We start from the raw sequence: 541,121 nt of genomic DNA, 5'->3' as shown, positions 1-541,121 counted from the left end.
ACAAAAGAGAAACAGAAGGAAGCCGATGAAACAAAGGAGGCCTAAAGGATATGTCCTGTCTACTTCCTGGTTGCTCCCAGCTGTTTCTTAATAGGCTATTTCAACTGCTGATAGCCTGCAGCAAGAGAGAGAGAGCGAGGATGTTTGGGAGGAGTCTTGGGGAGAGCTGTTCAGCACACAATGTTCCCCTTCTGAGGCTTCTAAATTATGATGCAAAACGTATCATAAATTCCTGTTGCCCTGAGCAACTGTAACAATCCCTCTACAGTTTTCACACGCTGCTGCAGGGCTGTGGAAAAGGGGCTGGCAGGCAGAGGCGAGGCAGTGAAGGGAAAAGGCCACATTTCCTCCTGTGACCGTGAAGGTGAGAGCAAAGAGTGGGGCGAACGTAGACCTAGAGTTAGCCTTTGCCCTCAGCTAGAAGCAAGAACTGGTGAAGCTCCAGAGCTTTCAACCTGGCTCCCAGCTCCCCTTTCCCTAGAGGAAGTGCCACCTGAAATGTGAACTCCAAGATGCACCAATAAAGGCAAAGCACTTGATTCTCATGCAAATTTAGCAAGGGGAGCGCATTATTGCTCACACTCCATGAATAGAAACAGTGACCCCAGATCAGGTGCCATTCTGAGCCAAACTCTTAAAATATGGTGGTTTCAGGTGCTTCCAGGCTGTTGCCACCTACAGCTGGGACTCAATCATGTTCTGGCAATCTCAGGCTGCGCAATTGATTTGGGCACTCTTGCGCAACAAACCCACTTTCTGCAAAGATTGGGCAAGGACAAGGAAAGTGTGGGGGGTGTGCTTGCTTAAAGCCATCTAGAGCCTCCCCACAGGCCAATTAGAATGAATGCTTGATAAATAGCTGAGGTTATCTAACCTCCATGCAATCTTCGTGCGAACACATCGGGATGAATGCACAATAAGCCGCTCATCTGGAAGGGACCTTTCACTATTTGAGCCAGCAAGTTTGTCTGCAATCCAGATCCCCGTTTCAGCACTCTGCTTGTAGCTAAACCCTAGCCATGAGCAGAGATGAGCAGGTTGAGCTCACACATGAACATACCATGCTGCTATCTCCATGACTCTCCAGCTCATGCAGGGTGACTGTGTGAAGCAGGACGCCTCTGTAAGTCGAGGAGGCTACTTGCTTTAAACAATGGCGTTTAAGAGAAAAGGCTGAGCTTACTGTGCTCATCCATTCCGCGCTCACCTGTGAGGTTTGCACACAAGTGCAGCATGCAGCAACCTGCAGCCCACGGAGGTCGTTTGACCGGCCCATGAGCCGCCCCCGAACCAAGCTGCCTGCTTGCGCGCTGTGCTAAACCAGCACAGTGTGGCACGGGGACTCGCTTTCACAGTGCCGAAAATCGCATCTGCACACGCAGATGCCCAAAATCGCTGAAAACCACAGGCAATCTGGCCCACAGAAGGATCTCTGTGGGACCGATCCGGCCCGGGCAAAATAAACGTTGTCGACCCCTGCCTATTATGGCGCTCTTGAAGACCCCTTGTTTTTCATGGAAGAAAATATAGATATAGTTTTGCCCTTGTAAGTTTGCACTCTGTCCATAGTTGGTAAATAGTATTCAGTGGTAGCTGGTGTCTATTAAGCTTGGTGGTGTGGAATACAGGGAACCCGGACAGTAGGTGGAGCCTGACCCAGTGACAGACAGAGTCAATTGATTCTAATTCCCACCCATCCCACATCCACTTCTCTGTTGAGTTCTACAAGCACAACAGTGAGGCCAAGGAAGAGAAAGACTGACAGGCAGGAAGATTGACAGGCTGAGGTCAATGGGGCAGTTCTCAATTTACCCTAATGGACCAAGCTCCATGGATAGCACCACAAAATGTCAAGGAGAAATATTCACACAGCCAGTGCATATAATGGTTAACCAAGGTAATTTGCTATATCGAAGGGGAATATCGGATTTTAAACACTATATATTAGGATAGTTTACCATTTGGCTTCAAATAACATTTTCTGAGCAGACATATTAGGTCCAAGAACCAGAATCCCTTATTTTAGAAAGTAAACACTGTTCATACCTCCATTAAAAGTATTCTGAGAACACAGTCCAATTTCTTTACAACATTCTAAATCTTAAGATTTAATGCCACTATTTTATATCTGGCAGTATCCATTCATACTCACCAGTTTACTGGACCAGAATGACTACTATCACATTTATTGCATCCTGTAGTGAAGGATCCCCTCCTCCCAGACCAAAATCTTACCTCTTATAAGTTGTTCATGATGGAATATATGTTATGCGTTCTCAAATTCAAGCCATTCCTCAGTCGGGACAGGCAATCAGTTCGCTTTGCAACAGAGCGGATGCTTTGACAGCAGATGTAAACTTATTTGACATCCCAGGGGAAAAAAGGTCTGTAATTCCAAATAGGCCAGACAATTCAGACTCCCGTACACTTCAATGAACTAGAAAGAGCTGAGCAATCCAGCATTTAGAACTGAACTTGTAAACTGTAACTTCATTTGGCAAATGCTCAGTATGCCACAGAAGTATTGTGCTTAAATCTCAACGGACAGGCTTCCAATCTACTCTTGATTACCATCTGCTGGTTACTGAACAGAGCAGTGTTTGCAAATGTAGCTCTGAAAAGAACTCCATTATAGTATCCCATCAGAAAAACAACAGCGAAGGATTTTTCAGCAGTGTGGTCGGCTCACAATAACAGTGGACTCAATATGGGATTTGTGAGTCTGATTTCCAGCTTAGAATGATTGCTAAAGGGTCCTCACTACAAGATAAAATAATTCCTCTTCCCCCCCCCCCAACACTGTGCATAATGATCAGTCCCACTATGGTGAAAGGACGCATTGAATGGAGTATTGCACTCAGATGTGCAATTGCCTGGGTTCAGATGTCTGCTCACTTGTAATAGCAAATCGCCACGTCCCATCTCCAGTGCTGCAAAATTGTAAAATGGTAATCCTAAAAGGCTATTCTGAAGGTTGTAAAATACCTGCTCTGTTAAAACTTTTTTTTTTAACAATACAAATAAAATTCCATTCTAACAATAAATTAAAGGAGAGTATAGAACAGGGGTGGGACGTGGTTGGCGCTGTGGGTTAAACCACAGAGCCTAGGACTTGCCAATCAGAAGATCGGCGGTTCGAATCCCTGCGACGGGGTGAGCTCCCGTTGCTTGGTCCCTGCTCCTGCCAACCTCACAGTTCGAAAGCACGTCAAAGTGCAAGTAGATAAATAGGTACCGCTCTGGCGGGAAAGTAAACGGTGTTTCCGTGCAATGCTCTGGTTCGCCAGAAGCGGCTTAGTCATGCTGGCCACATGACCTGGAAGCTGTACTCTCAGCCAATAAAACAAGATGAGCGCTGCAACCCCAGAGTTGGCCACGACTGGACCTAATGGTGAGGGGTCCCTTTACCTTTACCTATAGACTATGGGTGAGGAGAGGTGGGTTAAGGTATTTTGGTTGCATGGATTTGGAAAGACAAATATATTGGGACTGCTGGCCACAGCCCGTAAACACCTGTACTCTTAAGCTGTTCCCAAAACATACATGCATGCCCAGTGTTGAAGCTGGTTGGTCGAGGCACTAAAAGAGAGTGAAAGGGAGGGGGGAATGAAGTGGAGAGGATCACTGCCATCACAATGGTAATTCTCCATTTGACAGATCCTTTCAATAATCCTTCACACCCCTGAATAGCTGGACTGAGCAGCGGATTTGGGGAAGGGGATTTTTGCTCAGTCTTAGACATAACCTTATAAGATGAGTTGTTTAGCACACACACTACATATTTAAAGCACATTTCCCCCAAAATATCATGGGAACTGTAGATTGCTAAGGATGTTGGGTTTTGTAACCCTGTGATGGGTAAATTACAGTTCCTGGGATTCTTGGGGGGAGGTGCTTGAAATGCATTGTGTTCCTTAATTTCAAATACTATAAGACTTCAAAAGTCAGTGCATCTTCGTAGAAGAAAACTGTTCATCTGAATCCAGCCAACCAGGTGATCCTACCTCCTGTTTTTTTTTAAGTGACAAACTGACCACTAAGCAGCACGAGGAACCTCAAGCCAGATCTGCAAAACGTCTATTAAAACAGGAGTTGCTTAATCACATTACTTCAATTCCCAAGCAAACCAGTTTTAAACTGGCAAGGTGGTAGCTGAAGCACCAGCTAATTCAAAAAGCAGAAAAAGGAATCATGCTCATATGCTGGGATACAGAACTGAATATTATTTAAATATATTTCCATTTTAAAATCAAATTAATCCCATTTTTTGTCTTACTCCTCAAGGGTACATCAATCCAACCGTGCGTGTGTGTATGTCTTCATCCACCAGTCCTGCTTTCCACTTAGACCAATTCTTAAGCTCCTGGGGATGTCTTTTCCACAGACGTATTATTAATACTTATTAATTGCTTTGCTAATAGCCCAGTTTCTGTTTCTCCAACTTTCTCCATTCACACTTCCCTGTCCCCAAAGTGCCAGAACAGATTACTATCTTTTCTTTGGTGTTTCCTCCTTCAGATCCACGATTCTGTTTCATAATCTGATGCTGATCTTGCTAACTTTTTCAGTGATTACCTGACCCTGTTCACCTTCAACCCCATGATCACAGTCCTTTTTTAAAAAAAAATAAAAAAAATAAATTTTAATGCAAAGCAAGCCATATTACCCAAAGAAAAAGACAGTGAACGAGAAAGCCAGTTAGGATGCATGGGGACAAAGAATGGTACAAATCACATACAGTGGTACCTCGAGTTAAGTACTTAATTCGTTCCGGAAGTCCATTCTTAACTTGAAACTGTTCTTAACCTGAAGCACCACTTTAGCTAATGGGGCCTCCAGCTGCCGCCGCGCCACCAGAACACGATTTCTGTTCTCATCCTGAAGCAAAGTTCTTAACCCGAGGTACTATTTCTGGATTAGCGGAGTCTGTAACCTGAAGTGTATGTAACCTGAAGCGTATGTAACCCGAGGTACCACTGTATTGTATTCAAAAATGAAAGTTAACTCTAGAGTTCCAGATCTCACGGGAAGGCAGTATAAGTTGTTATTGTTAAGTGGGGTTTATTTGTGTACAAGATAAAATTCTGCCAGATGGCATAAAGATTTTCCAGTGTAACCATGCCTTGCAATGTACAAAGATAGAGTGTAACTTTTTGTAACTCCTTGCTGCTTTCAAGCTTCAGCCACATCTACTTCCTGTAGGAAATGGATTATATCTGTAGATTAAAATGTAAACCTCCTTTCTTAGATGTGCGGAAGTCATACAAAAAGTAAGTGGCTTTAGAAGTCTGTTAGTGGAGTAAAACACTTGCACCTTACTAAAACTTGGAATTAGGCAATCACACCCTTTTATGCCCTTTTATTTGTGGTCTGCTGACCTCCCCTTCTTCATCACCATTTTAGCATGGTAAACAAAAAAAGATTTACTTACATTTCAATGCAGGCAGCAAATATAAAAAGTAGTACGCAGAAAAATAATTCTAAATTAAAGTAAAATAAATGTTGGTAGTCTCAGAAACACTGACTGAAGCCAGGAGCATCAGCAAAACATGTCTGCATAGCTTGAAAGCATGATGGAAAGAGAAACAGAAGGAAGTGTAAAAGATTATCTCGTTTGTTACAGAATTCTCACCCAGAGGAGGCAGGGGAAGTAGGCCACACAAAGGATCCTATCTAGGAAGTTTAAGAACTCTCTGTGTACAATGGATAATTTATGTTAAGTTAGGTAAAGGTAAAGGGACCCCTGACCATTAGGTCCAGTCATGACTGACTCTGAGGTTGTGGCGTTCATCTCGCTTTATTGGCCGAGAGAGCCGGTGGCCAGCATGACTAAGCCACTTCTGGTGAACCAGAGCAGCGCAAGGAAACGCCGTTTACCTTCCCGCCAGAGTGGTACCTATTTATCTACTTTCACTTTGATGTGCTTTCGAACTGCTAGGTTGGCAGGAGCAGGGACCGAGCAACGGGAGCTCACCCCATCGTGGGGATTCGAACCGCCGATCTTCTGATTGGCAAGTCCTAGGTTCTGTGGTTTAACCCACAGCGCCACCCGTGTCCCATGTTAAGTTAAAGATTATACAAATATGCAGTCAACAAGGAAACGAAGGACCCATACTGAGGGCGAAGGAAGTCTCAACATATGGAAGAATTTTATTTTATATGTAACATTTTCTTTGTATTTGGTGGGATCTGTTTTTGTTGTTCTTTTTGTGGTGAAGGGACTTAATATTTAAAATCAATAAAGATTAAATTGCACGCACACAAAAAGAACTCTCTGTGTACTAGCCCTGTGATTGCCTAGCAAAACATACATTTGTGATTTGGCTGCAAACATCACACTTCCAGCATCTGAACCATCTTTTCCTAGTAACCATTACCAGAACGGCCCCTCAACTGGTTGAGCCAGGACACTATATGCACACTTGGATGGGAGCAAATCCCATTGAACTCAGAGGAAATTACTTCCCAATAAGCATGCATTAGCTAAGGGTGTGAGCAGTTTTTCATTATAGCCCCTTCCCCCATGCCTATCTTCATATCTCATTCATTATCATCTTCACCCATAGGGGAAACATACTGGGGTTGCTGGCTTCTGACAAGTTTTGACGCACTCTCATTAATCAGCTGCGATTCCCTGAAGAGCTTCCTCATCTCCAGTGCTCCAAGAGAGCCAATAACATGCTGATGCAATTAAGGAACACCAGGCTGTTAATTTAATGTTGCATAAAGTAATGATATAGCATGGTTCTGAACAGATCCTGCAACATGCTCGCCATTTGCCACGAAGTTTTTTGAGCACCAAAACCCTCTGTCATGGAATCACTGAACATTAAAGGCAAATTAAGCCATCTTCAATAATTGGGCTGCAGTTAATAAATTAGGCCCCCAGACTCTTTTCCCCCACACTGAGTTGGAAATGTGAAGCATGGAAGGCATGTTTCATTGTGATCAATGTGCATACATTGTGTTGTTGTTTTCCCTCCCCAAATTGACCCCTGAATTTTTGAATTCTGTTGATATTGATGCTGCATTTTATGTTGTATTTTATGCTGTTTTAAAGTTGCATTCTAATCCATGTTTTATATTGCTGTTAGCTGCCCTGAGCCTGGTTTTTCAAGCGGGAAGGGTGAGGTATAAATAATTTATTATTATTTTGTTGTTGTTTAGTCGTTTAGTTGTGTCTGACTCTTCATGACCCCATGGACCAGAGCACGCCAGGCACTCCTGTCTTCCACTGCCTCCTGCAGTTTGGTCAGACTCATCCTGGTAGCTTCAAGAACACTGTCCAACCATCTCGTCCTCTGTCGTCCCCTTCTCCTTGTGCCCTCCATCTTTCCCAACATCAGGGTCTTTTCCAGGGAGTCTTCTCTTCTCATGAGTGGCCAAAGTATTGGAGCCTCAGCTTCAGGATCTGTCCTTCCAGTGAGTACTCAGGGCTGATTTCCTTCAGAATGGATAGGTTTGATCTTCTAGCAGTCCATGGGACTCTCAAGAGTCTCCTCCAGCACCATAATTCAAAAGCATCAATTCTTCAGCGATCAGCCTTCTTTATGGTCCAGCTCTCACTTCCATACACTACTGGGAAAACCATAGCTTTTACTATACGGACCTTTGTTGGCAAGGTGATGTCTCTACTTTTTAAGATTATATTTATCATTATTATACCAAAATAGAAGGCTTTGGGTGATGGTGCAAGACAGTCAAAAGCCACAGCTAAAGTGGTCCAGTATAAAGTAAGCAGCACATAAGCGGCACAGGAAACACTACCAAACCATTCTACATTCTAAATCTTATATTAATAATTCAAAAATTGAGAGAGCAATGTACAAGATCTACTACAGAAGCCACAAACAGAAAGCTCATTCAAATTGTGTCCAAAATGAAGATTCAGTCTTTAAAGTTCCTTTAGCCCGGCGCCTGTAGATATCAACAAAGGTAAGTTTGATAAGCTTACTTTATACTGGTCTACTACGAGAATTGGCAGCATAGGTTCATTTCCTCAGTACAGCTAAAGTGGTAGCTCAGTGAAAGAACATCTGCCTTGCAAAATGTCCCAGTCTGAATTCTTGGCATCTCCAGGTAGGGCTAGGAATTGCACCCTGTCTGGGACCCTGAACTCCAGTCAGTGTACAGTACTGAGTTGGATAGTCCAATTGATCTGAGTCCGTAAAAGCCAGTTTCTTATGTGTCTCATGCATTTCCTTGCAGAAGCTCGGAATTTAGGTCACATTAAGCCCACAGTTGTAAGTCGCTGACCCAAAGGGCAGGTCTCCCTCCCCCATTCTGGCATTTATGAATTTGGCAGTGCAGTGATTGCAGCATGTATAGGGTTGCCATATTTCAAAAAGTAAATTTCCTGACAGCTGCAAAGTTGTTGAGCTTTGTTAAGCTTTCTGGGGGGGGGGGGAACAAACCCAAATTAAATATTTTGAGGGAAACCTACCCCCAAAATAGTGATTTTAAACATCATTTTTACACCCCAAAACCAGGACATGTTAGGAATTTTCCTGATGTATGGCAAGCCTGGCATGTAAAAATGGTGCCTGTTGCACGCAGTTGCCATTGGCACTGTCCTCTTTCATTCCCAGGAATTAAGCACATTGGCACAGTCGAGAAACAGGAGTGCTCTGATGTTCACATTGTGGGGTGCATTATTACTAGAGCAGTCAAATACAACATTTTCCTGTTGCCTAGAATGGACACACGGGAATGTGGCTCCAGACAGGGAGGACTTCCTGTCATACCTGCTCTGGAGCTTCCTCACCCTGTGTGTGAACAGGTAGATGGACGTGACCCTAGCTGACCAGAAAAAAGTGTTGGCCACACAACCATCTCTCTCTTGGACCCTTACTCTCTGACTCTTACTCTTGGACTCTTGCTCTCCTGGCTCTTAGCCAGCGCATGGCTCAACCTTCACATAAGATGGAGCCCACAAGCAGTAAGTCTGAGGTGTAGCTCAGACTTCTTTTCACTTTAACCACAAGATAAAGCTTGCCTCCAGATCACTGCTGTGAACTGAATGTGAGTAAAACTTTATTCTTACTTTTAAAGAAGACTGGGTTGTGTTGTTGTTATTTTAAGAGGGAAATGAAGGAGAAACTTAACGAGGAACAAGCCAGACTGGATTGCTTAATTAAAGGATACTAATGAATCATCAACTTGCTTCCTATAAGTTGCAAAGGCGTGTTGCTGTGCTGTTTACTCACTAGCGCAAGTGAGGAGGGATAATATCAAAACAATATATCCTCTCCTACCTTCCTTAACATTCCCACACACATCACCAGCACTCTGATGCACCAGAGCAGACTCTGTTCTGCTTCCTGAGCGCTTTGAGTGTTAATGCACACACGGGTCACACAGATCCATTATTTCCATGTGCACATCCACTCACACATTAACACTTTCTTTTCTTTTTTTTAACATGATTTTTATTGAGTTTTCCATATTTCATTACATTTTCATAACACAAATCCATAACTTAAAACATTGCTTACACAAAGCATCGACCTCCTTCCCTCCCTCTAACTGACTTCCACACATCTTTACCAATTCTTCACATTTCTGTTACCACTTTTTACCTTATATCTTTTAGCATTCACCTCCTTATATGTAAATCAGCTCCTTATTTTCACATTACCAAACATTTCATCTCAGACGTACAAATGTTTTCAGCTGTTTACAGTTTTCTGTATAAATTTGCTCCAGTCCTTTTGAAACAGTTCGTCATGCTGATTCAGGATCTTCCCCATCAGCTTTGCCAACTCTACATATTCAACCATCTTTATCTGCCAATCTTCCAGTGTAGGAAGTTCCTGCTGCTTCCATTTCTGGGCCAGAAGTATTCTTGCAGCCGTTGTGGCATACGTAAACAAATTTACATTGTTATTTTTTTTAATTTCCTCACCAACTAACCCCAACAGAAAAGCCTCTGTTTTTTTACTGAAATTATACTTAAATACCTTTTTCAATTCATTATATATGATGTCCCAGAAGGCTTTGACCTGAGTACAAGTCCGCCACATATGGAGGAAATTCCCCTCCTTCTCCTTGCATTTCCAACAAGCTTTGTCCTGATTTCTATACATTTTGGCAAGTTTACTCGGTGTGATGTACCAACGATACATCATTTTCAATAAATTCTCTTTAAGTGCCACACACACGTTAACACTTTCAACTGAGCTTTATCTCACTGTTTCCCATCCACATTAATGTGTTGGCACTAAACCTGAGGTCCATTGTGGGCACGCACACATGAGCAGAAATGCTTTCTAGTGGGGCAAAGCTACTCCTGGATACAATCCCAAACGCCTAATATTTCCAGTAAGAATTCTAAAAGTTTGCCTGCTCTAGGCAATTTAGGTGTCTAGTCAATTTAGGGATGGCTCCAGATTTGAGAGCATCCTGAACAAAGTGCTCTATGGTGGGTCCTTTCTTTCCTTCATCAGTGGGTTCTGGACAAGCTGGTTGGGATGGCAACATGCTGAGCAGCTGCATCCATGCAATCTTTACATTCCCCACAAGTACAGGGTTTCTCTGAGGTATTGTGGGAATTTCAAAATGGCAGCCGGAACTGGACACCCACCTCTGTTTAGAGTGCCAGTCTGGCAGGGGCCAGTGATGGAACCTACCAATGTGCTGAGGCCACAGCAGTGGCCCAAGAATGTCACAGTGTTGATGGAGTTCTCAACTAATCCATATCCTATGCCTGGCTTTCTACAGGTTGCAAACTGGAGACCAAAAACTATACTTACATAATTTGTAAGCATGCAGATGAAATCAGAATCATGTGATATTTGTAGAGTGACTTGAACATGTAAATGCTGAATGTTATTACCATAGAGGTTGGTATTGAACCCAAACTCTCCATATTACGAGTTTTGTGCCATCCCTCTGGTTGGTTAATCCGTAATCGGCTTTCTGAACATTTCTTATATGGATATAGGCCATCACAGCACATGAGATTAATGCTGTGCAAGGATATAAACTGTCTTGGGCTGAAATGGCAGACTTGGAACGGCTTAGTCACCAGGCTGCCTCCACTAGAAGAAAACACTCTGCCACTTCGCTGATTACTTGGCTTGAAGCTGAGATAGAAGAAATGGTCTGTCTGGCTGCCTCTCTCTCTCTCTCTTTCTCTCTCTCTCTCAAAGACGAAAAAATCACAGGGTACTGGATATAGGACAAGTAAATTATGCCAATCTATTTAAAAAATGCATTTAGAAGTGCCTTGGGCAAACTTTTAACGGATGAATTTTAACAGCACAGCAGAGTCCTGCATACATGGACCTGTCAGTAGGTTTGCCAACTTTTGATATAAAATGCCAATCCCCTCAAGCGCCATGCTTGCAGGCTACCTAAAGGGCTACAGGCCAGGCCATGTGGCGCACACAGCCCTGTTCTGCAACACCTCTCACTGCCCCTGCATGCTCACCCAGCATCCGCCGCCTGAGATGGTTGTCTCACTGCCTAATGGTAGGGCTGGACCTGAATCTTTGACTAGGTAAAGGTAAAGGGACCCCTGACCATTAGGTCCAGTCGTGACTGACTCTGGGGTTGCGGCGCTCATCTCACTTTATTGGCCGAGGGAGCCGGCGTACAGCTTCCGGGACATGTGGCCAGCAGGACTAAGCCGCTTCTGGCGAACCAGAGCAGCGCACGGAAACGCCGTTTACCTTCCCACTGGAGCGGTTCCTATTTATTTACTTGCACTTTGACGTGCTTTTGAACTGTTAGGTTGGCAGGAGCAGGGACTGAGCAATGGGAGCTCACCCCGTTGCAGGGATTCGAACCGCCGACCTTCTGATCGGCAAGTCCTAGGCTCTGTGGTTTAACCCACAGCACCACCCGTGTCCCTAGAATCTTTGACTAGTAAGTAGCTAATGACTCACTGTGAATTGCAAGTGGGGAGAGCACTGTTGCACCTAGATACCTCTTGCAGGCTTCCTATAATCTTCTGGTTGGCAACTTTGAGAAGAGAATGCTGGGTTACAGTGGTGTAGTGTGGGAAGCTGTTGGGGCGATTGCTCCAGGTACGTTTTCCTGGGGGCACACACAGCTCATGCTGCCGCCCCCAAGCCGCTTTGCGAGGCTGGGACGTGGCAAAATGGCCCAGGACAGGCTCAGGGAGGGCAGCCTAAAAAAGAGGCCCGGTGCCCATCAAAGGCACCCGCAAGGGGCTGGGATCGAAGGTCACATTCCTGTTGTGTCCTTCTCACGTTGCCTTCCCCGGACCCCAACCTTGTAAAGTGGGGCCGGCTTGGGGAGCGCAACGTGAGAAGTTGTGAATGAGCCATACACTCTTCAATCCCAGCCCCTTGAGATTGGGATCGAAGGGCACATGGAGTCCTACTCACAGTGCCCTCCTTGAGCCGCTTTGCAAGGCTGGGGTCATTCCAGCCTCACAAAGCAACTCAGGGCTGGTGTAGCTGCAGCAGCGTGGGTGGCAAGAGCTGAGCTGGCTGGTATTGCGCTCCTTTTGCCCTCCACACCCCATGCCCCACCCACCTGGCGTGCACGCAACCCACGCACCATTAAAGCACACTTCTCCACTGCTGGGTTTGATGGGATTTTCTATGTTCTTCCTATGCTCTTATGTTCTCTGTTTTAACTACAGTGGTACCTCAGGTTACATACACTTCAGGTTACATACGCTTCAGGTTACAGACTCCACTAACCCAGAAATAGTACTCAGGGTTAAGAACTTTGCTTCAGGATGAGAACAGAAATCGTGCTCTGGCGGTGCGGCAGCAGCAGGAGGCCCCATTAGCTAAAGTGGTGCTTCAGGTTAAGAACAGTTTCAGGTTAAGAACGGACCTCCGGAACATATTAAGTTCTTAACCCGAGGTACCACTGTAGTTTGTTAGGAAGCCAATGAAAGACACACAACCTTCAGCTGATTGCTTGGCTGGGGTATCCATATCCCCGGCTTTAACTAGTATCCTTCAAGATAAATCTGACAAAGAGGACGTTTCATTCTAATTGCATTCTAAGCACTCCAGCTTCAAACGGCTATGTCGGAAACATCTCTCTGCGAGTGATACTTTGAGTAATACAGGCCTTCTCAGGAAGCAACGTGCCATCTGCTAATCAGCCTTGGACAACAAAACTGGGGCAGGGACTAAATAGAAGTGTGACACACTTTCTCATATGAGGACAACTGCATTTGCCTTCAGAAGTTTACGTGCTCTGTTAATAATATAGCACGTCAGCTAGTTATTAACCCTTTTTTCTATTTAAGTGGAAAATATAAGGAGCTCAATCTAGCCCATGTCCAACACTTTTAGGTCCTATTCATTTCAGCAATATTGAAATCGATGGATCTGAAAAGTGCGTAAGAATGAACACCAGAAATAAGCGACCAAAACACCGATGAGAATAAAATAGTTTTTGTCTGGCACCAGAATGATGACAAAGTCAGTGCCAGGCAGCCCTCCTTGGGAAGATGATTCCACAATTTGGGGGACCACCAGAGAGAAAAAACCTGTTCTTTCATTGCCACCCTATGAACATTTCTCAAAAGCACACAGGGAAGGGCCTTGAATGTTGATATAAGAGATCAGATAGGATTCATACAGGCAAAGGCAGTCCTTGTGTCATGGACTGGCTGGATGCAGAGGAGTGGTGAGAAACATCAGCTGGGGAACCCCCAAGGAAACCCCCAGGGGAAGAAGGCTCAGAGTCGGGAATGGTGTGAAATGAAGATAAGTGGTCAGAGAGGGAAGCGGGGGCAGACTGAGAGGAGGAGGAGGTGTCAGAAGCTGAAGAGGTAACAGGGTTTAGTGAGCAGGAAGAGTCTGTGCCAGAGAGCAGTCCAGAACCAGAGGCAGAAGCAGAGGCTGGAGAGGCAGCAATGAGTAAGACTAGTGAGGAAGCCAGGCTGTCTCCCCTCCTGTGGCGACTAGCTCCACTCCCCACTGGTGTCTCAGAACCTAAAGAGGGACCAAGAGAGTGAGGAGTCTCAGATTGCTTGGGAAGGAACCAAGGGAGGAAGAGACATAGAGAACTGTGGGAAGGTAGAGACCTCCCAATGGCCTCATTGGGACAAGGACTACTAGCAAGAGTTCCTCTGCTCAATAGACCTAGCCTCCTGAGCGGTTTGAGTTGATTTCCCTGTGTGAATTATCACTAACCTGCTCCTGGCTCCCAATCCAGACACCTTAAGGTATTGAGTTTCTAAGCTGTCGAAGGCTTTATACATGGTCCTGAGCACTGCTGAGAAAGACAATGGCTACAATTTTATACTTGCTTGCCTAGGAGTAAGTTCAACTGGGGAGGGGGGAGAATCAGGCGTGTAGTAGAAGGATAGCCATTTGCAAGATACACCATCAGATTCATAAAAACACCACATTGTGTCAATCTGGGTCTGAATGTAGCTGTGTGATAATGCCCTGCAAGAAATATTCTGGAGAGAGAGATTCTGATGTGGCTGGAAGACATTTATGTTGAGCACTATGTGTTATTAAATAAATCTGTTCCAAGGAAGAGTCTGAAAGGGGGAAGGAAATCAAGGCTTTGTCTCATCTTTCGCAGCCAACCCTCCCACACGACTACACAGACAATTATCAACTTGTCAGCAACCGCATAAATAAAATACATTTATCCTGGAAGAACCATTTGCTGATATCCTTTTATTTTGAAAAGGCTTCAACTTCCTTTTTTCTATTAAAAAAAAACACCTGAATTTGTTTGCATCTAGTTACAGAGCTTAATTAAAAAAGAAAGAAGGAAAGAGGTACTGAGGTCATGCCTGCTTGAAAATCAGCCCACTTCCCTAGAAACCTTTTTCATGGCTTCTCCTTTAAAATGTGCAAAAATAGCATATGGTACAGTTGTTCTTGGAGCGAACCACTTTAGAGGGGGAGTTGGATATTTAAATGCTCTCACATTAAAAATGCCCGGAGAGAACTCTGCCTTCGTTGTAAATGAGGTCCTTTAAAAAAAATGGGAGAGCTTTCAAACACATTGTTTTACCAACTTCTCCATCTTAAGTGAGCCTATCTAAAAAGGAAAGTATCGTGCTCTATTTAATTTTTTTCATATTAGTGGGGAAAGGGCATCATGTCCATGTTGAAAAGCTATGCTATTAGTACTTCCAGAGAAAAATAGGTCTGGGGAACTAAGCATTTGAAAACTTTGACTCTGCTTATAATTCAGTCCTGCTCTTAATTTCCCCCAAAGCAGCACATCGCACAAGCAAGTACATAGAAGTAAATATAGTACAATATAAACCTGGAATTTGGAGCACCGGGTTTGACTGGATTTGTATCTTTCCCTAAAACAACAAGAAGAAGAAAGGAGTTGTTGCGTATGCTGTATCTTGAAAGTGATAAAGAAAATATTATCAATCATTTGGTGACTGGGAGGTGGGTGTTGGAGAAGGTGAAATCTTTCAAAATCGCAATTCCACATTCTCAGGTCAATGTGCAGGGAAGTATATGGTGCATGGATCAGGGAGGTTGAAACTGAGAGGAATAAATGGTATCTCTTTAGAGCTACTGAGCGGAGAAAAGAGGCAGCAACATAACAGATTGTGAATGTTCTGAAAGTGGTATATGGACCTTAGTGAAGCCCAGGTGGTGCATCTCCTACGTGATATATCAACATAAGGGATTGCATTGCCAAATCATACCACCTAATCCAGGACTTGACAGAGCTGGAAGGTGATGTCCAGTGTCTATTGCTTGTCCCAAGGTTCTGGCTGTGATCAATATGCTACCTCCAGACCAGACTTCACAAATCCAGTGCCTTCCTGATGCTTCAGACTGCATCTTCCTTCAACCCAAGTCATTGCAGGTTGTGCTGCTTGGGGCAGATGGCAGCTGTAGTTCAAAACATCTGGAGAATGCCAGGTTGCAGAAGGCTGCACTCAGTTGCCCTTTGTTGCAAATATTATTCTGCCCTTTCAACTTCTGCTTTGGGAGAGACAGGGAGGTAAGTGAACATGCCCATGAGGACAAACTGTGGTCATGGATCATCGAAACATCTGGCATCCTGGCAAGAGACAGCTCGTTTTTTGTTATCTATTCCTTCTTCATTAGTATTCCACCAATGTTTGGAAGCAGAAGAATACATTAACCTTTCCAAAGGATGCATTCTTCCTCCATGCTCTCAAAAACCATGTGGAAGAGTCCTATATGGCTTCCTCACATTCCTCCTGGAGACTGAACATTGCAGGCACTTCTTTGCTCCTCATCTTCTAACCCCTCACTTTTTCCTTGTCTACTTTGCACCATCTCAGTCCAGCTATGGCCATGCCCCATCTTTAAAGAAGCAAACACCATGACATATAGACATATGACACATTATATTAAGTATGTCTTTATGAGGCAGGTATTCATGTCAAGTATTCATGCATGTTCTTTCTTTGTAAGGTAAAGGTAAAGGTACCCCTACCCGTACGGGCCAGTCGTGACCGACTCTAGGGTTGCACGCTCATCTTGCTCAAGAGGCCGGGAGCCGGCGCCGTCCGAAGACACTTCCGGGTCACGTGGCCAGCGTGACGAAGCTGCATCTGGCGAGCCAGCACCAGTGCCACACACGGAAACGCCTTTTACCTTCCCGCTATAAAGCGGTACCAATTTATCTACTTGCACTTAGGTGTGCTTTCGAACTGCTAGGTGGGCAGGAGCTGGGACCGAACGACGGGAGCTCACCCCGCCGCGGGGATTCGAACCGCCGACCTTACGATCAGCAAGTCCTAGGCACTGAGGTTCTACCCACAGCGCCACCCGCGTCCCTCTTTCTTTGTAAGAGGCCTTTAATCCTTCCAGTCCAGTTTCTGAGTATAAACTCCACCCATTTTCTTTGTAAACTGCCTTTACCTTCCTTCAATATTGTCCTCAAGTGTACTAGAAGAAAAAGAGGAGTTTGGATTTGATATCCCAATTTGTCACTACTCTAAGGAGTCTCAAAGCGGCTAACAATCTCCTTTCCCCCACAACAAACACTCTGTGAGGTGAATGAGGCTGAGAGACTTCAAAGAAGTGTGACTAGCCCAAGCTGCATGTGGAGGAGCGGGGAAGCGAACCCGGTTCCCCAGATTACGAGTCCACCGTTCTTAACCACTACACCACACTGGCTCTCAATGCCCTCAATGCAACACGAGTCAGTTTTGAATGGTGTAAGTAAGACGTGCATGTTTAAGGACATAAAAGGACACTTTTCCACCAGGAAAGAAGCAACAGGCAATTCCAGCTCTGTCACATAGGTTGGTATTCCAAAATCGCAAAGCAAAACTGGCTGCAGGCACATGGCTAAGCCTTAAATGCCTAACGTCCTTGGAATCGTAAGAAACAGTATTCAACCACACCTGCATGTATAACATCAGCCTGGAAGAACATGCCATGACTGGTACATACAGAATCACTGCTGTCTCTCTGGCCATGTGCAGACAACCTGTGATCAAGATAACACCAAGTGTGAAGGAGGCATGGGCAAATAAACCCAATAGCTGGGGGGAAAGAGTATAAGAGCCACACAGAGTCCACTGGTTATACAATGAATTCATTGGGTGGCAGTCAACTAAGTTCTACTCACTGTAGACCTGTTGGAATTAATGGACATAATTTAGTCATGCTCATCAGGTTTCCACCGGTTAAAACTTAACTGAATGCCACCCATTGTCTTTCTAGTTCACTCTGGAAACAGTGGCTTATTTTAATGGAGAGCCAATTGGTTGTAGACTTTGGCCAAGCAATAAGGCAAGCATTTCGATGCTTCCACTTCTTTCCAGATGGCCAGAATGGATGGCTGGTCAGTTTTACCACATGGCCAATGGCTTCACGCTCCTGCTTCTCTCTACGCAGCTTCAACAATGTGATTTTTTAAAGCAGTTGTTGTTACCCCACCATGAATGCTCATCTGAAACCACCTTCAGGCTTGATACATATATTCCCATGTGTGGGAGCTATTTTGTGCTCCCAGTTCCCCAAGTAGATAGATTTTTTCTTAATAATTTTTTTAAAAAAATCAGGCTGAAACTCAATTAAAGGATTTTTAACTTTTGAAATCATCGATTTTTAGTCAATTTAGTTATCGATTAAATTTTAATGTCAGTAAAAACATTTGTGCCAAAGGAAGTGTCACTCATTGGGCTAACAGTAATTTCAGGTGGGGCACGTTTCATTGACACCACGGTGGTAGGAAAGGGTTAAAGCCCCTTTCTGGCCCTGATCCTATTTGGGCCCTCAGCACAGCTATTTCTTTTTTAAAAAAAAATGTGTGTGCATACTAATTACTTCCCCCGCCACCCTGGGTCAAGCTAGATGTGATATCAATTTCATATAAGCAAACATCTCAAAAAAAAACCCCGATACTGGTCTTTAAAGTAGCATCATCCCTAAACCTCACTCCCACAAGCAAGCAACATGCATTGACAACCTCCCCTGACTCCAAGCTGTTATCTGCCAACTTTGCCAGCTGCAAAACTCACACTTCTGTCTCCTTCAACAGCAAACAATTTCTCACCAGCCTCCACCTAAGCCGGTGGGTTGTCAGTATCATGCAATCATCAGCCATCAATGATTATTTTAACAGATCTCTACTAGCCCTCAATGCTCATTAAAGAAACATTGTATGCTATTAGATTCTTTATTTTTTAAAAAAGTTCCTCCTAATAGATAGTTATTTTTTGATATAATGCCGTAGCATTTTTCTCAAATTATGAATGAGGCTTCACTGTATCAGAGGGATGCTTAGAGCAAGTTTGTCTCTATCAGGATCTTGCCATTTTCTGGCTTCAATTTGATGCTACAGATCATTTTATAAGCTCTTAGTACTAGCCATACGACTGTAGTGGTCTTTTTCAAATAAACTGATGCAGAGTAACAAATCTCTGTCCAAATGGGCTGTCATCGTATTCAAGAAATCTTAACCAATTAATCATATGATTTAAGTCACTTAATTGATTGGTTGATTAAATTGACAGATGGGTTGAAAGAATTCTGAAGCGAGAAGCATACTTTCTTGGTGTATATCTTCCACACACTTAGCATTCAGCAGAAACAGCCCCCCCTTTTAATGGGCCTACTCTGAGTAGGGTTGGAAGAAGCATTTCATGCTCACTTTTCTGCGCACACACCTTATTGATTAGCAGGAGCTGAAGGAATATTTAAAATAAAGAAATCACATAAAACTGTATGTATATCTAGCTTGCAACCTGATTTAGTTCATTAAAAGGTTTTAATTGATTAATGTAACAAATTGATCAATTGCATGCTGCAGCCCTACTGTTGAGTGATCTTCAGTGTGTATTTAATGTTCTCTCTCTGCAAACTCCCTTAACCTCCCAAGGGATCACCTTCCCACCAGGGACCCAACTTGAATAAAATATTGGAGGGGAGGTAAGCCCCACCCCGCATAAATCAATCACAACATGTGGTGCATTGAAATATACTCGGAGTCGAGAATGGATTTCATGCTCTTTATTCAGCTCTTAGTAGTGAGGAGGAATGGAACTTCCCCCAGACTGTCTGCTTTATATTTACACTATTATTTACACAACGGGCACCACATGATTGGCTAATTCCGGGATTCACCTGTAGGCCAATCAGGTTGCGGATTCACTTCCACCTGGAGCTGGATTGGGTGACTCCTGTGGACCAGTCAGACTGCTGCATTCTGGACCCTATTGTTCTAGGACCAGACTGCTGCATGCTGAATCCTATTGTTCTAGGGCCAATCAGACTGCTGCATGCTGAATCCTATTGTTCTAGGACCAATCAGACTGCTGCATTCTGAATCCTATTCAACTCAGTACATAACATGCATATACACCATCTGTCCATTAACTTTGGGGAGGACTCCAGCCCTGCTCCCTCAATTAGTTTATTTTGGGGAGCGAAGGGACCTTGGCCCTTAGATTTGGCTCCTACGCTTTCCCCATTCCCCCCCCAAAGCCCACACTCCAGATCACAACATGAATTTGCTCCAGCTGTGGCAGCTTACCTGCTGTTCTCCCCTCCCCCACACACACACCTTCCTACAAGGCACTCTTTCAGTCCCAATGCAGTCCATGGGCATAGCCAGTGGGGCAGGGGGGCAGCTGTCCCCTCTAAATCAAGTAAATAAATAAAAAGATGTAACTAACTGACAAATTGCATGGCAGATAACTCGGTACTGTCCCCCAACATAAACCCTGCCCCCTAACATTAATCCTGCCCCCCTAAAATAAATCCTCGTGACGCCCATGCCCCCCTCCACTGCAAACCCTCTTCTGGAAAGACCCCCTCCTTTCCCCATTTCCACAACTTCCCATTTATAACGCATGAAACCCTTCATTGTCTTGTCTCCTCCTGTCTCAGAAACAAAACTCTCTGGGTTGGATCCAGGCAAAGTGGGTGGACCTGCGGTCCCATTAAAACCAATGGGGCATGCTAGGCATGACTTAAGTTTCCGCTGGAATCAATGGAACTCCAGTGTGTTCCATCCCTTCATCCTTCCCCTGGAAACGAAACCACCAAGAGCCCTTGGAGAGCAAGAAAAAACCCAAAAACAGTTCATTTGGAGCTTCTCTAAGCAAGCAAGCGCGCACAACCCCACACAAAAGCGGGAGCGTCATGCTGTTAGTCCTACTCGTTGCCCCTAGACTTGGCTTTGACAGTAAGGTCTGGCTCTGCAGCTAAAGACCTTTGCCACGCGCCCCACCTCCCGCCAGTCCTAGGCTAGATTCTCCGCTGGGTGAATGGGTGGCGTCTGCTATGTTCTTCTCCTCCTTTGACGGTCACACCTGAACGCTGCCGGTTCAAAGTGCCTGCCTCCTTGGGCATCCCTTTGCTACGGGAAGGGAGGTCCTGGAGGGCGCGCAGGGGAGGCGATGATGGCATGTGGAAGGAGGAGGCTGCGGGTTAAGGTTGGGGAGGGGGCGGCTGCTGCCATTGGACAACTTCCCCCCCGCCCTTGCCCCCGTGGCTTTTCGGAAATCGGAGACCTCTAGCAGCCGAGGCGCTCCGTAGGGAGCTCGCTTTCCCCTTTGGAACCAGCCGGACCACCCTGCCCAGACAGGCGGGGAAAGCGCCGGGTGCGCCCAGGGCGCAGGACGAGGGAACTCCCCAAGGTCCCGCCGCCGCAGCTGTTGCTCGCTTGGCCGGACATTGCTGGCAAGGCGCAAAGGTGCCTTCGGAGACTGGGCCAGCTCGGCGCATGCGCCGCTCTCTCCGGCATCACAGCTCTGCCTGTGGATTGAAAGTTACATCCCTTGAATCTTCGCGGGAGGGGGTGGGGAGAGGGAAGGGGGAGAAAGAGGCAGCAACTCTCCACCCGGAGGAAGGAATGTGGGCAGCTCGGCCGCGGGAGCGCGTGGGGATTCTGCTCTTCCCTGCGATGATAGCCATGGTCTGCTATGCCAAGAGGTGAGATTGGCGCTTGGGCGCGAGAGGACGTGTGTGTGCGTCTGTGTGTATGTGATGGGCTGAATGATGGACCTCATCTTCCGGGGAGCTCAGCTCCGTGGATTTCTTCCTCTGCTGGGAGGCTTGTCGGAATCCTTCTTGTGGCTGTGTCGGTGCCTGTGTGTGTGCGTTCAAGCGCTCGCTCTGAATCCTTTTCCTCTCCCTCAGCCTGAATGAGCCCAGCAACATGTCCTACGTGAAAGAGACCGTGGACAAATTACTCAAAGGATACGACATTCGCCTGAGGCCAGACTTCGGAGGTGAGTCTCCTCGGATTTGTTTACAAGGGGAAATCACCCGGCTGCGTGCCGGTCCCTGCAGGGTCAGAGGCAAGGGCCGCTTAGAATTCTAATCAGCCGGGAAAGGGGTCCCTTTGGTAACCAATTCCTTTCCCTCAAAATGGGCACGTTCTCTTTTCTCTTCCCTCCCCTCCCCTCATATACACATTCGGACATCTATAGACATGCTCCAAACGTGTGGGCTCTAAATTGATTCAGTAAATCGATGTCCTTATATAAAAGGATTTTGCTGGGGTCTGGTGGTAGACTTTCAGATTTCACAGAGCTCTTCTTCAGACATGAAAAAGAGCACACCAACGTTTAAGCACGTGAACAGGTACAGGACGCACTTGAGGCTCAGAAGTCCTGACCTTCCAACCCTTTTGACTGCTGGCCATTAAAAACAAACACCTGTTTCCGTTTCCAGGCTCTCCCGTTGACGTTGGCATGAGAATAGAGATTGCCAGTATAGATATGGTCTCGGAAGTCAACATGGTGAGTACTCTCTTGGAATAAATAGCATTGGGCGGAGGGGACGCAAGGCGCTCTCTGAGATTGCAGAGGGCTATTCAGGAGAGGTTGGCCGTTTGTCGAGTTTAATGTCGTGGCGTCCTGTTGTGAGGTGTGCTGGAGAAATCAGTTTGGGGAAGACTTTGGCTGCTGCCCCCTCGTTCGCCTCACCTTTTCCAAATGTGGAACGGCGCCACCTGCCGACCGCCGCAGGTCACGAACTGGTTTCAGCACCGCGGACAGCGACCTGTGCCTAGGCTTTTAAAATGGTATTTCTACGCTTCTTCCGCTCTCTCCTTCTGTAGCGTTTGATTTGGATAAGGAATTAAACTGCAATTGTATTGGGGTGAAATAGAATAAAAAGAGGGGTGCTGAATGAATAGCCAGTTGATCGTTCGGAATCAAATGCTGAAAGGATGCGCAAGCGCAAAAAAGGGGTGCAAGCATGGAGCTTATAGGACTTTGTATGCAACTGGTAGCTTGCTGTAATCTAACGACTGCGGCTCTCATTGCAGTGATCTAACTTGGCATGCGAGTGATGGGGGGGAATATTTATAATAAGAAGCCATATTTATTTTATTTTACTTTAAGACTGTGCTGATCTTATTTAGGTAACAAATTCTTCCTGCTATTCAGTGATGGGCTAAATCAGTGTTTGGTTCATTAGGAAGGGTTGGCAGCTGAATTGCTACTGGAGATACAGAAGCCTGTTGATTCCACTCCCCGCCCCGCAGTGTTTTGACAGTCTCTTGTGAAGATGAACTGCTGAGTGATGATTGCTGAATATCAGTGCTGACTTGAGGGACTCCTGCTGAGTAATAAAAAAACAATGACAAGAATTAAGTTTGAAGGTCTGGATGACTTTATTCAAGAGACAACTCAGATTATGGGTTTGAAAGCTTACTAGAATATGTCCCTTGGTGTGTCTTGTTTGCAGCTGAGAAATTAGGGCCATGCAATATTTACTGTCGATTTAGTAGATTTATATGCTGCTTTATGACTACAGTCCTCAAATCATCTCACATTTATTTGCTTACAGTATTTATACTCTGTTCAGTGACAAAAAAGTTCTCTGGGTGTCTTACAATAAAACAATTATATGCAAAATTAAAACCTAGAAATAATAATTAAATATCGCATAAAAGATCAGCAGCAGCACCAAACATTTCACAGATTTCAAAAACTCCAGAAACAACAAATTTATAAACAACAAAACGGTTTTAAGATTTAAATGCCTGGGGAAAGAAAGGCATGGGGAAAGGAAAAAAAGTATTCACCTGGTTCCATTTTTTCAAAAGCCAGAGTATATGCATCAAGCAAGACTATCTGGGCTGCTACCACTGGGGTGTTCCCTAGTAGCCAACCACCCGACCTTATTTGTTACAAATATGAAACTGATGCAGCTAGAAGCATGCACTTGAAAACAAAGACTGCCCCACTCTGCTTGAGCAGGAGCTAACAGCTGATGTTATTTCCCACAAGGGAGTTGGGTCAGATGGCCCCCTGTTGAGTGGAGGGGAAAGTCCAGCTGGCACAGACCCAGGCATTTTGCATGACTCTTGCTCCTGGATTCCTTATCACAGGCCAGTTGGCCTTAGATGGCCCTGTGATGGGGAAGAGGAAGTCCAGCTGGGGAAGAAGCAGGCTTCTGGTGTTTTACTTTGCCTGCCTGCCTCCTGCCTGCCTTCCTCTATATGCTTTAGTTTCCTGCGTTGAGTAAATAGCTTTGCACAAAGAAGTCTTGAGGGCCAATTTGTACTACTATTTTTTTTCAGTGCTGAATTTAATCCAATATTATTTTTAGCAGTCATGGTTATAGATATTCACAGTCTCCCCCCACCCCACCCCCATCTTTATTGTCTTTCTATATCATCAGGTCCCTATCCCCTGGTTGTTCCTAATTCTAAACAGCACAAGCCTTTGCAGAAAATGGCACATGGACATCTCTTCTACATGTTCCTGCCCAGAAATCTGTCCTAGCTGCCTGTTGCTTTGGTTATACAGTGGTATCTCGGGTTAAGTACTTAATTAGTCCCAGAGGTCGATTATTAACCTGAAACTGTTCTTAACCTGAAGCACCACTTTAGCTAATGGGGCCTCCCGCTGCTGCCATCCCATTTCTGTTCTCATCCTAAAGCAAAGTTCTTAACCCGAGGTACTATTTCTGGGTTAGCGGAGTCTGTAACCTGAAGCGTATGTAACCTGAGGTACCACTGTACATGCACACATGCATACAACTTATCTGTTGTATACCAGCACTTATACAAGACAAACTACCTAACTCACAAGAAAAGCTACCTAGAGTTTTCTAGCTATAAAATCTCATAGGGTTAAGGTTTGAGTGCTATAGCTTGTATGTCTCACCACATGTCATGTGGTACATCCCAATGTTTCTTTCATTAAGAAAACAATGGTCACAGCTGAAACATTTTCCAATCTAGATAGAATTATGTTTCCCAAAGGACAGGGCTTGAAACTATCCCAACCTTTCTAAGGAGCAAAATTATGATTGGTTGACAAAGGTCAGGATCTCTGAACAGGGCAATCGGCTCCTTCTGACTGTAAACAATGCTTTGTCAAGCCTGACATGAGTTTGTATTAACCTCCTTACCTGGGTGTGTAATTGCACAGTGAAATAATGCTGTCCCTAGCAGAGTTAAAGGCCTTGTTATAAGAGATGCTCGTGAACTTCCAAGCATTGGGAGTGCTCTGTTAACTTTACTGGGAGCTGAAGGGACTCAGAATGTCACTGTGGGACTCTTAAGAGTGCTGTGGGATTTATTTGTGTTGCTTACACCAGCAATATTTTTCCTAGGTCTTCAGGACAGCATGATTCATAGCATGCCTGTCCTATGCCAAGGTTTCACATTACTCCTTGCTGAGGTGGCAGAAACATGCCTTGTAGCATCTGAGGATGTGCTCACCCTAGGGCAATTAAATTGGTCTAAAAGGACTTATAACATTTGTGCTGCCCAAGCTAGCAGATTAGTTTTACTAGTAGAAATGCAAAGCGCATCACTTCCGCCACAGCTGGGTGCAATTGAGTTTCAAGCGAGACAAAATTAGCTCACTCTTCCCTGTTCCATTAGGCAAAGCTCTGCCCCTGCCCTTGCTGTTGAATATTCCTGGAGCGTCCATACATTTTTTTAATGGATATGCCTGCCTTTTCTACTGGATACACCTGAAGCACACCTGTCAATAATATTAGATGCACCTGGCCCCAAAGTCCCATCGATAATGCATGAAGGAGCCAGAAGAGATCTGCAGAGGGACAGCGCTTTGATATATTTCTTTCTAGAACACGGGTGGATAACTTTGGGCACACCAGGTGTTGTTGGACCACGTAACTATTGGCCATGGTTGCTCGGGTTGATGAGAGACGTAGTTCAGCAACACCTGGAGGCTCAAACGTTTTCCACCCCTGCTCTAGAGGGAATTGGCAGCGGGCCCATGAGTCAACCAGCTGCATCATTTTAACTATTCTGGCATTTTGTAACAATAAATAAATAAATAAATAAATAAATAAATAAATTTTTATTTATTTATACCCCGCCCTTCCAGGTTGTACAGAGGCCCATGCTTTCAAGTGAATTTCTGGTCCACAGGCGAGTGGGAATGATAGCTCAGTTGGTAGAGCATGACTCTTCATCTCAGGATCATGGGTTGGAACCCCACATTGGGCAAAGGATTCCTGCATTCCAAGGGGGTTAGACTAGGTGGGCTTTGTGGTCCCTTCCAACTCTACAATTCTGTGAGTCTATGAATGTGCAACAAGCAGCACTCTTCATTCCTTCTCCCCCGTAAACCTACCCAATTGTTTTATGGGTGTTCCCGATTGTTTCAGTTGGAGAGACTTAGAGTGTACGATGCCAAGAAGATATGTTACTGCACAAACTGAGAGCCCCACCTGCATGCCCTAAGAAAAGGCTTCTCATTTTACCCCCTTCAATGGGAGGAGCAACTATGTTTCCCTTTGTATGTATCCCATTGTACTGCCAGAGCCAGTCTTTCACTGGAATGAGTGGCAAAGTCTAAGTGTTTGGATTAGACTACAGCTGGCATTTAAGTTCAGCCAGAATATTTTATAGTGACTTTTTTCAATTTTTACTAGAATTTAAGAGCTGCGGGCTAAATGTTTCTGTGTTCTAACTAGACAACTGCTATTGAATGTAAAGCAAAAAAGCTGGTTTTCTGCAGTAATAGATAGTTATCATCACAGAATATTTGCCTTATGAACAATGCATCATAAAAGTGGAGACGCTATCTGTTACTCACCAAAATAATTAATCTGTCACTTAGGAGCAGGTGAAAGTGATTGATTCATAAATGGTCTACAGTTAGAAATGGGCAGTCAGGTTTGCTGATGATATCAAATATATCAAATTGTTCAGGGTGGTTAAAACAAAAAGGGACTGTGAAGAGTTCCAAAAGGATCTCTCCAAACGGAGTGAATGGGCAGTAAAATGGCAAATGCAATTCAATGTAAGCAAGTATAAAGTAGTGCACATTGAGGGGGGGGGGAGAGAATGTCTAAATTTCACATATATGCACACATGGAGCCTGTAGTTAGAGTAACTGACCAAGAATGAGACTTTGGTGTTGCAGTGGACAGTTTGATGAAAACGTTGACACACTGTGTGGCAGCTGTGAAACGGGCAAATTCAACGCTAGCGATCATTTGTAAAGCGATTGAAAATGAAATAGGCAATATTATAATGTCATTTTCAAAATCTGTGGTGCTACCAGACTTGGAATACTGTGCACTGTTCTGGTTGTTTCACCTCAAAACAGATATCGTGCAGCTGGAAAGGGCAGCCGACATGATTGAGGCAATGGACCAAGTCCCCTCTGAGGGGCCATTACAACATTTGGGACTTTTAAGGTTGGAGAAAAGTCAAGTAAGAAGGGATGTAAGCAAGTAAGAGGCATGGTGAGGAGAAACTGAAAAGAGAAAAGTTTTTCTCCTGCTTTCATAGGGTTAGAACTCGGAGACATCCAACGAAGCCAGTGTGGTGTAAGAGCAGTGGACTCGTAATCTAGTGAACCGAGTTTGATTCCCCGCTCCTCCACATGCAGCTGCTGGGTGACCTTGGGCCAGTCACACTTCTCTGAAGTCTCTCAGCCCCACTCACCTCACAGAGTGTTTGTTGTGGGGGAGGAAGGGAAAGGAGAATTTTAGCCGCTTTGAGACTCTTTAGGGTAGTGATAAAGCGGGATATCAAATCCAAACGGTGGAAAATTCAGGACAGACAAAAGAAATATTCACTCCCACAAAGGCAGTGATGACCACCAACTTAAGTTTATTTCCCTCCCCCCCCCCCCGATTTTTTTTATTCGTTTTATAACACAAATAAACAGCACAAACAGAAAAACAAAGAATGCAAACAAATTCTTGTCTTGCCCTTATTTTTTCTAAACATTGTTAGGTGGGCTTCCCCAAATCCACCCTATCATTTTACCTCATCTTTAGCAGTTACATATATCATAATTTCTAACCATTTTTCTTCATCACACTTACTTTAACCATAAAAATCTTCACATTTCATTACTTACAGATAATACTATTTTAAAATACACTATCTTCTACTTCTAACCCTACAGCCTATACCCACTTCCAAAGCTATTCTAAGATTTAAATATTAACATATTTTTTTTTCAAATATTCCTTAAACTTCTTCCAATCTTCTTCCACCGTCTCTTCTCTCTGGTCTCGGAGTTTCCCAGTCAGTTCAGCAAGTTCCATATAGTCCATCATCTTCATCTGCCATTCTTCGATAGTTGGTAAACCTTGTTTCTTCCCATTCTTCACTAGTAATATTCTCGCAGCTGTATGTTGTGGCATACAGAAAAAAGGGACATCCTTTTTGGGGATTTCACCCCCCACTATACCAAGTAAAACCACCAACTTAAGTTTAAAAGAGGGTTAGACAAATTCATGGATGATAAGGTTACCAATTACAGATAGGTAGCCGTGTTGGTCTGCCATAGTCAAAACAAAAAAAAATAATCCTTCCAGTATTATCCTTCCAGGTTACCAATGTGTATCTGAAGAAGTGTGCATGCACACGAAAGCTCATACCAAGAACTAACTTAGTTGGTCTTTAAGGTGCTACTGGAAGGAATTTTTTTTTTGTTATGATGTGGACATAAATGAGATGGCAGGAATATGCTTTTCTACTAGAACTAAGAAATAGGAAAGGAATGTTGGACTTCCATGGATGATTCAATCAGCCTTGGTAACAATGGGCAATCAAACTGCAGCACGAGTGACTCAGTTAGTAAAGGCATTAAGGAATCCCTTCAGGAAAGTCCATGAAAAATGGATAAATCCCAACACGCAAGGCCGAGAGAATCCAAAGAACCCAAAGCCAATCATTTCTCCTTTGACAAGGAACATGATTATGGCATCTCTCATCTCAAATAAACTTGATTAGCATTTAGCTGCTTGGGGCACTCTTAACAATGGAGTCAAATTGATGCTTTAAAAGTTCCAGGGATTGTAGAGAGCAGCTAATCAACTTTTCTATTCTGATGCGTCCATATTCTACTTCATGTTCTGCTTCAGTTTGGCACATGAGACTCTATTGCGGTGCTCTAACGCAGTCCTCTAATGCACGGTCACTAGATCAGGGTGGGAGAACAAAGTACTCTTAGGCTTCTGCTCCTACCACCCCTGACCACTGGCCATGCTGGCTGAAGCTGATGGGAGTTGGAGTCCAGCAACAACTTGGAGGGCCACAGGTTCCCCATCCCTACATTAGAGATCCCTGCACTAGTTTGTCAGATGTTGCACAGCAAAGTTATTTGTATAAGAAGGCTGGTATTTATCTGTACCAGCCCCAGTTTCTCCACAGTCCCTTCATTCTTAAGGGCCATGCTTCCCTCCGCTGCCTTTTCCTCAAATCCCTACTCTGTAGTCTGTGTTGCTTCTGACTTCTATCTCACCCTGACTCTCAGGCAGCCTTGCTCAGTAGGAGGGATGGAAGAGTCTGCCAGTTTCAGTCCTCTCAGTTTCTGATTTTCCCATCTTTAAATAGGTTCTCTGCATTTCTGCAGAAATCTATGGATATTTTAAAAAAAAAAAATCCTCATGAAAATTCTTCGGAATGTTAGCGTGAATTTTCGTCTTTGCCTTCTCGGTAGTGGCACCCGCCCTGTGGAACACGTTCCCACCAGATGTCAAAGAGGAAAACAACTGCTAGACTTTTAGAAGACATCTGAAGGCAGCCCTGTTTAGGGAAGCTTTTAATGTTTGACGGACTACAGCGGTACCTCTGGTTGCAAACGGGATCCATTCCTGAGGCCCGTTCGCAACCTGAAAAGAACGCAATCCATGTCTGTGCATGCGCAGGTCACGATTCGCCACTTCTGTTCATGTGCATGATGTCATTTTGCGCATCTGTGCATGCATGAGCAGCAAAACATGGAAGTAACCCATTCCATTACTTCTGGGTCGCCGCAGGACGCAACCTGAAAACACACAACCTGAAGGAAATGTAATATGAGGTATGACTGTATTGTATTTTAATATTTTGTTGGAAGCCGCCCAGAGTGCCTGGGGAAACCCATCCAGATGGGTGGGTATAAATAATATATTATTATTATTATTATTTCATACACCACTTTGACTAATGTACACATTTGTGCAAGGAATTTCACCAAACGCTTTGCATTTTTGTAAAGTGATTTTCACAAATATGACACGTGTGCTGTTTTCTGAATGTGGCAAACCCTTGGAAGCATGAGTGACAGGTGTGCATCCTTAGATACTTATGCATGGTTCTTCGGTTCTTTGGAAACTAGAAGCAGATTAGGGGAAAGTACCCCGTTGCTCTGCACATCTTCCCATCCTCTGATTTGATCAGCCACGGTGACTCATGCCAAGCAAACCATCATGAGATCAGGGCAATGTCAGCACAGTTATTACATGGCTTGCTGGCACTGGATGCCCTCAGTTAGTCAACCTGAAAAAGAAAGCAAAGCTCTTCATGGGTATGCTCCATACAGCCAAATGATTAAAGGAATGTCCAAAATCAAAGACAGTATGTCAGCATGAACCTCAGGTGTCACAATCCCTTGCTTTAGCCCACAAACACACCCTGTGTCCTAGACTACCATGAGACATATGTTAATGTGAGTCTATTTCACCTCTGCTTTCTGGACACTCTCGCTGCCGTTTACAGAGCATCTTTGGAATCTACAAGGTGACCCTTTGGCATAGCATCAATTAATAGCAATTTAACAGAATTTAGCAGTAACAAAAGGCTTGTGAAACATTTACAAGACTCGGAAATGAGTCCATTAGCAGCAGGGTTATGACTACGACAAAATCTATTAGACTCCGTCAACATGAGCTGTCTGCTTTCTGGAAGCAACTTGCTTTGAGTTAAACAGGCTGTTTATAAGAGAAGCCGGTGAATGCTTGTAATCTTGCTATGCACAAGAGAAAGTAATTGTGTACAGCAGTGGTTCCTAATTATAGCTAATTACCAAAGACCCCCTATTTTTCAAAAGCCAGGCCAAGGACCCCCTACTTTTGAAAGTTTTGATAACTCTATGGCATGGGTGTAGCCAAGGGGGGTAGCTGCCCCCCAATCAATACAAATCAATACAAATCTAAGGTTCTGCCCCCCAACAAAAATCCTGCTCTATGGTAGTTACCTCTGCAAAGCAATTTTTTAAACAAAATGTGGGCTAGCCCCTAATAAGCAAATGATTTTAGGTATAGTTTTTTTTTAAAGACCATAAAGTGATATTACCACACAAAAATGACAAACAAATAGTTGGAGGGGGAGGCAAGGGATGGGGCTGCGGACCCCCTGGATGCATTCTGCAGACCCCCAGGGGTCCCCGGACCCCTAATTGGGAACCACTGGTGTACAGAGTTCCCCCAAAATAGTGAACATTTTTATTCATGAAAGTGTCCTTGTCACATAATTCAATAAATTGCATACAGTCAATAAATGATATAACACAGAATAACCAGCCACAGCAATATCTGACGTAGGGGTGTGCAGTTTGGTTACTGGCGTAGGAGAGCATTTAGTGAAAGGGAAAGGGTTGGCCTTTTGTTGTGGCTGTGTTGAAAAGGAGAATGAGTAGCGTCAGTGCAGAAGAAGCTCCTGCCCAGTGTTTGGATTTGGTGGTTTAGTTTTAGTTTGTCATTCTTTAATTCAGTGCTCTTCCTCGACCTTGCGTAAGTGAGAAAGTTATTGTGAGGTTTTCTGTTGTCATGCACATTGAAATGAAATACACAACACACACATGTGTTGGTGAAAATTTTAGGTTGTTTTTACCCTTGTTTTTATACTTCTTTCTGTTAGTTTCTGTTCTTATCACTGAGCAGCTGCTTGGAGTCACAGGACTCTGTTTACATTCCAGAGACCTTCAAGTCTCACAAGAAAGGAGACGGGATGTGACATTAGTGTGGTTTCCTGTTTCCTTTGTTCCTTTGTTCCTTTGTTCAGTTGCTCTCTGCTCTCACAGGGAGAGGCTGTACATTTCTTTGCTCTCTGCGTAGCTAGAAAATAAAGCATAGCAATGTAGCTCATACTATCTCATCCTTCCATGTGCTGTTTTGATGCTCTGCTGGGACGATGTGCCTGAGGCCTTATCAAAGGATAAGGTCATCAATTAATTGTCGGGAGGCGATTCCGAAGATGAACCTTATCAGGTCGGTCGAATGGAGATTCCGACAGTTGCAATACGTTGCTTTGAGTTAACGTTTGTGAAAACAACTATGAAATAAGAAGAAGAAGAAGAAGAAGAAGAAGAAGAAGAAGAAGAAGAAGTCGTCATTGGAATTTAAGTTAATTTGAGTTCCACGATGGAAGAAAGGTGGAATATGAATGTACTAAATAAATAAATCTAATAAATGACCTTTATCTAAAAGGTGCCTTCTGCAAGGAAGAATGGCAGGGCTGTTTGGAAAAGCTAGATAATTGGAAATATGGGGTTGCGATACTGAAGAATGAGATCTCGCTCCACTCCAAGTATATATGCAACCTCCCCATATTCTTCACAGATTTCAACAGCCATCGTGTGTGTGTGTTGCATTTTGTATTCCCTAAGGACAAATTCATCTAAGTCCCATCACATCCTCTCCTTAAAAGAATACTGAGTGCAGTCTCTTCCATCTCATCTGGGAGTAAACTGATTTAGAGGACAGTTCTAAACACAGTTTTACTACAACTACCAATAATTGATTCATGACCATAGTTGTGCAGGGTTCTTGAATTTCAACCAGTTGAATTTGTGGCTACCTTATTCCTTCTGTCTTCCCATACTTCTTTTTAATGGTGATTGGAAAGGGACAGAGCAAATCTCCAGGTTTGCTCCATCTGACAAGCCTACTGAGAGAACATGGGCATGGTGTTGGTGGTTGCTGTGATGGTGGTGGTTGGTTGGTTATTTGGTTGCTAGGCACAATAGAATGGGCTGCTTGTTTCTTTTAATGTGGAGGATGCTTCAAATATTCACACACACACCCCACTTGCAGGCTGAAGGCCCAGCAGCAAATTACATGAAATGAACCTGCTGGTTATGGATGCTAGTTCAAATGTCAAGCTGACCATCCACATGTCAAAAAGGGAGAAAAGGGGGGCAAATAAAGGGGAAATGGAAATAGCTTTATCCATTTAAACAACTAAGAGCAGGGTAGCATTGGAACCTGAACCACTTACCTGGGGCTGTGCTTCATAATCATCGTGAGTCACCAAGTGTTGCCATGGAAACAGCTACATTACATGACACAGTCTGTCTCAGAAATACAAAAATAACTGCGTAGAAAAATATTCATTTATGCATTTTGCAGTCCCCCCACCTGCTTTTAGAAATTGGCTTTCCAGCATTAATTAATTCCACCAAACTTCTGGATGTGATGAGCTAGGTGGGCACTGTTTGCTAAGTGGGCTTTTTGATAAAGATGCGTGGCGTTCCGCAAAGGCAAGTCTGCTTTTTGCTTTTAACAAAAAGGAAAAAGAAGAATGATGGATTCCACCAAAAACCTGAATGACATTCTAGGATGGCATAGATCTTTAGCTTGCTGCACAGGAAAGGGCAAAAGATTGAGATACAGGAGATTTAGATAGAAAACTTTCCTTAGTAACTGAAAACACTGGGCAGATTAGATGTTCCTGTCTTCACACAATTAACAATTGTTTCCCCAGTGTTACTGATCAATATCTGCAGTCCTAGGGAAGTGACAGGGACGCGGGTGGCACTGTGGGTTAAACCACAGAGCCTAGGACTTGCCGATCAGAAGATCAGCAGTTCAAATCCCCGCAACGGGGTGAGCTCCCGTTGCTCGGTCCCTGCTCCTGCCAACCTAGCAGTTCGAAAGCACATCAAAGTGCAAGTAGAAAAATAGGTACCGCTCCGGTGGGAAGGTAAACAGCGTTTCCGTGCGCTGCTCTGGTTCTCCAGAATTGGTTTAGTCATGCTGGCCACAGGACCCAGAAGCTGTACACCGGCTCCCTCGGCCAATAAAGCGAGATGAGCGCCGCAACCCCAGAGTCAGCCATGACTGGACCTAATGGTCAGGGGTCCCTTTAGCTTTAGGGAAGTGACGTCACTCAGACCTCCTGGTGCCTGTCATGCACCCATAGCAAAAACCAGGCATCAAAAGGTGGAGGGAGACTTTTCTCCCTCCTTTACCTATTGATAGAGCAGCACTAAGCACCACTAGATTATTAAGATTCAATCTGGACTACAGCTTTCGGTCCAGAATACTAGCCTCGTATTTCAGGTGAATATCACAGATTGGCTAGATTCGTATTTTCAGTTCTAGAAATATGAATGTTGATGCCATCTCTAAGAACATGGCCTTTTGAAAAGCCTTGGTGGATCAGACCAAAGACCTGAATATATCATGCATTCCCTTCTCACAGTACCTAAACCAGATGCCTATGGGAGGTCCACAAGCATGACCTGCAAAAGATAAATAAAAATCCACTCTCTAATATTCCCCTTATATTTTGCTTCCTATCTCCCACCTTTTTAAAGTACCATCATGTGTTTTTATTATTATTTAATCACATTTTAACCTTCTGAACTTTACTGGGGGGGCAGGGAAAGAGAAATTCAAGGTGGTGTAAGGCCACATGTAAAAGCCATTGAATAAAGTCAGTTGAACTGACTTCTGAGTAAGCCCATTTAGGGTCAGGCTAAAAGGACAGAAGGGATGTGGACAGCACTGTGGGTTAAACCACAGAGCCTAGGACTTGCCGATCAGAAGGTTGGTGGTTTGAATCCCCACGACAGGGTGAGCTCCCGTTGCTCGGTCCCTGCTCCTGCCAACCTAGCAGTTCGAAAGCATGTCATGTGCAAGTAGATAAATAGGTACCACTCCGGCGGGAAGGTAAACGGTGTTTCCGTGCGCTGCTCTGTTTCGCCAGAAGCGGCTTAGTCATGCTGGCCACATGACCCGGAAGCTGTCTCTGGACAAACGCTGGCTCCCTCGGCCTATAGAGCGAGATGAGCGCCGCAACCCCAGAGTTGGTCAAAACTGGACCTAATGGTCAGGGGTCCCTTTACCTTTACCTTTAAGAGGACAGAAGCTGAAACGTCAACATTTCTTTTTTTAAAAAAACAACCGGTTCTATACATTTAAATTGACCTGCTATTGAGACAATTTTTAAAAATTGCACATGCACTCATCAGAATTTTAGAGGGATGCACACACACACACATACATGCAGACAGAATAAAATGCACAGAAATGATAAGATATAATGGAATGCTGCCAAATCAGAACGATTTGTCCTCCTGTTACATCAACAGCACTGTGTAAAGAAAAGCAGACAGGAGGTGATAGGTAGGTTAGATTTTATGCCTATCGGTTTTGACAAAGCCCTGCTAAATGCTGGCTTTGTTTTTAACTGAATCTCAGGCATTTAGGTGCCTTTTTCTGCCTCTTATTTTCCCAAGCCCACATTTCAGCTCAACATGTGGCACTGTATCCAGCGTTTAAAATATATCAAGAGTTCAAAGATAAAGACAGAACGGACTGTGCTGCTCAGTCAGCTAATGCTGCTCATCATTTTTAAAAAATAAATAAATTATTTTCCTCGTTCACAAAAGCATATGCTTCGTCTCTTTCTTCAGGTTGTGTTTTCTACAGATCAGTTACACTTGTCGTGAGACACTGGTGTTATATGGAAGAAAATGGGGGGGGAGGCGGAGGGGTGGTAAAGACTGTGTTCTTTTACTTAGTGTGTGTGTGGTGGTTTTGTGTCAGCGTCACTTGGGTAGGATCTCTTTCTATTTGTTTGTTATGTCTCCTTGGTAGTGAGAGAGGTTGGGGTGGTCTAGGGTGTGGTTGACTGCCTTTGGTTGGCTGCAGTGGAAATTGTTTGTGCCTGTGTGAGGGTGGTGGGTTGATGGGTTAAGTTTTTGTTGTTGTTTAGTCATGTACGACTCTTCGTGACCCCATGGACCAGAGCCCACCAGGCACTCCTGTCTTCCACTGCCTCCCGCAATTTGGTCAAACTCATGCTGGTAGCTTCGAGAACACTGTCCAACCATCTCGTCCTCTGTCGTCCCCTTCTCTTTGTGCCCTCCATCTTTCCCAACATCAGGGTCTTTTCCAGGGAGTCTTCTCATGAGGTGGCCAAAGTACTGGAGCCTCAGCTTCAGGATCTGTCCTTCCAGTGAGCGCTCAGGGCTGATTTCCTTAAGAATGGATAGGTTTGATCTTCTTGCAGTCTATGGGACTCTCAAGAGTCTCCTCCAGCATCATAATTCAAAAGCATCAATTCTTTGGCGATCAGCCTTCTTTATGGTCCAGCTCTCACTTCCATACATCACTACTGGGACAACCAAAGCTTTAACTATACGGGCCTTTGTTGGCAAGGTGATGTCTCTGCTTTTTAAGATGCTTGGGTTAAGTTAGCCATATTGAATTGTATACTGCCGGTGGGTTCGTGTTGTTGTCTTGCTCGGCTGTGTATGCCAGAGGTAGGCATCCTAAGGCCCATGGACTGGAAGCGGCCCATGAGGATCACTTAACCGGCTCATGAGCCAACCCCGAACCGAGCTACCCGCTCGGTGACTCTCCTCGGTGACTGCACTAAAGCGGTGCAGCGCAGCACAGGGACTCTCTTCCACGGCTCCGGAAATTGTTTCTGCGCATGCCCAGACACCGGAAATTGCGTCTGCACATGTTTGTGGTGCTGAAAATCGCTTCTGCGCATGCCCAGATGCCGAAAATTGCTTCTGGAGATAACCAGTTCTAGGTTGGGGGCACATAGTGAAGATACATTTATTCCATCTAATTTTTTTTTAATATTTCCCCTCTTTGGAGAAAGGAACTCTGTGTATATGCTCAGAAGCACTTAGTCTATAATGCCAGATTGTCCGTGAATGAAATGTAACAAATTGCTTTATAGTGCATCCTTCAGATCAAGTCCCCTGAAAAGGTATCTCAGTCCTTCAATAGACAGGCTAGCTCCAGTTCAGATATTCATGCTTGCACTTCAAAATAGTCTTTCAGCAATTGGTGGACAAAAATGCACCTAGATCACATTGTGATGTGTGCAATATCTCTGCTGAGTATTCTGAAGTCTGGCCACAAACTATATGGCTCTCTCTTACCTTTGTGAATTGGTTACCAAATCAAAGGCCACCATTTAAACTCATTTTACATCATTGTACACAAGAAATATGAAACGGCAGCCACATATTCAAATGATAGCACTGACACAGATCATAATTTCTAGCGTTATTAACGGGAAGTAAATCTATGTCCATTTCTGATATCAAACAAGATGGAGATTGTTTTTCTGCTATTAGGCAAGGAGGGGCAATGATTGCATTCAATTCTTCTGGGAGAGATAGAAACAAATGGTCTGTCCGGCATGAGTAACAGACAGACCCTATTGCATTACATCATGGGAGATTTCAGCTGTGGGATGATGCCTGCCAGCATTGCACTTCAAGGCCCCAAGACACCCCCCCCCCCAAAAAAAAAAATAACGTCACACAGACACATATTTTAGTTAAAGTTATTGGGCAAATTTTGGCCACAGCTTTATTAATTACAAAAGGATGAGCAGTATTGGCTCAGGCATTGGCACAGACTATAACTGACTCCGCCTCTCTGGCTGGTAGTCTGAAAGGGTAAACACCAAACGAGGGAGCAACATCGATGAAGACCGTGCGAAGCTAAGCCCGGGGTTCCTGTGGTCCTGGCATGGCCCTAGCCCCTCAAACGGACTTCGGGCGAGAACCAGGCCCCCCAGATTCCTTTACTGGAATCAGTGGCGTAGCGTGGGGGGTGCAGGGGGGACCGGCCGCTCCAGGCGCAACATCTGAGGGTTAGGGTTAGGGGACGCAAATCCATGGGTTAGGGGGCGCAAATCCACGGGTTAGGGGGCACAAATTACTTGCCTTGCCCCGGGTGCTGACAACCCACGCTACGCCACTGACCGGAATAACCTTATTCCTCGAGGGGCAGGTGATAGCCGCACCTCACCTCCCCCGCATTCCAAAAGCCAATGCCTAACCGCCAAACCTTACAAGTTGTGACAATTGCTGAAGGGGTAGGCGAAAACCAAGTAGCCAAAGCCAATCTGCCAAATGGAAAAATTCCTACCCAGCCTCTGTTCCAAAACAGGCAACCCAATCCAAAGCAAGGCCAACGCAACACAGCCTAACATAAGAGGGAGGGAGGGCAGGTGTCTGGCAGCGTGAAGCAAGTGCCCCAATTGCATTGCATAGCCGCCTATATTGAGCCCAGGGATCACGCCACCTCATGCAATTGGCCCAAACAGCCTGGCGTGATCCCTGGGCTGAGGGGGCTGGGGCTAGCTACGCCCCTAACAATTTTAACCCTGTAGGGTTATTCGCGGGGCCCGTGCGCAACCAGGACCCTCTGTAAGGAGGATCCTATTTATTGCACCTTGGTGCGAATTCCGGCAACAAAGGAAAGAGAAGAGGGTGCACTGGTCAGGGAGTTAGACTGCCCCAGAACGCAGTTCATCAAATTGCCCCAAGGATCTTCCACTCAGCGATGCTCACGAGGCTCAGCATGGCTGTTTCCACAAGCTCCAGCACGCAATATTCCTTTTCCCTGACAGCTATTTACTCCCGGCTTTACCTTGCAAGTGATTCCAAAGCAGTGCAATCCTGCCGCATGATAATTACACTCTGCTCAGCGGGGCTGCTGACTGACACGCTGAGATATAGCAACAGGCAACTGTGAAGGTTTAGCTTCGCTCGCTTCAGCTGTCCGCCGCAGCATGTTTACAAGTGAGCACATTGGCAAGATGGAGATGAAGAAGAGCTGTTGCTAGGTGCTTGGCAAAATCACACTGAGTCACGTCCCACGGTATCATGCAGCAAGACCAATAGAGAGGCTCTTATTTGTCTACACAATTGGAAGAAGGGAATCCAAATACTTTATACTAACACAATCCGACACATGCCTACTTAGACATAAGCAAAGGCAGACTTTAGACTCTCAAATTTCAGCAGTGTCCTGTGCGAGGCTAAAATTCTGCACCCCATCCTGCCTCTCATGCTCCATTCTACAGCATTTTTGGGGTGACCCCTGCAACATGGCACCCAGTATACTAATACTAATTTATTATTTCTACCCCGCTCATCTGGCTGGGCTTCCCCAGCCACTCTGGGCAGCTTCCAACAAAATATTAAAATACCATAATACATCAAACATTAAAAGCTTCCCTAAACAGGGCTGCCTTCTTCTAAATGTCTGGTAGTTGTTGTTCTCTTCGACATCTGTTGGATGTTCCACAGGGCGGGCGCCACTACCGAAAAGGCCCTCTGCCTGGTTCCCTGTAACTTGGCTTCTCGCAGTGAGAGAACTGCCAGAAGGCCCTCGGCGCTGGACCTCCGTGTCCGGGTAGAATGATGGGGGTGGAGACGCTCCTTCAGGTATACCAGACCGAGGCTGTTTAGGGCTTTAAAGGTCAGCACCAACACTTTGAATTGTGCTCGGAAACGTACTGGGAGCCAATGTAGGTCTTTCAAGACCGGTGTTATGTGGTCTCGACGGCTGCTCCCAGTCACCAGTCTAGCTGCCGCATTCTGGATTAGTTGTAGTTTCTGGGTCACCTTCAAACGTAGCCCCACGTAGAGCGCATTGCAGTAGTCCAAGCGGGAGATAACCAGAGCATGCACCACTCTGGCGAGGCAGTCCGCGGGCAGATAGGGTCTCAGCCTGCGTACCAGATGGAGCTGGTAAACAGCTGCCCTGACCAGTATGGCCATACTGGTCACACTACCACAGTCTCTGATGTAAGCCCCATTGAATTCAAAGGGATTTGCTTCCAGGTGAGTGTGTATAGGATGTGCGGCCTAAAATGCCTAATAATTAAATCTATTATCCTTCATAGGGAAGACAAGACTGATAAACGAGCTGTTTTGTCATTCTCTTTGACAAAAGCCAGGCTTGGTGAGAAATGTAGCGCCAGCCCAGGAACTATGCATGAAAGTAGGCTGTCAAGTCACTCCATGTGATAATGCGCATTGGCACACAACTGTGTGGAAGGTTTTATTTACCCAGCTAGTTATACGATTTCTTGTCCACCTTTCACAACAAGTTCCCAGGACAGGATACGACGACACAATAATACAGAATCAAAATCCGTTAAAAGAAATTGCATTCTAAAAACAACAGAAAAAAACAGAACATGTTCTGTTAAATTGACTTAGCCCACAACTCATGCCTAGCAATCGATGAATATATCCATTTCAGTTCCTCATGTTTCTTCAGATTAGTGTTCCTTGTTTACAAATTTGCAATTAAAAAAACCCCAAAACCTAGTGAAAGTTCATCAGCATTTTAGTATAAAATTCTCCTACTATACACATTTCTGCAAAGCACTTTCCCCCAATATACTAAATTTTGTATGCTATTTTCACTAATATATGCATATACAGTCACACTTTACCCTTCATTTCCTCCCTCTCCCCTTTTTATAAAGATTACCCACTCTGGGATCTCACAGCTAATTCTCCCCTGGTCTCCCCGCTGACTCAAATAGGATTAATTTAGCCAGCTAGCCCTGGTGATCATCTAATGTTTATTGGATGGATTTCCCCCTAAATTGATTTTTGAATTCTGAATTTATTGTTATTCGTGTTTTATAATGTATTTTATGCTGTTTTTTTCTGCATCAATTAAGTGTTTTAAATTTGTTGTTAGCTGCCCTGAGCCCGGTTTTCTGTACTGGGAAGGGCGGGGTATAAATAAAAAGTTATTATTTTTTATTATTAATAATATATAAGCATTTTTGTACATGTCACTTGGCTGGAGAACGGAACTGCAAAGTTTGGAGAAGTGGAAATTCTAAAGAGAGGGTGTGTTTCAGTTCACACATGGTATTAAGGTTACTTTACCTTTTAAAGGGCCCCTTTACCTTTTAAAGGGACCTCTGAACATTAGGTTCAGTCGTGACCGACTCTGGGGTAGCGGCGCTCATCTCGCTTTACTGGCCGAGGGAGCTGGCGTACAGCTTCCAGGTCATGTGGCCAGCATGACAAAGCCGCTTTTGGTGAACCACAGCAGCGCATGGAAACGCTGTTTACCTTCCCACCAAAGTGGTACCTATTTATCTACTTGCACTTTGACGTGCTTTTGAACTGCTAGGTTGGCAGGAGCAGGGACTGAGCAATGGGAGCTCACCCCATCGCAGGGATTCAAACCGCCGACCTTCTGATCGGCACGTCCTAGGCTCTGTGGTTTAACCTACAGTGGGACGTGTTAACTGGGTATATTCACATTCAAATGTGAGTAGAATCCATCTTTTCTCCCATCCCTAACCCTGTTGGAAGAAGAAGAAGAAGAAGAGGAGGAGGAGGAAGAGGAGGAGGAGGAGGAGGAGTATGGATTTGATATCCCACTCTATCACTACCCTTGGGAGTCTCAAAGCGGCTAACGTTCTCCTTTCCCTTCCTCCCCCACAACAAACACTCTGTAAGGTGAGTGGGGTTGAGAGACTTCAGAGAAGTGTGACTGGCCCAAGGTCACCCAGCAGCTGCATGTGGAGGAGCGGGGAATCGAACCCAGTTCCCCAGATTATGAGTCTACCGCTCTTAACCACTATACCACACTGGCTCTCGCACTGATGGGCACGAACCATACCATTTGCCCTAGATTGGGTGCTTTCTCTTTGCAGAACTAACCATCGTGGGGGCACCCAGCCCCAGTGGTCGTTATGGGTGCGTAAGTGGCACTCCAATTACCAGCTTCCTGCATTCCTGGGAGGAGGGAATTATAGACAGTGCAGAGGCAGGAGCAAGCTGGGAGATTGGTTTCCAGGTGGCTGGCCTCATTAGCTTAGAGGGAAGTAGGCATAAACACCTGCCTGGCAAGCGAAGAGAGGGGGGAAACCTGGCAGCGTGTAGGGGAAACGCTCAGCATGAATTTTAGTTATGGCTTTTGCAGCAATGCTTTGCCTCCTGTGAGACATTTTGAATGACGTTCAGTGGTTTTATTTGGCCAGGGGGAAAAGACTGATGACATTTTATAATGGCAGTCGATGCGAAGAAGACAAATGGTAAATAAGCTTTAAGATCAGCAAGCAACACATGGTGCAGCAGCAGAGACTAATAAGAGCATTTCATTTAAATAATTAAAAAAACCACCTCTTGTTTTCTACATGCTACAGCATGATAAGGGGAAAGAGTTTCCAATAAAACCATATTGCTTATATTTGTTGACGTGCTATTTAGATGTAGAATTGTGGCAGGGAGGTGGTTCACAAATCCTGTCCAAGTTTGCCAATAAGAGGGATGAAAGGATTTACATCAAAGGATAGAAGGTACAGAATACGGTCTGGAGGGCATGAGATTGTTGAGACTAGATATAGAACAAACGTACCCCCCAACCTACATCTCTGGTCCCACAGCAAGCTCTTTTACAGGTTTCCAGCACCCTCTAAACTCCACTAGGAAAACCTCCAGTTCCTTCTTGCAGAAAAAGACAAATGCTGACTCATCAAATGTTTGGTGGCTATTGCATGCACCTATAGGCTAGCACCTGTTACGCTAGACACAGAGGCCAAGTGACAAACTTCCAATCTATTTCACAACTGGCATTAAAGTTTTGTTTTTTTAAAAAAAAGTTTGTTTATATGTAGATATTGTCAGGAGCCATCCTACTCACGAGTAGGACCCTGGCAGAGACACATGCCCGACTGGCATGTTCTCTCCCTCCTGGTCAATCATTCAGGAGCTTCAAAAGCTTTCTTCTGCCCGAACAAACTGACATCAGCACACTCACGGATCCGCAGAGTTTTCGCAGTTTGCATAACAGACCTCAGCAACTCAGCATTTTGGCTAATCTACTTTATTTACGTATAAAACACTTGGAGCATTCTGACTTAGCTCCTTCCTCCTTCTCATCAGACAGCAAAGAGAAAGGACAAAGGACAATAGTCCCACTTCACGGAACACAGAAACACAAACATCCTGTCTCTGTCACTTTCCACTCTGTGGAATGGAAGCATACACCGTCATGTGATAGACAACAATCCCATGACTGCAAGCACGGGGAATGAATCTTCAACAGATATACATAAACATTCTTTAGCAAATGAAGAGTGAATACATATCTGCCTGTTCGAAACATATAGCGGTATTGGCAAGGCTACTTGATTTCCCATCACAACTATGTGTCCCACCATTTCAAGCTTGTGTCGTCAAAAGTTATTTTATAGTGGACAGCAATGAGGGAGGCAGAAGGATGGAAGGCATGTGGAGGGTGGAAGATCAACAGAACATGGAGCCAGAGCCACTAATTCTTGTTTTATCCCTATCTGCCTACCTGCTGAGTTCTACAGAGGCAACAATGAGACCAAGAAAGAGGAAGCTGGCAGCCAGCGCCACCCTCTGGACTGTCTGAAAGTAAGAAAGTAGGAAGTTGAGAGATGATGAAGGGCAGACTGATGTTGTTGGAGCATTGCTCCATGTACCCTAATGGTCCAGCCTCTGCAAGTAAATAGAGTGAATTGCCCTGCTTTTTCACTGGAGCTAACTGAATTGCTATGTTTAGGATGGTGGTACACAAAAAATGGGGATGCGGGTGGCGCTGTGGGTTAAACCACAGAGCCTAGGACTTGCCAATCAGAAAGTCAGCGGTTCGAATCCCTGTGACAGGGTGAGCTCCCATTGCTCAGTCCCTGCTCCTGCCAACCTAGCAGTCTGAAAGCACGTCAAAGTGCAAGTAGATAAATAGGTAGCGCTCCGGCAGGAAGGTAAACGGCGTTTCCGTGCACTGCTCTGGTTCGCCAGAAGCGGCTTAGTCATGCTGGCCACATGACCCGGAAGGTGTACGCCGGCTCCCTCGGCCAATAAAGTGAGAGCAGCGCCGCAACCCCAGAGTCAGTCACGACTGGACCTAATGGTCAGGGGTCCCTTTACCTTTACCTTTTACACAAAAAAGGACAGGCCTCTTGCTTCACTGACAGAACTCAGCTACATTAGAATACAGTCATACCTTGGTTGATGAACACCTTGCAACTTGAAGGTTTTGGCTCCTGAACTCCACAAACCCAGAAGAGAGTGTTCCGGTTTGGAAACGTTTTGGGAACCCGAAGGTCCAGCGTGGCTTATGCGACATCCGATTGACTTCAGGAGCTTCCTGCAGCCAATCGGAAGCTGCGCCTTGGTTTCTGAATGTTTTGGAAGTCGAACAGACGTCCAGAACGCATTCCGTTTGACTTCCAAGATACGACTGTATAAAAAAAGTGTTTTAAATGTGTCAAAGTACCAGATGGTGCTGTAGAGTTTGGTCATTTGACAATGGGATTTTCCATTATGAGCTTTACAACGCGTTTCTCTGAAACTTTTTTTTATGTTTCTAGATCCAGCCACAGTTGTGCAGAAGGGAGAATTTCACTAAGTGTAGCTTGTTGCGCCCTGGTTCGCCCTCTGGCTTCTCACAGTTCATAGTTTTGCTCTCGGCCAGACATTACTCACAAGTGGTGCAAAGAGGTGCTGTCTTGCAGGGAGACCAAGATTGCTCTTATCTACTCCCAACGCTTTTCAGCTGTAATGTGACTCATTGGAACTTCTGATGGTGTCTGATAGCACAGGCGTGCTGTTCACCATTTCTCTGAAAATCAATGAGAATTCTCTGTGGCACATCATTCTTTTTCAAAGCAGAATAAATTTGGGGACCAAGTCTGAAGTCACACGGCTCACTGGTTGTTTTGGAGTGTGGAAATGCTCTAATGATGCTTCTCCTTCTTTGGGTCATGCATTCATATTAGAGATCTGGCCCTCAGCTTACTTGCCATATATCACAGACGACCATAACATGCGTATTTGGCACCTAAATCACAAACACATGTTATCTTAACTTGTTTGTAACAAGGAGGACAGAGATGTGGGGAGGGGCCTTTGCTGCAGATTCTAAAAGAATCTGGTGATGATAGAAGGAGCAGAGGTGGAAGGGGGAGATATACCCCATAAAGCCCAATTTGCTTCCCAATGCTTCAGTTAAACGGAAGCAGTCGTATTTAAGTTACTTCCAGGCTGTTGCTTTTGTATGGGTGCGGTTCAATCACATACCAGCAAATACAATTGCACAATTAAAGTTTATTAGTACTCTTGAACAACAATCCTGTTTCTCTCCAAATCAGACTTCTCATGATAAGGAAATTGATGGGGGAATGCACTGGGAAGTTTGTAGGATTGCACTTGCTTGATGCAACAACCTCTAACCGCGCCACAAACGAATCAAATTGAATAAACAGATGGCAACATCTAATTTCCATGCAAACAAATCAAGATGAAAGCATAATAAATAGGTTATCTAGAATATTAAAGGTCTGATAGATAGATATAGATAGATGATAGATGACAGATGATAGATGATAGATAGATAGATAGATAGATGATAGATGATGATGATAGATGATAGATAGATAGATAGATAGATAGATAGATAGATAGATAGATGATAGATAGATAGATGATAGATAGATGATAGATAGATAGATAGATAGATAGATAGATAGATAGATAGAGATGATAGATGATAGATAGATAGATGATAGATAGATAGATAGATAGATAGATAGATAGATAGACAGATAGATTGAATTATTTATTCAATTAACTAATTAGCCAACTGCCATGTAAGTCAAGAAGGTCCGTATAGTAAAAGCTATGGTTTTCCCAGTAGTGATGTATGGAAGTGAGAGCTGGATCATAAAGAAGGCTGATTGCCAAAGAATTGATGCTTTTGAATTATGGTGCTGGAGGAGACTCTTGAGAGTCCCATGGACTGCAAGAAGATCAAACCTAACCATTCTGAAGGAAATCAGCCCTGAGTGGTCACTGGAAGGACAGATCCTGAAGCTGAGGCTCCAATGCTTTGGCCACTCATGAGAAGAGAAGACTCCCTGGAAAAGACCCTGATGTTGGGAAAGATGGAGGGCACAAGGAGAAGGGGACGACAGATGACAAGATGGTTGGATAGTGTTCTCGAAGCTACCAGCATGAGTTTAACCAAACTGCGGGAGGCAGTGGAAGACAGGAGTGCCTGGCGTGCTCTGGTCCATGGGTCACAAAGAGTCGGACATGACTAAACAACTAAACAACAACATGTAAGTCAAGACACACTGAAGCCTAAATAACTGTTGATTCAGCCCCTAGTTCTAAACAACAAACTCATTATTTTTATTTAGGATATGGAGCCTCAGACATGTTCGCTCAAAGTCTTAGCTGTATGACTGTAACTTCTGCTCCCACTTCCATATATGATTGTAGCCTGCTACTTCCACTCATGCTGTACCACTATAACTTTAAATCCGAAGCATCTACTTTCACAGTGGCCATTCAGGTGCTTATGGGAAGCCTGAAAACAACTGTAAGTTGCTGTTCCCCAATTGTAAATTCCCAGCAACTAGTATACAGAGGCAAGGTGTCTCCAACAGTGGAGGAAGAATGTAGCTGAATGGACTGGTAGCCATTGAAATGCTTATCAGCTATGAATGTGGCCACATTGACTCCAATGAAACCTGCTTCCAAATAAACACCCTTAAGTGGTAGCTTTCGTAAATAAAAGCAGCCCTCTATATAGTTTCTCACGGGCTTATTGAAGCTGCAACTTCCCAGTATCCCTCATGTACTGCCCATAGCCTGAAATGGGGCTGCTGTGTCTTAAATGCCAGAGCAATTTTTAAAATCTTGGGTCCATTGCTGTTCACATCTAGTTCAACCCACATATCAGCAAATGCCTGCCATTCATTCCTACAGGAGAAAGTAAAATGCCATGCTAGGAGGACAATGTTGTTACTACCTGCAGCACTCTGTGGCTCTGTTCTAGGGTAGCTAGCTACAAGTCCTACTTAACAGAGGGCAGTGATCTATTTGACTGGTCTGTTCTAGTGGAAGGAACACCCATCCACATCCAGTTTAAAGATATAGAGGGAGCACGGTGGTTGCCTACCAACAGTAAGCTTTTGGACAGCAGAGCAAGCAGGTACACTCATTACATGGTCGCAGTCTTCCACCACAATGGTGAGATGTTTTGTGTTTCTTTTAAACACCTATACAGTACATATAAATCAGCATATGCAAATGTTATGCAACTCCACACCCTCCGTTTTTGGAGAGGCATAAATGGCTGCTCTACTCAGCTTTCACCAACAGGAGATCCATGAGAAGTGTGATGCGTATCTGCTCACACATTCTAGGGTTCCTATAATCTGAGTCTTCCTTCCACATACTGTATTTTTCAATCCATAAGACGCACCTGATCATAAGACACACCTAAATCCTGCAAAAATCCTGAGGATCTATGTGGATCCGTGCTTTGTAACCACATTTTTGCACCATTGCAGCCCCAGGAAAAAGTGGGTGCGTGATTTTTTTGGTGCAGGCTGTAGCCATGGACATGCTATGTGATCTGATGGTGAATTTGGGGTGACCCAATGTAAAAATCCTGAGGATCCATGGGCTTTTACCTCCCCACTCCCAGGCAGCCTCCTTTATCGCTAGCGCTCCTTATCTCTCTCCCAATCCCACCGATCAGCTGTTTCCTTTCAACACTCCCTTCCCTCTTGTTTGCCTTAGTGTCTTTTCCTTAGCTGGAGCAGTTTTTTGCTCCTCCTTTTCTTCTAATTTCTCTCCTGATTGCTTTAGTCTTCCTGTTTCCCCCCTTTGCAAGTTTGCTGTCTTTACCTCCCCCTCCCAGGCAGCCTCCTTTATCTCTAGTGTCCCTTATCTCTCTCCCCGGTCAGCAAACGATCAGCGGCTTTGTTTCAACACCCACTTCCCTCTTTCAAAAAAAAAAAGCATGATCTGCTTTTTGCCCCTGGGCAATTCGGCTCCAGGGACCACACATTTGCTCCATAAGACACACAGACATTTCCCCTTACTTTTTAGGAAGAAAAAAGTGTGTCCTGTGGAGCAAAAAATACGGTATATACCATCCCTCAAAATGATGAGCATTTTGCTAGCAAGCACAGACCTCCTCCCGCTGGATGCATCTCTTCGTTTCATAACGACATAAGCCATATTACTTCTTCTCGAAGGCCTCTGCCTAATTTCACACTTCCTTATGCACATCAATATACATCAATTAGTCTGTCTCTCTGTTAGGGTATTTGCTGGAAGACAATTAAAATAGACATGGTGAACTTTGTGGAGACAGTTTTCAGTGCACAATGGGGCACAGGGAGAGAAATTTGCCAGTGACCTTTGGGAATGTTTCTCAGCTGCAAAATGCATTACTTCCTATGGTAGGGCTCATGTCACCTGTTATAAGATCAAATGAATTAATCATTATCAAATGGTTACAATGAGCACATTACCAGCATGATTGTTTTAAATAGGGAGCACCTTTGTGTTAAGTTGACATGAACTACAGAAAGCTTTCTGACAGCACAGTTTATAAGAACCCCAGATCTCGAGGTCTTCTTTTTTATTGACACAGAGATGGCAAAGGAACACCTAGCTACTTTAAATGAATTCACATGGAAGATGGCACAAGCTTGCTTTATCCTGCTCGAGAGAACAGAACCTGAATTAATGGCTTCAAGTTACTAAACAGGAGATTCCGACTAAACATCAGGAAGAACTTTCTGACAATAAGAGCTGTGGAATGGACTCCCTCCGAATATGGTGGATTCTCCTTAATTGGGGTGCTGTGGGTTAAACCACAGAGCCTAGGGCTTGCCAATCGGAAGGATGGCAGTTCAAATCCCCGCAATGGGGTGGGCTCCCATTGCTCGGTCCCTGCTCCTGCCAACCTAGCAGTTTGAAAGCACGTCAAAGTGCAAGTAGATAAATAGGTACCGCTCCAGCAGGAAGGTAAACGGTGTTTCTGTGCACTGCTCTGGTTCACCAGAAGCGGCTTTGTCATGCTGGCCACATGACACGGAAGCTGTACGCCGGCTCACTCGGCCAATAAAGCGAGATGAGCACCGCAACCGCAGAGTCGTCCGTGAGTGGACCTAACGGTCAGGGGTCCCTTTACCTTTACCTTTAAGCAGAGGTTGGATGGCCATCTGTCACTGAGATACTTGAGATTTCTGCTTTGTAGGGAATTGGACTAGATGACCCTTTGGGTCCCTTCCAACTCTACAGTTCTATGATTCTCTGACTGCATCACCAGTTCGTCTAGGGCAGGCATGGGCAAACTTGGCCCTCCAGCTGTTTTGGGACTACAATTCCCACCATCCCTGACCACTGGTCCTGTTAGCTAGGGATGATGGGAGCAGCTTTTGCATCTCATTTGGAAACCATGGACCCAGAGTCTCGAAGAAGAATGGGGAGGCACACAATGCCAGATGCTTGAAGTCCAGTGTGAAGTTTCCACAGTCTGTGTTCATCTGGGGAGCCATGACATTAGCTAGTGTTGGTCCACTGTGCTTCATTGAGTCCAGGGTCAACACAGCCGTCTACCAGGAGATTTTGGAGCACTTCATGCTTCCTTCCGCAGATGAGCTTTATGGGGATGCTGACTTCATTTTCCAGCAGGACTTTGGCACTTGCCCACACTGCCAAAAGTACTAAAACCTGGTTCAATGCCCATGGGATTTCAGTGCTTGATTGGCCAGCAAACTCGCCTGACCTGAACCCCATAGAGAATCTATGGGGCATTGCCAAGAGACAGATGAGAGACATGAGACCGAGCAATGCAGAAGAGCTGAAGGCTGCTATTGAAGCTTCCTGGTCTCCCATAACACCTCAGCAGTGCCACAGGCTGATAGCATCCATGCCACACCACACTGAGGCAGAAATTGATGCAAAAGGGACCCAAACCAAGTACTGAGTACATATGCATGCTTCTACTTCTCAGAGGTCCAATATTGGTCTATTTGCAATTCTTGTTTTGCTGATTTCATTTAATATTTTAATTTTCTGAGATTGTTAATTTGGGGTTTTCATCAGCTGTTCGCCACAATCATCACAATTATAACAAAGAAAGGCTTGACATATCTCACTTTGCATGTCATGAGTCTATCTCATATATTAGTTTCACCTTTTAAGTTGAATTACTGAAATAAATGAACTTTTCCACGATATTCTAATTTTCCGAGTTTCACCTGTATGTGTTCATAGGTCTGATGAGTGTGTTGGGCAGAGGCTCTGTACATTTTCAGAAGTGAAAGAGAAGCACCACCTGCAACTTTCATCTGTGGTGCTGAATACCAAACCTTCAGTGGGATAGCCTTCAAACTAGCCAACAGTTATTCCAGGCATAGGCAAACTCGGCCCTCCAGATGTTTTGGGACTACAATTCCCATCATCCCTGACCACCGGTCCTGTTAGCTAAGGATGGTGGGAGTTGTAGTCCCAAAACATCTGGAGGACCGAGTTTGCCTATGCCTGAGTTATTCTGCTCTTAAAATGTCCAGTTTTTCGATCTGGAAACAGAAGCCTTGCCAGATTTCATGATGTATCTGCTGTGGGCTTATTGTGTAAGAATAGGATTGGAATGAATAAATAATATCAGAGGGAGCAGGTGACTCATCAGCATAACTTTCTGTTCTGATAACTATAGCAACAATGCAAATATCAATCGGGTAGGGAGAGGGGATTGCATGCTAGTCAAAATGTAACTTGGCATTGGATCTGTATATAAGTGCCTGTCTATTGACTTCAGATTGGTGGGGCTTCTTGCGGTTCAGTCCAAATTAAATCACTTGCTAGGATCATACCTGCCTAGTCCTCCTCTCGTTGGCTTAGGAGTGGCTAAGCTCTGCTCCCCATATATTGGTGGACTCTAACTCCCATCAGCTGTAGCAACATCTGAGGGCCAAAGGTTAAGCCAGCCCGCCCACCATAGTTGGAAGAGCAAGAGGAGGGTAGGAATCTGTACAGTTTCTAAGGGTCACATTTGGTCAAACACCTATTGCAGAATCCTAGCATTTTTAATTTTTGCACAAATCCATTCCCAGTTAGAGCAAAACCAGATGAGCAGAGGCCTCATAGGATATAACGGTCACTGAGCTGTACCACTTGAGACTGCAGATGAGATACTGCATGTTTAAATGATTCATGCATAAAATATTCTTTGCACCTGCAAAATTGACATATCAAAGTTCTAGGCAAGGTTTTCCCTGGCCATGCTAGCTGTGACCCCTGGTGTAAAGAATATTCTGATGTAATGGCATGTTTGAACATTCACTTCCCCATCCATGATCTGCAATGGGACATAAAGCTCCGCAACAGATACATCACATGGGGGTTTTAAGCTCATCTCCACTTTCCCTGCAAGTCCTGCATACATAATTTTCACACATATGTCCAAATTGTGGAACTCTGGGCTGGTTCACAAACTCAGTGGCTGAAAAATTTGCATGCACAAGGCTTTCATTGGGACCATGTGTCTTGCACACACATACACACACATAGTCTACAACAGGGATGTCCAACAGGTCGATCTACTGGTCGATCCCCGGGTAGGTCGCTGTCGATCGCTGATTCCTCCATCCGGCCCCGCCTCCGCACCCCGCCCTCTAGATCGCTATACTGGAAGATGAAGCTCTCACTGCAATGCTGACTGTATCACTGTATCATTAGCGATCTTTTTTTTTATTCCTTCGCCCTGATCCCCCCCCAAAAAAAGCTCAACAACTTTGATGTGAGCCCCCCCCAAAAAAAATGTTCCTCCCTAAAAAAAACTCAACAACTTTCACCTGAACCCTCCAAAAAGGGGTAGATCACTGCCAGTTTTTAATTGTGTGAGTAGATCACAGTCTCTTAGAAGCTGGCCGTCCCTGGTCTACAACAATGGGGAGCAGTGAGATGTGACCCTGGAGAGGTTGCAGGACTCTTACTCCCATCAGCATGGTCAATGGTGATAAGAGCTGTGGTTGAACAAAATCTGGAGAGTCACATATTCCCATCCCTGGATTCAAACCATGCCTGCGGAGGAAAATGCCAATCTGCAGAGGAAAAATGTCCCTTTGCAGGCAGGGTTTGGATTCAAACAGCACCTGCAAATACGTAAATAATGTAAGGCTCATTGTGCCCCGAGGCCCCCAAGCCCTTCCCCTGAAAATAACTTCACACTGACACGTAATTTTAGTTTAAGTTATTGGGCAAAATTTAGGCCAGAACTTTATTGATTGCAGCAAAGTGAGCGGTGTTGGCTTAGGCATTGGCAACAGACTATAACTGACTGCTGCCCCTCCAGCTGGAAGTCTAGAAGGGTAAACACCAAATGAGGGAGCAACATCGATGAAGACCAATGATGTTCACCCTCCCACACACTTCAATAAGCCAATACCTAAGAGCCAAACCTTACAAAGTTGTGACGATTGCTAAGGGGGTAGGCGAAAACCAAGTGGCTACAGCCAATGTGCCAAATGGAAAAATTCCTACCCAGCTCCTGCTCCAAAGCAGGCGACCCAATTCAAAGCAAGGCCAAAGCAGCAGTACCTAAAATTAGGGAGGGAGGGCAGGTGTTCGGCAGCGCGATGCACGTTCCCCCAGTTACGCGGCGCTGCCGCTTTTATAGGCCCCAGAAATCGCGCCAACTTCCCCGATTGGCCCAAACAACCTGGCGCGATCTCGGGGCCCAACAGGTAAGGCTTGGGCCATGCCTGGCAACAACTCTCCCAGTGGGGGTGGCTTAAGGGCCCACACACAACCAGGACCCTCATTAAGGAGGATCCCATCTGTTAGCACCAATCAGTTGGTCAGTGCTGGCAACCAGACCCTTTGAACTCACCTGATGTCATAATGGCATGAAGTGATTGACAATGAGCAGACCCACCCACCTGATAAAGTGGCTCATGGGGGAGGTTAGAAACTGTCCACTAGCTGAAAAAAGTTCCCCAATCCTGCTTTAAGTTATATACCAGTGGTCCCCACACTCCCCCCTAGACCTCTGAGAGTCTTGGCAGGCCGTCTAATGATTTTTCTCCTCTTTAGCAATTGTAATGCACTGTGCAAGATGCAATGTGATTTTCGATTGTATTTTTATTGCTTCTTTTATTTCTTATATTGTATTTTATGATATTACGATTTGAATTCCAGGTACCCTCCAGCTGCTCAGTTCCACAGAATACAATACAAAATGCATTAAGAAATAACAAGAATGAATAAGAAATAAAAGAAACAAAAAATATACATTTAAAAATCAATGGGAATATTTAATGCTCTGCACCTGCCACTGCTTCCATTCTTCATTGCAGAAGCACCACTGTTCCCTTAGGCCTCCAGAGGGGTTGAAAAGGATGAAATTTTATTTTTAAAAATATGCAATCTTATCAGAACAGATTTTTAGCTTTAAAATATGAGTTACTTTGCTTTTGCTTGTTTCCGCTTAGACACATTTGTATCTGCTCAGTATACTAGCCTTAATGTCTATGGATTCCTTTAAAATGTTGAAAAGAGACATCAGGGGACTTGCTGTTTTTAAGATGGATTTAAAAATAAATAAAGCTCATTGGAAAATACATCCCACGATACATAACTGCCTCTGTAGCAGGATTTGATATATCCTAAACATGTGCTTTATGAGCCTGCTAATCACTGTTCAGATTTGGTATTAAATATTTAACAAATGCAGCGTGGTGAGTGAAAATCACTTACTAAGGAAGATGCATTCCACTGGGAACTGTTCTTCAACGAGTGCTATTGAAATTAACAGGAGAGTCACAAAAGCATGATGAATTCTCATTCATTTCAACTAGGGCTGCCTCAAGAGACAGTCCCAGCGAACGGAGCCCAAAATAGCTGGCTCCCCCAAATGAGAAGGCATAGATAATTTGGTTTTGGCGTTTCTTCCATCCTTCACCTAAAGTAAACTGCACCGTTTCCATTATTGATATATTGCTAAGCATTCCCCAGATGGCGAGAAGTTCCTGGGGCAATGCTTCCCCAGGTTTCGTTTCCTTTGGAAGGAGGCGTAATTGGGAGACTTGCGGCGTTTTGTAATGTTTCATGTTTATTTACAAATGCACAAGTTGAGCATAGGTCCATGTCAGATCTCGAGAGAGAGAGGCCGTGAAGTAGAGTACCAAAGTGCTTTTTTGGGCCTTCTGCTCACCGTCTCAGCGTCCCTCCCTCTGCCTCTCATTCTAAGACTGTAGTTCCCACGTCTCTCTGTTCCCATAACTGCTTCTGTTCTTTTCGCACACAAACCAAGTTTACATCATCCTTACATCATCACTCGATATTCTGTATTTTCCTTATCAATCGTGCAAATGACCCACCCAACTTGTACAGATAAACCACCAGAATAACAGCAGAGTGCTATAGATATATGTCTACCCAGAAAATTCCATTGAGGCGTATTCTCAGATAAATCGATACAGTGGTACCTCGGGTTACATACGCTTCAGGTTACAGACTCCACTAACCCAGAAATAGTGCCTCAGGTTAAGAACTTTGCTTCAGGATGAGAACAGAAATCATGCTCCGGCGGTGCGGCAGCAGCAGGAGGCCCCATTAGCTAAAGTGGTGCTTCAGGTTAAGAACAGTTTCAGGTTAAGTATGGACCTCCGGAATGAATTAAGTACTTAACCCAAGGTACCACTGTACCGGAGTACAGGCTGCAATGCTGTACCCACCTACCTTGGAGTATGTCTCATTGTACACAATGGGACTTACGACTGAATAGGCCTGTGTAGTGTACTGTAAATCTCGATTCCTCCCATTGAATTTTCTTTCAGAGCAGGGAAGTTCATGTATCATAAATCACACAAAATCAACCCACCCGTGAAGACAGAAAGTTCCTCATTTTTGTATAATTTTCAGGCTTTCATCTAGGAAACTGAAATAATACTATATGACTGAAATGGCCATGGCGCTCACGACATATCTCAAAATGTTTGTGACTATCCCATGGGCTGAAATTGGTCACTGAATACATTATTAAAGCCTTTTCCCAATCGTGAATCCATTCGTGAAAAATCAAAGCCTGCTCACAAATAATTCCTCCGTTTGCTGGATTAATTTAGCATCATTGGTTGTCTTCCCTTTTTTTTAAGGATTCCCATTCAGTTTTTAGGTAGCTGTATTTCCTTTCCTTTCCTTTCCTTTCCTTTCCTTCTTTCCTTTCCTTTCCTTTCCTTTCTTTCCTTTCCTTTCCTTTCCTTTCTTTCCTTTTTTTGCTAGAACTTGCTATATGCTCCTAAAATCTGCTTGAACCCAGTGAAGTTTCATAGCTCTTATGGCTGATGTCAGGGCAGGTATCAGGAGTAGGTAAGCAATAAGATGTAAATACCAAATCTGCCTGATCTTGAGTTCAGCTCAGTAAGATATGTCTCATTTTCTGTTTCTCGTGGCTCAGTCCCCTTGGTTTATCAGGGAAGCAGTGGAGGTGGTATGCAGAAGGGCTGCAGCACAGTGGTAGAGTAGCTGCTTTGCATGCAGAATGCTGCAGGAAGTGACCTCTCCAGGCAACGGAATGACTCTTCTTTTCTTAAATCCATGTTTGTGATGCACATGCATACTCCATCCATTTCCCTCCCACCTACCCCTTCACACAGTCCCAGGTTCTGGCAACCCATGCTACACCACTGCCTAGATATAGTAACATAGGAAGCCGCCTTATACTAAGTCAGCCAGACCATTAGTCCATCCGACTGGCAACAGTTCTCCAAGATTTCAGGCATAGGTATCTCTCAGTCCTGCCTGGAGATGATTGATATTGTCTGGAGAGGTCACTTGCTGGTTCACATGGAGAAGACGTTCTCAACAGATCCCAGCAATGGAAGCGCGCAGCAGCAGGTGTTGAATTTTGCACCCCTAACTATTTTGTGCCCGGGACAACTGCCCCTGTGGCCACTCACATGCTTCACTTGCATGGAGGTTGGAGGATGGATGGCGGCTAACAGATTGAGGTTGAATCCTGACAAGACAGGAGTACTGTTTTGGGGGAATAGGAGACAGGCAGGTGTGGAGGACTCCCTGGTCCTGAATGGGGTAACTATGCCCCTGAAGGACCAGGTGCGCAGACTGGGAGTCATTCTGGACTCACAGCTATCCATGGAGGTGCAGGTCCATTCTGTTTCCAGGGCAGCTGTTTACCAGCTCCATCTGGTACGTAGGCTGAGACCCTACCTGCCCGCAGACTGTCTCGCCAGAGTGGTGCATGCTCTAGTTATCTCTCTCTTGGACTACTGCAATGCGCTCTACGTGGGGCTACCTTTGAAGGTGACCTGGAAACTACAACTAATCCAGGTCACCTTGGGACGGGGAGCTGCTGCCAAGACCATATAACACTGGTCTTGAAAGACCTACACTGGCTCCCAGTATGTTTCCGAGCACAATTCAAAGTGTTGTTGCTGACCTTTAAAGCCCTAAACAGCCTCGGTCCAGTATACCTGAAGGAGCGTCTCCACCTCCATCATTTTGCCCAGACACTGAGATCCAGCGCTGAGGGCCTTCTGGAGGTTCCCTTGCTGCGAGAAGCCAAGTTACAGGGAACCAAGCAGAGGACCTTCTCAGTAGTGGTGCCTGCCCTGTGGAACACCCTCCCTCCAGATTTCAAAGAGAAAAATAACTACCAAAATTTTAGAAGACATCTGAAGGCAGCCCTGTTTAGGGAAGCTTTTAATGTTTAATAGGTTATTGTATTTTAGTGTTTTGTTGGAGGCTGCCCAAAGTGTCTGGGGAAACCCAGCCAGATGGGGGGTATAAATAAATTATTATTATTATTATTATTATTATTATTATTATTATTATTATTATTACTATCTAGGTTTCCATTTGTCCATGTAAAGTTAGGTCCCTGCAAATGTGACTGTGGAAGGAAGGCAAATGGATAAACATTTCTCAGTGAACTGCTCATTACCTACAAAAATCAGAGCAGAAGACCCCAGCAGGTTGCTCCCATTCTCATAACTAACAGAAAATAATCTGCCTGCTGCATAATGCATATTACAGCAGGAGCTGCCTGCCACCCTCTATCTGCTAGCGGTAGATAGAATGAAAAGCAATTTGGACTTATCGCATACGCAGGTGAGAGTTTGTGTATATTTGCATACTATATTTATAATAATCCGTCTGTTGCATCATACTGTTGGTAATGCTAGAGTACCCTCTTCAGCAGAAGGCATTAAGGATGGAGGGGGGTGGAGAGAGAACTCAGCTCCAGAGGTTTCAAATTACAGCACAGCTGGGTAAAAGTGATTAACATAAACTATGGAGATTTGCCCTCAGCTCCTGCCGTTTCACACCAGGACTGGGAATGTGAGTAGCATGAGAATGGGTTCCTATAACCGTTTTCTTATTAGGATGTGACTCTGGGGTGAAAATCCTCATCTTGTGACTAGGCTCACTGTGCATCTACGGTACTTGCCATGATCCCATTTCTTGAACTTCAGAAAGCAACCTGACGTGTAATAACTCTGTTCATAAAACCCTATTTGAGACACGTTTCCCTGTAAGAAAACAGTATTTGGATAAGTCTACGCAGGGCTCTTTTTCAGCTGGAACTCAAAGGAACTCAGTTCTGTCACCTCTGCGGTGGGTTCCCAGGTGGGTGTCATTGCCAATCTAAAAGAATGAGAGAGGCATTCATGGTGAGTTCTGGCACCTCTTTTTCTAGAAAAAATAGGATTAGATCTAACTGCAAAGTACAATTAAGGTAAAAAGGTGAAGGTAATAATAATAATAATAATTTTATTTATACCCCGCCCTTCCTGGTTCAGAAAACTGGGCTCAGGGAAGCTAACAACAAATTTAAAACACTTAATTGATGCAACAAAAACAGCATAAAATACAGTATAAAATGTGAATAACAATAAATTAAGAATTCAAAAATCAATTTAGGGGGGAAATCCATCCAATAAACATTAGATGATCACCAGGGCTAGCTGGCTAAATTAGTCCTATTTGGCCTGGCGAGGAGACCAGGGGAGAATTAGCTGTGAGATCCCAGAGTGGGTAATCTTCATAAAAAGGGGAGGGGGGAGGAAGGAAGGGGAATAAAAGATCAGGCTAATTCAAATTGAAAGCCAGGCAGAATAGCTCTGTCTTACAGACCCTGCGGAAGGAAGTTAAATCCTGGGACAGAGCATTCCACCAGGTCAGAGCCATCACTGAGAAGGCCCTGGCCCCGGTGGAGGATAATCTGAATTCCTTAGGGCCCGGGACCTCTAAATTATGATTATTCATGGACCTTAAGGTCCTCTGCAGGGCATACCAGGAGAGACAATCCCATTAAGTCCAGTCAAAGGCGACTATGGGGTTGCGGTGCTCATCTAGCTTTCAGGCCAAGGGAGCTAGCGTTTATCCGCAGACAGCTTTCCGGGTCATGTGGCCAGCAGGACTAAACCGCTTCTGGCGCAATGGGGCACCGCGATGGAAATCAGAGTGCACGGAATCAATTGCCCCATCTGTGCTTTCTACTTGTAATAAATGGGACACAGCTTCCAAAATATGACCAACATAAAGAGGTGGCAGTGCTAAGTCACTTCTTACAGGCTGGTCATCAAATCCACCCTAAAACTCTTTGTTATCCATGGCTGAAATGTGGATAACTCTTTCTTAGGCTCCGCCTGTCCTACTGAGCTTTGCAAGTCATTCCTTTATATCCTGTACATTCCTTCTTGTAGCGTGGAGCCTTTTGATTTATTAAGAGTGGTGCACTGTTCTCTGGCCCAGATGAGCACTTGACAGTTTACACAGAAATTATTCTCTTGGCAGTGTATTATTAAACAGGACATGAAAGCTTCTTTCTGGAATTAGCTTCTTTGAGGATCTTAACTGAATTGGTCCTCTGTTTTAAAAGTGCTCTTCTATCACAGGGGTGACCAGAAAGACCACACACAGCCCCTCCAAGTGTCCCTATTTTCCAGGGACAGTCCTGGATTTACAGAAGCCATCCAGGTTTCTGATTTGATCCTGGAATGTACCACTTTTCTTTAGGATGTCCCTATTTTTATTGGAGATGTTGGAGGGTATGGAGTTATCAGATCCCCAATCCATCTGAGGCAACCATTTACAGTGGTACCTTGGGTTAAGTACTTAATTCATTCCAGAGGTCTGTTCTTAACCTGAAACTGTTCTTAACCTGAAGCACCACTTTAGCTAATGGGGCCTCCTGCTGCTGCCGCACCGCCAGTGGAGCACGATTTCTGTTCTCATCCTGAAGCAAAGTTCTTAACCTGAAGCACTATTTCTGGGTTAGTGGAGTCTGTAACCTGAAGCGTATGTAACCTGAAGTGTATGTAACCCGAGGTACCACTGTATAGGGAAGGTTTTTTTTAATGTTAACTGTTTTATTATGTTTTTATATATGTTGGAGGCTGCCCAGAGTGGCTGGAGGAACCCAGTCAGATGGGTTGGGTATTACTACTACTACTACTACTACTACTACTACTACTACTACTACTACTATTGAACAGAATAAATATTGGAAAGCATGCAAACAGGTCTGTTTTTCAGACCTGTGTGAACAATTCAAGGAACTGAAGGTAGATTCATAAGCCTGGTGGAGACATAACAAACTTGTTGCTTAATTACAGTAATGCCAAAGACTACAGTCAATTGACAGCAACTCTTTTATCGCCTAAAGGAAACTATACAACAGCCCTAACAAACTCACTGGGACGCGGGTGGCGCTGTGGGTAAATGCCTCAGCGCCTAGGACTTGCCGATCGAAAGGTCAGCGGTTCGAATCCCCGCGGCGGGGTGCGCTCCCGTTGCTCAGTCCTAGCGCCTGCCAACCTAGCAGTTCGAAAGCACCCTCGGGTGCAAGTAGATAAATAGGGACCGCTTACCAGCGGGAAGGTAAACGGCGTTTCCGTGTGCAGCTCTGGCTCGCCAGAGCAGCGATGTCACGCTGGCCACGTGACCCGGAAGTGTCTTCGGACAGCGCTGGCCCCTGGCCTCTTGAGTGAGATGGGCGCACAACCCCAGAGTCTGGCAAGACTGGCCCGTACGGGCAGGGGTACCTTTACCTTTACCTTTAACAAACTCACTAACACAGACCTTCCTTGTGCTTTGGTCCTTACGAGATACCTATAATTGTATTTGTTCACAGTAAGCCACTTGGCACTTTTACTTCGATAATGTGATAAATGGCCTGGTTTCCCCAACAATTTGTATGACTAAAAAAAGGTAATAACTATAGTGAACTCTTGCTTATGCACCTGCCATGTTTTTAACCTGACCAAGTTTCATGCTCCTAAATTGGCCACAAAGGCCATCTCGGTCCTACTATATGCAGATGACGTGGTCATTGATGAGGGTATTCACAAGATACAGTGGTACCTCGGGTTAAGTACTTAATTTGTTCCGGAGGTCTGTTCTTAACCTGAAACTGTTCTTAACCCGAAGCACCACTTTAGCTAATGGGGCCTCCTGCTGCCGCCACGCCACCAGAGCACGATTTCTGTTCTCATCCTGAAGCAAAGTTCTTAACCTGAAGCACTATTTCTGGGTTAGCGGAGTCTGTAACCTGAAGCGCATGTAACCTGAAGTGTATGTAACCCGAGGTACTACTGTACTGCCAAAAAGAACAACTGGCTGTGAATTACAATAAAACCAAAGTTACGGTGTTCTCATGAAACTATAGGGCCTATGGATGGCAAATGGATACTGAGACAATTGAACAAGTCAAAGTCATGAAATATCTTGGACTTGTCTTTCAGTCAACAGGGTCCTGGGTAGCATATCTGAATTATATAAAGGAAAATGCATCTCAAAGTGGCAAAATCTTATCACGGTTTTTCCACACAAAAGGCGGTAGCCACATACCCTCAGCACTAGAAGTGTTCAAAGCTAAACCCCTGGCCCAGCTACTAAATGGGGCACAGATTTGGCCTAATACTCACCTTGACTCTATAGAAATTGTTCAGTCCAAGTTCTTAAGGCAAATTTTCTCAGTGCCATCTTGTGTTCCAAACACTTCATTGCAGTTGGAGGCCAACCTTCCCTCAGTTGAATTACAAATTCCATACAGGACAATTTACTTATTAGCTTTGTCTGAATTTCACCCCCACCGGTCTATTGCCCTTAATATTGCAAGACCGTCACCAGAGTGCTTGGACAAAAAGCTCTATTCCTCTGGTTTATCACCCCAACAGTTTAACATCGGATTTTGATAAAGCAAAGAATTTAATTAGGCAACACCTAAACGACATTGAGCAACAGAATAATTCAGCCACCATAAGAAAATTTTGTCCTTGGTACCATTTTTTCCGCACCTAGTCTCCTCCACACATCTGTATCCTATCTGCAAAACTTAACAGTTTTGGAATACAGACGTGACTTCACCTATGCAAGACTGAACATACTGCCGTTGGCAGTACTCAAGGGTGGCTTCCCTCAAATTCTGCTTGAAAAATGATTATGTCCATGCGTATATGGCAGTATCGAATCTGTAGTGCATGTACTCCTAGCTTGCTCTCTTTATACAGATCTGTATGACGAGGTTATTACCCCTCTTCCATCATCCATACCAGGTTGTTCATCCATTGCCACAGTCTCCTTCCTTCCTGAAGATTACCAGGTGACAGCCAGCACAGCAAAATTTTTAGCTGAGGCAATTAGAATTACACCTGCCACCTGACTAACCCGTTGAATGCCTAGAGAAGAAAGCCCACTAGTTCATAAGTTTCACTTACGGTCAAGGACAGTTATTAACTCTTCTATTTGTACAGTTGTAAACTTTCAGAATGCATTTTGTATAGACGACCATCTAGCTATATCTGTATTGGATTGTATTTGATTCCTTTGCTATGGCTTGTGGCTGACACAAATAAAGATATTATGATTATGATTATGATTATGATTATGATTATGATTAACCTGAACAGAAAAAGAAAGGCAGACAACCTGAAAGGCTCCAGTCTACCAGAGTAGCATGCACATCTTAGAACACAGGTAGGGTTAGGGTGAGAGAGATGGTCTTACTATTATCCTGTGAAAGAAAATCTCCACAAATATGCAGGTGTGACAGAAACCAGAGCGCACAGAAACGCCATTTACCTTCCCACCACAGCAGTACCTATTTATCTATTTGCACTGGCATAATTTTGAACTGCTAGGTTGGCAGGAGCTGGGACAGAGCAACAGGAGCTCAATCCATCGTGGGGTTTCGAACCGCCAACCTTCTGATCGGCAAGCCCAAGAGGCTCAGTGGTTTAGACTACAGCGCCACAGGTGCTTATTAGTAGGCTGAAGATGCTCATTTATCCTAGCGCTCAGTACCTTCTAAATGCTATACATTTCCACAGTATGTTTGGCCTAGCGAAGTTGCCATGGCAATTACAAAGGAAGGAAGGAAGGAAGGAAGGAAGGAAGGAAGGAAGGAAGGAAGGAAGGAAGGAAGGAGGTGTTATGTACCGAAGTTCTCACCCTGGGCCAGCAGGGGGATACTGTAGATAGTTATGCAAATGAAGGATCGAAAGTGATGTTCAGTGATTGGATAGTTTTAGAAAGTTGTTACAGTTACGTTGTACTGGAGCTCTATATAAGCAGGCTGACTGAGCCCTTCAGTTCAGTTCTGTCCTGGCCTGTGAATAAACAAGAGCTGTTTGAAGAATCGCTGTGTCGTCTGATATGTTCACCCACAACTTAACAGGAAGGAAGGAAGGAATTGTGCATGTTAGGGAATGAAATAAGAATAAAAGAGAAAGATTCCAGCTTCAGACCCCAGAAGTTTCTTGTTCGAGACTCAGGGCTTGTTGCATGCCTAGAAAGCACAGGTTGAAGAGGTTTTCCACTTGCCCCATGCTTTCTAGGCACAAGTCTGATCGGTTTTTGTTTTTCCCACCGCTTTCCCTTGGAAAACCCACTGTGAACAAGCCTGCAATATTGCTGGCATGCACATAGTTTTATCTGCAATTTTAGGTTCTGATTGACTCACTTCTAGCTTCTGCATTTTCTAGCTTAGTCTTCTCTCTGACACACAAATGGGTGCCTTCGAGGGGAAGGGTGGGATATAATTTCAATAAATAAAATATATTAGTTATTGATGATGATGTGGCAGATCAAAACATTGGCCCGTCACCTGTAACTGGAAATTGAACAGTGCATCAACACAGTACTTTTGACCATGCAACTTGGCTCTTTGAAGAGCAGTAAAAGGAATAGCTACATGCCATGCCACAAAACAAGACATTTACTAAAGCATTATGTAATCTTCTTGCTGGTATGCTGTGCCATGGTAGATGTTTGAGCAACCATTTATCACTGAACTCTGCTCTTTGCTAAGAGCTGTCCATAAAGATTTCAATCAAATGTTTGGAATAAATAGCTTTAGGATGGCCTCACTACCACTCAGTCTGAACAGCAGAAAATGTATGTGAAATTAATTATCACTGTATACAGTAGCATGAACATGCCATTTCCCTGGCCTGCTGAAAAGGGAATGATTAACAACTCTGATTAGCATGCGAACAGATCAGACACTTCTGGCTAAATAATAGTGGCTTTTAAACCAAACCAAACACAATTCAAAGTGTTGGTGCTGACATTTAAAGCCCTAAACAGCCTCAGTCCAGTATACCTGAAGGAGCGTTTCCACCCCATCGTTCTGCCCAGACACTGAGGTCCAGCTCCTACAGCCTTCTGGCAGTTCCCTCACTGCGAAAAGCCAAGTTACAGGGAACCAGGCAGAGGGCCTTCTCGGTAGGCACCCGCCCTGTGGAACACCCTTCCACCAGATGTCAAAGGAAAAAACAACTACCAGACATTTCAAAGACATCTGAAGGCAGCCCTGTTTAGGGATGCTTTTAATGTTTGATGTATTGCGGTATTTTAATATTTTGTTGGAAGCTGCCCAGAGTGGCTGGGGAAGCCCAGCCAGATGGGCAGGGTATAAATTTATTATTATTATTATTATTATTATTATTATTATTATTATTATTATTCAGTCTTTTGAAAAGGATAAATTTAAAAAGTACAGTCAGTACACCCCGCGACCCTGATGTATGGAAAGTGATAGGCAAGCTCAACTAGAATAATTTTTCTCTGCAAAGATAGTCAAGAATCACAGCTGATTCCCACATGATATATTCTGTTTAGAGGGGTAACACAAAAATAGTGTAAAGCCAGTGCAAATCATAGCCTAAGGCAAGGATGTGAAACCAACAGTCCTCATCAGCCCCAGCAAAAATAGCGGGGTTGTATTCCTGGCTATTACACGTACAGTGGTACCTCGGGTTAAGAACTTAATTCGTTCTGGAGGTCCGTTCTTAACCTGAAACTGTTCTTAACCTGAGGTACCACTTTAGCTAATGGGGCCTCCCACTGCCGCTACGCCGCTGGAGCACGATTTCTGTTCTCATCCTGAAGCAAAGTTCTTAACCTGAGGTACTATTTCTGGGTTAGTGGAGTCTGTAACCTAAAGCGTCTGTAACCCGAGGTACCACTGCATAAGCAAAATCGGGTACAGCCAGAATGACCCATACAAAACCATTTTTTAGATCGCTGCACATACCGGTGGTGGGACAAATGTGGTTCCTAGTCTTCCTCCTCCTCTCCAACCACCTCTTCCTCACCCAAACACTCCCATGAAGGCTGCTAGGATTGTTGGCCATTTTTTCCTGCTCTCCTATCCCATCATTTCCTCTCTCCCCCCCCCCCCATGCACACAATTTTTAAGGTGTGTAGAGAGTGAGGGAGAGGGAGAGAGAGAATAGAGAGAGGCAGCATGCCAAAATCTGTGAGTGCATATGTTTAAGAAGCATAAGATGTGAGTGGTGCAATATGAGTTAGAACCTGGTTGGGAATCCAAGGCTCTGGCTATGGGACAAGCAAGTCCCTTTTTGGGGTGTTAATGCTGTGAACCCCTCTATCGTAGGCTCAGGTTGTATATAGGTGTAAATAAACCATATACAGTGGACGCTCGTGTTGCGAACGTGATCAGTGCGGGATGCACGTTCACAACCCGCAGTGGCGTGTCTGCACACCCGCAGGTTGCGATTCGGCGCTTCTGCGCATGTGCGACTGCCAAAACCCGGAAGTAACCCATTCCAGTACTTCTGGGTTTTGGCGGTCCGTAACCCAAAAAAACACAACCTGAAGCGTCTGTAACCCGAGGTATGACTGTATTATAAAGCCACTACAACCTTTGCTGTTCTTCATTCCAAAGAAAACACGAACCCTGGGTAAGCACCAGAAACCTCTTGAATCTCGCACCGCTCAGAGATTGGGGTGGCAGGCAACAATATTCTGTTTGTGTTGATGGTAGCATATTACTAGAAATCCTAAGCCAGTATAAGCTGTTGATAAGAACAAGTTGTATTAAAAGGTGCACTTCTGCTAAGACTGCAAAAAGAACCAGTTAGGGGATTGAGTTAATTGTCTTTTTTTTTTTAAATTTATATTTATTAAAGTTTTAACAATAGACTCAACAATCACAATCACAATAACAATAACAATAAAAACACACTACACACTAATACAAAAAAGAAAAAAATACAAAACAAGAAAGAAAGATGAACAATCAAACGCGTAAAAGGAAAAAAAAAGCACATAAAATTATACTTTCCAAAATGTCCTTTCATTAACTTGTTCCTTTGACTTCCTCTCGCCTCCCTTTTTGCATTCTATTTTAATTTGTTGTTTTAGCAAATCCTTCTGATTTAACATTGCCTGCTTTTTCATAATAATATATTACACACAATCTTAAAAACAGCTTATGCAAAAGTCAAATTATTTAATGCCAGTCTCTTTCTAAACTTCTTTAATTTTGCCGTATTTCTGTAAATAGTCTTTAAATTTCTTCCAATCTTCTTTCACCTTCTCTTCTCCCTGGTCTCGAATTCTGCTGGTCATTTCTGCCATTTCCATGTATTCGATCATCTTCATCTGCCAATCTTTGCGGATGGGTAGATCTTGTGTCTTCCAATGTTTTGCAATAAGTATTCTTGCTGCTGTCGTAACATACATTAAAAAAGTTCTATCCTTCTTTGGCACCAATTGGCCGACCATGCCCAAGAGAAAGGCCTCTGGTTTTTTCAGAAAGGTATAATTAAATACCCTTTTAATTTCATTATAGATCATTTCCCAAAAGGCCTTGATCTTTGGGCATGTCCACCAAAGGTGAAAGAATGTTCCTTCAGCCTCTTTACATTTCCAACATTTATTATCAGACAAGTGGTAAATTTTTGCTAGCTTGACTGGTGTCATGTACCATCTGTAAACCATTTTCATAATGTTCTCTCTTAAGGCATTGCATGCCGTAAATTTAATACCAGTGGTCCATAACTGTTCCCAGTCAGCCACCATAATATTATGTCCTACATCCTGAGCCCACTTAATCATAGCTGATTTCACCGTCTCATCTTGAGTATTCCATTTCAGCAGCAAGTTATACATTTTTGACAAGTTTTTACTTTTGGAATCTAATAGCTGTGTTTCCAATTTTGATTTTTCCATCTGAAAACCAATTTTTTTATCCAAATTATAAACCTCCATTATTTGATAATAATGGAGCCAATCACGCACCTTGCTCTTTAACTTTTCAAAACTCTGTAATTTTAACTTATCTCCTTCCTGTTCTAAAATTTCCCAATACTTCGGCCAATTGGCCTCCATATTGAGTTTTTTCAAAGCTTTCGCTTCCATTGGAGACAGCCACCTTGGGGTTTTGTTTTCCAATAAGTCCTTATATCTTATCCAAACATTGAAGAGGGATTTTCTAACAATATGATTCTTGAATGCTCTGTGTACTTTGACCTTATCATACCACAGATATGCATGCCATCCGAATGCATTATTAAAACCTTCCAGATCCAAAACATCCGTATTTTCAAGAAGTAGCCATTCCCTCAGCCAGCAAAACGCAGCTGATTCATAGTACAGTTTAAAGTCCGGCAGGGCAAACCCACCCCTTTCTTTAGCATCAGTTAAAATCTTAAATTTTATTCGGGGTTTCTTGCCCTGCCAGACAAATCTTGAAATATCTTTCTGCCACTTGATTGAGTTAATTTTCAGGCTTGCAAAACCTTATTTGCAGTCAAATATATAATCACCACGTGAGCCTACTATTCTTCTTCTCCACAGTAGTGTCTTTAAATTCGATGCATGTTTATTTCCTAATTCAACAGCCCAGTCTAGCTTTAAAGTAGGATCAGAAATTATCTGTCATTCAAACTACAGTATTCTCTGCCATTTTTTTCCAGAAGAACTTCCACATTCTAGTATGTCTGTCGTACCATAGTAAAGGTAAAGGTAAAGGTACCCCTGCCCATCAGGGCCAGTTGTGACCGACTCTAGGGTTGCGCGCTCATCTCACTCAAGAGGCTGGGAGCCGGCGCTGTCCAAAGACACTTCCGGGTCACGTGGGCAGCGTGACTAAGCTGCATCTGGCGAACCAGCACCAGCACCAGCACCGCACACAGAAACACCGTTTACCTTCCCGCTAGAAAGTGGTCCCTATTTATCTACTTGCACTTTGACGTGCTTTCGAACTGCTAGGTAGGCAGGAGCTGGGACCGAACAACAGGAGCTCACCCCGCCGCGGGGATTCGAACCACCAACCTTTCAATCAGCAGATCCTAGGCTCTGTGGTTTAACCCACAGCGCCACCCGCGTCCCCGTCGTACCATAACTGCACCATAATGACAATTCTAAGAAAGCTTGGTCAGTTCTGGCACAAACTCTACTTCTTTATCTCTAAACCTTCTCAATTGTGAGTTACATTTAAGTTTCATAACACATGTCATTGGCAACTCTTCAAAAGTTCAAGATTTTGAGGGATGTAGCAACGTTCTCATTGAATTGTTAGTGCAAGCTCCCACACTTATGAGTAGAGTTGCTATTTTATCTCCGTCTATTGTATCATTAGTAGTGAAAAGGTGAGTCAATATTTCAGAGTACTCTTAGATTTCCTCCTGTTGAATAAACTGTGAAGGAGTCAGCAAAGTGGTAGGCATTATATTTCAGCAGGTAGAAATACTCCTGTTCCTTTCACTGAGCAAGGTTATAAGTTCAGCTTCTACTTCTTCACTGTATGTTGCAGCATGGACATAGGAACACTTTGGTTTTTAATTGCAAAATATGCTGTGACAAAAATTTGTCAGCGTGACAGTTTTGGATTACTTTGTAAGGAGAGACTCCCTTGATTAGATGCTGGCCAGTGAAGGGACAGACCGCTGCAAAGTTCACCAGGGGAGTACAATACTTGCTCCACTAGTGTGATGTAGAGCCAGTGTGGTGTAGTGGTTAAGAGCAGTAGTCTCGTAATCTGGGGAACCGGGTTCGCTTCCCCGCTCTTCCACATGCAGCTGCTGGGTGACCTTGGGCCAGTCACACTTCTTTGAAGTCTCTCAGCCCCACTCACCTCACAGAGTGTTGGTTGTGGGGGAGGAAGGGAAAGGAGAATGTTAGCCACTTTGAGACTCCTTAGGGTAGTGATAAAGCGGGATATCAAATCCAAACTCTTCTTCTTCTTGCTCCAACTCGGACACCAGCAACCCACGTTACGCCCCTATATGTGGGTGTTTTTTAAATATGAATATTCAATAATATGAGTCCCCATCAATAAGCAGTCTGAAGTGTTACAACGTACCACTTCATCTGCCGTTTGGGAGACCTTGACCTACTTAGTGCAACAGAAGAACTAATTTTGCATACACTTTGTCTCCCATTTTCTACTCTCATTCGGATTTTAAACAGAGCTTTCTTAATACCTAGCATGTCATTAATGTCATGTTATCAACACCAGCCTCATCTCCACAACTTCCCAGTGGGGTTGGAAAGTTGTCTTAGAAACACAGTTGCCATAGCAACCGGATAATAATGGACGTTATAACAACTTAACACAGTTTTGCTGAAGGACACTGTCAGACTTTATGAATTTGGTTTATTATTAGAAATACGCCGTGTGATCCTACAATGACTGCTTGTTGTGTAACTTGCCAACAATGGCGGGGGGAGCACATTTGAATTATTTCTCTCTCCTTCTCTCTCTCTTTAAAAACTCGTTGCAGTTTTTACAGTTACGATGAACACGGGGCACCTGGTGTCTTGGGCTGTATACACATTATGCATTTAAATCACAGGACTCCACCCCTCAAAAAAAGTAATCCTGGAAACTGTAATTTATCGTAGTCAGTTGCTTATCAGCTGCTTGTTCCTGCAGTCCAGGGCAAGGAGCAAAACTGAGCACCTGCTGGGCTATTCAGTTATACATGACTGAGGAGTTGGTGGCTCACAAAATGTGCTGACCAAGAGAAAATTATATATAAGAAGTTTGCACAGAACCATGGTATGGTTATTATTCTGGATGTTAAAATGTCCAGGCATTTTAAATGGTTATGTTTAGACTGCATTGTTGTTCTGTTGTCATCTCTCATCTTGCTAATTCATCACGAATGCTGATGTGCTATTGTTTTGTTTTGTTGTACAGTGGTACCTCGGGTTACATACGCTTCAGGCTACATACGCTTCAGGTTATAGACTCCGCTAACCCAGAAATAGTGCTTCAGGTTAAGAACTTTGCTTCAGGATGAGAACAGAAATCGTGCTCCAGCGGCGCAGCAACAGCGGGAGGCCCCATTAGCTAAAGTGATGCTTCAGGTTAAGAACAGTTTCAAGTTAAGTACGGACCTCTGGAACGAATTAAGTACTTAAGCCGAGGTACCACTGTATTAGTATTTGGAACCAAGTTTATTTCATGCCCATTGTACATTGCCCTGGCATCTGTTTGCATTAAATATTTTTAAGTGAAGAAATAAAATGAGGTTCAGCTCAAAGGGTGCCTCCAGATGGGTGTTTATTGTAGAATAGCTGCTGATCGGGGTCGTTTTTTTCCACCATCCACACAACATAGCTTCCCCTTGTGTAATCCATATTCACCCTTTCTGGGGAATAGGAAAACAAACAAACAAACAAACAGACCCTCCATTGCCAGCATCCAGTTTGCAAATTAACACCCCCCCCCCCCCGTCTAGAAGACCCTTAGTCATGGATCATATCAATTTCTTGATATGCTGACATTCATTTTCTCCTCTTTCGAAGAGCAAAGTACTCTCTAAGTATTTGTTACCACTTTTGCTTTTATAAGAATGGGAAGTTATTGCAGGGTTGAAAATCTTCCGAATTCACAAAAGCAGTAGAAAAGAATTTGGTTGACTTAGATGAGTTTTGAATCGCACTCCTTTAGGATGAATGTATAATGGGCTGCCTTACATTGTACTCCGAAAGTGTAAGGGCTGTCAAGGAAGTGTTTATTATGATTGCTTTGAATTTTTGACTCTTTATATGGCAATGAAAGGTTTTGAAAGGCCGCAGTTTTGCAACGGCAACTAAATTATCACATTGCCTTTGATATGTTCTGTTATTTGTCACTGCAAATGTTTCTGCACAAACCTACGAGCTTTGATGCAGTGTAATGTGTTTTTGTTCCTTTTCCGTCTTTGCCTCAGCTCAGTTATTATGGAGAAAAGAGACACTCAGACATAAGGCTAAAGGCACTGGTACAGGTGAATACTGATATCCAAGCTAAGCTTGTTATGCATCGAAAAATCCAATGAACACGTCAAGCGTTAGAGAATTAGCTTTCAAGTGTTTGTGGAAATTCATCTGCTAGGGCTTTGATATGAGACGGCATTGGCATGAAGGCATAAAAGATAGATGGCAATGCACTGAATATCAAATTAGGGTTGGGAGGCAAGCTCAGAATGGCATCTGCATTTAAACTCAAAGAGGGGTACTGATTTTGGATCACATCAAATGAAATCACCAGTTTCCAGGTCATAGAAAACAAGTTGCAGGATTTTCTCATCACTGAGGCATTGGTTTTAAAGAAAATCCGATCTGTTCCTTTGTCATTTCTGGGTGCCAAAAGTTAATTAAAATGCATTCCATTCTCAGGAGGAAGAGGGAAACCTCTGAAGTTCTCTTAGTTTCATCTTCAAGGACTGACAGATTTCAAAGAACAATGAAGTGTTGGCAGCATTATCAATTGGACCTGGTGAACTCTAGTTCAAACTACAGATTTCTCATCCAGGCCCCGTATATACTTTATGAAAATGATTCCTTCCTTTCAAAAACATGATCTAAAATGTTTCTTCTGGTCTGGTGTTATATGGAATGTAAAGGGGCGGGCTGGTATAATATGCAGGGGTTTTTAACAGTTGTCATTAGGAGAGCCAGTGTGGTGTAGTGGTTAAGAGCGGTAGACTCGTAATCTGTTGAACCGGGTTCGCTTCCCCGTTTCTCCACATGCAGCTGCTGGGTGACCTTGGGCTAGTCACACTTCTCTGAAGTCTCTCAGCCCCACTCACCTCACAGAGTGTTTGTTGTGGAGGAGGAAGGGAAAGGAGAATGTTAGCCAGTTTGAGACTCCTTCAGGTAGGGATAAAGCAGGATATCAAATCCAAACTCTTCTTCTTCTCTTCTTCAAAAATTCAAGCAAGTTTTACCAATGTATTTTAAAAGAGAGCATGAGTTTAGTCACCATCTACAGCTAATATGTATGCAGTGATAAATGTTATAAAATTTGTGAATATTGATGCTTACTGATAATTTTTAAGAACTTTGGAGGCCAGTTGGATGTTAGCTATAATTTTTTGCATATCTTCTCTCTAGAATGTTATGGATATCTTCTTGGACTCTTAACTGCCATCCCAGGCCATTGGCCATGTTGGCTAGGGCTGTTGAGAGTTAACGTCCCTCATTATCTAGACCAGAGCTTTCCAAACTGTGTGTCGTGACAGGTTAGTGTGTCACCTGCAGTGTGTAGGTATGTCGCACAAATGCTCCTCACACTGCTCCCAGGGCTGGAAAGGGGCTAGTTTAACCTCCGGTTGGCTAGTAAAACTGAATCACTGTGTCACAAAATGATGCAAAACTAAATTACTGTGTCACAAAAAGATACATAACTAAAAAGTGTGTCACCGACATGAAAAGTTTGGAAAGCTCTGATCTAGAGGGCCACAGGTTTTCTATTCCTGCTTTAATTAAATCACTCTTGTTTGCTGTAACACAATCTGATTCTTCTATGAAATATATTTGCAGTATTTTACAATGGGTCATGTTTGTTTGATGGTTCATGAGCAGGGTTAAATGCAGAACAGGCTGACTTTGCTTACAGTTTCATCTGTCAGATGCATAGCTGTCAACTTTCAGATTTGAAAATAAGGGATCAGCAGCCTCGAAAATAAGGGATCAGCAGCCTCACCTGTCCCAGGGACAGTCTATGGGATATCTAACAATCCAGGATAGCAGCGGGAAGCAGCGGGAAACGGCGCTGGAATAAGGGAATTTCCCGCAAAAAAAGGGAAGGTTGACAGCTATGCTCAGATGCAACCTACAGACCTGTCCATGCTATTGATGACATTTAAGCGACATATGTGAAAAATTGCACAATTTTTAGTAGGTTGTAACTCCAGAAAGACTAATAGCTTGTTTGGGAGGATGAAACATTTCCCCTCACACTATTCAACTTCCTTTCATCACAGTTCTCCATGTGAAATCGTTCTGCCAATGGGGCAACAAATTCTTCCTTAGCCAAAGGTGTCAGCTTGTATTGAGGAGAAAATAATCACCAGACATAACAAAACAACTTGATTGGTAGCATATTAGAACTCTACCAGCAGGAAGGTGACTATGTCCTTGATATGGAATCTAATATGAAGCCTAAGAGACTCTATGAAAAATGACCCTAGAAATCTGTTATGGATACATATTTCTGCAGCCTTTTGCTTTTTTAAGAACTTGTCTTTAACTGATCTATTCATTATTTTAAGTGCTTATTTTCATCAATATTTGTAATGAATATTTAATATTATTACTTAGAGATCATTCATTTGATTAAGCAATAAATAAAATGTAAAGGGACCCCTGACCGTTAGGTCCAGTTGCGGACAACTCTGGGCGCTCATCTTGCTTTCCTGGCCGAGGGAGCCAGTGTTTGTCCGCAGACAGCTTCTGGGTCATGTGGCAAACATGACACAGCCGCTTCTGGCGAACCAGAGCAGCGCACGGAAACACAGTTTACCTTCCTGCCAGAGCAGTACCTATTTATCTACTTGAACTTTGACGTGCTTTTGAACTGCTAGGTTGGCAGGAGCAGGGACCGAGCAACGGGAGCTCACCCCGTCGGGGGGATTCAAACCACCAACCTTCTGATCAGCAAGCCCTAGGCTCTGTGGTTTAGACCACAGCGCCACCTGCATCCCAAGCTATAAATAAATCAAGCTAAATAAATAAATATCAGAGGTTGTGCTGCTGGCTTGAATCAGAGACTTCAGGCAGCTCCTAAAAACTAATAAAAATTAGGCAAGAACAGGTAATTAGGTAGGCACCCTGGGTAGGCCGAATGCATGAATAGATTTTTTTTATCCATCATAATTTTATAAAGAATATGGAGTTTTGGTTGACTTCTGCATTGCAGCAAGTCCCCACGAATGGGTTTCAGTGCTAATTGCACTGCTATAGGTATATGTAAATGCATCTTTTCATTTAAGGCCATTGCAGTTAATGGCTTTATAATAACAGGGTGAAAGGATGCCAGGACCGGAACAATTCATTATTTTGCACAGGCTTGTGGGCCCAGCCTTAAAGCTGGAACAGACGTAGCTTTTCATTCATCTGCCCCAGCAGTCCCCTCCACCAGCCCCCTCATATCACCACTGTGTTATGCAAAGGGTTTATTATTCGGACAAGACAAGTAGGGGATAAGACTAGCATCATGCCATGGCCAACAGATCATCAAAAATGTCACTGAAGCAGCCTCCACCCCTTGCAATAGCAGAAGCCTGAAACTAAAGCAACATTATCTTAGGCAGCCATAGGGAAACTGTGGCCCTCCAGAGATTGTTGGACTCCAACTCCCATCAACTCCAATTTTGAATTATGGTGCTGGAGGAGACTCTTGAGAGTCCCATAGACTGCAAAAAGATCAAACCTCTCCATTCTTAAGGAAATCAGCCCTGAGTGCTCACTGGAAGGACAGATCCTGAAGCTGAGGCTCCAATACTTTGGTCACCTCATGAGAAGAGAAGACTCCCTGGATAAGACCCTGATGTTGGGAAAGATGGAGGGCACAAGGAGAAGGGGACGACAGAGGACAAGATGGCTGGACAGTGTTCTCGAAGCTACCAGCATGAGTTTGACCAAACTGCGGGAAGCAGTGGAAGACAGGAGTGCATGGCGTGCTCTAGTCCATGGGGTCACAAAGGGTCGGACACGACGAAACGACTAAACAACAACAACTCCCATCAACTGCAGGCAGCACAGTCAGTGGCCAGGGATGATCGGAGTTGTGGTCCAGCAACTTCTGGAAAGCCACAGGCGTCCCACCCCATACCACGCAACTATCCCATTTTGAGTGGGACATCCAAGATTTACTAAAGCCATGACGGCATCTGATCGCAATCCCAGATGTCCCATTTTGGCTTCTTCCTCCTCCTCTGCTGTAGCCTCTGCCACCAACGCCACCACCAGTCATACTTCAGGAGTTGCCACCACACTTCCATAGGCACCAGGTTCTGGAAGTGATGCGCAGGAAGTACAGCGGAGGAGGAGGAAGTGGATGTTGCAGCCATGGCAGAAGAGGAGGCAGAAGCCATGGCAGCAGAGGGAGCAGGAGAGAGAGAGGGAAGGAGGGAGGGAGAGAAGGAGAGACCCACTGTTGGTGCTGAGAAGCCCACCCAAGATGTCCCCATGCAGTTGCCATAGTGCGCTCACTCTAATAATGATAACAATAATACAAAAATATTATTTCTATCCCACCCTCCCCAGCTGAAGCTGGGTTCAGAGCAGCTAACAACAGTAAAATAATACAGCATTCTAAAATCAATTCATTATAAAATCAGTTCAAATCAAATTAATGGCAACCATTGTGCTAGAGTTCTGTGAAGAATTACCAGAGGGGGGTCAGGCTGTGCCCTGGCCGAAGGCCTGGTGGAACAGCTCTGTCTTGCAGGCCCTGCGGAAAGATGTCAAATCCCGCAGGGCCCTAGTCTCTTGCGACAGAGCGTTCCACCAGATCGGAGCCACAACTGAAAAAGCCCTGGCTCTGGTTGAGGCCAGCCTAACCTCCCTGTGGCCCAGGACCTCCAAGATGTTTTTGTTTGAAGGTCCTCCGTGGGACATACCAGGAGAGGCAGTCCCGTAGGTACAAGGGTCCTAGGCCGTATAGGGCTTTAAAGGTTTAAACCAGCACCTTAAACCTGATCCTGTACTCCACCGGGAGCCAGTGCAGCTGGTATACCACTGGGTGAATGTGATCCCGCAGCGAGGACCCCGTAAGGAGTCTCGCCATGGCATTCTGCACCCGCTGGAGTTTCTGGGTCAGTCTCAAGGGCAGCCCCACATAGAGCGAGTTACAATAATCCAGTCTGGAGGTGACCGTCACGTGGATCACAGTGGCTAGGTGAGGGCGAGAGAGGTAAGGAGCCAACTGCTTAGCTTGGTGGAGATGAAAAAATGCCGCCTTTGTTAGAGCTGCAATCTGCGCCTCCATGGAAAGGGAGGTGTCGAAGATTACACTCAGAATGCCATGGCATGTGCCGGTGAAGGTAAGGCAGAGGGGGTAGATGGGAAGTGGCAGGGAGTGATGGCAGGCAGACAAGGGTGTGGTGTTGGTGGGTGGGTCCCAATTTGCCCTCCCAAGATGTTGGATGCCACCTCTGTCAGAGGGAGCAAATCTTAATAGCAGCTGCATCTGTGTTCCAGTTGCCAGAGGCACTGAACATCAATACTAGTCTGAAAAAAAACTGAAGGGATGCCTCTGGCAATACGATGCCATCTGGCAAGATTATGCCAACCTCACATGAACTCATTTTAGATGTGGAATGCGGGTGAAGAGTAGCCCATCAGAGTTGCAAAATCCCTTCAGTACCTATGTATATTTATAATTTATTATATGATTAAAAACAAGTGTACTCTATTTAATACAACTAATACTGGTATGGATAAAATAAAGTAAAATTAAAAGGTGTGTAAGCAAAATTGAAGACTTAGGCTGGATCTAGATACATCAAAGAAGTGTTTCAGTTAAAGGTGTTTTAAACCTTGTATGAGAAATCAGGTTGGCAAAAATAGAACTCCACAGCGTCATCTGTTGACACAGTGTTAGAATGCATAAACAACACACATAAAGTGCTTTTTCTTTGCCAATGTAGCTGAGTCCTTAGTAATTTAAAGGACAGATAAATGGTCTATGTAGGCCGGGTAGGGAAAAACGACTGACGCATTTTGTAGGCTGTCGTGCAAAATTGTGCTGTTTGTCCGCAATGGTTCCCTTTGAAGAGGTTGCTCCAGTTCACAAGTATGAGAAATTCAGTCAGAATTAGTCACTCACAAAGGTTTTTTGGGAACTATTCCTAAGCAGGAGTCTAGATCCACGTGCTACCTCCTGATCACATTTCTTTTCTGGACAGAATTCAAGTGAATGTTGCCTTCTAAAGACACAATCTTTATGAAATATATGTCTCTGTGGAAATAGAGGATTGCAAAGGAGACAAAGACTATGTCAGAAGAGGTCATCGACACTACAAATCTGCCCCTAAAACATGGCAGAGGCGCTGGAAATGGCAGCTTTAGAAAGTAGGGACGTGTGAATTAGTAACAGGCAATCCTGAACTAAAACACAATCATGAAGTAAAATATGAAGTAACCTCTTAATGAAGTAAACAGGATCTACTTACATATGAGAATGGGTTTGATGGCAATGGATGCTACTGGTTCTCAAATCCTCTCTGCATTTTTCATTAAAGTCCTTACAGGAGCCCAGCTGTTCTCATTTCTTTGCCTTTTGGTTCCCAGTTGCTTTTCTTGCCCCAGGCAAGCTTGCATGGAGCAGTCACAACATCTAGTGAGACGGAGAGGCTTGTCGGGGCGGCAAGAGCTGGCACTGAAGTCCCTTTTCTGAGAAAACCTGAAGAGTCACCATATGGCAGCAATACACATGTTTGGTGCACTTGCAAGCAATTAAAAAGCTCATCATGGTTGCATTAGTTGACATCTTTCCAGGGAAGGAGGCCTAGCGTCACTGTAATAAGTGACCTTACCACTTGTAGATCCAGATTCCTCTGAGCCTACAAGTACAGTTTATCCCTGGACGACTAAGCACATCCATTTATATAACCCAAATTAGGAGATCCTAATAAACTTAGCATACACACACACTCTCCAGAACTGAGGAATGGTTATGAATGAAAACAATTATAAATAATAAGTTTTCACTCCAAAATCCACAGTTTATTAGGGCGACCAAAAATGTCACAAAATAGTGGGCAAGCTTTTTGAGTTCTGTGATATTTTTGGCATTGCCCAAATATGAAGTTGCAGGATGTTGTCAGTAGGTTTCTATTGAACATAACTGTATTTACATTTTATGTCACTTAGAGGTAGTTTTAAAATACATCATTATTGGGGGAGGTTTATTAACAACATACATAAGACCAGGGCTTTGGGTAGTGGAGGTGACACTACTCACATAGAGAATAACAGCTCCCCCCTCCTTTTTTACGACCCATGGCAGCCATTTCATGCTAGCACCCAGGTGTGGTCGCCATATTTCAAAAAGTGAAAATCTGTTGTTGAGCTATTTTTGCAAAATCTTCAAAAAAAATTGAAGTTTTTGAGCTATTTTTAAGGAAATTCGCCAAAAAAATCAACACTTCCAGCATAGGTTGCCATTTTTAGCCTGGACGCTATTTCCAACGGATGTATGGCAGCCCTACACCCACAGCACTTTTTATCAAAATACGAGTGCTGTCCTAAACCCAGTTACTTCTTAAGCTTCCAACACTTCCTCCTCCCAGTCTGCTCTCTCTTCTCTCTTTGACCACTCATGGTCATCCCACCAGCAACCCCGTGGCTCTGAGCCTTTTTCCCCTGCTGGTGCAACCAGTCAGTCCATGACACTCACTGACACATACATCTTTTGAGGGCTGGCACCCATATTAGGACCTCATCCTTAAAAAAGTCTTATTGAAGCTTGGCCAAGATGTCTTAACTATCTAGTTGAATTCAAAGGTACCTGACATTCTCTGCGTTGGGATCTGGGGCTATATAAGATTTGGATAAACAATGACGTCAAGCCTCCGGTGTAGGTTTGACCTTAAGCTGAAGAACATGAAGATCTGTTTTGCAAAGTCTGAATGGTCACGCTTAAGGCACTGTGACACCTTTGTACAGGATGTTCTCAGTTAAATCTTGGAGTTTAAGCAAGTCCCTCATGGAAAAGGTGGACACAAGATTGTTCACCGTACCACTTGTAAGAAAAAAGCTCGTGTCAACAGGCCAACAGAAGCAGCATTCATGACCCTCACGGTTGTTTGTTTTTTTCAGTGAATCTCATCATACAGTGGCAATAATTGCGCTCTTCGGATCATAAAACATATTAGAAACTATGCAAAATTCACAAACACTGAATTACTATTTTTCTTTTCTTCTTTGTTCCCAGGACTACACACTCACTATGTATTTCCAGCAGTCCTGGAGGGATAAAAGACTATCGTACTCTGGAATACCTTTGAATCTGACGTTAGATAACAGAGTGGCTGACTATCTCTGGGTACCAGATACATACTTCCTGAATGACAAGAAGTCCTTTGTTCATGGAGTTACTGTGAAAAATCGAATGATTCGGCTACATCCAGATGGCACTGTTCTTTACGGTTTGCGGTAGGTAATGCTCTATTTAAGCTTACTGTGCAGCTACGTACTGGGGTGTAGCTCATCATGGGAACTGGAAAACCTGGTGACAGGGACGTTATCTCTAGGGGGCCCTGGAGGCCTGAGCACTCTCAAAACTTTTTGTTCTGGGTGTTCAGCGTCCACACCGCAGGGCCCCTGACGCACCTTCTGTTGCCTCGCGATGCACTGGAAGTTGAATCCGAGGCCTTGCGGTGCCACCGGAAGTCAGGTTCTGAGGCCACAGGGTGCATGGTGTCATATCAGTGAGCTGGGCACTCGTAACCTGGGGCCCAAATCGGCGACCCTGCCTGATGATTTATCAGGGGGGAAATGTTTACCTTTAACCTGTTCAGAAACTCCTCACAGACGCACAGCCAAGCAGTTTTATCTGGCTCTTGGTAGTCCTAGCAAATTGTGATTTAAGGAATGGGGCAAGTGTCCTGCAAACTTACTGCTTAGGAAATCTGTTCAGGATGGTGACATTCAATGGTTAGATCGTTGTGTGAGCAATCACAGGTGTCTGCAGTCATTGCAGCAGTAGCAAAATTCTGGATAGCAAATATAGGGAAGCTTGAAACAAACTGAAGCCACAATAGTAAGAAGAAGAACTGCACTCTCATTAATTTTGCCCCACACTTCTTGCTTCCTCTATGAATGATTCAAGCAAAAAAAAAAAAATGCTATTAAGTCTCCCTTGGGGAATGGTGGACCACACTGGTGTGCATAAATGACTTTTCTCAGGGGAGCGGGGAAACTGGTGTTTCAGCAGCGAAAGAGAAAACAGGGCACTGGGGAAATGGCTGATAAGTTCCAGAATGTGGTTATTATTTGTTAAACAGAGCATGCGGAAAATGTGTCTTTCTAATTGCCTTCAATCTTCATGGCTGTGGCTCCTATCCATCAAACTGGTTAATGAAAATCAGCTTATAAGCCGTTGTATAGTTTGAGGGATATTTAGATGCATTTTGGAAATATGCAACACTTTAAAAAAATACGTTTAGGGGTACTCTTATTTTGACTCAAGAAAATCACCATTTTATAGTTCAAATTGGGAAGAATATATACAGTAAATGGACAAAAGTACAAAGATTCACAGAATGTTTAGGGGTATGCGTACCCCTGCGTACCCCCAGAAAAAAGCACTGGAAACATGTTAGGGTGCCTTTCCTGCCTTGCTGTAGCTGGACAGCCATACAATTATTCCGATACGTGAGATGGGAAGCTCTAAAATTTTTGGCCATGACATTAAAATGGCATTGTTATCCTGGCACAGAAAGGTTTTGATAAATAAAAGTGTACAAAGATGTACTAGGAGGGAAAACATTTCATAGCTTCAAAGTTTACAACAATTAGGCAACATAAGGCAAAGTATATGCAAAGTATCAGTTCAGCTGATCTAGTATATTGCCCTGTTGAAACACTTATCACAATGATATTTCAATACGATACAACGATTTATGGCACAGCCCTAGCCCACAGTTTTCCAACAGTCATCTCTGATTTTCCTGATCCAGTGATGATCTGAAAAGAGGGAAATAAATTCAGTATACCATCACAGCTTTCCTGGAGTGCATTATGTGGGTAGTTTCTAGTTATGCTTCTGCAATGCTGTACATCAACACATCTCCTAGTTCTCTGTTGTTTCTGACAGCTGAAAGGAAAGGATCTGGGTTCATTTGTGCATTTAAAATAATAATAATAATAATAATAATAACAACCCCAATTTCACACTAACAACTCCTTTGAATTTTGACTGCTGCACCTGAATTCCCCTGAAAAATCAGGCAGAGCTTATTCACACTGGAATCCATGCTGCTAGATTTCTCTTGATATATATTAGTGTTGTCACCAGTATGTCAGGTAATTGCATGCAAATTGGAAATCCAATGTAAGGTACAACTTTAATTACTGCCCCTTTCATCTTTATTTCTGCAAGTCTGCAATAGATTTCTCCCACAAACACACACACACACACACACACACACACAATGCTTTTAATGAGTTCTAGAGCCACAATCCTTAAGCCACTGACTCTGGAGGGAGAGGAGGAAAAATCCACTGCAATAAATGGGTCTTCTCCAAAATAAGGAATCTAAGAAGATCAAACTGATCCAAAGGAAAACATTTGCTATTCATATAACAAATCCATATCAACCAACAATCAAAGGTGACAAATCGGTGATACACCTTGATGCTAAATGTCAGAATGAATATAATGGGAAACAGGGATTGTTCTGAGGTTCACATACAGCCAATCAATATAGCTTCTTGGAGCCTTTCCAGGTGAAATGTAATAATAGGTTACTTTTGCTTAAAGAGTTTTATTGCAAGCACATGCACTGAACCCTGTCCGTGGAGCCTTCCCCCCCCCCAAAAAAAAATGAGGCAAGAGACCAAAGTATGGGTTCAAATTGGCCACAACTTTATTGAACTTCTGAATGTGGGAAACTTGGCATAGGCCTAGACATGTAACCCTCTCAGCCCGACTGGCACTGAGGATGTGCAGGGCAATGAGGTGCAGTAGGAGGGGACTGTAAAGGATGAACTTACACAGCGTGCCCTCCCACTTTACCTCAGCCGAGAGTTTGACCTACATGCCACCGCTCTAGGGCCAGGGACTCCCGCAATCAACCCTTTAACTGGCCCTGCAGCTGCCGCCACATGGGGGTGTGTGCATGGAATGCTTCTCCCCCCCAACTCGAAGATAGACTAAAGGATACCTTGCCAAGGCCTAAAAACCACCAAAGTTGTGACGAAATCCTACGGGGAAGGCAAAACCTGCCAATGCATGGAAAATTCCTTCCCGGTTCTGAATACAGCAACCATCTTACGACCATAGCAGCGCCTGCTGACCTGGAACGCAAGAAAATATTATTAATTTGGGATGGTTGGGTGGGTGAACCTGGAAGAGGAGGAAACAAAGTGAGGTTTGGCCGGAGGGGTCGGCCTCTTTGCCCTTGGCACTCGCCCCACCCCCAGCTGGCCATCCATTGTCCTCCCAGGCCGGGGGTGGGACGATGGCCACCCTATCGCAGGTGGGAGGCATCCGACCAGGTAAGCTCGCTCAGTGTCGCAAACCCCACTCACCTGTCAGGAAGGGAGGGTAGAAATTGCAACCCAACACCAGCAGCATTATAAACCTCCACACATAATTGGGTGGCAGGTTAGCATTACTAATCTTCCACCATTGTGTAAAAGTAAAGGGACCCCTGACCATTAGGTCCAGTCGTGGCCAACTCAGGGGTTGCGGCGCTCATCTCGCTTTATTGGCCAAGGGAGCCAGCATACAGGTTCCGGGCCATGTGGCCAGCATGACTACGCCACTTCTGGCGAACCGAGCAGCGCACGGAAACGCCGTTAACCTTACCGACGGAGCGGTACCTATTTATCTACTTGCACTTTGATGTGCTTTCGAACTGCTAGGTGGGCAGGAGCAGGGACCGAGCAACGGGAGCTCACCCTGTCATGGGGATTCAAACCACCAGCCTTCTGATCAGCAAGTCCTAGGCTCTGTGGTTTAACCCACAGCGCCACCCACGTCCCTCCACCTTGTATAGTATAGTATAAAATAGGAACCGGGGAGGGTCAGGAGTTAATCCAGACATCAGCACAATAAGCTGTCAGCGCTGTCAGAGCACTTGTTGCCTATTTCAGAATGGCAGGGGGGTCTTCAAGAAACTTGCAGTGCCCCCCATTAAGCACTGAAATAGTCTTCCCATCACTGAGAGCATGGCAGACACTTCCTCTCTTCTGCCATCTTTAACCCCCCGCCCCAACCCTTCTGATCCCTAGAACATAGACCGAGAGCAGGGAATATATGGACTAAAGGTGCTTGAAGAATTTGGTTCCTGTGAATTCTGCTGCAAAATGGACCTGATCTGAAAATAATTATCCTTCAGCCTTGTTTGGGGAGGAACACACACAGGCGTGCATTGTGTTCTCTCAACAGGCCGACACCTCGTAACGTAAATACTTCTCTCCCTTTTTGTAAATGTGGGCCAATTTTGGGGGTTCCTAAAAAGTCCACCCATAAACGAGGCAAAACAGAGTTGTTGTCTTTTGCAATGGTAATGAAACCAGCTCAGGACAGTTCTATATAAGGATCCATCCATCCATCCCAAATTAGGAATCATGCTGGATCTTACGACCATAATGCCTTGGCCTATTCTGACACACACGGATTGGAGCCAATGTTATAGACCCTCTTAGAAATGCTCTCGCACAGATCCACAAAAGGGCTACACCTTTTGCAAAAGCAGCATGACCTTTTCTTGAGCCAGAGTGTCAGCCTGCTGAGAGAGCACAATGCACTCCTGTGTGTTTTTCTCCCCACACAACCTGCATCTGACGACATAATAGCTCCTGCAACAGCAGAGCAGAAAAGAGAAAGGCTTTGGTCCATTGTTTAGGTGAAGCGCACGGTGTCAAACCAGATCCAGACAGCATATGCCAAGAACAGTGAAATAATTCCATTGTCGGTAACATGGGGGGTGCCACATTTTCCAGAACAAATACACACATCGTCCTAAATGGCAAGGTGGCATTCAATAGAAATCTAGGCATTCCCACATAAGCTATTTGTCATGGTAACAAAGATGCCCCACTTTCCCAAACTGTACTCCAGCTAGTTTACCTTCTCAGAGTAATGAAATGACACACATAATGGTTATTTCATATATAGAAGTGGTTCACACATAGCACTTGAATTATTGTCTTTTTTAATATAGGACAGCTGCATATTCCTGTAATGCAGGGGGGTTGGACTAGATGATGCTCAGGGTCCCTACCAACTCTCCAATTCGATGATCCTATTATCACTGTGAAGATAAAAATGGGAAACAGTGGGTAGAGCTTTTCCACAAGTGCTTTATAAATGACAGAACATTTAATGCTTCTTATTCTCCGGAAGGTTTGAAGTATATTCTTAGAAGCCAGACTTAGAGCCTATTCAGATGGCCAAAGTAGCTTACCAACATCCCATGCAGAGATGTGCTAAAATGTGCAGTAAAACAGGCATCTGAAGCTGGGCTTCATCCATTTTTGGACTCCCAAGCTGCTATAACTGTAGCAAGTTAAACTAGCCAGCCACCTGACATATTGGAATACACACACACACATTTGCACAGTATCCCAAAGCAATTGGAAGGGAAAGATGGCACGGATGACTAGAGAGATGTATGAAAGCCAGAAAGCCACAGGAGGGCAATAATAATGTTTAATGGTTGGTAAGCAGCTTTCCATTTTCTGCTGCACTCGTTTTCGTCTTGAACTGGGGAGGGGGGGAGAAAATGAAATCCTTTAAATATCAGTTTCGTACATCTGGAAGGCATGAAATATCACTATAGACATAATGGAGCTGCGCCCAATGAGAATTAAACATAGCAAACATCCTCTCTGTTGATTTTATTTGAAGAGTTTCCTTGGGGTGATGGATAGCTTTGAAAGGAGAATAAATGAGGCTATTTATAAAAACTTAATAAACTCTGTGCTTTAATGTTGTAGAGAAATGGCTGTTTTTGCTGCCTAAAATTCAGGCTATCATAAATGTCAGAAGAAAATTGCTCAGCGTACTACTCCTGTCTTATTTATTGTTTACTAGAAAGAAAAGTGGAACCCTGCCTGCTATGCTCTGCCTTATATTACTGCTTATATTTTCAACTGTAGATGAAAATGAATGACCCAAGGTATACATTTTCGGGTTGTTCTAGTTTGCTGTAGCCCATCACATTTGTCAATAAAGTCTGGATCCTACACGTTGAGCATAAGAAGATGGGGATGAAGTGGTACTTGTCTTGCGGGGGTGCAGAATGGACTGCTCTACCGCAGACTACTGATGGAGGGTCAATTTTTTATGCCTATATAGAAAAAGAAAATCCCTGTGTGTAAAAAGCAGCCAGGGGAGAACAGGATTAGGACTTTTCTCCCTGATACTTTGTTGGGGTTTTCCTTGCATGGAATCTTTTAGGCAGAGGGGATTTGGATTTGATATCCCACTTTATCACTACCCTAAGGAGTCTCAAAGCGGCTAACATTCTCCTTTCCCTTCCTCCCCCACAACAAACACTCTGTGAGTGAGTGGGGCTGAGAGACTTCAGAGAAGTGTGACTAGCCCAAGGTCACCCAGCAGCTGCATGTGGAGGAGCGGGGAATCGAACCCGGTTCACCAGATTACGAGACTACCGCTCTTAACCACTATACCACACTGGCTCTCTGGGCATTCAGAAATGGCACTTGACACACACATACACACTCGCAGCAAGTGGTAACGTAGATTCTGCCACCTCAGGATTCTGTCACTTCATTCTGCGGCACATACAGACCAGGCATGTACCACATACCCCGCAAGTGTCCTGGAAAAACACAATGAACACAATGGTCATTTTGGGCACCGTGATATCACGTGATTTCATGCCAAGGTCTCGCCCCCCCAGCACTTTTTGGAGGGGCCGCGATCTCTACTTATAGTATTCATTTTTTGGTACTATTAGAGCATGCCCCCCAAGTGTGTGCTTTGGGCTCCATGATCTCATAAGGGTCACGTGACTCATGCAGGAGCACAGAGATAGGAAGGTGCATGTTGACTGGCTGGGCTCCCCCTGTGCAAGTCGCTGTGGCGGCATCAGCAGTGAGGGCTGGGCTTGCATGGTGGGCTATGTTCACACTCCGCGGTCTACACTGGCCTGGCATGATTGCACCTGTGTGAGCCCCAAGCACCAGCAAACCATGCTATGCCACTGCAATAGATCAGAAGTATCTACACAAATAAACTGGTGCCATTTCCAGGTGCCAATGAGGGAAAGAGCATCCATCATGAGCTGGTTTTTGAGGAAATCATGTTTCAATGAACATTTAAAAAAAAAAAATATTGAACCACTAAAATTAATCTGTGGTTCCTCTTCATTTTCACATCTGAAATGCCTGTTCAGTCCTCAAAGCTTGCTTTTCTCTTCTTGCTTTCTTAAATTTGCCGTTTCCCACTCCCTTTTGGGTTTAAAACACACACATACATCTCTACCGTCTATTTGCTCTGTCAAACAAAACTGTTGTTTGCAATAAATTGTGCTTCCCATTCACAGACAACCTTTATTACTGCCGCTTGTTTGCAGAAGTGTAGTTATAGCATTGTCAGAATTTCTGCTATAAATTTTATTTGATTGTATTTATAGCCTCGCAGTGAAAAGGGCTAAGTGCGCTGAAGTTTCTTCAATAGATCTCAGTCCCATAGGATATTTGGTAAAATAAAAATTAAAAAAAACAGTGCAACATTACTTTGTATTTGGCATCTTCAGAACACCTGGCAGGTAGCCTTTATGGTACCTTGCAAAATAATTTACCTTGACCCAGCTATGGGCTCATTCTGCACACACATAAAAAAATGGGCTTCTGCCTGCTCTCTTTGCCTGGGGCATTGCAGAGATGGAGAACCTGCAACCCTCTAGTTGTGGTTAGACTCCAGCTCCCATCAGCCTCAACCAGTATGACCAATGGTCAGTGTGAGGAATGTAGCCCAACAACATCTGGAGAGCCAGCGGTTCCCTACGCCTGGTGTGTTGCGTTTAAAATGCTATTTTGTGTGTGTGTGTGTGAGAGAGAGAGAGAGAGGGGGGGGGGAGAGAATGAGACTATGAAAAGCTTTAAATTCAAATAGATCTCACCCTGAAAAAGTTCAGCTACAGCTTTTAGTTCAGCCATTTAGAAATACAGCTCAACGTGCCTTATAGAAGTGAGGGGTGCGGGAAACCTGGCTCCTTTGATCCATTAGCAAACTTGTAAGAGATATTACGCAAAAAATCAATACTGTCAATGCTGAATAAAAATTATTAATTCTTTAGAGAGGGCTGTTTTCTGAGCAAGTCTTAATACATAATTCAGTTTGAACAGCCAATTGCTCCTAATATCCCCAATGTGGCGTACAGGGGTTCCACCAAGGCTTCCTGTTTCTGCTGATTTTTTCCCCCTAATTAAGGGTTTGGTCCTTTGCTGCTGCTGCTGTTTGCCTTCCGGGGATCCTCCTTTTTTATTGTTGGTTTTATTTGTTTGGGGGGGTGTAGGTGGGTTGCCCTTTGTTTGGGGGGGGGTTCCCAGTTTTCCTGCTAATTTTCTGTTTTTATGGTACCCAAAACAGTACCTTAGGTTTCCAAACGTACCCACAGGTCCCAAAAGGCTAGGGATCTTAAATTAAGTTAACTGGCTCTTCTAGTGCTTCTCTACCTTTCCCCACGAAGTAGAAAATCCGAAGGAGCTATTTGTGTAGTCCATTTTCCTTTGGAGGAGCAAAAACTGGAGATTTATGGGAGATGCTTATAGCTTCATTTGTTTGCTTTAAAAAAATGTGCAGCTTGAAAAGAAACAGTAGGAATATGCAGAGCAAGCAGAGACAGTGCTAGCCCAAAGGCAGAATCCGAATCACAGATTGATTCATGAACTGCCGCCACGCCACAGAAATTAATAATAAGGAGCCCACACTCACACAGTGCAGTATGCAACTAATTACCTGAGAAACGACTTCCTTGCGTGGCACCAAGTATTATTCCATTAGCATTTCACACAGCTGGGCTGGAAGAAATCAACAAAGGGAATAGACAAGGAAAAATTTTCAAATCAGAAAGGGATGGACGACCTGGCTGGGACACTAGCTAGAAGGACAAAGGCTATGGAGAGGTCACACCTTTCCACCCAGTGCCAGATTTAAAGGTAAAGGGACCCCTGACCATTAGGTCCAGTCGTGACCGACTCTGGGGTTGCGGCGCTCATCTTGCTTTATAGGCCAAGGGAGCCGGCGTACAGCTTCTGGGTCATGTGGCCAGCATGACTCAGCCGCTTCTGGCGAACGCCGTTTACCTTCCCGCCAGAGCGGTACCTATTTATCTACTTGCATTGGCGTGCTTTCGAACTGCTAGGTTAGCAGGAGCAGGGACTGAGCAACGGGAGCTCACCCCATCGTGGGGATTCGAACCTCCGACCTTCTGATTGGCAAGTCCTAGGCTCTGAGGTTTAACCCACAGCACCACCCATTTCAGATTTACATATAAGCTAAACAAGCTATAGCTTAGGGCCCCAATCCCTTGGAGGCCCCCGAAAAAATTAAAGGAAAAAACAACTAGATGTACATTTCCAAAATATAAGATAAAAAATAAATAAAATAAAGCCTACATACAGCAACAGTGTTTTGTGTTGTGTAGGCTCCTATGTTGTAAGTCAGGTATGGCCAAACTTGGCCCTCCAAATGTTTTGGGACTACAACTCCCATCATCCCTAGCTAACAGGACCAGTGGTCAGGGATGGTGGGAATTGTAGTCTCAAAACATCTGGAGGGCTGAGTTTGGCCATGCCTGATGTCAGTAATGGGCCCCACCTGCTAGCCTGCTCCCTAAAATATCACTATCACTATTAATATACTTCTTCTTAACTGTATTTCACTATTAATATACCTTTTCATAATTGTACTTCAGTTCAACAATTACTTTGATAAAATACATACTTTGTTATGTGCAAATGGCTTTAGATACCTATTTGGTCCATAAATTACCATATAACATATATTCAACACACAAAAAAACCAGGGACAATTTGTTGTTGACAAAGGACAGCTGGGCATAGAAAGGGCCCCATTACCTTCAGTAGCTTAGGGCCTCATCAAACCTAAATCTGGTCCTGCTTCCACCCCCTGCACACAGCCTTTGACTGCTTTTTTAAAGTCTATTTTGATGGCATGTGAATTTGTCCTGCAAGGCAACACTTGATGCTTGGTAATTGTTTTTAAAGAAATTCAATAAAGTTTGCAATAATAATTCAAAAGCTTTTTAAGATTGTTAAAATGTTTGACCTGAGCTGCAAGTCCATTTATCCTTCTTTCTTGATCCTACCTTCTCTCTCTCTCTCTCTCTCTCTCTCTCTCTCTCTCTCCCTCTCCCTCTCCCTCTCCCTCTCCCTGTCTCTCTCTCTTCCCTCTTCCCTCTCTCTCAGGATCACTACCACAGCTGCCTGCATGATGGATTTACGCAGGTACCCTCTGGATGAACAAAACTGCACGCTGGAAATTGAAAGCTGTAAGTTGTCTCCCCATTTTCTACTGCTTATATAAAAGCACAAACTTGTTTTGTACTTTTGTACAATGTGCGGCAAGGAATCTTACAATGTATACCGCCATCTACACCTCAATTGCTACCATATTTCTGAGCCCAAATAAATTTGCTTATATCTCTTGCCTAATTTTTTGCAATATTGTCTAAAGTATAGTTTGACTATTAATGTTTTAAAACATTTTTGAAACATTACGCTGCCTCTTTACCGTATCTTTAAAATAGGAATATAACAAGCTGGTCACATATACAGTATGGTGGTGCATCTAGATTAATTACGGTACTGAATAGTTTAAATCGGTTAAATATACCATGTATAGATAGTACTGAGCTACACAGTCCAATTGCCTGACTCTGTCCAAGGCAACTTCCTCTGTTGCAGTGAGAATTCCTACTCCAGACTCAGTGTATCTAATGCTCCACAGCAGCGAACAGTGGTGTAGCGTGGGGGGTGCAGGGGGGGCCGGCCGCACCGGGCGCAACATCTGGGGGTTAGGGTTAGGGGGCACAAATCCACGGGTTAGGGAGCGCAAATCCACGGGTTAGGGGGTGCAAATTACTTGCCTTGCCCCTGGTGCTGACAACCCACGCTATGCCACTGGCAGCGAATATAGCTTTGCTTCCTGGTTGGTATCTTGCACCTGTGTGCATTAGTTCATTGGCTGCAATACCATTAGATTACTATGAAAAGGAGATAAAAACACTGCCCACCATCCTTATACGGAGCCCCACCAGGGTCTCAATAAACCTCTTGCACTAGTTGGACTAGGAATCTTGGATTTGAATCTCCACTCTGCCATGAAGCACAGTGTGGCTTTGTTAGTTGCAGTGTCTTAGCTGAATCTACTCCACAGCACTGATGAGATGATATGGGCATTTGTGCATTTGTGTGTGTGCTTTGTGCACCACCCTGAGCTCTGAAGGAAGATAGAATAAAAATGCAGATTGTACAAATAATACCTACTTAGGACTTCAAGAACAGAGTTGGGGGTGTTGTCCAGGGCTACATGAGGCTCAGTGGGTCACAAATGGTGCATTCCTGCATAAGCAATTTTCTGGCTTTCTTTTTGCCCTGACTGGTATCTCTTCTGTTTACAACACTTTTAGCATCCTTGTAATCTTTCGCAATGTTATCCACTATCGTCAATTACTATCAAACATAGAACAGCAGTCACTGAATACTAATTGCCAAATGTAAAACACTAAATATCAAATTGTGAGCATTCAGCGGGTGTCGCCATAGAATTGGCTTCCACGTTAAATATGAGATCGTGGGAGGAATAGAAAATGTCTCATTAAGGCATTTATGTTTCTGGAAAAGCCCGTCGCTGTGTTTTCCTTCTTTCTGCGGAAATAGATGCAATCTTAAATGTACACAATGGCTGAACAAAGACAGGGGTCAATTTGAAGAGGCATTGGTATGCATCAATAGAAAAATATTCCAGCCGCATGCTCAGTGGTTGGTTGCCAGGAAGCCAGGGGAGGACACTCCAATAGCTGCATTCTTATTTGAACTGTCATTGCCACTTACATTGGCAAAAAGTATTTTGACCGATTTGTGCAGAATCATTATCACTCCCTTCCTGAGACAATATACTGCACTGTTACAGTGGCTGCATATACAATACCTTGGGTTGAAAGGGTTTCACAGGAAGCATGAAAACACACTGCATATCATTGGGGGAGGCCAATTCTGCGGGAAGCTAAAGACCCCAACTGTTTATCTGGGCCTTTGGGAAAGAGTAGGTGTGGCTTATCTTTCACTCCCACTACACTGGCTACTGCTAATGTGATATTCTAGAACCCATACAGTCCAAGAGCACAGATAAAAAAAGGTAAAGGTAACCCCTGGATGGTTAAGTCCAGTCAAAGGCGACTATGGGGTTGGGGTGCTCGTCTTGCTTCAGGCCGAGGGAGCCAGCGCTTGTCCACAGACGGCTTTCCAGGTCATGTGGCCATCATGACTAAACCGTTTCTGGTGCAATGCCGTTTACCTTCCCACCACAGTGGTACCTATTTATCTACTCGCACTGGCGTGCTTTCCAACTGCTAGGTTGGCAGGAGCTGGGACAGAGCAATGAGAGCTCACTCCATTGTGGTCTAAACCACTGAGCCTCTTGGGCTTGCTGATCGGAAGGTTGGTGGTTCGAATCCCGTGAGCACTGATATCTAGTTATGGGGAACTTGGAAACAACAACAGCCATATAGCTCAGGAATAATATAAACCGGTCTACATAACTAAGCTTTCCTCCTCCTCCTCCTCCTCCTTCTTCCTCTTCCTCTTCTTTTTGGAAAAAGGCTTAAGGATAAACAGATGTTATTTGTCTGTTTATTATATAAATATCCCACTTTTCTTTCAAGGAGCTCAAGGTGGCCCACAAGATTCTCCCTCCTCTCATATTTTCCTTACAACTCTGTGAGGGGGAATAGGCCAAGGAGCTGCTTCATGCCTGAGTGGATATTTGAATTTAGGACAGTGACAATCCCTCACCTGACAGATATCGCAGCCATCTCAGGAAAACAAGTGCTTAAGGCAGCTCATCAAAAACCTTGTCATGAGCTTAGAAACTATGAATTTATGAATTGTAACTAACTTCTGAATGTCTCTCAATGCACTTCAGTGCTGCTCAGTGACCTGTAAATTCGATGAAAGTAATGCAGTCAGATAAGGATTGTCAAGTGATGTGTTAATGAACTTAGAGGAGAGGCCAGGGGGGCTTATGGATCCGCATTGGTCTGGGGGAGGGGGACAGGTAGCAGTTTTGACTGTTTATGGGCCAGGGGAACTTGACTCCAGGTACTGGTGACTTCAAGACTGGATTATTGCAATGCTCTGTATTTGCAGGTTCCCTTGTGCTTGAACTGGAATGCTGCAGCATGGTTGCTGGCAGGAGTGAGACCTGCTCAAAGATTTGCAATAATTGCCGATTTGTAACTGGTCTAAGTTCAAGCTGTTAATAATGGTATTAGAAGCCCTCAGCTGCTTGGGACTAAGTTTCTTGCGGGATGTGCCCACTAGACTGCTTTGATTTGTGAGCTGACACTCTTGCAATATGAATCAGCTGCGAATGCGTCATTAAATTTCAACTCAAGTCCTGTGCAAGTTTACACGCTGAACCTCTAGTTACTTTGATGTTCATTCATTCTCAGGGTACGACAGCCATACTCCTAAACTCCAAAGGCTGAATTGCCTACATTTTCCCAGCCGTACCTAAGAACCCAGGTCTTTCATAAAGTTCTGGCAAACAAAGCAGATGTGCAGGCAGGCCCTAGCATGTGATGCTGTAAGAACCTTGGAACTTCCAGTCTGTTGTGTGATAGCCCTTAGCAACTTTTTATTCAGTCAGCTCACAATTAAATCTCTATGAGCAGGCAGCTGAAATTGTGAATCTTGTCGTTTCACTTTTTTTTTGTGGGGAGAAGAGGCAAGGACTGTTTGATGGTAATGCATTCATCCTCACACTGTTGGCCTTTGGCACAGTTTATGCATTTACTGGTTTTCTGCCAATGTGTGAACAGCTGCCTGAAGCACAGACTCTAAGCAAAGAATTAATTTAAAGGTTTTCTTTGTCTGTTGGTGAGCTTGCTGCAGCATATGATAAATTATTCCAGCCCTCGCCGCAATGGGAACTCCATTTTCATCCTCCATTTTTATCCTCAACTCTTACTTAATGAATTCAACATGTATCCACAATTATAAACACTCTTTAAAAAAAAATACAAATGATATAGCAACCAGTTAACAACATGTCTGAGTGAGGCAACACACTGTGTTTGCAGTAATGCTGTGTTTGTAGCAATCCTTGCTTAATGTTACATGAATGTGCCCGCTCACCCCTCTCCTCTGCTATGGTATGGTCACAATGTGGTGATCGAAAGCTTTCACTTCTACTTTTACAAACTGCAGTTTAGAATTATGTTCAAACCAAGACAAACTATTGCTATTCTAACCAAGTTTGGATAGCTCCAGTTTACTGAAACAAGCCAACTTCAAAGCATAGTTTATAAAGCTGTCTTGTTTCAGTAACAAAACAGAAGATAAACCACAGTCTACGGTTCAGAAATAACATTAAACACAGTTTACTAAAAACAAAATTTTCCGTCTTCTTCCGTGTGGAAGGGGGGACATGTGAAATACACTTTGTTTTATTCACATAATTCCAAACCATAGTTTGGCATTATGATTGAACATTCAGAAGATGTTCGTTCTCTTGTACAACGCTTGTGCAATGCTCACATCTTAATCATGTTTTGTACTCCCCAGTTTTCTAAGCAGTGGGAAGTTCCAGGGACAACCTTATAGGTTCAATTTTTGAAATGTTGGAGGGTATGAAAAAACAAAAAAAATTCCTTCCAGTAGCACCTTAAAGACCAACTAAGTCAGTTCTTGGTATGAGCTTTCGTGTGCATGCACACTTCTTCAGATACACTGAAACAGAAGTTTCCAAACCCTTCTATATAGTGAGAAGGTGGGAAGGGGTATTACTCAGAAGGGTGGTGGGAATGGGTGATTGGCAGATAGCTGTGATGAGCCTGTTGACGACTCTTAACGACTGCAATAGGTCTTACAGGAAAAAGCAAGGGGTGAAAAGGTGAAAAATGGCTTTGTCATGTATAATGAGATAAGAATCCAAGGTCTTTGTTCAGGCCAGGTTTCTCCATGGTTTTAAGTTTGGTGATAAGTTGTAATTCAGCAGCTTCTCTTTCCAGTCTATTTCTGAAATTCCTTTGTAGTAAAACAGCTACTTTGAGATCTTGTATAGAATGTCCTGGGAGATTGAAGTGTTCTCCTACTGGTTTCTCTGTCTTGTGATTCCTGATGTCCGATTTATGTCCGTTTATTCTTTGGCGTAAGGTCTGGCCTGTTTGTCCAATATAGAGAGCTGAAGGACACTGTTGGCATTTGATGGCATACACAATGTTAGACGATGAGCAATTAAATAGTCCCGAGATGGTATGTGTGATGTTGTTGGGGCCAGTAATGGTGTTGTCCATGTGTATGTGGCAGCAAAGTTGGCATCTGGGTTTATTGCAGGCTCTGGTGCCAGTGTCCGTGTTAGGTCTGGTTGTAGTATTATTGTGGGTTAGGAGTTGTTTAAGACTGGGTGGCTGTCTGTAGGCAATGAAAGGTCTTCCTCCCAGAGCTTGAGAAAGAGAACTGTCATTGTCCAGGAGAGGTTGTAGATCTCTGATGATGCGTTGTACTGTTTTAACTTGGGAGCTGTATGTGATGACTAGAGGTGTTCTGTTATTTTCTTTTTTGGGTCTGTCTTGCAGCAAGTTCTCTCTGGGTATCAGTCTGGTTCTGTTGATCTGTTGTCTAACTTCATCTGTTGGGTATTTTAGTTCTAAAAAGGTTTGCTGTAGATCTCTTAGGTGAGAGTCTCTGTCTGTAGAATTGGAACAGATGCGGCTGTAACGCCAGTTACCTCCTATCTGTAACTGGAGGGTATGAAATCCTGATGCAGCACCCTGCTTGTGGTTAACGCTTAGCTGGAATGAAATATTCAACGCAGCAATAGAGAAATTAAAATAATAATTTATTTGTCAGACAAATAAATGAGAGGCACAGTGGTATATGGTTACCAAGCTCTGGCCTGGCCTCCTGCCATTATGGCCAGCACTTATATTTCCTTAACCCAGCCCCCTTGCTCCTCCTGTGGCTGCCTCTGTCCAATCAGCCTGGTTGAAATTCCTATTGGCTGTTTGCTAGAACCAATCACAAAAGATACACCCATTTCCTTTTGCCTTTTATGGAAAATAAAAAGCTATATATTCTTCTATCTATAAATGACAAATAAGTAGTCATATATCTTACATTTGTCTCAACAAGGAACCTTAATTACCAGCTCACCTCTTGCCCTCCTTGCCCTATTGCCCTCCAAAACACATGGTTAATCTTAAATTTTTATCTTAAACAGATGTCAAGGATCTTGAGTTCACATCATCATTGAAAGATCTCCTTCTTTTGGAGGTCTTTAAACAAAGGCCTGACAACCATATGTGTGCTCTAATGATGTTTCCTGCTTGGCAGGGGGGCTGGGCTGATGGCCCCTGTGATCTCTTCCAACTATATGAAATAAGAATCTAGCATAAGGATTTAACATTTCTTAGTTTCTAAATCCTTTGCATAATTACATTTAAGCCAATATATTTAATACATAACATAAATAACCTTTTAAAAGGAAAAGAAATCTTAAAAGGATCTCAGTTTAAGAAAGAAACAACTTTAGAAAAGACTTCCCAAAATACTCTCTCCCTTTCTGCCAGCCAGATGCTTTTCCATTGCTCTTGACCTTTTAACCTTAGGAAAATATGGCTCAAGTTTAATGGGAGGCACATGGTTTTATTTTACTATTTATCAACTCTTAATTATGTTTTCTCAGCCTTTTTTATATTCTGTAATATGTAGGGTCAGTGTAACCTTGGCTCTCAGCCTGTAATTCCCTTTTTACGACTTTGAGAATTGTTTTCTGCTATAAATCAGGGGGGCCCCCTTGTCCAGGAGGATAAACATCTTGCCAAGGTTCTTAGGCAGCTGGTCTTCTGCCTGGCATGAAACATTTGAAAATCTTTAAGCTCATTTTAAAATACAGGCCCTAATCAAAAATATAAGCTTTGATAAAAATGCAGGCTATGATTAGATGCCTCACTGATAGGTGAATATCTTGATGGGCAGCTAAAATATTGCACTCTACAAACTAACAAACAAATATGTATTGTGTTTGGATTGGGTCTGAAACCCAGTCAAAGCCCTTTTCTATAACCAGCCATTTCCCAATCCACCGGTACCTGATTCAATCTGGCTGCTATTTACTTTCACTGTGGTTGCAGAGTTTAACATGAATCTTGCCTTCAGATGCAAAGTTTGCAAATGGTAGTGATGCAACATTCACATGTGGGATGAGTGAAAAATAGGTGTGAAGCGTAAGCAAACCGTAAATTGAAAACTGCAGGGATTTTGATTTTATTTTTAAGTCAGATAGTTCTTGCACAAAGCAGGGAGGTATCTTGCAAGTCATGGCTGCCCCCTGCAGCTGGTTTCAGGGCTCATTCAGATCCTGCTCAGTCAGAGAAATGCTTATTTTGCAGCATGTTTGCTAACCATTCCTTACTGCTTACCTAAGCCACGTGTTTCACTTTTCTACCGGGACTAAGAAAAGCCTTGCTTTAATTCTGAGTATGGTTTCACTGTTAAATCTGTGAGAGGCGCAGCACAATCCTATGCATGTTTACTCAGAAGTAAAGCCCAATTGCATTCAGTGAGGCTTACTTCCAAGAAAGTGTGCATAGGATTGTAGCCTTATAGACATAGTGCCCATCATTCCAGTGACAACTTATGATTCAGGCCTAAATGCCCAAGCCCAGAACAGTTCCTCTGTAATATTTTACAGGGCTATCTGTTCTTCATCAATTATATTTCTTCCATTTACTATTGTTGTTGTTTTGTATATTTTATACAAATTGAGATCTATAATTTTATAATTTGTTATACTGTAATTGTGAAATTCCATTTTAAAAAATATTATTTAAATTAAGAAGAATAAGAAAGCCCAAGTCAGAACTTCTACAATATCTTCATGTTGCCTTTGATAGAGAGCTGGAGAAACATTTAAATAAATAGTCTTCAACTTTGGAACGGATGCTTTCTTTTATCAAAATGCAATGAACATTATATAAAAGCACAGACATAATATTTTGTTACTTTTGTTAATCTTTCATTTGTTTCTCATGAAAAATAAGTGGCTTGGTATAAAATCTGGTGATGAAAGCTTATTTATAATTTCTAACCATCAGAAATTGCCCAACAAGAAATAAAATTAAAATGGCGGACATTCACAGTAATGGTCAGTAATGTTTGTTCTTATTTCATTTTATTGACATTTTATTGGCTTTGATATTTAATTTTACTCCTCAACTAATTTATAAAACATTTGGTCAACCAACTAACATACTTGGGTATATCTTTCCTATTGCAGATGGATACACAACGGATGATATTGAGTTCTACTGGAATGGAGGGGAATCTGCTGTAAGTGGAGTTAATAAAATTGAGCTCCCTCAATTCTCAATTATCGACTACAAGATGATCTCAAAAAGAGTAGAGTTTGCAACGGGTAAGCAGTGAGCATCCCGAGACATACTCTGGGAATGGCAGTAGAAAAGAGACATGCTGTGGTTTCACTTTTCCCTTTTTTATTTTTTAAATAGGGGCATACCCTCGGCTGTCACTGAGCTTTCGACTTAAAAGAAATATCGGCTACTTCATTTTGCAAACCTACATGCCTTCTACTCTGATAACGATTCTGTCGTGGGTATCTTTCTGGATCAACTATGATGCATCTGCTGCACGAGTTGCACTAGGTAATTTATTATTTGGACAACGAAGCTACTTATATATCCTTGGTGTGAGAGATTTATTCTTTTCATTTATTAATTCATTTTAGCATGTTAGAGGGCTCTATGTGCTCCATGTGTTGTGTTGTGTTGTTTTGGTTTTCTTTCTTCTTCTTTTTAAAAAAACCCATAATGGCACCTAACATCCTGGCAATTTTATACTACTGGTCATGTATCTCTTTTTTTAAAGTAAATTTCAAGTCCTTACAGTTGTGAAGATAGCGGTTGAAAGTATGGGGGAATTTCAGTGTATCCCAGAAACTGGAAAGGGAGGGTGTAAATAAGATTTCCAGAGCCATAATATATGAGTCATACCCTCCCAGTTCTAGTCATTGTGTTCTATCTTCTAGTTATTGCGCAAAACAAGCTTAGTTTGTATAATTTATACAGTTGCAGACCTTCTCTCTGCCTGGATCTCATGAGAAAATGATGGTGACTCTGAAAAAGAGTCATAAAAGATAATGTGCTATGTTGGCAATGCATCTTTGGCTGACCAAACAAAAAGCTTTTCCAGTTACAATAACCGATAGCTGATGGCAGTATGGGAAACTACCTTATATTATCCTTAACCAGGCTTCCTCAACTTCGGCCCTCCAGATGTTTTTGGCCTACAACTCCCATGATCCCTAGCTAGCAGGACCAGTGGTCAGGGATGGTGGGAATTATACTCTCAAAGCATCTGGAGGGCCGAGGTTGAGGAAGAAGAAGAAGAGGAGGAGGAGGAGGAGAAGTTTGGATTTGATATCCCGCTTTATCACTACCCTAAGGAGTCTCAAAGCGGCTAACATTCTCCTTTCCCTTCCTCCCCCACAACAAACACTCTGTGAGGTGAGTGAGGCTGAGAGACTTCAGAGGAGTGTGACTGGCCCAAGGTCACCCAGTAGCTGCATGTGGAGGAGCAGGGAAGCAAACCCAGTTCACCAGATTACGAGTCCACCGCTCTTAACCACTACACCACACTGGCCTTAACAATGTTACTACTTCCAAAAGTCTGCACCCTGTGCTCCCTATGAAAGTGCCATCTTCCAGCATGGGATGTAGCAACTATGCTGCTACAGTGGTGTAGGAATGCAGGGATTGGATGTCTATATATTTGTAAAATACATTTGCAATGTACAGGTGGGACCTGTTCAGGATTCTGCCAGATAGGCAGGTAGGATTCGGGATGCTCCATTCCATTCACCCCTCCCTAGTTTTGTCCCCCCTCTCAATAGTTAGCATTATATGCATATCCTCATTTAGCTGTTTCTGGTGAATAGGGGATAACTCCAAATGAAGGTGTATGGTTGTGTTGCTGCAGATGCACCGCATCGTTCCTTCTCTCCGCTCTCCTCCCAGCGGTCATTCCTCCTGTGGTCACTGCTATGGATACATGACCTGACTGCCTGTCTCTAGGCACTGTGGTCATCTTCAAGGGACTTCCACGCAGCAGGGTTGATGTTGCCAGCCTGTTCATGTCATGTTTGCGTACATCTTTGTAACGCAGAGTTGGTCTGCCAATGGGAAACCAGCTCCCTGCAGAGCACATCCTTGGGGATCCTGCCATCTTCCATTCTGTGGACACGACCAAGCCAGCGTAGAAATAATAATAATAATAATAATAATAATAATAATAATAATAATAATAATTTTATTTATTTATTTATTTATTTATTTATTTATACGCTGCCCATCTGGCTCGGCTTCCCCAGCCACTCTGGGCGGCTTCCAAAAAAATATTAAAATGCTGTAATACTTCAAACGTTAAAAGCTTCCCTAAACAGGGCTGCCTTCAGATGTCTTCTAAAAGTCTGGTAGTTGTTGTTCTCTTTGACATCTGGTGGGAGGGCGTTCCACAGGGCGGGTGCCACTACCGAGAAGGCCCTCTGCCTGGTTCCCTGTAACTTGGCTTCTCGCAGTGAGGGAACCGCCAGAAGGCCCTTGGTGCTGGACCTCGGTGTCCAGGTAGAACGATGGGGGTGGAGACGCTCCTTCAGATATACTGGACCGAGGCCGTTTAGGGCTTTAAAGGTCAGCACCAACACTTTGAATTGTGCTCGGAAACGTACTGGGAGCCAGTGTAGGTCTTTCAAGACCAGTGTTATGTGGTCTCGGCGGCCGCTCCTAGTCACCAGTCTGGCTGCCGCGTTCTGGATTAGTTGTAGTTTCCGGGTCGTCTTCAAAGGTAGCCCCACGTAGAGCGCATTGCAGTAGTCCAAGCGGGAGATAACCAGAGTATGTACCCCTCTGGTGAGGCAGTCTGCAGGCAGATAGGGTCTCAGCCTGCGTACCAGATGGAGTTTGCTATTCGTATATAGGATTTTAGCAGGTTTGTTGGTGGCATCTTTCTGCATGAAGCGTTGCCTTGTATACCGAGCTCTTTCCTTCCTCCTAGGGATCACCACTGTGTTGACTATGACCACCATCAGCACTCATCTCAGGGAGACACTGCCAAAGATTCCCTATGTGAAGGCAATTGACATCTACCTAATGGGCTGCTTCGTGTTTGTGTTCCTTGCCTTGTTGGAATACGCGTTTGTGAACTACACCTTCTTCGGCAAAGGCCCACAGCATCAGAAGAAAGCAGCTGAGAAGGCCAGCAGTGACAAGAGGAAACTGGAGATGAATAAAGTTCAGGTAACTGGTTGCCTGAGTTTTCATATATTTCCATTTATGTATATCAGGGTGAGGTTGAGAAGGAGGAAGGAAGCAGTACCTCGGGAAACCCTTCCAGAGCTATTCTCACTTGTGCCATATGACAGAATTCCATATGGAATATTTGTATGCAGCACAGGACAGGACAGCGATGAAAATGTTGACCTAGTACAGGGGTCAGCAAATTTTTTCGGCAGGGGGCTGGTCCACTGTCCCTCAGACCTTGTGGGGGGGATGAACGAATTCCTCGGCCCCACAAACAACCCAGAGGTGCATTTTAAATAAAAGCAGACATTCTACTCATGTAAAAACATGCTGATTCCTGGACCATCCACAGGCAGGATTTAGAAGGTGACTGGGCCGGATCCGGCCCCCAGGACTTAGTTAGCCTACCCATGACCTAGTATGTGGCATCTGCGAAAAAGGCAAATTTCATGCTAGGGATCAAGAAAGGAACTGAAAATGAGACTGCTAAAGTCATAATGCCATGATATAACTCTATGGTGCAAGCGTATTTGGAGAACTGTGTACAGTTCTGGTCACCTCAGCTCAATAAGGATTTTGCAGAGTTGGAAAAGGTTCAGGAGAGGACAGTCAAAATGATCCAGGGGAAGGAGTGACCTCCCATATGGAAAGGTTGCAGCCATTAGGACTTCTTAGTTTGAAGAAAAGGGAAATAAGAGGTGACATGATAGTCTATAGAATGGAGTGGCATGGAGGAACTGGATGGAGACATACCCCCTCAAATAATACTAGTAACATAAAACAGTTGTGCAGGGAATATGCATGTGGACCATACTGTCAACCCCAGCTGCTATCATGCAGGAAGAGAAAATGCAAAAGCAAGTCAGGGCAGAGCAAAGGTGAAGGCAAACCACAACAGAGTTGGAAGTTCATATCAGTCAGGCAGTAGGACATGACCCATTTGGCCTTTTTGCTGTTGAAATGCTTCCTGGCCATCTTAGTGGTTGTAACCACAGGCTGAATTCTCACCAGTTGCCAGTCCCGACAACTTTACTCTTTGGTGAAGATACACTGAAGCAGTGGCGACTGGCACCAGTAAGGCAAAAGGCAGGGAGACCAGCAGCCAATGCAAGATCGAACCATTGAATTCTGGGTTGTTCCCCAGAATCCTCCCTGCTGAGTTCTACAAGGGCCAGTCTGAGTCTAAGGAGGACGTAGTTAAGAGCTAATGCTGCCACACTCTGTGCTGGTTATAACTAAGAAGACAGGCAGGTGGGGGGCTGGTTGAATGCAGCATGAGGTTGGTGGGTCAGTGTCCCATTCCCCCTAATGGACCAGCCTCCAATGGGTCATTTTCTTTTACGTGTGGATTCTGAAATGGACTGGATTGGTGGCCTTTGATCTCCCAGATGGGGCCATTTTGACAATATCATCCTCTGCCTTCTTTTTATTTCTTTTTTGCTATTGCCATATCTATTTAGATTGGCCTTCCCCTTTTGTCTCCATTCATCTTTCTCCTTCACTCTACTTTTGTAGAAGTCTCTGAAATATGGGATCTGAAAAAAGCTCTGTGGGTTGGATCTCCCTACCCTTAACCTGCGCGGAAATGTCACATGCTGGATAATTGTGACGTTCTTTCCTTTTGCAAGTTATTTATCAACTGACCTAAGGTTGGAGATAATAGTTCTTCTAGGAAGATGGGCAGTCATTTGTGGGTATGTGGGCAGTTGAATAATAATTTCTCCCTGTTCTTTTGGTCACCAGGCCATTTAGCCTTAACTAGGCACATAATTTTCTATCCATAGCAATTTTGTCCTGAACGTAGGACACCCTGTACATGTTTCTTCACAATGGAAAAGGACCACATTATCTACTGAATCACTTTCCATTGCCCAGTCTGTAACACTGGGCAAACAGAGAATTTGGGCAAAAAAAGGTGCACCAGAGAAGAAAAATAGAGATTATTATCTCCTTCCGTTTGGGTGAATGTGTTAATTTGTTAGCAATCATGATAAACTCTTTGTTATGAATTGCAAAACTTATAATTCAGAGAAAATGAATAGTCTGATGATTTATACAGAACAGGGGTCTCAAAGTGATTTAGAAACTCATTTTAAAATGTAGCAGGCTCATTCATAACACTTTAAATTAAAGCAGTAATTCATCCAACACTTGCCTTGTAATAAGCAATGAGTGCACAGTACTTTAAATGAGGGGACTCACATGAATCATCAATATAAACCATTAGCATTTGTCAGTTATTAGTCTTTACAATGGAGAAAAAACAACAGAGAGATATTAATGCTATTTGCGCTTCTATTGCAGGTGACTATATAACAAATCTGGGAAGGCCTTTAATTTGCCAGTTGAATTGTTCAGTAATTAAAAGACTATAGATGTGCAGTTCATTCAGGCAATAATAACAACAGCCTGTGGTATTCTTGTTGTTCGTTCCCTGCATCTTATATTCCAGAATGGAGTGTCTCTGAATATGGAAGTTTAGCTATCATGGCTTAATAGGCACTGATAAATTCAATCGATGAATTCGTCAAATCTTTTTCTAAAGCTAGACACCATCACTAAGACTTTTTCCTATTAAAACAAAAACAAAAACCCTTCCACCTTGAATTATCTGCCATGAAGTTCCTGCAGAAGATTCTGAGGAAAGTTATAGGGCAGAGGTGGGGAACTTGTGGCTCTACAAATGTCATTGGATTACAGCTTCCATCATTCCTGACTATTGGCTCTGGTGGCTGGGAGTGATGAGAGTTAGACTTCAGCAGCATCCAGCTGTTGGCAGGGCAACAACGTTCACATGAGCTCACATCACTGGTGTCACTGTGGCTTACTGGGAAGGAAAGGGCTAAGATGGCAGTGTGGTTGGCATGGTACGAATTAACTGGTGGACCCAATCCAGCATACTCAGGCTTCGCTACCACCTCACCCCTCTCCCTCCTACTAAGCCACAGCGGCACTGGTGATGGGAATTTGGGCAAGTGCCACCACCCCACTGTGGTGATCACACAGGGTCCCCGGACATTTCACCATGTATTGATCCCTGTGCCACCACTTTATTTCTAGCTGCCACCACCCAGGCCCTACCTGGTACAATACTGAGTCCAGTCAAGGTTAAATTGGAACGTAAACTTCTGTTTATTTACTGCAGTTTAACAAGCGTGTGGTTTCATAAACGGTATCAGTCAATTACAATCATGGGGTGCCTATCCAGACCTATAACTTCCGCTACCTGCCCTCACTCACTAAACCACCTCTCAGATATTTGCTTGTCTTCCTAGCCCCTAACTGTTCCTGACTCAGCTTATTTCGCTACACTAACTCAACCTCCCCACAGACTCTATCCCAATTCACTCCCACTCCAACCAACCACCCAACTCCCAATGAACTCCTCCCTTCGCGCCTCCCAGAGCTGGTTTTATAGTCCCTCTGACTCCAACCCCTGGGTTCTGATTGGGTAACCTGTTTAACTATTTCACCTCCAGCCCTCTCATATGTTAGCGTCACACCCACCAGCAGGTTTCCCATTCAGGCTTATTGGGCAGCTGTGCTTGAACTGAGAATGCACACTGAATTCTGTGACTGAACACAGCTGGGAGAAGCAGGGGGGTCACCATTACTGGGCCAGCCATTCTTCAGGAAAGCTTGCCATTGTTACCTATATTCTCTGCAAATATTCACCGATTAGCTTCCAAGGAATCCCAGAGACTCCCAAATGCAGTCTGGAAAACCCCTGCAATAATTACAGGTTGAGCTACTGTCCTGTGGTCAACAATAATGGCTGCTCGTCCCAGTACACTGCATTTCAACCAGCGCAACATTTATTTCACTGCACATTCCTTCCTTAGACTGAATCCTTAAATGGACACCTGGCAAGGGCTATGAGGCTGCTGGGTGACTCTAGGTCCTGTTTCTTCGAGGGAGATAATGACTGTGAACCTCACAGAGACTGTAATTTCAACAGTAAACAGTTCAATTACACTGGGCCATTAAGGTGGACACTACTGTAGGTAGTGCTGGGACGCGGGTGGCGCTGTGGGTAAAACCTCAGCGCCTAGGACTTGCCGATCGCATGGTTGGCGGTTCAAATCCCCGCGGCTGGGTGAGCTCCCATCGTTCGGTCCCAGCTCCTGCCCACCTAGCAGTTCGAAAGCACCCTTAAGTGCAAGTAGATAGATAGGTACCGCTTTATAGCGGGAAGGTAAACGGCGTTTCCGTGTGCTGCTCTGGTGCCGGTTCGCCAGAGCAGCTTCGTCACGCTGGCCACGTGACCCGGAAGTGTCTGTGGACAGCGCTGGCTCTCGGCCTCTAGAGCGAGATGAGCGCACAACCCTAGAGTCTGTCAAGACTGCCCCGTATGGGCAGGAGTACCTTTACCTTTACTGTAGGTTACGTGTGTAGCACAGGTGAATATTACTTACCGCCTTCCTACCACTTCACTTACTTCTAGCAACTTCTGTTAATTTTTAAATTTTAATGAGGGGTGAAAAACCCATAATAAATCCAAGTAAAGATTTCATTAGCCATTTGACTATTCTGAAGCACTAGTACCTTCCTGATGTTCTGTGAAGATAGGCAGTGGGAACCAAAGAATAATCAGTATTATTACAGACAGAAATGACTGAAAAAGGGGGCGGAGACTGGAAGGTTACAAAATACCAGTGTTCCCATTAACTAAAACAATATCCAGGTTCTTTCTCAGATTCCTTTTTCTCATTTCCTCACCAACGTTGGCATTGGAAGGCCCTCGTTGTCATTTCCTATCATGCATTTTGTTCGTTATCATCTCACTCATTTGCCAGTGTGCCAAACATCACCAGTGGCGTAGCGTGGAGGACCCAGGGGTGGTTGCCCCAGGCTCAAAATTGTTAGGGGTGCAAAATTTCAATACCCAGTGCTGCCTCAATACATTTGCGTGCTTCCGTTGCTGGACTGCATTGTAAACGGCTTCTCCGTGCAAACCAGGAAGTGACATCTCCAGACAACGGAATTACTCTTCTTATCTCTGCAGCTGTGATCTCCTGGGTGATGTAGACAGCGTTAGGCAATTGAATGTGCATGCGTACTTAGTTTCCCTCCCTCCCACCCCTTAGTGCAGCCTCAGGCACTGGCAACCCGCGCTACACCACTGAGCACCACTAAGGGATTAAGAGACCTTCTCTAAAGCCATGCTCCTTCTTTAGATTGACGCCCGTGGGAATATTCTTCTTACTACCCTGGAAATGAGAAATGAAGTCAGCAGCGCCAATATGCTGGCAACTTTGAATGACCCGAGAGCTACCATGTACTCCTACGACAGCGCCAGCATCCATTACAGGAGGCCTGCCACCACAAGGGACCTCTACAACAGGAGCACTTTGGATAGACAGACAACCCATCAAAAGGGACGCCTACGGAGAAGAGCATCGCAGCTCAAGGTCAAAATCCCAGATTTGACTGATGTCAATTCCATAGACAAGTGGTCCAGGATGGTTTTTCCTATCACGTTTATCCTTTTCAATGTGGTCTACTGGCTTTATTATGTGCACTGAGTTATGCTGTGATCCCTCCACCTGCCTAGCCCAGACTCCTGTTCTCAAATTTGCCAACCTTAAAGACTGTTGTAGCCGCAGTGCTACATATTCAAGGTACAATATTCAGCCATTCTGTGGGTTAGGGTGCCCTTTTAACCATATCCCAAAAATCAAACCATGTTTACTTCAAAAAAGAAGACAGTATCTATTTGAACACGTGCTCATCCTTTTAGATCTGCTTTCAAAGAGCGACACTGAAGAAACAAGTGCTACCCCTCTGTTTTGTTCTAAGGTTATTTCTGGTGATCTTTCCTTTCTTTTTTCTTAGCATTTAAAACATGGCGTGAAAATTCTGCCTTATTTTCCAAAACACATACATTGTTCCTAACCATAGGCTTGTTCACACATTACACTGAACACAGGTACCAGCTCTCTCTACACATGTACAAGTGTTTGTGTAAAAGAGTGTGCAGCTAATTTGTTGATTTGTACATCTCAGCACAGGTATACACTCATGGAATGTTACATGTTTGTGTGTACAGCTCAACTATTTGTGGACACAGATTGTACACTCACGAAACATAACGTGTGAACATTCCTAGTACTACAATACTATTTGCCAAACAAAGCTCAAGTGTTATTCAAGAAAAGGCAAAGCTACAGCTGTATGCGGATTTAATCAATAATCGATTTAATCTCATACAATTATTTTAAGGGAAACTCTGTTTGATTAGGTGACAAGTCTAGACAAAACACCTAATGTGTGTCTTTGGGATCTGGGCTCGATGGCTGGTCTACAGCACAAATGAAGCTGTACCAACATTACATACTAAGGGTTGCTGGAAGAAAATAAGTGCCAATTCAGATTTTGCCTTTCCCGCTCTGTCATGGTGTTAGTTTTGTGAGAACACACTGGAGTCTTTATTAGCAATTCCTGGCCCCTATCAGAGGACGTTTTTCTCACTTTTTAGGAGCTAAAGTAGATGTGGTACTCCATCACAGGTCACCAATGACTGGTGCCTGAGGGCACACATCAACTCACAGGCGCCCAAAGGATTCCCTGCTCCCCACCCCCAATTGAAATTAGGCTTGATAAAAGCATTCTAACGTAGGCAATAGAACAGACTGTGGTGTGCGCTTGACTGTAATATGTGTTTGTGGTACCTGTAGCAGTTTCTCTGGTATGCGGGTGTGCCCATGCGCCCGAAAAGGTTGGTGACCCCTGAATTACACAATTGGCCACTGTCTGCTTGGGTTCCTTTTCCCCTTTACTTAATAGGCATCCATGGCCTTGTGGAAAGAGGGTCAGCAAGAAGGAGGCTTGCAGTGCTGATCTGGATAGTCACCCCCATCTCCGTGGCTGCTGCTTATCCTAGGAGGGAAGCTGTCATTGGTACCAGTGGGAATTTCCCTCCTAGTGCAAATGGAAGTCACAGGGAGCAGGGTGCAATCCAGTAAAGGGGATAAATGCCCCCTTCTGCAACTCCATGGTACCCCAGCCCCACCCCAGCATGCAAGGAACCCGAGCTGGAATACAAACTCCATCACCCTTTATTTTTGGCCATGCTGGATGTTGGTGCAGAGATAGAGATAGAGATAGAGATAGAGATAGAGAGAGAGAGAGAGAGAGAGAGAGATTAAAGGAGAATTATTGGGTGCCACGATCCAAGATTGGGGCAAGTACTCTTTGGTGAGAGAACCCACAGGGATTTATTATCTCAAAATATGCCTCGGAATTAAATGTGGAGATATAGGCTGTTAGACCTTTAAAATATGTGACCCTCCAAGTGAGTTCATTATTTATTTGTTACATTTATATAATACCTTTATCTTCCAAGATCTCAAGGTGGTGTATATAGTTCTCCTCTCCCCATTTTCATCCTCACAAAAACCCTGTGAAGTAGGTTAGGCTAAGAGATGGCGACTGGCCTACGGTCGCCAGTGAGCTTCATGGCTGAGTGGGGTTGCTGGCATGGCAGGGTTCTAAAATGTCCCCTTAATAGATCTCTTTTCAACGTGTCCCTCTTTCCCCAGGCATAGGAAAAGACCACATACTTGGTAAGTTTAAAAATGGTTTGCTTACAAACTCTCCAAAGATCAAATTCACCTGCTTTAGAAAGTTGCACAGGCATTAAAACTTGGCTTAGATAAAAATTTATAGGAATAGAGGCATGTGGCTAAACTGGAGTAACCAGCTCAAACCTTTTCACATGATGAGTTCATCAGGTAGACTGGAAGACAACAGTGACTTGATTACCCAGTTCCTCCCAAGTTGAGGGGACATTGGCATATATATATATATATATATATATATATAACATACCACACTATATCTGGAGGTTTCAGGGCGGTTCACAGAATAAAATCAAAATATGAATCCACAAAATACATAATCAAAATAAAAACAACCCTATTGCCCCCCCCAAAAAACCCCCACACATTTTAAAAGGGCATAGGATATCAATCAAATCAACCAAAAGCCTGGTTAAAAATGAATACTTTTGCCTGGCGCCTAAAGGTGTATAATGAGGGCGCCAGGCAAATTTCCCTAAGGAGAGCATTTCACAGAAGGGGAGCCACTGCAGAGAAGGCCCCGTTCTCGTGTTGCCACCCTCTGGGCTCTCAAGGAGGAAGTACACAAAGAGGGCCTCAGAAGATGATCTCAGCGTCTGGGTAGGTTCCTATGGAAAGAGGCGGTCCTTGAGGTATTGCGGCCCTGAGGCGTTTAAGGCTTTATAGGTCAAAACCAACATTTTGAATTGGGCCTGGAAACTAATTGATAGCCTGTGCAGTTGGACCAGGATCAGTGTAACATGCTCAAACCGTCTTGCTCCAATGAGCAACCTGGCCGCTAAATTCTGCACTAGCTGAAATTTCCCAACTTCAGAGGCAGCCCAACGTAGAACGCATTGCAGTAGTCTAACCTTGAGGTTACCAGAGTATAGACAACAGTAGTTAGGCTATCCCTGTCCAGATAGAGGCATAGCTGGGCCCCCAGCCGAAGCTGATGGAAAGCACTCTGGGCCACTGAGGCTACCTAAGCCACGGGCAACAGCAAAGGATCCAGGAGGACCCCAAGCTACAAACCTGCTCCTTCAGAGGAAGTGTAACCCCATCAAGAGCAGGCAATCTCCCACCCATCCGGTCTAGGAAACCACCCACTAACAGTGCCTCAGTGTTATCTGGATTGAGTTTCAGTTTGTTAGCTCTCATCCAGTCCATTACATCCAGTCCAATGGATCGCTGAAATCTGTGTGGGTAAACAGGGTCTCAATCAGCTGTGTCCACCTGGGTACCCAGTGCAACATCAGGCCGGACTTGAGGGTCAGGGAGTGGTAGTTGCTGTGGTTTATAGAGATCCTCTCTCTATCTCCAGGCTCTCTGTCCAGTCGGGGGGGCGGGTCTTGAGTGTGTTCCTGGCATTGGGCAATCAGGACAGATTAGGGATTCTGCTGGTTTACTGCCCACCCGGCTGCCCAGCTGTCTCCCTGCCTGAGCTGACAGAGATGGTGTCAGAGGCAGTGTTGAGGACTCCCCGACTGCTGGTTCTGGGAGACTTCAACATTCATGCTGAGGCAGCTGGCTCTGGGGCAGTTCAGGACTTCATGGCCGCCATGACAACCATGGGGCTGTTCCAACATGTCACCGGCCCAACGCACATGGCACACCACACTCTGGACCTTATTTTGTTGACTTGGCAGGAAGAGGATGATTTGAAAGTGGGGGACACTGACATTAGTCCCTTGTCGTGGTTCAATCACTTCCTATTGAGATTTAGGCTGTCAGTACCTTTCCCCCTCTACAGAGGCAGGGGACCTATTAGGAAAGCCTGCCCTCGGAGGCTGATGGATCCAGTGGGATTCCAAATAGCTCAGGGGGTGTTTCTGGCTGATATGACTGATACCTCTGTGCAAGCCCTGGCTGACCTCTTGAACATCCAAATGGCTATTGACACAATCACCCCTGAATGCCCTCTTCCACTTCATAGAGCCCGTTTGGCCCCCCTGGTATACTTCAGAGTTTAGGGCGAGGAAACAAGCTGGGAGACAGCCTGAAAGCAAGTGAAGGAAAGATCCAAACAAATGCAACTGAACACTGGTAAGAGCTCAATACTGAGCCTACCTAGTGGTAGTGAAGGCAGCAAAAAAGGCATAATTTGCTGCCTCCATTGCATCTTCATTATGTCATCTGGCAGAGCTTTTCCAAGTAGTATGAGGCCTTTTACAGGCTGGCCCAAAGGCGGTGGTAGAACCATCGGTAGCTCACTCTGACTTGTTTATCTCACACCAGCTAGGTCTGATGGGAGCTGGAGTCTAGCAACATCTGAAGAGCTACAAATTTCACATCTCTGTTCTTTGTTGTTTTAGTGAACTCATGCACATGCGCCCAGATCATGCATTCATCATTATGTGGGACTGATGGAAAGGCAAGTATGTGTGTATACACATATACCCAATGCCTACAGTACTTTTACCATTACCACCCTTTTTTAGTAGGATGGACATACACCCATATATGCACCTAGTCATGCATGTTATTTGCAGTGGGGGGTGATAACTCATCCAATGTGGAGGATCATTAGTTTGGTGAATTCATGATCGGACAGTCTCCCAAGACTCTATTGACACTTTCGATTAAGTCAAAAGCTATTTTTGCTCATCAGTTTCAAAGCTTGCCATTTTCCTGCCCAATATTGCCTTCAGTTCATGAGCATTTAAGACCTACTCCTGCCCAATTTTTGGTACTGCTACTCTTTTCCAGGTGTGGTATCAAAAGTCCCATGTGCTTGATATCACATATAAATCTGGTTACTACACATGCATCATGAACATGCCAGGGTTCTGTGCCTCAGGAAGGTGGAATGTTCGGTAATAGTTTGGATCTTCAAAATGAATCACCAGCTCTTCCCATGCGTAATTTAAGTTGAAGTCGCTCACAACTTTTTGCATTACTTAAAATGCTATCCTACTGAAATAAGCAGGACTTCTTATTAAGTATCCATGGGGATGGGGCTGAAAGTGCCTTACTGACAATGGATAAATTGTTCCCAATAAACAAAGCAAGAATCCACAAATATATGATGTTGCTCGCCTCCTATCTCCCAGGACATTTGTTTTAGCTGAGCCTCTTTCATAGAAAGTGATGGACTTCCATATATTCAGTCTCACTAGTGAACATCTTATCAGAGAAGTGAAAACCACAGCTTGGGTTAATGCAGTGCTAACATCATCTAGAGGGATGCGGGTGGCGCTGTGGGTTAAACCACAGAGCCTAGGACTTGCTGATCAGAAGGTCAGTGGTTCAAATCCCCGCAACGGAGTGAGCTCCCGTTGCTCGGTCCCAGCTCCTGCCAACCTAGCAGTTCGAAAGCACGTCAAAGTGCAAGTAGATAAATAGGTACCACACTGGCAGGAAGGTAAACGGTGTTTCCGTGCATTGCTCTGGTTCACCAGAAGCAGCTTAGTCATGCTGGCCACATGACCCAGAAGCTGTACGCTGGCTCCCTCGGCCAATAAAGCGAGATGAGCGCTGCAACCCCAGAGTCGGCCATGACTGGACCTAATGGTCAGGGGTCCCTTTACCTTTACCATCATCTAGACCTAGAGTTACTAGACCAGAACTTTAAGAAAAAGAAAAAGAAAAAAAGAAAGGACATTTTGAAATTGTAATGTCTAGAATAGGAGGCCTTCCGTATGTGACTTGAATGATCTCCTTAGAGCCAAGAGTAACAAGACACATCATCACCTCTCTCAAACCACACCCAACAGACATCTAACACGTCCGCTGCATTTCGAATTCCCTCCCAAAATGCATTGGGCCAGCCCTGGTTTTGCAGTGTTATCCCAGCAAGACTCCCATTCCTTATTTATCTGTTATAATGTTCTCCTAAAACCCTGACAGAAATACCCAAAGTGCCAAACGGGAAGCAGAATCTTAAGCTCCTTTTTAAAGTAGCACTAAATTTGAGCCAAGAGGTTTCATTCACATTGTGCCTTTCTATGCATCCATGCTTGAGTATTATCTAAATCCATGAAAAAAGTATCCATGAAAACAACATATCCTCAAGGTGCCTTATTCATACAAACCTTGGTTCAATTTTCTTTGAACTGAGACAAACTTTTTATTATTAAAATGAGGGTAATTGCAGGGGGTGGAGGAGGTTTGATTCCTAAAAAGATAGCCCCCCCCCAAAAAAAAAAATTGTTCTACGCAAATGGACCCTGAAATATTTAATGTAAAAAGCTAATTTACTGCCATGTGCTGTCAGTTTGGAGCATATATGCAGATAGATAATACAGGACAGACTCAGGAAAATGGTTGGACGATATCCCATGAAGTAACTGAGTAACGCCAATATTCTTGATGTTGAAACAGTATGAGGCTTTGCTGGAATTTCAGTTTCAATTTATTATTTTTGAAAGCCTGCTTCTTTTCCAAAACGATTGTACAAATAGGCATGAAAACACAGCATCTTAATCTTCTAAAGCTGACATTTACTGGAACGAATTCTTCTCCATTGCCTAGTTCTCAAATGCTGGACTTTCATCTGTTCCTCTTTTTTTTTTTTTTTTTTTTTGGTGAATATGGAGATGCTTAAATTCTTGTGGCATTGAGAAAGTTAGCTCATACATCTGGATACACCTCTAAAAACTTAATCAGTGGCTTTGAATTAAAGATTCAGCAACAGGGAAAATAGCTCTATAGCTTGATTCACCATTGCTGCCAGCTTTTGGAAGTTGGGGTACATATAATCAATACAAGGAGCTTAAAAAAAAAAAAAGAATACAAGTAGCTAAATTGGCACTAACGGCTTGCTTTAGAATTTCCAAATGAAAAATGCTCTCCTACCATGATAAAGAGAGTGTGTGCTTTCATTCCTCTTTTATTTACCACCCCTTTGAGAGCCAAAGCTTGTCTCGGGTGCCACTCTAAGATTAAAAGCAAAGTGGCACCAACAACTAAAGAAATCCATCAAGTTGTACGGTTGATAAGAGTGATAAGAGTTTGAGGAGCACAGCTATACATTCCATCTCTTGGACTCTAACTGTAATATGAGGGGCAGAAGTTTATGGAACAAGAGACCATCAGGGTCAAAACACTTTAAAATTAAGATGAAGCACTAATCACCATTTGCTAACCTTCTAGTCTCTTCAATCCCCCTTTCCACCAATTCCTAGCTAGCTGCTTATACAATTGTAAGGCTGCAAATCCTAAACACATTCATCTGGGAGTAAGTTCCAATGAACTTAACCAGGATTTGCTTCTGAATGGAAATGGATTACATAGCAGAAATGTCCTTTTAAAAAGTCTACCCTGACTAGAATCACTAATGGGCTTTATCTAACATTTTCTCTGCAGATATGAAATCATACAAAAGTGTGTATCTTATCAGCTAATTCCATGAGAGATACATCATTTTGCCACAGATAACAAGGTGGTAAATCTACTTGTGCCATTTCTTGCATGAGTCATTAGGGAGTCAGGTGGCAATTCACCCAATATGTAAACCCAGCAAGTCATTACAGCATACATTCTGTGAAATTGTTTAACCATTGCTTGACTGTGAGAGTCCCACCTTTGAAATTACCCTTCTTGCATAAAAAAGGAACAAGACACATTAAATACAGGGTAGTAGAACTGAAGGAGGAAAGAATATACGAAAACATTGATTATATAGTTTTATTAGCGTGTGGAAGGAACAATAAAATGAAGCTTTGTTCTTGGTCAACAATCTGCTCTGTATTCCTTTTGCTGAAAATACATTTTCGTCTACATGAATGCACACAGAAGAACATGGTAGGGTAGGGTGGTGGTAACCAATACAGTGTCCCCCAGTTGCCAATGTCCAAAAAATGAGGGCACCACGTTGGCTTGTCCTGCAGTCAGGTCTCTAGAGCTTGTGTTCTGCTAAGCCTACTGGTTGTATCAATAATCCCACCCTTTTGTGCAGTCACAGGCAGGCAGCAAAATTTGAGGTCTATCAGGTTCTTGGCTAAACAGCTTGGTGGGTCACAAGTTATGCAGACAGGTTGCAGTATGATGGTTTATATTCCTATCAAGTCGTATCATTAAGCAATCAGGACCTCCTTGCATAAGCATAGAGCTGCCCATTTGGCACCTGGTTGCATTTGCACATGATGGAGACTTTCTCTGTCTTCCATCATTACTCTTGGTCTACCATTGGTGCCTTCAGACACCAGTGAATCAGCCTGGTGCAACCTCTTGTTAGCCAGGACAGCTTGGGTTGACCTTGTACAGTACTTGCCAAGTAAGTTGAAGAACAATTGCATAAACCTTTTGTATATAAACTTGCCAACTAATTAAAAATGAAATGGGGAGGATTGCCGTTGTGGCTTGAGCAGCTGATTAATAATGGAAATATACCAGGGATGGAAACTGAGACAACGTATCTGAACTCTACAGGCCTCAATCCACAAGAAATCTAAAAATTTGGCCTAAACAATTTAGAGTATTAGGTGTCCATTGCTGCTATTAGGATGAGGCCATCAAGGTGAAACTCTTATCCAAAGGCAAAGATGAACCACAATACGGTGGTTCAAATCTATATAAAACATCTACACACCGAGATTATATTCCCCAAGCCAGCTTCACAACTTTCTATTGTTCCTGACCAGCTTGATGTGGTCATCAAAACGCACTTCCAGCAACAAATGAACTATTTCCAAGTAACTGTTTTTCATTTTTGAATTTGTCTAATAAAAACAAGGCTCTAATACAATTACACACATTACAGGATCTCCTTAAGAAGGTGGGGGGCAGCCTTTCTCTGTGGCTCGTTTCAATCTCATTTACGTATTTTAAAGAAATATTTTGACTTAATTTTTCATAAAAACTTATAAATTCCAGCTGAATTTTCATTGCAAACACATTTTCGAAACCAATTATTCGACATGAAAGAGCTTTTATACATGCAGTTTCTGCAGTTCACTTGCTAAAAGGATCCCTTTAAATATTTGTTTTCTAAAACGAAAGGAAAGATTTCTAGGAAATAAAATCAACAAAATGCCAAGAGAGGAAAAATAGACTAATTTTTTATGATTAACTTTTCTATTTTGTATACAGATATGCTGCATTTTCTGATTAAAATTCCTGATCTGTTAATGCAATGTGAATTTATGTACTTGCTTTTTACACATCCCACGTCTTAACTTTTTAGAGTGTGCGTATTTTATAATTTTTGTTAGGCTTCTGTTTCCTTACTGTATATAACTGCATGTTTGTTTTTGCACATTCTGCATAATGTAGCACTAGACTCTATTGCTGTCAACACAAATGTTCTTTCAAATATTTTTCCAAAGGTGTTTTCTGGGAGTAACTGTACATTTTTGTATGTTTTGAAAAAGAAACCTGTAAAGCCCACAATACTGTGATTATTTTCATACGCTGATTCAACTGATCTAGTATAGGACAAAGGGCACCAGGAAGGTGTCCTCTACAAGCTCCATTTATTCCTGCTGAGTTCTCATTCATTGCAACAGAGCAGTGGCATCTTTTTACTGTGAGGTGCAAAGTTCATTCTTGGCGATCTTAAAAGTTAAACTGCAAAACAAGAAAAAGCAGTGTTTTCCATAGCAGCATTTGTGAAATTTTCTTCTAAACCTTGCAACAGCTAAAATGGTGTTATCACCATCCTTTGCTTAAACAAAGTTTTCAATGTTTAATATTTGTGCTAGATTTTTGCCTTTGGCATGCATACTGGACTCTGTTTATAACAAAACTCAGTGTGCAGGTGCTGTGATTTGGCCAAGACGACACTCCTGAGAAATGATCACATGTGCGGAAAACACACCTTTCTGTCCAGCAAAGGAGGACTAGTGCCAGAAAAATCCCTAGTTTGTGACCTTGTTCTTGCAGCCTTCATTCAAACCACTGCTTGGGGGGGGGGGGGCATATTTTGTACATATTTTGCAAGCCACGCATCATGGCAAAAGAAACCCACAAGAATAACAGCTGTGTGACAGAGGAATCATCCTTTTCAATAAACTATGTCTATCATATTTATCACCCCATAACTTACATTGTGTGAAGTACTTAACATTGTAGTATCTAGTGTCTGTAGATAAACAGGCTAAGCGCCCATATCCAATAAAATATGAATCTGCACAGAAAGGGCACTTTTTTAACAGCCTTAGGTGAACAGAAGTTAGTTCAACCAAGACAAAAACAAGCTATATTTCTTCACCACCTTTCATATGTTGCTTATTTGCCACCAAAGTGAATGCACATTTGCTTGCTCCCTAAACATTAATGGATCATGATCCTTGTTAAGGAGACAGTATTCACTCTTCGACGCCATTCTTCCCTATTGCTTGTTCTAAACCAACACGCAGTTGGGAGTGGCATTCAAAGTAATCTTCATGTGGCTAACTGGGTCTCCTTGTAATGACAGCCATTTGTAGTTTAGAATTGCTTATTTACAAAACCTAAATTGCACCTTATATTAAAATGATGGCCTGTGTTCACCCATTGCTCTCATTTTTAGTATACACTTTTGCAGTGCACAGGGACGCGGGTGGCGCTGTGGTGTAAACCACTGAGCCTAGGGCTTGCCAGTCGAAAGGTCAGCCGTTCAAATCCCTGCAACAGGGTGAGCTCCCGTTGTTCGGTCCCAGCTCCTGCCCACCTAGCAGTTCGAAAGCACATCAAGTGCAAGTAGATAAATAGGTACCGCTCCAGCGGAAAGGTAAACGGCATTTCCATGTGCTGCTCTGGTTCGCCATAGCATAGCTGTCTGCGGACAAACACCGGCTCCCTTGGCCTACATAGCAAGATGAGCACACAACCCCAGAGTCATCTGCGACTGGACCTAACGGTCAGGGATACCTTTACCTTTTTGCAGTGTACACCTGGGATAATCCTACCAGCAATCCTACAAGACAAGCCAGGTTGATAAATACTTACTTTCTCAAACCCATCCAGTGACCTTCATGACCACGGAAGGATATGGACCCAGGTCTCAACAGTACTGACCACTCACTGCAACATCACAGACTGATCAGGGGCATAGTCAGATTGCAGATCTTTAAAATGGCCCAGGATTGCATCATTCTGATCCAATAAGCCGCACAAGAGCCATCCTTCTTTATATCACGCTCTTCATTTACAATGGACTATTAGTTCATCCACATATCGGATGCAACATAACATTCAGGTTCACATATATGGCTGTTCCTTTAACTATGAAGATTTTTCAGCCTCTCCTTTTAAAAGTGTCAATATGCCTGGTGCCGTCTCTCACTCCCCTTCCCCAGTCCCAACTTTGATTTTTCACATATTTTGATTTCAGTCTTTATGTATGTTAGAAAAAAAATCAATTCTGAAACACAGTACTCAAGAGAAATTGTGGGGGTCTTTTGTTTTTTGCAGTATTACAGAAACTACCATCCCCTTGGTTCTTTTACTCAGTATTTTATTTTCCGGACTTCCCTTTTAAATGCTGCAGGAATGAGCGGGGGACGGGGGAGAGATGAAACGAAGTAGCATTATTTACGTTTTATCATTAAACCAGTTTTCATAGCTTCTGAAAATGTAATAAAATGTAAATTTCATTAGCTGATGTATTCCTAGTAACCAAATAAACATTTTTTAAAAAACGTTTCCATTGTACAGCTTGAAATTTTGTATGGAGATTTCAAGCATGCATTATGAGGCTGTGTGTGTATGAAAATAAAACAATGAACAATTTGTTCCCCATACCTTTTTTAAAAAACTCATGAAAAAAAATGATATTGCTACATCTCTTCTCAAGTCATGTTTTAGCAGTCAGTCATACAGACACTTTAAGCATTTGAAAAATACTCCTTTCCATACTGGCATTGAAGTACTGGTAATAATGGATCTTCTCCATAACTCAGAAGCATTTTGTATATAGGAAATGATATATTACAGTGGTGCCTCGCAAGACGAAATTAATCCGTTCCGTGAGGCTCTTCGTATAGCGGTTTTTTTGTCTTGCGAAGCAAGCCCATTGACAGCTTAACAGATTAGCGCTATTAGCTGTTTAGCAGCTTTTAGCGGATCAGCTGATAAGCGGCTTAGGGCTTAGAAAAAGGGGGGGAGGGGAAAAACCCCGCAGGAACTCGCAAGACATTTTCGTCTTGCAAAGCAAGCCCATAAGGAAATTCGTTTTGCAAAGCGCCTCCAAAACGGAAAACCCTTTCGTCTAGCGGGTTTTCCGTCTTGCGAGGCGTTCGTCTTGCAGGGCACCACTGTACCTTATTCCAGCAATACTATACGAAGGGGGTTGGACTCGATGGCCTTTGTGGTCTCTTCCAACTCTATGATTCTATGATTCTATAGCTATTCACCAATTTGTGAGTCTTTTCTCCAATTCTCAACAAAATGGATACACAAATAAAAATCTTAAGAGAAGTGTGGCACTATCCATCTACCCAGATACCTTTGCAGCCAACCCAAAGACCATCTCACAGGTAAGTTAGGGTTTACAGAGACAACAAAACAAGTGCAGTATCAAAAGCCATCATATGATGGTGGCTCTTGCAGACAGAGATCTCCAAGGCAAATTCCCACGGCCTTGCAATCCACAAAAAAGTACTGACTTCCTTTGAACTAGTTCAGAATGGTTTAGGGTGCTTTGTAAGGCGAAAGGTCAAGTGCTTTGGAAGTTTTCTTTCAATAACTTTCTTTAGTGGGTTACATAGATACATGTACTTTATAGAGCAAACTCTAAGTATGCAATCATTGTTTGCAATCATAGGCTGACATCATGTGCTCACCTAAACAGTCTACCGGCAATTATTCTGATAAGCAAATATAAGCTAGATCACACCAATCAGGGGTAGTTGTGTTGGCTTAAACTGTACTGTTTCACAGCCTGACTTTAATATTTAAGAGAAATCAATTTATTTCACACAGAAGCACATTACAAGCTACAGCTAGGTAGAATGCTTAAAATGGTCTGGTAATAGGCATGTTCAATCCACTACACTTAATTGTAGACACATTCTATAGTGTTTAACAGAGCTCAGTCTGCAAAACAAAACCTCTTTTTATGCAGTTCCAAAATATAACAGCAAATTGTGTCTTTGGGTTTAAAATAGTTTTCACAGTCCTGGTCTGCAATGTAGTTACATAAATCCCATGAAAAGAAGAAAAGGAATGTTTGCATCAAGTTATTTCAGGTAACTGTTGGCTGCTTGTTAGTAACACGATAAGGCAAAGTCCGCCCTTTCTTCAGGATCTCCAACAAATGCTTTAACATGGCACTCAAAACTTCTCAGAAATGCAGCAGTCTATCAAAGTTATGTTCACCGGTTAGCCACAACGCGATTTTGCATTTATTTTGGCCTAGCAGAGATCAAGAGTTGTTCTCTCAGTAAGATTATGAATAACATCTTTCTGTCTCTCACTTTAATGCGTCAACCTCAGCGCTTCAGAAGCATTTCAGTTCCTTTTGACTTGAAGAATACACATCTATTTTCTTATCACTGACACGTCTGATAGCGGAATCATTTCAGCTGCAGAACAACCTTCAAGAGGAATACAAAAGTTGGAAGCAATAAGTCTAAGTAGCAACGTGTAACAACCATGCAGGTTCTCATGCTCAGACAACGGCTTACACAGCCTTTTAAAATGTTTGAATACATTTCAAACTTACACCCACACATTTTTTGCCTTTTTGCCTTCTCATCTAAAGGATAAAATAAGTCTCTAATGGCTTTCACACAACTAAGGGGTGGATTGGTAATCTTCTTGCACATGAAAAATAGTAGGCTTTCACTTTCATAGCACTTTCTGCCAGAAGAGACATTTCCAAGGCAACAAACAAGGGCAGGAAGTCAGAACTGAAAGGGACTCCAAAGATCTTGCCACCCATAGTGAAGTATTTTGAATTAAAGACAGCTGAATAACCCCACTGCTAACACTAGCAAGCCTTCCCATTGCATTTGAATTAAGTTATGGAGGGCCACAGGTTCCCCATCCTTGTCCTAAGTCAAATATCTTCTAACTGATATGACCTAAAGAAGTCTCTCCTAGCCCCAGATAAGGTTCTATTACATAATGAGGGCTTTCCCCCAGCAAAGTTGTCCTATTGCACAAGGACTTCAATCTGTGCAACAGGATTTCCTTTTCCTCTCCCTGTGCCCCCCAATCTGTTATGTGGGTTCCTCCAGCCCTCCAGAGCAAATGGGGAGGGCAAGAGGCAGGCAGGAAGAGGAGAGGGAGAGGACATCCTGTTGCACAGGCAGAAGTCCTTGCACCAAGAAACAGGACAACTTTCTTGGCTACATCCCATAAAGTGTACTCTTTACATACATGCTAGTTTTATCAGGGAAATCATTTGGGTAATTTCAGCTTTCTAAAATAATGTGATACACACCTTATTGGCTGCTTCCAGTGAACTTATTAGGTTCTGTAGCTCTTCCTTATTCATTTCTATGGAGTACGGCTTGAGGTTACCATTCTCTGTCAAATCCAGATCAAGGTTTAGAAGTGGCATTTGCAGCATGGATAGTTTATCACTAGAGAGGGCAAGCTATACAGGAGAATAATTAGGGGGAAAAACAGCTTAGGCCAGTTATGATAGCACTTTTACATCAAAGTGAGCGGATTCTGAAAGGCTGATAAAAAGTTATTTATACTAACTATATAGTCATGAAAATGTACATTCAGGGTATCCTCCTGTAACTGAGAACCCTGGACCAAAAATATTTAATCAGAAACAACAACAACAAAGATCTGAACAGCTTTCTATATGGAGAAATGCACAGGTTTCAAATCAGCTGGAGTGAAATTTCCTCTGGAAATAACCCAGTTAAAGGATGTGAATTTGACTTTCGAAAAGCAACAATAAAACAGAGGCCAAGAGTTCCCCCACTGATAATGGCAAGGGAGGAGAGCAACTGCAACATGTCTTCTTCTAGGAGAATTCTAGCTGCCATCAGGTGAGCTTTCTCTAGGAAGAGCTGTGTGGTGAGAGAGCCCTCAATGCAGACACTGTTATTAAGCTCAGATTTGCAGAAAGGGATCTGCCCCCAGATCTACCAAGGCCAAAGCAGCCAGTGCCCAAGTATCATAAATGGATCTGTTCCTTTGTTCTAGGGTGGGAAATACACTTGTGGAAGCCCACCCCTGCTATGAAAACTTTACTGAAATAAGATTGTAAGCCACCTTGTACAGTGTGAGAATGTGTTGCCTTGTTGTTGAAGAGCAGTATGTATCCTAAATAAATACACTAATTCATATTTATACATATAGATTGTTGTGAAGTAGAACTGCCAAAAATATAGCAGAGGGTGGGATCCCCAGTGTGACCCATAAAACTGCACACATTATGGAATCAGCTGGGCTTGGATACTATGTCCTTAGCAAGGCAGTATAGAAGCACTCAGAAAAGAAACCTTGGCCAGACAGAAGCTGTCCATGTGTAATACATTGCTTATCCCAACCTAGCAAGGGAATAATCCATAATAAAGCAAGACTATCTATTCAGAAAACATTCTTACTCCATCAGAGTAATTCTTTGGTTTCCAGGATTCAATGCGATTTGTCACTGGCAGTACTAATACAGTACTCACTGGCAGTGCTAATACAACCTGTCAGACCATATATGCCTCTCCAGCCTGCTCAGTCGCTTTCAAGAACAGAAAACCAGCAAATACTCCCATAGACTTCAAAGGGTCTCACTTCTAAGGAGGTATTTTTAGGGTTTGAATGCAAACATGTTTGGTGGGGTTTATAATCAACATATATACCTGAAGGTACAGAAGGTGGTCTGGCTGTAGGTATTGTTCACAAAGGCTGAAAATATGCACACATAATGAACTCAAATTAGCCAGAGGGGAAAGAGAACTGCAGATTAACCAGATTTACAGTATAAATTAAACCTTAGCCATAAAGAAAAGTTACAAGCCCTTCAGAAATGAAGAGCCACATGTGGCTACAGATTAAAGGCTCACAATTTCTCAATTAAGTTCCTACTGAAATGTTCACATTCAACAAATAATGCTTTTAAGAACTCCAATAAGACACAAAAAACCACCTCTCTTTATCTAATGGCTTCCAAAACAAATTTAAGCAAGAGGCAATGTATAATCACAGTGAAGCAAGCAGAAGCACATTAGAAGAGTAATCACTCTTCTGAGCAAACATTTTGCATGATGGCCAGATGTTCTGCAAACTACCAGCTGCATAATTCTCATTAACGTGACCAAACTACTATAATAGATTTCACAAAGATCCTCTTATGCAGATCTTATAAACAACCTTCTATATATGTTCTATATAATGTTCTATATATAATCCAAGCAGAATTGTAGGTTATATTAGCATGTTACATTGCTATAACCTATTATGCCATACAGTAAATATGCTGTAAACCAGTCCAATTCAGGAGAGTGAAGAAATGCTGCATTATGTACATTGTTCATTTGTTGCATAAGACAGGGGTCAGCAACCTAGAGCCCATGGGCCACAAGTGGCCCACGGGGTTTGTTTAACCGCCCCACGAGCCACCCCCGAACAGAGCTGCCCGCTCAGCGACTCCCCGCGCGCTGTGCTAAACAGGCACGGCGCAGGGACTTGCTTCCGCAGTGCCAGAAATCGCGTCTGCGCGGATGCCGGAAATCACAGGCGTGCGCGATCCAGGCCACAGAGGGATCTCCGCTGGAGTGAACTGGCCCAGGCAAGGTAAACCTTGCTGACCCCTGGCATAAGACATAATAGCCAACTTCCTTTCTATGGCTCATCTCAATCTTACGAGAAACAAACTCTCATGATTATACCAATAACAATTGTTTGGAATCTTTACTACATACTATACAGCAGAGATGGGGAACCTCAGGCTGCCTCCTCTCCCCTCAGTTGATCTGCTATAGTCTGTTTCAAAGTCTCATAGGCCACATATATTTGTCTAGATAGTCAGCATGGTACCCCCCAGATGTTGCTGGATTCCAACTCCCATAAGCCCCAGCCATTGTAGCCAATGCTCAGGGTTGATGGAAGTTGCTGTTCAGCAATATCTGGAGAGTCACAGTTTGGCTACCCTTGATCTAGCAGTCTTATACAGCTAGGAATGAAACTGTTAGCCTAACCTTCAGCTGCCAGTCAAAATCCAGGAGGCGTGCCGAACAGATGCCGTTTGTTCTTTCAATCAGGGCATGCCTGATGTCATGCTTTCTGCCTTTCAAGCAAGTCACCACAGCTTTTTGAGAGTCAGAACTCAGCTCGTCCAATGGCTGAAGTGCCTACAAAACAAAACAAAAATGGAAAAAAACACGTAAACCTAACAGGCTGTACGATAACAATTGGCATTGTTTGTACTTGTAAATACAAGAGTTATTTTTTAAAGACCGCATCATTTCTGGGTCTGTTTTGTAGGCACAATCAAAACCACCAGAATGCCTATATTACGCCAGTTCTACTGCTATTATAAGTACTGACTAAAATATGGGCCTCAGCCTTACAGCTGAGGACCACATGCAACTGGGTACCACCGATACGCAGGCAAGAGCAGCTCCTACTGCTTTGATAACCAGCAACAAGCAGCTGGGCCCGCAAAACCCTTCATGTGCTCAGCTGTGAAATCATAAACTGCCTCCCCTTTGTCAAAGCTATGGTGTAGGGGAAGTGCCTGAAAGAGAAAATGACTATGTGGCAAACTGTAAGAAAGGCAGGCTAGGAATGACAGGGCATCCAGCAGCATGGCAAAACTCCAACTTGGGAGAAGGCAAACGCAAAGCTGCTTGGTTTGGCTGCAGGTGTCTGCACCTGGCCCCCTCTTTCCAGCTGTTTCATCATCCCTGATCATCTGATTACAAGTCCTTTAATCATGTAGCAGTGGAATGACTGTGTGGTTGTTGGCTGTACAATTATAGCAATACACTCCTTGTTGGGGTAATTTCCCTCCCCCCACTTTCATTTTTGGGTTTCTTAAAATATATACATACTATTATTTTTACTTCTGAAACCCTTGGGGGTCCCCCATGCATATTAGTACCTCCCTCTTGTTTCTCAGTGCCCCCATTTTGGCTTTGTTTATGTTGGCACTCACCAACTGGGTTCGCTATCAGAGTAAAAGATGTTCTAGAGCATCAAATCAAAATCAGAAAAATGGTAACCATTTCGGGAATACAAATCAAGTACTGGCAGCTCAACGACTTTTACCAGCTGTAGGTTAATAGAAAAGTCTTTAACTGAACATTATCCAAAATGAAAGATTTAAGACATATTAAACTTCATTAGATTATTTTCATAATCTACAAGAATTACAGAATACACTGGCTGAAGTACTAATGAAGTACTAATGCAGAATCTGTTTTAATTGAAAAGTGCAAACTGAATTTAACTCTACTTAATTTTGAAGCAGATACCTGTTGCAGATACACAAAGGCTCTGCTTATAACTTTCTCATAAAAGTTTATATTACATAAATTAGAATAGCAATACTGAGTCTTTATTTACAAAGTCGCAAAACAAGTGCGGATACCTCTTCATCTGAGCGATCTTTGGCAACGGTACTTTTGAAATATGCCGAGGTTTGTTCTAGAACCTCCATCCATTCTGTCAAATTCCAAATAGTGTTATAGTCTTGATATCGAGGGTATGTGCGGCCACAAATCCCATCAATTACTTTGTGAAAAAACTGGAAGAAATGAGCATAAACAAAGCTTTAAGAGACAGCTGGTTCTACTGATGTTGCATGTTGTTGGTTTTATGATGTTGTATTTTGTGATGTTTGTAATTATAAGTAGCGAACAGGATATTTGCACATCTACTTTGCTATGCAACACCACATCATTTGCAATCAACAGTTTGATCACTCCCAAACGATAGCATTAGCAAAATTAATTAAAATTAACAAAACGGTCCTGCAGGACTCCGGGTATGCCTCTGTCCAGCAAGGGGTTCTGTTCAAATTACTGACTTAACAATCTGATCACCCATCCACCCCATATAGAGACGGTTCAGAATCATCTGTCCTCAGGGTTGGCCCAAGACATGTTGGCATCTGAGGAAAAAAACACAAAATGGCATCCCCCTCCCCACCTGGGAAGAAGAGGTGAGTGAAGATCTACAGTACATTGGGAACAAGGAAGGGCCATAAAGATCTACAGCAGGATCTGCCATCCCTGTGGAAACTGCTGCCTGAGGCAGTCGCCTCATGGGTGGGCCAGCCCTGCCTGTGAGATCACCTGCTGCTTCTGTGCCCATGTCTGTGTTATGAACACACTATATTTGAGCCTTTTCAGGTGCATTAGTGAAGAACAAGGGGTGCCAACTTGAATAAAATATGGGGGGCAGGTAAGCCCCGCCCACATAATTGATCACATGACACACACACACACACACACACTACTTGAATGGCAATGCCCAACAATATTAAAAAATATTTTATTGGGGGGGTGCGAAGGGACCTCGGCTATTAGGAGTTGACTCCTATGGCGAAGGGCAAAAGCACCAGCTCATGCTGCGGAGGCCATGCAGTCAGTTCAGGGCTCCACCAGAGAAGCCCGCATGGCAGCTTCTGCCTGCCATCAACCCTTCAGAAGCTGGAGCACTGCTGGCATGAAGCAAATGGAGCCTCCATGAACAGGAGCAGCGCCGCTCCTCTGAAACCCGAGGGACGTTGGGGTCATTCGGGAAAGGGGACGGCCCATCTTTTCCACGCCCTGCTTGTGAACCGTCACACATATGCTGGAGGCAAAACTCTGGGCTTTCAGGCACGGCCAAACTTGGCCCTCCAGATGTTTTTCGGACTACAACTCCCATCATCCCTAGCTAACAGGACCAGTGGTCAGGGATGATGGGAATTGTAGTCCCAAAACATCTGGAGGGCTAAGTTTGGGAATGGACCGCAGTCGCTCCTTCAGAACCACCTCGTTGCCTCAGAGCAAACCCTCCAACGCAGGCAAAAAGGAGCGCGCCTTTTTTAACCAATCAGCGGCCAGCCATCTCCCCCTCCCCCCACTCCTCCCCGCGTTCTCACCTTCAGCCTTTCCTCGGCCGGCAACTTTTCCGTCAGCTTCATCTTTCTGTCCCACCCATCCAAGCTGCGCACGCGCGGAGGTCTCGACCCGCTTCCCCAGGCGAAAGCTTCGAACGCAGCGGCGCTACGTGACCGCGCGCTGGCCAGGCTTCGCCCTATCAGAGCGCCCGAATAAAGCCGCTTCCGCCATCGCGTCATCCTCCTCCTCCTCCTGCTGCTGCGCCAGGAGCCTGCGCAGCGACTGAAGCCCCGCCCCACTCTTTCAACGCATTATGCCCCCTCCCAGCTTCAAAGGCGTGGCTCTCCTTATATTTGAGTTGAAGTGCTAATCCGGACCCGGCACTTCCAGAAGGGAGGGCAGTTGGTTAGTGGTCCTGCCCTAAGGCAGATCTTTATATCAGTGTGTTTATGTTTCAGCAGAACAAGCTGCAAACCAGGTCAAAAGACAGCTGGTATATAATAAAAGTACAATATAAATTAACAAAATCACAATATACTAATCGATCACATTAGATGATGCGAGGAACTTCAATTAACCTTGTGACAAGAAATAGAAAAGCATCAATCAAGCCACCTCATCTCTCTCACCTAGGGTCTTTCGCCTGGAAGGACAGGTTACACCCACACTCTCACCTGGGGCAGAAACCGCATTTTCCTCTCACTGTAGCCAACCAGCTAGCAGACAAAATTCTCATTAGCCCCACACTAGAATAACCAGAGGCTGGTGAAAAAAGGGTGAGAAATCATACAAACTTGACCTATAGCACCCACTCCTGTCTCCTCTGTAAGATCTACAACAGTGGGTTCTTTTCACCCTGGAGCATGAAACATTTTTCATTCATTCTCCCTCTGCTAGTGTTCCAGCCATCATGCACAGTGCAGAGGAAGTGGATATGGAGAAGTTTTGCTTCATCATAACTCTAGAATTCAAGGCCATCCAGCTAAGCAGAGAAACTCTCAATTAAAATTGCAGGACAAATGTTACAACAAGCTGAGTGCAAATGTGACGTGGCAGCACCAATTTGCATTTTATTTAGTGATAAGATGCTGCTGCATGAAACTGGAAGTTGCAGTACAGTGAATGATAAAAAAACAAACAACAGCCCCTGCTTGCTTGCCTGCAATCTAGTTCAAGATTGCAAGGCTGAAGTTGGTGCCTGGTTTCTCATATGAAACAGCAGCTCTTTCTGTCCAACAGACAGTAGCTCCTCTGCCATCCCAAATACCGCTAAGCTTTGAACAATCCCAGATCATACACATTCATGAAGTTTGCGCCCTTTGAGATGCATAAGCATCCTTTTCCATCCAAGGAGTTGTTTTTGGTGCTTCAAGTATCATGGTATTCCTATGTCAGTGGTTCCCAAACTCCACACCCCCACGCCAACCACTTGAAAATTGCTGGTGGTCTTGGAGGACCACTTAAAGATTTTTATGTCTCTTGTCACAATTGTAACGTGCTGTGCCAGACGCTATATTATTTTTCATTGTATTTCATTGCTTCTTTTATTATATTGTATTTTATTGTATTGCATGTTTCATTCCATAAAATTCAAATTACAGTATAATAAAATACACTATAAGAGTTAAAAGAAGTAATCAGAATACAATGAAAAATCAATGTGGATATTTAATGGGGACATGCCACAAGCCACCTGCATGAAACTCTAGGAAAGTCCTATTGGTTTCAGTGGGAGGCATTTGTGAATGTGTTCTTAAGGTTACCAGATTTTTTTCAATGAATCCGGGGACACTTTTCAACTTCAGTAGGAATGATAGGATTTTGTCAGGGGACTCATTTGTAAATCTGGGGACTGTCCCCAGGAAACGGGGATGTCTGGTAACCTTAGCTTAACTCTCACTGGCATAAAAGGTTGGGGATCTTTTGGGTTCATACTCTCATACTCAATTAATTCTGGTTAGTTATCACTTAACAAACTTAGTACCTTATGATATTCCCAACCAGGCAAAACACACCAAATGGTATTTTATCTGAAATACAACAAATGTGGCATATGTTTTGTGCCAGATGGTTAAAGTAGTCTATAAAGTTTGTAGGTATATACCTATTGGGAGAGGGGGATCTTCATAGTACAGCCAAAGAAAATGGTTGAGGATTCTAAAGTGCATTAATGATATTAGAAGTGGAACTAGCAGGGTAGTCACTTTCGTTCTAAAGTCATAAATAAGAGTGTGACCTTCTGCTTTTTGCATCAGAGACTACTGATTTGGGAGCCTGACTATCTGAAGGACTATCTGTACCAATATGAGCCTGCCTGTGCATTAAGATTGATGTCTGAAGGCCAATGGGTATTGGGAGCATGGCTTTTTAGGGTGGTAGTTCCAAATTTATGGAATTTTTTTCTCCCTGGAAATCCATCTGGCTCTGCTCCATCATTATTAGTTGTTTTTAAAGAAACATACTGTATTTTTCCATGTACTGTATAAGATACCCCCTATTTTGGGGGACTCATATTTAAGAAAATGTGGGGGGCCCATGTATAAGACACCCTCTAATTTTTTACATTATTTTGTAGTAAAAAAAACCCTAGTCTTATACACAGAAAAATGTGGTATTTTAATTTTCATCTACATTTTTCATAATTGCACTTTGGTTTAACTTATACTGTTAATTTTAAGGGGTTGTGAATTTTCAGAAAAATGATTTCATGTTGTTGTGATTGATTCTGGAGTTGTACACCACAGTGTGAAGATTGTTATGCCCTGAGAGTTGATTAAGAAATATTTTAATAAATATTGATATCCAGATATTAATTTGGCATTCTAGCCAAAGAATGTCTTGTCATGATACAAGGTGAGGCAGTTACCTCAGCAGGTTTGGGATACCACTGAAAGCAATAGTGTGGGAGATTGTGTTTTGGGAATCAGATTGAATTGATAATCTGCCCAGAAGACTCCCACTTATTTGCCAAGGGGTGGTACTCTATATTAACTAGTAACAGAGGTTGTTGTTCTGAGTTTTTTTGTCTCAGGCAACAAAATGACTTGGCTGAGTCCTGATCTTAGTGATTCCCAATGTGCAGTGCCTGTCTGCCAGGCACCAGCAGAAAAGTCTGGAGAAGACAATTTAGGGGGACTATGTTAAGTCACATAGAATAAAATGTGGAGATCTCATTTCTGTCACAGTTGCTGTTAAATAAAGTGGGGGGACGGGACTAATGGGAACTCCTGGATATTCAAATACAAACAAATACAGTGGTACCTCGGGTTAAGAACTTAATTCGTTCCGGAGGTCCGTTCTTAACCTGAAACTGTTCTTAACCTGAAGCACCACTTTAGCTAATGGGGCCTCTTGCTGCCACCGCGCCACCGCTGCACGATTTCTGTTCTCATCCTGAAGCAAAGTTCTTAACCCGAGGTAATATTTCTGGGTTAGCGGAGTCTGTAACCTGAAGCGTATTTAACCTGAAGCGTATGTAACCCGAGGTACCACTGTATTGTAAGGCACTGATCCTAAACAAAGCACTGATCCTAAACAAGAGTTACTAGGATCTCAGCGGGACTTAGAACTAATGAAGACAGAAGGAGTAAAAAGGGGGAAATTAGACAGAAGTTAGCAGCTGCAAAAAGAAATATGTGAAAGAGAAAAGTAAACACAACGACTCAGAAGTTGCCACGGAAGCCAACGCCGCATTGCTCTAAACGGGTCCTCGTGGTGCAGAAATAAAACTGCTGGCACATTTGCAAAGCAGGGTCGGGTATAGTTTTGGGGGACCACGGGCTGAGATTCCTGCTTTCGGGGGGGGGGTTGTGGACTAGATGACCCTATGGGTTCCCTTCCAGCTCTGCAGATCTGTGATTTCTGTGCTAAAGTTGGGAGAAGAGAAATGCCTGAAGCAGGCGTCAGAAAGGGCGGAGGCCGGGTCCTTGCAAAGATTGGCTTTTGTGGAGACGATTCGCTGTCCCAGCCTTCCCCCCCCCCCCCGCCCCACATTGGTTGGTTCTTCCTACTGCAGCCGGCGAAGTGGGCGGGGAGGGGATCTCCTCCCAGCTGCAGGCGGCTGGCTGCGAGTCTAGGTTTCGGACCGTAGTGGGAACAGCGGCGGCAGAGGGAGATCCTTCGAGTGCGCGGGGAGAATCGAGGCCGTTTTTGTGATGCGCCCAGGGGGAGAGGTAGTAAGAGGCATCTTCTCGTGCGAATTCATTCTCTCTCGTCTTCCCCTTCCTTTTGGTGCGTTGCTGATTCCCTTTCTATCCAGAGCGTTTTACCATCCCGCTCTGTCGGAATCCCCTCGACATAGTCAGAAAGTTCTATTCTCCTGGCTTTGCTTTATTAAATCAGGATTTTACTGTACTTGTTATTCATCTAGAAAAACGAACGTAAGTATTCCTCAGACGCCCCTCTCCAACGCTGCAAGTCTTGTGCATCTTTATTATAATATACTGTATACACCTTTCATCCTAACGTCCCGGGGGCAGGCACGTCACAACATTACAGTACCTGGTACACTGAACTTTTAGGATTTACTTCTGAGTAGGCAGAAGTAACCTAAGGAAGGTTTTATCATAGCCACATGAGGCAAACCTGTGCTTCGCTCAGAATGATTGATTCTGTTTTGTCGTTCAGTTTTGTATCTTCAAAATAGACCAGGACAGGTATAGGTGTGTATTTGAAAATTAGGTTGGTGTCCTTCTATTTGTTGAACTTTATGGGAAGTTAGAACAGTTTTGGGGAAACAGTTTAGAACAGTTTTATTCTAAAGCCTCATGTGATCGTTGTAATTATGGATGCAGGGCAGAGCTGTGTGGAGTTTGTAAGCTGCAGTTCAACGTTTGCATTTCATTAGGACATTTGATGGCCATACTTTTAGGCTTATGCGTGGTAAGTCAAATCTAAAGTACAGTGGTACCTCAGGTTACATACACTTCAGGTTACAGACTCCGCTAACCCAGAAATAGTGCTTCAGGTTAAGAACTTTGCTTCAGGATGAGAACAGAAATCGTGCTCCGGCGGCAGCAGGAGGCCCCATTAGCTAAAGTGGTGCTTCAGGTTAAGAACAGTTTCAGGTTAAGTACGGACCTCCGGAACGAATTAAGTACTTAACCTGAGGTACCACTGTATTGGTATTTGGAACTTGTCCAGGTGTGCCACAAATCCCCACTGCCTATGCCACAGCACAGGTTCTCCATCCAGGTATTGGGGCTTTAACATTTGCATTCAGTATTAGGGTTTGGTCTTTGGGAAAGTTCAGCCTGTGGCCTCATGGCACAAGCAAGCTGGATTTTCTTGTTTTGCCCCTATTGAACATAGTCACAAAAGACTAGGGCCCTGCGGGACTTGACATCTTTCCACAGGGCCTGCAAGACAGAGCTGTTCCACCAGGCCTTTGGCCAGGGCACAGCCTGACTCCCTCCTTTGGCAATCCTCACAGAACTTCTAGCTCAATGGTTGCCATTAATTTGATTGGAATTAATTTTAGAATGAAATGGTTTTAGAATGTTTTATCATTTTACTGTTGTTGGCTGCTCTGAGCCCGGCTTCGGCTGGGGAGGGCGGGATATAAATAAAATTTATTATTATGAAGTAAAGAGAGGGAATTAAATTTTTAGACAGAATTCCAAACATTTATATAGTACTTCCATACGTTTAAAGAGCTTCCCATGCATTATCTTGTTGCAATCCCAGTTAGTGTTATTGGTCCCCATATTGCAGGGGTAGAGGAGATCAAGAATGAGAAAGAGAGTGTGGCTTGCTTTGAGACCAGCAGCTGAATTCATTCCAGAGGCAAAATTTGAACCAAGGAACTCCTGACTTGTAGATCATTCTCTGCTGTGAACACATCATGTGATTTTCCCCAAATAATCCTGGGAACTGTAGTTTAAGGTTGCTGCAAATTGTAGCTTTGCGAGCGATAAACTACAGTTCCCAAGATTCTTTGGGGGAAGTCAGGTGCTTTAAATGTATTGAGTGTGTATTGAGCCTGGTGGTCTTACGGTTTTTGTTTGGGTTTTTTTTCGTAACGGATTGGCTTTGATGTTGATTGTACTTTTAACAGAGATGCTTATATATGTATTTTATTATTAATTGTCCTGTGTTTTGGATTGTAAGTTCCCTTGAGTTACTTTAATGATTAGGCAGGGAACTATAAAATATTTTTTTGGGTGTTTTTTTAAAAAAAAGAGTACCCAGGAGGCCATTAAGAGTTCCCTAGCTACAAACTAGAGATTTCCTTTGTGCCTTTAAATCTCCTGGGAGATGAGGCTGTTTTGGCTTCTCCCATCTGTTTTTCATGTGGGCATTTTCCATCTACTTCCCTCTCCTACCTGTTGCATTGTAGCCTAGAGACCTGCTTGCTACAGCAACCTTAACTAGGAGACACTAGCAAAATGGCAGCAATCAGCATTGTATGAGTATTTTGCTTATGGGATTCTTGTAGCAAAAATAACAATGAAACCAGATGCTTAACTCAATAAGCTGAGTGTCAGTAAAGCATGTAGGATCATGCCCTGTTCTAATACTGAGTGAATAATTATGCGTCAGACCACGCTGCCCTGCACAAGATAATTAGGCTTCCCATTTTCTGAGTTGATTTTGTCAGATCATGTGAAAAGGGTTTTGATTTTGTTATATCTTCCCCACTCCCAGTCCCAATGAAAGATTCATAATCAGATTAACACATGGCTGATGACAGCATAGAGACCTGAAGTGCCATGTTTGTGCCACAGCTTGTTTAAAGTGGAAGAGTTAATAAGCCTCGCTATGACATTGAGTTAGGCCTGCATTTCTACTTGATATACTGGCCTGGTTTTCACAAAATACTAAACCATGATTTAGTGCTTAAACCACCAGCCCTCTGGTTAACAGCCAGATACACCGATCCATTGTGCCACAAGAAGCATCCCCTGAATGAAGTATCCCCTCTCTTCCTCCTGTACAGTTGGTTTGCAGGAGGTAATGCCATTGATCATATTTTTCCCTTTCTTAAAACACTCTGGGTTCAGTGTTTTGCTCACTATACTGTAGTCCTATTGAAATAAACAGGTGTTAACTATGCTATGGGACGCAGGTGGCGCTGTGGGTTAAAGCCTCAGCGCCTAGGACTTGCCGATCGAAAGGTCGGCGATTCGAATCCCTGCAGCGGGGTGCGCTCCCGCTGCTCGGTCCCAGCGCCTGCCAACCTAGCAGTTTGAAAGCACCTCCGGGTGCAAGTAGATAAATAGGGACCGCTTACCAGCGGGAAGGTAAACGGCGTTTCCGTGTGCGGCTCTGGCTCGCCAGAGCAGCGATGTCACGCTGGCCACGTGACCCGGAAGTGTCTCCGGACAGCGCTGGCCCCTGGCCTCTTGAGTGAGATGGGCGCACAACCCCAGAGTCTGTCAAGACTGGCCCGTACGGGCAGGGGTACCTTTACCTTTACCTTTAACTATGCTACATTGTGATTTATCTGCTAAGGTCTTATTAATTATATACCTTATAACCTTCAAACACAAGACTGGAGTTTTCTTTTTGTTTTGTTTTACTATGTATTATATCTTTGTGTTCTTTTTTCCCTTTTTTAAAAAAAATATTGATTTTTTTTTCATTAACAACAATCCAATATAAGCCACATTAATACAATACCAAATCTTAATACAATCAAAAGAGCCAATTATCCAATTCCAAATTAAACATTTTGGGTGACTTCTCATTTTCTGTTTCTCAGGAGATGATGATGTTACTTCGTCCTGTTCCAATCCTCTTATTTAATCCAAATAAAACAGTTCTGATCTTAATCCTTTATTTTAACAGCCACTGATGTGATGACTTTCGTTCGTATTTAACTATGCAAGAAGAGTTTATATCTTGTAACTTTCTGTGTAAAATGTTTTGGTTTTTTTAACATTCGTCCTTCCCTTTATTTTGTAATCTATCATTTGCAGCATTCCCCCCCCCCCCTTCAAGGATTCAATTCTTGTTGCACCACAGCCTCACGCCTTCTTGCTTTTCCAAACTGAAAGAGATCTGGTGTTTGTCCATAGCTCCGGACAGACTTTCAGCATTGTCTTCTTTGATTTCTTTCCCATCTGTTAATAAGCTGTTGTCTCGCCAGAGCCATAATAATTCAAAGTTAGAGTCCTCTTTAGAGGGTAATGCCACAAATCATTCTGATGTTTTCACACAGTTCCATTCTTTCAATTAATCCGTAAATATTATGAAGTTCTTGTTAATTCCCTCTTGCGTTCCATTAATAATTGCATTCCATTAGTAGTTAATTCTTTCTTCAGTGAAGGTTTGCCGACTCATAAAACAGCATATATAGAGAGAACAAAGGCTCCCCTCCACCTACATACTAATCCAGTTATGGCGAAAATCCTCTCCAGATCAAAACCTTGGCACTCAGTGGCTGATTCATTTAGCAGGTTATCTTGTCTTCTTCATCCAGAACACATCTGTTTCTTAAGTTCAAATTCAGATCCATCTTAAAAAACAGAAGTATCTCTGCTCATGGTGGCTGCGTTGAAGAGTTTCCATTACTTGCAGTGCTATGCACTCAGTGTCCTGTCCTGTCCCGTCCCCCCCGCACTCCATCGGAACGAGAGGCAGGTTTCAGACAACCTGCAAGTGAAAGCTCACCCCCCAACCCTGGGGAGGGCTTGCAAGGATTATCCTTATTATTAAATTATCCTTAATTTGCTACACAGCCGGTGTCCGCTAGTGTGGGATGCGCTGTTCACCATGGCAGCGAGTCCTGGAAGTCCATGTTTGTCTTTCTTCAAAACTGTACTATTACAGCTCTGATTGATAGTCCTTTTACTGGTGGGGCTTCAGGAGTTGGTAGGCACTCTCTCTATTTCGGTCTTCTTGTGTTTTTTAAGCTGTAAATTCAGCTATAAGCAAGGTATTTTCTTGGGCTGTCTGTGGGACAGCTAGTATGAGCAGATTGTTCATTTTTTAAAAAATCTAAGAAAGACCACCTACACATCAAAAAAAGGGACACTCATCTCCATAAATAGGAGGCAAAAAGAGGCCACATATCTGCATATGCCAATTTATTTTTGCATATATACTAATCTGTGAATAATTACTATAATTTCAATGGAAACCCAGTACATCTCACCGTCATGAGGAAGAGTGTGACCAGGTGACCTGTTTGCCTATTGCTGTTAATAGACAAGGCTGTTAATCTCCCTTATTAGACTGGACTTCAAATTTTCATTCAAATAGAGGCCAGTCCTCTGGCAGCTGTCTTCTGTAAGGTGGGACACATAGCCCTTCCCCACATATTCCACCAATTTAATCGTCTTCACGGTGATCCCCGCAGTACACATTCTCCTTAGTTTTCCTCAGAAAATCAGCTTGCTCTTCTTAGTTGTCTGTGTAAGGAGACTGGGCCTCTGTCCTCCTTGATACATTTTAGTATTAAAGTAAGGCTGTGGAAGGGGGTCTTGGAGTCAGAGATTAAGCGTGTGGCTGATTGAGGATCTCGATAGTCTGAAGTTAATGGTTCTGGGGAGAGGAAACGTTCTGAATCTGACTTCCTACAGACTTCAGGTTCTCTAGGGTCAGTCTTCTGAGCCTAGTAACAATTATTTTTTGGGTCCAGAAGGGAGGGACCAGCAGTTGTACAGGTGTGGGGGGGGGCTGAGAGGAGCAGGCCAGTGTGGGAGCCATGGAATTCTGGAGCAGCCATCTTGTGGGTCACATGACTCTCTTTCCATCTCTTCTAGAATTTGAGAACAGTGGGAGTTAGTTTATAGTTCTGAAGAGGAAGTCCCTGAGCTTAAGGAAGGCGGTTGCAGCTCAGGGGCGGCCCAAGTTTCTGTGCCAAAGGAAATCCTGCCAATATCTTCCAATGGTTGAGAGTCGCAAGGCACAGCCCCGCTGCTGTTTCTCCTTCTGCAACGATCCCCATACAGTACCCTCCCTAGTTATCTCTTCTCTGTCAACGGACCTGGCCGTCAACACTGCTTCCTTATTCCCCCTATGATTCCCACCCCCTTCCTTTGCCAGGGCTTTGCTTCCCCCTCTCCCCTTTCTCAGCTTCTGCCAGGCATAATACTATTCCTTTCTCTCTGCTTTCCAGCGATATTACTGCTTCCTCCTGAGCCTTAAGCCCTACCCCACGCTCCCGGGATCCATTTGGCCACTGTGTGGCTAGGGAAAGGGATGAGAGAAGGAGAAAAGGCACTCTTAACTCTCTCACACATTTTTTGACTTACCCTTATAGATCAGCTTCTTTCGTTCATCTTTCTAAACCTGTCGGGAGCCGCACCTGAACTGCACAGCAGCCATATATGATTTGTGAGAAACGGTTTGACCGCCTAGGCCGCAGTCCCGTAATACAGTATTTTTTCATTTAAGAATTATGTTTAGAAAGCCTGCTGTGCTGCTCCTTTTGCAAATCCCTTCAGCGGCGATGGCTAAAGAGTCGCTAAATGTTGTTGCATGAAAATAATGTTACTTTGCTTTGGAGCTGTGTGGATCCAGAATAGGTAAGGTGCTATTTTGCTTAAACTACTTGATGTGTTGTAGCAGTTGCTAGGCTGGAGAAATCGTTATGTGTCTGGTCGTCTAAAATGTGGCACCAAGCATTTGAAAGGCATTCAGCCTTACTAAGCGAGTGGCACTGTTCCCCATAAGTAAGGGGAGCGTGGGTGTAGCCAAGGGGGAGCAGGGAGGGGCAGCTGCCCCCCAATAAATAAAAATCAATAAAAAATACATAGTGAACTGAGGTTCTGCCCCCCCCCCAACAAAAATCCTGGCTACACCCATGATGGGGACACCAATTGTCCCCCAGCAAATGCTACCACCCAGATATCTTTGGCATCGTCTCTTTGGGATAGTTTTAGGTGTTGTCCAAAATGTGGTGGGATGTGGGATGTCTTGTGAAGGGCTTAAGGCTCCTTGGTAGCTCTAGCTACCAAGTTTTGTGAGAAGGCTTTTTGGGGAGGGGGGGAAATGTCCCAGTTCATTTGCACAATATCTGCTGAGCATCTGCTGTTTATATCCCTTGCATCAGCAACATTTTCCAGCCATGGGCCGGTCCACTGCCCCTCAGACCATCTGGGGGGCCGGGCTATATTTTGAAAAAATATATGAAAGAATTCCTATGCCCCACAAATAACCCAGAGATACATTTTAAATAAAAGGACACATTCTCCTCATGTAAAAACACGCTAATTCCCGGCCCTTCTGCGGGCCGGATTGAGAAGGCGATTGGGCCGCATCCGGCCCCCGGGCCTTAGGTTGCCTACCTCTGGTGTAGGGCAAGGAAATATTTCCTATCTGAATCTCTGGATGGCTGCTGCCAATCAGTGCAGACAGTACTGAGCTAGGAGGAGTAATGATCTGGTTCAGTATAAGGCAGTTTCCAACTCTACTACTTGGGTCATTGCAAACATCAAGACAGCAAAGAGGGCCAAGACTCTTCAGAGAGTGGTCATGGGGATTATCAGTTTGTTTTTGTTCTTATTTTTATTATGTATTTTGTTTTTTATATTGTCATTTTGTGTTGCAAACCGCCCCAAGATCTTTGGGTATAGGGAGGTATGCAGATTTAATAAATAATAAAACAATACTAAATAAAACTTTATGTTGGCCCTTACCGTGTTATTAGCTGGCCGAAAGGGCCTTGTTATTTTCAGGTGTGCTTCTCGTTTTTTAGTCAGCAGTGGCTCTGTGCACTGAGCAGTTTCATTTCTGGCAGAAATGTAGCAGTGGATGGCTTTCCTCTTTGTTGGGTCTCCTTGGGCTGCACCTGATTTTCTACCTGTTGTTGAGCTGTTGAATGCTCAGAGCTGCCCTCAGGGGCCAGGGAGGCAGCACCCTTATATATACTTCTCTATGGTGAGGTTTGTTATCTGGAGCCAGTCCTCCTCGTGCAGAAAGATTGCGTAAGCTGCTTATCGACTTTCTCTGCACACTGAAGAGCAATTTTGCAGTGTTCCTTGTGGAAGAAACAACTCTATTTGGGTCAGGTTAGGGAATGCAGCCCACCAACAATTTGACTTTCTTGTTCCTGTATGTATTACCTGAGGAAGTTCTCCACACTTAGGGCTAGAAGGTTATATCCTTACGAAACGGAAGCTGCCTTGGTTTAGCATCAGTGATTTCAGGACATAGCCTGAAATTACAGGAGAGATTTGCTGGCATGAGTCAAATATTTTGGGTACATAAACAGAAGGGACAAATGTACTGATATGGTATCTCTGGGTGTCCTCTCAGCTAGAGGGCTCTGAAGTTCCCTTACTAAATGTGCATGATAGACTGCAGAGTGGTCTAGAATGAACATATAAGCAATCTGCAGGAAAACCCCAAAGGAATATTTTGGCAAATCCATATTGCTGAGGTTACACCTACACGGCAGTTTTTGAAAGGCACTGAGCTTTGCACTTTACTTGTTAAACAAGTTTTGTTTGCTAAGTAGCCTTAAAGATAAGCAGAGCTGTGGTAAAGAAGTACTATAGATGCTTTGGGTATGTACTCGAAGACTCGCACCCATATATTAAAAAGGTACACTAATTAGAATTTGGACTTCGAGCACTCAGGATGTGGGAGGGAGGGAGATGCAGACTTTCATTATTTTACTTCCCATTATAAATACTAGTCACTCCTTCAAGTGCAAAAGGAGTGACTAGTATTTGAAATTGAATTCTGAGGTACTGATTAGGACACCTAAAGGCTTTAAAAATTACCGTAATAATAAAATATAAGAGCCCCTTGAAACAGGCATTGGCCATTATGTCTCTGTTTTTAAGTATATTATAGTTGATTGTTAATAGGTTATATCTCTTTATTATTGTCCTTTGAGAGACTATGAAGTGATTGGGAAGAGTTTGGTATTATCTTCCATTTTAAGTGGGACCAGTTCTCACTGCCTGTGCTATGTTGCTTTTGGTTTTTCCTTGCTATTCTTATGGTTCTGTGCATGTGTTGAGTAGTGGATCTCCACTGTCGGTGGGGGGGAATTATTTAACCACAATCACATTAATTCCCTGGAATTAATGCAGACCATTGCAGGGAATTTAGCCCTGAGAATTGGCCTTGAGCTGTATGGGATTGATCTCTGTTTCAAATTTTAAACTCACTGTCACAATATGTAAAAACATGACTAAGTTAGACAAAACAACACTTTTAAAACATGATAAGTTGCTCTCATACAGGTTAAGCATGTACAGTATTAAGGTGGATAAATAAGTATTTACTAGACTGTAATTTTATGCATGCTAATTGCCAGAGTCACACCATGTTTACTGTACTTAGAAAGTCCAGTTGATTTTATTCTACCTTTATAGCTTTGTCTCAGGTTATAATGACAGTTAAGATCAGATAATATGCTACTTTATTTCTTTTAGGGTGATATCCATCATTAGTCCTGTTCAGAGTAAAAGGTAAAGGGTAAAGGGACCACTGACAATTAAGTCCAGTTGCGAACGACTCTGGGATTGTGGCACTCATCTTGCTTTACAGGCCGAGGGAGCCGGCGTTTGTCCGCTTCCACAGACAGTTTTCTGGGTCATGTGGCCAGCATGACTAAGCCGCTTCTGGCGAAACCAGAGCAGCACACAGAAACACTGTTTACCTTCCTGCCGGAGTGGTACCTATTTATCTACTTGCACTGGTGTGCTTTTGAACTGCAAGGTTGGCAGGAGCTGGGACCAAACAACGGGAGCTCACCCCGTCGCAGGGATTCGAACCGCCGACCTTTCGATTGGCAAGCCCAAGTGGCACAGTGGTTTAACCCACAGCGCCACCCACGTCCCTCCGTTCAGAGTACACCCATCTAAATAAATGGAAATCACTACTACTATGTGTAGGACTAATCTTGGATATCACCATTAAAATAATTCAATTCTGCTCAGTGTATGTTGGTTTAATTTTTAACTTTTAATGGTTTAACTTTTAAAATGTTTAATGGTTTAACCTTTAAAATGCATTAACAAGGTTTATATAAAGACATAATTTGTGTTCATAAGGATTGCCGTGACTGTGAAAGATGCAGAGATAAACTCCAATTGATGCTGATTAGTATCTGGAATGGTAGGTAGCTTTGGGGCTTGTTAAGACAAGACCTGGATCAGGTTATCCACAGATGTTTATACAGGTTCCAACATCTCTGTAATGTTTCACAGTATCAGAAGCACTTTTCTATTTAAACCTTGCTTGTGTGTTCAGTTTGGTGAATGATAATTCATGAACTCTTCTGTAGACAATGGATTCTATGGTTTTCCTGAATAACGGAATCTAACAAATTGTTAGGGCTTTTTAAGGGTGAAAACTTGTTTAAGAAGGGATGGATTTCGGATACCTTTCTGTTTGTAATTAACAGTTGATTTCTATCTCCCCCCGTAATGTAACATTTTTTTATCTCGACCTTCCCTTCCTACACACCCTCCGTTTACCCTTCCCTTCATTCATCCTTGCCATCTCTTTCTCTCCCCCCTTTGCAAAATGAGCATAAGTTCTGCCTCAAGTATTTATATGCCATTTAATACAGTATTCAGAATTTCTAAGAAAAGAAAAAGTTACAGAATGGCTCCACTTTCATCCATTGCACATTTAAAATATAAATGTATAGGACATAGTAACATCCTAAGCTTCACAAATAAGGTACAGTAATGCTAATATAGAACCAAACATCTACCTGCACCACTCAAATTGGTAAATACAGTGGTAGTTGGTAACTGGAAAGATTGACAGCCAAATCTAGAATAGAGCCCAGGAAGTGAAAGGGCAAGTCATCTCCTCCCACCCTTCTTGCTGTTGCTGGCATACTCGTAGTTGCAAAGAGCTCAGTTGCATTGTCATTCCTGAGATGTTGGAGTAGGCTGAACAAAACGTGGCTGCAGCAAAGGTTGTTGGTTTCTGGCAGTTTGCCCCGTCTTCCCTGAATGAGATTAGTTCCTTGAAAGGTTCTTATTTGGCCCTAGGAAGTTATAGGTAACTAATGAGCTATCTGGAAAACTAGTTCATGGGCTGCAGATAGACTGCATTGGCAGTTGTTTCAAATCAGTTGCATACTTCTTCAGAGGCCCTTGTCCACATACCCTGCTTTCAGAAGTTAGGTGGGCAGCTGCTAGAGAAAGGGCCTTCTCTGTGGTGGCACCCAAGCTCTGAAACTTTACACCTAGCCGTGTTCACCGGGTGCCTTCACCTCTCTATCTTTTAGGCATCAGACAACGTCTGCCCTCTTCTTACAGTGGCAATTGGGATAGGGTGTACTAGAGTGTTAGAAACTCAGATATATGGTAGGTGCCAAATGGCTCCTTGAACCAGGGTTATAGTCGCCAAAACAGAATGCTTCGTTGCCACTAAGGACGGCTACACAGTTGAATTTTTGAATATGACGTTTTGGTTCCTGAAATTCATTCTGATAGTGCAGAGAAAATATAATGGATAGAATTGTACAGGATGTGTTGCTAGCGTGTGAAAACAGTCAATAATATCCAAGGATGCCCAGGCATGCACCTCCAGATGGTGGAGATATCAGGTGCTATCCTGGTACCCAGGTGTCTTCACTTGGTTGCAAGTGGCTGATAGGCAGGTGCAAGATGCACCTGGCGAATTTCAAATGCTGCTAAAAAGAATGGCAAAAATACCCACCAGAAACAATGGAAGCTCCCTGAAGGATCACAAGAAATAATGGGAACAGCAGATGTCAATTGATATGACCAGGCTCCATGGAAATAAATATAAGCTACAATAAGAACAGGGAAATGGCTCCCATTGGTTCCAATGGACATTCTTGTTATTTCTTTTCATAGATCAAATCTGAAGTAATTCATTTTAATGCCTATTTGACTGATAATGAATTCCTGTCAAGAGATTTGGGCAAGGCCTACCAGCGTTGTAGGGATTTAAATTCGAGTCCCTGATGTTTCAAGTGCAATACAGTGGTACCTCGAGTTACAAGCGCCTCAGGTTTTTAAGTGCTTCAGGTTACAAACTCTGCTAAGCTGGAAGAGTGACCTTGAGTTGAGAACTTTGCCCCAGGATGAGAACAGAAATCGTGTGCCGACGGCGTGGCAGCAGCAAGAGGCCCCATTAGCAAGAGCACGCCTCGAGTTAAGAACAGGGACGCGGGTGGTGCTGTGGGTTAAACCACAGAGCCTAGGACTTGCCGATCAGAAGGTCGGCGGTTCGAATCCCCGCAACGGGGTGAGCTCCCGTTGCTCGGTTCCTGCTTCTGCCAACCTAGCAGTTCGAAAGCACGTCAAAGTGTAAGTAGATAAATAGGTACCGCTCCAGCGGGAAGGTAAATTGCGTTTCCATGCGCTGCTCTGGTTCGCCAGAAGCGGCTTAGTCATGCTGGCCACATGACCCAGAAGCTGTACGCCGGCTCCCTCGGCCAATAAAGCGAGATGAGCGCCGCAATACCAGAGTCGGTCATGACTGGACCTAATGGTCAGGGGTCCCTTTACCTTTAGTTAAGAACAGTTTCAGGTTAAGAACGGACCTTCGGAACGAATTAAGTTCGTAACTAGAGGTACCACTGTATCCTATCCTCTGAACCACATACAAGACAGATATCGTTCTGCACAAACACTGCAGGTAGGATAGCAACTGAAGCTACCAAGGACTGGGTTATCAGTGTCATTCCGTCTAAACTTTATATGTGATTTATTAAAAAAAAAAAAAAAACTTCCCGGTTGCAGGTAAGGTGGTGGAGAGAATGGTGACTGAGCCATTTCAGGAGGATATGGATTACTTGGATCTGTTTCAGACTTGGTTCAGGCATTGTTTGGGACTGAATCAGCCTTGGTCATCCTAGTGAATGATCTGTATCAGGACAGGAGGAGTGTATCTTTGCTTCTGCAAATGTAGCTAGTAACAACTAAGTGACTGCTGTGGGTCTTACCACAGTGGTGAAGCTAAGGTTAAGAAAGAAAAGAGTGGCGCTCCTCTCTAATTCAGTCCCAAACAGTGCCTGAACCAAGTCTGAAACAGATCCAGGTAAAACCAAGGTAATTTGTTTTTTTTTTCTTTTTTAAAATTGGATTCCATTGAGTTTTGTACACTATTAAGTGGTGCAGGAAAGAGTAACGATAACAACAAAAGCAAAAATATCAGTCTCTCGTGATTTGTTATAAATAAACTAATGTATGCACAGGGAGGAGAGAAACAAGGAATGGAAACTAAAGATAGTTAATCTTATTAGTTAATCAAATCTCTCCAGAAATCTGAATCTCAGTCTGGTGGTTTGGGACGTACAGATAAGGAAATCATGCAGGCAGAGGACCTTTTCGGTAGTGGCACCCGCCCTGTGGAACGCCCTCCCGTCAGATGTCAAGGAAATAAACAACTCTCTGACTTTTAGAAGACATCTGAAGGCAGCCCTGTTTAGGGAAGTTTTTAATGTTTGATCTTTTACCGTGTTTTTAATGTTCTCTTGGGAGCCACCTGGGGAAACCCAGCCAGATGGGTGGGGTATAAATAATAAATTATTAGTATTAGTATTGGTATTATAAATGACTTTCCCCACTGCCTTCTTTATCTCAGTCAAAACTAGGCATGGACAGTCTGTGGTGTGGATTCAGTGAGCTGAACTAATGGCGAGGTTTCATTCACCAGATGCCTAGCTGCCCACAGTGGTTAAGCTGGAGTAGCTCAGTTAAGACCACATTTCCATTGTGGCTTTGGCCTTAGAAAGGTGTCAAGACTGCCAGCACTTTGTTATGCCTCTTCCTGCCCCCACTCCCCAGTTCATTGAGAACAATTCCTTAGGTAACATGATCTTGGTGCACATTTCATAGATCGTGCCCCTGGGGCACAATGTTATCATCTCTCCCTTAACAGCAGTTCCTTGCATTGATGCTGACTCATGGATTTGGGTGACCAGCTGGGAGTTTAAATGGCTTTTCCTTTCAAAATGCTGTTATCAGCTCAGGCTCACACAGCTTTAACCGTGCTGCTATCCAGAGTTGGCTTCGAAGCCAGGTGTCTTTAGTGCTCTATCTGCAGGCTATCGGAACAACTGCAGAAGCGAACATATTACAATACCTCTTCATGGGGACTATAGCGGATAGGAGATATTCTGCAGTGGGGAAGCAAATCCCCATTCGCCACTGTTTTTGTATCGGAAAAAGCCAAACCGGGTAAAGAAAAACAGGAAATAGCTTTGCAAAAAAAAGAGAGAAGAGAGAAAAGTCTGGGTGTGATAATACATTTCCTAGGTATTGTTTATTTATAGGTAAAGGTAATGGGACCCCTGACCATTAGGTCAGTCGTGACAGACTCTAGGGTTGCGGCGCCCATCTCGCTTTATTGGCCGAGGGAGCCAGCGTACAGCTTCTGGGTCATGTGGCAGCATGGCTAAACTGCTTCTGGCGAACTAGAGCAGTGCATGGAAACGCCGTTTACCTTCCTGCTGGAGCGGTACCTATTTATCTACTTGCACTTTGACGTGCTTTCGAACTGCTAGGTTGGCAGGAGCTGGGACCAAGCAACAAGAGCTCACCCCATCACAGGGACCCGAACCACCGACCTTCTGATCAGCAAGTCCTAGGCTCTGTGGTTTAACCCACAGCCCCACCCGCGTCCCTATTATTTATTTATACATCCTAGGTATTATTTATTTCCTACATTTTTCTAATGGTTCATGACCATTAACCCATCTCCTTCATTCTCACAACAACCCTGTGAGGTTGGACGCAATCCGATAGGAACTGAGCAGGACCCTTCAGCACTGGTTGAGCATTGACTTTGGCCTGCACACTTTATTGCAGGCAGTTATGTCAAGCAGAGCCCTTCCATTCTTTGCATAGGGCAATCCAGCGGTCCAGTCACCCTTTGCATCATCCCAGTGTCCAAGTTGGGTATATCTAAGCAGGAACACAGCCACCTGCAGGACCTAAGGACAAGCAGGCTTGCTAGATTATCCTAAGTGAAGTATGCAGTGGTGCCTGCTTGCGATGAAGTGCTAATGTGTGATGGAGCTCTCAGATATATGTATGGTTATAGCTCACCCATGCGGGACATGGGTGGCACTGTGGGTTAAACCACAGAGCCTAGGGCTTGCCAATCAGAAGGTCGGCGGTTCAAATCCCCGCAACGGGGTGAGCTCCCGTTGCTCGGTCCCAGCTCCTGCCAACCTAGTAGTTCAAAAGCACGTCAAAGTGCAAGTAGATAAATAGGTACCACACTGGCAGGAAGGTAAACGCTGTTTCTGTGCGCTGCTCTGGCTCGCCAGAAGCGGCTTAGTCATGCTGGCCACATGACCCGGAAGCTGTACCAGTAAAGCTAGATGAGCGCCACAACCCCAGAGTTGGCCACAACTGGACCTAACGGTCAGGAGTCCCTTTACTTATGGCTCACCCACTCCAGTTCTAGCAATATTGGATAGGTTCTGTAATCTGTGCACACAGAGAGGGATGCTGGAAAAGTAGGTTGCACAGCTGACTTCTCTCTCTTTTTTTATTTCAGCAGTTGTCAAGCCACGGGCTACAAGGAAAGAAGGATTTCTTGGTAGGCTATCTAACCTGCTAGTTGGTGGAAGAAGCTGGTTGTGTCCGTTCCTGCAGGGAAAGGGGGATGTGTTGAGTGAGAGGTCAGTAGGGGTGTTGGCAGATAATAGGCCGAGAGAGTATCTTGTTGGTCTCAGTGATAAGAGAATTATCCTGTTAGGGATCTTCGTCAGTGCTCCCTTTTCCCTGCCTATTAATACATAGAGCTCTCCAGTCAAACACAGAAGTTGAGGGGGCACATTTTGGGAAAAAACGTCTTGCACAAAGACTTTGGCTTTTCTTTTATAACAAACCCATCCAAATGAATAGCTCTGTAATGTCATTCTGCCATTTAATCAATGATTTCTGGTCTCTCTTAATTGCTTAGTATCTTTATTATGGTTTTATATGGGCATTAAGCCAATCCAGACGAGTGGGGTATAAATTAATAGAATAATAATCACCATCATCATCTAAAGTTACACTTCAGTGTTAATTTGCTCTCATAAAGTTAAAAACTGGCTTTGGGTGAATTGGATGTTTCTCAACACAAAACAGCAGTTTGTCGTCACTTGTCATGTGCATTTCAACTTCACCCAGCTTATTCTGCAACTCTCTCTTTTTATCTTAACATGCTGCAAAGTAAAGGACACGACTTGGTTTTCACGAGAACATGGAAGAGTCACTTCAGTGGGCCAGGTGCAAATGGCAGCGCATGGTTTCTTCAGAAGGCAATAATGACGTCACCTTCCAGCAGCCAGCCAAGACCATCAGTAAACACAGGATTGTTATACCATGTCTGGGGCATTTTAAGGAAGAATACGAAAAAGTATCCCACCTGTATCAAAACAACAGAATACGGACTACAAAGTACCGACTTTGGAACTTTATACCGAAGAACATATTCGAACAGTTTCACAGGTAACGTGCACAGTTGTGAAATTAAAGGATAATTAGATAGTATTGTTTGCAACATTCAGAGTGAAAGCAATGGTAGTTTGTTACAGTAATGAACAGTAATGAATTACTAGATAATTTTGGGGATAGATAGTTCCAAATAATCTGCTGGCCCCTTTGAATATGTAATAATTGGTACCCTCGTGGTCAACATTTGCGATAGTTTAGTTGCATGAGATACTGGCATAATGTCACGTTTTGAATTTAATGTAACTGTTGATGTACCCCCGGGTGTAGTCAATGTGGTGGACTACAACTCTCATCATTCCTGGTCATTGATCATGCTAGGTAGGGGCAGGTGAGAACCATAGTCAAGAAGATTTGGACGGCACCTGGTTGGCTAACCCTGGTATACCCTATCCTAAGCACTTACGTCCTGATGTAGGAAGCCTTAGTTTTGGACTGTAATTTTAAACATAATAAAACCGAAAAGAGAAAACAGAAAAGGTGATTTGGAAGCATAATGGTTGTGGGAGAAGAGCTGCATTTTGTGGTTGTGTGTAATGTTGCTTTGATTAATTGGGACACGTTTTCTGATTTTACTCTAGTGTTGTGGGATTTTTTCTGCCATTAGCCCCATGAAGTAAATGCCTAGTCATAACATGCATGCCCTTACTTTGCTTTAATATCAACTTACCCATCCTTAATGAGATGAATACTAATCTGAAGTCAACTGCTACTCACTTAGATGTGTCATATCAAGCTTCAGACACTTTTTTTTATAATTGCGTCAATGGCTGACACTAACATCCTGTGGGTTGTTGTGTTTGTGTTTTCCAGAGCTGCCAATTTATATTTCTTATTTATAGTTCTGCTGAACTGGGTTCCAGTGGTGGAAGCTTTCAGGAAAGAAATCACCATGATCCCTCTCATTGTGGTTCTCACAATTATTGCTGTGAAAGATGGTGTCGAGGATTACGCAAAATACCAGTTGGACAAAAAAATAAACAACATAGTGACTCAAGTCTATTGTAGGTAAGAAAATCAGAAATAATATTACCATTGCCTTTGACAAATACAGTGGTACCTCGGGTTACATACGCTTCAGGTTACATGCGCTTCAGGTTACACACTCCGCTAACCCAGAAATAGTGCTTCAGGTTAAGAACTTTGCTTCAGGATGAAAACAGAAATTGTGTTCCGGCGGCGCAGCGGCAGCAGGAGGCCCCATTAGTTAAACTGGTGCTTTAGGTTAAGAACAGTTTCAGGTTAAGAATTTACCTCCGAAACGAATTACTGTATTTTTCGCCCTATAGGACGCACTTTTCCCCCTCCAAAAATGAAGGGAAGATGTGTGTGCGTCCTATGGGGCGAATACAGGCTTTCGCTGAAGCCTGGAGAGCGAGAGGGGTCAGTGCGCACCGACCCCTCTTGCTCTCCAGCCTTCAGGAAGCTATCCGCAAGCCTTGCAAGCCCGGCACCAAGCCGCGCTGGGCTCTGGAGGGTTGCGCAGAGCTGCCTGTGCTCCCGGGCTCCGCGCAGCTCTGCGCAACCCTCGGGAGCCTGGCAGGAAGCCACGCCGGGCTCCCAAAGGTTGCACAGAGCTGCCTGTATTCCGAAGCTTCGGGCGTGCTGAAGAGCGAGCCCGGGCTTCGCGCAGCTCTCCGCAAGCCTGGGGAGACCAGCGCGGCTCCCTAGGCTTACAGATAATAATAATAATAATAATAATAATAATAATAATAATAATTTATTATTTATACCCCGCCCATCTGGCTGAGTTTCCCCAGCCACTCTGGGCGGCTCCCAATCAGTGTTAAAAACAATACAGCATTACATATTAAAAACGTCCCTGAACAGGGCTGCCTTAAGATGTCTTCTGAATGTCAGGTAATTCTTTATCTCTTTGACATTTGATGGGAGGGTTTCCACAGGGCGGGCGCCACTACCGAGAAGGCCCTCTGTCTGGTTCCCTGTAGCCTCACTTCTCGCAATGAGGGAACCGCCAGAAGGCCCTCGGCGCTGGATCTCAGTGTCCGGGCTGAACGATGGGGGATGGAGACGCTCCTTCAGGTATACAGGACCGAGGCCGTTTAGGGCTTTAAAGGTCAGCACCAACACTTTGAATCGTGCTCGGAAACGTACTGGGAGTCAATGCAGATCTCTCAGAACCGGTGTTATGTGGTCCCGGCGGCCACTCCCAGTCACCAGTCTAGCTGCCGCATTCTGGATTAATTGCAGTTTCCGGGTCACCTTCAAAGGTAGCCCCACGTAGAGCGCGTTGCAGTAGTCCAAGCGTGAGATAACTAGAGCATGCACCACTCTGGCGAGACAGTCCGTGGGAAGGTAGGGTCTTAGCCTGCGTACCAGGTGGAGCTGGTAGACAGCTGCCCTGGACACAGAGTTAACCTGTGCCTCCATGGACAGCTGTGAGTCCAAAATGACTCCCAGGCTGCGCACCTGGTCCTTCAGGGGCACAGTTACCCCATTCAGGACCAGGGAATCCTCCACACCTGCCCGCCTCCTGTCCCCCCAAAACAGTACTTCTGTCTTGTCAGGATTCAACCTCAATCTGTTAGCCGGCTGTTCTGGGGTCGGGGGAATTTCGGGCTTCCCCCACGCCAGCCCCGTGCCTGTGGGGAAAATAATTTTTTTCCTCTTTATTTCCCTCTCCCCCCCAAAAAACTAGGTGCGTCCTATAGGGCGGTGCGTCCTATGGGGCGAAAAATACGGTAAGTACTTAACCAGTGGTACCACTGTATAAATATGAAGTTAAATAATTAGATCCATTTCATCCTGGCTTCCAGTCCAGTTTTGAAGCTGAAACTGCATTGGCCGCCCTGGTAGATGGCCTGTGTTGGGAGATTGATGTGGGAAAGTTGAGGGTGGCAGGAGAGGATATATTGATTAATATTATCCTCCCTAACTCACATTAGCAAGCTTAGCAGAGTGCACCCCCCTTTTACACAGCAGAAAACTGGTTGCAAACTCGTGTGAGTCTCTTAAAACAAGAAGCAATTCAATTTGGCTTGCCCAGATTGAGATATGTTCTGTTATTCCTGGTAAGACCCCTTTAATCCATCCTAAAAGAATAAAGACACAACAGTCTTATTCATAAGTAACAAAAAGTAGTTTTACTCATGATCAGGCAGAGCACAGTGTGATCCCTGAAGGTAGGCTTTAGGCTTAAAGTTACAAACGTGTAAAAACAAGTTTACCCCATATGGGAGATAACCTGGGGGACTGCTGGCTGGTAGCCAGCAGTACTGTCCAGGTGAATCAGGAAGTTCACAGGACGAAAAAAATATCAAAGAGAGGAAGGTGGCTGCATGACTTGGCCTTTTACCAGGTCTTGAAAAGTCACGGCCACCTACTAGTCACATGCAAGGAAGGGTGCTCCAGGCCAAGAGGAGCAGGAAGTTCAGGTGACTGGACCAACATCCCCTGCATGGCCACTCTAGCAAAAGAAGGAATGTTGCACTTGACTGCTCCCAGTGGATAACGTCCCACAATTGATGGGTGCAGTCAGAGGCGTGGGGGTGGGGGCGTGGGCCCGGGCACAATTTTGTGCGGAGGTGCAAACAGGCACCCCCCCCTCCAGCAGGCTCCTTCATCGGAGCCTGGCTCTAAGCGAGAAGGAGCTGCACCTTGGCTGCGGCCACAGCTCCACCCTCGGGCCCGGCCACAGCTCCACCCTCGGGTTGGGCCTGACCCAGGGTAGGGGAGCAGGAGAATGGGTGGCAATGTTGCCGCCCACCCTCCTCAGTGCAGGGTGATACCCTGTGGCTCTTTGTGGTTTTCAGTCCTATCTACCATGGGTGGGTATATGAGTGATTGTGCATTGGGCATGCAGCTGCCGGTGTTTGCCATAAGCCGTCCTATCCCAGTCTGGTGCCCTCCAGATGTTTTGGCCTCCAGGAACATGAGGACCCTCGTCCCTTCCAACTCTACGTTTCTATTATTCTATGGTCGCCTTGTAACTATCTGGACATACAACAAGAGAGGCCTCTGTAGGAGATTCCAGTTCTTGGGTAGGTTTATATAGAGGAAGGCAGTCTTTCGTGAAACCTGATTCCAAGACTTTTAAGGTTTGGCAGGTTAAAAAAAATTGCAATGTGAATAGTTGTCGGAAATGTATAGGCAGCTTTTCCTGTTTGGGGATCGGGGAAGAGAATGAAACAGTGCTCACGTTCTCCTATGCTTAAGCTGATATGCCACAACGGCCATTGACTAGCTCCACACCTTGCTGCCGTTTAAGGGCTTGAATCCCAATCTGCTTCTGAGGAGACATAATTCAGGTTGGCTATATGTTGAAGCAATTGGTAATTCGCTCTTTATAGATGATTGTGCCGTACTACATTTCCGAGACGATAATGTACCTGCCTTAGCACTGGGGTGGAGTGGGAATATACATTGCACCGGATCCAGCTCTCCCTCACACTGGGCTGGAAAATGCAGAAATACCAGCCAGGTATGGAGGGTGCCGCAGATACCAGCCCCCTTGATTCCCCTTCATACTGGCTTTGCACATTTCAAGGCAAGATTTGGCTTTGAGTGTATATTAACATGCGTAACATTGGCTGTGTGCAAATTGAATTTAAAATATTTTCAGATTGAGCTCTTGATAGGGCCTTGAACTCATTATCCGTTTTAGGAAATGTGCGCTGCTTAAAAGTGGTAATTACAGTTTAACGGTATTGTTTTGGGAGGCAAGAGGCTCTTGGCAGATGTTAATGCAGCTTTAGTGTGTTTTGTACCTATACTGCTGTATCGATTTTACACATTGATTTTTATGTCCTCTTAGAAAACCAGTGATAACCATCTAGGAAAGGAAGTAGGCAACTGACTTGTACTAAATATTTTTAGGCTGTGCTGCTCCTCCATGCTCCTTTTCTCTGCTTTTGATTCCCTTGCCTTTTTGGGAGCAGGAAAATACAAAAAAGTGAATGTCCTCTTGTCCTTTGTGGCCTCTCCTTTTAGGCTTGCAGTCTGTTGAATGTTTGCTGATACAGATTTTTGACCCCAAGGGGGAAAAACTGTTGTTTGTTTGTGCAACGGTTCCTCTATCCTCTTTTTAAAAACAAACAAACATACCACGAGCCTTTGGGTCTCAGCTAGTTTTCATATTCTACTTAAGTATAATTAACATGCTTTCCGTCTTGTTTACATATTATTTCCATGATGCTGACAAATGCCAAGTTCTGGCTGACAGAGCAGTGGCATGCAATTTCTAAGCAAGTTGTTGCATTTGGAGTATCAGGAAAATCAAATCTGGAAGGAGCAGGTCTCTCAAATGCAATTGCCCTTTATTGCTACATAATAAGAATAGGACGAGAAACTCTCCAGCATTCAAACTACAGGAGCTCAAGTGGTTTTGACTATTTATTTGTTTAAAATAATTATGTACCGCTGTATTGTAGAAATGTATCGCAGCGGTTTACAACGATATAAATATATAAAACCACACAGTAAAATCATTTTTAAAAGTTTGAAAAATAAAAACAAAAGTGTTTTTTTAAAAAAAAAAACTTCAGTAGACCGTTGTGAGGGATGGACTTCTAATTGTCAGATAGCTCGGTCATTTAAAAGTTGGCACATAAATTCATTCATTCATAACCCAAGTCTTGTGGGTAGAGTTGCCCTTGAAATCATTGTACAAGGATTGAATGTGATGGGGACATGAGCAGAGAGGGGATTGTAGGAATGGGTGGTGTGCTCTGGATATGGAGGTGCTTGTTCTAAAAATCAAACAGACATTCAAACATACTACTTAACATAACCTCTCCACTGAGGATGTTGATCAGTTGGTATAACAAGGTCTTGATTTTGGTCATTAACATAAAGAAAGGGGTCCATGTTTCTTGGAAAATGTCTCTGTTCGTTATGCCTCTATAATTGGTCTTCCGTGTCTGGCGAGATGCTCAAACATTGCTGTATCCCAGATATTATTTTCCCATATGTTCAGGGGTATTTCAGTCTGGTTCCTCCATTGTTGAGCTATCACTAATTGTGTTACAGTCAGTAAGAAGTCTACTAGTTCTCTGTGGTGGAGCCCACAGAGATAGTAGGGCTAAGGCAGAATTTGGAGGAAGGGGTTGGTCTGTGATTGTGGATATAATGGACATATAAAAAACAATGTATCCAAAATAAAACAGTACAAACAATTTAAAAAAACAAAAAAATACAAAAGCGAACAAACAAAAACACACATCTACAAATAAAACCATATCATCATTCTAATCATTATGTACATATACAGATATTGACTTACTTCCTTTGTTCTAAGACCTCAAAATTTTTACTCTTTCTAAATTGTTGTGTGTAATGTAGATTACCTCTATCTTTATACTTTTTGCACCATTTTTCTCTTTCTTTAACCCTGCAAAGCTTCATTTGCTACATACCGATATGTTTATTCCAGAACAATGTTTTTTCATATACTCTTTAGCACATCCCCATTCTTCTAATAATTTTTGGTCCGATTGTCCCCTTACGAATGCTGTGAGTCTTGCCAGATTCAGCCCAATTACCTTCTAAATCCGGCCCACAAACGGTCCAGGAATCAGCGTGTTTTTACATGAGTAGAATGCGTCCTTTTATTTAAAATGCATCTCTGGGTTATTTGTGGGGCATAGGAATTCGTTCATTTTATTTTTTCAAAATATAGTCCAGCCCCCCCCCCCCAAGGTCTGAGGGACAGTGGGCTGGCCCCTGCTGAAAAAGTTTGGTGACCCCTGCGGCTACAGAGCCTCACCTAAATGAAACTCTATTGTGTGCAAGCCACAGACAATCCAGACTTCATTTTAAAAGGTTTAAAACATTAACACTTTTGTGTTTCTTTATACCAGGAAATACTCTGAACGTGCATAGTTAGATGTGATTGTTAATATCAGATTTTCCTACGCACATGTAAAGTCAAAATTGAATTGACTGCCTTATAAATGCTTTTGTTTAGTTCCTTGAGAAACGGATGGATTTTTTAATGCGTGGTGGTTTATTGCTTTTTGTGTTTTCCTTCTATTTCGTTTTATCATTTTTTAAAAAAATGGGTCTCGCGCCCCCCCTTCCTGTTTTTTCCTCTCCAGAAATAAAAAGGCATATGTCGAGAAGTTCTGGAAAGATGTTAAAGTTGGTGATTTTATCCGACTGTTGTGTAATGAGGAGATTCCCGCTGACATGGTGCTGATATATACTAGTGATGGAGATGGGATCTGTCACATTGAAACATCAAGCCTTGACGGAGAGACCAACCTGAAACAGAGACAGGTTGTGAGAGGATTTGGCGAGCAGGTATAAATGGGCACTTCTTGGGAGAAAGTCTGTGTATAATCCATATCAGGAGGAATCCTATAAACTTCAATAGTTTTTGACAGCTCTCTTTGTACTGATTTCAGACTCCTGGCTCTACTCATTTTGTCTCCAGGATACCTCTCCTCCCAGCACACACAGAAAAACAACACCAATTTTGTTCCTTCTGGCGGCAGCCCTTGTGATTCACAATGTCATTCCAGAAACACAAACAGGGCTTTTTTTCCAGCCAGAACTCAGTTCCGGCACCTCTCAGCTGAGTTTCTGCTGAAATGAGGCTGCATTTTAATGCTGTTTTTAATCTTGTTTTTAAGTTGTATTTCAATCAATTGTTTTATATCTGGTATTATCCGCCCTGAGCCCGGTCTTGGCTGGGGAGGGTGGGGTATAAATAAAATTTATTATTATTATCAGGTGGGTGCCATTGCCATTGCCATTATAAGAGAACAAGGGAGGTGTTTGTGGTGCGTTCCGGCACCTCTTTTTTCTAGAAAAAACACTGCATACACACACAAAGGCACACACACCTTGGTGAATGTTGACATTCACCACAATTTGGACATTCACTGCCACTGAGAATGTTCCTCATTATTAGTTCTTTTGTTGCATAAGAAGCTCTCCACGAAGGTGATTTATCCCACAACTATGAGATGCATTAATACTATATCCCGTTTCACAGAGGGGAGAACAGTGGCTGAGGGAGAGGTATTCTGTATAATTGGGGTAGGGGAGAGTACAATGTAATAAATAGTCCAGCACAGGATCTGACCAACCCATGTATATTTTGCCTTATATTAATACACTTATATGCAATGACTTGTTAGATAGTCAAAGGAGTCACTAACAGGTGGACTCTTCTACCTTAAAAATAAAAACTCCTTCTTTCTTAGAGATGGGAAGGCCTGGAAAAAAATTGGGGGGAGAAACAGATCTTTTTCCAAAGCCGTTTCCCCCTGGAAAAAAATGAAAAAAAGAAGTTTGATATAGTTTGAATATTCCATACACCCCCCCCCCAATTTTTCCTGAAAAAAAAAGGCCTTGGGGGAAAACCCTGCCCCCCCCCCAATTTTTCTGTCCCCCCCCAGTCCTTCCAGCCCCCACACTTTGGAGCTCCCTGCTGACGGACACCAGGCAGGTGCTCTCACTGTACTCTTTCCAGCAACTACTCAAAACATTTTTGTTAGGGCCAGCCCATCTGAACACGTAGAAGCTGCATGCGGTTTACTTCCTTTTAACCACTGTTGACTTTAATCATATTTTGAATACTCTTAAATACCTGCTTTTAACTGTGTTTTATCAATCGTTTTAATGTTCTGTTGTATATTTTTGTAAACTGTTTAGAAGCTCTCTTACCATCATGCAGTTTGTAATATATAATAACAAATTCAATTTAAAAACACACACACACTCCATTTTTCTTTCAAACAGAGTTGGAGCCTTAATATTCAGTAACTGGATGTTGGTTACTTCTGGGCCTGGCATGCAAAAAAATTGCCTTACGCTTTGCCCCAGCTGTCCTTGAGTAGAAATGTGAAGGCCTGGGGGGGGGGGGGACGGAAAAATTGGGGGCGGGGGGGGACTGGTTTCCCCCCGGTTTTTTCCCAAGCCGTTTTTTAGAAGTCCATGAGAAAAATGACAAAGAAGAAGAGGAAGAAGAAATGGAAAATGATAGCAGTAGTTCAGGAAATGAGATAGAATAAACTACATGTATATGTTGTGTCTTCTGTTTCTTTTCTTTTTTTAAAGCACTACTCAAAGGGTAGACCTTCTATGGAGCCTAAATATTGAGGTGGACATTAACTTTATTTGCTGTTGGTGCTAAGGGGCAAATCTGTTTATTTTTTATGTTGATGGTTTCTTGCTTTTGTTTTTTGCTTGTGAGGGAAAGGGGGGTGGCTACCTGTTTTATTGTGAGCATGATACTTTTATATACGCTGTGTTTCACACAATTTGTAAAACTACTCCACACTGAACTTTTTTTTCTTCAGTTTTTCCAAAATTTCTATATTTTTTATGGGGGGGAAAACGTTTTTTCCTCATGGCTTCAAAATTTCCGGAAATTTTACATCTCTATCCCTTCTCAGTGCTTATTTGTCAATTACATTTCTGTCACGATGTCAAAAAGTAACCAACCAATTCTTATTTATGTGGCATATGGGGTTTGATTAAACCGAGTGAGGCCTTGGGTCTGTCTGAGCCATTTTCTTTCCCTCTGATAACACTGGCTCACAAACTTTCTTGGGCAGAGGTCTGTACCAGCAACTTCTGCCCTTTTTTCAGCCATTCAAGAGACTCTTCTCAGTCACCTCAGAGCGGGTTTTACTTTTTCATGCACCCAATAAGCAGGGAAGCAGGCCTTCCTGTGAACCTGCTCAGTTCTCTGAGAATCTAGATTTAGCAGTACCTGGATTTTTACCTCAGGTTGTCATGCCAACCAGCGTAGATAGACATTACTTTAACGAAGTTGCTGCATCCCACATTTGAGCTCCATTTTCCCCCTTCTCCCCCCCCCCCCCCAATTTGTATCTAGGAAACTGAAGTTGATCCGGAAAATTTCGCAAGCAGGATAGAGTGTGAGGCGCCAAACAATGATCTTACCAGGTTCCGGGGGTTTATGTAAGTAATTTGTGGTAAGCTCTGTCTGCTCTCTCTGCTTGATAAAATATTATAGCACTCGTATTAAAGTGAAGAGCAGCAGCTAGCAGTCTCCAGGCCATACCTAGCCACTTTCTGGCTATTGATTATTCCCCTTGCAGAGGTGACTGGGGTGGGAGGCACAAATGGTTATGGGATGTGACTTGACAGCAGATTGCCTTCACGGACAAATTTTTGGGCCTTCACTCCTTCGTCAAAGTGGCTTCCTGGCAAATCTTGTTTGCCAGCTATGCAAGCTCTTGATCCCATGGAAAGCCCTCGGCTTCAGAGTCAAGGGAGGCTCCCAGCTTGAAGTTGGAAAGCTTATTAGCAACTTTACGTTATTAGGCTACATTATCAAAGTATTTGTATCACAGCCTGACACCGTATGCCAATGAATTTGATTTACAGTGGAACCTTGGTTCTCAAACACCTTGGTACTCAAACATTTCCGAACGCTGAAAACCCGGAAGTAAGTGTTTTGGAACGTTTTTCGGAAGCCAAACGTTCAATGCAGTTGTCAGCTATTGTTTCCAGGGCGTCTGCATCAATCGGAAGCCACGTCTTGGTTTTTGAATGTTTTAGAAGTCAAACGGACTTCTGGAACGGATTACGTTTGAGAACCAAGGTACCACTGTATTACAATTCAAACACCAATGAGGGATTGCACTGAAAGTGCCCTTGTCAGGCTTTCCTCTCAATCACTAGCCCAAACACACCAAGCCTCCTCACTTGGAGATGTTTTCAATGCAGGCGAGATGCTCTAGGACAGCCTTCACAAACCAGGTGTCTTCCAAATTCGTTGAAAATCAGATATATAATCTAGGCAACAAATGGCTCCTGAAGGTTGCAGTCACAAAAGCAGAATATTTAGTTGCTGTTTTAGGGCAAGACAGCTCTAAAGTCTTGTTTTTCAAATGATGGGCTGACTGCGATTGATTCTCCGTTAAACTTCTGGTTCTAGTTCAGATGGCAACCTTGAACTGCGTTAACACCTTTGAGAACTGAAAGAAGGAAAGACACTTGATCCTGGGACAGTGCACATATATTTTGTTGTATTCCGACCTGGCGTCTGGCTAATTTTGGGCACCGGTTGGACTGCAAGTCCCATCAGTCCTAGCTAGTGCAGCCCAACAGCATCTAGAGGGCACCAGGTTGTCAAAGAGTGCTCTAGGATATATTCTTTTGAATGTCTTGTCCGTGGATGTTGGCAGTATTTGCGGAGCCTTTGTGAACATGAGTGCATCTTGAGCTGGATTTGTCTTTACAGGGAGCACCCAGATAATGAACGAGTGGGCCTGAGCAAGGACAACTTGCTGATGAGAGGGTGCACAATCAGAAATACAACAGTTGTTGTTGGCATTGTGGTGTACGCAGGTCAGTGCCCTGTCTAGATGTCGCTGGTTTGCAGGGCCTGAGAAATGAAGTCGTTCATTGCCATCCCTGGCAAACACAAAGGGTTGTCCCCCATTGTTACTCAGAGTAAACCCATTGAAATGATAGACACAGCTAATTTATGCCAATGAATTTCAGGGGACTCTACTCCTGTGGAATGCTCTCCCCAGGGAGGTTCGGCCAGTGCCTTCATTACATATCTTTAGGCACCAGGCAAAAATGTTCCTCTTCTTCCAGGCCTTGGGGCTGATTGATATCTGATTCCCTTTTTAAATGGGAGGGTGGATTATTGGTTCGTCAACATTCTTATTTTTGCTATGTGTTGTATGATTTTCATATTGTAATTTTATGTCCTAAACTGCCCCGTGATCTACAGATGAAGGGTGGGACACAAATTTAATAAAGAATAAGTAATAATAAAAATAACGTTCTAAGGATTTGGTTGGGTGCAGCCTAATACTTTGTGCGATAAAGTCTATTCTAGGGGTGTAACTGTTAAATATGGAGGCTTAATCCATTATGATGCCAAGTGAAGGTTGGAAGGGAGCTTCAATAAATAGCAAAGGCTCCTAAAAACAGTGTCTCCTCACATCAATTTCTCCTCCTCCCAGTTGTTCCACAGAATTCTTTATATAAAGATCAATATTTAAAACATTCCTGTGCCTTCCTCCAGTTCAAAATGTCTTGGGGATTTCATAGCTATAAAACAGTTTACAGCAAAAAAAAGCACAGTGCTATAATTTTATCATAGCGGGTTAAAAAAACAACTGTAAAGTTGTTAATCCTTGGGAAATAAAAAGGATTTTGCCAGGCATGCAAGAGATGTTAATGTCTTAGGCTCTAGGCTAGCCTCCCTGGAGAGATAAGAGTGTGTGTGTTTGACAACTAGGGCACCATAAACAAAAATGCCCTCTTTCCAAGGAGCCACTGGGAACAGAGTCTGCCCCTATTTGCATAGCATCCAGGTTTTGGTTTTGGTTTTACTTCCTGGTCAAATGGGAGTAGCAATGGGGAACTGGAAAGCCCAAGGACTCAGTCTGGCGCAGGTGGCACATTGTGACTGGCTGCAGAAACAACTTCCTCCCCAGCCCATTATTTAACTCAAACTACTTCCTTAAGCTAGCACAGGCCTTCTGCAGCTTTGATTTCTGCCTGGTTAGCTATATGCTGACTCTGTGTAACTACCATCAGGCGTCCAAGTTGGGAATTTGGGCCTTTGGGATTTTCTCCAGTCCAAGCGGCCATTTGCATCTAGTAAGAATCATGGGACTCGGGGGCCAAACTTTGCAAAAGTTATAACAACCAGTGTCTATCCTTGGCCCCGGCGGGGTGCAGTTTTAATTGTTTCAGTTTGCATTAAAAGCTCCGACGTGTTTTGTGTTGTCGAAAGGTCACGAAACCAAGGCAATGTTAAACAACACAGGGCTTCGGTACAAGCGAAGTAAGCTAGAGAAGAGCGTAAACAAAGACATCATCTGGTGTGTTCTGCTTCTAGTTGTGATGTGCTCTATAGGGGCCGTGGGTAAGTGAAGAGTTAAGATCCACTCTACAAAATAGGATATTCCCTCTCTATACGTCTGTTCAGGACTCTATGTTTTAAGGGTTTTTCTAATGGAGTTTAGCATTTTTATTTTTGGGTCCCAAGACCTTACGTTGCCTGAGGTGAAAAGCAAAATGGCGTCTCTCCCTTCCCACTGGGATTCCATGCACAGAAGTTGACCAGACTGGCAGCCGATTCTTATTTCAACACTGCAGATGGGAAAATAGGGGTTCGATCTGCATCCTAAGCGGCCTCTATTTGACTCCCGTTTATGGAGAGCTCTATTCTGAAGTGCCGTTTTTAGTTGTATGGTTTACACTGGCCATATCCGCACCATGGGATGCGGGTGGCGCTGTGGGTTAAACCACAGAGCCTAGGACTTGCCGATCAGAACGTTGGCGGTTCGAATCCCCATGACGGGGTGATCTCCCATTGCTCGGTCCCTGCTCCTGTCAACCTCGCAGTTCGAAAGCACGTCAAAGTGCAAGTAGATAAATAGGTACCACTCCGGCGGGAAGGTAAACGGCGTTTCTGTGCGCTGCTCTGGTTCGCCAGAAGCGGCTTATTCATTCTGGCCACATGACCCAGAAGCTGTCTGTGGACAAACGCCGGCTCCCTCGGCCTATAGAGCAAGATGTGCGCACAATCCCAGAGTTGTCCACGACTGGACCTAACGGTCAGGGGTACCTTTACCTTTACTTTTATGTATAGGATTGCAACCTTCATCAGCTTATTTTTTAGATGATTTTTAAAATATAAAGCCAGGGCAGTTTAGAAGCTGATTGATAACTTTGTTATCTGCGTTCTCCAACCTGGTGCCCTCCAGATCAGCAGGACCTGATTAGAGTTGTCCAAAACATCGGGAGGAGGCACCAGGTTCGGGAAGCCTGTACTACTTTGGTCACTGCCTTGGAACGCAGTGCCATTCATAGTTTTGATTTTATTAATGGATTCTTTATCTTCTTTTTAAACAGGTCACGGGTTTTGGCTAGGTGCCCATCCAGACCCACCTCTCTATAGTAGCGGGAAGCAAATTGCTCCAGCAATGGGAGCGTTTTTTATGTTCTGGACAATGATAATTTTATTGCAGGTAAGTTTGTGGTTTGGTTGGTGCTGCTTTCTTTAATACTACCGTACTAGAAAGCCAAAGTAACTTGAATTTAGGAGGTGTGTTCCAGAGCTTTTTTAAAAGAATTGTAGAACCGTGGAAGGGACATTGGCGCTTGTCTAGTCCAGCGCCTCTCTGCTCAGTGCAGGATCTGTAATGCAAGGTGCAACTTCCCTGACATATGGCCATCCAACCCTCTGGAAACCCCCTTGTTTCTCCGCGCCCTTCTTAAAATGTGGCACACTGAACCTAGAGGCAGTACTCTGGATGCACCTGAGAAGTACAGAAATAATAATAATTATAAATAGAACGGAACTACTGCCTCTTATGATCTGGGCCCTGTGCTTCTGGAAAAGCAGCCAAAAATTGGATTAGTGTTTTTTCAGCACTCATGTTATATAGGTGACTCATGGTCAACTTAGGATCAGCTGAGATGCTTGGATCAGGATTAGCTAATGGGCTGCCCTTGGGATGTTGTGGCCTACAGCTGCAGTTGGCCATAGGCAGCATGGCCAATGGGCAGGAATGATGGCTGTATCACCTATAAGTTTCATAGTCGACAACATCTGGATGACACCACAATGGTAATCCCTGGCCTAGATCTTTTATACATTCTCTACTTGTTTTCGTTGTTCTTTTGTAGCTAAATTCAGGACTTTGCATATACGGAGATCTCCTCGCTTACGTGCGTTCGACTCCCGCGCATATATGTGCAGTGCCGGGAAATAATTAAATCAATCTATTTTAACTGCAAAAAAGGGCAAAAACGGCAAAAACGGCTTGAAAAGAGCAGAAAAACCAACTACCAATCCAGGAGCATTTGCACCAACCTTTCAGGCCCATTTTTAATAAGTGTTTTTCAAGGGTTCCCAGAGGTTTTGATGATGTTTACAGGCTTTTTAGACGGTGTTCCCCACTATACGTGATTTCACGTCTACATGCACCACCTGAGAACGTAACCCCCACATTAGTAGGGAGACACGTACATCATAGTTGGGTAACAGTCTGAGTTCGTATTTTAATCCTGGTTCTGTCTAGTGCCAAGCTAGTTGTCCCAGCTTTGTATCAGCTGCATATTTGATAAACATCTGGCTATAGGATCTGATAAACATCTGCAGGATCTGTAAGACAGAGTTATTCCGCCTGGCCTTTGACTTGGAATCAACTTGATCCCCTCCCCCTCTTTCCTTTTTCCTTTCTCCTGTGATGGAATTCCTATTTGGGGACTTCCCTGGCTTTTTTCTGGCCCACGTAGGACCAGTCTGGATAGTTGGCCTTGGTGAAGACTTGACGTTTTCATCCCCAAAAAAGTTTTTGATTTTGAGTTTCTACTGCAATGAGGCTGCATTTTAATGTTGCATTTTAATCTTATTTTTAAGTTGTATTTCAATCAATTGTTTTTATATCTGGTGTTAGCCACCCTGAGCCCGGTCTTGGCTGGGGAGGGCGGGATATAAATAAAAAAAATTATTATTAGTCTATTACATCCTTTTCCAAGTCACTTAAAGAACCCTGTGGCACTTCACTTGGGACGTTTATCCAAGTTAATGTAGCGCTATTAACAAGCAGTAGTTGGGTGCAGTTGTTCAACCAGCTGTGAGTTAACCTAACATTAATCTTGGCAAGCCCATGACAGACTTTCTCAAATGATTTGCTGAAATCAAGATACACTATGCCCACGGCCTTCTCATGGTCTACCATACCAGTAACTATCAAAACAGCAGATGTGGTTGGTCTAGGGTAACTTATTTTTGATAACGCCATACTGTCTGTTCTGTTGATTTTTAGCAAGATACACCCTTCCGCTAGCCGACTCCAGATGTGAGCCTCATTCCGCTAAGTCTCAGTGATCCCTATCGGATCAACCTTACCCCCTCATATTAGGATTTCGGGTTCGTTTTCTGGTGCAGTTGAGGGCAGGATCTGTCCTCATGAGCAAGCCATACTAAATCCGCTTCTTGCCTTGACAGGTTTTGATCCCGATTTCTCTTTATGTCTCCATTGAATTTGTCAAATTGGGTCAAATCTATTTTATCCGGAATGATCTTGACTTGTACCATGAACCGACGGACACCGGGATCCGGTGCGGATCGCTGAATATAGCCGAAGACCTTGGGCAGATTGAGTACGTTTTCTCTGATAAGACCGGAACCCTCACTGAGAACAAAATGGTTTTCCGAAGATGCAGCATTGCGGGGATGGAATATGGTCATGAAGAGAACGGTAAGGCTGCGGGAGAAAGCTGCTTTTGTACCAGGAGCTGGACCTCAGTGGTATTCGGGCTGAACGATGGGGGTGCTCCTTCAGGTATACTGGGCCGAGGCCATTTAGGGCTTTAATGGTCAGCGCCAACACTTTGAATTGTGCTCAGAAACGTATTGGGAGCCAGTGACAAGCATCTTCTTATAGCCCCCGTGGCATCTCTTTAGTAGTCCACTTTTTAGTCCACCTTTTCATGTTCTGTGCTCATTACTTGTAGTCTGTATAAAAGGATGCACTAGAAAGCGACAGGCATTTTGGGCCTGTAAACACAAAATTCTTTAAAATGTGGAGTATGCCTTTTTAGCCCATGGGGCCCTGTGCATGCTAAGGAAATTCATAAAACCTTGATGAGGATGGAACCATAGAAACAAAACTGTAAACATGCATACTGCAGGTTTTCATCCATTCAATCATATATATACATATTTATCAGTAAGGCTTGTATTGGGTAAATTAAGCTGTGCTCGTTCATGTACTAGATGTACTTTATAAATCAGTCTAGCTCTGCAGTGATCATTGAAGAAGTTTGCCCTTTCAAGCAACAAGGCCTAAATCTGCATGAAATCACAAACCAAATCCATGACAATGGAGGATGACTCACTGCGCAGTCCCCGTGTAAACTGGCCGGTGTATCTGAGGCCGTTCATTTAGGAAGACGGTGATGCCCTCCAGTGGCACATTGGGAAATTGCTTGAAATCAAACAAGCCAACGCCGGAAATTTAACTCTGGAAAGCTTTGTGTACAAGTTTCAGTAATACTGCTAGGAAATGCATGCAGCAAAAGATGGCATTGTTGAAGATTCAAGCACATATCATATAAATATTATCAGTGCTTTATTCTGGAGAAAAAGGTGGGAGAACTCACTATGAAGTTTGTTTGTTTGTTTGTTTATTGCAGACCCATCTACAGTGCCTTTCCACCTCACCCTGGGCAGTGGCTAAGCCCTTTGTGGCTTAGGGCCCTCGTATTTATGGGACCGCCTCTCCTGGTATTCCCCACAGAGGACCTTAAGGTCCATGAATAATCATAGTTTAGAGGTCCCGGGCCCTAAGGAAGTCAGATTATCCTCCACCAGGGCCAGGGCCTTCTCAGTGATGGCTCCGACCTGGTGGAATGCTCTGTCCCATGAGACCAGGGCCCTGCAGGATTTAACTTCCTTCCGCAGGGCCTGTAAGACAGATCTATTCCACCTGGCTTTCAGCTTGAATTTAGCCTGATCTTTTATTCCCCTTCCTTCCCTCCTCCTCCCCTTTTTATGAAGATTACCCACTCTGGGATCCCACAGCTAATTCTTCCCTGATCTACTCACTGGCCTAAATAGGACCAGCTAGCCCTGGTGATCATCTAATGTTTATTGGATGGATTCCCCCCCCCCCCCAAATTGATTTTTGAATTCTGAATTTATTGTTATTCACATTTCATACGGTATTTTATGCTGTTTTTTGTTGCATCAATTAAGTGTTTTTAATTTGTTGTTAGCCGCCCTGAGCCCAGTTTTCTGAACTAGGAAGGGCGGGGTATAAATAAAAAATATTATTATCATTATAAATGTAATATGTGATTAATAAACTCAAGCAGACACTGATCTGGATTAGAAATGGCCACAACTGTACGGATTACAGACCAGAGTGGTTGAGGCAACCCTGTCAGATGGGTGGGGTTAAATAATAAAATTGTTGTTGTTGTTTTGGCTCTGGCATTGGGTGTATATCCGTTCCAGCCCCCCATCCCACAACAACAACAAAACAATTATTTAATTTCTAAAAGGGAAGGAAACTCCATTCCCTTGAGTTCCTGCTAAAAAACCCAACCCCTGAATATTATGATCACATCAGAATATTTCTGACCGCTATGAAAGAAAAAAAAATAGAAGTGGGAAGTCACTGTTTTTGTTGTTTTGCAGCTCTTCGTAATCCTGTAACTTGGTAAATAGAAGAGGATATTTGATTGTAGATCTGAGTTTTGACTCCCCCCTCCCCATGTCAAATGCCAAATACAGTCGTACTTTGGTTCTTGAACGGAATCCATTGCGGAAGTCTGTTCAACTTCCAAAAACGTTTGAAAACCAAGGTACGGCTTCCAGTTGGCTGCAGGACATCCTGTACTCAACCAGAAGCCACATCAGACGTTGGGCTTCCAAAAAACATTAGAAAACCAGAACACTCACTCCAGGGTTTGCAGTGTTCGGAAGCCAAAATGTTCTAGAAATAAGCTGTTCGAAAACCAAGGTACGACTGTACGATTCATGGGAGGAAGTCCACTAGGCCAAGAAGTCCTTGCCTTTGCTTTCGCTGTTGATTTGGGACTGCTAAAATGGGGTTCAGTTGAGTATCTCGAAGGTCACAATACAAAGACCAGCGGCAGGTGGCGGGCAGCACATAGCTGCTGCTCATAATGGCTGTATTTGTTTATTTCGTACCACCTTAGGCTCCGTGATGCAGGAAAGGTGGGGGTATAACTAATAAATACATTGAATTCCTTGGGTTGAGAATATGGGACCAGTCATAGATTCATTATTTCACTTTAAATAATCGTGTGGGTGATCTCTTTCTCTCTGTCTGTCTAGCTAAGAGGCTAGAATCATACCTAGATTATGATGATGAAGAAGATGAAGAAGGAATACGCGCTTCATATTCCTCTTTGAAGCGTCCGTCAAGGTTTTCCACCTGCAAATCGGGTTATTTCCAGAGCACAAAGTCTTTGAGCCGCTTGTTTAGCTCCACCTCCGCCTTGCGAACTAGTATATCACGCACGACACAAATGGCCTTCAGCAGCCCAATTGTAAGTGTGTTCCTTGAGCCTATGCGGGACTTGTGTGTGGGCGTCTTGCTGACCTATTCATACATATCTATGCAGGGACATGGGTGGTGCTGTGGCCTAAACCACTGAGCCTCCGGGGCAGGGGGCAGCAACCTTTTTCAACTGAGGGGCGGTCCATGTGGTGGGCCGGACTATATTTGGGGGGGGGAGGGAATGAACGAATTCCTATGCCCCACAAATAACCCAGAGATGCATTTGAAATAAAAGGACACATTTTATTCATGTAAAAACATGCTGATTCCTGGACCATCCACGGGCCAGATTGAGAAGGTGATTGGGCTGCATCCGGCCCACAGCCCTTAGGTTGCCTACCCTGGCTCTGGGGCTTGCCGATCAGAAGGTTGGCGGTTCGAATCCCCATGACGGGGTGAGCTCCTGTTGTTCTGTCCCAGCTCCTGCCCGCCTAGCAGTTCGAAAGCACACTAGTGCAAGTAGATAAATAAATACTGCTGTGGTGGGAAGGTAAATGGCGTTTCTGTGTGCTCTGGTTTCCGCCGCGGTGTCCCGTTACGCCAGAAGTGGTTTAGTCATGCTGGCCACATGACCCGGAAAGCTGTCTGTGGACAAACACTGGCTCCCTCGGCCTGAAAGCAAGATGAGCACCGCAACTCCATAGTCGCCTTTGACTGGACTTAACCGTCCGGGGGTCCTTTACATATCTATGCAGTTCTCACAGTCCAAAAGTGACCTGGCAGTGGCTGTTTCACGAGACTCTTCTAAGCAATCCATCTGCATTAAGGGATGATTTTTTTGCAGGAAGAACTTTGAGCCTTTCAGCCTCGGTCTCCATTGGCATGCAGTTACAATGGAATGTTCATTATATTTATCACTACTTGCTATGTTTTAATCATCATTGGTTTTCTGATGACTTTAAAATGTCATTTGATGAAATTTAGTTATTTGTCGGATTGCCTTGTCATGTTTTGAAACAATTTAGTACTTGGTTGCTGTTGTAGCAATGTACGGATTTGCATTTTTGTTGTTGTACGGTTGTGAGATGCTGGAGAACTGGCTTGCGCACTTGAGTTATGAATGAATAAAATTTCTGAAAAGCTGGGTTTTCCAGGAGCGTGGGCTCATTCCACCTTTGGGGAAGGGGAAGATACCGTATTTTTTGCACCATAACACTCACTTTTTTCCTCCTAAAAAGTAAGGGGAAATGTCTGTGCGTGTTATGGAGGGAATGCCTACGGGTGGCATGCCTACGGATTTTCCTCCTCTAAAAACTATGTGCGTTATGGTCGGGTGCGTGTTGTAGAGCGAAAAATACGGTAATTTCGACGAGAACCTTACCGTCCTTGTTTTTGCTTGACCAACAAGGAGACTGACGTTGTGCCAGATGAACTCCTTGAAAAGAAGTTGAGGAGAATCACTTTCAAATCCTATACAATATCTGAGACGGTAGGGCTAACCCCAGAGATAGTGTACATCGCCGAATTCTTCATTGCTCTGTCGATTTGCAACACTGTCGTTGTTTCAACGCCTGATCAACCACAGCGAAAGGTAAGGCAGGGGAGAAACTAGAGATGCTGCTGGTGCTTATGTGTGTGTAGTAATTATTATTTATACCCCACCCATCTGGCTGGGTTTCCCCAGCCGCTCTGGGCAGCTCCCAACAAATATTAAAAACACGATAAAAGATCAAACATTAAAAACTTCCCTAAACAGGGCTGCTTTCAGGTGTCTTCCAAAAGTCAGATAGTTGTTTATTTCCTTGACATCTGATGAGAGGGCGTTCCACAGGGCGGGCGCCACTACCAAGAAGGCCCTCTGCCTGGGCGGCCACTCTCAGTCACCAGTCTTGCTGCCACATTCTGGATTAGTTGTAGTTTCTGGGTCATCTACAAAGGTAGCCCCACGTAGAGTGCATTGCAGTAGTCCAAGCGGGAAATAACTAGAGCATGCATCACGCTGGTGAGACAGTCTGCGGGCAGGTAGGGTCTCAGCCTGCGTTCCAGATGGAGCTGGTAGATAGCTGCCCTGGACACAGAATATATAATGCAAATTAACACACAGTAAGACACCAAACATTAAAAACTTCCCTCTACAGGGCTGCCTTCAGATGTCGTCTAAAAGGCAGATAGTTGTTTATTTCTTTGACATCTGACAGAAGGGTGTTCCACAGGGCAGGTGCCACTACCAAGAAGGCCCTGTGCCTGGTTCCCTGTAACCTCACTTCTCGCAATGAGGGAAACTCCAGAAGGCCCTGGGAGCTAGACTTCAATGTCTGGGCTGAATGATGGGGGTGGAGACGCTCCTTAAAGTATGCAGGGCCAAAACTGTTTAGGACTTCAAAGGTCTACACCAACAATTTGAATTGTGCCCGGAAATGTACTGGGAGCCAACAAAGATCATTTAGGACCAGGGTTATATGGTCCGGGCAGCCACTCCCAGTCACCAGTCTGGCAGTCGCATTCTGGATTAGTTGTAGTTTCTGAGTCACCTTCAAATGTATCATTATTTGTACTACTTTTAGCTCTTTTCTTTTCCCATTCATACATATACCTTACATTTTTATTCTAAGCATATTGGCATATCTTTCTTAGAACGATACTTTAACATGTAGGAGTCTTAAACTTTCATTTCTTTTGGCGTTGGCTGTAATACAGAGGCTTTGCTTGTCTGTTTTGTGTACAGGCCTTTGGATTGTATCTTTTGTGGCTGCTGATTATATTATTATTATTATTATTATTATTATTATTATTATTATTATTATTATTCCTGTTTTTACAGAGGCGATGGATTCCAAAAAACCGAGTTCCCACTTCACACTTTATGGACCTGAAGCAAATTTTCCATAAGTTATCTGCCCGAAAAATAAGCCCCACCTCCGCTCGAAGCTCAGGTATAGCCGAATCAGAGTCTGAAAGCTTGCGTTCACAGAAGCTGTCCATTTTCCGTGTGAAGTTTCCGTCATCTCTTTCGAATCAAAGCTCTTCGTCCGGAAGCCCAACCAGCTCCATACTTTCAGGGCAGGACCAAACGGAGACCTTGAGTAGATCAAAAGAATTGGCACCCGGAACCGGGGCTGGGTCATCTCCTGAAGGCGATCTGTTCTATGAAGCAGAAAGCCCTGACGAAGCGGCCTTGGTTTACGCTGCCAGGGCTTACCAATGCCGTTTGCAGTCCAGGAGTCCCGAGTTGGTGACGGTACACTTGGAACCTTTGGGACTGTTAACATTTCAGCTGCTACACATCTTGCCTTTCGATTCTGTCCGCAAACGGATGTCCATTGTGGTGAGGCACCCCATTTTGAACCACATCGTCGTGTACACCAAAGGAGCAGACTCTGTCATGATGGATTTGCTGGAGAAAGACCCAACAGGTATGGAGGACGCTCTAGTCAGCTTTCTAATAAACACTGGCAAACACAGAAACCTTTAACCTCCAATTCAGATGTTTCATAAACTTCAAGAGCCTGGCCAGTGATGTACGTAATCTGAGAAATAGCCAATGGAGTGTTGTGTCAATCCCATCTAGAGGCTGCCAGTGCATGGACAACAGTGGCCAGGCTATCTCAATCCAGGAATGCCCTTAATGGTCTTACAAACTAAGGGTTGTAAAAGGCACTCCTAACAACTGAGGTCACTTGGGCCTCTAGCCATGGTGTATTCTGATGGAGATATTGTACCCTAGGGAATAGTCATGCCACTACATTTTACATGAGCTGCTGCCTTGCTGTGGGAAAACCACGTTCATGTTCAAGGTATATCCACCGCCAGGCAGAAGACCTGCCCAATGCAAGGGCCACTAATATCCAAGGCAACACAATGACCAAGTACAACAATGCAGTATCAATATAAACTCTTTATATAGTCTATACGGAACATTGAACAATATGAGAAACCAAGTAGAAAACATAGAACCAAATAAGCACAAGCCTTTAGGTCTTTGAAAGTCTATGAAATGCAAGGGCCAGTCAGTCAAGTTTATTTACCGTTGGCCACCACAAAAATGCAAACAATATTTTGGTACATTTTAGCATAACTGGGCCCCAGGGCATTGGACTCCATAGATTGCACGAGTAACACCTGTCAAAATTGATTCCCCTGTTATATCTCAGGATCCCACTCAGAATATTTTACATAGCTCCCCACCGCTGCCCACCCTCAGGAATTTGATCCTTTTACATAGATGACCCCTATGTTGAGCATTTAACATTTCTTGCTTTTCATTATCTCAAATCTCAGGTATTAAAAAGATTGACGCGCAGATGCAAAGAATTAAGGAGAGAACTCAGATGCATTTGGATGATTATGCTGCACAAGGACTGCGCACTCTCTGTGTAGCTATGAAGGTGATATTTCTTTTAATGGTTAACGGTACAGAATTGGCAAAACCTTGGTGCCAGCAATAAAACCACTAGCACGTTTGCAAAGCTAAGCAGAGTCTGGTGGGGTTTCAGATTGGATGGGGGGGCCATTGTGTTGAGATTCCTGCATTGCAGGGAATTGGGCTAGATGACACTCGCGATCCCTCCCAACTCTACAATTCTGCGATTCTGTTTTTTTCTATTTTTGAAAGAATAGGGTGCTATTTATTTTACAGTTCATTCCTAAACTGGGTGGAGGATCAGTTGCTGCTTCCAGAGACCTGCCATCAGAGCTTCAGAGCTATCTGTGGGTGTAGCAGAAGGCTCCACAATTGCTGTGGTCCTTTGCGAGTCGAGCTCTTCTCTGCTGATGGAGAAGCCCCTCTGTTTCTTCCTAACTCCTAGCCAGCAGATCTGGGGTTTAGGCTCGTCCAGTTGGGTGGGGACACCTTTTTCTCAGTTTAGGACGTAGTCAAAGCACTGGTCAGCAGATTATACATGGAATATTTAGAATTTTCAAACATCTCTCCCCCTGATCTGTGTCCAAACCACAGTTGAAAGCATACGGATATGGTCTGGCCACATGGTTTCCCATCACAAACTGACTTCAAAGGAAGGGCAAGTTCTTTTTCTACAAAGGGATGGTTAAATGAAGCCACGCCCAACATTTAAATGAACGAGTAAACTGCATGCACGTGTCAGGACTTTCTTTAGCTATTTTTTAGTATCAATATTGGGAGTTTTTAGGAGGGATTTGTTGTTATTTTAAGCCTGTTATTTTACTTTCAATAGATGGCAGTGGAGGATAGGCGGTTACATAGCTTGAACGTTCCCCAGGATTTTGCTCTCAAAACCTTGGTTTGACATAAATTGCATTTGTCAAGCAGTGCTGTGCCAGGGAAAAAAACTCACTTCGAGAAACAAAAAAATAGGGAACTTGACTGATTTGGGGGGTTTGTTGTAATAGTGGAAGATGCCTGTCTCAGTCGTATAGTTCTGTAGCCAGCCCCATTGTAACGCACTCTGTTATACCCTTTAAATGAATTAATGTTTTAATTCTTGCAGCACCCCCATTCTCTCAAATACTGAGCTTGGTAGTTATGTAAGTGACATCGGGCCATCTCCAAAATACTGTAGATTTGGTGTGCATGTATCATTGCTGGGCATACGCTCGGTTTATATCCAGCCTGAAATAATTCAGCCAGTACATGGGCTGCGAGGGAGAAAGCAGCAAAGACCACCGTCTTTGTTGAGTGCAGTTCAGAAAACACATAAAAAAGCAGGGATGGGTGCATTGACTGCCAGCTGGCCAGTCTAGGAGCTCAGAGTGACAAGGCGGAAGGAAGGAAGGAAGGAAGGAAGGAAGGAAGGAAGGAAGGAAGGAAGGAAAGAGTTGGCTCTAGTGTCACCTCCAGATTTGATTATTGTAACTCGCTCTATGTGGACTGCCCTTGAGACTGACCCAGAAACTCCAGCGGGTGCAGAATGCCATGGCGAGACTCCTTACGGGGTCCTCGCTGCGGGATCACATTCACCTGGCTCTATACCAGCTGCACTGGCTCCCAGTAGAGTACAGGATCAGGTTTAAGGCGCTGGTTTTAACCTTTAAAGCCCTATACAGCCTAGGACCCTCATACCTACGGGACCACCTCTCCTGGTATGTCCCACGGAGGACCTTACGGTCTTCAAACAAAAACATCTTGGAGGTCTGGGGCCACAGGGAGGTTAGGCTGGCCTCAACTAGAGCCAGGGCTTTTTCGGCTGCGGCCCCGATCTGGTAGAACGCTCTGTCACAAGAGACTAGGGCCCTGCAGGACTTGACATCTTTCCGCAGGGCCTGCAAGACAGAGCTGTTCCACCAGGCCTTTGGCCAAGGCACAGTCTGACCCCCTACTTTGGTACTCCTCTAGCCCAATGGTTGCCATTAATTTGATTCTGAATTGATTTTAGAATGTATTTCAATTAGTTCATTGTGATTTTATGAAAACTGTGTTACTTTTACTGTTGTTAGCCACTCTGAGCCCGGCTTTGGCTGGGGAGGGTGGGATATAAATAAAATTTTATTATTATTTATTATTATTTGGTGCATCATACTTCTGCAAGTGGATGGCAAGTTTTCGCCTCCCACCTTGCGCCAAATGATGCTGTCTTCTTGCTCTAGCCCTTATCTCCCCCCCACACACACCTATTGGTATAATTTTCACACCTCTCCATCTGTCACATATTGTGTTGGCCAAAGACCGCTTGCAAATGGTCAAAGGGACTCTTAAAAAATATATCTGGATATATAATTTGCTTTAGAGAGATGAATGCTGTGAATTCTTTATTATTTTAAAATGGCTTTATTTGCATGACGTTGATCAGTACAGTGATGTCGGCTCTTTGCTGATTCTGCAGGTGTTGAGTGATGACGAATACAATGAATGGTTAAAAGGATATTATGCCGCGGAACACAACATAGAGTGCCGGGACGATCTGCTCCTTGAGTCGATGCAGAAGCTTGAGAACAAATTAACACTGCTTGGTGAGTTGGGAAGAAGATGGTTGTTTTGCTAAACTCCTAAATATACAGTGGTACCTCTGGTTACATATGCTTCAGGTTACATACACTTCAGGTTACAGACTCCGCTAACCCAGAAATAGTGCTTCAGGTTAAGAACTTTGCTTCAGGATGAGAACAGAAATCGTGCTCCGGTGGTGCGGCGGCAGCAGGAGGCCCCATTAACTAAATTGGTGCTTCAGGTTCAGAACAATTTCAGGTTAAGAACAGACCTCCGGAACGAATTAAGTACTTAACCCGAGGTACCACTGTAGGAGCCACTGTATAGGCTCAAACCTTATCAATGAATGCAGCACCATCAATTGCACTTAGCCCAGTGGGCTTGGAACATACTTAGCATTTGTGTTGCACTGTATCCCCGTATCACTTCAATTCCCTGAAGTTGCAAAACTAATCTAAACATTTCTTTTGCTGCTTAATGGGGTTCGGAAGAAGGAGCATAAATTGAGAATGAAGAGTAGACGACTTAGGTGCAATCTACCGGCTCCTGGGAGCATTCACTGTGCCGCCACTGATTGCCAGCAAAACTTCTCCAGAAATCAGCGCTGATGGCGGAGGCAGCAGGGTGTGTGGGTGCCACCTTGTGGGTTTCTGCCACCTGAGGCTGTGGCTTCACGCTGTCTAATGGCTGGGCTGGCCCTGCCTGGGAGGGCATCCCAGGGGCTATCAGATACCACAAAATTCCCCCTCCATGGGCTGAAAGGGGAAGGCCTCTGCAAGGAGTGCTTCTGATCAGGATTCCAGACGTTGCATTGCATTTCCCCTCCTACCACCCAATTTTTACCCTCAGCCGGTATCTGAGGGTACTCAGTACTCATACAGCTGATTCGGTAGGCGTGGAGGAATTCCATCCTGAGGGGTTTCCCCCCACTAAAGGTTGTTTTTGTTACTTCCACCTTGCCCACATAAGGTGGGCCACGTTGCCCACATAAGGACCAGCACTCAAAGAAACTGAGGTTGCTGTTAGGATACAGTGGTACCCCGCAAGACGAACGCCTCGGAAGAAGAAAAACTCGCTAGACGAAGGAGTTTTTCGTTTTCTTAGCCGCTTCGCAAGACGCATTTCCCTATGGGCTTGCTTCGCAAAACGAAGCTTGCCCCGCAAGCTCCGGGGATAGCGGGGAAGCGCAGCGCGTCTTCCCCGCTGTCCCCGGACCTCTTTTGAAGCAAGGGGTGGCGGGGAGAAGATTGCTTCTCCCCGTTGCCAGCCCCGCAATCTCCGGGGACAGAGGGGAAGGCGCGCGCGCCTTCCCCTCTGTCCCCGGACCCCTTTTGAACCAAGGGGCGGCAACGGGGAGAAGCGATTCTCCCCGCTGCCCCTTCCCTTGCTTTAAAACAGGTCCGGGGACAGAGGGGAAGGCGCGCGGCGCTTCCCCTCTGTCCCCGGACGGTCTCCATAGGAACGCATTGATTGATTTTCAATGCATTCCTATGGGAAAACTCGCAAGAAGAAAAAACTTGCGGAACGAATTAATTTCGTCTTGCGAGGCACCACTGTACATGATTTCATAGGCTTTGATTCTGTTAGAGAAACTACTCCATATCCTTTACGGTTCAGACCAAGGCATCACAAACTCATCCTGGTTCCATATTATTTCACCTGATTTCTCTAACATTTCAGGAAATTCTCTCCCATGTAACATCTGTTAGGTTGTGAATCGGCACATAAGCTCATTCCTCACCATTTACCTCATGTTAGGAGTTGGGAATTATAGCTACTTTGCCTAGAAACCTTTGGTAATTGGAATGGTAATAAGTCTTTTGCAATCCCACTTGGAAAAAAATTATGAACCTTAAATCTCAGCATATTTTTGCTTAGGAGAAACTTGGCATTTCTCAGCTCTATATATAGCCGCTCCCAACTGCTGAGTAGTATTTACATTTAATTGCATTAAAAAAAAAATCTTCTATTGTTATTGATTTGATTTATATCCTGTCCGTTATCTAAAAATCCCAGGGCGGGGTACAAAATTAAGAACATAATTTATGTAGCATAATAATAAAAACATAATACAGAGCCTAATGGTAGATAGAAGAAGAAGAAGAAGAAGAAGGAGAAGAAGAAGAAGATATTATTTATACCCAGCCCATCTGGTTGAGTTTCACCAGCCACTCTGCACGACTTCTAACAACACAATAAAACATCAACATAATAATAAAATAATCATAACAGTCCCCTCCCACACATTTAGCAGGCCCTACATTATTGAATGGCCAAGGGCCTGGGTAAAGAGCAATGTTTTTGCCTAAATATGTGTAATTACGGCACCAGGTGAGCCTCTCTGGGGAGAGAGCATTCCACAGATGGGGAGCCACCACGGAAAAGGCCCATCATTGTGTTGCCATCCTCCAAACCTCTCGGGGGCACAGAGAAGGGCCTCAGATGACAAGTACAGGGCCCAGGTCAGGTTCTATGGGGAGTTGCAGCCCGTTAAGATATTGAGGTCCTGAACCTTGTAAGGCTTTATAGATCAGCACCTGCCCTTCGAATTGGGCCTGGAAACCAACTGGCAGCCGGTGCAGAACAGTGCAGTTTGACCTAATCCCACTGATTGCTGCTTTGCAGGTGCCACCGGGATTGAAGACCGATTGCAGGAAGGTGTTCCAGAAACCATAGAGGCGCTCCGAAAAGCAGGAATTAAGATCTGGATGCTGACTGGCGATAAAAGCGAGACAGCCATCAACATAGCACATTCCTGTAGATTACTGGCGCCGAGTGATTTCATCTTCATCCTGCAGTCTGATCGCCTGGTGCGTGTGGCATTTGGTTTTTCTGTAGCTGGAACTGTTTGCATTGCTGTATGACCGCAGGGCCAGAGAAGACAACAGCAGCAAACTTACCCACCAGACCACTTCCGGTTTTTGCTTTGGGTTAATTCATCTTGCAGTTGTCTTTCCCATCTTGCCCCACTACTGCTGCTGCTCCTCCTTTCCTTTTTGGCCAATGGCTTCACACTAGTCTGTGCAGCTGGGGTGTTGGCAGTGTGTCAAGGTTCCCTTCGTGTCTAAAAACTGCAGTTTTTTGTAGGATGACCTTTATAAATTCAGGATTTTATGTTAAATGTGAGTGTCTAAGCTGCAATTGTACTCCTGAACAGAAGCGTAAGTGGCAGTTAATTATTTAAATGCAGCCCGCCAATTCATTTGTCCTTCCGCCTTGCGCAGAAAGTTGACACACTGCAAAACGTTGTTAAAATGCTTCCAAGGGCTAAATGCTAAACTACACTAGCTCTACGGATGTCGGACTAGGAGCTTTGTCTTGGAAATTGGAACAAGTTCAGTTTTTGCAAGTTGCTCTTTGTCGTATCTCCCTGCAGCCGTGTTTGATTACCATTAATGTGCTAAGAATTATCTCATTAAAATGGTATTACATGCAGCATTCCAGAAAGTTAATCTACTTACATTTCCTAATGCAGAAAAAATCTTGGTGTTTTTGTGTTCTCTCTTAAAAATAGTCAGTGTTTTCAAATGGGAAGCCAGTTCCCTTTTATGTGATGGAAATATCTTTATTCACATTATCCAGTACTAATCCTAGCCATAACTTGTTAAAGATTGCTTAAAAATTGGGACAGAGAATGCTTTGCCGTTAAAAAAAAACCAACAGGTTGAAAAGAATATTGTATGATGGCAGGAATGGATATTTTGTTTGTTAGAAATTCAGGCCTTTGTCTTCACAGATGACTCACCGCAAGACTGATGAACTAATCACAGTAAAAATGTTGTCTAGACAGTGTTATGTTTCTTTTAATTGCACATTCATAGAATCTTAGAATTGTAGAGTTGGAAAGAACTTAAATAACGATCTAGTCCAACCCCCTGCCATGCAAGAATCTCAACTAAAGCATCCATGGCGGATGGTTATATTTAATTATGATTTTGGGGGAGGAAAGGTCCTTTCAGTTCAAACCCACTGTGTATTATTGAGAAAGCAGCATACAACTTCATGTACAGCTCCCATTCATTTTAGTGAGCCGTGTGTCTATAAACTCTCAGAAATTTCCCTTGCACTTCTGCAGATCCCATTTATTTTAGCTGAATTATGTAAGATGAGTTTATTTTATTTCTTTAAATAAAAAAACTAACTACTCACATGCATATGGATCACGATTTAATAATACAGCCCCTTCCATTAATCAGATTTTTTTAAAAAACATTGCAAGATATATCTCTTTCCAGTGTTTCTTTCAGCCATTGGATTCCTGCCCCTAGCTAAATGTAAACTCTGTGTGTGGCTCATTTCTTAAGCATTTAACGAACCCTTGCTCACGTGACAGTGAGCTGCTTTGTCTAAGCCATGGTTTATTGAAACAGGAGCAAGCCACAGTGAGTCTCAGAATTTTAAATGCATTCCTGCTGCAGACATGAAACGAACAGAAACCTTTGTTTCCATTTTGATTAACCATATTGTTGCTTCATCTGAACCTGACAAACAGTGTCTTAAAATATGTTTGAAACAAGCCAAGTTCAAGGTATGGGTTCTGAAGTTGGCTCCTTTCCACAAACCATAGTTAAGGTAGACTATAGTATAGGGTTTGGACATATTGCAGTTAATCAAAAATGGAAGTGAAAGCTTCTGATCTCATGGCTGTGCTGGAGAGTCATTCCTTTGGCTTATTCCCCCTTCCATCATAAACCAGTTTATGGTAATATCCAAAGTGGCCCAGAATCTTTGTGAAGAAGGCTTTCCCTATCATGGCCTTGCAGGTCTTTTGCAGAATTAAAAATGGCGGATCATTTTCATTAATGAATGCACTCAAGATACATCTATAGCTGACAAGCTGTTAACAGTCATTGAGATGTGACTTGTAAAGCGAAGCTTTAATACGTACTTAAAAGAATCTGATCCTAGATAAAACCTACCAATACCCTTTTCCCAACCAGGAATCCTGTTCGTTGAAGATGGACAAGATTTTGGAAGACATCAAGTGGAAAGAAAACTATGAGGCAAACCATTTGAGAATCCCAACCTCATCGGTTGCTCAAATTCCACATTTCACTGCTGCCCTAGTTATAGATGGAGCAACATTAGAATTTGCCTTGCACGACAGTGTGGCGAACAAGTTCCTGCAGCTCACAACACGTGTACGGGCTGTCATCTGCTGCCGAGCCACCCCTCTGCAGAAGAGCCGAGTGGTGGAAAAGATCCGAAAGGAACTGAAGGTGATGACATTGGCTGTAGGTGAGTCATCTCTCTCTTGCAAGGGAGCAGCATATATGTTATACAGCATCACCTTTGATTTCACTGTAAAGCAGGGATGGGGGATATCTGATCTCCATCATCCCTGACCACTGGCCATGCTGGCTGGGGTTGATATGAGTTGTAATCCAGCAACAGCTGGAGGACCACGGGATCCCCACATCTGCATTAAAGGTATGTTTCTTAGATTTTCCTTGGGATAACTATTGACACAGACCAGCAGGCAAATGGTAGAACGTGGCTGTAGAATCCCAACTGGGATCTGCTAGTTGAAAAGCCCTGCTGCTCCATAGGTACAGACAGACAGACAGTCTGATGTAACAACTGCACCAGCCAGGCATTTTCACTCTAGTTGCCTCCTTCCGATTGCAGTAAGCAGGGAAGCTTGCTCTATGTACGTCAAAATATTTTCAACACTCTCATTCAGAATAACAATTTCAAGGTGACTTTATATGTTATGTGAAAACACCACAGTGGGAATTGTGAGTTAGTCACACTTCCTCTGTCCAAACTCTTCGGATTATTTGCAACCGGGGAGCGGGGGGTTACCATGCATTTCTGGCAACCACATACCTTTCTCCTGCAGCCCATGTTCTACATACTTGGGAGATAGGTGAAAAGGAGAAGCATGACTCTCACCTCCATATAAAGTTCACTTGCTTGTTCAAAATATTTTTGGCCCGCCTTCCCGTTATAAAAGCATCCACAGGACCTAATTGTAGCAGCAGAACATCCGTCCCATAACACTAGAATTTGTAGACATACAGTGATGCTGAATGTTGGAAGATCCAGGACAGACAAAAGAAAAGTACTTCGTCACACAACACACTGATAATTCCACAGCTAACTCCCACAAGAGACAGCGATGGCTTCCAGTATGGATGGGTTTATAAAAGAGGATTGGACAAATTCATGGAAGATAAGGCTGTTCATGCCTGCTAATCCTGATGGATGCGTTCTGATAGAGTAAGATAGATTAGATGGGCTACTGATCTGATCCAGCAAGCTCATATCTCAAAAGTGCTCATGGAAACAGCTTTAAAGGTAAAGGTACCCCTGCCTGTACGGGCCAGTCTTGACAGACTATGGGGTTGTGCGCCCATCTCACTTAAGAGGCCAGGGGCCAGCGCTGTCCGGAGACACTTCCGGGTCACGTGGCCAGCGTGACAAAGCTGCATCTGGTGAGCCAGCGCAGCACACGGAAACGCCGTTTACCTTCCCGCCAGTAAGCGGTCCCTATTTATCTACTTGCACCTGGGGGTGCTTTCGAACTGCTAGGTTGGCAGGCGCTGGGACCGAGCAACGGGAGCGCACCCCGCCGCGGGGATTCGAACCGCCGACCTTTCAATCGGCAAGCCCTAGGCGCTGAGGCTTTAACCCACAGCGCCACCCGCGTCCCGGAAACAGCTTTACCTGGCACCAAAACACGAATAGCGTTGGTGCCTGTTTCCTTTGCCCGGGGAGCGCATTCACAGATTAGATGCCATCACACAGAAGGCCATCAATATGTGATGCTGTCGTCATTCCCCATCTGTGCAGGGTAGTAATCCAACCGACAAGCCTCTGAGGTAGATCATGAGCTGTGTTGGCAATATAGTTTTATTGCACTTTTCAAAAAATAGTAATTCGTTTATAAGGTTTCTTTACATCAGATACACCAATTTCATGATAAAAACATTTATTACAATGCCCAACATATACAGATACAGGTATAATGCAAACTTACAAGTGCCCTCTAAATAGCCACATAAACTATCAATAAAAATTGTGTATTTTATAAATCTGCTCTCCTAAAATTCTCATTATTACATTATTACATTAAATATGCCAACATGAACCCCCCTATCTTCAGGTTGCACTTTATAGAGTCCTTTTAATAGTGTAAGCATTACTTGACAATAATTCTAAAACTGATGAACAAACTAGACATAAATTTGCATTTGACGTGCAGCAGTAGGGAAGGAAAAGCTTCATTTCCTCTTTTGATGTCTGCAGTGATAATTACCAGCCCTCCCAGCTGATGACATTTGCACTTGTATTTAACATCGCATCTTGTGGGGCCATGAAATTTCAATTTATTTTTCTCTTTCGTCAAGTCTATGTGCAGTGCCCCAGCCCAAACCAGTTTCACTGCAACGTTGTTCTTTTCCTTCTCCTGGAAGGTGATGGTGCCAACGATGTTAGTATGATCCAAGTTGCTGATGTTGGAATTGGAATTGCTGGCCAAGAAGGCATGCAGGTAGGATGGATTGAGAGAACTGTACATGGAAGCAGTGTTGCGTATAGATTGATGACTGTGAGAGCCAGGACATTTATCGGTAGCAGAATATATTGTTGGTGGAATCAAAAGCTGAATACCCCAAACCCTAGAATTTGCAAGAGGTCTGATCTGTTGGAAATACAAGTACTATGGTGTTGTAGGGAACCTGTGGCGCAATGGGACAGTGTGTCTTGGTTGTTAACCACTCAGGGATGGCTGTGGACAGAATTCCTGCATTGCAGGGGGTTGGATGACCCTCCTGGTTCCTTCGAACTCTACAATTCTATTATTCTATTGCAAGGGCCTTGAGAGCCATATTTACACTGTATTAGGTTCTAATATGGACATACGTTCCTAAGAAATCAGATTATATACAGTGGTACCTCAGGTTAAGTACTTAATTCGTTCCGGAGGTCCGTTCTTAACCTGAAACTGTTCTTAACCTGAAGCACCACTTTAGCTAATGGGGCCTCCTGCTGCCGCCGCGCTGCCAAAGCTCGATTTCTGTTCTTATCCTGAAGCAAAGTTCTTAACCTGAAGCACTATTTCTGGGTTAGCGGAGTCTGTAAACCTGAAGTGTATGTAACCTGAAGCGTATGTAACCTGAGGTACCACTGTACCAGGAGAAAGTTCCTGGAAATCAGAGGACCTAGGAATTTGTACAACCATGGGCATCTTCGTGGAGCATGTTTGAAGCAGTTTCAGGTAGATATCTGAAGAGGTTTGAAGAGGATTCATTCTGGCGGCTTTAGTTGTCACAGAAGTCATTGACTCATGGGAACAGTGTAATAATTTATGAGTTGGTCGTGCAAAGATCTCCGTTCAACAACTTCCTTGATTCGTGAGGAACTAAAATATGTTCTCGTGTTAAGAGGGTGGATGAGTTGGCATGTAAGAGACTGCTCAATAAATGATGATTAACGAGTGTGGGGTCCAAATCAAGGGAAAGAGAGGATGAGTGGAGGATGAATTAGAAAGGGAGACAAGTATAACAGTATACACAAGACCATGACTTCTACAAGGAAACCTTTGTGGAGACATTTATTTTTATTTTTGGCCAATGGGACTTGTGCCGTCAGCTTCAGTGGGATGCAGGAGTGTCAAGTAACTCCGTGGTCAATGAAAGCTCCTGACTTCATTTTGTAGGTATTTTCTCGGTTGCTGTATTTCATTTATTTCATGTTCATTTTCAGGCTGTGCTGGCGAGTGATTTTGCGCTTTCTCAGTTCAGACACCTCAGCAAGTTGCTGTTCGTACACGGCCACTGGTGTTACACGCGATTAGCGAACATGATCCTTTACTTTTTTTACAAGAATTTGGTATGTAGCTTCCGGGGATGCCTCAGTGGGTTTGACCTTGCGGAAGGACAGTTTCTTAATGATTAGAAACAGGCGAAGGACGCTAGTAAATTCTGTACTCTGAATCTACAGCAGCAGAAATGGAGTCTGCCCACCCGCCTTGGGTTAAGGGTCACTGCTCCAGAGGCATTTATAATAAATTTAAATACGGTCTATGCCAAAAAGCTGTCTGTCAGCACTAAGAAGATTGTGACAAGTTGGCTCCACTATTGAAACCTGCAAATTATCAAAGGATTATTTTATGCCGTTTCTGCCTGGGGAAGCGTGTCTGAAGCAGACAGGCCTTGCCAGTTTCGATGCTGAGCATGAACTTTGAGGTTTACTTCTGAGCAGTAAGAACTCAAAATGAGTTCATTATGTTACAGAGTTAGGACAGAGGCAAGCAGTAACCACATGGTAACTCCTGTAAAGCTTTCAGCTCTAACCACTGGAGAGCTGATAATCTGTAACCTCTGACCATGGAATAAAGTAAGCATTACTAAATATTGGTAACTATTTGAAATTCTGGGAAAGCAGGAATCCCTTTTTGCACACAGCTTAACAAGGCAAGAGGCTACAGCCAGCCTTCTCTCCAGGCAGTTTTTAACAGTGGTGTCTTACTATCCTCGTACTTCCAGTTACAGATAGGTAGCCGTGTTGGTCTGCCATAGTCAAAACAAAAAAAAATCCTTCCAGTAGCACCTTAAAGTGTGTATCTGAAGAAGTGTGCATGCACACGAAAGCTCATACCAAGAACTGACTTAGTTGGTCTTTAAGGTGCTACTGGAAGGAATTTTTTTTGTTTATCCTCATACTGGTAGTCAACATTTTCACCAAATTATCTTAAGTGTTTGGTGCTGAGAAAATGCAGTATTTGCAATCCTGAGCCCTTATTACCATTTCTAGGGCAACAGATTCGTATCATTGGCATTCAACATTTGTGTAGCCCACTTTAAGAACCATTTGACATTGCAGTTCTTTCCCGCAAAGGGGCAGAACCGTACATCAGTAGTGGAGCAAGGAAAAGGTCCCAGATTAATCCAGGTAGGGTGGAAAACTCCAAAACTCTGGAGAGCTTCTGCCAGTCAGTGTAGACACAAGTGAGCTATACAGACCAATGGTCTGACTCAGTATATATAATTCCTGTTGGCTCTTTTTTATAGATTCTCACCTTTTAATTCCCATCTCTGTTCCTAACAGGCATATGTAAACCTCCTGTTCTGGTTCCAGTTCTTCTGTGGGTTTTCAGGAACACCCATGACCGACTACTGGAGTTTGATTTTCTTCAATCTGCTCTTCACATCGGTACCACCTGTCATTTATGGTGTTTTGGACAAAGATGTCTCCGCAGAAGTCCTGTTGCACTTGCCAGAACTTTACAAGGCTAGTCAGAGAAACGAGGTATTTCTTGGCTTCTTACAAATATTTGAAAGCTGAAGTGACTCACATGTTCTCTGTTGTGCATTCCTTACCAGTTAAACGTGAACATTCCCTCCTGTTAAATAATCTGGTGGAGATGAAAGGCATTATTCTTCACTGGCTTTACAGCCAATGAATGTAGGTGGCCTTAGGAGGGCAACATAGTTTATACACAAACAGTCATTTGATGGATGCCCTGTTACCATTTTCTACCACGTAGACTGCTGTTGCTTATTTGTGTTTCTCCAGCATGGCGAGGAAGGCCTCAGCAGAAATGTGGGGATATTGTACGCTGTGTGCTGAACATGCATGCTATCAAAGTTAAGCTGAAACTCTCTAGGAGGGGTTCCAGATTAGATCGCTGTACTGTCTCACCAGCCTGGGATGGGGCCACCCCTGCAGCTCTGACAATGAGTATCTCTGGTTGGTTGGTTCGTTGAAAATACAACAGTTTTTTTTATTGAACCAATTTTTGTTCAGAGGTTCAAACACTTCCTGCCTGACCATGCTATTTTTGGTAATTTAAAAGCTGCATTTTTATATACCAACAAGTGTTAGTCTTATAACTAGACTCGCCTCCTCCCTTTAAGCTCTCATTTGTGACTTGGGCATATTGCAGACGCGCTCAGGCTCTCTCACTGAAGGTTGAGACCTGGATCTTAGATGGTGATCCTGTATGTGTGAGCTTTTGGAAGCTCAGTAAGGCGTTCAGTCCAAACATGCAGACAAGGCAAAATGACTAGAATCTGTATCTTCCCAAACTATGAGTAGAATTCAAAATAACCCTCTTCTCGGGGTTCTCCTGAACCCCCTTAACCCAATTTAAGAGGTGGGGGGGAAAGACCCATTGCAAAAGTGCTTGTGTGGGGCTCATTAGATGAATCCTACCCTCAATAAGTGTTTCTTCTGTCTTTCCTTTTCAGCCATACCTGTTTACAACCTTCATAATGAACTTATTAGATGCTTTTTACCAAAGTCTAGTTTGCTTTTTTATCCCTTACTGGGTAAGTGTTAGGATATTTTACTCCTTTGTCTCTATCTTTTATTTGCCTTTTTATTTGATCTTTAAACTTCCTTCATATTCAGGAAAACAGTAGACTTACAGTACTCATGATCTGGAATACAAGCACAGAGGACTTCCGGTGGGTGGGTGGGGCATGGCAGATTGAATGTCTGTTGTCAGCAGTCGACGGAAATAATTCCATGATAATTGATGATAGCCAGGCGTAAGCTTCGACTGTCAAATTCACTCTGGAAAAAGAGTGAATAGGGGTCCAACCTCTGATGCGCTGAAAAAGCTGTTTTCTGTGTCAAGAGACCAAGAAGCTGTCAACTCCTGGGAGCTCTGGTGGGGTTAAGTGACTTAAGAACCAAGGAGTCTACATCTTGCCCAAAAGCCACATAAGAGCCCTGATGTGTGTGTGATCTGCAAAAGCCTCTCTTTCTTAATTATTTCTGGAAATTTATAATTTATAACTCAGAGAAATTTATCCATCTGCCAGTGGAAATTTACATTTGATGCATGAGCTGCTTTTTGGCTTCAAGTAGAAGGGAAGAGAAGTCGATTGTTAAAGGGTTGAAGGCAGAACCAAAAGCCTGTTTTAATGGCTTGAGTAAAGAAAGTTGCAAATGAACAGGACACTTGTGTGTGTCAATAATTTTTATTTCATGTTGTTTATTTTTGTTTTCTCAATGTAAATGTTGCTTAGAAATCAAAAGTAAATGTGCACTTGATACTTCCTCCACGGGAAAGGAACTTCTCTATTCTAATAAGAGATATGGCTGCGAAGATCTTAAGGTGGGGACAGGAGATGTAATGAGACTGAATTGTAAATAAGATCATGAAAATTCAGTCTGGCAAGTATACCTATATTTGGGCATTCCACTGACTGTTGGCATGCTTCAGCAAATGTTTGATGAGCAAATAAAATTGACTAAAGTTCCAATGGGGTCTAATCCAGTGAGGAATGAAAATAAACCAGGAATGAATGAAATGAAAGGCAGAATCAGAGACGATACAGAGACTTTGGAGAAGAATATGGATAAAGGTCTGGCAGAATCAGAGAGTGAAATGGTAGAGTTGGAGGGATTAGATGGTGCATTGGAAAAGTCCTTTACACAAGTGTTTGGAGGAATAAAACAGCCATATGGTGTTATGATTCTGGAGGAGTAGAATGAAGTCATGGATGGAGACATGGATAGACATCTGGATCTGGCATTGATAAGAGCTGAGAGAGAAAGGGCTCTGTGTACAACTTGGAGTGAACTCAGAGGGGAAAGGTACTCTGGTGCTTTCCTTGGGAAAAGAGTAGAAGAAATGTAAATGGAAGAGGTAATTTTTTTAGATAAGGATGGAACACAACAGGAAACGGGAACTGAAGATACAGAACTGGGTGCAAATTAATGGATACGTAACAAGAAAAGAACTATGGAATAACATCTCAATATATGATCACCGTGGAGAGACTCGAACATGGACAAAGATGGAAAGATTTATTATTGTTTAAGATCAAGTGGACGTTGTGGTTGTGGAAGACCAAGTGGTTATGTTTGATTGGAGAAAAATCATTACAAAATTTTATTAACAATAGAGAATCATAGAGAATCCCTTTTGAACTTCTTGTGTGAAAAGAAAAATGAACAGATTTCACACATTTGAGTCTGAAGATTGGGAAAATATTAACAGAAAGCAGAACAGTTGGATGTCATCCTAGGGCAAATGTTACGAATATATATATATATTTAATGTAGTGGGCAGATGTAAAATCAGGAGTCCTTTTATTTATTTTTCATTCTTCTTTTCTTTTTTTCTTTTCTTTTCCCCCCCTTTTGTGTCCTCTGCTCTGACCCATTATTGGGGTCCAAGGATTACACACACATGAAGGTGGTGTATGGTTGGTGGCAGGACCCAGAGTGAGAGGCAGGGAAGTGAAGATCTCCCAGGCTGAAAGACTGGGAGAAGAAAGGAAAGCTCCCAGGTGAGAGCTGGGAAGGTCCATCATTTGCTGTTGGTGACAGGGATTAAGAGCTACATTTAAGAGAAGACTCTTGTGTTTTCTTTTCTCTTTCCTTCTTTGTTTTTGTTATTTAGATTAGTTTCTTTTATCTTATTGTCTCATGAAAAAGCTTTAAAGAAATCTTAAGGAATAAAGGGGGAATACAATCACAGAATACATAAACTTTAAATAATTGTTCCTTTGCAGACCTACAGTGGCTCTGATATAGACCTCTATTCTTTTGGGAGTCCTATTAACACCTCCATGTTTTTTACAATATTATTACACCTCGTGATTGAAAGCAAATCTTTGGTGAGTACGTTGTTCATTCTAAGGTTCACTTTGCAAATTGCTCTTGGACAGGGTCAAGTTAACATTTATAATCTTGTCACATGGTGGATGTTGATGCTTAAATGTGCCCGCACAAAGTGTGGGGTAGTATTTTCACCACCACAGCAGCCTTCAGTAGTTGATGAGATAGATACCCATTCTAACCGTGTGAGTGCATAGCATTTGACATGTTAAATGGACACAATAAAAATCATCTTAGAATGATGTTGCCATGTCCAAAACTAACATGAGAATCTGGCCAATTCTTACCAAAAGTGTTTTCCTTCCTTTATGCCAGTATTGAGGACATGAGCTGTCTTGCACCTGACCCCATAGGGTCCATTCTTTAACATTTGTTCGTGAGTTCCCTTCACATGAATGAGTGTTTGGGGTGAAAGCTGAACACGATCAGTTTGGGTAGTTACTTCCAGGCGAGGGAGAGGCCTTCACTTCCTTTCACAAAACGTGAAGCAAAGTTCCTGCAGGAACCTTGGTGGGAGAAGTTTGAAGTTTCCACTCTCCATGTTTCTCTCTAAATTTATTGGATACAGAGTATTCATACATACACACCCAAGGTGAAGTCTTATCTTGCCCAACATCTCATCGTTCTGCCTCCCAGTTCTTTTGAGCAGAACCTGTGAACAGCCCCTGAGAAAAAGGAAGAGGGAGGCAGGCAGGGAACTAATTGTTAATTTACTCCTCAGAAGCCAGCTTGTCCCATCTGCAAGTTCCTCCCCTGAACCATATTCCTACCTTTAGAGCAAGTGTGGGGAATCTTTGGCCCTTCAGATGTTCTTGAACTACAGCTCACATCGGCCTCTGCAAGAATGGCCAGGGATGATGGGAGTTGTTGTTCAGCAAGAGTGTCAGTGGTTTCCCACCCACACCTGCTTTAGAGAGTATTAGCAATAATGTCATAACAAGGGCAGTGCTTTTTGTAACAGAAATTCTTGCCCAAATTAACTAAAATTGTTGTTTTTAAATGGCAGCAGAGGAGAGAGGCAGAAACTGGGGTGGCTGAATAGCTGCCTCTTATTACTGCAGAAAAGGAGACTGAACACCGAGAAGGGAGGAGGTAGCAAGGATTATTTTCCTGCCAGGGCAAGCAGAGGATATGACTTTCCAGACTGCCCTTTCTAGGAATTTAAAGGGAAACGCCCTGTGTCTTAACCCTTTGCTTACCTAATAAAGCATGGGAAAAAATGGGGGGGGGGGTGCTGCAAGATTATTTCCCACATTAACAAGCCTGATGAACTTCTTTCTAGCTCCTCTATTTTAGACCTTTCCTCCTTGTGAATCCCAACACAGCGAGGTAGGGTTAAGAAAGAACCCTAGTGAAAGAACTTCCCAGTGGGTGAAGAAGAGGGGAATCTCCTTAGAACATCCTCAGCCTCCCTTAATCTAAAGGTCTGCTGGGCCAAGGCAGCGGCAAAGGGCTGTGGCATCTCCTGGGTCTTGGCTTCTGTCAGGGCACTGTAGCCAGAAAAGGCCAATGAATGGCTTTGGTGCCTCAGACCTGGGTGGCCACAGCAGGAGCAATGAAACCACCCTTTCTGTCTTAGCAGAGAATGAGCTGCCACTAATAATAATAATAATTTATTATTTATACCCCGCCCATCTGGCTGGGTTTCCCCAGCCACTCTGGGCGGCTTCCAACAGAACATTAAAATACAATAACACTAGGCAACAATTTTTTACTTTTTGAATGTTGTCTAGATTTCTACAACTGATTTAGGGTATTTTTGCACTGCTGAATCAGGAAATGGCATCCGTTTCTCTCCATCAGGTCAGGTTTACTGTAAACTGAATGGTGGGCATTGATAAAGATAAGTATACGTAAAATGCATGTTGCTTCACCATTTTTCAAACTTCAGGGCTTGAACTTCCATTTCTTGGAACTCCTGGAATGCTCAGCGGCAGGGAGGTCTCTCTTCAGAGTCCAACAGTAGTCAGCCATCATGACTGCGTCCCAGCGATCCTGATACCTGGTCTCCATCTCTTTCATGTCCTGATGGAATCTCTCCCCCTGCTCGTCACTCATTGAACCCAGGTTCTCAGGAAACCGGTCCATATGTGAAAATAGGTAGTGCATCTTGACGCTCATGTTGCAGCCCAGGTTTCTGAAAGCAGTCAGCATGTTGTTGACAAGTTCTGCGTAGTTTCTGGCCTTATTGTTGCCAAGAAAGTTCTTCACTACCAGAACAAATGCCTTCCACGCTTCCAGTTCCACTTCTATCATTGAGTTTCCGAACTCTGGATCTCTGATGAGCTGACGGATCTGAGGACCGTCAAAGATGCTAGCTTTCAACTTCTCCATGGTCAGTCCTGGAAAAGCCTGGCACAAGCAAGTGAAGCAGTCACCATCCTTGTCCAGAGCCTTGGTGAACTGCTTGATTAAGCCGAGCTTGATGTGCAGCGGTGGGAAGAGTATTCTGTCTCTGTCCACCAGAGGGTCGTTGATGACGTTCCTTTTTTTGCAAGGCACCAATTCCTCCCGCACAGGCCAGTCCTCCGTGTAATGCTGAGCACAGTCCCTACTATCCCACATGCACAGAAAACATGGGTACTTGGTGAAGCCAGACTGTTGTCCCAACAAAAAGTTCACCATCTTCAGGTCAACACAAATAAACCACTTATGCTGATCATAACCAATTTTCTCCAGCACATACTTCACCGTTTCATAGTTCTCCTTCAGTGAGAGAGTGAGCCAGGGGTATAGAGGCAAACTGGTTGCCATTGTGTAGCAGAAGACATTTCAGTGATCGCTTGCTGCTGTCAATGAACAGTCTCCAATCTTTGGGTTCGTACTGTGGCACTCCAAGCTTGAGCAGAAGCTGCGCAATATCTGCACAGTACACCAAGTCCTTCTCTTCCGAGAGAAAACGGAGGTACTCTTGATGCCTGTTGCAGAAGAAGCTGATGCGAGCACTGTCAGAGAGGAGGTTTTTTTCCTTCAAGCTGGATGCCAACAGTTCGGCAGAGTCCTTTGACAAGCTGAGGTCACGAACTAGATCATTCAACTCCTTTTGGGAAAATGGATGTGGAACATCATCTTCAAGAACCACTTCTTCTTCATGTCCTTCAACACTGGAGGCATCTTCGTCACTAATGTCAGGAAGTTCTCCGAAGATAGGCATTGGAATTTCATCACAATGAGCTACAGGACGACGTGCTGATTGAATATCAGGATACTTCATGGGGTGGCTGCCCCGTTAACTTAGTTTTGATCCCCCAACTTTATGCTTTGCCGCACAAATTTATGGAAGATTTCGAGGTTTTATGACTTCAAACTGATCCCTTTTCGACATAATCACCCAGAACTATCGGACCTGAATACTTCTTGTCATTAAAATAATCATTTCCAATCAAAACAATTATTCAACATGGCATTTTACCCCCACCAACTTCTTCTAAAATGCTCCACACATGTGAACAAAAACATAAAAAAATGACATGTGGCCATAGTTCAAAAACTTGACCTGATTGAGCAAAACCAATGTGATTTTTTGATTCAGTGCATCAGATTCGTCCTAAATCAACTGAAAAAATGCAGACACCAAATTTGTTGTTGACCAGTGTAATCTATTAAACATTAAAAGCTTCCCTAAACAGGGCTGCCTTCAGATGTCTTCTAAAAGTCTGGTAGTTGTTTTTTCCTTTGACATCTGATGGGAGGGCGTTCCACAGGGCGGGTGCCACTACCGAGAAGGCCCTCTGCCTGGTTCCCTGTAACTTGGCTTCTCGCGAGGGAACTGCCAGAGGACCCTTGGCTCTGGACCTCAGTGAGCAGCATGCCTCCCCCACCTCGTTGGGCGTGGCCATGTAATAGGTGGGAACTTACCTTTGATGGGTACTGTATGGGACCTTCCTCAAATCAGAAGAAGCTGCTTTTGCAGCCTTTGTTCACATGAAGCCCATCCACCCATGGCCACTTGGAAATCTGGAGAAGCAAGGGGGGGTTAACCCTCAGCTTAACTGCATGGGTAGAGTCTTCAGACAACTGCTTCCCCAGTTAACAGGTGCCACACAGTGACCTTTCAAGCAGCTGCCCTGCAGCACAGTTACCTGAGCCCACCCTTAAACATTAGGGGCTAAGAACCATGGAAACAATGCTAGTTTGGAATGGTGAATGAATATGTGATTCTCTGAGCTCGTACCGCTGCCTTTCAGTTCTTCAGAAATGGAAGCAGATTCTGTCTCACTCCGTTTGTTCTTCTGTGGTGTGTGTTGTTGTTTTTTAATTTCAGAATGTGGCACACTTCTCTGTTCTAGCTGGTAGCGTCTTCCTGTTCTTCAGTATTATTGGGACCTTTGGAGCTACCTGCATCCTCTGCAACCCACCAGCCAATCCATATTGGATAATTCAGAAACATTTGTCTACTCCAAGGTTTTATCTGGTGTGCATACTTGCAACTCTTTTGGCTCTTCTTCCAAGGTATTTTATTGGTTTGGGACCCAGCATTGTGGTGTAGATAGAAATTCATTGTTGCTGTGATTCTTCTGTCACATGTGACAGAGCAACAAACCTGTACGTAAAGTCAGTAGGGAGCTGCAGCTAATTCTGTCCAACTGCTGAATATGATACAAACACATGTTGGACAACACATGTAACATTCACGCTTTACATTTTTACTTGTTCACTTTAAAAAAAAACCTTAGCAGTACTAAAGATTTATTGACCATTGTAGAAAAGCTATGCTGAATCAAGCAAAAAGAGGTCATTCTTCACTTTAGGTCTAAGTCTCATTGGGGTGGTAAATGCGTGGTCTGGACTGTACCACTTCAGACTCCAAATGGGTGCTCACATAATTGAATTATCCCAACCTGACCTCCCCAAAATCATTCCATATAGGAAAGTAGATGTTAAAAAGAATAGTTCTAGCCCATCCTGCCTTTTGATAGGCTTGTTTTCCCCAAGGGAGAAATGTCTTCCTCCCTCGGGGAAACATTCTGCTGCATAACCTCCACTTGTAGGCTAAAACAGTACTACCCAGACATTTTATCACCTCATTGGGAAATAGGTTAGTGTCTCCAATACAGAATACCCTGGACTCTGGAATTACCGTATTTTTTGCACGATTGGACGCACCGGACCATAGGACGCATCTAGTTTTTTGAGGGGGAAATAAAGGGGGGGGGAATTCCCTTTATTCCTGCAAGGCTCCCCACGCTGCGGATGTGTTCCCGAAGTGCCGGGCGCTCTGCTTTCAGGGCGCCCGACGCTCCGGGAAGCAGGCTGCTATCCGCAGCGTGGGGAGCCCTGCGGGGAACTCCTGCAAGGCTCCCCACGCTGTGGATGTGTTCCCGAAGCGCCGGGCGCTCTGCTTTCAGGGCACCCAACGCTCCGGGAAGCAGGCTGCTATCCGCAGCGTGGGGAGCCCTGCGGGGAACTCCTGCAGGGCTCCGCACGCTGCGGATGTGTGCCCGGCGCGAGGGGCGCTCTGATTCAGGGCGCCCCACCCGCCGGGCGGCAGGCTGCTATCCGCAGCGTGGGGAGCCCTGCGGGGAACTCCTGCAAGGGTCCCCACGCTGCGGATGTGTTCCCGAAGCGCCGGGCGCTCTGCTTTCAGGGCGCCCGAGGCTCCGGGAAGCAGGCTGCTATCCGCAGCCTAGATGGCTAGCGGAGACCTTGCCGGCACCCAGAAGCTTGGGGCGCGCTGAGCTCCGCACGCCCCAAGCTTCGGGATTATTGCAGCGCTCCACTAGCCGTGGGAGAGCTGGGTCTCCCACGGCTAGCGGATAGCTTCCTGAAGCCTGGAGAGCGAGAGGGGTTGGTGCGCACCGACCCCTCTCACTCTCCAGGCTTCAGCGAAAGCCTGCATTCGCTCCATAGGACGCACACACATTTTCCCTTGCTTTTTAGGAGGGAAAAAGTGCGTCCTATAGTGCGAAAAATACGGTATTGGCCAAGATATCCAGGGTAATAAATTACAGCACTTTCCCATCAATTTTTTTAGTATCTTCGTAGTTTGGATTCTAAGAACCAGACCACACCCACACACACTTTTTTCAAGTTTCTGGTCAAAATGGTTGAATAGTGTGTAACATTAGTTCAGACACCTCCTTAAAAACTGAATATTGAGTTCAGGGCAGTTTCAGTCAATACCCAGATTTTGCCACCTTGGGCTCTGAACACTTAAGTCAGGAGGAGTCTGGGGGTAATTGGGATTTTGTCCTGCTGGTTTTCTATTATATTACATTTGTATCCCGCAGTTCCTCTAAAGAACTTGAAGAAGTGATCTATTGTCATAGCAAGTCTGTGATGCATGGGAGGTGGCTAAATGCCAGTTGTGATTCATTGCTGATTTGAGGTTTGAACACGGGTTTGAAGACTACTGTAAGAGCACAGTGCCATTGTAATCAGGGTTGCCATATGTCCGGAATTTCCAGGACATATCCAGAATACTGCAGTTGGAAGCAGTGTCCAGACAGAAATTGCTGAAACGTCCAGGAAAATCCGAATGTATGGCAACCCACACCGACAGTGTCATTTTTGGTGATTTTCCTTAAAAATAGCTCAATAACATCCAGAAAAGTTCAACAACCTTTCTGAAATATGGCAACCCTATTGCGACACCGTAGGATCTCTGTGTTGCTGTTGCCAACATGAGCTTTTTTGTGTGTGTTTTTTTGGCTAGAGTTAGAACAGGCATCCTCAACCTGCGGCCCTCTAGATGTTTTAGCCTACAACTCCCATGATCCCTAGCTAGCAGGACCAGTAATAATAATAATAATAATAATAATAATAATAATAATAATAATAATAATTTATTATTTATACCCTGCCCATCTGGCTGGGCTTCCCCAGACACTCTGGGCGGCTTCGAAAAAAATATTAAAATACTGTAATACATCAAACATTAAAAGCTTCCCTAAACAGGACTGCCTTCGGATGTCTTCTGAAAGTGGTCAGGATGATGGGAATTGTAGTCCAAAACATCTGGAAGGCCGAAGGTTGGGGATGCCTGAGTTAGAATATAAACTTTGCCTACATCCATAATCCTTAAACCATTCTCCAACATTTAGTTTGGCATTGGTTTCAGTATGATACATTTGTTAGGACAAACGTAAGTAATTCTTTTTGGTAACCCAAATCCTTTCACTAATTGATTGAGATAAAGGTGGGCGGGAGGGAGGGAGCTTTATTACCACCTGGTTAATAAGAGCACACTGTTGAGAATAATGCGTTTTTACAGGAGGCTCTTTGCCCCAAACCAGCTTTAAGCCATGCCTACACAGCTTATTTTAATCCTTCCTTATACTGTAGGTATTTGTTCAGGGTGATCCAGGCCACAGCATTTCCAACTCCACTGCTAAAGGCCAAGAACTTGGAAGGTCGGATCCTTACAGGACGGAAGAGTCTGCTGCGCAGTGCAAGTGTAGCCCCATCGTGAGGGGCAGAATTGATCTCCAAGGGACAAATGGGGATTCTGGGTCTGCTGATTCTGAAGACTCAGCAAAAGAAAACAACATCAAGTGGTGTGGTTTGTTGCTGTTGCCAATACAGCTAGTGTCATTTTGTCATAATGTTGGAGACAGTCTGAACAGGCACCCAAGGCACATCTGAAAATGGCAGCAGGCTGAATTGTGAGGGCACTGAAATGTTTAAGCCCCTCAAAGGAATTCTATTCCATCACATATGGAGCTAGTGATTCTTAAGTTGGAGGGTTAGACTTTACTTCTGAAGAGGACCACACTGATATTTCTCTTGTGAATAAGGCTGATTTGGATTCTGCCTAGAGCATATAGGAGGGTTTAAAACACTGCCAAAAATAGAGTGTTATTTATGCTTTAATGTCCAAAAGAAGAAGGGTGGTACATTTAAATGATCTTTCTCACATGACTTTTCTTCTTTTTATATGAAATTCAGCCACCACCCACTGCTTGTGCTTTTTTATAGACAAAAAAGTACTTAGAATAATTTGTTCAAGATATAAGCAAACAAAGAAATGCTGCCCCTTGTTGCACGATGGATAAATCATTTCATATGAGCCTTGATAGCATGGGAAGAGATATTTAAGCCTGGCCAGGCAAGGAGGTTTTGGGATTACTGAATTTTGACTTTATTCTTTCTACTGTTATTATAATGTTTGGTTCTGGGGCAGTCAGTGTTAGAGCAGCTCTGTCTAACAAGATGCACAGTAAGTAGTTCCCTCTGAAAACAGCTGTGCAAAACCTAAATCACTTTCATAATAAAACAGTATTTGTAACTCTTCATGGAAGCAAGATTCATAGATGAAAGGAGCCACTTCTCTGGAGAATAAACTAGCTGAGGATGCAGGAAAGACATTTCTACACAAGCACAGCATTTTTGTATATATGATGATTATGTGAATGTGAGAAACTGTCTGCGCTTTTATTTCCTTATGGAAGGAATACTGTTAAATTTGTTCTTTTAGAAATGAATATTTGTACTGTAAACGGTGTGTGGTGCGGCTCCTCCTTTCTTTCCCTCTGCAAACAGATTGCTGTTTGCAGATAACAGACTTTTCACTACCCTTGCTTAAAAGAATGTTCCATAAAAAACTGATGTTAAATTGTTTAGGATTTGGAAATGGGGTGATTCTGTTGGTTCAGTACTCTGCTAGGCACACAGCAACACTGAACATATTCTGAATTAATTTACCAAGGTTCTGAGGAAATCCCTGAGAGGATGAAAGCACTGCATAGGTAATCAAAAACACTTCTAAACAAGATTTACTGCACAAATTTCCTTAAGACCTTTCCTCATCATATCCTTGATGTTAAGAGAAAGACCTTCCATTTAGTCCACATGTGAACCATTCTGGCACAGCTTTACCTGTAGCTCAGACCTTTTGGGGAGGGTAGCCTGATTTTAACTATAAGCTGTACCCACTTAGCATCCCCCATCAGAGTTAAAATGCCGGTTTCTTCCAGCTGGCATTCAAGATTGCCCTGCCATAACAAATAGTAAGCTCTATTCAATATGCAACTGTATTTTGCAGGATAATGATTCCAGGTTATCATGACCTAATTTTGTGTCACTGTGTCCAGTTGAAACATGCTCTTTCTGCTATGCTCTCCACAATGCATGTGGAAATATATAAACAACAAATATTGAAAGTAGTGGTTTCTAATCATGTGTCACATTTTTTAAGGCAGGGGTAGGAACTTTTGGCCCCATGGGCCAGATCTCTATCTCCTGCCCACTTCCCCTTGCCAACTTCGGCAGGCAGGTGGGCCCTGTCAATCATCTGATGCCATAGTGGCATGTGATTGACATGCCACAGCCCAGCACTAAATGCTCAACTATCAGTTGTGTGTCAAAAGGCCCTTTTCAGCCAAGCCCTGCCCTTAGCTGCTGTGTAAGACTGGTGCATGTGGCTTGGCCAAAGTGACTTTGCCGACCCAATGGGGAGGCCAAATTTGGCTTGCAGGACAAGAGATTCCCCACCCCTGTTTTAAGGCTTATTTACAGTGCACGACGTGGAATAAGTCCCATGGGATTCAGTCCAACCTATTTTGGAGTAACCACACAGAGCACTGCCCTGCATCCTTCCATGCTGCTGGTGCCCCTCTTGCCTAACAGCAGTGGAAGATGCCTGCCTCATGGGCATCTTTCCATTCTTAGAAGGAGAAGTAAGTGCCAGTTCCCTGGCTTAAGCTCTAGAACAGGGGTCGGCAACCTAAGGCCCACGGGCCACAAGCGGCCCATGGGGGTCGTTTAACCAGCCCATGGACCTCCACCGTCTGCTCAGGGACCGCCTTCCGCAACACTGACTGGCTTCCCATTGGCTGCAGGAAGCTTCTGCAGCCAATGGGAAGCTGCGGACGCCTCCTCCGCGCCGGAAATAGCGTTTGTGCATGCATGCGCACACACTCCGGCCCACCACGATGTCTGCTGGACCGTAAACCAGCCCAAGCCACAGAATCTTTTCCGACCCCTGCTCTAGAAGTTTCTGTGCACAGATGCAGATCCTGTGATTGTGACTGCACAGACCACCATTCAAAAGACACAAGTAAGCAATCTATTTTAAGTCATGGAGCCTGAATCATATGATTACTTCATACATGAGCACCATTCATCATTCACCACTGGCAAAAGAAGGAAGTGTGTACTTGATTTGGGCAACCCTTCTACATGCTACTCAAGCAACAAACAAACTGGTCGCAGTTTTTTAAGCTGATAATGTGATTTTGGACTAACCTGAACTGGAGCCAAGTCCTGCTTTCCTAGATGTGCCAATCTTATTTTTTTATATTCCTTTTATCTTGCTGGACCGCACATGCTAAAGAAGAATGCATGAACCACTTTACCATTTTCTGTTCCTTTTTAGTACAAAAATAACAACAAAAGAGGGACCTGAGGAAAAAAAGAAAGCCAGATGTTTTCTATAAAACAAATTATAGGAACAAAATCCAGTATTGTATTGTTATCCGAGTCCACAGTGGGAGCTTGATTTGGGGAATTTAGCACGCCTTCTTGGGGAGGGAGGGAGAATTGCCTGTTTTTGAAAGTTTGTTGTTGCCTGTTTGAGCCATACAGAAACTGCAGCCGCTGACAATAAATCGCTAAACATTGAGCTCCATTTTAGTATTCTCTTTTTATGTTTGCAAAATGAATAAATTACATGAGACAAACTTTAAACTGCGGCAGGCAGGGTGTTGCAGAGCTATGTTTAACTTTCCTTCCTAAGTCTGTAACCAAACACTGTGAGGTCTCTGAATAACACTCGCAAACTGAAGCTTGAGGACCATTTGGCGTTCATAGAAATTGTCATTCCTGCATCTCACCAAAACATTTGTCCAGTGCTATTTTTCTAGAAAAAGACGGGTAATGGCGCCCGTCTAAGGTGCCGGAATTGAGTTCCGGTGAGTTCCAGCTGAAAAAAAGCTCTGCGTTTGTCACTCGCAACTAACTCATCTTACTGCTTTCAGTAGGATTTACAGTAAACTCCAGTTAAGTTCAGTGGAGCTGACTCCCAGGTAAGTAACCACAGCATTGTAACCTGAGAAAGGCTGCCTCAAGTTTTAGAAGGTCCTTGGCAAAGTAATTTCTGGTGAGCCCCTTCCTACATCAATGCCTGCCAGTCCCGTGGACTTACCTGGCAGCAGTAAGCAGTACTGTTTATTTCCAACAGTGACATAGCACCAGTCTGGAGCATGGAAGATCTGCAAGTTGGCTGTCGCACCATTCTTCAAACTGGAGTTGCAGGCGAAAGGAAACCCAGGGCAGGGTAGGAATCAGTAGTGGTCCCAGCAGACATCCAAGGCTATTGGCAGTCCTGCATGTGAACAACAAACTTTGGTTCAGGTCATTTATAGGTGAATGATAAATCTTCATAAAGTCACTTATGGCAAAAAAATCTAGCACGTATGTGCAGCTCCATGTTACCTTAGTAGCACAGGAGTATCCCAATTCACAATTATTTGCTATATAAACATCAGAATGGGATATACTCTATCAAGGTCTTTGATGCATCCATGGAAGGTATGTATGTGGTCCAGTCTACCCACATGCTTCAGGACTGCCCATTTGTTTGAAAAAGATTAAGTGCCCTATATGTTTCAGTTCCACAGTTGAGGGGGTGACTGGAAGAACATTACTAGCCAAAAAGCAATTGTAATTTGCAATTATATCCCCATCATCGATTCATTGGGATTTTTCTTAAATAACACCGAACCCCCACTATACTTACAACTTTAAGCATTTTAGCAGCTACTGAAGCGCTTAAATCAATTTTCTACAGTCTCAGGTACTATGAAGTTGTGGTTGCTTGACTGCAAAGCACATATTGAAAGGTGATTGCTTCATGTGCCCTTTCAGCCTGTTAGGAAATGAGTGAAAAAATGAGGGAAAGCACCACAGGGAAAAAACATTTCAGGAAATGCCTCCAAAAATAGTCCTGCATAATACTGCTCAGCTCTGCAATGCTTTTTTTTAAATGAATAGTGATCTCTTAATTTGCAAGAAAGTTTTTTCACCTCATCAATGACCTTGAAGAGCAATCAGATTGGTACAGCCCTGGCTTGGGGCTAGAGGTCCCTATATCAGTTGCCTGGGTTCCTGGCCAGTTCTCAGGCCTGCCCTCCTCTTCTTAACTGCCACAGGAGCAGAGGAGACAGCGAGCCGCACAAAAGCTTCAGAGCTACCACTGAGGTGCCAGGCTAGTTGCATGCTACTGAGAAGTACCGTATTTTTCGCTCTATAGGACACACTTTCCCCCCTCCAAAAATTGATGGATCCCGCTCGCTGTCTTGGCTTCTTTGCTCTTTGGGGCTTGGGGGGGGGGGAATAATTTTTTTTTCTTTATTTCCCCTCCTTAAAACTAGGTGTGCCCTATGGAACGAAAAATACGGTGCGTGACAGACTTTCCTGGATTTAGGGTTGGTCTGTGAGAGTTAGGAAAAGTTGGAACCGCTAGCTCCTAAATAAACTCCCATTCTGGGCTGCTTCACTGCCAAAGCTCCAACCTTGCTGACCTGGAGGAACTCTACTAATTCATTAGTTAAAAGATGATAAAAAAGAATTGTTGCATAACGTGGTCACTCAAAAGATTTGAGTACCCCTGGCCTAGCATACATTCATCTTTGATATCACTATTTACCTGTACCATAGGTGCTGGCCATGTTCTAAAACAGCCTCCCCCAACCTGGTGCCCTCCAGATGCTGTGGCCCACAACTCATGTTGGCTGGGGCTGGTGGAGGTTGCAGTCTAAAGCACCCAGCGGGCACCATTTGTGAAAGACTCCCGTAACAATGCATTGATCATGCAAACTTTTGCCCATTTCCTCATTTTTTGGAAAACTATGTAGTCAACAGCAGTTTCTATGATCACAATAGTTTCGGATTTAAATGTAAATCTTTTAACCATTATGCCCAGTGATGTTATTTCCAGCACGCCACAAAATGGTACATCCTAATATATGTTAAAGTAACTGAGAAATTCTGCATTTGTGTAACTCATTTCACAGCAAGTCTTTAATTAATGTGCTGTGGTTATGCACATGTATAGAGTGACAACCTTTTTATTTTAACTTTTTCTGCTGCTGAAATTAGCGAATGAAATTAGCTATGGACACAGCAAGGAAATAGACTTGGGGTGCATTCATGACTATTGCATGGTGAAAATGAGATTTCACATGGTCGTCTACAATGAGCCAGGCAATCGATACAAAGGCCAGGTTAATTAAAGTCTTACCTTCTGAAATTGTCCAGTATTCATCACTCCATCCATATATTTGTCAACAATGCACATCAGTGTTGTTCTTCGTTTAAGATGATGGTCTTCAAGATGTTGGTCTAAAACTCCCATCATCGCTGATCATTCTCCATGCTGGCTGGAGCTGATGTGTGTTGGAGTTCACAATGTCCTTTACAACAGAGGTAAGCTATGCAACAGCTTTACCTATTGACCATTAGATAAGCATTCACAATACACTGTTTTAAAAGCCTGCTAAAACCTATCTTTATTATTTAAACAAGCCTATCCAGATATATACTTTAGTATTTGCTTTACTACTGTATTATTAGTAATTATTTTATATTACTTTATCTACACTATTAATTTGTTTATAGTTGCATGATGCTCCTAAATATATGAAATGGAGCCCCTGAGACTCACAGGTGTTCTGCTAATAAGATCTAAATAAGATTCCTTTACATGACTTGGCCAGTCTACGACATATCTCTCCATTACAAAAAGAATACCATATCTTAATAGATCCCATATGTTATTACTGCATCAAGGCCCCAACAACTCAGTGGGTATTAAGTTAACAAACTCACTCCTTTTCTTTCAGTGATATGAGAGATTCCAGTTGATCTGCGCTCCAAGAAAATGGCTCAGAACATCTATTCAATCTGATACGCTATTGTGAAGGGAGAAGGGGAGCTGAAACAATTTTTGTTCACAGAATTTATTTTGAAAAAATAAATATGTGCATTTTTGCTCACTTTGGGTTTAAATTAAAACAAATCATTTCGCTTACATGACATTGGTTACATATGCTGCTTTCCTAGCGGCAGTAAAACAACATTGGGAGTACGAATCTCATCAAAGGCTCCTTTCTCACAATTGTTGGATACATTTGATTGTCTCTCTACAACCACACATCTGGAGACATCTGGTACTTTAAAAACCACACTTCGGATGACATCTGGTTCCTTAAAACCCACACCACATACAAATATTTGCATAAGCATACATAGGAGGGGGGAAGCAGTATAAAAATACCATGTATAAAATAATAGAAATATATTTTCTCTACGTGGAATGTTGTGGGGAAAATGAGAGTAAAATGAGAGTACTGTTTTCAGGAGAAATATGATATGAGCCCTAGCACACAGTCCCTCAAAGAATGGCAAAGACAATGCAGAGCTAATAAGAGAGGACCTAGAAGATGAGCAGGCAACCCTTTTGCCTCTGAGGGTCAAATGCAATGGTGGTCTGTGAATTGGGAGGCTGCATGCAGGCGGTGGGGGTGGGTGAGGCCTGGGTGAGCCCCCTCCCCAAGACACTTTTCCTCCTCCCCGTCCCCATCTCTCTGTGCAGGCATCAGGAGATCCTATCATGCCCCTCCTGCTGCCTCACTTATCAGTGCTAGGAAGGTTGAGAAGCTATCCCTAGGGCTAAAAGCTGAGCAACAGGGAGGGAGGAATCAGCTGGAGATTCCAAAAGGATTCACAAAAGTTGGCTGAGGGCTGCATGAAGCCTGCACACCACAGGATGACCACATGTAAGGTAGGGGGGAAACCTAACAGGGCCAGGGAACAGGAATTCCCATGTATTTTATGCAGTGAGTGAAAATTGGGGAAGAGTAGGCTGCAGGGAGGGGAGACCAACTGGAATAGGGCAGCCAGAACCTCACATACTGAATTGAACCAGTTAGCTAGATCCAGGACTCGGCTACACAGCTGCAAATATAACGTTTTAAGTGTGTTTTAAATGCATTATGCAAATATGGCACTAGATGGCGATGGTGAGCTTATGGCAAATTCACTGAATTTATGAACACTTGACTTTTGTTTTTAAAATGTGTCCTTCAGGAATACTTTTTAAAATCTTAGTCTAGGATAACGAACGTTAAATATCTACTTGTGATTTGTAAGATTCATTTCTAAAAGTTATTTTAAAAGAGTTTCTTCGAGAGTTTACATTTTGATTTATGTAGCTAAGGATTTTTTCCTACATAGATCAATGTACAAATGACCTACAGATCAGTCCACAACTGACCTATGATAAACTCTAGATTTTCTCAACTGCAGCCATACTTGTATTTGAGTTTTTGGTGGTTCAGTACACACAGCAAAGGGGCTACACACATATATATTGTATACTGGGACAAAAACTGTCTACAACCATGATTTGAATAAGAATACAGCTATCCTGTTTGTGTGATCATGTACATGAAAGGAAAGGCTAGCATAATACAGGCTGTACACATGGGAAACTGAAGCCTTTTTCATGATAATGGTTGCATTTTTCCAGCAGCTGAAAGCACGAAGATGGCAACCATATACAATCTTCCTTTATACAGTAGTGTACCCACATACAGAGTCACACGGTAAAATTTGTCAGTGTGGACTGGACCTTCATTATTAACCAGTTGTGGTTCAGACTACCTGTATTCAAGACAATAATGCCTGCAACCTACCTTATCCAGGGGAGAAATTTGCTCAGTTTTTCTGTGCCCCAATTCCACAGAATGAACAAAAACATAGAAAAGCACAGCGTTTTCTTTGTGGTTAAGAAAGTAGAAACAATCAAATACAGCTTTTCAATGCACATAAATAGCAACATTTAGTACTACAGTGGACATTTGTCTATTACAAGCTCCATAAGGTGCATCAAAAGAGGAGGCGAGGTTATGAGTTCTGTAACAGTAGTCAAGAGTATGTGACTGATAGTCCTGCAGGTTATGACCGAATGTTTCAAACAGTGTTTCAAAACCTCTTTCAGCTTTGAAAAATGTGTTTCAGACCTCTCTGTATGTAGACTTAGAAAGGCTTTCACTGGGTTGTGTTTCCAGTCTTCTACGGTTTTCAAAGGAAGGACTGCAAAACAGCTGCTTCATTATATTGTTTCAGGTGCCACTTCACAAAGATGGGTTGTCCCAAAGCAGTACACACTTCTATAAGCGTGGGACAAACTGCACTGAATTAATGAATGTTCCATGAGAGATTAGAAAACTAAAATTGTTTGCCTGTCTTGTATAGCCTTTGCCCAAATGCAGACTGAAGCGAGGCAGGCAAGGTTTTCTCTCCTATAATTCCTCAGAAGGGGATGATGGCCAAGTAGCTCCCCTATACAACCTCACCAGGAAACTACTGCTGTGTTAGACAGTGACCTTTAACCTGTGTTTTAGAAGCCCCAGAGAGGCCTTATAGAATTCAATAATGCACGTTTTCTGCCTGAATGTGGTGCCTGTTCTAAAACAATCTTTCCTGAAGCTGAAAGACTTATCTGCTCTCCAACCATCTGGTGTGTGCCGCACCTTTTCCTGCAGATCCTGTGGGATAAGGCAGAATTATGACAAAGCTAGATCTTGAAAATTATAAATCACATGTCACCATGGGCTTGGAGCCTGGGACCAGAGAGGAAAAGCCTCCAACTTGGATATTCTCCTAGTCGGAAAATATAGTCTTACTAAGCAAGGAGGCTTTGTGAATGATTTAACTATAGCTTTTAGGACTGATTATTTATAGTTTTTAGGAACAAATTTAGATTCCAGGAGGATACTTGTTGACTTACATTTTTCATTTTTCATTGTAAATCCTATTCTGTGATGCCACAAAAGTTAGGACTACCTTGTTAAGAGCAATGCAAGGATTGGGATGAGGTGCTAGTCCACACAATAAGCTATAGGGACACTTCCTGCTTAAGAGGCGATTTCATTTTGCATCTTGTAATTTGGGAAGGAAAGAAACCATTATATGACATTCTTGCTGGCACATGGATCTATTCATTCAATGAAACCACCCAGTTCTATTGCAGCCACTGTGGTTAGGATCTCCATGCAAAAGGATCCAAGTCTTAAGTGCTTTCTTTAGGTCGTTCAGACCAGAATAATTAGCCATTAAGTTGTATGGAAATCATTTTAACCAGTTTTGTGGGTTATACTGGTGGTTCCTGATTTTAAATCTGTTATTCGTTTTAAGGCAATCTTGTTTTAAAATGATTGGTTGACTGTTGCCATAGAATTAGGTTTGCTTTGTCTGTATTGTTTTGCTTTCCCTTGTAATGTGTATGTGATAACCACTGGTCATTATTAAGCAATAAATCTGTATCCAAAAACATGCAAAATTTGATAGCATATGAAACACCCAATTCTCTTAAAGTGAGTGGAGTCCAGATTAACTGGGTGGAACCAAGAGGACAAACTAGAGTTTTAAAAAGGACTACTTATGAATAGATGTGCCCATCACCTTTGCAAATTTACAAACTATTCACTGCAAGAGATAGAAGCTGAAATTCTCTATCAGCAAATATATGTTTTCCTCTTGGTGTTTTAGAAAGCTAGTACTTCTACACAACCCCTAATGGTTTCTCTCAAATACCACATTAGAAATGTGTTTATTTTTTCCTTTACGCATTCTGTTGTGAGTGTATGTGAAAGGTAACACAACACTGCTAAAGAAAAAATGCCAGAAATGATTACAAAAATATTTGACCAATTACCCAGAAGCATCTTTGGCACCAGAGGATATACCCATTCTTTTACTCTGCTCTGTTGCCTGTCATCTGCAACCCACAGAATTTATAATTCAACAGGTTTCTTCATTTCAACATCTTCATTGTTCTGGTGCGCTGCCTTTTTGTCAGTCAGCACAGAATTCCTATCCTGAAGAATTAGTGGAGAAGAAATGTGTGGATGTAGATTTGCCTTTCAATCCATTCAACGAAGTGAGACACGTTGCTATAAACTCCAGGTCCCAGAATTTTGGAAAAGCAGACAGAGCCCCAAGAGGTTAAGCCATACAATGTCCAGCGTCCAGCAGGCTGCTCACATACAAGAGGTCCTCCACTGTCACCCTGTAAAGATATAGAGGTTATTCCACAGCTTAAGGCTGCCCTTGGGAGTGAGCAACAAAGCTGGATGAACTGATCATAGAAAATAACACGATCAGGATGAATAGTTCCTGTGATCTGTCATTGATGGGGGGGACTGGCATCACCTAATCACTCATGTGCTCCCTTAGGTATATTTTGACCCCTCACTGTATCAAGGTCTTCACAATTACCAGCAGTGTAGCTATACAGCCCTTTCTTGATTTTCATGCAGTTGTTTTGGAAGAGGCAAATGGTAACAACACATGACATCCTGTCTTTTAATGAGGATGGCTCACAGAAAGAACATTACACAGTGAGGCTCCAGCACCGACATTGGCTTTCCAAAACCCTTTCAGGTACAATTCAAGGTTTTAGATTTGGCTGTATCTGCCTCCTAACCTATATCCCTTCACATCTCCTAGGATCAGCCAAGGTGGTATCAAGGATCATTGTGAGGGATGCTTGAAAGATATGGTTACTGGACAAATACTCTAGGATTTTCTAGAACCACCACCCAGCTTTCTTTGTTTGCTTGCTGTTATATAACCTGACTTTCCTTCAGGGAGCAAGGATAGAAGTTCAACATCACAAAAAACCCTGTGAAGCAAGTTGAACTAAGAGCCAATCTCTCCAGGTCATCTAATGAGATTTCAAGCTGAGAAGGATTTGTAAAAAAAGGTACAGTAACTTTTACCTTTATTTAGGACTCAAAGCCAACAAAATAGCCATTTCCATCTATCATGTGATCTAGTTGCTTTTTTGTTCTATTGGGCTAATTTGGGTAGAGTACTCATAATCTGCAGCTATAGTTTTCATAAATTTCTCTCTGTGTGTGCACATGCTTGTGTTTGTGTTTTTTTCTTCCAGAACTGTCTTACCATGCAAGAGTCCACAGTGCCAGATTCATAGCCTGCACATAACATCCTGGCCGTAATGGTTTTCATGTCGAAATACGACTGGCACTGTTCTAAGGAAATAATACGAACTTCTCCTTCCTGAAGTTTGAAAGGCACTAAATGGGGTGGGGGGAACAACTTTAGTCAAACCATATACAGCTATGCAAAAATACCATCAAATCCACACTTTTTTGTTGTATAAAGTGAAGAGATTATTAACAGTCTGTTTATTGAGGATTCAACCTGGCTTGGTTGCACCAAGCTTAAACAAAGATCAGACTATGTCCAGTCTTTATTTAGCATTCTTTCTTATCTATTTACATGACAATGATCCTGATGCTCATTGCTTGTTGGGTGTTTCTATGTCTTGTTGCCATAAAACATTCATTCATTCCACATTTAACAATACATTTCTCTTGTCATTTTCCTAACTGCAAAAAGTCTGTTGAGTATCACCATCATCATCATCATGATTTTGTCATGCTAGGGTGATCAAGCACTGCCCCTTAAAGCTCTTTCATGATAGCTTGCTGCAAAATCAATTTCTTATTCTCCGGGCATATTCAAAACAATCTCCTCTTTGACTGCACAGCCTCTGGCCAAATTATGAATTATGATCTCAGATTAATAGTTTTTCCAGGGTCTATGAACCTGCTTTGCGGGGAACTGATGTTACTTTGGAACTAATATGATCTGTACATGTGCCTGCTGGCTGACCACCTGCTCAAAATTTGAAAACAAAACATATTTTCCCCCGAGCACAATTCAAAGTGTTGGTGGTGACCTTTAAAGCACTAAACAGTTCGGCCCAGTATACGTGAAGGAGCGTCTCCACCCCCATCGTTCAGCCCAGACACTGAGGTCCAGCTCCGAGGGCCTTCTGGCGGTTCCCTCACTGCGAGAAGTGAGGTTACAGGGAACCAGGCAGAGGGCCTTCTCGGTAGTGGCACCCGTCCTGTGGACCGCCCTCCCATCAGATGTCAATGAAATAAACAACTGTCCAACTTTTAGAAGACATCTGAAGGCAGCCCTCTTTAGGCAAGTTTTTAATGTTTGAAGTTTTATTCTGGTTTTTAATGTTCTGTTGAAAGCCGCCCAGATTGGCTGGGGAAATCCAGCCAGATGGGCAGGGTAGAAATAAATTGATATTATTATTATTATTATTATTATTATTATTATTATTATTCTAGTACAAAACTTTGAAAAGTTTCCCAAGGAAGTTAGAGCCTGCACAACCACCTGCCATAGATTTTTCAGGTACAATTTCCCAGCACTATGTCTTGCTCTCCTTACTTAAATCTCTATTTAGATTTTAATCTACTGTCTTCAATATATACTTGTTTATGCTCTTTCCTTTCCCAGTGGGTCACCTCTCACTGCTTTAAAACATGATAGCGGCAGTATGGGCTGCCACCACGCGTCACTTCCACATAGCTGAACAGGACTAGTTCAGAAAACTTTGCCATCCCAAGAGCAGGATCCCTTGGGGTGTCACAGACTCTCAGCTCTCACAACACTACCCAGTATGGAAGGTACACCCCCTATATTCCCTATAATGTCACGTAAGATGACAAGATGCAGATTTCAAATCATGCACAATATGGAAGATAAGCCCTAGCATCACTTTTCAGATCACAGGCTGCTTTCACTAGTGCCTCTGAAATATAGTGCCAACCCAAGTGACTGCAAGTCCTGGCTAATGACTGCAAGCCGTCACAGATTCCAATTAGCACTGCAGATGTTGCTACCAACCCCCAAAGTTCCTGGACATTCTGAGAACACTACTTTCCTCGGCAGTATGCTTCCCACCTCCAGGAAGCCTCATACACACACATCGTATGCAAGGACCTAGGGTTCTTATTGTGGCTAAACAGTAATGAAAATGCAGGTACATGTACAGTTCTCTCCCTTCTTTGTATTCCAGTCCCTATTCAGTTCAGTCAGAACAAGCTGTGGACTTTGGGTTTATATTGTGCGTTCTAATATTCCATAATACCCAGCAAAGATTTGTCATTAGTGTTGAAACAGTAAAATTTCCACTAAGATAACTAACAGAAGTCAATGGAAGATAAACAGATTTGTGTTTAAATATGGAAAACATTAGTCTTACTTTTGTTGCCCATGTGTCCCCAACCAGTGATGTAGCAATAGGTATCTGGCTCAACTAGCCGCTCCCTGCTGGGTAGACAGATTGGCCTTACATAGCTTGTCTCATTGATGTCTTCATTGAGTTCCACAATGCTTATATCATAATCCACAACAGCACGGTTATAACGGGGGTGCAGAATAATAGTCTTCACCATGCGGGTCTGCATGAAGCCTGAAGGATGATCCAAGTTGTTGATGCCAAACACCACTTTCCACACAGCAGGGCTTTCTCTCCTTGTGAAGAGGAAAGAAATAATATATGCTGTTAGTTCTGAATTTATCACTTTCCAAAGAAGCAACTTCAAATGCTGACGTTCTTGGAATAAGCAGATTTCTTAGATCTACTTCAATCAGGGTCCAGGCCTCGTTATGGCATTAAAACTGCCTTGTGCACTATGTGGACTAATCTATGATGTGAGAATTACTATGGGAGTGTTGATTCTTCTAGACACTTTGGCAGGCTTTCAATAGTGTTGATCATAATACAGCATAACTGTATAACCCATGCCCATGTTCCACTTGAGGACATAATCTTTCCTTCTAGAATGTTTCCATATCCTTAACTCTGAGTCATGGTGCACTATGAGGAGATTAAGGTAAAGGGACCCCTGACCATTAGGTCAGTTGTGACCGACTCTGGGGTTGCGCGCTCATCTCGCTCTATAGGCTGAGAGAGCCGGTGTTCGTCCGCAGACAGCTTCCGGGTCATGTGGCCAGCATGACTAAGCCGCTTCTGGCAAACCAGAGCAGCACACGAAAACGCTGTTTACCTTCCCGCCGGAGCGGTACCTATTTATCTACTTGCACTTTGATGTGCTTTCGAACTGCTAGGTTGGCAGGAGCATGGACCAAGCAACAGGAGCTCACCCTGTTGTGGGGATTCGAACCACCGACCTTCTGATCAGCAAATCCTAGGCTCTGTGGTTTAACCCACAGCGCCACCCGCGTCCCATGAGGAGATTACACTGCACAATAATATATAGGGGGAATAGTATTGAGACAACAGACCAGAGAACAAAAGAATACACTACTTTGTAAAACAATGAAGAAGAAATACTGATTATTATGCAGATTGCTACAGAATGAAGGAGGACTGAATGAAACAGTATTCAAATCAAACCAGCAACTCAGTTGTAATGCGAGATTAGAATGTCCCAAATATGGATAAAAGGGAGATAGTGAGAAATGTTAGGCAAGCAAGCGGAGCCTAATTGGTATAATGAAGGGAAATAAGTGTGTGCAACAGCATGGCTAAACTTAGAAATGGGAGAGAGGAGAAAGAGCAGAAGTGGAAAAGGAAAGAACTATGAACAGATACAGAAATTGCTCTATTATAGATTCTGTAACTTATCTCTCCTTTTTTAAAAAAAGAATTTACACAGCAGATGCCACACGGGTTGAATAAATCATTGGTATCTACAGAGTTTGAGATGCAGGCAATACTGAGACAAACATATTAATGGACTGCTTGCCCACCCGCAAACAGAACTAGTGTTTCAAATGCCTTTAAAGTGTTTGATTATAACACAAAGGCTATTAATAACATGGCATGCAGAGGCTGGAAAGTCAAATCATAAAGATATTTCTCTCCTCAGAAATTTGTTCCATTTTTCAATCCCCTGAGCCCAAACAAGGAAATACTTTTCAATTTTAAATGCATATCCTTGGGCCAATAAAAAGTCATATTGTGAAAGTGTTATCTAATAATAGCAAACTAACCATGCATTTAAAAAATCTCAGACATCATATTATGAGTGCTGCGTTTCAAAGTGATGTTGATAGTAAGCATGTGACATTTCTGAGTGTGAGGGGCAAACATAACTGTACTGGATTTATAATTCAGGAATTAAGAGGGGGATAGTAAATCTCCCTCTTCCTACAGTTTGGGCTACTGTACAAGCTAGAAGACATATTTGCTGCTCCACCCACTTTTTGACGTTAGTTCCACTCACCACACTCACATATCGGCCCTGGAAAGTTACCCATGAGGAAATGCTTCTAAATGCAAGCTGGGATTAGTCACCAGAGAAAAGCAGTTTTCAATAAGATCAGTTTAACATTTGTATTGGGAAGCGGGTGGCACTGTGGGTTAAACCACAGAGCCCATGACTTACTGATTGGAAGGTTGGTGGTTTGAATCCCCGTGACGGGGTGAGCTCCGGTTGCTTGGTCCCTGCTCCTCCCAACCTAGCAATTCGAAAGCATGCCCAAAAGTGCAAGTAGATAAATAGGTACCACTCCGGCGGGAAGGTAAACAGCGTTTCCGTGCGCTGCTCTGGTTTGCCAGAAGCGGCTTAGTCATGCTGGCCACATGACCCGGAAGCTGTACGCCGGCTCCCTCGGCCAATAAAGCGAGATGAGCGCCGCAACCCCAGAGTCGGTCACGGCTGGACCTAATGGTCAGGGGTCCCTTTACCTTTTACCTAACATTTGTAATACCTCTTCCAGCCCACAGGATTTAATCCATGGGCTTGCTGAACATTATGCAACACCAGTTTAGGAATGATTTATGTGCCTCTAACAAAGCATTCTCAGCACCACTCACCCTTCAAAGCAGTGTGCCACTGTCAATACCCATTTCTTTGCAATGAGGACACAGCCACATATATGCCCACTTGGCTCACTCTGCAGGGAGCACTGCCATGGCCATCGTCCTGGGCGACTGGTCCTGCCACCAAGGATCCTCTTGCTCATGCGAGCTGCAGGGCGACGGCCACAGTCTGTTAAGAAACATATAAAGCATTTTGCTGCTAAGGACCAGAATATTCAGTTGGCCACAATATGCTGAAGAGCCCATCTGAGGAACAAGGACTCCTCGGCAGTAAAATGAAGACTTATGAATAAGCTACTCCTCATGAGTAGACCAAATCTGCATGCAGACGGCTTGCAGCTGTGTTCTATACAGGGAGCACCCAGTTCAGCTGCAAGCACAGTGTGCTGGAACTACGTATTTTCATCAGTTCCCTGATTTGCGTTTCCCTGTCACCTAGGTGATCACTGGAATACAGTAGTACCTCAGGTTACATACGCTTCAGGTTACGTATGCTTCAGGTTACAGACTCTGCTAACCCAGAAATAGTACCTCAGGTTAAGAACTTTGCTTCAGGATGAGAACAGAAATAGTGTGGCGGCAGTGCAGCAGCAGCGGGAGGCCCCATTAGCTAAAGTGGTGCTTCAGATTAAGAACAGTTTCAGGTTAAGAACGGACCTCCGGAACGAATTAAGTACTTAACCCGAGGTACCACTGTACACACACATCATGCTTGGACATCAGACTGTTTCTGGACCTTGTTTCTTGTACTTCCCAGGTATTTGGATTCTGGACCATGGACGTAGCCAAGGGGGGTGGGGGCCGCTTCCCCCCAATCATTTAAATCAATAAAAATACTGAAGTTCTCCCCCCTAACACAAATCCTGGCACACCCATGTGTACCACCTGAAATACACAGTGAAATAATTTGGTAGTGTGGTATCATCTTCAGAATTGGTCACTTCAGTGCTCACCCTTAATGCTAGATCATTTATCTCTGTAAACACCATATACTTTGCTCCCTTTTTTGGGAGGGGGGAACTATCTCAATTAAGCCCCAAGGTCTGCAAACTCCCAAAGTATGTCAATTGACAAATATTATGTGTTTTTTGTCAAACTATTTATGAAGCCAAAATTACACCACTCATGCACAACAAGGTCTCAGTAGACTTGGGGTAACCTCAGTTTTCAGAAGCACAAAAAACATTAAGGAACCCCCAACACACAATAATGAGAACCAAGTGTGCTCAGTGACACAGAATTCTGCCTGAGAGGGGGGAAACTGAAAACTTAGTAGGAGGCAGAATGGAAAAGAATAGTGGAAGAATATATTTAGAAACAGAGGGAGTCATCACATTGTTGGGGTAGGTCATTTTCTGGTTCACAATGAAAAGCTGTTTTTAGATGTCCCAAGGGATGGAAGTGAGAGGTGTCCGTAAATATCAACAGCAAATTAATCAAGGATCTTAACCAACAGGGAGTGGGAACAGAAGCATCTAAGAAGCAGGTATGGCTGAAAAAGAGGAGCACTCTACATTGCAGCATTTTGTGGTAGGTCCCACTAGTCAATGGCTATTAGTGTAGTAATGATGGTCATATGGGGCTTCCAGGTTCAGGGGCACTAAGTCACTGAATGCAAGTTTCTAGGGAGTCACAGCAGAGCTTCCTCATGGGATGTATCCAACCAAGTCATAGTCTGAGGAGACCCACTGAAATCAGTAGACTTGACCAACTTAAGCCTACTGATTTCAATGGGTCCATTGGATATATCCTGTTCCCTTTAAACCCTGATTGTGGGCTTCTTGGGAGGAACCTGTTTCCCACTGCGGAAAGCCAGGTGCTGGTCTGGGTGGATCTTTCAAGGAAATTCCTAGACTCTTAAGCAGCCATGTGTATTCTTAGAAATCAGTGGGACATGTTGGTGATTTCCAAGTTACCTACCCAATTTCCTTCTTCATAGTTAGATAAGTTATGTATCTTACCTTCTTTGGTGCAGAGAAGGGAAACCATACTCCTGCTTCTGCATGGCAACCTACAGATAGAGATACAAAACTTTTGTGAAGAACAGGGTCTTTACACATACACTCCACCTGTTTAATATATAAGCACATGGATCATTTATCCACTGAATTTCCAATGGTCTTCCTATCTTATTAAACAAAGTACTTCAAAATTGGAGAGCTCTTGATTTTTAGAAGCAATATTTTTGTATTTAATTTACACCAGCAGACTATGTGAGTTTGATCTGGCAAATATCCCTACATTAGTTTTATCACTGTCAATGAGATTTTGGAATCTGCTTATAAAACTTTCAGGTGGCTTTGTATACAAAGTGTTTAAGTGCTAAAAGGAATGTGAAAGGTCACATTTCTGACATGAACTAATAAACTATGAATTTGAATCCTTCAGTGTGAAATTTGAAATTTTATACAGGCATTCAAAATTCCAAGTGTCAACATCTAAATCCCCAAAGTTTCTGGTTTGAAAAAAAATACCATTTTTAAAGCATCATTTCATTTTCACTCTATCTACAATAGAAGCACAGCTATTTCTCACCCTTTCACCAAAAGGGCCTGCAATGTGGATATATTTTTTGTCTCCCAGTCAGAGTGTAGATTTAGCCATTTCTCATATGGTTGCTGCTCATACTCTGGGACGATTTCTGTCACAGGTGGGCCCCTGAAATAAACACACATTGAAGGTAGCTTAGTACATTTGTTGATATTAGAATCTGAAACTTTTTCATGGAAAGAAAGAGGATGCCTCAGTTGCAGAGGAAATATATTCCATGTGCACTCCATGGAAAACCCTTATTGTTGCTAAAGCTGAAAGCTCATCATTACCATGTGCTCACTGCTTAGTATATAGGGTATTTGGACACCAGAGCCATTACCACCAGATGCTTTCAGCATAGGCAGGCAGAGGCTATATGTAAAGTGCTTTTAAACATTATCCTCCCTGTACACAGGGTTGGCACAAGTAAGGGCTTTTCTGTGGCCTTCAAATGGGATAAGTAATTTCTAAGACAGCTCTCAAACAGGCAATTGAATTATATCCTACTTCTGCATATGCTTCAGGGAGAGATTTTTCCAAAGTTGGACCAGATAACATTTTATTATATTATTACAGAGAATATGTCTGACTTCCTGAAGAAGAAATGAGACTTGGAAATGGAAATTGCAAGAGTTCTCTCTAGTGGCTCAAAGCATAGCTCATTTTTCTTTACATCTGTCTAATGCATTACTGTTTTGTTATAATGTTAATGACTGCATTCAGTGTTTGTGGTCTCCGTGGATTTCTTCTTCCTGGCCATTCTTCCCTTACCCATTATGTGTCTGTCAATCTAATTCCCACTGCTTTTCTAATAAGATATTATCAGGCGTATTCATAGAGAGCAATGCTCCCCCCCCCCTTAAGCTGATCAAGGGAACCATTCAGATAGAAGAATATCTCAGATTGTATTGAAATCCAGAATCTCTTTTTAAAAAGGCTCAGAAGCAAATAATCAGATCTGGCAAGTCAGCAAGTCCAGTTTCTGCATCCCTTTGGGTTTTGGGTAACTAAATTTTCCTTCTGTATTCAAAGCTCTCTATTACAAGGCTATTCATGCAAACACTTAAGCCCTAAGGGATGCTATTGATTCATCAGGTACTAACATTTCACTAAATTATTCATTCTCCCTTTGTGCTCCCCCAAATCAGTTAATTCACACCTGGAAGGGGCAATGAGATCCAGCCTTAAAAAAAAATAAAAAATCCTTAAAAGATTTCTCTTAATATCTTTTGTCAGACAGATGTCAAAGTTGAATTTTCAATAGAGCATAATAAAGTCATGCTAAATAATTTCCACACCACTCCAGAATACAGAATCATTTTGTTGATAAAAGAAGTTGTGGGCCCAGGTGCAATGGAGCCGTGGTGGGGAGCACAGGCAATAAATCAATACCAGGAGGCATGTGTCAGATTTAAGTTGGCCACAACTTTATTGATTACAGATGCAAAGGTTTGGTTAAGACATTGGACATGGATCCAACGATCCACCAGCTCACCAGCTGGCAGATGAATTGGTGTTAACCAAATTTAGGGGTCTGCCTATGATGTGAACCGAATCCATAAAACCCATTTGATAGCTAGTATAGGCACTGTGGCCCTTCCGCCTCTGAACTGGGTGTCTGGAAAGAAGTGCCTCCCTTTAAGATCCCTCAGGGAGATTTCCCCGTTGAGCAAGGGTAGGTGGGCCCACCTCCCGGCTGCCTCTCTTGCTTCAGCCAAAAGCCTGTTCTGCCACTCAAGTTGGCTAGCTCAGGCAACCCACCACCAAACTTACTCCACCTGCAACCAATCCAACAAGCCATTGCCGATTGCAAATTAAGTGCTCATCATCTGGTTTGAACAGGGTCCCATCATTATGTATGATTTCAGGGAGTGGAACCAGCCTTCTGTCACGGGCCTGCACCACCCACCACATCACTCTGTCCCCTTTGCTCTCTATTTACTCAGGTGGGCCTGAAGCATCACTCATCAGCTTGGACCAGATGATTGTCATGGTGGGGTATTTGGAATGTAAAATGTTTATGGCCATGATAGCGATTAAGGAAGCTGCTCCCAGTGAAAGGGGGGGAAATGGGACCTATGCCTAGCCTACGTTCAACTATGCCAGGTTCTTGGCTAGGATTAAGAAAGACCTATTAGTGCCACTTTTCACACTGCAGTTTTAGCTGTACAAAATACAGAAAACAGGAATACAACAAATGTGTGTTTGCAAACTTTGTATCCGATATATGCACTCATTTAGGAGCTCTGGTTGGCAACCTGCTGATAGCGGTTTTGGTGGCAAATGTGGGTTTGCATTGACATAATGCACCACCCCGCCACTGGCTGCCCTTATACACCACAGCCACTGCTTCACCAGCATCCCACTGCCAACTGCCCTTACCTGAAAGACAGCTTCCTCCAATATGTACCTACTCAGACCTTAAAATCCTCCTTGGAGGCCCTGTTCCACATGGCCACACTGAATGAAATGAGGTGGGTAATCATCAGGGAGAAAACTCTTTCAGTAATAGAACTCTACTGAGACCTTTTAAGTAAGTTTTGCAGTCTGGGCCTCTCCGTTTTTAAATATGTGGTATTATATTGTGGGTGACTGTAGTGTCTGCTGTATTTCTTTAGTTTTTTATGGTTTTACAGTGGTACCTCTGGTTACGTACTTAATTCATTCCAGAGGTCTACTCTTAACCTGAAACCATTCTTACCCTGAGGTACCTCCGGAACGAATTAAGTACTTAACCCGAGGTACCACTGTATCGTTGTTGCTGTTTTTATTATTCACACTGTGACACTGCAATTTTAATTAAACTTAATTACTGAATCAATTAGTAAGGGCCAATTTTTATTGGTGCATTTAAGACTTAGAGGAACACTTGTATATTTTTACAAGGCCATCTTAGCCCTGATATGTAAGTGAAATAGGCTATGGAAAAGCAAATATTATTAAATACTGCTTTTTGTTTATTTAATTGTAAGTGATCTTCCATACTGAGTTTTGGGTGATTATTTAAACATAGCCAATCAAATAATTCAATGGTTAGAAGAGAGATGATTAATGAACTGAAAAAAATCTACTCACAACGTATCTAGAACCTGATAATATATTTTTTAAAATGTTACAACTAGCCATGTACTTGTTTGTATCTATTAAATCTATATTTCCTTCCCTTCCTTCCCACAGAGCTCAGAGTAGCATTTAATTTATGCATTAAACAGGTCCAGGGAGTCTGCTTCTGTGAAGAGTGCACCACTGGCATAGGAAACTCAGCAGCAGCACAAACTGCAACTTCAATGAACAGCGATTTCTGTTTTCACACTTATCACCAACATCACTTCCCATGATGAGAAAAGCTTCAGGGTTATGATGGAAAGGCTAGTTGTCTGGGTGGATTTGCGACATTCCACTAAAGCAATGAGAAAGGAAGCATGAGTAATTCACACTTCCTCTGTCAACTATTCCATACACAATCCAAAGAGCTGGAGATGCATATTCATCCCATGAGGAGATGCCGAATCACTAAGTGCTTTCTTTCAAACTAGTTGAGTACAATATCTGAAACCATCCTCTGTACCTGCTGAACAGGCAACTGAAAATGGATTAGAATTACCCTGTAAAGGGCTGATTCACACATACCTATTGATGTCTTGAAAACCATCCATTGTAGACCCTCCAAGTGTCCCTATTTTCCAGAGGCATCCCTGATTTAGAGAAGCTGTCCTGGTTTCTGATTTGATCCTAGAATACTCCACTTTTCCTTAGGATGTCCCTATTTTCACTGGAGAAATGTTGGAGGGTATGGAATTATCCGACCCCCGAGCCATCTGAAGGCAATCCTGTATAGGGAATTTTTTTTTTTAATGTTTAATGTTTTATTCTGGTTTTTTTATATGTTAGAAGCTGCCCAGAGTGGCTGAAGCAACCAAGTAAGATGTATGGGGTATAAATAGTAAAATTATCATTTTGGAATGGGACGTCCCTATTTTCATTGGAGAAATGTTGAAGGATATGCCATTGGCTGGCTTGCATGTATGAACTGAGTAATCACAAATCATAAAAGGTAAAGGGACCCCTGACCATTAGGTCCAGTTGTGGCCGACTCTGGGGTTGCGGCGCTAATCTCGATTTATTGGCCGAGGGAGCTGGCGTACAGCTTCTGGGTCATGTGGCCAGCATGACTAAGCTGCTTCTGGAGAACCAGAGGAGTGCACGGAAACGCCGTTTACCTTCCCGCTGGAAGGTATTTATCTACTTGCACTTTGACGTGCTTTCGAACTGCTAGGTTGGCAGGAGCAGGGACCAAACAACGGGAGCTCACCCCGTCGCGGGGATTTGAACCACCGACCTTCTGATCGGCAAGCCCTAGGCTCTGTGGTTTAACCCACAGTGCCACCCGTGTCCCTCATATCACAGATCATATGTTGTGGCAAAACAATCACAACCCCTCAAATTCAGTGCTTTTCCATGGATTCTGTTCACACATTCAGGTATGAATAATCAAGCCCTCATTCACACATGCATGTACATCACTTGATTTTTCTACATTTGGTAACTGGTTGTTGAATGTTTCTCAACTCCATTGAAAAGCACTGCATTTGAGGACATTTGAAGTTCTTGCTGTACTATTAGATCTGAGATGGCCCATGCAATTACCTGAGATTGTAGTCGTCAAGTAATGAATGGACATGTGTGAACCAACCCCAAATATTGAATAATCAAGTGATGAGAAGTCAAGGGAACTAAATGTAATCTGTTTTGACACTGTCTTTATAACTACAGTCAATACTGACTGCAGAATAGGTTGTTTTAGATGCTTGATTGCATAAACAAACAAAAAAGGATCTTAAGTGACTGACTACACTCTTTTTTGCCCTATAAATTTCAGTTTTTAGGTCAACATTAATGACGTGAGACTTGATATATATCTGTAACAAGCAATTTTTTTCCAAACAGTGCTCCTCCTTAGCTGATATAATAATAAATATACTTCTGCAGAAAATGCTTCAGGAAAGGAACTGGAGAATCAAGAAAAATACTTCTTAAAATCCTCTAAGTTCCTTAAGGAGCACCACTACATTCTGCAGCTGATCAAAATCTATTTCTCAGTTTCAGCTAGATTTATTTTAGAATGATTTAAAACAGGTACTAAGCTTTTACCAAGCACACTGCAGATTAATGAACAAAAGTGATATTTTGGCAAGGCTTGTATGTCAGAGCTGCCAAATGGAAATAATCTGAGCAGCACTGGTGGAATGAACAAGATTCAGGTCCTCCCTTTGGATGTTATTGACTTCATGGCTTATTTATCATACATTTCTCTGACGTATTAAATAATTAGTTCTGCAAGAGTGATCTAGCATATTGCACATGGTGAACTGTTTATTGCCTGCAGTTAGCGTGGTATAGTTTGTTTTCTTCTACTCTTCATTTCTGAAGTTTGGAATTAGGGGAATTTACAAAGTTTGTACTCCATCCAAAGTCATTACAAGCTGAACCTAACCTCCAATGAAGTTCTGGCCTTCTAGTAATGAGTTCACAAACATCAACAGAAGCCCCCTCCCCAGCTGTTTCTTTCCCTTCCACCAAAAACAGGCCTGGCAGTGACAAGACAATGTAAAACCCTTCAGGAGACCTTTCTTGAAGAACTCCATTTCCCCCTTGCACCAGAAACGGCAACATCTCAGCCAGGTGCCAGGGACTCTGGGAATCTATGTTTCTTAGGGTCCATGTTCATCACGCAATAAACTGCTGCAGAGGAGAACGGTCCCATTGGGATTACTGTGATTGTCATGAGTACGTTTGACCAGTTAGGCATGAAATATGGGAATGCTGGTATATATAGTCTAGGATAATATGACAAATTGGTTTTGAGAAAGGGGTGTGTCAAAGAGAAAAGTTATGTAGTGTAAAAAGAGAGAGGTACACTAGAAGCAACATAACATTTTACAGAAGGCAGCAACTCAGATGCATCTTGTCCCACAACTGCAGAACAAGTATTATGTGGCATCTGTAATGGTGCCAGTTCTGCAGATCAAAGTGCAGTGGACACATATGGGGAAAGCTGCTTCTTAGATGCTGCTTTTGTATCTGCCACTTGTATCTGCCACACCACAATTTCTTTTTCATATAGTACATGAGATGCGTAGAAATATGAAGTGTAAGGCTTTGGATCAAAGTGCACAGTAAGCAAGTTTTGTGATTCCACAGTTTTTTAAAAACCAAAGCAACCTGGGGAAGGCTGTGTGTGAGCAGAAGACCCTGAATCTTTCTCCTCGTGAATGAAAAAAGAGCTTTCTTATCATGCATTTATCTGGCATATTTACCACCTGGAGGGCAATTCTGAGCTGAGGGGAAACAGATTTCTCTTCAAGTGCCCTTGTGCTCAGCAAAGGCTGGTGTGCTTTGGATAAAAAAAAGGGAAATAATTCCATATATTGTGCAGTTTGAGCTTAAGAATAAACAGATAAACTATTAAAAGCAACTGTAGGCTGATGTAATTCAGACTAGTTGTAGTAGTACACATTATAATGTACTGGTTTTGGAATAATAGTTTTGGAAAACTTAACACACTGCTAAGCAATTGGTAACATTCAGAGAATGAAATGAATCCCACTGAAACCCAGTAGGGAAGCTATTCATGCAGGAGTAATTTCCACATGGTGTTTTCTTTTTTCTGGAGTAGAAACTGCATGCAGAATGGAAGCAGATGCACATCTGCATTGCAATATAATTTATGATGGAAGGCCTCTAGCACAGACCCTGTTGTTCTACAATGCAAATGAGGTTCTGCATTCTATCTACACTGGAATTTAGATGGGAAAGTGTGTTGACCATTGCTGCTGGGAGTAGCATGGTTGCAAATGACTATATCTGAATAGGAGCTAATTTAGTGCAGCTAAATTTGCAAAAGAATTGGAACACATTTAGCTAACATGTCTAAAATAACTGATTTTAAGTGCCCCAGAACCTCTGGTACGAAGCACAGTTGATAAAACTCTTAGTGGCTGACATTTAAGACACCTTTGGGTGATTTTTGAGAACATCCACATGTACATGCATACCATGCTTTACATGCATTTGGTAAATCAGTTGTTGTTTTACCATAGCAGACTAAATTACAGATTGCTGTACTATTTATTCATTACACAAGGTGCAGGAAATCAGCAATATAATATAGACAGTATAGCCCATGCAGAGCATGCTTTGATCCACACACCTTCAATACCTATGAGAGCTTTGATCAGTTGAAAATCTACAAATGCAGAATTTAGAGCCTGCACTGTTAGAGATCGTCAAAATCCAAAACACATTTTTCTTCTTCCTTGATATTTCTGAGAAGATGGCATGGCACTAAAACATTCTTCTATTCTCTTTTTTGATGAATGTTTTAGCAGCAGCTAAGAAAACATGCAAAATAAGTAAATCCATAAGCCAAGTCAACTCACATACAGCAACAAATTCCACCATTCATCATACAATTTCACAGACCACACCCACAGCAAATGAGAGGCACCTGGAAGTACTGCCCCCCCACTCCAACATTTTTCATACATTTCTTTCACCTACCTTAAGAAAAACAGTTTTGCAGATTCACCTCTCAGTCACCTAACCTGATTTTCCTCAAGGACATAGAACTCCCATGTTCACATGTCTTTAAAATATGCATTTTTAAAGATTGTTCCTTAATACTTCCAAGCAAAGGATAATTCAGAATAGGCATCACAAAATCACTTTTTTAAAAAATGAGAAAGGTAAAGGACCCCTGGAGATTAAGCCCAGTCAAAGGCAACTACAGTAAAGGTGCTTAAGAGGCCGGGGGCCAGCACTGTCCGGAGACACTTCCGGGTCATGTGGCCAGCGTGACAAAGCTTCTCTGGTGAGCCTGCACCAGTGCAGCACACGGAAACACCGTTTACCTTCCCGCTATAAAGCGGTACCTATTTATCTACTTGCACTTAAGAGTGCTTTCGAACTGCTAGGTGGGCAGGAGCTGGGACCGAATGACGGGAGCTCACCCCGCCGCGGGGATTCGAACCGCCAACCATACGATCGGCAAGTCCTAGGCGCTGAGGTTTTACCCACAGCACCACCTGCGTCCCCTAACTACAGTGGTACCTTGGGTTAAATACTTAATTCATTCCGGAGGTCCGTTCTTAACCTGAAACTGTTCTTAGCCTCAAGCACCACTTTAGCTAATGGGGCTTCCCACTGCTGCCACGCCGCCATAGCATGATTTCTGTTCTTATCCTGAAGCAAAGTTCTTAACCTGAAGCACTATTTGTGGCTTAGTGGAGTGTGTAACCTGAAGCGTATGTAACCCGAGGTACCACTGTATGGGGTGTGGCGCTCATTTTGCTTCCAGATGAGGGAGCCGGCTTTTGTCCACAGACAGTTTTCCGGGTCATGTGGACAGCATGACTAAACCGCTTCTGGAGCAAAGGGACACCATGACAAGTGCCAGAGCGCACGGAAACACCGTTTACCCTTACACCACAGTGGTACCTATTTATCTACTTGCAGTGGTATGCTTTAAACTGCTAGGCTAGCAGAAGCTGGGACAGAGCAACAGGAATTCACCCCGTCGCACAGATTCGAACAGCCGATCAGCAAGCCCAAGAGGCTCAGCGGTTTAGACCACAGTGCCACCCACATCCCTGTGACTCACGGGACTAGAGATGTATTACTGTAATGATAAAGGTGCTATAAAAGGGCACTAACCTAAGCTGCCTTTCCTGGCTATTAATTGGCTTCTTTATTACTTATTATTTAGTACCAATCTACACATTCAAACAGGGACGCGGGTGGCGCTGTGGGTTAAACCACAGAGCCTAGTACTTGTCGATCAGAAGGTCGACGGTTCAAATCTCCGCGACGGGGTGAGCTCCCATTGCTCAGTCCTAGCTCCTGCCAACCTAGCAAAGCATGTCAAAGTGCAAGTAGATAAATAGGTACCGCTCCGGCGGGAAGGTAAACGGCGTTTCCGTGTGCAGCTCTGGTTCACCAGAAGTGGCTTAGTCATGCTGGCCACATGACCTGGAAGCTGTATGCCAGCTCCCTCAGCCAAAAAAGTGAGATGAGCACCGCAACCCCAGAGTCGGCCACGACTGGACCTAATGGTCAGGGGTTCCTTTACTTTTTTACACATTCAAAACAATTCACATGGGACTGTAAATGAGACCATAAGAAGACCATAAGAACTACATTTTCCAACCTTTCTGCCTCTTCACAGTGACCTGGAAAAGGCAGCCTTTCCTCCAGGAGGCTAGAAATGCAGAATAGGAGTAGAAAACAGCCAGGGACTGAGAGAAGTCTACCAGCTGAGTCTATGTCTGTGAGGACTGGTGAGGTGCCAGTGGGGACTCTGACAGCTGGAATGGATTGATTGATTGATTGATTGATTGATTGATTTTTAAATACAGTTATTTCATATATTCTGTGTTTTTTAGGTAACCAATAATCAATTAAAATAATAAAACAATAACAAAGCTTAAAAGGGACTAAAATAATAACTACACACAACAGCACAGCACAGCAGTATAGAAATTTTGTTAAATAAGCAAACTGCATGTTTGTGGTACACTTTGTTCCCAAAACATCCTCAGATGTAAACATTGTATAATAATGTATTAAACGACAGAGGGACAATTTGAATTTTTAGCCAAAATATTTAAAAAATATTTAAATATTTAAATATATTTAAATATTTAAAAAATGCTACACCAGGAGCATGTAATATTTGGCCACTTGAATTCAGCATGTATGGTTATCTAAGCAGAAGTGTTTCATATCCTGTCTGCACAGAACAAAGTACCCCAAATCCTCTTGCCTAGATTAAACAGTGGTACATCTAAGCCACACACACATACAATACTTCCACAAAAGAGCCTCATCTAGCATAAAAGAGTTTTCTGCAACAAAATATTATACCAATGTGTTTTATGCTGTAAGAACTGTGGTTAAATCAGGATCAACAGCATAAGATTTTAGGAATTCAGTTTATAGGGAAGAGAACCACTCAAGTTTTACAAAACAAACGGAAAGGGTCTTTTATGTCCTCCCAGCTGCTTCAAAGGTCAGGTTTACAATGGGCATGCAATAATTTCAAACATATGGATAAAATAATAATAAGAGCCCCACTAGATCAGACCAAAACCCTATCTGTTCCAGTATTTACTTTCCCACATTGGTGAACCAGATGCCTTTGGAAGGCCAGAAGTAGGACAAGTGGTCAATAACCCTATCATTAGGGGGGAAACTGTATTTATTAAATGTGACTCACTTGATCACTTCATCATGCACAACCAAACCAATCCTAATAATCCCCAAACAAACTTGGATGGCACTGAGATTCCCACTTTCAACAAAATTCCCCTTAAAACCCTAGCTTATGGATTCTCCACAGAAAGCCTCTCAAGTTATGAAAACATTGATTAGCTGGTTAATCATTTACCGTTCATAGAATCAACTGATTACATTTAGATAAACTGGCTTATGATCAAATCCCCAACATGCATGGCTTTATGCAGTTTTGAAGGAAGTGTGAAATTACGTACATGTTAATAACAAAAAGCTACTGCTCACTGTCAAAAAGAAGTGCTTAATCTTTTTTTTTTCATTCACTATTACAGTAACATACCAAACCTGCCTCATAAAATAAACAAGTGCACCTTTCACTTGTAGCCTCATTGATTAGATTTGGCTTCCCCCCAATTAATCAACTATAGCTTTAGTTTACTAATCTACCCATTTATTATTGGTTACAGCTCATGGTTAGTCTGAAGAAAGCCTAGCCACAAGCCCAGGTTTGGATGCCATGTTAAGCCATACCCTGGCTTAGCTCAGCATGGTATGGTAGCAAAAAGGTCCAGTGAAGAACAAAACAGCTATAAGCTCCACTCTTGCAGCCCCACTTGGCATGGTGTGATGCGCAAACCAGGTCACGTCAGAGAGTCTAAATTGTTTTAAGTAAACAGTCAGCAGAAGCAAAGGAAGAAAATAGCATTTTTGCTAATTAAGAAATTGTCACAGACTCAATCAGCTTCACCCAGACTCATAGTCACACCTGGAAAAGTTGATCAATGCTACAAACTACTGACCTTACCCTAAACCCATTTGTTTGCATGCCAAATGGCTTAAATTTTCTTCCCATTCATCAGCGCATACATGGTAATTGGAAGCTGACTTGTGAACAGTCAGGAACATCAAGGAGCTGCTGTTTTTAGACAGGGTCACTGTGAAGAAAAAAAAGGGAAATGTAACTTCATTGAGCCTGTAGAGGTCTGAAGATTAGTCATTAGTTCCATTTCTGATTAATCATATATGCAATGACTGAAGAAGAAAATTTACTTTTAGTGATGGCACAATTAAACACTCCACAGTGGACCATATTCCCATAGCTATGAAATATGTAATGAGCTTGATTTGAAGACCAAGCAATTTCCATTGCCAGAAATCACTGTTTCAGAATAGTTTCCTGCTTGTCTCCAGGGATACGCAAGAGATATGGGTTTAAAAATAGTTTTGCTTTACATACATCAGATGAAAACCATTCTTTCAAGCTTCCCCCAACCCCCATCCATTGGTAAAGACCAGTACTTAAACACATAACTTATGTTGGCATATGTTACACCATCTTTCTGTAGTTTAGATTGTTCCTTAAAACACCACTCATTCAATACTTGTATGATCTGTGTGAAATTTTTGGGTCTTAATTGGTTTTGTTACTCTTGAGAACCCTGTTTTCTGGACTTATGTACTGAGAAGGGAACATATCTGTGTTCATCTGTTTACCCGTTCTACACACAGACATGGTGGACTCATCTACAGAGCAATGCTAACTATAGAATGCCATTGTAAATTGTGCTGGCATAAGTTACCCCTGTTCCAAACGTTGCTCAGGAGGAATTCAACTTATACCACCATTTTTTTGCCAGTGTAAGTTCTGCTGGGCCACTAGGTCATGTGATAAAGCTGAAAAACATCTGAAATAGGTGGAAGTCTCTCCTTGCCCAATTCACATCCCTGGAACACTCCTGGTTGAGGATTTATGTCAGCGTAACTTACGGTGGCTTAAGTTCTGTTGTCTGAGCCAGAATGAGAGAATTATGCTGACATATCTTCAGCTCAGCTGGGATGAGGAATTTATACAAACATAGCCCCAGCTCAGCCAGCTCAAGATCTGCCATGTCCAAAATCTCTCATCCAACAGATTTTGAGTTTGGGCCATGCTGTAAATAGTTTTCTGTTTCTGAGTTTTCTGTTTTTGTCTCTATTTCTGGGTTTTTGGTTTCCATCTATAAAAGTGGAAAGGAGCAATGATGCACCTTAAAAGGGATAATGCACCTTTCCATGCTAATTCCCACAACCAGCCAATTACTTCAAGCACTGTTGAAAGGTTTCCCTGAAATTAAGATGGGAAACCTCATATTCTGACTTTTTGTGCATATGTTAAAACTTACCACAGTTCCATTCATCTGATTTGTCAGCGCAGTCTATCTGCCCATCACACCATGATTTTCGAGGCACACAGTCATGGTTGGCACATGGAAGTTCATCCTTTTTGCAAAATGCTGCCATGAAAAATGCAGACAAAGACATAAGTAAGTCCAGAAGTAGAAATAGCTTCATTGCAGAACTGAGAATGACATTATCTATGAAAAGGAGAGCAATAAAAAATGTTGTTTTAACAATGCCCAGAGTTGCTTTGGAGGGGGGTGTCTAATGAGTTTTCTTGCCACTATGAACTGCCATTCTGTTGATAAAGTACCCCTTCAAGTAGAACAGTTCCATGGTGCCCACACTCCATGGGCTGTGGGGTGGGGGAACTATTCATCTGATTCCCCTCTAAGATTTGCCATGGAAAGGAACAAACAGTTCTGTATTATCTTGTTTACATCTTTATGGCTATGGTTCCAACTTTGTGGAATTAAATTTTTCACAAACAAGTCAAACTAACACAAAATTCCAAGTAAGGAAAAATAGTGCAAGATTGCCTCCCGCTAATGTGAATTCTTCCAGAACCAATTGAGCAGGGTAAACAAAGCAGACAGTCCTTCATTAAATCTTGACATGTCTTTTATCAAATAACCCACAATAAAGGCATTACAAATCCATGAGCTCAGAATGCTTTAAGTGACATATAAAACTATAAAAGAAAAGCAGAACCCAAAACCAAAACAAAACAACAATTGGAGGAGAGTCTTTGGATAATCATCATCATCATCATGGATGACTGCAAAAGGAACAAATATCAAAAGCATGGAAAAAGACCTCTCCACCCTCCTAGTCTTCTCTAGAATAATATTTTTTTAAAACCAAGATTGACATAAAGATAGATTCAGGTCAGTTTCATTAATGCTTAAATAAATGCATTTAAGGGATCAGAGCTATACCTGTTCTATCACTTGTGGAAATGACCTTAATATGAATTGGGTCTCTCCTCCTCGAAAACAAAAGTAATTTTGTACATCTAAAATGCCAGTTTTGTGACCAGAAACACAAGTTCTGCAGTTGATACACAGATGGAATAAAGTACATGGATTCATTATAAGCACCTAGGAAGAGCTCGGATGATCGATCTAGTTGAGCATCTTGTTCCCAGGAGTGGCCAACCCAAAGCTTCCATGAATACCACAAGTAGGGTTTGAAAGCATAGCTCTTGTCTGCTGTTTGCTACTCAGTAAATAGAATTAGAAATGTAATTGGCTACTGTCTTTGAACCTGGAGATCCCACTTCCTATGTCTTTTTCCTAATATTTTGGCCACTGCAGTCTTTTTAAAACTCAACTGGCAAAACAAAATGTCATCTGTGCATGTTGTAGCTGACCATTTTTTTCTATTTTATCCACAGTCCTTTGTAAAAACCTATGGCCTATGATGACCTACAATGGCCTATACAGCTTAGTTCCAAGCTATATGAAAGACCATATTCCTTCATATGGATTATGACTAGGTTCTGAGATCTTAAGGAGAGGCCCTTCTCAGTCCCACCAACCTCACTGGCACACCTGCTAGGGGTGTGGGAGAGAGCCTTTTGGGTGGCTGTTCCCAGAATTTAGAACTCCCTCCCTAGGGAAGCTAGACTGGCAGAGACTTCATAATAATTATAATAATAATTTATTATTTATACCCTGCCCATCTGGCTGAGTTTCCCCAGCCACTCTGGGTGGCTTCCAATCGAATGTTAAAAACAATACAGCATCTTTCTGAAATGCTTTGGGGAACTGACTGCTTTTAACAAAAGAGCTTTTTTTTATTGTAATTTTATTGTAATATTTGTATGGTTTTAATGTGTGTTTTAATTCTATCAATGTTTAATTGGTTTTCCTCCCTATGTTTTTAGCTTTTATTTTTATCTGTAAGCTGCCTTAACTCCCTGCCAAGGGCATACAAATAATAATATTGATTGGTTTTAAAGAGAGATAAATGTTACGGTTATAGCTGTAGAAATCTGTCTAGAGGACAAGAGAGTGGAGAGAACATATTTTAAGCAACCCAGGAATATATGAGTAGTATGTGCATGTAGCGCACCAGATACTCAAATATAAACCCCACCCATCCAAAAATCATATTATTGGACCCTTTAGCAGGGACAGACTTTTGACAGATGTATAGATGCTACAGAGATCAGAGTTCTGGTGTCACTATTGTCACTCCAGGGTAACTGTAATCATTAAATTCTCCTACAAGTTTAATGGGCTGAATATTGCCAGCTTTAGGGGTCCAGTTAATGCCTGGCAACCTTGCCTTGAAAACAAGCAGCTGCTGTGAGTCTAAAGTGCTGTGCTGATGTTAGGAGAAGAGAACCTAATCTTCATTGGAGGTTTTTAAACAGAGGTTGGATGGTCATCTGTCAGGGATTCTTTAGCTGAGATTGATGCATTGTGAGGGGTTGGAGTAAATGACCAGTTCAATCCCTTCCAACTCTATGGTTCTGTGAATGAGAATGGGACAGGGACATCCAGGCATGAATTCATTATGAGGTACAGAAATGGAGGAAAAGAGCAAGGAAGTATGTAATAGAGGCAAATGGAGCTAGAAGGACAGCTAATCCAAGAGAGGAAATTAAAGGGGCAGAAGGATATAATCCCTGCCTCTTTCTTTTTTTTTTTTTTTTTTTTTTTTTTTTTTTTTTTTTTTTTTTTGCCCAGAGTGGGCATGTTGTGCTCTTGTCCTCTCAAGCACTTACAGCAATTAGTTTCATCCACATTGTCAGGACAGTCTGGAAATCCATCACATATCATGGTATATTTGATACACAGTTTGTTTGCTGGACATTCCCAAAGACCTCTTTCTTGGCAACCTAGAGGCACAAAATTAAAGACATTAAATACATTTAGCTTCAACAGCATATCAGTTAGAGCATGTGGTTGTTGTGAATGGCTCAACAACTAAGAGATACAGAGAATATAAAGGCATAAATGTCAGCATGGCTTCCTCTGCTGTCCTTTGACCTGTGTTTTACATAGTCATCATATGCCTATTACAAATATAGCTTAAGATAGCACTTCTGTCCAGAGAGAGTTTTAGGAATGTGCTTAAATTTAAGAAACACACATTCAAATAATTTTGAAACATGAAATTAAACTATATTATTAACCAAATTTAGACGTGGAAAAAAACCAGATGGACTTCTTTAACAGCACAATCCTATGCATTTTTTACTCCTACTTAAGTCCAATAACGCTTACTCCCATACATGTGCGTAGCATTAACTGCGTAGAGCAGTATCAGTTGGAGGAATAAAGTGATGGATAATCCACCACTACCCAAACCCTGCTAGCTTATGCCAGCGAAGGCAGGAGATGGGGACAGCATTTTTAGCATAGGAGAGCAAAGGGGTTTTGGATTCAGCTTCTCCAAGCCTGCATCTGCCCTGGTCCCAGAACATCACTTTTGGGGTCTATGCCTACCAGAAACACTAGTGGCACTACAGCTATTTCTGCAGAGGTTTTAACTCAATGGAAGTGCCCAATCATCAATGGTGTTCTTCCCTGTCAGTAGAAAACCACCTCTGATCCATGCTAGCCCACTCCAGCCAGCAGCTCTACTGGTTAAGCTTGCTCTCTTTGGCTACAGTTCTAATCCCATTTACAGGGAAGTGACAAACCTTAGTGGACATAGTTAGGATTGCTCTGTAAACTGTGTAACTTTCATATCACTAAAATTACACCACATCACAATTGTGTATTCTGTATGTGGATGATAAATAACGTGTGCAAACTATGTAAGTAAGAGGGACTAAAACAAGTTTGTGCCTTTGGGTTTTTTTGCTGGAGTTTTTTAACATTCTAGTGTTACTGTTGTGTATATTTATTGCTTCTTGTGTGTGGTTATTGCTTTAATGTTGTTTGCTACCCTAAAGGTTTTTCTGCTGTAAGGCCATGGCATATTAGTTGGTTGTTTAATTAGACAGATAGATAGGCAGACAGACAGACAGAGAAACACAGTCAAAATGAAGAATTTAGAAGCTTTCCACACAATAATCAGCACATTACTTTTCGCCCAGCTAACACTGAAAATAGCATGTTCTAGATCAGTGTTTCCCAACCGGTGTTCCGCGGCACACGCCGCGAGACTTTGCCTGGTGTGCCGTGGGAGGGAGGCGGGCTCCATGTGCTTAGAGCAACAGGCTGCCGCCCCAAGCCTCGCGCGCCCGACGGGAGCTCCTGCCGGGTGCGCAAGGCTTGCAGACACTCGCCCGAAGCACGGGGCACCCTCCGGAGGGCTCCGCGTGCTTCGGGCAACAGGCTGCCGCCCCAAGCCTCGCGCGCCCAGCGGGAGCTCCTGCCGGGCGCGCAGGGTTGCAGACACTCGCCCGAAGCACAGGGAGCCCTCCGTAGGGCTCCCTGTGCTTCGGGCAACAGGCTGCCGCCCCAAGCCTTGCGCGCCCGGCAGGAGCTCCTGCCCGGCGCGCAAGGCTTGCAGACACTCGCCCGAAGCACGGGGAGCCCTCCGTAGGGCTCCCTGTGCTTCGGGCAACAGGCTGCCGCCCCAAGCCTTGCGCGCCTGGCAGGAGCTCCTGCCGGGCGCGCAAGACTTGCAGACACTCGCCCGAAGCACGGGCAGCCCTCCGTAGGGCTCCCTGTGCTTCGGGCAACAGGCTGCCGCCCCAAGCCTTGCGCGCCTGGCAGGAGCTCCTGCCGGGCGCGCAAGGCTTGCAGACACTCGCCCGAAGCACGGGGAGCCCTCCGTAGGGCTCCCTGTGCTTCGGGCAACAGGCTGCCGCCCCAAGCCTTGCCGCCTGGCAGGAGCTCCTGCCGGGCGCGCAGGGTTGCAGACACTCGCCCGAAGCACGGGGAGCCCTCCGTAGGGCTCCCTGTGCTTCGGGCAACAGGCTGCCGCCCCAAGCCTTGCGCGCCTGGCAGGAGCTCCTGCCGGGCGCGCAAGACTTGCAGACACTCGCCCGAAGCACGGGCAGCCCTCCGTAGGGCTCCCTGTGCTTCGGGCAACAGGCTGCCGCCCCAAGCCTTGCGCGCCTGGCAGGAGCTCCTGCCGGGCGCGCAAGGCTTGCAGACACTCGCCCGAAGCACGGGGAGCCCTCCGTAGGGCTCCCTGTGCTTCGGGCAACAGGCTGCCGCCCCAAGCCTTGCGCGCCTGGCAGGAGCTCCTGCCGGGTGCGCAAGACTTGCAGACACTCGCCCGAAGCACGGGCAGCCCTCCGTAGGGCTCCCTGTGCTTCGGGCAACAGGCTGCCGCCCCAAGCCTTGCGCGCCTGGCAGGAGCTCCTGCCGGGCGCGCAAGGCTTGCAGACACTCGCCCGAAGCACGGGGAGCCCTCCGTAGGGCTCCCTGTGCTTCGGGCAACAGGCTGCCGCCCCAAGCCTTGCCGCCTGGCAGGAGCTCCTGCCGGGCGCGCAGGGTTGCAGACACTCGCCCGAAGCACGGGGAGCCCTCCGTAGGGCTCCCTGTGCTTCGGGCAACAGGCTGCCGCCCCAAGCCTTGCGCGCCTGGCAGGAGCTCCTGCCGGGCGCGCAAGACTTGCAGACACTCGCCCGAAGCACGGGCAGCCCTCCGTAGCGCTCCCTGTGCTTCGGGCAACAGGCTGCCGCCCCAAGCCTTGCGCGCCTGGCAGGAGCTCCTGCCGGGCGCGCAAGGCTTGCAGACACTCGCCCGAAGCACGGGGAGCCCTCCGTAGGGCTCCCTGTGCTTCGGGCAACAGGCTGCCGCCCCAAGCCTTGCGCGCCTGGCAGGAGCTCCTGCCGGGTGCGCAAGACTTGCAGACACTTGCCCGAAGCACGGGCAGCCCTCCGTAGGGCTCCCTGTGCTTCGGGCAACAGGCTGCCGCCCCAAGCCTTGCGCGCCTGGCAGGAGCTCCTGCCGGGCGCGCAGGGTTGCAGACACTCGCCGGAAGCACGGGGAGCCCTCCGTAGGGCTCCCTGTGCTTCGGGCAACAGGCTGCCGCCCCAAGCGGCATATAGTCAATATAGGCACAGAGTTAATTTTTTAAACATTTTCTAATGGTGGTGTGCCTCGAGATTTTTTTCATGAAACAAGTGTGCCTTTGCCCAAAAAAGGTTGGGAAACACTGTTCTAGATGGCAGTGCAAGCAGCAAGGGAAGAAATGCCATAAAAGTATCCCCTTTTTTACTCTTTCACCACAACATCTCAAAGGATTTCTGTGGAGGTTTCTGCAAGTTGCAGTAGGAAAGCTTTCTAGCTACTGAAAGAATTCCCTCCAGTACGGTAATTAAAAATCTTCTGAGAGTTATCAGAATATTTTATTGTAGTAGAATACCTTATGTCACTTCCTGCAACAAGTCATACAGTAAATTCCCAATAAATTATAAATGTGAAAGCAGCCTTTGAAATCTGGCATTTCATTTAAAATTTTAAAAAGATTATGTACACTAAAACCACCCACTTTACACGTTTTCAAAACCGTCTATGTCAAGAGATTCCTTGCTTCCTTGCTAATAGTTAAAAAATTGTGTGAAACCCTAAGTATTTTCTAGCCAAACTTAATTCTTTATTATTTCAATGACAGACTTGTTCATATGCTTTATTCTTCCACTGAGATGAACAGAACCTGAATTTGGATTAATACATCAATGATTTTCTGCATTTCCCTTGAAATATCTTAAAATATTATAAATGATCATTTAAAGAACAGAAAAGGAAATAGGAAAACCCCCTCAAAAAACACATAGAGATGGATCATTGACACAGCTGAACTGCATAAATGTCAGCTTTCTGACAATGATATACACCTTTCTAGAGGCTCATCATTATTCAACAAACACAGCCACTGTCTCCTCCAAGTGTCTTTAATCAGCTGTACTGGTTTTATAATAAATTCAATATGAACTCTTGTATAACTGTGTCAGTCTTTTGATATTAAATTCTTGGTTCATCATATGGAGGAAATTAAGGCACAGCACAGATCTATAAAATATTTATCTCTCTACAGATTTTATACATATTGTTTTCTTAAAGCAGCTCAGTTCACTATCAAGATGTAGGAATGGTCAGCTCTGCTGAAGCAGAACACTGGTAATTGTGCAAAAGACACATTTTACAAAGAACTTTGGCTTCTCACATTCCCCAGAGTATAAAAAATACTAAGTACAAGAGATATTAAATTAAAAGTAGTCACACCAATGATCCAACTATATCCTCAATATTAAGTAAAGCAAACATGCAATATGGAGGGGCATAAGAACGTAATCTGTATTTATGTGTGGGAGGCACTAGGACTGGAAATACATTCACATGCACACACATATAGAAATTCATATACATGAACTGGATTTCACAAATTCTTTGGTTGCAGGTATAATAAATTGTGGCAAATATAATTAGGCCGAAGGACAACTTGACTTCTGTTTCATTATAGCATTCGTCATTTCCACACACAAATCCATAGATCAGCAGTGTGCACTGTTCTGCGCTCTTTTCCTATACTTCTGAGAAGTCACTATAAGCCTGAATTAATATTACAATAATCCCTGAACATTATTTAATAGCTAAAGAAAGAGATTCAAATTATTTTACCGAGCGCAAACCCTCTTCTAGTTGATCAGTATGGTCTGAAATAATCCAGAAACCTGACCACCAATTGATGCTGGCTAGGATTGAAATGTTTAATCTCTCCAGTATGAAACTAGCACATATTAGTGGTGGCAGCAGATTCTGGCAAAACAGAGAAATAACTTTTGAAAGAACGCTATCTATTGTTAATTGACCTAATATAAGTCAACAGAATACAGTGAGTTCTCCACCAAGCAATAAAGTGCTTGAGGCTACAATCCTATACACAGTTACCTGGAAGTATGTCAATGGGGGTCTTATATCTGAGTAAACATGCATAGGATTGTGCTGTCGGTGTTCTTGATTTCAATGGTATGTATTTTGGTGCACTGAACTTTATCCAGATTGTGCCCATCTACACAATGTCATCTACAGAAATAATTCTCAAAGACCATTGATTTTTGTCCTCCAGTTAAAAAAAGAACATGAATGAGAACAGAACAGCTTTCTAGAGCTCTAAAAGCATTGGCTGTTCTTCAGTAACAACATTAGCCATGATCAAAGAAATGTCATTCTGACAGCTGTAATTTTCAAGCAGATGCAGTCTCCCATATTTATAGGCGCTGATAAGAATTCTGTTGACCACTAAACATTTGTCTAGGAGACACAGAGAGAGCAAAGACAATTTAGTATTAAAGAAATTCACTTCATGTAGTAACTAAACAGAATTCCATACCTTAAAGTCAAACAGCAGAAAGCACTAGAAAAATATGTTGCTCATTTATATTTCTTCTTCAACAAAAATAATGTTGCAGATGGAATATATATATAGTATTTTGAGATGGCAGAGAAATTAATAAGGGGGGGGGGCTTTCTTGTCTTAAAAAATAATAGAACAGGAACACACAAAGTGTCATTGTTTTCTATTCAATTCATTCCCAATGCAGATATTCAGATACAGATACAGAATGTTCTCTCATGATAGGCTTGCCATATTTCAAAAGTAAAATTCCTGATACCCCCAAAGTTGTTGAGCTTCTTTTAGGAAACCATCAAAATTGTTGAGCCAGAGTTGTATGAAGGAGACCTCGGGACACCTCACACATCCGCCCCAATTGAAGGGCCATAAGTGAGGCCAAAGCCATGTTTAGAATACCTGGAGAATGGCGGCGGGGGGCAGGGGGAAGCACTGAGAGGAAGAAGCCGAAGAGGAAAAATTGTCCGATGGCCAAACCACTGTCCTGCTGGCTATGCCCCTCACATACAGATGTATTGTGAAGGGCTGGCAATTATTTCCTGCATCAAACTCAGTCGCGGGTGTAGACATTGGCTACTCCCTCCTACTCCTGCTGTTGCTGTGAGGCAGCCTAGAAGGGCAGCAGAATACAGCCCGGACTCAGCAGAAACCCATGCCCAGTCCGAGGCAGCAGCCTCCTCTCCACGTTCAAGGGATGAAATGCGAAGGCCTTGCCAGAGCAGTGACACCAGAGGTTGGATGGAGATGCAAAGGTGGGGAGTAGACCCAGAGACCTCTGGGGAAGAAGAACCGAAGAGGCCCTCAAGGATGGAAGATGACCCCCCCTCGCTGCACACCCCAGGAACCCAGAGAGAGAGAGGTGCCCAAGGAAGGGAGGTGCTCCATGCCTGGCGCAGGCCCTCTCCAATTAATGCTTCACCTCACCCATGCCTGCATGCATCCATTGCTCTCTCTTCCCTCCAAAGGCAGCAATATGGTGGGCAGGGCCAGAGCGGAGCCGAAAGGGAAGCCAAAGGCGGCCGAAGCAGAACATAAAGCCTCAATGACACACACACACACACACAAACAGAAACCCGAAAAAGAAACCCGGGTTGCCATGCATGGGGGAAATTCCGGACATCTCTTAAAATTCAAAAATTTCTCCCAGTCACCATTTTAGGCATCCGATTTCTGTATATGTCTGGAATTTTCCAGATGTATTGAAGCCTATCTCATGAAAGATTAAAGGCCAAACTAAATGAGACAACGGGAGATCCATGACTAGAGCTCCTGCAGGATTTTTCACATCTAAAAGCAGTCGCAGCTCAAGGGTAGCCCTGGTTTGGATCAGGGTTGCAGTGCGGGGGGGGGGGGGAGGGAAATCTGATCCTTTCTTCGGTGTCCTTTTCATCATCATCATTGTCGTCATCATCATCATCACAAAATTTACATGCTTAATGCTGCCATGTGCTTTCCCTAAACTACCACCACTGCTGCTTCAAACACAGAGGCAGTCTATTTGGACAAAATGTTTTCAAATTTGCTACTCTCAAATTCTGGGGGACGCAGGTGGCGCTGTGGGTTAAAGCCTCAGCGCCTAGGACTTGCCGATCAAAAGGTCGGCGGTTCGAATCCCTGCGGCGGGGTGCGCTCCCGCTGCTCGGTCCCAGTGCCTGCCAACCTAGCAGTTCGAAAGCACCTCCGGGTGCAAGTAGATAAATAGGGACCGCTTACCAGCGGGAAGGTAAACGGCGTTTCCGTGTGCGGCTCTGGCTCGCCAGAGCAGCGATGTCACGCTGGCCACGTGACCCGGAAGTGTCTCCGGACAGCGCTGGCCCCTGGCCTCTTAAGTGAGATGGGCGCACAACCCCAGAGTCTGTCAAGACTGAACCATACGGGCAGGGGTACCTTTACCTTTACCTTTACTCTCAAATTCACCATCTGAAGAAGGATCTTCAGCTTTTCTTGCAACCAGTGACAGTCCTCATAAGAAAGCACATGTTTAAAAATGTTCACAACAACCTACCAGTAATGAGAAACCTCAGAAATGTAATTCATAATATAGTATTTAGAATCAAATATGCACAGTGTTGTAATTAATGATTTGAAGAAGAGTTTGGATTTGATATCCCGCCTTTCACTCCCTTTAAGGAGTCTCAAAGCGGCTAACATTCTCCTTTCCCTTCCTCCCCCACAACAAACACTCTGTGAGGTGAGTGGAACTGAGAGACTTCAAAGAAGCATGACTGGCCCAAGTTCACCCAGCAGCTGCATGTGGAGGAGCGGAGACGCGAACCCGGTTCCCCAGATTAGGAGTCTACCGCTCTTAACCACTACACCACACTGGCTCTCTTGAAGACTAGCTAGTTAAGAGAAACTTAGATTAGTCCTACAAATAGCATTTAATATGTATTACATTTGGGGAATGATCCAGCCTAAATAAGTTTAATCAATGCCAATGACAGAAATGTGAACACATGTGTACATTCACATATGAAATAATTGGAATATAGAAGTGCATAACTTTAGCTAGACTGCCCTTGGTGTGTGTGCTATGCTGATTATTTCAGTATGTATTGTTGCTAATTAAGAAAGGTGCAATCCCTGGTGTCAATTATGTAACTTTGGGAAACAAAGCTTTCTTCCAGTTACTAACAACATATTCAAATAGCCCCAGGAAGGGTATTCATAATGTTCTCATTATCGAAGATGAACGCAATGTCCATGTTCATGAAGGACTATAAGACACACTTTTTCCCTCCTAAAAAGTAAGGGGAAATGTTTGTGCAACTTATGGAGCGATTGCGGGCTGCACGGCTAAGCCAGAAGCCAGAAGCCAGAAGAGCAAGCGGCAAAGCCTCTTCAGGGCAGGGGGAGCCTTCATCCTGCTGCGCAGAGGAGGCTTTGCGCGGCTATCCCAGAAGCCAGAACAGCAAGAGGGATTGCTGGGCAGCGCTCCCTCTTGCTGTTCTAGCTTCTGGCTTAGCCCCTCAGTCCCTTCCCCCACCTCCCGGAAAAGCCCCCAAGAGATGCGCTCCCTTTAAAGAGCCACACAGAGCATGTGTGCAGCTCTTGGGGGCTTTTCTTCCTCCTGGGGAAAAGCCTGCAAGCGCCGCACACACGCTCCACGCGGCTCGTGAAAAGGAGCGCTGAGCAGAGCCTGGGATGCATACAGGCTCTGCTCAGCGCTCCCTTTAAAGAATATTTTTTTTCTTGCATTCCCCCTCTAAAAACTAGGTGTGTCTTATGGTCAGGTGCGTCTTATGGAGCGAAAAATACGGTATATCTGCACTACAGTTGTAATCAAGAATGAATTACTGAGAGCATCCATTTGGATCACACTGTTCACTCACATAATATTGTTATAAGCTCACTATCTGATCGCTGGAAAAGATAGACTCCAGAGATGTAACAGAAATGGGATATTGACCGCTTAATGTTCCTTTCTGGTCAAACTTGACAGCCAATTCTGACTATACCTTCAATTTGTTAGGGAGATTGCTGGATAATTGCTCCCAATAGCCAGGAAATAGATGGAACCTTGATTATTCTTAATGAGGGGAAGCCACAGGGGTAGGGTGAAGTCATTTAGGTCTCGGTGTGTGCATACAGGAACAAAATCTGACCCAGTTTGAGTCAAACTCAGGTAGAGATAGAGGGGGGGAAACTAGATTTGAGCTCTGGGAAGCACTTTTTGGGACCCTGCAATCATCATCTGAGTCCCTTCTTTGTGTGCCTTCTCCATAGGAAATCCAGATGTTGGCAACACAGGAGTGGGCCTTTTCTGAGATAGCTCCTTGTTTGTGGAACACATTCCCCAGGGAGGCTTGCCTGGAACTTTCTTTAGGCATGAGGTGAAAACATTTCTCTTCAACCAGGCATTCAGCTGTTTAACATTCTATAGGGTTTTTTAATGTGTTTCTGGGAGAAGGGTTGAATTGATTTGTTTTGGGTTTTGTTTTATTACGTATTTTGCATTTTTTTTTTTTTTTTGTGAACTGCCCTGGGGACTTCGGATGAAGAGCGGTATACAATTTTTAACAACAACAACAATAATAATAATAGAAGATCATTTACCACAGTTCTCTTCATCACTATCATCTTCACAGTCTGCTTGTCCATCACATCTTCTGGAAGACAAGACACACCTTCCTGAACGACATTTGAAATGGCTGGGAGAGCACTCTGCCAGGAAAATTACAAAATCCAGTCAATTAAAATGCCTTCATCATTAGTATGAAGAGAAACATAAAAGAAAAAGAGCACTCACAGCTATGAAAAAGGGCCTATTGCTGTTCAATTTGAATACTTCTTTGAGTTCCTACAGTGCTGTTCAATTATTTTAAAATTGCATGGAATTTTGACCTTATGAAAGTTTCATAAATACCTGGATTTGCTTTCATACACATCTAGTGACAACTTTATACTCTGGCTGCCATTTGCAATCTAAAACTGAGTAGCACTGACCCCCAATTAAGAGAATAACAGCCTTCATTCCATTAACTTATTATGCATATGATTTAATTAGAAAAATAAATTTAAACATAAGGCAATGAAATTCTAGCCCTCCATACCAGAGTCCCCCTCAAGTACGCAATGTCTAGTTTAAATATTTAGTAACCTTCTACATCTTCATCAGGTGTTAGACAAGTTTGATTGTCTGAGTTTTCTTCTGGGAACTGAGAACAATCAGTGTCTTCTGGCCACTGCAAGCCTACAATTCCAAGTACAGACTCACATCGTTCTTTGGATTGTTCACAAAGTGCTCTGAAAAGATTATGTGGAAAAGAATTATTTTGGATGGGAAAATTAGAGACTGAATCAATTCACACTTTCCTTGAAAAAGCCATTGGCCAAACCCAGCAAAACTAGTTAAGAAAATTAATATTTTTTTGAGATTCTTTCAGTCATAATTATTTTCATGGGGTTTATTCTTTATTCATTACAACTATGTAAGATGGAGTAACCAGAAACAGAACACACTGTTATTAGGAACAATATACCATCAGTGCCTATAAAGGCTCTAAAACACTTTAACCATTATTTCCCCCACATTTCAATTGCAAATCAGCAAGAAATAATAGGAACTAAACAAAACACACACTTCCAGTTCATAACATCCCAGAGTGCCTTGCGGATTCCTTTGAAGTTATTGCCAATGCCTATCATTATTTAAATTATACTTGTGACCAAACATGGGTGCTGCCAGCCTGTTCTTTTACAAAGCTGCAATTCACAACCATTGACTCTATCCAGTTAGGGAAAGGACAACCAAACATATGTTTTCTCAGTATCAGACCAGCAATCATGTCACTTGTGATGCAGACATGCCCTAACAGTAACAATATCTTTTACTTAAATGAAGACATGATGGGCTTGGCAATGCTACTAGCTTCCTACAGGTAAGGACTGAATTAATATTAAGTTACTGTGCATCTGACTTTCTCTATCTGCACTGAAAACTTCTTGGGCAAAGTTGGGAAGATGGTTACAGACCAGATTCAGGCACTCTTGGATGAGGCTGATTTTTTGATCCATTTCAATTAAGGTTTATACCTTGTTTTGGCACTGAGACCACCTTGGTCACTCTCATCCTCTTATCAGGAGAGTGATCCTGTTGATCATTCTTCATTCTCAACAGCTTTTAATGAAATAAACACAGTATCCTTCTGGAGCACTGATAGTGTTGAAAGTGAGGGGTTCTGCTCTGCAGTGATTCCACTACTACTTGGATAGTACTCTAGAAGGGGGTGCTTGAGGAGGTATTGTTCAGCCCCATAGACCCTCCAGTATGGGGTTCTGTAGGATTTGATCCTATTCTCCTGTTTGATCCTATTCTCCACGTGCCAAACTATTCATCTTCTACATAAAACCACTGAGTGAGGTCATCCAGCATTCTGGAGCACATTGCCATCAAGAAGGTGTGGTGGTGGATGCACTGAACTGGTGTCTGACCATAGTAATGAACTGGGTGAGAGCCAACAAACAAAAGTTCAATATAGAGAAGACAAAAACACTTTTAGTAGATGATTCTGGATAGCAACAAGTTCTGGATGGAGATACACTTCCACTGAAGGTTTATGTTCACAATTTGGGGTTATTTCTGCAACTATAATTGTCACTGGAAACACATGTGGTCTCTGTGCTGCAGAGCACCCTCTATCAGCATCAGTTGGTGGTCCAGCTGCAGCCCCATTTGAACAGGAATAGCTATGCTCTGGTAACTTCTACGTTAGATTAATGTAATGTGTCATATATAGGGCTGCCTTTCAAGACAGTTTGGAAATGGCGCCTACTGCAGAACTCAGTGGCCAGATTGCTAACAGGGAGCAGATGAGATGAACATACAATACCAAATCTGGTTTGTCACAATATTAGTTTCTGAGCCTAATTTAAAGTGCTATTTTTAAGCTATAAAGCCTTACATGGCTTAAGACCCCAATACTACGTGGACCACCTTCCCCATACAAGTCTAGCTAGACCCTAAGATAAACTGTGTGCCCCCTCAAGGAGAAGTCCAAGGTGATAATGAGAGGAGAAGCTTTTTAAGCGGCACCCACCAGCTTGTGAATACTCTCCCCAAGGAAGCTCACCTGATAGCGACATATTATTGATGCCAACTTTTCATGTTTTTATTTTGGTTCTTACAGCTATTTTAGCTGGCATGTTTGGATATTATCCTTCTGTAGGGAAGGGTATACAGTGGTACCTCTGGTTGCAGACATGATCTATTCCGGGGTGCCGTTCACATCCTGAAAAGTCCGTAACCAGAGCAGCGCTTCTGCGCATGTGCGAAGCGCGATTGAGCACTTCTGCGCATGCACAAACAGCGCAGAACGTTTCTGCACATGTGCGAACCGCCTAGAACACTTCTGCGCATGTCAAAACCTGGAAGTAAACACTTCCGGGTTTTTGCATTCTTAACCCGAAAAAACGCAACATGAAGCGTTCGCAAGAAGAGGTATGACTGTATATGTTTAATCATTCCTTTTAGTGGGTGATCACTTTGAGTAAGTTGTTGATTTTTAAATGTGTAAATTACATCAGTGTGAATCTTAGTTAGAAAGTACCTAATTAATTGAATAAACAACAACAACAACTTATGGAAATAATAAGCAATAGGAACCTGTATTGTCATCGTTCAAATTTTATCTTTTTGGTGAAGGGTCAAAATCCCATCGCCTTCTACAACTGTTTCATTAAACAGAAATGGGTGAGGATTCTCAGTGTAGGAAACCTTAACACAGAGCTCAACCAGATGCTTAAAGTAACAGGATATGTTTAGAGGTGTGCCTGAAACAGAGTCTATAGATATATGATAGATAAGCAGGAAGGAGAATTGCATGTCCATTTTAAAGAAAGACCAAAATAAAAGAAATCTATTAAAATGCCATAAGAAAAAGAACACCTCAAAGAGTAAAAGATAAGAATTGCCTTACTCAATCAAACTTCATTCCATCTAATCTAGCATCCTGTTTCTGACAGGAACCAGCCATATACAACGCTACAACTTCTTGAGCAGAGTGCAAATATAACAATAATGCTCCTTTGTTGTGACTCCAGCATCTGGTGCTTTTAAACTATGTATTGCTTCTAAACACAGAAGTTCTATTTAGTTCTCATGACTAAAGGCCATTGAGAAGAGTTTTCTGTGAATCTGCTTAAAGACAAACAGCAATAAAATTAGTGTTCGCTGAACATAGGGTTATTATAACTAAACTAAATAAAACCAACATGTTTTAGTTTACACCATAAGGATTGCACTGGTAATACTACAGCACACTATAAGCAGAATTACAGTTGCACTGAAAGTTTTGTGGCCTGCTTTAAGCTAGTTATCAAGTGTACCTGCATGGTGGAATGCGCTGATTTGTTTGAAGATCACATTTTGGCACTAAGATTGTGCAGGCAAAAAACATAAGGTATTTGTAACAGTTAGTTTGAACCAAGGCTGGGAACAGAGAGGACTCCCAGCTGATGGAGGCTTCTTTCTGTGTCCGATGGCCCAAGTAGTTGGGGTAATGAGTATAATTATAAGGAAGGTTCATGCAGAGTTCCAGTATAATTGGCTCACACTGACCTGTTAAAGTAAAAAAAAAGTTTTAAAATACTTGAAAAATATTACTGCATTTTCAAACAATTATTACATTGGATTATAATTTTACACAAGGGATTTCTATTTTATTGAAAATGTATTATTTTATAAAACTAAACCTAAACCATTTTGAAACATCAAAATGATATGTATGTTTCTGTTGTCAATTACAGTCATATACAGAAGTCTATTTTGTTCTAATTCAGAGCTGGTTATATTAAAGGATATGCATTTTTTTGGTTAAGTTACAGCTATTTAAAGAATGAAAAGCATTTGGTTAAGACAAAGACAGGAACATCTGTTACTGCTCTATCTTTTCCATTTCTCTTGGAAGATTTAATTTATCCCCTTGTTTCTACCAATTTTCAAGTGTCTGGTAAGTAAATATTCTCTTTTCACAATGGGAATTGATAGGGCACCCCAAGACCCTTGCAGTATAATTCTGTTCCACAAAACATTTCACTTTCTTTCTTACCAATCTCAGATTCTTCCAGCTTTGTATTGCCTGGCCAGTCTTTTTTCATCAGTTTCCCTTTCAGTTAATAATTCTTCTCCATGCCATATGTAAGTGGATCTAACCTTCAAAATCAAGTTTGCAGACCTAGGCTGTGCCCACATTACTGTATACTCCAGCTCTGGCACACTCTCACCACTGATGTTTGAAGCCAAGTACACATGCCATTAGGGACGCAGGTGGCGCTGTGGGTAAAACCTCAGTGCCTAGGACTTGCCAATCGCATGGTCGGTGGTTCGAATCCCCACGGTAGGGTGAGCTCCTGTCTTTCGGTCCCAGTTCCTGCCCACCTAGCAGTTCGAAAGCACCCCCAAGTGCAAGTAGATAAATAGGTACCACTTTATAGCAGGGAGGTAAACAGCGTTTCCGTGTGCTGTGCTGGTGCTGGCTCGCCAGAACAGCTTCGTCACGCTGGCCACGTGACCCGGAAGTGTCTCCGGACAGCGCTGGCCCCCGGCCTCTTAACTGAGATGGGCGCACAACCCTAGAGTCGGACACGACTGGCCCGTACGGGCAGGGGTACCTTTACCTTTTTTACACATGCCATTAGCAACAGATTCCACAGGTCTCCTGTAGCTTCTTGAGAAATACTCCTATTTGATGCAGCTTCCCTCAAACCAACTTCCATTCAGTTAGAAAATGGAAGGTGCAATTAAGTTGAGGTGTGTACATTTCAAGCAGCCATTGATGGCAACTTCAGTGAATTAGAGCTTAGCATGGGAAACAAATCAGGTTATGGGAAAATACATTCCTGCCCCTTCTCTGGTGTGAACAGCAACTTTCAACACAGTGCAGGGAAATGAGCTCACTACATTTCAAGCCTCTAATGTGTACATAGATCTAGTAGGGCTTATCTACTAGTTATTTGGCCCTTAATATTATATGCAGGCTGAGATTACAAAGGAGTTAGACTCATATGTTCCAATCTCCCTCTCTTTCCTCAATCGCAGATCATGAAAAGAGAAGGCAACAATGGTACCAGGAAATTCATTTTCAACTTGACTGTAGGATCTTCTTACTGCATCAAAATCAGCAAAAGATAGACTCTCCGTCTCACCAGGTAATAAGTGAATTCATCCTTTGTGTGGGCTCATTATTCCAATAGGAACATGGGAAACTGCCTATCAAGTCATCATGTTCAGTATTGTCAATGTTATCTGGCACTGGCCTTCATGTGGAAGTTTTCCTTAGTCCTACCTGGGGATGGCAGTGGCTGAACGTAGGACCTTTTACAGGCAAAGTATGTGCTTTACACTGAGGCTGTGTATACATTACTGGCTTAAAAGAAAGCAAGGTCTTTCTTCTTCTCATTTTGGATCAAAGCTGGTTTGAGGGGAATGCATCAAAATGCAGTATTTCATAAGACATGATAAGATAGATACAGAATAATACATAGTGTGGCTAATGACATGTTCACACCGCTTCCCAAACCAGCAGAGTAAACAAGAGTGTGCTCATACTCAGAGCTACAAACCTTGCAACAACTCATTTCCATGAGGAGGTTCACCATAAAAAATGAATGAAAAAAGTCACTGTGTAGTACAAAATATATGCACATAAACCCTGGTCTGTTATACATTCTTTTCATCTTATTGTTTGGACAACCATGCAGATCATGGGCCAACTCTAGTTCACTTGCTTGCTTGTTCTTGGGTTCACAATATATTTTGAGAATTTGTAACAATGAAGGCATATAAAAGACAGAAAGCATGTGAAGAACAAGTAATGGTAATTAAATCTGTAGTCATGATGAAAGCTCATGACTAAACACCTTTGTTTTTTGTTTGATCTGATCAAAGCCATTTCAACAGAGACATGTGATGATTAATCATCAGAAGTAACTAAAACAAGGAGATCCTTTTCTTCTGAATACTGAAGTACACCATTATCTTTGCAAGGAAGATACTGGAATATCTACAAGATATAATAATTATATAAAGTAATACCCTACTCACTACAATTTGTTCCGCTATTATTCATGTTGCAGAGAGGAGAGTGGGTACAGGAATCAGGACAGGAAGCAGAAGTACATTTCTGATCTCCCTCATGACATGGCATCTGACCTGGAAGAACAAAATAAAATCTTACAATAATTGCCGGATTGGATAATGCTTTCATCAGTGCAAGACAGTGCTTAAAGCCTGTTCCCAACATTCCATCTCACTGATACACTCTATCTTTTTCTTTTTTTATATAAGATATTTATTAAAGTTTTAGAAGTACAAAAAGAAAAATCAAGAAAAACATCCGTTTAAACAAGAAAATATAAAATACAAAAAAGAAAAAAAGACATCAAAAGGAAAAAACAAAGAATTGAAATCCATTAAGCAAAAAGAAGAATCAAGAAAAAAAATAAAAAATACAACAAATCTTCCCATTACTTTCCTTTCATTAGCTTATTTCCTTGACCTCCTCACACCTCCCTTTTTTGTATTCTAAGTCAATTATCCATTTCAGCAAATCCTTTCCCTCTTTTCAAATTTTGTCCTGAAAATTTATCTTGTTTTTAATATAAGTTTACTTTCCCTCCTTTCACCAATTAACAGTCTATTTTTCTTAAATCTTTGTTACATTTCTGCTAAAATCACATAAATTCATTCCAACATCATTCTAACATTCATTAATCTTACAATACTTCTGTAAATAGTCTTTAAATTTCTTCCAATCTTCCTCCACCAACTCTCTATCTAGTGATAGACAATAATTTTTAAAAAAGGATTTGGGTTCAGGAAGAAGACATTGGTTGATCAGGTATCCCTAAGCCACCTGACTTCCAGGCTGTGATTGCTTCTGACTAGAAAACACAAATAGGGGCAGAAGACCACACACTATTTTAATAGGCTGCCCAATAACGTGGCAGGGCATACTTTGACAGTACATGAGAGTGCTGTGACAGGAGACAGAATGGTGGCAAGCAACCTCAATTATTCCTTAAAAACCTCATCAATCCAACACATCATCATCACTTATTGTCAACATGTATTCTAAAAAAATAAGTATCATTACAGCATTCTTGCCTTGCATATTATCTCAAGTACACATATCATTAGAGAAGGAATTTAGCCAATACATTAACTTTTTAAAAAATCTGCTTATGCCAGTCTACTTTAACTGCAATACCCCGCACCTCAGGTTTTACCAATGTGCTTACAAGTTCAAATTCTACACCCGCCCACACCAAAGGGGACAACTGTATCACTGACAGCTAGTGTGGTGTAATGAATATAGGGCTAGTGCCAAGTTTGCTGGCCTCTCAGGATAGTATCTATGTTGCCTGCACATATGGACCATACTGGTGATAGCATTGCTATCCAGCAGCTATCATCTGAGTCTGTTCTTCCCCAATGGCTGATGGCACACTTCCTATCAGACTGAAACAACCATTTGGCTCTGACCAGATACCATATTTTATTCCCATAATGCAATGCCATGGAGTGTACCGGGGCATCTGACTCTTCTAGAGGAATTGGACTGTTGCTTCCCCTTCCTTCTGTGTAAGGCCCTGAGGTTAGGGCTAGGAGAATAATGGTGATGGTCTCCTCAATATGAATTGGAGTGGTAGCAAGAGCGATGGCAACCCCTGGACTTGCTAAGTACCCTGTGCAGGGGGGTGAGGGGTAGAAAGCTCTGCAGCAGCTCCTGTATTTGTGCCTATCCCTAGAGCAAACCTGCTTCAACCCCTATGAGGAAACCTAACCTTAAGAGATTATTTTCTGCCAGGGGGAAATGAGGTGTGCCTGAACTTTAATACACCTAATCAAACCCAGGTAGATAATTCCACCCTACATCACCAGAGACACCCCTGGAGAGGTGGACAAAGATGGACTGTGGGCTCTTCTTCTCTGTCCCAAAGGATAGTACTAACTGCATCCTCTGGCGAATAATTACATGTCTGTGTTGGTTGGATGGTCATATTCTCAGTGGCACAGCCTGTTCCTGGCACTGCAAAGGGTGGATGAGGCTGGCATATCTGCAGGGTAATGCCTGTGTAGCTCAGGATGTGTAATGAACTGCCAGATAAGCACTGGCTAATTTGTGCAGGCTTTTCAAAGGCAGGTTTGGAGATATATTACTTTAATTCACATCTATTTCTAAAATTACATTTGCAACGCTTTCATTAGATACCATGAGGCTGTGAAATGGAACTCATTTTGAAAAAACTTAATCCCTCACCCTCACCCTGCTTCCCTATGGGAGCTCCTCTCTCAGTTCATTATAGAGCTAGAATCTGCATGAAACAGCACACAGATTTTTCCTAATCATAGCACAGCCTAAACAGAATTCCTATAAACACCATGTCTTTGGACAACTTCATTGACGTAGCCATGGGGACCCTGTATTGAATTTCTATTTCCACAGAATGAATAACGGCAGTTATTTCAGCCTATGCCTTAATTGCATTTCCTTAAGGACCCTATGGAAAAGAGACAGCTTTACTCATTCAACCATGTAGTGAGCTAATTTCATTTGCAAATTACACAGATGAAATACTAGAATACTTAAAGGACTCCCTTCCAGTTCTGCTTATAGTTTCACATGTACACTGTCCCACCACCACGCCATTTCTAAAACCAAACCAATGCATTTATTTATCAAGGAGATTTTTTGATTTAGGTTTTAGTCCTCTCTGCCTCTTGTTTATTCATTTAGAGTGGATTCATTATTGTAGCTCTTAAAAACAGGCTCTAATCTCAAGGGCCTGAAGTGTAATACAAATACAGTGGTACCTTGGGTTACATACGCTTCAGGTTACATACACTTCAGATTAAAGACTCCTCTAATCCAGAAATAGTACCTCGGGTTAAGAACTTTGCTTCAGGATGAGAACAGAAATCGTGCTCCGGCAGCGCGGCGGCAGCGGGAGGCCCCATTAGCTAAAGTGGTGCTTCAGGTTAAGAACAGTTTCAGGTTAACAACGGACCTCCGGAACGAATTAAGTACTTAACCCGAGGTACCACTGTGAAGCCATACTTAACACATACATGTTCATCATTTGTTGACTGCAGTATCAAGTGGTGACCTACATCGGCTAATAAAGTCCTAAATAAGCAGTACGTGATTGCCTCTCCTGGGTTTGTTCATATTTAAAAACAGCCACCACATGGAGGCAGCAATCTGAATTGGGACCATGACACATGGTGGGAGCAGGACTGACATTTCTTCTCAAGCCCTTTCCTTGCAAAAACTGCCCTCAAACTCCAATTCCCCCCTGCAATTTGCCATTCTAGCATATGAAAACTTGGAGGCAAATAGCTGCTTCAGGGAGGATTTTTTTGTTAGAAAACAGTACATGGGGAAGGTCAACTGCCTCCCTCTTTGTGTCTTCCATCGATCTGGTGCAGACTTGGTCACTGAGCTGGAGGTGAAGGGGAAGCTAGTTCCCCAGAAAAAGGTTGCTTTCCAACTCCAGAGGGTTAAGGTAGTAGTCATATATCAGGGAAATCCAGAAATACAGAGTCTTAAAGAAAAGGTCAAGCAAAGTGATACAGTCCCAAAGTGGGCATGGTCTAAGAGCAGGATCATGAGTCAACACAATTAGAATGGTGTTTTCCTGAGGGTCCTCTAGGAGTTCCTGGAAAACAGACTCCCAGTGCAATTCTCTCTCGTCTTACAACCAAGTTATCCCCACCAACTCATTTACCTCACTTAATCTTCCCCTCTGATTGTTCATATACACATGCAGAATTGCAGCACAAAGTTGCCTCTCTTACTTAGCTTTTCCACAAGCAGTGAGGCTCATTTTACATATCAGGGTCTATGTTTCCTTCCACCTTTAGAGGCAGCATGACAGAATACTCTTAAAAAAAAAATACTAGGGGTGTGGGTGGGTGGGTATGGTTAGAGAGAGGAACACATACAAGCAAAAAAAAAAAGAAGAGGAACCAATCAAAATACAACAGAACTGAAAAAAATTGCAGCAGAGGATCTCTGGTGTGGAGATACTGTGAGACAACAATCCCCTAGGGTCATAAGCCCCATTTAAACATGTGGGAGCTCTGCAATGAAACCTGCAAAGGATAATCTCTCAGTGGATAGTGCCTTATAACATAAAAAGGCAGACAGAAGCCAAGAAGATCAACAGTCCAGAGGACACTTTCTAATAAAATTATGGAATTTGGGAGATGAACAGTCTGAATTATCATCCTTAAAAAAGTGCTCTCCCATAAAATACGGGAAATTTATTCCCCACATTTGGTCTTCTCAATAAGGTAGGTAGCAAGTCACATGTGGCATACCCTTATTTTCAGCGCAATTCTCTTCATCACTTCCATCCTTACAGTCTTTGTCTCCATCACACTGGAAGGTACTGGGAACACATTGCCCATTTCTGCATTCTGCCAGTCCTTGACTATGGCATGCTGGGGGGAAACAATCAATTATTTTGATAGTTTTTAGAGGCTCCCCATTTTCTATAAACTAAAAATGTGTGCTAAATCACAACTTAATTTATTATTATATTTCAATGAATGTATCATAAAAGCAGTATGATTACAAATAAGATCCTATGAATTTTATATCAGATGGTTGGTTAAAATAACAAACATGAGGAAAATACTATACTTAATGCACATAGTTATAACACAGTAATAAACACAGTATTTATTAGCTTCTAAATTCGAATCAAGTTTCACATGGAAATCTAGCAGAAATCAACAAGCATGACCAGTCCTTTTATTTCTAGTAATACTGTTCTTCACTGCATTTAAAAGTATTGATCTCAAGAGGCTTACAAAATCAGATAACTTACAACAGTTGACTTCATCCGATTTATCTGTGCAGTCATGGTCACCATCACACACCCAGTCCATTGTTATGCATCTCCCATCTCCACATCGGTGCTGAGTTACTGGATCACAGTCTTTATTAGAACATGGACAAAAAGAGCAGCAGGGAGAATGAATGAAATAATGCCTTGCATTCAATACACATTCGATATTCAGTATACAGCAAACTAATGACCCATGTGAAAATTGGGCCGGGGGGGTTGTCATTGACACCAACAAGATGAGGGAAGTTGTGCCTGCCAAATTGTTCACTATCTTGCAGTTGTTAAAGTCAGGCACTAGAAAAGAACCCTGACCGGAATTCTATTATAGGTGTGCATGGCAGGATTTCTTGTGTTATACTTCCAACACCAGATCCCGTGGAGTATTTTAAAATGTGTTTCTCCAAAACTAAAGCAGCCTGCTTTTGAGGCCATAGGGTGCTTCAAAACCATTGTTCTGAATTCAATTTCATTTTAAAAGACCACTATGCAGCCCGGAGGGCCTGCCATTCAAAGGCCAAATACATGTTCCACAGCAGGCAACTAGGAATATATCCACACTTCCTCTTGTCCCACTGCTTTCCCCCATCCTCCACCATCCAGGGAAAACTGCTATTTTGAACTCAATCAGAGCTGATAGGGTTTTCTCCAGATTGACGTTTGCTCTCATTTAACACTAAAGGCATGGGACCATTAGAAGTGTGGATGAGCTCTCTGTCTCCTGTCCTGACATCTTTTTATTTGAGTCAAAGGAATCCACAGCTCCAGCCCAACAAACCCAACAAAACTGCTGCCCGTTACGGAGGGGGGAAAGGAAGGTACTTGTATCGTTCTTAGGTTTTCCTCCCCTCCAAACCTAATAGCAGCCTTAAGGGAAATTAAATCTGGAAATGTTATGAAGGGAAAATGACTTCCATTCCATGCCACTATTCTGACTAAAAGAGATGTCAGAGATTCCTTCACAGATCTCCTGTGTCATGTGTAACTTGGCCATGAGAAACAGAAACAGACACAGTCCCTGGAATTCTGGCTCCTTCTTTCACAAGAAGTTCTGCAAATGAACATGAAACAAACAAAACAAAAAAAGCTGTTTCCAAATGTTTCGTTCCCAGAGAAAGACTGGAATCTTTGATCCCAACAGGGACTCCATGCATGTAAAAGCTACATGATAGCCATAGCCCTTATCATGAATTTCACTATAGCCTTCTCAGTCGTTGCATCTTCCTGCCAAGAACAGTTGTCTCTGCTGAACTTCTGACTTTCTCAAAGTTGTTTAAAAGAAGTGTAAAGTCTCTGTCAGAATTTTAAAAGGCAGTCCTAACACTAACCTTTTCATCAGATTTATCACTAGGCTGCAGGTTAAAGATGACAAAATAACACCAACAGTGCAGTTACTATCTGTGTACTGTTTCTGACAACATGTCTGAGAAAAATATGACATTTGTAAAATAGGAGATGCAAACAAAAACTCACACATATATTTATATATGATGGGGTTAATAGCAGATAAACCACTGCATAAAATTAAATCAAAGAGGCTTAAATAGGAAAAGGTAATATCAGAAAATCCAGGATATTTAGAAAGGTTTGCTGGAATCAGTTGAAATCTGTGAAAATCTTATAAAGACTCTTAGGGACAATTGCTGCTTTAGCTCACAGCAGGAGACCATCTTGATGCATTTGTGAAAATGCTATTCCTTACTATTTTATGCATCCATCATAATCTGTTATGTTAGCAGAGGAAGAGGCATACCAAAACCTGGCTCTTGATACACAAAGCCATTCTGCTACGCAATGTTTCATTTACATGATTTAACACTTGTAATCTGACAGCATTTTTTTTTTTAGCAACTTTTCAGATGAATTGAACTGGACAATGCCAATCCTGTATTCATTCCCTCAGAAAATGTTGTTTTTGGGTTTTTTGTAAACCAGATTAGAATAAATCATCGTTATATTTACATAGTATTTTGAACACTTTAAAAGTGTTTTGCATACAATATCTTACTGCGATTGTTACTAAATTGAAGTAATACACCAATATTATGACCCCCATATTGTGATTGGAGAAGCTGAAAGTGAGAGACAATGGCTTGCTTAAAGCCACCTATTAAATTGATGACAAAGACAAGGATTTCCTGATCTGTAGCTCCATATCTCTAATTTGACTGTCCCTTGCCTATTTGGCTGCATACTATTCTGCTGGTGGTCTTTGGGAAAATAACAAGTCCCCCAAAAGGAAAAGCTTCCTTCCTTAATTATAAAAAAGACATTTTTAAAAATTTGTTGTTGTTGTTGTTGTTTAGTCGTTTAGTCGTGTCCGACTCTTCGTGACCCCATGGACCAGAGAACGCCGGACACCTCTGTCCTCCACTGCCTCCCGCAGTTTGGTCAAACTCATGCTGGTAAACACTATCTAACCATCGAAAACACTATCCAACCATCTCGTCCTCTGTCGCCCCCTTCTCCTTGTGCCCTCCATCTTTCCCAACATCAGGGTCTTCTCCAGGGAGTCTTCTCTTCTCATGAGGTGGCCAAAGTACTGGAGCCTCAGCTTCACGATCTGTCCTTCCAGTGAGCACTCAGGGCTGATTTCCTTCAGTATGGAGAGGTTTGATCTTCTTGCAGTCCATGAGACTCTCAAGAGTCTCCTCCAGCACCATAATTCAAAAGCATCAATTCTTTGGCGATCAGCCTTCTTTATGGTCCAGCTCTCACTTCCATACATCACTACTGGGAAACATTTTTTAAATACCATACTCTAAACTACTGAGTACATACTTTGTAACAGAGCTATTGATGAAACATGGTTGCTATAGGATTGTTGGAAATCAATTTTTCAACTGACTATAAAAACAACAACTGCTCTGTGGATCACCAGTCATCAAACCAGAGATAGGAAGCAATTTTTCCCATCCCATTATTGTATTTCTAACCCACCCTTCCACAGAAGGTCCCAGGGTGGGTTATAGCATATTAAAAACACAGTGCAAGCGAAACAATAAACAACAAGCCCACCAATAACATCTAAACAACAATTCTATACAACATGTTACAAGGAGGACTCAATATCTAATTTTCAGTTTTCAAATGTCAGGATAAAGGGGTGCATCTTCAGCAGCCAATGAAAGCTGTGAAGGGGCAGTGCTAGTTGCACCTGTGGAGAGGACATTCCACATTAGCCTCTCATGAGCCCCCTCCCAAACCTCTGAGGGTGGCAGAACAAGCAGGCTGGTCAGATTAGCCTCAACCAGAGCCAGGGCCTTTTCAACACTGGCCTGGTGGAACGCTCTGTCTCATGAGACCAGGGCCCTGCAGGATCTGATTTCTTTCCGGAGGGCCTGTAAGACAGAGTTGTTCCGCCTGGCCTTCAGTTTGGAATCAACTTGATTCCCTCCCCCTCTTCTTTTTTTCCTTTCTCCTCCTGTGATGGAACTCCTATTTGGGGACTTCCCTGGCTTTTTCTGGCCCATGTAGGACCAGTCTGGAAAGTTAGCCTTGGTGAAGACTTGACATTTTCATCCCCCCAAAAAAGTTTTTGATTTGAGTTTCCATTGAAATGAGGCAGTATTTTAATGTTTTAATGTTGTATTTTAATCTTGTTTTTAAGCTGTATTTCAATCAATTTTTTTTTATATCAGGTGTTAGCCACCCTGAGCCCGGTCTTGGCTGGCGAGGGCGGGGTATAAATAAAATTATTATTATTATTATTATTATTATTATTATTATTATTATTATCCACTCTTACAGACTTGTCTATAAGAAACCACTCTTTGAGAGACGTGTCTACCACACGTGGTTGTGACCATTGTTCACCAACTAGTGGCAAGCACTGTATAGCTCAAAGTCATGCTGACACCTCATGATGATGGTGAGCAATGGGACTGCACTGGTCAAGGTGGAAGGGACGAAGAGGGAGGGGAGAGTTTGGCTGGCTCACTCAGCTCACCTTTTTATTGTTTAATCAGCAGTGGTGAGCAGGGATGGGGCAGAAATTCATTTTAGTTGTTGTTGTTATTTATGAAATTTGTATAGTTCACATTTGAAGCTGCATTTATCAAATTCACACATTCCAAAACAATGAGAGAATTAAAACTCAGCCATCCTTCAAAATGTGCAGTAATCCAAATCCAGGGTTTACTATAGGAAGTACAGGGAGTTCAAGCAAAACCATTATCCAGAATGTAAGCCATTCTTCCTAGAACTGATTCAGCATGCTGTTTTTGATGTGGTATTCTCCTCGCAGACCTGTACCACATCAGAATGTAAGTATAACCCATATTATGTAAGTGGGTGATGAAAGTGGAAAGGTGACGTGAAAGGTTTCTCACCAATTCTTTAACATCATATGTGTGGAGTTTCATTTGAAAGACTTCTATCAGTAATAAATAGCAAAACAATGAAACTTTTTAACATTTCTGAAACAATAATTTCACCTCAGACCACATCACAGGAAAATGCAAAATGGCCTCCAACAATGCAAGAGACAAACTTAAACTTATTGAATGTAACAGGCTTAAGTGTGCCTAACTACACTCTAGATTTTTGCCTCCATTTTCTCCAGAGTTGTCTCTCTCCACCAACTGTGATTTCGTAATAACCCAGCTATGTTTCTTATTTACCACAATTCTGCTCGTCACTTAGATCTCCACAGTCGTCATACCCATCACAAACAAAGCTGTAATTGAGACACTTTCCCATCTTGCAGCGGAAAACTCCTTCACTACAGTCTGAAAAACAAACATATTTTAAAACTTTCTTTTGCTTTAAATACACAACAACACCATATCGCAGAAATTATTTTGAGACAGGTTTCAGTGCATCCATATTCCAAGTTAATCTCCCTGGCCACCTTTTAATGTTCTGTGCTTTCAAAAGCTGCATAATAGGCAGAAGTAACAAGTGAAGCAATTTCTAGCACAGAATTGCAGTAACAGGAAACATCGCCTGTTGATTTCTCAATATTATGCAGAGCCTCTGTTCATATAGAATATAACTACCTTAATCCAATCCTCCTTGGGCAGTGTTGCATAAACAATAGCTAATTATGAAAATGGTACATACTTTTAAAGAGACTATATGGCTCAAGCCAGGGCGTATTAATTGAGCTAAAAAGAAAGATTAAAATTCTGCACCGAGAATTTGCCTGTATAAATTAGGCAATTTACACACATTTGCATAGAAATTCCTGGTTTCTTTAATTTATCCAACTTCTCCTGGTTATATGGAGGGGGAAACAGCCATGAAGGGCTCTGAAATCCCACTCATTGGCCATTAGGTATCCTACCGAGTTTCAAAGATTTCATCAGAGTCGGGTGGCGAACTCAGGCAAGAGATTTTGGATGCCTTAAAAGGGCAGCAAATTTTTAGTTACTGAATTTTATTTTATTTTTACTGCCAAGAAGAGAGAGAAGTCTCAGGTATCAAAATAACTCAGCTTTCCTTGTCTGGAGATAGAGGAGGATGAAACATTTGCTGCTATAACTCAGGCAGCAAAATGTATTGGGCCAGTGCTGCTGCTGATTTAAAATACATAGCATCTTTATTATTATCCTACTATACTCCAAGAAGCTCAGAGCATTTTACACAGGACTATCTCATTTAATCCTCTTAGCAACCTGTTAAGGTTGGTTGGATGGAAAGAGAATGGCTTGCCTGCCATCATCCAGTGAAGACCTAACTAAACAAAAACGTGCTTAATAAAAACCTCAGCAGTCATAAGTTTTCTGGCTCAGGAGAAAAATCCATTTGGAGAATATGAGAGTGGGATGTCCACAAGCAACTTTTCCCCCTGCTGTGTTCAAAATGTGTATTTTCAAGAGTGAACACACATTAAGAAGCCCAATGCAGGTGGAAAGAAACATTTGGGGAGAGTAGTTTGAAGGAGTGATAGGCAAGGAAGGGGTGAAACCACTCTTCCACTCCAGATTACCAGCTTCCACTTTAGTTATGCTCATGGCTGAACTGGATTTAAACCCATGTCACTGAAATCCAAGCTCAGCATATTGCCCAGTACACCACATCAAAGCTAGCTTCCACTGCCGTTTAAGAGGAAGCAATGCAATAGTTCACACTATCCTGGATTTTCCAGAGAAATCTATATTTAGCTCTGAAAGAACACAAAGAATGAAAGGACAGTAAATACCAAAGACATACAGTCCTTAACATTATAAACTAAATGAAAATCTGTGTACTCTGTAGATCATAGATGATTTCATAATGAGTAATGTGGTACCCAGCTGAGTTTAAAATCTGAACAGCATGAAGTATCCTGGCAGATCTCAGTGTTTATCCATCCCTCTGTTGTATCAAAGACTGCTACTCCTTAATGCACAGTATTAGTTTTTCTTTCCTTTCTTTGCTGAAAGTCTGTCATTTTGTCGGAACAACTCCTCTGACTTAGGGCACGTCCACCTAGAAAGCATAAGCCCAGGTGGTTTCCCCCTTGCTCGGCTCCTTTCCAGGGAAAAATCTGTGGTTGAGTGATAGATGAGAACAAATGGCAATCTGGGGGAAACCCAAATTGCTGTTTGCTCTAACTGAGCACTAAAGAGTGGTTTTCCCCAGAGAAAAGCAATAGAACAAGTGTGGATAAGCCCTTAGATTGCACTCTGGTTTGCATCTACACTCAGGGCTCACCCACGCTTCTGCCTGCCTCGCAGCTTTCCCTTGAGGAAACCCAATCTTTAACACTCAGTCAGAAGAAATGTCAATTGGGTGTTCCCCAGACTAATGTTTGCCCCTATTTAAAGCTAAAGAGTGGGTTTTCTCTAGGAAAAAAGCAGAGGAAGAGGGAAACTGCTCAGACCTATGCTTTCTAGGCACAAGACAAGCAGAAGTGTGGAAGAACCCTCAGAAATCCTATTTACATAAGTACCTCACAGAGCTAAAACTGGACTTGAGTCTCAACAGGTCACTAGAAGTGCTGTGGTTGTTTTTTTAATTGGTAATAGCTGCCTGGGGCCTCCAATAATTATCAGAACCATGGTAAGCAGGAAGAGGCTAATCCTGTCCTCTCCTGCCACAGCTCTCGTTACAGTTATTAACCATTTTAAAACTACAGCAACACACTTAACGTGATGTCTATTTCCACTCCTAGTCACAACAAATAAGTGACTGATATGCCCTTGGCCTGAGGTATTATGTCTGTGAAGCTGCTGGCCTTGCTCCTAGAAAAGGTTTTGTAATAGACCTTTCCATCCTTTTACACTGGAAAATAAATATAAAAGACTTCTTTTTCACCCCCTGCCTCTTCAAAAATGCTCAAAGCAGTGCTCTGCTCCCACATTGGAGAGCCCACAGCTTTCCTGCTTTTCTATAAATCTGCCTCCCTATGATTTATTTCTTGCAATTGGTCTTCTGCTCTTGTTCCAAGGAATTCCAAGTCCTGGTGTGGAATGAGAGACAGGCACAATTCATTCATTACCCTGTGATATGCTAACCCTACTGCTCATTGCCCAGCTTTGTGCTGCTTCAGTAAAATAGGAAGGTTTGGATCACATAGGATCACTTGAATTATATCAAAATTTCCCAAACTTGTGTAAGCAACCAGATAGAGTGCTGCTCATGCTGAAGGTGAGTATATAAGAGGAAAGGGGAGGATTAGACAAGTGCTCTCCAGTCTTCACTGCCTGTAAGGGTAGCCGGTGGAATGGAGCTTGCTTTCTCTTTCTGGATTTCAAAAAAGGCAGATGAAGATTTGCTTATATGTGGTCAGTCATTAAGTGTGGAATGTATGTTCTAGCCTTTAGCTCCTTCTCATATACATGGAGAAGGATGTGGTTGAACGCACCATACACTAGAGAAACCACATGTTCTTTTCCACAGCACTTCTTCCATTAACAAATATTTTTGTGACCACCTTCTCAGGGGCAGATCAAAAATAATTTTGTAAACAGGTTGCTTTGCATGTGTTGTAATATAATGTGCCAACAAATACATGGCCAAAAGCTTATAAACCGAGGGCTTGTTATGCGGGTTATCTCTTTACAAAGATAGCCTTTGTGAGTGGATTACTCAGACATGTAAAAAACAAGTAAAGATCCCTGTGTGTCTTTGCAGAAATTTTAGCTGTTCAACTACTAATGCAATTATGCTTTAAACTTTTTTAAAGGTCTACAAGCACATTCTGTGGCCTAGTTGGGCAAAGTTAAAAAGGTCCCATTAACTTCTGAAGGACAGGACAGAAATGGGCATACGTAAATCCTACGCAAAGCTGTTATTCTGATACAATATATGACTTTTATTTCTAAGCTCATCCAAACAGTTGAAGTGTTGTTCTTGCCAGACATGTGTTATATAATAAATTTAAGTGACGTACTGCAATGTGTCTCGTCGCTCCAGTCATCACAGTCATTATAGCCATTGCACTGCAGTTTCCTTGGGATGCAAATTCCACTTGTACACAAGAAGCTCTCCTCCCCTTCACAAAGTACTGAAAGGTGAAAAGCAAGGTAGAAAGACATTTTTATCAGAGTAAAAACCAAATTCTAGACTCCATTTCTTTTACAATGTAATTTTCTTCAGATTGATTAAAGCTGCTGTGAAGTGGTTTTAACCAGCAGTGGTCCAGACACATTGTTATTGGGGACTGAAGAACAAGAATTGGATCATAGCTAATGTGTAGAAACTACCATAATATCTCTACAATGCCCTTCTGTGTTTTACTTAGGGCAAACCAGACACATAATGTATGCAAATTACACTTTAAAAATGACAACACATACCTTGTGGTCTCCCAAGACATTTGATTTCTGGCATCAAGGTCAATGCTCTTAAGCCAAAGATATTTAGGGAGAGAACACACTATAAGGCTGACTAAAGATCACTGATCGATTTCACATTATCATGTGGCTTTAAGGGAGGTATGATCACTGCCCAGCATTCTCACTTGAATAGTACAGCCATGATGTTTCCTTTCCAAATTGTGCTGCTTTATATTGTTATGAGTTTGGGAGTAGGGATGTCAGTCTGGATGATAACCATGGGATCCTATGTATATAGGGGTTAGAATCTATGAGAGGAAACCTGCTGAATCAGTCAGCTGAGTCTCCTTTGTTAAGGTAATGAATGGCCTTGGCTGAGTTTGGGGGCTGATGCTGGCAGCGGCAGAGGAAGCCGCTCAGATGCCTGGGGCAGGGCGTACCGCAGGGCCTCTGGAGTCTGCCTGCCTCCTCCCACACAACTGCCCTACAGCTGGAGGGGAGGCAGCGGGCGGACCGTTTGGGAAGTGCAGAGCCTGCCTGCGCACAAGCCACCGCATCTCTCCCAGGAGAGACGTGAGGCTTGGGCACACTGCAGGTGCCGAGTTGAGTGCCGCCTGGAATTGTCATCCCCCTCAGTGGTGACACCCGGGGCAGCCCGCACCTACCGCAGCCCCCTTCCTCTGCCCCGGATGCTGGAAACAGGAGATGTCGAGACATGCCTTGCTCTATACTTCCCAAGAAACCTAATAGGGAGCCAAGATCTCCTTGAGCGTTAATGCTGTGAGTCTCTCCATCCTATGGTCAGGTTGTATACATGTATAAATAAAATGGTAACCCTGGGAACTCTGGAGTCTCTTGCTGCTCAGAGATTTGGGGCAGGGCGGGCAGCCTGGGGTGCAACACTATTTTTCCCCCTCCTCCCCTCAAATGCAGAGACTGGGAATCATAGCAAGGGGGCAGGATGTATTTAATGCTACACACACTGCGGTTTATTATTATTATTATTATTATTATTATTATTATTATCATCATCATCAACAACAACAACAACATCATCAAACCCTTCACCACAGCATTTGTGCTTGAGCAAAGGGGAACTGTCCACCCAGCTAAAGATGATTATTTGGATTCCAGAAATCTGGAAGCAGATTTGCTATTCCACTTGCAGCTTAAAGCAAAACAGCAATGATCGAGTCGTGCTTAATTGTTCACCTCAGGAAGCACCCTCAGTGTCAAAGATAAGTTACAGTTTATATGGCATGCTTCTTTCATATGCTAAAGAGTTGCTCTGGGGTCAGGAAAAGCAATAACAACATTGCCCTCTTGCATGTATCCGCTCTGAATTTAGCAAATTGAGGAAAGTCACTGGCTTTATCGATTTTCTTTTAAAAGATTATGCATCCAAACTTTTTCTATCAACAATTTTTTTTCCTGATGTTTCAGTGAATACTTACATGTATCTGGAAGGACTGTAACATGGCAAAGAACTTACTTTTCTCAATAAGATGCAAATTCTGTTTTATAGATCTGTAACTACAGATTCTTGCCAAAAAATATTTTGTGTGAAATATATTTTCTTTATAAATACATTAAATACTGCTTTAAATATTATTCAGGTTATTTAATTTATCTTTAATATTTATATATTTCACTCTCTGCTCGGAGGTTCCAGGGTGCAATATACAGGCTTTAATTATTAGGAAAATAATGTATCAGAGATTGAGAAATAGTTTGTGCAATTAAAAAGAAAGAAAGAAAACTTATCCCATCTATTATTCTTCCTGGTTGCCAATGTAGGAGACATCTAACAAATTAATCACACCACATAGCAAATACTCATTTTTGCAAGTTTGTCTTAAAATTTACCTTGCTTTGCTTTTAAAGTTACAACATAGATCAACTAAACATAGAACAGCCTTTTCAGTCATTACACATAACGTGGTGCACTATAATGAAAAAATGCAAAAAAGAAAAAGAAAAAAGAGAATGTCTACCACAAATCTACAAGTGTTTCATCTCTAGATTGTCTTTACCAGCAACTCAGCTGTATTCCTTCCTACATTATCAGATTTAAGCAACTGAACAAACTGGTTATAATTTCCCATGACTTAACTGATCCATTCAAAAGAGGTGAATTTATGAAAGCTACTTTTCTTTTCATTTCATTAATTTCATTGCCATATTAGTGAGCTTACTTATTTGAATGCCACTGTTCATCTGAATGTACAAGAAGGCCTGAATATAAATGACTAAAAGATAACGTTTTCCAGTCAATAAGGCATACTGCACATTAATAAAATCAGACACCAACATACTTTCAAAAATCCTGTAATCCTTTTCCGGCCAAAGTTTGCAAAAGTTAGAGCTGCAAAGCCTTAACATTTTCCCCATGCTTTCAATATATTAGGCTTCTTTTCAGCATTTTTGGGGGATGGGGCAGGAGTTAAATCTTAAGATGAGGAGCCAAAAGAGGAAAGTTTCTCTCCTCAGATCAGTTCCACACTCTTCTCTCTGATTCTAAAGTTGAAACAGCTCGCTATTTTTTAAGCCTGTTCTTTCAGTCTCAGTATCTTCCTTCCATATACTGTCTGTGGCAGCAGACAGTGAAACTGAAAGCTAGACACCAAGGCAGGGATAATAAATATATTCTAAAAAGAGCTAGGAAAGAAAACTGTAGCCCTACCCTGGGAATTAGAAGTGAATGTTTGCTGGAGGAATGGGGGGAATATTATTGAGAGCTTTCATAATCTTTTGTCTGCTCTGTCCAAAGCTCTGACTCTTGAATCTACCTGTTCTCAATATGATATCCCTAAACCTTTCTTAAGATATTAAAATAGCTCTTGTTTGGAGATCCAAATATTATACTACTACTCTGGCTTTAGTCCTGCACAAGCAGCGCTCTTTTTCTCAGAATAAATGAGCTCCAGACATTCTGTAGTACATATGCCTCTCTCAGTCTGGTGTTTCTTCATGGAGCAAAAACTTCTTCACAGAATCACCCATTTTTGAGCTGAATTCTTCCAAATTCCAGAGTTTTCGGCGCTTGTTCCTCTGTTTATTAATAAAGACACACTGGAACAAGACTTTCCTTTCTTAAGTAGACAGATGGTTTTTACATGAAAACATGACAAAGATATATTTAAAGAAAACAATAACAGGGTCTATTTGTTTTAATTCAGTACATTAACTCTCCACCACCCATCTCATCTCTTTGCCCTGTAGGAGTTGTTAGATGAAACTGTCTGTCAGATGATTCTCCTCAAGCCCCATGTGACTGGAGATGAAAGACTTCATCCAAAAGCAAAATATCACCTTTGAGCAGGGTTCCTTTCTTCATGCTCTTCTTCTTATAGAATGGTGCTCATGTTTCCTCATGGTGGCAGGTGGAAAACCCTTTATCTTGAAAGGCCCCTGTGGCTTTAACAGTCACATAAGGCACAGAAATGTAAACTCACAAAGCTTTCTCCATCATCACAACTCTATTCCAAGTCAAATTCACCTTGTGAATTTCTGCCTATCACAATGGCAGGATTACAGCCAGAAATACCCACTTGTCTCAATATTTCTTTCTTATCTTTTGCGTGAGACCTCCTGTACAGCCCCACTATGGCTGAAACAGGAGGGGGAACATTTGATCAAGTTATTACTGCATCTTAGAGTAGCTTCCCTCCACCACAGAGCTTCTATGAAATCTGAAATCCTGTTCAATTTTTTGGCAATCTTAATCCTGCTGTTGTTTGAATCCAATTCCACCTTTTCTCCAGACTTGTCTTCTTTACATGTATTTACATACCTAGGTCTTTCCTAAAACGAGACAGGGAAGGAGGAGGCAGAAGACCTCACCCCAGATGCTTGCTAAATTGGCTGCAAAAGAAGGGAGGAAAAGCTGGAAGAGAAGAGGAGGGGGCACCAATACAACACAGAATGAGGGGCAGCAGAGGGAGGGAAGGGGCAGCACAGCAATACTGGCTCCGGTGGCACATTCTCATGCACTGTCCCAGTTGGATATGATGCACCATGACTTGTGGGGATGGATGTGGGAGTATTTGCTGCTCTGCCTCAGGCAGAAACATTGCTTCATCCAGTCTTGATAGTCTGGCTCAAAGAGGACCAGGCTCTCCACTCTACCCTGAAAATATTCATAAACCCAAAAAGTTTGTCTTCTTTAGGTGTACTGCTCATATGTTGTCCTTCCAGCACTACTTTCCTTTAGACTGAGTTACCTCTTCAGAAAACCCATCTTTATTGCATTGGCATTTTGTCAGTGCATATGGCATTTCCGTGCGCTTTGGTTTCCGGCACAGTGTTCCATTGCGCCAGAAGCGGTTTAGTCATGCTGGCCACATGACCCAGAAAGCTGTCTGTGGACAAGCACCAACTCCCTTGGCCTGAAAGCGAGATGAGCGCCGCATCCCACTGTTGCCTTTGACTGGACTTAACCGTCCAGGGTTTTTTTTAACTTACCTTTTACTTTTACTCCATTCATTGAAGTTTTAAATGAAAGTTATAACACAAGCCTTTCTATCTGTCAAGTTTCCAACACAAGAAGAAGAAGAAGAGGTGTTTGGATTTGATATCCCGCTTTATCACTACCCTAAGGAGTCTCAAAGTGGCTAACAATCTCCTTTCCCCTCTTCGCCCACAACAAACACTCTGTGAGGTGAATGAGGGCTAAGAGACTTCAGAGAAGTGTGACTAGCCCAAGGTCACCCAGCAGCTGCATGTGGAGGAGCGAGGAATTGAACCCGGTTCACCAGATTACAAGTCCACTACTCTTAACCACTACACCACACTGGCCTTTCCAACTACTGAAAGATGGAGCAGATGTGTTTTGAGGGGAGAAATATCTATTCCTATTAAGCAAGATAATCTCCAGTTTCCCAGCTGACATCTCTTGAGCATTATTGTTATACACAGGAGCAACAAAAGTGAGCAGCCACAAGATTTAGACGCATAAGGAACATTATGTTGCTAATTAGAATGATATCCTAGACTTTTTCTAGCTTGGCAGCTTTCAAAATGCTTATTACAGCTCAGTCAATCAATGTATTGAACTGGTCACAGACCTCACAACTAACATTTATCCAATCAGGATATCTGGGTATATGTACCAAACTTCACATTTGCAGATACACTGTGTAATACATAGGAACTCTGAATTTTGTATACACAAAAACCTTAACTGATTTAAAAGCCCCAAAGCACCATCCCTCCCATTCCTGCATATTGAAGGCAGGGTGTTACGGATGCCATGTAGAAGGAGCATTGCGAGTGGGAGAAACCTTGTCACAGTGAATACTGTAGTTCCCCCAGGCAGATGGAAAGCTACAGTCAGTGGTTGCCTCACCAGTGATAGAGACTGGAAAGCAGGAATGGACTGTGAAGGCAGGGATCTTGCAGCTTTGGGTCCACTGGATCCAATTCCCCACAGATACATACATACATGTACGCATGCATGAATGCATACACAATTTTATTTGTATGCTGCCTTCCCAGATCTCAAACCATGCTCAAGGTGGCTTACCATTTGAAAAAATACACCACTACAGCATAACGAAAGTAGTCATCGACAGTAAATAAAACATTTAAAATGCACAACTAGACTGAAGAATTTCCACATAAATCACAAGAAGATCTAAAATAAAGGTTAAAAAAACCCAGCAACAACCCTCACTCAATCAAGACACCCCAGCCCAGGAATCTGTTCAGCAAGGAGCAGGTCTTCCAGGACTCACAGTCAAGATCCCCTGCTCTTCAGCTATACCAGCCTGGAGATGGCATGGCAAGATTGTGAAAAACTCACATTGCTCCCACCTTCTGCCTTACCTGCTGTGAGCTGGTAGGGCTTGGGACATGTTTTGAGCAATGTCCTCAGCTGTATGAATACAAAGCACCATGGACAGTTCCATTCAAGCAGGAGAAAAGTGTTGTTTCAGCAGCAATTCTACTCAAGAACCTTAAATAGGAACTGCAATTGTATCTCAGTATCTAGTTCCACCTTCCATGAGAAGAACCCCTTTATTGAAAGGGTATCCATCTGCTTTTGAATTCATTGATTCAAACAGAGATGGGGAGATTGTGGTTCCACTAAGACAGGGGTGGTGAGGGAGGAGTGGTGAACCTTTTCTGAGTAGTAGATCAGATCATTATAGTGGGCCAAATTAGAGAGGTGCGTGGGATGCTCATCTGATGTCACTATGACCCGGTGCTTTGAAGCTCCAGTTGTTAGGACTCCAAAGCATAGCATGGGGCTGTTTGAAAGCCCTTTTGCAAACAGTCCCTTGCTGCTCTTTAAAGCTCTGACTTTCAGAATTTCAAAGAGCAACATCTGGCTGTTTGCAAAAGGGTTTTCAAACAGCTCCCAGCTGCTCTTTGAATCTCTGGAGTGGAGACTTCAACCCTACTCTCTGCAGGCAAGGTTTAACCCACCCATACACTTGCTAGCTGATGGGAATTAAACACTGTTGCTTTGCTTTGGTTCCCTGTGGGAACTGGTATGTGCAACCAACTAAGAAATGAACTTCAGCTAGCATTGCCCTCACATTAGAGTGACACCAGCTGATTGCAAATGGACATGGTTCTGGGGAAATGGCCTCATGGGTAAACTGGGCTTCCTAGTACACCAAGAATATCTCATTGACTGGAGGTCCCTCTCCACTGTACTAAGGCTTCTGGAGGGGTCCTCAGATTCAGAGAAGGGCAATGTCCTTGGCTCAGAGAAGCAATGATTCCACAGACTTCTCTTGTACCAGTGTTCTGCTCCCCTGAAGGGATCCCATGGCAAGATGTAGTAGGTATACTGGAATGAAACTCAGACATTTTCCTTGCTCACTCCCTGGTCATGTTCACACAACACACCAAACCATAGTTCAGGGTGCAATGCATGAGTGGAAAGTAAACTTTGGATTCATGCTATGCTATGCTATGCTCCCCCTGTCCCACACAGCTATATGAGAGCAACCCCAAAGCCACCATCCTATTTCCATCTCTTGTTATGATGCTCCAGCAGTCTCCCAGCTCTAGGAAAGCATCAAACTGATGACTTGGAAAGACATTGAATTTCCCCCCATTTTGTTATATATATTCTACATGTATTCTATCTACAGTGCACTGTTGAACATTCATGCAAATATGAGCTATGCAAATACAATCAGTCCCTCATATATGAATTTAAAACTATTTTGATTGCAATATGGATTGCAAGTATAAATGTCTCATAGGCACCTATTGAATATTATTTGTGAGTGACAAACACCACAAGGCAGATAACACTATGCCATTTTGTAAACCTTTTTCAGAGCTTAAGCCTTACTAATAAATATGTGCATTTTTGCTGTTCAGCTCCCGAATAGTGATATCTAACCTATTTTAAGTGACAAAAAGAAGCAAAGCATAGAACCAAAACACAATTTCTGTCCCATATATCTACAGTTGCCATCAGAAGCTGTTTTGCAGGAAATACAACAGAGTGTGCAGCTGAGGCAATAAAAAATTAAAGTCCAAACCCGGTTGAATTTTGCTCTTTCCCTTATTGAAAATTTAAAATCCAAGCTTCTCCCCTCATCTTATATATCATTCAGACAGAATTTCATTAAATTATTTCTGTGTCTCCTTCACATGGTTAACAACTTTTACTTTTCAAACAGTTATAGAAAGAAATCTACTTTTCTGCACGCAGCAGATTGGAACTACATGCAGGGAGAGCAAATTAATTATCAGACTGAGCCATCTGGTATCCACACAACTGGCTGCAACATGTTAGAACAGAAGTCTTTAAATATTTTCCAGGCTTATGCATCACTGTTACAACATATAGACTATCAAACAAACTTTTCAAAGAACAAAAAGGTATTTTACAGTTTATTTATAAAGCAGTTTGCTTGGGGAAAATAGTTCTAAACAGTCTTCAGGTCCAGATATAAACTGGTAGTAATTTTAAACAAATTGTAAATCCTTCTTGCTAAGTCGGGGCCTCAAGAATTTAAGTTACATGAAAAAAAAATTTTTTTTAGCATGCAACACGGCCTCAGTTGGCTTCCAATATATATCAAAATGAATATTTCCACATATAAATTTTCTTTCCTTGTATCCACCGATTAGAATAACTCAGCAGGAATTGATATAAAGCCATTATTTTTGTCAATAGGCTTGCAGATGTGCCTGACATACAATACATGTCAAAGAGTACAGAAAAATAATCCAGTATTATAACAAAAGACATGCCTAATTCTTCTACTGAAAACCAAATCCTCCTACATACTTTTTCATGTTCCAGAGGGTATGCATACACTAGATTTAAGATGTATTTGACTGCCTTACTTCATCTATAAAACATTATCTTGACCAATGTTGTGATCTTTGTTCTGCATTAAACAGCTAACCAAGTCCCACTAGAACATGGGCAATTATTTCCTCACCATTGTTTTAGCACTACTAGGGCATACACATTTTTGTTGACTTAAACAAAGGCTAAAAGAGAGAGGATAGACTTTCTTCAAGAGAAGGTGCAGTTCATATTTTTGAAGGTTTGTGATACCACATCTAACACTATTGTAATTACACTACTGCAAACCTAAGACTATTGTGAGTGGTGTAACTGCGTAAGACCACTGGCACAAAAGTGGCTGGAAAAAATAAGTGGCTCTTCATAACCAAAGTGGCTGTGCAAATCAATCTTACTCACTGAAGTAGGTCAGCCTGTCAGTGCCAAGATGTGTGTTTGCTTTGGAGGACCAAGTAACTAGTAAAGAGCAAGATATGTGTAATAGATAAATAAAAGAGAAAGACACTAAAATGAGAAACTATTATATCTCTAAGAAAAAATATCTTACTGTTGCCCATGAAATTAATCAGCATTAGTGAGAATTAACTAACCCACACAGTCTCAAGTCTATTAGGATATATATTAACAAGGGAGGACATTGTTTTCTTAATACACAGGATCTTTACAGATACTGTCATCGTAGGAGGAAGAGGTATGTTACATTCACCCATGTCCAGTTTAGGAGGGCTTTCCCATATTATTAAAATTCCTGAATTTTATACACTATACTTACATTACAGTGGTGACACCAGTTGTAAATATCTCTCCTATATACAATCCCATTATCACCTTCTGTCTCAAAAGAGCCACTTGCATTGTTGCCGTTGCTTTCTTACTTTAGCATTTACCATTATGCAATCTAACTCTTATCATTTTTACACCAAGCTAGTAACACCTTTGGTCCTCATATGGGAAAGCCCTCCTAAACTGGACATGGGTGAATGTAACATACCTCTTCCTCCTACGATGACAGTATCTGTAAAGATCCTGTGTATTAAGAAAACAATGTCCTCCCTTGTTAATATATATCCTAATGATATGAGTTAGATTGCATAATGGTAAATGCTAAAGTAAGAAAGCAACGGCAACAATGCAAGTGGCTCTTTTGAGACAGAAGGTGATAATGGGATTGTATATAGTGCCTTCATGGTGAAGTCAAGAGTTACAGTGCCTGCTGTGGCTGTAGAAACCGATAGGGGGCATTTAAGATTAATAGATCCTTAAGCACAAGTCTGTCAGTTAACTTGGTAAGTTAGAGAACGTTAAATAGATGTTGTACATATATATGTGCTTGCTTATTAATAAAATGCCTGTTCTAAACCGTTACATTGAATCTGGAACTTTATACAACACAGATGGGGCCTGCCTAATTTTGACAGGTGTTGCATTACATTACATTACATTACATTACATTACATCCAGGGCCACCAGCAAAATGCTTTAATCATGTGTGCTTGCCGGTTGAAACAATGGACACTGAGGCCCTCTGAGCTAGATCTTAAGTTACTGGTAGGACTATACAGATATCGATTGTCCGTTAAGTAATCTGGTCCCAAGACATTCAGGGTTTTATATGTAATAACATGACATTTAAGCACCAATAAGTGCCATGAAATTTTCACAGTGACATGCCACACAGCAATCAGAAAATAATAATGGACATGGATTAGAAGAGATATAATGATCAGATTTTTTCCCCAGTGCAAAATGCAGCAGAAATGGAGGGGAAATATCTCAATCAATACAACAAGGGATGACAACAATGCATTTACTGCTCTAAAAATGGATCAAATGGATTCAGAAAGCAAATCAAATATTTTGTTCCTTAGTCTTTTATCTGCTTTTCTCATTTATGATTTCTATATTATCTACTGCTGTTTTAAACGCAGTTCCCAGCTTTGGCTACTTAAAATAACACAAGATATAAAAGATATGAAGGGAGGACTAGAAGAAAAATAACTGAAGTATTTTCATTGCTAGGGAGGTGTACTTCTGACCCAAAGGAATGCCATTTAAAGACTGTTTTTCCAAGTCGGTGAACAAGGTGGAGTATAGGTTAAAGGGATCAAGCAGAAGGAAAGACTGATGAAAGCTTGACTTTCACTCCCTTGCATGCTGACATCAGAGAAACTTGTAGAAATATTTATTCCAAATCAGCTAAATTCTCAGTTCCTTCTGTTCCCTTGTGAATGTCTTTTGCAGACTTCATAAAGCAGACATTTATTTATCTGTAACATTTATAGACTACTGTTTAGTATAATTCTCTGAGCAGCTTACAATAAACAACACACATACACCACAGTCATAAATGCACTATCAAACACAAAAGGAGAACAGAACCAAGTGCCTCAGCCCTCAGGTCTGCCCTCATCACAGGGCAGCTTTTAGCCTCTTTCTCCCTCTTCCTCCCCATCCAAATACTAGCACTAGAATTGATATATAATAGACAGCTTCTGTTATAGACTCTTATGGGGACCAATGAAACCCGACTTACTTCCAACTGCAAGGGGGAAATGTTTCAGTTGCTACCAAGTCTAACCTACTTCATGGCTTCAGAGCAGAGGCACCAACTTGTGCTGAAGATTGAGAGGGCACAACGTGAGTCATGCACAACACTGCAACATGACGTTGGGAGAAGCCAGGGGCAGAGCCAAACACAGCTCCAGCAAGGCTTCAATGGCCAGCAGCAACTCTTCTCTGGCGCTCAGCCTTCTCCTGCTGCTACTGCTGAGACATTGGGGGGTCCAGCCTCCCAACAAAAATGGGGGCGGGGTAGGAAATGGCACCTGTGCTTCAGAGACAGTACCATTAAGCTTATGTGAATTTCAATATTGCTTTCCAGATTCAAAGTCCAAAAGCAAGATTAATGGAACATATTTGTTTTGAAATAATAGCATGAAGCATGAAGGACAACTCCAGCTAATAGTTTGCCTTCTCCCACCTTACGTTTTTCCTCTTCTGAATCTTTCTATGATTTATTTAAGGGACCTGAAAGTTCATTGAGGTTTTCCCCATCACTGGGTCAAGCTACATGTTTGTCTGTCTGTTTGTTTGTTTGTTTGTTTGTTTGTTTAGCTAATTATTTTTAAATAGGGATTTTTAGGATATAGCACTTACATAGTGGTTTACATGCATACAAATATGGTTGAAATATCCTTATAAGAAAGAAATCACAGTTGTAAAAACCTGCTACAACACAATATAAAACAATTTAAAACAGGAGCTTTAAACCAATGCATAGGCTAGATCATGCAATAAAAGCTATAAAGAATACAAGCTGAACTAAAACATTATCAAAATTGCAGCATCAAAATCGTAGGAGAAAGAAATGAGCCTTTAACATGTTACACACAACTGGATGTATCCTCTTTCTTGCTTTTCTTTTGTAACACAAAAGCAGCTTCTGAGACTGCATGTTTCAGCAGAGGAACATCTGGGGATGGGACTGTTTATCTCTTTCCATTCCAGTCAGTTACTCCCTCCCCACAGTGGAACAGATACAGCTACCTCTGAGATTCATTTCAGTTAAAATAATTGCCCAAAAAAGACATGGCTGTGTGTAACATGCAATTTGGACATTATATGTAGAACCTGAAACAAGCTGCAGCACTTTAGCAAAAAATTTAAAGGGAACTTACATCGCTTTCCTTTTTCTTGTTCTGGGGAGAAGCATACCCTGGTGGTGTTGTTATTTTCAGTTTTGTTTTGGAACTGGAAACACGCTAGGAACTCTGGCCATGAAGAATTCACCATCCCAAGAACTGGCTCACAACCTTCCTTTGCAGCTTCACAGAATGATCTGCAAGGCAGGAGCCCGTGACTAGAAAGAAAAACAAATATTTCTAAGATTATTATCCTTCCACTATGCGTATTTATTTTTACTTTTTAAATGAAAAGCACAAATAGAGAGCTTCCATTTTAAACAACAAAGAGGTTGTCCTTCCTTGCCCTTTGCCCAGCTAGGAGACTTAGGGGGGAAAGTACAGTGGTACCTCAGGTTAAGTACTTAATTCGTTCCGGAGGTCCGTTCTTAACCTGAAACTGTTCTTAACCTGAAGCATAACTTTAGCTAATGGGGCCTCCTGCTGCTGCCGCGCCGCCGGAGCACGATTTCTGTTTTTATCCTGAAGCAAAGTTCTTAACCCGAGGTACTATTTCTGGGTTAGCGGAGTCTGTAACCTGAAGCATATGTAACCCGAGGTACCACTGTACCCATTTCCCAATGGGCTCCTATAGTGGGGTAGGAGAGCTGAAAATAATGGCAATATATTTCCCATCTGGCAACCAATGCGGCCCTTTGGTTTCAGATAGGACATAGGTAGACGAGTCTAAAAAGCCCAGGACCCACATTTTCACGCCCCTCTAGAAGCTATGGTGGCTCTTTTACCAGAAGTAATATATTTAGCATTCACTACGGAAGTGTAAACTCAATTCTGACCAAACTAAGCCTTCTAGAGCAAAATATACATCATGTATTGGTTGCCAAATGTGAAATTTTTACCCCACCCCCCAAAAAGGACCAATCTCCATTCCAAGCTCAGTAAGAGAATGAAGAAATAAAATCTCACCTTCCTGTGCACTGCCTTCATTCCACAGTGAATGCTAAGCCAAATTGTAGCTTTGCATGAACAAGCAGAAACGGGCTCCAGGAGAGGAGATTGTGGCCACTTGGCCTCTCCCCTGTCTTTTTGCAGCTGTGCTGTGTTGAGCTAAGCCACAGTTTGACTTAACATGTCATCTGAATCTGGACTTGTGGTTTAGTTTTATTAGGCAAACTATGAGCTCTTAGACTATTAGGAGAAAGCCAAGCCATGAGCCCAGGTTCAGAAAAACAAGAGGATAAGAGCTAAGACTGCAATCTCCTCTCTGGAAGCCTGCATACTTGCTTGTTCACACTAAACTATGCATGCATCTAGTTTGGCTCTTAGAGGCTATTATAACTTTCCAACTTTTTCATCTGTAATCCAGAGCACACATTATGGTCCCTAGAGAAAAGCTGCCAAGAACAATCTTCCTGTAGCAAGTAGCAAACAACTTCCACTGGGCATCTTACACTTGTAAGAATTCAACACGTCATGCCACATTATCAGTTTTACCAGTTCTGCTCCAGATTGTTGGTGGCTGCTGGGAAGTGTGAAAATTCATAACATAATTAGGGGAAGGTGATTTGTGTGATATTGAGCAGTACTTGTTGCAAATATTGCAGCCTAAATGGAGATAACTTGCTATGGAAAAGATGTTTCTTAAGGTATTATTTCAGATGATTGCAATAGGGCCTAACTGCAGCATATAGCAACAGCTATATCCATGTTTCCCAGGACAATCTGTTTGCCCAGCAAGGGTTATGACCCTCGTCACATGATGGAAGCAGGAGAGCAAAGAACTCTGGGAGGCAGGCACAGTTCCCTTCAGTTTTTTCCAATTCACCAAGCAACATCAGATGTTGAACATATCTGGAAATAAAAACTCTATACTACTGCCTCCCTTCCTCTCAGCTCAGTTCAAATAACCAAAGGAAAAATTACCCGTAATAATTCATCATGGAATTTATGTAGAGAAGGAACTGCAGACCCCAGTACTAGGGATGGGCCTCATTCATGTCCTCAGAACCTACCAAAGACCAAGCATCCTATTTGATATGGTTACCGAGGACCCAACTGGGTTGGGACATACCACAGCATTCCCATCTGGGTGGGTTCCAACTGCATTTATTGAGACTAAAGTACCTATTTATGAACTTTGCACCCAAAGTCAGCATCAGCTGAAGCCAACAGGGCCATTCTGTAGTGCCTGGTATATATACAGTGGTACCTCTGGTTGCGAACGGGATCCGTTCCGGAGCCCCGTTCGCAACATGAGCAGAACGCAACCTGCGTCAGTGGGTCGCGATTTGCTGCTTCTGAGCATGTACGTGACATCATTTTGAGCGTCTGCACATGCACGAGCGGCGAAATCCAGAAGTAACCCTTTCCAGTACTTCCGGGTCGCCGCGGGACGCAACTTGAAAAGATTTAACCTGAAGCAAACATAACAAGAGGTATGACTGTACTTGGAGAAGGAGAATTAGTCACAATAACAGTTGTTGACGGTGACATGATGGAGTGAGCCAATATTTTTGTTGGCTTGGCCAACCTTAATCCACCCTGCATAGATAAAGGAAGATATTTCTCCCCAATACCCGCTAAATGAAAGGATACAAACAAGCAGGCAGTGGACCTAATGACCTTTGTTATTTCAAAGTGCACCTTCGGAGCATAGTGAACATCCTTGAAATTCTGCACTTTCCTCCATGGATGCTTTGGATCTCATCAAGAGGAAGGTAGCTATAACTCTTGCTGTGTATGGAAATGAGAAAATACCTTGCAAAAGGCTGAGGAGCAGATGTGTTTGAACACCGCATGTTTTGTGAGAGATGCCTCGATGTGTAGCCACAGAATAGAATTTTAAAGAACAGATGCATCAATACATCTTGTGTAAAGGTGCAAAGGGTGATCTATGCAACACCACAAGCACTGTGACCCACTCTCTAAGGGGGGGGGAATGTGCCACTGGTGGAATTTACATAGAAAAATCCTCCTGAAAGCATTAAATCATCAAGAGTTGAGAAATTGGCACAAACAACCTGCAACCCTTTTAGCATTAGAGTTATGGTTTTTAAACAAAATATTTGCATCCTGCAACTGAAGACTCATGCGAAGTTCAGAAGAAAGGAAGACAATAAAAACATATTTAATGTGCTCAATTATACCCGCTGGTAAACTAAGAGTGGCAAAAGTCAGGCAAAATCTGCACTGCAAAGCACCAAGCCGCAAAGGCAATTCAGGTTGTGATACATAACTGCAACATGGGAGGTGTATGTGATGTCAATGTGGTAAAATGACAATCGTATCTTACCCTTAGCGATTTAGTCTGCTGCATTCAAATGCCAGACAGTCAGACACAGACACTGTGGATTTAGAAGGAACAATGGCCCTTAGCAACTTAAAGATAATATGGAGCTGAGGTGGCTAATGCCTTCATGGCACCCATGGCTTCCGCTTGACTGACCTTGAAACTAAAGAAACCACATGGAAGTTGACGGTGGGACCTGCTTGCCAACCGATCCACTTGGTAAGGCTTATACGCTCCTGAAACCCCGTTGAGACAGGTGCCACTCAGCCAGGACAGCTGAACATCACTGTACCCCGCAAGGTGTCCCAATATGATAATAAGTATCTTTCTTTCTGGCCCGCTGATTAGGAGCAAGGAGTCTTTTGGCAGGTGTTCCACCTTAGTGACACATATGTGAGTTGATGTATTGCTGAAACACAGCAGCACATGGCCGATATGTAAGGAATGATATGTTGTATATTTCAGTTTGTTTCAGGCTAATGTTCAAAGGATAAGCTTCAAATGTGATAGGAGAGTATATTAAGTCTAAAAAATGATTAAGTGAATAGATCCAGTCTAGATATAAAAATCCATTTGTAAGTGTCCAGTAAGCCAAAAATGTTATCATTGTGTAATGATGTTTTTCCATACTACTATGGATTAAGAGTTCTCTATAAAAGAAAGAAGAAAGAAAGAGACAGAAGAGAAATAAGCACCTATTTGTCTTGCCTAGTTTCCTTCTGTGGCTTCCAGGACCTACCCTAGAACTGCACATTACACACTGACAGGCTCCAAAATATTCTGAGGTCTTTGACTCTCCAAAAATAAAGCTCCCTCACAAACAGGAAAAGAGTTATTGGGTGACTTGTTCTGAAAAGGTGTTACTGGCTCAGATAACAGGGCTTTAATTGGCAGGACAGCATGCAAGCAGCAATGTGGGTATATACTGATAGCTAGCTGCCCTTGTCAGTGGGAGAAGTTGCAAGTCATTTATTGTTGGTATTGCATCTGCTACTGGCAGAGACCTTTTACATAGTTCTGGAACGTTTCTGTCTTTCATCACATCACAAAATAGTGGTGAAAGATACTATTTTGGAATGTGAGGGCTCCCTATCCAAGTATCAAGTAAGCTGCTGTCAGAGATTAGTACTAGGCAAGGCTCAAGATAAACCCATCACCTTCTGATATGTGATAATTTCCCTAGTGTTGTGCATAGAGGGCATTTAATATTGTTACCGGCCACCTTCCAGGGGTCTTGGCACTTAACCAGAGTTTATGTTTCTTTTGGGAAAAATGAGGCACAGTGAAGAATATGGTTTATTTACACATATTTACACCCGAGTCTGGATGTAGAGAGGGTTCTGAGCACTGCATCTTATGAGGGGCTTACTCCCCACAGGAGAACAGCATAGGATTCAAAAGTAGCCAAAACACTATCTATGTGTCTCCTCCACACAGCTTGTATGATCCTCAGCCCTCATGGCCTCTAGCCCCACCCTTCTTTCTCTCAAAAACCCTTGATAAAATGCAATTCAAGCTTGTGCAAAAAGGACACTTTTTCCTGTGGTGACACCATGCCCCTTGCAATGCTGGCAACCTCACCTCCCCGCCCCCTTCTTGTCTGACACTGAATGTCCTGATGGTTCACCTTTTGTCATGGCATTGCCTCTGCTATCACCTGTTTTGTTCCTTGATGGCACCTCTCTCAGACAATCTCCTGAGGAAGCTGGCTTGACCTACTTTTTAAAGCCTTGCTAAATCCATTGATCAAACCCCACCTTTCCTAATTTGCTAATTTCAGAAATTATGAGGAGAACCTGGCACCCAGAACTTTTAAGGGATCCTTGGCCCCCTGCGAACCCACAACAGTATTATATAAACAGGATTTCAATTAACTTGAGAAAGCATTTAATTTAAAATATGTAAAACATACTTCTTTTTTTAAAAGGGGAGACTTTTTCCACTAATGCAGAAGACTAAATTGATAACAGTTCACTTGGTTCTCATAAAATCAGTAGAGGCAAACACTTCAGTAAAAAAAAATATACATTTAAAAATAAAATAAAAACAGAAGGCCCTTCATTCATTCTGGGTGGTACAGAAGGACTTTTCAACTCCATAGATCAGAATACAAAAATCCCAATAAATGATCCAATAAAACTATGGTTTTCCACCATGTTGCTTTTAATGCACACATTTAGAAACCCACTAATTACACTGAATATTAAAAATGTAAACAAATCCATGTGGCTCTTTTGTTGTATAAATTCATTCTTTGAGTGGGAAGCTGCACAACTGGAATTCATTTATTGGATTGGTGTGTTCTTCTAGATTTGAACCGGGATTCTGGATGGGTGGTCCTTTGTAGCTTTGTGACATTGCTTTGTTTTCCACTCCACTTTATCAACTGAGTTAATGTTTCAATGATCACATCCACACAGTGATAAGTTTAGATTTTCTAAATGAAAACCTATGTGTGTAGGAGGAAGATTCAGCAAATTAGTTCAAGCATAACTATTATAAATCAGTCTCTTTTGCAGCAGTATGCTTACATGGGTTATACTAACAACTTGATAATAATTTAGAAATGACTGGGCTCATAAAAGGAGAAATTTATGATACTTAGATAGATTGGCCAAGTTTATGGTCTGGAAGCAACCAAGAAAACGCTAATTCTATGCCATACCATTTACCACAACACTTGCCACAACTACATTTGGTCCTTTAAGCTCAGTAAAGCAAATAAATATGAAGCAGTGATCAAATTTAATACAGGCCTATTTGTTCCCCCTGTCAGCAATGATATTATGGTTAAGCATCTACATCTTGATTAATCTTTATATACCAGATGTTAAAAATAAATGAGTGCTACCATTTATGTTTGTTTTTTTAAAGCCATCATAGGACACAGGATAATGTAACACAGCATGTCCTTGTATTCCCTGACTAAATTTCTTTGGATCATGAGATAAAATCAACTGTGATTTTAAAAATAAAATAAAATCTGTGTGTCTTATCTTTTGCACATTCCAAAATGGAACCCATTAATGCAGGGTATTTTCCCTGCCTGAAGATCAGTTCCACAATGATTCCTATGATAAAATTCCTATGAAACCGTCCTGTGGAATGCTACAGAAAAAGGAGCTACCTGCCAGCATTGTTCTCTGAAATCAGATTTCTTCCTGATCTGTTCTAGACCATGATCCTGCCTTTGACAAGTGTCATGTGGATGGAAGCATGAATGCACTAGATGTGTGAAAGATCACCTGAAGACTATTCAGGCAAGCACCATGTGCTGCTCAATCCAGACCCTGGGGATACTGCACTTATGCTAAAATAAAATAATATGCCAAGGATGTATTATAGAGGAGGTCTTGCTTTCACTCATAAACACACTTTGTGCACCTGGAGTGCATGACAGGTATGCACCACTAGTGCACTCTTTAGACTCTAAAGCAGTGATGGCCAAGCTTGGCCCTCCAGCTGTTTTGGGACTACAATTCCCATCACCCCTGACCACTAGTCCTGTTAGCTAGGAATGATGGGAGTTGTAGTTCCAAAACAGCTGGAGGACCAAGTTTGGCCATCACTGCCCTAAAGTGAAAGAGGGATATTTATAGGATGACTCCTGTGGTATCTTGTAACCAGTATTATCCAATGATAATTAAGAGTAAATTGCTCTATGGTTTTGGAACATTACCTAAAATGCTTGATCATTCAAGGTCTCCAAACCGGTAGTAGACTAACTATTCTTTATCTGAAATGTTTGCTCTTTCATATCCAACATTGGTATAGTATAACCGTAATGCACTATTCTCGTAACACATTTTCACACAGCTCATTCTATCATAAACATTGTCACAAGAATGTTATCTTGATGGGGAAATAGTCTCAGTTTGACTATCATTATGTGTTATGCATGTGCACTGAGACCAGCGGGATCTTCTGGCCCTTGCCATCAATTTCCATGCATTCGTCAGGTGCTTAAAAGGACTGGATTCAAGATTATGTAGGGCTTCCAATCACATGGAATACCATATGTGCATACAACTGGATGCACTGTACATGGAAAAAAACCTTTTACACCTACTGTATGGAGATTGCTTGGGGATGAACCAGCAAGCATGAACCCCACTCCTACACACATTCTTTCCCTCAGAGGATTCTGAGCTCTGAAGGTTGTGAAGGGTTGCTGGGAAGGGGTAAACTACAGTGCCCAGAATTATTTCAGGGGAAGGATGTGTTTCAAATGTGCTTTAAAAGTGTGGTGTGTACACAGCCTTAATCAGTCGAAACATATACTATGAGAATGAGGCTGCTAACTGAAGTTGACAACACTACACGCAGCAAATTCTGGACAGAAATAGATGAAAAATAGAGAGGATATGTTTGATGCACATTGTACATAGTATTTCAGTGTGTGAAAGGGTGTGTAAGATGTGGCAATGCTAGGGTTCATATTTCACAGCTTGAAAGTTTAGGAGAAGCCTGCTGTTAAGTCTGGACAAGAGTTTTTAAAGCTGTACTGTGTTGACATTCCTAAATACCTGAAGTAATTTCTTGTTCAAACTGAACATAGTTAACACTAATTACTGCCATTTGTTCAGAATTTAATAACTAAAAGAGTGCCACCAGTTATCATTGTCTGCTTCTCAGCCAAATGACCTCACTACGGCTCATTGAGTGTTTTCTGTCCTCATATTTAAGAGGAATCAAGTTAATTACAGAAAGCCAAGTGTTAGGACATAGAAAATACATTTCTAATATTCAGCAGCTGACTCTAACCGGAAGAATTATCAGGAATAGCTGGCCTATCACAGTTTTTCTGTACAAGAGAAAAGTATTTCAGAATGCCATCAATTCTGGTCTGTGTTTTCTGTAAGTCTTTCATACTTATAGAATACTTTCATACTTACAGTACTTTCATAAAGTACAATGTAGTTCAGTGGACTGAATATCAGACTTGGGTCAGGAGTGTTGGGCTATGACTACCAGAGCCGTACCACATGAGCTTTCTCAAAAAATACCTCAGCCCTAATGATTTATTGTCTATTAATATGTGCATGCTGTCACATCCACAAGCACAGCATAAAAATTATCTGTAAAAAGCCCACTGGGTACTCTGAAATAAGAGTGGCAAGTTCTTTCAGCTTTGTTTCTTTCAGTTTCTCGTTTTTCCAATCTTAAATTTGGTTCTCCACATTTCAGTAAAAATCTGCAAAATTTCTTTTGAAAAATTCTCATGAAAATTTTTAGCCATTTTGGTACACATTTCTCCTAATGGAATTTTATTATTTGTGCGGGGGGGAAACAAAAAAAAAAACATCTGCCCCAGCAACTCTGGGTGGCTAATATATGCATTTTTGTAAACATTGGTTGGTTGGAGAAGTGCATTTCAAAGAATGACTATGTTTCAGTTCTCATGTGTTATAGAAAGTACAAAATTGATAAATTTGACTTAAAATGCAAATGGAATTGAATTTGTCCCCCATCCCTACTCTGGAATAGATGGGGATCAGGGAAGAGGAGAGGGAGTGATTCTATTACCCGTTCTCTTTTCCACCACCTCACCCCAAAGTTCACTGCAGAGGAAGGAATACAGCTTACCTTTGATCAACTAGCCTCCCCTCAAATATCCACCAACAGAAAGTTCACTTCCGTTCCTCAGGGACAGTGGTGGTTGTGACATTGTGTAGCCTCAGTGAGCTAAGCTGGGGGGGGAGGGCATTCCGTCACCCACATAGCCTTGGCTGACTGTTGGGCCTTTTGGTAAAGGTAAAGGTAAAGGTAAAGGTACCCCTGCCCGTACGGGCCAGTCTTGACAGACTCTGGGGTTGTGCGCCCATCTCACTCAAGAGGCCAGGGGCCAGCGCTGTCCGGAGACACTTCCGGGTCACGTGGCCAGCGTGACATCGCTGCTCTGGCGAGCCAGAGCCGCACACGGAAACGCCGTTTACCTTCCCGCTGGTGTGCGGTCCCTATTTATCTACTTGCACCCGGAGGTGCTTTCGAACTGCTAGGTTGGCAGGCGCTGGGACCGAGCAGCGGGAGCGCACCCCGCTGCAGGGATTCGAACCGCCGACCTTTCGATCGGCAAGTCCTAGACGCTGAGGCTTTAACCCACAGCGCCACCTGCGTCCCCCGGGCCTTTTGGTACAGCCTATTAAATGTTGTTTGAATTGGCCAATCTTGGCATTTGGTGGGAGGAGCCAGGACCCTTTAAATGCCAGCCACGAATGATGCACTCCTCCAAGACGAATCAGTTAGGGAAAGGAGCCACATTAGGGAAAGGTCCCTGCCTTTCTGAAGGTCCACTACTCATTCATAAGGATGATGCCTACTTATCCAGATACCAGTTCACTGCAGTTCTCAGAAAAGCCATTATGGAATGCGGCCTCAAGGCTAGAAAATTTGCTTCGCATTCCTTCTGCATAGGCATAGCCACCACAGTCCTCCAGTCGGGCCTTCCACCAGCCCACATAAAATCACTGGGTTTCTGGCAATCATCCGCATGAAAGTGCTATGTGCCCACTGGAATGGCTGAGATTACTGCTTCATGTTGATGTTTTTCTTCCAGGCACAGGCCACAAGCAAGTTTGGATCTGTGGCACAGCATAGTGCAGTTTGTTCACAGAGCAGCCCCCCCACCCGCCATTTCATTTCCATGAAACATGTACTTAAATCCTTTCTAGCAGAGCTTGCTTTTTTATAACATTTGCTCCCTAGTCCCTAATCAGTTGCAATACAAAATGGAAGATTTACTGGCCTGCATTATCTCATAAAAACATTTACACCAATCAGCAGTGATAACCTTGTAATCAAGGGATCTATTTAAAGGCAGAATTGCCAGGTGCACTCTGCAGGAAATATGCATATCAGACTAGCTCATCCTGACCTCTCAAATATAGTTAATGTAGTTTGAAACACACCTGGCTGACTGAAGTTGGCCTCCCCCGCCCCCCGACCCCACAAAAAACACTTTTCACCTGCTGTGTCAAATGAAATGCATTGGTTTCTTAACTCCATTTAGTCAGAGCTATTCTTTCTACAGACACTGCCAGTGACTAGAATTATCATTAAAATTAAATTATTATTATTATTATTATTATTATTATTATTATTATTATTATTATTAGAGAGCTTGCCCAGGCCCACTCATTTATTTCTGGAGACCTAGATGCTCTTTTCCTCTTCTGTTTGACTATTCATGTTCCTCACCAACCCTGTAATAGGTGCTGGAACTCATGTTTCCTCTGTAACAATGGAGGAAAGGTGTTTTATGTGTCCTGACCAAACCTTTCTGCTTGTGATATGGACAATAAAACTCCTGGAACATGTGCTTAATATCATGCTATAAAAACAACAAATGTTTCAGATTTCTAATGCCAAAAGAAATACTTAATTATAACAGAGAACACATTTTTATATTTAAAAAATCAAGATTAAATAATTGAACCAGATGTCAAAATTAGACTGTTTTTACACTTGACAATACATATGTTAATACTTGCCAATCATAATTAGTGTTCCACAAATTCCCTCATATCTTAAGAACAATAGTTTTCTTTTCACTCATCTCCTTGTCAGCTGCCCTTATCACTCAGCCCTCTGCTTTCTTACCACTCTTCATTTCACACATAACGAAATTCCCAGCTATTAAATTCTAGTAGCTTTTAATAGCTATACCTTTGGTGTGATTTCCTTCTGTCCCTTCAGCACTCATAGGTTTAGTACTTCACAGTACTAAGTGATATCAAGAGCTTTCTTTACTGTAAAAGTAATTCATTTATTGAGCCTGCAATCCTATACATCATTGATGTTCTTCGACTACAGTTCCCTTCATTTCTGCCAATGGGCCAGGATGGTTCAAGTTGGGATGGGAGTTAGAATCCAACAGCTTTAGGGGAGTCACAAGTTCTGCATCCCTGCCATGCATACTTATCTGGGATTAAGCTCCACTGAACTGGAGGTTACTTCCAAGTGGGCATATCCTGATTGGTTACTCCTTCAGGGTTGCGCCTGGGTTCAGGTATCTCCCCAAATGAGGAGTCCCACCAGGCTGCCAGTAGACAGCTCTCCCTCTAGACTCCTTTACTGGGGTACCCTGCATTTTGATCCTGATGAGGCTCCACTCCCCACCCCAACACTTAGACTATGGATCCAACCCAATGTCTTTTTCCGCCAAAGTTATGACAATTGCTATGACAAAGGCAAAACGCCCAGACAGGCTCAATAGGTCCACAGGCAAATTCCTTCATGGCCCTGAAGACAATGATCAATTAGCTCCACAGCAATGATACGGGTAGGTAGCCATGTTGGCCGAAATATATATAAAAAAATTGTATGTGCCATACATGTGCGTTGCTCCCCTACCTCCAGGCAGACCAGACATATGGGGTGAATATGCTGCCCACTCCCAGTGCGTCCAGCCTTTAAAGGGTCTTGTCTCCTCCCTTCAAAGGCCATGATCGGCCAATTCAAATAAAACTGAGCAGGCAATTCCAACTGCCTCTGCAGCCAGCTGAAGCCAATGATGACATCAGCCAGCCATGTCGGTGATGGAATGCCCTCTCCCTGTGGCTCACCATGCTGTGCCGCTGTCCCCAAAGGAGGTAAGCAGTCTTTACTGAATACAATTACTAAATACAACAATTAAGTGATTGTCTAGTATAAAAAAACTGAAACCAAATATAATCAGACTCCAAATGTTTGGCAACTAGGTGAACATTTAGGTATTTTATGTCAAAAAATTGCAAGAGTATTTTAAGAAAAATATGGAATAAAATACCTTACTATCTCTTCATTTTGTTACAATGTAAGGTATATTAGGGATTGTGTAGATGAACAGTGACAGGAAGCCCCAAACATGCCTTTAAACAACTAAATGAATTAACCTCATAAAATGATGGGACATTGCTTTGGGCAAGTGGGGGAGGGTGACTTTGCTGGTATCTGCCACTTCTTTTTCATGTCATGATGAGCACTCCCATACTGGAGTGGTGCAACAAAGAAGTGTTCAACTGCTAATGCACTAAAACAAAATACACACACATAAATATAAATCACAAAAAGGCTTGGACATGGGAAACGATTTGAAGAAAAACAAAGCAATCATATTCCATGTAGGCAGACTATATATTTTTCCACAGCTGCCACATGGAGAGGGCATCATCACTTGGGTATAAAAAGGTAAAGGGACCCCTGACCATTAGGTCCAGTGATCAATCATGATTAGTGGGTCTCAGTACCACAGGAGCTAATGGTGGCATGGAGGGCTGTCAAATGTGGTTTTATATGATACACCTATGTACCTGTATTTGCCATCTTTAAGCAATCACTGACATTGCACAGATGAGCACTGCATATGATTTAGTGTGTAATCACATGGAAACATTATGTGTGAATCAATGCTAATCACTCTGTGAAGGAAGAGATTTCTTTACTCTGAACTGATTTCCACTCAGATATACCAGCACACCTGCAGCAACTAAAATTCACAACGTGGAAAACGATAATCATTAACATTTATTTATTTTAGCTTATTTAAATATAATTTTAATAGCCTTGAAATAAGAAAAGCAGCCAGCACCCTGATTTGGAAACCTGAAAGGGACTGCAGCCTAAATAGGGAATAAGGTTGATTGGAATTTGATGAATTAGGTTTGCTAGTGTGGTGCGGTGGATACATTGCTAGACTTCCTTAGAAAAACTTTCTAAGTCTATAGGTATGCATGAAGCTCATAAAAATAAGGGTTCATCCACACATCCATGTTCATCACTTGTTGACTGTAACATCAAGGTGGCCCAAAGAGTAACCAGAATCAATACCATTATTTGACTGTCTCTTTTTTCATTGCAGGTCAAAGCCCCTTCAAAATCATGTATCCATCATCCTTTATTATGCAGCTCATCTCACTCTCTTGTCTGTAAAAACGATCGTGATTTTCTCCTCCTTTTCTCTTTGCACTGGATTCTTGCCTTCATCACATTCACTTAAATTTCTTTGTACTTCTAAATGCTTGAACCTCCTTGCTCCTTTTAATATTTCTTGTTTAATCTTTATACTCCTCCTAGAGCTGCATGTTCCTCTGGTACTAATCTCTTACTTAGATCAAAGATTACATCTGTTTTTCTCATGCCTCTGCCTATTTGCTTTGGCAGTAGTTTATCTCTGGAACTCATTGGCTCCAGAGTATCATTTGATTCAACCCTTCTGCTCTTTAACAAGTGCTTCAAATAATATCCATTTTCATGTAACTTTTCCAATTATAAAAATTTAGCAATCTATTTTCTCTTGCTGTCCCACCTTACCCACTCCTTCTTTCCTTTTCCACCTGCACCTATTTAGATTGCAAACCTGCATACGTGGCTCAAGGGGATATGAGCCCCAGACGGCAGGTGAGAGGCGAAACAAACAGCACCCTGCCCTAATGACATTTACCAGAACCACAAAAAAAAGTATTTCTCCCCTTTGTGTCCCAAGACACAAAGAAAAGAAGGCCTTCCTTCTCTCAGTGGTGGTGGTGGCGGCGGCAGGGAAACATGAATAGTCTTTCCTCTCTTCATCATCCCTTTGTCACTACCGCCACTAAGAAAAGGAAGCCTGCACAGAACAGAAGGGGCTCAATAACCCATGAACCACAGGGCTGGCTTGCTGCACTCAAGTCCTGGTGGCATCCAATGGAACCAAAAGCCTAGGAAAGCTGGAACAACTTGAGCTTCCTTGCCTCTCTAGCAACCTCCTAGCCCCAAGAGAGGAAGAGGTGGAGCTACCATCACCATGGCACAGCATGGAGCTGTAGCAGACAAAAGGGAGGTGCCCAGCAGCAAGCTAAAGTGGGGGAGATCTGTGTCAGAAGCAGCCCAAGGATGCTGCAGAGGTGAGCCAAAGGAGGGAAAGGAGAGAGGAGTTTCAGAGAACCATCTATGTGGTGGGGGGGGGGATTGGCTGGTGTTGGCACACTCTGCACATGGGCAAGGGCCATGGTGCACTTCCCCGCCTCCCCAAGATGACCCTGGCACTGGGAAGGGAAGGAAATTGGGGAGAGTAAGGTGTGGAGGCTAAGCCTCAGGACATGTGGGTGACCTCCTGGCTCCCATTCACCCTCCTGTGTTTCTCTCCCTTTGCTCCAGCAACTGTCCAGACTTCTGCCCCCTGTGGCAAAATGTATAGATCCAGGACTGTAAGCCTGCTAGTTCTGCTTAAGACTTGAAAAATCATAATCTTCAATATTATGTGGTGTCAACACAAAACACAGTATTTTTCAAGTGTTGTCCTTATTAAACTGAAAAGCACAATTATGTGAACATAACAAGAGTAGGGTTCCCCGTGCCTGGCCTCAAACAAGTCTGTGTCTTTATTGGCTACACCAATGGAAAACTTAACCTTCTTTTGCTGGGATACCTGTAAGGTATTCAGGGTGAAATAATGTGTGGAGGGGGTGGCAGTAGCTGGCCCCACTGAAACCTTGCCACAGAGCCTAAAAACCACATGCATGATCTAGGACTATAGAAACCACCAAATATTCAGCTGCAGGGCTACTGATGGGAGAAATGGAATGTATACTTTGCATAAAGCAACTCAAAGTACAACACATCAGGCAAAAACTACCTCAGATAGGTAAGAATTCATTTACATTTAAGGTGAGCTGTATTTTCTCGGGAAGAGGACAAATGCTTTCACAGGACATTTCAAAATGCTGAATATTGAATTCTGCCGCTAAATTAAATGTGGATTAAGATGCACCCAACTGGCCCATAATCTATAACAAAATCATTCACAAGAGTTAATGTGTTCAAACTGTTATAAGAATACTATTTACTTGTCCCTGAGTAATACATTGCAGCTTGTTCCTTTGAGCTCGTTTAGCTTGGCAAAAATCTGTTGGAGACTGTCATCCACAGCTAAATTACTTCAATAAAAAAGGCCATATGGTTTAACTCTAGGCTGCATTGCCATGATTCAATATTTGGTTGTAGTTAGTTCTAATCACCCCATTTTAGTTCCCAAATACCTGTCATCACCATCACTGATGCACTCAGGAAGAGCAAGGCTACAGCCGAACAGCATGATGTGTTGATAGCAGCTGAGGCGGTTGAGATAACCAAAGAACTTGAGAAATTTTTCGATTTCAATGCTTTTGACAATGGAAAGGACTGGTGTTAAAGTGGTGTGGTTATATGGCAGCATTTGGCACTGGCTGTAGGTGATACTTATGCAGGAACCTGTGAAACAAGAACATATGCGGGGGATGAACAACATTATTGTACTACAAAGCAAAAATTGGCTGAATAGTTCAAATAAATATGTGACATTTACTGCCTCTTCTGTTAGTACACTACTTTCTTGTTTTCTCTGCTGTTGTTTTTCTCACTTCAAACCTCATTTACATTTCCTTCTTTTTTATATATTGTTGCCCACTCTACACCCTGCCAACACCCGTTTTGATCTTGGGCACATGGAGCAACATCCCTCCTCTATTGTCTTCCCTTCAACAGCTGGTATTCAGGATTTTACTACATCCGAACATACAATGCCTAATAACCATTGATAGAGACTCTATGAATCTCTCCAAAATTCTTTTCAAGTCATCAAGGCCATTGGACATCACCACATCATATGGCAGTGAATTCCATAAATTAAATATAATATGCATTGTGTGGAGAAGTCATTTCATTTGTCAGTCCTGGTACATTAATTTCATTGGGAGAACTTGACTTCTAGAATAATTGAAAGAAAACATATATTCCACACTATGAAGAGTTTTATTACCTAATTTTTTTCCTTTGCAACCTTTTTTCTAAACTAAAAAGTTCCAAATGATTTCTGCTTTTGTCAAAGGGAAAATGCTCAAATCACTACTACATTATTTGAATGCTGTTCTCTACACCTTCTCTAGCACTATGCTTTCCCAGTTCACTAAATTCAGCCACACCATGGATTTACATAAAGGTATTATTATATATCAGCAGTTTTCTTTTCAATCCCCCTCTTTGTAATTCCAAATATGGGATTTTCCTTGTTTTCCAACCTTCCAACTCTACTTACAACACAAGTAAGTGCCACTGAGTTCAATGGGTGTATTGGATTGCAGCCTGCCTAAGCAGACTCAAAATTAACATTGGTTTGTCCTTCCTTCCTTCATTTTAGTTTATTCAGAGTATTTATAATTCTTTATAAGAATACAGAAATGTACAATATGCTACAGTAGTATAGAACTATAATTAATACTGTGCAATTCCCACAAAATATTATTCATAAATACAGTTTTAGTATCCAGTACTGTAATTAATTACATCATTAAGCATTTAAAGAGGAAAAACGAACCTAGTAATAATCCTTCCTCAGCTCAATTGTTTCATCTATACATTGTACTCTTAAATTTTCCCCAACAAATATTATGAATTCACTGAGTCTTGCACTTTACTGTTCCAATATTTTTTTAAAAAACTCAATTTTTCTATAATATAACATTTTCTCATTGTCTGCCCTCTCTCGCTTTAAGCAGATTTGTTAATTTTACCATATGCACCACATCCCAGGCTTTAGCTAGGCAAAGAGGTGGTACTTTTCTAGTTCTGAAATATTATGTTGATAGCAGCCATTTACAAATAAGTTGTCATATGTATATCTACTGGTATTCCATGCCCGCCCGCCCCCCACCAGGATATCCAGATAATATTATCATTAGATCTCTTGGGAACTTGTATCCCATTATATTTTTTATTTCTGATAATACTAAATTCCAAAATATCTAGGCCTTTGTACATGACCACATAATATGGAATACATACACACCCACACACCCCAGTATTTTACATTTCCAACAATGATCTGTAGTTTCTGGGTATATTTTAATTAACCTAGCTGATGTCATTTGCCAATGAAATCCTTCCTTCATCATTCAGAAATTGATCTTATCTGTCAGAACTTGTCTGATTCACACTGCAATCTGATGCCTGGGAGAAAGTCCCACTGAACTTGATGAGCAGATATACATAGGAGTGCACTGTTTATAGAATCATAGAATCTTAAGAGTTGGAAGCGATCAAGGGTCATCTACTCCAACCCCCTGCAATGCAGGAATCTCGGCTAAAGCATTCATGCCAGATGGCCATCCAACCTCTGCTTTAAAACTTCCAAGGAAAGGAGTGTTCACCACCTCTTGTGGGAGCCGGTGTTAATTATCTTGTTTTTTGAGTACCTATCAACAGCATTTGTTTTCAGTCTATGAAATTCTGTATTCTTTTAGCATCTCCCATTTTTGTATTTCTACATATTTCTGACCTCTGTCTTACATGTGCCTCTGTAGGTCATGCCAAGAATTCATTGATAGCACAGTTCTATAAATGTCTACTCAGAAGTAAGGCCTGCTGGAATCAATGGGATTTACTCCCAGGTAAATGGTATAGAATTACTGTCTTATTTTAATTAGAAGCATCTAACATTTCAGGGTTTAAACAATCCTTGTCATATGTTGCAGACTCCCACTGATTGCTTTCCAGAGTTTTTCTTACGCTGCCTGTAGCAAATTCTATTTATTTTTAAAGTGACAACTTAACTAAATTTTCCTTTCAGTGTTCCTTTCTTTTATCTTCCCTCTAATTTATGTCCAAGTTTCCATAACATATTAGAGTCTCTTAATTAAATAAGCAACTTATAATAACATCACTTAGCTTTTGCAGTTCTTGCATTTTACAATGCAAGGGTTCCCCAATGCTATTCCTAACACATGGATACAATATTTATTGCAACATGTTTTGCCTCTGTTAATATATTTAAACAACCAATTTCATACTATATGTTGCACATTTTTGCAATTAAATTCTCAGAGACCACCTCTTCCACTATAAACCCCCACACTTTGGCAATTAAGATATTCTAGCAATGTGCTGTTCAAAATCCCTTCTCTTGAGAGGTTAGAACAGCAGCTGGGAAGAACAGGGTTTTCCACTGCATAACCTGAGGCTTTACAACCACCACACAGAGGAGATAAAGAATAGTGTCTAAAGGACATTTGCCAGTCATGTCTAATTAATATCCAGAAATACCACACTTGGTGCAAGCATACATTGGTCCAGCCCATTCTTGAAATACTGTAAAAAAATAAAACTGTGCACAGGATTATCCCCATTAGTTTTGATTCTATCCAATGAGCTTGTAACCATTAACCAACTTGGCACCATTAAAATAGATGAAGTGAATTAGCAAGATAAGTTAAATGTAAGAAAAAACAATTTTTTGGATAACTATTTGGATAAGTTTAATTTTTTAAGGAGTAAGATTAAGGTATCTAAAATTTGAGACATATCTAAAATTAAGGTATCTAAAATTTGAGACATAACATTGGAAACTAGACAGTAAGGATGAAACAAGGTGATAAATTGCTGGAGTAATTTTATATCTTGGAACGTAGGAGCGGGAGATGTGAGGAAGTCCAAAGGAAATAAGAAAATATGTTATGATATGTAATATTTTTGTTTGTGTTTTTATATTGTAACCAAAAAACCTTTAATAAATATTATTTTAAAAAAAATAAGAAGAAATAGAAACCTTATGCGTTGGACCCTGTCCAACAGATTTCCAGAGGAAACAGAATCGGTTGTTCCTCTTGTAATGTTTCCAGTTTGTGACCCGGGATTTAGATTTCTTAATCCAAATGATGATAATATTTCATGTTATTTTCTTTTTCCCTTTTTGGATTAATCTGTTTTTATTGTAGTCTACGGTGAAAGGTTTCAATAAAAATTAATTTTATTAAAAAAAATGAGCTTGTAACCCCATTCTGCAGACTACTGGGAGATACTTCTGTCTGAATAAGCTCTGGGGCTAAACCAATTTTTATATAATGTTCAACAATGGAGTGGCTAAATCTTTGGAATAAATTACTTAAGTTTTATGTGGTATTACACACACAAACACAATTTCCATTTCTTAAACTGAGCCATGTTGTACTGACTCACATTGGAAACAATTGGGAATCCTCTGGTCTAGGATCTTCCAAAAATATTATTGGCCAGAAGCTAAGATGAACTGTACACATGCCTCATAGGGACAAAAGTATTACTTTCCAATAGTCATTCCTTCTTCACTTCAGAATTGTGAAAACAGCAATTCTGAAAGGGGAATGTCATCTATTCCCCTTTCAGTTTAGTCCTCACCAAACTATAGTTCTCAGGATTAGGTAAAGGTAAAGGTACCCCTGCCCGTACGGGCCAGTCGTGACCGACTCTGGGGTTGCGTGCTCATCTCACTTTAGAGGCCGGGAGCCAGCGCTTTCCGAAGACACTTCCGGGTCACGTGACCAGCGTGACGAAGCTGCTCTGGCGAGCCAGCACCAGCGCAGCGCACGGAAACGCCGTTTACCTTCCCGCTATAAAGCGGTACCTATTTATCTACTTGCACTTAGGGGTGCTTTCGAACTGCTAGGTGGGCAGGAGCTGGGACCAAACGACGGGAGCTCACCCTGCCGTGGGGATTCGAACCGCCGACCATGCGATCGGCAAGTCCTAGGCACTGAGGTTTTACCCACAGCGTTATTATTAATCCGCGTTCTCAGGATTATTGGGTAGCAAATAGCTAAACTGGTACAAAACCAGAATATATTTGTAGTATAGATGCAGCCAAAGAACTTCTCCAGACAATCTGTTTAGGGACTAGTCACCCTGATTTGCTTGCACACAGTGCTATATTTCTAGATTATAGGATATTGCATCATGAAATGGAGCTTTGGATGGGTTGTACCAAGTGCTATATTTTCTAGAAAAAGAGGTGTCGGAACTCACCATGAATGCTTCCCTTGATCTCTTATCATAGCAATGGCACCTACCTGAGAGGTGCCAGAACCAGGTTTTGACAAGTTCTGGCTGGAAAAAAGCCCTGCTTGCATAAAGCTTACTAAAGACTATATTTGCTCTTTATTGAGCATTTGTTCTGATTGATTTGTGGGGTAGTTACATGACAATTAACATTCATCATGATTTGCTTGTGGGGTGTTTGTGTCTTCCAATTTATTCATCTCACACTTCTCAATACACTTTCCCATCACTTTCCAATCTTCTTTAACTGTGCAATCCTAACGTTTCAGTATGCACTTGAATCTGTCCTGCAGAAATACTAAGTTTAGAAGCCCCCTAAAAGTCTCTACAACCAACAATCCAGGTGTCTTCTGATTTGCAGTATCAATCAAATTATCAAATAATGTGTCACGTGACTAACATGCTGATAATGCAAAAATCAAACTAACACCACAACTTTTCACCAAACCACCACCTCCCTGATGTTATTTGAAAATACTTTTTTCACATATAAAGTAAATTTTAAACCAACTTTTATATCACTAGTGTTAGCCTATCTTCCCCTTTGGTGTAAAATTATAGTAACAAAGAATGCCAGAACAGCACTTGGTACAACCCATCCAAAGCTCCATTTGATTATGCGATATCCTATAATCACTTGAGATTATATTCATTTTAATTTATTTATAGCGTTTCTATGCTGCCTATGTGTTCTATGGAAACACAATGATGATCTTTTCCCATGAGCAGATTTTTTTAACATATAAATTGTGTGTCTGGTTAAAAAGGTGTGTGTTTACAAAAATACCAAAATATTTTTGAATGTGTATGCATTTCAGTTCCTCTGTTGGAATCGGAAACTATTTTCTTTCATATCATTTGCTTCTTTCTGGAAACACTTTTTCAGAACAAAGCATGACAGGCTGCTGGATCAATTATGACAGCCAATAAGCTATACTATAAAATGAACACAAATGCACTCTCATATCATAGCCTCTAGTCCAGATATGGAGCAAAACCAATGCTGCCATTCCAACTGTAGAAGGACTTGTGATCCAATGGAAGTGTCCACTAACCTAAGAGAAGGAGGAGCAATTTCCCCACTGCAGTTCTGTGCCCTCTGAAAATCTTTTTCCAGCAATGTGGAAAGTGGCACAAAGGCTGCAAGAGAGGAAATTAGCAAAAACTGCCTCCCCTTCAGCTGGATTAGAAAACATTCTGCAAGAACAGCAGCACTGAATCTGCAAATATTTTCTTTCATGAGATGTAAAACTTACAATTGGTCTTTTAAAAATCAATTGGTTTTTTATATTTAAAAAACCAGTCATACACAACTCTCAGCAAATAAGAGTTTATACTCTATAGGCCATAATCTTTGTCAACAATTTTATAAGGCTGAATTAACTAAATTCCACTTAATTTATGTACTTAGTAAGCCACCCAAAAAATAAAAATAAAACATTAAGGAAAGTGAAAGATTATAAGTAAACAGGTTGAACTATAGATGCAACACTATTGGCTCAAGACTGAAAGGAGCTCTTGTTCTTTACATGAAATTGCTTTTAATGGTACTTCTGTTGCACTTCAAGGGCTTTTTCATGCTGTCAAATTATTTCAGGCAATCATATATGTGGGTATAAAACTGTGTGGAAAAAATATCAGGATGTAGGAAACCAGTAGCCATCTCTGTCTTCATGGTTGCTGGAAAGCAACTGCCTGCAATCTCGGAAATGGCTACTGGCTCTACACAACCTGATTCATGCTTGACTTCTGACGCTCAATGTTGTGCCTGCAATACACAATCTCAAGAAGGAATTTGACATTGTGAACCACCTCTAACCTCACTGAGTGTTTGGTAGCAGATATGCACAATATGATGAGTTCAGGACACTGGGTAGAATTTTTTCTACATGCTTTAAAATAGTGGGTAAGGGAAGAACTCAATATGTGGATACTCTTTTTTATTATTTCTTACATTTGTTAGTCGCTTGACACAGAAGAGAAAGAATGACATGCTGGGAAGGTTTGCACAGTCTAGGTCAACAGCCCCATGTTCTGTGTGTGCCTATGGCTTCTCTTCTTTCTTTGTCTTGGATAAAATTAGCTCTGATAATTTATCCATCACAGTGTTCGGTTGCTCCAGAAGTAGTTTAGTCATGCTGGCCACATGACCCAGAAATCTGTCTTTGGACAAACGCCGGCTCCCTTGGCCTAAAAGTGGAGATAAGCGCCAGACCCCATAGTCTAATTTGACTGGAGTTAACCATCCACGGGTCCTTTACCTTTTACCTTACCTATGGCTACTCTTCTTCCTTTGCCTTAGTTAAATTATCTTGGAAGGAAATAGAGCATTACAGGTAGACTGCTGTAGTAAATGTTTGTGCTTGCTTTAATCTATAAACACACAAAGCACATGTTCCACAAATATTTCTATAACAGAGCTGTTCCCTAAGTTTACTATAGAAAAAATGTTAACTTCACTCTAACTAAAATTAGGTTTAGTCAGCCTTTGCCAGGGGCCAAGTCATTTTTTAAAAAACATTGTGTTTTTCAATTATACAGAAACAAGGTATAACAATAAGATGAAGACACCAAAAGAGAAGAACCCCATTGCAAAAATGAGGGACTGGGCTGTTAGAGTTGCAGGGCCTGCCCTGTGGAACTCTTTGCCCCCCAAAATTTGGCAGGAATCCTTCCTGCTTTCTTTCAGATGTCTTTTAAAAACTGTATTGTTCTGACAGGCTGTTGTAAAGACATGCAGTTGAGAATGAAGCAATAGAAGGAGCTTTTTGTTTCTTCAATTTTGAAAGGTAATAAGAGGTCACAGAGAATTGCTAGCAACTGCTTGGTATGTATGTATGTATGTATGTATGTATGTATGTAACCATGCATGTATATGTAACACAATGGATATAGGGAAGGAATATCAATTAACTTACGAGAAATTAAAAGAAATCACTTAAAAGAAGAATATACCCCCCTCTGTGTACACGTTAGAACCAATAACTATCCCAGCCAGGGCTAGCCCTACCTTTAGACAGAGTGAGGCAACTGTTTTGAGCTGGCCCTGATCTCTTCAATGAGGACTGAGTCCATGCCAAGTCTCCCTTTAGTGCAACGTTTCGAGGTCAAGTTGCAGAACAACTCAGATTTTATCTACCTTTATCTGTTTTTGATCAGATATTTACATCATATTATTTTTATTAAGTTTGCAGTTCCTTACTTTCACCCTTTTATTTGCAGGATATATGTAGTGTAAGCAAAATGGTCGCTGATAAATAACTGTCATGCTAAGTAGACTACCTAGATGTACTAAAACTATGAAAGGTAAAACAAGGAATGACATTTTATTCAGTTTGATATTTTCAGTTCCAGTTTTCAGGGCATTTCAGAATGTCCCATCTGAAGTCTATAAGCCGCCCTTAAATATATTCTCTCTCTCTCTCTCTACACACACACACACACACACACACACACACACACACTATGGAGGAAGTGCCCAAGACACATATAAAAGTAAAATCTTCACATTTGAGAATAGATGCCCCCTACAATACAAAGACTTCAATCCAGCCAATTGTGCTTAAGTACCATTTAAATCAACAAGGCTTATAACCAGCTAGTTCTACTGATTACAAATGAGATTTAAATGAGACTAATTTTCTTGGACGGGACGCAGGTGGCGCTGTGGGTTAAAGCCTCAGCGCCTAGGACTTGCCGATCGAAAGGTCGGCGGTTCGAATCCCTGCGGCGGGGTGCGCTCCCGCTGCTCGGTCCCAGCGCCTGCCAACCTAGCAGTTCGAAAGCACCTCCGGGTGCAAGTAGATAAATAGGGATCGCTTACCAGCGGGAAGGTAAACGGCGTTTCCGTGTGCGGCTCTGGCTCGCCAGAGCAGCGATGTCACGCTGGCCACGTGACCCGGAAGTGTCTCCGGACAGCGCTGGCCCCTGGCCTCTTGAGTGAGATGGGCGCACAACCCCAGAGTCTGTCAAGACTGGCCCGTACGGGCAGGGGTACCTTTACCTTTAATTTTCTTGGATTTTAGCTATTGACTACAGAATTATCAACAGCCTTCCAACAAGGCAAGTCAACAAATGGAAAATTTTAAAAAGTGAACAGGCTTATCACTTTAATATGATGTACTTAATGTACTTACCCATGCTTGTTTAATGTATCTTGCTAAGCAGTGATCTGTACAGTATTTGCTTCTGATTAAAGAGCTTAGTCTGCCATACTGGCAGGGATCTTCAATAACCCATGTTCAGAACAATTATTTAGCCAGCTAAATAATGATTCAACATTAAACAAGGTCCAGATAAGGACTTATATGTCTGGAATTTCCAGACGCATGGCAACTCTTGTCGTATTGTGCAACAACGCTGGGCAAAAGTAACAAAAAAAGCTCAACAACTCCCCCCCCCCAAAAAAAGATGAGAATTACCTGAACAAACTGATATTCCTTGGTAGCTATTGATTTAGGAAGTATGCAAATTATAACACCACAAAATTATATTATATTTCTTGCATCATAATTAATTAAGGATCCATATTAATATAAACTTACTTTTTTTCAAATCTATTTGCTGCACAGTAGATGGACTGGTAGGTTTCAGGATAGAAAAAGATGAATTCTTGCCTATGATCTTCACTGATGTGTCTGTGGACTGTAGAGTTTCGTCTCCTGTATTGGTTGATGACCAGGAGTTGTCTCCGGGAGTTTTGGTCAAAATCTTTTCACCTGTAGGACTAGTTTTCAGTGATGGGGTTTGTGAGGCAACCTGTGCAGCTCCCTTATGTATACTGAAGTTTTTATGTATTTGGTCAAGGTGAAATAATGGGTTTGTGGTCCAAGATGGTGGTTGTATTTTGTTCCCCATAGATGGAACAACATTTGAACGACCTTCAGTCATGTTTGGAAAAAGAGTATCAGGCATTTCAGTGTCACCATCAGGGTGAAGTAAGTCGCTTTCATTTGAATGTAAGCATTTTTTCCCCAACACACCTGAATGGAAGGAAAAATCATAGAACATAAACCAGAGAACCTGACAAAATTCACTGAACAAGAATGAACATCCCATACACTACCTACTGGAAGAGATCCTGTAGGTAGTTGGAAGCTCTAGAATAGAAGGCAGCAGAGGACAAGGGTTTTTTGTTTGTTTAATTCTAGGTATCAGTGTTCTGATTTTCCTTCAATTGTGTACATTGCCATCTGTATCTTTTAAAAGACACTTTGTAGCTCTATAGACAAATGTACTTACCCCTTAATAAAATTTAAAATGAACATATGGGAAAATAATATCTGGGATACAGCAATGTCTGAGCATCTCACCAGACACAGAAGGGCAATTAAAGGCATAACAAACAGAAATGTGGAAACGGATTTCCAAGAAATGTGGACCCTTTCTTTAATTATGTTAATGACCAAAATCAAGACCTTGTTATATCAACTGCTCAATATTTTCAGTGGAGAGGTTACATTAAGCAATATGTTCAAACCTTGTTTATATCTAGAATCAATTGATAGAACAAACACCATTCAATGTACTGCTGGACTAAGTGCTTAATGGTTTTTGTATTTGTTTTTGTATTTGTATTTGTTTTGTTTAAAAACCAATAGAAATTTAAAAAAAAAAAAAAACATTTAAAATGCCAGACAGACACTGTTTGCTATATACAGCATTATGCAGTTTAAAGTTCAAACCTATAAATGACTTATTTGGGTTTCCATTTTCATATTCTAAATTATTTTCTTTCTTTTTTTCAAAAAAATAAAATTGACATTCTCTAAAACATCCCTTTATTCCGGGGTGGGGGGGGTGAGGAGTGGTAAACCGTAGGGCAGTGCAAGTCAGTCCCCAATTCAGTTCAGGTCTCAGTATAGCAACTCTGCTCTGGTCTTTTTCTGACCCAGACCCTATTCAGGCCCTTAACTGAAATGGAGGCCTTGCACAGTCCTAATGTTTAAACAGGGTTTAAAGCCCCAATTAAACAACTCAGTCAGCATCAGGGGATAAGGGAAGGAGGAGGAGACCTGAAGGCAGACACTGTAACCTGTACTGTCTCTTCCCTCCCTTGCCGCCTGATCACCCCCTTCTGACAGCTCAAGATCACTCTATGGGGATACGAACCCAGGGTATCTAGGACCACCTTGACCCAGTCCAGACAAATACTATATCAGCATGAATCAGCATATTTCTTACTGAAATCCAAGATTTGTCTGGAGCAGATGCACAACCCTAGAAAACAGGGCCCTGTGTGATTCCTCTGGGGCATTCAGGTTCTGTTTTTAACCCACAAATGCTTTGTCCTTATAAGTATCTACTAGGCATATTACATGAAAATGTGTGATCAACATAAAAAATACAAATGGGGTTTTGTGTATTTTAGTCTTGCCAGCTTCTGATAGACTTACAGCATATGTTTTATTTGTAAAGAAATTTCAACTGTATTGAGGATTTCTTAACTACAATCTCACCACAGCACACTACTTGATCCCATGGTAATTATCTTTATTTCTAAAACTGTGTAATTTATTTCTAAAAGCATGTGCTATTAATTACTTATTCATATGTATTTACTAAATTCTTCCTATCTTTCTTTTTAATATTTCTTTTAATGTATGAGCCAACAAGACAGCCTACATAAAATAAATGTGTTGATGTGGGTAATAAAAGTAACAAAAGTATAAAGTTTTTTTAGTTGCAGAGCTCTTCTAACTACAGAAATTCAACATAAATTACTCCTATTCCAAACTGTGTAGGAAGAATTGGATTTACACCACCTTTTCTGTAGCCTAAGTTCCATTGGGTTGCTAAATCACATGACTAAGCTGAAAGGTGTTGGAATAGGATTCTCATTGCCCCACCTAACTCCTATCAGGCCCCCAGAACACCCCTCTTTGGGGACTTACATCCGTATAAGTTACATCAGCTTAAGTTCCACAGTCTGAGACAGGGTGCGGGACTTATGCCATCATAGACCCAGCTCAGCCCTGACTTAGCTGAGAAAGCCCAGCACATGTCAAATCAAAGCTCCCTCATCCCAGCGAATCTTGGGTTTGGATTATTTTATTCCTAGAAATACACTTTGAATATCATGTTTCTACTTTGTTAGCTTACTTGATCTTAATTCCCTTCAGTCTGTTCTCTGTTTAAAGACAGATCCCTAGACTCAGTTATCAGACAATACAGTCTGATGCTCACCAATCATAGAATCAGAGTTGGAAGGGACCACGAGGGTCATCCAGTCCAACCCCCGGCAATGCAGAATTCTTTTGCTCATCTAAACAAAAAATGCAGAGGCTATAAAAATGTTTTATTGCAAATCATCTCCTGGGCTGAGCCCTGAAAACTAGGTCCTGGGCTGCCCTGAAATCAAGACACACGCTCCTTTGGCCTTGCTGATGTGATCCAAATACGTTTGGCACCAGCTTGGCTGCAGGAGTTGCCAGAAAGAGCCATAGCAGACACCATCCAACCATCTTAGGGACTCCACTCCAGATTTGTGTAGGGTTTACTCAGTAGCCTTTTCTTCTCCCAAAGTTTTCCCACAAGGCAGTGGAGATTTAGGATCAGACCTTTCCTTCTCCTAATTGGGCTACCTTCCCAGGTTGATTAACTTTAATGCAGGATTCTCATGAACATTAAAGCTCAGACCTTAGTGCAAGCATAGGTGGTTATCAAGTGACCCATGGGTCAGAGATATGAAACCCCAAAATATGCTCACCATACAACTATTAATGCGGTATTCCTCTTGCCTACCAAGAGAAGAAATTAATAAGTGAACATCTTTTCTCTTAAATTACAGAATGCTATCGGTGCTACTTTACATTATTAAGTTAAATTACTAGCAAGGTCCGTTGCACTGATCGTTTTGTCCTTGCATATGAATGTAGTACTTACCCACAAATGTAAGAAGGATCACCAACAAAAGTATAAGAGCACAAATGCATGGAATCAATATTAGCAACAAGAGTCGAAGGTACTTGGCAGAGACAAGTTTCTGAGAGCAACCATCCTCCATGTTATCTTCATCTGTTACAAGGGCCTGAAACACAGAGAAGGCTAGTTTTTAAATTTCTAACATAAAAGTTGCATCTAAGTATGGCTACTCCATGACATAATAGTGACACTAAAGCAAAATATACTCAACAGAATATAAAAAAAATCTCATTATACATGACAAAGCCATTTTTCACCTTCTCACCCCTTGCTTTTTCCTGTAAGACCTATTGCAGTCGTTAAGAGTCGTCAACAGGCTCATCACAGCTATCTGCCAATCACCCATTCCCAACACCCTTCTGAGTAATACCCCTCCCCACCTTCTCACTATATAGAAGGGTCTGGTAACTTCTGTTTCAGTGTATCTGAAGAAGTGTGCATGCACACGAAAGCTCATACCAAGAACTAACTTAGTTGGTCTTTAAGGTGCTACTGGAAAAGGAATTTTTTTTTTTTTACTATGGCAGACCAACACGGCTACCTATCTGTCAACAGAATATATTTATTAAATAAATTTATGATGCATTTGCAATGATTGGATAACATGCTCTTATAAGGAAACACATGTCTGGAATGCTTTGAAGGCCTTGAGAGGGAAAATATTTTTCTAGAAACACAAAAAATCTATATATTGAGGGGCTCAAAAGCCAAATAGCTGTCCTAAAAGATTTAGAAGTGCTAATATAAAATACATTTTTCCCTTTTAAAAAGAGTCTATATTTTTTGTTTTTCCTAGGATTGTAGGGCAAATGCTCAACCTTTTACAAGGTGTTTATTAGAATAGCAAAATTATTAATCACAGATGCTGGGGTCTCTGCTGAATACAACTCCTCAAATTATACAATTTCTGACGCAGGAACAACAAGAACATTAAAACAAATTTATTTTGTACTAGCTGGAGGCAAACAGCGATGGAATAAAAAGAGGGCACATTTACCCACTGCCAAAACAATGCCCAATATATGGAGGCCTTCTTTGGGAGACAAATTCTATGTAATAAGGACAATATCTCTCATAAAATCCAATATAAAAGACTCTTATAAAAGTCAACAATACTGACTCAAGTTACATGGTTCATTCTAATGTATATATAGTGGTTTTCACAGACTCCAGCCATCCACCAACCAAACCTGGGAAGTGAGTATTCCTTCATCCTTAAAAACCAATTCCTCTTCACTAACCTAATACTATCCCCCTCCTCCTTACCACCCACAAAATCTGGGCATTTCTCCCAGTCCAGTAAATCAACTTGCTATCTTGTTCTCACAACAAGGCTTCATGTGGTTCTGTTGATTTAGAATGTGCGGATTTAGCCCAGGTTTTGAAGACGATTTCATTGTTTTGGTTTGTTCATTACAATGGAAACAGCGAATGAATGACAAGAATTGTATTGGAGTCTTCCTTGAAGAATTGGAAAGGATATTCAGAAGCTCAACATAGTTATTGGTGAATATTAGGGCTTAGTAAACTCTGCTGTTGCTTTCTTAAATTTCAAACATTGTTGTATAGCTTCAGTAAAAACCACAAAGGATAAATTATTTTTGTTCTTTGGCATTCTTATGAAGTGAAATATCTATGATGGACAAGCATTAATCCTTGCATTAAACATGTGCTTTAAAAAAATGAGTAAAGGCAAAATGCTCAGAAAGAAAGAAATAACTTGGAACAGAAGTTCCATTATTTTCTCTGTTGCATTATAAAACGTAATGCAGAGTTAAAAGACTACTCCAATTTTTTCATTTTTAAAACAAATCCAATTACAGGATATCATTTTTATTAATAACCTATATAATAAATGTGGCTAATATTTAGGGGGTGAAATAGTTCTGAAAATAGTGTGAATTCCAAAGCCATGAGTACAACATGAGGGAGACAATACTGAGGGAGCAGTATGTGTATGGAAGCAAGATATTGAGACCGATTTCCTTGTGAGCCTGGTCTGGTTGACAAAAATGCAATGTTGTTTCAAAACAATTCTGTGAAAATATGGAATAATGTTAAAGTGGATTTACAGAGATGGAGAAGAATGCATCTGTCCCTCATGGGTAGACGATTTTCCCTATGGGCTTGCTTCGCAAGACAAAAACGTCTTGCGAGTTTGCTTCCTTTTTCTTAAAGCCGTTAATACCCAGCGAATCCGCGCTCCGCAAGACGAAAAAAATCGCTAGACGACACAACTCGCGGAACGAATTAATTTCGTCTTGCGAGGCACCACTGTATTACCTAAAATGTTGTTCCTCTTTCAGACCGTGGCAGTAATCAGTTCAGTAATATGTTTTAAACAATGGCAAACAGACATTACTACAATTATTTGACAAGGGAAGAGACCAATAATAAGTTTCAATAATTTAACAGATGTAAAAGAAAGAGAAGGCTTAGCCTTACCAAATTTAAAATTGCATCATGAAACAGCATGTTTAACTTGGTTAAAAGAGTGGGTAACATTAATGAAGATTAGATTACTGGATTTGGGAGGAATTGAAAGAAGATATGGGTGGCATTCCTATTTGTGGCATGACAAGTCAAAGTACATAAAGACTTTCTTAATCATTATATAAGGAGGAGTCTGTTGGGGGTGTGGAGGAGGAATAAAGATCTTCTGGAACACAAAAAAACACCTATGGATATCACCAATAGGTGAACATTAAAAAAATGATTAAGTGGGCAAAAGATGTTGGACACAATATAGTTATTGCTACCTGCGGAAAGCTTCGGAAAACATGTATGAAATTTACAACATGTTATAGCTTGAAAGATGATGTACAGGTGGTATTTAACACCAAAGAAGCTAGCTCGATTCTAGAAGAATGTATCAAACAAGTGTTGGAAATGTAAGAATTGAAAGAGGTCATTCTATCACATGAGGCTGACCTGCATGGAGGCCACGGCCTTTTGGGTCATGATATATAATAGGAAAAAAATTCAAACTGATCTTTCTCAAGAAAGCCTTCCTGCTGGGGATACTGGAAAGTGAAATTCCAAAGAAAGCTTAAACTGTATTTATCTATGTAACTACTGTGGTAAGGAATCTCTATACACAGAAGGATGAGAGAATACCCTCAAAAGAAGAATGGCTGGTGAAAACCTTGGAATATACAGAGATGGCAAAACTGACGGCACTGATAAGAGACACAATAAACAGAATCCTTTAAAGAGGACTGGAAACCCTTAAAAAAATTATTTTCCATAGGTGAAGTCCACAGCAGGGTTTGAATATTAAGAAAAAATAGCAGAACATATTGAGAAACCTGTTAAAGAGGATGAAACTGGATATGGTAGAATTATAAAATGCCATTGTCTATAATCTTGAATATAAGCATTGATGATCAGTGAGTGGGAAGTCATTAATATGTAGAACTTAATATAAGTGTTGAGTAACAAAATGTAACTTTTAAGCTATATATATATATATATATATATATATATATATATATATATATATGAGATAAATGCATGGTGATTTGAGGTGTCCAGGTGTTATTTTTACTGCATGGGGGGGGCGCACACTTCCATCTGCATTGCAATACTGATGAGAATGTGCATCTCTAATCATTGCCTCAGGCTGCATATGCAGTATTGCATGCTGTTGTATGTAGACTAAAATCCTAAAGTCTAACCTGGATATAATAACCTACTTGGCGATGTTGTTCCACTTTTTGCCAGTATGTGGAACATAAGAATAATTCTGTCCTCTCTTTATTTAAGAAAAACCTTACAAATTGTAATAGCACAGAAAATGGCAGATATTTCTAAAAGGGACAAAGTACCATATATTTTCACTTTTGGTATTAGCAAAATCACAGAAAGAAGCTGTCCCAAAATGTTGCTGTTTCCTAAATCATCATTTCAATAAGTAAGTCCTCAATTATAAACAACATGTTATGTTTGTTATGAGAATGTAATTAGTACCATGTTGATAAATTAAACAAGAAATATGTCTTTGTACAGTTGAAAATAGCTGAGGAAATTCTATATGACAAGCTGGTTTTCACATACTGCTATTGTTATCTTTACATCTGTTATTAATAATTCCATTCATTTCAAGCTTTTCGTTTAAAAATATAAACAGATGTGTAAACAGTTAACCTTTTATAAACTGCTGAGATTAAGAGAATTAAGAAAATGTAAGGGCAATGATTAGCAACTGGCAGTCTTGGTGCAAAACACTGAGATTATCATCTAGTTTCCAGTTCAGTGAAGTATATAGTGACAGGTGAACTAGCTAAGCAAATTAAAAAGTTTGCACATGATTTGCTTAAAGATTGGAGAAGGCTCTAAAACCACTGGAGGCCTCCATAAAAGATATATCAAGCAAGGCAGCAGACACATCTGTGACAGCTAGTGAAGTGCTGGACTTGGGGCTGCAAACCCAGACCCATCTTGGAAAGCTGACAGATGCGATACTTCAGATGAAGCTGAAGGACCAGCAGGACCAGAACTGCTATTAAAAAATTCACTTATCTGAAGTCCCTGAATGAGAAGAGAAGTGCAAGAAAATAGACTTTCTGATCAGGTTCCCCAGCCTGCTGTAAACCAACAAGTGCAAACCATAGCCCCACTGAACAGAGAACTCTCCCTGAATGCAACTGCCTGAGGCATTTGGCTCAACCAACAGAGGCAGTAAGACAATAACCACAAATATACATACAAGAATAGGCTGATTAAATCATTGATATACCAAAATAGAAGTTGCTTCAAGTTTGGAAACAAGGACAACTGTTGTTAACTAGAGCAGCAAAATGTTCTTACTACAAATAAAATAGTGCTGATAAGATCTGCCCCACAAGAGCTGATAGGATCTGCTCAATTAAGTTCAGGCTTTGCAGCCCCCTATGAATGCTTATATACATACAACTCTCCAGACAGACATAGCTTACAAAAGAGCCCTTAAGTCCAGAAAACAGTGAATTTTGGAACAGAGCAATCTTATTTGATGAAACGGCCACAGCAATTAAAGAGCTACAGAATTGAAAAACCACTGGGAAATATGGGCTAGGTGGAGCATTCTATTAGGCTTTTTGCAGGCCCGAATTTAAATGACGAGAGGCCCTAGGCTACTCCATTTGTGAGGCCCCTCCCAATCCCCCACTCACACAACTGGAAGAAAATGGAAGAACGTTATAAACAAAATTGAGTGAAGCCAAGGATGAAGACAGGTATTTAAAATTCTGCAATTCACAATTTCTCCTCTAAAGGACATAAGATGTCATTGTCAAATAGGTAAAGGTAAAGGGACCCCTGACCATTAGGTCCAGTCGTGACCAACTCTGGGGTTGCAGCGCTCATCTCACTTTATTGGCTGAGGGAGCCAGTGTACAGCTTCTGGGTCATGTGGCCAGCATGACTAAGCCGCTTCTGGCAAACCAGAGCAACACACGGAGACGCCGTTTACCTTCCTGCCAGAACAGTACCTATTTATCTACTTGCACTTTGACGTGCTTTCGAACTGCTAGGTTGGCAGGAGCAGGGACCGAGCAACAGGAACTCACCCCATCGCGGGGATTCGAACTGCCAACCTTCTGATTGGCAAGTCCTAGGCTCTGTGGTTTAACCCACAGCGCCACGGTGATTTTAAAAAATGCATAAATGTTAAAATTAACACTGAAAAACTTTTGCAATAACAGAACTTTGTAAACCTTTTGTGGAATAAGCATTAATTTTTAGGAAAATGAAGTTGTAATGTTATTCTTTTTTTAAAAAACCTTTAGTTTACAAATTATATTACCTGGGAAATGTAAATAATATGATCATGATTACCTGACAGTATGGAACTTTTAGAATCTACTTTATGTTTCCATTAAACAGTTAGTTTTTAAAAACATATTATGAAGTAAACTACAACCATCAAATACAGTAAGACTAAAAAAATTTTTTCTAGCCTTCCTTATAGCAAAATCATCCAAAACGTCATCAAAAAATTTTTGTCTAAGTTTGTCACTTTCAATGTACAGAATGCTCAGTGCGGACAACCTCTCTTGAGACATCGTGGCCCTTAATTCATTTAGTCTTGAAAAACTCCTCTCCCGAGCAGTTAGAGACCATAAAGCTAAGAAATAGCCACAATACTATTTCCACATTAGGAAAGGCCATCTGAATTTTTTCCTTGTATATAATTTGATAAAAATAATTTAAACGCTTTCTTTGCCCATCTTCGAAACAAGAGAAAGAACAGGCAAGTAGTAGATCCTGTGCATGGAGAAGATGGAGAAATGCTATTGGGAGACAGAAAGGAGGAGGAACTGCTCAACATTTACTTTACCTTCAAACTTTACACAAAAGGAAAGCAATGCCCAACCTGGTGATAATAGAATAAATGATGCAGGGAGGGAGCTGCAGCCCAAGATATAAGTATAAAAAAGAGAGGTGGTAATGGATCACCTTGCTACTTTAAATGGATTCAAATCCAGGGCCTGATGAACTGCACCCAAGGATGTTAAAAGAACTTGTGTTGTGTCAGAACTAGTCTATAAGCTTTCAGAATTCTTGGAGAACAGATGAGACCCCTGTGGACTGGAGGTGGGCAATGAGGAGTCTGAAAGGTAACATGATAACAGCAAATATGTAAAGGGCCGTGACATGGAAGATGGAGCAAGCTTGTTTTCTCTTGTTCCAGAGGGTAGGAACCAAACAAACAATCTCAAATTATAATAAAGGAAATTCTGACTAAACATTAGGAAGAACTTTCTGACAGTAAGAGCTGTTTAGCAGTGGAACGGACTACTTCAAAAGGTGCTGAACACTCCAATGGAGGTTTTTAAGCAGGGGTTGGATGGCTATCTGTCAGGGATTCTCTAGTTGTGGTGCCTGAATTGCAGGGGGGTTGACTTGGTGACCCTTGGGATCCCTTCCAGCTGGACAGTGCCATGATTAAAAACAAAACAGTCCGTGCCTATAGGCTTACTATTGAAAATGTATGGTATTAGTATATGGATTGTAACCTGGCAACACTTGCAGAGTGTGCAGAAATTAAGCAGATAATTATGTTCAAATAAGGCATGTCAGAAGGTAGGGGTAGCTAACTTTTTTGTCTAGAGGACTGTATTCCCTCTTCGCTAACCCTCCAACAGCTACATGCCAGCAGCAAGTATGCAAAAATAATTGTGGCCACCCCCCACCGCATCCTCCTATTCACACATACACACAAAGGTACTAACACAACCCTCTGAGTAGAGGAGTTGTGGTCCCCTCTCCAGTCAAATGATCAATCTGATGACTGATGACACTGGACTTCACCCACCCCAGTACTGTGGCTACTACCATTTGGGTTTGAAAGAGAGTGACAACTGTTCCAATTAAGTTTTCTAAATCACGAAAATATTAAATACTGTTAATGTGTGAAGGATTATTTTTAATTGGGGTATTGGGTCCCCACAGTAAATTTGGTTCTCTGGTATGTAGGTATCTGACAAGAAAGGGTTCTCATTCTGTAAAACCTAATACTCAACTTCAATTTCTGTAGGGGAAACAGCAAAAGAAATAAATTCACTGGTGCAGAATAACCAAATCTTCATATGCCTTCTATTCTCCAGAGGATGCAATAGTCTACTTGAAGCCTAAATTAGGACCCATTCACATATGTTTTCTCATTCCTGGCAGCATGGAATTCCTGTACAAGTATGTAGTTGGAATAATGCCAGTAAGGGAATTACACATCAGTGATTCCAGGAAGAGAAAATATCTTTGGTGTGCAGTTCCCTTTTGGTACCATCCCAACAAACATTTGAAGGGGAATCCCATTACACGACTCAACCTATAATGGAGAATTAAATGTCTATAATGAATCCAGATTTTCTCCAAAAGCAGTCCTCATTGTTAACAAGGAGGAAAGGAAGAAATGGAAGCAGCTTAATTACAGTGGTAACTAAAATAGACAAAAACATTTATGACCACAGATTATTATTGTTGTGTACAATACTGCAGTAACTGAGATACCCATGTACTTGGGAATATCAGCTGAATATTGATGATACATGCACATTTTTTAATGTATGTTTTGCCATAGTATCAAAAAGCTTAACAAGGCACACACAATAACATATTAGTTAAAATATTTGTATCTGAAGCTGTCCTAATACAAGTTAAAACAATTAACAAGGATTTCTGTTTCTAGTCAGTTGTACAGGTTCATAGAAATTCCACATACTTGAATGTCTAGAAATAACTCTGAACTGGGTCTAGTTTAAAATTACCCTTAAATCAGAGTTGAGGGGAGAGGAGGGGGAAATTTTCAAATTTAGCATGATGCCTTTAGTCTCAAATCAACAATAACTTATACTCTACATTTTGTTAGATATTGATGCTGAATGACTGAACATGACCTTGTTCTCAGTAACATAATTATTTCTTCCTTTCTAAGGTTATGAAAAGATGCAAGCGTTTCTGACCATGTTTCTCAGCTGATTGTTGAGAAATTACATTTTAGTAAGTTTTTTATTTATACAACGCTTATGTGTCCCCAATAACACATACATCCTCTCAACATTTCTCCGCATCTATTTTGGGCATAGCCCTTCTTCAGTTTAGTCTTGCTTACATGCCTTTATTTTTGTTCCAAATTGAAACTTTATATCGAGGCAATTATGGAAAGAGAAGACATGCAAAACCTGAACAAAGGCACTTCCCCTTAAAAACAGGCGAGCATGGCGGGATTCCTAAAAACTTGTTGCATTAAAAAAAAGAGAATAGAAGAGTAAAAATCTATTTGCTGAGTTACAGTTACCTTTGGAGACATTTCCTTTTGGATTTTGCAAATGCAGAAAAACGAGGAAGTAGCAGTAAACTACCATAAAGCAATATTTTTAAAAAGGGGGTCTGGCCACCCTGTTTCACCTACCAGACAACAGGGCAACTGGGTAGGCACTTGGTGACCTCATGGAATCCTCATGGCTCATGGAATCCATTAGATTACAAACCATGTGGTGGTGATAGTGAAAGTCTTACTAGCTGGCGGGCGGGGGTCGGGTTAATATGGCAACCTTACAGGAGTCACTTCGGTGGCCTTTGACAGGCAGAAATGAAGCAGACGAAGCTTTAAAAATAAATTAAAAAGTTATGTGGAAAGTTTCCTATCTCGCAGTTGTTCAATTCCCCAGAAGGCGCGGCGGTGGAGCGGGGAGAGAGAAATATGGCTGCCCTCCCTGGATGCCCCCTGTCCTCACGTGAAGCAAAACTCGACGGCAGGCTTTGGCAGGGACATAGGGCCTCTTTCGGCACCCGGAGAAAAAGCCTGCCTCTACATGGATTCCCGAGGGCCGTGAGTGAAGCGAGGCTTCTTCCCTCAGCGGCGCCGGCGTCCCCGGGCGCTCTATTTTTACGGCGACATTTTTCATTATTATTTTTTACCTCAGACTTTCCATTGCGCGGGGGAAGCGCTGAGGCCCCGGGAATCTGACATCTCAGCTTCGCTCCCGCTATTTATAGCGGCGGGGTTGCCCCGGCCGGCTGCTGTGCGCTTCTTTCCCCTCAGGGAAGAGAAAAATAATATGACACCACCGACAGGTCAGGTCTCTCTTTCAGCCGACATCTCTGAGGGAATCCCCTTCTCGTCTTCCGACGGCAGCCCCCCCGCTCCACCGGCCTCCTGTTCCCGTTGCCGAGCTTTTGCTGAGGTAACAACTTAAACAGGGGCTTGGATAACAAGAGTTATCTCCGTGTGCTGGTTCGCGCCCACTTCCTTAGACGTTATTTAGGATGCCCAAAAGTGTCCAGAGAAAGCGACCCCTCGGCCCAAATAAGCTTTTTGCATAGCAGGGTCTGGGGTGCGTTTGCCAATACTGCAGGAAACAGCAGCAGATGCTTAAAAAAAAAATCAACAAATTTATTATTGCATAATAATAAAGTCTCCATGGGTTTGGCTGCCTTTTGAGGCGCTGCAAACTTTCGTTGGTTTTGTAAATTTGCAGTCTAACGCAGCTGCTACTCTGGATTTCGCAATTCGGATTAATGTACCCCCTCCACCCAATAACTGAGACGGATGCCTAGGGAATTTTTTCCCACACCTGTGAGATTTATGTGCATCCTACGGCAATCACTGGAAAACTTGTCAAGCAGGCACCCCCTTTTCTGACAGGTAAACTCCCCCCCCCCCCAATATCAGATACTTGGAGGCTTTTTGTTGTGGTTAACTGTGGTAGGAGAAGAAAGCAGTGGCTTTTAAAAATAATAATCTTGTTTTCTTGGGATGAGCAAAAACGTCTGAGGTTCAGCCCGCACCCCCAGCTCTGTGCCATTTATAAGCTGCATAATGGACACACATCCAACAGATGCCGTCCCCCCAGGATGGTGATGCACTTATTATAAAAGCTACTCTGGATTTCTGTCCAGGGAGGAAGTGAGATTGGGACCCAGTAGGATCAATCCCTGTATCTGTACCTAAATTCGTATGATCATAGAATTGGAGTTGGAGTGGAGGGTCTTGTTGTAGGCTGTATAGCCCAGCCACCTGCTCAATGCAGGAAATCCAGAGCTAGAGTTTCCCAAACAGATGGCTACCCAGCTTTAAAGAACCTCCTGGGAAGGAGAATTCATCACTCCCCCCCCCCCCCCGTTATCTGGTCTTGTTGCTGCTCATTAAGGTATTTCCCTAATGTCCAACCACAATCAACCTATCCATGTTACTCAAGTCCTTTAGATCTAGCCTTGCCCTCTTTGACAGGCAAGAATAAGCATTTGTCGTCTTGCTACAGTGACAGCCCTTCCAAGTATTTGAAGAGGGCTTTTGTGCGCTCCCTCAGTCTTGCCTTCTTTTAGGCTAAACATCTACAGATCCTTAAGCCTTCCCTTAAAGGACTTACTTTGCTGACCATCTTCACTGCCCTCCTCTGAACCCATTCCAGTTTATCTACATCCTCCTTAAATTGTGATGCCCAGAACTCAGCACATTACGCCAGCTTAGTTATGACTAGTGCAGAGTAACATGGAACTACTATTTTTCCTGTGCGTTGGAAACTCCTATTAAAGAAGACTAAAATAGGCATGTCTTTTTTTGCAGCCACATCACACTGCTGGCTTGTGGTCAGCTCACTTATGGTAGCTAGATATTTCCTCACCTATTCCTTATCAGTCATGTACCTATTAGTCACACTGGTTACATGCAGTTGTACACCGTTTTCTCCCTTGGAAGAAAACAGGAGCTAAATTAGAGTCCATCTTCTCTTTTTGTGACCCGCTAACACCCTTACTGAGACGCGGGTGGTGCTGTGGGTTAAACCACAGACCCTAGGACTTGCCGACTAGAAGGTCGGCGGTTCAAATCCCCGCGACGGAGTGAGCTCCCGTTGCTCGGTCCCTGCTCCTGCCAACCTAGCAGTTTGAAAGCACGTCAAAGTGCAAGTAGATAAATAGGTACCGCTCCGGCGGGAAGGTAAACGGCGTTTCCGTGCGCTGCTCTGGTTCGCCAGAAGCGGCTTAGTCATGCTTGCCACATGGCCTGGAAGCTGTACGCCGGCTCCCTCGGCCAATAAAGTGAGATGAGCGCCGCAACCCCAGAGTCAGGCATGACTGGACCTAATGGTCAGGGGTCCCTTTACTAACACCCTTACTGCATGACGGCCTATGGTTCCCTTCCACTTCCTTCCTGTTGTAGCACTTGTAACCCACATTAGGTCCATAGTATTCAGCTACAAATTGGCTGAATAAATACAGAGTGGTGGAATGTGTCTGTGTGTGCGTATGCTCGTGCACTTGTGTGTGTCATTATTTTTTTTAATGAGCTATTTTTAATTGGGAATTGACTGACTTTATATTCCAGAATATTATTATTGGCTATGAGTCATTGTTAACAGGTCCAGCTAGTTCACTAGCTATGGCCCCTTTTGGATGGACATGACTTGGCCACAGTACTCTATCCTCTGGTAACTTCCAGACTGCATTATTGCAATGTGCTCTGTGTGGGGCTGCACTAGACGACCACTCAGAAACTTCAGCCGATTCAAACTGCAGCAGCCAGATCACCAGCAGATCCCAGAGCAGGTGATTATTAATATTATTTTGGCTTTAATACTCTGCAATAATTCCACAACATTCAGTGCAACTACCCCAGCTCAAGGATAGCCCTCCATATGGCTGTTTACCGACACCTTTTAAGTGACAAAAGACTTCCCTACTGCCAAGTGAATAAACATGCTACAGTTGTAAACTGCTTTGGGAGCATAAGAGAGAATAACAGGCTGTTTTTCACTGCTTGAATTGCCAGGCCAAGGGAGGAGGAATGTGTTTCCTCTTTGGGAGAAAAATAGTGTGGACAGCTCCAATGAGGAATAGCTACTTATTTCCCATAAAACTATACTGGCCTCTGGGGTAGATTGCAGAAGCATTCTGACCCAGAAAGAAAAATACTGATTATTTAAAACTGGGAATAGATTGAGGTGATGTTTAAAGACATAAACTGCAGGGCTAAACATCAAGGTCTTGCACAAATAACTCTTGAATTTACTTTTTATCAACTGTAGTTCAGACTTCCCTCAATAGATGGACTGGAAAAAAAACACCAGACCTGGCAAAATTCCAGAACATGGCTTTATCAAACTGGAGTGATCGCATACGTTTCAGTTCTGGAAAATTCTAATTGTTTCAGTCATTCATAAGATACTCCTGCAAGAAAGAGTGCTATCAATTGGAATGGTTCCATTACAGGATAAATGATACTTTAAAAATAAACAAGATAGGAAAGCTTCATTCAGTCACAGAAAAGATTCCACGTAGAGAATGAAGCAAAGGTACCAATGACTTCTTTGTTCCAAAGTTATTTTGGTGCATGAAGCTTTAAGGCTCACACTGCCCAGTTCAAAGTGTTGGATTTAACCTACAAAGCTTTATACAGTTTAGGATCCCAATACCTCATGGGCTACCTTTTCTTATATGAACCACCAAGAACTCTATGTCCCTCTCCCCAGAGAAGTTTAGAGAGCGGCAAAGAGAAAACAGTTTTTGGGTGGCAGCCCCTCATTTGTTGAATGCTGACCCCAGGGAGGTGCCCAATGAAGTACTTAAAAAAATCTGTAGGCATTTGAGTATTAATACTGTTGTGGTTTTTATGATCATTTAAGCAAGATTTTGGGGTGATCAATCTTGTGCTGTACGTGGAGAGGATAAATTCATTTATTATTATTAGTGCCTAATTAACTTGTTATTGCTAATTTTAAATGCTACATTGCTATCACTTACATTTGTATAGTTAGTATTCTTGTACACCACTTTGAAACTTTTGTAGAAAGAAGCAAGTAAAATAATATATTGGCAGCTCCTCCATATTGGGAAGTCACATAGATATGGGATGTAAATAAGAAGGTATCCCTTTATCTCCTCTTACCCATAATTATTAACATATCTTCATGGGAAAAATCAGTTATACAAGTACTGCTGCTGCTACCATAAACATTATAGCATCTGGATCTGTTATGTGTGCTATGCAGTAGACCCCAGACAGACCAAAAGTATTGTTGCACACCACCCCAATCTCAGAGCAGTGAGAGATTCCGGGGTTCCAGGCACTCACCAAGGGTTGGTGTTTCCTTTTGTGAGTGAGGCACAGCAGTGACTGTGGTCCCTGTATTTTACAGTTCATTTACGCATACAGTGGTACCTCAGGTTACATACGCTTCAGGTTACAGACTCCGCTAACCCATAAATAGTACCTTGGATTAAGAACTTTGCTTCAGGATGAGAACAGAAATTGTGCTCTGGCGGCATGGCGACAGTGGGAGGCCCCATTAGCTAAAGTGGTGCTTCAGGTTAAGAACAGTTTCAGGTTAAGAACGGACCTCCAGAACGAATTACCCGAAGTACCACTGTATATACAACCTGAGCCAATGATGGAGGGGCTGACAACATTAACACCCACAAGGGTGTTGTTCCTCTCACAGCTGCAACCTTGGATTCAAGCAGAAATCAGCTGAGATTCTCTCTGCCTTTCTAGCCTGCAGCTTTTTCCTCCAGGTCACATCACAGCAAACTCTGCCCTCCAACTCAGGCTTTGTCCTCCTAACTAAAAGTTGAAGAAGGGCCCCCACCCAGTTGCCATCTGCCACAGAGCCCCCTTTCCTCTGTTGTCTCAATGGCCGGATCACCCAGGCGATTACGTACCTCATCAGGAAGCTATCCTGGCTTGATTAGCTTTTAACACTTGCTAGGATTATAGGAGTCTGGCACCCACAATCTCATAACGCTGTTTAGATTTGATGAAGATTCATTTGTCACTGAAGTTGGTTGGACCAGATTGTTTGAAGAGTTGTGGATCCAAGCGTTATTTGGGTATCCAAATAAACCACTTGTTTGTATGAGGACCTAAAACTTCAGTCAAATGCAGGAAAGCAGCAGTAGGTTTGTGGCCTGAGCATACTTTCTGTGCAAGCTTATACTTGTCTCCTCAAAAGAAAATGCCATTACGCTCAGTGGAACTTACTCCCATGTAACTGAATAGGATTTCTCCCTTACTTAAGTGCCAACCTCACCAAACTCTGTGGAACTCAAGAAGCCTGCATTGTACCATATTTCTTTAAGGTACTTTGTGGTTCAGGAGTGTTTTTCAGCATTGCTGTTAGACTAGTGTACTGTGATTGGAAGCAGTTAAATGTCAAAACCAGGTGGTGCTTTGCAGGTCCTTTCCAACCTATGAGGTTTAAGGTATTGATCGGGAACTATCTCTTGCCAACTTAATTGGACATAAGCGGTTGGGTGAAAACAAGCGCTAACAAACAATTTTCCGCTTTAGTTTGCTTTGCTACGTGTAACTGTTCACCTCTTAGGAAATTAGGAATTACCCTTGTTGCTGACTCTCTATTGGAAAGAGAGAAGAAAAAGCGGACTGACATAAGACTTACATAAATCACTTTGTATTCTGAAGGCGCTACGGAAATAGGGAACACGATAACCCCTTTGCTTTGTTAAACCCTGGATCCACGCTCACTGCGGGTGAAGGTTTCGAAGAGAAAAGGCCGATTTTGGAAAGACAACGCTACAAAAGAAAAGCCAAGTATCTCAGCGGATCAGTCCTCCCAAAGAATTAAGTGAATTGGAGAGGAAGAACGAGCAAAAACTAACTCAGGGGACAGATCGGTTTTGTTCTGATCTCTTTGTCCCACTGAAGAAAGGAAAAGTGCAGACACCACGGCTCCTGTCTACAACCAGCAAACTAGTAAACTAAATTCTCCTTAAAACCCGTCCCCCTTTCCTAAGGCAGTCCCAGCAGCTCCCGCGCAGCCCGGGGCGCAACGCGCAAACCTGTTGCAGGCGCTACTTTGTCCAGAGACTTCACCGCGACACAGTAAAAAATCAGTTTGTTTCGTATTTCTCCCCACGCTTTTCCAGACCAGGCTATCCATGTTTGCAACTGCTGTAGCAGGACAGGCGTACCTAGGGACCGCAGCTTTCCAACAGCGACCTGCCCAACTGGCTAATAACTGGACCTCCTGGTGGCTTGCTGGTTTCAGCACCACCAAAAGACGCGCGGCCACTTGCCTCCCCACGAGAAGCGAAAGGACGGAGGGGGAATCGGGAACCAATCGCGGCTTCTAGCCGGCTACACCACCGCCCCGTGTCATTTCTGGATACTTAAACGCGCCCCAAAGGCCTCCTACCCGTGCGCTTGAGTGTGTGTGTGTGTTTAGATGGACTGGCAGACGCACCAACTAGGGATAAGTACAGGACGACGCAGCGAAACCACTTCCCGTTAGGCTACTGATTAATTAATATTTGTTTAGTTTGCAAGCGTTTGGCATTTATTCCCAGAGTCAAGATAAATAATGTCTCCAGCAACTGGCACGGTAACCTCTCGCTTCAAATTAGAGATTGGCTAGGGGAAAGCGCGTTTCTAGGTAAATAACTCCCATGGAAAATCGCTTGCTTCTTCCTCCTCTCACGGGCCCATTCCAAACATTACCGGGCAGCAAACTCCGGCTTCCTGAGAGCGTCCACTTTCCAGGAAGCTGCGTCCAATCTTAGTGAGCTTTAGTCCTACATGCCGTCAGCGTTGCATTCACACTTCAATTTTTAAGCGCGCGCTTCAATTGCACCGTGTGAAAGCGCAAAAGGCCATCTTTCTTTAAACTGGAACAAGTCCCGCTTCTATAATCTACAATCCCCACACCCGATTAAAAACCCCACTCTGGGCATAATTGAGAGAGAGTGGAGGAAATTCACCGTTACGTGTTGACCCCACTTGGGGTCAGAGCGGCTTCAAAGGTGCGAGAAACTTACCCGCGAGGTTTAAAAAGAGAAAGACACAAATAAGCAGTAGTAGTAGTAAAAGGGCATCGCTTCAGGCTCGGTTCTACCGGGAGAGCCTTTCCATCCGCTGCCGCGTACGCGCACCAGCAGAGCGCGCGAGGCTGCGATCCTAGCATTTTTCTAGGAGGGTTTTCCTTCCCCGGCTGCCTGCCTCCATTTACAGCGTTGGGCTCGGGCTGCGCCAAGTGGCCAAAGCGTTTGTCTTACCCGCTGATTGGCAAGGACTTGCCGGTAGCGCTCTTCTTCCGGAGGGAGCGGCTGCAGGGCCAACATGCTCCGGCTCCTTCGCCACCTTCGCTGGCTACGGGTCTCTCTGGGCGCCTTGGCTGCAGAGCGCACCGTCAGGGCTGCGGAGTGCCCCCACGGTAGGTAGGCAGGCAGGCAGGCAGGCAGGCTCCTTCCGAGTGGGGGTGGCTCGGCATTTTGTCCGTTCAGCAATCCACACCCAACTCCTCCCCACGATGATCGAAATCAACTCCGGGAGAAAGCCACCCATCGCCCCCCCCCCCGCCCGTCCCTTCTCTTTCGGCAAGGCAGCCAGCTTCGGAGGAAGAGGAGAGCCCGGGGAACCTGTGCCAAAGGCGCAAAGGATGAGAAAGGGCGCGCGGAGATGGAGAGCTCGAAGCCACCCCGTCTTCAGGGCGCGCACCCACCCGCGCCCCAAAAGAGACCCCACGAAAGGAGAGCAGGAGGCTGTCACAGATCAGCTTTAAAAAAGACGTGGCTCTCGCTGCCTCTGTCCCTCGCACCTTTGCCGCGTACCTGCTGCGCGCCTTGGGCGTCTTCAGTCGCCAAGTTGAACCTCGAAGCACCGGCGCCAGGAAAGCAGGAGTTTCGCCCCGGCTAGCCTGTCGAGAGCTGTCTGTTCCTTCGTCCACCGGCGACCCTGCGGAAAGAGACGACTCTTTCCTCAATACCCTCCTGCCCAGCAGCACCCCCTTCTCCTTATGAAACAGTATTAAGTTGTACTTAGTACGAGTTGGACGTAGCGAGGCTTATATAAATCTCTTTCAACAAAAGTTTTCTTTCTTTCTAAAAGCCAGCTCCCGTGGTGGAATGCCGCTGCCTCCGATTTTAGCTGCAGCAAAGAAAATACTCTGAACGCAGGTAGTGGATAGATCTCACGGACCATAAGGAGATGAACTACAAAGTGAGGCCTGCTCATGGTTTTTGATTGTCACTTTTAAAGTTCTCAGTAGGTTCCTAACAATCGCATAAAATCCACACCTTTTCTTGCTTACTGACACTTTTGTAAGAGCCGGGAGCACAACATTTCGGACCACACAGCTTTCTTCCCCACAGTAAATTCTTTGATATTGGGGTCGCTATATGCAATAGGTCTAGGATGCTTAGAGGTGAGTGCCTGCACATATTGCGCACTCAGTTCAAATGGGATTAAAACAGTGACTGACAACTTCTTTGACAGACGTACCACAAATTAAATCCAAAGTTTAGCATGAGTATGCATTTGGTTTAAGGTATTTGTATGCCACTCTTCATAATATTTAGGCCACAGTCATTGGCACACTTCAAAACAAAACAATAGGCCACTTAAAAGTAACAAATAAATAATAAACAGTACAAACTGAAACGGTGACTGAAGCATAAATAAATTCCAGTGTCTTAAAATATAATGCAGTGGGCACTAGGCGAGTCTCATTCAGGATAAAGTTATGAAACCACAGTGCCACAGATGAGCAAGACTTGTTCGTTGCTGCCTTCTTAGCCTGCGTCCCAGTGGAAGATCTTAGTGCTTGGGTTATTTGTGCATATGTGAAAGACCATATGCTTTGGAATGTTTTGCCTTTTATATACTGAATTAGGCAGCAAGTACCAATGAAATCCGTGACCGGTGAGCTCCCGTTGCTCAGTCCCTGCTCTTGCCAACCTAGCAGTTTGAAAGCACATCAAAGTGCAAGTAGATAAATAGCTACCGCTCCAGCGGGAAGGTAAACAGCGCTTCCGTGCGCTGCTCTGGTTCGCCAGAAGCGGCTTAGTCATGCTTGCCACATGGCCTGGAAGCTGTACGCCGGCTCCCTCGGCCAATAAAGCGAGATGAGCGCCGCAACCCCAGAGTCGGCCACGACTGGACCTAATGGTCAGGGGTCCCTTTACCTTTTACCAATGAAAGGATAGGCAGGCAGAAGTATAGGTCCAAATCTCTCATGAATAGCACCCTCCTGCAAATGAGATGAATTCTCAGAAGCATCACTATGAACTAGCTACACAGCGTGACAATAATACAGAAGGTGTACAGGCCAAAGCCACATACGACAACTGCTTCAACCTTGCATTATGATGGTTGTATGAAAGAAAAAATTGAGGAGTGACGGCACCTGCCTCCCAGAACTCTTTGCTCTCCTGCCTCGGTCACATGACAAGATAATACCAACCCATTCATGGCATCAGGAAACGACTCTAATAAACATTTCAAATGCTTTTAAAGTTACATTGCAGTACAGGCAGCAACCATTTTAGGCATGTCTAATAATAATAATAATAATAATAATAATAATAATAATAATAATAATAATAATTTATATCCTGCCCTCCCCAGCCAAAGCCGGGCTCAGGGCGGCTAACAACAATAAAATAATACAACATTCTAAAATCATTTCATTATAACATTAATTCAAATCAAATTGATGGCAACCATTGGGCTAGAGTTCTGTGAGGATTGCCAGAGGAGGGGGTCAGGCTGTGCCTTGGCCAAAGGCCTGGTGGAACAGCTGTCTTGCAGGCACTGCGGAAAGATGTCAAGTCCCGCAGGGCCCTAGTCTCTTGTGACAGAGCGTTCCACCAGATCGGAGCCACAGCCGAAAAAGCCCTGGCTCTAGTTGAGGTCAGCCTAACCTCTCTGTGGCCTGGGAACTTCAAGATGTTTTTGTTTGAAGACCGTAAGTTCCTCTGTGGGACATACCAGGAGAGGTGGTCCCATAGGTACGAGGGTCCTAGGCCGTATAGGGCTTTAAAGGTTAAAACCAGCACCTTAAACCTTAATTATGTGCACAACTGTGCACGTGTGCATCACACCGAACCTGGAAGTGACCCGGAAACGTCACAAAAACATCACAAAAAGAGGCAGAATGGAGTGTTTGCAGGCTTTCTCAATGGAGTTTCAAATTTACGTGATTTCACTTAAACACGCAATGCCTTGGAACGTAACCCCTGTGTAAATTGTGGTTTGCCTGTATTGCAATGTAATCTTGAATATATCTAAGAGTGAAAATTTGAACATTGTAACCATAGGAGCCAACTCCTAGGGGCCAAGGGGTATTTGCCCCCCACCCGCCAATAAAACATTTGAGGGGGCGGGGGGCCCCAAAGTTGAAGGGCACTGCCATTCAAATTGTGTCTGTGCACTGTGTCATGTGATCCAATTATGCAGGGCAGGGTTTACTTGCCCCCGTTTTATTTAAGTTGGTACCCCTGATTGCAACTGTGCTATCATATTAAAATCTGAAGTGGCATGCCTGTTTCTTCACACCTCCTAGAGAACATACACTCATGAATGGGGTATCTTACTGTAGTGACCCAGCTTCTACCCCAAATTTTAAAAGGTACAGTGGTAGGCTTCAATATGACATGGAGAATAAGGATCTGTCCCCTTTTACAATATAGTTCCACAGGGAAAATCAGCCACATTAATCTTGAATGATTCTTTGTGTCCTTTGGAGACTCCTTAAGAGAAGGATAAATATTGACTTTGAAAATGCTCATGGGGAAAAAATGTCATTTATTAACATAGTTTCTGACTTTATTCTCTGCATCATTTTTCTTCCCTGTCAGAACTGTTGACAAAAATGTCAAGAACTGCAATTGTACAGGATAACACTTAACAGGAGGAAGCGCTTTAGTAATTTGAGATGACTTCTGGATTATCCATCTTGTTCACTTTGCTCTTCTATAAACCCCATATGGAGCAGTGTTGACCATTTTGTAATCCTAACCAGCATGTAATCCTTAGATAATTTGGCATACAGTAAGTTACATGGCTGTAGAAAGCAAGGGCTTGAGAGTTCACAACCACCATATTGGTTATCAGGGTTGGGAAACAGCTAGTCTGCAGGGCACATGCAGCCTGTAAAGGATCGAAACATGGCCTTCAAACCATGAAAAAAAAAATTGGTTTCTAAAACAACTGTTTTTAGTTTATGAGTATGCTCTTTGGAATTACAGTTGTACCTTGGGTTAAGTACTTAATTCGTTCCAGAGGTCCGTTCTTAACCTGAAACTGTTCTTAACCTGAAGCACCACTTTAGCTAATGGGGCCTCCTGCTGCCGCCGCGCCGCCGGAGCATGATTTCTGTTCTCACCCTGAAGCAAAGTTCTTAACGTGAGGTACTATTTCTGGGTTAGCGGACCTGAAGCGTATGTAACCCGAGGTACCACTGTAGTCACTGTCTACATGCTCTGCTTGCCTACAATGAATGAGTCATAGGAGAAGGAGACAACAGAAAGTACAGGAAGAATGTTGTGGTCACAGTAGATACTGTAGTAGTGTTACTGACTCAGTACTCATACTGCACATCACTTCTGGCATTACAGTGATAACTTCTTTGCATGCACCCAAAGCCAGGACATTCCCATGCTCCCAAGTAAATAATGCCTCCTACGGTTGTAGTGGGATAATACACTGTTCTGACCTTTGAGCTCTACTGCAACACCAGCTGTAAAACACAGGATGGCTTATTAATGTACCATTTTATTTATTTTTCAGAAGCACCCACATTTAAAAGATATTCAATTTCCAGGGCTCATCGAATTGGAACCGAACCAACACAGCTAATTTACAGGTAGAATGCAATTGTATTTCTGGCTCCAGATAACCAATAACAAACAACGTGTATTAATAAATTATGTTGTAATCACTTTTTTTTGGTAGGAACATTAACCAATATAACTTTAAAGCATACTGGGGAAGGGAGTAGCATTTTCTAGTACTGATGTCACCAATTAAAACCACAAAGTGCTTGGAATTTGTGTAGCCGTGTGACATTACAAAGCTCAACTCTCCATAAATGGGAAGTTTAAAAAACAACCACCCAGTCATCACTTCACTATGTTGGCATTGGCAGGCCATTCAAGGTGTTGTTTTTCACCTTTACATCTCAAGCCCCCTATATTTAAACATGTCCCCCATAGGAACTAACCCATTCTATTAAGAACAGCTGGAAAAGCCTTTCCCAGGTTGCCTTATGATACACTCCACCCTTGTGGGTGCCAACTATCTGGAATTCCCTTCACAGAGATATTACTCTCTAAAAGAGGCTAAAACCTTCAACGTTTACTGCATACAAATCCAAATACTGTACATTTAAAATCCACCACTACTTCTTCAGAAAAAAAGCAAAATTAAAGAATGTCTTTTAGGTCTTTCTCTTTTTTAAACAAGCGGCATGGAATTCTAACTAACAGAATCATTATAATTTCAACTTAATTCTGCCAATGGAAAGTATTTCTATTTAATTGTACCTCTGGATTCTCCAGCCCCATTTTAGAGTAAGTTAGTCACATTTATTTAAAATATTTTTAGCCCACTCTTCATCAACAAGCGGCCTTAGGATGGGGCACAACGGCACAATATAAAACCACTACAAAACAATATGCCATAATTCAGTATTCTAGGATTCTATCAAAAGGCAGATAATTCACAGTCAAAACAAATAACCAGGTCCATCAGCACTAATACCCCATAGGCCTTCGATTAAGCATTCCTCCTCTACTTGGACTATGCTGCCTCTTTTGTACCTGGGGTTATTGGTTCCACCCTCACAATTTTCTAATTGTTCTGTACTCCAGCTTTCAACTGTCTGGCAAAACTACAATGCTTTGCCATTCCAAAATACAGTGGTACCTAGAGTTACAAACGCCTCAGGTTACAAACGCTTCAGGTTACAAACTCCGCTAACCTGGAAGAGTTACTCCGAGTTGAGAACTTTGCCCCAGGATGAGAACGGAAATTGTGTGCCGGCAGCGCAGCGGCAGGAAGAGGCCCCATTAGCAAAAGCACGCTTCTAGTTAAGAACAGTTTCAGGTTAAGAACAGACCTCCGGAACAAATTAAGTTCATAAGTAGAGGTACCACTGTACAACCGAGCCTTTTATAATGCATGTTTGTAAATGAGTCAAGAACTGCCATGGCGATATATTATACCAAGATGTTGTTTTGACTATTTTTCTTAAAGCTGCCTCAAGCCTATTTTGAGGAGACAGCACAGAAATATGGTGGGGCCTGCCAAATATATGTTGCAATGTGTAGCTCCCTCTGACTGATCCTGTTCCTCCTCATCCTGGAAAAAAGAGATAAGTGGGGTGCCGCAGGGTTCTGTCCTGGGCCTGTTGTTGTTGTTCAACATCTTTATAAAACGATTTGGATGAAGGAATTGAAGGAATGTTCATCAAATTTGCAGGCAACATGGATGCTTTAGCTGAGATTCCTACATTGCAGAGGGTTAGACTAGATCACCCTTGGGGTCCCTTCCAACTCTACAATTCTGATTCTAAAGTGTGGGGAGCCTTTAGCCTTCTGACATTGCTGAACTACAACTTCCAGCCACTGAGTTCCTCACTCCTGCCAGATACCCTGGAAGCTCACAGCTTCTTATCAGCCTCCTGTTGAGTTTTTCTGTTAGTCTGCAAAGTCATATACTTCTGCATATCTAGCATACTCCAACAATGTGCAAACTACTACTTTGTTTTTGGGTGGCCCTGTTCCGTTCCTAAACCAGTAGATACTTGACCACTGAATTCACAATTGGGAGAGAATGATACATCAGTAAACAACAGGTAAAAGAAGACAGTTGGCATAATCACATTTCAAATACTTACTTTTGCAAGAGGTTCATTAGCTGAAGAGGAGACCTGAACTTCTGGCTGGGACAAGAGAGTCAAGTTAAAATGCTGAAGCATATATAACCAATATACAACATCTACATGAAACTGCTAAGTGGTGTCAGCTGGAGTTTTGGAGTACGTTATCAGCAATATGCTGACAACACACAGCTGTTCCTTCTCCTTTACATCTACAGGTGTGGCCATCAGTGGAAATGCTGAAACAATGTCTTTCCTCAACAGTGGACTTTATGAGAGCCAGTAAACTGAAACTCAATCCAGACAAGACTGAGGCACTGTAAGTGGGTGGATCCGTAGACTGGATGTGTAGGAAGTGCCCTGCTCTGAATGGGGTTATACTTCTTCTCTAGTAGCAAGTGTGCAGTTTGGGTGTACTGCTGGATCCATTACTGTCATCTGAGAGTCAAGTGGCTTCCGTCATGCAAAACCCCTGCATCCGCTTTAGCTGGTGGACACGGGTGGCGCTGTGGTCTAAACCAGAGAGCCTAGGGCTTGCTGATCAGAAGGTTGGCGGTTCGAATCCCCATGACAGGGTGAGCTCCCGTTGCTCGGTCCCTGCTCCTGCCAACCTAGCAGTTTGAAAGCACGTCAAAGTGCAAGTAGATAAATAGGTACTGCTCCGGCAGAAAGGTAAATGGCGTTTCCATGCGCTGCTCTGTTTCGCCAGAAGCAGCTTAGTCATGCTGGCAACACGACCCGGAAGCTGTACGCCAACTCCCTCAGCCAGTAAAGTGAGATGAGTGCCGCAACCCCAGAGTCGTCTGTGACTGGACCTAACGGTTACCTAATCTGCACTCATCTGGACAGGGGCAGCCCAACCTCTGTTGTCATGTGTTGTACATTGGGCCAACTTTGATGATGGTTCAGAAACTGCAGGCGGTGCAGCATTTGACAGACTGAGGACAATGCAAGACGGTCTAAGCATAGAAAACCAATTCTGGCAAGACTGTATTGTCTACCAATTAGTTTCCGGGCTCAATTCAAAGGGCTGGTTTTGATTTATAAAGTGTTAGGCGGCTCAGGGTCTCGATACCTCAAGGACCACATATCCCCACATGAAACAATCTGGATCCTGCATTCTGTTTGCCGTCTCCAAACTTTATCCAGAGGTAGCAACACAGGAATAAAACTTTTTCAATGGCTGCTCCCTGCTTATGGAATGCTCTCCACAGGGAGGGGTGCCTGGCACCATTTCTGGCTATTTTCAGGGGAGAGAGAAAAATGTTTCTTTTCAACCTTTAACTTGGAAAGTTTATACACTGCAGCCTCTTTCAATGGGTTCTTATATACGTGTGTGTGTTGCTAGCTTTTACTTTGTTAAAATTTCTGTATTATATTGCAAGTCATTCTTTACATTATGTAAACAAAAGTGACTAATAAGGCCAATAAAGAAATAAAGTGTGAATACAGGCAAAGTCATGTGGAAAATCTGCAAATTTGCATGTTTACTGAATGAAAAACTGAATAATCTATATAAGCCTAAATGATTCAACCTTTAGTTCTAAGTGTTTTTGAATAAAAAGTGATGTCACAAGTAAGTATAGGGGTAGCCAAGTTGGATTTAGGACTAATGTGGAATATTTGGACTGAGCTCCTTTTCCAGTTTAGACTATTGGCCATGCTTACTGTGTTGTGAATTACTACCCCCCCTCCCCCACTTTCTTGAAAACTCATCACAGGCCTATCTTTTATTCTTATTTAGGTATGTGAAACATACAACTGGCAAACACACAATACGATACCTGCAAGACTACTGATTTCATCTTAGCTTCTGCTTATCCAGCTCTAACACAGGAGATTCCTAAATTTAGGAAAACGGAATTCTGAGATGTGTAAAATTATAAACACATGAACACATTTATATTTACTTCTTTTCATAGAATTTATTCTGCTAGCTTTGAGAAGCAAAAGAGCTACTTCTGTAAAAGGGAAACCCCATCTAAATCTATCCAGTCAGCTCACCACCACTGCCCCAAGATAGCATAGCTCATACAGTAGAGCATGAGACTCTTAATCTCAGGGTTGTGGATTCCAGCCCCACATGGGGCAAAAGATTCCTGGATTGCTGCTGGCTGGACTGGTGGCCCTCACAGTCCCTCCCAACTCTACAATTCCTATGATTTCACCAGCACTGTTCACACACTTTCAACTCTGAACTTTATAGTCATATACTGTAGCTTAGAAACGTTATCAAAAAAGGAAAGCTGAGATTTTCTAGATGCTATATTGAACTGAATGCCCAGTACAAAAATATGTTATTTCATGGTGCGGAAGACCTGGTGGCAGCCATAACATGGAAATCTGCCACTCCAGAATCTCAGGAAGTGGTCTTTCATATCCTGTGCAAACTGGGATCTTTCCAACTGGTGATGCCAGAGACCAAACCTGGTATGTTCTGTGTGCAAAGTATATAACTCTGCTCCCCTCTCATTCATATCAAGAAATGGCAAGTGATTCTGAAGGCCTTACCCCACACTGAAATTGTGCCTGCTTTTCTCATCTTCCACTCAGCTGAACATCCAAAACATTAAAGGAGCAACTCTCTTTCAAATGAAGGTACATTTACACATAAACAAAGACAAATGTTTTAATACAAGTGCTGAAGTAGCGAAAACCTTTTAGCTTTCCAGTTATTTGTGTTGAGAAGCTAACAAATCTCATCAACATTCAAACCAAGAGAATGCTGATTTACTAACACACTTAATACATAGTAAGACTCAAACAGGTATCAGTTTTCACACTATTTATCTACATTGACAGACGGATTTTCTCTTTTTTGTTATAACAGTACAAAAATAAATGACTCATGCTAAAATATCCTAAAAGTGAAATCTGACAACCTAAGGTGATATTAGTATCAATTATTCATGTGGCTAGGAAGTAAGCTACTGACCAAGTTGGAATTCTTAAAATGTACAATTGCAGGATGGATTTCTTCAAGTTACTTTCTTAAATCAATGGAAAAACAAAAATAACTGTACTCTTTAGTAAATATAACAAGTCCAAAGTTACAATATTTTGTGGTTTTTCCTTTCCAAAGAACATTTTAGAATCTGCCAGCATACATCTGATCAAAATATCCCTTAACAGTAGATATATTTATCTTATGTGTAATCGTCATAAGTAGATAAGACCCACTGCTGGAAATATGTGAAAATATCAATTTCAGATTATTTGAAGGTATCCAAAAGGCATTCCTACCAGACTTCACCTGGGATGTTTGCCCAAGATTCGGGGCTTGGATTTAGGTAATTCTTACAAAGACCAAATTTAGACAGGAAATTAATAATCAGTAATATTTATTTAGCATTTTAAGCACTAGCAAGCAAGTCAGAAGAACTTGCACTCCCTCATTTGATGTGACAATAGTCACTATATAATTAAATACAAAAGTAGTTCAGGAGTAAAGTTTATTCTTCACTTTTGAAGGGGTGAAAGCAGGGATGTCAATTTGTAAACGGAAACAATGAACAGGTTAGCTGGGACATTTGCTACTTGATTTGATATTTAAATTCCAGCTCTGAGAGCATCTGCTTAAGACAACATTTCATATTTTTCTATGTATCTGCACACCTGAACTAATAATGAACTTGCCACATGTACATACACTGTTTTCTAAATTGTGAATGCCACTTTACACACAGCAAACACAGCTACAAATTTATTTGATGTAAATTTTCTTCGAGAAAGCTACATTTCAGAGGGAGAACAATATCCTTGAATACTATTTTCTTTTTACTAGCAAAAAACAAAACAAAACAGAACTTGAAATAAAAGGTAAATAAAATTGACAACTAGCATATGACCAGTTTTGCAAGAGGCCCTGGAGAAAAATCTGACAACTTCCCTTTAGAAATATGTTATTCAACAAAAATGTATCTTGGAGGTACAGAACACCCGTATTGTATTTTAAAAGATACGTTTGACAAAGTATGACTAGGACTGCTCAGCATCAAGAACGGTTTAATGGTTTATTCTGAAGACCCACAATAATATAGCTAAAATGAAAACATTAAAACATTGTCTTCTATTCAAATAACAGCATGATTCACAACCCAGTCCGTGCATATGATCTGAACGAAACAAGGGTGCTTTTTCATGCAAGACTGCGCTGTAGTGTGCATGTGTGCTATAGGAACTACATCTTAAGGGATCAGAGTTTCAAGCATCCTCCAACAGATGGTAGGCATGGTCATCTGTGACAGTATCAAACCATCCATTTCCTGCTTCCATCTGCCAAGAGGTTAAAAATGACTACATAAACCAAGTGCTCATCTGGTGCACACGTGGAACAAAACAAATGGATGTAGACAAGAATGGTACTCGGTGGTTCTCAAATTAGACTTTAAAAATATAATCTGGCACAATTGCTTAGCATAGTTCAACCAACTATACTGTAGAACTTTCAATCGAGTCACCTCAGTATTTTAAATTGATTTGGGAGCAAAGTATAGGATCTGGGGTTGGTTCTAGCTTTCTCTAAATGAACAGGAAAATTATAACGAACTACAGGCAGCAACCACATCAGGTGCGTCCGATATATGCACAACCATATTGTGCCAATCCCGAACTGACCCAAAAACATCACAAAAAGGGTTCAACAGGATGGGGCGGCCTTACGTGGGCCCCGCTGACGTGCCAATCAGTCGCTACCTATACAACTGAACATTAAATCCTAATTTATATCAGTTAGCTTTCTATAATCATATTGAGGTGCTTTGAAATGGAATAGTTTAGTCATTGTAGGCTATGAACCACGCAAGCATTACGACAGCAGCTCCACATACTGGCAATACAATCATGTTCTTATATTTTTGCCATGAAGATAGTTCAACTTCAACCTCGTCCTTTTTTCTCTTGTTCTTCCGACGACCTTTAAGCCTGTTCTCAAAAGCCTCCAGCTCAGCCTGGATAGGAGGAAAGCAGAAAGTTTTAAAAATAAATGTGGTAAAAGGGTTGGGGGGGTGTCATCTTTTTTCAACTGTCTTAAAATAGTGCATATTAAAACTTTATGTGCATGGTACAATAGTACTGTAACTAGAATTTTGTGAGCTCATCATTCTGCATTCAGTTGCCTTCATTGAAATTTAAGCAGCCCAAACTAGGTACATGTAGGATTACAGTCCTAGGGTTTTCTGCACTTTAAGAGAAGCCTAAGTTGGTGGGTACCTGTTGTCTTCGTTTTTCCTCTTCAAGGGCAGCTCTGGCCTCGGCCTCTTTAATCTGTGTGAATATAAAAATAATGCTTAGCACATAATAAGCTACAACTTACTAATTGCCAGGGGCACCAACTATAGGGGTGCCTGAGCACCCAGAAAAACATTGTTGTGGGTTCTCAGCACCCAAACACAGGGCCCCTGATGCAACTCATCAGACCTTGGAACCTGACTTCCAGTGCCAAGAAGTTATGTTCTGAGGCAGGGGGTGCACATGAGGTCATGCCACAACATGACGTCATGAGGTCACACGCACTAGGCACCCAAATTTGCTCCCCTGTTAATTGCCGGAAGCATCATTACACTTTTGTTCATTTATTTCGTTATTCTTACACTGCCTTTCAAGGCCTTGGCCCTCTTAAGGCTGTTCACAATTAAAATCGTAAAAGCAATTTAAAACTTAGGATTCAACGCTATGAAACGATCCCACACAACACCACGGATCAAATATAGGACAGCATCTGAATTCAAATAAAGGCAGTGTGGAACAGGCAAATACTTACGATGTGGTTGAACACATCCAAAGGCGGCCCAGCTGCACATCTCTGAAGGGAACTCCAAAGTGATAGGACTGCCATTAAAAAAAGCCCCCTCTCTTGTACCTGTTATTTATATGAACTGGAACATATGCTATTCCCTGTGGTTCATGTGAATATATGAGATGTCCCTATACTGAGACTTGCATTGTGTAGTCCACAAACAGCTCCTCAAAGGTGCATGTGGAGGTTTTCCCCAGTCACGCTACTTGAGATCCCGAATATTCTGAAGCATGTTGTTACCATTATATTATGGACTCTTATTCCTTCAAGAACTCATTGTGGTGCGCTTGATGGAATTTTGAGTCATGAGCTTTTGTAAGGAACAGAGGCCAGCTGACCAGGAACCTCATTAAGTGGCCAGGAGAAAGTCACCAAGCTCTGAACTACTTTGAGACAGACACTGTAAAGCAGTTAGGTGTGTGGTTTTTTTTTAATAAAAAAAATGCACAGTATTATAAGTGGTGTATGGTATTTTGTCTATTTCTGTTCCATAAAATCTATGCACCGCTTGATTAAAAAACAAACAAACCTCAAAGTGGTTCACAAAAAGATAAAACAAGAACATCGGGGGGGGGGGGATTCCAATACTTTGAAACATGCAAAATGTTAAAATACCAAAAAAAAAATTAAAATTCACCTCAACTTTCTAAGCATCTGGGTAGGCTTACAAGAATTGTTTCCAGCAGGAGCTGAATACAGTACGGTGAAGACACCTTTAAATTAAATAGCTTAAATTAAACTACACAGTATTTTAAATGGTGGGCATGTTATTTTACACAACTGAAAATTCCCTGCCCAGCTTCACAGACACAATAATATTTAGAGACTTGTTGCCTCCCCTTATACATCCCAAACCAATCATCAAGATCTTCAGGATACAATCAGTGAAATATCACATAATGACATCAAGGAAGTGGGCCATCTCAGTGGTATAACCCAGCCTCTGAAACACCTTTCCATGTGCAGTTTTTGGGAGGGGGCAACGGTACTTCCCTTCCCATGCCCCTTTTTACGCAGGATTTCCCTGGAGATTTACCACACTCTCTTGTTTTTGCTAGTGTGCAGAAACTTTTCCATTGCTTTATTTTGTGGTAAGTACTCATATTTTGGTTTTTAACATCTTTTGTAAACCACTTAGGAACCACATATATTGAGCAGTTCAACATTAACAGTAGTAAATAAAGAGAAAACATCTGCCCGTCCTCTGGCAAGGAAGCTCGTTTAGTGGTCAATTATATATTGTATTTCAAGAACCATATACTTCACACAGGAACTGAAAGCGCCTTTGGGTTTCAGTAATTCCAACTTAACTGAACAGAAGCAAACTGTACACAAGCAGAAACAAGAGCACAATTGTGTGCTATAAAAAGCCATGAATAGTACAGTGGTACCTTGGTTTAAGAACAGCTTAGCTTATGAACAACTTGGATGAAGAACGCTGCAAACCCAGAAGTAGGTGTTTTGGTTTGTGAACTTTGCCTTGGAATAAGAACATGTTTCGCTTCCTGTTGAGTGTGTTCCATTTGTAAATTGAGTCCCCCGCTGCTATGGGAAAGCACGCCTTGGTTTAAGAACGGACCTCTGGAATGGATTAAGTTCGTAAACCAAGGTACCACTGTATTGACTTCCAAAACTTTCCCTCACATTCTCCTTGTGTCTCATCGTTCTCCTTCATTACATACCTTTAGGCATCAGACAAAAATGTTTCTCTATCACCATGCCTTGGGCTGATTAACATTCTATGGCCTTTATGAAGTGTTTGTGGGAGTGGGGTATAATTGTTTTGCTTTGTTTTATTATGCATTTTGAGTTCTCATTTTGTCTTTTTAAGTTGTGAACCACCCTATATTGTTCAGATGAAGAGTGGTAAAAAAAATTAATTCATCATCATTGTCATATTTGTCGCCCTCTTTCCAAACCAAACTAATGCTATGCTTGCAGACAAATTGAAACATTTCCTTTCTCACATTCCAACTCTTTTCCATCTACAAAATACTGACAGTCTCCCGTCATACACCTGTAGTAGGACTCCCCTCCATTCATGCATAATTTGCATTTTTACAGTTTTGCCCTCACCCATGCTCAGGTAGCCAAAATTATACATGTGACTTTTTGCCCAGTCTTTTTTAGTTAGCCAATGGCCATCAACTGGGCATAATAAATTGTTCAAAAACATGATAAAAAAACTATACACCGAGCTTTCTACACTACACCAATACTAACAAACAATAGCACATTACACAAAGGAAAGGAAATGCTACAAATATTTGTAGTTTAACTCTGTACTTTTAACTCAGACTTAGCCTCCAGCTTCCCCCCCATCCTCTTTCTTTCATCCCCATATTCATCACATTGGCAGTCAACCATGTGAGATTTGGCCCATTACTTTTTAATAGAAAGGACTGCAGCTAGGAAGCTGGCTAAATAAAATACGATTTGATGGGTCTGGGTTGTCAGTAGGAAGACCAATATATCTTATTCTCCCCAGTCTTTTTTTGTATCTCAGCCACTTTACTATACATACATTTCTATCTTGGATAGCTATACAGAACTGCACTTCAGCACTCTGGCTGTCCACACTGATACCAGTGCTCCTCCAAGTCAACTGCCCTCTGAATCGTCATGATCTAACTGCAGAAGGAAAGGTATTCATTCCTGTTAAGGGAATCACTTTTTTACACTTTGGATAATTAAGTTTTGTTACGCATGTGGAAGAGAACTTTCAACATCTAGTCTTGAGTAGAGGGGAGATACCGTAAATTTCGCTCTATAACACGCAGATTTTTTCTCCTAAAAAGTAAGGGGAGATGTCTGTGCGTGTTATTGAGCGAATGTGTGGTCCCTGGAGCTGACTCGCCGGAGCGCAGGGGCAAAAATAGACAAAAATCAGGCAAAAATAAGATCGGGCGGGCGGGCGGAGGGAAGGCAGAAGCTGCTGCTTTCCTGCATTCTGCCTCAAGGTCTTACTGCCCACCCGCTTCTGTTGCTGCGTTTGCTCAAACTCAACAAAGAGCAGGGAATCCCCTGCCCTGCTGGCAAGCAGAGGGTTAAGGAAAGGATCAAGTCCTTCCTTCTAATTCTGTCCTAGTCACACTGCGTGCAGGCTCCAGCCCACCACCTCCTCCTCTCCGTGCTCTAGGGACTCGCAGGCAGCCGAAAAACATGCAGGTCAGGGGGAGAGAGAGAGGGGGGGGCTGGCTTGGGGGGGGACTTTTGCCTTCCTTTCCTCCCCCCCACCCTGTTAAACTCCTCCCCTGCATTCTTAGCCAGCTGCTTCTCCGCACACCCCTCTTGTGCTTCTTGTCCCTTCTGTATTTTTCCTTCCCTCCCCATTTAAAACGTGGTGACAAAGCACGGATCCACATGGATCCTCAGGATTTTTGCATTGGGTCACCCCAAATTCACCATCAGATCACATTACATGTCCATGGCTACAGTCTGTACCAAAAAAATCACGCACCCACTGTTGCCTGGGGCTGCAATGGTGCAAAAACGTGGTTACAAAGCATGGATCCACAGGATCTTTGTACTGGGTCACCCCAAATTCACCATCAGATCACATAGCATGTCCATGGCTATATCTTGCACCAAAAAAATCACGCACCCACTGTTGCCTAGGGTCACAGTGGTGCAAAAACGTGGTTACAAAGCACGGATCCACATGGATCCTCAGGATTTTTGCATTGGGTCACCCCAAATTCACCATCAGATCACATAGCATGTCCATGGCTACATCTTGCACCAAAAAAATCACGCACCCACTGTTGCCTAGGGTCACAGTGGTGCAAAAACGTGGTTACAAAGCATGGATCCACATGGATCCTCAGGATTTTTGCATTGGGCTACTCCAAAATCACTGTCAGATCACCTGTCTGTGGCCACAGCATGAACCACAAAAATCATACATCCACTGTTTCATTTAGAATATTTTTTTTCTTGTTTTCCTCCTCTAAAAACTATGTGCATGTTATGGTCTGGTGTGTGTTATAGAGCGAAAAATACAGTATGTTATATGTACATTAATATCCGCAAACAATTCGTGGAAATCTAAATCCAGAATACATTGCCTCACCAGATCTATGGCTTTCTTTTCCCTTTGCATTACCAAAAAGTCAGGTGGAAATCTTATTACATTCTTTGCATATTATGTTTTATCTGTGTTGCACATGCTCTTATCTGTGTAAGCACATGTGGCTTTCGGCCCAATGCCTCCTGAAGATGCCAATTCTTCCATCCCTTAACAGAGTTCCTTACTTTAATGTGTAATTTTTTATGTTTTTATGTATGTTTGAAGCTACCTGGAGTGGCTGGGGCAACCCAGTCAGATGGGCGGGGTATAACAACAACAACAAAAACAACAACAACAACAACAACAGGATGCAAAATTGGCATCAGAAATGGCAATTTTCAAAAGTGGTGAAACATGTCAACTTCCCAGGACACCCTGTAAATGACCTTTGACTAGTTATCCTGGGTCAAGGAACTAAAAGGGACATGGCAATATGAAACAACTTAATTATAACACACTACATGGTTCAATGCGATCACTTCTGGACTGAACACAGACAAAAATATTTTGGCACACTAAGTGTATTTGCTTACTGATGACAGGATGTCTGTGTTTATCAGCAGCTGCTTTGTGAATTTCCACTGTTAATTATAAAACCTTCGTTGTCTACCCTTTTCTGCATGTTGTTTCTAGTTGACCCCGCTGTTTGCAACCCCTCTCCCCAACTCAGGATAACACCATGTATCTAATGAAGTGGACTGCGGTCCGCTTATGCCAAAACAAATTTCATTAAAGTGCCACAAAACTCCTTGTTCTTTTTGATGCAACTTGCTCTCATATCCAGCCAAGTAGTCATCAAGTGGTAAGAGATCAAGAGAAGCATGTGCGCACACATGAGCATTAAACTACTTATCAGATTTTTGGAACTTTAAATAGATGTATTCATTACACTATCCTAACTTCAAATTAGCAAACTGGACAAGGCAGGGCAACTCATTTCATGCCCCCTAGGCCCCAACTGAATGAATGTGTACCTTCTTCAAGAAGCATTCCAAACTGGGGGAGAAAGGTAGGAAGCAAGAGACATAAGCAACATTATTCTAATACAGCACGTGTAGAGGCTCATAGTATTAACAGTTTATCATAAACAGCAAGGCAATATGACAAACTTTCCACAATACATAAAGAGCAACATTTAACATGTAACAGCTGTTGAACAGGGAACATCGGATTTAATTGCATTCTATTTCTTGCACAATAATTTTAGAAAATAACTCTGCATGAGCCTCTTGAAGCAGTGAGGATATATTGCAACCACAAAAGGAAAATTACCTCAGAAGCTTTCCGTTTCATTTCCTTGCACACAGTGTCACATTCTAACGTAACTAGGTCTCCTCGAACCTTACTGCACGGCAGCTCCTAGAAGACAGGTCCAAACAAAATATATTATTTTTCTTCATTAGCCTGATCGCAAAACACACATGCCTAAACAGTTTCCTATATAACCGAAGAATCCTTCTCCTGCCATTTAGCTTGCAAACCATTTTCTTCCCGTAGTAAATGAATTACAAATAAAAACACTCACCACGAGATACGTTCAAACCATAACCAACATTTATATGACAAGTGTTTTGTAAATACGACATACGCTCTACTTTTGGAGGTGGACAAATGAATAACTTAAAAATAAGCTCAGGTGGTGGGAAGTTACTGCCCCCCAGATGTTAAGGGAACAAGGCAACTATACCTTAAAAGAAGTGGAAGAGGAGGGCAAACGTAGAAGCAATAAAGGTAAAGGTAAAGGACCCCTGGACGGTTGAGTCCAGTCAAAGGCGACTATGGGGTTGCAGCGCTCATCTCACTTTCAGGCTGAGGGAGCTGGCGTTTTTCCACAGCCAGCTTTCTAGGTCCTGTGGCCAGCATGACTAAACCACTTCTGGCGCAATGGGACACTGTGACAGAAGCCAGAGCACACGGAAACACTGTTTACCTTCCCGCTGCAGCAGTACCTATTTATTCATTTGTATTGGTATGCTTTCAAACTACTAGGTTGGCAGAAGCTGGGACAGAGCAGCAGGAGCTCACCCCGTCACATGGATTCAAACTGGCGACCTTACGTTTGGCAAGCCCAAGGGCCTCAGTGGTTTAGACCAAAGCGCCACCCGCGTCCCTGGATGCAGTATAGTAAGAGCCCAAAGAACACAACAAAAAATTACTTTCATGTGTGAAGTCATTTCTTGAAGTAGCACAGACACTAAACCTTGATGTTCTTGCACAAAACAACAACAAACCAGTTAAAGGACTGGTTTGTACGTTTCCTTCTTGGAATGAATTGAACCAGTATACAGTTAAATTATAAACCTACAGGAATATTTACCACAGTTAAGATGTAGCTAGGATACATCTTATGTTGCTTTTTAATAGTCTCTGCATTCATGAGAACACACTACATTAAGAAAAAGCCCTACTATAAGTACTATCTCATCAATTTTGATACCCAAAATAGGACTTAAGGGGTGGGGGGGGGAGTGCCAAGGAATCTTTTCTCTCTGTCACAAGACTTTAACGCTTTAGGTTACGAATTACATAAATCAGATGGTTATAAAATTCAGCACAATCCTACATTTCATTGAGATTTGAATAGCTGCTTTTCTTTCAATAATAAATGAAATTAGTTAAGCATCTGATATCTAGTTCAGATTGTTTTAGATGGAAATTTGTAAGCCGCCCTGTGAGTCTGCTGGGTAGGAAAGCAAAGGTAAAGTAGATTTTTCCAAAATGTACTTCTCACCACTGAACATTTAATACATGGTAACTGACTATTCACATAACACAAAGCAACAGCCCACTTGTCTTTCTAACCAAGCAGAGTTTGCTGAAGTGCTAATGACCAATGAGCTTTCTCTTCATTGCTGCCTGGCTTCAGAACAGACTTGCTCATTTTTTAAACCACATTTCTCCCGACGTCCAAATTGGGAAACTTGGACTTTAATCAGGAAGCCTGGTCTAAATTTGGGCATGAAGGGAGTGCTTGAGCTCGTCTTCATGATTTCTTGGACTGGGGAATTTACATCCAAAAAATACATTTTTCAAGGCATGTATTCACAGTTTAACCTTGAGAACCTAGTGAAAGCAATAATTGTACTACAAAGACTAAGAGGTTAAAGGTTTCCCTATTGATTTATTTTTTAGATTTTCTTTTTTTTGTATGTCATGTGGGTGCTCCTTCTTTGAATAAGAAACTCTTCTCCTCACATACTGAAATTACACAACTCTTTGCTTCACAACTCCAGCCACGTATATGCTTTTCTCACTGAAGTGGATAAGCAAGCCAAATTCAGAATATTCCATTAGCCTTGTTACAAACACTAATAAAGAGATTAATACTCTTTTGTGGGTGAGAAGCTTGGACTAGTGTCTTTGTTAGGTGTCTCACCCTCACAAATGCAATTTCACCTTCTTTGTCTCTCCCCTTTCCTTGGTAACACCGGTCTAAAATGCCCACATCTCTTTGTGTTGATCCAGCCAGTGTTCAACACTTCTGTGTCGCATTGATTTCAGTGGCGAAGCTAAACTTAAATTCTCCAACACTGAAATGGACTAACATTTTGTGTTCTTTATAGTGCATTAACCAAACAGCTGATTTCTTAAGATGACTTTCCAGCATTTCCTAAATGAGCATTATATTTGATAGAAGGTGCTGCAATTAACACAAAACGTTTTACGGACTCGCTCTAATCAGATATGCATAAAAAAAAGATAGAAGAAAATGAAAGCAGACATATATGAGAGAGAGAGAGAGAGAGAGAGAGAGAGAGAGAGAGAGAGAGAGAGATGGGTCCCATGTTGCAGGCATGGATTATGTGAGCATCTCAGATCCCAAAAGATGACGTTATACACTATTTGTTTGTTACATTTATAAATTGCGTTTCCTCAAAAAGCCAGACACTACTTGTGCCAAGCAATTCTTCTTTTTCAGAAAAGTGTTATTAAGAATGAAACTTATTGCTTTCTGGCAAAAAAATTAATAATGTCATGTAAGAGGAAGTCATTTGTCCATTATACTGTCTGCTTCAGGGGTGATGATGACACCACAGTTGCACTGAGACTACGAGAAAGTCTTCTGTAAAATGCATTAGGGATTCACAAGTTTAACAACTGTTCTTGGTCCAGTTTTTTATGTAATTAAATATGCTTTTTTCTGATTCTGGCCAGGAAAATGTATTTCCTTTTCTTACTCTGGACTAGCCATACTTGAGCTAAACTATACCATATATTTCCCAGGATAATGCTGAAGTCTGAACACATTTATTTCAATTAACTGTGTGATGATTTCTTTTAAGGCTATGATATCTAAGCAACCATCTTCACTCTAAAATCCCCTTGTGTTATAAAGGTAGAAATTCCATAGTATTTGCCCCATTTCAGAATTATATTTGCATCACTGCAGTTCATGGGAATTTTGGAATTCACATTAGAGAAAATTTTTATTTATCCATTTTTCAGAGACGATTTATCAAGGAGGCTCACATTAAATGTTAAATGATTTTTAAATAATTTCAAAAACTAGCAAAGGTTATATGGAACTAGCACCCACTGTTATAGCTTAGGCGTCAGGTAAAGACATTTTTATTTTCTCAGATATTTAAAAAACTGGAAGGATGTTGTGTCTTAAACACCAGAAAGTTTTCATTCTGCCATTTAACTGATACACAATTTGCGCCCTCAGTTTATTGATTTTAATAGTTTTATCCTATATAACTTACTGCTTTAACACATACCACAAATCCATCCTGGGTCAGATATTATGAAGAGTGGTATAACAATACCATATTTTTTTTAAAAAAATTGAATAAAAATATCAAGCAAATATTTTAATAGAAAAGTACAGATTTCAGAAGAGTATGAAATTACCTTTTTGAGTCTCTTGCAAGGACACCTGACTTTAACCTTCTGGTTGCAATTCTGAGGACAGTCAGAAGAATGACAGATCTCTTTACATCGATGACCACAGGACAACTATAACATGGGGTGGTGGAAAGAAAATGATACTCTGAAATGGAGCACCAGTACGACTCTTGAGTGGCATTTCAAGACTGCTAAATAAATGCTTCGTTACTGTTGATTGCATTTGCTCCTTACATATTTATTCTGCTCCTAATCCTTGAAGATTTTGGAAGCTATGATGCAAAGATATCTTCTATACAATTAATGCAACAATTACATTCCTGTCTTATCATTTGTCATGCTTTATCTAGCATGACCGCTGTTCAGAATGTAGTTGCTCAAATGTTGCAAACGTCTACTGGATTCCAATATCAAAGATAAGCAATCCAGCTCCCAGTTCTGCACCCACCTCAAACACGTCTAACCTATGCAGTTGTACCTTGGAAGTGAAACGGAATCCTTTCCTGAAGCCCGTTTGACTTCCAAAACGTTTGGAAACCAAAGCACGGCTTCTGATTGGCTGCAGGAAGCCCTTGGTGTCTCCCCACACCATGGCATGATTCAGGAGTTCCTGAATTCAGTGAGAAGGACCGAAAGGGCTTCTAATGTTCCTTAAACCTACACATGTTCGCCCCAAATGCCTGAACATGGCCATTCTGGGAGGATTCCGATAAAACATCCATTATTTCCCGTATCCTTTTTTCAAAAACTGAAGTAACAAGTTTCACTTTCAGATACTTTTTAAAGAGTATTTTTTAAAAACAAACAAACTCAGAAGCAAGGACCTAAACTCTGCATTGAAGTTCATGATTTATAGAGATACTTTTGTTTCCAGTAGGTTGGGGGGATTTTTTTTTATCTGGAGAACCTCATTTTTAATGTGAATTTGCTTCTGCAGACTGCTCTTGGGGGGGGGGGGAAATGTCACAGGGGCCATAATTGTTTTAATATTTAGGATGTCTGTTTTTGACATTTTCAGTTTGCTAGTAAATGTATTTTTATGTTAATAAATCAAGAAGACTACTTGCATTATACAATACATGATATAACCAAATGCATAACCAGATGGGGGTATATAAATGCTTTCAAGTTCAAATTTATGTTTAGGTATTAGCATCTGCACATTTGTTCAACAAGTTTTTAATACAGTGATTTTCGCTTCCGTGGGCCGATTCAAACATGGTGCTGAGCATATATGCAATAGTCTGGTGGACACAGTGGAGCATGTGTGAACATGTTCCCACACAGTTCATTTAAAGCTGGACAGACTCCTCCTGCACTGAGAGATAAAGTGGGTAGCCAACAGGGATTATGGGATATCATCCCCAATGTGGCTTGCCTTGTACTTAAGTTAGTATCTTTTCGTCACCACATAAAGAAAGACCTTTCTATTCTCCTAGGATTTTTAAACCATCCATGACTTCTTGGGAGCAATTAATTTGAGCTGAGTTGCATGAGTAAAAGTAATAATAATTTATTATTTATACCCCACCCACCTGGCTGGCTTTCCCCAGCCACTCTGGGTGGCTCCCAACAGAAAATTAAAAGCACAATAAAACATCAAACATTAAAAACTTCCCTAAACAGGGCTGTCTTCAGATGTCTTCTAAAAGTCAGATAGTTGTTTATTTCCTTGATATCTGATGGGAGGGTGTTCCACAGGGTGGGTGCCACTACTGAGAAGGCCCTCTGCCTGGTTCCCTGTAACCTCACTTCTTGCAGGGAGGGAACCATCAGAAGGCCCTCGGCGCTGGACCTCAGTATTATATTATATTAAATTAATTGTATTATTTATATTATTAATATGCTGCCACTCTGGGCAGCTTCCAGCAAAATATAAAAACAAAATAAACCAGTAAACATCAAGCATCATTCTCAAATATTTCACCATGACTTTCTAAGTGAGCAGTGGTTTTTGTGTGTGGTTTTTTTAAAAAAAATGTAATGCTAACATTTTCTTATAGGAAGCTTTAATTCACATTGTTTGGAACTTAAGCATAAAATAATATGACTCAAATCACATGCCACATTCTGCCCGTCAAAACAATATTCTATTCACTGCTCAAGAAACAAGCATTTCTCTGACATACTGTGTGCCTTATACAGTATATTTTTATAGCTTTACATCAAAGTGATAAAAAGCAAATTAAATACTATGAAAGAGCTCAATGTCTAATAACTTAGCAGTAGGCTGGTTCAGATGCCACACTAAACCATAGCTCAACAATATGACCATGAGCCGAGGCTACCATGAGGCTTACACATCCCCCACATTTGTATTTGATCCATCTGATGATTGGGGAGAGGGTAATTTGGTTTTCCATGAGGGTGTTGAGGTTTAAACCTCTCTGTCTACCCTATCCCTGAATGCAGACAAACAATCCAACTTCAAACAATAGTTTATGAAGATACTTGCTTTTTTACTAACCACAGTTAAGAATAAACACAGTTTAGGGTTCAGACAACGCATTAAAAATGTGGTTAATCTAAAATGCAAGCTTCAAATCTCTTTGCAGCCACAACAGAAGGAGTAGAGAGTAAAATGCAAACATGGAGAGGGACTAGGCTGATTCTCATAACACTGGAACACAACTACTGCCTATTTCTATTTAATAATTTATACGCTGCATTTTAGGGTGCAATTGCCCATTTAAGGTGATGGGACAAAATGTCATAAAATGCAAAATACTTACAAAACATAATACCATCTAATTAAATTTACATTACACTGCCTTGAATTCCATAATAGCAAAATGTCAGCATTAGTTGCTGTTTCTATAAACTTTCTGTTAGAGGACACTGAAAGTTTTGCCTCTGGCAGCATCAAAGTTTGCTTGAACCCTAAAGCGAAAAGGAGAGGGACACTAAAAAGGTATCACTTGCACCAGACAGTGAAAGCTCCTTCTGTGCTTAGTACTACTGTAGCCAAACAAATGTCTCAAAACCTCACATTTTTAGAGAATTATTATTATTAAAAATTTAATTGGATTGTTTAAATAAATAAAAATGTAAATTCTAAGTTTTAAAACTTAAAACTAGGTTAATTTTAAATAACATGGAAATAAACTTGTTAGACCACTGTTGCTTTTAAACGCTAGCCTCGTAGCTATAGGGAGCCAGTAATTGCATGCAGCTACGTGAGTGTGTTAGTGGAGGAAGTGATGGCTCCAATAGGCTTAGGGAGAAAAGCCGCCTATTGTAGCCTAGTTGTTACAAAGGTGGATGATTTTACTGGATGGCGAGGGGAAAACCGTGGCTAGTAGGAAAAGGGTCTACTCAGTGGCAAAAACCTTATTTATTTCCCCAGGCTTTAAGATCTAACCTCTTTAATTTGTCCAAGCCTAATTGCTAGGGACAGGGAAGTGTGTGTGTGTGTGTGTGTGTGTGTGTGTGCGCGCGCGCGCGCGTGCGTGAATACACAACTGGTGTGTGCTTGGTGACCATGACCGTTTCTCTGGTTTGTAAATCTGCCCATGAGCCCCAAAAAGGTTGTAGACCTCTGGTTTAGAGATTAACAAGCGTTTAGCTTTTCTCCACAAGCCCTAATGGGAAGAGTTAATTTCCCCTTGCCAACAAGAAAGAGAAAATAAACTCTGCATGTTCTGGCCTTAAACTCTTCCGTTTTGTAAGAAATGAACACTTTTCTGTGCGTTCTGCAATTTCCATTTAGAGGTTAACAGTAGGGTTAATGTACCCTTCTAATAAGCCCCCAAAAGTTATTTGTCAATAATAATAATAATAATAATAATAATAATAATAATAGCCTGCTGGGTGCTGGTGAAGGTGGGACAAAGAGTCCATCCCTCTTTTTTTACTCCATCCCTCATCCTCACGCACCTGCCTGGAATTCCTGATTGCCTGTTGTTACAAGGCTAGTTCTTAATTACACAAGCTAAGTAAAGTAAAGGTAAAGGACACCTGGATGGTTAAGTCCAGTCAAAGGTGACTATGGGGTTGTGGCGCTCATCTCGCTTTCAGGCCAAGGGAGCCGGCGTTTGTCCACAGACAGCTTTCCGGGTCATGTGGCCAGCATGACTAAGCCGCTTCTGGCGCAACAGAACACTGTGGCGAGTGCCAGAGCGCACAGAAATGCTGTTTACCTTCCTGCTGCAGTGGTACATATTTATCTACTTGCACTGGCATGCTTTCAAACTGCTAGATTGGCAGCAGCTGGGACAGAGCAATGGGAGCTCCCTCTGTTGCAGGGATTCGAACTGCTGACCTTCTGATCGGCAAGCCCAAGAGGATCAGTGGTTAGACCACAGCACCACCCGCATCCCTTTTACAAGCTAGGCAGCATGCTTACATCCAAATGACCCAATATTATCCAAGTTATTACTTAAGAGGAAATTAGTATCTACAAGTTTTTTATGTTATTAAATCATTTTTTATTCATCTTGCATAACACATATATCAGAATAATATACTTTTTCTCTATTCTTCCCTACCAGTTTAAAGAACGACAACAACAACAACGAACCACCACCAGAGTTTTGCACAGTGAAAATTGTGGCATAAAAGCACACTTGCAAATGGGAATACACACTTAAGTACCTCATGTGATTTTGCCAGTGTTTAACAAGTAAAGAAAACCACAAAAAATAATTTTTAAGAAGTGGGGGGGGGATTGCAGTACTTATTAAATATTTCCCAAAGATTTTTAATTCATATATAACTTACCTCTTTTGGACACTGATTTTTGCAGGAACTCAGCTCATCTTTTTCCTTTAAGTCAGCACAGGTGATTTTTCTGAAGAAATAAGAGTTAAATCGAGGAAAAACAACAACATTTAAAAAGGAGTTAAAATGAACAAGTACACACTGTTTACAAAGTGCGTGAGAGAGAGAGAGGGGGAGAGAGCACATCCTGTCCAATAAAGGCAACATGTCACGCATCTGAGAAAGTGGGTTTTAATAAACAAAAGATTATGCTGTAATACATTTGTTAGTATTTAAGATGCCACCAAACTTGGTTGTTTTCATCTTTGTTAAGTAGCTCATAAAAACGGTAGTACTTTGTTCTTAAAAGTCTGCATTATATTGGGGGACGTTGAAGCACAACACTAATGCATGCTATTATTGCTCTTGCCACTTTGCCGGCAGCTGAACGGGGCTCATTAGCAACCCAATGTTTACTAAATGATTTCTTCTAATGAAAAAAATGGCTTGCATGCCACGTATGTGTCACTTAGCCCCCAAACCAAATGTGATGGCAGCATAGCTCGTGGGTTGGAAAAGCTTAGACTTTTGCTTTGCTTCCTTAGGTGCGGGCTGGCCCGGTTCCCTAGGCACTAGAAATAAGTCAGTTATAGAGCACAGGTGGCAAAACAAAAATATTGCACTTAGAATGCGGGAAGAAACCCACTGAAACAGGCTCCGCCGATCCCCCAATGCACACAGAGAAGGCAATAATTAGCTGCAGCCATGCAGCACACCCAGGTCTCTCTCTCTCTCTCTCTCTCTCTCTCTCTCTCTCTCTCTCTCACACACACACACACACACACACACACACACACACTCGGAGTGCTGTTGGAAGTAGGAAGTAAATAGCAGAAGCTGTCAGCAGAAGACGACCTTTTCGGCTTAACTGTTGAGTGGCAATTGTTTACGCTGGAAACCGTTGTGTAATCCAGCCCCAGGAAGCGGAAAGTGGCTGTTGCACTTTAAAGTAGTGGGATCGGCTGTTTGAAATGGAGGCGGAAAGTCCCCTAACAGCTGTCTCATGGCCAGAGCCGATTGCGGGCTCACGCAGGAGCGATCTGAGGCAGTAAAGATGGCGTGCGGTAGAGCAGCAGCTGATGCGCAGCCACTATATGCCGCAACCAATCAAATTTTGTCCGCTGACGGCAATGGTGGACGAGAAGAAAACGGCCAGCGGCTTCTCCCAACTGGCAACTGTCTCCTCAGAAAGTATAGGAAAGGGACGGCCAGTAGAAAATACAGCAAAGCAAAGAAGGAATTACAGTCATACCTCGAGTTGAATGTGCTTTGGGTTGAGCGCATTTTAGTTGCGCTTTGCGGCAACCCGGAAGTAACGGAGCGCGTTACTTCCGGGTTTCGCCGCTCATGCATGCGCAGATGCTGAAAATGACGTCACGCGCATGCACAGAAGCAGCGAAATGCGACCCGTCGCATCTTACGTTCCGTTTGGAATGCGAACGGGGCTCTGGAACGGATCCCGTTCGCACCCCGAGGTACCACTGTATACACAGAAACAGAAAGGCACAATACAACTAAGGAGAAAGCAGAGAAAGAAAGACAAGCAAGTTTTGTTTTGTTTCTTTCCAGCAAAGCAGGGAAAGCAAGATGACAAGACACAGACACAGTGTGTTAGTACAGACACACTGTGGCAACAAATAGAAATAGGGAATGACTGCAGAAGAGAAACACTTAACTGACAGAAGAACAGAGAGAGCTGGGAGGAACAAACTGTTTTTACCAAGGCAGGAGGGAGAAAAACTGAGGAGATTCACTAAACCCAGGCTTGTAGTTTCGCTCTCTTCAGAGAAACCATAAGCTGTAACTTTGGTTACAGCCCATGGTTTGTCTGGAGTAAACTAAACCATGAGCCCAGGATCAAACAACATGCAAAGCCAAATCATAGCTTTGCTTAGCATAGCATAGCAGAACCACCAGAGCAAAGTAGCTGCAATCTCCCCATCAGGAGCCAAGATGCTTGCATTAAACCATGGTTTGGTTTAGTGTTACACGTGAATGAGGTCAATGTGTGTTCAGTGAATACGCTCTTATGACAGGGGGAAAGCACATTATCTCAGAACGGTTAGCATATGTGGCGCTTATGTCAACATCCGGGCTTCTTCACAGATGCAGATTTAGGGGAGGGCAACTGGTTTGCGCTCACTGGGCGCAAAGCAGAGAGGGCACAGGAGGGAACATCACAACAATGACTCAGAAAAGGGAAGGTGGGGGGGGGGCAAATGTTAGTATCACACAGGGCACCACGGAAATTTGAAAGCTCAAAATCTGCCACTGTTGTTCAACACCATGCCAAGATATGCCAGCAACATGGATGTAGAGCAAGATCCTACAAGCTGGCTGTCCAATGGGCCAAAGGTCCCTGCTACTTTATTGGCTAGCATGATCTCCAGGGCAAACATTTTCCACACCTCCTTGTGTCTTTCTCTCTTGGTTAGAATTGCTCAAACAAGCCTCAGGTTGCACCAGTTTCTCAGGGTTTCTCTTCCCAGCATCCCAGTAAGTAGTCTGCAGAATCCCCTTCAGGAATGGCTCTAACTGCATGCGGCAAGGCAGTTGCTAAAACCAGCCTGCCAGCACAGGAACACTATGGATATGGGGCCCTATATCATGTGCAGATGTTGGAACCAAGCAGGCAAACACAGTTGCCTCCAAGCCAGTTTAAACAGGCTTTTTGCTGCACCGGCCTAGGACCCTCGTACCTACGGGACCGCCTCTCCCGGTATGCCCCACGGAGAGCCTCAAGGTCCATAAATAGCAACACCCTAGTGGTCCCCGGCCCTAAGGAAGTTAGATTAGCTTCAACCAGAGCCAGGGCCTTTTCAACACTGGCTCCGGCCTGGTGGAACGTTCTGCCTCATGAGACCAGGGCCCTGCAGGATCCGATTTTTTTCTGCAGGGCGTGTAAGACAGAGTTGTTCCGCCTGGGCTTTGGCTTGGAACCAATTTGATTGCCTCCCCTTCTTTCTTTTTTCTTTTTCCTTTCTCCTCCTGTGATGAGGCTGTATTTTAATATATTAATGTTTCAATATTTTAATGTTGTATTTTAATCTTGTTTTTAAGTTGTGTTCATTCAACTTGTTTTTATTATTGTTTGTTAGCTGCCCTGAGCCCGGCCTTGGCTGGGGAGGGCGGGGTATAAATAAAAATTATTATTATTATCCAACATCCCAGAAGAAAGGCAGGGGGGAGAAAAGCTCTTCCCTAAGGCAGCATACACACTGCATAGTATTTTACATTTTCAAAACTGAAGCAGAATCTCCTTTAATTACTTACATGCATTCAATGTACAAGCTTGTGAGTTTGCAGTGACACTTCATCCGTATCATCTGGGCACACGGTGGGCAATCTCCAGGGTGGCAAGGCAGGGGGCATGAATGAGGGCACCCAGGTGGTCGTGGCTTGGAGCATTCTTCTTCACACTGAGAACATTCTTGACTTGCCTAGTAACACGGGAGAATGAAGTGGTGGAATTATTTGCTCTTTGGACAATTTATTCGTTCAATAACCCTTCTTTTTTTTTAACCATGGTTGCACTTGGTTAAGTAAACAAACCTAATTACCCTTTTTTTTAAAAAAAAGGAAGGCAAATCACAAAATCAAGCTGCAATGTTTCAAAAGTACACAAAAAACAAGGGTATAAAAATAGCACACTATTCTGGTTTCTAGGAGTCACAGAGAGCAGCTTCATAGGTTACTTAGAACTGCAGGCAACCAACAGCACTCTCTTTCACGGTCATCTGGCAGCGATTCCTCGTTACATGTGAAGCCTCCCCCCCAAATCATAGCAAAATATACCTGCAAGATCCTTTCCCTGTTGCTAACTGTGGCTTCTGCATTTGGCTAGAATACAAGTTTTAAAAAATGCAACTGAACAGCAAGTTAAAGGTAATACAGAATTACCCTGTCATTGCACCTTCTCACGACGAACTCAGGTACCAAATGCCAATAGGACTGCAGCCCCGAGAAACTCAGAAACAAGAGGGAAACATCAAAACATTTGGAGGATGCAAATGGGAAATGCAGAGTTTTCAGAAGTACATTTTTTTAAAAACCACCTTCCAAAAACAGCCCGCGAGGACTAAGAATGCTCAGCAGCCACAGAATGTGGAACAGAAAAACTGAAAACTGGATGGGATGGTCTGCTGAGGGAAAGCATGACTGGCTGGCTAGCACCCTAAACAGGAGCACACCTATTAGGAGGCAATTAAATACTGCAACGTTTTGTTGCAGGTTGTCATGCCACCCACCCACCCCAAATCCTGCCTCTGCCATGAGATGCTCAGGCACTCCTCACACTCCCTCTTAACAGGATGCATAGGTCTGAGCTGGGTTTTTGATGGGTATTTCTAAAACTACCTTTTATTCCTGCTGCCACCACAGATAATATTTATCTGACTGCTCCACCCTAGTGTACCTAAATAAATGGTGTGTGGTATAATGCAATAATTTATTAAATGGAAATTACCAACAAGGGCTGTCTGATTACTTGGGTGTACATAAACGTATGGTTTCAGCCTTTATCTTAGTTGTCACTTTATTAAATAGACAGCAATGGTTACTGTAATAGGTAAAGGTAAAGGGACCCCTGACCATTAGGTCCAGTTGTGACTGACTCTGGGTTGTGGCGCTCTTCTCGCTTTATTGGCCGAGGGAGCCGGCGTACAGCTTCCGGGTCATGTGGCCAGCATGACTAAGCCGCTTCTGGCGAACCACAGCAGCGCATGGAAACGCTGTTTACCTTCCCGCCAGAGCAGTACCTATTTGTCAACTTGCACTTTGACGTGCTTTCGAACAGCAAGGTTGGCGGGAGCAGGGACCGAGCAACGGGAGCTCACCCCGTCGCGGGGATTCGAACCGCCAACCTTCTGATCGGCAAGTCCTAGGCTCTGTATTTGTCACTTTATTAAATAGACAGCAATGGTTACTGTAACACTGGTGCTCTATTCATAAACTAACCCTGCTCTTACACCATCGACCACAGACTCCCAAACTCCACTCTCCATGCAACTCTCAAATGAACTCAAACTGTCCCACCATCAAACTCCCCTTTAAACTCTCATCCTCTCACTACCATTCCAAACTCAGCCCCCACCCCACCAAGCATTTAGCTTAATTCCTCTACTAAGTTGCATTTACCTTAATTACTCTATTATTACATATGCATGCAGTATTAGATACGAAACCACTAGAACACCACACAGGACCCTCTTGTCAGTCACAAGTAGCTGAGCTAGTGTGCACTGAATTTCAAAAGGGGAATTAGAACAAGAGCTGAAGTAAAGGTGGAGACTAAGCAAATGACATTTAATGCCACCAAATGTCAATCTCGGAAAGGTTAAAACGAACAAAATTGTTATGTGATTGTAACTATGGCATTTGAGCACAAAGCAAAACTTTTTCTTGCTTTTCACCTGCACAGTACTAAAAGACATTCATTTGAGTCATTAAGGCATCACTTTTCAAATATATATTGGATTCAAGAAGTTAAAAAAACAACAACCCACAGAAAGCCAAACATTACTACTCAAGAAAGCCTTCTGTTTTTAGTTTCTGCCATAAAGTACATAGTATCAAGGGCAGTGAATGACAACGCAACACACATCATTCATCAGTATGATTTCTGTACTTTTATAGTCTTCTTAGCAACAAATAATTTTTCGAGACAGGAATCTATTTGACAAACAGCTGAAAAGGAGCATGTTAGAGGGATGGCTGGATATTCCTCACCACAGATAAGAGGACAATCTTTAAAGGTTAAATATCTTTATTTGTAACCACTGTAACTAGGTATAACATTATTTCAACGGGGCAATTTACTTAAGAGATTTTAGCCTCCCTTAGCACAGTGTCCAGGAAACAAGTCTGTTTCCACAAGTGGTTCAATTAAAAGAAAAAACCTCATTAGAGAATGACAGTTATTTAGAGTCACACGCACATAAAGGAAGTGAAGTTGCTTGCCAGCATTCATTCAATTAGGTGGGTTTGCCAAAGTCTTGTGCACCCCCCTCTCCCCAGCAACTGACTCTCCCCTCTCATCATATTATCTTCATAACAACCCTATGAGATAAGGTCAGGCTGAAAAACAGTGACTGACCTGGTTCATATGTCACGTTAAGACAAACTATGGTTTACTGCAGGCATGGCCAAACTTGGCCCTCCAGCTGTTTTGGGACTACAGCTCCCCTCATCCCTAGCTAACAGGACCAGTGGTCAGGGATGATGGGAATTGTAGTCCCAAAACAGCTGGAGGACCAAGTTTGGCCATGCCTGGTTTACTGGGACCATGAGAATGTGTGGGCTCCGGGGGGGGGGGGGGAGGGCTCACAGGCACTTTGCTCCCCCTTGGTTCTTTTCATTCCCACACCACGCTGAGGTAAGCCAAAGTTTGTCATAGTGTTTTGCCCAAACCTGGGGTCGTGGTTTCACTCTCTTTACTAACCACAAGCTATAGTCAAAAATTTGATTGTTACCGTGTTTTTCGCTCCATAAGACACACTTTTACCCTCCTATAAAGTAAGGGGAAATGTGTGTGCGTCTTATGGCGTGAATGCAGGCTGCACGGCTATCCCAGAAGCCAGAACAGCGAGAGGGATCACTGCACACCGCTCCCTCTCGCTGTTCTAGCTTCTGGCTTCGCCGCGCGCAGCCACTTCAGGGCAGCAGGGAGCCTTCATCTCGCTGCCCTGAAGAGGCTGCGCAGCTATCCCCGAATAGTTTTCTATACTGTACACATATTTGTAAATATTACATGAAACAAAAATGATCTAAATCAATACCAGATCAGTAATAAAAACAAAAATGGGTATCAGAAACTTGTGCTGTATTGCTCTTTTTATCTGATGTTTATTTTGTTTCGGTATTTGTAGTTTAAACTGTCAGAAGCTAAATAATGATAAAATATTAGAAGAATAAAGTCATATCCATATCTTTATCTTTATAATGAACAAAAAGGGCTTCCAATTTTTTTTAAAAAAAACTGACTTCACATGTACACTGATGATGTCTGAACTGGCAATTGTTGCTGAGGAAAGAGGTCTTATGGGTTGTGGTGGATACCTGACATCTCTCCGGTCAAGAGTTTAAAAAGTAGAGCAATAATGGTATAAGAAATAATTGTCACAATGGTAATATGAAGTGCTATTGCTTTCCATTTCATATATTTTGCTTGGCATTATCAACTGACTCACACTATTAAAATTCCAACAAGAAACTTCCATGAAGACAGAAACCATGCAAGACTGTTACATATTATTTCTGGATAAAATTTTAACTCCACAAGAGTCCACAATCCACGGAAGAATGGGCATATTTTATTATTTAATGTACAACCAGGTGCTTTCTCATGCACACCCATCGCCATTTAATATGAACAGTCAAACCTAACTGAACCATACACCAAAAACATTTAAAAGCATGTGAGCTGGTTGCATTTTGCAGCACCTGAGAGCAAGGTGTTTTTGCTCTGCTGCAAGAAAAATCAAGCTTACCTTATGGACATCATTGTTACTATCTGTTTCAGTAACTTTATGGCATTCCTTCGTGCAAGTATGATTCTGGCAGTCAAGGAGTCTTCCACACAACCTTTTGCAGGAGTAGGGTCCCACAGCATGACATGCCAATGGGCTCACCTGAAAGATGGAAGACAACTTGTATGGGGACCACTGTGGACAACTTTCAACAGTTTCCATAAAATAAGAATTAAAACTTGGCCCCACCCCCACCCATCTTCCCTCCCTCCACCCCTTCTTTTTTTTCCCTCCCCCTAATGTCTCAACAAATGAAATGGATTTGTAAAAATGTTACATGGAAAAAATATGAGAGACATTACACTTACTTCTGTAAAACAAGAAAATAATTTTTTTAAAAAAAAAACTTGACCATGTGCACATGGGCACAACAGAATTACGAAACAGAATATGAAAACGCCGTATCAATTCTGCTTTCAATAAGCATCCAAATCAGAACTAAAGATACTCCAGACAAGGCAGACAATCCATAATTCTCTCTCTATCTTTTTGAGACAGAAGGAAAAGTACAGAAACATGCACAAACAGGAACTGGGGTGAACTTGACTTTTAAGTAATGCTGACAATAATTGGACTCCTCAAAGGTTTTCTGAAATGTGGCAGATATATCGCTGGAGATCAGTGATTATGATGAAATACACATTCTGGAGTTTGCCCTCTGATAACTTGTTTTGGTATAAGGTTGTATTCTTGGAAGCTGTGCAACTGAAACTCTGGAAAAATATTCCCTTCAAAACTGTCACTAGCTTACATGTTTGCATTATAAGTTTTAAAATCCATAATAAAGGTAAAGGTGACTGGACCATTAGGTCCAGTCGTGACCGACTCTAGGGTTGCGGCGCTCATCTCGCTTTATTGGCCGAGGGAGCCGGCAGACAGCTTCCGGGTCATGTGGCCAGCATGACTAAGCTGCTTCTGGCGAACCAGAGCAGTGCATGGAAATGCCATTTACCTTCTCGCTGGAGCAGTACCTATTTATCTACTTGCACTTTGACGTGCTTTCGAACTGCTAGGTTGGCAGGAGCAGGGACTGAGCAACGGGAGCTCACCCCGTCGAGGGGATTCGAACTGCTGACCTTCTGATCGGCAAGTCCTAGGCTCTGTGGTTTAACCCACAGCGCCACCCGTGTCCCATTATAGGTTTTAAAATCCATAATAATACCTGATAAAATAAGCTTGAACAGGCAAAATACAATTTTATACTTGTCTACTCGGAAGTAAGTCAAACTGAGTTCAGTTGGAGGTACTCCCAGGTAACTGTTTGCTAAGGTTTGTAACTAGGATTGCAGCCCTAGTTACAAACCTTAGCAACGACTATCCCATAAAATCCAGTAGATAACACAACATCCATCAGTTCAATTTGCCATGGGACAACTGAAACTTGTTAGTGTGGGATGATTCTGCATCAGGCAGTTAAGTCCAATCAGAATTAAGAAAATCCTCCAGATGTACACATTTGGGTATACATTGCCTCTTTTATCAGCTACATTCTTAAAAGTTTATACTCTAAAAAAATCCAACAAAAACATGGCACTTTTCTCCAAGGAGCTCAAGGCACCATACATGCCCCTATTGCTGCTATTATTATTATTATTATTATTATTATTATTATTATTATTATTATTATTATTATTATTATCATCATTATTATTATTTTATATCTCCCTTTATCTGAATATCACAAGGTAGTTTGCAATATAAAATAGAAAAAAACATAGTAACAAACAAAAACACCACCCCACAACACAGTTTAAAAGGCCAATGATTGTTTAATTAGCCAAAGGCCTAGAAGAAGATGAATGTTTTTGCCTGGTAATGAAGGCACCAGGCGAGCCTCTCTGGGGAGAGCATTCCACAAACTATATTCTTTGGTAGGTAAAGCTGAGAAATAGTGACTGTCCCAACCCAGTGGGTTTCAAGGCTTAGTGGGTATTTGAACCTGGATTTCCCTGGTCCTAGTCTTATACCCTATTCATTACATCGCTCTGGCTTTCCAATTAATACCTACTTCTGTAGTCGATGGGCATAGTGGCTTTTTAAAAAAATCACTCTATACAGTAGGGTCCTGCCAGGGGGAAATGTTCAGCTTATTTATTTAGCCCTACACTGGAATAGGACAAGATGCTAAATCTACTTTGCTTAGACCTTGAGTGATGTGTCAGAAAATAACTTTGGGTTTGGTCCCATGAGGTTCCAGGAACATATGAAAACTTCTACATGTGCTTTTACTTTAGAGCATGTTAAGAAACATGCTGAAAAGCCATGAGAAGATACTGAACCACAGCTCCTGGAACATACTGGTGAGAAAGCTTGAAGGTCAGAATTGACTGCATTGTCTCAGGAACATGTAGTTCAGCCTTCCCCAAACTGGTGCCCTCCATATATTGTACTGTAATGGCCACCATACTTAACCATTGGCCATGATGTGTGGGGTCGATGGAAGGGCACCAGTTTGGAGTAGACTGTACAGGGGTCTAAGGAGGAGGTAAAATAGAGAAATCAAGTCACGGAAGGAGCTACACAAAACTCTCCTGCTAAAAAAATAAATTAAGGTGTAACTAGATGGCTGGCTTCCTCCAAACTACATCTGCAAAACCCCTCAGAATCTGCTTTTTAGTCAGAGAATTGTGTACAGTCACATCCACCAAGAGCACTAGCGACTGGGCTGTGTCAGACTTTCTGCTGTTAGCTTCTAACACCAAATCCATTTCCATGCCTGAAAGAACAGCATGTAAGGAATGCTTTGAAGTTCCAGTATCTTCTGCTTAGCTGCAATTTCTTCAAATTATTACTTCCGCTAAAAACAAACAATTTCACAAATCCAAAACATCAAGGTAACTCACAAAAGGACCATAAGAGGTAGAACAGAGGAACCAGCCAACATCCATTTAGGGAGAGGTGAGAATTAGCAACAAAACTGAAGAAAATGTTTCCTTCAGGAGACAGATTGCAGGGGGGGAAACTCCACGTTCATATAAATAATACATCCTCCTCCAATATAAATTTATATGTTCCTCTTTCAGCAAACATTAGGCTTGTTATAAGCCAACGACACGGGCAGTGGAAGGTGACAACAAAATGAAGTCAGGAACTCTTGGACTTTATGTCCAATTTGAGAGAGGGGGAGGAGGGAGGGAGGGAGAGAACAACTATAGAAAAATACAGTGGTACCTCGGGTTAAGTACTTAATTCGTTCTGGAGGTCTGTTCTTAACCTGAAACTGTTCTTAACCTGAAGCACCACTTTAGCTAATGGGGCCACCTGCTGCTGCTGTGCCGCCACTGCACGATTTCTGTTCTCATCCTGAAGCAAAGTTCTTAACCTGAGGTAATATTTCTGTGTTAGCGGAGTCTGTAACCTGAAGCGTATGTAACCTGAAGCATATGTAACCCGAGGTACCACTGTACGTTACAGCGTACTTTTTAAAAAAGACTTAAGCTTCCATTCCAAAATTTGGGTTTACCTTGAGATACAAATTAAGTTCCTGGTTTCCTTATGAAGAATTGAAATGCTAGATGGACAGCAACTTCAAGTGCAAGGAGTGTGGTTCAAGAAGGTGTCTGGCCTTGGGTGAGTCCCCAAGGGCCAGACAGAGGCCTCGAGAGTCACTTAGGTTCCTGGACCTGATGTGTCATAAAGGTAAAGGGACCCCTGACCATTAGGTCCATTCATGGCCAACTCTGGGGTTGCGATGCTCATCTCGCTTTACTGGCCGAGGGAACTGGTGTACAGTTTCCGGGTCATGTGGCCAGCATGACCAAGCCGCTTTTGGTGAACCAGAGCAGCACACGCCGTTTACCTTCCCGCCGGAGCGGTACCTATTTATCTACTTGCACTTTTTGGTGTGCTTTTGAACTTCTAGGTTGGCAGGAGCAGGGACCGAACAACGGGAGCTCACCCCGTCGCGGGGATTCGAACCGCCAACTTTCTGATCGGCAAGTCCTAGGCTCTGTGGTTTAACCCACAGCGCCACCTGCGTCATAACCCCTGACATAATGCTTAGTAATGCAGCTTCATCTCATTGCAAGCTTTCCTGCACCTTCTTGTCACGGACTGGCTGGATGAAGAGCAGTGGTGTGAGGCAACAACTGAGGAACCCCCAGGGGAAGAAGGCTCAGAGCCAGGGGATTGGTGTTGGAACAACGATGAGAATGAGAAGAGGGAACAGACAGACCGGAGGAAGTGTCAGAAGCTGAAAACAGGGTTTAGTGAGTGGGAAAGGGCTGAATCAGAGGTGGAGGCTAGAAAGGGGGGGGGGGTCAAGAGGCAGAATGGAGGCAGGCAGCTCCCCCTGGTTTCCCATGAGGGGGGTGGAGCAAAGAGAAGCATTGCAAAGGAGCCTCAGGTTGCTGGGGAAGAACCCAGGGAAAGAGTCTTAGAGAGTGGTGGGAAGGTGGGGACCTTCAGTCCTTGCAACTGCCTCATTGAGGCAAGACCTTTGGGGAAGAGTTGCTGGGCTCACGAGGCCTGCTTTGATTTGGTTTCTTTGAATAAAGAGCTAACTTCACAGACAATAGTGGTTGGGGGTGCAACAACGTATTGGAGTCAGCATCCTGGAACACGCTCAGAAGTTTGAATTAAAACATCACTCAGAATAGCTTTTCAGCTAACGAACAAAAAGCCTGGCTCTATATAAGCAGCAGGATAGCAAGAATAATCCTATTATAATGAGAAAGCAGTATAAAAAATGACTTCTACTGGAATGTTTACAGCCTAACATTGAAATTTACTGTGCCAGCAAATTGTTCTGAAAAGATGTGGAATTAATGGCATTTCAGCATGATATTACAACACAAGTGTTCAGAAATGGGGAATAATTTATGCAAACTAGATAGCATGTTACTGAAGTGTAGCTTTTTTGTTGTTTGAAATGGACAAGGGCGGCTACAGTTTTGGCACCTATTTCTGCATAAAGACTACAACTCCCATCATCCTTGAATACTGGTCACGCCGGCTGGGGCTGATGAGAGTTGGAATTCAGCAACATCTGGAGGGCACCATGTTGGTTATCCCTGCTTGAAATACTGGTGATGTCACAGCAAAACAGAAGCAGGGAAGAAGAAATGTAATGTCCTGAAAATGTGAACTCACTGGAGGAAAAGACAAGCAATGGAAAAGAGGGAGCAGCAAAAGGCAACACATCAAAATCATGACCAGAACAAGGAAGATGAACAACAGAAGGTAGAACAGGTGTTAAAGAGGATGGAGATGAGAAATCAGAAGATACAAAATAAGCTTGCTGCTATTATCCAGACGAGTGCTAATTTTAAGTCTTAGTAGGGGGGGGGAGGGAGGGAGAGAGAGAGAGAGAGAGAGAGAGAGAGAGAAGGGAGATGAAGGCTTCAATCAAGATGGCAGTGGAAAGGTTACAGTGGTACCTTGGGTTACATACGCTTCAGGTTACAGACTCTGCTAACCCAGAAATAGTGCTTCAGGTTAAGAACTTTGCTTCAGGATGAGAACAGAAATCGTGCTCTGGCGGCGCGGCAGCAGCAGGAGGCCCCATTAGCTAAAGTGGTGTTTCAGGTTAAGAACAGTTTCAGGTTAAGTACGGACCTCCGGAACGAATTAAGTACTTAACCCGAGGTACCACTGTATAAGGATCACACACTTATGGAGGATTGTAACAGAACCAAAAGACAAAAGGAGGAAGAATGTGCAAGGTAATGAATACAGAGGTAGCAGTTTAGCATTACTTGGCTCTAGTGACAAATTAGCTGTAAATCATAATCTAGAATGATAAGTTTTTTCAAGGTTGTGCAAACTTCCCCCGATTTTATAAAAGTTCCCAGATTCCCTTATGTATATATATATATATATTCACTGGAATAACTGACACAGAGATGAGTCAACCACAGCTCCGTATTTGATGTTAAACTTTTTCAAAACATTGCAATTGCCAATATGGTCTGCACTGCATGTTATGTCTTCTTCTTGTTTGTATGTTTGTGTAACAGAAAAGTAATTAAAAAAACATGAAGTATCTTGCTGAAGTCTGGAATAAAAATGAAAGGCCACACTCTGTGCCAAGAAATGTAAACAACATTGAACAAGAAAGTAGTCTGAGGGTATCTAGCTAAGAAATATACAACTCATTTCTTTCCCCTGTACCAAGAAGGGCTTTTTTAAAAATCTGCATTTTTAAAAGTATAAATTTAGAAAGTTTGTCAAACCCCACTAAGTTGATATGCACACTATTATACATCTATGAGAAATTGGGTTTTTGACCAAATCAAAATTAAAAGCAACCACCATGGAAGCAAAGCATCCCCTCTGGCAGCATTTATGATTTGGTAATTTCATTACTGGCTTATAGGCCAATAATAAAATTGGTATGCTTTCTTTGCATTCTTAGAAATCGGAAAATGAATACGTTATAAACCAGCATCCTAAGAGGTGCAATTTATGCCAAAGAGGAAAATAAATCATAGGCATTTACAGAACATTAGAATTTGATAGTAATTTCAATATGATAGCAAAGTGACCCATAAAGAATCATAATTATGTAATCAAAATGCACTGAATCAAATGTTACTGTTATTATTAATGGCATCCATAGGAAGCTACTGTTGTAGTACTTAAAATGACACCAAGATAGCTTGAGTCCAGTGAAACACACAGGTTCTTTGGTAGGATAAAAATAGGAATAAGAAAGGTGTAAGTTTCATCTAAGGATGGAGACAGATCTGAGTAACAGATGAATATTATATTCTCTAATATGGATGGATGTTCCTTCTTCCCAACATCCACAAGTGCAACCTGAACCCTGCCTTATACCAACAGAGCCTGCTGCCTCCTCCCATCGTCCATTTTAAGACTATTTTTCAGATGCAGACTCCATCAACGGCCAACTTTTTCCTCCCTTGTCTCAGTCTGTTTACCATCTATCCCGATGACAAATTCTGGAGAACTTGAACGTTTACATTATATTGTCTGCCTAATAAACACATTGCCCTAACACAGATTTTGACATCTGTCTCATGAGTCAACACAGCTACCTTGACTTTCTCGACGAGAATGGGGTAATATGACAAGACTAGTAGGTCCATATCAATCCACCCACACTTGTTTAAGGATGAGCTTGTACACAAATGGTATTCTCTGTAGCGGACCAATGTAGCTTACAACACTTGCAGACCCACTAATGTGACATTTAGAATACTAGCCTTCTAAGTGGCTGGTCAATTACTTTCAGACTGTTCCATCTAAGCATTCGTTTCAAAGCATGGAGTAATACATGTCTTGAACAAAGCACAAGAGAATAAATGTTTTGTTTGAGTCCTACACATTAGCTGATGAGATCTAACACATGATTTTAGAAGATGTTATAGCCACATGGCATTCCTGAATTCACTTCCAGTAGAGCTTGAAGAAATCTACAGCCTAAGCCAATACTAGGTAAAGGGACCCCTGACCATTAGGTCCAGTTGTGACCAACTCTGGGGTTGCGGCGCTCATCTCGCTTTATTGGCCGAGGGAGCCGGCAGACAGCTTCCGGGTCATGTGGCCAGCATGACTAAGCCGCTTCTGGCGAACCAGAGCAGCGCATGGAAACGCCGTTTACCTTCCTGCCGGAGCGGTACCTATTTATCTACTTGCACTTGACGTGCTTTCGAATGCTAGGTTGACAGGAGCAGGGACCGAGCAATGGGAGCTCACCCTGTTGTGGGGATTCGAACTGCTGACCTTCTGATCGGCAAGCCCTAGGCTCTGTGGTTTAACCGACAGCGCCACCCGTGTCCAAGCCAATACTAGTTTGTATTAAATAAACTTTCAGTTTTCTAAATTCCCCCAAGTCATCTGAAATCACATGGTCCACTGCTCAAAAGACTGTACAATTGTGCATAACTGTTAAAGAGTTCACTTAAATTCATTTCTGTTACATTGGACTACTTGGAAGTCTAATAAATCACTCCTCCTAACAACTAATTGAGGTTGAGAGAGCTGCCGGCACTGTGGCCCAAATCAGGCAACTGAAAAACAAAAGGGAAATATCAGCATGCTTGGGAAGAACCTTAAGGCTTGCACAAACATAACACACACATTTTTAGGGGGGGGAATTGGGGGGGGTGGGAGGGAAGAGAGAAGAACGAGACAACAACCCTTACACAATCCATTAATCATGTGATTAATCAGGGTGAGAAAAGAGTGGGATGTCCTGATCGGAGGAAATACCTGGCTGGAACCCTGAACGGGAAACTCCATTAGGAAGGAGGATATACAACAATGTTTTAGTGAAGTCCTCACTTTTTTATCACAATTATGGTTTAGCTGAAACTCAATCTTACATTCATATAGGCTAGCTCACCTGGCTTGCACAAACTGCATTGTTCAGAAGCCAATAATGACTACTTCACCAGATCAAAAGCCTGTCAATCTCATTCTCATCACATAAATGCATTTCAATAAGGGAACAGATTTTCATTTTAGCTCAACCATTCTGAGGTTTTGGCCTTTTTAAAGTTTAAGACCTATTTATATTTAATTTTACTGCTGAAATTGGTTTTATACTGTTAATTTTTCTTTTACCGTGCATATTGTACTTTAACCATTTTTATGTTAACTACTGAAAGAACTTAAGTTAGCAAAATATACTTAAAAAATTAATTGCACTTTTATAAAGTTGCCTCAAGAAATTTCATTTATATACACACATTTTTAAGCTTCAGTAGCTATCGCCACATCAGAATAAGTCGTGGTTCAAACTTGATACCATCTCTACATTAACAATGAAAAAGTATAGATTTTTCCCAAAATTATTATTTTTCTAATGTATTTGTTGTGCCTAGATTGTCAAGTCACTTCTCCTCTGCACAAAAACCATAAATCCACTCAGATCTTCATTGTTTTGTAACTTCCCATAGAAAATTATTACCATTGCTTAATTCAAGACAGTGTTCATGCTTGTTTTCATTTATACTACCAAATGTTAAAATAACTTCAGACAAAGCTCTCAGATCACCACAGGGCCTCACTGTGTAACGTTCAGCTGAAAGTCATAACATCCCTGCCTTACAATTCGAGCTCTCATATTCCACTTTCGGCATCATACTAGCGTAGGTGATAGTTAATATCAATTACAAAACATATTTCGCAGATGTTCCTCACACAGCAACAGAACGTATCAGGCCAGCGATATAAACTGCATGAGAAGAGATCGTTTAAACATTTCCAAACATTTTGGAAAAGCCATAAAATAGCAAGCGCTATAAAACCAGAGCTCATCCTAAATCATCCCAGTAAACACGAACAGAAGAACATTTTGCTAGCATTCCACATTTCTTGAAATGCGATGTCAAAAGTTTAAAGTTTCATCAAGGTTAATAAGTAGTTCACTCTTATAAATTTCCTAAAACAATTTTGCAATAGTCTTGATAGAAATCCCAGCAGATCTCAAATGACAAAACAATTTGTCGCTTTCAAGGGGGAAAAGCAGAATACTTCCAGTTGCAAACGAACCTCATGGCAAACCAATTAAACGCAAACACTTCATTTCGAAACCTCCGATTAAAACCAAATTATGCATTTTTCAGATTTCAGAATATTACACTGTTTTTATGACTCACCTCATGTTTCCCAAGGCATTGCCTGTAAATACACAAAAACAAAATAAAGGAAATAAATAAATAAAAGGCCAAACAATTTGAATATCACTCCCTGAATTAATCAACCACCTGAAATTCATTGGCCAATTAGAAGCTGCAAGTATGGCCATCAGAATGTGGCCATTTGTTACAATGTCAATTGAAAGAAAAGATGTGTTTTCTTCTAACAGTGAGCTATAGCTTTTACAGTACAGTGGTACCTCGGGTTAAGTACTTAATTCGTTCTGGAGGTCCGTTCTTAACCTGAAACTGTTCTTAACCTGAAGCACCACTTTAGCTAATGGGGCCTCCTGCTGCTGCCGCGCCGCCGGAGCACAATTTCTGTTCTCATCCTGAAGCAAAGTTCTTAACCTGAAGCATTATTTCTGGGTTAGTGGAGTCTGTAACCTGAAGCGTATGTAACCTGAAGCACCACTGTACTAAGTAAATTGTACATAGTGATGGTTGACCCAGTTACATTCATAACTGGGCTCCCCACTCCAACCCCCCAAAAACCCCTGGAAGGTGGTCTCTCGATAACCAAGTATGAGCTCCCAGTTATGTCACTGAAAGCACAACAGGGTCTGATTTCACACCCAAACTCGTTACATGGTGGCAGGCTCCAGTGTTGTAATTTCCTCTCCTCTTCCCAACTCCCTCAGATGCAAGTACATCTGAGAAATTTAGAAAACTCTTATTTATTTACTTAGTCTACTTGTCCCTGGCATGCTACATAGACAGATGAAGGATTGGCCAGGGTTGTGGTGGGGGGCTGACACGGTATGGTCTGAAGGCAAAGGAGGCCACCACGATGCTGTAGCTAAGCGGGTCTGACTCTGGTCAGTATCTGGATGAGTGACCACCTGGGAACCACATGCACGATACCTTGGGATATATAACGGAAGAAAGGTATGATAAATGTCATAAAAATAAATCTATTGTAGCTATCAGACAGATAAGCGAGCTGTTGGAGTGGTACCCTCTTTTGTTTAGCGAATAGAAAACTCTCAGATATACTTCGTGTGTATAAATATGCAACAAACGCAATTCACAGGTTGTGGGCAAAGTCCAGTAATGCTGAACTTTGCACACAACTTAACACTCTCAAACAGGCACAATCCACTGGGAAGTTCTTCTGCGCAAGCTCCACCAAGTCAACACGAACTCTGCTGGATTACCGTGAGCAAATGTTGCAGCTGACAGCCAAACATGTACAGTCGTACCTTGGAAGTCGAACAAAATCCATTCCGGAAGTCTGTTTGACTTCCAAAACATTCAGAATCCAAAGTGTGGCTTCTGATTGGCTGCAGGAAGCTCCTGCAGCCAATCGGAAGCTGCCACATTGGACATCTGGCTTCCAAAAATAGTTCGCAAACCGGAACAGTCACTTCCAGGTTTGTGGCGTTTGGAAGCCAAAACATTCGAGAACCAAACTATTTGAAAACCAAGGTATGACTGTACTAGACTACGGATCTCCAACTATTTAGTCTTTTTAACTGATCTGGCTTTACCTCTGGAAACAGCTTTAAAGAAAATGCATAACAGCAAGTCACAGCACAGGGCCATGCCACCTGAACACATAGAAATATGTCATTTCAATGCATATTTTCATACTCACGTTGGAATAGGGACTTGACATGGAGGGCAAGGCAATGCTGTCTGAATAAATGTAGGCTCAGTTGACTGTTCCCAAGGGCCTGCTGGCTGATGCTGGGATGAAAGAAATTTGTTGTTATATAGCACATATTATAAAGGCTAAACATGCCTAAATGGTCTAGGGTTACTCATACCCCCAATCTCAACAAACATCCTTTACTTATTAGAACTCAACGCACCACAACCATTAAAGTCGTGAAAACCAATCACCAGTTCTTAATGATAGCAGTACGGCTGTGTCAGGCAGTAAATAGGCAGATCAAACATAAGGAGCATTCTTACCAGTTAGTTTCTTTAACAATCACAGCGAGAGACAAAGGAATGCATCTCTCTCCAGAAATGGCGTTGCTCCCAGTTAAGGTTCACCCCCTCCGTCCCCATTTATCTACGTCACTCCTACATCTGGTAATCTGAGCTTGTTGCTCTCTGTTCTATCACTCTCAAAGCCCATCCAGTCTTAGGTGAAGGGGGGGGTCAGGAAAGCTGTCCAAGGACACTGAATCTGCCAGCTGTCTCTCTCCTGGTGTTTCCTCTTCTAGCTGTTCCTCACCCAGTTTTTCCCCTCTGGATTATGCGCCTCTGCAAACCACTGTTCTAAATCAATACTGTCCTCCTGCCCTTGGGAAGGTTCAGAAAGGGGGGAGGCTCCCACCATTCCTCCTCAGTCCAGCCCCTGACAGGCTGTCACTTTTGGAGGGGTTCCAGCAACATCTCAAGTGGGAAGATTATATGGAAGGGGATAATCACAGAATCATACAGTTGGAAGGGACAAGGATCATCTAGTCCAAGCCCCTTGCAATGCAGGAATCTTTTGCCTAAAGTGGGGCTTGAACCTCTGACCCTGAAATTAACACTCTCTTGCTCTGCCAGCTGAGCTATACCAACTGACTGATTCCTGTGGAATCAGAGCACTTCTCCCTGAAAGTGGTGACACTGCTATGGGGAGCAATCACATTGTTCTCTCACCGAACCAGTCTGTTTTACAAGTGCTTCATCATGGCAAGGAGCAGGGCAGGAGTGACCACACTTCTCAAAGGTTTTCTTGCAGGGCTGGCGGCAAGGAGGACAAGGGCCGAAGTGGCAGCTGTGTTTCTCTCGAGCAGGATGATGGCAGGTAGGTGGCTGCCTAAAACGAAAACAGGAACTGTCAATTATTGCTACAAAAACTGGTTTATAGTCATTTATTTAACAAAACTACTTACTAGAACAAAAGAGCTCTAAGTGGTTTACAACAGTCGTATACACAGTTGCTTGCTTTGTGTATCTCTTTTCCAAACGTGTTATGCTCCAGGCATGATGGAATGAAAAGATACATAAGCATATCGCTATCCATATTATCTCCATAGAAAACCAAAATTTTAAAAAATGGTTTCATAACATTCATAATCAAGTAACCTATGAGAATAGCTCGGTTCTAGCGGGAGAAGAATAACTCATTTCTGGCTTAGGAGGCACTAGCATCCAGAACGGCAGCAGGAGAATGAACTCTTAAAGAACCGCAGAGTCTATAGCAAGGACTAGGTGAAACCTAGCCTACGTGGTAAACAGCAGCCAGGCAATGGCAATGGTGATCATATTTCACTACAGTTTACTTATAGAAAACAAATGAAAATAAAAGAAAGCAACAGACAAAACAAACCACTTCTCAATTGTTTTAAAATTAAAACAGTTAAGATTTAGCAAGCTTTAAACTTACAACCATATTTTCAAATAAGTGTAGGATTTGTTGGGACAGATTCAAACATGCTTGGTAGATTGCCCACTCTATTAAATCACATGAGCTGGAGCATCCAGCCAAGGATGCACTTGTAATGCATGGATGCCAAGTCTGTGAGAGGGTAGCTCTTATTGAGTCTTTACTACAGTTATGAAGATGACTTCTCCCAGATACTAATAAAGCCCTCTCTCAGAAGCAGTACAAAGTTCATTTCAGGGCTTGCTTTTGGCAGTTTGGATTATATTAGCACCAAACACTTCGATTTGATGTTTTCCCTATTGCTATAGGCATGTGGCTTTAGCGTTGGTGTGGCTTTAGCGTTGACACTATAACCACATAAAGTTGTGCCCTAAGAGAATGCTTGAATTTGGACAAATAAGCATAATCATAATAATTATTTATATGCCATCCATCTGACTGGGTTGCTCCAGCCACTCTGGGCGGCTCCCAACAAAATCTTAAAAACACAATAAAGCATCAACCATTAAAAAGTTCCCTGAACAGGGCTGCCTTCAGATGTCTTCTGAAAGTCAAATAGTTGCTTATCTCTTTGACATCTGATGGAAGGGCGTTCCACAGGGAGGGCGCCACTACCGAGAAGGCTCTCTGCCTGGTTCCCTGTAGCTTCATGTCTCACAGTGAGGAAACAGTCAAGAAGATGCTCCTTCAAGTATACAAGGCCGAGGTCATCTAGGGCTCTAAAGGTCAATACCAAAACTTTGAATTGTGCTCGTAAATGAACTGGGAGCCAACATAGTTTCTTTACACTGGTGGTTTTTCAGAGCTGGAATGAATAAGGTGCCTTGGAACTTTAGGGGTGCTGCTATTACTATGGGAATAATTCAGCTTTGGGACTAACAGCCTTACCTGTGTAGCTACCATACCACTTCCTGCTCAACCTGTATAACCTTCATAATTATTATGAAAGCTTTAAATTCAATTGCTCCCTCTCCACTACAAAGGAAGCCGACCTTGACACCCCATCGCCCACCCTACTGTGCTGCAAGATACTAAGGGAAGCTTGCTTCAAGTTCTACTGCTCTTGTAAAACTATTTGGAACTCAAAGCAGCACCTTCCTATGGCAACACCAGCCTTTGAAACACCTCTCAAGAGTTGCAAGTTGCAGTCTTACAGTGCACTGCATACTTCTTTCAAAACACTAAACTGTATTAATGTAGCTCCACCTGCTGAGAAGCCAATAATCTCAAAAGACCTAATTACGCCATTACAGAATTAGACCGTTTCCAACACTAGTTTCAAAAGCTAAGGGACTTTCAAAGCGGTTTGCGATATCACACGGTGGTCTGATATTCAGGGGGAGTAAAAAATTATTTGCATTAGATTGTTATTTAATACTAACCTGCATGGCTCCTTGCACTTGGGAGCCTTGGTGGTACGTTCTCTACCACATGGCACTTTGAGAGCAGTTTTGCCGCAATTGCACTTCACATCTACAGTCTCGGGACATGGATAGCAGCTACCTACAATGAAGACAAGCAAAACAAGTAGCCAACCTTGGAAAAACTTAACACATTTTTAGACGCAATCTACAACAGCAAAACTACTTTGCAATTAATTACCTGGATCCAAATAAGAAGTTATCCATTTAGTACAATTAAAATTAACCATGGTATTATGAATTCAGGAGGCATCGGTCTGGACAAACTCCACCCAGAGAACATGCTACTTATGTTCCCCGAATCTGTTTTGAATGTCAAAAGAGTTAATGCCTTTCTCTACTTTCTGAAAGGTCAAAAGTGAGCATCAGATTTCTGACATTTATAAGAAGCCATTTTTTAAAAAAAGAAAAGAAATTACACTGCAGGGATGCAAACATTTCCCTTGCCCACACAAAGGCTCAACATCTGTATTTGAGTATGTAGGAACAAATATGAATATCCTCTCATAATATGAAAAATGTGGAGTAGGTGGAACTGATAAAGCATATATAGCAAAGAAAAATAATTTTTTATCACACTTTAGACAGAGATGGACAACTGGTTCATCCCCAAACAGTTCAAGTGCTCAAGAAGCCAAAGAGTAACAACTGATTATTTAATTCAAGGTATAATTTCTACCACCATGACTAGTGCTAATCAACACATTACACTCTGTTTTTATGAAAAAACATTAATGTCCTGGATTGGACCCTCAAATATATATATATAGGTTCAGAAATGCTATGATTTGAACATTAAAGCTATTGGCTGTAATCAGAGATTACAATATTCCTTTTTATAACAATTACCAACAAAGACCCAACTACATAAAGTTTAAAGTACCATTCAGGATGAAAGACTTCAAGCAAGATTGCCTGCTCAGTCTTACCTCTGTGGCACACCGAAGGACACTTGTGATTCCGACATCCTAAAGTTCGTCCACATGCTTGATCACACGGTGGGCAATTTCCAGAACAACACTGAAACACACACGCAAGTGTTTTGAAGTACAGAAACTTTAGCTAAAGTGGCATGCCTATGAATTACTTGGGAGTGAGCCCTAATGAGTAAGCACACAAAGGATTATACTGTCGATAAGAAAACAGTAACGGTTTGTTTTTAAAATGATAAAGTATCGAAGAAAAAGAAACATGTTGAAATGTCCCTTTCTTAAGGAAGCGCCTTCAGAATATTCTCTGCCACTTCTAAAGCATTTCAGCAGTTTCACGCAGGAAGATGGAGTGTTTGTCCATTTTAAAGCAGGGATAACAATTTTCTGACAATAAACTGATAGGAAAGTCCCAAGTAAGGGCAGGTGGCAAGTAGGAGCTAAAAGCATAAAGCTGGATAGTCCAAATCTTGCCTTGGCTAATAACTAGCTAGTAAGTGTTTCCCAGTTGTTTCTGGACTACAATTCCCATCGTCCCTAGCTAGCAACACCACTGGTCAGAGATGATGAGAATCGTAGTCTGAAAACAGCTGAAGTCCCAAGTTTGGGAAACACTGAGCTAGATGGTTTTGAGCGACTTTTATTTCAACTTGAGCTCTATAACTTCATTATGGTGGAAACACAGAGTTACGTCACAAGGGTGTTGTAAATATTACCAAGGTGATTCATGTCAAGCACCTCAACAATCTAAGGGCTAAGTATTACAGTGGTACCTTGGGTTACATACGCTTCAGGTTACAGACTCCGCTAACCCAGAAATAGTACCTCAGGTTAAGAACTTTGCTTCAGGATGAGAACAGAAATTGTGCTCTGGCGGCGCGGCAGCAGCAGGAGGCCCCATTAGCTGAAGTGGTGCTTCAGGTTAAGAACAGTTTTAGGTTAAGAACGGACCTCCGGAACGAATTAAATACTTAACCCGAGGTACCACTGTATTGTTAAGCATTTTGTTTGACCTGTGTATACTGTACTCCAAGAAGACCTCACAGATTCTACATGCAGATCTACTATTCTGCTTCAACAATTCTACCTCACCAGCACCTACAGCAGCTTCAAACAGTGGATTTTCAGTCTCAGCACATTCACCTCCTTCTTGCTTTTGAAAAATCTCTTTAGTTTGGCCCTAACACAAAGCACATTGCTATATACAGCTGAATCTCTCTTAACTACATTTCTTTCTATTCTTGGCCCAAAATGAAGACTTTGCTATTACTATTTTTATAGCACCTACAACTAAGCACCTGGTTTTAGCACGGTTTTGATGAAACTGCAATTATATTTTGCATGTTACCTTGAATACATTTGAGTTAATCAGCTTCCTTTCTACCTCTAAAAACAGTTCTTCTTCAAAAACCTATAATCTCAGACACATAATAGACATGGGGAGGGACAGGCTAACAAAGCTCAGGAAAATGGTTCATCTGAAAAAGGTTGGGAGTAAAAAAAAAGGAAAAAATGAAGACATCTCTTAAATACAACAAGGACAAGACAGAGTTAAGGACCAATGAGAGACCAGTGTTAAATGTTTTCTTGTGAGCCATCCAGAGAGCATGGAGAGAGATACATATACTGTAAATGAAATAAATGAGTAAGGAAAAGTGCTCCAGGAAAAGGGGTGGGAATAAATGGAATATAAAAAGCAATGCTCCAGCAAATAAAGCTTTCCAGCACCAACTACTTCACCCTTCAAGTTTCTCCTGTATATTGGATTTTTGGATTTGAACTACTACATTCATTCAGCACCTAAAAAGAACATCTCTTCTTCATTACTCCCCACCCCCTTGCTCCTTTAAGCCTTTGAAAGCTATTTCATCTCTGCCTGAAGGAAGATCATACATATCAGAGAACTAGCATATTTCCTTTCTCTGACTGCTCCAACAAGCTAGTCCAATAAGAATCACTACTGCCACCTTCTGCAGGTATTTCACAGTGTAGGTATTGTAAGAGCATCAGTTTCGAATTAGACCATTCTTAAATACAGTGGTACCTGTACGCTTCAGGTTACAGATTCCGCTAACCCAAAAATAGTACCTCGGGTTAAGAACTTTGCTTCAGGATGAGAACAGAAATTGTGCTCTGGCGGCGAGGCAGCAGTGGGAAGCCCCATTGGCGAAAGTGGTGCTTCAGATTAAGAACGGACCTCCAGAACGAATAAAGTACTTAACCCGAGGTACCACTGTAACCCGATTTCTTTCTCTGTGAGTGGAATGGCAATACAGTGGTACCTCGGGTTACATACGCTTCAGGTTACAGACTCCGCTAACCCAGAAATAGCGTTTCAGGTTAAGAACTTTGCTTCAGGATGAGAACAGAAATCGTGCTCCGGCGGCACAGCGGCAGCAGGAGGCCCCATTAGCTAAAGTGGTGCTCCAGGTTAAGAACAGTTTCAGGTTAAGAACAGACCTCCGGAACGAATTAAGTACTTAATCCGAGGTACCACTGTACAGAAGAACGAAGAAATCCAATATATGGGGGGGCTTTTCCCCCCCATAAAAGAACAGCAAAACAGCCATCACAGGCTACGTTCACAAGTAATGCTAAGCCAAACCATGACTTGACGTGTGCTCCCAAGCAGGAGATGACAACCCTTTTGCTCCTTCCCAGTTTGTTTAGCTCAACGCAGCATGGCAGCAAAGCCAAGGTTTGGCTTAGCTGTTGTCTGAGCCTGAGCTAGTTGTTATACGCTTGAGCCTCGATAATCGTGAGTTATAGCTAAGGTTTGTTACTTTCTACAACTCATAGTTAAGGAGGAAAGAGCTTAACCACAAGTGTGGGTTTGGACAATGTGCTAAGTCAAACCTTGACTTAGCTGTTGAACTGAGTCCAAAGGACTACAATGGTAAAGGTAAAGGGACCCCTGACCATTAGGTCCAGTCGTGGCTGACTATGGGGTTGCGGCACTCTTTTTTTTTTTTAATAAGTTTTTATTAGTTTACAACAAATACAAAAACACATATTAATTTCACATCAAATTTTTCACAAATTATTCCTTTTCTGGACTTCCTTCAGCTTTTCCGTAAATCATCCATAGTCATTATTTAAATTACACATTCCTTAGATTTATATTGACATTATTTATATCTTTCTTTCTATTCCCTTTAGACAATACTTCTTAATTTATCACAGTGCTTCTTTAAATCCCTCTAGCGTTATCAGTCCCTCACTTGTATTTCCCAGATATTCCACAAATTTCCCCCAGTCCTCGATGAACTTTTGGTCTCTTAAATATCTAATCTTCCCTGTCAATTTGTCCAACTCCACATAGTCTAACAGCTTCATTCTCCATTCTTCCACTGTCGGAATTTCTTGTTGTTTCCATTTTTGGGCCAGTAACACTCTTGTGGCTGTCACTGCATATTGAAAAAATTTACAGTCCTTTCTTTTTATCTCATTTCCTAATATTCCTAACAGAAAGACCTCTGGTTTCTTTATAAATGTATATTTTAAAACCTTCTTCAATTCATTATATATCTTTTCCCAGAAGTCTTTCACTTTTTTACATTCCCACCACATATGATAAAAAGAACCTTCTTTATCTTTACATTTCCAACACTTATTACATGTCTTATACATTTTCGCTAATTTTACCAGTGTTATATACCATCTGTAAAACATTTTCATAACATTTTCTTTTAACATCATACATGCAGTAAATTTTAAACTTTCCTTCCATAGTTTTTCCCAGTCCTCAAATTGTATGTTATAACCAAAGTCTCTGGCCCATGGGGTTGCGGCACTCATCTCGCTTTATTGGCCGAGGGAGCCAGCGTACAGCGTACAGCTTCCAGGTCATGTGGCGAACCAGAGCAGCGCATGTAAATGCCGTTTACCTTCCCGCCTATTTATCTACTTGCACTTTGACGTGCTTTCAAACTGCTAGGTTGGCAGGAGCAGGGACCGAGCAACGGGAGCTCACCCCATCGCGGGGATTCGAACCGCCGACCTTCTGATCGGCAAGTCCTAGGCTCTGTGGTTTAACCCACAGCACCACCCGTGTCCCTAAGTCAAACCTTGACTTAGCTGCTGAACTGAGTCCAAAGGACTACAATGGTACCTCAGGTTAAGTACTTAATTCATTCCGGAGGTCCGTTCTTAACCTGAAACTGTTCTTAACCTGAAGCACCACTTTAGCTAATGGGGCCTCCCGCTGCTGCCGCGCCGCCGAAGCACAATTTCTGTTCTCATCCTGAAGCAAAGTTCTTAACCCGAGGTACTATTTCTTGGTTAGTGGAGTCTGTAACCTGAAGCGTATTTAACCTGAAGCGTATTTAACCTGAGGTATCACTGTACAGCGATATGAAGCTGGTGCAAGCTCCTCTCTTGAGCCAGTATGTTTGCCTGGTCTCAGTAAGCCATAGTTTGCGCTTAGCGTGATGTGCAAGCCAGGTCACTGCAAGCTGAAAACCGCTGTGGTTTTCTCAGCTGCCCCCACATGCTTACAGGCTGTGTGTCTCAGAAACAGAAGCATTTTTTGAAGCTGAACCAAACTTTTCCAAATTACTGTAGATACAAAAGGATGGTGATGCATCCTCAATACGTACTCACCTTCCTCTTGCACTGGTGTTTTTGACAGTCCCGGATTTTGGCACACTTTGTTTCGCAAAGGTATGGCTTATGGCAGGGCATCTGTTTTGTATGCTTTCCACAGCGGCACTGCTTTTCAACTTCCTGTTAAGATACAAATGGAAGGAAACTAAAGCTATGAGTTGTACATTCAGCATGTTAAAATTATTATTATTTTTTATATAAATAATTTTTATTGAATGATTTTGTTACAATACAGCCATACTACCACTAAATATAATTAAGAAATAAAAATTACATACATCAATATTTAGTTTGTTATTAGTTATTTACCATGTTATCTCCTCCCAAACATTGCATACAAAAACACACATATGTGCAGACACCCAAACACCCACACCCGCACACAAAATGATAATGAAAGTAAATATTTTCCCCCTTTTATCTTCCAAAATCTTTTCTTCATTTCTTCAACTTTGACTTCAACTTTATCTTACATTTGAATGTACACAAAACAATAAACCTTTCTATATAATTTTTCCAATGCATTCTGAAAACATAATACCGGTAAGTCCTTAATGGTTGTCCATCTCCTTTTAGTTCCTTTATCACTCGAATGCTAGCACAGAGTCAAAACTATTATTGTATTTTTGAACATATCTTCTATAACCATCCCATTTTTCTGCAAATTTTTGCTTTGAGTTTCCTCTGAGTTTACTAGTCAGTTGAACCGTCTCCACCAATTCCTGTAATTTGATTTGCCAATCTGTTATTTTTGGAGCCTTGTGATCTTTCCATGTTAAAATTTCAGCATGTTAAAATTAAGGCACATAACTGATAGCAAAAATGCATGGAACTCATCACAGATTAAAATTCAGGAGGGGGAAAAGTAGCATATAAAAGAATTCAATGGTGGAAATTAAGCTGCATAGAAGAGTCTAGTATGTTGTGTGACAAGAGGCCGGAAAGAAACTCTTTCACAGGCTAGAGCATCTGTACAGGCCCCTTCATAATAACAGGAATAACAAGAATCAAAAAGATGTGGCACATCCTCATGGAAACAACAACTTAATTTGACCTGACCTCAGGAAAACTGTTTACCTTCTCATCTGTTTGTATGAACTAGGCCCAAGAAGAGACAGTAGAAAATGCAGGAGGAAAGAAACATGAGATTATTGGGAAGGCCACCGTTTTCAGAAGAAGAAACTGTAGTTTAGAATATGCAAGTAGCAGCCAAAATGATGGTGATACAAGCCGATACTATCAGAAAAAGGAAACTTAAGAGGTAGAGGAGATAGCAGAGGTTGAAATTAGGGGCAGCAGCTACCAGTGGGCCTGCAGAACATGGAATCTCGCAATGTCCTCTTAGAATTATCCAAGTGGATGTCAGACTTTGGGAAAGTTTACCTTTCCTGCTTCGGTTGTTACAATCATCAAGCTTATTCTGAAGGACACTCTTCAAAGGGATTGTTTAAGGCAAGGGCATTTTGAATCCTCACAACAAAAAGCAGATAAGCCTATAAAAACAGGCCACATTTAAGCATGTTCCCACACATAAATCCAAGCCAATACAGGAACTTTATCTATTCCCCAGATTTGAAGGACAGAAGCTAGGGGTTGTGGTAGCTTATTTTTTTGGTTGAGGACACAAAGCAGTGGAGACAGCATGTTTCCTGAGCTCAGAGAGGAAAAGGACAGCTAAAAGAAGAAACGTATCTTTATTTTCTCTGCCTCAAGAAAGCTCGTTGGAGATAAAGGCCTTCAGAAGTCCTGAAATAATGAAAAGTTATTCAAAAACATGTGACCGAACTGGAAGAGAAATGCTAACCTGTCTACAGATTTCACAGGGACCTCGGTGGCAGCGCTGGGAACATCTATGAATCCCACAGTCAAGAGCTTTGTCACAACTGTCTCCACATGTAGGCACATCCTCCGTACACGGTAAAGAAAATTCTAAGTCAAAACAAAACAGCAAACCTTCTGTCACTTATTATACACAATTGAAAAATGAAAGCTACATTTTTGTGTCTCTTGTTTCATGAAACATCAAGAAAAGGAGTTACAGTTTTTATATAACGGGCCCAATTTAATTAAGCTAGGCAGGTCTTGTGTCTAATCTCCTTCTGGGCAAACTTTAAATTTAACAAAAGTCTATTGTATTACTTTAACTTGTATTTGAATGCAGTTTAGATTTTAGGAAGCTTAGCTATATTGATGAACTGGATGCATGCTAGATGGGCAGAAAAGAAACACCTTCTTACTTGATTTTCCACATGGACAACTCCTTTTGCCAGATCGGGGACACTCCCCACAAGAGCCAGCATGACAAATCTGTTCACAGGCATGATAACCACAAGGCAATGTTTTGCCACACACCTGTTGGGAAAACACATACAGCACATGCAAGTGAGGAATTTAACAAAGCAACGAAATACAAAAATCCAATGGAATGCAAGAAGGAAAAAGGTGATCACTCCCTGAATTCCATGTTAAAAAAAAAGGAATAGGTGAACTCTTTCTTATAAGAATTAAACATCTTTCGCAGCAAAGCTTTGTTCACGTTACATCAGCCTTATTCAACAAGAAAAGATGACAAGCAATTACAGACTGGCCATATTCCAGCAGCATGCTAAGCCACAATTTAGTGCAATGTGTATCTATCTATCTATCTATCTATCTATCTATCTATCAGTAGTGAGCGTGCAATTTCACTCTTCCTTCCTATGTGGCTGGGAGGAGTTTGGAAGCTTTTACTTAACCACAGTTTGTAGTTTCATCAGAACCAACAAACTCTGGAATAAATCAGCTTGGAGGCATAGAAGCTTCCGAACTCAAAGTTCATTGAACCTCATTCCAGTTTCTTCTGGTCACACCAAACTATGGTTTAGTGCAGGCATGTCCAAAGTCCAGCCGGGGGCCAAATCCAGCCCCCTGGTCAATTTAATCCCCCCCCAAGCAATTCTGAGAAATGAATCTGTTGCGGCCCCCGAGCGCCGGCTGTTCGGCTCGTTCTGCCCAGGAACCAACACATCGACGGAGAGCTGCCCCCCCCCCAATTGAATAAGTCCGCCAACAACTTTAATCCTTAAAAAAAGCTCTGCAACTTTGGGTGAAAATCCTTAAAAAAAGCTCAACAACTTTGCTCACTTCATCAAATCTGGCCCTCTTTGAAAAGTTTGGACACCATCGGTTTAGTATGATGTTTTTTAGTATGATGTTTGGCCATTGAGGGTAATTTTTTGTGATGTTACATTTTAATCACAGAGCAACGAAAGTTGGCTATTTTGCAAAAAAAAAAAAAAAAAAAAAAAAAAAAGAATGACGCAGCTTTCATATTTCACTACTGAAGCTCTCATCATTGAAATAGCTCAGGGAGGGAACTGTAGACTGCAGATGTAAAATGCATCTCAGCTCTACAGGCAGAGAACTGCACTGTACACACAGCCCTTTGCAGAGGCAAGACTGTTCACTGCCATTGACAGTATGAGCAAAATTATTTATTTAATATTCAACAAAAGTAATACAGCACAAAGATATAATCTAAAACTTTCGAACTCTCAGGAGGGAAAGCCTACAAGGTACTAGGAGGAGCCCTCCTCTTGTTTCGTAACAAGTGCGGCAAAAAGGAAAATTCCTGCAGGTGAAGCTTGCTATGCCGAGGCCGAGAGAAGCTGAACGTGCTGAAATTTCCCCGTCCTCCTTCACGTGTAACCATGCCACAAAGGAGACAACAGAAAAAGAGAGAGATGTTTATTTTCGCATTTTTATGCCATAAAACGAGCAGTTCTAGGCCCTCAAAGGGGCTTTGAGACGTATAAATATTGGGTTACATCCAATGACGTCCCTCTGCTGACAGAAGGCTCTTTGATTCAGTGGATACTTCAGTCAGTCAGCATAACAGGGAGGGAGGCCATTTTCACCAATTCCTTTCCCCTCAGCAGCTGCAGATCACCGTCCGCAACTGTTGAACAGAACTGGGTTCATGTGTGGGAAGCTGCAGAGGGGGAGGAAGATCAACAAAAAGAAGACGCTTCTTCGTGTGCTGATGACGGAAGCCTACACTGGATCAAGGAGCGTTCCGTCAACAAGAGGGCACTGCTGAATGCAACCGACTGTATTTTGTAATAACCACTGCGTCAAACGCACGCTAAACGAGGAATTATTGGGCTCTCTTGTAAAACCTTTTATTCATAGTCACTTGCATAAAATGTGGCCACAGACTCTAGTCTAGAAGCTATGGCATGGATCCAGAACTGTTCTAGAAGCTGAAGGTTCTTCTGGTCACAGAGGGCAGTCTCCCAATTTCTCCTTCCCAAAGAAGTACCCTACACCATCTGAAGTAATCCCCATTCCCTGAGTAATAGGGTTTTCAAAGGGTGAGGGTGGGATCAACAGGGAGCTGTGGTGATGAGGAAGGGCCAGGAAAGCTCCAGCGCATAGCATGGATACCCTTGGGATCCACGTGTAGCAGCATTTGCAACCAAAGCAACACAAAGTGGCTGCAGCACAGAAGCGATGATTCAGACAACCAGCACACCTATACCCCAGCCTGTAATCCCAGCTGAGTTGCAAGCCTGCTGGTAGGTCTGCTGCTAACCATAAAGGTAAAGAGGTAAAGAGACCCCTGACCCTTAGGTCCAGTCACGAACGACTCTGGGGTTGCGGTGCTCATCTCGCTTTATTGGCCGAGGGAGCCGGCGTACAGCTTCCGGGTCATTTGGCCAGCATGACTAAGCCGCTTCTGGCGAACCAGAGCAGCGCACGGAAACGCCGTTTACCTTCCTGCTGCAGTGGTACCTATAGGGACCGAGCAACGGGAGCTCACCCCATCGCGGGGATTCGAACTGCTGACCTTCCAATCGGCAAGCCCTAGGCTCTGTGGTTTAGACCACATACAGTCATGTTAAAAAGGAAGAAGGTGCTCTTTGAACTCTGTGGTTTTACCTGTCAGGACATAATTACAACCACCTGCTCCTTAGCAGGTCTTAAAATAAGGTAAATTAGTGGCCGCTAGAACACTAATAGCACAAAATTGGAAGACATCAAAAATCCCAACTATAAATGAGTGGCAATCTAAATTATTTGATTATATAGAATTGGCAAAAATGACACAGAAAATAAGAAACCAAAAAGGTACAAAGTTTAATAATGAATGGAATAAATTTATGACATATATTGAAACAGATGTAAAAAACCTAAAAATCACAGTAGGCTCGATATAACGCTTGCGACGTAAAGAGGTTTAAGAAAACGAAACTGCAGATAGAAAACTTCTTGTAACATATTCCAAAACCGAGTTGAAGGGAAGTCAATTATTGTTGTGTGATTTAGTTATTTAGTTACTGTAAGTTTAATTTATTGGTGTCTTATGTTATGTAATGGTTTGTGGGGTTTTTTGCTGTTTTTTGTGTTTTGTTTGTCTTTTTTGTTGTTTTAATGTCTGGTGTTGTATAATGAATTAAAACTAATAAAAAATAAAAAATCAAATAAGGTAAATACAACCTCTGCTGAACAACAACACATGGCGTATTACCATCATTTATTTAACATAAATAAAGCCAAAATGGAGAAGCCATGTGTGAAAAACTAAGCACACACTACTGCTTCCGTAGGAATGAAGAGCCTCAGTGGGTAGACAGGTGCTGCAAAACAAATGTCCTTGCTTAATTGTATAAAGTGGGACCAAAATTGCTGTTTTTCCAAATGACGCCATAAACCCCTTATACTTCTTCATGTTAACACATAAGATTTCTTGCTAGAGGTTGGGCTGGGGGACAGAGTCAACGCTGGTAACACCTGCCACCCTTCTTATATAACGAAACCCTATATGTGATGACAAAACATGGCAACATTTAAGGAAACTTACCTGATCGCACTGCCATACAGGACTTGCACAAAGCCTCTCTGCTACTTGCCTACCGCAGATGCAAGCTTGTTTACTGACTCTTGGACAGGGCTGGCAGTCTCCTAAAGGTAAGGCAGAGTTAAATATTAGAATACAGCTTGGACAGAGATTGTTTTAATTTCTTCACCCAGCTGGGAATGTTAGAAGAGGAGCAAGAGAAAACTGATCCTGCTGACAAAAATGAGAGTCAACCTGAAGTAACATCCAACACAGAAACATCTACCTGGATGACAAGGTTTCTCACAGTTGTGCTGTCCACAAGGCAGCTTTCGCCCACAGGGCAGCTGACACGACCACTCTTTTGTGCTGCATCTTCGTGGCACAGGCTTAGCCTTCTTGCAGTAGCAGGTTATTGTGACCATCTTTGGACAAGGCGGACAAGGACCTAGAAATAAGAAAAAGGAAGGTTATCACAGAAATGATATTCCAGCACAGAACATCCGAGTTGTCGAGTCAGAATCAACAGGGACTGGGGAGACCTTGATTCGAATCCCCTCTCTGTATTGAAATTTGCTGGTTAACTTAGGGCAGCCTAAGCTACCTCACAAAGCTATTGTGATGACGCATTGAGAAATCCATGTGTGAGATTGTATTATATTGTATTTAGTATGTGCATGTTAGTTATACAGTAAGTAGTGGCTAGTATCTCAAAGCTTTCACTTATTGGCAACTTTTTAATGTGCCACCTGATGTAAAAATTCAGTTCACTCACATGTAACCATATTAGTAACCATATTATATTTTTAAATCCGCACCATCCTAGGCTTTTAATTACAATCATACCTTGGTTCTGGAACAGCTTAGTTCCCGAATGTTTTCGCTCACAAACACCACAAACCTGGAAGTTGCTGTTCCGGTTTGCAAACTATTTTTGGAAGCCGAACGTCTGACGTGGCATCCACAGCTTCCGATTGGCTGCAGGAGCTTCCTGCAGCCAATCAGAACCCACACTTCGGTTTCCGAACGTTTTGGAAGTCGAACGGACTTCCAGAACGGATTCCGTTCGACTTCCAGGGTATGACTGTATAGCTTACGTACAGTTACATTAACATCACATACCTGGGTGACAAAGTAGCAGGCACCTGTGTCCACAGGGAGGCTTGAAATCTCTTTCACATACTTGGCCACAGGAATGTGGAACTAGCCAGGGATCAAGTGGCGGGTCCTCTACCTTTCTGCAGTAGCAGTAGTAGCGAGTGGGAGTCTCCGATCGCTTGTACTCAAATCTGCACTTTGGACTGAAAGATCAGATGAAAAATTCACAGAGACTTTGGTAAAGTTCAGCTGAAGTATACAACTTTACTGCAACCGCAACAGTGATGCAGCCACAATTATGGATGCTAAATGCCGATTCAAAGTCCAGTGTTTACCAACAATGGGGGGGGGGGGGGAAACTGTGACACTATAACATCAACCATTAGCAACTGAAATAGATTTATTTATTTACAGGATTTTTTACACTGCCTTTCAAAAATGGGTTTCCAGGAAATTTACAGAGATGCATGTAAAAACATAGTATTAAAAATACAGGTTCCATCCAAATGCATTCTTAAACAAATAGCTCAGTCAGTAGAGCACGAGACTCTTAATCTCAGGGTCATGCGTTTGAGAGCCACATTGTGCCAAAGATTCCTGCATTGCAGTGGCTTGGTCCTACGGGACCGCCTCTCCTGGTATGCCCCGCGGAGGACCTTAAGGTCCACAAATGACAACATTTTGTAGGTCCCAGGTCACAAGGTGGTTAGACTGGTCTCAACTAGGGCCAGGGTCTTTTCAGTACTGGCCCCGACTTGGTGGAACGCTCTGTCACAAGCGACTAGGGCCCTGCGGGACTTGATATCTTTCTGCAGGGCCTGCAAGACAGAGCTGTTCCGCCTGGCCTTTGGTTTGGACTCAATCTGACCCTTATGTTTCGCTCCCCTTATGGTCTCAATTTATCGGCTACTTTTAAAATGAGGCTGCATTTTAAATTGCATTTTAACTTGTATTTTAAATTGGTTCCCCCCCCCCCCCTATTATGTTTGTACTGCAATTTTATTGGTGTTAGCTGCCCTGAGCCTGGCTCTGGCCGGGGAGGGTGGGGTGGGGTATAAAGAAAAATTTATTATTATTATTATTATTATTAGACTAGATGACCAAGTCCAAGTCTACACTTCTATGATCCTAAGTGAAAGCAGCATTAAAGAGAGAAAACGGTTTAAGCAGCCCCAGAGAATAAAAGTATTTACCTGTTGCCAAAAAGATACCAGCATAAGCACCAGGTGAACCTCTCTGAGGAAAGAGTTCTACAGAGAAGGCACCACAATCAAAAATATGTTTTCCCTGGCTGCCAGCTGCCTCACTTAGCAGATTGTCTTAGTTCATGGAAGCTTGATAAGGAAGCAGGTGTCCCTTCAGGTAGCTAAGGTCAAAGCCATGTAGGGATTTCAAAAGTGAAGCCCTTGAGTTGTGTTTTGCAACAGACTGGAAGCCAATGGAGTTCTTTCAATATCTATGAGATGTTTTCCCAGCAACTGGTCCTTGATCCTACCAGAGCAGCTCTATTCTGGACCGGAAATGAGTTTCTACCATCTTCAAGAGCAGTCCCATATAAGAATAGTCTAACAATAAAGTTATCAACCCACAGATGAAAGTTGTCAGGCTCCCTCTATCCCAAAGAGGTTGCCTAAGCTGGTGAAAAGCACTCTGCGCCACCAAGGTGCCTTGACCCTCCAGTGATATAACAGGATGCAGAGATATCCATCCCACAGGGAGGAAACCAAACACTGTTTCTTCAAAAAAATAAAAATAAAAATAAACCACCCACTCAAAAGAACTGCTGTCTTCTTCAGTGTATGGACTTCCATCCATATTGTACCCAAATAAGACTTTTTTTTGTGATACTTCAACAAACATTATGATTACAACTGTGCACTGAATGAAGAGGTTAGAGATCAAAATTATCACACGGAAATTTCACATTTCCATTCTACTGCTGCTGTGCAACTGCTTAACCCTAAGCACCACTCAAAAGAACAAAACAGGATCACATTTGCCATTAAACAAGGCTAGAGGCTAAAAGAATTCAGGTCAAAACGCAAGGGAAGAGCAAAAGGGCAGATTATACCAACCAGAGTAGCAAAAAGGAGGAGGAAATTAGGCTTTCTGTCCTCAGACATTATTTTATTTTTGGTTATGTTATGTTTCAACAGGAGCATTTCCCCAGCTTTAAAGCTGTATATACTAAAAGTTCTTGAAACAGAGAACTTTCATCTGAGCAAATGGTGTGGGATTCAACTGATTTACAATGTTTTAAGTTCACCCATTACTACTTAAACGTGTTTAACTTTAGTTGGCTGTGCTCACAGAGCAGCCAAGTCCTCCGTCACGGAGATAGTATTTTTCATGCACACAACACCAACGTACCCTGGGATTGCTAAAGATACTTAAATGCAAAGGAATTTTTTCATTAAATGCAACATTAGAGCACACATTTTACAGCTGTCTGGCTCTTCTTTTAAGTACTGTTTTCCCACCACATAAAGGAGCTTTCAAAATAAAACCGTAAAAGCCTACCAAGGCCATGGATAATCCCTCTTCCCGAAATCATCATCTGTCAATGGAGAAGATATTAGAAAAAGGCTATCCTTAGCCCACTTCTGAATGCAAGGCATGTGAAATATGCAGAAACATCCAGAACAACTCCAGACCTAGAAGGCAGATAAAGATGTTTCAAAAGCCTTTCCAAGTAAACATGCTGATTTGGAGTATAAAATTCAACACACATATGCAACAATCCTCCTCTCCCACCGCCGCAAAAAAAAAAAAACCTAAGGTGAATATTGGGTTTTATTTATTGTGCTATGTCCTGGTGTAGATCCTGTTATCAGGCTGTGTAAAGCAGCATTTTATTTATTCCAAAAAATATATATATTGTTAGCGTATTTACATGAATCGAATGCTCCATTGAATCTAATGCGCACCCTAATTTTCGCAATGTGATTTGGCCAAAAAAGGTGCATATTACATTCAAATAAATACGGTATTTGAATACAGGGTATGGAGTTTAAACAAATGGAGCACAGACTTATTAGTAGTTTTTTAAAAATGTGGTCAAAGCATGACAGACACAATTTCACAATTTCTGTATTTCACAACAATCCACAATATAGTTTACCAAGACCGTGTGGCCATACTGACTCCTGGAGAGCATCTTGAGCCCACCGTGTTCATCAAAGTGTTGGTGCTGACCTTTAAAGCCCTAAATGGCCTTGGTCCTGTATACATGAAGGGGCATCTCCACCCCCATCATTCAGCCTGGACGGTGAGTTCCAGCTCCAAGGGCCTTCTAGTGGTTCCCTCACTACGAGAAGTGAGGTTACAGAAACCAGGCAGAGTGCCTTACACCTTCCGGTGTGCATGCCCCCCCCCCCCGCAGGTGTCAAGGAGATAAATAACTATACAACTTTTAGAAGACATCTGAAGGCAGCTCTCTATAGGGATGTTTTAAATATTTGATGTTTTATTATGCTTTTGTATGTGTTGGAAGCTGCCCAGAGTCGCTGGGGTAACCCAGTCAGGTGGGCAGGGTACAAATAATATATTTATTATTATTATTATTACTATTATTATTATTAAGCATAGTGCAATGAAACAGATAAGCCAAGGTTTGGCTTAGTGTGTCATCCAAACACAGGATTGTGGTTAAGGTCTCTCCTCCTTAGCCATTAACCAGGGGACAAACCTTGGGTACAGGCAGTGGTTAAGGAGGAAATACCTTAACCACGATCCTAGGTTCAGATGACACACTAAACCAATCTTGCATTGCACTAAAAAGACCAGGAGAGGAGCCTTTCTGGGAGCCAACACATTCTCACATTCCTGGTAAGCCGTAGTTTGCTTTACTGTGATGTGCAAACAAGCTCAGAGTGCAAGAAAGGTAGGTATCTCTTCTCCCATTTGTCCTTCAAAGAAGTCACTCTTCCTTGGACCTGACCCCTTTCAGAGTATGCTTGTCCTGGCTAGGATCCATTCCGAGCAAGAGTGCACAAGTGAGAGAGTGCTGAAGGCCAGGAGCTTGACTGATGATTTCAACGCGTGGCAATTTTAGTATCAGAAGTGGTAATTTCAATTGTACCAATTACTGTGGTTTCTTAGGCGGGGGAGGGGGGATGTGTTGATGATTCCCTAAATAAATGTAACAGGATGCAGAGAACAGGTTGGATTTCTGCAGCTGGACCCAATTCAGGCAGTCAAAGTAATAAAACAAAATTACGTTTTCATGCCCAGCCACAATACGAATGTCTGTAAAATGAGAGGCTTTTGATCACTTTCTGAAGCTATCAACATCATTTTGAAAGGAATTCCAAAGATGAAGTGACAGCACAGTCGAAAGCATACTTCTTTATATGCCCTCTCTAACTGAAGAGCAAATACATTCCAACTAAACAGCAAATGTTGAAGAAGTGGTACTGTTACAATACTCTATAGTGTAAGATGCTTACCGCTTGGTTTCTCTTAATTGAAGCAATACATATCAAGCACGTCATTGCCCCAGACTGAAAAGCATCATTCATGTACTGCCTTGTGCGTTCCAGTTCACTTGCATCTCCATCTTTGAACAAGACAGGAAGACAATTTTGTTTTTTGTACAAAGCAGTAGTCAGTGCTATTTTATCCTAATGTTAGAGGACCGGTGCCAAAGGATAAATCAAAAGCTTATTTGTGAAGCTCTTATTTCCATGTAAAACAAAATGCCACGCTAACATTTACTGGTCTGAAAAGGAAACCATACATGAATCAAGGCCATACCTCTCTAAACCCCAACATATAATGACTACTAAGAGACTAATGTCTGTGGGAAGACTGTTTCATAATCAGGGGACTATCAAAGAGTAGGTCCTTTTCAAAGTTTCAGTCACCCAAATCTCCAGTGAATCTCAACTCACAGGCTGAATGATACAGGGAGAAGGGCTCCCTCTGTTAACTAGGTCCCAAGCCATTTAGGCTTGAATTGGGCTTGGTAGTGAATAGGCAAACAGTGCAGATCTTTTAAGAACAGTGTTATATGGTCTCCTACAGCTACTTTTGTGACAGATTGAGCTATAATTCTGAGCATACATACATACATACTGTATGGTTCCTATAATATAAACATTCATTAATGTGTTACTACCCCAATTATAGAAATCATTATCTGAATAATGATCTCAGTGTAGTGATAGATAGGTCTTTATAAGGCAAGGGCATGTGAAATAAATAAATAAAAGCTTTACCAGTTTGATTTGTATAAGTGGTAAATGTCTTGGCCAATATTTTTCCATGTTTTCCTTTGATATCTTCATCTTCTTCTTCTTCAGAGGAGGAACTAAATTGATCTTCAACAAGCTTTCTAGCTGCAGCTTGGTTAGCCTTCTTAATTTCATCAAATTTTTTCTGAGAGGTTAGCTCTGTTAGGGGAACAAAGTTTAAACAGAGTTTAAAATGTGACAGCATCTTTCAGAAAAATAAATGCAACTAATAAAAACTGTTTAAATAACTAACAAAGCGAACATTAGATGCTTTAAAAGGAAGATTTTTTTTTACAAAGGCCACACCCGAGCACGGTTTCGATTATCTTCTGGCATTCTTGGAAGGGGCACATGACTCTTCACAGCTGGTTTCAGTATTTTCTTGAAACACAGACTATACTTCCCTGGTTCTTACTGCATAAGCAATGTATACAAGCTCATTTACATTTGCACTTCTGCTGCAAAGGTGAAGAAGGCATACAATGGATTGTATCTAAGGGCCCAACTTATAGTTACACATAAATGTGCATAATCAAACCCTTAACAGCTTTCTTTCCTGCTTCAGAAGGGGCCATTTTGGAGCAAAGCAGCAGTGGAAGGGAATGCCTAAGTCTTCATACATCCATTGGCTGCATCTCTACTCCAAAGAGCTGCTTCTATTCTCCAGTGTGGGGATTCCACATCCATACATTTAAAGGTCATTGCTTCCCCCCAAGAATTATGGGAACTGCAGTTTTAAGGGTGCTGGGACTTCTAGCTTTGTGAGGGGTAAACTACAGTTCCAGGATTCTTTTGGGGGAAGTCAATGAACGTCATGTAAGCACATTTGCATATAATACTTGTCTAGTTTTCAAATAAGTTCAGCAATGTAAAGCACAGCAACAATATTGCAAATGACCTAAATGTTCAATAATTACAGCAGCAGCCACACAAATCAGGCATGCTAGCACTTCTTAGCTCCAATGTCTCAAATAACTGAGCAGGCTTTGGGAAACCGATTGCTTTTAGTGAAGGACTGGTACCTTTTTATTGTAATTATCTGTTTTAATACATTTTATATTTGCCTTAATTGTATCAATGCTTAATTGGTCGTTGCTTTTAATGATTCCCCACCCAACAGTTTTCAACTGCTCTTATTGTAAGGTGCCTCGAGTCCCTGTTAGGGAGAAAGGCAGGGTATAAAACATAGTAACATTAACCTTAATACGGATCAAAACAAGCGTACACTGTACCTGTTAAAAACACAGAGCTTAAGAGAGTCCACCTTAGATAAAAATGGTCCCTATTATGAACTGGTTTGTATCCTGATGGAGATATATATATATATATATATATATTTGCTTTCGTAGATTTTCACGGGTACAGGAATGCAGGTTTTGGTGTCCTCGGGTGTCTTCCCGTGTAAAAGTTGGGGTGTCTAGGCGACGTTTCGACGAGGTCTCACTCGTCATCTTCAGGCTGGTGCTTTCGGCTTCTTGTTACTGGAACAGAGCGGGATCTCAATGTTTGAGTTCCTATAAATACTGTAGAGGGGGTGTGGTGTCTAGCCTCCAATGTTCTGGGCAGAGAGGAAGTTCCCAGGCTAGTGTGCCTTTTCTTCTTTTGTTCCTTAATTACTTGAGAGATACCTTGAGTGATTTCTTGAGTGATATCCTGAGTACCACTTAGGTGGGTCATTAGGTGTGGATTAGTTGCTAAAGTCTTTGTGTCTTGACCTCTTGAACTTTGTGAAGAGTTTTCCTGAGAAGATGGCTGTATTGCACTTAGTTGTGCTTTGGCTTGGCTTCGTGTATAGGGGCGAGCTGTGGTTTTGTGGCTTGTGTCAGCCAGATCTGTGTAGGGATTGCAGGGGGGTGCAGCATCCGGAGGTGCCACCATGGATTGGCTACTGGATGGTGTCAGTAATTCATCTGTGGAGAGGGTCTGGGTTTGGGTCTGGTGTGGTTGATTGGTGTTGGCGTTCTGTGTGCCTCTGGATCTGGTGTCAGTTTTTGTGGGGAGGGCTAATTTCCAGATGTCTGGCAAGCGGGATGTGTCGTCACGCTTGTTCATGTTGTGAGGGTGTTTCTCTATCTCGATGGCTTCCATGATTATTCTCTTGTGGTGATGTTCCGTGTTAAAGAGCAATTTGGAATCTGCAAAATTAATTTCGTGTCCTGTTTCTTTCATGTGTTGGAAAAGAGAGGAAGAAAAAACTTCCTCTCTTTTCCAACACATGAAAGAAACAGGACACGAAATTAATTTTGCAGATTCCAAATTGCTCTTTAACACGGAACATCACCACAAGAGAATAATCATGGAAGCCATCGAGATAGAGAAACACCCTCACAACATGAACAAGCGTGACGACACATCCCGCTTGCCAGACATCTGGAAATTAGCCCTCCCCACAAAAACTGACACCAGATCCAGAGGCACACAGAACGCCAACACCAATCAACCACACCAGACCCAAACCCAGACCCTCTCCACAGATGAATTACTGACACCATCCAGTAGCCAATCCATGGTGGCACCTCCGGATGCTGCACCCCCCTGCAATCCCTACACAGATCTGGCTGACACAAGCCACAAAACCACAGCTCGCCCCTATACACGAAGCCAAGCCAAAGCACAACTAAGTGCAATACAGCCATCTTCTCAGGAAAACTCTTCACAAAGTTCAAGAGGTCAAGACACAAAGACTTTAGCAACTAATCCACACCTAATGACCCACCTAAGTGGTACTCAGGATATCACTCAAGAAATCACTCAAGGTATCTCTCAAGTAATTAAGGAACAAAAGAAGAAAAGGCACACTAGCCTGGGAACTTCCTCTCTGCCCAGAACATTGGAGGCCAGACACCACACCCCCTCTACAGTATTTATAGGAACTCAAACATTGAGATCCCGCTCTGTTCCAGTAACAAGAAGCCGAAAGCACCAGCCTGAAGATGACGAGTGAGACCTCGTCGAAACGTCGCCTAGACACCCCAACTTTTACACGGGAAGACACCCGAGGACACCAAAACCTGCATATATATATATATATCTACACTTCAAACAAGATTTCAGCTTCTGCTCAGGGCGATTAGAAGCTATGCAAGGGTGTATCTAAACCTCCTATCCCACCATACCAAGAAGCCTTTTTGGAAATATAAATATATATATACACACACAGACAAACACACATATACACACAGTGTAAAATAATAAATTAAATGCACTCATTCTTGAGGCAGCTGCAGGAATACATTTTATTTTATTTTTAAAAAAAAACACCGCCTCATGCCTTTCCTATTTCACCTGGGCCCCAAGTGGAGTATGAGAGGATTCCCCCCCCCCCTACGGTAGGTGTGTGAGGTTGTGAAAATACTCACCGCGGGCTCCTGAGGCGTTATTACTACAAGCCCCGGCGGCCAGGGAGGCGCCTCCCCTTCCCCTTCCCCGGCCGCCAGGTCCGCTGCCTGCAGGGACCCCGCCAGCTCCGGCTCTCCCCCTTCCCCGGCCACGGCCGCCCTGGCGCCAAGCCGCCTCCATCCTTCTTCCTCCACCTCCTCCCTCCCCGCCGCAAGGCCCGTCGCTCGCTCGGAGCCGGGACGGAGCAGCCCGTCGCCGCCCGCCCGCCCGCTTTCAGAGGATGAGGCGCAGCAGCTGGAAGGATCCAGGTGTAGCCGACGTAGCGCTTAGCACTTCCTCGGCAGCTCGCGGCGTGCCGGCGCCTAAACTACAACTCCCGGCATCCCTCGCGGCAGAGAATCGGAAGTGGGAAGTGCAAACACCGGAACCGTGGTGTGGCAGGACTCCTCCCCCCCCTCTTTCTGTGCGGCGCATAAAGAACCGGCGGCCTCCGAAGTGATCCACGGAGAACTACAGCACCCAGAATGCATCAGAAGGAGTGCCGTCGAGCGCTTCCGTTTTGCGCAACTATATGTATAATTTATTATTATACATATATATTTTAAATTTTATTATTATTATTATTATTATTATTATTATTATTATTATTATTATTATTATTATTATTCCACGCCCATCTGGTATTTAGAACCCGCCTGTTTCCCCCCGACAGGGAACTGTGCAAGGTCTCATTCGCCCGGGGTCAGATATTTCAGTGTTTTTCCTGCAGGGTCACATTGGTCTATACAAATTTAATACATAATAAAAGTATTTCTCCACAACCAGGCGTTTGGCTGATTAACATTCTGTGGTTTTTAAAATGTGTTTGTGGGAGGGGGAAGTTATTGGTTTGTTTTTTATGAAGGGCAGTAGACAATTTTTATTATTATTATTATTATTACTACTACTACTACTACTACTATGTTGCCATTAGTTACTACAGCTAAGTTTTGTTCCAGATTTGCTCAGCGAAATGTTACTGGGCGTTTATGCTCTCTGGACTCCCCAGCCCACCCCTCCAGTTTGTGTTACTTAGCAAAACCACTTGACATTAATCACATTCAGACAATCAATTTGCATGTCAGGCTTCTTCAGAATAAAAAAAGTCCCATGGCAAAAGAAGAAGAAAAGCAACATGCAGAAGGAAAAGTTTTGAGGGCAGTTGAAAAAAACTTTTTTGTGTGTGCATACACATTTCGGTACTTCAAAAGTGCTGTTTTTCAGGTTTCAGCAGTCTCTCCCAAGGACTGAAAAAAGCAAGCAAATTCCTCAAGCCCCTTTTTTAAAATCAGGCAACCTAATCCAGACTGTAGCTAACTGATTATTTGCTTCTTTAAACACAAAATGCCAGTGTACTACAAAGAATAGTCACTAATTGTTGCAGTACAAGTTCTTTTTTCTGTGTAAACCAAGAGTTAATAATTTTTTTCCTCCTATTTTTGGGATGCCTGTATAGACCAGCGAGAGCACAAATATTAAATATACACAACATGTTTTGCCAAAACAGAACTGAGACATGGAATGTGCTTATCAAGAGGTTGCAGAACACTAAGGGCTGCTGAGAGATTACCTCACCTCCCTGCATCAAGGTCACCTACCAAGACAAGATCCAAACTACTGACCAGAGGGACCCAGGAAGCAGTTGTACCTGCACAGCTTCCCAACCACAGTCCAAGGAAAGAACACAGGGTTAAAAAAACCACATGACCTTTATATGAATTTCCAGATCAAGACTGCTGAATGGAAAGCCTTGCTTTATTAGCAGACTGACAGAACAGTGCTGCATTTTGAAATGTACATGTTCCAAAATATACCTCTTCCTGCTGCCATTTACAAACTGATGTCTTTCTTCCACCTCATCCATTTTTTACGGAGTCAATCTTGCTACCTTTGGGCAGGGCTTATGCCTTTATTTTAATCTACTGTACCTAGTCACCATATGCAGTCTAGAAATAATTTAGCTCTATGTTTAAAACTGTTGATAATCACAGAATACGAGGTCTCCTGGTAAGAATTTATAGCTGCATCTCAATAAACCCCTTTAGGCACACGATCCTCAGAGGTTATTTGTAGCCAGTCAATACAAACGGCAAAATTTTTCACAAGGATTTAATTAAATATTTTATTAAACAGTGTGGAATTTTATCGCATCACATTCTCCCGATAACTTGTAACTGACTGTTTATAATTACTGCTAATTTTCTGGGCTGTTGCTACAAAACAAAGACGTTCTCTCAGCGGTGACTTTGTTCTGAGTGGAAAGTGCAGCAAACTTATCATCTGTAAATCAAAATGACTGCTGAGGAGTCCAGCCAACTATCTTGATACTAGGTGCATTGTACAGGGCACAATATAAAATGTAATCATGCAATACAACTGTACAAAATGATTCCTGTTCAAATTAACCTAAAATTTGATCCTTTGGGATTTTAGCATATTTATCATCTAGATTAAGTGATATTTTCTGAAGTCACATAACAGATAAAATGTAAATTATTGAAAATACCCTTCATGCTTGGCTTAAAAAGAAAATCAGCCAAGATTAACAGATTCCATGTTCAATGAAGCCTTCTTATTTTGTCTTTTATTAGACTCTTTATTACAGATTCGGCAGTGCTTACAATATCTACATTTCTATTCTTTTGATTCTTCAGTTTCTTCTAAATTTGATAAATCAAAATCCATAGGCGCTTTGATGATGCTCTCAACTTGTGTTAGCCTTATTTTCAATTTTTGCTGTGCAGCACCATATTCAGCCAAAAGTCTGGCAAACCTTGTTTGTAAACAGTCAAGCATTACTTCTATTTGGTTGACCTTTTCCTCGATATCTTCAGGATCTCTTCCTGCGTTTGCAACATCTAAATCCAGCAGTCCATCTTTCATAAGGACTTGCTTTCCCTTCTCTTCCAACAAGGCCTTTGCATCTGGGTATTCTGTTAAAGCCTCCATTAGGTCATCTTTAGACAGACAAAACAAATCTGAATAACCAATGCTTCTAATGTTAGCTGTTCTCCGATTTCCAGCTTTGCTACCTTTAATGTTAAGAATGCTAATCTCCCCAAAGTAGCTGCCATCACTTAGGACCACATATTGAGTAACTCCATCATCAGCAACCACAGCAAGTTTCCCTTCTTTGATGATGTACATTTCTCGCCCAATGTCACCTTTCCGACAGATATAATCTCCAGGACTGTACACCTGAGGCTGTAGTTTTAAGACTAGCTCAACCAGTAAGCCAGCTTCACAATCTGCAAAAATCTGGACTTTCTTTAAAGTTTCCAGATGAACATTGATGGCAATTTCTGCTCGTAATTTATCTGGGAGATACTTCAAGACTTTTCTTTCATCTACTGCCTTCTTATTTGTCCACAAATAATCAAACCACTTGATAACTCTGTTTTCTAAGTCTTTGCTCACATTCCGAAACTGCATGTACTGTTTTATAGCATCAATCCTTGCTTGAAACTCTTCCCTGGCGGCATTCATATTGGAGATCATAGAACCAATATTACCAACAATGGTAGCAAAAATTAATATACCAACTAAGAAGTCAACAACGACAAAGAAATACTCAGCATCTTTCACGGGAGGTGGTGTTTCACCAATAGTTGTCAAGGTCAGTGTGGACCAGTAAAGGCTGTAAAGATACTTTCTAGCCAGCCGGCCAAATTCAGGATGGCTAATATTGGGATAGACCCATGTGTCTGTTCCAAAGCCTATGGCTTTGGAGATTGAAAAATACATACATGCATTCCAGTGGATAATAATTATAATATACATGACAAGATTTGAAATTCTGAATATATTTGGGTAACTTGTTCTTGTTTCTGTTTGCTGGAAGAATTCAAACATACGTGATATTCTAAGTAATCTGTTTATTCGTATTTCTGGGTAGTTCAAGCCTAACCTGAAGTAAAGTAGATCAGTTGGAATGATGGAAAGTACATCTAATTTAAATTGTACTGTTCCCTTATATTTTTTCTTAAGTTTAAGTTCTTCTTTCACCAACAAACCTTGTTCCAGGTAACCTAAAATAAAATGCAGAAATAACTTTGTGATACTTTTGTTTTATTTTTACTGACATGGCAAAGGGCAAATATATATGATAATTTAGTAACTCCTGGGTAAACCAGTTATCTGTATTATCCTGCCAACTGCTGAGAATTTTATCATACAGTATTTCCAGTTCCACACCAAATCAGGAATCTAGAAGCAGGTAAATGACAGGTAAACGGACACCAGTATTCACTCCCCCCCCCCCATTTTTTCATAATACTGTGAACTCCAATGGAACCATAACTGGGTGAAAATTCTGAACTATTCTGTTTCTCCTGTCACCAATTCTACAGTGGTACCTTGGGTTACAGATGCTTCAGCTTACAGATGCTTCAGCTTACAGACTCCACTAACCCAGAAATAGTATCTCGGGTTAAGAACTTTGCTCCAGGATGAGAACAGAAATTGCATGGCAGCGGTGCGGCAGCAGTGGGAGACCCCATTAGCTAAAGTGGTACCTCAGGTTAAGAACAGTTTCAGGTTAAGAACGGACCTCCAGAACGTTTTAAGTTCTTAACCCGAGGTACCACTGTATCAATGGGACGCGGGTGGCGCTGTGGGTTAAACCAGAGCCTAGGACTTGCCGATCAGAAGGTCGGCGGTTCGAATCCCCACCACGGGGTGAGCTCCTGTTGCTCAGTCCCTGCTCCTGCCAACCTAGCAATTCAAAAGCATGTCAAAGTGCAAGTAGATAAATAGGTACCGCTCCAGCGGGAAGGTAAACGGCGTTTCCATGCACTGCTCTGGTTCTCCAGAAGCGGCTTAGTCATGCTGGCCACATGACCCGGAAGCTGTATGCCGGCTCCCTCGGCCAATAAAGCGAGATGAGTGCCGCAACCCCAGAGTCGGCCATAACTGGACCTAATGGTCAGGGGTCCCTTTACCTTTACCACTGCATCAAGGTGTACAGAATCATTGCTTAGGAGATGGGATGGCAAACTTAGTGCCCCTTTCGTTTATCTTTACAAACATCCTGAGGACAGTCAAACAGAAGAAAGGAGTTGGTTCAAATGGAATGTTCCTGGTCCAGCCCTGCGGTTAGTTGGAACAGGAAGTAGTGACAAGTTCAAGTGCTCTCTCCTGTTCTCACTTCTCCAGATGGCAGAAGAAACTCATTTGGTTTGGAAAACCTCACAGTTTTTCCATGACATGCAGATCACGAAATTGTGGGCACTGCTTGATTACCCGTTTATTGGGAGTTCATCCTGCTCATCAAAGCATGTGTTACCCCACACTTTCCAGTGCATGTTTGCTCCATCACGTCCTTAATCACAAGAAAACCAATGTTTTTGAGAAAGCGGGGTTATATCAAGTATAACGATGCAACCCAAATTCACCAGTATCTGATGGAATCCTACCAAATCCAAACTTCATTCAGCTGTAGGGTGGCTGCTGCTGTGCTTGAGTCTGGCAGAGGGGAAATGAGCTTTTAAAATAGTGTTTTATATTGGGTTGCCACATCCATGACTGGGCTGAACAGGCTTAGGGTCCAACCTAAATCCCACCCCCAGCCAGTGCTGCCCGCCCCACACCCCTGGAATCTCCTGTTTTTGAACTTAATCCAGCCTCAGCTCAGCAAGCTTTGGTTCAACCAGGTGAGTCAGGATGTGCAAGTTATACCAGCCTATCTTCAGCTGAGCTAATGTTGGTGACCAAACACTGGCTGCGCTAGGAATCAGCTGGCTGAGCTGGAGATCTGCTGCATTCTAAGCAGCTGCTGTTAAGAATTTACTAGGGCTGCTTGATTTTATTTGATTGTTGCATTTCGCCTTTGGTGGTTTGTTTGCCCACACAGTCATTTTAATCACTTAAGCCTTAAAAGCACACTTTACATTTTCTAAAATAAATAAGGTGGTACTCCGATCCTGCCTTAATATGCATTGTCACTTATTAATGAGAGCAACCAAAATATCATTCTTCCAATAAATGCTATATAAAGGGTCTGGTGACTTCTGTTTCAGTGTATCTGAAGAAGTGTGCATGCACACGAAAGCTCATACCAATAACAAACTTAGTTGGTCCCTAAGGTGCTACTGGGAGGAATTTTTTTATTTTGTTTTGACTATGGCAGACCAACATGGCTACCTACCGGGTATCTAGAACTATATAAAGAGACAGCCTTAAGTTGGCTGGATAAGGCAATGTGGGATGTTATTATCAGAATGTGATAGATAAGTTCTGGTGATGAAATAGGTGACTTTTTAAGATGGGCCATTTTCCACATAGACACTTTCAATGTCTTGCACAACCCTCCCTAAAGAAAGCTTACTAGGTTACCTTGTCTTTGCTATTCATTTTAACAAGGTGGTATAACAGACAAAAAAATTACTGACCATATGATTCAGCAGAGCATACTCTTACCTGTCCTTGTACGTACAAACATGTCAGCAACATAGAGAATATCTGATATATAGTCAAAAATGAACCACATCTCTAGATGGTTGCTTTGAAGTTCATCAAAGCAGGCTCTGGGTAAGAAAGGAAACAGAATTTCAAAATTTAGAATTTGGAAGTAAGCATTTTGGCAATGCAGGCCTTAAACTAGGGATAACGAACCTGTGCCCCCCCTCACCCCGATGTTGTTGAATTGCAACTTTCAAAAAGCCCCAGTCAGCATGGCCCAGCATCAGGGATGATGGAAACTGTTGTCCAACAACATCTGGATGGTCATAGTTTCCCTACCTCTGTCTTACACAAAAGAACAAAGGGTATTCGGGTGATCTATAGAAATCTACTTCCATCAGTATTAGGCAATTCAATGGGACTGAGGGAAGATTCTCAGTTTATATTTCCCATGATTTGTACACAATAAGTGACCTTTTCACTTCACTCTTGTCCAGTGTTAAGTGCTTGTATATATTCCACTACAAACCCATACCACGCCAATGCAAAAGAACACTTCCCCAAAGTTTATGATGTTTTGCTCATTTGTGGTCTGAGCTTCTAGGGGAAATGGCAAAATGCAGCCAAAAAGAGGTTTAAAAATCAAATGAATCCCAACATTGGTTAAAGTAATATAAGCGTCTCCCAACACAGGTCAAAGTATCTGTGAGAACTAGTTGAAGCATATTTTTTGTATCTTGATCTGCTTGCTCATCAGTGCTTAGGTTTAAAATAACCAAATTATGATATGGTGATGGAATGGATGGCAGAGCAATCGCATCATCTTTTCGCTGTCCGCCTGGCTCAAATCAAAATTCTCTCATCCCACATGCAGCTGAGGCTAAATCAAATTTAGGGCAACACTCACTACACAGAGAAGCTCTGCATCTAAATTTATCACAACATGGTTCAGCAAATCATCAACATTTGTATACATTTTCCGAATGTCCAAAGCTGTTTGCTTACATGATATCTGCAATCATTACAGACAAGTAAGCACTGCTTTCTCCACACTGCAATAAGTGAGGGGAGAAATGGCACCGATGTTTATTGTGGCCTGCCTAAGTTTCAAGTCAGATGTAACATTTTGAGCTGAGGACTTCCTTGTTCACAGCTCAGATTAGCCAAACACATTAGTTAGCTGCTGAACCATCTAATGGGTTTCCCCTTTAGACACTGCAGAATTGTTTTACTGTTGAAAGAGTCTTGCTTCCTTTCATTTCTCTGTTTAAGATAGAGCAAAATGCCTAATATAGATCAATACGCTGCAGCGCTGTGTTGTTTTAAAGTACCTAGCAATGATCATTATCCAATTGTACATGACAGGCAGAGTGATGCAAAACAGCCAGTTGTAATACAAGCTTCCCGAGGGATCAATAACAAATACCTCTTTCTTCTCCCTAAACAGCAAGCAGAAGGAAATTAATATATTAAGAAGCAAGCGGTACATAACAGCCATAATAAATGAAAGCCAGCAGCATTTTCCTATTGATTTTAAGGAGTTTACTGAAACATATGCTGCAGTCTAGTACACACTTCTCTGAGAGTAAATCGGACTTACTTCTTGGCAGACAGGCATAACTACACTATTAAAAGTACTTAACTTTGGATGGATCATCATGCTATCTCCAAATCAGGGGTGGCAAATCTTTTTCAGACCAACGGCCAGATTCTTTAGTGGGCAAATGTCTCGGGCTGGCTGGATGCAGAGGAATGGTGAGGGGCACCAGCTGGTGAAGCCCCAGAGAAATCAGGCACAAAGCCAGGGGATCGGTGGTGGGACAACGATGCATTGTCAGAGAGAGAAGAGGGAGCAGACTGGGAGGAGGAGGTGCTGGAAGCTTAAGAGGCAACAGCGTCAAGTGAAAAATAGTATGGTAACTTCCTATGGTAGCCCATAAGCATGCCATTGGCCTAGCCCACATGTTCCTGGGTAGCAAAGGGAGCTGACACATTTCCTTCCAGATGTTGTGAACTACAAGTCTCATCAGTTCCAACCAGTATGACCAACAGTCATGGATGATGGTAGTTGTAGTCCACAGCATCTGGAGGGCACCCTATAGGCTACCTGTTAGGTTGTGGGTGAACATATCCAATGACACAGCGATTCTTCAAACAGCTCTTCTTTATTCACAGGCCAGAACAGAACTGAACTGAAGGGTTCAGCCAGCCTGCTTATATAGAGCTCCACTAGAACGCAACAGTAACCATTTTCTGTAACTATCCAATCACTGAACCTCACTTTCGATCCCTTATTTGCATATGTGGACCTGAACTATCTACAGTATCTACAGTACCCCCCTGCTGACCCAGGGTGAGAACTTCATAACACTACCCATGCTATATAGTAGTGTCACTAGTACACTGTGAGGCCCAGCCAAGTGAAAATTATAACGTATTTTCAGCCCTGAAGAACACTTACTCCTCTTCCTTATTTTTCTTCTCAGCTTTATCTTTCTGTCTCTCTTGGCTGTCCTTATTTTCCTTGGCCACTGTGTCCTTTTCTTTTTCCTTTTCGCCATCAGATTTGCTGAAAGAGTGATGGAAATTATATGACTTTTACAATAAAAGTAGAACCATCCCTTTAGAAAAGTCTTATTACATATCGCAGTATATATTTAATTCTCTTACCTTTCCCCCCATTTCTTTGTACCAAAGAAACACCTTTACAATCAATTGAGGAATACATTTTAAGAACTGATATTTGCCACTATTATTGTAACGGGGGGAGGGGAAATAGGTGTGTTGTTGGCATATAGGAGATTTGCTGCTGCAATCATATAAAAAAGTAACATTTATATTTTGGATAGGTGGAGTGTAGATAGAAACAACAAAACTATCAGGCTCGCCTAGTTGCCATACAGGTTTCAGTTTATACTCAACGATGGCCAATTTCCCCACATTAAAAAAATATTGTTTCACTTGGCATTCTCATGGCCTAGTAAAGACATTTCTTGTTAAACTCTGATGAGTTCCACTATTTGTTGTTGTTGTTGTTTAGTCGTTTAGTCGTGTCCGACTCTTCGTGACCCCCTGGACCAGAGCACGCCAGGCACTCCTGTCTTCCACTGCCTACCACAGTTTGGTCAAATTCATGCTAGTAGCTTCGAGAACACTGTCCAACCATCTCATCCTCTGCCGTCCCCTTTTCCTTGTGCCCTCAAATCTTTCCCAACATCAGGGTCTTTTCCAGGCAATCTTCTCTTCTCATGAGGTGGCCAAAGTATTGGAGCCTCAGCTTCAGGATCTGTCCTTCCAGTGAGCACTCAGGGCTGATTTCCTTCAGAATGGAGAGGTCTGATCTTCTTGCAGTCCATGGGACTCTCAAGAGTCTCCTCCAACACCATAACTCAATAGTAAAGACATTTCTTGTTAAACTCTGATGAGTTCCACTATAGTAACCAGCAATAATGGCTGAAGCAAAGGGGCAAGGCAGAACCCTGTAAATACAAATCCTATTCCTTCCTCAAGAATGATTTGCTCCTTCTGTAGGCAGGTGTCATGTATATGGTTCTCCCAAAGGTCTGTTTCAACCTACGGCAAATTATACTGTACTCTATAAAGCAGCAGTCGGCAGCATTTATCCAGCCGTCCTGCAGATGGCAGCAAGGTCTCAGCTGTTTTTAACAACTAGTGCTCTGCACTGGAATAAAAATTAAAAACACCTTTCATCTACACAGCTATGCGAAAAAGCGAAGGTCATTTGTTTATGAAAAGCTATACGCTTTGCAGGTCTATCCAAATCCATTAAAATCAACCAAAATTTGCCATTTACTTCGATGGGATGGAAACGGTATTGTTTTCAAAGGAATTTTCAATCTACATAATTGGATGTAGGGAGATGTTTATGGTGGGGTCAGTGCTCCTCGTGCATGGAAGTTTGTTTGCAGCATTCACACAATGCCAGCACATATTCGCCCCGCCCCCCAGGTATACCCCAGACTTTCCATTTCTGGAGGAAATCTAATTACAAAAAGCCTGACGGCAACAACCCATTTATGATATCTCGGCATGCCATTTGCAACAGGGTGCTTCTAGGCAATCCTTCTCAGTGTTGGATTGGGGAAGGGACTTAGCTCAGTAACAGAACACCCGATTGCATGCAGTAGGTCGCAGTGTGGTGTAGTGGTTAGAGCATCGGACTAAGACCGGGAAAGCCAGGGTTCAAATCCCCGCTCTGCCCATAAAGCTCACTGAGTGACATTGGGCCTGTCACTGCCTCTCAGCCTAGCCTACCTCACAAGGTTGTTGGGAAGATAAAATAGGGAGGAGTTTAGGGATTTTAAAAAATAGTTTTATAAATGGTGTATCTTCGTTTCTCAATTTGACCCTTTTACAGGGTTTTGTATGTACTGAGGTATTTTATACATTGTGACTTGCAGTTATTTTTATCGATCATAGTTTAGTAATTATTTATTGTCATTGCTAAGAGTGAATCTCTGCTCAATTGTTATTTGCTGATGTTTGGAGAGTTAAATTTATTGTGTACTGCTATATTCTCATAGATTGTTTCTTTACTTGATTTAAGTCGTTCCATTAATTCGTTCCATAGTATGTTGTATTATGACTTTTTGTATTGGATCAGATTATTATAAGGTGTGTGTTGCATATTTTGTTGCTGTAAATTGCGTTATGCATAGTAATACAGAAAGGCGGTATACAAATTAAAAGTGAAATGGGGGGGGAATGAAACCTATGTACTGCCACCTTGAGCTCCTTGGGGTAGGATATAAATAAAATAAGTAAGCAAACAAACAAGCAGGTTCAGCCCCCAAATAAACCTGGGGGAGACCTTGGCCTGGAATCCTGGAAAGCCTCTGCTAGGTAAAGGTAAAGAGAACCCTGACCATTAGGTCTAGTCGGGCTGACTCTGGGGTTGCGGCACTCATCTCGCTTTATTGACTCTGGGGTTGCGGCGCTCATCTCGCTTTATTGGCCAAGGGAGCCGGCCTACAGCTTCCGGGTCATGTGGCCAGCATGACTAAGCCTCTTCTGACGAACCAGAGCAGCGCACAGAAACGCCATTTACCTTCCCGCCAGAGCGGTACCTATTTATCTACTTGCACTTTGATGTGCTAGGTTGGCAGGAGCAGGGACCGAGCAACGGGAGCTCACCCCGTCGCGGGGATTCAAACCCCCGACCTTCCGATCGGCAAGCCCTAGGCTCTGTGGTTTAACCCACAGCGCCACCCATGTCCCTAAAACCTCTGCTAGTAAGGTAAAAAAGGTAAAGGACCCCTGAATGTTTAAGTCCAGTCAAATATGACTGTGGGGTTGTGGTGCTCATCTCGCTTTCAGGCTGAGGGAGCCGGCGTTTGCCCACAGACAACTTTCCGGGTCATGTGGCCAGCATGACAAAACTGCTTCTGGAGCAACAGGACACTGTGACGGAAACCAGAGCACACGGAAATGCCATTTACCTTCCTGCCACAGGGGTACCAGTTTATCTACTCGCACTGGCATGTTTTGAACTGCTACGTAGGTTGGCAGGAGCAGGAACCGAGCAACAGGAGCTCACCCCATCGCAGTGATTCAATCCGCCGACCTTCTCATCAGCAAATCTGTGGTTTAGACCACAGCGCCACCCGCATCCTCTCTGCTAGTAAGTATACATCTGAGGAAGATGTACTCTGTATAGGCAGTTTCCCAAGTTCTTATTGGTGTTGTGTCAACAAGACAAGAAGAGTCACAAAACTACAGTAAAGAGTGTTTTCAGCAATCATACAGTTACAATTAAAGGATGTTCAATATATAAGGTGGCATGGCATGGCCTAGCCAAGTAAAAAACAAAGTTCAGCTGACGTTAAACCATTATAAGCCCTCCTAATTTCAATTGCTGGATTGTGCCCCATGTTAAAAAGGCTGCAGTCCTAAACACACTAGGAAGTATATTTCACTGAACGTAATGGGACTTAGTGGCTAAATATGTTTTGGATTCCATTGCTTATAGGTAAGTACACATTTAACTAAATTGCGACGGTAAAATGTGATAGCAATATTAGCGAAGGACTTAAGAAGGTCATTCACATGCAGATCGTCCATTAAAAAATTAAAAACCAGTCAACTGGTTCATACTACTCACCTGCTTTCACCATTTTCCACTCCTTTCGTACTTTCGTTTTCACCCTGAATAGGCAAGCTGTGAACATCTGAATGTGAGTGATGAGTTTTGATCGCCTCTTTGGTCTTTGTGGTCATAATTGAAAGGTATTATCTGGGAGAGGACTGCAAAATGGATCCAAGATTGAAATTCAGACATTAAAACAAAGCTTGATTTCAATCTGCATAGGCATGATCCAGAGAAAAGAAACCATGTCTCATTGATTTCAGTTACAGATAGGTAGCCGTGTTGGTCTGCCATAGTCAAAACAAAAAAATTCCTTCCAGTAGCACCTTAAAGACCAACTAAGTTAGTTCTTGGTATGAGCTTTCGTGTGCATGCACACTTTATGTGTATCTGAAGAAGTGTGCATGCACACGAAAGCTCATACCAAGAACTAACTTAGTTGGTCTTTAAGGTGCTCATTGATTTCAAACACCCTCCCCTTAAAACCAATGGGATTTAAAAGTGTTTGTGAGGCTGCATCATGACTGGTTTTATTAGAGTGAATAACAGAAAAATAATCAGAAAATAGAAAGAAAAGGGACTTGTGCGTATGATCCAGCCAAATCTAAGCACACATAAATCCTATTGATTGCTATAGTTTAGTAAATACATGCTTAACTCTCCCTCAACCCCTGAAATCAGGGGGATGTAGACAATTAGGAGTAACACCCTTAATAGGGATTAAGCCCCATGTTGGAAACTGTGCCTATGTTAACTTGGATCAAACCAATTTGATCACTGATCTGGTTTCTCTACAACTAATCATTATGCATCTTGAAAAGAAAAAAGCAATTTCTCACAGTATAGGCATAGTCAGTGGCGTAGCGTGGGGGGTGCAGGGGGGCCCGGCTGCACCGGGCGCAACATCTGGGGGTTTGGGTTAGGGGGCGCAAATCCACGGGTTAGGGGGCGCAAATTACTTGCCTTGCCCCGGGTGCTGACAACCCACGCTACGCCACTGGGCATCGTGATTGCTTCACAATGATCAACAGCCTCAGAGAGGGCTTTCTGTTTTTGTTTTTTGCACAATATATTGCAAAATAAACACACATTGTTTCTTATTTTGTAATGCATAGTTTGCGCGTGTTCCTTCCAGGAAGTTGCCAACTTCAGCAAAACGGCCTTTCAATATTGCCCACTCCTTGAATTCCATGTAGCATTCCCAGGCAAACTTACAACTACTAATAACCCACCACCACTTTCATTTGTGACTTTTAAACAAAACTGAGCAATGTAAATAACACATACCAACCTCATTCTATTCATTCCATGTGCTGCAGTAAATCCTGAACGGTAATGAAATTCTTCGCTTTCTAAGGAAAGTGTATATCTAGAACAAAACGAAGAGGAGGGGAAGGAGGGAATAAATTAACTCTAGTGAAGAGGATGCCAGCAATACCATTGCAATAAGATGGTATTACAGGGCCTGCGTGTGCTCACCTTGGAAACGTAATCTGCTGTTCTGTGTAATGAAGGCAATCCCTTAAATCGCCTCACTCTAGCAGCCATCGCCATAATGAAAATCCAAAATGAAGCTGGGAACAAATTACCCTTTTGAAGTGCAGTACGTACTTTCAAAATATGCAATGTACCATATTTTTCCGTGTATAAGATGCCCCCATGTATAAGACGCCCCCTATTTTGGGGGGCTCCAAAGTAAGAAAACACCCCTCAGCACGACCCGTGTATAAGACGAGCCCCAATTTTAAACCTAATTTTTTGGTTAAAAAAAACACTAGTCGCATACATGGAAAAATACGGTAAGTAGCAACATTCCAAGGGCAGAACACAAAAACCTAGTAAAACGTATTTGACCCCATTGTTGATTGAGATTTTGAGCTAGAAAAAACGATAAACACCTTTATTTATAGCTGTCCCTCACCACACCACTCCCAGGCACTCTGTATGTCTAGCAGCTGTGTCAGGCAGAAATTCAACACGTTCAGGTGTTTTCCCATCAGGAGTAGGAAAGAAAACCCCACCTGCAGATTTCTGTATGCCATACAATTTTCAGGGACACAGAGGGTTTTAACCAGTGCTATTCCAACTCAGAGCAGACCCACTGAAATTAATAACCATTTCATTAATTGTCCATTAGTTTCATTGGGTCTACTCTGAGCAGGATTAGCACTGGCTACAAACCATAGTGTCCCTTAAGAAAATGATAACAACCTAGCATCATCTTAGGAATATTAATAATATGAATATTACACATGGGCACTGTGAAAGACTAAGGTTCTTAGGACGGTCTCAAGTGACAGCTATCATCCATCTCTGGGTATCATATCAGCTCCGATTTGCGCTTCACCCCATAATGGTCAATAAGGGCACAGAACAGTAGGGATACAAAATAGGACATTCCCCACTTGGTTCTATTGGATATTCTCTCATTGCTTGTTCTAGAAACAGAGAAGAACAGAGAAGAAGTTTCAAAAAGAAGCAGAAGGCTGATTGTTTTGTCTGTGCAAGGACATTTTCTGTGGGAACTGTTCTTTGAACATGCGCAGTATGACAGGAAGTGCTGATAACAATGGTTCTGTGTAACTTGTTGTGAGTCTCTTGCTTGCGTCTTGTGGTGTGAGAAGCAGAGAGACTCTTGAACTTTGTTAGGCTCTAAGCCTGCCTTGACCATGGCAGTGGTGAATGTCTGTATATATTTGCTACCAATATGCTATTATGTCCATCAAGGAAATCCCTACACTTGACTGAATCTTTAAGGCTTCCATGAATGTTTATTGCCTACTGTATATACCTTCAACCCTGAAGATGCTTCCAAGGAAGGAGATATGTTGAGATGTAACTCTTCTGAGTATGGATACTGGCACGCACACTCAGAGAAAGTGATGCCAGACCCAATCCTTCTAAATCATCCATCAGAGGTTGATGGCTTGACCCAACAGGTTTAACCACCCTTTGGGACACTCTATCCAGGAAACAGAGGCCAGCTCATACCTTGTTTAGCTTCCACCAGCAGCTAAAGGTATCTGTAAGTTAGTGCTGTTTTATATTATGTTTTCCTATCATTGTTATTTGGCTTTTTAAAAACAAGATATCATCACTCTTGAGTTCTCTTGGAACAGAGCTGGACTCAGAAACTTTATAGGGCTGGCGGACTGGCTGGTTGGGCTCCCATGCCCGCTTGCTTGCTTACTGTGATGCTACCTCAGCTCCAACCCCCCCCCCTGGCCAGCCCCAGAGGCATCGTTTGCCTGAGGAGCTTGTAGCTAGGGCTGCTGCAACAAACAGCTGTGCAAGCCTTTGGGGGGAAGAGACGTGAAAGGGCATCAGAGGTGGGAAGGGAAGAGGGACAAAGGCCAGTGTTGCCCACAGCACCCCTGACCATCATTCAAGGCACCCCAGGGTGCCATGGCACTTTGCTTGAAAACCACTGCTGTACATCTTTCTTTTGAAGCACCTGACTCAATGTAAGAATGGGGTACTTATCCCTTTGGATGTGACTCCTACTTGGAGTCACAGTAGTAGCCTCTGAAAAGCCAATTCTTTGTAGTTTACTCTCATATTGCCTCTGTAATGAACGAGTCTCCAATTCACATGTGATTTCACTGAACACATCATTCTTTCCCACAGCAGCAGCAGCACCTGGTAGAGCATATGCGTGCATACACAAACACATGTATCAGCCGTAGTGGGGAAGGAAATGTGGTGATCAGTGGCACCCCCCCACAGGAGTGTGAGCTATGAGTGCCAGTGTTTGTGTTACTCTGAATATAACATCCACGTGCCTTTGGCAGAGGAGTCCAGGACAAAAGGAAATTAAAACTTCCAGGACTAGTAAACATCTCTGCAAAAAAAAAAATTCAAATTAAATGCTCCTCCACCTGCCATGCACACATCATGAAGCTTGTAATCTTGTATGAACTGGAGAAGGATAGCAGCAGCAGATTTTTGTTTTTATTTAAAGCTATCTTTAATCTCTTCTTACATCTCGCTTAGTCAGGTCTTTTCTAATTCCTCTAAATCTCATTAAGGCAGCCACCATTCAGAAGCTTCTAGGCATTTGCGAGAAGGCAGAACTCCAAATTGTACTGTGCTCCTGGACAGATCCTAAATGTTTTGACGATTGACTTAGAACAATTCCTAAAGGTATTGAAGGGGTGCAATTGTAGAAAACGCCTTCATTTCACACACTCCTTACGCCTGACTGTTAATTAGATGTCTATGTGTACAACCAAAAAATACACCATCACTCTTCTTTTAAATATTCTTTTATCGATTTTCATCTCGTATAGCCCAACAAATATATCTCAATATAAAGTACTCCAAAAGAGAGGGGGAAATGGAGCAGGAGGAATGGGATGAGAGTGCTGGATGCTGGAGAACAGCTGGATAACATCTGGGAGTGCTGAGCTTTGCAGTAGGGAGTGGCTGAGTGGATGGAAAAAGACCTCCCAGCCCTAATGTCCCAGCAGAGAAGGGATTGCTACCTCAACCAGGCCCTGCTGCTTTTAGTGTGATCTCCCTGGCAACCAGGGAAGCATAGAATCCTAGAACCATAGAGTTGGGAGGGACCACGAGGACCATCTAGTCTAGGGTTTCCCAAACTTGGATCTCCAACTGTTTTCGGACTACAATGCCCATCATCCCTGACCTGATAGCTATGGATGATGGGAGTTGTAGTCCAAAAACAGCTGGAGACCCAAATTTGGGAAACCCTCATCTAGTCCTACCCCCTGCAATCTGGGCTCGTATTGGATAATGAGCTGGTTGGACAGATTCTACCCTGGTTGACAAGTGCGTCAGCACAAATAGTCCCAACCTAACTCAGTACACAAACTGCACTAATGACTGTGCCTGCCTCCCTCTTCCAAAGAGGATGCGCATCAGGTGTTGTCTTAGTATGGGCCTAGTCAAGTACCGCAGAGCTCTGCTTTGAATGTTTGAACTTTGTAACCTGTTCTATGTTTAGGCCGTGTAATGATTTGGAGGATAAAACCTTTGGTAACAATTGAGCAGGGTCTGAGTACTGCATCTCAGAGTGGGAGCTAAGACACCCTAATACAGTGGTACCTCGGGTTAAGAGCTTAATTCGTTCTGGAGGTCCGTTCTTAACCTGAAACTGTTCTTAACCTGAAGCACCACTTTAGCTAATGGGTCCTCCCGCTGCCGCCACGCCGCTGGAACACGATTTCTGTTCTCATCCTGAAGCAAAGTTCTTAACCTAAAGCACTATTTCTGGGTTAGCGGAGTCTGTAACCTGAAGCGTCTGTAACCTGAGGTACCACTGTACAAACCACCAGAGCAGCTGACCCCAAAGAGGTGTTGCGGATGTCAACAACAAAGATGTGAGGCAAAAGACAACGGGTTATACATAGTTTTTTCCTAAACAGCACACAGAGATGACTTGAGCTTGCCAATCAGACAACTTCTAGGCCAGAAGTTGTACCATGGCGAATGTGAAGTTCAGCACAGAACTTCGTCAATTTGTTTGCCTCAAAGGATTGAGCAGTAGACTTCATGGGCGTAGCCGGGAGGGAGCTGCCCCTCATTTAAAAAATCAGTAAAAATACATAGCTGAGGTTTTGCTCCCCCCTAAAAAAGGGCCTGTCTTTCCCGCAACAAAAATTCTGGCTATGCCCATGGCAGACTTTAGTTAACGCAGGTGCTGGCACTCATGAGTTCATCTCCAATTACCAGGAACAAAAGAACATTTTCTCTGAGGCCAGCTTTTTACCCAGAGGGCTGAGCACAGGAACAATTTTCTTGCATCAGGAAAACCATTTTCTTGACAGACACTGTTCCAGAAATACTGAGCCTGAGGACAGAACCACCCCATATTGGGACAGAAAACGAGACTTTTCTAAACTTGCTTCCTTGTCAATCAGAGCTCAGCATTGGGTCTCTTGAAAACCTTAGCTGAGGGGAAGAAGAAATAGAATAGTTTATGCTAATGTGTTCAGAATAGATGTTATTTTTTTCTTGTTGGATATCAGAACTGCCATTTGTAAAAGGGAAAAATATCTAATGCTTCCTTGTGAGTCAGTCAAATCTTTCAAATGCCAGAAGGAAGCCTATAGAAGTTCCGTCTAGAAGTTCCCTCCCTTCTGAACCCAGATCTTGCTCCCCCCCCTCCACCATGAAGCTGACCACAATTAGGGCAGCCAGCTCTGGCTGAGAAAATTCCTGGAGAGGCTTCCGAGCGGACATCAAAATTCTACATGTTGCTTTACCCCTCTCAATGCTGGTCAGAATTCACAGGCCCAGTTCCACCTCTTCAACTCCCCTTTATACTATAAACCTCAGGGAGAGGGGTGGGTCTCTCCAGGCAACCACCCATTTCAGTTACCCTCCTAAGTATTCTCCCTCCCTGAGGCTAGTGGCCAGCATGACACTTTCATCCTGAAGTACTGGGAAATACAGTAAATGTCAAGTTTTTACCTTAAAGCTGAATTGGCTTGCTCTTGGCTTCCTTCCAGCTGAGTTGAGCAGCAGCAACAGCAGGAGAGGGCTTTTGACTTCCTGCTCTGCTAGGGGTTCCCCGGAGTGGTTTGCTATAGCATCCAGTAAGATGAGATAACATCTTCTGTTTCTCTCTCTGACAGCATCTGGAACAAGGAACTGTCAATACAGGCAAAAGTGCCTATGTTTTTAAAAAGCTACTTGACAGAACAATGGGCGGCTGCTGCTGCTGCCAGGGACGGAAAACAATCCTCCCTTGTTACAATCACATTAAAATCAAGCATTCTGTTTTATTGGTTTGCCAACACAGCTGCCTCAGTTTATAGACACAAGAATATTCATGTACTGCATCTGTAACCCAGTGTCCTGAGCCAATACCAGCAACTGCAATCCTCCATATGGCTTGGCCCTCCCAGATCCCTTTTACAAGTGGTCATCTTAATTCTCATTCAGTATGTACACGAACTCTAGAACAAAGGCCACGCTTATGCCCATTGATTTTGCTAGGTTTGTACCTCTTTGCTTTTAAAATTACACAATTTATGCCTCTGAAACAATGTCTTGTGTTAAAACTAGCGTAGAATATTGATTTGGAGCAAAATGCGTGGCTATGTTTTCTTCCTCTGTCACAACTGGAACTCAAATGCAAGGTGGAAATTAAGGATGCAATGGGACTTGTTTGTGAGTAGACATTTACAGGCTTATACTGTAAAAACAGAAGGGACGCGGGTGGCGCTGTGGGTTAAACCAGAGCCTAGGACTTGCCGATCAGAAGGTTGGCGGTTCGAATCCCCGCGACGGGGTGAGCTCCCGTTGCTCGGTCCCTGCTCCTGCCAACCTAGCAGTTCAAAAGCACACCAAAAAGTGCAAGTAGATAAATAGGTACCGCTCCGGCAGGAAGGTAAACAGCGTTTCCATGCGCTGCTCTGGTTCGCCAGAAGTGGCTTAGTCATCCTGCCACATGACCCGGAAGCTGTACGCTGGCTCCCTTGGCCAATAAAGCGAGATGAGCACCACAATCCCAGAGTCAGCCACGACTGGACCTAATGGTCAGGGGTCCCTTTACCTTTACTGTAAAACACATACATAGCCTTTTTCCATGCATCTGCTGCCTTCCTATTTGCTGTCTATGATGCCTGGAGCCCTGTTCACTACAGCAGGTGCAAGAGGGGGCAAATGAAGGACTTGGTCGCTTTGTCTTCCATTTAACCAGTAGTTTGAATTGGATCCTGGTAACTCTGGCTTAAGGCTTGTGAAATGGAAGTGTTGCGGATTCAGGCAGCAAATTGGCAGACAATTATACAGTTGAAGGTGGCTTTGTCTGGATTGTTAAAGCTTGGGGAAATTACTTTTGCTATTTCATAACTATTCTTAAACCAGAAAAACAAGTTGTGAGTTTCTGATGGATAGACGGAGGTAAACAATATAAAATTCATAGTGATTAACAAGACATTTGGAAGCAACACAGCTCATGCAACATTTACTAACGGTGCCATCCTAATTATATCTGCTGGAGGAGAAAGTTCCATTGAATTCAATGGTGCTTACTCCCAGGTAAAGCAGGATTACGGCTGTAGTATTAATTCCCAGTCAATTTCTTTAGGGAGAGGAAGCATAGATCATATGGATTTCACACACACCTACCCATGCATAGAAGCTGAGTTACTTACAGTCAATTACTGGAGATGCTGCAAACCTGCAGCTTTCTGTTGTTTCTCTGAGTAAATTGCAAATTATTTCTCTACTCATGCTACCCTCTTAACCAGGAGTTCTCTCTCATATTGTCTTTATTTGCCTAAATCAGTAGTTGCATAAAAATTATGACATCTACAAACCACTTAAAAATTTAATGAAGCAATTCTCACTCCATTTATCAAAATATAAACTTTAAAAGTACTGTGTTGTTCCTGGAAACATTAGTTTGACTAGTGCTCCTGTTGCTACATTTGGTTCTGAGAATAGAGCTCTACATTTGTTATCTTCCTATGTACTATTAATCAGTGTTTCTCTCATTTTCCTACTCTTATTGAAATACTGCCCCTCAATGAGGCCAAACTTAGATTCACAAAATGTTTAGGGGTATGCGTACCTGTGTATGTCCCCAGAAAAAGCACTGCTATTAATGCTTTGAGGGGGTATTCGGGTAGGACGGTATGCTTCCAATTGCATGACTGCCACTATATAGTTTTTAAATGGGTTAGGGGCTAGTAGCCATGAAGCATTGTGTAGCATAGCAGGAGAAGAAGGGAATATTCTTTAAGGCTTTCCACTGCCAGGACCAGGAAAACTACTCTGAGCTGGTGTGGGATGCACTTCAACATATATTCAACATTATATTCAACAACTTAGAACTATAATAATGATTGTTTCATATTCACCGCCTGCCTTGGTTATCATAGAGCTACATATTTTCCTAGTAAGGAGATGGACATTTCTCCTACATTTATAGGCAAATATGTCAATCGTTTCCGTGCGCTGCTCTGGTTCGCCAGAAGCGGCTTAGTCATTCTGGCCACATGACCCAGGTGCTGTATACCGGCTCCCTCGGCCAATAAAGCGAGATGAGCGCCGCAACCCCAGAGTTGGCCACAACTGGACCTAATGCTCAGGGGTCCCTTTACCTTTATGTCAATTGTTGCAACAAGTCAGGTTTCACTTATGGGTTTGTGCTTAAAACAGCCACCTACACAGAGCTGTAATAGCCATTTTAAGAGTTACTGAGGCCCAAGTAAGTAACCTTCAAAACAAACCTCCAGAACCAGAAACAAGACCACAATCCCAAAACCAATTACAGATGATCAACTAGTTTTAGAATTACGAAAGACACAGGCGTGTACTACTCTGCTCCCCAATGGCAGCATAGTTCAAAATAAACAACAGTCCTAATAATATGCCCTTTTTTTCTCCTGGACCCCAGAATCTTCTTCAATAATGCTCAATATGTATGAACTATGTATTATTTGCTGAGCCTTCATTGTTGAATTTGGTCTCGACTTAGCAGTTAGCAATACACGGGACTTAACTCCATTGAATTCCACGGGACTTATGGTACTTCTAAACAGACATGGATGTGGTTGTGCTGTTAACTGATAACAGATAAAACAAAGTTATACTGTATATGGTTCTGGGCAGAGGCCCCCATGGTGGTTTGTGAATCAAATGAAGTTTACCGGTAAGTCTGCTCTGTAGTTAAAAAGGCACATTGTAAAGTTAACTCACTGTACCAGACTAATAATAATAAATAATATAATGTAAGTACCATTAGCGTGTATGACACCTAACAGTGGGCAATAGGATACATCTCTGCCTCAACAAGTTTATAGTCTAAATTATTACTGGGAAAATTAAAAGGAGAGGAATCAGTAAATATAAAAGGAATACACAGTTTCAGTTAACTAGTTTATGCTACCGTTGTCTCTACACACACACAATATTAACACAATCCGATATCCAAAATGGCAATATCCAAAACCAGCAGAGAAACATTTCAGCCTTTGAGATAGGTACTTTAAACGAAGACTGCAACATGAAACCACAAATTACTGTTGCTCAAGAGTTTCAGTGCTATCACTTTTGGACTGAAGGGCGTCTTGCGTTACATCTGCTAACTGGCCTACTTAAAGTCGGTTATCAACTGACAACAGGTTTTTGTGAATGGCCACAGTTAATAGTATAATCATCACCTAATGCACTTTCTGTATTTCACTTCATTCTGACCTGATCACAATTTGCCTCCACCATGTGATCATATTCTCATAACTTCATGCTTCTGATTAGTCTGTACCATAATGAATACCACAATAATACCCACCACAATAAATTAATATTGCTATTCCTCTGGAAATCCTACATGTTAAAAGACTAAAGGTGCATACAGATGCAACTCACAGAAATTTGCTGACTTTTTTTTTTTTACTGACCTTTGTGCCTTTAAGAACAGTTGGAACTTAGGTGGTAACACTTATCTCTTGGGTTGTGAAAAGTCAAGGCTCCCTCTCCTCAATCTGTTTACAATCCTGTTTAGTTAGAATGGATTCATTGCTTCCAACACAAATTAACCACCTGTTTGTACTTAGAACAAACTAAGGATGCTCAGGGATCATGGCTCCTTTTCACTTTCTGAAGGCAGACTTAAGACAGCATTGATACTAATCCCTGCTGGTGGCAGAGAGGCTTAAAGTGGTGTTTGCTTACTGGATTACTAACACACATGGAAAGCCTCTATTGACAGTGTAACTCTGTATACACAACAGTATATTTTTATTAAGTTAAATTGAGTTTACTCCCTTGGTAAAGGGTTCAGGATTCCAGCAGCCTCAGCAGTCCTTCCCACACTGATGATATTTACACATGGAACAAACCTGTCTCTGTGTGTTTAGTAATAAGGTAAAGGGACCCCTGACCATTAGGTCCACTTGTGGCCGACTCTGGGGTTGCAGCACTCATCTCGCTTTATTGGCCGAGGGAGCCAGTGTACAGCTTCCAGGTCATGTGGCCAGCATGTCTAAGCCGCTTCTGGCAAACCAGAGCAGTGCATGGAAACGCCGTTTACCTTCCCACCGGAGTGGTACCTATTTATCTACTTGCACTTTGATGTGCTTTCAAACTGCTAGGTTGGCAGGAGCAGGGACTGAGCAACAGGAGCTCACCCTGTCGCAGGGATTCGAACCGCCGACCTTCTGATTGGCAAGTCCTAGGCTCTGTGGTTTAACCCACAGCGCCACCTGCGTCCCATACGGAGAAATACTCAGGGCTTTTTTTTTTTAGGTGGGTGCCACTGCCATTCTAAGAGACCGAGGGAGGTGTTCATGGTGACCTCCGGCACTTCTTTCCCCAGAAAAATAGCAGAATACGAATGGTATGGTTGTGGTGTGGGTGCATCTTCTCAATTGCCTCTTGAGCTAGAACATTAAGAGAAAGTAATTCAGATTAATAAACAAGAATAGTATTATTTATTAAATCTGTATACTGCCCTTCGGCCAATGATCGCGGGGGCCGTTCACAACAGAAAGACACAAAATGAGAATACAAAGTACATAATTAAACCAAAACGAACCAATAACCGCCCCCCTGCCCCAAACACATATGAGTGTGTTAATCAGCCTGGTTGAAGAGAAAGGTTTATCCTCCATGACTCTGGAGAAACTGGTTTTGGGTAGAGGCTCGGATGCCTCAGCCTTGAAGAAGTGGGTAATGGAAATGAGGCGAGGCTCATATCACTTATGCAAGGAGTTTCGCCATACCAAGAACGCGGGCTAGCGCAGAGTTCCCTCGCCGGCCAACTCGCCATTGTTGCGTCACAATGGACCGGCGAGGAGGAGGATGGGGATGTGGAAGAAGCGAGAGGCGCTTGGGAGGTCGGCGCGCTCTGCCCTACACTCCCGCCCTGGGGCTGCGATTGGCCGGCGAGGGAGAGGCGGCGAGAAAGTGCTCCTTCTTCCAAGCGGAAAGGGGGCGGGCTCGCCTTGGAAGCGGCGAGAGCTTTTTGCGTTTGGCACGGTAGCGAGAGCCGTGCGTAAGGGGACGCGATTCTGGCGCAGCGCGCCTTTGGAGAAAGTGCCATGGGGGAGAAAGCGGCGTCCCTCCGGACCGCGTGCCGCGAAGGTCAGTAGCTGTCGCGCGGGGTACCCCTCCCCCCGAAATCGCATCCCATCCCACATCCCCTTGTTGATGCCTGATTTCCACATCGAGAGGTGGAAGGGTGGGGGGGGGATGAACACCTGAGGATATTCTGCTCCAGCCAGGGGAAGTTCTTTCTTTTTGTTTAGAAGCCCTAAATCTGCGAGTTGCTCGAGGTTTTGGAGGCAGCATGGTCTCTGCCAGGAGTGCCAACTTGGGTGCCCGAGGCCGTGAGGGCCATGCACCGAAATTTGTGGGTGCCTTACACTTTCATGGGGAATTTTTGGGTGTTCAGGGCCTCAGGGAGTTGGCACTAATAATAATAATAATTAATAATACTAATTTTATTATTTGTACCCCGCCCATCTGGCTGGGTTTCCCCAGCCACTCTGGGCAGCTTCCAACGAAGATTAAAAATACATTAAAATATGACACATTAAAGACTTCCCTGAACAGGGCTGCCTTCAGATGCCTAAGATATCAGATTAAAACGGCAGAGTGGAAGGAAAGGAGGACCTTTTTCTGCCTCCCCATTTCCAGCTACTCTCTGAAGACTGGAGAAGAGACCCTCTTAAGACTATTGGGGGGGGGGGTTGGCAGAGAAAGGACTAGCCCATGTGAAAAATGAGCATAAGATTTTAGCTGCAGTTCATTCATTTTCAGCCTTGTATTCTTGTTATTTAAACAAATGTGCCTAGACATTCCATTGTGGCGCCCATAACCTAGGTTTAAGGTGCCATTTAGCTCCTAGCTTTCATATCTCAGTTTCTAACACTGCTCTGCTGGGAGCAGAAATGCAACAGGTTAAACTAACCTCTGGTGTGTGGTGCAGTGGTGGGAAAGCTGTCCCTGTTGATTTGCTGTCTCTATAAAAAGGGTCGTGGGCAGCATTATAGATTATTTGTTGTAATTACACAGTACACCACTCTTTATAATTTTTGTGGGGGGGGGGGGAAATCAAAGAGCAGCTTGCAAGTAATAATATGAAACGCATGAGCCCTACCACTAATAAAGCAATACCCTTAAAATTTGAAGAAAGCACCTCTGTTTCAACTGCAGTGAAATAATGCATGCCAAAGATTGTATGGATAGCCATATTTCAGCTGTATTATATTGTTTTGTGCCACACCAGTCTCTGAGCAGTGTGAGATTTCAGGGTTTCTGGCCACATACCTAGGCAGAGGCAATTTAGGGGAGTGCGACCAGTTCGGCTGCACAGCTATTTAGAATGAAGCATGAGAGCAGTGGGGTGCCCAGTTTTGGCAGTGCGCCACTGAAATTGGAGACCCCCAAGGTCCTCCACTGATTCGGGGTTCGTGTTTCCTTAGGAATGAGGCAGCAGAGACTGCAGTGTCTTTATGATAGATGGTTTATTTACACTTATGGTAGAAAGGCCCTGCAAGAGTAGGGCTTGAATAAAAATGTAGTTCCATGAGTGTGGGATCACAGTAAAAAGGATGAAATAGGATAATGAGAGGACAGAAGTGGTTTTGCTCAATACACTGTACAGTCAAACCTCAGTTTTTGAACATCTCTGCTGCCGAACCAGGGCCGGATTTAGGTTTTGATGAGGCCCTAAGCTACTGAAGGTAATGGGGCCCTTTATATGTCCAGCTGTCCTATGTCAACAACACATTGTCACTTTTTTGTGTTGAATATATGCTATATGGTAATTTATGGACCTAATAGGTATCTAAAGCCATTTGCACATAACAGAATATGTTTGTATCAAATTAATTGTTGAACTGAAATATATGCAGAATTACATGCAGAATTCAGGCACCCTATATATAGAAATGAGCAAACCAGCGATATTTTAGGGAGCAGGCTAGCAGGCGGGGCCCATTACTTACATCACAGGAGCCTACACAACATAAAACACTGTTGCTGTATGTAGGTTTTATTTTATTTGTTTTTTATCTTATATTTTGGAAATGTACATCCAGGTTTTATTCCTTTAAAATTTTGGGGGCCCCCCAAGAGAGTGGGGCCCTAAGCTATAGCTTGTTTAACTTATACGTAAATCTGGCACTGTGCCAAACTTTTCAGAAGCCGAAAACTGAAAACCAAGAACTGAATGCTTCCGTTTTCGAACATGCCTTGGAAGTTGAACAGACTTCCGGAACATATTACGTTTGAAAACCAAGGTTCTTCTGTACAGAGGTACCTCGGGATGCGAACGGGATCCGTTCCGGAGCCCTGTTCACATCCTGAATAGAATGTAAGACGCGACAGTGCCTCTGCGTGTGCGTGGGTTGCGTTTTGCCACTTCCGCGCATGTGCATGACGTCATTTTGAGCGTCTGTGCATGTGTGAGCAGCGAAACCTGGAAGTAACGCACTCCGTTACTTTCGGGTTGCCACGGAGCACAACCTGAAGCACATTCAACCCGAGGTATGACTGTACAAGAAACTACATAGGGTGATGTTTGTCACAGGGTGGGGAAATGGTATAATATGATGTAATTTATTACCAGGTGAAAAGGTACTGCCCTTTGATATTTATATCAGCAATATAATGGATGTAGTTCACGTGCTAACTTTCAGAATTGCATGATTACCTAGTGAAAGGTTTGCCACTTATTAAATTACCTTTTATTCTTACCTCGTCAGGGAGGCATCCATTGAAAGCATGATAGCAGGTCACATGATGGGTGTTGTCAATTGAACTGAACACATGAACATCTCTATAAAGCACTGGCAGAACCACTTTGGAGCTAATGGCTTCTTCCACTGTGGGGCACAGCGCTCAAGTGATGTGAAAACGATGTGTGATTTCTGATCTGAGACTTTTAAGCAGAGGTTGGATAGTCATGGGTCATGGATGTTTTAGTTGAGATTTCTGCATTGCAGGGGGTTGGACTCTGTGACCCTTGCCGACTCTACAATTCTGTGATTCTGTAACTGCAGTTGTTCCACAAAAAAGCTCATGTGACTATGTTATAAGCCCTCGATTTAAAGCCGCACAGAACGTATATTTGAAGCGGTGTTGCTGTGTTGATTCTAGCAAATGAGAGCCGTGCGTTTCATAGGAAGTGAGTTGGCAAATGTCTGGCACCGAAAGCAAGATAAGTCTCATTGAAATGAAAATCTGATCTGACTCAATCTGACTGGGCACGCACGCACAGTTATTTTGTGTTGAAACTGAGAGTAGTCATCAAAGCAATTTAAGCAATGTGGCCCTTCTGTCAGTGAAACTGCATTTGAAATATGTAAACACTGCGAGTCATTGTTCACTGCAGTCTGCCCATTAACCTCTAAGGTTCTAGGTGGCAGGTAGTTCAACTTGCAGGCTGCTTTGAATGGAACTTGGCAGGCTGCAAATTTTGGCGGGAATGTGAGATGGAGGTGCTCATGAGGAAAATCTTTCTTTATCTGCCCTTCTAGTTTTGAGCGGATAATTGCACATTACAGTACTTTATTTGAAGTATTTATTTCTATTAAGAAGGGAAGGAGTACATCGACCCTTGCTAACTTTGTCTGCTATTTACCCTTTCTGAGGAAAATCTGATGTTAAAGCTAACATGCTGCCAGTGATATCTGAACAGGCCATGTATAATATTAAGCCCCCTTTTGAAAGCACCAAAACACTGCTGTTGTTTTACCGGGTATCATTTTCTTTTTTCACACAACAATTGAAGTCTGCTATTGTGATGAGTGAAATTTGGATTTTATATCAAATTTTAGTGTAGAGGAAGAAAATGGTTATTTATGCTGTCCTTGGTTTCTGTCACACATGTACACAGTAAATTAGACTTACGTTGAATTCCTAGCTGAAATATCTGCTCAAATAAAAACCTTGTCATACCACTTCCAGAAGATGAATTCAGTGTGCTTTGTGACTTCAATAGCATTTTAATATTAAAACTTCTGTATTCTTCACAAGACAAGATATTCAAGGATTCAAATCTATAGCAATAATATAAAAGCTTAACTTATTTAATTACAGTATTTGTGAGAAAAGAGAAGTAACCAAAGACATAACAAAGACATTTAAACAAAAACAACACACAAAAATTAAGCTGCTACCCAGCTGATCTCCACTTAATACTTTCCGTTTATGTATTCATTTCAGAAGACTATTGAGAGACCACTGGTCTAATAGGATTTTTCTACTGCCCCCAGCAACAACCAATATTCCTCTCTCTGTCTCTTTCTGTGTGTGTTACTCCAGACTACAGTTCCTTTTTTTTAAGATGCAATCTTTTGCCCTGCAGATACAAGTAAATGTGTATTTGACTTCTGAATGGTAAATAACTTTACCTCAGAAATGATGAATAAATAGCACTTTATACCTTGGGCATTGAGGGGACCTGTGCATGTGATGAAGCAATCTTGCTTCAGAAATGAGATCTATTCAAAGGAATACCATGTGGAGAAAGATTGCTGAGGAGGCTTCTTGTGGCGACATTAGTATGTATTTAGTATTTGAGTGCCTTTGTCCATCTACCGTTGCTCCTTGACTCATGCTGTTCACCTCCTAGCAGCTGAGAGAAGGAAGAAACTGGATTCTGGACTCCTCTTTAAAGAGGAGCAATAACTTCATTATTTAACTTTTTTTGACAACTATTAATGCAGAGCCTGCTTCTCCTCTTTTAAGGGGACCTCTCTCTCCACAACCAAGAATATGCACTGTAAGTTGTGGTGGTATTTCCTCTCCACCCTCCGCCAATGTGTTTTTCATCCCTTCGTTGTGCCAAGAATTGCATCGCTAGCTTAAAAAATATATATAATAATTTTTTTAAAAAATTGCATCGCTAGACGTAGGTAGCATTTGAAAAATTGGAACGAGCAGCACTGTGGTCTACAATCTCCTCTAGCTGTTAAACCACCACCCGGACATTGTGCTGTTGCCCGTCTGTCACCAAAACCATTTGCTTAAAAAAAAGGGAATCTGGTTTACGCTCAAGTCCTTGCTGAAATGAAGGGACCATCTGTTTCCCGCTGCCTCCCATTCCCCACCCCACCCCCGGTACGGCAGGGGATCATGATGAAAACTTCATGAATGAATGACTTTCTTCCGGGGAATGTATATTCATGAAGGGCCCACCCACCCGGTGCCAATTAACTTTTCCCCTCCAGACTAAGTAAAGCCCATATTGTTGTCGTTTAGTCATGTCCGACTCTTCGTGACCCCATGGACCAGAGCACACCAGGCACTCCTGTTTTCCACTGCTGCCCGCAGTTTGATCAAACTCATGTTGGTAGCTTCGTGAACACTGTCCAACCATCTCGTCCTCTGTTGTCCCCTTCTCCTTGTGCCCTCCATCTTTCCTAACATCAGGGTCTTTTCCAGGGAGTCTTCTCTTCTCATGAGGGGGCCAAAGTATTGGAGCCTCAGCTTCAGGATCTGTCCTTCCAGTGAGCACTCAGGCCTGATTTCCTTAAGAATGGATCGGTAATCTTCTTGCAGTCCATGGGATTCTCAAGAGTCTCCTCCAGCACCATAGTTAAAAGCATCAATTCTTTGGCAATCAGCCTTCTTTATGGTCCAGCTCTCACTTCCATACATCACTACTGGGGAAACCATAGTTTAACTATATGGACCCATATTAGTTTGCATGAAATTCAACTAATGCGAGATTTGGCAACCGGTGTCTGATGCAATGCTCTTCTGAAAGTAACCTAGGACTCTGCTGATTATTTAGCTCCCTGTTTAGTCTTACGCATCTCTTGGGGTGCCTGCCTCTCTGGGACAGCCCTCTAAAAAGTCTCCCCACACTAGTCAGACACAAATTCTGCCTTCAGCTAGTTTCCTCCGCACGCCTCCCCCTCCCAGCTGCCTGTCAACGTCACTCTGCTGCATGCTAGAGACCCTGGGAACCGGTTGCCAGTCAGAGTACTTGACACAGGGTGAGATGGATGAGTGGTCCAAATCGGTTTGAGGCCCTCTTTTATATTCCTGTGCATTCTAAAGAAGACTCTTAGAAGTAAAATATTCTCTTTCGGTGAGGAGTAAGCTGTTAGGAAAATATGTTCATATTGATTATTTTATTTATTAGTGTATTTTATCTACCATCCATAATATTTATCCCAGGGCTGTTTAAATATCTCCCCAGTGTTAATTCCAGGGATGGTATTACTGGGTCAGGTTTTTATTTTTTGTGAGAAACTACATGCATACTGTTGTTTTTGTTTATAGAAATACATAGGTTGAGCAGATGCAGACTAGCAATTGTCAATTCAATGCTATCTGTATCAGTGCATCACTGTGGTATTCTAGAAGCTGCTTCTGAAAACTAGGAATCTCTCATCAATCTTTCCCCTCGTCTTCAAATTTAGAACTGTTTTACGTTGTTGTCAAGCCAAATTCAAAATTGGGAAAAATTTCCTTGTTTTGTTCCATTGCTCCAAGTGGGATATAAAGACAAATTCCAGAGGCTTGACGTAGTTATGGCCTTCTTATGCATTGTTAAGTATCACATTATTCTTTGCTTTCATTTTTAATGGATATTTTCAGTGATTATTAATTGCTTCCTGCCTTGGAAGCGGCAGTATTAGAATCTGGGCTTCTCAATGTAGTAATAAGCTCTACAAAAACCTGGAACGGGGGCAAGAGTTTTCATTTGTTACAGATGTGCATAGTTGCTTTTAGTCTTTTGTGTGTGTGGTTTTGATGTGCTTCAGTCATATATATAATTTTCTTCTTTTCCCAGGTGACGTGTTTCCTCTGGTCTGCCCCAACTCTCATCATGCCTGGTGTCAAATCCTCAATGTGTCAAAGCTAGAAGCTTCTTTCTTTGCCTATTCCGGCAGATATTCCAACGAAACCGAGCTGAGTGTTTCGGTGCCCACAGGAAGCAAATACAGCTTGTACGTAGGTGTCGCCTTGGCTATAGGCTCAAGTATCTTTGTTGGTTCCAGCTTTATATTGAAAAAGAAGGGCCTCTTACAGTTGGCTGAAAAGGGGTTCACTAGAGCAGGTAAGAAATACTTATTCTTTTATACAGGGCTTTTTAAAAAACTAATTCGCCAGACCTCAGTTCTAGCACCTCTCAGGTGGGTGCCATTGCTGTTATCAGAACAAGGGAGGCGTTTGTGGTGAGTTCTCGCACCTCTTTTTCCAGAAAAAAAATAGCACTGCACTTTATAACATTAAAAGTTGTAACCAGCCTCTACTTAAATGTTCAAAAGCTCAAGTCCAAAAGCACGGCTTGTATTTCTGAAATGTGTATTTGAAACTGTCATAATATAATTATAATTATAATAATTTAATATTTATACCCTGCCATCTGGGCGGCTTCCAACAAAAGATTAAAAATACATTAAAACATCAGTCATTAAAAACTTCCCTAAACAGAGCTGCCTTCAGATGTCTTCTAAACATCAGATAGTCGTTAATTTCTTTGACATCTGATGGGAGGGTGTTCCACAGGGCAGGCGCCACTACCTAGAAGGCCCTCTGCCTGATTCCCTGTAACCTCACTTCTCGCAGTGGGAGAACCACCAGAAGGCCCTCGGTGCTGGACCTCAGTGTCCGGGCTGAACGATGTGGGTGGAGACACTCCTTCAGATATACTGGGCCGAGGCCGTTTATGGCTTTAAAGGTCAGCACCAACACTTTGAATTGTGCTCGGAAACATACTGGGAGCCAATGTCGGTCTTTCAAGACCGGTGTTATGTGGTCTCGGTGGCCGCTCCCAGTCACCAGTCTAGCTGCCACATTCTGGATTAGTTGTAGTTTCCAGGTCACCTTCAAAGGTAGCCCCGTGTAGAGCGCATTGCAGTAGTCCAAATAGTCATAGTTGGAGTGCTGTGAAGAGTAGATAACAACTTCTGTGTTATGAATTTGTGAGTAGTTTGTTTTGGGAGCTTGCAATATTGACTAAATAAGTTATTGACGCAGCATGAAATTAATACAAAATGTAAATCTTTGTTACTGTTATTATTACTACTTTTCAATGTTGGCACACAGTAGAATGACTATACATTAAAATAACTTCCCTAGACTTTGGATTGTTTTACCATCCAGCTTTTCTCTTTGGCATTGCCAGGTAGAGTAATGGAGTAAAAAACTGCTTAGAGCAAGCATAGGCAAACTCGGCCCTCCAGATGTTTTGGGACTACAACTCCCATCATCCCTGACCACTGGTCCTGTTAGCTAGGGATGATGGGAGTTGTAGTCCCAAAACATCTGGAGAGCTGAGTTTGCCTATGCCTGGCTTAGAGGTTTGCTTGGATAAGAGTGCACTTTTTAAAAATATGAAAACAAGCAAGAAGGTATACCTCAAATATTTTATTCACTGAAAATACTGCCTTTCTCTCTCTTTTAAGGACAGGGTGGGCACTCTTACCTGAAGGAATGGCTGTGGTGGGCAGGGCTGCTTTCAAGTGAGTATTAAAGAGCTTCTCTATTTGTTTTTAAAGTATACAGGCAGCTCCACACACTGTCAAATGGCAGTTTTTTCTTGTAGGAATGCACTGGTGTTTAAAGCTTATGTGCATATACTTGTTTGGAAACCATTACTGTGCACACACCATACATTTAAAGTTGTTTAAAAGCACACTTCCTGGAAGCTGTAGCTTAAAGACGCTGGGAATTGTAGCTCTGTGAGGGTTAAGCTATAGCTCCCAGGATTCCTTGCTGGAGTGGGGAACAAGGTGATGTGTTTTAAATATATGGTGTTTTCCTTAGCCCACAATTTTGCCAGATTTCCTAGATGGTGCAGCAGACACCCTCACTTAAGATGGGTGCTGGGTAAGATGATTAGAGAAATCTCTCCCGGTTGTTCCCACAGCAGAGGTCTTCCATAAATAACTCTGGCAGCATTCATATCTCCCAGCAGCAAGGTATTACAATTAGATGATGGGGAACCTGTGACCTCTTAATCCTCACCCCGAGGATCTAAGTAAGGATGAGGCACTCTTAGAACAGAGCAATAACTTCATTTGTTTAGAGTCAATGAGGTTATAGCTTAGGGGCTACTTTTGAAAGGCACAACACTTTTGTTTCCAACAAACGCTCTTTGCACATATATTTTAAGATCTTTCTCAACTTATTGATTGATTTAATTTATATACCACCCTACACCCGGAGGTCTCAGGGCTGTTCACATAAAAGATCACAATATATGAAATCAAAATAAAAACAATAACCCAATAATCCCCATACCAAAAAAGAGCCGCATTTTAAAAGGGTACAGGATGACGTTCGTGTCAACCAAAGGCCTGGTTAAAAAGGAACATTTTTTGCCTGGCACCTAAAGGTGTATAATAAAGGTGCCAGGCAAACTTCCCTGGGGAGTGCATTCCACAGATGGGGGCCACTGCAGAGAAGGCCCCGTTCTTGTGTTGCCACCCTCCGGTCCTCTCGAGGAGGAGGCACATGAAGAAGGGCCTCAGTAGATGATCTCAGGATCCGGGTAGGTTCATATGGAAAGAGGCGGTCCTTGAGGTATTGCCGTACTTCATGCTTCAAAGTTGTCACTGGACGTATAAATTCTTTCTAGGTTGGAACTGTTAGCACACATTTACAACAAGATTCTTGCAACTGTCGGGAAATCTCAATTGCCTTGCTAACAACAGTTTCTTTTGCAGTGGGAATAGGGGAAGCAGCAAACTTTGCCGCCTATGCTTTTGCACCAGCCACCTTGGTCACCCCTTTGGGTGCACTGAGTGTTCTCATAAGGTCAGTACAAATTTATTTTGCTCATAGCAACATCCAGTACACTCTATTAAGCACTCTGAAATCTTGTCATTTGCCAGCTCTTACACTCTTGTTTTATTGTGGATATTTCTACCACATCCTTCAGGCAAGTTCTTGGGGCGCCTTGCCCCAGAAGCAACAAAAATAAGAGCAGCCTCCCTGAACCTGAGCCGAAGCCTATTTAGGCAGTCTTTCGAAATAGAAAAGAGAATGGTTATAAGTGTACAGGTAACATACTAAAAGCAGCATGATGAAAATAATAAATTGTAACAATTGGAAAAAAAGGCTTTTGCCTAGCATAAAAATTACATTGGCAGGCGCCAGGCGACTCCAATGATTTAATTGGTCCACAGGTGTCCATCTGGGGAAGGCCTAAGTGGTGGCAGTGGTTTTACAGTCTGAATCTGATACAGCTGAGAGCAGCTTCCTTTTTACATTTCATACGTAAAATACACAATATTTCTTCTGAGAAGAACATATTGTCAACTGCTTAAAAATCAGCTGAAACAAATGGAAATAACCCCATGTTTTCTGCAGAACCAAGTGCCTTTCTTCGTAATATGATATTTTACCACATATCGCATTAAATTCCTCATTAAGCCCAGTGGCATCAAGCTTTTGATTTCACTAGGTGATTTTTGAAATTCTGTGCTTCGGAAACAGTGAGTCGATAAACAAATTATGGGTGCTAATCCAGATGAGACGACGACTTGCCTTTTAGGAGAGCTAGTGTACACCTGCACCTGTCCAACCCTTTCATATGAGAGCCGTGTGCTGTAGTGGTTAAGAGCGGTAAACTCGTAATCTGGTGAACCGGGTTCGCTTCCCGCTCCTCCACATGCAGCTGCTGGGTGACCTTGGGCCAGTCACACTTCTCTGAAGTCTCTCAGCCCCACTCACCTCACAGAGTGATTGTTGTGGGGGAGGAAGGGACAGGAGAATGTTAGCCGCTTTGAGACTCCTTAGGGTAGTGATAAAGCAGGATATCAAATCCAAACACACAAACTTCTGTGCTGTAGAACAGGTGCATGTGATGCCGGCATGAAAAGACACATCCTTTGTATAGCCTCCCCCCTTTCTTTAAACGGAAAGGAACATAGATTGAAGGGATTCATAAATATAAAGCAGAGCCCATTCTTATGGGTCAGGGAAAGTGGGGAAAAAGATAAGTCTTTATAAGACATCGGGTGCAGCTGATGGTTGCTAGCTCATATATGGCAGAGGGAATGGCATTCCAAGGAATCGGCAAGAGCAGGAAATGCCCAATTTCAGGTCACTGCCCTACAATATTCTTTAGGGTGTGGTGCCAACGATATGTACACGAACTAGCCTTATCTTACTTTGCAAATATGCATTGTATTTTCCTTTGTTCTGATTCATTGTGGTTGTTCTGAACTTCACTTTTTCGATTTGTCATATTTATAGTTTCGACCTTCTAGATATTGTTACTTGCTATATTTAAGGTGGTGTTCTTTTCGTTTAAATCCAAATAGCGCCATATTATCTTCCTATTTTTTGAATGAAGAGCTCAATATTCATGGGAAGCTGGGCTGCGTATTGAGCATTTTGGGGTCCACTGTGATGGTGATTCATGCACCTGAAGAGGAACAGGTTACATCATTGGATGAAATGGAGATAAAGCTAAAAGACCCAGGTATGTCATTCAGATGATTAGCTTGGGACAAGTAAATGCAATGCGTACCTTGTTGGAGTTTCTGCTTTACTGCAGAACCTGCTCATTCATAGGGTTGATGGATTGTGGGCTGTGCATATTGTACTCTATCTACAATGCAGAGACCCCCATTGCCATGTTACATCCAATATAGGATATTAGATGGGCCTGGATGCTAGACTGGCAACCCCACTAGGTGGATGCATCCTGTTTCCCCACTGCTCCCAGGCTCTTTGCAGTTGTGATCTGTGAATGTTCAGATCGGACACTGGTATCACTTGACGTTGTCCTTTCACCCTCTCTGCTGCTAGTACCAAACAATAAAAGCAGGGGAAAGTAAACGTTGGGTGGGACGCATATTCTCTTCTGCCATGCAGACAGGTGCAGGGGTGTGTAGCTTTGCAGAGATCAGGAAACTAATTTTGTTAGGCAGTCAAGCTTGACATTACTGTGTACTCTGCCTGTTTAATTGCTTGAGCAAACATCCTTGCACTTTGGCTCTGAAGGAATTGAGGGGTGGAGGCACACAATGGCTTTCTCTTGCTTGTGAGGCAATGTTAGACATGCGAAGCACCCTTATACCAAAGCAATTTGGCCCATTAAACCCTGTACTGTTTATTGTGGCTCCTCCAGAGTGCTTTCCCAGCCCTCATCATGCCTAAAGTTCTTTTGGACCCAGAATTTTTGGGTGCAAAGTGCATTCCTGGCTGCTGAGCTTTCTCTTAAACTTCCCTTGGCTGAGAAATCCATTGTGCATTTGCTGTTTGCTTAGAACAGCAGATAGGAACCTCCAGCCCTTGAGCCTGTGAGGCTACATCAGCCAGACCTACCTTTGACGTCATGTCACAGGTAAGGACATGGCTCTCTGCCAGAAGTGATGTTTGCTGCCACTGCCTGTCAGCTGATCGTTGACAGTTGCAAAGCTCTACGTCTTTGCCTGCGCAGGCAAACAAAAATGCTTCATCTGACTTCATGGTGATGATAGGTGGGTGACTGTCCCCACCTGACAAAATGGGCCATAAGGGTTGGGGAGCCAGAGCATCCAGTCTGCCGTAGAGTACTGGAATCCATTTGGAGCACAGGAAAATGGTAATCAGCTTTCTTCTTAGTGTTAGAATGCAGTGTGGAGCCCCTTTGCGAAAGGTGGCTTCTCCTGCAGCAATGACCCTGCGTGCAGAACTAAATTTAGGTTTTTGCAAAAGCAAGCAGAGTTCCATAGAGAATTGGAAGGTGAAATATATTCCCCTCTGATCTAGAGCCCGATGAGTGCATACAACTCCCACTGCAGGAGTGTTAAGTTTGCACACCTCTGTACACAAGAACCCTTTCCTTGGTCTGCAGAGGATAATGGAGAGGTTTTAAATGTATACATGGAACTACATTTCCACACCAAAGTGGGTGGAGCTATGCTGTCTTTAATTCATGATTTTCATGCTGGCTTGAATCCAGAGCTAAAATGAATCACTCATGGAAGAGGAGGAGGAGGAAGTGATAAAGGTCCATCAACATTGCTTTCCATGCTGTTTGAAAATGTTATGGAGCAGGTTTTTGAGAGCTGCTGGGGGAATAAGCAGAAATGGCCCTCCCAACCCCCTCACCATATTCTGTGAGTTCATGGGTATCTGGATCCAGCCCGCTGAAGTGACCTGATTGTGATTTTATTAATCGCTTCTTCACACACATTAATTATATTCCTTTCTCTTTCTCTCAAACAGTGTTTGTTGCATTTGCCACTATCGTAATTGTGATCTCGCTGGTCCTCATTTTTGGAGTTGCTCCAAGACTCGGCCAGAGCAATATACTGGTGTACATTTCTATTTGTTCAGTGATTGGTGTGTTCTCAGTCTCCTCTGTCAAGGGTCTGGGCATTGCTATTAAAGACATGCTTTATCAGAAGCCCGTCTTCCGACATCCATTGGTTTATATTTTGGCAGCTGTTTTGGTGGTGTCTATCAGTACTCAGATTAACTACCTCAATAAATCACTGGATGTGTTTCATACATCTCTAGTGACACCCATTTATTATGTGTGCTTCACAACCATGGTGGTGATCTGCTCTGTCATCCTCTTCAAGGAATGGAATAGCATGGAGCTTGGTGATATCATTGGGACCTTGAGTGGCTTCTTCACCATAATTATAGGCATCTTCTTTCTGCATGCTTTTAAAAACGTCAGCACCACCTGGAGCCAGTTGACGTCTTCTGTTAAAAAGGAGTCGATCTTGCCTCTCCATGGTTATGAGGCTCATCATACTTTATTGGAGAATATGGAGGCTCCAGCCTTGACATGTGATGAGGATAACACTCTGTTCAGTCGAGGAAATGAACAAAGGGGTGGCCACCACTAAGTCATCTTTGGAAAACCTATACCAAAGCACCTCTGAGGGTACTCGGAAGGACAGAAAGTGGTTGTGATGGTGTCCTCAATGATCAGAAAAGGAAATAATGATTTTGTGTGTGTGCACTTCCCAACTTTGGCAACATATGAACTTCAGTGACAAATGTGGTCTCTTGGTAAAGAGAACTGAATTGTATACATAACATATTTTCACAGGTAGCACTTTATGGTTTCATTGCATTGGGGGGAAATAGTGGTTTTCTTGGCCAAGTTGCTGCTGTGTGTAAAAATCATGACTTCCCCGAATGTTGTCACCTAAGCATAGTGGATGTTTATTATTCAGAGTTTTTCAGCAAATGTCCAAAAGGGGTGAAAAAAGTATCTAGTTTTCAAAATTCTTGCATGTTGATGAAAGAGGTCTCATATGCCAGTTAGCATAGCACTGAATGAACTCGTATAGAAGCATATTTTCACTTACTGACATCTTCAAAGCTTTAATTTGTTCGCACATGAAGGAGGCAGTAAGAGAGATGGGGAATCAATTACACATTACTGGAGAACAGACAAGATAACCTTTTTTAGTAGTTTCAGGAAAAACCTCAGGCTACATTCCTACTTGAGCACTAATTCCATTTTTTCATAATATGTATGATCATTTTCTACAAAGTGTGCCAACTAAAGGTGACTAAAGATAACGTAAGTTATCTGAAAACGAGTCCTTTACATGCAGAGTAGATGCCGTAGATTAAAATTTATTTATTTTTGTAAGGTATGGCATTTGTCCATGTTATATTTTTTTTTTATTACTTAAACCTTTTTTTAAAAAAATCAGAGGAAATACCTTATTCGTTCTCACTCTTATTTACCCAGTGTTAACCTCCTTTTTGAAATGAACAAACATTGTATTTTAAAATGTTTATCAGAGAAGCATACTTTTATGTGCAGGGAAGTCTTTAATGTCATTCAGGATTTTTTGTGTGTATACAAAAATTTTGACTTGATACATTTGAATAAAACTTATTTTTAAGATGTTAAAACTTTCTGATATAAAGATTTTAAGTTTGATACTGTGGTGTCCAAACAAGGGGGGGGGGGATTATATTGTTTCAATAAAATGTGTTTGTGCCCACTTCTTCTTTTTAATGAGAAAGAGAAGTGTTTTGGGGAATTTATGTTGATTCCTGTAGGAACTTCTAGCAATGGGATTGATGAGCAAAGAGGTGGGAGGTCTGGTTCCATATGACCTGGCATAGTTGTTTTTGAATGAAGCAAATAAACAGATATGGGAGTATTTTTCATACAACAATAAAGTAGCCTTTCCTTGTGTACGAAAACCTGAACTGAGAAAATTTGGAGAAGGCTTATCTTGGCAATTCTCTTTTTCGCGAGTTAACGTGGAGAATACCGTATTTTTTGCTCTATAAGACTCACTCCACCCACCAAAAAAAGTAAGGGGAAATGTGTGTGCGTCTTATGGAGCGAATGCAGGTTGCGCATGCAATCCCAGAAGCCAGAATAGCAAGAGGGATTGTTGCTTTCACTGCGCAGTGAAACCTCTTGCTGTTCTGGCTTCTGAGATTCAGAATATTTTTCCTCTCCAAAAACTAGGTGCGTCTTGTGGCCTGGTGCATCTTATAGAGCGAAAAATACGGTACATAAAAAACCACTTTGCTGCCGTGATATCACTCTTATGAAGAGAGCTTTTGCATGGTTTAGTGCTGAATCAGAAAACAGTAATTGGGTTTTGCGTGAACTGCCAATTGTTCTGATTTAGTGGGTTTTCCGGGGGGGGGGGCAGGGCAAAGGCAAAGCCTCCTGCGTCTGTGCCTAGAAAGCATAAGACAAGCAGCAAACCTCTCAGACCCAGGCTTTCTATGCTTGGGACAAGCAGAAGATGGGACAAGCCCTATGGTGCAAGTTTGCAGGTTTGGAAAAAGCTGGTAGTGGATAGCATTCAGCATCTTGAAAATATGTATTTTAAGAAGAGCTGCTTTCTAGCTGTGCTAGAGATACACTTGAAAGTTTGCGTGGACACAGATTTCAGAAGCCAGCAAGGTAGCTGAAAAAAATGTCTCACCTCTTCCTATGACTAGAATTTTTCTAAGGTAATACAGCAGTACCTCTGTTGTTGAACGTAATCTGTTCTGGAAGAACGTTCGACTTCCAAAACGTACGACAACCGAAGCACAGTGAGCAGTTGGCAAATTCAATTGAGAAAATTGAGGAACGTGCCTCAGAAGCCGTTCGACTTCCGAGGCACGTTCGAAAATGGAAGCATTCACTTCCGGGTTCCGAAACGTTTGGCTTCGGAGACACTCGAAAACCAAGGTACTACTGTATTATGTAAAATAGCAAGTATTCAAATGTCATCTGCTTGAATTCATGCAGGTAATTCTGCTATCCTTGGGGATATAATTTGGATAATATGGAGCTCATGGTTGCAAGGAGTCATAATTTGATGTACTCTGTCAGGAGGCCTACCTTTTTGAGTTATAGTTTCTCTCCTGCATCTAAGGGTGTCTAGTAAGGCAGCACATGATCCCAGAGGTAGAATGTTGCAGAAGGCTTGAATGTTCCTTGTAATGTCACACTGTGTAGCACAGCAGAACAGAGCAGCGAAACATCTTGGGGGAATCCTAATGCGAAAGTGTTAAAATTAGTTCCAGACAGGTATGGAAATAAAAATCAGTGGGACAGCCTTTATCAAGATTTCAAACAATATGCAAATTATTTATTAGACACATTTTTGGTACAGTATTTTTTGAGGGTTGCGAAGAGCATTTTATCAACTGCAGCACACTGACCAAGAACTCTTCAGTTTATAATAAAGCTGAAACTTTACTCTTTCAGCTCTTGGCGATGTGTTCAACTACATGTGCAACATAAAAAGGATTCAACAAGTTGTACTTTTCAAATCTTTCAAGAAAACCTAAAGTCCCATTCATATAAATACATGTGTGCAGTGTATATATTTACAGGATGTGAACTATATATATATATATAAATATGAATGCTGTGTCAAAGTCCCCCCTAAGCAGGTTTTCTTCTTTATTTAATACATTTTCCTAATCCATAGGCTCAGGGTGAATTGCAGCAGCTTGTCATCCACTAGAACTTCTACATATTTTTATCCCACCCTTCCTCTAAGAAACTCAAGAGAATCTCTTGGCCTCTCTCTCTTTGGCCTCTCAACAACCCTGTGAGGTAGGTTAGGTTGAAAGATAGCAATTGGCCCACAATCCCCATAAGGGTTTCATTGGTGAAGAGGGATTTGGAATCTAGCCTCTGCTAATATAGCGCACTATCCAGTCACCAGTTCTCTATCCGCTAAGTGCTACAATGACCAGAGTAGCAGTAGTCGTAGACCAGCTTCTGGTCTGCCTCTACAGTTATTCTGTAGAAAAAGTCCAGGTGAGAAGATTAAAAGAACACGGCCCTTCATTTGAGGTGGCACAGCTGAGAGGTGCTGCAGTGCCAACTATTAAAGGAAGCAAAACAAAAGAACACTGCAAGATCATGAGCGAATGGCAATATTTAGAGCTTTGGTGAGCCAATGTTACACTGCATTTTCAGGAAAGCCTTGGAAACATTGAGGCTGAAGAATCTAGTCCTTGCCACTCCTCAACATTTGGTTGATAGAAGTGGGAAGAGACTTTTATAAAATCCAGTTACTGCTCTGCAATTTAGGGCTCAAAGTGTGGTTCCATCCTGTCTCTTCCCCCAGCCAAGAACCATGTTTTCCACCTCATCAACCCTCATCAGTGTCTACTTCACAGACTGTTTAAATGGCTGAGCAAACTATGGCTATCTTGGTAAAACACTTCCTTTTAAGGAGAAGGAAACTCTGTGTTGTTGTCCTCTCTCTGTGTGTGGCCCTTCGAAGCAACATCCAGGAGCATGGCTTTTCAGAATGCTGTCACTGCTGTGATCAACTTTGTTCCTCTCATGCCTTTTCAGGAAGCATCCTCTGCTATGGTATCAATCATCTGCAGCAAATCCTGAAATGTAGGGCGTCCCTCCGGTTTCTAGAAATTAATAGATAGTATTATTGTTAGCTGCCGATTCTTTAACTCTGATTAAAACAATATCTTTATTAACACAACAACAAAAAAGCAGGTAAAAGCTAATAATTCAGTAGTAGAGAGGATTGTTCCACCGCTCTACTACCTTTCCATTAATTCACCTGGTGAATTAGATGAATCACAAATAATTGGGGGGGGGGGGCAAATTGCAAATGAATAAAATAAATATTTTCAAAATAACATTAGAGACCTTCAGCCCAACCCGAGTTACAGAGGGAAAATAAATGGGTAAAAAGTATGGAGATTTTTATTTATTTTTTAGAACAGAAGCAAATAATTTCTCATTCTTCCCTGCTATTACTAAATCATATAGCCCATCCTCCAACTGAGCCCAGACTTTAGAAGTATCAGGATGGATTTGCTAACAACGATAAAGGTTTTATTTTGTTAGAGGGAAATCTTTTGCATGTATCTGATGTAAACAATTCTACTCAATCCCCCCCCCCCCAAAAAAACCCGAAGGTGCAATGTCCTATAAGAAGGCCAGTCACTTCTTGGTGTCACGGGTTCTCTAATTACTTCCCCCTTTCTATTTTTTGACGGCATCTCTCACCTGTGCCTCCAAAGTGATTCCATCAGGTAGGGATTGCTCATTCTTACAATTCAGGAACCATGCAAATTCCACTCAAAAGGCTTGTCCACACTGGAGCATGATGCCTTCCCTGTTTCACCTTTCCCCCTGTAAATGCAGGGCTCTTTGATCCTGGCCCCTTTGGACTTTCCAACGATTGGGGGGAAATAGCATTTAAAGAGGGGAAGGTCTGGGAAAACCATGGGATGCCCCTACATTAATGGGGAAACAAGTTGGTGCAAATCCAGTTTGCTCCAGTGTACAGAAACCCTGGGTCTGTACTAGATTTCTCCTTTCAAATGATATAGAATCAGGATTTTGGAGTTGGAAGGTATCCCGAGGGTCATCTAGTCCAATGTGGGGCTCAAACCCATGACCCTGAGATTCAGAGTCTCCTGCTTTTACCGACTGAGCTATCCTGACTTCTTTTTTTGCTCTGTTCTTTAGCCTTGATTCTTCTCTGTCTTCATAGTTAAGTATAAAACATTCCTATATTGTATATCAGGGATCACGTGGAGATGTACAACTAAAAGATAAGGTACTGTACCTCATGCCAGCACAACAACATCACATCGTAAATATTCTTAGATGCTAACTTTGGCCGAAATAGACGGTGTCCTTGGCTAACCATAGTCACTACTTCATAGTTCGTGTTTGTCTCAAAGGGCATTTTGCCTTCAGTAAATACTTCCCACATGAGAACACCTGAAAAATTAAGAGAAACAAAAAGACCATTGGCTGATTACCAGAGAGATGTTATCTAAACTAGAACATACATGTATCTGTAATGGCAAATATGTTAACAGGAAATAATTCCTTTAAAGTTACTTATTGTCCCTTATGCCTGCTGGTCCCAAGTCTTCTAAGATAATTTAGAACTGACACTGGAACAGTAAGAATGAGAATAAGCCATATGGAGAAAAATTAGTTGGACTGAAGAGATAAATTATGTGTAACATCTAAGAGAAGGTTTGATGGCCTATTCATGCAACCATGACTATCACATGATGCTTCGGCTTATCAGATCTTCAGAAACCCCTCTCAAAGAGTGCTTTGAAAGGGGCTGAGACCCTTGGAAGTAAAAAATGTCAGGTGATTGAGAAATGGCCGGTTCTGCCCACCTGTCAAACCTGGTCCACAAGGGGTAGGTGAGATAAGAATCTGGCCCACTAGCCAAAGTGTTCTCCACCCCAGTTCTAAAGAGTAAATACAAATTATGTGGGCGGTTTGTAGCCAATAGTAATAATACCTCCCCATTTAAAATAGAATAAAAACATAGCCAGCTTACCAAAAGACCAGACATCTGACTTGCTGCTGAACCTGCTATAATTGAAAACCTCTGGGGGGCACCACTTCACAGGAAACTTAGCACCTGAAGAGCTTGTGTACTGGTCATCAAGCACATACCTAAAAAAAGGAAAACACTATATGATTCCTCCAGTCTGAAACCAGCCCTAGAAGCCCTTCAAGAGGTAAGTGTTCACACCTCCATCTAGTGGCTACTTGTAAACTTCACAAACATCATTTGAAAGTTTTAACTATGGAACTAATATTTAAATCTGCAACAGCTTGTAATCTGTACTTGTACTCGCATTTATTGGTCACATGTATTAGGAGCTGTCAGGAATCTGACAACCGCAACTCTTTGGGTTTGTTTGTTTTTTGCAGTTTCAGGTATGCAGCTGCGGCAGGCCTCCATCTATGAGTGGAAAGACTTCTGAATCCACCAATCACAATGACATCATCTGATTCCCCACCCCTGGGAGTCTGCAGAAGTCCCTTTCAAAGCTGCATTTGGCTTATGCAGGCTCAGTCTAGGTACAAATTCCAGTCCCCTTGTAATTTTCACACATGCCCATGCAAAATGCACCAGTTCTACTTAATTTCCAGAGGCCAGTACCTTGTCATTCCGAAGTCAGACACTTTCACCACCCCTGATTCATTCACTAAACAGTTTCTAGCAGCCTGAGGGAAAACACAGGCATGTTATTATTTACAGTGATGATACAGCCGGATAAGAATGTGCTAAGCTTAAATTTTGAAAACTGCAACTGTGCAGAGGCAACCCTAAAGGTCCAGTTGCGGACGACTCGGCGGTTGCGCGGCGCTCATCTCGCTCTATAGGCCAAGGGAGCCAGCATTTGTCCGCAGACAGCTTCCGGGTCATGTGGCCAGCATGACTAAGCCGCTTCTGGCGAGCCAGAGCAGCGCACAGAAACGCCGTTTACCTTCCTGCCGGAGCAATACCTAGTTATCTACTTGCACTTTGATGTGCTCTTGAACTGCTAGGTGGGCAAGAGCTGGGACCAAACAACGGGAGCTCACCCCATCACAGGGATTTGAACCGCTGACCTTCCGATCAGCAAGCCCTAGGCTCAGTGGTTTAGACCAAAGTGCTACCCACGTGTAGCACACCTCAAGTGGTTGCCTCAGGTGGAGGCATATTTTGGATGCCATTGAGGGCAGCAGAATGAGAGGCAGGCGTATTTTTAAGGGACAGGAGCTGTAGCAAAGATTACAAAAAGGGATTGTAGACCCTAACAAATTTATTGCATAATAAGCTCTCTTTGGCCAGATTTCAAGTTCAGCTAGGACTGAAGTGTCTTTCATAAAATACTTAAGGCAACCTGAACATCACATACTCATATTTGGGGTGGCTAAAAATAATAGGTAGCTTTGATGCCTCATTCTCACACGGGGATACACCTGTCTGAAATCAGTCCCCAGTCTGAAAATCTCTTGAAGTTTCCACATGAAAGCATAAGAAAACGAAAAGGCTATCTGTTCTCTAATGATCTGAGAGTCAAAATAACATATTTATTAGTTACATTTGTATCCTGGCCCATGTCCAAAGATCTCAAATAAGTGCCATGCACGACTCCTGAGCTTGGCTACTATTTCAACAGAAAGCAATACTTAATGATGAAGACAAACAATATCAGATGTATCAAGGACTCTTAAATCATTAGTGACTGTATCCTGTAGCCTATGCAGGCATGGGGTAACCAAATGCAAAGAAAGCCAGGATACTAGCAGAGATGCCAAAGTGAGAATTTTGGCAAGTGCAACTCATCATGCAGGGTAAAGCATATGCCAGTGGTTTCTAACCAGTGTGCTATGGCACCCTGGGGTGCCTTGAATGATGGTCAAGGGTGCTGCGGGCAACACTGGCCTCTGTTCCTCTTTCTTTCCCTCCCTCTTCTGATGCCCTCTTGTGTCTCTGCCTCCCCAAGGCTTGCGCACCTGTTTATTGCAGCAGTCCTGGTTATAGGCTCTGCAGATGAATTGTGCCTCTGGGAGGCCCCTCTCTTTGGGGCGAGGGGGGGCAGCTCAGAGACCAGGGATGGCAACAGTGGCTCCCTGGAAGACTCCCAAGGAGAGGGGAGAGGCTGAGGGAACACTCCACAAGGGAAGGTGTTCAAAAAAGGGTGAGAGGCTGCCAACTCTGCAGGCAAGGGGTGATATAACTGGGCTCCTGAGCCCCACAGGGGTGCCGAAGAAAGAATGTAGTTGGTTAAGGGAGCCATGGACTCAAAAAGGTTGAAAACCTCTGGCATATGTTAAGGGATAAGAATCTTGCTTTCCTTTCCCTTTGGTCACCCCAACTGAGTCAGACAATATTTATAAACCACCAAAAACAGTGGCATTTTGAACACTGTTTCTTTAATAATTACGTTTTCTACACGAAGCAAAATATAAAGACTCTTCAGTATATCATTTACCAGATCTCTGTGAATAAAGCTGTTTCTCTCCAGGTACTCCATCCCTTCACAAACATCCTGGCACATTGTCAGCAGATGGTCTTTCGTAAAGTGGCCACGTCTTTGCCGAAGGTAATTCAGAAGGCAGCCGTGCTCCATGAACTCTGTCACTATGTAAATAGGTCTCTGCTGGGTGCAGACACCATATAGCTGGACTAATTTTGGATGCGTCAACTTCCTGAAAGGAATTAAAATCCATATATTTAATTGCCTCTGCTGAGCGACCAGCTGTCTTCGGCCATTCCCTAAAGCTGCCTGAACCATTTCTATCCCAGCTGGTCATTATAAGACTTATCACTATGACTTTTGACTTTTAAGAATTGTGTCTGAGTTAGATTTTTCCTACTCCCTCCATTCGCTTTTTCGTGCACATCATGTCTAAAAGACTGAGCTGAGGGTTTGACTCCTGATATTTGTGGGACACTATGAGAGTCTCTTCTTTTTAAAATTATTTTTAAATTATTTTATTTATTTTGACAAAGTAATAATCATAAATAAATAAGAATAAAAATGTGCACCCCACCACCAAGACCATTCTATTGTAACTATCCAAGCTTCCAATATTTCAACACCTCTTGCGATAGTTTGACCCCTTTCTGTATTTAACAGTACAAATTCTAAAAACACCCTCCATATCTCCTCAAAATAATTTCTCCTGCTTTGTCCCCATCTTACCTTAATGGCACATGCTAAGTTATCATTAATAGCTACACCCCACACCTCTTTATACCATTCTTCTATATTATATTCTGCCTGCCCCTTCCTCTTCCCAGCTATAATAATGTGTGCAGCTGTCAATAATTTTGTGAACAAGTACTTCATAGCCTACAAACCTTCCACTCCATCGTAAATTGATAAGAATGCTACCTCTGGACTTTCAGTCAGCTTTAACCCAGTGATTTCTATTATCTCCTTAAAGACCCTTTGTCAGAAAAATTGTACATATTTAAACCCCCACCACATGTGAACATAATTCCCTGTTCCCTGGCACCCACTCCAACAAAACACCAAATATACTCTAAGAGCTTTTTCAGCCAAAGGGTGGAATAAAAATACAGTGGTACCTCGGGTTAAGTACTTAATTCGTTCCGGAGGTCCGTTCTTAATCTGAAACTGTTCTTAACCTGAAGCACCACTTTAGCTAATGGGGCCTCCTGCTGCCGCTGCGCCGCCGCTGCACGATTTCTGTTCTAATCCTGAAGCAAAGTTCTTAACCCGAGGTAATATTTCTGGGTTAGCAGAGTCTCTAACCTGAAGCGTCTGTAACCTGAAGCATCTGTAACCCGAGGTACCACTGTACTTTAAATAAATAAGGTAAAGGTAAAGGGACTCCTGACGATTAGGTCCAGTTGTGGCCGACTCTGGGGTTGCGGTGCTCATCTTGCTTTATTGGCCGAGGGAGCCGGCATACAGCTTCCGGGTCATGTGGCCAGCATGACTAAGCCGCTTCTGGCGAACCAGAGCAGCGCACGGAAACACCGTTTGCCTTCCCGCTGGAGTGGTACCTATTTATCTACTTGCGCTTTGACGTGCTTTCGAACTGCTAGGTTGGCAGGAGCAGGGAGCCCACCCCGTCGCGGGGATTCAAACCGCCAACCTTCTGATCGGCAAGTCCTAGGCTCTGTGGTTTAACCCACAGCACCACCCGCATCCCTTAAATAAATAAAGCTGCAGGCAAATACCCTAGGGAGAAGATACATAAGGACTAGGCTCTTTAGGGTTTTAAAAGCAAAGCCTAGCACCTGTACACGTTACTTACATCATCACTTTAGCTTCTTCTATGAAGTCCTCTTCGTACATTGCACCTTCTCGGATTGCTTTGATGGCCACTTTATATTGCGCTCTCCATTTGCCAAGGCGCACCACGCCAAAAAGGCCGCTGCCCAACTCTCTCATGAAGGTGAGCTCGGCAGGATTGATCTCCCATTTCTCTACAAGGGAGGAAAATAAAATGAAGGTGTTCAGAGGAAGACAATGCTTATGCCCCACCCCCCCGTTCCCCTTTTCTTTTTCTGAAAGAGACCCAGCCAAAACCATTATCCATCCTTTCCCACTCGCTGCAGAATCCCCACTTCTCATTCTCAAAGCCTTCCTTAAAAAATGGATAGTTGGGACATCTTTCTCAAAGAAGATGACTCCACAGCAACTGGATCTTCAGGAATCCTCTCCACTCAACAGGTTCTTGTAGGTTTTGTTTTTTTTAAAAAAAATCTAAAACTTTTTATACCTAATCTCCCAACTTTCTGATACAGACAAATCTTTCACAGGAGACATTTTACTGAGGGCTCGTCCAAGCAGTTTTCTGCTTGACTGACACTTTCTAGGCAGGGGTCCAAGCGGTATCTCCTCTTGTCCCCGCTCCTTTTCCCATGGAAAACCCACTACAGTGGTACCTCGGGTTAAGTACTTAATTCGTTCCAGAGGTCCGTTCTTAACCTGAAACTGTTCTTAACCTGAAGCACCACTTTAGCTAATGGGGCGTCCCGCTGCCGCCGTGCCGCCAGAGCACGATTTCTGTTCTCATCCTGAAGAAAAGTTCTTAACCCAAGGTACTATTTCTGGGTTAGCGGAGTCTGTAACCTGAAGCGTATGTAACCTGAAGTGTATGTAACCCGAGGTACCACTGTATTCAGTTCTAAATCAGAGCAAACGTCAATCAAGAGAAAACCCGGAGCATGACAAGAGGAAGGTGTGGATAGGCCCCAACCAACAAAATGTAGATTGTGTACTGTAATCCACTTGCCCCTTCTGAAGCAATATCTCTCATGCTTCTCACACTTGACAGAAGCCAACCCAGCCTTTGTTTGATAAAATATAAGCACTGCTATCTGGTACTTCTCTGGGCCGCTTGTGTCACTTCTCAAGAAAGCTTCAACCCCTAATGTGTCAGATTATGCTTTTGTAGTTTAAGAATTTACTCCACATCCCATCTGCCATTAACATGGTGATTAATTCTTGTTCCAGCATCTTTCAGTCTAGTGCCAATATTTCCCCTTTCCCCTTAGTCTAATTACACTCTATTATATTTCATATGAATTACTGTTGGACCTAACCTATCATAATAATAAGAGCAGGGGAAGAGTAGCTCCTACTATATTGTCCTGGGAAAGGCTATTTTAAGGCCTAAACGAGACACAACCCCAATCACAGGATTGGTGCTTGTGTGTTTGTTTTCTTCTTTGTTGTTATTTGTTGCTTAGTCGTGTCCGACTCTTCGTGACCCCATGGACCAGAGCACGCCAGGCACTCCTGAATTCCACTGCCTCCCGCAGTTTGGTCAAACTCATGCTGGTAGCTTCGAGAACACTGTCCAACCATCCCGTCCTCTGTCGTCCCCTTCTCCTTGTGCCCTCCATCTTCCCCAACATCAGGGTCTTTTCCAGGGAGTCTTCTCTTCTCATGAGGTGGCCAAAGTATTGGACCCTCAGATTCAGGATCTGCCCTTCCAGTGAGCACTCAGGGCTGGTTTCCTTCAGAATGGATAGGTTTAATCTTCTTGCAGTCCATGGGACTCTCAAGAGTCTCCTCCAGCACTATAATTCAATAGCATCAATTCTTCAGCAATCAGCCTTCTTTATGGTCCAGCTCTCACTTCCATAAACCACTACTGGGAAAACCATAGCTTTAACTATACGGACCTTTGTTGGCAAGGTGATGTCTCTGCATTTATTAGAAGGCTCTTTTCCAAGAAGTGTAGGGAGGGGGCTCTTTTAACTCTTTGTTCCTGTGGCTGCTAGTTGCTCTGGGCTAACATTATAAGTGCCAATGTCAACTTCCCTGGGGCAAATAGCAACCATGGAGGTGAGGATCTAAATCAGGACTGTGGCAGGGGCAAAGAGTTAAAAAAAACCCCACCCTTCAGGCAGTGGTCCTCATCCAGATTGCCCCATCCCACAGCTGTTATTTAGTCAATTAAAAACAAGCATGTAAGGGCCATCACATGACTGTCATGTCTAATTTCATCAGTTGTTGGTTGAGAAGGCTTTTCAACACTGCAGATCCTGAACTATCTGTTACCAAGAACATAAGAAGATACTCAATTTCAAACAAAATTGCCTTTTCGTTGATTTACAGAATCTCTACACTTTCAAAATAAATATACCATACATACCATAACTGAATCCTGCCGTGGTTGGGGAGGGCTTCACCTTTGGAGTCACTGGGTATCGTAACCTTGTAACAAGACCTGAAAGTTTGGGGAAAATCCATAAGGAGACTACATCAGGAATTTGGAAGGGTAGTAATGTAGTCCTGCTATTATTAGTGCTTACCAGGATATTGGGTTGCCTCATTTTTGTTAATTCATTCACTTTGGTGTCAAATATGTTAAGATATAATAAAATAAGTGTTCTCAGAAGCTTAAAAAATTAGGAGCGGCCTGCAGTTAAAAATGTTCAAGGGTATAGCATACATTACAAGGATAATTTGGAACCACGAAGGTTATAAAAAAGGCAAATAAAAGGGGGAGCACAGGAGGGGTACAGAATAATAGTTTGCTTTTTTGCACAAATACCAAAGGTATAGTATCCAGGGAAAACACCCCAGTTATTATTTAGAAACTAAAAGTGTACATCTAACTTGTTTCTCGAGCAGCAGACCACCCCAAGACTGAACCGCAAATTCTTTTTTGAAACTGAAGGGAGTTTTAGGGGCAAGATGTGATATAGCATGGAATATTACCATAAAACAAATCCAAAAACCCCACTGGGTACGCAGGGTTCATCTGGACTTCCTTTCGGATCGCATTTCTAGGCACACATTCACACTTGCCCCAGCACTTTCCCCATGAAAACCCACTCTTTGCTGCTGAACTGGAGCAAACAACAATCCGTGGAAATCCCAAATTGCCATTTGTTCCGATTTAGCATTAAAGAGTAGGTTTTCCTACAGAAAGCGTCAGGGTGGGGAGTGCTCAGACACAGAGCTTGAAAGTGCAGACCTATGTAGTGGATGACAGGCTCTATAGCTAGGAAGATAGTACATCTCCCAAATTGTCTCCCAAAGTTATGCAACTAGATTGTTAAGCAGCATTCAATCAAGTGATAAGAAACTTGGACTCACTTACCTGCAGCGTTGTGTTTATGATACTCAATTAGCTCAGGAATGGAGTCAAATAAATGTTTTTCAGCTAGGTAGTACTGCTTTTGTGATGTCATCGTTTCTTTAATATGGTAGTGTCTTATTCCAGATAACCCTTCTCTAAAAATAACAATAAGAATAATTTGGTTTTTCATTTGCACTAGACATAATTATGTTACGTATCTTGCTAATAAAGTATTTTACTAAAACATTTACAGGTGTTTTTCAATCAGTAGAGTAATTGAGGAACAAACTTTGCCCTGAAACTGTTAACTGAAGTGAGCTGCTAAAAAACACTTACAGTCTTTGCCTCTTTTGTTCACAACAATTGTGAAAGCCTAGTGCATGCAGCTACAGTAGGCAGGTAGCTTAAGCCCAAGCACTCACACATGTGTGAGACCAACCCTACAAGCTAGTAAAGTTATTTAGTCTACCCCAGGCTTGCAATACCAGCATTTTAAAAATTCAAATTGAGAGAGAAGGAAGAATAAGAAGCAACGTTAGAGAAAACAAACAAATACATTTCTGGTGAACTTTACAGCTACATATGTATTTCTGATTATAGTTTCAGCAACTTACATTAGGTGTATCCTTGGTATGTGCAAAGGCAATGCACAGGATCCATTCTGAGGCTTAAGTGAACAAGGAGAGTTCCTCATGAAAATGGAGGCGAGGGGCTGAGGGACTGCCTTACAGTTTTATGGGAATTTGAGGTCAGAAAATGCCAGCCTTTACAGATGTGGATGAGACTTTGGACTGAAGTCGAGAGAAGCTCTGACTTTAATGTGGGTGGTCATATAGCCCATCAGAAATTAATTTAGAGACTGTTCCCACCTTCTTAATTATTCTAAACTTCCTTTACCAAAGAAGAGGCCAGTTCCAACTAGCTAGGATAATAAAACAAATCCTAGCACATCATTTGATCTAATTTAGTTGACGCAATGACCTGTTTGGATAATTGAGTGGAGGCACACGTTTCAGTTTACTTCTACAGAAAAGGTTTGATGATAAAATATGTGTGATTTGTCTTAAAAGAGGAAGACAGATGTTTACATACATACAAGCAACAAAATTGTCAGGGGGTGTAATCTGTGGACTGAGCAACTTACCCTCCAAATTTTGCATAAAGGGATACTGTATATAAACCTGGTTGGCTAGAGTCCCTCACCATGAAACCACCTTCTTTATCCTAAAATCCAATAAAAAAATGAAAATTTCATTCATCAAGCTTTTCCTATTTGAATGATTTATGATTCACTCAAGCATATGAAAGTATGTTGGTTTAAGTTTTTATGTTGTACTTAGAAACATTATAAAGCAAATGCTCACTTCGTTTCTTAGGAGTTGTTCAGCTTTGCTTCTGTTTAGATTTCGACAGTACCATCTAAAGAGAAAGGGGAGAAAATCAAAAGCTGTAATATGTTAGGCTGCTGACTTTGGATGTGACATCTGTAGTATGGCCATGTTTATACTAAAGCATAACAGGGAATAGATCCACTTCAGATATCCTGCTGATCCCTTAACCATGCTTAAGAATTTGGGAATAGGTTATAAGCTCCTTTGCCCATGCCATTATTCTCTCTTCTGTGTTTATTCCCTATAAATGCATACAGAAATACACACACCACATTTCTGTTTACCATGGTTTAGTGTTGAATATCTGCATTGTTAGAAAACGTTAATGCTAACCAGATTCTCTCTGTTAATAAAGGAGCATGATTAAGACAGACAAGGAAAATGTGTGGGAATGTTTGTGCTGAAGAGGTGTGAAGGGGGAGCTCAAAACCACATACTGCTGTTAATATCTTAATCATGGTAAATAAAATAGCGGCATTATGTCTGTAACAAGTCATAAGGAGTTCTGAATTAGTTTTATTTCCTTGTGATGTGTACTCATATATGCATATATCAATCTTTGTTAATGTAAAATGTGAAGTGGCCCTTAGCTACTCTACAATGTTGATTTTCTGTGAATAAAGAGGGTAGGTATCAGTAGGTGTTTTACAGAACAACAGCTTTTATGAAGTTTTGGAACCGGTCAGGAGTGCTTTTTTAAATGTTAGCTTACTCTCAAACTGGTGAAAGAAAAATACTGTAGAAGTGGGTGTCAGAGCTCACTTGATTCAGCCAATTATTTTTATGCAGTTGCCAAAATACATACAGAAGAATTTTCTCCTGGGCATTACATTTAAGTATTTACTTACTCATATTGATCTAGACTGTTGGACTTCTTTCCTGTTACATAGTTGCTTGGAATATATCCTTTGCTTCTAGAAGTGACCAAAAGAAACCCATTCTTAGAAAACACATATTATAACAATGTCAGAGTAATAAACTTGCATTTATAAATTCCACAGTCATCTATCTAGCCCACACAGGGTACTCAAAGCAATGCACAGGATAATAAAGAACAAATTATATATATATATATATATATATATATATATATATATATATTAGCTTGCTTTCAACATACGTATTTTTTTTAAAATGATATTTATTAAAGTTTCCAATAATGCACATAGCCACAAACAACATCACAAACATACAAACATACACAAACAAAAACAAGTATAATTTCCATCCTTTTTTTTCTTAACCCTTATTTCCCCGACCTCCTCATACCTCCCCCTTCTGTATTATAATTTCATTATCCAATCAGCAAATCCTCTCCCTTATTTCCCATAGTTTTTTATCTTTCTTTTCCTTTTCCTTAATAAACACCGCTGAAAACCATTAATTTTTAAACCCATGTCATTCTAGCCTTCATTAATTTTACAATATTTGTTGAGATAGTCTTTAAATTTCTCCCAATCTTCTTCCACTGTCTCTTTCTCCTGGTCCCGGATTCTGCCAGTCATCTCTGCCAGTCCCATGTAGTCTGCCATCTTCATCTGCCATTCTTCCAGGGTGGGTAGATCTTGTGTCTTCCAATACTTTGCAATAAGTATCCTTGCTGCTGTTGTAGCATACATAAAAAAAGTTCTGTCCTTCTTTAACACCACATGGCTAACCATACCCAGTGCTACTAACATTTTTCTTAACCAATGCTCATTCTCATTATAAATCAAGAAATTAATCCGAACTCTTATTCCCAGCATCTTTTAAAATATATTCTTTACAGCATGTTGAAGGTGCACCAATCAATTTCTGGATCCATCTATTTAATCTTCATGATAAACACAGAAGGCAGCATGTTGAGTGGAGCACTTATTGCACATATTACACTTTTGCTGAAGGAATTGGTACATGTTCAAAGTCTGGTTGCTAACACAAAAAGCCCTAAATAACTCAGGACCAAGTCATCTGAAAGACCACCTGTCCCTTTAGAGATGCTTAAATCATATGGGGAAATTCTACTTGTGGTACCACACCCTGCTGAATATGACAGGATAGTGACCTGAAAGCAGGTATTTTCTGCTGTTGCCCCTATACTATGGAATGCCCTTCCCTCTGCCTGTTAAGTTGCTTCAGATGTATTGGAAATACATCTCTTTTTCTCCAGGATTGCCCTGACCCATACGATCAGACTCAACTCTGTTTTATGTGTCTGAATTCCTGCTTTTCTACTACTGTTCATTGTTTTATGCTGTATTTTTATTTTAGCAGTATTATTTCTATGTTTTACATCACTTAGGAGATTTTTAAATATTAAGCAGTAGATAAATGGAAACTATGGACAGATACGCCCCTCCCTCAGGAGACATTTTTAGTCATATCTGGAGACGCCGTGCCCTGACATTTGTGCCATAAAGGTAAAGATAAAGGGACCCCTGACCATTAGGTCCAGTCGTGATCGACTCTGGGGTTGTGGCACTCATCTCGCTTTACTGGCTGAGGGAAGGGAGCTGGCGTACAGCTTCCAGGTCAGGTGGCCAGCATGCCTAAGCCGCTTCTGGCGAACCAGAGCAGCGCACGGAAACACCGTTTACCTTCCCGCCGGAGCGGTACCTATTTATCTACTTGCACTTTGACGTGCCTTCGAACTGCTAGGTTGGCAGGAGCAGGGACCGAGCAATGGGAGTTCACCCCATTGCGGGGATTCAAACCCCCAACCTTCTGATCGGCAAGTCCTAGGCTCTGTGGTTTAACCCACAGCGCCACCCACGTCCCTATTTCTGCCATAGTTGTTTATTTAAAAAATTATAGTTTGTTTGTTTGGAAAAGAAAGAGGGGGGGGGGGGAATCAAATTTACTCCAAGCCAAAAGCCAGGCAGAACAACTCTGTCTTACAGGGCCTGCGGAAAGAAATCAGATCCTGCAGGGCCCTGGCACACAACCTTTGGAGAGGTGCTGGCTCTTGAGCGAAAAAAGGTTGGACACCCATTCAGCAACAATTAAAATGTTAGTAATGACCATCATAATGTAGTTACATCTATTGGAATCATTGTACCATCCATTTCTGGCAGTATTAAAAAGCTGAAATAATGGTCACATTCCTTTGTTGTTGTTTAGTCGTTTAGTCGTGTCCGACTCTTCGTGACCCCATGGACCAGAGCACGCCAGGCACTTCTGTCTTCCACTGCCTCCCGCAGTTTGGTCAAACTCATGCTGGTAGCTTTGAGAACACTGTCCAACCATCTCGTCCTCTGTCATCCCCTTCTTGTGCCCTCCATCTTTCCCAACATCAGGGTCTTTTCCAGGGAGTCTTCTCTTCTCATGAGGTGGCCAAAGTATTGGAGCCTCAGCTTCAGGATCTGTCCTTCCAGTGAGCACTCAGGGCTGATTTCCTTCAGAATGGATCGGTTTGATCTTCTTGCAGTCCATGGGACTCTCAAGAGTCTCCTCCAGCACCAGAATTCAAAAGCATCAATTCTTCGGCGATCAGCCTTCTTTATGGTCCAGCTCTCACTTCCATACATCACTACTGGGAAAACCATAGCTTTAACTATACGGACCTTTGTTGGTAAGGTGATGTCTCTGCTTTTTAAGATTCCTTACCCGTATTTATCTCTTGCTTTCCACCAGTGAATGTCATTTTTTTCAAGGATGGTATATTCTTGACCTCTTTCCAATCTCAAGTCATGAGGTTCCGTGGGCTGAAAGTCATACATGGCTACTACTATTTCTTCCTCTTCCTCCTCTTCTTCCTGGGGAACAGGGGGTGGGGGCCTTCTCTGAAAATGAAACAAGGTATTAGAACTACTTTTACTTAAAGATTCTAGTCGTTATATTTAATTAAGTGTTTAATAAATGTCAGACTTTAATTGGAACTGATATGTTAAAACAGGATGTCAGATCCTTCTGACTTAAGACAGATCAGTGGGTCTTGTGTGAGACCAACCTCAAAGCCCTTGGAATTAGCATAAGTAAAAACTAATTAAGTCAGGCAGGCATCTTAAATGGAGACACCTCTTGATCCTAGAAAATTAACATGAGTTAAGTGTTAATTAAGTCACAACCAATTTACCTGGGAGGAAACCTCATGGGGGTAGCAAGCCATTAAGAAAACAGAAGGTTAGCACAACTGTGTTACAAAAGACCTGGGCTTAGGTTAGCAAGTTTAGAACAGGTAGGATGTGCCCTTTCTTTTTTGCGGGGGGGGGGGGGAGGCAAGCTGCAGGGTGTGGGTGTTTGGTTGCTAAGAACTGGCTTGGGAGTTTTGACAGAAGAGACAGAAACCTGTTTGCACAGATCTAGCATAAGCATATGCCTTTGAATACTAGCATTTGTATGGAAATACAGCATACTGATCTCAGTAGAATAATTAAGCATAGCATATGGTACAGCACATGACAGTCAGGGTATAATGATATGTTGCCTCAGCAGATACATGTTTCCAAACATGTGTATGCTGAGTCCATTAATAATAATAATAAATTTTATTTATACCCCGCCCTCCCCAGCCAAGGCCGGGCTTAGGGCAGTTAACAAACAATAATAAAAACAAGTTGAATGAATACAACTTAAAAACAAGATTAAAATACAACATTAAAACATTAAAAAGCAGCCTCATCAACAGGAGGAGAAAGGAAAAAGAAAGGGGGGGGATCAAACTGACTCCAAGCCAAAAGCCAGGCAGAACAACTCTGTCTGACAGGCCCTGCGGAAAGAAATCAGATCCTGCAGGGCCCTGGTCTCATGAGGCAGAGTGTTCCACCAGGCCGGAGCCAGTGTTGAAAAGGCCCTGGCTCTGGTTGAAGCCAATCTAACTTCCTTAGGGCCTCTAGGGTGCGGCTGTTTATGGACCTTAAGGTCTTCTGTAGGGCATACTGGGAGAGGCAGTCCCGTAGGTATGAGGGTCCTAGGCCGTGGAGTTGGAGCTTTTATTCAGACCCCCATTGGATTTGGATTGCCTATAATTCAGGTTGTATTACAACCTGAAATATATAGTTCCAATTATAATAGTACAGAACTGAATGTAAGTTAAAAGCATAAGACAACCCCTGCTGAATCAGACCAAAGACCCATAAAATCTTACAGTGAACAGCCAGATGCCAATAGGAAGCTCAAGCAGTACCTGAGCACAACAACACTTTTTTACTTGTGATCCACAGCAACTCAGAGATAAACCACCTCTGATACCGCTGGTAATACAGCCATCAGACTAGCAACCATTAACTCCTATCAGCTATAGCTCCTTAGTGCTCTTAATTCTCTCCTTACCTTACTTTTATCCGGCATTGATGGAGGCAAAGTCTTCATACCTAAAACAAACCATAGAAATCAAAGGGTCTGAATTTAGAGGTATCTGTTAAAGGCTTAAGTATGTAACATCAAGATTTTTGAAAGATCAGAATGGTTGCACTTCCCCTAATCATATCATGCTGCTGATTGATTAACCATTAGAAATGGTTATGGATTAACCAACACAGATGAAAGCGAGCCACAGGATTTCACGCATTCTTTCCCCCCCCCCCCCACTTCTGATGTGCAAATTTTCCAGACTGGGTCTAACCCATTAAGTTAATTTGGCAGCAACATTAACCATCATTGTGGTTCAAAGCAGAATCTGAAAATGTGTATGGTGACACTGTATGGTGTGGTGTGCTGAACATTCTGTCAGAAGAATTGTAGAATCATAGAGTTGAAAGGGTCCCCAAGGTCCCTGAGACCCCTGGGTATAGGATGGTATATAAATTCAATTAATAATAATAATAATAATAATAATAATAATAATAATAATAATAACAACCACCACAGGCAGAAGCATTTAAACAGGAATAGGAACCTTTATGGAGGTGGCAGCAATCACCCTGGTTATAGTATGAGTCTAAGTAGGTCCATAAATAGTACACAACAGGGATGACCTTAAGGTAGATTGGGATCTGCTGACATATCTCTGGGTGATTTGCACAAGACTGGCAATTATTAAACACAAGGGTTGCCAAAGCTGCATCCTTATGCATGGCCACAAAGTCTATGAACCTTGCTGCTCACAACTGCTTTCATCAGAGGTACCGTGTACGACGCCATGGACCCAGCACGAGTTGCATGCATGTGACATTATGCGCACGCATTGCGCACACATCATCGGGAGGAGGCTGAGCGCAGAGCCCAGTGAAGCACAGTTTCAGTGGTGGCAGGGGGCTCCTCCTCTCTCGTGTTCAGGAGAAGCCAGCCACTGAAGCCATTCTGCTCTTGGCTCTGCACTCAGCCTCTTCTGTCCCTTCAACAGATATGAGGGAAGAAGTAGTAGTAGTAGAAGAAGAAGAGGAGGAGGGGGGGGGAGTTTGGATTTGATATCCCGCTTTATCACTACCCTAAGGAGTCTCAAAGCGGCTAACAATCTCCTTTTCCCTTCCTCCCCCACAACAAACACTATGTGAGGTGAGTGAGGCTGAGACTTCAGAGAAGTGTGACTGGCCCAAGGTCACCCAGCAGCTGCATGTGGAGCAGCAGGAAATTGAACCCGGTTCACCAGATTTTGAGTCCACCACTCTTAACCACTACACCACATGCTATGGGGCGAATACACCTCAGCCTCATAGAGTTGGTCTCTTGGCTTTCATTATAAGCTGGCAAGGATCATTACCATCTACCTGCCTCCAAAAGTATGTTGTGGGACACGCTTCCCATTTCCTCGTTCATTTTTTGAAAGTTCATATTGGAACCAGAGCAGCTGAACATAAAGAGAAATAACTGAGAGGAGAGGAAGGGGAGCAATCTGGGAGGCTGCAGGGAGGGAAACCGAAGAGATGGGATAAATAAAAAAATTAAAAAATTGTCCATTAGCACCTTAGAGATCAACTAAGTTTGTTCTGGGTATAAGCTTTTGTGTGCATGCACACTTCTTCAGATACACACAGGTGGGGTTAGATTCCAACACAACAGCAGCAACTAAAAAGCTTCCCCACTACCACATTAAATTGCTGAAGAAGAACGCTTGGCCTTGTGAGCTTGGTTCTGATACGGATCAAAAAGTCTTGGGCTGAAAATGTGCTCAGAGCTTTTGACTCTTAATTCTTAGTGTATGTCTACCTACCTGAGCCACTAGTTTGCAACCTAGGTCCAGTTGGTGTACTTTAGGGTTCCGGGATATAAGGGTGCCTGAAGTCTGGCTACCCTGGCACAATGAATACAAGCACTTACTGTTTTCAAAGAGGTTATATTTTTCACATCCAGGCGCTAATTTTTCTGTTTGTCTGCAGCACTGGTAGATTCCATCTGTCCAGAATTTAGGGTGGTACTTAACCATTATATTATTGTTGTTTTTTATTTCTACAAAAAAGTAAAATGCCAACATTTCAGGCCAAAATGCCAATGTTCTGTTAGTAATTTAATCTTCTAGATTCAGCACTGTTAATATTTTAGCCTAAGGGAACCATCCTTATTGACACATCTCCACTCTTCAGAGATTAAGTACACCTGAACATGAAAAACGCCACCGAAATATAAAACATCTATGCAAACAGGCATTATCCAGACATTATTATAAGTCAAATGATCTACCATATCATTAACGACCAAATCATCTATGGTAAAATGAAGTTTTGGGCTTTGCTCTGAGTACTTCCTTATTTTGAGACACATTTGTGTGGGACACATTTGTGTTCTATTTATTTTTTTGGCTTCTATTTATTTTTTGGGGATTCTGCACAGTCAAAGACCTTAAATTAGGCCTCAACCTCTACTTGAAATTTATACGGAGTTTACATCAACTAAACTATCACAGTTTCTCCCAATGGATTCTGGGAATTACAATTTAGTGAGGCACTGAGAGTCCTCCATTAGAGATTCCTACTTCCTTACGGGCCCACACACAGGCCCTTACAGGCCTATTCTTAGGATGGAATTAGATGTTACTTAGCACCATAGCACTGGGAGTCCTATTTTGGCCCCATAACATAAACATGGGGCAAGGACTGCTAGGGGAACTACAAGAGAAAAAAATCAATGGGTAGAGGTGCTTAATCCCTTGTCCACTGATTCTCTCCTGCAAATACCTTTCAGCTTTAAAAAGAATTCACTGGGACAGTCTTCAAGATCATAAGAAGACCATAAGACGACTGCAGGGAAAATGTTTGCCCTTGAAGAAGGCACTTGCTGGTAGACGCAGGAAGGGTTAAGCAGCTTGTTATCTCCTGCATGTACCGTGCTCCAACATTAGCATTAACCAGAAGGGAAGTGTTTAAGGAAGATGCATTTGATGGTATCTAGATCTATTCTTAGGGTTCCCAAGAAGAGGGAAATAAGTGTTGAAGATGTTGAAATATTATTTCTTATGAAGACATGACTTGTACAAGTAGTTATGATCCCCTTCTCACTGTTCTACCCCACATAGTTTTCAATTGACTTCTCCTCCCTCTCACCAAGAAATATATCACTAGACGCAAATTGCTATTTTCTGTTTTTAAATAATGGTGGCTGGCGATGCATCAGTATGTACAGCATGCACATGCGAGAAAGTTCTTTGTTAGCCTTTTCGATCAGGGTTCTTTCCTTCTCTCCACTCATATGCAAATGTTATAAACAGCTGCAGTTACCTTCTTTCAAGTTCCTTACCCACTGATCTCTACTGTATGCAGTGGGAGCAAAAATATAAAGTGTGCTGTTTTCATACACAACCTGGAAAGGACGAAGAAGAGAAAAGTTAAGATAAGAGTGGCAATATTGGCTGTGCTATATTGACTACTATACAGCTCATATCTCCTCAATAAGTGCAAAATTGGTGCTTGGGATCCGTAACAGACTGGACCAGTAAACTAACGCTCCATTCTGTCAAGATGAAGGTACTGTTTCTGATTGTCTCATTCATCTGCCAAGATAGGTGGTGTTCATCCAAGTTGATGGCCATCACTACATCTTCTGGGAGACAATTCCATAGTTAAACAAAGTGTTGTGTGAAGTACTTATTTGTGTCTGTCCTGAATCTTCCAATACACTGCTTCAATGAGTGACCCAAACATCTCTCAACCTTCTCCTTGCTCACTTTCCCCCTTGAACTCACAAACAGGAAATGTTGTGTTTTTCCTTATAGGGGAGTAGTCCCACCTCCTTGATCATTTGGTTTTCCTTTTCTGAACCTTTCCCAGCTCTGCATATCCTTACTGAGGCAAGGTGTACACAGTATACAAATTTGTGGTTGCACCATAGATATGTATGATGCTATTGTGACACTGATATACCGTATTTTTCGCTCCATAAGACACACTTTTCCCCTCCTAAAAAGTAAGGGGAAATGTGTGTGCGTCTTATGGAGCGAATGCAGGCTGCGCAGCTATCGTTGAAGCCAGGAGAGCAAGAGGGATCGGTGTGACCCTCTTGCTCTCCTGGAGCTGTAGTCCAAACATCTGGACTAGACTGAATAAGTTTGTTTTGTAGTTATTTATGGAGTTGACTGCGTTTTCAACCCTAGAAACTTACCTGAAATGGGTATTTATTTTGACAGGGAATAACTAAAGCATCATTCTTCACGATTTCCACACACTTGATTTTGGAAATGTCAACTGATCCTTTTCGGTACTTTTTCTGCAACATGTCAAACAAATATGTAATGAGGTCACATTTTTTAAATGCATGAGATTACAGTACAAATTTCAGAGATATTGCAAAATTCAATTTTATGGACTATGCCAGAAGAGGGCACAGCACAATTCTTGTTCAAGTGAAACTTAACAACACATTGCTCAATGGCTTTGACATTCCTGAAGGTGGAGCACAAATGCATCATAATTACTGATAGCAGTCAACGACTGCAGAAGACACAGTAAAAAAAAACCCATAGGGTTAAATTTCTTACTCAGATTATTGAAGTCATTTCTTTGTGCAATTTTCATTACTAGGAGTGTTCTTGCAAGTGACTCCCATAAATGAATTTATAATGATTCATTCTTCAGAGACTGACATAAGTATGTCAAGAAGATTTCTGCATACCAATGTCTGATTCACAACTAGCCATGTGTCTTAAACTTTCATAAGTCAATATTTTAAGCAACAATATTATTTGCTGTCTAATCATATTAACTAAGTTTAAGTTAAGATTGTTGCTATCGTGCAAGCGGGATTCAATCACATGCCAGAAAATTAAGGTTGCATAATTCAAGTGGGCATGGCAAATTAGCCCAACAAATATTTTCCCCCCAAAAATGTAATTTTTTGCAGTAAGGAAAGTGAGGGGGAAATATGGCCCAAAGTGTGGAATAACGATGGTTTGGTTCAGTGTCATAGAACTTCCTCACAAATTATTTAGTTTGAACGGTTTGACTGTTTTTGTTTCTTTTTGAAAAATTCAATTAAGAAACTATTATTAAAAAACTAGACCGAATCTTCAGTAAATAGTAGACATAGTATAACTATGGAACAAATTTTGTACAAGTACAGGATGACTGTTCCTTTTGCAGGTCTTCTGGAAGTAGTCCAGTTATGAAGATGGAAAGCATCCCTCAAAACATTCGTAAATTTATATGGTCATAAAGGACCAAAACCAAAGGAAAGGGAAAATAAAAGCTGTTGGTGCACATGTTAACACCCAATTCACAACAAAGAATGGAGCAGTACACAAAATCTTTCCACACAATAGTTGGTGGCAATAAATATGCACCTTTTTTCCATTTACTATATACACTTTACATGGCTTTAACGCATTGCTCCCGGATATTTCATTTCACCCTTTTAAAAATCCAATGCACATCTAGCAAGAATTTTAAAGAGATAAACGGCTGTAAATAAAGCCCTCCTGCAAGCAATGCTCTGAAATCTTATGAACCATTTAAAGTCTGCTGTACAACTCCTACTCTATGTAGGAATAGCTGTTTATCTGTCGACTGGTGGGGAGTGAGGGTTGCAGCCTGGCGCAGCTGTGGTTGGGGGAAAATTCTGGCTTCAGCATGGCCAGAGAAGGGCAGAATCTCCTCCTCTGCCGGCTGTGCTGGCTGCTGGGGTTCCTCCGTGGTTGCGGCCAATTACAGGCAAGCTTTGGGGCACAATTTAGACAATGGACCAGAAGGAAAACTTCTTCCCTCTGGTTGACTCCCTGGCTATAACAGCCAGCCACACCCAGCCCTCAGCCTCAGTCAATGACACATTGCATTACTTTGCAGTACAATTCCTGTGTGGGAATGTACACCCAGCAAACATTTGTTTGAAGCGACAAAACTTTCTCCCTGTTTAGAAAGGCTGTTCTCTTTCCACTCTGCTACACTACAGCATTGTTGTTGAAAAGTCTCTTTGAAAATATTCGTAAACTGCATTTGTCGCATGCTCAATCAAGAAAATCCAACGAAAACCGTTTAGGAGCAATGCAAGGCCGAGAAGCAAAAAGTGTGAACTCAGTGTTCTCGCTTCACTGCTCAGAATCAGGAAGTATGTCAGGATGCATGAATCTAGATAAAGCTAAAAATACGCATGAGAAACACAGCCTACAGTTCTTAAAAATAAATGAATAAAACACCTCAAGTTGCGCACATATCAGCACCAGCAAACTTTATGGAAAATGTCAAGGAACAACTCTGCATGTTAGTATTATTTTAGAGTGTTTTACCTGTAGGTTTTTCCCCCTTACAAGTAGTTTGGGGTCCAATCAATCTGACTCCAATGAAAATAATGTGCTTTCTTCCCTCACATGAGCACATATATGGCTATGCAGACCCATCTTTCAACACAAGGGACCTGTGACCCTTTTGAGATATCGCTGGGCTCCAACAGCCATTAGCCCCAACCAGCATGGCCAGCTGTCAGGGAAGATGGGAACTGTAGCCCAGCAAATTCTGGAGGGCTATGTTGTTGTTGTTTAGTCGTTTAGTCGTGTCCGACTCTTCGTGACCCCATGGACCAGAGCACGCCAGGTACTCCTGTCTTCCACTGCCTCCCGCAGTTTGGTCAAACTCATGCTGGTAGCTTCGAGAACACTGTCCAACCATCTCTTCCTCAGTCGTCCCCTTCTCCTTGTGCCCTCCATCTTTCCCAACATCAGGGTCTTTTCCAGGGAGTCTTCTCTTCTCATGAGGTGGCCAAAGTATTGGAGTCTCAACTTCAGCATCTGTCCTTCCAGAAACTGAGACTCCAATACTTTGGCCACCTAATGAGTAGAGAAGACTCTGGGAGTGATCCAAGGCACATTCAAGAAGCACATCCCAGCAGAATCCGAACGCACACCCGGACAGCTACATATTGAAGATGGTGGACGAAAAAATGTTTCAGGCAAGCTGATCTCACGAAGAATCAGCGATTTTATCCTGCTGATTCCCAGGATATTTTACAGGGATAATTATATTAACGAACAGAAACAGAATAAAATTTGTACAGCATAGGTGCTGCCACTCATTGTCAAGCCACCAACAATGTTCTCAAGAATGCAAAGAAGATTAATTCCTCACAAAGTAGTATTTCCAATATGGCATTCGATATACAATACGTTACATGCTATTATTTGAGATGGAGGAGGAACCCACCCTATTCAATTTCCAAAGCAGATTCACCTGATTCAATTCAGGTGAATTATGACCCACACAAGATCAATGGACCACTTCAGAATGAGCAATCAGACTGGCAGCAACTTTTCCTAGTTTTATTACAGATGCTGGATGACCATCCATTGTTAAACTGACAGCTTGTTAATAATCACAGTGGGTTGGTTGATGCTTCCTTTGTTGGGGTTATCAAATGAAGCTTTTTAATGACTGGCAATGCACCTTCAATGTGTGTGTGCCGGGGTTGAAGGTGGAGAAAATCATTTTATTTTAATTTGAGTAGATATAAAAGGCTCAGTTCAGACAAGGCTCTCTGCTATCTGAAAGAGTTGCAAGTCTCTGTTTACACGATCTACACTCATCAATCCTTATTAGCACACAAGAGGAAGGGATTGAAAGAATATGTTTCTGATTTTGAACTAACTTCAGATTCCGTGCCACTGGATCTTGGAAAACTGTGGCTTATTTAAATAGCAGTTTATTTCAATACTGGTTTGAGACCAACAAAGGCTAAAGCTTAGTTTCGCTAGGAACTGTGGTGAGTTTAAAACCATAAACTTCTAGTTTCTTTCTCTGGTGCATTAAAACGGAGGATTGGGAAGGAAAAGAGCATGAACTCAGGCTTCACCACAGTGGCCAGAAGGCAAGCGTGAAGGCAAGCCAAAGGAAAACCAATTCAGAATGCCTATTTTAAAATGGCTTTTAGCTCAGGTTTCAGAGCACTCACTGGGGAGGAAAGTCCTATTAATTAGTTCCTTCTTGCCACCCTGTGGCAGAAATTAACTCAGGTGACTCAGTGGTGAACGTGCACATACACCCTCTAGTAGTAGAAATTATTCTTAGGCACTGATGGGCTAAGCAACAACTGCCTCTTGTATCCAGACCTTTTCTTATAAAAATGGTTCTGATCTTCTATCAGGTGCCCCATTTGGTATGGACATTGTGGATTTCAACACCTATATGTTGTTGGTATAAGAATTTTGGTTGCTGTGGTTTAGAGAACCCAACCCACTACCCATGTTTCCTACTTATAATCACTTCCGCATGCGCTGTTCCTGGCGATCCTGGGATCTCTTGACTGGTTGTTTAAGGCTGGCCTGATTGAGCTTTGCTTCCTCTTGTTAACCCCGCTGGACCTCCAATTATTTCCAGGCCCTGGGATCGCTGGAGGACTGGTGGCTCCTCCTGGCAAACTGCTTGGCGCGCACTGGATCACCAGTCCTTCCTCGCTCCCAGAATTCGGGCAACCAAATGTCCCTTCGTGCATCGCCATCTGTTGTAAACAAAATCTGCCCTTCTTCCCTTATGGGGTATCCAAGAGCCCATATAGAGTCCTTACGTGGGTTCCTTATTGGTAGGAGAAAATAACAGAGGCCAACCAGAGAATACTGAGAAGCAAAGCCGCTAGGAAGCCTGATCTTTATTGATCTGTTGCAACAGGGTGCTCCCCTCACATGCAGGAAAGGAGGAGGACCTAGAACAACGGTGTGCCTGCCCTTATATAGACATTTTAAATTCCCTGCCTTGGAGCTCAGGACCACTCCTCCATACATCACACATACATCACAGAAGGGGTGTAACCCAAGACCACCCCCCACAAACATCGTACCTACATCACAGAAAAGGCGGTCTACAACAGAAATTTGAGTGTTGTTGTTTTTCCTGTCTAGCAGGTTTTCTGATAATGCCTTATCTGATTGCCACTCCTGGTAGTCCGCCCATTCCTCTAAAATGGTGATCACCCACTTCTTGAGATAATGGGAAAGTTCCCCCACCCCCTCCCTCCTTGCAGAGAAAACATTTGGTCAGTTTGGGAGTTAAAATGGTTTCAGGGAGTCAAAATGGTTTCAGGAAGGTCTTCCTGTGCTGCTCCAGACATTGGTATATTTATGAACATTTATTATATATATATATATATATGACCTTAAAATTCTGCTGCTTCCTGGTTAAGTGACTCTAACAGTTAGTGCTAGGGTGAGGCAAGCTGGCTTTTGTTTTCCATTCTGTACGTACTCGTACCTCGTTTCTTGAACTTAATCCATTCCAGGAGTCCGTTCGACTCCCAAAACCGTTCAAAAACCAAGGCGCGGCTTCCGATTGGCTCCAAGAGCCGCAACACTTCCAGGTTTGTGGCATTTGGGAGCCAATTTGTTTGACAACTAAGCCGTTCGAGAACCAAGGTACAGCTGTACTTAAATTCTCAACTGTATTTTTATACTATTAGCCTTTTTCTTAATTGTCTTCTTATGGGTACTATGTTCCTATGCCTATAATCTCCTTAGGAAATTGCTTCGTTTATCTTGGTGTGGCTTCTTAAATAAATCTAGCTCTAAATTGGTACTTGACTGGTACAATGCTACCAAGTAATTTGTGGGCTTGGAGCTCAGAAGGCTTGTCTGTTTGGCTGTTGTTTTCATGAATCCCATGGATTTCCAGAAACACAATATTCCCCTGGCTCAGGTTGGGAAGCATGCGGGTGGGGACAGCGCAACAGCTCTACCTTGCAAGGTTGTTTTGGCCCGGTTATTTGGCACCCTGCTATAGTCCAGGGGATTGGCACCCAGGATTTAGGTACAACATTCCTGGGACTTAGTGAATGAAGAAGGGGGAACCCAGGTCTCACTTTGGGGTGGGTGTACTATATATCTACTGTTATTATAAAGACACAATTAAGTACAAGTGATCTGTCACCTGAATGAAAACTAAAGCCCTGGACCAGGCATAGGCAAACTCAGCCCTCCAGATGTTTTGGGGCTACAACTCCCATCATCCCTGACCACTGGTCCTGTTAGCTAGGGACGATGAGAGTTGTAGTCCCAAAACACCTGGAGGGTCAAGTTTGCCTATGCCTGCCCCAGACCTCACTGTCTGGGAACAGGAATGTCTAACGATATTATTAGCCTCTCAGCTTTACTGAAGCATTACTGAACTTGGAGGAAAGTGGACAGATACAATGCACAGTACTGTTATTTCAAGGCTTTGCACTGTTTTGAAAACACAAGAAGATGACAGTGAGAACAGAGCAGCCACTTTTGCCAGCACTAGAGATACAAACCCATTATATATCTGCCTTAATTATGTTGCTGTGTTTACAACGGATTTGTGTCACCAGTACTATGAAAACAGCAGCTTGGCTAAGCCACTGAATCCTACCTTTGACTATGAAAGTAATGAAGTTTAAGATTAGGAGCCCTGAAACTCTGTCGTCGAACAACCCCACTGAAGAAGATAATGGTGGTTACCATGGTTGTGAAGGAGCCCACATAACGGCTCGAGATTCAGGGCCCCCACTGACTGCTAGGCCAAAATTTACAAAAGCAGCTTTCTATTCATCTCTGGGAAGCCTGTGGTTTTGGTTACTAAGAAACATGGGAGCTCCCTGAAAAAGATCCACCATGATTTTGTTGCTAATTTAAAACAGAAATGGGGGATCTGTGGCCCTCCAAACGCTGCTGGTCTCCAGCTCTCATTGTGGGAGTTAAAGAGTCCAGCAAAATCTGTATTCTTTTCCTAGCTATGTACTGGATTTCTAGTTTTGCATCAGCATTTGTTTTCAATGAATGAAGAAGCTGAGAAAACAAAGGGTGTCTGAGCATTGTGCAAAGTGCCTTTCCTCGTTACTGGGTAACTAGAACCAACCCACACACCCAGTGCAATGGAGACCTTTCAAAGCCTTCTCCCCATCTGCTTTTGTTGTTGTTTACCAAGGTAATTATCATAGAATCTTCACAGTTCCTTTCCTAGACCAAGCAGTTCCCTTTCTAGACCAAAGGAGGACCATGAGAAAGATAAATGCACAGATTACTATTTGCAAAACAAAAGCAGGTTTGTGGCAGTAAAATATCGGACAGCTGGCTCAACCTGCACTGAACATGCTGACATTTTTTAAGTGACTACGTATACACACTCTGCATTCAGACATTAAGATAAGCCAGATTTTCTGGCTGATTGTGGCTTAACAGGAATGAGCAACATGCTGCCACAGGCTGCCCTGTTCCAGCTTCAATTCTCCCCTGGTGGAAACAGGCTAAACAAACCAGGAAGCCTTGGCTTACCATGACATCTAAAGCAGAGATTGTGGTTCGTTGCTCCCTAACAAGCCAAAATCAGAAAGCCAGCAACAAACCACGGCTGGCTTCGTGTTGGCCAGTGACCATGGCTTGTTAGGAAGTCACGAACCGCAATCACTGGTTCAGATCAAGGTTTGTTTGTCCCACTTACACCAGCGGAGTGTGAAAAGGGAGTGTTTGGGCAGCATGTCCTAGCATGCTGCTTGTTCTTGGTACACCATGATAGGCCAGAAAGTCTGGCTTACTCTTGCCTGCAAATGCAGACTGCATAAGGGCCTGTTTCAAATCAGAGGCTCCACATCTGCTGTGCAGATTGACGGGGAGTTCTTTCTACCGGAGAAGGGGGAAAGTGCTTGATTTCATGCTGGAATTGCTTTTAAAGAAAACTACAATGACTGCCACCTTGGATAGAAAAGAAGGATCCAAATATTTTGATTAAAACGCATATGGCTTTGAGACTCCAGCACTGAGACAGCATCTGTCAAACATCAGCATTTCATTGAGCTGCACTAAAGGTAAAGGGACCCCTGACCATTAGGTCCAGTCGTGGCCAACTCTGGGGTTGCGGTGCTCATCTTGCTTTATTGGCCGAGGGAGATGGCATACAGCTTCCGGGTCATGTGGCCAGCATGACTAAGCCGCTTCTGGCGAACCAGAGCAGCACACGGAAACACTGTTTACCTTCCTGCTGGAACGGTACCTATTTATCTACTTGCACTTTTGACGTGCTTTCGAATTGCTAGGTTGGCAGGAGCAGGGACTGAGCAACAGGAGCTCACCCTGTCGTGGGGATTTGAACCGCCAACCTTCTGATCAGCAAGTCCTAGGCTCTGTGGTTTAACCCACACTAAATCCTCTGAAAAGCAGGACCTATGAAATGCTTTAGCCAACAGAATCCTATGCACCCTTACATACAGTAAAGCAGGCATAGGAGTGAACCCTCAAACCAGCATTTCCTTTTCAAAATCTGCAAAATCACTTTGAAGCCTCTGGTTTAAATGGCTCTCACATTATAACGACACACAGAGTCCATCTGCACCAGCACAGCTCTGCTTAGCTGACATAACAATTCTTTTTCTTCACAATTTAAAAATGGATTTGTTGTCTTAATTCTCCAGAAAACATGTTTCCTTGCTCCTCAGCCTCCCAATACAGAACTACTGACATCTGGAAGATACCATGCACATTTAACTTAAGATGCTCTCCCCACCCCATGAAAAATTAAATCCCTTGTGAATTTTTAGCTTTAGTTTCTTGGTCTTGGGTTGCATCCATCCAACCAGGCACTGCTCAGTACAAGCTCTTACATCAATGCCCTTGTGAAGTTTCAGTACTAAGTAATCATTTTCCATTTTGAAACACATTCTGCATACAATAATGTAGCTGCACAAACGAAGAATACTGTGTAGGTATTCCAGTTGTCCCTGCTTTTTCTGTCTTACTTTATAGTCTCAGTAGTTCCCCAGTTTCTTCCTTAGTTTGTACTTGAAAATACTGCCAGTGCCAACCAATCAGGGATTACCAGTGCCAATGTCCACATACCATACACAACTGGAGAGAGGTCAAGAGCTCACAGGGTCAGGGATGCCCACAGTATATCCCCTGCACTCACATGGTGACATCAAAACACTCCCAGTTCATCAGCCCCACTAGTATAGCCATCAATAGGTTATGGGGTACTTCAGTATTCATACTGAGGCTGTCTTGACTGGGCTGTCTTGGGGCTTCATGGCCTCCATGACAGCCATGGGGCTGTGTCAAGTGGTCATTGGGCCAATGGGAAAAAAGCATCCCCTCAATTTATTCCATGCCTCATGTGAAGGGCAGCAGTCCTGGATATTAGGCGGAAGGGTTCAAATTACCCCACTGTCATGGTCAGACCACTATCTGGTGAAGTTCAGGTTTGCGATTCCAGTCCCCCTGCCCTTGCTAGGGTGGGGAGCCCATTTCTGCCCCAGAAACTTATGGGATCCAATGGACTCCTGAACGCTGTGGAATAATAATAAGCTTTCAAAGAGCACAGCTAAGCACAGGTGATCTAACTTCTTGACTGCTCTCGTGTGCTCTCTATGGGGCTGGCCTTGGGATTGGTTTGGAAGCTGCAGCCTAGTCATGCACTGTGCTGGCCAACCGTTCTACTGGGCCATTTTCAAGGATTTTTTGCTGGCCTGCAAAGTCATAAACCTGGGACCAGGGTACATAAACCATCACCTCTGTGCTATACAGATCTACTAGGGTGTTAAGATCCTCACACGAGGCCTTGCTAGTGGGGCCACATTTTACAACATGTTGCTTGGCGATGACACAGAAACAGTTCTTCTCTGTGGAACGCTCACTCTTTGGAATGTTCTGCTGCCTGCTCTACAGGAGGCATCCACGGATAAAAACACATTTTTTGCAACTAGCTTACTGGCCTATTTTAAACACTGTATCTCCCTGGTGTTGTTTATTGCTTGCTGTTGATTTTATGTATATTATTTAATTTTATATGTTTTTAACATTTGAGTGTTAGAATTTTATTCTGTAAACTGCTTCAGATCCCTTGAGTGGGAAATGGTGTGTAAATGATTTTCATGAATAAAAGCGACCCCGCTACTGCCAGGCCCCAGGCATCCCTACTGGAAGTGTTATGAATCCCCTTACACCCATCACAACCATTGTTTTTGGAGCATAGCACAAGAGGGGGAGAAAGGTATCCAGCAGCTCCGTGGGCAGGATTCGCATGCCTGTACAGAGCATATGAAACCTCCTGGGACAAGGGTTCAAGCAGGGAGGGGAAGAAGGGAGAACGGCCCATTTGCCACGATTCTTTCCATCGCAACGCAGACCACACAACCCACAATTTAAACGTTAATAAGGGTTTGTAAGGCTCTGTGGGTTTTGAATCAGGACATGCTTTTCTCCAGTGCCTTACCACGTCTGCTGAAGGAGTTGCAGGCTGTACTGTACTACCCAGTGATGCGTTTAAAGTCCCACAATCTGCGAGTGCTGTTAAAGTTGGCTATAAAAAGCCTCCCCTTAACCTTCTGTGTGGGACGCGGGTGGCACTGTGGGTTAAACCACAAAGCCCAGGACTTGCCGACCAAAAGGTCGGCAGTTCGAATCCCCACGACGAGGTGAGCTCCCGTTGCTTGGTCCCTGCTCCTGCCCACCTAGCAGTTCAATAGCACATCAAAGTGCAAGCAGATAAATAGGTACTGCTCCAGCGGGAAGGTAAACGGCGTTTCCGTGCGCTGCTCTGGTTCGCCAGAAGCGACTTAGTCATGCTGGCCACATGACCCGGAAGCTGAACGCCGGCTCCCTCGGCCAATAAAGCGAGATGAGCGCCGCAACCCCAAAGTCGGCCATGACTGGACCTAATGGTCAGGGGTCCCTTTAACTTTACCTAACCTTCTGAGCCCTGATGGAAGGCAGAAGTGAATAAGCCCATACCAGGGACACCATGCCATCAGTTCCTAAATGGACCACCAGTCCTCCTGAGGGAACTATCCTATAATTTGTAACATTTATTTCTTTGTTTTTTTATTATTTACACTACCTTGGCTGCTTACTGCTCTTTCTTCATACTCTGCCTCTTGGGCCTTAGACTACACTGCTTTCCTTTACCCTCGTTTAGCTTGCTTCTACCTGAACTTAGGATTCCAAATGTGTTACCCCATTTGGGATGTTGACTCTCAACAAACCCTGGCAGGATTTACAGTAAGTGCGTCACCGACTGACCTGTACCACTTCCCTTTGGCGCAGTCCTGTAACGCGGTCATGTGAGATAAGTTCTACGTCACATACAAAGTGATTTCACAACGCATAAATGTTACAGCCCCCTTTTTAAAAAAATGATCTTAAGAAAATGATATTCAACTCCAGCTAGTTCTTTCCCCCCATAAAACAATGCAGTGAATCAGCTTGCCATTTCCCTATTCTACCCCCTGCCCGCTACAATTTCGATGCTCAGTCCTTTGTTCAGGGCAGCTGATTTTGCAACAAGCAAAGCGTTTCCCAGCTTTGTCAGTGCAATCTAACTCATCTCACACAGACAAGAGACATACCTCAGCTCCCTTGTACCTTGGCAAGGAGCTGATCGGCACCTCCAAAACCAGGAGAGACTATGGACCAGAAACTTTAAACATTTGCTTTTGGTCGCCTTTTGTGCCAGTGACTTCCTCCATGGTCATTGGGGTCAGATCTGGTCTGCTCCTCCTCCCCTTCTCCTCCATCAGTCCATCTGCCTGCCTTCCTGCTTTCCTCCCTCCACTCGCTGCTTTTCCTTCTGCCTCCTCCCTTCCTTTTCCCTCCTCCTGCAACTCTCCACCTCAATGGACTGCTACTCTGCTGTGCAGCCTCCCTGGGTGCTCCACTCACATTTCGACCAAATGGAGAGGGGGCCCTGGAGCGCTGCTGTGACAGCCCACACCAATGGCTGGATTCCTCCACAAAGGTGCCCAGAGGAGCCTGTGCACCTTGCCTGGCCACCCAGAGCCATGGAGTAGCAGCCCAGGGAGTGGGCGGAAGTGTGGGCAGTAGTAGCCACTCCAAGCCAGAGTGTAGAGGTGCGCTTTTTTCGTGCCCGCACTGGGCATGCATCCTTGGCAAGCGGCAACCTGGCTAACCCCTAGGTATGCCCCTGCACACAGAAGGTAAACTACTAAGATAAAGGTTGTGATCCTTTCATCCGGTACCAACTGGATGAACTCAATATGACAAGTAGCAAATTTCAGCATCATAAATATTAAATCAGCAGAGCAAACATGCAATCACCATCTCCAATACACAAATTGGCAAAAAACGAGCAATTTAAACCCGGTTTCCTACCTCTGCACGACCTTCATAATACGCTAACATGGATTTTGTGAGCACAAATAGCCTCTCTTTGTAATTTAAAGGCGATGTCCTTTTCTTTTGTTGTGATCTTTTAATCAGAATCTCTTCCAGGATAGTGTTCATATTCATTTCAGCCACTTGATCAATCTTTCCCCAGCCATTGAAGATGCAATCCTGTTAAAAAGAATTTGAAAGCAAAGAATTATGTTGGCGTCATATTTTTCTGTAACGTAGTTTGCCTTATATTTACTGCCATGCATCTATCAGTTCATTATGCAAAATGCAGTGAAATTGCTCTTCTGACACAGTAACCCAGAAATCTAGAAAAGTTAAACATTAGGCAGAAAGGTCAACTTTTACCTTAGCAGAGGTCTGCAATGGCATGTTACCTCTAACTGGAGGCCTATACTCAGTGGGTATGAGGAACAGCCCATTTCAGCTGCTTTAGTGTTGAAGATGAGGTTAATATTGTAGAAAATATAACATGAGAGCACGGACTTAATGTTCTCTACAGTCATACCTCGGGTTAAAGACGCTTCAGGTTGTACGTTTTCGGGTTACGGACGCACCGAAACCCGGAAGTACCGGAACGGGTTACTTCCAGGTTTCGGCAATCATGCTTTGCGCATGTGCAGAAGCGCCGAATTGCAACCCGCGGGTGCGCAGACGCGGCACTGCGGGTTGCGAACGTGCCTCCCGCACGGATCACATTCGCAACCCGAGTGTCCACTGTATATTAAATGTGTCTTCAGGCAGAGTGGAATATTGTTTCCCTGCCCCCTACCTCTGCCCCCAAATGAATAACTGCTAGCTTCCTGCTGGAGGTCACAGCAGGAAATGATTGCACAAAACTATCTTATTTGTTGGGATTCATTTTTGTGTGTGAGAGAGAGAGAATTTGAAAGTCATATTGTTCATCTCTAATCTGGATACAGTCCACTCTATTAGCATTCCAGCATCTCATTCTGCAGCATATGTAGAGCCAGCCAGCATTAGCTTCCTTTAAAAGAGAAACTGACAGAAGATAGATGGTGGTGTATGTCTGACTGTCTCGCCCTTGTATGCAGCCCACACACAAGTCTGCTTGATGATTCCAGGTTTTTTTAATGTTTTCAGAAACTACTTTCTTTAAAAGAAGACATGCTATTACACAGTACCAATCTTCCCTAGTTTTATGGTTTAAATAGATTTTATATATTTATATAGTTTTAATTCTATCAACTTTTGGGTGCGAGATATGTCCTACAGGCTAGAAGTGCCTATACTATATTCCATTACATCTATGATACATTTATAATATTTTGCTAAACAATATGGTCTGCAATATTTGCCTCCTCAGGTAGAATTGCCTAGAGCTGTAGAACATAGGGGGAAATAGTTAAACAAGGCGAGGAACTGATCATCATCTTCCTTAAAAGAACAGCTTAAATGAAGGTGTCATCCCCCCCACATGCACACAGTTGAAACAAAAATCTCAGGTTCATCTACATGTAATAAAAGGTGTAGGATTCAACTAAGTTTTAATCAGAGTATATGCATTGGGGGTAAATGGAACTAACTTAAGTCATGTTTGTTAATTTCAATGGATCTACTCTGAGGAAAATTTAGTTGGAACACCACCCAAACGAAACAAAAAATTCTTTTCCATATATAGCATTTGCCTATGGAACTTATTTCCACATGACCGTAAGATGGCTGATTATTCATAACTGTCAGGGTTTCAGGGACAGAGAGCGAGGGGGAGGGGTCCCAGGGCGACGAGGAAGAGGACGACGAAGACCCGAGGTTGTCAGTGAGTCCGTCAAGTGAATCCGAGGATTCCCAAAAGGGAGCCCCCCTGGTCAGGCCAAGGGGCAGTAGAGAGGGAGGCAGTCAGAAGCAGGGGAACGAAGGGGAAATCCCCAGTGGGGGCTGGAGATCGGGACCGGCCTCTCCGTCGGAACGGAGTGAAGGGGGTGGAGTTGCCAGTGTGTCAGAAAGAGCAGAACAGGAAGCAGAGAGGGGAAGCAGTTCGGAGCAAAACGTCCTGCCGGAAGGGGAGGAGTGTAGTACCGAGAGTAGCGTAACGGTCGAAAGGAAGGTCAGAGGCAACGTACGCGCGCCAAGTTCAAATGTGGAGGCGCGCGGAAATGAGGAGAGCCCTGAGGAGGAGCCTGGTCCCAAAGCACGAAGGAGGGGGGAGCAGGCGTCAGAAGACTCAGCCTCGGGGGAGTCCCGAAGGGAGGGAGCACAGGGGGGCAGGAAGACCCTGCGGAAAAGGAAGGAGAGGAAAAGGTGGAGCAGTACAAGCCTCTTAAGCTGGTGCAGGGGCGGGACTGACTCAGAGGGGACTTCTAACATCTAAGGGTAATAGATGCGGAGCCACGGAGCTTGGATGTAACGACAACAATGTTCTTCAATAAAACCTTTTGTATATATCTTGGACTGGACTTTGGTCTCTTGTGAGCTGGGACCTCGGGTGGCTCTGACAGTAACCTTAAAAGGTTATGATTATACTTGGATGGATGATCAGCAATAGTTTGCCATGACGATCAAACCCACAATATATCCAGAAGCAGTACTCTTCTAACCACCATACTTCGCACTTTGACAATAGGAAATGGACATCAATCTCATGACCTATGTATGAAACCACCTAAACATCCTGTCTGGCAACTATTAAAGTGCAAAATACTGAGGTAATGGGTAAGTAATTCATCTTGGCATTCAAATTCTTATATCAAATCAGTGCCACAACTTCCATTGCAACTTTTGATGTCAAAAGAGCTGAACATTTACATTTTTACTTCTTAGATTACCCAGTGCAGCTAAACTTACCTGCATAGACAGAGTCCAGTCTTAATATTTCTGCTTTTAGTGTAGCTCCCTGCTGAAAAGCTCTCCTCACACAGCAGCAGTACGTTTTAATAACATCCTATAGAAACTGAGAGGCGAATGGCTCATCTCATTTGCAATAGCTGTGGGAGTTTCAGAGTGTGACCCGCCCCGAATTTCCTTAATTCCCAGCTCCACCAGCCCTTGCTTGGCCAGTCTGACTAGATGAGATACTAAGGACTTACAACCACAACTAAAGACGTCAGAGAGAGTTTCAGATGTTCAGCTTCTCTGGCTGTTGGAATATTTATGCCTCTTAACTTTCATTTTGTTTGTAAAAGCAGCATAGTATGAACACATATCTGGTGCAAGTTCCATAGGTGAAAATGTAATAGTGAAGCTATTTGGGTGTGCCAATGTGTGTATCAAAATACAACAGAAAGAAAACTGAAAGGTGGAATGCATTCAGCCCACGATACAGTGGTACCTCAGGTTACATATGCTTCAGGTTACATACGCTTCAGGTTACAGACTTTGCTAACCCAGAAATAGTACCTCAGGTTAAGAACTTTGCTTCAGGATGAGAACAGAAATCGTGCTCTGGTGGCGCGGCGGCAGCAGGAGGCCCCTTTAGCTAAGGTGGTGCTTCAGGTTAAGAACAATTTCAGGTTAAGAACGAACCTCCGGAAGTAATTAACGCGAGGTACCACTATATTCTGAATACAGTCATACCTTGGTTTTCAAAGAGCCTAGTTCTCGAACGTTTTGGCTCCCAAACGATCGAACCCCGGAAGTTGGCTTCCTGCAGCCAACCAGGTTTTCGAAAGTTTTGGAAGTTGAACGGACTTCTGGAACAGATTCCGTTTGATTTCCAAGGTACGACCGTATTGAATATCCTCATAATGGTTCATCTGGGCTTAGTGAGGCGTGCATTTCATACTTAAAAGTAATCATCAGGCTACTTGAACACTTGGAAAAACAACAGCAGCCGCCTTGCATCAAGAGAAAGAGTCAGCAAGTAACACTGATCTATGCTTGCCAAATGTAAATAAGTTGGATTTAGTAAAGTGATTTATATAGGGTTGTGTCCAGAGGTCGATTTAGGGCAGCGTGACCAGTTTCACCACACTGGGTGCTGAGCCTAGGGGGCACTGCAGGGTGCTGCAACTATGTCATAGTGAACTGAGCAGAACGGAAAGCGAGAGGTGAGGAGAACTGAATTTTGGCCTCTCACAGGGCGCCGCTAAAATTTCAAAGACCAAAGTCCACCCCTACTGTATCCAACGAAATCATTCCTTCTGTGCAAGGGCTTCCACTTGTCTAATGGAACTTGCCCTTTCTTTCTTTCTTTCTTTCTTTCTTTCTTTCTTTCTTTCTTTCTTTTTCTTTTTCTTTTTCTTTTTCTTTTTCTTTTTCTTTTTCTTTTCTTTCCCTCCCCAAAAAATCTGCTCTGGAAGGTAGGGAAAAACCCCAGAACAGATCTGGAGGCATGTGGAAGAGGGGCGAGAGGGAGGGGAAGTTTTGTTGCAGAAGTCCATGTGCGAACAGAGTGACTTCAATGGATACAACCCACAGTCTCTCAAAATGAGATAATACTACTGCGCTCCCTCCTACCCCTTCCTTTCATTAACCTTATAGTAATATAAAAGTAAGTTATGCGTACATGAACCTAAACATTCTCATCTGTACATCTAAAAGCCTCAAAAATAATCTTCTTAGGACACTCATTTTCCACACAGGAAATTTTAACACTGGGCTGCTGAATAATCTGAGCTGCACAGGATGACTCAATGGCAAAACCAGTTCAGGTCCTTAAAACACGGTCTTTTTGTCTCTTACTTTCAGCAATCTATGAACTGCGGCGAAAGAAATGATAGAAAAATCAAACAGACTTGCTTGCGAACACGGAAGAAGAACTTTACAATTCATGTACCAATTAATACACAGAAATCAGCCCAGCTCAGCATCAAATTCAGTGTCTTTCCGCAGTTACAACCACTATCAAACAAACAGGCAAAGGCACCTTTGCTCACTTGCAATCAGGTTTAATCTTGAAGTCGCAAACAGAGGACTCTGCACCAGATCTGACCCATGGAAAGACATTAGATAGCAAAATCTCAGTCACCAACATAAAGTAGCAGAACTCCACCACCTTTGCGCCCTTTTCAAAGTGGCACTTCAGGAAAAATTGCTGCTGATCACAGGTTTAATTAGACTGACTTGAAGGATGCAGCCATCGCAAGTTAGAAATGATTAGGCTTATTGTAAAGTTGAGGAAGGGATGTTGATAGCTGGAATAGAGCATGAGACACTTAATCTCAGCGTTGTGGATTCAAGTCCCACCTTGGGCAGAAAGTTCCTGCATTGCAGGAGGTTAGATTAGATGACCCCTGTGGTTTCTTCCCAACTCTACAATTCCGTGATTCTATTGTTGCCAGAAAAATCTGAGGGCTCCCTTGGACAAAAAGTAAAGACACCAACCAGAGTAAATTGGAGCAAATCAGCAGCCTGTAGGCTTGGTCTTTATTGAAGAAAGACTGTCGCGACAGGGTGCTCCCCTCACTTGCAGGTGAGAGAAAAGACACAGAAAAATGGTGTGCAAGACCTTATAAAAACTTTTGAAATTCCCATCCTGTAGGTCAAGCCCACCCCCAGAAACATCATGCATACATTTCAGAAAGGAGGGGTTGAGGGAGGCATACATTACAGAAAGGAGGGGTTGAGGGAGGAGTTGGTGGTAACCTGAGTGTCTTGTCACCTGGCTGGTTCCTCCTTTCCCCCTCCCCATGAGTCACTTCCAGGAACTTCCAGGAGACAAAGGGGAGTTTGCAGTTTCCTGCCCCCTGAGGGAAGATCTGATCAGTGTCCTTTGTTTCAGTCCATGCTGAATCCACTCCCATATGCAAGTTCTTTGTGATCTTGATTGTCTTCTGTCTGGGACCATCAGGGTTGGCATAGCAACTGGGCAGGCCACCTGTGTATGTGCTGGGATGCTGAAGGGATTATGGCTGCCCTGTATCAAACCTGCCCCATTTTGTAGTCCTTCCTTCATGGAGTAAAATAAAAGTGGAACAGTGCAAATCCAATGTATGGTTGATTTTCCATGAATTTATAACAGAAGCATAGCGTATGTAGTGTGTGAGTGTGAGTGTGTGTGAAGTTTGTACAAACAGAATGATTGGGGTGGGGGGGTTCCTGCTACACTATGAAGATGTCTGTAATCACGGTTCAAGCCTATAATTAATTCTTAACGTAAATCTCGTATATCTGTAGGGATAAGAACACAGACAACTACAGAAATATATTCAGTGGTACCTCGGGTTACATACACTTCAGGTTACAGACTCCGCTAACCCAGAAATAGTGCTTCAGGTTAAGAACTTTGCTTCAGGATAAGAACAGAAATTGGGCTCTGGCGGCGCAGCGGCAGCAGGAGGCCCCATTAGCTAAAGTGGTGCTTCAGGTTAAGAACAGTTTCAGGTTAAGTACGGACCTCCGGAACGAATTAAGTACTTAACCCGAGGTACCACTGTAAACAGTACACTGTTATAAGATTAGTCTTACAGAAAACAATGTTTCTCTTTCTCCTTAAGAAGATGTTAAATACAAAATGACTCTTTGTGGTGACGGAAATGGGGAAAAAATGCCTAAAATCAATACATCCCCTTCCAAGAGGTTCGTTTATACTGCAAACAAACCAGCCGAAGGAAGCCAAAACAGAAGAAGTAGCTAGTACAAAGCAGTGGGTCTGCCATGTCGAAATCCTGCTTGATCTTCAGCAAGAATAGCTTCCCCAGTTATCCTATCAAGTATGTCACTGTAAAGATACTTTGCATATAATTTGCTAATTACAGGTAGCAAGCTAATTCGTCTATATAACTAGCCCTTTTGTGGCCCAAACTTCAGGAAATAACTCGGATGAATAAATAAATGAGAGTATTACTGCCAGCATGGAGGCCCACCAGTCGATGTTAGATTTCAAGAGTTCTGGGGGCAAATAGTCTAAACCTGGTGCTTTATTATTATTATTAAACTGTGAAATAAGGTTATTGACCTCAGTTAGAGATACTGGAGGCCAGTCTGGTAAGTTTTCCAAAGATTCTGCTATTTGGTTGACCTCATTATCCTGCCCGATGATAAAGTGACATTTTGACACTTTGGCACCCTATCTGCAAAATTTAACAATTCCAAAATGCAGACGCACTTTCACTTTCGCAAGATTGAATGTACTGCCTTCGGCTGTACTTGAGGGCCGATTTCAAAAAATTCCACTGGAAAAACGGTTATGTCTATGCGGAGGTGGCAGTATTGAGTCAGTGCCACATGTGTTTCTGGCTTGCACTCTTTACAAAGATTTGAGGAGTGAGGTTATTACCCCTCTATTATTGTCCATGCCGGGTCGCTCAGCCATTGCTACTGTGTCCTTTCTTTTAGCAGATGATCAGGTGACAGCAAAAACTGCAAGGTTTTTAGTGGGGGTGATTAGAATAAGATCCATTATTTGATTATTGATGTGCACCTCCAAAATGCATTTTGTATAGTTAAGTATTCACCTCTATCTTCAGTACATTTCATTTTATTGCTACGGCTAGTGGCTGATGCAAAATAAAGATTCTTCTGAATGAAGTAGCTTAAAATTAGTTTAACATTACTGCTGTGTTCTCTGCATAGAAGCAAAACTCTGCACTAGTGTGTCAGATTTAGCAACAAAAGCTGGATGCTGCCATAGCTCAGTGCTTTGCATGCAGAAGGTCCTTAGTTCAATCTTCAGCATCTCTAGGTGGAACTTAGAATATTTCCTGCCCGAAATCTGTGTAGTCGGTGCATTCAGTACTGAGCAAGATGGTCCACTGATTTACTCTGTTATAAGAAAGCTTCCCATGTTCCTATAGCCAGCATGAATCATGCAAATCTGGGACCGATGAATGACTTCCCTTGTTTTGCATGATGCCTTTTACAATTTATTTACCGATCTGCATAATTTTTGCTGCTTCTGCTAACTGATGAGAAAGAAAGTCAAGAATCTATGCATGGCACTAATCCCCACCACCCCCATGCCTTAGGGACAGAAACACCGCCAAGCTGAGCAAATTCCTGAACTATACTGAGAATGGGTAAGGAAAAAATGGTGGGTTTTGGTTACAGAAATGGCCATCGGCATAAAATCTGCTATGTTCAGTGGTCTTTGGGGAAGAAGAAGAAGAAGAAGAAGAAGAAGAAGAAGAAGAAGAAGAAGAGTAGTTTGGATTTGATATCCCGCCTTTCACTCCCTTTAAGGAGTCTCAAAGCAGGGGGGGGGAGGCAGTGGGCGGACAGCATGGGGCCTGTGGGCACTGAGACGCGTGGCTCGTGCGTGCTGTAGAAGAAGAGTTTGAGTTTGATATCCCGCTTTATCACTACCCTAAGGACACAGGTGGCGCTGTGGGTTAAAGCCTCAGCGCCTAGGACTTGCCGATCAAAAGGTCGGCGGTTCGAATCCCTGCGGCGGGGTGCGCTCCCGCTGCTCGGTCCCAGCGCCTGCCAACCTAGCAGTTCGAAAGCACCTCCGGGTGCAAGTAGATAAATAGGGACCGCTTACCAGCGGGAAAGTAAACGGTGTTTCCGTGTGCGGCTCTGGCTCGCCAGAGCAGCGATGTCACGCTGGCCACGTGACCCGGAAGTGTCTCCGGACAGCGCTGGCCCCTGGCCTCTTGAGTGAGATGGGCGCACAACCCCAGAGTCTGGCAAGACTGGCCCGTACGGGCAGGGGTACCTTTACCTTTACCTTTAAGGAGTCTCAAAGCAGCTAACACTCTCCTTTCCCTTCCTCCCCCACAACAAACACTCTGTGAGGCGAGTGGGGCTGAGAGACTTCAAAGAAGTGTGACTGGCCCAAGGTCACCCAGCAGCTGCATGTGGAGGAGCAGAGACGCGAACCTGGTTCCCCAGATAACGAGACTACCGCTCTTAACCACTACACCACACAAACCAAGGTGTTCAAGTATTGTGCAACTTGTACAGAAACCAACTTTTCACTGCATATAAAAGTATAAATCATTGTTATGACTGCTGATTTCTGAGGCATTGGAAAACAACTTTCGATGGAAGTTACACAGATGATGTTGGTATATTATACAAATTATGCTAAATATATAATTGCATGGGTGAAAATATGGGCTCAATAACTATTTCCCTCCAATTCCTGATATACTTCTAATGTGACCTTTAGTGCTGAATACATTTCCACCAGTATTTTGTACTCTCCTCCTGCTGCCGAAAAAGGTCATTTAAATATATTTCTAGCAAAGACTGTCATATGAAGTGGAAACAGGAAAAAAAATGTACTAAAAGGAAAAATGTGAATGCACTATGGGACACTAAAAAGAAGAAGTCAGATGAGAACACATTCATCTGCTTTTAACAAAAGGAAATAAGACTTTGAAGCTTTCCTTTGTCTTGCAGATGCTATTCTGTTTTAAAGAACGACGAAATGATAAATAAGCATTTTCAGGTATGTTTCTAATTTCTGAACTTCAAGCTCCACCCTAAAATGGATTGCCGTATTCTGCCTACAAGATGAAGAATGGGCTTGATGAGTCTATGTCTTTACACAGGAATATGCAATACCTGTATGCATGGATGTTCATATTTAAACACGAAATATTTATGGTTGAATTATGCTGGTTTACTGTAATCGCGCTGGGAGTCTGTCACTCAGTTCACACACTATGCAAAGTCAAGTCATGGCTTAGCACACAAACATGCAAGTGTGCTGATTCCCAGAGAGGAGAGCTCCTCCCTGGTCTTACTGCTGCTTTCTACCTGGGGCTTAGTAGCATGTCATCTGAACATGAGGTCATTGTTCCTCTCGCTACAGACAAACCACAAGCTGTAAACCAAGGACAAACTCAAGTTCAGGTGACTCCTACAAAGCAAAATCATAGCTTAGACATCAGTAGCATGGCATCAGCAGGACCAGAGAAAGACAGCAAATGTGATCTGCCTTCCAGGAGCCTGCATGCTTGCATGTTCACACAATAAATGTAAAGCATAACAGTCTATAATATAACATTTACTGTTGTCTTGCAAAGCCCCATGCCTAGCACTTTGCAAGATCCATTAATCAGCTTATTGCCTATGCTTTGCAGGCTGTGCCTTTGTGTGCACCATTTGATTCCATACTGTGTAGAAGGAAATGGATTACCTGACACCATTGTGATGTCAAGTGACTGCCCCTGCCAGTCTATAAAACTTGCCAAAAGGTAGCTTGGCTTGGGGGGGCGTGTTTAACAAACTGGCCAGCTGTCTGGATCTAGTTCCCCACCCCTGATTTTAACCCTCTGTTTTCCTTCACCTTTAGCAAATCCCCCCCCCCTCAATTACATTTCTCTGTTTCCACAATGTTCCCAAATGACTAGCTCAAAGTCTCAGGCAAATGTAGTTGAGCCAGACAAAACGCTACACACATTAGAAAGAATTCTCCTTTTCAAGGCTGAACTTGAGTCTTATTTCACAACAGTTACACAGAAGACTATAACCAGGCTCTGGTATTTATACTGGGCCTAGCAAATAGAGGTCTTTAACTGCTTGCCTATGTTAATTTTTCTTGATTTTAGTTTTATCTTTCGTAAACCACTTTGATGTAGTTGGGTTTGCTTGTTTTTTTTACAATCCAGAGGCATATAAACTTTATGAAATAAATAAATATATATCAGAAGCTGATGTTGGCCATCCCTATTTTAAGGCTGCCTGCATGTTAACAATTCTGCAGAAGCAACAGCAGCATATGAATATTGTGGAATTGGTTGCAAAATCTGACTTCCTAAGGATCTTGCATCTCTTTTTTAGAAAGAGCAAATGTTGCAAAACAGATGCTTGAAAGCATGTCTAAAGACTAAAGGTGTGGTTACAGTTATCCTCATAGCTCTTTGTCCTTTACCATCAAAACTGATTATGCAAAAGGTAAGTAATTACGCACAGCTTGTTTAATTTGCATAACTTATATATGTTAACTTATATATGCTGAGGCTCCAATACTTTGGCCACTTCATGAGAAGAGAAGACTCCCTGGAAAAGACTCTGATGTTGGGAAAGATGGAGGGCACAAGGAGAAGGGGACGACAGAGGATGAGATGGTTGGATAGTGTTCTCGAAGCTACCAGCATGAGTTTGACCAAACTGCAGGAGGCAGTGGAAAACAGGAGTGCCTGGCGTGCTCTGGTCCATGGGGTCACGAAGAGTCGGACACGACTAAACGACTAAACAACAACATATATATTACAGTATTCAGTGCTTCTTGCATTATCTGGCCTTTGTTGATACTGGATTTTTGAAGCACACTGCTCCTGTGTATTACCAATTATTCCTGAACACACACAGTCCTATACTCTCCAACTTTTCTCAGATGAAAATAGGAATGTTCTATTCTACATCAGGAAGCTTCTCCTGCGTTTCATCTCCCACACACAAGTCATATACACATATACATCTGTTACCCTGAGCCAATTACAACCTCTCAGCCTAACCTACATCGCAGGAATGTTGTAAAGAAAAAAATATGTGAGGGAAGGCATTGGGTACAACACCTTCAACAGATAAATGGGATGAAATAAAATTTTAGCTGTAATCAGCCTTGAGTCGGGGAAAAGGCAGGAAATACTGTTGCTGCTGCTACTACTACTACTAATAATAATACAGCCAAACCTCGGTTTTCAAACGTCTTGGCTGCCAAACGTTTCGGAAGCCAAATGCCCAAAACCCGGAAATGAATGCTTCTGTTTCTGAACGCGCCTTGGAAGTTGAACAGCTTCCGAGGCGCATTTCTCAATTTTCCCCATTGAACTTGCTGACAGCCCTTTGAGCCTCGGCTTCTGAACGTTTTGGAAGTTGAACGGACTTCCAGAACAGATTATGTTCGAAAACCAAGGTTCCACTGTAATAGAAACTGAGAATGATAAGGAACATATGAGAGAGTAAATCCGATTGAACTCAGTGGAACGCACCTCTGAGTAAAAATGCTTAGTGTAAAACTGCACAGTCTTTACCCAGTTACCTGGGAGTAAAGACTATTGAATACAATGGGATTTACATCTGAGTAGACATGTAAAGGCTTGCAGTGTAAGGCTCAATTTACAATATAAACACTCCACATATTTCCTTTTAAAAAATGCTGGCTGCTGAAGCATTGCAATTAAAGGATTTAAAGTGGATTTGTTATATTTTCCTTTAAAAATAATAAAGGCTTTGTATGCCAGCTTCATTTAGTGCAGGTATTTTATTTTCAGGATAAACAGGACTCCCGTTTTTGCACCTACACACAGCAAAGGCTTCTGTTTCTAATAAGGACGGGTGGGGGGGGTGTGCGTGTGTGTGTGTGTGTAGGGGTGTGTGCGTGTGTGTGTGTGTAGGGGTGTGTGTGTGTGTGTGTGTGTGTGTGTGATCTCTTCACCACTTTTAATTGTATTCCAGAGATTTGGGGGAAAGGGAAAAAGAAAACCAGGACATTCCAGGATCAGATCAGAAACCAGGATGGCTTCTGTAATTCCAGAACTGTCCCTGGAAAATGGGGACACTTGGAGGGTATGCAGCCCTGGATAGCTCTCCTCAGACGCTGAGGTTCTGGGTCCCAGTTTTCCATTCCGTCAGGATATGATATAGGAAAATACAAAAAGAACTCTCTCACATTCCATCAATAAGTCCCTCTATGTTCATTGAAACTGTTCCTTAAGTTCCATGGGCTTCAAGTAGGTACCTGCTTACCTTTCCAAATGAAACCATTGGGGCTTAAGGCAGATCTGGAACTTGACTAGAATAACTGCAACACAAAATTACTGTGTCGTTAAAAGAAGTTACATTCTAGTCTGACTGTGGACTCAGAAGGTGGCATGTGACATTTCACACACTGATTAGAATCCTATTGCAGGGTGAGGCAATGCCATATCATAAAATCTGCTTAACTTTTCCCCCATATATGGCATTTGCAAGCACCAGGTTCCTCCATGCCAACCTCTAATCGTATCAAAATCTAAGATAAATTCCTGACAACAGCTCATGTTACCTACCAATAAACAGTTATTTATGCTAAATCTTCCACAACCAGCTGAGACCAGAAGAAGGGGAAAGGAAAGGACTAGAGTCTTCTGTGAAAACTGCATCATCAATTCCTCTGGTTGAAATTAATCAGGAGATCTTAATCTGAGTTCTTCTTCAGAGAATGCTGTCTACCACAGTATGTAGGTGCTGGATAAGATTAAGGCAGCCATTTTACAAGATCTTTTGACTTGTTTTCATACTTGTCTCCCCAAATGAGCTTCTGTAGAGTGGTACATTATTCCTAGGTGACTGAAATTGTGGTATTTTTTGCTTGCTGGAGGCAGCTGTGCCAAGCACGTGCAGCTATATATTGCTTGAAAATAAACTTAATAGAGCAACCACCCACGCAAAGTCTCGTCACACTTTATGGAACACTAAATTTGTCTGCAAATAGAGGAAGTGTCCAGAGCAAATGCAGAATATAGTATATGGGCATGCAGTTTCAAGAGATATTGGGTATTTCTAGAATAAAGAAAAGGGGGGAAATTCATAAAGTTTGCATGTAGGTCCAGTAACCCAAATCTGGCCAACTTACTTTGGATCCAACCATTAGCTATAAAATTTACTAATGCAATATATTCAAAACAAAACAAAACAAATAAAAATGATAATAAATGTGCATGCACACCAAAGCTCATAACCATAACTAACTTAGTTGGTCTCTAAGGTGCTACTGGAAGGATTTATTTGTTTATTTATTGTTTTGTTTTGTTTCAACTACGGCAGACCAACACGGCTACCTACCTGTAACTAGAAATATATTCAAAACACTTTCAGAAAGTAAAACAGTTTCCATCGTTACATGCTTCAGCCATTATATGTCCCTGATTCCAGTGACATTATGTTGGAAAATATAGGAATTCATTTTACCAAAAGTCAGATGCATGTAGGAGTTTCAGGATCAAAGCGGACATGTCAGTGACAAACCCCTTGTTCTTTTCATCCGTGTATCTCTCCTACTCGCAAATAAAGCAGTGCCTATGTTTTATTTTTAACAGTAAAAGTAGCCTGTAGGAGAAAGTCGTTAAACCTTCCCCCGCTCCTGCATTTTACGTCTCCTCAGTTAGTCCATTCCTCCAGCCACAGTTCTGAATTCCCAGCTCACTTGTATCAGAGCCAAGGAAGAGAAAAACATGATTGGCGAAATGGACTGAGAGGCGTATTAAGTAATTTGTGCACACATGGGAGCTCAGTGTCCCTGCCCTCGTTTAACTGTTTAAAGTATGTAATTAAGTTACATACAGACCATACACACGCTGTAAGAATCCTGAGAACTGTTGGTTAAGGGTGCTGGGAACTGTAGCTCTGGGGGATAAATTACAGTTTCAGGATTATTTGGGGGGGACAGATTTACTTTAAGCTTATGGTGTGTATCCAGACTTGAGCCTTCGCCCCACTTTATAAGTAGACACACAAATGATGGCCCCAGCATGTCTAGTTTGGCCATGATGATCTGGCCAAGCTTTTGTTATTGAAAGAGAGAAAAGAACATAAAATGCTTACAGGAATGCACAGTAATTGTACAGGCCAGATTTTAAAAATTGCTATTGTAATACCACTGCTGCCTCACCCACCTTTTTGCCTGCCCTTTTTCTCTTCCATTGGTCTCTGATCCAGCACGTCATGGCAGCTGCACAAATGGAGGGGCGATTCTGTGCCCACTGCAGGAAACTACATGGAATAGGATGGCTCTCTCTAGCAGGAAATCAGTCTCATGAAATTATTCTTCTTCAGCTCACTCCATAAAGTGACCAAGAGACGAAGCACATGGACAAAGAGGATCAAGCCTCAAGGGAACCGAGACTGAGATGAAAGACAATCAGGAAAAAACAGGGAGTAAGAAGAAAAAAACCCACAGAGGAGGAGGGGGGAAACCACCAGCATACCCTGTGACTATGAGAAAGAGGAAGTAGCAAGCAGTAGAGGGAGGAAGCCCTTCTCAAGACGGACACCCTGTGGTTTAGCTATCTGAGCACCCATATGAAAACTGCCTGTGATGGCTCAGCATCTATTTGCTAATCTCTTAAATAGGAACATATAAAATGTTGCATTTAGATTGTTACAAACAGCAGCATTTTAACCTCCATATGCTGAAGTGAAATTTCGGAAGTCCAAATCCACAACATGCAAAATATACGCCAATTTAAAATTATTGTGCGGCGTTCCCCTCCCCACCCCCAATTCATATGTCTTTATTTCATTCATACAAAACCTATCTGCGGAAAAACTGGCCAAGAACAAAAGGTTTATAGAATGCCATCTCCCCTATAATATGCTAAGGGGTTTTTCCTGAGATGGTTGTAAGAAGTGACTGGCTGCCATGTTCTGGTGCTACAAGAGAGTAGTGTAAGCAGTCAGATCTCCAGTTGCCATTGACTGTTCAGATCCTATAGAAGGTGATACAAATCAAAGGGCCTAGAGAGAAAAAAGCTGGAAGAACCCATGGTCTAAGAGATCATAGAAAGGAATGTGGGGTTCTAAGAGAGTCTGTGTACTGGTCCAGTAAATGCTTCCGCTGCGCAACCAGCAACAGTTCTCTTTGCAGAGTATTAATTAAGTCCAGTGCAGAGATTCTTGTTGCAGTACAGGCTTCAGAGTCTCAGCAGCAAAGAAATAACAACACAGGGAAGCCTGTCTTTCCAAAGACAGGTTTATTGCAGACAGATAACAGAAACACCTCCGGAGCTTTCAGACATTTTTGCTTCACGCCCCGCAGGCAGAGAAAACAAACACTCTTTATATACTGAGCAACTTAACAACTTAACGAGCTTGACTACTTAAAGTCACATGACATTGCTAACTTGCCAGCGTCTTAGGTTTCACACCCTAACACCCCCTCTCGCTGGCAATACAAAAACAAAATTACTTCAGACCCATTTCTTCACAAAAGTTTTCATGCCGCTGAAACCCAAGCGGTTTTGTAAAACCATCAGCTTGATTTTCATGACTGGGACAGTAATTTAATTTAACAATTCCTGCTTTTACCGTTTGACAAACATTTTGAAAGCGGATATCCAAATGTTTTGTACGACCTTTAAACTGCCCATTTTGTGCTAACTTAAGACACGGTTGATTATCACCCCATACAGTGATTGGAGTGATGGCCTTTTCATACATCTCTTGTGCCAAGCATTTGTAAAATTCTAGATCTCTACATAACTCAGATAAGGCACAGAACTCAGCTTCTGTTGACGACAAAGCAATCAGGTTCTGTTTCTTGGATCTCCACCCAATCAGAGAGTTACCAAATTTTATTACACAGCCAGACACTGATTTTCTATCCTTTAAATTTGCCCAATCACTATCTGCCCAACAAGTAATCTGTGCTTGTCCTTCAGCAGATAATTCAAGGCAAAAATCTTTGGTGTATTGTAAATATCTTAACACTCTTTGAATTCCTTTCCATGCATTTACACTAGGTTTTGAAGCTTCTCTGCTGAGTAAGTTAACAGCGTAAGCAATATCTGGTCTACTCCATTGCGAAAGATGAAGTAAGCTTCCCAGTGCTGACTGAAAGATTTCAGCACGCTTGAATTCAGCACTATCCTTGAACTCATTGTCTTTTACAAAACCCATTTCCATTGGTGTTCTAACGCCTGCACACTCTGTCATGCCAAACTTTTTCAACATTTGCAATATCTTGCCTTTTTGATTCAGTAGAAAACTGCCATTTTTGGTCCTATCTATCTGAACACCAAGATAGACCTTTACATCACCAAGATTCTTAACTTTGAAGTGTTTATTTAACTCTTTGGCTAGTTTTTTTACTTGTTCTTGTGTCTTTGAAGTATAAATCAGGTCATCTACATAAACAAGCAAAGATTCTTGAGCATCTCCTGAACCTCTGAAATATAAGCAATTGTCAGCCTTGCTCCTGCTAAAACCAATGCCTACCAAAACGTCATTCAAACACTCATTCCAATTATGAGCAGATTGCTTGAGTCCATAAATAGATTTATGTAATTTCCATACCTGATTTGATTTACCAACTTTCAATCCTGGCGGAAGCTCCATATAAAGCTCTTCAGCCAAGTCTGAATGAAGATAAGCTGTAGAGACATCCAATTGATTCACTTTGAACCCTTTCTGAGCAGCAACTGCTAATAGTGCCCGTAGGGTTTCACTCCTTGAAGTGGGTGCATAGACTTCGGAATAATGTAACCCCTCTCTTTGCGTAAAACCTCGAGCTACAAGCCTTGCTTTGTACTCTGGTTTCCCCATCGCTGTTGTCTTTATCCTGTACACCCACCTACAACTTACTGCCTTGGTACCTTCTGGCAGTTTGGTGATGGAAAACACACCCAGTTCTTTCATAGAATTCAATTCTTTTTGCATGGCCTCACGCCACCTACTGGCCTCCTCCTGGGGTAATTGCTCAACCTCCTCAAAACTTTCAGGTTCGCAATTTGCCAACCCAGCCCAAACACTAATAGCTTGGTACCTTTCAGGAGGTATACCTTTGTTGGCACGCTTGGAACGCCTTAACAGTTCCTGTGATGTTCCTTCAGTTTCCCCCTCTGACCCAGAATCACTAGTCGTCACCTGTTTGTCACTAGTAGTTGAAGAACTTTCTGATTCTGACTTTACACTCTCTTGCTGTACAGGTGAACTTTTAGAGCTAGAAGATTCTGACTTTACAGACTTGGGTGAACTAAACGATTTCTCACCCTTGTTCTCAGACTCAAATTCCTCAGCCTGTTCTGGAACTAATACCTGCCCTGGGGCCTGAGTTTCATTGTTACTGTTCACCACGTCAAATAGTATGTCAGGATTTCCATGAATTTTATTCCAACCATCCTGTTCACAAAATTCCGCACTTCTGCTGATTGTGATTTTCGTTTGATTGCCTTCTACATTCACAAATCTCCAACCTTTTGTGTTTGCTTGATAACCACAGAAAAGCATTTCTTTAGATCTAGGATCGCCTTTCCTACGTTGTGCCCTAGGCACCAGCACATAAGCACGACATCCAAAAACTCTTAGATGATCAATTTTTGGTTTTTTCCCAAATAGCATGAAGTAAGGAGTGTTGCCTACTGTGCTATTGTACACTCTGTTAAAAGTATAATTCGCATACAGTGCAGCCTCAGCCCAAAACCGCTGTGGAAGTCCAGAATCAAACAGCAAAGCAGCAATGGCTTCCTGTAATGTTCGAAATTTTCTTTCAGCAACTGCATTCTCCTGTGGTGAATAGGGATTGGTAAGTCTATGAACTATACCTTTCCTTTTTAACCACGTCTCCAGCGTGTGGTTCACATATTCCCCACCACGATCTGATTGTATTTTACGCACCCTGGTGTCAAATTTACATTCGACTTCTTCAATCCAATCCATCAGGATGGAAGCTGCTTGCGATTTTTCTTTCAGAAAGAAAACCCAACTAGCCCTTGAAAAATCATCCACCAAAATTTGCATAAATCTCGCACCTCCAAGCGATTTGACTGGCATAGGGCCACACACGTCTGTGTGCACAAGTTCAAAGGGTTTCTTGCTTACTCTGTCAGATCTAGGATAGTTACATGTCTTAACCTTAGCATGTTTACAAGCACAACAATCCAGAAAATTTGGACAGGGTTTAATGTTACACTCCTCAGCTAAATCTGGCATCTTGCTTACATACTTAAAGCATATATGAGCTAACCTTCTGTGTAGTAGATGTGCACAACCTGTATGAGGAGCCTTATTTACACACTTAGCTTGCGCTTCACCTGTTGAACATCTACCTGCTGCTAACTGCTCTTCATCCAAAACAAAAAGCCCATCCTCACAGGGAATTTTAACTAGCTCCTTCCCCTGTTTCGAAATGGTGCACACATCATTTTCAAACTCAACCTTAAAACCACTTTTTACCAGGCATGACACACTCAAAAGTCCATTCTTCATTCCTGGAAGAACAAAAACAGGAAGGTTAGTTTGCAAACAATTAACATAAATTGTGCCTTTAAGGTTCATTTCTCGTTTACTATTGTCTGCTATAGTCACAGTTTTTGCAACTGGCAATGTCTTGCAGTTCTTCAAGCTGCCACTAGATGTCGCTGGAACTAAACTGTGACTGGCTCCACTGTCAATTATCCACTTCAAGGTTTGTTGGCTCCTTTTAGGACTCCGTTGTGCTGCCATTGCAGATAGTCCCTTATCAGCACCTGCTCCCCCTCTGGATCGTTGATTCTTGTAGCTCTCACTTCGTCTTCCCCTGTAGCTCCGGAAACTGACCTTGGACTGTTGAAATTCCTGTTGCTTTTCAGGACACTTTGCTATCAAATGAAACCTGCTGCCACATCGAAAACATGACTTGCTGGCCATAGCAGACACTTGTGAGGCTTCCTTACAGCTCTGCCTGCTAGTTCCCCCACGCTGGGAATTATCTGAACATCCAACCCTTGGGGTATTTGAATTATCAATACGTTTTCGATGATGTTGATATTCTTGCTCACACAATCTACCAGTCACATAATTCATATTCAGCTGCTCCTCTGGCAAAACTTGTAAAGTTAGTACTAAGTTTTCAAACCCTGCATGCAGGCTGCTAAGCAGAGTATAAACTTTAATATTTTCAGGAAAATTCACACCTAGAGATGACAGTTGGTTGAAATACTCAGTCATCTGTGACGTGTGTTCAACCACACTATCCCCTGGCTTCAGTTTCAACTCATACAAAGCACGTATAATGTTCACCTTCTCTCCGGGCGTGGCTCTATGGTGAATTCGCCTAAGAGCTTCCCAAATTTCAAATGCAGACCTTAAATTTTCCACATGAGGTAATTGGGAATCGTCTATCGATACCATCAACATGCATCTAGCTTTAGTGTCCATTTTATCATGTTCCCTGTTCTGAGCATGTGCAGCAGCCTGTTGCTCTGCTGTGGCATCTGCTGCAACAGCCACAAACGGCTTTCGCCTCTGGACATAGTCAGCCCACACTTCTTTGGCTTCCAACCAGACTTGAGCCCTCTTAGACCACTGCACGTAATTAGCAGAGTTCAACTTTGTAAAGGGAACCTGGAAATTTTCCACTGCCATTCTTGGGGTTTGCTGCTACTCCCTCTGTGTGCCCTTGCTTCTCTTTCCCCTTGGGATTTGTTTTACTCACTTTTCAGACGCCTCCAGCCTCCTCTGAAGCCTTTTAAACTTTTTTTTCCTCCGTCTCTTCACTAGCAACCTACCACCGTCCTCTGTTTTTATTAACAAAACAAAAACAGAACGGGAGGTCAAGCTAGCCTTTTGCAGCTAATGAAGCTGTAAATCTTCACTTACGCAGCTCTCTCAACTTTCTGCAGCCTCTCAGTTCCTTTAAGAGCTGGATTTATGACCAAGCCGGTCTTCTCTCATCCGAAAGCTGCTTTCACTTTCTCTGCACACAATACAGCTGTAGAAACGTAGAAGGAGCCATAACCTAAGAGAGTCTGTGTACTGGTCCAGTAAATGCTTCCGCTGCGCAACCAGCAACAGTTCTCTTTGCAGAGTATTAATTAAGTCCAGTGCAGAGATTCTTGTTGCAGTACAGGCTTCAGAGTCTCAGCAGCAAAGAAATAACAACACAGGGAAGCCTGTCTTTCCAAAGACAGGTTTATTGCAGACAGATAACAGAAACACCTCCGGAGCTTTCAGACATTTTTGCTTCACGCCCCGCAGGCAGAGAAAACAAACACTCTTTATATACTGAGCAACTTAACAACTTAACGAGCTTGACTACTTAAAGTCACATGACATTGCTAACTTGCCAGCGTCTTAGGTTTCACACCCTAACAGGTTCTTCTGGACTTAGCATTGTCCCTAAATGCCCAGGCGTCAGCTGTGACCAAAGGAGCCTTTGCTTAACTGTAATGTACCAAGTATGCTTATTTCTGAGGACTGCAAATCTGGCTAGGTAGCTAACACACCCTTGTAATTAATAGCACATCAGGACTGCTGTTGTGTACTCTCCATAGAGTTGCCTCTGAAGAGTGTCCATTGGTTCCAAATGCAGAGTCTGGGTTGTTAATCAGGAACACACCTATTAATGTTATTTTTTTTAAAAAGTGTGTGACTTCCTTACTGAAACAACTGCTCAAGTTCCAATTTGTTTCCAGGTTCATATCAGAAATGGTGATGATCTTTAAAGTCCTTCATGGCTTGGAACCGGGATATTTGAATGGGATATTTCTCCCATTTGAGCCTGCTAAGTTCTTCTCCACAGACCCATGTGTGTATTCTTAGTTGAGACCAACAGTGCCAATTTAGGGAGGTGCGGGTGATTCCCATACACAGGGGACACAAAACAACCACCACCACCACCTCCTATATTTCTACAGATACCTACTGAGAAGATCTGTTTAAAAATGCAAAATAAAAATATTGTGAATGTAAGAAATATGGGGGGGGCAAATTTTATCTTTGAAAATTCCCCCTCACATCTTGCCAGGCTAGCTTCATTAGCTGCAAACACCGAAAGTTAGGATCCCCTCTATCTCATCTTGCTCCCTCTTTAACGGTTGCTAAAAGCTACCTGTTTAGGATGCCCGTGAATGGTTCTCATTTCCTGTACTGCATCACTGTTGTTTTAAACTTGCTGCATAATGAACACAATGAGAATTGTTTTCATTGCCTAATTCTTTCAGTGGCTGCATTGTATCTTTGTGTATTATGCTGTTTTAGTGCATTGATTTTAGCTTACTGTTACGTTAGCTTACCTCGAACTTTTTAAAGGAAGGGAAGCATATAATTTTAATGACTCAATAGATAGGTGCCAGGGTGGTGGTGGAAACAAGAACAAAGAGATAGAAGAAGGGATGGTCCAGAGAGATGAAAATAACAGAAAATCAAAGAGATGAGTTGAAGGAGAGAGAATGAGAAAGACGGTAGTTAGGAAAGGGACAAAACTTAGAAACAAACCAGTCAACAAACTACATATGGATTGTAAATTAATAACCAGCCAAATCTTTCATTCCAAGCTTAGAGTATAGTTGGGTATGTTGGTTACGTTTTGTGCTAATATTCAACATATCAAGCTTGGATTTCTTTCTTTCTTTTTTTTTTTTTTTTGATAGGCAAGACAATAATGCATCAACAAATGATAGCAGCATATTAATCATGCACAAGTCAAAGCATGATGCTCCTTTGAAAGCTCAAAAACTAAGAAAAACACAAAATTAAAACCCCAGAATAAGGTGCCTGCTTAAAACATTTTTGTTTAGCCAAACCATATACATAAATGATGATGCATTTTAATTTCTTTTACTGTTTGTTTTAATTATTTTTTTAAAAATTTAGCTGTTTTTATTGGCAATTTTAATATTTCTTGTAAATGCTTAGTTAGGGGTGTTACTACAATCAAGCAGTACAGTCGTACTTTGGAAGTCAAACGGAATCTATTTCAGAAGTCCGTTCGACTTCCAAAACATTCGGAAACCAAGATATGGCTTCCGATTGGCTGCAGGAAGCTCCTGCAGCCAATCAGAAGCAATGGAAGCCCTGTCAGACATTCGGGTTCCAAAGAACATTTGCAAACCGGAACACTCACTTCTGGGTTTGCGGCGTTTGGGAGCCAAAATGTTCGCCTCGCAAGACATTCGACTTCTGAGGTATGACTGTATATGAATTTTGTTAGCTAAATATTAGCATTTCAACCTTTCTGGTTACGGCATATGCTTCAGACACTACAGAATCATAAGAATATCCACAAAATACCTACATACCTATGTGCCTTTCCAGATATGTGTGTGTGTGTGTGTGTGTGTGTGTGTGTGTGTGTGTACACACACACACACACACACACACACACACCTGTTTAAGGCCACTGTGCAGCATTTGGACTAAATTTTATCTGTACCACCAGCAAGAGCCTTACCCTCACATAGTTAGCAGTATTATGTGGTGTAGTGGTTAAGAGTGGTAGAGTCGTAATCTGGTGAACCGGGTTCGAGTCCCCGCTCCTCTACATGCAGCTGCTGGGTGACGTTGGGCCAGTCACACTTCTTTGAAGTCTCTCAGCCCCACTCACCTCACAGAGTGTTTGTTGTGGGGGAGGAAGGGAAAGGAGAATGTTAGCCGCTTTGAGACTCCTTAAAGGGAGTGAAAGGCGGGATATCAAATCCAAACTCTTCTTCTTCTCTTCTATTATGCAGAAAAATCACTCACTACCCAATCTGTGTGGCAAGTTACTAAATGATGGAAGAATGAATACACAAAACAAGGAAAAGGTGAGGAAAGGGTTGTAGAGCCCTGCAGGGAAAGGGGATTATCTTGCTGGCATTTTTAGAAGAGGATCGGGAATAAAACTGCCAGTATTTTAATATCTTTATATCAATCTTTGGTGTGGCCACATTTGGAATACTGCATACAGTTCTAGTAGTGGAACCACAAAAGGTAAAGAAAAGGGGAACCAAAATGAGGAAGGACAGCTTGAAGAAACTGACTAGAGAGAAATATTTAATACCTAATACTCTGGATATTTAATTAAATTCATTGCACAGGTGATTCAAGACAGACTGGTGGAGGTATTTCTTCACATAGGGCATGAATTATGGAACTGGCTGCCACAAGTTTAGCAGTCATTAAAGATGGGAGTTGAGAAACCCATGGAGGATGAATTATCAATCACTCTTAGTAATGAAGGCTCTATCCAACTTCCAGCTGCTGTGATGGGAGAAAAACAGGGGAAGGCTTGGCCTTTGTGTTCCGTTTGCAGGCTTCCCAGAGGCCACTAGACAATCATTGGTCTGACCCAGCAGACTCTTCTTACACTCATGTGTTTTGGAGGTATTAAAGGACTACAACAACATTCTCCCACGCTCCAGAAGTGTGGCAGGGCAGCAACAGGCTTTAAAAGTTTACCTCCCCTCCTTTCATAGAATACAAAATGACATATTGAAAATATTTAAAGTGTCTGGGATTGGCAAGATGGGGATAAGTTGCAGCACGACTCGCTAATGATGTTCCTGCTCAGCTCTGGACCACCACCTGCAGTAGGTGCCTACCCAACCCCCACATACAATACAGTGGTATCTCGGGTTACATATGCTTCAGTTTACAGACGCTTCAGGTTACAGACTCCGCTAACCCAGAAATAGTACCTCAGGTTAAGAACTTTGCTTCAGGATGAGAACAGAAATTGCATGGCAGCGGCAGCAGGAGGCCCCATTAGATAAAGTGGTGCTTCAGGTTAAGAATAGTTTCAGGTTAAGAACGGACCTCCAGAACAAATTAAGTACTTAACCCGAGGTACCACTGTACTCAAGTGAAAGGTTGGCTTCTTTTTTTAAACAACCATGATGACAATGGGACTATAAATCTGCTTTTGTGTAGGGACGGTACAAGCAGTGGACAGTGCTGGACTGAGACACAGGGACAGTGGCCCCAAGTAGGATATCTCTTGGGCAGGCCCTGTTGGCTCACATTTTAGCACCTGAAGCCAAGGATAAGATGCCACCCACCCACCCCTTCATATACAGAAGCAAACTATAGTGGCAGCCAAAACCTACTTCGACACTGGTCACTACATACAGTGGTACCTCGGGTTAAGTACTTAATTTGTTCCGGAGGTCCATTCTTAATCTGAAACTGTTCTTAACCTGAAGCACCACTTTAGCTAATGGGGGCTCCTGCTGCCGCAGTGCCGCCGGAGCACGATTTCTGTTCTCATCCTGAAGCAAAGTTCTTAACCTGAAGCACTATTTCTGGGTTAGCAGTCTGTAACCTGAAGCATATGTAACCTGAAGTGTATGTAACCCAAGGTACCACTGTACTTGGTTGGTAGAATGTGGATTTTCTTGTATGGCATTAGATTCAACAATGATACAGTCATACCTTGGATCCCGAATGCCTTGCGAGTTGAATGTTTTGGCTTCTGAACGTCGCAAACCTGGGAGTGTTCTGGTTTGCAAATGTTCTTTGGAACCCGAACATCTGATGGGGCTTCCGCGGCTTCTGATGGGCCGCAGGAGCTTCCTGTAGCCAATTGGAAGCCACGCCTTGGTTTCTGAACGTTTTGGAAGTTGAACGGACTTCTGGAACGGATTTCATTTGACTTCCAGGGTATCACTGTAGCAGCATACACTATGCCTTTAATTTTGAAATGGTTTTGTTTGGAAGCTTGATTTACAGTACATGATTTACCACCAAAAAATGGACATGGGGCCTTTTTGTGCATGAGGCTTAAATCAGCACTTTCTTAATTCCATCTGTAGTCATGTGAAAATAAAATCTAAATTTGGCTCAGCAAATAGAGGCCTCTGGGCCAAAGATGATCCTGCAGATGTACTTTTTGGTCCAGAAACTAACAATCCAGAGGCCAAAGAGATGTGAAAGAAGTAGTATCTGTGGTATTAAAACTTGCTGGCAGGCCAGTTTGGAAAGAAAGGTGCTGCTGAGAATAGCAGCTTATACAAATTAAATAAGTTTAAAACCATACAATATGTAAACAACATAATCATAGTTACAGAAGCAGCAGTTAAAACATTTCAGATCAATATATCACAGACAACTAGGACTACTGTGTCTACTGCTTATAAAACTATCTCATTAAAATAAAGCCTAAAAATACATGTGTGGTCTAAACCACTGAGCCTTAGGCTTGCCAATTGGAAGGTAGGCAGTTCAAATCCCTGCAACGGGGTGAGCTCCTGTTGTTCGGTCCCAGCTCCTGCCAACCTAGCAGTTCGAAAGCACGTCAAGTGCAAGTAGATAAATAGGTACCGCTCTGGCGGGAAGGTAAACAGCATTTCCATGTGCTGCTCTGGTTCTCCAGAAGCACTGAGAAGCTGATAATATATCTCAGGGGAGAGATCTCTATAGTGGTGAGGCCAGCACAGAAAAAGTACTGTCACTTGATCTGCCCCTGCCTGAGTTCCCTTCCCAGAGTAAAAGTCTCTACAACAAATTCCATTTCATGCGGAGTAAGGACTCAGATGTGGGTGGTGCTGTTGGTTAAACCACAGAGCCTAAGACTTGCTGTTCAGAAGGTCAGTGGTTCAAATCCCCGCAACGGGGTGAGCTCCTGTTGCTCCGTCCCAGCTCCTGCCCACCTAGCAGTTTGAAAGCGCGTCAAAGTGCAAGTAGATAAATAGGTACCGCTCCGGCGGGAAGGTAAACAGCGTTTCTGTGTGCTACTCTGATTTGCCAGAAGCGGCTTAGTCATGCTGGCCACATGACCTGGAAGCTGTACGCCAGCTCCCTCTGCCAATAAAGCGAGATGAGCGCCGCAACCCCAGAGTCGGTCACGACTGGACCTAATGGTCAGGGGTCCCTTTACCTTTACGGACTGAGAGAAGACCCTGAGAACAATCATAGATTTTGAAGGTACAATCAAAAGCAACAGCATCGCTAACGGGCGGACTGAAGTTGCAGTAGGGGAGAGGTGGCACCATCCATTGGATGCCAACCATGAAAGGTTTTATAGCTAAGCAGCAGCAACTTGAACTGAACCATAGTGCCAGTTAGTGCTGCTAAAGCAAGTGTGACTGTATCCGACTGTGCTGTTCCCTATATGTAAGGAGATGTGTGGCAACATTTTGCACTAGCTAAAACCTCTGAGTTGTTTTCAAGAATGGCCCCATACAGAGTGCGTTGCTTGGAAGTTAAGAAAGCATAGATTAGTATTGCAAGTTCCTCTCTACTCAAGAAAGGTCAAGGCATTGCAACAAACAGAGCAGAAAGAAAGCATTTTAGCTACTCTGGCAACCAACTTACCAAAGAGCAGGGTTGGAACAAAAGCAAAAACAACTCCCAGACTTTCAACCTTTTCTGTTAGGGAAATTTAGAATCCCATCAATCACAGGGAGACCTATTCCCTCTACAACTCCCTCTATTTCTTCAAGAAAAAGAAACATGGGCAGTTTTATGGTTTATTTTTCCACTCCCAAGATGAATTCCAGTGTTGAAGAATGCCCCCAATCAGCCTGCATATATCATGTATAAGCACTTTTTTATCCCAATATGGTAATTCTTAAAAAGAAATTTAAAAATGGATGGAGTAAGTTTTATGGAATATTTTTCTACCTCAACCCAAATTCAAATTAATCATAGAATTGTAGAATTGTAGAGTTGGGAGGGACAGTTATCCAGTCCAACCCCTGTAAAACAGGAATCTCAACTGCATCATACGTGACAATGTGTCTGAGAAGCCATAAATGATGTGCCATAAGAAAGGTATTTTATCTGTTTCTCTGGGTCGGTTTTTGCTTAGGACCTCTTTTATGCCAACAAGTTAACAACTGTTAGGGCAACAAAGGATCCCATGTGAAAGATTAATTTGATTTTCCTGGGTTCTTCCTGCCACCCACAGTGCTGTAAATGGTAAATGGCAGAAATTGGATAAATTTGTGGACATTGTTTACCACTGTGCAGGTGACACTATTATAAAAGAACGACAGAGTAGTAATAAATTATTATTATTATTATTATTATTATTATTATTATTATTATTATTATTTATACCCCGCCCATCTGGACTTCCCAGGCCACTCTGGGCGGCTTCCAACAAAATATTAAAATACAGTAACGCATCAAACATTTAAAGCTTCCCTAAACAGGGCTGCCTTCAAATGTCTTCTAAAAGACTGGTAGTTGTTGTTCTCTTTGACATCTGGTAGGAGGGCGTTCCACAGGGTGGGTGCTACTACCGAGAAGGCCCTCTGCCTGGTTCCCTTGGCTTCTCGCAGTGAGGGAACTGCTAGAAGGCCCTCAGCACTGGACCTCAGGGTGGAGACGCTCCTTCAGATATGCTGGACCGAGGCCGTTTAGGGCTTTAAAGGTCAGCACCAGCACTTTGAATTGTGCTTGGAAATGTACTGGGAGCCAATGTAGGTCTTTCAAGACCGGTGTTATGTGGTCTCGGCGGCCGCTCCCAGTCACCAGTCTAGCTGCTGCATTCTGGATTATTTGTAGTTTCCGGGTCACCTTCAAACGTAGCCCCACACAGAGTGCATTGCAGTAGTCCAAGTGAGAGATAACCAGAGCATGCACCACTCTGGCGAGACAGTCCGCGGACAGATAGGGTCTCAGCCTGCATACCAGATGGAGCTGGTAAACAGCTGCCCTGGACACAGAATTGACCTGCGCCTCCATGGACAGCTGCAAGTCCAAAATGACTCCCAGGCTGCACACCTGGTCCTTCAGGGGCATAGTTACACCATTTAGGACCAGGGAGTCCTCCACACCCGCCCGCCTCCTGTCTCCCAACCTCAATATGTTAGCTGCCAGTAGAGTGATCTACTGTGTAAATTCTAAAACAAAAAGTATACATGAGATACATGAGAAACCAACACCCTTTTCAGTGGTTAGGGCTAGCTTTAGAAAAGTTTGTTATTTTCCTTTTCCTTGTAGATCATAAATGATTGACAAAGAAATGTGTGGGCTGGTATGCCAAGAAAGATTAAGCCAGTTTCTTAGATGAAACTGGTCAAAGAATGCTTTAGCAACTTATTAGTGACATATAAACCCATTAGTAGCTGAATTGTCAGAGCATTTTTACAGCAACCAATAGAGGCAATTTGCACACGAGAAGGGAGTACTGTGAAGATAACTGAAACTGTGTTTGACACTGTCAAGTCAGCACTTACTACTACTAAAAGCCAAACTGCCTTTTAAAGCTAACTTGTCTCATCAGCAGTGGAAACTGCTGTGGTAAAAGTTGTAGTTGTATTTGCAGTTTTCCTGTGCATGCATATTGCTTCTTTAAATTGCAGCCTTTAATATGTTATTGAAACACAACTTTACTGGAGAAGCAAAAATTGACTTTTCAGCACCTCTTTCTGCAGCAGCTACTGCCACTTTAATATGGCAGAAAGTGAAAGATGGGCCACAATATGCCATGTGGCAAAAAAACCGGTTTGGGATGGAAGGATAACACTGGCACTGTATTCTCCCAACTTGTGATCCCCATAAACTGGCATGCAAAGCATAAGGCCTCCAACAGTGCAAAGAAAGCTGCCTTATACTGAATCAGGTCATTTATACATCTAATGCAAACATAATACAGTGGTACCTCGGGTTAAGTACTTAATTTGTTCCGGAGGTCCGTACTTAACCTGAAACTGTTCTTAACCTGAAGCTCCACTTTAACTAATGGGATCTCCTGCTGCACCGCGCCGCCGGAGCACGATTTGTGTTCTTATCCTGAAGCAAAGTTCTTAACCCGAGGTACTATTTCTGGGTTAGCAGAGTCTGTAACCTGAAGCGTATGTAACCTGAAGCGTATGTAACCCGAGGTACCACTGTATAGCTGTTGTGGCTAGTCACCACGGATAGGCTTATCCTCCATGAAGTTGTATAATCCTTTTCTAAAGCTAATCAAGTTGGTGGGAGTGAATTTTACAGTTTTAACTTTGCGCTGTACTTTCATTTGCTTGTTTTGAATCTTCTAACATTCAGCTTGATTGTGTAGTCCTATGTTCCAGCATTATGAAAGAAGGAAAAAATCTCTCTCTTCACTTTCTCCCAGCATTCGAAACTCCCATTGTTCTAGGCCCATTCTAGACAGGGAATTTCATTAATGCGAGCAGTTTTTGAGCTCTGGGAGCAGTACTGTGCCTAAGATTTCAGATTAAAACTGCCACTGCTAGAAAAAAAAGGAGGAGCTTTTTCTGCCTCCCCACTTTCAGCCACTGTCTGAGGACTGAAGAAGGGACCCTCATAAGAATATTAGGGGGCGGGCAGGGGAAGTATGGCTTTGTTTTTGCAGTCTTCAGATGAGGACTAAACCATGTGAAAAATGAATATAAGATTTTAGCTGCAGTTCATTCATTTTCAGCTTTGTAGTCTGGTTATTAAAAAAGCGTGCCTAGACATTCCGTTGCGATGCTCATAACCTAGGTTTAAGGTGCCATTTAGCTCCTAGTTTTCATATCTCAGTTTCTAACACTGCTTTCTCCATACCATGTATAATGTCCGCCTTGAGCTCTCATATGAAAGCCCCTCCCAGCAAAGTACAATGGTACCTCGGGTTACATACGCTTCAGGTTACAGACTCCGCTAACCCAGAAATAGTACCTCAGGTTAAGAACTTTGCTTCAGGATGAGAACAAAAATCGTGCAGCGGCAGTGCGGTGGCAGCGGGAGGCCCCATGAGCTAAACTGGTGGTTCAGGTTAAGAACAGTTTCAGGTTAAGAACGGACCTCCGGAACGAATTAAATACTTAACCCGAGGTACCACTGTATAGCTTCCCTAGTCGAGCTGGAAAGCCAGGGGCAGCCATGTCAGGAAGGTATGGAAGACATACACACACAAAGTCCCAAAATGTGGTTGCATCAGGTTTGGAAATAGCCACTTGCAGTGCTTTCTTTTTTTAAAAGGTATTGGTACTCACCATGAAGTTGTTATAGTTAAGTGCCACTCTTTTAACAATGGGGGGGGTGTGTGGAAAGGTGCTGGTACTGCAAACCCTTGAGTACTCCCAGAAAAACACAACGCACTAGCCCAAAAAAATTCAATGGTTGCCTTGCTTAAAACTCCAAAAATGCCAGGAAAGAATTTGCAACCTGGGGTTGAAACGACAATGCTAACTCACATCACCCCTGACCATTCACCATACTGGCTGGGAATGGTGGGACTTGGGGAGTCCAGCGAACATTTGGAGGTCCCATTCCTGACATTGTCTCCCCACCCCCTTTTATCTTCACAACAATCCTGTGAGACAGGTTTGGGCCAAGAGCTTGCGAATGACCCATTGAGCTTCCTAGCCAGCTAGGGAACTGAACCCTCCTCAGCCCTTTGTCAAACATCCTCACCACTCCTGCGCCCTGCTGCCCTTCCACACAGCCCAGACCTCGAATGAACCCCAGGCCGGATATTAAATGCCACCGAATTTCTGCATCGGAGCCACGGAGATAATAAACGCGAACGGAGGAGCAGAACGTCCTACTATCCCCAAGGTTGCGCCCGCAGTTACTTCACTATCCAGCTGTCGTCTCGCAAGCCGAGTCAGGCACGTAACTTGTGAATTCAATCTGAAAATAGGGGGTATCCCTGATCTCCTTAGAGTTTTCCTTCCTCTGATCAGCAGAGCTTCCTTCTAGCCCAGGGTTTCCCCGAACTTGGGTCTCCCGCTGTTTTTTTGGACTACAACTCCCATCATCCCTAGCTAGCAGGACCGAGGGCAGGGATCATGGGAATTGTAGTCGTGTCCCCCCCCCCCAAAAAAACAACAACAACCTGGAGACCCAAGTTTGGGAAACACTGCTCTGCTGGGACTTATTTAACACACAAACACACACTTTAAAAAAGAAGGACCTGAGGTAACAGGTGAAGACTTTCGACACTTACAGAGCCGCTGCCCGACGCCGGTCCGAGGCGGCAACCCGAAGCCGACCGGTCTCCTCGCCGACTTGCAGCGCTAAGAAGTAGGTAGTTGTGAAAGGGGAGGAGCCGAGGGCCGTCGAGCTGCTCTTACCCGAAGATGGCTCCGGCCGGCGCCCGCGACGGGGAGCCGAAAGTGCGGCTCCTGAGAGAGGTGGAAGGCAGGCGGGCGGGGGCGAGGGAGCTCCGCCGTGTCCGTCCCCCTCAGCTCACCGAAGCGGGCAGCCGCTTTCCTCCCTTCCCCTCGCCCTCTCCCTTGCGCACGCCGTCCGAGCAGCTGGAGGAGGAGGAAGGAGGAGGAGGTTTCTTCAAGCGTAGGAAAAAGGAAGCGGCCGCCGCGGCTACGAGGTCTTCGCTCGCCGCGCTTGCAGGCTGCCGAAACCGAGCGCTTGGGTTTCCTGCCGGCGCAGTCATGGCGCCTCCTGGAGGTGCTCCGCGCAAAGAGCGTTTCGCGCGTGCGGATGGTGCGGGTCATAGGAGCCGACCGCTAGGGGCCCGAGGTCCTTTCGTGCTCCCCCAATAAAATATTTGAGGGGACTAGAAACCCCCCCCCCCCAAAAAAATTGATGGGCATTGCCATTTAAATTGTGTGTGTAGCGTGACATGTGATCGATTATGTGGGGCAGGGCTTGCCTACCCCCCCACCCCATGTTATTCAAGTTGGCACCTCTGGTGTGGGTGTAGGGTAAGATGTGGAGGAAAGCTGCTTCAAATTGTGTGGTCTTGGGCCTGAAAAGATGGAAGAGGATGCAACTCACAGAAGCTGGCCTATCTGAACCATTATTTGGCCCATTTTCTGTAACAGTCCAAACTCATAACCCTTTCCATTAGATTTTCACCTCCTCAAACAACGGCCACCTATTTATACAGTGGTACCTCGGGTTAAGTACTTAATTCGTTCCGGAGATCCGTACTTAACCTGAAACTGTTCTTAACCTGAAGCACTACTTTAGCTAATGGGGCCTCCTGCTGCTGCAGCGCCAGTGGCGTAGCGTGGGGGTGCAGGGGGGGCTGGCCGCACCGGCGCAACATCTGAGGGTTAGGGTTAGGGGGCGCAAATCCACGGGTAAGGGGGCGCAAATCCATGGGTTAGGGGGCGCAAATCAGTGGCGTAGTGTGGGGGGTGCAGGGGGGGCCGGCCGCACCGGGCGCAACATCTGGGAGTTAGGGTTAGGGGGCGCAAATCCACGGGTTAGGGGGCGCAAATCCATGGGTTAGGGGGCGCAAATTACTTGCCTTGCCCCGGGTGCTGACAACCCACGCTATGCCACTGTGCAGCGCCGCCAGAGCACAATTTCTGTTCTCATCCTGAAGCAAAGTTCTTAACCTGAAGCACTATTTCTGGGTTAGCGGAGTCTGTAACCTGAAGCGTATGTAACCCGAGGTACCACTGTAGTTCATCCTTGATCCTACGATTGTGATTCAAGAGCCCCCAAATGTGGTAGTCGGTACCACTTAAGCTATGACGTAATTTTGCTCACATCAGAGCAGACTTTTGTGCTTTTGTGGTTGTGGCGGCATGTTCCTTTGAGGATAAGGAGGATTTGGCATTTCTCACCCTAAACTGGATAGATTGCTCACTATAATTGAAAAGTGGGCACAATAAACATGGACTGTTGAGATGTCAAAATAGGCCCTGGGAGAGGGCAGGGTGGAAGCTCATAAACCTTTGGGAACCCTTTCCTGGGTAACCTGACAAAGTGGGCAAATGGCCAACTTAGGAGGTCCAAGAATGCAGATTGTAAAAGCACTGGGCTGGACCCCAACACCAAAACAAGGAACCCACTGAGTCTTCTTGACATCCTTGAACTGAACCCACCAAACCAGGGACTGCAGCTGGTTAGTCAGATTCAGTTGAGGGGCTGGTTTTCCCATGCTTCAGAGAAACCCATCACCAGCCTGAAGCTGATTAGACTGTACATATAAGTACTTTGTCTGCATAGATTTCCTGCTGCCATGGTTGTGAACCAATGCATTATACATTTTTTAACTTACTTCCCAAGTTGTTGCCTGTTTCTTAAGAAAGCAGAGCCAGCTTACTTCATAGCTGGACTTGCTCAAAACAAGGCTTTAATGCCTAATTTCTATGCTTCCCAGCATAACCGCTGCTCAGGAATGACGGGAGCTGTAGTCTAGCAACATATGCAGAGCCATAGAGATGCGGTCTGTAGGTTTTTTGTTGCATTCTATCAAGTAAATATGCTCCTGCCTTTCAGTGTTCTGAGCAATAAATTGAAAGGCTTTGGAATTTTGGTATTCACTCTTACGTAAGTGGAAATTATGAGTATAATTTAACCCTGCTGCTAGGACACGCACACATGCACACAAAACTTGCAGGGAAGGAGAGAGAGAGAGAGAGCTTTTAAATGGGAAAATATTTCTATACTTGGCACCCCATAAAAGCTTTAATAAGCTAACAAGAACTTTATTGAGAAATGTATGGATGGCTCTTGCGTCTTTATGCTACAATGTTATGAGAAATAAAGAAGTCTGTAAAGAACAGTCTTGTCCTTGTATTTTTAAACACAGGCATGTGTTTGGTAGCAGATATCTGTAGCATGACAAGAAATGGATCATTCCATTAACAGTTCACTCCTTAACAATAGTAGGAACCTAACCCAGAGGAAACACCTAATTCCTGCCAGCCAACCCACATTGTTTCTGCTGGGAAATCTTGTAAGGAAAATATGGCAACATTCTTCACTAAAAATAAAAGCAAGCTCTGCCTTTGATTCTTCCACCAAGGGTTTGGCTTTCTTGATCATTTTGGCATAGCATTTTAAGATGTGTACAATCACAGGAATACAATGCTTTTGTTCCCATCGTGCTGTACAACAACAGAACATGTTCATAAATCCTAGTAAACAGAATGCTATATTCTCTTTCCCACATCAGCTGTATTCCATCATTTCAGAGCCAAGAAGTAAATTTAGGTGTGCTGAGGTCAGTATTTAGCCACATTCTTTATAATTTCACAAAAGATTCAGTCTGTGCTGCATTCTGTGATCCTTTCTGTGCTATAATTCTAGATGGGGAACTGTGTATGAAGGCTTGGATTTCATTAAAGAGGTGCAAGCTGCCAGGCGCTCAGAATGAGGGACCACAAAGACAGTGGTAGTCTTATGATATATGGCTATTTTACACATATATACAGCCTGAGTCTGTGGAGGGGCTCATAGCATTAACAGCCCAGAAGGTCTTGCTTCTCCCATAGCTACAGCCTTGGATTCAAGCATGTCTTTCCTTCTTAGGCTTCTCCCTGCAGCCTGCTTCTAGCCCAGTGCGCACTCTCTCTCTCACGCACGTGCACACACACATACACACAGAGGTTCTGACTTTTGTTCTTCTAACTATGGATGGGAGTCTCATCCATTTACCCTCTGGAACAGAGCAGCTTTATTTCTAATACTAAGAACCCATACTTATGGTACTTGTCTGGCTACTTGAATATTTATTATTATTAATAATAATTTGATATTCTCCTCTCCAAACTATATTAAAAAATTAACCTAACATTTTCTTCTTCCCAGACGCTCCTGAACACTTTCATTATCAGTGATTTCATTTAAAATATTTCTACCTTGCTATTCAACAAAGCCAATCAAGGTTGCTTTTAATATAATTAAAATGATTATATGACTTAATAAAACCATCAAATAAGAACCAAAGAAACATAACAGTAGTTAAAATCATTAAGACTAAAAAGAGTATCACAATTAAATAGACTGACTAATCAAGTTAAATAGCCATTAAATATCTAGCCTACTAAAAATGAGTTCATCTAAAGCCTAAAAGGTACTACTAACTTCAGCTTTGTTCCTCCAGATGTTGAAGTACAACTATCAGCTCCAGCCAGTATGGCCAATGGGCCAGGGATGATGGGAGGGCTAAAGGTTCCCTACACCTGCCTTAGAACAAGGGCCAAGCATGAGATGGGGGTCTGGAGAAGCAAGAATAGTGGTCCAGGCTGCAACTCCTTTACTATCAGTGGTGGGAAATTGAGGATTGCTTATAGCTCAGAACCAACATTTCAACTTGAGCCTGGAAACAAAGTGGAAGCCAATGACATTACTTAAGTATTGGTGAGATACAATCATTTCTTCCTTCTTCAGATTCTCAGCCTAGAACCAGATGAACTTTCCTAACACTCTTTTAAAGGCATGTCCACATAAAGCACTTTATAGTACCCAAATCTGGATGGAATCACAGGAATGACTAAGTGCATATCACATCTATTAGGGTGAAAGTACATGTTCAGCAAGGTGTCTATAATAATTTCATAAGCTCAAAAAAAAAACCAAAAAAACAACGTTTAGCAGAAGCCAGCCCACATTATTTGAACTCAGCCATTGGAAGGACACAACCATCTCCAGTGGCCTTCATTCTACAGCAACCAAACCCGCTGTCACCCTCTGAAATCCCTCACCACTCAAAGATTGGGGGAATGTAACAATAATCTAGACATGGTTCAACAGTATGTCACGAGACTGCCAAAGGAAAACTGAAAGTGATGCTACTATGCCACTATATCCTTGTCAAATACTTCTCTCCATCCTGGGAACTTAAATTCATGAATAAATTTAGGAAACTTTGTGATATTTTCAGAGTTAGTTAACACACACAAATGGTTTTATATTGAGGATTTTTTCCCCCTGTGTACCGGTACTTTCAAGTATGCATAACTATGTATAATCTGACCTCTAGTGACAGAAGTGTAGTACTTGCCAGGACAACAGGCTCTATAGTCATTTACAGTGGTACCTTGGTTGTTGAATGACTTAGCTCCAGAACAAATCAGCTCCCGAATGCCGCAAACCCGGAAGTGACTGTTCCGGTTTTCCTAATATTTTGGCGAAGCTGAACATCTGACGCAGCTTCCGAATGAGTGCAGGAAGCTCCTGCAGCCATTTGGAAGCTGTGCCGTGGTTTTCGAATGGTTCTGGAAGTCAAACGGACTCCATGAACAGATTAAGTTTGACAACCAAGGTACCACTGTATATTGATTTGTGCATCCCAATCTCAGACCAGTGAGAGACTCCAGGGGTTCCTGCGTTTACCCCATGTTTGGTTTCCTTGGAATGAAGTTCAGTGGAGACCTTTAGGATATATGTTTTGCTTTACACATATATACAACCTGAGCATAGGATGAAGGGGTTCACAGCAATCACACTCCAGATGATCTTGCTTCCCCCTTAAGTTTCCAGGGAAGCCCAAACTCAGCTTTGGGTACAGCACAGGGCAGACACACCTCTCTGTCTCCAGCTTCCAGCTGCAGCCCAACCTCACACACATAACACTGGCTAATATTCTTCTACCTTTCAAGTTGAGGTAGTTTCCTACTAGTTGAGCACGGGTTACTCCCATTTGACTCTATGGCAACAGGACAGCCTCTTTCTAATGTTAATGGAAATACTTAACTGGCTGACTAAGGTTATTCTATTGCCTTAACAAAGGAAACTGGTTTGGCTGGTGTCCTCTTATAGAGCTTACCATCCCCTCTACAGGATCATATATCAGGAAGGAACCCTTGAGTGTCATCCAGACTGACCCCCCAAACCTATAAAACGATTGTGTCACATTTAAGAGCTACAGGTAACATAAAGGGTTAAAGGAAGCAGTTGACAAACTCAAAAACATTGCATGCACATCACAGATCCTTTGTCTCTGCAAGCAAAGAGGTTCCTGTTTAGGACTGTGTTACAAAATTATAATTAAAATTATGCTGGATCCTGTTTATATATGACATTTTTCTATAAATACATAGATTTCATCCCATAATACATGAGATAAAATTCCACTTTCAGACATTGGTCTAGATTTTAGAAGGTTGCAGGAAAGCATCAGAAACATATAATACATCACCAATTGACAACTAAACCTGTTCATGATCTTTTGCCTCATATAAAGCTCACATTAACTTTAGCTCTCATTAGCTTTTCAGAGAACAAAATGAAAACACTTGCATGATAAATAGGGGAAACCTCCTTAGAAAAACTTTTTTGCCATCTGTAATGTCAAACAGACCTGCTTAACATTACCATTCATCTTATCTGACATAAAATACTATAATTGAGGAAAAAGTGATCTGTATATAATTATGTGTCTCCAATAATTGAATTTCTACTTTTTATCCCCAGATGTCTCAAAAGGTCTTGTAATGTAAGTTTTGTCTGGTCAAATGTTCAATGCCAGATGGTTGTGAATATCCCTCTCATTCTCCTTGGGTAATTATTTAAAAATCATGATCTATCTTGATCTTCATTTGTCATGAAGCAAGACACTAATGGGGCCAGTGAGGTAAGAGGAAAGAGGAAGCCCTAAAGTGTACTCTCTTAAGAAAGAAACCATTAATTCTTCTATCATTTAGAGATAAAGAAAACATCTAGTTTATGTTGAAGAGACACCTGCTTGCCTGCATTGATAACATTTCATTTAAGGTTTAGGGTTGTCATCTGTTTACAAGGCAAAGCAATGATAATTCCGCTATATATCATGTCAATGGGGTAAAGAAAGTAGAAAACCAAGGGACTTCTTGGGATTGCTGTATAATCACAGGGATATTGTCACATTTTAATTATTTTAAATGGACATTTGGAGTTCAAAAACAGGTCCATGGTCTTTATAGCCCCTCTTTACAGATCAATTCCCCCTTTAAAATTGATAGTATAACTATAGGTAACTTATACTATATACACACATATATAGGTTACTGAGATTGATATTTAAAACTCCAAAATCCAGGGCATCCAGGACACACTCTCACACAGAGTATTGTGTTTATTTTTTAAGCTTAGAACAAAAGTGTGTAACAATTTTGATGTCTTCTATAGCAACAATATTTTCAAAGTCTATCATACATTCATTCCAACTCACCCTTTTAATCTGAAAAATAAATGGCTCTGCTGTAATGGTGGTATGTGACAGCAAGAGAATGGGAGCAGGTCCTAGTGTGGCAATTAAGCCCCTGAAGATAATTTCATATACCGCTACAGCTAAATTAATATTACCAAACTATACAATTTTTGTAATCAAACTAGAAAATGGCTTGTGTTCAAGTAACATAAGGATTTACTGTACCGTATTACTAATTCCGAGTAAATGACATTATGAACACTTGCCACTAGATGGTGCTTGATTACTATGGTTGTCACATTTTCTACACAAAAATATGAGTACAAATGCAAATGTATAATTTAGCATCCTCAGGTATTTCTAGAGGTTGTAAGGAAAAGCTGCACAACAATATAGGTTGTTTAGTACTGTATACAGTGGTACCTTGGGTTACAGACGCTTCAGGTTATAGATGCTTCAGATTACCCAGAAATAGTTCCTTGGGTTAAGAACTTTGCTTCAGGAGGAGAACAGAAATTGTGCACCATCGGCGCGGCGGCAGCAGGAGGCCCCATTAGCTAAAGTGGTACTTCAAGTTAAGAATAGTTTCAGGCTAGGAACGGACCTCCGGAACGAATTAAGTTCTTAACCCGAGGTACCACTGTACATTCTATGAAGTTATATATTAAAAATGCAACACCTTTATAAATTAGGATCCATGTGTGCTTATGACGTATTAGGTAAAAAGGTAAAGGACACCTGGATGGTTAAGCCCAGTCAAAGGTGACTATGGGGTTGCAGCGCTCATCTCGCTTCAGGCCAAGCAAGCAGGCGTTGGTCCACAGACAGCTTTCCGGGTCATGTGGCCAGCATGACTTAACCACTTCTGGCGCAATGGAACACCGTGATGGAAACCAGAGCACATAGAAACGCTGTTTACCTTCCCGCCACAGTGGTACCTATTTATCTACTTGCACTGGTGTGCTTTCGAACTGCTAGGTTGGCAGGAGCTGGGACAGAGCAACAGAAGCTCACCCTGTTGTGGGAATTTGAACTGTCGACCTTCTGATTGGCAAGCCCAAGAGGCTCAATGGTTTAGACCACAGCACCACCCGCAAATGATACCTTATGATGTATTAGCAATGTATCTGCACAGAAATGTCTCAATCTTCCCTCAAAGCCTAGACTGTAATGCTGTAGCTGGATCACCTGGCTGCTGCAAGACGGTAAGAAGGGGGAGGAAGAGGAAATACATGACACACTGCTGTAAAGAGGGCAGATTACCACATCATATGCGAGGATGTACTTTTGGAATCTGAGTGGAAATGGCTGGATCCTGGGGACCATAGTGCTGTAAGGTAGGTGGTACCATTGTCGTTTACAGCAAGGGAAGATATTTTCATGGCCAAATTTGCAACAAGGTTCAAGGGTCCTGCCTTGCATATATTCAACATTAATTTATTTGTTTTAAAAAAACCATCAGCCCATACATAGTAATGGAATTTGTTGTATTTAGTTCGCAAACGGTGTAATAAATATAGCAAAGTAATCCACCCAGGGCAATAACCTGTGCTGTTGTTTCTATTGAAGGGTAGAAGAAAGATATCTTAAATAAGTTAAACATAAATTCAAGCAAAGGGCCTTGGGCATGCACATTTAGGGTTGCATCTGATGTTGGTCATACTTAGGGTTGACCCACTTAAATTACTAGTCACTTGTATTAATTTCAATGGGTCTACCACTCTGAACAACTTTGAATACAACTCTTATATTCAGCCCATATAACTGTTTTATTAATAGTCATCTAGTATATAGAACCAGTGAAGTGGCCACAAAAATGAATGTTCCTGATAATCAAATGGGATCTGAAACACTGTGTGTTTCCCTGTACTAGAGATGGCCCTGTGAAAAGACTGCACAACCTTGAGTTGAAAGAGGAGCCTAATGAAAGGCTAACAGAATTAACCACAATTCTTAAGAAGCACACCAGAGATATTATATATTGAATTTGAATTATTTTTAGCCTTTTATTATTACATAGAAAGTATTCACACAATTTTCAATGTGGATAATTTTTTGTTAATGAAGGAATTTATGGATAAATGCCTTTTTTACAGTGTGATCCTGAAATGAGTTCATTTCCAGGTATATGCACGTGCATTTATTTAGATATACAGTATTTTAATTACAGAAAAATGCAGTAAAACTGGTCTTTTATTAATGAAGTTGCCAACATCCACAAAGGTGGAGCAAAATATTCTCACAGCACTGGAGGCCTGGGAAGGGTGGAATCTCAGATCGTAAAGTTGCCTCATAAGGGTGGGGTTCTAGTGCTTAGTACATCAGCAAATGAAATTATATAAACGAAGCTATAAATCTTTTTTAACAGTTCAGCTGTGGATTTAGTGCCAACAATTCTGATCACTTGTAATTCGACTATACAACCAAGTTAATACTGCTATCGTAATAACATATTTTAAAATTCTCTTCATTTCTTTTTAAATTTTGCTGTCTTCAATGTATTTTTAAAAAAAAATAAAGAAAGCCACAATAATTACCCATGATGCTGCTGAACAATTAATTTTGGAAAGAAATACAAATCAATCCTTTCTATTCAGAATACAGGTCTATAAAGCACTTTTATTGTTGGCCGTTTAAAGACCATCAGCTAAGATGCAAATTAAGTCTAATTAATCACCATGTCCTGAAAATTTAGCCATATTGAGATTCATCACCACATCCCAACTTAACATTTTCTCTCTCTCCAAAATTCCATACTTCCTTCAATGTAAATATTATCAGGGTGACTTAGACGGTACAAACAATAAATATAATACATAAACAAAGCAGCACAATTAAGAAGACCCTATCACCAGTCAACACCCATATTATACCTGGTGCTAGGAGACATTGCAGGAGAGCATCAGATTATGATCGAAGTGCCCAACAGGCCTATGTAGAAAAAGGTTTTCCTTCAAGCATCCTGGTTAACAACCCATACAGGCTTTGAATTCTGCAAGGAAATGAAGCCGTGGTCAGTTGAGAATTATATTTAAGACAACTATATCAATGTTCCCACCTACTGATCCTGTTCAAAAACCTTGCAGCTGTATTTTAAACTAGCTGAAATATTTGAAGAGTTTTCAAAAGCAGTTCCATGTACAAAACATTGCAGCAATATAACCAGGAGGTTATCAGGACATGTATAACTGTTGTTGGGTTATCTCTATGGAGGAAAGGCCACGCTGGTGTGTCAGTCTTTACTGAAGGAAGAAATTCAACTTCTAAAAATTAAGCAGGACCAAGGAGAACCTCCAGACTGCAAATCTGATCCAGAACATGTTGAACTCCACTTCCCTGGTCAGACCAACCACCTTTCAACGTACCTTAATCTTGCTGGGATTGAGCCTCTGTTCATTGGTCCTCCATGCTAACTACGTATTACCATTTACAGGCACCTGTTCAGCACTTCCACTGAACAACGATACAAAAGCTAATCAGTTGTTTTGACAACACTTCAGTCCAAATGCCTGGATAACCTTCCCCATCAGCTTCATGCAGTGAGTGTCAATCTAATTGCTCTTGTTTTGTTCAAGTGGGGAGGGGGGTTTGAAATGGCAGGCACTTCCTTCACCAGTGAAGGGGCTTTTTACCGTCTACCTGAAAGTAAAGCGGAATGGACTGTGGTAGCACTCTCCACAGTCAAAGAACTGCAACACCAAAGACCCTGTCCTGCATTCTTATCAGTCTGGCCTCTTAGAACCTCAAAGATAATATAGGCAGGTTAACATAGGAGGCGGCAGTCTTTCAGATATCCTGGTCCCAAGCCTTTTAGTGATATATATATATATATGTATGTGTGTGTATATATATATATATATATATATGTGTGTGTGTGTGTGTGTATATGTGTGTGTGTGTGTGTGTATATATATATGTATATATATGAGCAACATATTGCCGAAGAATTGATGCTTTTGAATCATGGTGCTGGAGGAGACTCTTGAGAGTCCCATGGACTGCAAGAAGATCAAACCGATCCATCCTTAAGGAAATCAGCCCTGAGTGCTCACTGGAAGGAGAGGTCGTGAAGCTGAGGCTCCAATACTTTGGCCACCTCATGAGAAGAGAAGACTCCCTGGAAAAGACCCTGATGTTGGGCACAAGGAGAAGGGGGCACAAGGAGAAGGGGACGACAGAGGACGAGATGGTTGGGCAGTGTTCTCGAAGCTACCAGCATGAGTTTGACCAAACTGTGGGAGGCAGTGGAAGACAGGCGTGCCTGGCATGCTCTGGTCCATGGGGTCACAAAGAGTCGGACACGACTAAACGACTAAACAACAAATGAGCAACACTCCTGAGTTGAGCCTAGCCCAGAAACACATTTGAAGCTAATACAGTTGAATAAGCTCAGTGTTATGCAGTATTGTCTGTAAATTGCACACCAAACAATAATCTGGCTGCAGCATTTTTGCACAAGTTGCACTTTCCTAATATGTACACATCAAGGGCAACCCTATGTAGAACATGCTGCAGCAATCTACATGAGGAATGACTAGTGTGGGTTGTGGATCCTCCCTGGATTCAAATGTAAAATGTGGTGTCCAAGATAAGGCAGATAGAGGTGATTTTTATCCTTCAAATGCTTAGCAGACCTATTTGTATGCCCCCCTCGTGTATCTCCCCTTGTGGACAAAGCTCTAAAACTCCTGAAACATTTGGAAGTGGCCCACTGGGCAACACTGCAAGGACACAATAGATATACTATGACCAACACAGTGTTGCTACTACTGTGTCCCCACTGTGGAAGGATGTGTGGATCCAGAATAGGCTTCCACAGTCATCTACGGACTCATTGTTAAAACCATATTCATGGAAGACAATTTCAGCTACGAGTGATCGCCAAAGAAGAAAGAAGTTGCTGCTACTCACCAACACAAAATAAGCTCAATAATGAACTTTTACATATGTATGACTGTATTTGTATCAAGGTTTCTGACACTTGTGCTTCCAGCATCCCTTCCTTCTTCATAGCTCTAAGCTCATTGGTAATCCAAGCAGCCAATGGAGCTTTGGACAGCAAAAGATGATTTGGAATGCTTCAACAGCCTGAGTCAGCTCTGTAGAATAGATTACAACTATTGATTAAGGAATGTCCAGCTACCAGGAACTAAGAGCTTCTGAACAAGAACATACATATTTAGACTGAGATCAGCGTATCAGTCATGCTCCATCACCAGCGCATGAGAAAAAAGAGTCAGAAAGAACAGAAACGGTTAAGAACCTGAATTATATTGAGTATTTACAAAAGGACTGTACACTCATGGTTAAACATTCAAGCTGAACAACCCTGCAAAGTTTACATAACTTTAAAAAAACATGCTACTAGAACAACCACCACATCCAGTGAGTACCCAAGCATTTCCTTCTTAAAAACAGAGTTGTGTTTTTTGAAAGGATACTTATTGAAATTCCAGAGGGGACTATTTATCCTCCCCTCCCCCCGCTTCCTTGTGAGCAGTGTATGTAATACAAAACAATTTTTTAAAAAAGTATATTGAAATAGCGCTAATTTTTAAAGGTCTGAATGTCAATTTATCAGTTAATTCACCGCTGAAGGTACTTACCGGTATGTACCAAATTCTGTAACTCATAAAAGACTTTATTTAAGGGTTTAGCTAAACACTTGAATGCATAAAAGAGCATGTTTAGACATGTTGATAACTTGTGTCTGGAGAGTTGGGGGGCAACAGTTTCCTATTTGGGAAGCTAAACAAACTTTTGATATAGTCCTCTTACATGGCTGTATAACCTCAAGATATATGTATGTGCAGTTTGTTTGAAAGTGCACTCATGTAAAAATGGTAGCATTGTGTCATCAGAGAAAGATTAAGAGAATTTGTAGCCTAGCTTTCATCCTGATAGCCAACTTTTTCATGCAGGATATATGTTGTGATATGGAAGTAATTTCAAACAAGTGGTCCAACTCACACACATGAATTCTGAGGTGGTCCAATAAGGTGTGATAGCTGTGTCAAATCAGCAGATCAATCAACTGGGGCTTTTAAACTACTGTTAATTTCCTATTAAAAAAAATTACTCTGTAGCTATAGTATTGTAGCCAAAATCTATGCTAATATGTGGCAGTTATTTTTGCTTATTTATAAAGCTAGTTATACACACCCCATTGCAATCTGTCTGAAGGGAGATTAAAATGATATAACAATAAATTGTGGCCAATTATAGCCACATTATATTGACAATTTTGGAAATTATACGGGGGTTAGGAACATGACCAAAGTTAGAAAAATCAATTTCTTTCTATTTAAGTCAGATGAATAATGTGCACAGTCAACCAAATGATACAGCTAGTGTGCACATTGTCCTGTTCTTCTTGGCTATTTTGAAATATGGAAACATGATCCAAGAGAAGTAATTCAATTTAGCTGGATAAAGATGGATAGTTCTAACTTAACATGTCTGTCATTTACTAATTATTTGTATCATGTGCACAGTCTCCAGAATATACTTTGCCAGGGGTGTATACAACTGAGGAACTCTTTCTCTATAGCATTTCATCCATTCCCTTCCTTCTAGGAGGGCATACATCACAGAAAAGTAGACTGTATGTATATCATTGAATACAATTACCGCCAATGATTTATAATCTTTTTCACATTTATTCACACAAGAGCTCAATGCAGTAGACTGTATGTCACTGTTAAAGAGTATGGAGAGAGATCCATATCTGCCTTGGACATCCAGTCCTAAACAAAGTAGGATTTCCCAAATACAAACCCATCAATTTATGGTATGCCCTGTATCAGCCTGATCTAGAACATTTGCAGAAGAGGAACATTCTTTTTCTAGACTCTAGCCAGCCAGAATAGGAACCTTACAGCACTGTTCTGGACTCTGCGGAGCGGGTTTCAGAAGGGGAGAGAGAGGAAGAAAGGACACCCATTTCTCCCCACCCTTCCCAATGTGCTATATAGAGTTAGATGGATCAAATTCAGAGCTGGCTGCAAACCCCAAACTTTATTGCTATACAGTATAGAAGTGAGGTATTCTGGAGAGTAGGAAATTGCTTCAGTTTCTTTATTCTCCCTACTGAACCATTATTCTAATCTATAGTGTAGGAAGAGGTTTTTTTAACTCAGGGAAATCATTCCTCCTGCATTCCCCCTCCAGAAATACTTACTAGAGCTTGTAAGGGGTTTCAGCAGACCAATTCTTCTTCCTTACTCCCCACTTCAACTGACACTCTTAGTCTTAACATCTCAAGTCTCAACTGCTCTCATCCATAAACTTAAGTTGATTGGAGTCTTTCTGCCTTACTTACATTGTGAAACTTCCCTGTGGAAAATAATGGAGAAATCTAGAATTTTAGCATGACTGTGATTTGGCAGAGGGCTGTTTGCCTTACTCCAACAAAAGTTAGTAGCAACCACAGAATTCCATTATTTGGCATTTGGTGTGATACTGGTAATTATATCTCCAAACAATGGTCTGAGTTACTCAATAAAGTTTTATACCTCCAGGTTCAACTGTCAACAGTGTATCATAAATTCAGGAAGCTCACAGTCCTTTTTGGCTTATTTCTTTTATTTTACTTGTGTTTGCCCAGGGGTTCCCTAATGATACAGAAATCACTACCTTGGTTTGGGATAATCCTGTTTTGCATCTGAATTGATAAGGCATTGATGCTGTTATCCTGTATCCGTTTACCTATGGAAAAGGACCCATTGCCCTCAAGAGTCTCCTGAGTAGACAAGTACAGGAATGCATCATCAATCACACAATTTCACTATAGTCAAACCTCAGTTGTCGAACGTAATCCGTTTCAGAAGACCATTCAACTTCCAAAACATTCAACAACCAAAAACTGAAAGCGGAAACTCAAAACAGAAGCTGCGTAGCATGTTCAGCTTCTGAACATCATTCAAAAACCGGAGCAGTTACTTCCGGGTTTTTGGCGTTGGGGGAAAACATTTGAAGATGGGGCTGTTCCAGAAGTGAGGTTTCACTGTATTAGGAGAAAGCAGTACTGTTGAAAACAGAAGGCTGGATTATCTTCATATTAAGAGTTCCATCCTTTATTAGTGCTCAAAAAGAACAAAACCCTGTACAGTATTGTCAAGAGGGCTTGCTTCTAATGTGCTTGTAGGACTGAATGCAGCCTTAATTGGTGGGGCTTCCTCAGGGGTTAGTCTGTAAAAAGAGAAGTAAAAAACAAGGAAAAGCCCATTCTCTACACTCCTGCCCTGTGCAATGCCCTCCCACCAGATGTCAAAGAAATAAACAACTATCTGACTTTTAGAAGACATCTGAAGGCAGCCCTGTTTAGGGAAGCTTTTAATATTCGATGAATTATTCTGTTTTAATATTTTGCTGGAAGCCACCCAGTGGCTGGGGAAACCCAGCCAGATAGGTAGGGTATAAATAATGAAATTATTATTATTATATTATTAGTAGTAGTAGTACTACTACTACACCCTACGAGCTCTAAACCGGTAATTCCGCATTTTATAGAGCAGTGTCGGGTTATGGATGGTGCAAGCGGTTCCCCTGCACAGGGTGCCAAGCCAAGAGGGTGCAAACAAACATTTTTTATAAAAAAAAACCCACCCCAATATTTATACTGGTACCTACTCCAAGTTGGGGAGGGCGCCCCATTTTGTCCCCTGTGTGTGCCATATTACCAAAATCCGCCCCTGACTAGAGCTGGAATGGGCTGAGCTGGCCTTGTGGTAAGGGGGAAGTAACTTGGCACATGCTCTGAGCCAACCTTATCGCCAAAAATAGGACCAGGTGCCGAGAACGCCTAGGAGTTATTTCTAAGTAAATGTGGGTAGGCGCGGGAAGGCACCTTCATGACATTTAAAGTCCGGGGGCGCTTTCCCAGCCGGTAGGGGGAAGGCTACGGCTGCCATTAACGGCTCCTGAAGCGGCATCAGCAGTGACTCGAGGACTTTGTACGAGTATGAAATCATCGCCCGCCACTATTGTCCAAGCGCCGCCCTGCGCGCCGCCCTCACGGCTCAGCCCCTCACGGCTCGGCCCGGTCTTCGCGCCTCAAGCCCAGCCAGGCCGCCCACCGGACCGAAGCTCGGGGCTGTGGAAGGGAAAGCTCCTCTCCACCCCCCCCGCCAACACACGGAGAGGGAAGGGCGGACATGGCGAAGGCCGCCGTCCTCAGGGAGGCCGCGGCCGGATATGCGTGTACGCCTCCCTCCGCTGTGGGCCGCCACCGGCGCAGCTGACTCGGCCCAGCCCAGCCTGCCGAGCAGGAGCCGAGAGAGGCGAGGCTGCGCTTCCCCGCCCGGCCATGTAGAGGGGGCCCGCCTTGCTTAGGCCAGCTCAGGAGACAGCCGGCCGCCTCAGCGTGAGGGGAAAGAAGGAAGGGGGGGGGGGGGAAAGCTTCGCCTGACAGAGGGAGGGACGAGAAGGCGGCGGCGGCAGCAGGAGCCGCGCTGCCTTGTGAGGCGAGAGGGTCGCGGGGGTTGGGTGGAGCCGCGGGGCGCCATGGAGGACATTAACTCCAACGTGAACGCCGACGCCGAAGTGCGGAAGCTGCAGGAGCTGGTGAAGAAGCTGGAGAAGCAGAACGAGCAGCTCCGCATTCGCAGCGCCGCCGGGGCTCCGGGAGGCAGCCCCAAACGGCTGCTGGGCAACAACCACGGCGGCGGAGGGTCGGGAGCCTGCACGCCGCCTCTGGCCTCCGCGGCTACCGGCGCCCCGCAGTCGCCTTCACCGCCGTCGCCCGCCGCCGCTGCCAGGAGCAGCCCTCTGCTGCTGGGGCTCGAGAGCCGCTGCCTCGGCCCCAACAAGGCCGGGCCCAGGCGGCCTCCGCCGAGCGAGGAAGGAGCCGGAGGAAGCGGCTCGGAGGTGTCGGGGGGAGCCGGGGAGAACGCCAGCCTCCTGGACGAAGTGGAGCCGCTGAAGCCCGACGAGCTGGAGCGGCTGGCCGGCTGCGGGGAAGACGAGACCGGCTGGTGAGAAGGAGTGGGACGCGGGGCTGGGTTGATTTATTCCGGTTCAAATGCGGTGCCTCCTCCAGCTTGCACGCAGTTGGGCCACGAAGGCTCCCTGTTTTGCGCTTGGGAGGGTTAGGATCGCACGCTGCCTCTCAGATCGGCGACCCCCAAGATCGAAGGCCTTGCCTTGCGGGGTCTCCCGGAGGAGAGCCATGGTTCCCGGTGCTGGCGCAGCCCAAGGGGCCCGAGAGAAGCGGCTTCCCTACGGGGCTCTTGGCGTGGTTTCTTGCACCTGGGAGGCTTCACACAAATCTGGGAGTTGCAGACCTTAACCTTCTCTTGGAGGAGAGCCTTGTTTTGGTTCCTTTCTAAAGAAGGGAAGGGAAATCTACCCAATACTCCCGAGGGGTGGAGAATCCCTTTGTCCTTTCTCCGGCAAGCGGCGGCTTCAGGGTACTTTTGTTATAGCAACCCAGAACCACAGCGGCAGAGGACACCCATTCAGATTTTTTTGCTGGGCGGTGCACTGGGGATCTTCAGATTTCTAAAGGATGAGATCCCCACTTGAGCGTTTAGCTTCTGCTTCTGTAGTCACAATTCACAAATTCACAAGTCCATAAATTCTCACTCTTATTTCTACACGTTCCAGGGAAAGGTGGTTAAATCCTTTATTCATGGGCATGCTGGAATTACCGGTACATGTTCTAGGTAACTAGGGGTGTGTGACGTATTCCAAGATCGTAGTAAGGTTTAGTGCTTTGGGTCCCTAAGCTATCTCACTTTAAAAGTTACAGGCATTTGTGCCCTTTCTGAATTGGCATTCTCATTCTTCTAGAGCGAAGATGCTCGACATTTCATTTTAGTGAAAAGAATGCTTGAAGCGAACTCAGAATATGCCTGCAAAGGATATGGAAGATAGACCAAGAAGACAGATCAATATTCTTTAAGACTTTTTGAATCCTTTACACACACACACACACACACACACGTACACATGTGTATATATTTTAGTGATTCCCAAAATGGTGGCTTAGAACTGATAGGTATATGAATGAAATCTCATGGGCAGGCTATCAAAGCAAACTACCTGACTACAAACTACTATGTGATTATCAGAGATCTATGTGCACATAAAATCATGCCTTTTCCCTTTAAAGGAGATGTATGGGATAACTTCCTCCTTTCTTGCCCACTGCTTGTGTATATATCAAGCTAAGTTTGTACAGGTCGTCCCCCTCATAATGTGTGTATATACATGCATTTTGCAGTTGTGTACAAAGTTCTTTTATAAGAACCGATCCTTATGTGTGATGCAGTGCAAGAGGGAGTTGCTTCTTCTTAAACAGAGAAGTATTTTTTAAAACAAAGCTTCAGCTTCTGGGGCATCACTTCTATGAAAAGTTTTTGGAGCTAGGCTGCATGATAAAGGAGAACCTTCAGGATTGTGTAGTATATTACAGTTGGTTTATGTTACGTTTGTAAATTGCCTTGAAACACATGTAAAATGTGATTCATAAATTGTGTTGTTTTAATTACTTATCAATTTAGTCATAGCTAAGAGTGGCTTAAAATAGAAATCCAACTAGTTCATTGATTCTTGGGTTCTTTCCAAGCCCCTCCTATTGCAACCTGGCTCATGTAATACTAAGCTTAACCATGGCTTAGCATGAACAAGCAAATGTGTAGATTCCTGGAGACAAGGTCGTGGGCTCTTTGCTCCTCTGCTTGTCCTGCTACTGCCACACTGCTGCAAGCAAAGTTGTGGTTTGACTTATATTTTGGTCCAAATCCGGACTTGTTTATCTTGATCCAGTAAAACTGTGACATGCAGTGAAAGTTTGTTCTTTGGTTTCCCACTAGTACTTTATCTGAGTGAGACAAACCATGAGCCTAAGTTCAGACATAATACTGCCAAACCATGGCTTAGCTCGCAGCAGCAACAGCAAGACCTGTGGAGAAGTGAAGTGACCATGATCTTCTCTCTCAGAACGTACATGTTTGTGCTAAGTCATGGTTTGAATTAGCATGGCATGTGAATTGTTCTTGTATGTCTTTATCCAGCCAGGAGACAGTGTAAATCTCCTTCTCCCCCTTCCTCAGCCACTGAAGGACGATGAGGTTGCTTGTTTTTGATGGACACTGAAATAACCAGACCTCTTTCTGCTCCTGCTGTGTCTTTCTCTTGAATCACATGGCTGTTTCCCCGCCCCTTTTTCCCTTGGACTACCTTACCTGATCAAGAGGGAGACTAAAGATAAAGGGACCCCTGACCATTAGGTCAAGTTGTGACCGACTCTGTGGTTGTCGCACTCATCTCGCTTTATTGGCCGAGGGAGCCGGCGTACAGCTTCCGGGTCATGTGGCCAGCATGACTAAGCCACTTCTTGCGAACCAGAGCAGCGCACGGAAACGCCGTTTACCTTCCCGCTGGAGCGGTACCTATTTATCTACTTGCACTTTGACGTGCTTTCAAACTGCTAGGTTGGCAGGAGCAGGGACCTGAGCAACGGGAGCTCACCCTGTCGCGGGGATTCAAACTGCCGGCCTTCTGATCGGCAAGTTCTAGGCTCTGTGGTTTAACCCACAGTGCCACCCGCGCTCCTTAAGAGAGAGACTAACCAGGTGCTATTTATATCCATTTTATTATCTTCAATACACTTGAAGTTCTTATTCTCATTTTCTTTAAAATTTCTAGATAATGGTGAATATAGTGACAAAGTAGGAAGTACAGGCAGCGACCATTTTGCACGTGTTCAAATAATGCACAGGCGCATCGCCACAAGCCCAGAAGTGGCAGGAAAAGTGGGTGGGACGGGGCGGGCTTCTGCATACTCCGCAGTCACATGTGTTGACCCAGAATGCAATCCCAGCACAAATCGGAGATTGCCTGTAATTCAGATATCTCTCATCTCAGCAGTTTGGTACTGCTGCTGCCGGGTGCTTCCATGATTGCTATGCAGAGTTGTAGGTGTCAATTACTCTGATAAGCATGCCTGACAGTGGTGTGTTTCCGAATGTGAAAACACAAAGATGAGCCCGTAGTCCAGTGGTAGGAAAGGTCCTTGATTCCTGACCTCTCCAAGTAGAGCTGGGAATGTCCCCAGCTTGAAACCTTCATGAACCGTTGCCATTCAGTGTAGAGTACTGGGCTAGGTTGACTGATGGTCTGATTTGGTATAAGGCAGCCTTCTTTATTTGTCAACACCAGGAAGTCTTCCTCAGTCATAATAGGCAAAAAGTATCCTTGGAAGTATATATTGTATCTGAAATTAGTTCCACCTTTCTTTCTGTGTTGCTTAGACCAAAGCACAATTTTGGTAAGCAGCATTTATCAGTTTTAATTAATTTAGTCATGTGGACTGCCTGAATGCAAATTGCATTTTTTTGGGTATCTTTACCTCATTTCAAACTAATTAAACCACATCACACACGTGTGTGTGTGTGTGTGTGTGTGTGTGTGTGTGTGTAAGTAGCTTTTCAGGCATACAACTCTGCTGTCCTCTTAAAATATTGCATTCATTTTAAATGGGTACAACCTTCTAATTAGACTGACATGCTTATAGTTGAGGTATTAGAGCAACTGTGCTGTCTCAGTTAACAGCAAAGATGAATCACTAGACTAATTTAGTGATTGTGAAGCAGTTTGTGGGTGAGCTTGTTCTAACTTTATTTTCTAACAAACTCACTATGTGTTTTGAATGCTCATTGTGAAATGAGCCACTCCAGTGCAAGGCAGATATTTCTCTGACATTTTGACTCGACAGTTCCAATGTGCCTTTGACAAGCTTAACTGAAAAGTGTTGGCTCCTCATTTTATGATGTGGCTCTGTTCCATCATTCCTTGTTTTATTTAGGTTATTTATGTAACTTGTTTTATTCTTACATATTAAACTGTTTGTTAACTGTTTTGGGGTCCCACATTGGAAGAAAAGGTAGCACTGTATATAAATGTAATAAATAAATAAGGCCTAGGAGAGTACAAATGTTTTCACCTGGCATTGAAAAGTAACATAGGCCAAAGTTAAGTCTCTCTGGTAAGAGAATTCCGAAAGTGGGATGCTACAACCGAAAAAGCCCTAACACTGATATTTAACCACAAGAGAGAGAGAAAGAGAGAGAGAGATGTAACTCCTTGGAAAGAGAGGCATTTTAAATATCTGCCTGTCTTCAAGCACTTCTAGACTAGAAACTAGAAGCTGAAGAATAGGAAGTAATATCTCTAAGAGAAACAGACTTCCCTTGTGGAGATTGCTCTTCTTCTAGGAGGGGGAGGAGCACAAGGCAAGCAGGAATCATGCTGGTAGAAGAGAATGAAATACATTACTACACATCACTGAGCATATTGCACTTATTAGGTGAGTATGTGTCTACTTGCTAGTCAGCTTCTGAGATTTCATCAGTCATCTCCTATCCATTAGCACTATCATCCTATGGGGAAGAACTGTAGAGGATGTTATTTGCTTGAAGTCAATGTCTTCATTGTGCTAACTTCCACACTCTTGACCAAAATCTTTTCTCATACAGAACCGCAAATCCTTGTGGTTGCAGCTGGGGGTGCTTTCACATAGCAGTTTTCTATGGACTGTGTACTCATTGAACATGCATGTTTCTTGCAGTGCCACAGAATAGTGCCTTCATCAAAGTCCCATCCCGTGCTTTCCAATTTAATTCGGATTTATTGTTTCAGGAGGTTTATTTCACTTATTGCCTTTTCCGGGTAAACAGTAAAGTCAGGTTAAATAGGAAAATATGGGATGGCATTTGGTTGAGGTCTATCATCTGTGACACTGCACAAAACCACATGCATTAGCAGCACCAAGTCCATAACCAATTGCCATGTGGGATTTTAACCTAGGTTGGTCTTAGATAAAACTTCTATCCCATGAATGCAATAGTGACTCAGTCTAACACTGTCACACAGATTTCTCTCAAAGCATGACCTAAGCCTTGATATCATCACACTAGTAGAAACACCCAAGTAATTGCATTCAAAAGCAAATACTGTCCTTAACTTATTTGTTTTGCTTTTAGTCATCATAAAAAGCAAAACTGAAATATTGGCCTTGCTGTACCACAATGAGCTTGAGGTGATGTAAATGGTTCTGCGCCTCCCCATTTCATCCTCACATTAGCCTGTGTTTTCGTTGGTGTTGTCTTTTGGGAACTGTTCTGGAAACTTTCTGCTGAAGGAGCAGTAGATAAATCCCTTAAATATGCCACATAAACATGGGCTCATCCAGGTTTACTTCCTAGTGACTTAAGTTCCGCATAAGCCAGAAATATTATCCATGTTTCAAAAGGGCTGTAACATTCCAGATATTAATACAGCACAATGTTACTAAGGAATGGGTGGAAACTTATTACATAAAGAGCAAATGACAGGCAATGTCAACACTGATCCTTCATTGGCAGTGAGGGATAGTTTGGAAATTTAATTGGTCCATGCCATTCGGTGACTTGCAAGTTTTATTTATTTTTACAAGCTGCTATTTAGTTGTATGGCCATGCTGATTCAAAAATACCTTGCAGCAGCACTAGTGTCTGTATCTTTAAAGACATTTTATAAAGTATGCATCTTTCTGCCATTAATGTAGTCCTCCTTCCCCTTTTACCTGACATAAATGCTCTGGAAATGTTGTTTAGCTTTTCTTTCACTCCAGGGTGTTTTCACTCATGATGTAACTAGAAGACATTTGCACCAGCTTGTCAGGTATCACCATCAAGCTATGTTATCATCATGCTAAAAAGTATATCGAAAGAAATATTAGCTAGCCAAGAAACTGGATCATTAAAACCCAGTTTAAAGTCTTGAATGTTAATTTTGGGAGGACCCAGGTGCAGATTGTAATATATGTACCTTTAAAAAGAAAAAAGTAGATGACATTTTTATCAACTAACTACAGTTTAGTGGAAGTGAGTGACTGTTGTTTTGGTCTTTAAATAGCTATAGAAACCCTCAGAGGTTATTTGTAGCAGGAAAAAGTTGTGGACAAGGACGGCTTGCTCATCTATTTCCCCACTAACTGCTTTTCCACAGAGGTTTGCTACTCCCAAGATGTTTCCCGGTTGTTGGTTTCAGCCCAATGTTTATTTTACAAACATGGGGCTGGAACTTAGGTAGTAAATTTCAGGATGAAAGTTACTAGCAAGTGAAAGGTTAAGCACTTATTTGTCTCCCACAGCTTCTTCAAGGACGAAATATCCATCAGGCTAATGTTACACACCTGTGACGTAACACTTAGATCTGGTTCATAGATCACATTAAACCATGGCTTACCATTACATCTGAACACAGCTCAGTGCTTTAACTATGGTTTGTTAGTGAAAATAAGCCAAAGTTTGTTGGCTTACTGACCTTAACTGTGGTTTGGTGTTTCATGTGAGCATGGGGACCATCTTAAGAGTGGTTAATTTCATTACCCTGCCCAAATTTCTCACCAAGCAACAGAGATGCGTGGTAAGAATCCTGGAAAACAAAGAAGTCCTCCTCTCTTCTTGCTGCTGCCTGTGCGAGATTTCAAGGTTTCCAGGCACTTACCTAGGGTTCATGTTTCCTTTGGAATGAGGCACAGCGGAGACTGTGGAGTCTTTATGCTAAATGGTTTACTTGCACATCTATACAATCTGACCCTATGATGGAAGGGTTCATAGTATTAACACCCTAAATGGCTCTTGCTTATCTCATAGCTACAGCCTTAGATTTCAGCAAAAATCAGGCATCTCCCAGCTGCCCAGCTTGTAGCCTCCCGGCTTCTAGCTCACATAACAACATTCAGCTCTAGCCTTTTTCTTTCTAACTACCAGCCAGTTGAGGGAGGGTCGGGCACATATTTTGTATCTGGCACAGCGCCTTTTCCTTTGTTACCTTAGTGGCCCATACTTGGAGGGCCATTACTTCAGCAGGAAGTTAGCATGGCTATTCCAGGAATTGAATCCATGCTGAATTAGAAGGTTGCTCAAGCATACAGCCTACCCCCCTCCCCAAATTCATAACATTCTTAACATTTGATTTTTTCCATTTCTGCTGCAAAGGGTGTAATTAGATTAAACAAAGCCTCATTCTATGGTTTATCTTTCTGTGCCAGTATTTGGAGCCCTCAGTATACTGAGAAGGTCTATTTAATGTTGTAATTTAGCTCCTAATATGATCCTGTCACTTTTATAATTGGTATTAATCACCAATATATTCTTCGACGTTAGCTCAGATATGTGTGTGTCTGACCCTCTGCCTAACTTGTTAAATGTTTGAGGATTCATTGCTGGGAAGTTCCGGCTTAATGAGATTTTATGTGGCTTTTTCTGTTTAAGCTGCTTTCATATAAATGTTCCAGATTAAAAGTTTGAAGCTGTAAGAGGCCCAAATATAGTTTCTGTGCTCCATTTTTAGCATGTTATGAATACTTGATGCATGCAGTGCTTAGTGTTGTAGCTATTGCTTGGTTTATTGGGGTTTTTTTGACTAGTTAAAAATCATATATTTCACAGATGTAAATATTTGGGTTTACAGCATGTTGGGCTATTTCTAGACTTGCACATGTGGAAGTCCTATCTGTGCAGTATAGCTTTTCTCGCCACCTTCTCCCTCTTCCACCCCTTAAATCCCTTTCCTGAGGGGGGGGGGGTTGGGGACATTTGGGACTTGCATGTGATGTGGCATACACGGAGCTCCATTAGGAGCTCCATTAACACATTCGGCCTGAACTCATTTTAGCCATTTCCTCCATTCCTGCTGTATCATCTCAAACCACCTCCCATGCCATTCCTGATAAAGCCACTTCCGGCCTGCCCAGGAGGTGGGGTTGCGGGCTTCACGCCCACCCCACGTGAGCGGGGGCTGGTCCCAGCCCCCGCGAGAGCAGGGGAATCCCGGCCGGGCTAGCCCCCCCCCCCAGCCAGCCAATCAGCTGGCTGGCTGGGGGGGCGTGGTTCGTCCTATTTAGAGCCCACACGGAGGGGGCTCGCCCTCTTTTCACCTCTTTTCACCGGCTCGCCCTCACGTTTTAGCCATTTCCTCCATTCCTGCTGTACCATCTCAAACCACCTTCCCATGCCATTCCTGATAATTTCCTAACCCTCAGGAGAGACTTGGGGGTGTGTGCTAGAGGCAGCAGCAGGAGGCAGGAGGCAGGGAAGCCCTGTGATGTGAACAGATTCCTGCTTGTGTTTGGAATCCACATTTTCTTCATTCAGATTTGACCTCATTCACACACACACACTTGAAGCTGAAGCTTGTTCTCACCCATACCAATGGGTATTCCCTTCTGCCTTTATCCCTGCATTCCAGATTGTTGATTCAAATACGTAAATCTGACAAAAAAAGGCTGTGTGTTCATGAATTAGCAGAGCAGTTTGCACACCTTTTTTTAAAAAAAAAAAAAATTGTGCCCACCTAGGAATTGCACAGTAGCACCCACATGGGAATTTCTAGTTCCATACAAATTTGGTATGTCGTCCGTTTACCTTATGTTCAGTTCTAAAACGGCAAGTATTTCCCTTTCCAAAACAGTAAGATGGTTGTGGGAGAAATCCATGCAGTGAAATCAAGGGGAGAGGGAATGAAGCAGGGAGATCTGGAGAAATAATGATTTTCCTGTATTGCACAGATCTGATTGTTGTTGGTTTTAAAAAACCAAAATCACAACAAAGGTGGTGCTCCCAGGAAATAGCCCGCCCCACTGGTGGGACAGAACTGACATTAAGGAGATAAGGTATATAAAAAAAGAAAAGGTAAAAGGATCCCTGGATGGTTAAGTGCAGTAAAGGTGACTATGGAGTGTGGCACTTATCTTGCTTTTCAGGCCAAGGGAGCTGGTGTTTGTCCACAGACAGCTTTCCGGGTCATGTGGCCAGCAGGACTAAACCGCTACTGGCCCACAGAACACAGTGACAGAAGCTAGAGCACACGGAAACACCATTTACCTTCCTGCCACTACAGTACCTATTTATCTACTTGCACTGGTGTGCTTTTGAACTGCTAGGTTGGCAGAAGCAACAGGAGATCACCTTGTCACGTGGATTTGAACCACCAACCTTCCAGTCAGCAAGCCCAAGAGACTCAGTGGTTTAGACCACAGTGCCACCCACTTTTTTAAAGGCAGCTAGAGATGCTGAAATATACAGAAAGTACTCCTTAAATGTAGACTCTTTTGATCGATTTGAATCTTTTTGGAAGCAGAAGCCATAGGCTTTTCCTTGTTATATATCTATTGAAAGTCACCTACAATCAGAAATGCATAGGTACTTCATTGGCCAACCATATCTGGACATTGTGTTGGAATGGGAATTTTCCTTATTTTATATTGTCTTTTGAGGCCATGGTTACCACAATCTGATACACATTTTCTTGCTTACATTCCTATTGTCATTCGGTAGTGTATCTGCTGTTGGTTATTCACCTGTTGACTTGTTTTCAGGAGTACTGAGGAAAGCATAGTACTTGACCTGTGTTCCCTTCTTAAAGAAAGAAAAATCATTCAAGTTCCAAGATTTTAATTTATGTATTTTCATTTAATATTGTGGTGTTTCTATCTTTATTAGGTTGTATGCTTCGCCAAAGAAGAAAGTGACTCCATTGCATAAATGTATTAGCCCACTGGTTTGGTGCAGACAGATATTGGATTATCCAACTCCAGATATTGAATGTGCTAAAAAATCATTGATCCATAGGCTTGAACAGACAATGTCAGGTGAGTTTGTGAATAAGCGTTATACTAATAAAATATACAAAATAATATCAGAACTTGATTTTTAAAAATAGTTATGATCCTGTGAGAGTTAGTTTTAAATTCAGTTGACTTCAGGGGGAATATATACTTGAAGTACTTGTAGTAATGTAAAATTTCTGGAAATTTTTCCAGGTTAAAAAAAACAAAAACAGGTATAGTTTATTTAGAAAAAAATTACAAATGGAATCTCTTTTTAAGGTTTTTGTTATAAATGGAGCTGTAGGGTGCTGAAGCATAAGGAACCTAGCATCTCTGTGGTTTTGCCAGTTTATGAGGAGCAGGCAAAAAACAATAAAACCTAAACGACCAACATTATAGTTAAAAATATATTATTTGCTCTGAAAAAAATCTCTCTCTAAGCTGTCACTATTGGTTTGTTACTTCATATTTGCCAACATATTTACCATGGACTTCTAAAAACCGAAGGTTTGCCCAAATTGAAACGAGCTTCTGTACTTTCATATGTCAGTTTATTTCTTTATCTGGTGTTTCCAAACATAGACCAGTTTAATTGACATGCTGCAGAAGATGAATCTGGAGTACGTAAAAATGCAAGAGGGGTTGGGGGCTGTGTTGAGCAAAACCCTTGCCACCATGTTGCAGGAGGGAGATGCTTGCCAGAATCCCACATTGCATTGATTTGCCAAATATTTGAAGATGTTCTATACTCTGCAGCACACATTTTTTGCTCTATAAGACGCACCTGACCATAAGATGCACCTAGTTTTTAGAGGGGGAATGCAAGGAAAAAAATATTATTTAAAGGGAGTGCTGAGCAGAGCCCGTATGCATCCCAGGTTCTGCTCAGCGCTCCCTTTCACGAGCCGCTTGGAGCGTGTGTGCAGCGCTTGCAGGCTTTTCCCTGAGGAGGGAGAAGGGCAGCCCGTCATTCATGGGCTGCCCTTCTCCCTCCTTGGGGAAAAGCCCCCAAGAGCCGCACACATGCTCCACTCAGCTCTTTAAAGGGAGCGCAGCTCTTGGGGGCTTTTGCAGGAGGTTGGGGAAGGGACAGAGCCGCGCGCTCTGTTCCTTCCCCCATCTCCCGCAAGAGCCGCACGCTAAACCAGAACGCAGGACAGCAAGCGGGATCGCTGCGCAGTAATTCCTCTTGCTGCCCAGGCTAATGGGATAGCCGTGTGCAGCCTCTCCCGGGCAGCAGGATGAAGGCTCCCCCAAGAGTCGCGCTCCCTTTAAAGGGTGTGCAGAACGTGTGCACGGCTCTTGGGGGCTTTTCCCCGAGGAGGGAGGAGGGCAGCCCTTCTCCCTCCTCGGGGAAAAGCTCCCAAGAGCTGCACACACGCTCCACGCGGCTCTTTAATGGGAGCGCTGAGCAGTGCCTCCCGTCTGCATTCTCTCCATAAGGCGCACACACATTTCCCCTTACTTTTTAGGACGGGAAAAGTGCGTCTTATAGAGCGAAATAATGGTACATTTCTAATATCAAGCTTCTTGATTTTCATCATGAAAATGGTTGAAACCTCATTGGCCCAGGACCCTTAATTCTTTTCCCTCCCTTACTGTCACAACTGTTCAAACTGAAGTAGCTCAGTACTTGTTACTTTTTATTTATTCCTTTTTCCTTTGATCTTCCTCCACTGAGCTCAAAATGGTTTGTGGTTCTCTTAATACTACATGAGATTAAGGCTTACAGCCTTATGACATTTAAAGTAAACAATTAGCACTGGAACACTGTTTTCCGCCCTCTCTTTTATACAGCTCTCAAGAGACACAGCCTTTATAGTAATCCGTTCAGCACTGTCAATTATACAAACTCCTGTAGTCCAAATGCTGGCAGTCCCTACAGCAGTAGCTTCAACTCTCCTTCCTCCACACCAGTGAAACCTCCTTTAGTAAAACAGCTCATACTTCCTGGAAACTCAGGTAAGGCTCTCAAAAATAATGATCAGATTGTAAAACAACTGTGTAATTCCTGTTTTGCTTTATTCTTGCAATAGTCCTGTGAAATATATAAGGCTACCTTAGACCACAACAAGCGGTCCCTTCCATATGGCCAGAAAGACAGCTTGGGCAACATTTATTTAAAGCTTCCTTTAAAGTCATATTTTTGTGTTCCGTGCCATTGCTATTTCTGAACAACTATGGTCAGTTTCAAAATGTGCCACCTTCAACCCATGAGCTATGAAGATCACTTGTTTAAACTAAACTGTAGTTGGTGATAAACCATGGTCCTGAGTTTGGATGCACTAATAAGGCAACTTTAAAGAAAAGTGAAAGTAAATTTTGCATAAGCTGCTGTCTGGCCACATGAGAGGAGAGGGAAGGGGGGAATGCTTGAATTCAATGTTCTCTCTGGCTTGTTCCACTTCATGCAAATTGTGTGCGAGATATGTGGATGTGAGTACTATGATTCTAAGGTGAGCCATGAACTTCCTACAAACCTGAGCATGTCCACACCCAACATTCCAGAGACAGTGCAAATGTGTTCTAGGTGGGTCACACTATTTCTTTTATTTGGGCAATGGGTGGGGTATTTGATTCTTACAAATTCATTCTTCTGAAACCGTGGAAGCATAATTTTGAATGATCATTTTTGTGACTGGATGCCCAGATCCAAGTTAGGGGCAAGTACTCTTTGGTGAGAGAACCTTGGCAGAGATTTAAAATCACAAAATATGCAGCATGGCAAAGCTGTATATCATTCTCTTAAAATATGTCTAAGTTCCTTCCGAAGTTCCCGCTTCTGTAGCACAGAAAAAGACCACATGTCTGGTAAATTTAAAACTGCTTAATTACAATTTCTCCAGAGGTCAGATTATGTGCTTTTCCATACAGCTTTCAGAAACACAGGCAGCAAAACTTGGCTTTGTTACAGTGGTGAAAGTTTCTAAGTTATTGGTTCAGGAATATAAGAAAGGCTTGTTAGAGCCATGTGGTCTTGAGTTTGGAGCAACCAGCTCACACCTCTTTAAAGGCTGTACTCAGGTAGACTGAAGATGAACAATAGGTTTGGTTACCTTCCCCCCAACCTAGTTAAGGCTGGCAGGACAGCTTACTTTGTGGCTATCCCATGGTTTACTTAATATCAAGGAATGGAGTGTAAATTAATGGAACCTGAATACACTTTCAGAATGGTGAATTGAGTTGAATTGAAGCCTGAATTGATTACATAAATTAATGACACTGTAAAAACATTTCAGTGTTTCATCCAACTTAATTCTGTTTCTTCACTGACAGCTCAGTGAAGTCTTCTTCATCTGCACTAAGCAAGGTTAATGCCATTTGACTCATTGTAAACTGATCTGCACCTAAACAAAGGAAAAGCGAATTTGTGGGTCAGCTAGCTTAAGTTGCTTTTTCTAGCACAATCCCCACCACCAATTAAATTACTGAGACAAGTAATATAGTACAAAACAGTTTTAGATTTTTTTCTATTTTTTCCTTTTTTTTATAGGTCATTACAAAAATTCAGCAGATAGAAATCCTCCGTTGAGCCCACAATCCTCTATAGATAGTGAATTAAGTGCTTCAGAAATGGATGAAGATTCAATTGGTTCAAATTACAAACTAAATGACTTAACAGATGTGCAGATTTTAGCACGGATGCAAGAGGAAAGTAAGTATGTTTGTCGGTCATTTCAGTCACCAATCTTGACTTAGATTTTTGGAGAACTTGATTCTTGCTCTTCGTTTCATATGAAAAGTATATGTATCATCATCCATAAAGTTATTATCTGAGCTGTCCTAATGTCTACCTATTTCAGAGACTGAGCAGAGGAAAGGGTGGAAGAATGCAGGATTGGCCCAATGGCCAGATCCAATTTCTTACTCCTCTCTTCAGCAGTCTGAATTATTCTTGACTGATCCACCTGTCTTCCAGCCACTGACATGCATGCCCTGGTCACATCCAAATTGGACTGTTGTAACACATATTACATAGGGCTTCTTCTGCAAATACTTTGGAAATATTAGCTTGTGCAAAATATGGTGGCCAGATTAATTTCTGAATCTGATTTATCTTATCATATCACCCCAGTTTTGTTTCATCTGCACTGGTTTCCAGTTCATAATTGGACAAAATCCAGTTTCAGTTGTCCCTCTCTTTTAAATCATGTGAGCTAAGGAGGCCTTTTTATTTTACTGAGTTTTGAATTTGGGTTAAGCTACTTACTCCTGGTTTTATGCTGAATTGTTTTACATTAGTCTTGGTGTCAGTAATGAAAACCGATGTTAGTTATTTGAACAGTTCTGTTTTGTTGATTGAACTGTCCTTGTGGTATTTATTTATTTTTTTGTAAACAGCTTTTGGTTTATTTTATGAAGAAAAGCAGGAAATAAAATTTTAAAATAAATAATTTCCAAGTTAGATGCCCGCCTTCCTTTGAGGAAGAGAAGCTCTTTGTTTATACAGTAGTACCTCGGGTTAAGAACTTAATTCGTTCTGGAGGTCCGTTCTTAACCTGAAACTATTCTTAACCTGAAGCACCACTTTAGCTAATGGGGCCTCCCGCTGCTGCCGCGCCGCCGGAACACAATTTCTATTCCCATCCTGAAGCAAAGTTCTTAACTTGAAGCACTATTTCTGGGTTAGCGGAGTGTGTAACCTGAAGCGGATGTAACCCGAGGTACCACTCCACTAACTTAGAGTGACTTCAGAATCAGATGGGATCAGACAAGCAAATAGAACTTGAGTTCAGACAATGTCCTTACTGTTGTTAGGTCTCCGGCAAGAATATGCAGCTACTGCTTCTCGGCGTAGTTCCGGCTCTTCGTGCAGTTCTATGAGGCGAGGTACATTTAGCGACCAGGAACTTGATGCGCAGAGCTTAGAAGATGAAGAAGACAGCTGCCATCATGCGGTGCACCCAGCTGTTAACCGGTTCTCTCCATCACCACGCAATTCACCGCGGCCTTCACCAAAGCAGTCCCCACGGAATTCTCCTCGCTCTCGATCACCTGCCAGAGGGATGGAGTACAGCAGAGTGTCACCTCAGCCTATGATTACTCGTTTGCAGCAGCCTCGTCTTTCACTTCAAGGCCATCCCACAGATTTACAGACTAGCAATGTCAAAAACGAAGGTAAAGGGCTTGGTCTCGAATTTTGTGTGTTGAGCGCCCTAGGAAGTTGCGCGGTAGGTAGTATTTAAAACCAACTAAATGGTGTGGCGTTTCTGCTGAATCTGCTGAGAGTCATGCAAGAACATGTAGAATAAGCATCTTGACCATTCTTTTCATTAGGGCGACTAGAAATCAATAAGCTTAGAAAGTAATTGAGCTAATTGAGTTTTGGGTAGATATAGATTATTGTCATTCTGTGGCTGCTTAGTTTTCAAATTTCTCTAGTGCTGAGCAGTTTATCAGAAAGGTAGAATATCTAGAAGAAGAGTGACACGAAACCAATGCAAATATAAAATATTTACTACACATAAAATGGCAAAATAAGCACAGTTAATGTGATAAAAGACAAAAAGAAGCAACAGAATGACAGATAAATAGAAAGTCTGGGTTGGAATGCTTTAGCAAAGAAAAACACACACAAATGCTTCCCTAAAATGCTATTTTCAAACTAGATGACAGAATGAGACCTAGCTGGGGTTACCTGTGGAAGGAATACTACAGGATTGATGTCAGATCTGAAAAGGACCTGCCCCTTGCATTCAGTCATTAGCCTGGTCCACACTCAACATGAAACCACCTTTAAAAATAAACTTTCGTTTAATGCACAGAAGCACTTGCTTCTCTCCTGCTTTTGACAGTGCCATGCATGGAAGGAAACAAGACATTTTGGCTTGTTGTGACATGCAAAGCTGGACTCATGTTTTTTTTTCTTCTGTAAACAAAACCGCAAAAGGAAGCTAAGGTTTGTTCTTGGCTTACTGTTTATGGTTTATGTGGACAAAACAATTCACTAGCCCAGTTCACATCAAGACAATCCAGACCCGGGCTTGTTTTCTCCCTTTCCGCTGCACAGTGAGGAGTAGGAGAGGAGCAAGGCGCTTAAGTACATTAAAGGTAAAGGGACCCTGACCATTAGGTCCAGTCGTGGCCGACTCTGGGGTTTGGGCGCTCATCTCGCTTTATTGGCCGATGGGGCCGGCGTACAGCTTCCAGGTCATGTGGCCACCATGACTAAGCTGCATCTGGCAAACCAGAGCAGCGCACGGAAACGCCGTTTACCTTCCCGCCAGAGTGGTACCTATTTATCTACTTGCACTTTGACGTGCTTTCGAACTGCTAGGTTGGCAGGAGCAGGGACCAAGCAATGGAAGCTCACCCGTCATGGGTATTCGAACTGCCAACCTTCTGATCGGCAAGTCCTAGGCTCTGTGGTTTAACCCACAGCGCCACCCGCTTCCCTTTTAAGTACATTAAACCATAGTTAATACTAAACTACAGTTTAGTATTAGAACATACGAAAGACTAGTATATATTTTCAAGCAGGGATGGTGAACCATTGTCTGCCTAGAGGCTGTAATCTCTTCTAGGCCACATGACTGTGGGTGGGGATAGAAGCCCAAGTAGGTAGAGTAATAAATACTATTTTTACCTTTATACAATAGACTTGTTTACACATACCTCCCTCCCTGAACTCCATCCAGGCAAGCAGGATTCATTATTAGAGTTCAAGGATACCTTCTAGCAAGGCACAAACATTCAAGGAGGATGCAAAACAGGGCCAGTGAAGGGTTTGGCGCTCCTGAGAGTTTCCTGGCCCTGAGGTTCCCCATCCGTGAATTAAAGCAACAAGTTCAACGTACGCTTGGCTTTTGGCTGATCTAACGTATGGGAAACATTGCATGAGGATTTAAATAGGGCAGCTTAATTTGATTCTTAAAACTCTGTTTCTAACATCTGAAAATGTAGAAGTTAAACTTGTGGGAGGAACATGAGCATTCTAGTATGGTCGGTTTTACAAAATACAATAAGAAGATTCATTAAAAAACACACATTCCTGACATTTTTCTAGTAACAAAGTTTCTCAAGTCATTTTCTCCGAAGGACACAATAGAATAAATATTGGTTAGATAGAGCTGTCTGTGTATGTTCCCCAAACCATAAGTTCATTACAGAAGAAAAAGGTCGCCAAGATGTTTGTTGCGTCAGCATTTCCATTTTAAAGGATGTTACCATTTTGAATGGAGTTTGACAAGGTATGTAGAACCAGCACTTGCTTGATGATCACTCAGCTTGGCTTCTCACTTATTATGGAGAGCTCTACCCTGAGCCTGTGCTAGGAGATCCCACAAACAATATTTGGCAGTGTTATTTTTCTGTTGTTGTTGGATGTTCCTGTTCCTCAGCTTTTCAATTGCTTTTGATATCTCAAGGCATGCCTTCAGATATCGTGCATTGCAAACTCTGCTTTGTGGAAGGGGAGGGGTAAGACCAGTTCACTATATAGTAAGTTTGCCTGTAAATGGATCCATTAACTCAGCTCTTTAAAGCTTCCATGTTCCTGTTCACTCCCTTCAGTTCCTTGTTTTTAAAGCTTTGAGTTCTGTACATCCTCTGCATCACAATCCTTGCTAATGCTGCCGTAGCTGAATTGCATGTTCTTTAGGACCTATGTTCAGGGCACAGCTTTAGAAATTGAGGCCTGGTGAAGACAGGTGGGGTATTTTGTCTTGTCCTCCCAGTCCCTTTACCCATGCCCATTAGTTATCGGTCATTTGTTTTTTCTTTAAATAATCAAAATAATCCTGTGGCTATGTACAGATGGTACCTTTCCCCCAAAGTTTGAAGGTTATAAAATATAGAAACATTATTGCTCACAATACACACATTCTCTCCTTGTGGTATCTATCTAAACAGGTTTTGCCATTATCTCCTGCACATGCTCTAAGCCCAGAATGGGTCAACTTTATAAAATGTAACAGAAGTCCTATTGCAGAAGTCCAGTAGAAAAGAATTTACAATTCTCAGAGGGGAGGGATGTGCTTTGACACTGGCACCTTGCTAACCTTGCACATGCTTTTAAAAATCGAACCTGGAAAAGCTATCCATTTAGGAGAAAATACTGGTTAAAGTCTCCAGCTTCTGGAGAAGGTTTCTATTCCACTTTCTGTGCTGAGGTTCTACTTCATCCTTTTGCAATCCGCTCTTTGCAATCATTATCAAATGTGCTGCCTGCTATTGACTGTTCAGGGTGGGTAGAATAGGGAGCCAGAAAGAAAACTGAGATGGACTCTAGGAAGGTGAGTAGCAGCAGTGGTGCTGAGGCATAAGATCAGGTTGTGATGTGTTGAACGGGGAGGGGAGGCAGATAATTGTATTCCTGTTCTGCAGAGTTCATCAAAGCATGTGGTCAGTGCCATGTTTGCTTGTTGCACCTTGTGGCTCTTGACACTCCTGATATAGCAAAAGTCATAGCGTGGCTGGAAAAAACAAAGCTTTCCCTCATTTCTTTTCACGTTTTCCTAGCATATCCCATGCTTTCTTGCATGCGCATATACCCATGCACCATGCTGCTGGTTGAAAGAATCAGACAATTCTGAAATCTGATTCAGACAATCGTCTGTTTCCTTCTCCCAAGTCTGACTAGACAGTGCGTTTCCTCGGTACAAATGAAAATGCATGTTGCTGCTACATTTTTTACTTTGGTTCAAGAAATGCCTATCAGAGTTAAGGGCCCTCGTCTGCTTTCTACAGTAGTGGACTTGGGAGCTAGGGAAAAGCTGACTGCTGCTACAGTTGTCTGTCCATAGAGATGTCAGAGTGTCCATGGTGATGCTGCCCCACATTTCTCTGATAGTGCGCTGCTGCTGTAAAAGGCCACAGCTTGTGTGGCAAGGGATCCTGCCCAGTTCTTTCCAACACTATAGCAATACAACTGCATGTGGTAGGAGTCCGTCTGCAGGGGTGGGATTTATTTTTATATATGTTAGGCAAATAAATGCAGCTTCTGTAATCTATTTCTAGTATAATTTTTGGATAGGATGAACAAAGCTTCTATGAACAGTCCTGCTAATCTTTTCTTTTCCCCTTACTTGCATTATTTTTCTTGCTTTTGAACTTTTCCATTTGTTTCTCCTATACTGCCCTCAAAAGCAGGGACACACCAACAACCAACAAGAAATTTTGCTATCTGTCTTAAAGAAATCCCACAAAGTAGATGGGAAATGGGTTTGTCACACATGAAAACTTGTGGAATCAAATGTATTTGAATGATGTAAATCGTAAGGAGACAGACATGCCTCCAAAGCAGCCAAGGGAGCTTGACTTCTTTATTCCCAAGTCTGTTAAATTTAAGAGGTCATTCAAGGAAGTTGTTGAATGTTATGTCAGCCCACAGTCTTACGTCTAATTCCATAGCTTTATTTTACTCAGTTGGCCAGTAACGGTTGACTTTTTCAATGTTCTGATGACCAATTCAGCACATGGCCAGATATTAAATATAAACATATTCAAGTTTGCACTTCAATTTACTTTCCAAGAATTTTCAGACATAGGGATATAGTTGTGCACTGTTCACTTTAATGTAAAACAACCATAACAACAATTAGAAGAATTTGCCTTTTGGAGAAAGCAAAAGTTAACATAAACCAGCATGTGCAGTTGTTTTGAAAGCATGTTTCCTTTTAGGAAAAAGTCAGAAAAGAATATAACTATGGTTGTTGAAACTGTTCCTTTCAAATGTGAATCTTACCTAAATGTTAACAGTAAATATCTTGAAGGATCAAAGTGCAGGTTGATTAGATACCAACCATAAAGTTGATTAGCACGAGCAAAGACTTAAACGTCTATGTTAAGTTGAAACTAAAATAATGTTAATTTATTGGATTCTTCATGTCTAAACTCAGATTTCATTTGAGGACAGTAGAATCTCTCTCATAATTTTAATGTGGTGCTTAAATAATAGTTTTATGCCATCGTGAAGGTGACTATTAGTGATATTGCTTCATGGTGGGACCTGTAAAACCTGAAATTTTACAGTGAAGTCCCATTTATCTGATAAAGCAAGATGCATTCCATTTTTAAATATTGTAAGCCACTTTGTGGAATATTTCTTCAAAAACCAGAGTATAAATCAGATAGATAGCTAAAATGTTTGTTTACTTTCCCAAAACAACAGTGACATGTGTTTTATGTGCAAAAATATATTCTTTGTCAGACATATTTCTTTCCTTGTCTCTCCTTTCATTGGTCATATTCTCATGAAATAACTGTCATGAGCAAATGATGGTGGGGAGAAGATGAAAGGGCAGGCCCTGACCTATCTACAGGGAGTCTGTATGCATACTACCGTATGTGTTTTTAGCTTTCTTAGTACACATTTGCTCACCATGGTTATGTTGAGATATTAGAATGGAGTAGACCAGCAGTTTTCTTACTTCTATAACCTTAAATTCTAACCCCTCCTACCAGACAGCAACGGTTAAGTAAGTTTTGCTCTGAGTGAAAAAAATAGACAAATTGCACTTGCTTTCTCCATCTCTGTCTTTCTCTTTTTACATTTTTAAAATCTCGTAATTTTATATCTTACTAGATTTAAAATTTCGTAGATGTCATTTTGATAATGTAACATTAGGCAGATACCATTTGTTTTATGCAGATTTTGTAGCAAACTTTGCCCCCTCTCGTCCTTCGGGTTTCAGGTTGCCATGATTTTTCAGTCTCCTGCATCAGATGGTATGTTGTGGTGTTCTTGTTATCTTTCCTTAATACAGAGAAACTAAGGCGTAGTCTTCCAAACCTGTCCAGGACATCTAACATCCAAGTTGAGTCTGTGAAAAACAGTAGAAGTGACTCAAACTTTCAAGTGCCAAATGGAGGACTATCTCGTATTCAACCTCAACCCTCAGCCAGTAAGTATCTTTACAGTGATGCTGTAAACACAGCTTCTGAGAGTCGGCTGAAAACAATTAGCAGCGTGTTTACAGTTTCATGGTAAAGGGATTAGACATTTCATGCAGATAATGCAAGCTTGGTCAGATCTGATGTATGTTGGGCAAACGAGCATTTCAAAGTACAGTACTTAACAATGAAGTATGTGTACATTGCCATCCCACATTACTTCTCAATATTGATGGTTTCCTTAATGTCTGCTGTCCTGAATAGGAAGCCTTTTCTGCAGCGGTCTATCTTGAACATTCCATAAGCTTGGTCTCTGTGGTGCAGTGGGTCAGTGGGTCTGGCTGTTAACCAGAAAATTGGTGGTTCAAGCCCACCCAGGGACGGCTGTGTTCAGAATTCCTGCATTGCTGGGAGTTGAACTAGATGACCCTCAGAATGCCTTCTAACTCTAATGATTTGCTAATCAAGTGTAACTTGCATTTTTTATATTTAGCTTGCATTCATTATCATATAACATCCCTAAGCAAGGAATTATAAAGCCCCTAGCTGTGTTGCAATTTGCAGCTACACACTTTTGATTCCCGTAGAGTGATAGTAAAAAGTGTACTAATGGTCCCCATTCCCATCTTTTGCCATTCTGCCTTGGTACAAATTTCAGTGAGTATCAAGCAGTTGAAGTGGATATGAAATGAGAGTCAGGATTTCTGTTACCTCCAACAGATGAATGACTGAAAATTATGACATCAAACTCGAAAGTGCCTGCCAGCCTGAAAGATGGATTATAAATTTTAAAAGAAAGAAGTTGCATTTTCATATCGTTATTTTCACTTTTCAGTATTCATAACAGAATTACTTGGATCAGCTGCATACATAAACATTTTCAGAGGCATACACTTTTATAGCCATAAGCTTGTCTCCTGAATTGTTTTGAAACAATAATTTTATGTAGAAAATATAAAAATATTCACCAGAGGAAAATGTCCTTTTGAACAAAGTTGGCACTCCTTTCTGCAAATGATAAATTGTAAATTATTATACATAATGCAACAACCTGAATATAGTAATAGAACTATGGGATCAAAGAGTAATAAGGTCTTGTATGAACAGGTTCTTTTATTAATAGAAGTTGAGGAGTAAGTGTTTACACATCCATGTTGCCAAAGAATCAGCCTCTCCCTTAATGGAACTTGTCTGAAAGGTGTGCCTATATAAATGGAGAGCTGATTTTTCAATTCCTGATCATAATTTCCTTGTTTGTAAGGAAGGATATGAATCTGGTCCCTATTTTGCAAAAATAATGTAGGAAGTGCTTTCCTATTTTGGGACTGAAATTTGCATTCTCCTTCCTTTTTGAAAAACTAACAAATGCTTTCTTGGAAGCCAATAGCCAAATTACACACAAATACATGGTTTAACATTGTGTGTACCTTTGTTTAACTGCAGTTAGCAACCACTCAGGTGGCCTAGTCAGTATTTGGCCTATGGTTGGTAGAGAGAGGGAGCTTAATCACCCTCCCTAGTCCTCATGAAAAATCCCAAAAAAACTTTTCATCCCAAGGGAAACTTCTCTGTGTTAATGGAAGCTTCTCTGTTTTTTAAAAAACCAGCATGTCGCGTATCGTTTTTGTGTTGATAAGGGATGGGGTACCTGTTAGTTGACCTTGTGGCTGGTATTTATAGGAGTTGACATCTGTAGGGCCACAGTTTCTGCATCCCTGTGTATATATAATTTTGCATATGGAGGTTCTGCTCTTTGGGGTTTTCCTGTATTTACTGGTTTTTATTTGCTTATTTTTGCAAAATACTACTGTACACTTGCAGTGGTCTTCTCACTCTTTCCTCAGGTTGGTTGCACTGCATGAGCTTAACTTGGGAGGGTTGCTTTGATTTCTGCCTTTTCTTGCTTTTAGTTCACTCCCTAATTTATACTTTCACAAGCTGCAATACCTAACGTATGGGTGGTGTTAATGAAAAGTATGTCGGCAGTGTATCAGTGCAGTTTAAGCTTCTATACACATAAATATATTTCATTAACTTACCTGTAGAAGTCTTGATGAAAATTATTTCAAACCTTTGCAAATGTAAGGTGAAATTTTGGATTTGTTTGGCTTCATTTTTTGTCCTGTTTAAGGCTTGTTCTAGCTCATGAAAAATGGTCACCTGAGCATTCTATACCTCTCGTACAAGTTAGTAACCTCCTTATGGTTCCATTTTCTTAAGTGTGGTTTATTCTGAAACCTTGTTTTAAACTATTAAGTAGCACAGAAGGCAAATTTTGCAGTCTTCTACCAAACAAATTGTAGAATGAAAAAGGTGTTAATTTAGCTATTGACTGATACAGGGGAATCAATGTGAGCAACTTTATCAAGAAATGTATTACTGAAGACATAAGTCATGCACAGGAAATGCCACTACAGCAGAGTGACATTCATCTGTAAGTTCTTAGACTCAAAACGTTAAATTTCTGATTTATTAATTACAACGCACAACTCGCTACTAAAATCAGCCTCCTTTCCAAAGGATTGGAAAATTGCCAGTGTAAAACAAAATGTTTATATTGGGGTCAGTAGTATTTAACTTGTTTTCCAAACTTATTTGGACGTTTTGCATATTACGCCAAGCTATTTCAAATGGTAAATGCTTAAGCAGATTCTGTGGAACTCTACAACTGAATTAGTTAGCAGTACAGTGGCAGGTGTTTGATCGTGCGCAAAGTGGCTTTTAATTATAACTTGACGTATACATCGAATTGATTCCAACTACCTGGGAAACAGATTGTGAAGTTAAAAGCTCAAGGAGGTGTGGCAAATTCAAGGTTAGGAATCTCTAAAGGGTTGGAAATAAAATAGCTGTACAAGTTGGTAGTGCACCAGTATTTGAAACACTGTGTCTTATTCTGGTCACTGGTCACTCAGTCTCCAGAAGGATATCTTAATTCTAGAAATGCCACAGAAAACGTGTGGCAAAGATGATTGGGGGCTGGAACAAGTATGGAGCAGCATGTGTGTGAAAAGAGAAATTATCTCGAACACTAGAACTGGGATCATCCAATTAAACTCCCAGTAGGTTTAGAATATACAGAGGAAGCATATATTAATGCAGTCTCTGGAATGAATGGTCACAAGATGTCTCTTTCTGAACCAAGACATACCTTTTTTGTGAGATTCCTAAATGCTTCTCTCTCCATCACTGAAGGCAGATACTAGGTGGGCTTTTTCTGGCAGTTCTTGCCATGAGTAAATACTTGATTTGAAACTGTATTTTGATGTTACTTGTCAGAGAAAGTGTTGGTCGGGTAACATACCCGTGGCTTTTTATACAGCATTAAAGCAAACAGTATATCCTACATGTCTTATCTATCCGCTATAGAAGGTTGTGGGCTGGACTATATTTTAAGGACTAATATTTATATTTAAATAGTTTTTTCGGTATATTTTTTAAGTAAGCCACACTTTTTAATGGCATTATTGTTGTTGTTTATTAGATTTATATATGTGACTTAATAGTGGAATCATAAATACAACCCCCCTTGGCTCTGTAAGGGGAGTTCAGGAGAAAACAGTGGGGGGGGAGGAGAGGAGAGATTGTTCCATCGGGGGAGCAGAAATGCGTACGCTGGTGGAACATTTGCAACAGTGCAACATTCAATTCCTCCCCACAGAATTGACTTCTGAATAGCCATGCTTAAGTTTGTACCGTCAGATAAAGTGGGCACATCCATTTATCCAAAGCAAAAAGAACGCATTTCTCCTTGCTGAAGGGAAGGGAGATGGGGAATCAAGGATAAATAAGTGCTGCTTGGTGTGTATTAACAATTCAATGTAGCAGTAGTAGAACACCATTTCCTCGGTTACACTTTTATCTAGGTACGGTAATTCTCATTCTAGTTCTCAATGCCATGTTGCTAAGCATAGTCATAAACCTAGAGAAGTGCAGGGCAGGTTCTTGAGAAACCTGCTTTTGACTTGATTTGCGTTTAAGGAGAAGGCTACAGGATCTAAATTCTTCTGCAGTGTCTCAATTCTTGCATGATTCCCCCCCCCCTTTGTATTCATTTATCTGAATTTTGTTATTTGCCAAGCTGAGTTAAAACAAAACTCAATGTGCTAGTAAACTGCTGAGAACCTGGCTTTAATCAGAATCCTTAAAATCCAAGCGGGCACATCTCATTTTGTTTTAACCTGGATTAGCAATTGCCGAGTGCAACACTGATCCTTGGTAATAGGGTATGACATATTTCACACACAAGGAAGAGGGGGAAGGCTTGGCTGAGCTCCATGTTTCTTCCCTTCAAGTCACTTCAGTTTCTTTATAGTATATGTGAATCAAATATATATATTTATTTTGACTTAAGTTAGAACTGTGTCTGAGGATGACAGTTGCAGAGGACCACCATATTGTGTTGAATTCTCAGCCATACTTGAATACTTTTCAAGCATTGATTTGCCTATATGGTCCTCTCTATGTGGTAGGCATTAATTTACAAGAGACCTCTTAGATACAGCAGCTGGCTTTAGATGACATTTTGTTGTTTGAGCTTGTTCCTGACTCTTCTTCATAGGTCAGAATTACAGTTTTTGATTAAAGCAGAAATACTAGCTTCAATAAGCGATCAGTCCTGTGTGAATTCCTGTGTATAAATATGCATATATATGTACATACATATTATGACACATTTTCTTCAACTTCAGAAGAAAGAAGCTCTGTCCCTGAATTGACTATTTGGAGCTGAAATTTTGTGTCTTTGTTGAGTTAAATGTGACCGTTGTGTTCTGAATTTAACCTTGCACTGATTTGGCTGTGGCATGTCTGGCTGGTGGTTTGTTTTCACTTCTGGGCGTGTGGATTATTTTTGCCTCCTTGGGCTTTGGCCTGCAAGAAGCTCTTTGCCTGCTAAAACGCTTAACACACTTTGTACCATGAAGCATCTGACATTTACCTTTGCAATCCTTCTTGGTGAGCATCACTTCTGTAAAGCAAAGCAAAGCACTCCTCCTCCACTACTACTACTACTACTGGAGCCGTAACAGCTTTTGAAAACTGTTATGCTTTTTTTGCTTCCTGATTTTTCCTAGGTAGATAAGGTCCTAAAATCTTAAGTGAACTTTGAATTCATTATCTTCTCTCTTTAGACAGATATGACATGTCTTTGTTTCAACAGCTCTGCAAAGGCAGAAAAAAATGCCCCGTGTTGCCTTCAAAACCAAACAGCTACTTCCTACTCCAGCTACCAAAGGAGGTAAATTAGCTTACAGCCATTTAATGAAATCCAGTTAAATTCAGAAAATTGTTGTGCTTAGACTTATGCAGTTGAAATAATGCAACTGGAGTCTAACAGCAAGTGCTTTTATTGGTGAATGTAATGGCATAAATGCTCCTTTATAGAACATTTCAGCATTGAGCTAGCTGTTGACTGTTGTGATCTTCCTTCATATGCTTCTTATGAAAATAAATGCTAAGTTTTAGCAAGCTTTGATTTTAAAACTTATTATCAGCACTGCTTTAGGTTTGCTTAAATACCTTAACTTATAAAATAATCAGTCATGTTAGAATTTATCCTATGTTCTGCTTTAGAAGCATAAGAGTAGGTTATATTAAGTTGGAGCAAACTTGTGTTTTCTAGGTTTAGAGATGGTGCCTATACCTTTATTTTGGGCAATAGCACTGCCCACTGTCTTGGAGTTCTCAAAAGACTGGGTATGATTTTAAAGAATTCATTGATTACTCTTACCTCTTAATGGTTTTACAATTCAAGAAAAGTTAGTGCTAGCTAAATTCTAAAGAGAACAGCTATTTAATTCAAGTTGCCCTCTTCTTTATTTTAAAGTAGCAGGCATATTCAGAACAGTTCTAAGGTTGCCTAACACTCTCCAGATAGACCTTTCATTATTGGTTCCTTAGTTGTCATTTTTATTCAGTCTTCTCTGTAGGCTGTTTGGGATAGCTGAACCAAATTCTTCAAGCCTGGAAAACTTGGATACTTTCCAGAAATTAACAACTGCTTATCTATCTATCCCATTGTGTTGCCCTTAACTTCAATATTCTTTGTATAAAATGAGCACACATCATTTAAAACATCTTAATACTTTGGTTCATAATACATAATTTCAAAATATAGCTTGCATTTGTCATTGCTAAATGAGATATTTTAAAGAACATTTTTTTCTAAGTATTTTGAAGCAGAAACATTTGCCAAGTGCAGTGCACTTGCACAATACACATGTAGCATTTTCAAAGAATTCTGCCTTATGTCTATTATTCATGTCATTTTGGTCTGGCTCCCTATTAAAAGTTGATAATCCTATCCAAATTATCTTTGGAGAGGCTTCTTCATGTTCATGTCGCTATGACTAGGTATGTAAAAAGTTTTTGTGGGTACAGTGTAAAGCTAGTCAGTTCAGAATTTATGTGATTTGTTACAATAGTTTTTTGAAAGAATGATTTCTTTAGACGCAAGGTCTTGAAGCCCATTATCTCAGTTCTTTTTGTTCTTGGACCATAGCATTGTTCTAATTATTTATTGATATTTTGTGATACACTCAATAGCAGTCCAGACTATTTGATCATTCACAAAGCACATTTTGTCTCAGAATTTTATTTTGGACTTTGGACTTTGGACTTATTTTGGCTTTCTGTGTCCTTACTCCTGAAACACCAGTCCTTTTTATGCTTAGAATGGTTAATGGATGGATAACCTAAATGTCTTCTTCCACCTAAGTTCAACAATATGCTACTTCTCTGGCCTTATAAAATATCTCTAACAATCTCTTGCATTTGTTTTAGAATACTGTAAATTCCTTTTTAAAGCAGGAAATGACAAGTTTAGGTTGTGTGGCATACTTCACTGCAGTTATTTACAAGAAGCTATAATTCTCCTTTCCTTCTTATATCAGGATGTTGCTTGCTGATCAATACTCTGGGTGGGTCGGTCGGTAGACACAGATAGATTATACCTATAGGGCTAAGATTACGCAAGGTATTTATTCTCAACACACGTGTTGTTGTTTGTTACTACATATTCCTCCATTATTATTATTTTTGCAATGCTTGCCTTAAGTGAAGGGCCATTATTATGGCATATACTGGAGACCATTCGGTTTTGCCTTGAGGTCATTAATATTGAAAAGTATCAGTGTGGATAGTCTCTCTAGAAGTGTGGATGTTCATAGATGTTTTGTAAGCAAAAGGCTTCTGTGTAATGGAATTAACTAGGCAGTCTATTAATAATTACATAAAGCTGATCATAGTTTGGAGCTCAAACAAAGAAATTCTTTTTCAGCCACATGCTTCCTCTTGTAAAGGACCTTTTGTTACAGCAAAATTCACAGCTGTGTGCAGTAAGTGGGCAGAGTGGGGTGTTGGAAACTGAAATATTGTATAAAGTGAGCTTGGATGGTCTTTCTTATAATTTGAATAGAAAGGACTAGGGAATCTAGTTTTTGTTTTATTTTAAAGGGTATGTGAGACTATAAGAATCTCCAAAAAAATTCATCTTCAGTTTTATTCATAAAGCTCATTTGATAAACATTGTTCAGTTGTTCCAAAAACCTTTTTCTGTAGCACACTGAAACTGCATCCATTATTTCATTACAGGTTCAATGCCTTTTAAATCCTGTGATTATATTTGAGGTTTTTTGTACATTTTACTTTTCTTATTTAGGAGTTTTTGTAGTTATTGGTCTCTTCTGAAACAGCTCACTTGCTTTTGGCTTTTTGCTGCCTAGGGTGTTTGTTCATTGTCTGATCATTGGCATGTCTTGTTCCATAATGCCACTGTGGAATGTTCCCCCAGAAACATGCCAATAAGGATTCTCTATACACCTTTATCTTTTCTCAAGATGCTGTATGTGTAATTTGAGGGTCATGGGAGTTTTCAGAGCTTTAAGAGCAATTCAGACTTGGTTCTGATGTGCACAATTATGTGAATTTAGATTCCAATAACTTCTAGTGTGAGTTTGTATTTTTTTTTAATTTATAAACCCTGCCTTCATCATATTGATTCCAGCGTGTAGTTCACCTCCGTGAAACAGAAGGTCTAGCCACACTGTCTGTGAACTATAGCTATACTTCCTAGATTTCTTAAAGGAATAGCATCTTATATTGTCTGTGATTAAAACCTTATCCATTGGGGTGCTTTTAACACTCAGACATTGCCTCATATTTATGGTATACTCCCTAATAAATGTATTTTCACAGTGTACAGAACAAATTCAGTAGTAATGGGCATTTCTCATACTAAATGCATGTTTTTTAAAAAATCTGCAGTGCATTACAAACTTGGCTAGGTTTGCTACATCATCTTATGAATAATTTGAATGAGAAGGACTGTATGCATAACACATATCTACCCCCAAAGAAAGTGTTGAAAATGGTCAGACCAAAATAGGCACAAAACTACTTCTCTGTCTGTTAGCACAACTGATGATAGGTGTCCATTTTTATACTGCCGCACATCAAATGTCAATCTCCTTCAGTAGAACATTGTGAGTGTGTATACACAAACTCTGACCTTATAAAAATATGTCTAAAACATCAATACCTCTGTGTTGTGTTGTGTGAATCTGTAGTACATTGCAGGTGCTGAAACAGTTTCTGCCTATTTTTTAAGCTGCATTTTGTTGTTTCTTCGTCATGGAAAATGACATTCTTGTTTTGCTGATTTTCCAGTTCCTTCTCCCAGTAAATTCCGGTCCCCAGCAGCACCATCTCCTCTGGCTCTGAGACAGCCGGTAAAAGCGTTTAGTAACCATGGACCTAGCTCTGCTGTTCCAGAAGCTGTCCAGCTTTCACATAGCAGCTCTTCACCAGGGCCTTTAGCAGCTCCCAATTCAGTCTCTCCAAGCCCAGCCAGCAGCATCAACAGTGCTACGCTTACAAGACCCGCAGGGACACCAGGGATGAGGAGTGGTTTGCCAAGACCTAGTGCCCCCTCCGCTGGGGGCATACCAGTGCCTCGTAGCAAACTTGCACAGCCTGTTCGCAGGTGAGTCTTGCTTTCATTTTAAGGTTTCGTACTGCAGAAGCAGTCTTCCGTAGAAGTGCTTGCATGTCTCGAACTACAATAGTGTATCATTTGTTCTGTGCGCTAATAGCAACCCCAGTTCTCATAGTTCTGTTTTTATGTAGGCAGAAAGGCACCACTGACCCACAAGATAGAGGTATTTGCAGGGGGGTCGGGTACAGGACCTAAAGACTGAGAATGAGTATTCTCAATGGTCACAGAATGCTGGCTGAAGTGGGGTGGGCTGTGGAAAACCAGGGAAAGGCATCTTTCAGGTAACCTGGTTGCAAGCCATTTAGAGCTTTATAGGACAAATCGTCACTTTGAATTGCACTCGCAATCTAAGAGAATTGGCAGGCAATGTGGGTGATACAAAAGGGGAGGAATATGAGCATTAGATTTCACTCCCATAAGAAGCCCGGTTGCAGCCTTCTGAACTTGTCGAACTTTCCAAACTGTTTTCAAAGGCAGCCCTACCTCAAGATAAGAGATGACTAAGGAAGGGATCCTGTAGCAACATTATGTGGTTTCAGAAAGGCACACAGCTCAGCTGGCGCACCCATCTTAATTGTATAAAAGAAGGCTAAGGCCCTAAAAGCCAGGTATAAGACTGGGTTGAATTCACCTGCAAACTGTGAATCCTGCCTTTTCTGTGGGAGTTCAGCCACTTTAAATGCTGGATGAACATCCAAATTGAAGCCTTTTGCTGTTTCGCATAGTTGTTGTTGTTGTTTATTAATTGAATTTATATACCACCCTATAACTGGAGGTCTCAGGGCGGTTCCCATAAAAAGATCACAGTATATAATATAAAAATAAAAGCAATAACCCACCAATACCTCCCCACAAAAGGGCTACATTTTTAAAGGTATGGGATGTTGATCAGGTCAACCAAAGCTCTGGTTAAAAAGGAACGTTTTTGCTTGGTGCCTAAAGGAATAATTGAAGGCACCAGGCGAACTTCCCTGGGGAGAGCATTCCACAGACACAGAGTTTCCCATTTGCTAGCCCTCACTGAGTTCAGTATTAACACCAAGCATTTACTTCTTCTCTCTCAGTTGAATGTAAGTGGCTTTTGAGCTAAAGAGGTTGCTGTTGCCACAATTAACTTCAACATAGAGGTACAGTCAAGCTTATGCTTTGTTATTTTCACTGGGCACAGCTCACCAGAAGCCACTCCTTTGGAACTCTTGTGTTTTAATGCAGTTCTTGTTCATTTCAAGATAGCTTGCACAGCACAAAAGCCCCAGTAGAATGTTCTATTTGTGGGTGGGTCAGTTTGGATTGATTTTGGTACTAGGTTAAATTTAAGAGAAAACAATTGGAGCAGTCTTTTCTGAAACCTGACCTCCCTAAACAAAGTGAAATGAAAAAAAGATCAGGCCGTATTTATGATAGTTGCCTTCCTGGATCAGGCTAAGGTTTTATCTAGTCCAGCATCTGTTCCCAATAGCAGCCGGCCGGATGTATCTGAAATGCTAAAACTGTTTAAATGTTAATGTTGTCTGTTAGTTACTCTAAGTGTATATTGTTAAAAGTTAATCTAATATTGGGGATAACTTATTAAAATGAACAATAGTTGGTGCTAATACCTTCAGTGAACTGTAATTTTAAAGAAGCAGTTGCACTTGTATATTATGGTCTAAGACTTTTGTGGGAATGTATTTTTGTGTTTCAGAACATTGCCAGCTCCCAAAACCTATAGCAATGTGAAAGATGAGAGTTGGAAGGACGGCTGCTACTGAAGTGCAAAGCAACATTGTTCAGTAGGTACTCCTTCCCCAGGCTAAATGACAGATCAATATGCAGACTGATCAGATAAGACTTTGGGGGTTTGCAAATCCCCAGACCTCTGTCCTTAATTAGCACAAGCTGGCAGAGATTATAAAACAGCACTTTAATGACATTAACATCAGATACTTGGTGATCACTCAAATCACTTTTACATGAATCACTTTTCACCTCCGGAGCTTTCTCTCCTCTGCTACCTAAAAATTGTTATAAATGCTCTCATGGATACAGTGGTCAACATCTGGGCAAACACCTAACACAATGCCAAAGAAACATCTATCCTGAAAAACAGCATGTAAAATCGTAAAAATAAAATTAAAAATAAAATCTAAAACATCCATATGTGACTTGATTTGATTTAAGGAAAATAATTTTCTGGAGCTGTAGTATCTAAACATTAACATATTAATCAAAGGGGGGGAAACGGCTTGCCAAGTGCTACTGTGGTAGTGAAATCCTTTTAAACAATTGTGGAAGATTTGAATGGAGAAATTGCTGAGTCACAGCAGAACCATTTTATCTGGAGTCTCATTTGGGAGTGGTAGGGAAGCCATGTCACTGTTTTTATCTTTTTGAGCAGTCTAGATGCAGCAGACCTCATATATCTGGGTTGGATAGGTTGCATCTTTTTATGTTGATTTCTTGACCCAAACTGGTTTTGTGTTGTTTCATTTGGATTGCCAAAAGGGCTTAGTATCAACTGTACAATCTTTCTAAACTTAGCAGTTCCTGGCTCAGGAAGATGGCCTTTGCTATCGCAAACGACATTTTGAAAAACACAGCTCACACAATTTTGAGAAGTCCTTTTTCAGATGAAATTTCCTTGAAAAGGGAGAAATTGTCCATTAAAATCACACCTCAGTGCTTACAGCCTGGAACTCAACTGAACATGCGTAGAGTTAACATAAAGAAAAGATGACTATGCACTTATGCCCTAGAGATACTAAGGAAATGAGTTGTACTGTTGATACCAAATGATTATATTCATGTGGGTAATGTTTCATGGTATGAGGGAGTTTTCTTTATCTTTTTTTAAAGAAAAAATAATTATTAGCTTCCTAAACTAATTTGTGTTTAATTGTAAATACTTCTTCCGAAGTTATTGCCCATGTTAGTATTTTAACTATGTACTTTGCCTTACACCTGTATTTTACATTGTTGGTAAGAGTTTAAAAAACGAAAATGAAAAAAACAACCCAGCCATATATGTTTACAAGATATTTAGTTCCTCTAGTGGCTGTCAGACTAACCAATACTTATCACTATTTTTACTTGTTTGCAGGGTTCCCTGCTCAGTTAAAATACAAAACAAAACCCTGCTGCTATTGACACCCTATTTCCCTCCCTTCACACACATACATACCTTTAAAAAAAATGTTTTTGTTTTTTGCTGCGTTGAACGACTGAAGATGTGAAAACAGCAAGTTGGGAGCAGGTCTGTTGTAAATGTCTCTATGGATGGGGCAGTCTCTCAGTATGACATCCGCTATGAGTCTGCAGCACTCATGAAGTACTTGTTAAAAAAAGGCAGACAGGATACTTTTTATGTAATGACTGAAGAATCCAACAGGCTCTGTTGGATTGTGTGGTGGGTTGCCTTTTAAACTCATTCATGCCTGCCTCATAATATGTGTGTTTTGAATTTTGCAGCAAATAGTAATTCATCGTAGAATTTCACAGTCCTCGGATTTTTAGTTTTATTAGCTTAGTGGATTATAAGCCATGCAACTTTTACTTGAATTGGATAAGTGAACAAGACAGACTAGGACCAGATCTCTGATCCAGCAGTTTCGCAATCCGCGGGCAGTCTTTATTGGTTAAACAAGAGGCCCTTCATTTTGCCATGTTTAAGTCACGGGATTCTTACTGCAGGAATTTTTAGGATGCTGATTTCTAAAGACACATTATGGGAAGAAAGGTTTATGTACAGGTCCAAGTACCCAAAAAGACTGGGCATTCTTTCCGATTCTCGGTTTAAACAGGTCTTCTAAGTAGATTTATTCACAATTCTTTCCATGCTACTTTTTTTCTATGGTGGAATGATACGCACTGCGAATCATAAGCACAGTCTGGGAATTCATTGTAATTAAAAAATACTTCCCCCTGATCTTTACATCCAGATAAAAGTCTGCCTGGATGAAATCTACTGATCTAGTGTGTCTTCCGAAATCAAAGTAGCCAATAACCTGTGGGAAACCTGAGGCAGGATTAATAGTGTTGTACTGTTAATCCAACACATGTGATGTTGAGCAAAAAAAAAGCGAGGTACCAAAATATTTTAGGTAAAACTTATCGGGCTTCATTTTTCAAACTTGGCTCTAATGAAGTAGATGTTGCAATCTTCAGAAGTGAGGAAATTCTAATTTTTGCTTTTATTAGGAAAATGTTTATTTTATGTTCAGAAATTCAGATGTTACCTTTTTAACTAAGGTGCATCGCCTTCTTTTATAAACCACTTTTTAAAAATCAAACTCAGCTGTTCAATCATTTTGAAGGTGTATTAAGTTCTGGAAACATCCTGCTGCTACATCGTAATAAAAATCCAGCAAATACAAATTCCTGAAAGAAGAAAACTGCCAGTTTACTAGGGGAGATTTTGTGCATTACCAGTTTATTTGATTACCAGGACATCCTAGGGCTTTATGTGTTTAGAGGTTTGGGTATATTGAAGAAGTGTGGAAACATGAATTTGATAAACTAGTGCCTATGATTTTCTTAATTTATGTTTGATAATAGTAGTAAGGGTTTTATGAATGTGGATTATTTTTAGTGCCAACAGCTCAGAATTGTTGTATGTATGTAGGCAGAAAAGAAAGGAATTCTGCTTCCAAAGTTATTTAATTTTTTCTCAGTGTTTGAATGTTTTTGTAAGTGTTAATAAAAAAGTAAAAAAAAAATGGAAAAAATATAAATATTCTTACCACAGCATTCTTTGACTCTTTTTAAAAAATAAAATAAAATCTGTATATACAATTCAGCATTTGAAGAAGTTTTGTTGAAGTTAATTTAATTACTCTGGTCATCTTCATTCTTTAGAGATGTACTTACTATTGGACATCTGTGATTTAGGGCTAAGCAGCAAAACAGGAGTAAAAACTTACAGGCACACAGGGTTGTGCTTGTTCATTTTGCTGGTTGGACCAAATAGCTCCCTACTTGCCACTTTGGTCTTCCCCTAACTGTGTTTTATAAAAGAAAAGCATTGCAAATTCACATCAAAGAACCTGTATATATTATATCTGATTTTATTGGGGGGAAAGTTGCTGCTTTGCCTTTTGTGTATGTTTGTGTGTATATATGCATGTGTGTGTGTGTTTCTGTATAGGTGTGTGGGTAGGAGAAGCAATTCTACATGGCAATGGTTCTTTTAACAAGAGAACACACATAGCTTTAGAACGACATCTACTGGCAATGTTTATCTTCCTTTCTGTGTAAAGCAAAAAAGGCCCACACATGGTTGCATGTCAGAATTAAGCAGGCAGATTCACATCTGCTTCCCTTATTCACCTAAACAGCTGCATTTGCCTTTGCCTATACAGAGCTTGTTTCGATTCAAATATTTTTCCTCAATTGGTTAATGTTGTCACTTAGAAGTGTCTGTTTGAAATAGCCACTATGTGTCTGTGAAAATTAGATTGTGCCCAACTGAAACAGATGCTGATAATATTTGTAATGGTGCATTTTAAGCAATGTTAATTAGAACTCAAAGGCATTTCTGGTTAAATTACCAGCATTCAGTTGATTTGTTAACAGTCAAACATTTCAGTGTTTCCACATAGCTGGCCCAGAGGATTGCTTAGAAGAGGCAACTACTTTTGATTCTTCATTATTTGGAAAACTTGAGTGAAGGGAAATGTACAATCAGTAGTAACACTGCCGGCACAATACTTAGTTTCAGAAGATGGAAGAAGCAACAATGAAAAATTCACATTTTCTGCCTACAATATGTTTGCAGCCAGAATATAAATACTGTGTTCCTTTTGTAGGCCTCATTTTAAGCAATACATTTACAGGAGAAGGAACCTTCAGTGAGAATGCACAATTTCAGCCGACAACAATTGTTTGTATTTTATCTGACTTCCATACCTCACAACCAGGCTAAAATCTTAATAGTGGGAAAAGAACCTTTATCAAATAGATTTAACGAATGTACTCTGCACTGAGTGCTGGAGAAAGAACCATGCTGCTTTGGGAATATACTACCATATGTGGTGGGGTTGCCCAAAGATTCAAGTTTTTTGGGGATAACTTGTGGGTGAAATGTAGCAAATTGGTTAACAAACAAAACTATACTATACAAAAATGTTAATCTTTTTATTGGTAGCAGCAAGACAAATAATAGCAAAGCACTGGATTTAAGAAAAAAAGAATTGTAGAACTATGTCTGAAATAATTCACCAAGTGAAGAAACTAACCAAATGTTAAGATGTCTCGAGTATGAAGATGATTTTGTGGACCTGTAGGTTTTCAGTGGGTGAAAAGATCGAAATTCTTCCCTCCATACATAGCACAATCTATTGGGGTGAAGGTAAGAACATTGTAGCCATCTCTCTCAAATCCTAATGTGCAATGTACCACATGGTACTGATTTAAGGGTTATAGGGAATTGTTTAAAATGTGAGCCTTTCACAGCCGCTGTTATACAGCACCATGTAAGCTATTGCCTGAAATGGGGCCTCGTAGCCCTTACCTGCTTCAGAAGATGAAACTGCAGATGAAACTGCTGTGCTTCAGGTACAAGAAGTTCCAGGGTAAGTTAACCACCCTTTGCCATCTCTTCGGTAGTGCCTTTTCCTCCTCTGTACCTGTCCACAAATGTATATGCAGCTAAACCTAGCCACTCTATAATAGCCTTGCCTTTAACTCTGAGATAAGGTTTCCAACAACAGCTGTATTTCCCAGTTCACAAAATACAGATCCCTTGGGAATCTCCTCTGGTGTTGGTCAATAGGTGACCATACTGCCTTCTAAAAATGCCATTATCTTATTTTCTCAGCATTTTTGCCTGATATTTAGTTACCAGAAGCATGTGTGTGTTCTGTGCCCCTTTGGAGCTACTGTAAGCTCATGCTTTGTCGCTGAGTGTGCTCAGGACAACAGGGAACTTAACATCCCATTTGTTTTCATTGGGGGAAGACGCCTTATAATTCTGGCCTGCGTGGAGCTGTGTGCATCCAGGGATGCTTGCAAGTTCTTCAGTCAACAAAATAAGAAAAAGGATGAACGTCAGCGGCCAAAATCTTATCGGGCTGAGTAGATAAAATGAGAGCAGAAATGTAAAACAAGTGTTGCACACATACCCAGAGTTTGTCTAGAAGCTACAGGGCTTGGGCAATATGAGCTCAAATTGATGCTTAGATGTAAAGGCACTAGAAGTAGTTGTGTCACTGCGCCTCAGTTTGCTGTTGCTTAAAAGGTGGTTGTGATGACAAGCAAACTGGAGAATAGGCCACTTTGGGGCGTTAAAGTGCTATAGAAAAGGTGAATCGAAATGCCACGGAAAAAAGTTACGCATCTGTTTAATATGGTATTAGTGGCCATGTTTTCCATTGGCTGTGGCACATTGGCTATGATACATAGAAATGCAAACAAGTGGCATGGATTTTGAAAAAAAATAAAAACCTGAAACTGTCTAAGGTAGCTGTTATGTACTGAAGTTCTCACCCTGGGCCAGCAGGGGGATACTGTAGATAGTTATGCAAATGAAGGATCGAAAGTGACGTTCAGTGATTGGATAGTTTTAGAAAGTTGCTATAGTAACATTGTACTGGAGCTCTATATAAGCAGGCTGACAGAGCCCTTCAGCTCAGTTCTGTTCTGGCCTCTGAATAAACAAGAGCTGTTTGAAGAATCGCTGTGTCTTCTGATATGTTCACCCACAACCTAACAGTAGCCTTCGACAGTTAATGAAAGAACGGAATGGGGGAGGGGGTTTGAGATTACACTTGCATATTAATCTGTCTTTTTAAAAAGGAGTTGTGTAGTTTCTGTACCCAGCAAAGATGTATGGGTCAGTTCACATTCAAACCGTGCAACTTGTGACCTATTTGTAGAGTTGCCGAGCATAATGTTGGATGAATGTCCCAACAGTCTGCGGCAGTGGGTCCGGGTCAAGGCAAGGCCAATGGAGACAACTCTGACCCCTTCTAAACATTTTCCCTGATACAATATCTTTTCAGGGCTTATATTAATTGCAGCTGAACAATTAAGGCAAGATGTCATGCATATTTACCAGGCAGTGAGACCCACTGAACACAAAGTAAATGCGCACAACAGCAGATGGCATGCTTGCTATATAAACCAATAATTGGCTTTGATTTTAGCACATGCTGTGAAATATTGCACCGTATGCTTCAAGATTCACAGCATTTTAGAAGTATTGTATCATGGAGATATAATGCAGCTTTTTGTTTTGCCATCGTAACCAGTTCTGTAGTAATAGTTCAACAGTTTGGTGCAGAACCAAAGGAGTTAATAGTAATTCCGGTGCATATGAATGCACTGGAAAGCTCTTAGTGACATCAGCACTGTTACACATCCCAGCAAGCCTAACGTCCCTTGA

The 541,121-nt window shown here is 42.5% G+C and overlaps 8 protein-coding genes and 2 long non-coding RNA genes across 31 annotated transcripts; 5 read left to right on the top strand and 5 right to left on the bottom strand.

Annotated features, from left to right (window-relative positions):
• Positions 1–20,976: 20,976 nt before the first annotated feature.
• GABRB1 (gamma-aminobutyric acid type A receptor subunit beta1) lies at positions 20,977–105,450 on the top strand. Its single transcript, XM_083755008.1, has 9 exons — positions 20,977–21,347; positions 21,555–21,646; positions 22,092–22,159; positions 77,937–78,157; positions 88,136–88,218; positions 96,231–96,368; positions 96,463–96,615; positions 99,023–99,264; positions 104,445–105,450. The coding sequence occupies exons 1-9, from the start codon at positions 21,139–21,141 to the stop codon at positions 104,790–104,792; spliced, it is 1,554 nt and encodes a 517-aa protein (XP_083611134.1). The 5' UTR covers positions 20,977–21,138; the 3' UTR covers positions 104,793–105,450.
• Positions 105,451–117,635: 12,185 nt separating this feature from the next.
• On the bottom strand, positions 117,636–124,956 carry COMMD8 (COMM domain containing 8). The gene is made up of 5 exons (XM_083754732.1): positions 124,744–124,956; positions 123,244–123,399; positions 121,850–122,002; positions 119,137–119,292; positions 117,636–118,285 (listed from the first exon to the last, which is right to left on the bottom strand). The coding sequence occupies exons 1-5, from the start codon at positions 124,939–124,941 to the stop codon at positions 118,265–118,267; spliced, it is 684 nt and encodes a 227-aa protein (XP_083610858.1). The 5' UTR covers positions 124,942–124,956; the 3' UTR covers positions 117,636–118,264.
• A 9,222-nt stretch (positions 124,957–134,178) lies between these two features.
• ATP10D (ATPase phospholipid transporting 10D (putative)) lies at positions 134,179–195,046 on the top strand. The gene is made up of 24 exons (XM_083754866.1): positions 134,179–134,243; positions 144,104–144,145; positions 144,772–145,044; positions 145,861–146,055; positions 152,103–152,307; positions 154,856–154,941; positions 156,230–156,336; positions 157,745–157,876; positions 158,869–158,984; positions 160,973–161,225; positions 163,832–164,046; positions 165,406–165,588; positions 166,819–167,410; positions 168,276–168,382; positions 170,795–170,921; positions 173,524–173,708; positions 175,839–176,136; positions 178,317–178,393; positions 179,608–179,733; positions 180,952–181,152; positions 182,094–182,174; positions 184,374–184,478; positions 188,744–188,931; positions 191,764–195,046. The coding sequence occupies exons 3-24, from the start codon at positions 144,797–144,799 to the stop codon at positions 191,888–191,890; spliced, it is 3,954 nt and encodes a 1,317-aa protein (XP_083610992.1). The 5' UTR covers positions 134,179–134,243; positions 144,104–144,145; positions 144,772–144,796; the 3' UTR covers positions 191,891–195,046.
• Positions 195,047–198,361: 3,315 nt separating this feature from the next.
• Positions 198,362–312,576, bottom strand: CORIN (corin, serine peptidase). 8 transcript variants are annotated; one of them, XM_083754870.1, is made up of 22 exons: positions 312,395–312,576; positions 295,310–295,454; positions 291,970–292,407; positions 282,622–282,832; positions 267,376–267,557; positions 255,030–255,143; positions 251,332–251,439; positions 246,692–246,802; positions 246,180–246,302; positions 241,899–242,006; positions 239,183–239,414; positions 235,956–236,101; positions 235,412–235,519; positions 225,819–225,932; positions 223,090–223,200; positions 221,733–221,862; positions 210,641–210,763; positions 210,067–210,116; positions 208,100–208,274; positions 205,517–205,788; positions 203,389–203,522; positions 198,362–202,492 (listed from the first exon to the last, which is right to left on the bottom strand). In XM_083754870.1, exons 2-22 carry the CDS (start codon positions 295,428–295,430, stop codon positions 202,310–202,312), a joined length of 3,294 nt encoding a protein of 1,097 aa, XP_083610996.1. In that variant the 5' UTR covers positions 295,431–295,454; positions 312,395–312,576; the 3' UTR covers positions 198,362–202,309. The 8 variants fall into 8 exon arrangements, with proteins under 8 accessions (XP_083610996.1, XP_083610993.1, XP_083610999.1 ...); XM_083754867.1 differs by lacking the exon at positions 312,395–312,576 and adding an exon at positions 311,840–312,127; XM_083754873.1 differs by lacking the exon at positions 312,395–312,576 and adding an exon at positions 311,603–311,782.
• A 99-nt stretch (positions 312,577–312,675) lies between these two features.
• LOC310852194 lies at positions 312,676–319,229 on the top strand. The gene is made up of 3 exons (XR_014568026.1): positions 312,676–312,827; positions 316,353–316,428; positions 318,663–319,229. It is a non-coding gene; the product is annotated as an uncharacterized lncRNA (long non-coding RNA).
• Positions 319,230–321,059: 1,830 nt separating this feature from the next.
• Positions 321,060–404,140, bottom strand: NFXL1 (nuclear transcription factor, X-box binding like 1). 6 transcript variants are annotated; one of them, XM_083754891.1, is made up of 28 exons: positions 399,802–400,753; positions 399,098–399,279; positions 394,658–394,735; positions 393,382–393,524; positions 389,722–389,829; positions 388,592–388,699; positions 387,279–387,385; positions 377,469–377,642; positions 376,698–376,807; positions 374,770–374,903; positions 372,274–372,452; positions 371,438–371,599; positions 371,176–371,276; positions 367,571–367,685; positions 367,138–367,262; positions 365,331–365,453; positions 360,729–360,819; positions 359,761–359,881; positions 357,649–357,808; positions 356,645–356,736; positions 355,009–355,030; positions 345,404–345,544; positions 341,190–341,356; positions 337,878–337,947; positions 333,165–333,269; positions 329,583–329,669; positions 323,656–323,709; positions 321,060–323,393 (listed from the first exon to the last, which is right to left on the bottom strand). In XM_083754891.1, exons 4-28 carry the CDS (start codon positions 393,495–393,497, stop codon positions 323,220–323,222), a joined length of 2,946 nt encoding a protein of 981 aa, XP_083611017.1. In that variant the 5' UTR covers positions 393,498–393,524; positions 394,658–394,735; positions 399,098–399,279; positions 399,802–400,753; the 3' UTR covers positions 321,060–323,219. The 6 variants fall into 6 exon arrangements, with proteins under 6 accessions (XP_083611017.1, XP_083611020.1, XP_083611019.1 ...); XM_083754894.1 differs by lacking the exons at positions 399,098–399,279; positions 399,802–400,753 and adding an exon at positions 403,743–404,140; XM_083754893.1 differs by lacking the exon at positions 399,098–399,279 and having other exon boundaries at positions 399,802–402,257.
• Positions 324,682–329,567, bottom strand: LOC310852188. The gene is made up of 2 exons (XR_014568020.1): positions 328,260–329,567; positions 324,682–327,006 (listed from the first exon to the last, which is right to left on the bottom strand). It is a non-coding gene; the product is annotated as an uncharacterized lncRNA (long non-coding RNA).
• An 871-nt stretch (positions 404,141–405,011) lies between the features above and the next one.
• On the top strand, positions 405,012–420,500 carry NIPAL1 (NIPA like domain containing 1). The gene is made up of 6 exons (XM_083755041.1): positions 405,012–405,426; positions 412,097–412,363; positions 413,715–413,771; positions 414,978–415,068; positions 416,580–416,740; positions 418,474–420,500. The coding sequence occupies exons 1-6, from the start codon at positions 405,384–405,386 to the stop codon at positions 419,103–419,105; spliced, it is 1,251 nt and encodes a 416-aa protein (XP_083611167.1). The 5' UTR covers positions 405,012–405,383; the 3' UTR covers positions 419,106–420,500.
• Positions 420,501–421,794: 1,294 nt separating this feature from the next.
• On the bottom strand, positions 421,795–502,266 carry TEC (tec protein tyrosine kinase). Of its 7 annotated transcripts, XM_083754937.1 has the most exons (19): positions 501,966–502,266; positions 500,515–500,669; positions 455,318–455,500; positions 443,395–443,499; positions 442,515–442,596; positions 441,121–441,249; positions 439,195–439,235; positions 437,530–437,705; positions 434,793–434,858; positions 433,918–433,972; positions 433,698–433,777; positions 432,575–432,708; positions 431,621–431,695; positions 429,269–429,440; positions 427,471–427,687; positions 425,649–425,713; positions 425,037–425,155; positions 424,296–424,453; positions 421,795–423,120 (listed from the first exon to the last, which is right to left on the bottom strand). In XM_083754937.1, the coding sequence occupies exons 3-19, from the start codon at positions 455,453–455,455 to the stop codon at positions 423,049–423,051; spliced, it is 1,884 nt and encodes a 627-aa protein (XP_083611063.1). In that variant the 5' UTR covers positions 455,456–455,500; positions 500,515–500,669; positions 501,966–502,266; the 3' UTR covers positions 421,795–423,048. The 7 variants fall into 7 exon arrangements, with proteins under 7 accessions (XP_083611063.1, XP_083611064.1, XP_083611059.1 ...); XM_083754938.1 differs by lacking the exon at positions 501,966–502,266 and having other exon boundaries at positions 500,515–501,649; XM_083754933.1 differs by lacking the exons at positions 500,515–500,669; positions 501,966–502,266 and adding an exon at positions 486,577–486,856.
• A 20-nt stretch (positions 502,267–502,286) lies between these two features.
• SLAIN2 (SLAIN motif family member 2) lies at positions 502,287–534,899 on the top strand. 4 transcript variants are annotated; one of them, XM_083754959.1, is made up of 9 exons: positions 502,350–503,308; positions 512,828–512,976; positions 514,732–514,896; positions 516,428–516,589; positions 517,693–518,052; positions 523,641–523,778; positions 528,929–529,006; positions 532,435–532,750; positions 534,447–534,899. In XM_083754959.1, the coding sequence occupies exons 1-9, from the start codon at positions 502,839–502,841 to the stop codon at positions 534,511–534,513; spliced, it is 1,905 nt and encodes a 634-aa protein (XP_083611085.1). In that variant the 5' UTR covers positions 502,350–502,838; the 3' UTR covers positions 534,514–534,899. The 4 variants fall into 4 exon arrangements, with proteins under 4 accessions (XP_083611086.1, XP_083611088.1, XP_083611087.1 ...); XM_083754960.1 differs by lacking the exon at positions 528,929–529,006 and having other exon boundaries at positions 502,287–503,308; XM_083754961.1 differs by lacking the exon at positions 523,641–523,778 and having other exon boundaries at positions 502,330–503,308.
• Positions 534,900–541,121: the final 6,222 nt, after the last annotated feature.

This window comes from Podarcis gaigeae (assembly GCF_964106915.1).
Source record: "Podarcis gaigeae genome assembly, chromosome: 9".
Lineage (NCBI taxonomy): Eukaryota > Metazoa > Chordata > Lepidosauria > Squamata > Lacertidae > Podarcis > Podarcis gaigeae.
This window is presented reverse-complemented; position numbering and strand designations above follow the sequence as displayed.

Bases quoted from the DNA above. Each gene is read 5' to 3' on its own strand.
- GABRB1 (XM_083755008.1), top strand. From the start codon at position 21,139: ATGCGCCGCTCTCTCCGGCATCACAGCTCTGCCTGTGGATTGAAAGTT. The intron at 22,160-77,936 runs GTGAGTACTCTC...CTTTGTTCCCAG, and splicing joins TGGTCTCGGAAGTCAACATG to GACTACACACTCACTATGTA. The intron at 78,158-88,135 runs GTAGGTAATGCT...CCTCTCTCTCAG, and splicing joins ACTGTTCTTTACGGTTTGCG to GATCACTACCACAGCTGCCT.
- COMMD8 (XM_083754732.1), bottom strand. From the start codon at position 124,941: ATGACGCGATGGCGGAAGCGGCTTTATTCGGGCGCTCTGATAGGGCGA. The intron at 123,400-124,743 runs GTGAGAACGCGG...CATTTCTTCCAG, and splicing joins CGGCCGAGGAAAGGCTGAAG to TTTTTTCACAAAGTAATTGA. The intron at 119,293-121,849 runs GTTAGGCTAACA...TCTCCTGTATAG, and splicing joins ATTTTGACTGGCAGCTGAAG to CTTGCCCTCTCTAGTGATAA.
- ATP10D (XM_083754866.1), top strand. From the start codon at position 144,797: ATGGAAGAGTCACTTCAGTGGGCCAGGTGCAAATGGCAGCGCATGGTT. The intron at 156,337-157,744 runs GTCAGTGCCCTG...TGTTGTCGAAAG, and splicing joins TGGCATTGTGGTGTACGCAG to GTCACGAAACCAAGGCAATG. The intron at 184,479-188,743 runs GTGAGTACGTTG...TTTTAATTTCAG, and splicing joins TGATTGAAAGCAAATCTTTG to AATGTGGCACACTTCTCTGT.
- CORIN (XM_083754867.1), bottom strand. From the start codon at position 311,905: ATGTTGGCCCTGCAGCCGCTCCCTCCGGAAGAAGAGCGCTACCGGCAA. The intron at 246,303-246,691 runs GTAAGTTATCTG...GTTTCCCCCCAG, and splicing joins ATCGGATGAAGTCAACTGTT to CATGCCATAGTCAAGGACTG. The intron at 236,102-239,182 runs GTACACTTGATA...TAATCTTTTCAG, and splicing joins CAGCGCATTCCACCATGCAG to AGCACTTTGTGAACAATCCA.
- NFXL1 (XM_083754894.1), bottom strand. From the start codon at position 393,497: ATGACCACAAAGACCAAAGAGGCGATCAAAACTCATCACTCACATTCA. The intron at 376,808-377,468 runs GTAAAGCTTTTA...TCTTGTTCAAAG, and splicing joins CACTTATACAAATCAAACTG to ATGGAGATGCAAGTGAACTG. The intron at 367,686-371,175 runs GTAAGTTTCCTT...TTTTCCCAACAG, and splicing joins CTGTATGGCAGTGCGATCAG to GTGTGTGGCAAAACATTGCC.
- NIPAL1 (XM_083755041.1), top strand. From the start codon at position 405,384: ATGGGGGAGAAAGCGGCGTCCCTCCGGACCGCGTGCCGCGAAG. The intron at 405,427-412,096 runs GTCAGTAGCTGT...TTCTTTTCCCAG, and splicing joins CCGGACCGCGTGCCGCGAAG to GTGACGTGTTTCCTCTGGTC. The intron at 413,772-414,977 runs GTGAGTATTAAA...TTTCTTTTGCAG, and splicing joins GTGGGCAGGGCTGCTTTCAA to TGGGAATAGGGGAAGCAGCA.
- TEC (XM_083754934.1), bottom strand. From the start codon at position 469,836: ATGACGTGCTGGATCAGAGACCAATGGAAGAGAAAAAGGGCAGGCAAA. The intron at 442,597-443,394 runs GTAAGTTTCTAG...CGTCCTTTCCAG, and splicing joins AAAATAAATACCCATTTCAG to GTTGTGTATGAAAACAGCAC. The intron at 429,441-431,620 runs GTATGTATGGTA...CCTCCCTTGTAG, and splicing joins CACGGCAGGATTCAGTTATG to AGAAATGGGAGATCAATCCT.
- SLAIN2 (XM_083754959.1), top strand. From the start codon at position 502,839: ATGGAGGACATTAACTCCAACGTGAACGCCGACGCCGAAGTGCGGAAG. The intron at 512,977-514,731 runs GTGAGTTTGTGA...TCTTTTATACAG, and splicing joins GCTTGAACAGACAATGTCAG to CTCTCAAGAGACACAGCCTT. The intron at 529,007-532,434 runs GTAAATTAGCTT...CTGATTTTCCAG, and splicing joins TACTCCAGCTACCAAAGGAG to TTCCTTCTCCCAGTAAATTC.